We start from the raw sequence: 410,483 nt of genomic DNA, 5'->3' as shown, positions 1-410,483 counted from the left end.
GACCTCAAAGCTTCTCCAGCAGATTTATACTGGGAATAATTATATTATTATAAATAAGCTCGCTTCACAAACAAAGGATACAGAACAATAATAATCTCTGTCAATTAAGCATAATCTGCCCTGGTACCACGAGGAATGGAAATGTTGTTTTATTTCATAATATTGTAAATCATAGCCCAGTGGCAACAAAATAGTCAGCAGCTGGAGACTGTGGCAGATAATAGGCAGGAACTTTTAGAATTCTAGACATTTACAATCAAATATAATAGAGTTAGAATAGACTAGCGCTTTACCAATGAGCCCCAGACAGGTGGCAACCTTAGTTATTATATTTCAAATACAGACATGTTCTTCCACAGTCACTTTTAAACAATGCGACTCTTGCTGAGAATTCATCCACGGGAACATCTATCTCTATGATTTTCGGCTTGCACGCTCATTCTAATTGTGATAATACAAGCAAGAAACAGTTGTAAGTAATCAAATCAGTCGCTGGTCTTGCAAAGGAAACACTATAATTTATTTTCATGTTGATTGGTGGCAATCATTGCTGGAGCTGTTACAGAAATAAGATGCAGAAGAGCCGCGTATCACAGAATAAATGTCTCAGGAGGGATTTTTACTGTACCAGAAACCAAGATGATTGAAAAATGTATCAGTTCAAGCTACCCTGATAATCAGTTGAATTACGATGATGACATAATATGTTAAAGGATAAAAAAATGATAACAATATACACCTATCATTACTGGGAAAAACTATTTTCCTTCTGGAAAATGTCTTTTTCTACTTAAATTTTTAAACAACTGGAAATTTAGAATTGAATTTATGTTATCAAATCTTTTTCAAAACCCATTTTTGCTTTTATATGGTAATCTTCCTATGTATTATTGAAAGGTCAGAGGTTTTGTTTGTTCTACGCCTCTCCAGTCAGCAGTGCTTAAAAGTAAGCCACCCAGAAAGAGTAACATTGTACTTTTTATCTACCTTATAATACATTATAGCTTATACTATCCCCATCTGTAATTACAGGCACTAAGTTTGCCCAGGAGCAGTAACCAATAGCAACCAATCAACAGGTAGAATTTTCTAGTCACCTATTTAAAAGCAAACATCTTATTGGTTGCCATGGGTTACTGTTCCTGCGCAAACTTAGTGCCTTTTATTACATAACCCTATTAGAACCCTAAACATAAAGCAAGTTCATACTGATGTGAGACACAAGACCTCCAGGATACAGGACATTGCCACATATAATCACACAATCATAATCAACTAAGGTCAAACTCAGGTTTGTCAGCGCCATACTAAATTTGGTTTGGAAGTGGTGGATCATCACTAAAAGCCAGCGTAGCCATATAGGGGCCATTTACAAAGGGTCAGATTTTTTTGCGCTAAAAATCGCAGAAAAAATGTCTCAAATTTTGAGATTTGCTCTGCATCAAAACAGCTAAAAATACAAATCTGACAATTGGGCAGCTAAAACCTGCCGAGATTATGTAGAAGTCAATGGCTTCGTATGATTTTATCGGTATGTGTATGGCCAATTTACGCTTAAAATAATCCTAAACCTAATCCATCTTTTCTACATTAATTCAATAAATAGCATTTGGGTTAAACATATATTTTCCTGGTAACCTAATTATCTACCTCTCAAGGACCAAAACATGGAATACCTTTAATGACCCTGCTTGCCCTATTTAACTCAAGAAATAACAAATCATTGAGCATTCATAATTAAAATAGGCAATTATGCTTAGCACAAGTCCTATTCATTACACTTATGTTGAACAAATTGGATACTTCCCCTTTAAAGCTCTGGACAACTGAAAGTGATACTTCAGTGCCTCCCACTTTTATATAAAAGGGAATTAAAATAAAGGAACTCTACAGAATGTAGAAAGTGAGCTGAGCTGACATTATGATGAGAAATTGATGTAATATCCAGTATAACACACAGTAGAATCCTAGGAGCGCAACTGTGCAATGATTACACCCACTGGCTGCCTTACAGCAGCTAACTTGCCAATAATGTACCTAGAGAAGATGTTAAATGTGTATATTTGTATTCTTTTTGAGGGAGGAGTTTTGTGATGCCTTACATTTATCATTAACTTTGTACAACCATTATAACAGTTGTCTATTAACCTACCTAGAAATAAAGGAAAAAATGATTGCATCTAAGGGGCCTACTTCAACAAAATCATAATCTGCATAGTGTATGATGCTGTGATACCTTATATACATTCAAATTGTTTAATTTGTTTCAGTTCTAACTTGTGCATTGCAAACAGAATTGAAACAAAATGCTCAAGCACATAAAACTTGCACAGTGATCAGTAATATCAACCTAAAAATAAAATGGTAAGAGACATGCAGGTAAATGGTCCTGTGCTTTTACAGACTGGTGCTGACCCCAAAAGACTAACAGTTTACTGCAAGATCATTTTTCCTCTAAGCCCAGAGACCTATGACAGTTTTCAGACAGATTAACTGAAACCATTACCGCTAAAAGGACTGCAAAGACTAACCAGTGATGTAACCTTGACAACGGCTTTCTCAGAAATGGTTATGGCTCTTCTGTACATTTGCAGAACATCACATGCAGTCACATCGTTGTAGCCAAAGAGATAACGTTGACAATGAAGCTCAAAGACACCAAGGCCTTTGTTCCCTGCGTTATAAAAACATCATTTCATTTACACAGATTGCAGAAAGCATCCACATGTATTTTTCTGTTTGTGTTAAGAAAGTGCTTACGCCGGAAACATTTCTTCTTTTAACCCTATTTAACTGCATTTGTGGTATTCTTCACTGCTGCCACTGGAATGCATTTGGACAGATACTTGAATAAATGTCAGAACAAATAGGACTAGTTCTAAGGATCAACTCGTCCCAAACTTCTCACCATCCAGGGACGTAGAAGGAAAGAGTAGCAAGTGTATAGAACAGATGTCGTTTTAAGGATCAAATCATTAAAATGAGTTCTGAAACATTCTTTCACCCAGACTGAACCATTGCTGAAATTACCATTATAATAACAAGTGGCTGAAAGCATTGCGGTTATATAACAGAACTGGAATGCAATATTTTGCCTTAGAAATGTAACAGAACATCATTTGCACTGGCATGTACAGGGCGCAAAGGGTCCACCAGGGCCTTCACCAGATTTACACACACATTTTCATAACTACACTCTGGGTACAACATTTTACTCATGGTGATGTGATGTCATGTATGTAATATAGTGCTTTATTATCCAATTGTTTTTTTTAAGAATATACAAGAGCAGTGAATAGCCTAGAAACTATATCCTTATAAAATGGGCTTAGTGATATCATTGGTTATAATCAGTGCTCAGTGATGTCATTTGGTACATGACTCACTGAAACTTGTGTATTATAATAAATAATGTAACCCCTGTTAGAAAATATGAGGATATTAGAATTCATCTTGAGTTCCATAACCTGTTTTTATTTAGTCATGAAGCCTCTGTGACTTATAATATCTTTTTATTTTAAAATAGGGGATACACTATTCGCTATATATTTTTTATATTATAATTTATAATGTATATAGTATTATAAGATGTATATTTTTAAACTTATTTTGATTTTTATTTTCTTGTACTTATTTCTTATATACAATAGATACCAGAGCTTAAGGCATTCCTACACAGGAGTGTGCACTATTAACTATAAACCCAACAAAGCAGTAAAGAGATAAGGGTAAAGGTTTGGGGGGCAGTTTGGCTGAACCCTGTTTCAAAGTACAGGTATTTTTCCTAATTACTTTTTGCCTAATTAATTACAGAGGAAGAATTCACCTAACTGGTGTATTTACTATTGGTAAACTATAGTATCTAGTATTTAATAGATTGCCTCCTATCAATCAAATGCAGTAAAATGATTGTTTCTATGGGTTACTATTCCAGAGTAGTAACCATTTAGAAAAAAAATATTTTCTGCAGCCTAATTAATATCATCTTGTTGGCCAATTAACTCATGGCCTATGACTGATTTTATTTGGTTTGCTTTTTAGTAAGATAAGAAATGTGTCCATTTTAAGTTCTGAAACACAAAATACATACAAATTCAGTAATTACTTCCATTATTTATTCTAGTGAAACAGAAAAAAAGCTTTTCATCTTTGAAAAAGGTCTATCTTAAGAAGAACATAAAACTTTTACTTTTTCAGAAGTTAAAATCTTAATAATGGCCATGAATACCCATGTTTTATAAAATAAATGAGCAAAAGATTTAGTACATTCTATCTCACAATATGAGACACATTAGCTATAACAAGCTCCATCATTAAAATATTTCAAATGGAAATTCCCTTGCACACAATAAATAACATTTTGTCATAAACTGAGAGGTGCAACATAAACATCAGTGATTTGAGAATTATTTTCAAAAACACTTTTAAAATGCAGCCAGTAGCTTAGGTTCACAAATGTACAGTAAATGTTTAATGCTTGAAAAGATTATAAAAAGAATAAATTAGTCATCTGTTAGTTCTGTGACCATTTAAAGCTACAACTCCATAGGTTATGTTGCATGGAAGCCAGTAATATTTGTTATCTAAGTAATATCATACACAAAATGTGTAATGTTATTTTTTGGGCGAAATTCAGCATTTTGCAGTCTGTGATTTTCTTGAACCGGCTGCAAATGTTGCCACAGCAAAATGTTCATAGACCCCAAAGTATTTTGCATGGAAAAGTCTTTGCAAAGAAACACCCATAGGCTACAATGTATTTTGTGATGAAAAAGGTCCATTGACTTCAATGTGTTTCCCAAATTTTTGCCATTTTGTTCATTTTCCCACAGGTTTTTGGCAAATGTACAGATTTGTTCATTACTAGTCATATTAAAAAACAAGTTGAATATATCACAGGACAAAAAAATCACTGCAAAAAAAAAAAGCCCATTGACTTCAATGTGTTGCACTAAATTTTTCAGCAAAGGAACAGATCTGTTCATCACTAGTCATATAAAAAAACATATCACAGGACACAATTTCAGAGTGCTTGGAAGAATAAGGGGTCTGAATACATTTTAAGGCTCTTATGTATGCATTTTTATCAGGACTAATGCAAAAATCTGTTATATTGTGATTTATTAGGGGTTGTAGACCACCCCTATACTCTAGTGTGCCATGTGTTCCTTAGCAGGAACCACAAATGGTTAGGTTTGGAAGTCCACAGTGTGGATCCCTGGTTTCCAATACTAGCACCTGTAAATCAGCACCTTAGCAATGCTTTAATTGGAATGAGTAGACAGCTCGGCCTAGGGGCTCAAGAAAGAGAAATCCAGCCATGGCGCCTTCATAGTACAGGACACCAATGCATCTGGGGCCAGAAGATACTGGAGTTTACACTTTCATCAGTTTGGCAGACCGTCAGCAGTAAAAGCATCTGCACTGTCACAAAGAGCTTTCTATTTAATATTATTTCACTTGAAAAAAAAAAAAATCTCACCAAATGCTGAAGCTCTCATGAATGCCTCGTGTTTTTCATAAACTTTTCTGTCGACAGCTTTCTAAAGAGGATAATGAAATACAAATTTAGTGCCAGTGTGTGCAACTTAATAACACTTTCTTGTGTGCTGTTGTATAGAACCACAATTACATCAAATTCTGTACAAATAAACAGCTGTTGGTTTGTATTTAGAAGAAACATCTTGCGCATTATCCCTGCTGCATGAGGTTGTCTAATAAGGAGAGCATAGCTATTTCTTCATTAAAGCAGAATACAATTTGATCACATTTTTATTGTCTCTAAATATAAATCTAAAGAAGGTTTCTCTGGATAAACGGATACAGGCATCTGAAATTAAATGTTTTTCAATTGTTTGACAGTAACCACTAAATGATAAAACAGTGCCCTCTCTGCAATTACATATTTCTTTTTATAAGTTTGTTGGGTTCATCCGTGTAAAAATATTCCTGTCGCTGGGCTCATTACAGGCAATTTTAATAATGTTTAAAGAGACAACCTGGAAAATATGGATTTACCCCATAAAATATACTATACAAGGGGATTTTCACTGGATTTTGTGTTTAATCTGTATTTGAGTACACTTTAGTCAATATTTATAAATATAGTTTTCAGTGTTGCTTTTTACACAAGCTTTTGCCATGTAAAGCTTGCAAAGTTATAAAAAGCAGATATGTAATGGCACAGGAGGCAATTTTGTTGCCGAAGCATTGCTGGGTGATTTGCATTCCAGTTTTTTGCATTTTTTGCAATAAATTTGCACTAAAAAAACTTGAATTTGAGTTATGGTTCAAATACGAGCCCATATAACCAGTTGCACACAGTCACAGGAAATTACTGCTTGAAAATGCATAATATTTTCCAAAAGCTAATAGCCTGACCCACCATTGCACCATAATTGCCCTGTGTGCCAATGCCCTTATGACTTGAGAATGGCTGTCTGCTGCATTCTAAAGCAAGTATTACTGCAGCCAGCATATGATGGCGATCAGATATGCTCGTTGACCAATCAGCCCACAGGACAACTAAATGAAGATCATACATGGGGTCAAACATGTGCAAAAGGCACAAGCAATCAGAACTGAAGAAAAGGACTAGCTGACATTGTGGGGACTAGGTGCATTAAAAGATGCAATTTTCAAACATGCCTGATCCTTAAATCCACTTAATATCCTGTACATGGATATCGGATGAGACTGGTTGCCCACCACACACATAATTATACTATATCTGTGTATGGGATGCCCACATATGCCCTGGTCTCATTGGCTGCAAACTTTGTGGCTTTTATTAAATGATGCCATAAATTATTTTGTATGTTTTTTCTTTGAAGTACATTATAGTGTATTCCTCTCAAGAGGAAACTGGGCAAAATAGGTGTTATTGGAGAATTTCCAGCAGATCTTGTACAGTGTCCACTGAGGTTGAATAATATCTAGCTGATATCACATATGTCCAATCCATATTTACACCTTTTTGGACAGCTTTCTCTTTGTGGAAGTAATAGTCACTGCACCTGTCAAAGTTGCTGACTTTGCTTGAACTGATAAAAAGTAGTAAAATATTAACCAAGTGTTGCAAGGGATTGTATATGCCTTATTTAAAAAATGGATATGTTGTAGAGCTCTTTCCGCTAATTACAATTAGATGCTCGCAGATGGGTCTTTCAAAGTTTATTTTTATCCTAAAACAGTTTTTCCCCCTTTTCTTGTTACTGGCAGTAAGTGCAACTATAGTGAAGTGCAAGGAGAGCATTTTGATGTGCTTTTATATAAGTAGTGTTACACACAACTCGCTGCTAGGAAAAGCACAAGTTGCCACCATGCTTCTGACATAAATTAGCCCTATTATTTCTGGTGTACTAATCTTTTTAAACATAGCACCTACACATTAACAAAGTGCTTTGCAAAGATTATGGGGCACATTCATTAAGTACGAATCCGAATCACGAAAACCGCTAATTTCTGATGATTGCAAAAGTCACAAAGATTTTGTACTTACGCAGGGCCGCCATCAGAAATCACAGGGCCCCTCACAACAACATTTTCTGGGCCCCCCTTCTCCCATTCCCTCCCCCTCAATGGCCCGTCCAATCACTACAAAGGACACAGACATTGGTAGCCAGGGCCTCCCTAAAACATTGGTAGCCAGGGCCCCCCTAAAACATAGGTAGCCAGGGCCCCCCTAAAACATAGGTAGCCAGGGCCCCCAGCATCCTCCAGTTACCCCCTCTCCCGCGTCCTCCAGCTCCCTCCCCACAGCATCCTCCAGCTCCCCAGAGTCCTTCCCAGCATCCTCCATCTCCCCCCCAGCTCCCACCAGAATCCTCCAGCAGCCCCCCAGCAACTTCCTATGGCTCCCCCCTCTTGATATTATTATTATTATTATTATTATTAACATTTATTTATAAAGCTCTAACATATTCCACAGCCCTGTACAATAGGTGGGTTACATACATTGGACATACAGAGTAACATATAAAGCAATCAATAACCGATACAAGAGGTAAAGAAATCCCTGCCCAAAAGAGCTTACAATCTACAAGATATGTGCCCAGGCTCCCCCGCTGCATCTGCATAGCTCCCCCCCCCCAGCGTCCTCCTGCAGCTCCCCCCAGTATCCTCTAGCTCCACCCCCAGTGACTTCCTCCGGCTCCCTTCCCCCGCCGCCAGCATCTTCCTCCGGCTCCCCTTAGCTCCCAACCCCCCAGTGACTTCCTCTGGCATCCTCCCTCCCCCCCCCCAGCATCTTCTTCCGGCTAACCTCCCACCCCCCAGTGGCTTCCTCCAGCTCCCATCCCCCAGCTACTTCCTCCGGCTCCCCCACCAGTGACTTTCTCCGTCTGCGTCCTCTTGATATGTGCCGGCTCCCCGCTGCAACATTTTATAAGGTTGTGCCGCATGCGTACAGATGCACCCAATCAAACTTCCCGCTGGCCACCAATGACAGGGCCCAGAGTTCTTTAAAGGGGGCCCGAGCAAAAAAAACACTGTATCACGGCCGGGCCCCTTTTAAAGCAACCATTGTCCGGGCCCGGGACAACTGTCCCCCCTGATGGCGGCCCTGTACTTACAACCCGAAATTTTCGTATTGAAAAGATCGTTTGCGATTGGAGATCCGAAAGTTACGAAATTATCCTATTTAAACGATAGGCGGAAAAACCTTTCTGACTTTGATCCTTCTGTGCATGATTTTGGAAGCCTCCCATAGGACTCAATGGCACTCTGCAGCTCCAACCTGGCCCAAGGAAAGTCTCCCATAGGGCTCAATGGCACTCTGCAGCTCCAACCTGGCCCAAGGAAAGTCTCCCATAGGGCTCAATGGCACTCTGCAGCTCCAACCCGGCCCAAGGAAAGTCTCCCATAGGGCTCAATGGCACTCTGCAGCTCCAACCTGGCCCAAGGAAAGTCTCCCATAGGGCTCAATGGCACTCTGCAGCTCCAACCTGGCCCAAGGAAAGTCTCCCATAGGGCTCAATGGCACTCTGCAGCTCCAACCTGGCCCAAGGAAAGTCTCCCATAGGGCTCAATGGCACTCTGCAGCTCCAACCTGGCCCAAGGAAAGTCTCCCATAGGGCTCAATGGCACTCTGCAGCTCCAACCCGGCCCAAAGAAAGTCTCCCATAGGGCTCAATGGCACTCTGCAGCTCCAACCTGGCCCAAGGAAAGTCTCCCATAGGGCTCAATGGCACTCTGCAGCTCCAACCCGGCCCAAGGAAAGTCTCCCATAGGGCTCAATGGCACTCTGCAGCTCCAACCCGGCCCAAGGAAAGCCTCCCATAGGGCTCAATGGCACTCTGCAGCTCCAACCCGGCCCAAGGAAAGCCTCCCATAGGGCTCAATGGCACTCTGCAGCTCCAACCCGGTCCAAGGAAAGTCTCCCATAGGGCTCAATGGCACTCTGCAGCTCCAACCCGGCCCAAGGAAAGTCTCCCATAGGGCTCAATGGCACTCTGCAGCACCAACCCGGCCCAAGGAAAGTCTCCCATAGGGCTCAATGGCACTCTGCAGCTCCAACCCGGCCCAAGGAAAGCCTCCCATAGGGCTCAATGGCACTCTGCAGCTCCAACCTGGCCCAAGGAAAGCCTCCCATAGGGCTCAATGGCACTCTGCAGCTCCAACCTGGCCCAAGGAAAGCCTCCCATAGGACTCAATGGCACTCTGCAGCTCCAACCTGGCCCAAGGAAAGTCTCCCATAGGGCTCAATGGCACTCTGCAGCTCCAACCCGGCCCAAGGAAAGTCTCCCATAGGGCTCAATGGCACTCTGCAGCTCCAACCCGGCCCAAGGAAAGTCTCCCATAGGACTCAATGGCACTCTGCAGCTCCAACCTGGCCCAAGGAAAGTCTCCCATAGGACTCAATGGCACTCTGCAGCTCCAACCTGGCCCAAGGAAAGTCTCCCATAGGACTCAATGGCACTCTGCAGCTCCAACCCGGCCCAAGGAAAGTCTCCCATAGGACTGAATGGCACTCTGCAGCTCCAACCCGGCCCAAGGAAAGTCTCCCATAGGACTCAATGGCACTCTGCAGCTCCAACCTGGCCCAAGGAAAGTCTCCCATAGGACTCAATGGCACTCTGCAGCTCCAACCCGGCCCAAGGAAAGTCACGATACCGAAGCTTGAATGAATTCTGAAATGGTCATAGTCTTTGCGAAAAATACAACTTTTTTGTGGAAGTTAATGAAAACCACGATAAAGTCATACATTTTAATGATATTATCATGGTCAATGCAAGTTCGAACAATTGGAAAAAAAAAAAAGAATTTTTTCATTTGTGGTTTAATGAACCGGCCCCTTAATGTACATATTATATTAATATTATGATAACTAGTTTTTTAAGTATATGTATCACTAAAATGAGTTTATGTGGAAAGCCACAGGTTGGATATCCCTGACAAATAGTAAAATATACAACAAATTCCATGCAGCATTTAATTCCTTTGTGATTTTATCAGCGCTCATTTATCATGGGGCCCTGTGTGATGCTGGGGGCACAAAGCCAGTGTCCTGTTTTCCTATAGCCTCTTATCATCCTTTAAATAGCCCTCTCTGTCTCCCCCTTCATTCCCTACAAGAACTCCACATTCCCTCAGCAGAGCCATGAGTTTAATTAACTTAAATACTTCATACTGTCCTCTCCCCGCCCCCTCATAAAAACACAAAGGCAAGTACTGACACGGCAGTGACCCCCGGATCTAAGCGCACATTCCAACCTTGACTAGGCACAAAGTTCCTGCCTTATCTGCAGGGCAATATAATCCCATTGTTTCATATCTGGCGCCAAACTGCCAGGACCTTTCTGCTGCATGTGCTCCCCTCACAGTAAATGATACAGTCTGGGGCCCCAACTAACATACAGGGACTGTGCGGCAAAGACTGTGTGGCAAAGCTAAATACATGAAGGTACTTGGCTAAACTTCAACTAATACCCAGCGACGAGCATGCATATCTATACCGACCTTTCAGGTCCTGGGAGGAGTGATAGGCGTGACCGTATCGAACTAGCCACGCCCCTTAGAACTTTCGGCGCGAGTTAGTTTCGCGGGAAATCAGAGTGTCGGTGAGTTGGGACTGAGCCGGAGAGACGCACAGTAATCATGGACCCTTTTAAGATGCAGGTAAAGGGGATTTACGTAGAAGATTGCGCTGTATGTTGGCGCAATCTGTAGCGCCTAGGGGCAGTGAGTGTCCCAGAGCACTTTGCCTGTGATTAGGGCTAACTCCATAAATCAGTATGTCTCCCAGCTGTTATACAACCAGCTTTGGGCGACCAAAGTTACTAAAGGGGTCGGGGAAGCCCGCAACTGCTTTATTTCCATCTTGGCACCGACTGTAGCTTTAACCCTTAATGTCCCACTGATTACTGCCGACCCCACACCCGTGGTTAGCCGGGAGATGCTCTCACTAGGGAGGGGAGCGGGAACACGTAGAACTATGGAGTGAGTGTAGGAGTGAGTGTAGGAGTGAGTGTAGGGGCTGAGTATGAGCGGCGGGACCCCGGCTCCTGTATTGGGAACACACGGGGAGCCTTTTAAATGGCAGAGATCACGTGATGCGCAAAGCCCGCGAAATCCCTGCTGACAGGAACCCACTAGTCCGACTGCTTACTGAGGCTTCACTGTGTTACATAGGGTTGAAAAAAGACCAGAGTCCATCAAGTTCAACCCATCCAAGTAAACCCAGCACACACAACCCACACCTACCAATCTATACACTCACATACATAACTATATATACAACCACTAGTACTAACTGTAGATATTAGTATCACAATAGCCTTGGATATTCTGATTGTTCAAGAACTCATCCAGGCCCCTCTTATAGGCATTAACAGAATCTGCCATTACCACATCACTAGGAAGGGCATTCCACAACCTCACTGCCCTCACCGTGAAAAACCCCCACGCTGCTTCAAATGGAAGCTCCATTCCTCTAATCTAAAGGGGTGACCTCTGGTGCGTTGATTGTTTTTATGGGAAAAAAGAACATCCCCCATCTGTGTGCTTCAAGCCTCATAGGCAGGGTAGCAGTAATGAGTTTATCTCCCCAACAAGGTCTTTATGGATACTAAAATAACACTGTAGGTTCTGCTTAAAGGTGCCCATACACTATAAGATCCGCTCGCTTGGCGATGTCGCCAAGCGAACGGATCTTCACCCGATATCCCCACCTATGGGTGGGCGATATCGGGTAGGAAGGGACTTGAAAAAAAAATAATCCGATCGTTTGGCCCTGGGGCCAAACGAGCGGATTACATTTCAGTTTATGGGGCAGCCGGATTTTCTAACCTGGCCGATCGAGATCTGGCCAATTTCAGGCCAGATATCGGTCGGCCAGGCAGCTCTGTTCTGCCCATACACGGGCCGATTAGCTGCCGAATCGGTCCAAGGGATGGGCACCTTAACACATCCGTTCCCCAGAGAAGTGAGTTAAGCATGATAGTGAAACTCTGAGGTGACTTCCAATATCCTTAGATTTTTCATTATGGGGGGGCATTATATAACACGTTTTAGTGAGTCATTACATTACATCACTTCACTAAACTCAATTTATAAGGATATAATTGATAGAATATTCATGGCTTTTGTGCATTGTTTATAAAGCTGAATAACGTGTGTATATAGGATCTGTTATGGGGTTCTGGATAACAGAGCCTGTATATGGTCCTTTACCAGCATTCGCTGTATCAGGGCAAATGTCCCAGATGTAACTCAAAATATCCTCTGTTACCGAATTTAATGCACTCATGGGTCTAGGTTAAAATAATAATAATCTGCTTTGAGCTACAAACACCTACACATTTAGATTCTCAAGGGATCGTCGTCCAGATACAACAATGTTTTTAACAAAGCTACGTGGCAAAGCTTTTCATGCCAAATAATTTAACACACATATTTGAGAGAAATCAAGCTTTTTCTGCTTAAAATGGGTTGAGCTGGAATGCCAGCCTGCGGCCCCCAGCATGCCAGATAGCAGTCTGTCAGAGAATACTGGGATTTGTAGGCATTCACACCTCTTTTAGCTTAACATTTTCTACTGGCATGCCTGCTTGGCTCTATGCGCTTGATATAGGAGCATTTATTAAATAAAATGTTAGTTGGCAAGTACAGGTATGGGACCTGTTATCCAGAATGTTTGGGCCCTGGGGTATTCTGGATAAGGGATCTGTAATTTGGATCTTAAAAAAATCATTAAAATATTGAATAAACACAATAGGATTGTTTTGGCTCCAATAAGGATTAATTATATCTTAATTGAGATCAAGTACAAGGTACTATTTTATAATTACAGAGAAAAAGGAAATCATTTTTAAAAATAAGAATTATGTGCTTGTAATGGAGTCTATGGGAGATGGACTTTCTGGATAGCGGGTTGCCGGATAAGGGATCCCATACCTGTACTGTGCTAGTGGGAAGTTGCTGACTTAGTCATGTGTTTGCTAGTCATTTGTTTGAGGGGATACCTAATTAGTTCTTTGAGACTGAGCTGCAATGATAGTTTGATGTTGGAGGTTACTGTAGACATGCGTTAAGTGAAGCTATTGCGTGTGGTATTTGCACTTTCACTGCTGAACACCCACGTGCATGCAGCAAGCTATGTCATATTAAATTGTGTATGTACACACCATCTGACTGGATGTCCGCAGGCACTATTTTAGGTTGTGAATCTACTTGTATGTGAGTAAAAGCACTATTCTGCATTAAAAATAGCTTGAATGCTTTCGTGAAAAAGTTTACATTTTTTTTCTTTTAAATTTGGTTTAGACCAGAATGTCAACTAGACGTGTTTCTGTACGTTGCGTTCGGATGGATAATTCTGTCCATGATCTATACGCCTCTAAAGGAACAGTAGTACTGCAGGTAAGTAAAAGGAATAGGTGAAAGTGGAGATAGAGAGTAATGGTGGGCATGTTTATGATGTTACTATATTTGTAGTGAGTGTATAATTGTAGGGGAGACCTATATTTGGTGACATATTATAACATATTTAGAGCCATTCCTCAGTGCTGTACAATAATGGGCGTATACATTTAACATATTTACACACAAAGCAGCCAGTAACTTATACAAGAGGTAAAGTGCCTTGCTCATACAAGATTAATCTGATAGAAAACCATGAAAACTAGGGAAGCATGTTATGGGAAGATCTGTAGCTTTATTTTCATAGCACTGCAACAAAGAAAGATTACTCTAGCTATGCCCTAGAAAGATACTGATTGTCAAAACAGAATAACTTTTTTTTCTGCCAATCTCAGTGCTATGTTAGAAGAAATTTAATTGGGAACATAAAATAAATTAGTGTGCAGTTATGCCAATATTTTGTCTTCAAACCTGACAACCTGAATATTCACTTAATGCTCCTTTAATGAAAATAGGTGGGACTTACTGCAACAAAATGTAAGATTAACCAGTATTGTAACTTGATTATGACTGTTCAAAAAGTAGCAGCAAATCCCTTCATTACATCTAAAATTCTGCCCTTGCTAAAAAATATTTTCAGAAAGATGGCGGCAAAAATGGTTTTGGAAACCTCCGGAACGTTAAAATAATTCCCATGGAGACCTCTTCCTCCTCTGATGACAGTTGCGACAGTTTTGGCTCTGACAATTTTGCCAACACAGTAAGTGCAGAAGTTCTCTAAATGATTCTGTTGGAAGTGCATATAATGTATGGTGCTTGATATACGATTTATGAATGTACACGTGCTCTTTTGTCATTCCGCTTTCCCGTATGCTCTAGTTTCTCGGTAGTAACAGTTGAATGTAAATTATTTACTTAATCTGTCGTTGAAAATGTCACCTAACGTGAGATGCTTTATTGCTATAACTGCTCAAAATGACTTTTAAATCTCAACCATTTTTATGGTAACAAAGGCTCTTTGTAATGCTCTTATACTTTTTATGCTTTTGCATTCTGAGTACTTTGTTGTAAATTGCTTCTTTAAATGTTTTTTCTTTTTTTCTTTTAAGACAAACAGGTTGAAAAAAGGAATCAGTGGGGAACTGGCTAAAATATTTTCTGAGAATTCAGATACCGAATCATTCTGCGGGTTTCCAGAGAGTGTTGAGGAAGGCATGGTAAGTTGAATGTTTCTCAACTTTGCTGGATTCTGCTGATTAGCTAACCAAGATAAAGTACAAACCAAAAAAGGCTTAAATGAATGAACTTGACGACTTCTGAATATATGCAAAGGTTCAGTATGGATATTCCTGAACATAAATGGCAAATTGTTTTATGCCAAATTATGCAGTAATGGTTGCTAAAATTCATATAACTGTTTTTTGCAGAAAATTGAATCGGACTCTGAAGAAAGTGCAGCAGAAAAGAAAAAGCGTGGTCGTCCCAAAAGGAACTTGCCACTTCGTGTAGCTCTGAAGTTTCCCCCCAAACCAAGCGTCAAGGGAAATCCACCAAAGAAACAAATTAAGGACAAGAAAACTGTCAATGCAGAAGATTCTGACGATGAGAATGGCCCTAATTTCCTGGAGAAGCGAGCCTTAAACATTAAAGAGAACAAAGCAATGGTATGTCATCATCCATTTGTGCTACTGCAGGCTCGTAGAGATTTAATTGTAATACTGCATGCGTTATTGAATGTAGTATGTTGCTTGGCACCACTAAAAGATGATTTTATGTGAAATATTTTTAAATTGTTTTGGTATAAAGTACAACTTCTGCAATCCTTTGCCACAGTTAACTGGTGGGCTCAGTCTTAATTCCATTATGGCACTTTGTTGAAGAGTAGATGTAAAGAGAAATCTTCTGCAGTGAGTATAGGTATAGCTGATTTTTTGGGGATTTAGTTGGAAATCATTTTCCAACTTTTTCCAGATTTCAGGCCATAGGTTTAAATGAAGGCATAAATATGAAAGCACATGTAAAGCGTACATTTTACTACAATGTATATGTTGGGCAAATCACCCCCACCCAAATGGCATCATGTGTACTGCATATATCCCCTCTGTTTGCCAGCACCATCACATTTTCCAATAACAAATAGCAGCTTTTACCCGGTGGCCATATTCCCTCTGACAGTCTGTTACATTTAAATCTGCATATAACATACGTGCACAAAGACACCTAGTACATTTTATATGCAGACTCGCACATGTACTTTGGTAAAAAGTTCTGCTTAGATTGAGCACTGTAGTGGTTAAGCTAAGCTAAGGAGAGGAGGCTAGGAGAAAAAAAAAATAAGAGCAGATATCTAGAGCAGAGATTCCATGGGAACCGTCATTGGCTGCTAGACTGGTGGGTGTGTTTAGTAATCTGAGCTGGGGAGAACTGAGCATGCCCAGGAGCCAATAACCAAAGTTCCTGAGGGGAGGGGGTCAGTGCGTTTTAGAGGAGGAGAAGGAAATCTAAGTGATTAATAGGGATGCTGCAGCCTTACTATTAACCTTTGAACAACCAGAGTGATAGGTATTTAAAGATGTGCACTGATTACATTTTTGTGTGGGGTTTACATGTCATTTAAGGTCTAAGCATATTGTCACTATTTGTGCTCTGGCTTCTATCCTGTGTGGAAAATTAGTATGGTGCCTTTCTACTTAATAGCGAAGAGGGTTCCAACTTGAAACCATTTTCTCAGCTAAACAATTAACATGTCTCTTATTTTTTTTTTTTTTTTTTAATTTCAAATTTTGTAATTGTAGCTTGCAAAGCTAATGGCCGAACTGAACAACATCCCTGGACTTTTCCCAAGCAAAAATCAACTTTCTCCTTCTACACCAGTATGTAATTTACCATTAGTAATTCTTATCGCTGCTTTTCTTTTTGTCTGAATTAAATTAAAATCTTGTGTTTTTAAATGTGCTGACTTTTTCTCTTCAGATAGTGAAGCGTGCTTCCAGGATTCCAAAGACTGCAACCTGCCCTAGAAGGAATCCAGAAAGAAGCAGCCGACATCATACTAGGTCTCGATCGCTAATCGATGGCCCTCCCACCCAATCTTTGGAAGATGAGGAGGAAGATCCCTATTATTTAGTCCGGAAACGAAAGATGGATATGGACCTTGAGGTACAATTCTTTTTATTCCTGTATTTTGAGTGTCAAATTTGCTGTAATACATTTAAAGGTATTAATTTAGTGAAATCATGCTTAGCATTTAAGTGATGTAACAGGTTGAGTACCATTGTGTTTTAACTTGTGGGTTTTAGAGTAGAGCCTTTTGTGTTGATGGTAAATGTTGGACCCTTGCAGGATGAAGAATACATACCTAGGAGGAGGTTCTCAAGTGTGCATACACTGCCTCATGTCATACGACCGGTTGAAGAGATCACACAGGCAGAATTGAAAGCCATATGTGTCAATGTTCGGGAGAAAGTGTACAACAGGGCAACTGTAAGTAATGAGTAATTTGTGTACAGTATTTAAATAAGATGCAAATCTACATTTTTTTTTTTGATCATTGGACTGATATAAAGGTTAAAGGGCACCTATCACAATGAGTAAGTGCCACATCCACCTCTTCTACGTCGCACTTATGCTCATAATGAGCGCGCAGGGAGTCTTGTTGTGTGCATGCAAACTAAATAACATGGCTGCCTGCACTGGGTGCTCGCTCCACGTGTGAACGGTCCAAAAACAAAAAAACTATTGTTTAACAGCAAATATGGGTTAGACATTTTTGAATTTACATCTTTAGACTCTTTTTTTGCTGATTCTTATATAATAACAATATAAGATTGTTTTGGGTATTAGAACATTTCACCACTTCAAAATCTTTTCTCAGATAAAAGGAATAGGCTACTAACCATATTTTTTATACATATATACTTGCACATAAAAGTCCCCCAAATCTATATAGATATGTAATTTCAGGTGCAAGAAATGTTGTTAAAATAGATTGTCAGCAGTGATGTCTCTGACAATTTAAACACGCAAATTACTTTTGTTTTTTCAGGGATCGACATGTCATCAGTGCCGTCAAAAGACAACAGACACAAAAACAAACTGCCGCAATCCTGAGTGCATGGGCGTTAGAGGCCAGTTCTGTGGTCCATGCTTACGGAACCGCTATGGGGAGGAAGTGAAGACTGCATTACTAGATCCAGTATGTCCACCTATAATGCTTGCTCTGGCATTAAGGGTTATTACTGAACCCTTCACAAAATTAAAAATTGTATAAAATTGTTGCATATTAGATCTATTACTGTGCTGCTCAGATTTCTCAGGTTTCTTTTTTTTTTTTTTTTTAAACTTTAGGATTGGCATTGCCCTCCATGCCGAGGAATCTGTAACTGTAGTTTCTGCAGACAGCGAAATGGTCGATGTGCCACTGGTGTTCTGGTTTATTTGGCGAAGTACCATGGTTATGATAATGTTCATGCATACCTCAAAAGGTATTTATATTTTCCTGCATTACTGCATTAAAGTTAGAAAAATTTGTTTGCCAAAAAGAAGCAAATTAACTTTAGCCTTTTTTTTTTTCTAGCTTGAAACGGGATCTTGAAATGGAAGACTGACCACTGACCGTTGGCACAAGATTTTACCTGCATTGTGGATTTTATGTAGACTTGTTTTTGGCAGTGGGTGTTTTAACGAAATGAGACAGCTTGTCGTAAATTTAGCTCTTGAATAAGGGGAATACTGCTTTGCTTGACTTAACAAAAGCCGCCTAACAACAAGGCATATTATGAGAAAAAGGAATCTACAAATAATTGTATGACACAGCAAATCTGTGTGTTGTATGTTTTCTTATATTTGTTTGGACATTTTATAGTCCTTTAGCCACTAGCAGTGTTTTCCCTAGCAGGTAAATGTTGGCATATTATAGTGAAGGTTCCCTATATACAGCATTGCTGTAGATCTTCAGAAATGTATGACTTGAGTCATGTACGGCTCTCAAATTTTTTAAATTACCTTTTGTAGTTACCTTTTTAAGTCCTGACCAGGCTAGTGTGCACCTTCCTATGGAAGTAATATTGGCTTGGTATGTCAACAGAATGGCATATGATGCATGGTCAAAAAAAGGGGGTTAATTCTACTTATTTTGGTTCATTTTACTGCTTCTAGTTCAAAGTGCTTTAAAAAGGCTTTTTTAAACACCAGTTGACACACTTTCTGCCACCCTCATATAAAAATAAGTTTTAAACATTTTCTAATGTTACAATTTACGCTCTTGTTTCCATATCTCTAGATCTTGCTGAAAAATTAGAAATACCTATGCCTTCTCGCTTTTGATATGGGCTGTAGTGAAGTGCACCTTACATAATTTGGCATTGAGGAAAAAAAACCTTTTGTATAGTTTTATTCCTCTGCTTGTATAGTTTTATTCCTACTGCTATAACTGTAAATATTTGCTTTTTATGTAACTTGGCAAACCAGGGACTGGTGAACAGAGATTATAATAATTAGTGGCCTTTGATGGTTCAAGTTGTGCACTTACGTGCAACTTACGTTTTTACGGTTTTACGTTTAATTGTGTACCAATGTTACATTAGTACTAGTAAAACTAATCTTGTTCAATACTGCAGGGCATACTGTTGCTAAAGTTTAATTTCTGTACAAAATGCCGCTTGCATGTACATGGTTTTAGGCAAATTACTCTGGGGTGTTTTGCAAATTAGATTCGATTCTACTTTTTTTTTAAAAAAAAAGTCAATTGAACAATGGAAGAAAACAAACTTTCAGTTCCCTTTAGTGTATACTTGTTTTTTTCATATTATACACACAACTTTAATAGCTGATCATGTAAAGAGCTTATTTTAATAAAAATTTTATGTTCTCTAAAGGCTTTGATGGTCTTGACTTTATTTGGAAATGGCTTCATCATGGGTTTTATCTTCATAGTAGTAAAGTCTGTTGAGACAACATTCTGTCTTAGGAGAGACTGGTAACCACTTGCTGCATACATTCTGTGCACCATTTATTTATAATTTTAAAGCTGGTCATTGGATGCATTTTTGTAGATCTGTGAATTGCCAGTAAGTAACACTTTAACCTTATTGGATTGTTTTTTAAATGAGCCAAGATTATACCATGTAGAGTTAATATAGGATGATAAATCTAGTTTGGGCAAGATTTGCTGCAATAAATTACTGCATTTTTAAGTAAATACTCAAATGGATACCTTTTTGGCATGTAGGCCGGTTTGCAGCTCTTATGGTCCCCATACACGTGAAGATTTGCTCACTTGGCGAGGTTGCCAAGCGAGCGGATCTTCACCCGATATCCCCACCTGCGGGTGGGCGATATCGGGGAACGTGTAGGCTAATTCGATTGTTTGGCCCTGGGGCAAACAATCGAATTATAATGGTGGCAATGGGGCAGTCGGTTCGGGGACCACATCAATGAGCCGATGCGGTCCCCGATCTGACTGAATCTTTTAACCTGCCAGATATCGGTCAGGTATGGCCGCCGTTTCTGCCCCTACACGGGCCGATAAGCTGCTGAGTCGGTCCAAGGGACCAATATCGGCAGCTACAATCGGCCCATGTATGGGGGGGGACCTTTAGTTCAGTTTCTGGGAGACCTTGTTCTTCTGTAAAGCACATATTCTCTCTCCAACTTTCCATTTGGCTCAGTGGACCATCCAATTATGCCAGCAATTTTTTTTTTTTCTGTATAGCACCATTTGGATCAAATGGTAGGAAGCTAACAGCTGACATTAATGCTTAAATTTTACAAACAAATTAGGACAGTACAAAATATACAGTATGAAATTTAAACATTTTTGTTTTTACTTTTTTAAAGAATATACTTTAATGGGGTGCTTTATCTTTATCTCTTAGTATATTCTAGAATGAACAATTCCAAGCCACTTTTCAGTTGATCTTCATTATTTCTTATGGTTTAATTATTTGCCTTCTTCAAACTCTTTGTATCTTTCAAATGGAGGTCATTGACACTGGCAGCCAAAAACTATTGCTCTGTGAGGCTACAGTTTACTTTTTATAACTTTCTGTTCAGCCCCTCTTCTATACATATTAGTCTCTCATTTGAACCACTCCCTTGTTACTAAGGTAACTTGAACCCCAGCAACCAAATAGCTGTTGTAACTCCAAACTGGAGCGTTGCTGAACAATTCTTTAAATAAAAAGACCTAAAAATAAAAAATGAAGGCCAATTGCAGATTGTCTCGGAATATTACTCTTTACATCATACTAAAAGTTAATCAAAGGTGATCAATCCCATTTAACTCATTCTAAAAAAGAAAAAAAAAAGTTGAGTTTCCTTAGAGGAAAACAAAATTCAAACCAAACCTATTTAACCAAACTGATCGAACAGTAAAGCAAAAGAGATGCAACTGCATATCTATCATCTTAAGTTGAGTAAAAGGAGGCTTAGTACAATAATAAATCTCACAGCCATATTCAGACTGAGATTAAAAAAAGTGTTATTTGCCATTTTCCTGATTGCCAGTCCAGGCCTGCTTACAGGTATAATTCCAGATATTGAATTGATCCCCACAGCTGTAATGCAGGTCGGATCAGATAAAATCAGATGGTGTTTTGTTCTTACACCGACTGTTGGATGTAGATGCATTTCAACTAGTGAAAACATTCCCAGACACCAACAGCTTTTTGTCGGATGTAGATGCAGCGTTCCCTTCCAACAGGTGTGTCATGTTGGATGGCAAATGTAGATTTTTCTGACTGTTCCTTGCCACTTTTACAAGACTGCTGGCGTCTCATTTAGAGCACTCTTCTTTCCACTCCTAGAATTTGGTATTTGAGCAGTAACAATTTTACACACTTAAAAGCAAAGAAACACCCGCAAGGATCCATTTAGATGGCTTCTCCTTGGTCTTTAAGTGAAAAGCCCACACATATGTTGATCCCCTTAATTTTGTCTTGTATACTGGGCATTCATAGATGTTTCGTGTCTCTTGTCTGTCATTAGGAATAGCTCTTACAAAGATGACGGGCATAATTGGGGTGGGAGCTTTAAGCCGTGCTTCTGCGATATGGCCATTTTGTACATCCCATCTTGCACCTGAAACAAACATAAAAAGCATCCACAATTATATAGAGACAAGCTTTTTTTTTTTTTTTTTTATCATTTTTGATCATACAGATCATATTTTATAGCTCCCTTGTGTTATTTTGTTAGAAATGTTCAGCTGGAAAACACCTTGTACTTGATAATAAGATGGTGCCTGAATGACAGTAAACTTGAAGGCAAAGGCAGCTTTTCTGCTTATGTGATTCCTTATAATCGTAAAGCTGTATCTACTTGATTTGTAGACGAAAAAACAACAGGTCCATTGTTACTGGACGTAAGAAAATTGGGTATTTATTATTCTGCTGCTCCTGTCCCTGTGGAGGAACGTCGCAAGTAAACGGAAATACACTGTGACAAAGGGAGGATCGAAGGCACTGTAAAGTCTGTAGCAACATTGCTGTAAAAGAGAGAGCTTTTGTATGCTGTCTATAGTATGTGCCCTATGAAAAATAGACCAGTGTTTTATTTGCATACTGATATCCAAATTTTCTCAAGAAAGCTCATTTTTTGGCCCTTCTGGAGACATCATTTACTGGTATAAGTGGTATATTGTCAAATCTAAAGTTGCCTTGTGCAAAAAATCCCTTACCAATCAATGATATGTTGAAATTTAAATATACAATGGAAAAACAGATGAATACAAATCTCAAAAAGCTTATATGACGGAAGGGTAGTAAACTGGTAGTGGCCTTGGTGTCATTCTTAAAGGCTTTGTTCATTGGGCAGAGAATACAAACCAAGAAGGTTGTCTCATCAAAATAATAAGGATGGTTGTGTTGATTTGAAGAAAGCTTAAGAATTTTGCATGGATGAGCCTGTTGATGTATGAAAATAATTTTTTTAATTGTTGCATACCTTTGTACAGGTGATAATACGTTTTGTTAGAGGCAAACATCTATCTGGCAAGTCACCTATACTCTCAACATTTATGGGAGGAAGTATTACCAAAAAGATTCAAAATGGAAACAGTCTGATCAATTCAGAGAGGAATTTATATTATACAGAGCAGACTAAGGGGCTGATTTACTTACCCACGAACGGGTCGAATGGAGTCCGATTGCGTTTTTTTCGTAATGATCGGTACTTTGCGATTTTTTCGTATGTTTTGCGATTTTTTCGGATTCTGTACGAATTTTTCGGATCCAATACGATTTTTGCGTAAAAACGCGAGTTTTCCTATCCATTACGAAAGTTGCGTAAAAAGTTGCGCATTTTGCGTAGCGTTAAAACTTACGCGAAAAGTTGCGCATTTTTCGTAGCGTTAAGTTTTAACGCTACGAAAAATGCGCAACTTTTCGCGTAAGTTTTAACGCTACGCAAAATGCGCAACTTTTTACGCAACTTTCGTAATGGATACGAAAAACTCGCGTTTTTACGCAAAAATCGTATTGGATCCGAAAAATTCGTACAGAATCCGAAAAAATCGCAAAACATACGAAAAAGTCGCAAAATATTCGTTTTCAAGTCGGAACTTTTCCAATTCGGGTCGGATTCGTGGGTTAGTAAATCAGCCCCTAAGAATACAGATCTTGCACTCCAGGCATCAACATTTTTTATTTTTTTTCCTCTGGTGTCCAGGTTTGAGAGTTCCCTAAAGCCTAGCCAAAATCACACTTAATACACTCAGTAATGGAGGCCCTATCTGTGGCACATGAAGCAAGACTAGCAAAATTTCAGGAGGTATGGGCCAAAGACATTAAAGATAACTGGGATGCATGTAGCTAAAAAGGGATATCGGCAAAGAAACTTCAAATAGATCATTTTAACTCTTTCAGGAATATCACTAAACTTACCAAGAACTTTCATCTGTCAACTTTTGGCAAAATACATCTCCACAGAACCCCATATTTTTTTCCTGTTAACAAGATTGCTTGTAATTCTCTACTAGACCTTCATCAGCTGAACACATATTTAAAACTCCAAAGCTTCCAGATAGAATTGGTAACTATAAAATTAGTTATCCAGCATCCCTCAATATAAAGATTATTTTCTTGTGGCAGGCTACACGTCAACTCTGATCCATGCCATTAATTGGGGGATGTGTAGGTTTTTTTTCTACTGTCAAGTGGCTGACAGAGGAATAAGTTTATTTGTTCATGCTGCCATGGCAAAGGGCAGGAAACCCTTAGATCATAACTCATTTAACCCCAAACTACTGATAAGCAGGTTTCTGTTATCTGACGTGACTTGTAGTCTAAAACAACAGTAATGCCATAGGTTGCCTATCCCTGACTAGCCCTAAATAGTGATATCAGAAACTGTAACCCAGGATATTGTTAAATAAGAAACAAACTGGACTAAAGATTAATTTCTTGTGAGGTTTATGGTTTTACAAGTTTGGGATAGTTCCTTAATTCTGCAACACATACGAATAGTTTAAAAAAAACAGGCTGATAAAAGTACAAGGAAATACCCATAAAGCAAATATGTAATTGTTTAAGATGGCAAGTACAATAAATTATCTGCAGAGGAACTGACTTCCTACCTTCCAGGTAAAGACCATAGATGTAGGCTCCTTCCCGAGCAGGCTGAGAAAACTCCTCCTTGTATTTCTTCATAACATCAACCGTAAGGTGCATCTTATCTAGAGGCCATTCATTTTTTCGAGCTAAACTTTGCATGACAGCTGTAAGAATTATTTTTTTCTGATCAATAAAATATGTTGTTTTTCTTTTACACACATGCAACATCTCTACAAAGTGCAAAATTAAATTACAAGCCCTGTCCCACCAGCTGATACGACAGAAAAACAGCAAAACAAACAGGATGATATCCAAGATGAGGAGCTCCTGTCACTAAAGGTGGCCATATACATTAAGATCCACTCACTTGGCGAGGTCGCCAAGCTAGCGGACCTTCTGCCGATAGCCCCACCTATGGCTAGGCGATATCGGGCAAATGTGGGCTAATTCGAATTATAACAGCAGCAATGGGCGCAGTTGCTTCGGGGACCGCATCAACAAGCCGATGCGGTCCCCAATCTGACTAAATCTTTTAAAATGCCCGATCGATATCTGCCCAATTTCAGGCCCGATATCAGTCGGGCATGCCTATCATTCCTGCCCCTACACAGGCAGGACTGATATCGGCAGCTACAATCGGCCCGATCGGCACCTTAATTTGAAGGCCTTGATCATTACCATTACAAAGAAGCTAAACCTTTAGGCCGATACAGTTGTTTAAGGATCCTGTTTTAAGAAACCTGTCCAAGCCATGGCTAATGTTGATTTGAGACAAACCAGGGCATCACAGCACACTGTAATCAGATGTACTTAACCAAACTGCCCACTCCGGACTGGGTGGAGGGTACATAGGAGTTTGCTTACTATGCTGGTGCTTCACTTGTGTCAAGGACATGATGTAGCCCTACTGCAGTTAACAGAAAATTGTTTGGGGGTGATTATTACCAAAGAAGTAAAAAAGCAAATGGAAGGTATATATATGGCTTCTAAGACAATTCACAGAGGAATGTATGCAAAGTTCAGTTAAGAGTGGCTTTAATAGCCCTTTAAAATATTGTCAACAAATTGATTAAGGTGTGCTACACAATGGACAAACCGGCTAGTTGTAGCCCCAGGTGCAAGCTGAACCCTCAGCCAGGGTAAAACAATATCCAGGATAAAATGAAAAAACAGCAGCACTCCGGAAATGTTGTAGAAAAAAGTGACTTTACTCAAGTGCACACAGCAACGTTTCGGGCTTTAAAATATTGTGTTACATGAGTTTGGGTGAAAAATTGAACTGGGTTAACAGACACTCTCGGAAACTTAGTAGTCTTTCGAAAAGTCACATTTTAGCATTATGAATATGGACAATTTTACACCAGCACATTAGTGAATCAGTTCCCAGGCTTTAATTGCCATATCTGATATCCTGAAGTACAATACAATGCGTATTTATCTTTTGATAAATATATTCTAAAATAGCAAACAGCCATTCAAGTATGATAAGCATGGAGGGAAATAATTGTTTATGGCACTCAGCTTAAGCTATTCTGGTAATCATGTTGAAAAATACAATATTTATTCATTAGATCAAATTTAATGAGGCCTCCTGGCAGTAATTATAAAAATTACTGTAGCAGTAAATTACTAATGAGTTGAGATGTGCTCCCTACCTGTGAGGAAGGACTGGGGGTTGAAAAATCCTGATATCCACACTACACTTGGGAGAGAGAGATCTTGGGTCCATGTGTCAAGCTCCCGGCATCGAAGAAGAAGATCATTGTACCTGCAAAGTGAATACAATTCAGCTGGGATTGGCTTTATTAGTGTCCTTGGAATACCCGATCTCTAACATGGCAATAGGAATAAAACAAACTTCCTTTTTTAAATAAATTAGAAGCTTATTATTTACAGCTGCCACTACTAATACTGGAAATGCAACTGAAATTCATTCTATTGTAGGAAATGGGAATCATAAGAAATATAGGAAACAGAAGGATTATTATTGTGAATAACCCAGAAAGAAAACATCAGCAAAGCTTGCATTAATGTGCTATGCGTAAAGACCAAAAATTAATTTAGATTTGTGCTCAATGAAGGATAAAGCTGGCATGGGTTTTTGGTATTTCTTTATACAAGGTTTCAGAAAACACAGGAACTTTTACCTGTAATAGACAAAAGCCAACGCCACCCCTATGGTTTTGCTCCTAGTTGCCCCAAAGCAAGTGCTCATACACAAATTTCTGGTTTAGAAGCAAGTTTGGGATATATTTACATGTAAGGGGGCAGCCCACATGGGGATAACAAATAGCCAATCATAATTAGAGGATTTTTTTCCCACTTAAGTGGCACCCCAGTACTTTACATTATGAATGTAAGAAGCAGACCTCTGTTGTAGGAGATTATAATATTGCTGATAATAAGGTTAAATAGAAATGTTAATAAATAGTTGGGGGAACAAGTGAAAAGAAAAATAATTACATATTCACAGCTTCATATTCTCCAATAAATTGACCACAGTCAACCATAACCCCAAAGACCAATCAAAAAGCTGCCAAAGTAGTTCTGGAGTAACTGCTACTGACTTGTCGGCAACATCTGATCTGTTAATTCAGTCATCGGTTATCTTTATTTTTTTTGCTCATAAGCTTCAAAGCACAGTTAGAACAAGGGCCCATTGTTATTGCTTTCCCCAGCAGCAGTGATCAGCTAAAGTACAAAGTCTCTATTTGGGGTGATTTGATCACCTGCAGTTATAGCTGCTCTGTGTAGCTTTGAAACAGCCGAACACGGCTCCTGTACTACGATATGTAGACTTCTATCCATTCTATCCGCCATTCACACCAACACCATTTAGAATACATTCAAACATTATAGGTTGCTCTAAGTGCTCGTTTCAGGAGGACTGACCCTGTTCAGATTCTGTCGAAAACTCAGTCAAGGGTCCTCGCCTCTACAGGCTGTCCCTGGCTGTCCTCGTGGCTACAGAGCTGCCCCCCAGTTAATTGTTGCTATTCCAGCTCAGGAGGAAGGAAGGTGTGACTGTCACCAACCCCCTTCCCTCCTTCCATGTTTCCCAGACTTCCTGCACAAGCATTTCTGTTGCTGAAAAAAGTACTTTTTTCTATCCAGGTATCCATCATGACTGTATATCAATGTATTGTGTAAACTGTTATACAAGTATGGTAACTGTTATCCTGAATGCTTGAGCCCTGGGGTTTCCTGGATAAGGGGTCTTTCGGTAATTTAGATCACCCTACTTTAAGTCTACTCAATAATCATGTAAACATTAAATAAACCCAATAAGGTTGTTTTGACTCCAATAGGCATTAATAATATCTTAGTTGGAAATAAATACAAGGTACTGTCTTATTACAGAGGAAAGGGTAATCATTTAAAAAAAAAAAAATGAATTATTTGCTTAGAATACAGTCTAAAACTCCCTAATTTGGAGCTTTCTAGATAACTGGTTTTCTGGATAATGGATCCTATACCTGTACTTGAAATATATTTAAAAAAATGTTTGTAAAGGGATCTGCTATGTGCTGATTGGTAGGATACATTTTATCGCATCAATGTTTAAAAAAATATGTGTGCTTTCTTGACATGAAGGAACCAAATAGTTCTAAAGTGGGGCAGGCTGTACAAGTAGGCTTAGATTCATTGCAGTTTGCTTTCAAGAAAACAACTGACTAGACCCTGTGACAGCAAGCTTGCAGGGGAGATAGATAAAGGGAATATTAATGGCAACCAGAACATACAATTCGTTGCGCTGAAGGCAGGCTGCCATTTGTAAGAGCTGCCTAGGTTTGGAATTTTTCAGGAAACCTCTACATATTGAGCCACCTGTATATGTATATATAATAACTACATGCAGATGCTAAATTAAGAAATTATTTTTTATTACAAGAATATATTCAATCTGATGTAAACCTTCATGAGGTCCAATATAATTACACATAATCAGAACAATAGGTGTCCTTGGATCTCACACTTACTCTTATAAAATATCTTTAAGAAACGCCCTTCTTGCATTTTATATGTTTTGGTAATATCATTCCTGAGTTTTTTTTTGTTTCATTTGCCCCAGTTTTCTTAGATGAAATCCTGTTGCCAAGGCATTAAAATCTTGGATTAGGTGATTTTGTCAGAAGTAATGCTTTCTTGTTTTTTAGACAATTAATCAACTTTGTGTGGAAGATGCCCAAAACTTATTTAGGTTAGCCATACACATGAGCTTAATTGTCTGTGTATGGGGCCCACTAATTTACTTGTCTGACCCATACATGACTAAAAACTGGGCTTTTATCTATTGGGTAGGTTTTGAAAATCTGATTGGTCGAAGACCATATTAGTGCATTGATACATTCCTCGCCTGACAGGTCTTCATAGGACCTGCCTAGCGTTCCATTTGTTCACCTCCGAGCCAACAGTTGGATCAGACCATCATGTTGGTGGCCAAACCAGCATATTTCACTATGTATTGCCGTCTTAAGGCTTGGGTTAAAAACCCAGAGCAAAAGCTGGTTCATTTAAGTTAAATGGACACACTGACCTATATATGTTCAGATGTAACCTAGGTGGTCCTGCATCTGCTGCTGCACTGCAACAATGCATCATTCCCCAAAGGATAAAAACTTAAGGGCACTCTAAACCAAATGTGAACACACAGTTTGTGCCTGAAGAAAACTCTAAAAATCCCATATAAGCAAAAAGAGCTGTGGAGTTGTATGGCTTACTGCGCAGAACTACCCTTTGATAAATATGACCTTAACCGGTGTCAGAGGAAAGACCTTTATCAAACTTTATCTCCGTGTCCCAGAATCAATAACTTTCTGTATGAACTAGAAAACTCTGTTATAGCTGGATTCCCTTTGCATTTCCTGTAAAAGCTGTTAAAACCAATATCTAGTTAAAAAAAAAGCATAATGGCATGTTCCACCAAGAACAGTCTCACAGCATGGGACCTTTGACATATCTTTCGATTGTTCCTGATAAAAGTAGACATTTTACGCTCATATCACCCCCACTTTTTTTTGTGCCTTTCACATCTTTGACAGCTACCTGCACATGTTAGTTAACCTGCTATGTAAATGGATTTATGTTCTGAATTCATAACGAAGAGGGAACATGCTGAACGACTGTACAGTACATGAGAAACATGTAATTTATGAATGCATACAGCTTTTCCCGGCGAGTCAGAACAACAAATTGGCGCTTTTAAAATTTTTGGGGGCTGTACTTAACATTTGCATTTCGACAAGAATTTGTTTCAAATCAGTATAATTTGCCAGACAATTACAGTACGGATAATCTTTAGTGCATTTTTCAGATGGATCCATTTTAAGATATGGAATTCAATGAATCGCTTTGGAAATATTGCCTGAAACTGGCGTGCAGACAATGGGGGGAAAAGCAAGATAAATTCTAGATTATTTGGAAGTCATTATGCACAATAAAAATAGTGCTCATTTAAAATCAATTTCAATAAAACATCAAGGACTGAACTGTAAGCGTGTGAAAAGGGAAAGCGCGAGCGAACACATTGTAGGCGATGCCTTCTGCAAATAAAGCGGAAAGGAACAGCATTCATTCAGGACTAGCCATGGTATTTAGTTGTATTTTTTATAGAGAGGATTTATCCTGACATATATTACCCCTTCTTGCTATATCACATTAAGTGGTCAACCCCTCACTGTTCTACCTGCTAAAAAATTTATCTTAGGTCATCCATTCGCACGTAACTGGACCTCTTAGGCACCAGTAAGCAAACATGGTTTCCCTGATTAAAGAGGAAAGATCTTTTTGGGATCGCTCTGGAAATGAGAAAACTTAGGGAAACTTTGGAAAAAAGAGGTTTATGACATTTAGTTGGGTATTTCACAATTAAATCGTGCCCTGACCCTGGACTGTTAGGCAATGCCCCTTCTGGGATCATATCACAGTAACACACAGTTTTTATTTTTTGAATGCAGGTGACATAGATTCTATGTTGCATGACACTAGAAGGGTTAAGCAAAAGCAAAATAACTATACATTCAGTTTTTTCTTCATAATGTGCGCATGACTGAGCAACTAAAATAATAACCAGTGCAATTGTAGTCCCCACAAATCATATGGGGGACACTGATCGAACAATGGGTACTATAGTGATAAGGGAAATAATATTCTTGCAACTGAACCTCTCTAGTTTTACTATTGACGTTTTCCATTGTCAACTAGCGCCTATAGTGGTCATCAGTGGTGTAACTAGGTTGCACTGGACCCAAAATATTGGTAGGTTGAACTATTCTACAAAGATATATTAAAGTTGCTAATCAATTAAGAACTCACTTGGTCCTCTAAAACTGAAACTTTTGTTTCTGCTCATATTTGTGTTGGCATGGTAGAACATGGTTATGGTTCCACATTTAGTAAGGAACTACGGGCTGCAACATTCTAGCTGCCATTGTTAACAAAAGTATTGAGCGTTTCCCCAGCAATAGCAGCTTTTTTACTTACTATGCTGTAAAAAGTTGCATCATGCAGTCCCACAAATGTGTGTGCCATTGTGGCAAGTGTTACAAATGCAGCTGCGAGAGTGTGGTGTTGGGCCATTTCGTCCTCAGTTTTGGCCGTGTACTTAAAATTATTAAGTAATGTTCTTCATAGACTTTTACAGTCGTACAGGGCCACTATCAGATATTGTGGCAGCCATGACCAGCACAGGGGTTCCTTTATAATAACCACTGGTACCAAGAGATTGCTTTGCCAGCACAGCAGATGTCAAAATTGCCCGTAGCATAACTGGCTGCAAAGCGGGCACTTCTGACTTCTCAGTCATTGGGAGTAACAAGTCCAGATGCCCTCTCTGGGGCCTCAAACTTCATAAATTTAATTCTTATCAAATTTGGCTATAAAACAATACATAATTAACCACAATCAAGGCTGGAACTAGGGGTGGGTAGAAGAGGCATGTGCCCAGGGGGCAACGGGGGGGGGGGGTGGCAACTACCTCTTCTTTCTGCCTTCCCCTAGTCTGGGCCCTCGCAGTCCCAAAGTAATCTTATCCCCTGCAACACCATCACTTGCATTCAGGAGTGCACAACCACCCCACTTGTTACTGCGCATGCTTATTCACACGCTTGTACATGCATGGGGGGTGGCTGGGAGGCAAGGTAGCCAGCAAATGGCCACAATAGGGCACAAAAACATTTATACCATTTAATACATACTATTTAATGAATAGAATGGTCTCTATATTATCTGAATCAAATGTTGCAAAGGGCTGTACATACCTAGAAAATGGGCAAAAAAACTCAAATTCACATGAGCGCTAGCCAAAGCAGGAAACTATAAACTATAACGTCCTGTAATTTCCAATTGACAGGCCAGTATTTAGGGAAGGATGTGGCAGTAAATATTTCTCCAGTCCAGACAAGGTGACAGCATTTTCCTGTACTATGAAACAATTCATTGTGTTGCACTTTCTACCGAATAGAATATAGCAATGTAGAGTAGCTTCTATATAATTTCACGTAAATGGAATTGTTGGAATGCTAAAATTATACAGAGGATACTCTCTTGTACAGGGAAGAGTTAAATGATCATGCAAAGAACTAATGAATTTACCAAATGCCAGAGGTAACTTCCAATAGCTTCACCCTGTATAGTTGAATGCTATTTCTTATAAAGACCAGCTATTTAAACATGAGAGCAATGTTTGCAATGCCATGCATATCACTGGTTGGCTGAAGAGCAAAAAGTAGTTACATTCAAGCCATGTTCAATAATGATGGACCCAAACTGATGGCTTTTACATATAAACAGATCACATACTACTTCAAAGGTCTCTTCCCTGATTTGGAGGTTAGTTTACATATACTAACATATAAATAGGTCAGCCTTCTAACTTCTCATATCTACAACTCTTAAACCCCTATACATTCATGTAAGCAATAATAAGGCATAATAATAAGGGATAATGCCCCGTTCCAAAAATAACGAGTTTTACAGTGGCTTTACATGGTCATACAACTTACTGGTGTCTTCTAATATATTTTTATTTCCATGAAGGGGGTCATTACCTCTTATACAATTAACTTCATGTATGTGTCTGTCTGTTTATAGCAAGAGACACATTGGGCCCGATTCACTAAAGTCCGAAATAAGGAGTGCTATTTATAGCATGCGTTAAAAATCTTATCACTTCTTATTTTTCGCTCGATTCACTAAAAGGACACTTGTCATAATTAAGAAGCGATGTTCTTGGCGTTATTTATCTTGCGACGACATATTTTCAAGCAACGTGCTGCGTAATATGTTGTGCGCTGCGTAATATATTGCTTGAAAATATGTCGTCGCAAGATAAATAACGCCAAGAACATCGCTTCTTAATTATGACAAGTGTCCTTTTAGTGAATTGAGCGAAAAATAAGAAGTGATAAGATTTTTAACGCATGCTATAAATAGCACTCCTTATTTCGGACTTTAGTGAATCAGGCCCATTTAGTTTAAGGTAAATAATTACAATGCTTCTGTCCATCCATGCCTGTTGCTAACATACATACAATCAAATACTTGATACTTAACATTTTTGGAATCAGTTATCAGGAATCAGTAATTTCAAGAGTCAGTTCCCCTGTGTCAGTTTCACTGTATATTTTGCGTTTATGGGTGCCAGCACCCCAATCCACTCGGCATTGGTCAAGTAGTGAAAACTAGATAATCCATAATTTTTAAAACATGGCCAAACACAAAAGCTTTAAAAAATATTCAGCTAAATCTGAACTTTGTGGACAAAATCATGTTCAGTTGGCCTTAGCTTGACTTTAATGGCCTAGTCCTAGTAAATGTGGTTGACTCCATGATGTTTAAGTAAGGTTGGATTATGCTAACCTTCACAGTAAAAGGGCACCAATCATCAAAACAATGTTTCCCTCACCAGAGGTGCCGGCTAATAAAGCCCACACTCTGGTTGGTGGAAACAATAGTTTTTTTTAAAAAATGCCCCTGTGAGTGCTAAGCCACCTGCACTGGGAGGGAGCTCGTTGTGCATACTGCTAGGTTCAGTCACTGCTCTTCATCACCCCCCTCACCTAGCTCTTCCCACACAGTCTATTACATAGAAAAGTCCCCCTATTTGAGATCACACACAGGGGCACTTTTCATGTAATGGTCTGTGCTGGAAGGAAGAGGTGAGGGGGGCCAATGGAGGGCAATTAAGGAGGGCTTTTGTACCTAGGAGGGATTAGTTCTCCTTAAAGGTTTATCAAGGCCCTCCTAACACTGTCAGTAAAGTTTCACTTGTGACTTGTACATAGTGCCTAGGTAGAATTGCACCTGCAGTGATGACCTTGTCTGGGTTTATGTATGTTTATTGGCCTATTTTACTCTCAATAACCAAGAGATAAATGAAGCAATAAAATCGTCTTACAAGCAGATCCGTCCAATAAACTGATCGGCCCAATAAAATAAATGTTCTATTAAAATTCTTGACAGACATTACTTACCCCATGGGCCTGAATGATCAGTCTTCAAAGACAAATTATATACAATATTTTTAGATACAGAGGAAATTAAACAGCACCTGCCTTTCAACTGTGCAACAATATATTTGCTACCATGGCAGCTACACATGTGTTGGTGACCAAAACCTCAGTTAGCAGTAAGTTTAGCAAAATATATTAGTTCTGTAGATACAAATATTCTATTCCATTGCCATCCTAGATAACTCTTAGAAAAACTAGCAGTAATACGGCATTTGAGTTCCAAGCTAAATGCCACATTTCAACTGCCGCTGCCTTTCTTTAGATTTTGCAGTCATATCTTATTTTAATCAGATGCATCTCCATGTTTTCTGACCTGTACTGTGTCAGGGTGTGTGTTACATAGGCTGGGTTTTATGTTTAATTCTAATCAGTAGATGCATCCTAGGGGGGAGATTTACTAATCCACGAACGGTCCGAAGGCGTTTTTTTCGTAATGATTTTTGAATATCATCCATGAATGCAACATTTTTGTAATTTTAGCATTTCAGCATTTTCCCTTCTGTAAATTAGGCAGTCTGATATTCTAAAGGATTGCATGGTCCCATAATCATCAAGTGCAAACCCATTTGTTTGGTTTTTCTTTGAATATCATTTATATGATGATTTGTTTTTATTATTTCATTTTTCCAAAATAGAAGTCCAAAAAAAAGGAATGAAAAAAAAAACCATGGGGCAGATTTATCAAAATTCAAGAAAAAAAAGTAAATATACTCGAGAATATTTTCTGAAATCACAAATAGTCATGATTTATTAAAGAAACAAAATGCCAAAAAGTTCTATGAGCAAACTTGGCAAGTACATGGGTATTGTCTCAAGATTATAAATGTGAACTAAACCCTAAAATGAATATGGTTATAAAATCTTATATACTGTATATACTCGAGTATAAGCCTAGTTTTTCAGTACCCAAAATGTGCTGAAAAAGTCACCCTCGGCTTATACTCGAGTCAGGGGCCATAGGTCCCTCCAGACTAGCACCCTCTGTCTTTTGTGTGCAAATTAGGCCACCCACAACCAGACCCTCCAGTGCCCTGGCCCGCTCCCAAATTCATCTTCATCTACCGTTCTCACCTGTCCCATTCTGCACTAGACATTGCACTTTATATTCTATATAATCTATATATAGTTTTGAATGATTTTAACTCTTTGTGTTTTATCTGGGTTGCTGTTTGAACTAAGGGGGTAGTACTCTTAAGGTATCATTATTGATACCATATTGTTTTTGTTGACCCTCTTCTCCACTTACAGAACTAATTTACTGTTTTCCTTTGAAATAAATATTTAAAAACATATACCCTACTGATGCCTCATTTAATGTAATTGTAATGGTATTTATTTTGATTATTGAAACTTAGCAATAGCCACTGCATTTGACACCCTATAGGCTTATACTCGAGTCAATAAGTTTTTCCAGTTTTCTTAGGTAAAATTAGGTACCTCGGCTTATATTCGGATCGGCTTATACTCGAGTATATACGGTAATTAAATTATTGCACCAGCCTAAAGGTTCAGCATCTCTTTAGCAGTAATGATTTAGGCCTTTAATGTTGTCACAGGAGCACCCCATCTTGGATTTTGTTAGGAGTGTCAGTGACACTGGACATGCTCAGTGAGCTCTGGGCGGTAGTCAAAAATTATCAAGCAGAAATGAGGTTCACCCATCATATAAGCTCCTGCTACAGGGCAGATTTTAAATTCTAATTGTGCTGGTTTCAGAGTTACCATATACAACTACTATTTACTTAACAGTCTTATATTGTCACATGTATATTCTATATATACAGTTTATTGTGAGTCACAGGGCATTGTGCAGTGAATCAGCAGAAAAGAAGATGGGGGGCTACTGGGGCATCTTTGGGGGCACAGATCTTCCTGCTAAAGGGCTGTGGGTGCCTTGGGCTGGTACAGAAACCCAAAACATAATGTGCAGCATTTCTGCCCTACTTCTTTATTTAGGCTTTAGTTCTCCTTTAAGTTACTATTCAATTTATTGTTTCCCACGTTATTACCACATTTGAAAGATTTTCAGCATAAAAAATGCAACCAGAATTATTTCTCCAGGATAAAAATGCAGCTATGGAAAAAAAAATGTGTGAGTTTTGTTGCATTGCTTTACTTGCACATCTCTTTAATTAAAAAAAATGTAAAATATCTGCCCTTATATGGGAAGCTTTAATTTAGCAATAAACTTGCATACCTTCATTTATTAAGTTTTTTTTTTTGGCTCAGGTTTAGTGAGCAGCCGCGCTGAAATAAAACTGCAAATGATAACGGGCTTGAAAGTAAAACTGGCTTTTAGTTATATGAAGGTAGAATACCGGAGCTGTACTCCAAACCGGGGTCAGTGCTTTTTTCCTCCTAATTCCTTTAAAATGCAGACGAATGTTCAGCACTTACCATTGAGCAAGGCTGTATGTTGAAGGATAAGCCAGCTTCGTCCAAGTGTCGGGGACATTATCGAAAAAAAGGGCTGACTGCAGTTGTTCCATTTCCGAGGAGATTGCCAACTCACCCTAACAAAAGAGAAACATTAGCACGCTATTTGCTTTTCAGATAGTGCCTGTGATTAGATGACATGATAAATGCCAAAGAGCAAATTTTACTTCTGGCGGAAATATACAAGGTGCTTGGATGTTGACGTTTGAACAAAGCAGGCTCTTGGGCTTTCACAAGTCACACAACTAGTGCGCTAAAAGGAATATTAAATAGCAACTGGAACTCAAATATTTCTGCCTGTGCGAGTCATACTGTCTGAACAAAATCTACCAATAACTTTCCACTATCAATAGTAAGAATTATGTCAAACATGCTGTATAAAATGAGTCTTCCCATTTTAATTCACAAAAATGTGCCTTTTTTTCTTTGAGTAGGTTACAAGCAATATTCTTAGTAGGAAAATTATAAGTACATTTTTTCTCATAAACCATTACAGGATTATGCACAAACACAAGCAGTAGCCCTGAAACACATAGCATGCAGTTGGCAGTTTTTTGGTCCCTGTGTAGTTGGAATATTAACAGCAATCTCCTGATTGGCCTCTATGGCTGCTATGGTTTACAGGGAGAGCTCAAACGCACCCCTTCTGTTACTGCCATTTCTGCATATTTCCTCTAATCCCTTACTTTTATTTATGTATTTTTTATACATTTATTATTCCATTGTGAGAGGGCTAGGGCTCGTCACATCATCTGGGCAGACAAGAATATGCACAGCAGACATTGGAAAATGGCAACAAGTGTGATCTACAGTGTTAGAACTAGTGGGTGGAAAATAATACCTTAAGAGAGAGAATTATACCCTAAAATGCAGTGAAAATAAAAAGGAAAACTGAAGGGTTTCAAGGGAAAGAAAGAAAGAAATATTAACAGAAAATAATTATAAACACTACACTTTAGGTTAAGATGTTGAATATGATGTTGATGATGTTGTTGGGTTGGTGCAGGGTGCAAAGAACAGGTATGTATCTGTATGTTAGCTTTAATTGTTTCTACTGACTGTCCAAACTTGCCTCTTCTTCTCTTTTTTTAATATAAAGTGGTTAAGGGTTGATCTGTTTGATAGAACTCTGGACATGAAATGGATATAATATAAAATGTGTCATAGAGAATCATTCAAACAAATATATTTAAATGTATAAACAGATATCGAATTGTTATCCAGAATGCTCGGGACCAAGGGTTTTCCAGATAAGGAGGCTTTCCGTAATTTGGATCTCCATACCTTAAGTCTACTAAAATATCACGGAACATGAAATAAACCCAATAGGATTGTTTTGTTCCAATAATTATTATCTTATTATATCTTATTATATCTTATTTGGGATCAAGTACCAGGTATTGTCATATTACTGCAGAGAAAAAGGAATTCATTTCTAAAGAAAATATGAATGATTTCCATATAACACCCCATGAAATCAAATTCTTATGCAATAAAACCAATAAAGTAGAATTGTGCCTATCCATTAAAAAATGTAAAAAAGAGACTTATCTTTCCAAGGAGAAATCTCAGCTATTCCTGTATTTTTTATATTCTCCCTGTGTTTGTCATTTGCACACAGCTCAGCCACAGCTTGAACATCAAGTCTCTACACTTGTCTATCAATATGCCAAATGCTAGCACTGATCCCACAGGGACCACATCCAGGGTTGAAAGGCTAGCGCCGTCTCTATGGGACTCATTTAGAGATCACTGTACAATCACAGTGCTAAGAATTTCCTCTCTGCAAATCGAGGCCGAAATGGGATTCATAGACAGGGCTGCAGCTCTGCAGCTTCAGAACACAGAGACTGCCCAGCAATCTTTTATAGGTAATTTGGTTCCAGGGTTGTGCAAAAAAAAAAAAAAAAACAACCCAGTATGATTACACCACACACAGTTTCTCTTCTGCTAATGGGAGTTCGAATTAAATTGATGTCACGTGAAGTAGTTATAAACTGTATATTGATTAAGTCTCCATATTTAGCTAGGTTTTCACTTACAGGAAAAAAGTGCAATTCACAATACATATGTGAAGGGGCAGCTTTTTATATCAATACTTAGAGGAAATGACAATCTTTTTCAAAATAGCTGGAAAATGTCACTTTTTTATAGGCACCTAGATTACACAAAGTATGGTCATTTTCCTGTCCTTTGTGTGATTGCTGTGGTGGAGAAATTGGAGAGGTAAGAAGTAAGATACTCAACAAGATATTATCTAGCACAAGATAATGTAATTTCTGTTTTATTGAGGCCGATTCATCAAGGACTGGACTTTAGACTGGAAATTAATCCAGTAAACCAAGTGAAGATCCAAAACACCCAAGCTTTTTTTTCATTTTTTCCATTTTTATTTCTCAGGGGTTACTTTATTTATATTCAAGGGGCGGGGTATTTGTTTTTAGACAACACGATCGTGTTTTTTATCACAATGGCAATTTTTGAAAACTATGGATCACCTTGATTCTTCTAAAAAAAATGTAAAATATACAAAAACAAATGCCTGCCACCTACAAACTAGAGAGCTTTATTTTTTTTTTATATATTTTATGATTTAAAAAAAAACTGAAAAAACCCTTTTGAAGGTAAAAAATTGTGCTGAAGGAAGAAGCATCATTCAATTAAAAAAGAGCCCTGATTTCAACCCTTGATTATTTATGAATTAGGCCTGAAAAGTACCTTTTTGATTGGATCTGCGTAGAAATGAATTTGTATCACACTAAAATCATGCTAAATAATCTAATAAAACCTTTCCTAAAATACAATAATCTACTTGTATTTCTAAAATCAATTGCTGTGCTGTCCAACATATTAGTGCTGTCCAACATATAACATGTAGTGGGCCAATTATGTTTTATAAAGTATGTTGGGGGGAGATTAAATGAAAATGATGTAATATAGTATAGCCTATGGAGCCTCTGAGCAAGCTGGGGGCCATAAAAAGGAGCGCCATATCTGACTAGTAGGCCTCCAGTTGGACAGCCTTTCCCTAGAGTAAACCACTCAGAGACAGCTAAATAATGTAGAGTGGAAGTCAGTCCCAAAAACCTGCTAGAAGATCATCCATGAGGAGTGAGCCATATAGAACACCAGAATAATCTGAAATATATATATCTTTATAAACAGTTCTTAGTGATATAATTATTGATAATCAGTGCTTAATGATCTCAATAGTCACATGACTCACTGCATCTTTTTTATTAAATCAAATAATGTAACCCTTAAAATATCAGGATAATGGAAGTTACCTTAAAGAATAAGTAAACCTTTTTTTTCTATTAGTAAAATGACTCTAAACAGCCTCCAGAATTACCTACCTTTGTCCCAGCATTCTGTCTGACCTGGTTCCTCAGTTAGAAGTTAATTGTTTTTCCTTGTGCAGAGTGAAGCCCCGCCCACCACTTCCTGTTCAGTCCTCTCATGATGGAGAGCTTGGAGGCAGCAGGAGCCAGTCTGTGCATGAGTAGGGTTTTTTTTATGAGGGAGCTGAACAGAAAGTGGGGGCGGGGCTCCCTCTGCACATGGAAGCCAAGGAAACAATCAACTTATAACTGAGCCAGGTCAGACAGAATGCTGGGACAAAGGTAGGTAATTCTGGAGGTTGTTTAGAGTAATTTTACTGATAGAAAAATAAAAAAGGTTTACTTATTCTTTAAAGTTCTGTGACCTGTAAATAATTCCTTGATGATTTCTAATAAGCTTACATTTCGTAATATAATATAACATTATTCTCTATATATGCTCTCTTAGGACACAGAGGAGCATGATGTAAGCAGTCAATTTCTTATTTTTTTGTTTTGCTATGCTATTACCACCTACTAATTTATTATTTGTATTCCTAAACTCCTAATATTGTGTGTGTGACCTTCACGCTGTTATGACGGCTAGTAGGAATCATGCCTACTAGTATGAGTCCCCAACCTTGGTATAAGTAAAATTCAACCTGTGAACTAGTGGCTGACTGAGGTTCTAGATCCCTCTGACTTCCAGACCTCCCCAAATCAGCAGTCAGCTAGGCAAAACTTTCATTGTTTATGTATATACCCAGTGTCGGACTGGCCCACCAGGATACCAGAAAACTCCCAGTGTCAGTGGGCCCTCCTGCTTCTAACTATTTAGCCTATTTCATGGTCATTCCCTATTTCTGTATGGAAAAAAAGACACTTGCTAGATGCTAGAATAGAGTATAGTATGTAGAGAAAAGAGAATAATAAAGAGTTTGAGGGAAGAGAGTTGGAATTAAAGTTCTGAGAGTGGGCCCATGGTTCAGGGTTTTCTGGTAGGTCCCTGGCATCTCAGTCCGATGCTGTATATACCTTAAGACCAAGATCCAGCTCCTTTAGAGAACGTCTTATTTCATGTATCAGAGTGTTCATTCTCTCGCATTCTTGGAAACAGACAAGAATATATGGCGAGCGATCGGCTGTTTTTGATGTTATATCTGACATGTTATATCCCTCGGGGAGTTTCTCTAAAATATCATCCAAGACGGTTTTGACCTAAAAAAATGAAAGTAGTATTGGAAAACAAAACAAAAAAAAAAATCACAAAAACAGTTAAATTCTGATAAAACTGTGTAATCCAGCACTTCAGGAGTGTATTTGAGAAGTAAGGCATAAACATAATATAAATATTTAAACAGGCGTGAAAGGTTCACAAAGAGAACTGGAATAAAGATGGGTAAGACTGACTGACTGATTAAAAAGGTGACATACAATGAAAACAGCCTTGGTTCATTGGAGCACCATCCAACTCAAATGTTATAAATGTGTATTGGGGTAAGCACACAATACTTTTCCATTTCCTTTTCCCCAGCTTCTAATGTAGCAGGGTCCTAGGGCTTAGTTCTGCTATGTAAAGGTTAATATATGGGCCTGGCTGCAAAACCTGTAAAACCATACATTAAAAACCCATTTCCATTATGGCTTCTTGTAAAATCATTATACTAATAGGACTTTTATTGGAAGTGATAAGGATGCTTAGCTCTAGACAGCCTGAGGAACAATGGCAGCTTATGCTAGACTTAAATTGCAAGTTGAACTACTCATACCTTCGTAAGGGTTAAGAGGGGAGAAAAGCAAAAAAAAAAAACATGTACTGGCATGGGAACTGTTATACAGAATGCTTGGGACCTGGGGTTTTTCAAATAAGGGATCTTTCTGTAATTTGGATCTCCATACCCTTAATCTACTAGAATATAATTTATTTATTAAATAAACACACAGATTGTTTTGCCTCCAATAAGGATTAATTATATCTTAGTTGGGATCAAGTACAAGGTACTGTTTTATTATTACAGAGAAAAGGGAATCATTTAACCATTAAATAAACCCAATAGGGCTGTTCTGCCCCCAATAAGGGGTAATTATACCTTAGTTGGGATCAAGTACAAGGTACTGTTTATTATTACACAAAAAAGTTTTTGAATTATTTGATTAAAATGGAGTCTATGGGAGATGGCCTTTCCATAATTTGGTGCTTCTTGGATAACAGATTTTCAGATAAGGGATCCCAGACCTGTAGATGCATTCACTTCTTGATATTTCCTGTTAAATACATTTCTAAGGGGGAACCAAAAAAAATGCATGGTGGAATAAAAGGAAAGTTATTTTTATAGAACTATTTACACATTAAATTTCCTATTGTAACAATATTTATGTATATATTATATATGTATTATATATAAATTGTCTTTGTTTGATATATATATATATATATATATATATACACACACAGTATATATATACACTGTATCTATATATATATATATATATATATATATATATATATAGTCATTTGTCTTAATTTTTAATAACCCTTTAAAATAGGCACTGGATACTATTTATAGCAGGCGAATAATGATTGATTTCAAAATGCTTCAAAAATGACACGGCTAATTACTTTTATTAAGTACATTATAGGGAATGCTAAGGAGAAAAAAAATTGTTTTAATGAGACCTTTGCATTCATTAAAGTGTATATCTCCCACTAAAATATATGAAAAGGAAAAAAAACAAGGATTTGGCTTTTTTAAGCTTACAGTGGAAAGCACCATGCACTTATGTAGTTTTTAACTTGTACTCCCAAAGGATTAAATAGCTGAGTCCACTATTTATCAAAGGAACTCATTATATGTGAAAGCTTAATGAAGAGCGTGATTTTGATCTGAGGATAATCGGGAAATGCAAACCTCAGGCACAGGAGCGTTCATTAAATTGTTTATGATGAGCACTTGTTCATGTGGTATACATGCTGAGATGAGGTTAATCTATTATGGATTTTCCTTTCTGTTTTCTTTTTGTGTAAATGGTAAATATTCCAACGTGTTTTATTCCCATTGATTGAAAGACACAAAGGTTTCCTTCCCCTGTGCCCTAAGGATATTAAGGTAGCTCATGACACAATGCACCGGCCTGTAAATAAACAGGACTTGATTTTGATGACATTGTCGGTATGGGATTGGTTCACAGTAAAAATAAACAAACATGGGGGGCATGATTGCCATGTGATAGCAACTTCAAGCAAAAATATATGCATCCCAAATGACGTACTGACCCCCTAATTCCAACAGCGTACTGGCTCACTGTTCATGTATTTTTGAAAGTGAGTAAAAAGGAACATAGGACAAACAAGGAGTTCTTGTCTTATTACTGGCTCCATTCCCTTTAGAGGTGTGTTTTGTGGGATCATGGGTATAAATAGGTGAGTGGGTCAGTCACAGTTATCTCTTTTTTGCACCTGAAGAAGGGTCTTTACCCCAAAATGTTGTGCATTACCTTTTTTAAATAAAACACGGCTCTATGCCTTTCATCTTCCCTTCCCTCTGTTCCTTTTACTCACTATCGCAACCTCAAAGCCCCACCTTTATGGGTCATAAATAGTTGCAATAATGTGACAGCACTATTTAAATGAAGGGTAATGATAACAAATAATATGGATGTAGCCCATCTAGTGTGTGCATCTGGTGTGCTTGACTCATCATTTCTGGAAAGGGAAAAACAGGATGGGTTACATATAGTTACATTGGGTTAAAAAAAGACCATCAAGTTCAACCCTTCCAAGTAAACCCAGCACACACAAACCTATACTGACCTATCTATATACTCACATACAGACCCATACTGACCTATCTATCCACTCACATACAGACCCATACTGATCTATCTATACACTCACATACAGACCCACACTGACCTATCTATATACTCACATACAGACCCATACTGACCTATCTATATACTCACATACAGACCCATACTGACCTATCTATCCACTCACATACAGACCCATACTGACCTATCTATCCACTCACATACAGACCCATACTGACCCATCTATATACTCACATACAGACCCATACTGACCTATCTATCCACTCACATACAGACCCATACTGACCTATCTATACACTCACATACAGACCCATACTGACCTATCTATCCACTCACATACAGACCCATACTGACCTATCTATCCACTCACATACAGACCCATACTGACCCATCTATATACTCACATACAGACCCATACTGACCTATCTATACAATCACATACAGACCCATACTGACCTATCTATCCACTCACATACAGAACCATACTGACCTATCTATCCACTCACATACAGACCCATACTGACCCATCTATATACTCACATACAGACCCATACTGACCTATCTATACAATCACATACAGACCCATACTGACCTATCTATACAATCACATACAGACCCATACTGACCTATCTATCCACTCACATACAGACCCATCTATATACTCACATACAGACCCATACTGACCTATCTATACACTCACATACAGACCCATACTGACCTATCTATCCACTCACATACAGACCCATACTGACCCATCTATCCACTCACATACAGACCCATACTGACCTATCTATACACTCACATACAGACCCATACTGACCCATCTATATACTCACATACAGACCCATACTGACCTATCTATCCACTCACATACAGACCCATACTGACCTATCTATACACTCACATACATAAACTATATATACTAACATCAATACTAACTCTAGATTTTAGGGTGTTCTCCATCTGTCACGGGAAGATAAGCATACAGAAAAATTCCACAAACATTTGACTGACTCTTTTTCTCCAAATTCTAGCTGGGACATGATCTTCGGGAAAGTCAGGGGAAACCTAGACTTAATTCTAGATATCATGGTAAAGTCATGCGATGTCCCTGTGCCTTAGGAACAAAAATAGATATAAAACACCGACTCAGGTAATATAACTTCTTGCGCTTCAGAACACAGAACTGTCCAGTTTTGTTTTATGTGTAGAAATGTTTATTAGATGCCAAAAAGAACCATAGTGACCCTTTCCTTCATGTTTAGAGCTATATCAAACACTGAAAAGGTACAACCCTATATTACAAACCTTCTCCTCTTCTGTCTGTGCTGCTCCTTCCCCAATGATAGAATCTCGAGACTGAAGTTCTAGTAATGTACGGAAAAGGTTATCTGAAGTCACTGTTAAGAATTCAATTTCTGCATTTGGGTGAAGGCCATAATGGATAGGACTCTCTGGAGGCAACATCTCATCAATGTATGTATGGTAACCTTGATAATCTAGGTTAGAAGGTACGACAAACCCAGGAGCCAAGGCAAGCTTCCTATCAAACTAAAAATACAAAATATAAATTAATAAAAAAAGGACTTTGAGTCACACTAATAAGCATTTTACAGAACTAATAGGAAATGTTATTAATTTATGAAAATTTCCAAACGAACATTATACAGAAGAAAGTGAAGGCAACATGATATAAAAGGCTTGATTGGCATCAAATGTCTCTGGTGGCTCTTTCATTTTTCTTGTTATTGTTTTTCCTTTTCTCTCTTCTCTTTGTTCACTTTGGATTCTTAAGATTGAGCTAAAAATGAGTCTCATTGAATTTGATAGAAAACAGAAATAATCCTTCCAGGCGGGGTTGCATTAGATCTAAGTTTCATGTGCGCCGACCAGCAGGATCTCCATTCTTAATGCTCTTGTCCTAGCAATTCTTTTCAGGCTTTGTTACAAGAGATCAAGAGGATGTCCGATTCAAAGCGTGCTGGTGTTTGTGCTCCATGCAGGCAAGTTGGACTAACTTACAGCATGAATAAATATTTAGGGTCAAGCGTTTCAAGCCTTGAAATCAAGGGTGTCATCATATCTTAGAATGCATGGGGCCAGTTTTTATCTGTCTAATCAAACATTTCTATATAATAATGTCTTTGTTGGACTGGCAGGAGGTTATTTAGGGAACATTGTTAGTATTTATTGATTCCCTATGAAATAAATGATGGAAAACATGTATTTTTGTAGTGATCCAGCTGCTATAACCTATCTTCTCCTGACTGCTCGTTTATAGCAGAAGAACTCCCGTAACATCATTATTGTAATTGAAACCAGCTCTCCAACATTCTGTTTGAGATATAACTGGCCCATGTAATAAGTTGGGCAGCACTGGTCTAAGGCAATGTCAATGTTGCCTCACTACCACGCTCACTTCCTTAAAGGAACAGTAACACAAAAAATTAACATGTATCAATATAATTCATATATTATATATCATAGCCCTACATTGCTAAAAGTTGTGTGCTTGTTTCAGAAACACTACTATAGTTTATATAAACAAAGCTGCTTTGTAGCCATGGAGGAATGCATTCAAGCTTGAGAAAAGAAAAAAGGTACAGGTTACATTGCAGATAACAGAGGATGTGTAGATTCCCATTGTATTCTACAGAGCTTATCTGTTATCTGCTATGTAACCTGTGCCTTTTCTCCATTTCCAGCTTGAATGGCTGCCTCCATGGCTACACAGCAGGGTATTTATATAAACTATATTAGTCTTGCTGAACTAAACACACAACTTTTACCGTGGCAGGGCAGCAGTACATTATATATTAAATACTTTTTAAACATTTTAATTTTTTGGTGTTTTTTTTACTCTTCCTTTAATACCTGCCAGATAGTAAATTCACATCCTGCAAAGCTAACTAGCAATCAGTATAGATGCATTTTGAAAATGTCAACAGTTTCTTTGCAACCATGTATTCCAACCCAATGTAACGTGCACCAACCATTAGTAAATCAGAGCGCCTTACGCCCCCCCACCAGGCACATATGTATAGGGGTTATATAGGGGTTGTAAGAAAAGCAGTAGTTTAAATATCAACATGAAAATCACATCATAGAACTGTGTATCAGAACTGCTATAAAGTCTGCACCAACAGACTCAGAATTTAGTATTTTGGAAGTGATAGGGTGTATGTTGTAGAGAATAAAAAAAACTATACCTATACAGGTATGGGACCTGTTATCCAGAATGCTCGGGACCTGAGGCTTTCTGGATAAGGGATCTTTCCATAATTTGGATCTCCATACCTTAAGTTTACTAAAAATCTTTTAAACATTAATCAAAATCAAATAGGATTGACTCTGATAAAGATCTTAGTTAGGATCTAGTACAACGTACTGTTTAATTTTCACAAAGAAATGGATATACATTTTAAAATGTTGAATTATTTGATTTAAATTGAATCATTGGGAGATTGCCTTCCTTCAATTTGAAGCTTTCTGGATAACAGATCTCTTACCTGTATTTTAAAAATGGGCAAAAATGTGTTAACCCCCCAAAAAATAATTAAAGATAATGGTTCGGTGGCAGCTAGTACTCTGGCTTATTCTTTAATAAATATGCACAAAAGGTAATCAAGAGAATGAAGTAGGAAACTATTACCTAGGTCTCGATTTGTGCCGCCGGGCTTAGACTAATCTGGTGAATTTTCCATATTCCCCCAAAAGCATAAAACAACTAAATATCCCCATATGATTAGCAGCCAACTAAAAGCATAACGTGTTTTACTCACATTTCTGTTTTTATTTGTATTGAATATATTCATCTCAATGGGATGCGACCACCTATCCTAACTGTTTTTTTGCTCTACTTCTCTGTGTGTAACCAGCTTTGATGTATACAGGGCTAGAATGCACCTGCAGCCAGTCTGAGCTTTCAAATGTCCAAAGGTTAACAGAGCTAAATTCCATAGAAAGAGTGAGCAAAATTTACTTTATAAGAAAGACAGTCTATAACCACTTTAATTAGTGAACCATAAATCAGTAAATCAATTGCTTTAATAATATAATTATATAAATAAACTGTCTCCGCTGCATATGTTTTGCAAAAAAAAAAAAAAAACTAGGTGCTTGTCTGGATTTCCAGATGAAATAAAAATGACATTTAGATAAACTGGATTTATATTTGATTCTTTTCTGGTTGACATGCTATGTATGTTATAGAGGTTACATGTGGGTTACAAATGTGTTCCATGCTCTGAAGTCAAGTCCACAAGTAAAAAGGAATATCTGGGTAAGATATACACGTCTGTGAGAAATGGAGCGATCATATTCCAGAACCCAGTAGAGAGCGCTCTAGCTCTGAAAACACGCTTGAATTTGTTCCATTACCTGATTTGGTTGCATGAATTCTTCCAAATACGTACAGCACAGTCTCCGGTCCCAGTCGTCGGTTATATGACCGCCGTACATAATCTCCCCGAACAAGTAGCGCAGATCTTCCCAAGGCACCTGACGGCGAGACAGGGGAAGTGAGAATTAGATAAATAACACTGAAATAAACGATTATTCGGTAGACCAAGTAGTAATATTGTTTATATATACAAAGCACTTTACAGAATATTTATTTCGATTTATGTGTTTGTATATTGCAATTTATTTTTTATTGATATGTATTTTTATTTATATATGTATTTATTTTATTTATTTATATTTATTTGTATGGAAATCTTTGCTCATTAACAGTCCAATTTGATAATATTTGTTTGTTGTAAAAATACACTTCTACCTGAAGATAAATATGTTTTGCTACCAAGGAACTGCCCTTGAAGAAATGAGGCCTCTCCTAAATGTAACCTGTAATCAATAAAACAGTAAAAAAAATTGTATATTTCATTATGTGCATGTTTTTGGATGTTTGCGTAATTAACACATGCTCTTGGGTAATAGTTTACACCTCCTATTCAATTCTAAAACATTTATTTTAACCTATATTTGGCTCCTGAGATTGCAAGCTCTTGGGACAAGACCAACTCAGTAACTGCATACTAATAATGTGATGCATATTGGTTCATCCTCTAAACTGCAAGCTATTTGGGCAGCTGCTTCTCTGCTGGGAGATGAAGTGCAATGACAGCTGGAGGGCTTGATAACCCTAGGTAAGTACAGGTATAGGATCTGTTATCCAGAAACCCATTATCCAATGAATTACAGGAAGGCCATCTCCTATAGACTCCATTTAAAACTAATAATTCAAATTTTTAAAACATATTTCCCTTTTCTCTGTAATAGCAAACCAATTAAGATTTGGGTTATTTCAAGTACACACTTATAGAATGAAAAAGAGAAATCCAAATTATGGAAAAACACCTTTATCCAGAAAAGCCCAGATCCCCAGCATTCTGGATAACAGGTCCCATACCTGTATACAGTATTATTAATGATCTGGTAACCCCAGCAAGCCCCAGCATACAAACTGCCTTATGTACTATTACGCCTGAGATGTGTGTCTGTCAGTTCCCTTCTCTGCCTGTGATTATTACGTCTCAGACTGAACTAGGAAATTGCAGCATTTAGGTGGAAACAAAGGGAAAAATTAGCAATATTTACACACACACGTACAATTGCTAGAAATTCCTGGGAATCATTTCAACACATCAGCGGATCTTATGCAACATTGCACATGGTACTGACAGTCGGAATGGAATGCTTGTATTTTATTGCATGGATAGAAGGTTAGTTACCTGGGCATTTGCCTCCAGATAGTTGTATAGAATACTGACAGATATTGTAAGGTCTCCGATATTAAAGGGGTATTTCCTGTTCCACCCTTGGGGCCCAAACTTTCGGCGCTCGGCAACGCAAGCATGAAAATAGCACAGAGAGAATAAGATGCTCTTAAACTCCTGCTCTCTAGTGCATTGATCAAGGATGTTCTGTGGGAAAATAAAATCAACATTGTCAGTGTACAAAGGCAAAGCTGGACTCCAATTTCCCTTCAAACAGTAAAGCTGGCTGTGTTTCTAACCCCTCTATACCCTCCCCATCATCATTACATCTTTACGTTGGGATATTCTTCTGTTGTCATGTTACTCTGTTGTGTTTACAGATCAATAGGACAATCTATAAATACCTGTATCCAAAGTAAAAATCAATCACAACTTTCAAAGAGCTACTTTGCCTATAGCAGGCCGTACTGCTGGATCGTCTCAGAACATGGTTACGGTTATGCAGAGGTCTTTGTCAGAGTTGCACCGGCTCTCTGACAGTTTCTTATTTATATACTCATGCCTGCCAGGCCCTGCCCCCTTCAATGATTGGTATAGTGGTATATACTGTATAAATAATTATGTCTTACTGGGTCAGGCTGGGTCCAGGTTTAAAGAGGACTGGTTAAGATTGGCTGTGTGACTTTTTGTCAACCTGCACATTACTAAAAGTCTGCCTTCTCTCAACTTGGTTAAAGGAACAGTAACACCAAACAATGAAAATATTTTAAAGTATAAAAATAAAATGTACTGTTGCCCTGCACTGGTAAAAGCTGTACGTTTGCTTCAGAAACCCTACTAGAGTTTATATAAACAAAGCTGCTGTGTAGCCATGGGGGCAGCCATTCAAGCTGGAAAAAGGGAGAAAAGACACAGGTTACATAGTAGATAACAGATTAGCGCTATAGAATTCAATAGAAATCTACAGAGCTTATCTGTTATCTGCTATGTAACCCGTGCCTTTTCGACTTTTCTCAGTTTGAATGGCTGCCCCCATGGCTACATAGCAGCTTTGTTTATATAAACAATATAAGTGCTTCTAAAGCAAACACACAACTTTTACCTATGCAGGGCAATAGTACATAATATATTAATTACTATGATACATTTTCATTTTTTTTTGGTGTTACTGTTCCTTTAAAACCTTTGACTCCATATGAGTTACTGAATTCATTTTGGATTGGGGGAGAGCCACCTGCTTGTCACTATAATAGGGTTTTATGTTCAACATTTAGCTCTTTTGGGCAGGGCCCTCTTCACCTCTTGTATCGGTTATTGATTGCTTTATATGTTACTCTGTATGTCCAATGTATGAAACCCACTTATTGTACAGCGCTGCGGGATATGTTGGCGCTTTATAAATAAATGTTAATAATAATAATAACATAGAAATTCTACATAGAGATGTCTGAAACCTGTAACCATAGATTCTACAGCACTGGCATGCTGGTACTATATTAGCACTTCAGATTCTATGATCTAGGCATGCAAAGGGTATTTTTTGGCAACCAAGAGACTAAACATCCAGAGGTGTATACGTTGGTAATGTTTAACTATATATATCACCTATATAACTAAATCAGTTTTTCTGAGGTTCTAGAGTTCTAGGGGTTCTTCTCTGGACTAGATGGGCGTTTTGACTTTTTTAAAACTGGATCAATTCTGATTAGTCCAATCATGAATGAATTATTGATTAAGCATAAGTCAGTTAAATATCTGATACCAATAACTTGCCTATAAGTGCAGTGTGTGCCAGATATACTTTGTAAGACAAAGGGTTTTACTAACCTGATCAAAGTTATCCAGAGCAGAGTGGAGATTTGCCAGCATTCCAGTCGGGGGTTCGTTGGTAATTTTAATAGCATTTTCTAAGATCCCTTGTGGGATAATATGTTCCTTATGTGTAGGGGCAGGTTCTGCACTCATGAACACACGGTAATCTGGGTGGCTTTCCTCGCTGTACCTTTCTAGCAGTTTCTCCAGAGTGCTTAGCCACTTGGCTACAAGGTGAATATTCTGGAAAGGAGGAGGAATTTCACTACAAATGCACAAGGCAGATCCTATCCATTAATATGATATTACAGATTAATCTCAGGCAGTAATGCGCTGTCAGGCTACTAGATATTATTGACTACAAAACCCAGAATCACTTTCTCATAACATAACTCCCCCAGTTTTTAAACACAAACCCCTTAATTGTATATACAGTATTTGTCCATTTTATATATATCTCCCCAATACCTCCCTGATGCACTGCCTGTTTATTGAATGAATATGCATTAGCTGATTGAGGGCAAATCACTTTCGAAGCCCAATGAAATTCACAGGACCTCTACCTGCTATATAATATACCAACGTCCAACAACCCTGTTGTGCTGGGGAAACGGATGGAGCCGGGTTAATGTAAATATGTCATTGTGGTCCCTAAGGACAGATTATAGGTATGGGACCTGTTAAACGGAGTGCTTAAAACCTGGGGATTTCTGGATAGGGGGTCTTTCCGTAATTTGAATCTCCATGCCTTATGTCACCTATCGTTTAAACATTAGGATGGTTTTGCCTCCAATAAGGATTAATTATATCTTAGTTAGGATCAAGTATCAAGGCACTGTTGTATTGCTACAGAGAACAAAGAAATCATTTTAAAAAATGTAAATTATTTAATTAAAATGGAGTCTATGGGAGGTGGTCTCCTGTAATTTGGAGCTTTCTGGATAAGGGGTTTCCTGATAACAGATCCCATACCTGTGCCACTGTTGATGTGAAAGAGCACATGCACAACTTCAGTGCAATAATATAACTGGCCCCTATATTAATGAAAACATACAGCTAAATATTTCTGTATTTAAAACCAAAGGGGCCTTAGTGCACAGGGAGGGTGACGCTATCAACCAGTGGTTCACAAACATGAGCTGTAATAATGAAAAACATTTGAGGGTCCTAAAGTACCCAAAAATCCTTTAGCTGTGGTGATAGCAACTTACTCTTGACTCTGATGGGACGGCATTTTTCTAGGTGGCGATTAAAAGTGGCCCACAACCAAAATCCCTGAGTAACTTGAAGGTGTATCTAGTAAGCATTGGGTGTGTCATATTAAGAACCTGGCATCATGTGATTTAAAATATTAAAGATAAACGTGAGATTTTGAGATTTAAATTATGCCCAAGTCTTAAGCTACCCCGGGGAGGCCGAAACAAGGACTATGAGGAGTAGTTCTCCTTGATGAAATCTACAGCCCCTTCGTGAATCTGATTCCTTTCTAAACATGGAAACTGAGAGTAGCAAATAAAATGATTACAAGACCCCCAAAAATATATCTATAAATTGCACAGTTGGTGCAGAACCTTAGTAAATATAACCCAGAGAACTGAATGGTGCAGCATATAAACTGGGCAAGCTGACATCGCATCGGTTGAGATCAATCATCTTCTAAAAGAGGGGAAATGCTGAGCTGAGTCTAAACAAGGTGAAATCACTCTTGTCATTGTAAAACTGTTTGGATGCACAGCCAATTTCATTCCGCAAGCACATTCTGTACAAGGAGACAGCATTATTCTCTCTGGTTTCTTAGCCCGGCACTGAAGCACTCCTATAATGAATACCATCAGCTTACTTGAAGTATAACCCAGTGACCTTCTTTTGATGCCTTCTCCATCGCTATTTCTGCTATAACTTCCTGCCCTTGACCCAAAGAGATATTGTGAAGTTTTCCTGAGTCAATGGTAAATCCAAGTCTATCCCCTAAAGAGAACAGGCAACAATATCAATTTGAAAACATTCACAAATGAGAGCAGGGAAAGGGAATAGGGAACAATGAACTCGGAAAAGGATCTCATTCTATTGCAGTAAACAATAACAGAGTGTATATTATGGGAATGGAATAGCGGCTACTGAATGTGGTTCTAATTTAACCCTTAAGGGGAAAAACAGTCTGGCAAAACATTTGTAAACAAGAATATCTATTATTTAGTGGACTAAACAGGCAAGGAGTGGCACACAGGTGGGACATGGGTATAAATAAGACACCTTCCTAAGTAAGGGTATATATTTTAAAGACAGAAGTAGAGCTTATCAAAGTCTGAGTAAAATTTCACCACTTATTTCTTATATCAATAGGTGAAAGTAAAAGTTCAGCCTTGCACACACAACAGAGAGCAGCAGAATTTTGCAATGGTGGACTGTGGCGAGTTCTGTTCTATATCTAAAAGCATAGGGCTAATTTATGAATGTAGGTAATAAATTGTCCAAGTGGAGTTGCCAATATCAACGAATTTCCTGTAACTGTCTCTAATTCCTTTCTGGGAGGAAAAAACAGGAATCTAGGAATTCTAGATATAAACTTGGAATTCAAGCAAATATCTCTTAAGATTAAAGGCTATATCTGAATGGCTAATGTGTTCTACAGTGCTGCCGGGAGAGATCTGACTCACATTCCCCAAGGAGAGTGGGAGAGGTAAGAACGCTTTCAAATCAAATTACAGAATGCTTCAAATCAACAAACAGAAGAAATCTGGATCTTTAATATGATAGGTAGTAACACATGGCTAAATAAAGAGTGTGCAGTTCCTACCTAGTGACTCAACATCTTTCAGTGGATCCACTCCAGGGGAAAGGATGAAAAATATGGCTGTACCAGGACCGCTCTCCTGAAATGATTTGGAAAACTCTGTCTTGCGTGTCTCCACGTATTTGGTTCCAAGTTTCTCACCGACAAAATTTCTGCATGTATAAGGGTTGTATGTAACTTATTACCCCAAAATTTAGTACAATTATATTCTAGATGTAAAGGTAATGGGCCTACACAGATGCTAAATAGAGAATTTATGTAGTTTTGTAAAAATATACTTTGGGGAAGGCCTCTGTGTTTCTGTAGGTTGTTTAAGCAGAGTGTAGGGGTAGCTTAGCTTAGGTGGAGAAGCCTCCATTCAGAAACCACAAGTGAACATCACATTTCTTACTTGGAAAATCAGTTTTTGTAATTATCTGGGAATGACAGAATTTATGGGGCCAAATGTTCAGTTTTTTTGCCTGCATATCCCATCTGTTTATCTTCAAGCATACTGGGTGGTAGAGTGAAGCTGCAGGAGCTGAAGGGTAGATACACAATTGTGGCATGAAACCTTCTTTGTAAAGTGCCTGTATCAATAACAAAATGAGCCAAGTAGGCACAGGTTACACTTACTAGGTCAACTTCTCTCTGATACACCAGTTATTTGTGGGTCCATGTCTTGAGTAATACCTGGAACCCTTAGTCCCCCTGTTTATTAAACCATTGTGATAATGTATTTTTAAAATAAAATCCTCTTCGATACCTGACTGCGTAAGTCATTCGATCAGGTCGAAGTGCACGCATCATTATCATTTTCTGCAGGGAACTCTTTGTTTTCCATTCCTGCGGCAGCCTCTCTCTCTCTGGACATTCCGATTCAACCACTTTTTTCCAGCGTTTTGGAGATCCCTCAATATCCCTGTCAAGGCCTCGGAATTCATCCATAAAGCTCATAGTCTGTATGATATCAAATTCATTTACAGTTAGGTAATGATAGTTACTGATGACTTTCATGGTGACTTTGTACTTATTATTTCTTTAATACACATGAGCCTACCTTAATAGCGCTCCAAGCAGAATTGGATAGGAATTCCAATGGGCTGTTATAGTTGTGCTCAACATTAAAACGAAGCAGGAAATCAAGTTCCTGGGCAGATATTTCTTTATTCATTAATAAAAGCTAAAGAAATGGAAACAACAGTAGTAAGAATTAAAAATGGCTTTCAGTGGGGGGTTATTTAGCTTATTTTGTCATTGGTAAATGTATTTATTAGTATTATTAGTATGTACCTAAAGACAGAGGAGGGTAATTATATACAAAATTTGGTAATGTCAGTGGTATGTAGGCATTCATTTAAAGAGAGGGGAACTCTGGCCCCACAGAACACAGAAACCCCTAACATACCTATAACTGTTATCTGTTCCTTCAAACAGTATAAATAATACCATTTTTATTTGCTGAAATGCAGCTGTAAAACCATTTTTTTTTTCTTTCTCCATCATTTGAAATCTTGGTAGGGGAGGAGGGACTAAAACATTGATGTTACAAATTGTAAAAACTTCTCCGCAGCTCACAGACAGCATGCAGGAACTACATAATGCAAAATGCATTACACTGTGATGTTCCTTTCCTTATTGACATTATGTGTGCAGGGAATTGTGGGATTGGGAGGGTGCAGGCTGAAGGCAGGCTGAGGACAGTCGATTACTGTTACATTTTATTTGAGTCTCAAAGTAGTCAGCCAGATCAGCAGGTGAACAGGAACCTTAGGGAACTGATCCAAACCATATTATTACAATAAAAATCATAAAAAGGCTGCATATTTTTTAATCTATATTGCAAACTTGCATACAATTATTTTTACTTTTCAAAAAGCTTAATTTGTTTATTGTTTTAAAGTTAAATTAAGCTGGCTCTCAGGATATGTATCACATCCAAGGTATTATTGTTGGAAGCTTTGTGGATGAACATTATGAGCATTGGAAAAGTTATTTTGGAAAAACATCTAAACCTTTTGGCCATCCAGATTGAATCTTTATCCATTATAAGTAAATAGTATGTAAGCGATTCTAACAACCAAATCTTGGAATACTAATGACTCCTGTTCATTTTTCTTGAGTGTATAATGCAGAAGAGGACCTAGTAGCTGTGGCACCTAAGGCAAAAGTGGTATTCTATGCCCCCCTCATAGTGCCACCGCACCATTCCCATTATCTGGAAGAGTTAGTGGCAGACACAGATGTGCTGACACAAGAAGGGAACTGTTCTTATGAAGCGTTGCTCAGTTAGTGTTCTAGAAGCATATTTTGTGGAACTCTGCTCCACTTTTCCCAATATGGTTGAATATTAGGCAAGGGTATCTGCTGCCTAACCCTAGTTCCGGCCCTGCTTTAAAGTTAAAGAGGTTGTTCATCTTAAAATGTAGTTTTTAGTGTGATGTAAAGAGTGATAATCTGAGATTATTTGCAGTTGGTCTTCATTTTTTATTATTTGTGCTTTTTCAATTATTTAACATCATCTTCAACTCTCCACTTTGAAATTTCTATCTGGTTGCTAGTGTCTAAATAACCCTAGCAACCAGGCAGTGGTTTGAATAAAAGACTAGAATATATACAGAAGTGGGCCTGAATAGAAATATAAGTAATAAAAAGTAACAATAAAATAATATAACAAAAACAATAACATTTTTGACTGCTGGGGTCAGTGGCCCCCATTTGAAAGCTGGAAAGGGTCAGCAGAAGGCAAAAAAATAAAAAACTATACAAAGTAACAATTAAGACCATTTGAAAGGTTTCTAAGAACTAGCCATTCTATAACATACTAAAAGTTAAAGTAAAGATGAACTACCCCTTTAAGAGATCCTATTTTTGCAGGCGTAATCAATGCAAGCACAAGAGCATTTTAGTACAAAACGCTAAAAATGGAAGCAAAATCAATTGAACCCATTTCAGAATGGTAACTGCATCCATTAACTGTCCTTTGCAACCTGATATGCCAATGCACCCCTTTATCCTGCCCTGATGAATGAGGCACAATTGCATGCATTACTGGGGTATTACCATCAGCTAGACCTTGCAGTGATTCCTTAGGGAACCAATAACGGCAACTTACTAGGGCCAAGTGACTTGGATTCTAATGATAATTAAGTCATTATTGGTGCATTACATTAAAGTTACAAAGTTAAAATGCTGCATTGGGGGTTATATATGCTGATTTGAGTCCAAATGTGCACATTATACTGTGATTAAAAAGCAGTGTTGTTTGTTGCCTGCCTCTTTTATTCCATTAGATGCCTCTCAGTTCCTCTCCTGTTAGAGGCGACTAGCTGGAACTGATATAAAAGGTTTTGCTAACACAGACATCACTAGCCCCAACCCAGAAGAAAAAGAAGTAATCTATTAAAAAACAACTGATCTTAATTATGTTGAATTGACTAAACTGGGCTCTCCCACAACTATTTTCACTAGAAACGTAAAAGACAGAAAGCACTTAAAACGCAGTTCAGAGCATATTTTATGACTTTGTTATTTCCTGGATGCTTAATGAAGTGAGCCACAGTGAGTCAGCAAGTGCCATCTCTTTAAAGTGATACCGATCCTGCCTGCAGCTCTGTTTTCTCCTAAGCTGGCCCTACACATACTGATAATATATGTACGGCCTGACGATTCCAGCCTACTATGGAGATCAGTCGATTGGGGGTCAAGTAGCCAGCCAACCCACTTGATGGTTGTCCTTTAAATACCACCCTTGTTTCACATGTTTCACATCATTTTTGGATATGCAGTATTAACTCAAGCTTCATTTTCCTTCAAACCCACTTGCCCAGAAATTGGCATTTCCTGGGGTCCATAAATCCTAATGTTGTATGCAACATGTATGCACCAATAAAGCTAAGTATAAGGATTTCTTGCTGTGTTATGTAGTCATTTGTGCACATAGCTGTAAAAAAAACTGGGCTTTAAGCTTGCATTAGGGGTCATAGTGTGTATGTAGGCCCCTTGTAGAGTATCAGTCTGATCACAGATGGATACCTCACTGGGTCTGCAAATCTATAGCCATCTTTAGTTTTAGTCAGAATAAGAGTTGATGTGAGACAGGCCTTGAGTATATGTTGACAAAAATGAGGTGTTCAACTAATCTGAAGTAGGAACCATGTAAAGGTTTCAGTACAAGACCCATAGCTTCATTATTGGTGTCACAGATGTGACCTTAAAATGAAAGCCAATTTTTGGGGAATGGGTGCAAATCCTCCCTTTGTCTGGATCCTGAAGCAAGGGACTTGAACAAGCAGAATATCCAAGGCTATTGTGATACTAATATCTACAGTTAGTATTACTGGTTGTATATATAGTTTATGTATGTGAGTGTATAGATTGGTAAGTATAGGTTGTGTGCTGGGTTTACTCAGATGGGTTGAACTTGATGGACAATGGTCTTTTTTCAACCCTATGTAACTATGTAACTATGACCCACCCTTTGAATGGTCTCATTGGTGGCACCTAATTATGCATAAGTATACTGTAAGACCTGTCCCTTAACTTCAAACTGCAGAACAATAGACAAAACTGTAGATAAAAATCAGAAGCAGAACCTCAGTTGCCTTTTTGGGGGGCAGATCGACAGAAAAGAAGATGTCAATATGCTCTAGTAAGCTATGTTCTCCTCAAATGGCACTTACTATAGTGACATTATTAAGGATTATAATGTGTCCTTGTAAGCCAATCATTCAGACCTTAAGATAAAGGCCAATGTTTTAGGGTGGGCGCAAGTCTTCCCCTTGTCTGGATCCTGAAGAAAGGGACCCTCCCTTTGCCTTTTAGGAGGGCAGATTGGCAGAAAGAGGGTGTCAATATGCTCTAATAGGGTATGTGCTCTTCAAATGGACAAGCACTGGCATGTCTTCACATTTGCTCAATACAATGTAGTTTAAGAAATATAATTACCCAAAATATTATAATTTTGCAGAATAAGCTTACAAAAAAAAAGAAGCTCCAGTGTTACAAAAATGTATATATACTGTACCTGAAAAGCCAGCTGGGACGTGAACGTTACTTTATCTCGCTCAAACAGACCTCTGCTGATATATATGAAGGTTGAATACGTCACACAGTCAATGAGATTATTAACTCGTGTTTGGACATCATCAGATGATTCTGCTTGCCGCACAGACTTGTGAAACACAATGTTAAAGGCCTGCAAAGGAGAAGCATTATAGGATAAAAGTGCCAGCCAATGAAAATTCCAATGTCCCTCATCTGTGTGAAGATCTCCAACCCCTTTAAATAACCTCAATATAGTCTGGTATCTACCACTGGTCAATTGACTTTAGTTGCCCATGTTTCTATATTTTCTTGTAGCAGATCTACTCTCTGTTCCCTGTACTGTGCCTAAAGCACAGTTCTAATGCAATGGAATAGTTCTCTGTGCCATCAGCTTTAAGGCTGTAGCATTACCAAGCAGACCATGTAGCATCATAAAGCCCTTTCAACTATCTTTAATGTATGCGTGTGAATCTCTGCAAAAATATTGGTACAGGTATAGGATCCCTTATCCGGAAACCCGTTATCCAGAAAGCTCCGAATTACGGAAAGCCCATCTCCCATAGACTCCATTTAAATCAAGTAGTTCAGAATTTTAAAACTGATTTCCTTTTTCTCTGTAGTAATAAAACAGTACCTTGCAATTGATCCCAACTAAGATGTAAATAATCCTATTGGGTTTAATTAATGTTTTATTGATTTTTTATTAGACTTAAGGTATGGAGATCCAAATTACGGAAAGACCCCTTATCCGGAATACCCTTGGTCCCGAGCATTCTGGATAACGGGTCCTATACCTGTATAGTCTAAAGAATGAAAATTTATCTGGGGAAATATAAAATTATCAAAGGCACGGCAGAAATAGTCTTCTTAACTTCTACAAAATAGAGCCAACTACCAAGGTTCTGAACCACTAGAAACCCATTAAGCAGCTACTACAATACATATAATTAAATTAAACAATTTATGGAATTGTTAAAACATCTACTTATGGATCTATATAACAACACAAATTAATAAAAAAATAATGGCAGGGAAAATTGTTGTAGGCAAGCCTGGGAAACAACTAAACAGGGAATATATGATCCACTGGGGAGATATCTCCTGGTTATTTCCTCATGACCCAGAACCAGCATTCTGATCTGACCTTAAGTGAGAACTGGTACATGGGGCTGATCTTTTTCAGGTCGTTTATGATGAAGTAGAGTAAGGAAGCTCTTGCGGCTACAGGCCGATAATGCTCTCGGGCTTCATTGATCTTGACTTCGTTGACCTTGGCTTCCAGCACCTGAGAGTGCAAAACCAGACAAAAATCATTGAGTTTTCACAAATGTACTGAAAAAACAAGAAGCAAGAGCATAGCTACAGAGACGGCAGATCACGTGGCTGCTTTGAAAATGAAAGAACAAGGGTCCACGACCCAAATACCAGCAGTAATTATGTCAAAACAGACTACTTCTAATTCTTTATGTCAACTTGGCCCCATTTATGTAAATGTCACAAAGACCAAGACTTACGAGGGGATTGAGGTTGCTGGTTATTTACTAAGACGGAACTAATTTCCCTAGTTCCCTAGCATCCAATACATGTTTTATTTTCATTGTTCTACCTGAAGCTGCCTGAACAAAGTTTCTCACTTACTCTGCACCAGGTACAAACTCCAAAGTACTGGTTAATGAGCCTTTTGGGCAGCATAACCATTTTTTTCTGTGTGCCTTCGCTACCCATCACTGTGCAAGATCATTACTAACATTGCAGAAGCAGAATTTTATAGAACTGACATGTTTTTGTGATACTTTCCCTTTAAATGTCCCAGCTCACTGGAGTGCATGCCTACACCAAGCCATTAAAAATGCTCAAATGAATTGAAATATTGTACTGAAAACTGACTAGTGTTCATAAAGCAAAATAAAAATATGCATCGCAATGTCATGAATATTATAAATATTATTTCATGCTCATGGAGAAATGTGCATAAGCGACTCCCACAATTATATTGTTCAGCAGTCTCTGCAGAATTTCATTTACCCCCATAACATTACTTAAGCGATATGGACGTGCAATGCAATTAGCAACCCTCTAATGTTACTGAGGTTGTACATCTGAAATATGGGAAAAATCACATGGTACGTAGATCTCCACAGCCCTGCATGGCTGCCTCCACTGCCAAAAGTGTGATTATTTATATCAGGGGTATTAGAGATTGCGAAGCAAACACTGACAATTTATAGGCATGTGGTAACAGTGCATTAAGGTTAAAAAAGAATATAAAGCCCTTTCATGTTGAGGTTTTACTGGCTTGTTAGAATTATATGTGGAATCTGCTATAGCAAAATCTTATATATACAAACTCCTAGAGATTTCAGACAATGCCTTTACAGATCTAATTATGATGCCCTTGGGTATTTTATGGGTCAGAACTTTGTGTCAAAGTACAGATTCTATATTTCTCTATTGCAGACCCCGATGCTGCAGGAGGGCCCTGCAAGCAATTTCAATATATTGTAGTAGAAAAAGGTCAGCTTACCAATATTACAGGCCCTAAATTAAATTTAACATCTAGTTACGCTACTGGCCCCATGCATTCTCGATAATAGATCCTTTTCTGTAATGCTAAGGCAAAGTAAGATCAGTTCTTTCTTAAGTTCATTCTTTTCTTAAGCAAAGCTTATCTAATCCAATGGGCCCTAAGACCAGGGCTAGTGGTAGGAGGCTTCCAGCCAGAGAGGTGCCACAGGAAAAGTCCTAGCAGAAGGGCAGATGGGTGTTTGATTACACCAGGGAAGACTGGTTCCCGCTGGGTGGCATGCTGCTGGAGAAGGCTAGCCTAAGGAAGAGACCATCATGACAGCTATTTCTGTATGTATGCACAACTATGAATTCTGCCTGAATGTACTGGAGAATGTGAATAAACCCCTTGTTGTGTACAAGTTTCCGTGTGAATGTCGTGTTGCCTGTCTATATAGACGTGCAAGGGGCATATTTTGATGAAAGTAAAAATTTGCAATGCCACAATTGTACTTTTGGACACAAATGTCCCCTGATAAAGACTTATAATATCCTCACATATGGTACATTTTTTCTTATAATACAAAAAGATTAAATGGGTCATGTAATACAAGTGGCAAAAATAAGCACCATGTAAAACTGATAATGGCCAATGAGCACCATTTAAAAGATACTATTTATATTTGATCCAGGGTCCTTTTGCTTTATTTATACATATATGTTTTATACTAAACAAAGGCTGAGACAACTAAATGACAATAGCTTTCTGTTGTGGTTTGAAGAAGGACTTGCTCTATAGCAACATCTGCTGGATGGAAAAGTTACTACAAAAGCATGCTTTTGATATTCTCACAACTCTTCGGTTGTCCTCAAGTTGGCGGATTTCATGGTCATGAAATACCACTTATATTTACTATAAAAAGAACAAATACTCATCACAGAAAGTAAATAAAACAAGCTAATACAAAACTTATGCATATACACTAAATAGTACCTGGTAGTATTTTTGGCAAGACACCATATTTACCTTCATCTCTATTTCTGCTGCAGTGAGTTTGGTGGTTTCCAGTTTCTCCACTAGCAACGTGTCCCCCAGGAAATTGCTCTCCGCGGCCGATAGGCGTGTCAGTAATTCATCCTCCAGCATTTTCAACTCAATTTTAAAATAATTCTGCTGCTTTGTGAGCTCAGACTGAATAGAAAATGGCAAGTTTTAGACCTATAATTCTAACGCCATTAACAATGGGAATAGACTTTCTTACCTTTTAATCTTGCTTATTATTAAGCATTTCACAATTGTTTTTTGAACAAGTTAAGGGCACAGTGCATACAAAGACAAAGATAAAAAATCATTGATTTATTTATATATTATACTGCTTTCTATGCTGAGCATTAACTGAATCTTGAACATTGAGAGACTAAAGGGCTTGATATTTCTCCCAGAGGCTTTTTTTGATTCATGTACCTTGAACTGTTCCAAATCTGGCCTTTCCAGGTTGACAACGTCAGCTAGAAGCTGATCCTCCAAACCATCCCGTGTTACAGTAAAATTAATTAGAGTTGTCTGTGCCTGTATTTCGGGTTTGTAATGTGGATTTGCCAACTTTGTATGAAGTATAAGCCGGAATTTAGGATGAAATTTACACTCCTTATCCCCAATTCTGATGTATCTGAAAAGCAAATTATACAATCTGTAACATATGTCTTTAAAGGTTTTTTTTATTTATTAATGCACTTTTTCCCCAAGAAAATGTTTTTCATAGTGTTATGTAGTGCTCATACAATACCAGCAGAATATGATTCAGTGCTGTGCTCTAAGACTTCTTCCACTGCTTTAGTCCAATTAAGCCATTGTATAAGAGCCATAGAATGTGGAAAAATCATCATAGGCTGCAAGTACTGCAAAGGTTAAAGTGTTTTACTGGAACACTACATATTTCGAGCTGTGCTCTTTTTAAAGTGTTCATAAGTAAAGCAAGGGAATAGTAATACTAAGCAACATTTGATGGTTGAGAAGGTGCTAAATTCAGGTTTAGGACATTGCCTTTACATCATTATGAGGAGTAGTTATAAGAGGTCTTGTTTATTTCTCATGTTTCTATTTACTGTTAAAGTAATATTGGCTCAGCTTCCAGTTTTGTTGCTATTTAGTGGTCTTTGGTATTCGTGATTTTCTTTTTCTTCCCCCCATGGAATGCTTTGACATTTGCCTGCAATCGCTAGTGCAAGTGATTTTCAGGAAATTGAAGCTGAAATCACAGATTCCTATGTTTCCAGACAACAAACATCACCACACATGTGTTTGGTTGAATAAACAGCATTTTCTTTAGTGGGGACACGTTCCTAAGTTTCTCCCTAAACTAAAATGCAGGACACCATAAATGATTGCATGCATAGGTATTACATGGTAATTCTGACAATTCCGAGGGTATAATGACCTTTTAGACTTTAAAAATTCACAAAAATGACTGCCAGTGTTCCCCTAAGAACTGCACCAAGTAGTATTAAAACCCAAGGCAAATACTACTTTGTCCGGCACCCTGACTGCTACTTACTTAAAACCCCCACCCCTCCCCACTAATTTGCACACAAAACCTGCGCCACTGGCACCACTCAGCCCACATTACTTTCCTGCAGCCCCCACTCACTCCCACTGCTCCTGTTGGCTTGCATATTCTTGATGCTAGCCACCTACCAACTGCGCCCTAGGGTATTCTATTGACATGCTTTCCTCTTACCAACACTAGAGATACAGACAGTAAATCTAGATTCAAACCCATGGTATGCCGAGGGCCTGAAATCCTGGGGATAAATCTTTTTTTTCAGGAAATTTGGGTGGTAAAAATAAAAGATTATGGGAATCATAGAGGAAGAAAATTGTAAAATACTGTCAAAATAAAATACTCTGTTTAATTACTAAAAACATGATGTCATCTTATGGGGCCTAAAAGCATTGTGGTTACAATCCTTCTGTTCCCTGTGAACATTCCCATTTTTTTCTTCAATCACCTCTAGCTGTTGGAATATTGTTTTCAAGTCAACAGTCATTGAAATTCAGAATCGCAACCAAAATGTAATAAGCAGTAGTCATTTTCTGAGTCTCAGCTCCCCATGAAATCACTCCTTGTATCAAACACCTCCAAGGGAGTGAGAAATTAAAGATACCTTTCAGTGCTGTGTAGAGCTGTGCTTTTTGCAGGCAAACTGATCAATACTCAGCATGGGGACGGCCTTATCTACAACTATAAACTAGGGGTGTCTCGTAGGACATTTGTTCAAGGATGCCAAACATTTCGGAATCCTCGGCTGAAAAATAAAATGCGGATAACACTGCTGGCAATGATATATTAGAAAGTAATTGAAATAATAACTGTCTGGACTAGTTGTCGGCAGAGCTTGAAATAAATTACTGTAATTGATAAGCTCAATTTGACATAAGGGATATTAAACTGACCCTAATCACTGATGAATTACAGAATATTTGTTACAAAAAGAGGCATTCTGTGTCTTGTAAAGATAAAGTAAAGAGGACACTGCAATTAGAGACATATGGGTTTAATTAACATTGTTGCTAATATTAATGCATTTCAAGGAAATGTATTGAAATAAAACAAAGCTAATAGTTCATTTTTTTTTTGCTTTTATCTGTTGGTTCAGCTGTAAAATTTCTCTGTAATTAAATTAAGGAATGTTACTTATTTGTCACAGATTTATCAACTAACCTATAGTTAGATATACTTTTAGTTCTTCTGCCGGCAGTTTTTCTGCAGCCCAGTTAAGATGATAATCCAATTAGAATGTGCCGGCTCCAAACACCCTGTTCTTGATCCTTGCTAAAATCCTTAAACACCAAACACCTAAATAGCTCCATGTCCGCCCTTTACATGTTTGATTATAGTGGCTTATGAGTAAGAGGTCTGGCATACAGCTAGTAAGCCAGTGTCCCATCAGAGAGTCCTCTTGCCTCTGTAATATACTTTGGCTAACCTGCTTTAAGAGTGTGATGAGGCAATTTAATGGAGACTTTACATCACTTAAAGACTGATTTCAGTTTCAAGACTAGAAGTTGTAATTCAGCAAAGATTGTAGCTGCTCATGTTCCACATCCATGACCTATTCAGTTACCCATTAGGAGAAACATTCTTCCCTGAATGGTTTGCTGAATTTTCCATGGCTAAAGCAGCACCAAACCATTGGAATTGCTGGAAACAGAGAAAAGATAAAGTTGCTACAAGTCACTTACTTTCCTTTCTTAAGTGTGTGCCTCCCGAGCAAAGCATCAAGAACCGGGTCAATGGTTTCTTCTAAGTTCTCAATCAAAACCGGGTCCCCAGCAACAACTGCCTGCTCTATCTCATCAACGTACCTTCACAGGAAACACACATGAATTTGTCAATCGTTTGATGCAAGAAGCAACCTTCATTTAAAATGGAAACACATCCACAGATTCTCAACATTCCAATATATCTTCAAGCAAAGAATTCACACATTTTCTTTATGATCTTACCCTTTTTGTCCCAAATGAATGGCCTTTAATCTGGAACCATATCTACTTTTAAGCCACTTGATTCCTTGAAGCTGAGGGTCAATCATCAAAGGCCATCGCTCGCAGTTTGTAAGTATTGTGCCATTCTGAATTGACATTGTATCGCTGGGCAATCCCTCGTTATTCCATTTCGCAATAGTTGCATCGTCAGTTAACATGGATATAGGATCAAGCCCTTCTGTCATTGGGATAGGATACTACAACAGAAAACAATGTTATCATGAAAGAAACATGTGTATACTTAAATGTTTTTATATGGTAATCAGTATTTGAACATCAACCAAAAAGGAGTAGGCTAATGAAATAGTATATAATATAATATATTTAAGAACCCCTCTCAAAAATGGACATGTGGGAGAATGCAGCAATTTTTACACTATAGGGCTACCATCCCTAGAGGTCCTGGACTGATGGCTGAGGAGCCCAGGCCAGTTAAAGTGAAATTAGGGCACAAGGACACAAGGATATATGTGTCAGCATTATCTTTACATATGCCCCCTTTGTTGGAGCTCCCCATAATTCTGCTATGGTCCCTGTCCCTGTTTTAAATGAGGTGTTCAACGCAAAACAACTGCAAAAACATCTTTTTAAGCACATTCCTTATGTATTTTAAAGAGTATAAAGCATAATATACAGTATACATAATATGAACTCTTTAATGTTTAAATGATTATTGTATGAAGCCAAGAACAGAGAGTCAATTGTAGCCAGAACAGGAAGGATTCTCCTTGCATCATTTGGCCTGTTGAGCAGTGTTAGGTTTGTTCTTATTTAATTCTGTGTTTCATTGTACATGTTTTATGTGTCCTTCCCTCTGTTCAAAATGTAATATCCAAAGAAACAAATACCTTTTGAGATCTAAGGAATGGCATCCACAAATGTTCAACCAGTTCATATCGATACTTTTTGGAGAAGGAGCCGGCATATGAGATAAAGGATGCAGTGAGCAGGACGTCCCCACACAGGGTATGCTCTTGTTCATGGTAAATAGCCACAGACTGTGCCCATCTCACATTTTCTGACTGCCAACATAATAAACAACCAACAAAGCTATCAAAATCCAAAAATCTGAAATTCCAAGGCAGAAATCACCAAGTATAAGTAAAGTGATCATATCACAGTTTTGAATTCATTGAACACTAGGAAAATTCATTAGGGTTTATGTACTGATGGGTCCTTGAACTTGATTTAAACAGTTAAAGAGTGATTGTAGTTCTGTATCTTAGTTTATTTTGTTTAGCTCAAGAAATAACAAAAACCATAGTCCTTTCTAACTTCTTGCCTATTGTTTCAGTTATGTTCAGCACAAATTCTGTTGACTGAACTTATCTAAAACAAGGGGGGTATACTGTCCCTTTAAAGCTTGTCTTTTTTCTGTGCCTTTATATTTGGGACAAATACAGCTTTTCAGTTTTTACACAACAGAATACACTGCATTTAATAATGAGTATTTTTCCACTTTGAACGTTAATAGATGAAAGTGGATGTCAGCTTTATTACATTCTCAGGAACCATAAACCCAGCATGCTAAAAACATAATCATCGTGTTCATACGCTGTAATTGTTATATGTCTTTCCTTCCAAACTTCCAAACATTTTCTAACAAATGCTTCTTTTTTGACATTTTTTAACAAACAAAAGGTTTGAGCAAACATTAAGATATATAAAAACATCTGTTCAGTGACCATAAAGGGGCAGATGGCTGAATGGGGTACATTTTCCCAACTACTACATCACAAGATTATCAGGGTAGTTAGGGTGCTAGCTGCATGAACTAAAGGACTGCTCTTTCAATACATGTGGGACGTTTACATTAAATGTAACCTTTTTTTTGGCTAAAAAGCACTTAAACACCAGCTATTGGTAGAACATGGGGTACATGCGACTCTCTTTCTCTGGAATGGGCCTTCGCTGCGTAAAATATCGCGTGCTGCGTAATATGTTGTGCGCTGCGTAATATATTGCTTGAAAATATGTTGTCGCAAGATAAATAACGCCAAGAACATCGCTTCTTAATTATGACAAGTGTCCTTTTAGTGAATCGAGTGAAAAATAAGAAGTGATAAGATTTTTAACGCATGCTATAAATAGTACTCCTTATTTCGGACTTTAGTGAATCGGGCCCGATGTCACCGGTTTATCCCACCTCTTTTGGAGACTGGGCAGGGTAAAGCACCTGTCAGCTTGGCACCACTTGGAAGACAGTCTGGATAGTTACTCCAATCCTCGGGTTGATAACCCCTAGCTTGGATGGGTTCTACAGCCGACTATGGATCAGGGATTTACACTGACCTGTATCCTGCGTCTAAAACCATGGCCCTAGGCTGAGGCAACATTGCCTGTATGGAAGGGTACTTCCAGCTGAATTTCTGGTTGGAGTCTGAACTGCTCTTACTAACTAGTTCTAACTACCTCACTCTCCTAGAGAGTGCTATTTCAGTTTCTGCTATTCTTTCTAGTCCTCGTTCACGGGGACCTGTCCCCGACTTCACCAGAGTGGATATTAACCTTGGGGCAAATGGCTTGGCTTTACTGGGGCCTATTTCTGATGGCTCAGTGGAGTGCAGCTCAGTGGAGCTGTTCCTTTAGATTCAGAAGGCAGCCAAAGAGGAAGACACACCTCCTTGCTAGACACTATATGAGACTACAAGGGGTGGGGGCAACCACATAAACCAATAAGGTATAACTGTAAACTGATACAAAGGGCTATGCCCAGTAACAGTGAAATTAGGAATAGGTAGGGAATTAAAGCCATAGGGCAGCTTAACCCTATGGGTCCCTACATAAACAAAACAGAACTGGCTGCTCTGAAGTGGTTAATGGTTTGGGTTCATCCTGTAGGAGGTACCAATATGATCAGCACCCGTTTCCCACAAGGCTAAGACCCAGAGTTCCAGGGAGGATTCTTTCTCAGTATTCTTTCTCAGTATTTATAATCAGGTATGTACCGAACTAAATATGACTCCTAATTTGCATATGCAAATTAGGCAATGGAAGCGGTAAATAGAATCGCGCACAAAGAACTTATGTGTTCACACAGACCAAAAGTCACCTTTTTATATGGTTTCAGATTCGGTTCAGCCTAGGGTAACCAGATCACTTGAAAATTCAGGGACACATCTAATGAATACATGTTACAGGGCAGCACTTATTGCATTTACAACAAACTGCAATTAGTGTAACCCTGCTGTCTGGATTTTTTAGATGTTTCCCTGAATTTTCAAGTGATCTGGTCACCCTAGTTCATCCAGGCACTTGGATTCAGCTGAATAAAAAAGGCAATCTTGGCAAATCCCAAACCAATCCTGGAATAGGTGCATCCCTATTTATAATGCTACTCTTTAAAATTTTACATCCCCTTCAGCAATGGTAGATTTATTAGTACATTCTAGTGCCAACAGAAAACAAAATCTAATACTGAATTTCCTTGGCTTCAACACATTTTGATGTTTGAGGCTACAAAATGACTAATATTTCACCCTGTATATTGAGTCAGCTGCGGGCAATTGTGTATTTCTGAGATGACCATGTCCTACTTGCCTTATCTGACTACAACTCCCAGCATTCATCTTTCAGGATTCTAAGGTTTGAAGTTTAACACTTGGCAAGCTGTGGGCTTTATTTTGCTCCCATTTATAACACATTATGTGTGAACATCTTGGTAGCCCATTAAAGGTCTTCTGGGAATGAGATATGTAACCAAATCCCTGGGCAATAAATAAAATCCAGACAAATCTTAAACCATGGGTTTATCTACTTTTACCTCCCATTTATTTGGTTATGCAATTGAAGTTCAATCACAGCCTGTTACAATGCAATAACACATTGAACAGCAGCCAAGCGTAAAGGAATATTCTCCAAATTAATCTTCCAATGGACATTGTTGGAATCTGCATGATTTAGTGGCTGGATTAGAATAGATGTCTGGTAAAGAAGGAGACTGGCAAGTAATCCCTCACGGAGCAACAAAGAACCACAAAGGAGGCTGATTTAATATAAAGTGAACTGAGTTAACTAACACAGTAAACTGATAATTAACCCCGTGAGCACCAGGCAGCTTTATGATGAATGTCCTGGAGTCGTTTATGTGCCTGAGAAGTTTCGGAACTTGCCCAGTCCCATAAATTTCAGGCTTTTGCAGTAAGGAACCATTAACGTTGTTTTACTATTATGACCAGTCTTTGTGTTTTAATTAATCATATTTATAGCAGATACATAATACTTACTTACTATGCAAGGGTAGTCACTTCACGCTCTTTCCCTGAGCTCCATAAAGAAAAACGCAGGGAAATGTCAAGAATGTAAAGGTCAAAAATGCGTTTCTACCATGAAAATAAATGCATGATAATGACATAATTTTGTTCAGCTCATCAGGTTCTTTGCTAAGTGCCTGTGTTATTGCCAGATCAGTAGTGTATAACAAAGAATTGCTCTTTGCAGCTTGCTCTGTAGGACCTCACCTCTAGACCTTTCACTAATCTGTTAGCCAGCTCAATAGTCTTGTTAGTTCTATTCACTTCTTCTTGACAGCGGATTTTCTCAGCCGTGGCTCTTTCGAAATCAGTTGTTAAAGCAGCCAGGTTTGTGTCTAGTTCCTTTAAATGGAAAACAGCAAGGGATCAGTTTTGGTTGCCAGCAAGAGAAAAGTTATCACTGGCCAACATCCCTGAATGGATCCCAACACAATGCAAAGGATGGGGGTTCCACGCATGGATAAGTTACTATGCAGATACATAAGACACTGAAATCAATATGGACTGTTGACTCTAGTAGGCTTTTTTGGGTTAGGGGTAAATGTTAAAACCTTAACGCCCATTGTTTTTGACGGAGCTTTAGAATAAAGCATTAGAATTTCTAAAGAAGTCATAGTTTGGCCTAAAAGTTAATACAAAGGTTTCAAAGGAAGAATACCTTGCTTTAATAAAAAAAATTATACAGAAGAGCAGTAAATATTATTTGATAAAGCATGCTGGGTACTTTCATTTTTGCCACAGCCCTACCTGTAATGGATTTAAAGTATAATTGTAAAACGATGACCTAGAAGTCGCTGTTGGGACCCATCAGAAAGGTGGGCTGATACAATTACAGGCAGAAACAGGAGATCTTCTGCACTGACCTCATATTAGTAGCATGGGGAATCAACAGAAAAGTGTGCAGTTTGTCCATATGTTCTACACTCACATTCATCTGATTCGTTAGGAATTCTGTGGCTTCATGATACATTTTTCACAGGGACTAAGTTCTACCCAATTACAGAACTATAAGTGATAGGGCCAAGGTGCAGGCTGTGCAGCTGGACCCCCTCTGGATGCAGTTTTTGCAGCTGATTCACATGGCACAAGTGTCCGGTGGGCCCCAAGGGGATGTGGGCCAGGGTGCACCCACTGCACTTCTGGTAGTTCCTGCCCTGGTTTTACCTGTAACTTGCTTTTCAATGGTAATATGCCCAAATGGTTTGCCTTTTTATTGGCCAACACTGAGATCACCTGACTGTAGCTGGGAATGAGCTACAACTGGAGTTGGCTACTGCTCCTATTAAACTATAGCAAAATGCGAATTTGTGCTCAATGAGGCTGTGACCTCAAAATTTAATAAGACAAAGACAAAAAATTCTTTGCACTTGCCTATATCAATTAATTAAGGGATACATTAAGGGGCATATTTATTATAGTGTGTAAGGCAACATGCCCATAGCAACCAATCAGCAATTACAATTTAACAAGAACAAAAGCAAAGATCTGATTGGCTGCTATGGGCAACATCACCAGTGATGTTGGCTTACACACTAAAATAAATATACCCCTAAGACATTTGTGCAGCTACTAAAAATACCCTCCCCTTTAAACAAAACAGGGATTGTTTGTCCATATATTGCAATAGATTCAAGTTGCCCAATAATGTCAAAGTCACCCCTGGTCTGGGCAGTCCTACACCACTTGTTTAAAGGGGAGGGCAATTTCTCTTTGAACACTTTAATTTATCCTTGACTCAATGTATTTTTAATTTTCATACAGTAATGGAAAATGGCCATGGTATAGGCTTAGGAGGCCAAATGGTTAGGTGAGCAGCAGGGCCCACTGATACCAGAGAGCATGAAGAGTTTTCCTGGTATGCTGGTGGGTTAGTCTGTAGGGGTCACTTATTATTCCTTGGGGTGCAAATGCTAGAGCTCTAATGAGCAGAACAACACACCACTTAGTGCTCACCCACCAAGCACTTGTGTCCTTGGAAATACATCAGGAGGCAAAGCAGAGCTCTACCTTGGAACAGGCAGTAAGGACAGGGCCCCAGTGCAGGCTGTGCCACTTGACACTCCTTATCTTGCATGTCAGTGGGGGCGGGGGGGGGGCACCTCTGTGCCTCCAGCCTCCAGCCACCAGCCCCCCTTGGATAAAGTGCTGCCTAAACAATGCAGAATAAGGCCCTTTTGCACACCCTGCATCCTTTATTATAAATGACCCCTTGTATGTACTTGGTCAGGCACTTTTGGAACTCAGGGTATCAGGTGATAGTCATGCTATATATTACAGGTATGGGACCTGTTATCCAGAAAGCTTGGGACCTGGGGTCTTTCCATAATTTGGATCACCAAGCCTTAAATCTAATAAAAAAAAATCATTTACACAATTAATTAAATAAACCCAACAGGATTGTTTTGCTTCCAATAAGGATTACTATATTTTAGTTGGGATCAAGTACAACCCACTATTTTAATATTACAAAGCAGATAGTTTTTTTTTTTTTTTTAAATTGAGTTATTTGATGATAGGTGGACTCTATGGGAGATGTTCTTCCCGTAATTTGGAGATTTTTAGATAATGGGTTTCTGGATAACAGGTCCCATACCTGTACTGACAAAAGTGCCATTTTTAATTTCTGTTCTGTTACATGGAGGTTACTGATACCAGACTATTCAGGTTTTGTCTAATAGTAATAAATCATTCTCTTCCTCTCTACTTTGTGCATTAAAACCCTGCGCATTAAGCTCCCGTTTTTAAATATATATAGACTTTTTTTTTTTTTTTGCCACCATGATCAAACAGTGTCACATTGCTATGGCAATCGCTGCCCGGACCTGGAATACAGATCAGCTTTAATTGTGCGACGCGGTATTGCGGTGCATGTCAATCACAGCCCATGAATTGAGAAAAATTTGCTCTGTTCATTCTGTTCAATGATGTACCCAATTAAACCTGTTAGAATTCATGATCTTCAGTCAAGGTTAAATGAAAGTAGTTACTCCTGTCAGCTAGGTGATTAAATGCTGCCTACATCAGGCACATTTATGTGCAAAATTAAAATTTTGGTATAAAGCATGAATCTTTATGCATGCCCATTAATTATCTTGCCGTTGTTCTACTTATTAAATGCCCGCTGCATTTCTTCTTCATCAGTTTCCTTTCAAAACTTATTTCATAGTTCACGTTCAAATAAAATTCTGTGTTTAAATAAATTGCTTCACCAAGGAGACACGCAGAAATTAAAGAATTTGCCCACTAATGTGTTAATGAGTTTGATAGCAATTAAAATGCAAAATATTCTGCTGAATTTTTCTGTTGTTCCCTATCTGTAGCTTAGGAAAGTACAGGGTCTTTGGTTTGACCCTTTATACCTTTACTTTAAAACACACCAGACAGGGGAGCCTGGGTTTGTCTATGGACAGTCTGATGTAAAGAAAAAATGTACTATTGATACATACTTCCAGCTTTTTTTGAATCATTTCCAGTTTTTCGGCTGCAATAACAAGATCTGTGTTGGCTTGGGACAGCAACTGCCGTTTTATATCCACCTCACAGAATACCTAAAAAATCAAAAAGATTGGTTTTAAGTTTTGATCAGATTTTATTTATACTTCTTTCCAAACCATAATTATTGAAAGTAAAAAAGATGGGAACAGGAACTGCTTGCACCATTGTCAATCCTGACCCACAACTGGTTGCATTTATTACCATTGTATTTGTGTCTTTATGTTACATACCCACTGTCTGTAAGCTCCACAAGGCAGCAGCGTCGGCCTGGGATGCCAGGGGCCAACTAGAAAACCCTAGACCATGGGCACACTCTCCAAACTATTTTTCATTAACTTCTCACACAACCTCTTTACATACTATATTATATTCTTCTTTATATTTAGTCTCTTTGTTCCCAAATAAAGAAATAGGAAATTAGGCCAAATTGTTAGAAGCAGGAGGGCCCACCAGAAGTTTTCCTGGTATTCATTATTTCATATACATATTTTATATGTCACTGTTTTGTAACACTGTATGACGAATTAAAGGACAATAAAATGGAAATTTACTGGGGGAGCTGAAAAATTGTACTGGCTAACCTTGGACCCTGACAATCACACAGGCTTATGTTATAGTCTGCATATTTAGCATCCGCCATGGTATTTCTTCTGCCCAGGGAGGTGTGTGCATTTGCATTACAGAAGCTTACATGTGCCCACTAAGGGAAGCACAGGGGTCCTTGTATACAAGTAGCAGGGCTGAACCAACAAGGCAAGGCCACCAGCCTCACTCCCTACAACCATCCCCTTCACCACCATTTGGCAACTACTGTCTCGCCTCGCCACTCTGCAACTCTCTTCTCAACCATCCCCATGTGCAACTCCTACCTGGTCCCCACTCACTCCTCTCTTCTACTGGTCCCTGTTTACTCCATTCACCTACCTGCTCACTCCTCCTGTTCATTCCTCACTCACTCCTTTCTGATATCTGGTCCCTGCTCACTCATCTCTCCTATCCAATCTGGAAATCCTATCCCCCTGGTACAACAATTGCAGCAGCGGCTGATTCAGTGTATGGGCCTGAGCTAGAGGAGGCAGAAGAGGTATGTGCCTAGCAGTGGCTTAACATGGCCCCCTCAAAAAAAAGTCTTTGGAGAGGCCCAGTGCACACTGAATGCTACTCGGAAGTCCTTCAGTTTTTTAATTCAGCCTGCCTCAGCTATGGATGATTTATAATACAGTTTATTAGTAAATGAAAAATATTCTATACTTTGTAGGGCCAATGAATTATTTTTGTTCTGTCTACTAACACATGCTGTCAAGAAGATCATCAGTTTCAAATGCAGCAGTGGTAAAATGTAAATGTATAATTTGATAGAGCTCAGGAGTGCTAAATGATAGACAGTAAACCATAAACATTATGGGGATTATAATGGAGAACCAAGAACAAAAGATATTAAATTATCTTAAATATTGGGCTATCATAGTTATATTAAAAACATTGTAGATTTTGTAGATAGTAATTGTTTTTTTTTAAATAAGAGACCTGTAAAGATAAGAATCATTAGAAATATGTAATATATGTAATATGAATATGCACAGCGAGCACACAGCTTAAGTTCCATATAATGATAGCACTCTCAATCAATATAATGCAAACTCAATCAACATAATGCGTTACATCCCACTGATAATTAAAGCCTTTGGTATTGTGGTGTTCAGCATAATGATCCAGAAAGCCTTATGTCTAGATAGTAAAAACCTCTATAGCAATGTCAACCAGTCCGTACCGTTTTGTGTGTGTTTTCTTGCTATCTATACTATATTTGGGAAATGAAAGGCAAAGTAGCGATTGAGGATGATCAGTGTAGTATAGTGGTTTCCAAACTGTGGGGCTGAACCCCTAGTGATGGCTTGAAGCAGTTTCAGGGTTGGGTCAGCCTGGAGTCCAGTTAGGGTGAGCATTAGGGATAATGGCCTTTTGCTCTCATAGATATACCTAAAAGCCTATCTTGAAGGTCTGTTAGGATTAGATTTGGGGTGAATATATATTTGCTGTCCAAGATTTTCAATGGGTGAGTGGTTGATACACCAATATTTCCTGTAGCTGTACCCATTTCATGAGCTAAGCAGGACCCTAATCAAAGGCTGGATCTGCAAGGAGGGCTTGAACTAAAAAGGTTTGAAAACCATTGTTTTAGTGCATGGAGACCACTCCAAAATGCAAACTGAATAATGTCCTTTAGCTCAGATCACTCTGACTCAGGAGTCTCCACCAAGTGAATGTTATGTAATCACCCTCTGTATAGTGAGTAGGGATCACAGTTCACAGATCACTCTTTTCAAACTAGTGATGCTCTAAATCCATTATTTTTTAATTCTGGCTTAATGCCTAAACCTTCACAAAGGTTTCAGGCATACAAGAGCATTACCACAGGCGTGTTATAACAACAGGCTTTGCAGTTAGCTAAAAGTTAAATAGGTTCCCCCAAAACAGCTGATCAAGAGGTCCAGTTTGGGTCCAGACTGAGGCTACAGTCCAATTTTCCCAGTTTACAGGTGACATTTAGAAGCAGAATTAAGTATGAGATGAGAGCTCACCACAGTTAAATTCCTCCACTCCCTATTCATTCCTATGGCAGAATTTTACTGCAGTGAGCTCTAATTTCACACTTTGATAAATATGCCTCTTAATGGAACAGTAACACCAAAGATTTCAAGTGTATAAAAGAAATTCCAATATAATGTACTGCTGCCCTGCACTGGTACAACTGGTGTGTTTGCCTCTGAAACACTACTATGGTTTATATAAAGAATGCAGCTGTGTAGCCATGGGGGCAGCCATTCAAAGGCTATATTATTGTATTCTACAGAACTTATCTGTTATCTGCTATGTAACCTGTGCCTTTTCTCCTTTTTTCCAGCTTGAATGGCTGCCCCCATGGCTACACAGCAGCTTATTTATATAAACTATAGTAGTGTTTCTGTAGCAAACACACAACCTTTACCAGTGCAGGGCAACAGTACATTATATTTCTTTTACTTTAAAACTCTTTAATTTTTTGGTGTTACTGTTCCTTTAAAGAGGAAATTAAATGTAAAATTTAGTTTGTATATATTGGTATATTATTTATATATATATATATATATATATATATATATATATATATATATATATATATATATATATTCTTTGTGGGTTTTTTTTACTTTGTATGCTGTGGCTTTATAGTTTGGAATGTAACCTGCTATCTGGTTGCTAGGGTTCCACTTACTCTACTAACTAGGCAGTAAATTGAATGGAAGAGTAAGATATGAACATCTTAAAAACAGTACATTTTTACTATAGATACTAAACAAATCTTTTTAAGCCTCTTCTTTGAAAATCACACAAACAAAACAACACAGCATGTGTTAAAACACTGCAAAAAAAAGACATAAAATAAAATTGTTTCTAACAATCCGTGCAGCATGCCCAACAATCTGAACACAAATCTAGCCAAGTACTTACATACATCTTTTTGAAGTATCCAGGAGATATGAAAGCGGATTGATAAATAACAGAAGAAAAGCTAAATATTCATCATAGCAAATAGTGAAAAATTAAAGATTCCAACTCACATTAATTACGCGGCAGGAAGATGAATAGACCCTCTCAGGAATAATGAGGACGCACTCCTTAGTGTAAGTTTTATACCTGCTTGTGATGAATGTGCTAATTCTGATAAAATTCATCTTGCTAACGTTTGAATTAACGACATGTTAATAGATTGACATAGGCCCATGAACAAAGCCTTTAATCACACACTTTTTGTCACTCCCAAGTTTGTGTTCCCACATGCATCAAATAACAGAGGGAACTGATGGGAACCTGTTTAGTCAGTGGGAAGACATAACCCATGGTTCTGTTGGATTGAGCGGGCAACCGCATCAGGCAGAATCTAGCTAGTAACAAGGAATATAGGTTCAGGCTGACCAAAGGGAAACACATTCAATAAAAGGGTAGGATAGTCCTCTCAAAATATGATAGATAACTGAGACGTTAAGATATTGAAATACCCCAGTTCCCAGTCACGCCATTTGTTTTGCTTCAACTTACCTCATGGAATCGAATAATATTAATCACCCAAGCACAAAGCCCTGCAGCCGCTGAGGATTTCATGCGCACAAATTCTGGGTTAAACTCCGGATCACTCAAGTATTCATCTTTTAGGGCCTTGACTACTGCATCATGAATATGTTCTTTTTCAAAAGTGATGAGATTTTGAAGAAATTCATCCACCTGAATGGAACACATGGAAAGAAAAAAGGAAAACAGACATTGTCTTTATGGCTGATAAAGAACTAATACACAACTATAAAATATTAACTTTTAATGCCTGGACACAGCGTATTGACTCTTTATTTAGAGTGCTGGTACCTATGGATGGCTGCACTAAACAAACTGTATTTTTCTCAGGCCCAGACTGGCAATCTGTGATATCTGGTAAATGCCGGAGGAGCTGCTGTAAGATAAACAGTTACTATTTATTGGGCTGGTGGGGGGCTGTTTTTGTACTGCTTGGACATTATGAATGGCTTTCTATTTTTATTGCTGGAACAATTGTATATTACATAGATCCGTGGGCACCATATGTACCCCATATGAAAATATTGGATGTAAATTCCCAAGTGGTTTTACTAATATTTTCACATGGAATTTCAAGGTGCCTTCTAAATACCCTCATAGTAGGTACATTACTTCTTATACTACATGAGTTGTAATGAGTCATCTGACATCACTAAATGTGGTTTATAACTGATGACATCACTAAGTACTCCTTATAAAAATACATTTATGTGGCATTCATGGTTCTTGTGTAGTACAGAGTAGTGATGAGCGAATCTGTCCTGTTTCGCTTTGCCATTAAATTCACGAAACGGCAAGACAATTCGTGAAGCGGTGAAAAATTGGCAAAACGCATTTGTTGCACAATTTTTTTGTCACCCGCGTCTTTTTTGTCGCCCGCTGGTTTTTTTACACGACCGCACCCAATTTTTACACAACCGCACCTTTTTTACGTGAACACGCCCTTTTTTGATATGACCGCGCCCAATTTGACGCACGAAAAAAAATTCTGCGCAACACAGTTTTTCCGCAGCAAATTTTCCCAGAAGTTTCCTGAAACAATTCGCCAATGGCGAAATGCAGAAATTCGCTGTGAATCCATTCCTGCCGAAAAAATTCGCTCATCACTATTACAGAGTGATATGATACAGAATTATTTGCACTGCCACCTTATATGGATAAGAAAACTTATATCTAGGCAATTTCAGAGAATATATTAGAACCTTGTTGTGAAATATCAAGAAAATGGTGGGCTCTTTACTGCTGGAGACCTTTCATTTCTATACCGTGCTGCATGTCTGCTGCTTATGTACCAAGGTAATTGAGCCATTAAGCAGCAAGGCCTTTTTGTCTTGTGCTCTGTAACATCAGGGTTTCCAGGTGCGTTGCATTGATTTTTCTTTGTGCTCAGCCACTCATGAAGTGATGAGTGTCAATGTGAAAAGTGATAATGGAAAGGATCATACCCTACGCCTGTGTGAGTAGCTGTGCTCTCCGCTGTTTAGTAAGTGATACAAACCACCATGAGTTAGTGGGTTCAAGATTATATATTGATCGTTAAATGTAAAAAGTTCCATGAACTTCCTGATTTAGCTTGCCGCAATGCAGAGTGATTAGAGTTTCCATAACCATTTGAAAGGATTCATAGATAAAATGCACTAAGATTGTCTAGCCACTGTTAAACTCCAGTTATTGGCTTGAGGAAAGCAGAGCAAGCAGTGACAATGTTTTAGAAATAAAATACTAGATAAAGCTGAATTTATTATGTTTAGATACACTGATATACTAGAGGTGTCCTTTGAGTACTTATCTACATCACTGCACAACCGATTTGTCATCCACCATTTTTAATCTCTTAATCTCTTATAGAGAGACTTCTGAGAATGGTTCCTATTACACAGGGGATATGTATATTGAGTAAATGTAACATTTATGGTCAGCTGGGTGATAATTTCAATATAGTATTGTGCTAGGTAGTTTTCCCTTCAAGTTTCCACAACAGTTTTCCTTGGAATTTTGTTTTTTTAAGTTATCAGCTGTCCAGAACTGTACAGTCAGTTGCAATCAAGAAGAACATGAGCTGGGGCCTAGCAAAGAGTGATACCTGAAGCCCACTACAGGGAATTAAGGTCACATGCCTACATAAATGGTCTTGAAAGAACACTAAAGCTCCACTGAAATCTTGTATGTCTGTGTTGGAACTTTTTTTTATGGATACTATCCTCATGTACAGAACATGTATGCAGCAAAAGGTTGGCCTTAGGTTTTCTGCAGTGATTAGCATCCTCCCCTGAAGGCTCAAGACAGAAGGACTCACCAGGCTTCTAATGTTTGGACCCAACATCTATAACAGGGGTCGGGAACCTATGGCTCACAAGCCAGATGTGGCTATTTTGATGGCTTGAATAAAAAAATCTTGAATAAAAAAAATAACGAGGGGCATGGCCTGCGCTCAGCAGATAGAAGACGTGTTCTAAGCCTTAGAACACGTCTTCTATCCGCCGAGCGCAGGCCACACCCTCCTCCACATCACACCCGCATCTGGCATCCTTACCGGGTTGCACTTGAACCAGGGCCCAGGGAACTGAGAGGGACATTGGAGCAGAAACCTGTGACAGTTCACACTTGAATTGAAAATAAATAGTGACCAATATGTCTCTGTTGGGGCTACAAAGAGAAGCCAACTGTGCACTGTGCTAGGCAGCCCTCTAGTTATACCACTAACAAGCCATATTGAACAGCTAAAGATGACACCCACCCTACCTTGCCCCGCAGTATCCGCGGCGGAACGGGCCAGAAGCCGCATTGTCCTACACAGGCAGCCGCAAATCGAGGCCCCGGCTTCGGCCTAGCTCTCGTCGGCCATTGTATGGCTCTCACGGAATTACATTTTAAAATATGTGGTGTTTATGGCTCTCTCAGCCAAAAAGGTTTCCGACCCCTGATCTATAAGAACATTCCAGTGAATCCATTGCCTTACCTCTTGGGTTCAATTCAAAACATAAGCCTCTCCCAAGGGTCTTCTAGTCCTTAATTCATTGCAATGTCTTAATTTTAGCAAACATTTAAAATGCATGTCCTGTGATAGACAAGGCACAGATGGGCATGACATTCTGAAGAACAATAAAATGTGCTTGCCTGAAGCAGAGCTGCTGTATTGATTGACTTGACAAAATATCGGCAATAGAAAAGCGGCACACCTAGTTAAATAGACACTGCTTTTGAAACAGAAGAATTGTTAGATTGACGTTGTGCAATGGCAACTCTCAAACACATATATGCATATAAAATACTATGTATACATTTGACCAACTCCCAAAATGTATGTTCTATTTAGGAAATGGAGGTTTATTTTGCTTTCCCAGCTGGATTTCATACCTTACTCATTAACACCTTTGAAGCTTTCCAGCTTCTGTCTCGGGGGATTTTGCCATTTGGAGACAGCAGGACGAGGACAGCAGCAGTCACGTTGGTCACAGCGACTGGTGGATTGGGGAATGCTCTTAACTCTGTCAGATTCAGCTACAAATTTTTAAAAATATGAATGATTAAAATCCTCAATTCTCACAGACAAATAAAAGAGCAGTAATGACAAATGGTGTTACCCTGTTTAGAGTGTTTAAGGCTGCGTTGGCAGCTTGAAGTGCAGGCTCTGCTTTGGCAAGGTCATCTGCAGATTCCTGCTGTTGTTTGGTAATCTCTGCCTGGATAGCAGCAATCTAATCATACAGCACATTGACAAAAGAGATACAGCATTAGAATTTTGTTGTAATAGTCTCAGCTTTATGCCCACATACTATACTTTCCGCATGATTCATATTCTTTCTGACACCAATTATGGTGGATGGGGACATATACCTACATATTCTAGCTAGGACTCCATATGGTATTAGCAGAAGCATCACATGTAGATTCTAACGCACCCTTATTGCAAAAATAAAAGAATTTTACACAGAGTTTGAGAGTTCTTTTATATGTGGACCACAAAAGTGATGTCTAATATTCTCATATTATAAAGCAGAGTGGACTTAATGTAATATAATTCAAACCACTAAATAGTGTTTATATAGGGAAAAATTTACCCCCTACTGTAAAATATAAGGATATTATGTCACAGAGGAGTTATGTGACCATATAAAGGCACAAGACCTTTTATACAAATTACAAAACTCCAAAGTGCTTAGTGATGTCATCAGTTATAACAGGTCCTTAGTGATGCAATATGTGTCATGTGACACATATTGAACTGAAACATTTGTATTATAATTAATAATAAAACCCACCATGAAGTTCCACAACCTATATTAAAGCCTATGGGTCATGGAATGCCTCTGTGATAATATTATATTTTGCAATAAGGGGGGTAAAATATATTTTACAGGTTAGTGTATTATGCAGGGTGTGGCTATTCAGCTGAAGGCCAAATAGCCAAATATGGCCCTCCATGAGATTTTTATGGTGCCAAGACTGCTCAAGTGCTCCACTGAGTGCTTTTGGATAGCTTCATGATTTTATTATAATCTGACCCACCGCTACCAATGGAAAAATTGGACAAGACTGATATAGGGGAATAATATATATTCTAATGTAAAATATAACTTATCATATGACACTAGGGACATCACTATGAACTGTCCACAAGGATATATTTTACAGCTATCCATAGCCCTTGTGTATTTAATTGAAAAATATTCTTGTGAATAAAAACAAAATATGACAAGGAAGACAAAAAAACACCAAATAACATTCAATAATCATTACTGATGAATAGAATCATTATTGTGCTAGAATGTTATTTCTTTCTTTTAGATCATTCTGAGCATTCTACCCTTCAAGCCTAATTATACCACATTCTGCATTCCATAGTGTTTTGAAATGTTTAGCGCTGTCAGATGATTTTCTAAAAAGTACAACTGTGAGGTGTTTAACCCGTGCCTCCTATTCACGCTCTGTGACAAGCGAATTTCATTAATATGATTATTTTCCCCAAAAGGCTGATCGTACTTTACGCTCCTCTGCATCAGCCACGGTTTTCTCTTGATTCAGTTTCTCCGTTTGTTGCCCTACTTTGGAAATCAGCGCCTCCATGTCCCTGTTTTTCTGTTGAAGTTCTACCTCTTGAACGGCAAGTTTTGACTTCAAATCCTCCACCTGGTGGAATACAACAGGGACCTTGCTAATTAAGTTTCAAGACATTTTTATTTTCAATTATATCAAAATCGCATAGCTTAAAGTTGAAACTATGCCTTGGGCACCATTGTAAACATGTATAATTATTTTGTTCCTCTGGAGGATGTGTGATTATCTTTAGTATTTATCAAATGCTGGCTTGGAGACAGCAAAAAAAAAAAAAGAGAGATTTTTCTGGCTAACGAAGTTGATTTTGTTTAAGGTGATGATTTTCTTTTATGAGTACAGTAGATAACACAAAATGTATGCAGATAATTTTGCTTTTTAAACATTAAGCATTTGGCCAATGAGCATCTGCCAAGTGCCAGATATCAACACTGTTTCTTTGCAAGGCTGACTTGGTTTATATTTGTATAGTACAGGTATGGGATCCATTATCCGGAAACCCATTATCCAGAAAGTTCCACATTTCAGAGAGGCCATCGGCCATAGACTCCATTATAAGCAAATAACTCTAAATTTTATAAATGATTTTCTTTGTGATAATAAAACAGTACCTGTACTTGATCCCAGCTAAAGTATAATTAATCCTTATAGGAGGCAGAACAACCCTATTGGGTTTATTTAATGTTTAAATATTTTTTAGCAGACTTAAGGTATGGAGATCCAAATTAGAGAAAGATTCCTTATCTGGAAAACCCCAGGTCCCAAGCATTCTGGATAACAGGTCTCATACCTGTAATGATAATAGCTAAGAACCATAATTTATTATAAAACTGCTGATTAAAAGATACAGTACATAGTTACATAGAGTACGTAATTTGGGTTGAAAAAGACAAAGGTCCATTAAGTTCAACCCTCCTAAATGACCCACAGTGCATATATATAGCAACAGTAGAAAGCACTTACAGGGACTACTGTAGGTCTGCATAGGTTATTCACCGATCCTTATTCTGTACCTATACATATATATATATATGTTCCAAGTGATAGAGCCAGAAACATAGTGAACTTGAGGAGAAGGCTAATATATACATACCTCTACAGACCTACCTATATCCATATATGCTCACATTAATAATATGTGGGTTGACCCACAAGCTGTGGGACCTGCGGGTTAACCCTTAGGCCAGGCGGGTTAGGTATGCAGGTACGGGTTGGGTGCCGATCCAACATTGGTAACATTTTATGGGTTAGGATTCGGTGTGGGTTAAAGTTTTGCAGGAGGGACTGGTGTAGGTTGAGCTTTTCCTGATACTCACATCGCTAGCTCACATATATAGTATATGAGTATAAGTATACATACCAATACCAATATCGACTAACTAAATGTAGGTCTTGAGATGACAATAGCCTTGGATATAATTCTTGTACAATAAGTGAAGTCATGGCACTATTCAATAAAACAACAGAACAAAACATTTTTCACCTCTGATTGCTTTCATATATTTGTGTGGGGGCAATGGACGCAAGTAGAACTCATTCACAGCTACTTTAGGTATCATGTCTGGAATATTGTGAGTTGCAAAACACACAATCAATTATTAGCTAAATCAGTAAAAGACATTTATCAAATCAAGGCTTATCATATCTCAGGTTTTCTTGGTCTGGTAAATGTGCTTTAGATTTTTATTTTTCTGTGGGTACATGTTATATCCCAGTAATGCAGACAGGCTGTTAGAGTTCACCATATTTATCTCTCACACACACAGAATGGCTTCCCAGTCTCCTCCCACTATCTCCTGAGGCCGCAACACTCTGACATCCTTCAAAAGCATATAACTTTATAAAACATAACATAGATTGTGCAAATTACATAACACCACAGTCTCTCACCTGAAGTGCAGTTGTTTGAAGCTTTTGCAAACCATTTTCCAGTCTCTCCATTTTCTGGACTAGCTCATTCCTTTTCTTTCCAAGGAGGTTCCAGTATAATTTAATAAGTTCCAGAAAGCTTTTGGGGGTTGTGTAGTTGTAATGCTTTTCATTCTGCTGGTATTTTACACTCACTTCATTCACACTTGTATGTGCATAAGTGATGAACTGGCTAATAGACTCCTTCACTTGGGGCTGTGGAGCAAACAAAACCAAAGGAGATTCTGTTAGCCACAATTATCCAATCATTTGTTAAAAGGGTATTTCACCTTTAAGTTGACTTTTAGTTGGTCTTAATCTTTATTTCTTATAGTTTTTGAATAAGTTTCCTTCTTTTGACTCTTTTCAGAAGAAAATGGGGGTCACTAACCGCGGCAGCCAAAAAACTACTGCTCTGTGAGGCTACAATTTTATTGTAATTGTTACTTTTTATTGCTTTGCTTTCTATGCAACCAGGCAGTGGTTTAAATGAGACACAGGAATATGAGTAGGAGAGGGCTCCTACTTATATTCCTGTGTCTCATTTAAACCACTGCCTGGTTGCTAGGGTAAATTGGACCCTAGCAACCAGATAGCTGCTGAAATTCCAAACTGGAAAGCTACTGAACAAAAAGATAAATAAACCACACAAAATAAAAAACGAGGACCAATTGCAAATTAATTCTACATCATACTAAAAGTTAATTTTAAGGTGAACAAACAGTTTAAGTTCAGGTGGGTGAAGCTGAATTGTACAATGTTTATTTGGATAAATACAGTTTCACTTCCCAATGTTGTACATTTATTTACAAAAACAATGATTTACATTACCCAGCAAGCCTAGAGTCTTTTACCTTTGCACAGGGTCGGACTGGGCCACCGGGACACCGGGAAAAATCCCGGTGGGCCCCGGCCCTAGTGGGCCCCAGCGGCCCAGTCCGACCTTTGCCGGCGCTCCCCCTACTGACTGTTCCTCCCCTGACGTGTTCAATTTATACGCGCTCGGGGAGGACGTCAGGCGGGGGCCCTGCAGGGGGGTTAGGGGACGCGGCTGGCGGGGGGTTAGGGGACGCGGCTGGCTGGGGCACCTGCAGGGCCCCTGGAGTGGGAGCCCCGGTGGGCCCTGCACCCCCCAGTCCGACCCTGCCTTTGCATATATCATGGACTTATGCACACTTATATATCCCCAAGTGCATGTTTCTCCAATAGACATCAGCAAGGGTAGGGAAGATTATATATAAGCGCTGGAGCCTCCTGATTGTCCTCCCCTTGTTGATGTCTATTGGAGACCAAGCAAAAGCTATAGGCTTTGTAGGTGGTATAACCTTTTTTATTCTAAAAAGCTGGCCATACACTGAAAGATCCACTCATCTGGCGAGGTCCCAAACTAGTGGATCTTTCCCTGATGTTGGATTGATCTGATCGTTCAGACGGGATGCAGGCTGATGGGAAGAGGACTACACCAGCGTGGCAATATGCTCATTGCCCTGGTAGCATTTTTAAACCTGCCCAATTATCGGCCATATGTTGGTCGGGCAGGCCCCATACACTGGTCAATAAGCTGCCAACTCATCACCATGAAGAAAAAAAATATATATATTTTTTAATTTTAAATATTCTTTAAGCAATTGGTACCCTGTACATTATTAAGCTGAAATTGTTTCCTGCTATTTAATCTGTTGAGTTGCTCTTTTGCTTTAGTTCATTGTTCATTTTTTAAAAGAAATCTCTTATTGTGTTAACTGTATTCAGTCTTTTGCACTCAGTGTATATGGCTATAAATCACTGTAAGCTCATCAGAACACATCATTAACAACATATTGTTACCATTTGCCGGGTGTTTTGACACAAGCCTTGAGCTGCTGCTGAGCCGCTGATATTTAAAAAATGCCATATCAAGTGACTTCATTGTTCCCCATCCACATTACACAGAATTATGTCTACATACTTCATATTATAAACAAAGTTCTGTCCGACCATAATCAAACATTGTATTAAGATTTTCCAGTTCATTTTTCATATAGTATATTGTCTTGCAATATTGTGAGTCTTGCTAAAGCTGGGTGCCCCTTGTGAGCATGTAGGAGACTAATGGAATACTTTGTATATTAAAGGAACAGTAACACCAAAAAATGAAAGTGTATAAAAGTAACTAAAATATAATGTGCTGCTGCCCTGCACTGGTAAAAGTTGTGTGTTTACTTCAGAAAGTCTACTATAATTTATATAAATAAGGTGCTATGTAGCCATGGAGGCAGCCATTTAATGGGAGAAAAGGCACAGGCACATAGCAGATAACAGATAAAACACTATTGTATTCTACAGAACTTATCTGTTATCTGCTATGTAACCTGTGCCTTTTCTCCTTTTTTCCAGCTTGAATGGCTGCCCCCGTGGCTACACAGCAGCTTATTATATAAATTATAGTAGTGTTACTGTAGCAAACACACCAGTTTTACCAGTGCAGGGCAACAGTGCATTATATTTTTATTACTTTAAAGCTCTTTCATTTTTTGGAGTTACTGTTCCTTTAAGAGTGTTTGTCTCAGATGCCAGAAAGTGCTAAAGAATTCCACAAGGCTATAAGGCGAAGAGCAGGATTCACAGATACATATGGATGTATACATATGGATACAGATAGATGGTGAAGTCGGAGAAGGCCTTGTTCTTGGAAGCATTCGCCTACTCTCCACTGGGTGAGTGTTGATAAATGGGCCTCCCCGTGTTGGATCACAAATATGGATTGAACCCTAAAAACCCGATAACCATTAGATGTATCCTGCTGGGTTGGTAAACACTGCACCTGGTGCAGAAGAAATTCTATGATTTATTTTAGAGCATTTTGGCCTCTGGGGCCTTTTCTAATATAAAATGCCCCAGTCTGCCGACTGATATCAATAGGAATCACATGAAAACACAGTTTGCTTCTCTCTACTGTTTTCGGGCAAATCAGCATCAACTAGAAATATTTAATATGATTTGCATGTTAACACCATTTTCCTGGCACATCAACAAAGCCCCTTTCCTCTTGGCACACTATGCCAGGCAAAGCCAGGGGTTCTTCCCTATATGTACTGTATTCTGTGTCAGCAATTGACTGCTGCTTCCCCGCTTTGCATAGCAAATGTATTTGCACAGTTGTCAGGATGATAGACAGGAGGAGAATGATAGGTGCAGTGATCTCTGCTTGTCGTTACATACAATAGCCCAGCAGGAACCGTGATCTGCCGGAGAGACAAGCGGTGGTCCATTCTGGAACATATTACGTTTGTCTCCAGGACACACATGACTTCACGACGGTGTCTCACCTCATTCATAATAGATGCTAATCTTTTCAGGGCTGACTGATGACAGTACTTCCTGCCCTTCACGGAATTAGAGCTGGGTTTTATCAAAGGACTCAAGCAGCCTGCTAATTAGACTAATTCCCTTCATCATGAATTATTTATTTCCATTGGTAGCTGATCACTGTGACATTAATGGGTTCCGCTCAACTTGGTTCCACACTAGTATACCCTATAATATTAACCACAAGCTTGGGGTACTGTCTCTCCGGGTCATTTCTAGCTTGGGAAACATCTGAGGAATTTATTAGGATGGTTTAACTGCTTGAGTTCTGGAGAGACGCTAGTACACAAAATATAAAAGGGAATATAAACTCAATGAAGTTAGGCCAAAAATGATTTGCAATGTATTTTAAATCCATAGTTCCAGTGCAGTAAAGTGTGCAAAACTATTTAGAAATGTCTACTTAGTTTTATGGTATAAATGCACAAAAATCATTACAAAAATCTATTTTTGCTATATTTATATAACTCATGGAGTCACTTTCTTTGACTTGCTGAACTTAATTCTGTCAATCGCTCTGCTAAGCAGTTCTATTTAGGGCTCCAAATTCTGCAGTAATAGAGGCAGGATGTTTCATATAGGATTTGTAGTCTAAATGTTCTGTTATAAAGATAGCTGGGGACTTGTTTATCAAAGGGAACAAAGTTCACCATTTCATCAACATGTTTCAGTTTAATCCAATACAAGAGAAAGGTGTTGAGTTCCCCTTGTGTTAGACTGTTGGGAACACTATGTTTACCCTTTGAATATGCTCCCTAGAGTCTCAGCCATAAACTTGGTTGGTACTGCTGCTTGCGGGAGAACGAAAAGCGACTTAACCATTTGAATGCACTGCACCGTTCATGGACAAAAATGTGTATTTTTTATTGTCCAAGCCTTTAGGATTTGTTATCCTGAACCAGTTAAAAGATTTACTGATCATTAAACATTATAATAAAGCAGCATTAATGAGGATTTTGAAAGACTGGCTGAATCTTTCATCATGTTATACAACTCAGGGCATAGATGTGAGTTTTGCTGTACCCTGGAACAATTATATTACATACACATAGGCGCTATCTCCTATACTACAAAGCAACCATTTAATTATGTCTATATGGCAAATCTGGCATATTCTCCGATCCAAACATAATTTAAATTCACATCACACACTCCATCTAACATTTATACATAACAAAGTATTCCAAAATGGTCAAACCACTCAACCTTTTGTGGGATGGGCAAAGGTAGGCCTTTCAGCAATAAAGCATGTAGTTAATACCCGATTATGGAAACCCAATTATGGAACAAATCCCCGCAATTATAACACAAAATTTAGCTTTCATACAAATTAATAGCCATATGAGGCAAACTTGTATATATGTGACAGAAAGGGATTGAAATAATCCTTTGGACACTTTGCCGAACAAGGGAGGGGAAATTTTTACAAAACTATACATGTACCAATAGATTATACAACACATCATAGAGGTTTTGAAAAATGGCTACAACACTACTGAACTAGAAATGAAAGACATACTTGAATCATTCCACAATAATATCAAAATATTTCCCATGCTTTCATACCAAGATTTTTATTCTCCTATGAAAATCTATGAGCTGAAATTATGGAAAACTCATATCTGCCCAAAATGTAATAAGAATGAGGCAGATACATACCATGCACTACGGGGATGTCCAAAATTAAAAAAATTCTGGCTGAAGGTAAGGGATTTCTCTAAAGCACATCTCCTAAGTTTTGCTCCCCTCACCCCAGAGTGGGCTATTTTAGGTCTCACTATGAGACTTCCCTCCAGGCTAACCCAGGGGCAGCAAGCTATGTATTTTAGTATTGTCCAGAAACATCATAAGCATTATATAACATTAAGAAACAATAGGACGATTTCACTTACCTGCAATTTTGAGCACAATCCTAATTATTTTCCCCTAATGCACCATTTCCCCCAGAATTCAGGCATAATTATGAACACAAATGGGTATTACTCTTATTGCAATTGTGCTGCACCTACCATAGAGGCATCCGATTTATAAATGGATGCAACTGTGCATCTGCTTCTTTACAAACTGGAGGCAATTTTGCCAAATATTTTTAAAGTCTGTCTGGAATCATTTTCGTTGTTTGCCATGCAAGGGATGTATCTCTAATATCAATGCACTAATGCAATACTAAATCTTTGATCTTTTTCGGTAATATACAGAGTAATGCAGCAACATTTTGCAAAATAAAAATCACACTAGTTTCAGCCTAATAGAAAATAGGTTAAAAGTACAAATATTGTATATCAGACTTTTCTTTGCAGTTCCCGTAACACGTTACAGCAAAAAGTGACTTATCCTCACCATCTCAGCTCATGTTGAACATTATAACAAATATACTGAATATTTTAATATTTATAAGGCACATTCATATTTTTTTTGCCAGAACTGCTGCCTGTTCAGATCCGCACACAAATACACATTTGTTAACCTGTACTTCATGCAACCAGCCAAGCCAAACATAGATAAAAAGCAGATGCCAATAGAGTACCGTATATACTCGAGTATAAGCCGAGTTTTTCCATCTCTAATAATGTGCTCAAAAAGGCACCCTCGGCTTATACTAGAGTATATACGGTAGTTACGTTCTCCCGGCCGTTTATTACTGTGGAGGAAGCAAAGCCCGGTGCTGGACGCATTGCATCGCATTACATGTTTACCGTATATACGCTCGTTGCGCGCACCCCCCTGTGGACGACCTTACGTGTGGACGCGTCAGGCGCACGACATCATGTGCTGCGCGTAGCGGAGCAGCATCACTGAGGGCCGCTTGTGCTCGTTGAGCTTGTTCTCGTTGCGCTCATTCACGTTGCGCACAGCCCGACCCCCCCTGAGACCTTACCTCCCGGGTTTAAATCTCACGCGCACTATTGCAATCGCACTGGATTGGCAGGAAGGCTGAATGCGCGGGCCATTACCGGGTAAAGGAGCCCCCTCTTTCAGTTTTCAAGTTTAATTGCAGTACTCTCATTACATAGGGACACGTCTGTGCAAATAAGTCATTTGGCAATCATAGGCTTCCCTGTACATGGGACAGACTCCCAAGAATGGACTTGCTCCCTTGTATCTGACCACAGAATGCAGAGCTGTGGTGTAAGGTTGGCAAGCCAAGACCATATCAGATTTGTGTATGCATGGTCTAATCACTAATTGGGTACCTTCTTCAGTTGCACAGGGATATAGATATAAATTATAAATATTTTAGACAATTAAATAAGCAGTAAACTCAAATGTCGATATTGCCATGTCTTGAATACCCCTGTGCATACAAGAACCTGTCATACCTGCTTCTCACCAAATGTAATGCTCTGGACTTGTCTCTAATACCTGGTAGTTACAAAAGTAGAGTAATCGCTTTATCCCTCCTGTGTGCACAATGGTCACATATCATTTGCTTACATGCCTGTGTATAGCGCACAGTGACAGCGCCAAGACATCCTGTGTATAGGTCAAGATGAAGTCGCTGCAATAGTTGGGGAAATGGGAACAACTCTAGATATGATATGTAACGAAGGTGAAGTGGTTGCTTTCTTTCTAATCTGTTATCCTCTAGTCATGCAAAGCACACAGCAGGATGGCAAGTACTTGATAATTAGTATGGAAGCTTCCTTAGCCTTCCCAAACTTGCTTTTGTCTGCTGCTGTAGCATTTTTCTTTCCCTAAAGTTATCTTTTATTTATTTATCTGTTATTTGATTATTGAAACTTAGCAGTAGCGGCTGCATTTCCCAACCCTAGGCTTATACTCGAGGCAATAAGTTTTTCCAGTTTTCTTAGGTAAAATTAGGTACCTCGGCTTATATTCGGATCGGCTTATACTCGAGTATATACGGTATCTACAGAAATGTCCTCTGTTCTACTTACATCCAGGCCCTCCAGCCTCTGGATAAAGCTGCTGCTAACAGACTGCAGGGCAGCGTCGGGCCAAGCATGAAACCAGTCAATTGCTGTACAGTTCACAAGGGCAGGAAACTTCCTTGCTCTCGCCCTTAGAGTAAAACCCACCGGTGAAAAACACAGGACAATCTGTAACAGAAAAATGCACACACACACATCAGGGTTAGGAGGATATATTTCAGCCAATGCTAATGATATATTGTAACTGCCCAATGAGAAAAGGCATGGCACTGGAGTGTTAAATTAACCCAAATGGATCAGAGGGAATAACTGCTTTTTATTTAATTATAAAGAAAACAGAAAGTGTAAACTGTATAAACTATGTAATAAAACCTGCAATATTACATAAGGGGGTGCATATATTAATATTACCAATGCATGGGCAAGTGCACTTAAGGCCACAAAGTTGTACATTTTAATGCTTATTTAAGAAGCACTTTCATCTGGAGCATATCAGATTGTCTGGTGATTGCACCCACAGTAGGACGCACAGGAGGGCAGCAGAGGTGATGCCTACTTACCTCTCCTGCCAATAGCAGGCATTGGGGGTCTTAAACTGCAAAATGAAACCTGTGGGTGCTCACCTATGGGTCAGGGTGCAAAGTGTGAAAAACATGATGACTTACATCAGGATCAGACTGGCAATCTGTGGGTTCTGGCAAATGCCAGAGGGGCTGCTGTAAGATGCCATAGACAGTCACTATTTATTGGGCTGTTTGGGCCTCTGTGTTTTTTAAATGCAGGGGCCTATATTAAATCCCAGTCCATGCCTGGCTTATGCCTGCTTGTTGCACTTTTCACCATATCCTGTGAATGGTAAATTATCCCATATGTACTACGTCATAGTAAATGAATAAACTCTTTTCAGGAGGTGATTACACTGCACTATGCAAGGATAAAAATGTATATTTATCATTTCCCTAGCCTTCTGGATTTGTTCTAGATCAGGCAAGAGATCTACTGGTCTGGGATGCTGGATCCCTTGGAAGCCTTGGACTTTTGTCCAATCATTACCCACCTCTTACAAATGAATGGTGGAAAATGGTGGACTTTACCAGGAGAATAAAGTTTATTTGCTGTTTTAGCAGCAAAGAGAAGACCAACTTCATATTAATACCCTTGGCTTTCAAAAGAGTTGTTGGACACACAGTCTGTGGCCATACAGTCTATGAGTAGCGTGTAAGACACTTGAATTTTGCCTTTTGTTGCCATCACATATTTTCACAAAACTAAAGACACTTTAATGCTGTTTATCACCCTAGAATACCTGCATGTTGACAGTGAGTAAATGTCATTGTGACCTTTGAAGAAAACTGTGGGTAAATTATAGCCTAACAGATTTTATAGTTTTGGAGGTAGGAACTGAAACAGATGGGCACTTAGATATTTATTTTAGGGAACATTACAGCTCTTTAAGCCACAAAACACCCCCTCTTATCATTGAGTTTCAGCAGCCAAAGTAAAACAGCCTCCATAAATCTACAAACAGAGTCTTTCTAATGGACAGTCCCAGGCAGAAATTGTGACTGATGATTTTTTTTGTGACCTGCAGAAAAAACCTGTGATACTTTTCCCAGCACCATAAAATACTAATGAATCATCAGAATTTCAAAGGCAAGTGGCAGCCAGCCAGTAGGAACATGTGTTTCTCTTCTTATACGAGCAGCAGGGACCTTTTCTTTCTTTTTATCCTCACCTTCAGCTGTCGGCGGATGCGATCAATAAAAAATTGCCAGCAGTTCTCTCTGGAGTCCGGCAGGCCCAGGGCACGCAACTCCATTCGTGTAGAAGAGACAATGCTATCAACTTCTTCTTCACTAAAGAGATCTGGGATTTCACCTGCGGGTTACAATTCCAAACACACAGCATGGGGGGACGGCTTGAGTATGTAATAAGTATGTAATAAGGCTTGCATGGTCATAAACGAGGGGACTAGGTTGAAACTATTTTTTAAAGGTATTTTTAAGATGTATCTCTAAATATACTATACAGGTATTGGACCCATTATCCAGAATTTTCGGGACCAAGGGTATTCCGGATAAGGGGGTCTTTCCGTAATTTGGATCTCTATAACTTAAGTCTACTAAAAAATCAATAAAACATTAATAAAACCCAATATGATTGTTTTGCATCCAATAAGAATTATTTATATCTTAGTTGGGATCAATTACAAGGTACTGTTTTATTATTACAGAGAAAAAGGAAATCAGTTTTAAAATTCTAATTTGTTTGATTAAAATGGAGTCTATGGGAGACGGGCTTTCCGTAATTCGGAGCTTTCTGGATAACGGGTTTCCGGATAAGGGATCCCATACCTGTACTAACAATTCTGAACCCTTATGAAGATACCAAGGGTTAGATTTCCCTTCCCAGCGAGGCCGCTGAAGCAACAGCACAGGAGGCAGTGTTCAATGATAATAGCAATAAACTCAGTTCCACAGTACAGCCCTCCAAAACTAGCCAAATATTTTAATATCCATTTATTTGGCGAGGTGGTGAAACAAAGGCCAAATGATTGGATCATAAAGATGGTAAATGCAGGTAAACTGATGAGGACAAATGTTGCAATCCTTGCCTCAATGGGATTTTTAAATCTGCCCCATTAATAACTGGGCAATTTTTGGTCAGGTTTTGGTCAGACAGGCCAATTAGTGGGCCCCATACACAATGAACTGCTGACCAAATCATCAGCCCGTGTATGGTCACCTTTAGAGCAAAGGATTGCACCTACCTACAGCATGGTGAAAATGATTAAGGTAATTGTTAAGTGGTTTAATTAATATTTCTTTAAATAATGCTAAAGAAACAGCAACAATCAATAATGAGCACTTAATATTATAATCTATTTCTCCTTGAAGTGTGCAGTTGTCTGATTAAAATCTTTAGGGGTCACTTATGGGCGCTAATGCAGTCGCAGTCCCCCAAATCCCCCTGTAGTGAGTTGTGCCGTATAGAGAATATGTAAAGGCACTTCTGCAAATGTGAATAACATTATATATCAGAAGCTGGTCCCCCGACCTACCGCTACCCTCCAGTCTGCACCCATACGGCAATGAAGCTAACTGAACTAATATCTTCAATGGCAATTTATTTAATTTCACACCTTTTTGTTAGCATGTATGCTGGTGGGAGGCAAATACAGAATATCTTGCTCCTTCTTTGAGCAAACTACACGTAACTCATGTCAGATAACTCTGATATTATTGTGGCCTTGGCAATGAGCTTTTCGTGGCTGAGCTACTTATATACAACTGGCCCCAAAGCAGATTGTGCTTCCAACTGGCCAAACTGCAGAGACAATGGAGCCTATTTGTGGCCCTTCTTCCACTGTGAGTAGCAGGAAGCATTTCGTATTTATTATCAAGACTAAAGCTGGCCATACATGTGGCGATCTGACGATGTTTCGTGCGACCATTAGTCGCACGAAACATCGTCAGATCCGCCACACACCGTCAGGGCTGAAACAGCAGATAAGGAGGTAGAAACAATAGGATTTCTACCTCCTTCTGCTGATTCAGCCCTGACGGCAGATTTTGGTCAGGCGCCTTCTATGGCGCCCGATCAAAATTTTCTAACCTGGGCGATCGGCGAGTCGTCCGATATCAGCAGCTTCCTGCGATATCGGTCGACTCACCGACATGCCATACACACACCGAATATCGTACGAAACGAGGTTTCGTACGATAGTATCGGTGCATGTATGGCCAGCTTAACTTAAACTTGCAGACCATTAGTCCCCTGTGCTTCAGAGCTAGGACCATGGCCAATCAGATCAGTCTATATGACTGGATTCCTAACTACTGATTTGCTATGCATGGCTATTCCTGCCATGGTGCTAATATCTGCCCCCCCCCGTAACCATATAAAAATAACAAGACTAGTTAGTAACACAGCTCTCCCTGTTAAGAACTGACAGAACACTGCACCCTTAATTGTATATTTGTATATTTTAATTTTATGTGACAGATAACTGCTCGCAGTGAAACAAGCACAGATGAAAAACCTATTTAAAAAAAATAAGTTCATAATAAAGCAAATTATTGCTGATTGCGACTCATTATATTAAGCAGCGTGTTTCCTTTGTGTCACGAAGGTGACTTGACAGCTCCTATTACAGATCTCCAGAGATGACCTCTCACATCTGCTGATGAAGCCTATTCAAACCCCGATGCCCTGTGTTCATTTAAAATGTTATATTTCTGAACTGTTTTGATCATGAACGCATTTGCAGAAAGGTTGGGGTAATTTTTTTTTCTTCTCCTTCTTGTTTCCTTTATCTGGGAGCAGGGTTATTTAAAGCCGCAGATGCAAATGCAGTCTACTTGGCTATGTGAAACCTACGTCTGAACAGGAGTTTATTTTAATTCCATTTTCATAGTTATAATTAAACCCATAAATGCCAGTAAAGTTTCTGATGAATGACTACGTACGCCACTAAAAACATACCAGTTACTTTTAATGAAGAATTGTGTAGCTGCAGCATTTAAAGAAATACTATGTTTCAGACTTAGTGATGAGCGCATTTTTCCACCGGGCATGGATTCGCAGTGAATTTCCACATTTTGTCATTGTTGAATTGTTTCACAAAACTTCGGGGCAAAAAGGGCGCTGTTGCGGCAAAAATAGGCACGCAAGGCAAAAAAAAAGACGTGGGCAACAAAAAAGTTGTGTAGCAAATGCATTCTGTGGATCTTTCGCTGTTTCGCAATTTTTTCTGTCATTTTGCGAATTTTTGCCGAAGCGAAACGGGACAGGTTTGCTCATCACTATTCAGAATAGCACTATCTACATCAGGGGTCCTCAAACTTTTTAAACATGGGGCCAGTTCACAGTCCCTTGGGGGACTGGACTATAGTTAGTCCTCGAACTACGCCCCCCCCTGCCCGCTGCATCCTCACCTCTGGCTACTACCTGTCTGCCTCAGCGTTGTGCTCAGCACCAGGGCATCACGTTACCGCTGGACACGTCATTAGCATCAGCCAGTGGGATGCAAAGACGTAACATGCTGGGGCTGAGGACAACGCGGAGGCAGACAGGTAGTAGCCAGGGGTGAGGACCCAGCGGGGGCCGGGTGGATGACCTTGGGGGCCGTATGCGACCTGCGGGCATAGTTTGAGGACCCCTGATCTACTAAAATGAAACTGAATACTAAAAGTGAATTTAAAGGTGAACAACCCTATTAAAGCTTCAAAAACAGACACCAGCATTTCCTCGGGGCAAATGTAAAATTAGGAGCTAAAGCTGCAGCAGAGGTTTTCAGCTCTATAATGGAGGCGGAAGTGCAGCAGGGGTCTTCTTTAGTGATGAGCAAATTTTTTTGCCAGGCATGGATTCACAGCGAATTTCCGCATTTCGCCATTGGCGAATTGTTTCGCGAAACCTCCAAGAAAATTCACCATGGGACAGATTCACTCATCACTAGTCTTCTTTAAGTGTCTTCTCAAAGAGCTATAGGGCAGGAGGAGTTGGTCAGTCAAAGCTGCAGGAGGTGAAGGGGTTGCAACTCAAACTTTGTCTTGGGGCCTAATGGGATCCCCGTCGCCACAAGGATTAGATCTTTAACCACAAAAGAAAAATAACCTGCTGTGCAAATGAGTCTGTGATACCATGCCTGAAGCAGGGACCTAACTAGTCCTGAAAGCTTTCATTTTAAAATCTACTTAGTTAGCCAATAAAAGGTATCACCTAATCTATATTTTCTGGTTTTGTTCTATGGCTAACATGGTACAACACTCGGCTACTATGCAATGCCAAAGGCAGGATTTGAAGACTATGAATGGATTGAGGGGGTGGGATAAAGGAACTGGTGGTAATAAGGAACATTATTATAGGGGGAGGACTTTGCGATAGAAAACAAAATAAAGCTTCTGTATGCTTTACCTGAAGCCAGCATGTCATTGATTAGAACAAGGAACCGCTCATCGGGTATCTGGGCATCTGTGTGCAGGAAAACTGTCCCAATGTTCTTCACTCCCACTTTGAAATACAGTGTAGCAATATCACTCTATGAGAGGATAAAGATAAAGAAGATGCAAATTACATTTACATCTATAAAATAGTTCACCTGAAAGTAGTAAAAGAAAAGTGAATATGACTATACAAATGGAGAATTTGTTATCTGGAATCCTTTGAATCTTTTCACACGAAAGTGCAAAAAATGTGAGTTGCGGCCATTTTTTTGCAGTTTACACTAGGGGTGCACCAAAGCCATCTGTTTTGTATTTGGCCATATCCCTGAATCCTTGTTAACATTTGCAGCTAAAAATTGAACCAAATCCGAACCCTCTGTGCTGCTGGAAATTGCCACGTGAACGCAAGTGGAAATAGGTGTTGGGCACATGCTGCAAATTGTTTTGCTTTATATGGGGTACAGATTATTCAGTTCAACTCGGCTCTTTGATTCGGCTGAATTCAAATCCGGCTAAAAAAAAAAAGACTTCAGCTGAATCCAGAACTGAATCTGGGAATCGGTGCATCCCTACTTTACAATACTTTTTAAAGGTGAACAACATTAAACATTAAAGCTTCATAAACAGACGCCAGCATTTCCTCGGGGCAAATGTAAAATTAGGACCTAAAACTGCAGCAGAGGTTTTTAGCTCTATACTGGAGGCAGAAGTGCAGCAGGGGTCTTCCTTAAAGTGGACCCGTCACCCAGACATAAAAAGCTGTATAATAAAAGTTCTTTTCAAATTAAACATGAAACCCCAAATCATTTTTTTATTACCACATCCATACCCATTATAAAGGCATTTAAAAATCCCACCTGTCAGTCATATATTGCCTGCCCCGCCTCTATGCCTTAGGCATACTGCCATACTGGCACAGAAACAAGATATTGGCAGGATACACAGCTTGCTTTGATAACAGTGTCCACACAATGGCACCTGCCTGCTTGCTGCAATTGTGAATTCCAAGGCTGAAGAAAATAAGATTAAAATAATTTATATAGTGTAAGTAAAGTTTATTTTGCTTGCCAAACACAATAGAAAACAATTTGGAATTATTTCTTAAGGTGACAGGTCCTCTTTAAGTGTCTTCTCAAAGAGCTATTGGACAGGAGGTCAGTCAAAGCTGCAGGAGGTGAAGGGGTTGCATCCCTACTTTACAATACTTTTTAAAGGTAAACAACCCCAATTAAGGCTTCAAAAACAGACACCAACATTTCCTTGGGGCAATGTAAAATTAGTGACACTGACCCCAACCAGCAACCAGGGCCGCTACTGAAATGAAGCTTGCTACTTTGCCTGCGGCAGTATGTGCCAGGTTGCTTTGCCGCCCCTGGAAGCTTTAAGAGTATGTTAGATGAATTTGCTCTCTCTGCGCTATCAAAGTGGCCCCAGGAAAACTGCCTCAAGCAACACAACTGGTGGGTGGGACGGCAAGCGAACCCTGTAATTCCTTGTACTGATTGATCCATTATGTGCCATGAAGTCTACTAATCTCCTGACTGTAATACCAGTGAAGATTAAGACAACAACAAAGAAAACCAAAAATTATATTAAGCTCCCTAATACACAATCCAACCCCCCTCCCCAAATTCTCCCTTGCAGCCCTTGCGCCTTTACAGTCACTAAAACAAAGTTATTACAAAATGTGAAGTTAGAAACCATAGCAACGGTTACATTATGCCTTTCAGCTAGAGAAGACTGTCACTGTAATTAAGGACGAGTGAAGAAATTGGTTTGTTTTCTTTAATTGTGACACAGCCTGTTCCGCAGTGACCTGCAAAGTGTTCCGCAAAGAGCTATTTGCAAATGGGTAATTAAGCAAAGGGTGATTCTCACACATTATTTACCAAGGGAATTCACATCTCTGTTACTTTTTAATTGTGTTGATGTAACAAAAAGGGCATTGTTTGTATGGCGCGGAGGGACAATACAAAGGAAATGGCATTCAGTAGAGAAACATACAAATTAATGGTAAAGATATGCCAAAGGGCGTGTGTGATCTGTGCTAAATAACATATTCAACTTATACAAAGTTGCCATGGTATGTTACCTAATTAGGTGGTGATCCACTCATTCAGCCATTGGTTCAAAAGGGTGTATATGCCCATGTGTGGCATTCTTTAGATTTTTGTCTTTGGCTGTCTTTGGATTCCATAGGGTCGTTAATGTGCCATGTTTTTGCACTTTGCACCCAGCCTTTCACACTAATTGAATTGCCACAGGTCTTTGCCTTCTGTTTTTGCACAGAAAGACCTGTGTCCCATTAGGGATACAAAACTGTCTATGGTGGCAGCACTCCTGCCCCCTAACTTTTTTGTCACTCAGACATGCAAGTTAGGGAGTAGCAGGGGATAATCTGCCCTCAACACAAACACATGGATACCATACAAGAAGTGTGTGAAATTTTATTAGCACAAGTATGCCCAGCTTTAGGCATTCACCCCCTAAACTTACTTTAATGGGCCTTCAGACTAGGCATCCCTTCAATCCATTGCTTTGGCAATACATTCTTTTTCTTGTAATGTAAAATGCATTTACATAACGCAACATGAAAACATCCATCTTACCCTGAGATCATTGATGCCATAACCTTTCCGAAGGGTTATTTGAAAAACTTCGAGTGAACTGAGAAAAGCAGCCAGACGGCATAAGCTTTGCTTGCCACTGCCTCCAACTCCAATGAGAAGAGCATTGCCATAAGGGAACTCAAGAATCCGGCTGATACGGCAGCTGCAAACGTCATTAAAAGAAACATACTCAGAATATTTCTGTAGGAAACCTCTTGCAATCTGTCATTTACTTAATCTTATCCATGAAGGGAGCCAATGAGCCACAGGAAGGCACAGCTCTACTGACATAATCCTACTGTTTTCTACCTGTTCTGTTGATTGCCCAAGAAGGGGACATTCTGCATATAACTCAGCCGGCATTCCTCAACAGACTTACGCATCAGGTCTACAGAGGCCCTTATCAGAGTAGGAAAGTCTCCTTATGTATCAGATCTACAGAGGCCTTCCTCAGAGGCTTATATAGTGTAAAATAAGATTGAATAAGAATAGACAATGCTTGAGCAGCCAGGGTCCACAATAAAGTTGTTTGTTAGTGGGAAGTCAATGTTTGAGCTCCCAACTTAAACAGAATAAATACTTTACCAACTGCAGACGAGTTTCACTTAAATCTTGATATTTGTCAGTTTTTAGTCCTGATACAGTTATTTACTTTACCTGTTGCCCCATATAAAATATTACAGATGACTAATCAGTAGAGGATCAGGAGGTCTCATACTCTCATAATCTAATGCATGGAAACTCACATGTGCTGAATGGCTTCCTCGAAGAGAACAAGATTCATTGCAGCATGGATCTCATTGTAGTGCTCAAGAATATCTGTTAAAATTCTAGTTAGTTTCTCCCAATCTGACACAGGAAAATAACGGGGTTCCCCAATGCCGTGAGCAAAGTGGGAATACACCAGTGGCATCTGGAGCAATGCATCCTCATCAATGCCCTGCAAAAGAGAAACACTGTCTCTTATTATGTTCATATAATTTGCTGGACAGCCCGATGGGCCCTGCGCCCCTTAGTCCAACCCTAAGGGGCCCATTTACTTACTGACGAACCGGCCGAATGCGTCCGATTGCGTTTTTTTCGTAATGATCAGTATTTGGCGATTTTTTCGGAAAATTATTGCGACTTTTTCGTTGCCATCCGAATGTTGCGTAAAATCTGGCGATTTTTTCGTAGCATTAAAACTTGCGCGAAAAGTCGCGCCTTTTTCGTAGCCATTCCGAAAGTTGCGATTTTTTTCGTAGCGTTTGGATTCATTCAAGCTTCAGTATGGTGACTTTTCTTGGGCCAGGTTGGAGCTGCAGGGTGCCATTGAGTCCTATGGGAGGCTTCCAAAATCATGCTAAGTCTGAAAGTTTCGGCCGCCGCTTACAAGCGCTCAATACGAAAAAGTCGCGACAAGATACGAGCGAATCGTAATGGCTACGAAAAACTCGCGAAAATCGTATTGGTAACGAAAAAGTCGCGACAATTTCTGAAAAGTCATAAAGGTGCCGAAAAAAATCGCAAAAAAGACGCAAAATGTTCGTTTTCCAACCGGAATTTTTCCAATTCAGATTCGAATTCGTGTCTTAGTAAATCAGCCCCTATGTGTGTCCCCAGATTTCAAATTCTGCCACCCATACTGGAGATGCGATTCTTTTGGTAGATGGGATCAGCAGTGTTTCCTTTACAGAAACCATAGAAACAAGAGGTCATGGGATTTGCTATTTATTTAAGAGTCCATAGGTACATGGCATTGTGTGAGGTTACAGAGCTTTGGGTTATAATTGGTAAACCAAATGAATGAGAGTCATCTACAGTCTTGTGGTCATGTAGACCAAGGCAAGATTATTACTATTTCTCTGGCACCTAAAAGCGCTACATCTGCCTTTTGTCTGATTAAAATTTAATTCTGGCAAGTTCAAAGTGTACATCAATCACCGTATGTCAGATACCACCAAGATGGCTGCTAAACAGGCTTCTGCTTGGACAATCCTCTTGCCTATATGATTAACCTTAGACCACCATTGTCAACAGCTGGGGAATGCAATGTAAGAGTTAAAAGCTTTAAAGCTGTATGTTACCTCAAAATATCTTTTAGATGTATCAATAAGGACTTTCTTAAACTGTTCGATATCTTTTTCTTCCATGAGCTTGTCAGAGTACACTCTAGATGATTCATGAAGCCATAACTGCACTAGATCGCTAGAGAATCGAATGCATTCCGGAGAAGCAAGAAGGATTCCCTGGAGGAGAACAAACATGCAGTTAGAAACATGCGTTGTATGATTGTACTTTATGTTTAGTTGTTTTTTTTAACAGTTATTCTTTTTTTTCTTTCTTTCTTAATATAACAGGGATATGGATACAGAAAGCAAGAAGTGGAGAAGGGAATTTGCTCTTTAAAGGGGACCTGTCACCAACTCATTAAAAGCTTCATAATAAAAGTCTGTTACAAATAAAACATGAACTTCTTTTTTTAATAACATCATCCATACCTGTGATAAATGTATTTAAAAATCTGAGCTGTCAATCATATATTGCCTGCCCCGCCTCTATGCCTTCGGCATAGAGGCGGGGCAGGCATTGTATGATTGACAGCTCAGATTTTTCAATTACAATTACTTTAATATTCCATTAAATACTTCCTAGATATCACTTAGATGGCAAATGTGTAAGATTTTGGGGGGATAACAGTGTCCACAAAATGGCGGCTGCCAGATTGCTGTGATTGTAAATTCCAAGACTGAAGGGAAAAGAAATTCAATCATTTATACTGTATCAGTAAAGTTTATTTTGCTCTACTAACCCGATACAAAAGGATTTGCAATTATTTCTTCGGGTGACAAGTCCCCTTTAAGATGCAAGCCTCAGTTTCCCCAAGAGACCTGTTTATCTTATTAGTTACAATTGTATCTAAGTGCAGGTGTTGACTGTTAAGTCTGGGCTCTCTGCCAAAAGCCTCCTTATCTAATTTAATTTGAGAAACTTTGTATCTTTTTTCCATTCATTGCAGAAGACCAAAGGGAAATGAGGGACTTTTGAGGGATGAGGGATATACAAGGCCATTATTTAGTTATATACTGTATATATTTTAGTTTGGTAAGATACCTTAATAGTCACTTAATATGGTAACAACTATCTGTTGGTTAGGTATTCATTCTGGGGGTATAGTTTTCCTTTAATGCTCCATAAAGTCATAGGGGCATATAGGCATACACTTGTATAAAGGGTCCCAGTCTAAGGACATTCCCATAAGAAATTTACTAATCACATTCATTCATTAACGTTATCTATACACAGACAGAAGCTTACTTGAAATGAAAATAAATGTACCTGAAATACGTGTGTTAAATCTCTCAAGTTGAAAATATAATGAAACCTGATAGCAGTTGGGAGAAAATTCTGGGTCATTTTCTGATGAAGGCAAATTGCTGCTTGTACTAAGGTAGGTACAGCTTTGATAACGCTATAACTGAAGCTGCCATGCTGGAAATGTGTGCTAATGATCTTGCTGTAAATGGTATTTAATGCATCCGCGCCAGGGAAATGCACCGCAAACACAGAGAAATGCCTCTGAAAGGAAAAAAAAATCACATGAAAGGCAGCAAAACTCTAGAGGTGAGACTGTAGCATGTTATTGGATGAAGATACTAGTCATGAACAGTTCAGAAAACACAAATATAGGGTTGTATTTATTACAGCCAATACCAATATTATAACATGGTTCACTAACAGAGCACTCCCCCACCCCAGTGACTGTATTGGTGCATTCCTGGAGAATTTTGCAGGAAATTGTATCTTCATTCTTTATCTGTAAGGTGCCCATAAAAGGGCAGATATAGGGTGCTGGTGTAGGGATTATTTACTAAATTGGCAGCCCATTTGCCAATGTGTGGCACCAAAAAGAGTTCTTTCCTTTTAGGTATGTGATTTGGGCTCATACAGATATTTATCAGGCCCTTAGGGTGGGGCAGCTATCAGGGAACACAAAAGGCACAAACGTAGGCAGAGCAGTGATTACAAGGCTTCTAAGACAGAGAAGGCATGATATTCTGCAGTTACTTGGGACTCCAGTGGACAAAATGTGTATCTGATGGAAGTTCTACCCCAGACCAAATTACTGAATCTAGAGCCAAAGGTTCTGGTCAGCAGAAATATTTTAATGTTTCTCAGGTTCCTGAGGGCATTATTTTATTACGATGAATTAAAGATAAAGTAAGACTTGTTTGTAGAAAACAACCTAGAGGTTCAAAAGGGGGCACATTATGCTATTGGTTGGGAAGTGAGTATTGGGGTTTCCTTGTCCTGTAAGGATGGAAGTAGCAATATATGGCTAAGATCTGCTCATTTAGTGACCTTGCCTAAGCAGACCTTGCTTGCCTTAGAATCATTCAGGTGAATCCAGTGAGGTTATGATGGAACATAACATTGTAAATCTATGCACAGGAATGGTAATTACTTATATGGTTATGTACATGGCAAATTGATGGCCTGGAAGAACAATGTACATCTAGAGAGGGTCGGAACATGGCCAAAGTGTGATTTTTTATCATGATAAGACTTACCTCCATATGTACTAAAAGGCACTATGTATGGCAAGTAGCAGTAACCCATAGCAACCAATAAGATGTTTGCTTTTAAACAGGTGAGCAGTAAATTCTACCTGCTGATTGGTTGTTATGAGTTACTGCTCCTTTGCAAACTTTACACCTTTTATTACATAACCCCCTTAGAGCATAAAAAAATTACTTTGATCTCAGTGCTTACGCTCTCCCTATACAATAAACGGTATCTTATCCAAAACAGATGAAAAAACAGGAGAGCCAAATTACCTGAAGACGAGGATTGATGGAGAAGCTTCCAGCTGCAGGATTCATGCATGTTATATACTGGCAGTTATGTATCTCTTTTGCAATCAGTTTCTGTCTGTCATACCTGTGGTGGGGATACAAAGAGAATTCCTCCATTGGCCAAACAGTTCCAATACGCTTCTTTTCTTTTCCCATTGTGCAAGACATGGTTACACACTGTATTCTATATACGTTCTACCACATTTAAAGTATAAAACATTATCACATTAACTCATTAGCCTGATAATTATTTTTTGTGCATCCCTTGAATGCATTTACTGGAGAAAGGGGTGTATACGGCTACAACTGGGTTGCTCAGCCACAGGGCTGCTCCAACATTAGAGAGGACCCCTGGGGAATGCAAGTAATTAAAAAAAACAATGACACATGACCACTTGTGACAAAAGTTAATATACTTTCAGGATATGCATAAGGCTTTTCCAACCTTTGAATTGCACCTTACAACATTGTGTAACATGCCTGTGCTGTAAAAATAAAGCATAATATATAAAGCTTTATCCCAACTATTAAAGGCAAGGCTCTTCAACTGGTGATTATGGGATGCAACTTGATGTGGAAACCATCCTGCAAACTATTGGCACTATACTTTACCTTGTTTTCTTAGACTAGGGGTCCCCAACATTTTTTACACGTGAGCAACATTTAAATATAAAAAAAGTTGAGGAGCAACACACAATAAGGGCTATGATTGGTTATTTGCTAGCTCTGTTTAGCAATAAACATGGTCTTTATGCCTCCAAAACTTGCCTCCAAGTCATTATAAATAGTAAATTGTAATTTGTTTTAAAGAAAGGATCAAACAATGAGGCCCCCCCATAAGGCAGAAATGAGATTCTTCTTGAAGTAGAAAGATTTAGCTCACAGAATGTATTGGGGTTCTGCTTTATATTACATTAGTGTAAAAATATCCAAACACTCAAATGTTTGTGCGCACAATTACATTTTAAATAGGACCCCCCTCCAGGCTGCCCAAGGTCTCTTAAAGAGATACTGACACCAGAAATTACACTTTTTTTTACATCAATCACAACATTGTCTTTGTATGCTATTTATAATTCTGTCTCAAAAGTATTTGTCCGTTGCTTTTACATTACCTCCGTGATACCCCATGTTTCTCTATGAGGGGGCTGCCATATTTGTGCAGCAGGAGGCCTTTAGCATTAGAAACTGTAACTAACAGGCTGAGAAGGGACAGTCAGGTTTAGTAGTAATTTTGACAAACAATAACTGAAAAAAGCAGCCCTATCAGCAAAAAACATGACCTAGAGGTACATTTTAATGTACATTCATATCTTAAAGAGTAATTTTTTAGTGTCAGTTTCACTTTTATAGCTTTTTGGACGCCTCTCTTATTTGTAAGAACTCACCAATGGCTGTAATCGAGATGCTGCCGGATTAAGGTGTGTGGCTGCACAGTGCAATAAGCATCAACTTCTGGCATGTTAAGATCGTCTATGAAATAGATCAGTTTTTTGGTGCCTGAAGGAGCATAGTTTCTCCCAGCTTTTTTCTCCAATGATTTTTCCAGGACTCCTAGGTTTAAAGTGAGAAATTAAAAATCAGTGTTTTGTTTCCAAGAAATTGAGCTATGGCTCCTTTTTTCATTGAAAGTTATGTAACTAAAATATCCCATGGGGACCACTATGCAGAAGCACAAGAGAGGTCTTGATTAACTCAATGGGCAGTGGATGTCCTTGCTCTCCAGCCAACCTTGGCAGCAATTCTTTTTTTCCAACAACATTACTAGTTATATAATTATTGTAATTAAGGAAAGATCACTGGGTCAGCAGCCCCCAAATAGCCCCACCAATGATAATACAAATATGTGTATCCTATAAATAGGAGAATAACCTACAACATTACTTACAAAAATGGCCTCACTTACGCTGGAGCATAGCAGAGGAGGTGTAGTAGTTGAAGGGAACCTTGGCTACCATGTAATCTTCTGAAAGTTTAGTCACTTTGTCTGTCACAAGGACAGTTTTTCCAACTCCTGCATTTCCAACCAACATAATTGGCTTCCCCTTCTCTAGCAGCAAATCCAGGAAGTATCTCACCCGTACGGTTTCTGCAGTGTGGACCAGCACAGTCTAAATAGAAAAGTGTAAAGGCAACAGCTTTTGTTTCATTTTGTATGTTTCTGCTTCAATGGAGCACTGATTATTTTGACTCCAGTTCTTCATAGTAAGAAAAATGAAGTTGTGCAAAGTCCAGTACTTTACTCAGACTCACCTTTTATTCCTATATCTTGCAGAAGGATAATTCTTTTATGTAAAACTGATTCCTTCTCAACTATAGCTCAAGATGTTCTACAACAAATGGAGGAGTAATCCAGAGATATTTCCTATAATGGTGCACAGCTCCACTGGCAATATCATGGACAACATTTGGAGCTTGAGCATGCCCAGTAAGCACCAGTTCATTTTAAAATTCATTAGATATTTATTAGATGTATTCCTGAATTTTTAAGTCATCTGGTCACCCTAGCCTAGGGCAGCCCAGGATATAAGAGTATGTTCAGCTCCACCAACATCATAAATTAAAATCACAATGATCTGGAACTATATACGGCACCTAAATAGCTTCACTCTGATACGGCAGCTGTACACTAGCCTATTATACAAAGGTCCCTGAATTAATACATTATTTGTAGCCTATTTCATTGTCAGGGTTTAGATGTGTGTCAGAGTGTAGAAAAGGGCACACAAAGTATTTAAATGTTTTTTTTTTCATTATTTAGCTTTTTATAAAGCAGCTCTTGAGTTTGGAATTTCAGCAGCTATTTGGTTGCTAAGGTCCAAATTATGAGACACTGGAATATAAAAAGGTGAGGGCTTGAATAGAAAGGTAAATAATAATAAGTCACAATAACAATACAATTGAAGCCTCACAGAGCAATAGTTTTTTGGGCTACTGGGGTCAGTGACCCCCATTTGAAAGCTGGAAAAAGTTAGAAGAAAAGGTCAAATCATTAAAAAAAAATTCAAGACCAATTACAAAGTTGCTTAGAATGAGCCATTTTATAACATTCTAAAGGGGCATTTTCTATTGCTCGATTGTTTCAATATGGGTTTGTCATTGCCAATTTTGCTGCGGAAAAAAACTGCGACAAAACCACAATTCCAAATGCTAATAACAGCTAAAACATATGGAGATCATGTAGAAGTCAATGGTAGATGTCTCTTGTACAATAGGATCTTTCTTTGCTTCGTGGTTTTAGTGAGACAAATCAAAAAAGTTGCGATTTTCATGCAACAAATTGAAAACATTGTGGATTTTGCATTTTTTCTGCAACTTTTTTTCATTCATGCTTTTTTCTGAATTCGGATTTTTTTGGTAAATTACTGCCATATATGGAAATGAGTTTAGTTACAAAAAAATATATAGAATCAAGAATATCCTAATTTTAATAAACCACCCCCATAACTTAAAAGTGCACAGCTCATTTAGCCCTCATAGCGTCAGACCCAGTGAGCTGCATTTTTATTACAAGCCAATAATATGCTGTTTATTAGAGCTGCTCTTAGATGTAAATGCAAGTGATATTAATCTAAACATGAATACTGTCACAGCAAGGACACAGATAAAAAAAAGCCTGTATGAAATCTAATTATTCCTGTTTTTGACTTGCTGGGAAATATAGACTGACAAGGTTATCTATATAATGTATCCTTTGTCAATCATATAGGCATGGCAGGTTCTCATAAAACTTATGTCTAGACCATAACCCTGTGTTGGAACTTGACAGCGATGAACCGGATGATCTGAAAAGGTCACAATACAAAACTCCCCCCTACAATATAGCATTTAACTTCCCTCCCCAGCTATTGCTATAGCAATACTGCTGTGAGCACCACAAATTGTAGCTCAAATGTGTCTGCACTCCAAGAGCACTGGATCATTTACTTTAACAATGTGAGCATGTTCTCATTATCACGTTCAACTTGATTACAGCAGGGCCTAATATTTAAAAGCACTCTTGGAACGGGAGAAGGCATGAACGCATGATCAATTCCTAATAAACTCTGCAACGGGCTAATGTATGCCGAGTGATTTAAAAAATATCAGATAAAAAATGACCAGCAGCAGACGAACAAAATGTAGCCGTTAAAAGACATACCAAGGCGGAAGGGTGTATTCTTTCAAAGAGTTAATTGCAGGGAAATGATTTCATACATTTTCTATTTTGTTTAAAAAAAAATGAAGAAGAAATAGGAATATGACATTTAGAATACTCAGTCTATGATGGCCTGGGCAGAAGTGATTCTGATTGCTTCAGATATGTTCTTCTAAAGGACAGAGCTGTCATGGCAGTCACTTGTGAGCGATATTCCTGGAGCGTTGAGAAATGGTTTCACTGCTTGCCTGTTATGTGTGTGGTTTGCTATAAACTTACACAAAGTACTTTGCAATGGTCTTACTCAAAAAAAGGATTTATTTTCTATTACCATGTGTTTGCATGTAATTAAAAGGCCATACACCTAGGGGTGCCATCATGGACTCTCATGGCCATAGCAGGTACATGGGGGAGACGAATGTACCATCAATGAGTGGAGCCGTGTCATCAAAGGGTGGAGTAATGACATCAATGGGGAGGAGTTGTGCCTTTAAGTGTGAAATCAGGAGGGAATTGGGCAAGTGTAGGAGCTAGGCAAGGGAGAAAGGGGAGGTGGGCCAGGATTGACTAGTTATTACAAGTTTATCATACTTTGTTGGTAAATTTGTAATATTACGACCTTGGCTAGTATTCTACTGCCTGGTGAAATACCGGCTAAGTGACAACCCTACATTGTACTTTCTGTGGTGTACGATGGTGTACATGGACGCAAGGGAACCCTGCATTTTACACCTAAAATTGACTATGAAAAAGTCCAGTGATAAATGCCCATGATAAAGCAGGTTCAAACCATTCACAAAAGGGCACGAGTATAAATATGTATTATAGTATTACTTTTATCTAACAGCAGAGGCAGAGTTGTGCAGACCCTTGGTCTTTCCTTTAAAGTAGAACTTGATCTGAAAATCCTTAGCAGGTACAAAAAAAAATAGAAGAAAATGTTTTTATCTTGGTCAGTTCAAGCCAAACTGCTGAGTATTGTAGCATATAAAAATAGAGGGGCTAATTTACCAACGGTGTGAAAATTCACCCTAGTACATTAAACCATGTCAGCCCACACCTACCTGGATGGACAAAGCTAATCACTGAATGGTTGTTGTGGGTTACTGCCCAAGGCAAAATTTCACAGCATATCCAAAATATATATGGAACATTTTTTTTCCCAGGTCTAGTAATCCATAGCAACCAATTTTCCTTAAAACAGTTCACCAATACATGTACATATGAATGTGCAGTCACACGACACATGTTAAGTTTTTATCCTTAATAAAGCTTTTTTGAATTTTTATCCGCTGTCCTGGAGTCCGACGAGTGCATGCTGTTTAGTGCTGGCTATTGAAGTTGAATCTCCCCATGCTGCGGGTCTGGGGCATGGCACCCGGGCCACCAAAAGGAAGCGGTGAGTGAACATCCTGCATTTTGAACTTACATATGAGCATATATTCCCCAGAACGAAGAGAGAAAAAAGTGATAAGCGAAAGGTTCGGGGCATAAGCACCCGAACCTACTATTTAACTGGGTGAGCGCGAGCGCTAATTGAAATATAAATCAGTTTTTTTATCTGTAGTGGGAAGGACTGTGAGCCCCCGAACAAACAAATAGTACAGTTGACCAATACAAACAAGGAACTGTGGGTAAAAAAAACTGGCAATTGTATTGGAAAATGACTCCTACTCAGGGCCAGAACTAAGGGTAGGCAGAAGAGGCGTGTGCCTAGGGCACAAAGCTGGGGGGGGCGCTAGGCACGTATCTCTCGTCTGCCTTCCCCTAGTCCAGGCCTTCCAGTCCCACTGATAATCCCCCTTCAATCCACTTCTTGATGTTCACCCGCCTGTGTCATCATCAGCGTGTGTGTGCATGTGTGCTCACTTTGGGGACAAGGGTGGAGCGAAATAGCTGGCCAGTCTGGCCTGGCACTGCCCCTAGTGTTCCTTATATGCATCTTTACTCAAACAGTTGAAGGAGCTTTAAACATAACAGATGGTTCGGGGAAATCTCCTCCCCTGTGTGCAACAAAGCACCTGAAAATACCTGCCTCCTAGAATCCATTGGTACCGACACATGGACAGCACTTTACATGCAGAAATGCTGGGTAATGGCACAAAAATATGGAAAAAGGTATTTCAGTGCGATTACCTGGCATTGCTGCGCGTGAAGTGTTGCAGACTTTCATTACTATTTGTACTCAGTTCTTAATTGTTAAGCAATTATTTGCTAAACATAACTTCAGTCAGAAGGGGGCACATAATCCGTTGCTCTATATAAGCTTGTGAGCGTTTCTACTCCTCCTCCTACTTTGCTTTGGGATTTTAGAAGAACGCATGTTTGTCTGCTGGAGGTCACATCCTGAAGAAAAGGAAGAAAATTGTGATTCTGCACAACAATAGAAAATGAACCAAACATTATTCCAAGTTAATTATGCCTAACTTCTTTTCTGTCTGTATTATCTATTTAAAAACATCATTATTGCCGCAGCTTTGCAGCCATCTGCTATCTCTAGTCAGCTGTACATAGCCACTCAGAGGGTTTCTCATTGTGTGAAATCCCAGCTTTAGGTTTAAAATAAGACAAGGCTCAAAATGAGGAGCAGACCACTCTACTCAGCAGAATGGAACAAAACTGTTTCGCATGATGTCTCCTACTGACCTCTGCTAGTTTAGTTTTAGAAGAAAAATAATCGAAGAGGGATTTTACCAGCGCAACAAGTCTGACCAACAGAGGGGTCACAGGTTGGGTTCGGTTATCATTGGAACAGCGTTTATTCAAAATGCAGCCCTTTCTAATAGGACACAATGCAATCAGGTATAAAAGAAGATAAAAGTTCAAAAATAGAAACAAAAAGAAAATTTACCATCATACCATGGAGCGTTACTGACTTTTGTCATTGTTTTTTTTGTATTGTATTCAGTATGCTGCATTTATTTTCATTATTTTTCATAAAGTGATAAGAATTATCTTATTGTACATATTGTAAATAAAAGCCATTAGATGTGTAACTTTACTGTGGCTTTAATTACTAAAAACATAAGTTCGGAAAGTAACCTTGTAAGAGATAGTGAATCCCTGTTTATTAAAAGAGAGCAGTAAATCCTTTAAAGAAAATCACCGGCACAACAGGTTATGGTGCAAGCAGGATTAACCTTCCGTGTTTATTCCAAACTTGACGTTTCAGCGATACAGCCCCTCATCAGACTTGATGAACATGCAAGGTTAATCCTGCTTTCACTATGACCTGTGATTTTCTTTAAAGTTCTGTGACTTAGGGGTGCCGTCCCCCTACACTCTGCACCAGGTTGACACTGCAGTAAATCCTTCTCAGGCAATAACAAAATTGTATCTCAAGGTTTTAAGGTGGGCATACATTATAAGATTCATTCAGATCTTTCTCCGATATGTCCTCCTAAGGTAGGTTATAATGGGCTAATTTGATCGTTTGGCCCTAGGGCTAAAAAAATCAAATCTGCCTGATTGACATCTGGCCAATTTTCAGCCAGATATTGGTTGGGTAGGGCTTTTGGGGGGTCCCAATACACAGTCAGATGAGCTGCTGATTCAGTCTAAAGGACTCAAATTAGCACTTGTATGACCACCTTAACTCATAGACTCAGGGTTGGGGCCCCATTCTCGACTTCACACCAGGAAAAGGGTTTGAATCCCACTTATTACATCTGTGTTGTCAATCAACCTTTCTCCTAAAGCAATAGCAATGTCTTTGAGGGGTCCGGTGAAAACTCCAGGACAATACAAAATGTTAAGAAAAGACTGTATAATGATATTACTGTTACATCTAGTGCCTCTTCTTGTAAACTCTGTTTTGCCTACATAAATCCAACATCTTGACAAACAATCTTTTCATTTTCTCACTGAAACTCTTTTGTCAGTTTAAGTCTTGTGGTATAATCCTCTAATAATAGAATTTTTTTTGGCATTACCTTGTGATTTGGTGGGTGCTCTATCATCATCGGAGAGTGAGTGAAGTGTCACAGCCAGATGAATTTGTAAAGGAGTCACTTTACCAGTTCATCTGCTTATAAATTGTGTTTGGTACAGAGGCATAAATATGTTTGGCATCATTTTCAATGTTCTACAAGCCTGTGTTGAAGATAAGTAGCCGATCTTCTTTTAATTGATTAGATACTAAATTTAAAAAATTATGTCATGAAATATTGGGGGTGACATTGTCAGGAAATGCTGGAACCATTGTCATGTAGTGATGGAGCCACAATGCATCATGGAATGCTGGGGTAACTGTGCTATTTAATGTTCGAGACCACTGTGCCATCAACCGCTTGGGTGATTGTGTCATGAACTGCTGGGATTACTGTATAATGTATATTGCTGAGTCTACTGTTTCATGAAATGCTGGAATCATTGTGTCTTGAAACTGTGAGACCAGTGCATTATGAAATGCCTGCAAAATGGAACCACCGCAACATATATTGCTGGGGCCACTGTGGAACAAAATTAAATGTTCGGGATCCTGTGTCATATTTTATGTCTTGTATTGCTGGGGCCACTATGTCATGGACTATAGGGACAAGTATGCCATGAAATGCTGGGATAACCTTAGAAAATGTTAACATTTTCATTCTCTAAAGAAATGTGGCGATAAAAACTGGGCAGGTAGAATGATATCACCCAAAAAAGGTTTATGGTCCAGGAATTCTTCCAGTATAATGTTCTGTCTAGCTTCAGTCTTTTTATTTCTACTTGGAACAGATACTTGTCCTGTTACTTGTGGGCCCTTCCTGCCTAAACTGAGAGGCTACCCCAATCAAGGTGCTTAGTCTGATCCTTAGGCAGTTCATATACAAAGCAATGTATTATCAGGATAACCATTGTAAATAAAAGGGTTGGATACTACTTAGGTGGCAGGGCTTCCCATCTCAAGGAAGTCCAGCTTTTTAGTCCTTTTCCTGACAGTGTCTCTTGGTTAGTGGGCCATGGCAACTAAGTAGTGACTGATGACTCGTGTACTAATGTTCACCCAATTTACCCAGACCACTTCCTGTTTTGCCCAAACACAACCCAACTAAGCACTGCCCTTTTTGAATAACCTGAGATTCAGAATAGCCACATCTTTCCTAGCTCTCCATTATGATGGGCCCTGATTGGATTCCACTGGTGGCAGCTCTGATGACCATAACTTTGTTCATTATAGTCTTCCATTCCTGTTTGTAGTCACAGGCCTCTCCATGGCCACAAATGGGAGCAGTGGGGTTGCTACTTGTTTTTTCTTGCTGGGCTAATCCTTGCCATCTTTCATTATCTTTCCTCTAGTTAATAAGGAGCCCAATAACATATGCCAACATTCATGCATCAAAAAGCAAGCAATATTACCAAAACTTTTCTGAGCCACAATACTGAAATATTAGACTCTATAAATTCCCACATTAGTCAAAGCAAAGCTTGTCCCACATTAGTCCACCCCACTTAGAGTCAATAATGTCAACAGCCTGCAGCAGATTTTTCACTAATGGTCATATGTTATTGATTTATGCAGTAGAATTGAAACAGCAAAGGACATAAAACTGAGCAGAGAAAATGTTATTTTTAAAAAAAAGTGACCACAAGGCAGCTGAGTTTCCAAATTGGCAAGCTGCAGAACATACAGCTACATACATCATACTAAAAGTCAATTTCAAAGTGAACTGCCCCTTTAAGTGAAGCTGATTAGTAGATTCCTGGGGGTATTTCTACCACTAAGAAGTCTGATTGCACATTCTATTTAGAACCACATCATTCTTATTCAAGAATCACACAGATACTAATCTACGTAATCGCAACAATTGTGTGGTGCCCCTTACCATTAATCTTTCTTATTCAGGTTCTGTTAGACTTGGAGCTAATCAAATCTCTGCTTTCTGACCCATTAATAACCTGTAATGTGGATATTGCAATATTTTGAAAAGATTATAAAAAGTAAAGTAGGACAATTTTTGGCATTTGACTTTTTTTTTGTCTGGTTTATATAAATCAAGTATAAAAAGAAGGAAAAATCCTTCCCATCAGAACACAGAGGCAGTGCTGGTGTTGCCCACAGTGCCCACTACTGGAACCTTAAGTTTGTCCCTGACTTTTACTAATAGTTTACTCGTAAACGAACAGAAGACCTTCCTCGCACACCCTTAGCTCTCCAAAGCAATTTAGCGCTCTGTGCACACTGCTGGAGGGATCGGCACCCTCCCAAAATTCCAAGTAGCAACAAAAGCACTGGCACTCAGAGCTGCAAACGGGACTAGCCCTTTAAAAAATCTTTATTGCGGAGGTGCAATTGCCTCCGCAATAAAGATTTTTTAAAGGGCTAGTCCCGTTTGCAGCTCTTAATGCCAGTGCTTTTGTTGCTGCTTTTACTAATAGTTTCCCACCAGTGTCTCCTTGACGTTTTAGTAAAACAAACTTGTAAACAAAAACTAATTTATCGTCAAATTCTTCTTAACTCCACTTTTTTGAGTTCCCCAATAGTTTTTTTTCTCAACAGTTCGATCTATGAAGTGACATAATGGCCAAATTCTTTAAAAACCTTGCAGACTGCACCTGTTCCCAGTGACTTGCCCCTAAACCACACAGGTTCTATTTTTTTTGCTCCAGGGTTGATGTGCAAAGAGTTGTATCTGTCAGTGCTGCAATAGGGTGGGACCTGGGTGTCCACTCACACCCCTTCCCTCCATGTATCTTCCATGACTCACAAAGCATGGAGAGGCAAGGGATGCAAGGTGTTCTGGAACTGTGTAGCAGGCATTAGGAAGTTGCATTCCCTTTAACCAATGGTAGGCAAAAGTGCTAAGTCTATTGAGTTGATGGGTGCAATTTTGCACCCATTAATGAGCACAGCTCTTGTGCCTGGTACAGGTATAGGACCCGTTATCCAGAATGCTTGGGACCAAGGGTATTCCGGATAAGGAGTATTTCCGTAATTTGGATCTCCATAACTTAAGTCTACTAAAAAATCAATAAAACATTAATTAGACCCAACAGGATTGTTTTGCATCAAATAAGGATTATTTATATCTTAGTTGGGATCAATTACAAGATACTGTTGTATTACTACAGAGAAAAAGGAAATCAGTTTTAAAATTCTGAATTATTAGACTAAAATGGAGTCTACGGGAGATGGGCTTTCCGTAATTCTGAGCTTTCTGGATACCGGGTTTCTGGATAAGGGATCCTATACCTGTATTGGGAAGTGAAATAAAGCTGTCACTGCACAATAATCTCAATCTACAGCCATGTTGGGCATAGCTCACCAACCACCTTTGCATGAGATATTTTGTCTGGGGGAGCAAGCAGATATGGCTAGTATGTTATAGGGGCTGGCAGAGGACACCCCAGCAATTAAGCCCATTAATCTTGAGAGTGCATAAAATACCCCATTCCATAATGGGATGTAGTTACACTATTGATTAATAGTCCTTGTTTCTAAGAGGTTCCAACCATTATCTTTCCATTTTCCAAGCTAACCTAGCTTTATTTCTGCTCTGACGTATATAAAGAAAACATAAAAACTGATATCTGGATAAAATAAATGTAAATAAAATGCCAATAAATAATTAAATTGAGGACCCTTAGCAACAAGAGTTAAACAAAGCAATCAACTGTTCCTTGCAGCCGCATGTCCTATTAGCCCGATTCTACTCGGCACCCATTTAACTCCATATTCTTTCCCCTTCACTAAGCTTAGCATAAATGTAGCCCCCCAACCCACAGGGGTGTATATAATACCCTTGTAGAATGACAAGGAATGATGAGATGTAGGTGGGAGCTGTCTGTAAAAAAAAAAAAGCTAAATTGTAACAAGAAAAAAAATGACATTTTAGAATTTAAATGTTACACAGTTTTTATAAAGCTTCAGTCAATTTATTTTATTTATTCTAATGAAGAGCATTACAACTGCTTTACTGCACTGAAGCAAGCATCGATCACATCATTAATCACACCTTGTGAATAGTCACAAATCAAATTCTACCAGCAAGCACTGAATCAGGGGCAATGAAGCATAAAACTCCTTCACAATTTATGATCTCTCCAATTGCATCTTTTCAACCATTAAATTGCAAGATACCATAAATTTTTATCTTCTTCACTTCAGTCACATTATTGATTCTGCCTTGTGAAATATAGAAGAGCTGTAAATCTGAGCGATTGAATTAATTTTTAAGCCTTGATCTCAGAACAGGAACCCAACACACTGGTAGGGTTGTTAATTCACACTAAAGAACAAATGGTAGAAACATTAAAATTTAAATAGACGACGGGGACTTAAAAGAGCCATAGTTCTGTCAGTCCCAGTCCTCAGCAACCTTGAAGGTATGTTTCCATAATAGTTCTAAATCCAGAGGAAACGCAACAGTAATAAACACGAGGGGTAAGTAAGCCACAAGCGTGTCGCAATAGGACATCAAAAAATTCTTTATTCATGAAAAAATTAGGCATTTGTTATGGTGGAGAAATGACAAGAAGGAAAGTAACACTTTGGCAGAGGGACAACTATCTTGGGAGCAGACCCTGATACTTTGGGGGGCCTTGTAATGATTGGCTACAATAGGGGTGGATTGTTGGCACTAAAATAGTCAGCCCCACTCCCTCATATACTAGCGACATGACAATAATTACTGTAGCACTATCATTTATAACTCTTAGGTACAAATGTAATTTTGATTAACATAATCTCCATGGTTGGCGGTAAGGACAGGGTTGCCTTGGGCCCACCAGAAATGCATTCTGCATAAAGGGTCAGAATGCAGCAAAAGACAAAGACAGGTTAATTACCCCTCACAAATTCTATAGGCCGTAAGGGCCATGGCTTGCACTGGGGCTCCTTTTCTAACAGTGTGTATGTAAGGAGTTGAATGGTCTTTTGTTTAGTTGATAATAAAGTTGTTTGAAAAAAGGAATAACCCTGGCAGGAAGCGGAGGGTGGCTTTTGTGGCAGTGCGAGAGATAGGAAAAAGAAGCCTGAGAGAAATAAGGACTGAGAAAACACCAGGGCATATTTATTATGGTGTGTAAGCCACCATCACCAATGTTGCCCATAGCAACTAATCTGATCTTTGCTTTTGTTTTCTAACTTCTAGGTGGCCATTCAAATCTAATTGGTGATTGGTTGCTGTGGGCATCATCTCTGGTGATGTTGGCTTACATACCAAAATAAAAAGGCCCCCTAGTTGGGTAGCCAAAGTAGGAACCTTGTTGTGTATGACATGCTGTGAATAAAAAGACAATCCTGGTTTAGGGACAGTCTTTCAAGCTTTCTAAAGTCAACTTTACATGTACACGCAAACATAAGAACCCACAAATTCCATAGGTAAAGTATTTCTGTTTTGTGCCTACTGTGCCTATTCATGTTAATATGGCTCAAGGCGGATGGCCCCATCAGGCTACTGTGCCACAGAGATCTCTCTCCCCATTACCCATCCTCAGCTTGATAAATCACACAATGCTCATTTGTTTTGTCCCTGGACCAATTGGTCAGAGAGCTGGCATGTCAGTTAAGTTAAGTACAGGTATGGGACCTGTTATCCAGACCTGGGGTTTTTTGGATAAGGGGTCTCGTCCTACTAAAAAAGTAATTTAAACATGAATAAACCCAGCAGAATTGTTTTGCCACCAATAAGGATTAATTTAATATCTTAGCTGGGATCAAGTAGAAGGTACTGTTTTATTATTACAGAGAAAAAGGAAATATGTTTTTAAATTTTGGATTATTTGCTTAAAATGGAGTCTATGGGAGATGGCCTTCCCTTAATTCAGAGCCTCCTGGATAATGGGTTTCCGGATAACAGATCCCATACCTGTATAACATATAAGAATTGTATATATGAATATGAAACTATAAAATATGGACTATGGAACCTCCATACTCTCATTCAGACTAAGATCATGATATCTATATCATATAACAGCGCATTTTTCAATAAATACATGTTTTACCTTTTTTTAAAGCAATTCTGATAACAAAAACATAGATTTTACTGTACAACAAAGACATTCAACCTGAGGGCAATGAGCAAAGGACAGAAACCGCACACTTCCCATTGTCAATAAATGGAAGCGATCAGCTGCAATTACGGGCATTCTGATCACTGCAATTTTCCCTGCAAAAATAGTGCCGATCAATATACCTTTTGTGACATTGCCCTTAGAAAACAAGAAGTGAAAAGAGGTGGTTATTTATTAGATGAGATAAAATATAAAAATGGCTTCCCATTTCTATATAATTTTTACTCTAAAAATGTTACATTCCCCGGACCCAATTCTTTTAAAGAAAAATAGCTTTAATCCCACACACTCAAACCTGAGTAAAAGTCGTTTTTATCCATAGGAATCTAGTATGTTAGTCACAGAAGTGGGAACTGAGCATTAACCTTACCTGTAAAGGGCTATCCGGAACCATGTCAAACTCTGGAATTTTCTCTGCCCAAGGTGTGAATCTTTTGGTATCAGGATCAATATAATAATCAAAGACTGTACCATGTGAAGGAAACTTAATGGTTCTCATTTCTTTGTTCCACCATTTACTAAACTCCAGGCGGTAATCAATAAGCTGCAACAAACCAGTGTTGAAAGATAACGTATTTTAATGAAATCACAAACCCCTGAAATATCAGTCAGGGTTTCATTTGATTTGTTTTATTTGTTTATTTTTGATCCACAAAGCTAAATTTATTGCAATTTTACCTAAGAAACCTTTCCATGGTTTTCTAGGATTCCCCAGCAGAAACCAAGCATGCTTTTCCATAAGGTCACTTATACTACTCCCCCATATTAACTTTAATAGCCAAAAGATCTAGTTTTGCATATCACATATGAAGATTAGGACTAGGTGGATCAAATGGATTAAGTCATTTTTTCACAGGTGATTAATTGTCTGTACACATTTGTTAGTTGTAGTGGAGCCTTCATATGTTGGGGCTACAGCGGGGTAGGTTTATATTGGCCAATCATAATTCATATAACAGAAATACAGATGCACTAAAGCTGGGTGTCTAATGTGAGGAAACTGACGAGTCTTATGTCAGGCAGTAAATTATAGAATTATAAGCAGCATTGTAGACACAGTACAAAATTATCAGGAATTGAATGGAAGTCTTCAATGATGTAACCTTCAAGCCATTGCTTCCTCTAGTTTATGGCACATAGGAAGCTACTAAACTAAAGGATAGGGTGGATTATAGTTAGTAGTGGTATAGTCGTTATAGTTCCTTTGGGTCATGAGCAGGGCTACCATCAGAAATATCATTTAAATGGCCTATTTCCTCTATTGACAGGGCTTAGATATTGCCTTTTCAGCCCAGGGCCCCAGTGGCCACAAATGTGATGCTGTCTTGTCCCTCCAGACCCAAGATCCACCAGGCCCCCTACAGAATTCCTTTCTGTCCCCAGCTAATGGTGGCTCTGACCATTAACCATAATATTCCTTCCATATCATATCATCCATACAAAGATTACATTTCTTACCTGATCCTGAAAGAGAGCACCACCAAATGACCAGACACAGGCAAAGACAAAATAAATTTCATATAATTCTCGAGGGGAATCGGGAGGTGTGTTATCAGGAGTCAGCAGACAATCCAGCAGGGAACACAGTGTCTACAGGAGGAAGAAAAGGTTTTCTTTTCATAAATGAATCAGATACCCATTTCAATCACTTTTTCATTTGCAGCAATATAGGGTTTTCTAGAGTATTAATTCCAAATAGACTCATGTACACTTGTCTAGAATAAAAAAGGAGACTTTTTGGCAATGATTATGGATTGGATCCACACAAATTGTGGAAAATCTCCCTTAGTGGTGTAAAACCACAAATATGTAGATACTAAACCCGTTATGAAGCTGGCCGGTGGGTGCCTCTTGCTAACAATTGTTTTAAAAGTGTGAGCTCATTGGGTTTGCAGCATACGTACTTCTAGCCAACACTTTCATACCAAGGGCTTTAGTTTGTGTTTACCTGTTGGCATTTCACTACTCCCTGTCTCCCTAAAGCCCACCTACGAACTCCCTCCCCCCTCCCTTAGGAATGTTTGATCTCAGCTATAAGGGCTAGAGCTGGAGCAGGAAGGTATTTAAAATGGCAGCTGCTATCTTAAGAAAAGGGAGAAAGCTCTAAAGTTGTTTACTCAGGTATGGTAATGGTTTCTGCAGAATAAATATATTGTTCTAGGTGGCACTAATGTGGCTAAAATCCACTGTAAAGAGCCCAATAAGCCTGCTGCCTAGGCCCCCCCCCCCAATCGCAGGGTCCTGCTTCCTGTTCCCCCCACGATCAGGTTGGGAGCGCTGGTGCATGCAATTCCTGGTCAGGGGAGAAGGAGGAGGCCACGGGGCCCAGCAGGGCCAGGGCCAATCATGTTTTTTTCCCAGTTTCCCACAGCCCAGTCCGACCTTGCTGGTATCTGAGAATAACAATTTTGTTAAATTAAAAGGGATCAGCTGGCAAACCTGATAGAAAGCAGAGAACAATTTGGGAAATTCTTAAAAGATGACATATACTGTATATAGAAAAAAACAGCTATTAAAAGAGAGATTTTTGGTTTGGTTTGATATTTCAGTTCAGGTTCAGTTAAAAGAATATCAGGTAAAAAGAACAGAACTGTGAGGCAGAGAGAATTTGGGGGATAAAACAATCAATAAAACAATTCTAGCCACATGATCTGCTTACTAATGTTAAAACCTAGAACCTAAAAAAACTGTAAATGGTTAACGGGGGGAGGGGTCAGTGGTCCCACTGAATGGCTGGGCTGAGTGCCTAACCTGGCACCTTGTGCCCACAGGTAGGTGCAACTGCTATACTGGAGCAGGGTGCAACCATCGAGGAGTGCGAGAAGGCGCAAGTGGTATATGTATTACATTTAATGGGCACAGTTCTGCATTCCTTAGCCTGCAGTTTGTGATAATATTTGATATAAAAATCATGAAAATATAATGCATTGCCTTTACCTGCACCATGCTGTTTTCTGGGATTGGAGTTATGGTCTTTAAATTACAGCGCACTTGCTCCAAACAGTAAGGAACGTACTTGTCAAACAATATCGTCAAATTTGCCTTTTCAGACTGAGTTTTGTGAGTTTCGATCCAGCTGGTAACATATCTAATAAGGAAGAAATCGGGTCAGACACAAAGGCATGAAATAAGAAATACATTTAAATATCTGTAGATTAAGGGGCAGACTTAGAAATTAGAGTTTACCACAGAAAAACCACTTTCTATTTATTCCTATGGGAGTTTTAGAAGTGTATTTATGAATAAGAAAAGCTCACCATTTTATAAATACGTTTATAAAAATCCCACAGGAATGAATAGAAAGTGGGTAAGTTTGGGGCTCAGTTGGTAAAACCATTCAGCTTATGCAAAGGCACAGTATATGGTTAGCACTATAGGAGGAATGGTTAAAACATTAAGGGGCAGATTTACTAATCCACGAACGGTCCGAAGGCGTCCGAATGCATTTTTTTCGGAATGATCAGTATTTTTGCGACTTTTTTGTTGCTGTCACGACTTCTTCGTATATTCTGCTACTTTTTCGTCGACGTCACAACTTTTTCGTATATTTTCCGCGTCTTTTTCGTTGCCGTTGCAAAAAAATCGGATTGGTTTTTCCACCGTTTACAATCACTCAATACGAAAAAATCGTGACGGCGGCGAAATAGTCGCGCAAAATATGATAAAGTCGTGGCAGCGGCGAAAAAGTTGCGACAAATACAAAAAAGTCGCGACAGCGACTAAAAGACGGCGAAATTTTCGTTTCCAATCCGAATTTTTGCCATTCGGGATTCGAATTCGTGCTTTGGTAAATCTGCCCATAAGCCTTTCTTTTTAGTTACGCAGTGGACTTTCCTCAGTGTTAAAGGAGAAATGATTCTACTTTTGGCCCCTATGTCACTAGTTAAAGGGGGTGTTTACCTTTAAATTAACTTTAACTAAGATATTCTGAGACAATTTGCAATTGCCTTTCATTTATTTTTGTGGGGGGTTTTTTTGTTATTCAGTTTTTTGTTCAGTAGCCTTGTTTACCTTAGTAACCAGGCAGCTTGAATAAGCGACTTAAATATGAATAACAGAGGAACTGAATAGAAAGATAAGGAATAGAAAATAACAATAACAACAAAATGGTAACCTCATATAGCAATAGTATTTTTGGCTGCTGTGGTCAGTGATTTTGAAGAGAAAGGCAAATAATTCAAAAACTATAAAAAATAAATAATGAAGACCAGTTGCAAAGTTGCTAGAAATAGGACATTCTTCAACATATTAAAAGTGAATTTAATGGTGGAGGTTCTTTGTATCTGTATTCAGTTCCCTACACATGGGTATTAAAAGGACAATGTGACTTCATTTTTCTTGTATTTGTCTAATGGAAATGAGCAGTTCAATCTATATTTATAGTGCTTTTGCTTGATTTTGTTAGTACAGAGGCATTACTGGGTCCCCTGTACTTTTAGCCTTGCCTAAGCACTCATTAGGGGTAATTTATGATTCCCACAGGCAGAAGTGCCAGAGCACTAGGGATACAAGAGTGTGCCTACTGCCCACCCCTCATGAATAGAACACTGCCCAATGCAGAGCTCTGTAATTAAGGGGGTAAGAACAAGTCCCTTTGCTCTGAAACAGAGCACAGAAGATGGGGCATTGCACCAATGTTTGCACTTTGCACACTGCATAGGAGGTTATTAATGATCCTTTTATCTCTCTGGGACAATGTCCACAAACGCCTTCCTGCCTCCTGAGGCCTCCCATTAAAAGAAGCCAGTGAGAAAGGCAGCTTATTAGTCTGGAGGGCATAGTATAACATCACTGGGCACATAGTTAAGTGCTTACTTTGGAGAGCTAGGGGGCACAGAACAGTTTGTTTTATTGACTCCCTTAATGATAGTTTGGCTTTAAAAATGTGAGGCTGCTCTGTAGAGTTAGATTTCTGCCACTCTCACCTTAACTACTGCCAGCGAGATATAAATATCCTATACTTACGGGCTCCAGCCAAGGTCTTGTGTGTTGACATAAAGGATGCCAGCTCTAGATACTGTTGCTGGTGTGGCCGCCCGGAGATGACTGATTTCAAAGAGGAGCCTCATGGAGGGAGACAATGATATTCGCTCATTGCTGGCTAAGGTCAGAACCTGTGAAAGAGACAGAGCAGCGATCGCAGTGTTTTTACAGAATCAGTTCTGTTTAACAGAATCCACACAAGAAAAAAACACACAATGCAAAAACTGCAAAAGGCAATGAATATAAATGAATATAATGATGGTTCCCTGTAACAACTAGAGCTGTGGAGAAGAGATGAATAAGTGTAAAAGTAAAAATAAGGTTCAGTTTTTTGCGCTTAATGCCCGTATACGTTCTTCCTAAATCCAATAATGTTTTTTTGAATAATAAAGGAGCCTATGAATCATGCAGTTAGCAGGGTGAAGCAGTTATCCTTTGCAGCTCATGTGGTTTAACCAAGCAAATGTCAAGGTCAGCTTTAATGGACACTGTTATGCGAGCAAGCTAAGTAGAAGTGACTTGGATTAATTTTACAGGCATTATTTGGAATATCATACTATTTAGTGTGCTGATAAATGGCATTTCGCACCCATACTACAAAGGCAATATATCATATAGTCCTGCCGCACCAGCGCAGGTGCATTGGTTTGTATCCCTGTACCATGGCAGAAAATTATTTTTTAATAGTTTTATTTTTTTAATAGAGTATCTTCAGACTATAAGGGCAGACATACAAGAGCACTGAGGGACAAAAAAATATGCACCCCTTAGTGCTCATTCAAATTGAACTTCTGGTCTGGCTGCACCTGCACCTTCAGGGTCAGACTGGGCAGGTGGGACTCCAGGACAAGACCCAATGGGCCCCAGCCATCACTGGCCATGCTGACCCAGGCCTGCTCCCTACCAGGACCAGTGGGCACAAGTTTTCAGGGGGAGACAGAAGCAGAAGGTACAGGCAAGAAACGCATTGGGCAAGTGAGCAGTGCATTGGCCAGATGTGTGGGCAGGGAATTGGACACTGCCCCCTAACTTGATGCATTGAATTATAAAATGGGTAGGGAGTGGGAGGGGTAATACCTATGTACTTTCTGCCCAACCCTCATGAATACAGTGCTGCCAAATGCAGGCAGAACTGTATTAATTTGGGGTATGTATGTCTCCATTTTGAAGGGTTGGGACCTGCATCAATTAATTTATGTGCAGGACACAAAGTGCAAAAAATATGGAGGTTGATGTGGGCAAGGTATTGATTGTTTTAGCATCCTGCCTATCAATCAGGCCATAAACCTATTTGAATTGTGGGGCAACAAATGGCACCTTTTGAAATGAACATGGCCAGAGATAAAACAGAACAACTTAGTTTTCTTTTGTGTTTTTAAAAACAAAGAATGCTCATAGGATGGAACCAACAAATGAATTTAACATGTTGTTAGGCATCTTAAATAGCTTCATACATATAATTTCTACATTACGCAACATGCACAACTAATATGACGTTACCGTAACTTCACCACTTTCTGTTACTGCTGCCCAGTCATGTGTGCTCAACCTGTCGCTCAATCTGTCACTCAACCTGTCGCTCAACCTGCTCAGAGCCAGACAGCAACCAAGATAAAAGTTCCCAATTCTCATTGCACTTCTGACATAGGTATTGTTAAATGAAAAGTACAAACCTTATTGTCATCCATGACTGTGTTCAGAGACTCAATCCACATTGGATCAATATCTCCATCAAGAACAATCCACTTGGGACCATCATGGGGTATGATAAAGAGTTCCCTCATAATAAAGGAAAAGAGTCCTAAAAGAACACAGAATTCTTCTTAAGTGACAGACTGTACAGAGCAGACAATAAATATATTCACAAAGTAAATCGACAAACCATCTTTCCATTCCCGTGTCGACGGATGAAGAAACCCAAACAGTTCATCTGTTGTTACTGCCTTGGGGTTAATGTCGTTCCAAGTGGGCTTGAGTTTCATGTTAGAATAAGTTCTATGTAAGGTCCTCAGGATCTTTGAAAAAGTACAGAAGTCTTGAGTAGAGGAAGGTTCATTTCATATGGGGAAAGCTTATTCATTAAACCTTCCTTATTTACATAGTGTCAACAGATCACACAGCACAAATCCTGAGCCAGTGAAGCTTACACTCTACTATATACAGGGCAGTTTTATCAGAATCAAATAAACAGCTTGTTTTTGTATTGTATAAGGCAGTTTATTACACTACAGTACAAGGTCATATCCCGAAATGGGTAAAATTCGGATTAGATACGATAATTTCTGATGATCGGAAATGTCATGAATATGCTTACAAAAAAAACGTAATAGTCATGATAATATCGTATTGGCGATCCGAAAGTCGAGAAAGGTGGGAAAACCTTTCTGACTTTGATCCTTCTGTGCATGATTTTGGAAGCCTCCCATAGGACTCAATGGCACTCTGCAGCTCCAACCCGGCCCAAGGAAAGCCTCCCATAGGGCTCAATGGCACTCTGCAGCTCCAACCCGGCCCAAGGAAAGTCTCCCATAGGGCTCAATGGCACTCTGCAGCTCCAACCCGGCCCAAGGAAAGTCTCCCATAGGGCTCAATGGCACTCTGCAGCTCCAACCCGGCCCAAGGAAAGTCTCCCATAGGGCTCAATGGCACTCTGCAGCTCCAACCCGGCCCAAGGAAAGTCTCCCATAGGGCTCAATGGCACTCTGCAGCTCCAACCTGGCCCAAGGAAAGTCTCCCATAGGGCTCAATGGCACTCTGCAGCTCCAACCCGGCCCAAGGAAAGTCTCCCATAGGGCTCAATGGCACTCTGCAGCTCCAACCCGGCCCAAGGAAAGTCTCCCATAGGGCTCAATGGCACTCTGCAGCTCCAACCCGGCCCAAGGAAAGTCTCCCATAGAACTCAATGGCACTCTGCAGCTCCAACCTGGCCCAAGGAAAGTCACGATAATGAAGGTTTAATGAATCCGAAACTTTCGTACTCGGTGCAACAAATACGATTTTGTCGCACATATTGTTGCAAGGTACAAAAAATTAATGAAAAAGTTGCAAAAAATACGCACAATACGAAAACTTTTTTGTATTCGGAAACAATCATACTTTGATAAATGTGCCCCTACATGTAATAACTTGGACAGCACTAGTATAAGGAAAAGCACACAAATGTAAGTTAACCATATGGCACTGTGTCACCTCATCTGTTGGCTGGGGGATGTTTATAGGTACGAATTTTTGACTGCAAAAATGTTGGTGTTTTTTCAATGTAATGCTTGCCAATGGCCCTACTGCTTTTACTGACTAATGCAATAACTCTTCCCATTCAGAAAGCAGCTTTTTGCCCAGAATTTAATTGCAAAAAAGTTACTTTGCATTTCAGGGAATTTGTTGAATTCATCCTGTAGATGTTGCACATTGAGATGAGCAAACTTTTTTACCAGGCATGGATTAGCAGCGAAATTCTGCATTTCCGCAAATTTTTAGCCATTTTTACAAATTTTTTCAGCAATTTCCTACATTTTTTGGTGAAACGGGACAGATTCACTTATCACTAGTTGCACATTCAGTGCAACATAATAAAGCAAACAAGCAAAGAAAATAATAGCAAAGATCTGATTGGTTGCCCTTGACAACTACACTGGTGCAATTTAGCATCTATCTTAGTAACTAGCCCCAATAAATGTATTAAAAATATTATTCCCACTTGACAAGAGTCCAAACCTAAAACAGAACAACAAGGATATAAATAGCAGCCTAAGGCAGAGGTTATTGAAGATATGGGAACATTTACCGTGCTTTTCCCAGTTCCTGCGTTTCCTACTACAAAAACAGAATGGCGCACGGCAAGTAATTCCTCCAACTGGGTGATCTGAAAAGTACGGAAATAACATGGGAAAAAGCAGGACATAGGCAACTAAATTACACAGCAAAGGACTATGGAAAATTGTAATTCAATGTAAAAATTGTAATTGTAACTGCTGTAACACTGGTTTGACAGCCTTCAATTATACAAATGCATTTTTTTGTTATTTAAGTACAAATTATTTTTCTGGCTCATTACAGTTACAGTGGTGTGAAAAACTATTTGCCCCCTTCCTGATTTCTTATTCTTTTGCATGTTTGTCACACAAAATGTTTCTGATCATCAAAAACCGTTAACTATTAGTCAAAGATAACATAATTGAACACAAAATGCAGTTTTTAAATGAAGGTTTTTATTATTTAGGGAGAAAAAAAATCCAAACCTACATGGCCCTGTGTGAAAAAGTAATTGCCCCCTGAACCTAATAACTGGTTGGGCCACCCTTAGCAGCAATAACTGCAAGCGTTTGCGATAACTTGCAACGAGTCTTTTACAGCGCTCTGGAGGAATTTTGGCCCACTCATCTTTGCAGAATTGTTGTAATTCAGCTTTATTTGAGGGTTTTCTAGCATGAACCGCCTTTTTAAGGTCATGCCACAACATCTCAATAGGATTCAGGTCAGGACTTTGACTAGGCCACTCCAAAGTCTTCATTTTGTTTTTCTTCAGCCATTCAGAGGTGGATTTGCTGGTGTGTTTTGGGTCATTGTCCTGCTGCAGCACCCAAGATCGCTTCAGCTTGAGTTGACGAACAGATGGCCGGACATTCTCCTTCAGGATTTTTTGGTAGACAGTAGAATTCATGGTTCCATCTATCACAGCAAGCCTTCCAGGTCCTGAAGCAGCAAAACAACCCCAGACCATCACACTACCACCACCATATTTTACTGTTGGTATGATGTTCTTTTTCTGAAATGCTGTGTTACTTTTACGCCAGATGTAACGGGACACGCACCTTCCAAAAAGTTCAACTTTTGTCTCGTCGGTCCACAAGGTATTTTCTCAAAAGTCTTGGCAATCATTGAGATGTTTTTTAGCAAAATTGAGACGAGCCATAATGTTCTTTTTGCTTAAAAGTGGTTTGCGCCTTGGAAATCTGCCATGCAGGCCGTTTTTGCCCAGTCTCTTTCTTATGGTGGAGTCGTGAACACTGACCTTAATTGAGGCAAGTGAGGCCTGCAGTTCTTTAGATGTTGTCCTGGGGTCTTTTGTGGCCTCTCGGATGAGTTGTCTCTGCGCTCTTGGAGTAATTTTGGTCGGCCGGCCACTCCTGGGAAGGTTCACCACTGTTCCATGTTTTTGCCATTTGTGGATAATGGCTCTCACTGTGGTTCGCTGGAGTCCCAAAGCTTTAGAAATGGCTTTATAACCTTTACCAGACTGATAGATCTCAATTACTTTTGTTCTCATTTGTTCCTGAATTTCTTTGGATCTTGGCATGATGTCTAGCTTTTGAGGTGCTTTTGGTCTACTTCTCTGTGTCAGGTAGCTCCTATTTAAGTGATTTCTTGATTGAAACAGGTGTGGCAGTAATCAGGCCTGGGGGTGACTACAGAAATTGATATTGAAATTGAAAATTGAAATTGATAAACCACAGTTAAGTTATTTCTTAACAAGGGGGCAATCACTTTTTCACACAGGGCCATGTAGATTTGGAGTTTTTTTTCTCCCTTAATAACGTAAACCTTCATTTAAAAACTGCATTTTGTGTTCAATTATGTTATCTTTGACTAATAGTTAACGGTTTTTGATGATCAGAAACATTTTGTGTGACAAACATGCAAAAGAATAAGAAATCAGGAATGGGGCAAATAGTTTTTCACACCACTGTACCTTTTGTGAATTAGGCCAATAGAATGCAACTGTTAGTGTGCAACTTATCAAGAAAATCAGCTCCCAGCAGCATCTGGTTACATGTTGCACAGTTTGTCACCCTAATATTAAAATGGTAGGCCAATTCAATATTGTAACAGAACTGGTTTACAATCATCTCATGTCTATAAGTAGTGGAGTACTGCAAGAGTCAGTCCTTGGTCCTTTGCCTTTTAATTTGTTCATTAATAACCTAAAGGTTGGCATTTTAATTACTGTCTCTAAGCTGATGATACTAAATTGTGCAAAACTATAATTTCCATGCAGGATGCTGCCATTTTGTACTGGATTTATACTGGAGAACTGGGCAGCAAACTGGCAAATGAGGTTACAGGGATTCTGTCATGATTTTTATGGTGTACTTTTTATTTGAATCTTTGGATAAAAGGCATTTGCATGACACATTGATTACATGACATTACCTGAGCATGACTGACCAATCCCCTCCACCCCTTCTGGCTGGTACTAACTGTTACTAGGCCCCTTGGGTTTCCTACCTGGATCTATACCTGAGAACCTATAACACAATTTTTGCTGCTCTACAAGGTCTCAGGGAAGAGATTTGAGAGGGATTATAGGAATAATCAGTTTTATAATTTCCTGATGCCCACTTCAGCAATTTGATTGGTCAAGATATATAATAATCCATTATTTTGTCAATCAGTTTCCTGCCCAGCAAGGACATGGAAATTCAGTGATTTCCCAGCATTAGAGTGGGAGGCCAGTCTGAAAGAATAACTGTCACACTAATTGCATAAAACTAGATAGATCTGCTTTAAGCTTGATGCAAATGGATAACATTATAGAGGTTCAGAACTTTTCATTTCTGCACTGAAATTAGCATGTCATGGTATTAATGATGTTTTCTCATTTAAATAAAAATTCCTCCAACAATGTCTGCTCTGCAGTACAGAAGGTTATATCAATATTTAATATCTACCTACAATACAGATGCATAAAACCTTTGTTTATAGGCTCAGGTATTAACCAGATGCTGAATACTGCAGGCATCAAACAACAGTGATCATTATAGCCTGCAGCCTGCACATTTAGCATTTCCAATAAACTGAGCAGAAAGCCATTATTCCCACCTTCAGAATGAAGTTCTCCTCTGGCTGCAGGTGGAGCTCAGCGACGGACTGGCGAACCATCTGTTCCAACTTCACATCTCTCTTCCTTGGAACTTCCAGCATGGGAAACAAGTCATTGATGAGCCCCAGAAATATTGCCACATCATTGGTTACTATCTTAGGAAGATTAAAGTCCCTCAGGGCCCTCATCAAAACCTAAAAAGGAGGAACAATGCCATAATTATATATAATAATAACAAACCATAAAAGCATAAAATTAGCAAACATTATGAGAAAGTCGCACTGAGACAATTATAACCCATATGGCTTGTTAAACTCAATCTGTTTCCTTCTCACGCTGGATTACCTTATAAGCAGTTTGTGTTGTCAACAGAGCAGAATTTTCTTATGTGCTACAATATGGAGGAAAATAGCACCAAATAATGAAGCTTGTTTCATGTACATTGGATTTGTTTTATGGCTGTGGGGGAATGGGGGGGGGGGGGGCTGGCATGTACATTTACTGATGAAATGCACCCCAGGTATACAGTTAGCTCATATCAACTGCACAGATACCTACAGAATATCAGAATATATGATCATTTTACGTCAATTTAGAATCAGCTTTTTAGTGATGTTTAAAGGCAGCCCCCCCCCCAAAAAAAACTAAATGTTGCAGCATTCATTTATTGTTAGAAAAGGGCTCAATAACAAAAAAATAGCTTTGATCTTTGAGCTTTGATTTCCGAGAAACTTGGTGGTGTGGGGGTGTCCGTTGAATTATTCCTGGAAAACTGCCCCATTAGACTGACAGCATCCCCAGGCCCACGTTACACATATAATATATACATACAACTTACCAGATCCTCCGGCTTGCTCCTGTCTTCTCGCTTCAAGGACCCAGCTACCACTAACACAGACTTGATTGCCCTCAGACCCCAGTCATAATGATCCTGCAAAATTCACATGGGGAGTGTCCTTTATTTATTAGCCTTTGCCCCCAAGGGACTCAAATTAAGTTGTGGAATCAGGTATACAAGCCAAAAACTGGTTTAAAAACAATTACACAACACATTACAGATACTCTTTTTGTAATGGAGGAAGTCATTTTACATTATCATGGAGACCCACAAATTAAGTCATTAGACAAGTTGACAATCAATTATAGTGAATACCGTGGTGAACACTGGAAAAGTTGTTGCCTATAATACCAATGGGAAGATTTATTGGGCTGCTACCTATTTGGCTTTCATGCAATATAGTCTTCTTATTAGCTTATATACCACATTTGTGGGCCAGAATATATGGAAATTATGAAATCATTTAGATCTGTTTATGGAGCCCACAAGAAGGCAGTGGGCTATAATACCTGTAATACCTTGTAGGGCCACATCCAGCCTGAGATGTAGGATTCACTATCCTTGATCTACTACTGTGCTTAAAATCTATATCTCTTCTGAATATTACATTAGAGGGTGGACTTTATTCTTCTAGTTCTAAATATTTACCTGTTTAGAAAGCAGCTGACGGCACAAAGTGTACAGACTGATGAACTTCCTTGACAGCATCCTTGCATCCACAAATCCCTCTGCCACCAGCATTATTTCACATATAAGTTCAAAGTCTGGAATCACCATAGCACAGGGGCTGCAAGACACATATGAGCAATATGATATGATCAGCATAATGATACAATATACCAATCCTATTTTTTTTTTATATGCCTTTTTTGCAGCCCTATATGGGCAAGTGGCATCTTTTTTTCAAGATTTAATGGTTTCACGGATATATAATGTTTTGATGTCCCCTGGAATCAGGGAAAGAGCGCATTTTGACACAAGTAATGAAAGTGGCTTTATGTGCAACTTTGCGGGGAGAAACACATGTCCACAGAGTCTCTAGATGTAATGAGCCCTAAAGTTTTGCTAGATGGGTTGACTGAATATAACCGAACCGGATCCGGGATTCAATGCTTCCCTACTTCTTGTATGGTAAGCCTCAATATATTGCATTGAGAATAAACAGAAAACCCACCCATAATCATTCAACAATGTATGTATTTTCTATGATGCACTCCCAATACATCTACATTATTCAGGCTATTGTTTAGCTTTAGACCAGATGCTAAATGATATTATCGCCTGTTTAAAAAAAATATATATATATAAAAAAAAAACATTAAAAACATTAGAATATCATATTTACCGGAACAAAGCTTTGACATTTTCCGGGAGCTCTGCTCTACCTGCATACCCTGGATTGAGAGTAATAAAGATCCCAATTGTAGTTATCAGCTCAATTGTTTCACCCAGAAAATAAAACCTAGAAAAGGAAACACGGCATGAAAATGATTATTAAAGAGTCTTCCTGAGCGGCAGAACCAAAATTACTTCATCAACTGTTTATATCTTACCTCTTTTTCTTGTGACGAATAGCATCTTGTATTGTTTTCACTTGTACTGCTACTACTGAAAGTACTTCCACTGAAATGCGGTTAAATTCATCAAAGCACCCCCATACGCCTGTCTGGCAAATGCCTTTATAGATGTTTCCAATGGACTAACCAGAAAAAATATATATATACACCTTATTTGAATTTAAAGCTTAGTATAAAATGATATTACAAAGTGTACAATATACAGTGGGAATAGCACTAGGATTACCTATGTGTATGGGAATATAAATATATTAAGCAGTACAAGCAGAGTAACAGGAAGCTAAGTTGCCACTGTGTGGAAAATACATTCTATTTGGAGAAAGTATATTACTACAGGTATGGGATATGTTATCTGGAATGTCATTATGAAGAAAGTTCTGAATTACAGTAAGGCCATCTCCCATAGACTCCATTTTGACCAATAATTCTCATTTTTAAAAATGGTTACTTTTTTCTCTGTAATAATAAAACAGTACCTGTACTTGATCCCAACTAAGATATAATTACCCCTTATTGGGGCAGAACAGCCCTATTGGGTTTATTTAATGGTTAAATGATTCCCTTTTCTCTGTAATAATAAAACAGTACCAGTACTTGATCCCAACTAAGATATAATTACCCCTTATTGGGGGCAGAACAGCACTATTGGGTTTATTTAATGGTTAAATGATTCCCTTTTCTCTGTAATAATAAAACAGTACCTTGTACTTGATCCCAACTAAGATATAATTACCCCTTATTGGGGGCAGAACAGCCCTATTGGGTTTATTTAATGGTTAAATGATTCCCTTTTCTCTGTAATAATAAAACAGTACCTGTACTTGATCCCAACTAAGATATAATTACCCCTTATTGGGGGCAGAACAGCCCTATTGGGTTTATTTAATGGTTAAATGATTCCCTTTTCTCTGTAATAATAAAACAGTACCTGTACTTGATCCCAACTAAGATATAATTACCCCTTATTGGGGGCAGAACAGTCCTATTGGGTTTAATTAATGGTTAAATGATTCCCTTTTCTCTGTAATAATAAAACAGTACTTTGTACTTGATCCCAACTAAGATATAATTAATCCTTATTGGATGCAAAACAATCCTGTTGGGTTTATTTAATGTTTAAATGTTTTTAAGTAGACATAAGATATGGAAATTCAAATTATGGAAAGATCCCTTATCGGGAAAAACCCATGGTCCTAAGCTGTCTGGATAACAGGTCCCATACTGTAAACTCTTAGCACCCACCTCCAAAAAGCCTTCAAATGAATGGATCATTGACAATTAATCTTCCATGACCAATAAGCATCTGCCTGTTGGCCTCTGGTTGTGCAGCACTGAGCTACAGTATCTGTCCCATAGAGCAGTGTTTTTCAACCTTTTTTGGGCAAAGGCACACTTGTTTCATGAAAAAAATCACGAGGCACACCACCATTAGAAAATGTTAAAAAATTTAACTCTGTGCCCAGCAGCAGTTCCCCCCTAGTACATTGGTGCCAAGAGCAGTGCCCCCCTAGTACACTGGTGCCCAGCAGCAGTGCCCCCCTAGTACATTGGTGCCCAGCAGCAGTGCCCCCCTAGTACATTGGTGCCAAGAGCAGTGCCCCCCTAGTACATTGGTGCCCAGCAGCAGTGCCCCCCTAGTACATTGGTGCCAAGAGCAGTGCCCCCCTAGTACATTGGTGCCCTGCCTACGGCACACCAGGCAACATCTCGCGGCACACTAGTGTGCCGCGGAACAGTGGTTGAAAAACGCTGCCATAGAGAGCCGTATCTCTATGCACTACCTGACTTTCTGTTACTATTTACCGTCTGAGAATGTAAAGAATCTTGACCTCCAAAGTGGTGATAACCCCCAGTTAAATTAAAACTGTTGGCCTTCAGCCATTGTTGAACTGCAACCTCCAGTGAGCCGAGCCTCACAAGTGTCACAGGCTGTGCAACATTGTTATAAAATATTACTGGCACAGCCTTGCTCTACTGCCGCCATCTTGCATTAGTATATCTGCTGCATTCTCGGTCTTTCTACCAACAGCTGCTGCTCTGTTGTGCCCCACTATATTCTGCCCAGGATAGTCACCTCCTACTTGGATACCCCAAAAGGCAACACTGTTGGGAACACGCCAATGGGTGTCACTTAGCACAAACCTTGTAGTCCATTTGCTCTGAGCAGTTAAACACATACACCATGATACCCAAGGAGCGGCCTAGGTCTTTGGTTGTTTCAGTTTTTCCTGTTCCGGCAGGACCCGAGAGAGCGCCACTCATAGCCAAGTGCAGGGACTGAGTCAGGGTTATGTAGCATCTGCAGAAGCACAAATACTGTCGCTGAGATAAAGCATAAAGCATCAGCCCTTTATTCAAAGGAGGCAAATTACTAACATAAAGTGATTAATCACTCCTGTGCAGACGCAGAGCTTTTGCTTTCATCTCTTAACTGAAAACCAACCATTTGATAGGTTGCTATAGGTAGGGATGTAGCGAACCTCAAAAAAAAAGTTTGCGAACGCTTTTGCGAACTTATGCCAAAAAGTGTGAATATTCGCAAACTTTGCGAACCCCATAGACTTCAATGGGAAGGCGAACTTTAAAACCTAGAAAAGCTTCTAGGTGCCACGACCTGGACAGTGGCATGCAGGAGGGGGATCAAGGGCAAAAATTTCTCTGAAAAATACTTTGTTGACACAGCGTTGCATAAAACCGCAAAGGCAGCTGGCAGACCTAGCGGAAATACGCTGCGTTTTTTGCTATTTCGCGCTATTAGCACCATGGAAACAGGATTTGCTGAAAAACTTCATGTGTGGCTTGTGCGGCGTTTTTAGGCCAAGAAAAAACGCAGCGGAAAAACGCCACGCGAACCCAAATTGCGAACATACGTGAAAAGTTTGCGAACTTGCGAACACCCGATGTTCATGCGAATTAGCGTGAACAGTTCGCTACATCTCTAGCTATAGGCAACTGCAGTGGTGTCATTTCTAATTAGTAAATTAGCCCCCAAAGAAATAAAGCACCAACAGTAGGCCTAAAAAAATCTGCACCTTAATAATTTTACTCCTAATACTGATAATGTACTTTTTGAACATATTGAGCACCATTGGTATAGATCTGCTGTAACTATCTTTGATGGTCCTCTTGGTACTTTTTTCCAATAATTCCTTCATCTTGTCCCTAGCCAGTGGAATTCTGTCGAGCAGCACTTTGAATTATGGGTCACACTTTTATATTATATTAGTTCTTTGTCACTTTGTCAAAGATGTCACAAGAAACGTACCCAGGTGCCAAGCCCCATTAGTGCACCTAGTTCTTGCAGCCCCCACAGTTTCACACAGCTGTGTGTTTGTCAGACCCAAACTGGCAGTCTGTAAATTCGGGCAAATGCCAGAGGGGCTGCTGTAAGATGCCACAGACAGTCACTATTTATTGGGTTGGTGGGGGGCTGTTTGGGCCTCTGTGTACTTGAAATTCCTATTTGGGTTCCCAGTCAGGACCTGGTGTCCTTACTTGTTTTATAAACACAAACGTATCTTTTAAGGAGATGTACATTCCTTAAATGATAGGGGACAGGCTCTTCATCACAAGCCTTCAAGTCTGTATACAAGTATTTCTCCTAACCACTGCCTTGGGCTCAAGGAATCCTGTTTGACCAGTTATAGGCTATACCGTAAGAGAAGCCACCCCAGTTTTTTACTTTACGCTTCCTTTAAAGACAGTGCTTGCCTGTCTGTAAGCGGGGTAATGACGAGGCGAGGGGTGTTCCCCAGGTATTCGTATGAGTACTGAAACTGTGCATCGCAGATATTAACAAAACATTCCTTCTGCTCTTCTTCCCATCGGTGGCGCAGCTGGGAAAGCCATGTAAACGCCTGCCCATTTGAGACCTGGGGTGTATGAAAGAAATGCTGGATATTAGTATGGCTCACAATAGGTGGGTCTGCTATACAGTAGTCTCCCCTCCCTGGTCCCTCTCCTACCTTTAAATATAGCATGGGGATTTTATATGGGTCAGTCTAAATGGTTTCAGGTAATGTGCTTTATCACATTTCACTGACTTTGGGGGCTGTATTCCTAATGACAACTAATGAGATAAGAAAGCAAAGTATAACAACTAAACCTAAAGTAAAGGTGGCCATACACGCACCGATATTATCGTACGAAACCTCGTTTCGTACGATAATCGGTGCGTGTATGGCATGTCGGCGAGTCGACCGATATCGCAGGAAGCTGCTGATATCGGACGACTCGCCGATCGGACCAGTTTGAAAATTTTGATCGGGCGCCATAGAAGGCGCCTGACCAAAATTCTCCCTTCAGAGCTGAATCGGCAGAAGGAGGTAGAAATCCTATTGTTTCTACCTCCTTACCTGCCGATTCAGCCCTGAATGGTGTGTGGCGGATCTTACGATGTTTCGTGCGACCGATGGTCGTACGAAACATCGTCAGATCGCCACGTGTATGGCCACCTTAATTCATGATACAGTCAATACAGAAGGCTGGATTCTTGCAGTCAGCAAAATGTAATTATAGCCAGCACCCAGCACCAAGCACCCAGCACCCAGCACCAAGCACCCGGCTGATAAATCTGCTCCACAAATATAGCAGCAAAGGATTATTTTTGTGCCAGGGTTTGAATATGTTTTAATATAAGCACATTGTAAGGAATGGATAAAAAAGGTTTCAGTTACTGCCCCATTAAACTGCCGTGCTTGTCTCCCCCATTTCTCTGATGTAGTTTAAGCTTATTGATAGGATATATATATATATATATATATAGATACATACAGCATACAGTATACAGCTATAGCATTGTCCTGATGAATATGTTTGTACTCTATCCCCCATATGTAGTAAAAGGCATTAAGTATGCCCAATAGCAGCAACCCATAGCAACCAATAAGATATTTGCTTTTAAACAGATGACCAGTAAATTCTACCTGCTGATTGGTTGCAATGGGTACTGCTCCTGGGCAAATTTAGTGCCTTTTATTACATAACCCCCTATGTACTCTATCATGGTAGTAGTTTTAGCTAATTAAACACCCATGTATTTCTGAATGAAATCAAAGACAACCAAGCCTCTCTCAACAAATCCAGTTGAAATCTACTTACAGTATGTTTTATTATAGCTCATGTTTTAAATATAACAAACAGCACTTGCCTTTGGAATACTCCCCTGCCAGGAAGACTGGCCGTCATTCAACAAAACAAGTCTCATTTTGCTGCAGTGTAGTAACTCAAGGTAGCCGATCAGACTTTTGCTTTTATTGCCTAACTTGCTCTACATCAGGGGTCTCTAACCTTTTTTAATCATGAGCCATATTCAAACCTAGCATGTTGTGGGGAGCCATCCAAGTGTGAGACTTGTTCCCGGGGGGTTGCCAGTATCAGCTATTTAGTAGTCCCAGATGAGAAATTAATGATTTGCGACTAACATGGTGGTAACGTACAGCTTGCAAGAGTAAAGTTTCTGCAAGTTCCTTCTAAACGGACAATCTCATGAAAGAGAGAAATATCAGCAGATTTACTGTGCCGCTGAGCATGGTGCAGCAATTAAACCAGTACAACAGAACGCTGATGCTGTAAAGCCCATTGTAGCGTCGTCTTTTGCTGGCTCTGTTGTCAGTTCAGACTGGTTTAAAAATATGACGGCATTTGCAGGCTGCCAAGAAAAAATGGAGGCCTTTGCTCAGTGCCAGTTCTGCCCTCTTTCTCCGTGACACAATAACCATTGATAATCCTTGATATTTAAGAATTAAAGGACAAATATTATCTCTTCCCTACATGCAACATTTAGATTTCTTTTCCATGTAGCATCTTTTGTTGGTTTGGGATTATCAGCTGCATAACATTTCAGCTAAACCTTTGGTGTACGGAACAGTAACAGCTGATACAGCCTAGGAGTATTAAATATACATATCCCAGTATCAGAGCTTCAAACTGAAGAGCAGTAACTGAACTTTGTCAGTTTTTTTCCATTACTGAGCATCCCCGAAGCTCCTAAACATGGATTTGTAGCTTTTTTAGTAGTTATATATAAGCAGGGTTGCTGCTACTACAGGTGTAGTGGAGTCTGCCCATACTGAGCAAGAAAATCTGTCAGTCAGAGAGGGGGGGCAAGCTTAAAAAAAGTCAATTATTTGTAAATGCAGTTGAAAGCAGCACCTGTCTGGTTGTTTATATTTTCTGCACTGCTGGTTCTGACTCCTGAAACAACATATGTCTGCTACATTGTTTCAAGATTCAGAACAGAATGGAACAGACAAATACTGCTTTCAGTTGTAATTATATTTAAGAACAACTGTAATATCCAGGGTTATCGCAGTAGGGCACCCAGGGCACGGCCTTACTCCCTACAACTCACCCCACCCCTCCCCAACTGCTCTCTCCTACCAGACCTCTCTTTTACTTGGTCCCTGCTCACTCATCCCTCCTACCCTTTACTCAGTCACTCCTCTCTCCTACCCAGTCCCTGCTCACTCATCTCTCCTACCCTTTACTCAGTCACTCCTCTCTCCTACCCAGTCCCTGCTCACTCTTCTCTCCTACCTTTTACTCACTCACTCCTCTCTTCTACCCGGTCCCTGCTCACTCTTCTCTCCTACCTTTTACTCACTCCTCTCTCCTACCCGGTCCCTGGTCACTCATCTCTCCTACCCTTTATTCATTCACTCCTCTCTCCTATCTTGTCCTTGCTCACTCAACTCTCCTATCTGGTCAAGTCCTATCTCCCTGGTTCCAAACTTGCAGCACTTCCATGCATGGGCGGAACTAGAGGAGGCAGAAGAGGTTTTTACCTAGAGTCCTAGCATCCCCCCATGCTTGCGCCCCTCTGCCTATCCCTAGTTCTGGTTCTGTTAATACCATTGACATTTTTTATTTATATAGGCTGGTTTCTTAAAATTCTATATACTATGGGGTGGACTAAAAATGTTTTCAATAATAAAATGTAATATTAAAAGGATAGATTTTGCATTTAATGGAAAAATATAAGGTTTAACCACCATTTACTGCAGTAACTAGTGATGCTAATCTGTCCCATTTTGTTTTGCTCAAAAACTTGCTAAACTAGGGAAAAATTTGTGGAGTGTGTCTGCCATACACTTGTATCTTTTTTTGATGCAAGCGCAATGTATTTGATGCGACCGCAATTTTTTTATGCAACCTCTACTTTATTGCCAATTGTGAAATGCGGACTTTTGCAATGAATTCATGCCTGCCAAAACATTTTGCTAATCACTAGTTACAGATGCCCAGTACTAAAAAGCACATAAGAAGTGCATATTAAGCTATATAGACATTTCTTTAAAGGGGTAGTATCTCAAGAAGCCACCAGTTTGAAACTGTTCTACTGATTCTCATAAATACTCATATTGGTTGGCCTAAATTTTACAAATCTTTGATCACCAAGGCAATGGAAACCTCTTGTGCTCTGAATTGGTTATCAAATATCATAGCCAATATATATGTAGAATAAGCCTTTTATCTTTTTGCCATACTTTCAAGCGCTGTGAGCACTCTGCTTTATATGGCACAGTCAGTGATGGAAGCAACAACCCCCAGGCCTACACAGAACCATTTAAGGTTAAAGAAGCAGAAAGAATATAGAGAAATTGTTTGTCAAGAAGGACTTTGGCACAACAAAGGAGCAACTGCCACATTCAAATTCCCAAAGGCAATTATCAGCATAATCCTTAAACATTTAGACAATTGTCTGTATGGGAAAAGTGGGAAATTCTTTAACTCCTGAGTGTACCTGTCTACATGTGAATGTAAGCGCCCCACAGGAATTACCCCCATCACAACAGTCTGTCACTTTCCCGCACAGGCATGGCTGAGCTTTTCCAGCAAATGAAATGATTACTTATTTCATGCTTTTAAAAGATGCATTAGGGTAATTGCTCCGCATCAAATTACCTTCTGTGCAATCAGCTTGGCGACCACATCTCGAGCGTGCACATCAATTGTGCATATTGTCATGATCTTCTGGCGGTCGCCGGGGGTGTGCTCCCCAAGCAGCATGTTTATAAGGGCATTCAACTGGGCAATCTGCAAAGGGATTAGAGTCACAAGATATGTTGAACCGAAGGGAAAGAAGGTACAAATCCAGCTTTAAAATGGAAAAGAGGGGTTACACCAATAAATCGTTTTCCCCTTTTAAACAAATAAACTTCTGAACAGAATGTATTCTTAATGCCCTCATCACTTCTGGGAAAGGGAGGCAAGTATTCATTTTCAGTCCATTGCAAAAATACACATATATAAACATCAATTAATTTTTGTTGGAAAAGTTGTGTTACAATTTGTGTCAAAACACAATTTCAATACATTTTAGTAAATCCAGGCCGATAGACTGGTCTGTAGTTTAGGTTACTATATACTGGCCAGTCCTCCATGTTAACTGAGCCATCAGCCCCATGTTTGTTGTGCACTTTCATTGGTGTGTTCTTTGGACCAATAGCCTGAATGTTTAAAGTTGCAGGAAGGAAAGAGAACTTTTGGTTCTTCTTACCATTCTCTTCAATTGCTCTTTAATTACATACATTCATTTTGATCAACTTTCATCCGTTTGAATCAACTTTTCACAAAAAAAAAGTTAGGGTAAAGGGACCCTTTAAGTAAGTTTCTTTACAAAATTGGAGGTGCGTTAGGGTGGTCCATATCTCCCTTTTGGCTTCCCTAGTCTCCTATTAGACTTGTTACCAATGCAGGCAACAAAATAATGGGACTCATTTATAAACACTGGGCAAATTTGCACCTGGGCAGTAACCCATAGCAACCAATCTGTGATGAGATTTTTTCAGTCAGCTGCAGGTAGAGCAATGAAAAATATTGGCTCATATATACAGTATATATATTGTTGGCCAGAGTGGGCTAAACTGTGTAGGTCTTGTTAATTGGCAGTTGAGCAAAATGCCCAATCCCAGGGAGCACCAGGGCTTTTTGCCAGTGGATTATTGCACACACATGCCGATTATTTGATCAATTCTCCAAGTAGGCCAGCCTCATCAAAATCCAGTGTGTGGATAGAAAAAAGAATATTAATAGATAATATTGTATAGAAAGTAATGCAATATAATAGTTAGATAACTCAATTGTAAACATGGTTTGTGGAAAGAGAGTACAGAAAATGAAAGTAAAAGAAATGAGGCCAAATGCACTTATGATTGGAGTGTGGGGGGGGGCAACAAGATTAGAATTGAAGCAATGAGGGTATAATATGTATTAATGTATATAATATATATTACAAAATGATATACTCTTTACCATACCTGTTTGCGGTTATAATCCTTCAGAGCAGTTTCAAATCCTTCCTCAAGTCTCTCAAAAGCAATTTCCACATCGGCAACAAACCAGATCTGACTGCCAGCGAGAGCCACCTGCGCCGAATAATCAAACATCCACTGGTCCCGAGGCTTATCCTCATAGCCACTCACTGCCTCAATGATCTCCTGCCTGACAGTCGCTCTCATGGTTTCCTCCAAGCGCCGCAACCACCCTTCTGCCTAATAAATGACACAAAAAACTTCAATCCACTGCCTGCTCATGCCTCAGGTTAATATATACAATGTTCAAGCTGTTGTATAGACGCTTTTATATTAAGATTACAAAGTAACTGCACTATGGGGCACATTAAGCAAATCTCAAAGTCTGAAATTTGTGTCTAAAGGGGTTGTTTACCTTAAAGGAGAAGGAAAGGTAAAAACTAAGTAAGCTTTATCAGAAAGGTCTATGTAAATACAGCCATAAGCACTCACAGAAACACTGCACTGAGTCCTTTATCAAAAGAAACACAGGGTTTCTTGTCTCCTTTTGTGTATACATGTACTTTGGTATCAGACTTCCTCTCTTGGAAAGATTTTTCATTCCTAGGGCAAAGTCTGTGCATATCTCTCCCCTCCCCCTTCTCCTGTTCCCCCCTCCCATAATAATTCAATTCCCTTCCCATCAGAATGTGTGATATGAGCTTCCAAGGGCTAGAGCTTCAGCATGGAAACTACTGATACCAAGCTAAAATGGCAGCTGCTATCTTAAGCAAACGGAGGGGGCTTCTAGGGGTCTTTATCAGGTATGGTAAAGCTTTCTACAGAATAAATATAGCGCTCTAAGTGGCACTACTGTGGCTAATCTATTTGCAGTAAAATGCCAAAATGACTTTCCTTCTCCTCTAAAATTAACTTTTCGTATGATGCAGAGACAATTTTCTGAGACAATTTGATCTTCAGTTTTTATTATTTGATTTGTTTTTTTAATTATTTAGCTTTTTGTGAAATTCTCCAGCTTGTAATTTCAGCAGCTATTTGTTTGCTAGGGTCTACATTACCCTAGCAACCAGGCAGTGGTTTAAATATGAGACATGGAACATTAATAGGAAAGGGCCTGAAAAGAAAGATAAGTAATAAAAAGTAACAGTAACAATAGTTTTTGTTTTTTTTGGCTGCTGGGATCAATGAACCTAAAGCTGGAAAGAGTCAGAAGAAAGTTTAATTTTTAATTAATTAGGTTTTTAATTTAAAAACCATACAAAATAAAAAAAATATGAAAGGCAATGAAAAAGTTGCTAAGAATTTGCCATTCTGGTCTATAACATACTAAATTACTAAATACTAAATTTATGATAACATTACTTTTAATCAACTGGAAATGTCATCTCTCCAGCTCAGATCTACAGAGATACCCTTGAAATCAATGGAAATGGGGATATTCTCATATTGAGAATTGGATACTGGATTTTTTATTTCTTAAAAACTCTCAATGATCCCATGGTGGGATTGAAGAAAATTACCTTGAACATCTGAGTATAATTTCCACAAGTCAGTGGGAGTTGTTCTAGGCAACATTTATGCTGCTTTTCAAATTTTTCTGAGAGTTTGTAGACCCATTAAAATTGTTGTATTTGCATTGTCTTTGTGGAGAAACCTTTCACACCTTTCACACCCACAACTTTTTCGTACCTTGCGACAAAACTTGAGCAACAAAATTGTATTGTTGCGCCGAGTACGAAAGTTTTGGACTCATTCAAGCTTCGGTATCGTGACTTTCCTTGGGCCGGGTTGGAGCTGCAGAGTGCCATTGAGCCCTATGGGAGGCTTTCCTTGGGCCAGGTTGGAGCTGCAGAGTGCCATTGAGCCCTATGGGAGACTTTCCTTGGGCCAGGTTGGAGCTGCAGAGTGCCATTGAGCCCTATGGGAGACTTTCCTTGGGCCAGGTTGGAGCTGCAGAGTGCCATTGAGCCCTATGGGAGACTTTCCTTGGGCCAGGTTGGAGCTGCAGAGTGCCATTGAGCCCTATGGGAGACTTTCCTTGGGCCAGGTTGGAGCTGCAGAGTGCCATTGAGTCCTATGGGAGACTTTCCTTGGGCCAGGTTGGAGTTGCAGAGTGCCATTGAGCCCTATGGGAGACTTTCCTTGGGCCAGGTTGGAGCTGCAGAGTGCCATTGAGTCCTATGGGAGACTTTCCTTGGGCCAGGTTGGAGCTGCAGAGCACCATTGAGTCCTATGGGAGGCTTTCCTTGGGCCGGGTTGGAGCTGCAGAGCGCCATTGAGTCCTATGGGAGGCTTTCCTTGGGCCGGGCTGGAGCTGCAGAGCACCATTGAGCCCTATGGGAGACTTTCCTTGGGCCGGGTTGGAGCTGCAGAGCGCCATTGAGTCCTATGGGAGACTTTCCTTGGGCCGGGTTGGAGCTGCAGAGCGCCATTGAGTCCTATGGGAGGCTTTCCTTGGGCCAGGTTGGAGCTGCAGAGCGCCATTGAGCCCTATGGGAGGCTTTCCTTGGGCCGGGTTGGAGCTGCAGAGTGCCATTGAGCCCTATGGGAGACTTTCCTTGGGCCGGGTTGGAGCTGCAGAGTGCCATTGAGCCCTATGGGAGGCTTTCCTTGGGCCGGGTTGGAGCTGCAGAGTGCCATTGAGCCCTATGGGAGACTTTCCTTGGGCCAGGTTGGAGCTGCAGAGTGCCATTGAGCCCTATGGGAGACTTTCCTTGGGCCGGGTTGGAGCTGCAGAGTGCCATTGAGCCCTATGGGAGGCTTTCCTTGGGCCAGGTTGGAGCTGCAGAGTGCCATTGAGTCCTATGGGAGACTTTCCTTGGGCCGGGTTGGAGCTGCAGAGCGCCATTGAGTCCTATGGGAGGCTTTCCTTGGGCCGGGTTGGAGCTGCAGAGCGCCATTGAGTCCTATGGGAGACTTTCCTTGGGCCGGGTTGGAGCTGCAGAGTGCCATTGAGCCCTATGGGAGACTTTCCTTGGGCCGGGTTGGAGCTGCAGAGTGCCATTGAGCCCTATGGGAGGCTTTCCTTGGGCCGGGTTGGAGCTGCAGAGTGCCATTGAGCCCTATGGGAGGCTTTCCTTGGGCCAGGTTGGAGCTGCAGAGTGCCATTGAGCCCTCTGGGAGACTTTCCTTGAGCCGGTTGGAGCTGCAGAGTGCCATTGAGCCCTATGGGAGGCTTTCCTTGGGCCGGGTTGGAGCTGCAGAGTGCCATTGAGCCCTATGGGAGGCTTTCCTTGGGCCGGGTTGGAGCTGCAGAGTGCCATTGAGCCCTATGGGAGACTTTCCTTGGGCCGGGTTGGAGCTGCAGAGTGCCATTGAGCCCTATGGGAGACTTTCCTTGGGCCGGGTTGGAGCTGCAGAGTGCCAGTGAGCCCTATGGGAGACTTTCCTTGGGCCGGGTTGGAGCTGCAGAGTGCCATTGAGCCCTATGGGAGGCTTTCCTTGGGCCGGGTTGGAGCTGCAGAGTGCCATTGAGTCCTATGAGAGGCTTCCAAAATCATGCATAGATGGATCAAAGTAGGAAAGGTTTTCCTGCCGTTTATGATCGTACAGATACGAAAATTTAGTGTCTTTCGGATCGCCAATACAATATTAACGTGACTAATGCGATTTTTTTGTAAGCATTTTCGTGATATTTGCGATCATCAGAATTTATCGTATTTAATCTGAATTTTTTCCAATTTGGGATTCGAACTCATACTGATGAATAGACCCCTTAATGAAATGCTGTTCCTGCAAGGATTACATATGATCTATAGGGATCTGGAAGCAGACGCAGACTATCCAAAGCCATTATTTCTCATACGGATAACTGTACTCTATAAACTTTCTCTTGGAACTGTTACAAACTTTGTGTGTTCTTTTAGGTTTTCAATGAATAAAGCACAATAGGTTGCTTGTTTTGAGCTATATCAATTTCCATGTGAAAATGTACCAATTTTTCTAAGGATAAGAAGCTTTGACAAAGTGACAGTATGCTATTGCCTCTCCTAGACATGAGTGCAGAAAGTGGTTAGTGCGTTTCACCATATAATAATCACTGCAGTCTCTTTGGTATGGATTTAATCTCACCTGCCCTTCACAGACACACAGCTTTATGAAAGGTACAAACTCCCCTTCCCGACTGAACATTCCAACAGCAGTCTGTGCTTTCTCTTCTTCATCTTCAAATCTGAGATCAGCGATATTATCAAACAGCTTCAGGAAGTGTCTGGTCACCTGTTTAGGCAGAAGCGAGAATTAAAAAGCATTTGATGTTATGCTTCGGCGAGGCAGGATCTAAATCATGTAACCCTCTGCCACCTACCTGCTTAGGTTGAGTGCCTTTGGAAATAATTTCTAATAAATCCACAGAAGAAACGAAATAAAAACGAGGGAATCGTAGCCTCTTGGCTTCCAAATAATCTGCTAATGATTTCTCACATAACGTAAGCCTGTAAGACAAGCATGCTTGTAATGGATACACACATTGTCATCAGTGTCAGATAGACTGGAGGATTATGTAGATTTTTAAAGTATTAATTGTTGAATCTGTCCCACCAATTAACAAGTCATTTGTTAAAAGTGTGGTTCACCTTTTAGTTAACTTTACAGTAAAGGGGTTATGTAATAAAAGACACTAAATTTGCCCAGGAGCAGTAACCTATAGCAACCAATTAGCAGGTACAATTTACTGGTCACCTGTTTAAAATCAAACATCTTATTGGTTGGTATGGGTTACTCCCAGCGGGCAAACTTAGTCCCTTGTATTACATATGGGGGTAAGTATCCTTGTAAGGTAAGCTTGCGAGGGGACATGATTACTCTGTACAAGTACATTAGAGGGGATTATAGGCAGATGGGGGATGTTCTTTTTTCCCATAAAAACAATCAGCGCACCAGAGGCCCCCCCTTTAGATTAGAGGAACAGAGCTTCCATTTGAAGCAGCGTAGGTGGTTTTTCACGGTGAGGGCAGTGAGGTTGGGGAATGCCCTTCCTAGAGATGTGATAATGGCAGATTCTGTTAATGCCTTTAAGAGGGGCCTGGATGAGTTTTTGAACAAGCAGAATATCCAAGGCTATTGTGATACTAATATCTACAGTTAGTATTACTGGTTGTATATATAGTTTATGTATGTGAGTGTATAGATTGGTTAGTATAGGTTGTGTGCTGGGTTTACTCGGATGGGTTGAACTTGATGGACAATGGTCTTTTTTCAACCCTATGTAACTATGTAACTAAGTATGTTTTAGAATGTCCTATTCCTGGCAGCTTACAATTTTATTTTTATTAGTGATGAACAAATTATTTCGCCAGGCATGGATTTGCAGCGAATTTCCGCATTTCGCCATTGGCAAATAGTTCTGCGAAACTTCCATGAAAATGAGCCGCGGAAAAATTCGTTGCACAGAATTTTTTTGTTGCGCGTCAAATTGGGCACAGTTGCGTCAAAAAAGGGTGCAGATGTTTCAAAAAAACGCGGACAACAAAGAAATAGACGTGGGTGACAAAAAATAGGCGCGGGCGACAAAAAAAAAAAAATCGAGCGACATATTCACTCATTACTAATTATTATTGTTGTTACTTTTTTTTTACTTATCTTTCCATGTAGTCCCTCTCTTATTCAAATTGCAGTTGCTCATTCAAACCACTGCCTTGTTGCTGAGGTAAACAAGACCCTAGCAACCAGATAGCTTCTAAAATCTTAAACTGGAGAGCTGCTGAACAAAAAGCTAAATAACTGAAAAACCACAAAAAAATTAAAAATGAAAAACCATTTGTAAATTGTCTCAGAATATCAGTGTCTACTAAAGGGTAATTATAAGGTAAACAACCTTTTTTTTACTGGAAAACAATTAAATAGTTATTACAATTAAACAGTAAATATTGAAGCCAGCTCTGCAAACAGATTAATTGGCTTGTTTCAAATAACCAATTTATTTGTTTTAAGAAATAAATAGAAAACACAAACATATATCAAATGTAAAACCTTTGCTGAAGGGCTTCTAGCCTTTCAAGAAGTCCTGTCTGGTCTGTAACTTCAATGACTATGTTTGAACTGGTTACAATGCCTTCCATCATTTCCTACAAGGATCATGAAGAGGGAAAGAGAAACATGTTCATGAATTACTTTTTACTCATAGAATAGACACCCCTGAGACATACACAGGTACCTTGAAATCCATATCTATTCCTTCAAATCGTTTGGCATCTTCTGGAAGTTGGTTTCTGATATCTTCTGAGTTGGAGAAAATGCTCTGCAAGTGTGCCCAGGTTTTCTGAACTTGCAGCCAGACTGAGATAACCATATCCGCAACTATTAATTTCTTCTGCCATCTGGTCACCTCCACCGAGAAATACTCAACATATTTGCTCATCAAAATGTTCTGCAACTGAACCTGCCATGAAGAAGCAGAAGGTTGGTTATGAGAAGCAATAGGTCTGGATATATCTATTTCCACTTATAGGGAAAATGTATGTTATAGTAAAGGTAAAAAACAATCACCATTGTATGGATAGTAAGTAATGGTAAGTTACTGCAAGACTTGCATGTCTCCAGAACTGCTCACATGAACTAACTGAACACTCAGTAGTTGATTATTAACTATAATTTTATAATAGTTGCTTTAAAATATGCCTTATCCTTTTGTTTGGTGGTAGGGAAATGGTTGGTTATGAACTGTAACCAAAAAGGGGACCTGACACCTTAAGAAATAATTCCAAATTCTTTTTTATTGTGTTTGTCAAGCAAAACAAACTTCACTAACACTGTATGAATAATATAAGTCTTGTTTCCTTGTCTTGGAATTCACAGTCACAGCAAGCAGGCAGCTGCCATTTTATGGACACTGTTATAAAGGCAAGCTTTGTATCACCCCAAAATCTGTCTATGTGCCAGAATGGGGGACCTGATGCCCATGGCCATGCACTGGCTACACAATTCGATGGTGAGGAGGGAGGGGGAAAGTGAGTGCTGATTGAAAAGTGAAAGTAATTGTCTGCCTGCCTCTATGCTTATGGCAAAGGGGTGGGGCTGGCAATGTATGATTGACAGCTGGGATTTTTAAATGCCTTTTTTAATGGGTATGGATGTGTTAGTAAAACAAATGGGTTTCATGTTTAATTTGAAAAGGACTTATATTATACAGCGTTTTATGTCTGGGTGACAGGTCTCCTTTAATGTGTTAAACAATACTTAGAATACCATTGTTTATTTATATCTCACTAAGGGGCACATTTACTAATCCACGAATCCGAATCACGAATGGGAAAAAATCGTATTGGAAACGAAAATTTCGTAAGATCGCAAATATCACGAAAATGCTTACGAAAAAATCGTATTAGTCACGATAATATCGTATTGGCGATCCGAAAGTCACGAAATTTTCGTACCAAACAATTGTAAACAGCGGTAAATCCTTTCCGATTTTTCTGTGCAAACGTCCGAAAAAGTCGTGCGCCGTACGAAAAAGTCGTGCGGACGCCCAAAAAAATCAGCGAAAATACGCTCGGAGCGTTCGCATAAACGCTCGTGCGTTCGTGCTTTTGTAAATGTGCCCCTTAAAGTTAATTGAAAATTAAACTTGACTCTTGATTTTATGTTGGTGGCCAAAAAATTTTGCTTTACAGATTTTGTCTCCATTGCCCAAACAGGATAACATTGAATTAGAGAAGGTCCAAAGAAGGACAACTAAGCTGGTAATGGTATGGAAAGTCTCAGTAATGAAGTACAACTGACCAAGTTGGGGTTGTTTATACTGGAGACTTAAGTGGGGATATGATACTTATGTATAAATATATAAGGGGATCATATAATAATCTCTCTAATGATTTATTTACCAGTATGTCCATCCAGCAAACACAAGGATATCTATTCCAAATAGAACAAAGGTTCAATTTAAAAATTTGGGAAGAGTGATACAGTGAGAGCATTAAAGATGTGGAATTTTCTCCCTGAATCAGTTGTACTGGCTGATACATTAGATAACTTCAAGGAAGGGTTGGATGGCTTTTTAGAAAGTGAGGAAATACAGGGTTAAAGGGGATAGGTCCAAGTACAAATTGGTCCAGGGACTGGTCTGATTGGCATTGTGGAATCAAAAAGGAATTTTTCCCCTCTGGGGCAACTAAGAGAGGCTACAGAAGCGTTTTCACCTTCCTCTGGATAAATTAGCAGTTAAGCAGGTTTTATATACACATAAAGGGTTAAACTTGATGTTCATGTGTCTTTTTTCTAACTAACTTACTATATAAATTGCTCCAACTATGCCAATGACCAAAGGCTTCCCATACACAGGTGCTAGAGTGTCATCATAATTTCTAATGGGTAATTAATCCAAGAAAGAAACTTAAGAAACTGCTTAGCAATTGCAAATATTTAATGATAGAATAAAAACTCCCACAACTAATTCAGAATTGTATTCTACAAAAAAGCACCTTATTTCAAATCCAATATGGTGTTAATTCAGACATGGGAAGTACCGCAGGTGAAAAACTTTCCTAAATGACTTTGGAAAATTTCAGTCAACAAGATACCTCCCACTGATGCAAATGAAACCAGAATAAGGACTCACTACTGTTTTAATGCTGAGACTATTGAATGGCTGATCACAGAAGGCCCTTTCTTTGCCACTGCAAATTTATGAATAATGTAGCAGTCAAAGGAGAGAAATTGGGCACTGCAAAGAAACTCGCAAACAAGTGAAAAGGGCTAGATGCTTTAAAAAACACACTAATTTGCTCAAAGCAGCTATTTACAATGGAATTGATGGCCATATTCAACGGAAAGCCATCAGCAGAGCAACTTTACTATGCTTCTTGATTCTTTATTCAAACCAAACAGGAGCAGAAGCAGCTGGACATACTTATGAAATAGGGCACTGTGGGGCAGCACTTTCCTATAAATGTCCCTTCATGTGCGTTGTCGTGCCACACAGCTGCTTCCATCAAATTACAATATTTTTGTAGCTGGAACCCCACAGAGTCACCTCTCCTTCAGCTAAAACTTTACTTTTCCTGCATTTCACGGAATGAACACAGTCATTCAAAAAATCTTCGCGGTAAACCGGGCCCTTACCATCAGAATCAGTGCAGGTACCCTAGTACAACAGCGTCCTCCTTGGGGTCTCGTTAAGACTGGTGTTATTCTAATGTCATCATTAAATGTCCTTGTTGGATTTCATTGGTGAAGCTATTTCTATGAGATATTCCTAAAACAATCAATACTCTATATGGCATTACTGAGTTAAAGAAAATTGCTCTGAGACTTGCTTTGCCAAAAAGGGCAACACCTTGACTCAGTAGATAGTATATCTGTTCTTTAGCATGGGACTCCTGAGTCGGAACCTCACCATGGTTGCCTACCCAAGGAGTATGCATGTTCTCCCTTTGTCTGTGTGGTTTGGGTTTCTGCTACACTTACAAAAACATAGAGGTAGGTTAGCTGGCTCTGGATGAAACTGAAACTAAGGGGCCCATTTATCAAAGTACGATTGCTTCCGAATACAAACATAATCGTACTTTTTCAAAGTTTTCGTACTGCGCGTATTTTCGCCCATTTCTTTGCTAATTTGCGCTACTTTTTCGTACTGTGCGTCAAAATTTACACGACAAAATCGTATTTGTCGCAACAAAATTTTCGGATTCATTCAAGCTTCGGTATCGTGACTTTCCTTGGGCCAGGAGCTGCAGAGTGCCATTGAGCCCTATGGGAGGCTTTCCTTGGGCCAGGTTGGAGCTGCAGAGTGCCATTGAGCCCTATGGGAGACTTTCCTTGGGCCGGGTTGGAGCTGCAGAGTGCCATTGAGCCCTATGGGAGACTTTCCTTGGGCCGGGTTGGAGCTGCAGAGTGCCATTGAGCCCTATGGGAGACTTTCCTTGGGCCGGGTTGGAGCTGCAGAGTGCCATTGAGCCCTATGGGAGACTTTCCTTGGGCCGGGTTGGAGCTGCAGAGTGCCATCGAGCCCTATGGGAGACTTTCCTTGGGCCGGGTTGGAGCTGCAGAGTGCCATCGAGCCCTATGGGAGACTTTCCTTGGGCCGGGTTGGAGCTGCAGAGTGCCATCGAGCCCTATGGGAGACTTTCCTTGGGCCGGGTTGGAGCTGCAGAGTGCCATTGAGCCCTATGGGAGACTTTCCTTGGGCCGGGTTGGAGCTGCAGAGTGCCATTGAGCCCTATGGGAGACTTTCCTTGGGCCGGGTTGGAGCTGCAGAGTGCCATTGAGCCCTATGGGAGACTTTCCTTGGGCCGGGTTGGAGCTGCAGGGTGCCATTGAGCCCTATGGGAGACTTTCCTTGGGCCGGGTTGGAGCTGCAGGGTGCCATTGAGCCCTATGGGAGACTTTCCTTGGGCCGGGTTGGAGCTGCAGGGTGCCATTGAGCCCTATGGGAGACTTTCCTTGGGCCGGGTTGGAGCTGCAGAGTACCATTGAGTCCTATGGGAGACTTTCCTTGGGCCGGGTTGGAGCTGCAGAGTGCCATTAAATTCTATGGGAGGCTTCCAAAATCATGCACAGAAGGCTCAAAGTCAGAAAGGTTTTCCCGCAGTTTACGATCGTTCGGATACAAAAATTTTGTGACTTTCGGATCGCCAATACGATATTATCGTGACAATTTTTTCATATGCATTTACGTGATATTTGCGATCATCAGAAATTATTGTTTCTGAATTTTACCCATTTCGGGATTCGAACTCTACTTTGATGAATCAGCCCCATAGCATCAGAATTAATCAATATTTAAAAATCTGTAGGAGGGCAGCATTCCCTTGTAGTAGAACTGTCAGTTGTTTATTCCATTGAGGATCCAGACAAGTGAACCATAATTTTTTGTTTGATTAGTACTATGTGAATAAATCACAGACACAGCCTTATTTGAACTTTTTTCTCTGTCTCCTTAATGATAAGTGTTCCGGATATTCCATATCCATAATGTTCAATACAATATAAGAGCATGTGTTATTTGGTATAAAGACCTCCAATTTATCACCACATTTAGGCGTTTACTGTCTATTATGACCGGGCATTGCCATGGGAAGAGTTAATGTTTATATGTTCTGGTGAACAAAAAACTGATTCAGTAACTTGATGATCCCTATATCCGGAAAATATCCTGACAGAGGAGAAAGAGAAATCAGCAGAAATAAACAATTAACAAAACAATACAGAAGCAGTCGCTCGCATAGACAGAAATTACATAATAATTAGACAATGAAGATAATTTAAAGTAGAAACATTAGAATTCAATTTGAATGGGATCAGTGGTTGCTGTGCAGGATCTTCTGGGACAAAAAGAAGCCAACACAAAGGAACTTGGACACTTAGGACACAGGTCCTGAGTAAGTGATTGCTTTTACTGTAGTAATTTATTTGGACCAGCAGTTCTTAATGACCCTGTTAATCAAGTTTCTTTGTGTTGGCTCTTTTTGTTCCAGGAGATCCTGCACAGCAGCACATCATTTATTCAAATGCAGCGTGCTTTTAGTTTCAGCTTTGTGCTTATTTAGAAAGTGTATCTTTGTCCAATCTGACCATCTGAGTGGTAGTTCAAATTGGTCTGATTTAATTGGCATTTGGGTCAATGACAAGATCACACAGGTTCCTATGCAGACTCATTAGAAAAGAACTCTAGTCACAGTCCACGTGATGGGGTTATTTAGCCAGCCAGGTCAATATCTTGTCAAGTTCAAACAGATATTGATTGGAAAGGCCACCATGTTTGCCTGCACATTGACCAATAAGCTGGTATCTCTGCCAGGAGTGGCCAAGGCAGCAGGCAATATGAGCCTGTGTATGACCAACTTTAGCCTTCCCAGCAGGATGAAACAACACATGCCCAACCCTAACCTGCACATCGCTGATGATGCTGGAGGGGCATGCGTGGGTTTATAAAGAAGATATTGTGGTTTTCTGGGAGGGAAATGCTGGAGAAGTGGGGCACAATAACCTGTGGGCAGGGACTGCTGTAGGCAGGGTCGGGCCTGTTAGCTGCCTATGCAACACTACTGTCAGTTATACTAAAATGAAAAGGCCCACACATATGTCACAGGGGCACAATTACACCCTAAAATGTCTCGATCCATATTTTTAGGTGGTTGCATCCACTTCTCATGAGGGACTCTGGTCGATTGGTATGAGAAGCATTTTGCAAACATTTTCTGTTATTTGCTACCAAAAATTTTCTGCAGAAAAAGGACAAACCAGTCGCCTTCTTCATGGTTACCCTTTACAGTGGCAATAATGGTTAGGATAAAAGAGTTTTACTTCTGCACATCCCAAGAACAAGAACTGATAGTACTGGGTGCAAAAAGCCAGATAGCAAGATGTTGCCACATATATGAGTTTGTTTAGGAGCTAAGCTCAGAAGGCTGCTGTTTCACATGAATTATCAAGAGCAAAATACAACTTGGCTCCAATTATAGATTAATTATGTGTAATATATTATTTCCAATAAGAGGGAGGAGTGGAACCAAAGGCAACAATTAAAACTGAGAAACACATATGCCATTCGTAATTCGGAAATAAACAGAGAAATTAAATGTATTTTAAGAGGGAAACCATTGAGCTATTCAAAAGAGTTATTAACCCATGTGGGGATAAGTTCTCTAAACCACAGGTTTTTGCTTTAATAAAAACACAGCTATAATACTATTGAGCGATGTTAATAGTAAAGTTTGCAGAAAGTGTTTTCTTTCAGTGAGAAGCGAGCGCACCTTATTGAATCAGGCTCTCCGTAGAGACATTTAGGTTAATTCAAACCATTTAATCGGTTTGTTAAAGTAATTACAATACAATCAGCCGTGCTTGTGCCGCTGGCATGTGTGTGCGGCTCGGAACTGTAGCAAAGGAATCAGTAGATGGCATTAACAGACAAATAAAAACACATCGGCTCTTTGTTCTCAGCGGAGCGGCCTGTGTATTTGTTCCTTGTCACTGCACAGATCAACTTTCTGTCGCCTTTACCTGATTGTCTTCCAGCGTTTCAATTAGGTTCTCATCTGATTTTAATAACGGCGTTCCCGTGGGGTGTTTCTCATAGGAGAACTCCATTATGCTCCAAGTGTGGTTTATCTCTGACAGCACCTGAAACATGGGTCATATCTTTATTTAATCAAGTACGAGACATTGAATATGGAGACTTCTAAAATGCAGAATAAGCCCACTTTGCCTTCATGGATAGGCAATAAAATCTAGCAGGACACAGCAGTATAACTAATGTGTCCCAGGCCCCCCTGCAAAAAATTATTCAGAGGGGCCCGGCGCACAGTTCTCTAAACCTGATTTGAAGCCCACCATCTTCATGCCCACCTGCTCACATCTCCCACCTGCCTGTGTCCCCCCTCCCCGCCAGCAGGTAGGAAAGCGTCTGGGGAGGGTGGTCTGGGCCGCCCCACCCCCCATTTCCTTCTGCTTCCTCTATAGCTACGCCACTGGCAGGACAATGTATCTATAATAGGGATGCACCAAATCCACTATTTTGGGATTCAGCCAAACCCTGAATTCTTTTTGAAAGATTCTGCAATTAGCAAACCAAATCTGAATCCTAATTCACAGATGCAAACTAAGGTACAAAAGGCTTAAAAAGAACCACGTTCAGCACAAGGTGAAAATTTTTCAACTTCCACTTTATGTTGCGAAAAGTCACATCGATTTGAATTTGGCCAGGACAATGGATTTCGTACATCCCTAATCTATAATACAGTAAGGGATATAAGAATGAGTAATTAAGGCTTTCCCGATAAGGGGTCTTTCTGTAGAATCTATGGGAGATGATTTTCCCATAATTGTAAGCTTTCTAGGTAATGGGTTTCCGGATAACAGATCTAATACCTTTATATATATTTACTGTGTTTGCTGTGGGCATCTCGAAATGTATGCTTAGATCTAATTGTCCTGTGTGTTTCACATTGCATGGTTCAGAATAACCATTTCAACTTCAAGTATTTCCATTTTATCTTTTAAAAGATGTTTAATGGCTACTGTTTATTATACAGGTATGGGATCCATTATCCAGAAAGCCATAATCCAAAATAATCAGAAAGCACTGAATTAAGGGAGGGCCATCTCCCATAGGCTCTAATCTAATCAAATAATGAATTTCATTATTTAATGTTTATATAATTTTTTAGTAGACAAAGTACAGTGATTCCTTATCCAGAAAACCCCAGGTGAGCATTGTGAATAACAGGTCCCATACCTGTATACACATGGAAGGACCTGACGCACAGTGTAGTCACAGACAGTTGTAAATCCGACAAGAGACTCAGAAATGTTCTATAAGTGGAGAAATTATTGCACATTTTCCCTTTTTAGAAGCCTAAATACACAGAGCTAAAATCCCCAGAATCACCATTGGCCCAATGAGAATCATGTTAAAGATCAAGTGTTTGCACCTGTCTGGCCAATAGCAGCAACTGTTACCATTAAGGTGATTTGAATAGGGCCCATGGCTTGAAAATCCCCCCATGTTCCACTGCCCTCAGTGCTCGATTCTAGATGTCTAGATATCTAGACTTTACTGCACTATATCATGTACAGTCACAGTAAGCAGTAAAGTAAGGAATACCGACTGGCTAACCTTTTCTATGGCCATTTCTTTCACCGCTTTATCCACAATGTTCTTTACTTCATCTTCGACTTTGTGAAGCTGAAGAGCCAGTAGGTCTCCAAGGACAGTCTCTTCATTCATTACAAACCTTACCTGATACAAAGAAAGAAAAGTATAATATTAGCTTCTACTGAAACTGAGAAACTCTTTCTGTGGTGAATAATGGGCAGAAAAATGTGCAGACTGCAATTAAAAATGTTTTCAGGTGAAAGGTTGGCCTCCTTAGTCTTACGTTGCCCCAACATGAAGCACTCGGTGCCCCAACTGCAGAACAGGAAAGAACAAAGACAATTTCACATTCCCTCATCCTCAGTCCCAGGCAGGGTATTAGATTTATACTAAAAGTTATAGATTTGTCTGGATTTCTGTCACTGCTACATGAACCGCTTATTTATTACAGTACTCAGCAACAGAATGTTTCTATCAGTAGCCAGCCTTGTAGTCACCAACCAGGACTAGTGCTTTCTTACCAAACACATCCCTTGTATACTGTAATGTTAAGTCACAAAGTGATCCTAACATAATGTATGGCTTGGTAAACCCATGCTATAGCCAACCAAGTATAAAACCTACTACTAGGGCCACTCCTGCCAAGGGACACAGTGAGAACCTTACCTCAGGTGGCTGTGAGTGGCCAGTTACCAGGGGCGGCAAAAAGCCTCCTCTTGTAACTTTAAGATAAAACTTTAAGATCCAAATTTTTTTAAAATAGAAATTCAGCTCTTTCAGTGCAGAAAGCTCAATGGTGGCCACCCACTCCAATGCCAAAAAGGTAAGTGTGGAGCGGGGGGGGGGGTGCATCAGGGCTGCTGCCTTAGGTGCATCAGCCATAGAAACAGGGCCCGCCCCCTGTCCGTTGCCCCCATCCCCGCCCCCCGCATGCACAAACTCGCAAACGCGCATGCGCAGGTCTTTACAATCGCATAGGGAGCAGTGGGGGAGAGGTCCCCATTGCTCCGTACGTGAAAAAAACTTTAATACTTTGGTGCGGTTGGGCAGCATGCCCCCCTCCAATTTGTGCCGTCCTAGGCCCAGGCCTTTGTGGCCTTTCCACAAATCCGGGCCTGCATAGAAATGTCCCTTTTTCTCTGCCATCAAAGTTCTGGTGTAACTTGAATGCATAGTAGGGGGTCATTTATAAACGCTGCACAGCGCTAAATTATTCTCACAGAGAACAAATTAACCCAGTGTGTTTTTATTTATCAAGCTGAGAAAGATTCCTGTATTTAACGCTCAAGCATAACTGCAAATTTGTATTCACGCTGCGATTGTCCTTAGATGCTTGTTAAATATGGTATAATCCTCAGAAGAAATAGAAATAATCAACAAAGATGTTTTTTAAGAATGCACCTACCCCTGTTTTACTCATAAGCTGTAGCCAATGCCTTTTCCGGACTGCAGGATTCTGTAGCTCATTTACGGCTCTCAGTGATGTCAACAGGTTTTTGACTGTGGATTCTAAGCCTAAGTAGACATGCCAGGTCCGTACCTCTTTATCTAGTGTCTTCATCTCCTGCAAACACAGAAACTATTCAAAATCCTATGCATAACTCTGTGCCTAGAACTAGTCAAGGAATGGGGCAGGCCAGGCAGAATCCCTATCCTAGATACCTATCTATGGGGGATAGTGGTGTGACCACCTCTCTAGAGTTCTGTGGGAGAACCACCAAATTACAGTGCTGTCATGCTTATTCTGCTCTAGTCACCTCCTTTTACGTAATCATAAAACCTATAACATGCCTATGATGATTGGCCAACATGTTTAAGTACACATGCAACATGGCGGTTCCTGCTTATACACAGTATACAGATGCAAATGCACAGAAAAAAATTTACCAGGGCAATAGTAGAATTCCTTATTGTCTATATGAGTAGAACTGAATGGGACAGGCACTTTCTGACAGAGGGCATTCATCTCTGTAGAATTTGAGATGAATTCATTAGGTAGATATGCTTGTGTGGATAGAGCTTTGCTTGTTTCTTTAATTTTATCTTTGAGATCTGTACTTGAAAAGCTACAAACAATTATCAAGTAATTAACCACTCGTAGCAGAAGGGTTATATAAGTGGATTCCTTCACGTAATTGTTAAGTGCCACTTCTTTCAACCATTCATTGGAGTGACTGGAGAACAGGCAGGGGAGTGAATGGTATGATGAATCTATATCAAAAGCCAGAGCAGATAATGACCCTGCACTGATGCATTGCCTTTCTGTACCACTCGTGCCGTTATTCTCTGCTTTACCATCATTTTAGTCAACTGCCTCATCTACATACTGTCACAGCCAGGCCTGAACTGGCATTTAGAATAGGCCCTGGCATTTCAAGTACACAGAGGCCCAAGAGCCCCACCAGCCCAATAAATAGTAACTGTCTATGGGATCTTATGGTAGCCCTTTTGCATTTGCCAGAATCCATAGATTGCCAGTGAACGTCTGGTCACAGTATTGCTACAATGGCAGCTAGACAGTGCTAACCCCTCCACTCTTCTCTGCAGTCCACTGCCTCTATTGCCTCTACATAAGAGTTTTTATATCCTCCTTCTCTTGTATTTATCCCCTGCACTGAATACTTTATAGGGTTACAGCCCACAGAATGGGCAGAATGACTCGCTCATTGAAGAACCTAGATAGATGGTAAATTCAAACCTCCTTGTTAGAATAGCACTAACTTCATTCATTAAAGTTACTTCTGAGTATTTGCACCAAGTGCCAATGTGCCTACCCAGCCTGTTCTGATGAATCACACTTACTGTGTGTGCTTATTGATGTTAGGGAACCTTGCAGCTACCACCACCCAAGACATGAAGGCAATTCCAGTGTTTCCACAGCAGGCTGGGTTAATAGGAACAACAAACTAGAATACCAGCCAATCACCACTTGACAGGCAGCTATCAGCAGACCTAACAGGGAACTGCAGTATATATTTCCCTGTATCAAGGCAGAGCTTTGGTTGTTTCCCCTTTATCCTACTGTACTTCGGTGACACCCATCCACTCAACTATTACACAGATATGGAGTAAAGAGGATCTAAAGGAAGCAGGGCAGAGACTAGGGATATTTACAAGAGGCAAGTGCCTATGGTGCAAGAGGGGGTGGCATTAGGCACATATCTCTCCTGCCTGCCAACCCCTAGTTTGGTTTTCTGTAACTTCAAGGCAGCAGGCTGAGGGAGTGCCGGGTGTTCAGTGGTGATGATGGGGGGGCTGCATGTCACACCATATTAAACACCACCAATCGAGGGGGTTGGACTTGCCTTGGACACCCTATCCATTTGGCCTGATGGGGATCTTCAATAAAGGCATTATTATTATAAGGTAACAATACATTTTAGGCCAAAATTAAACCACTTGCCATAAATTATTCATCCTGTACTACATGATAAGGGAATTTTTAAAATGCGTGGATGCCCCTTTAACAGCTTTGGCCATTGGAGAACAATATATTGGAGAATAATATAGTGAGGCTCAACATATTTCACGCCCCTTGCAGAGGATCAGATGACAGCACATTGATTTGCACCTAGAAATCAATGCATTCCCAGGATAAATCTACAAAGTTATTCACACATTCCCACAGCTACTTTCCTTAATGGCAATGGGGCGAGATCCACAGCGATCATCAGCAATCCAGTTATACAGTGTTGACCAGGTTAATAGTTTACCTTGGCAAATCTTCTCAGTTCCATATCCATTTGCTCAACATTTATCTGTTTCCATGGAGTTTTCATCCAGTCCTTAATGCTTGTCTGCAAGGAAAGAGCAGACGGTAACCTTTTGTATCAATCAAGCAAATGCCATGTAATGCTTTAACAGAATATACACTCGAGAGGTACATTAGATTAAACTGTGCTTGTGCATCACTAGCAGCTAGAATCAATCCTGTTTTACCTTGCTGATACATTTTTATGTCTTTTGGTGCCCTGAAACTGGCACTTCTACGTTGGTTTATTTCTATATATATCCAAAATCACCCCAAAAATCAGATTCTAATAGGGTAAGAGGGTTTGGGTAGGACTCGCCATTGCCTAGGGCTTTGCAATGGATACAGAAGAGTATGTCTGGGGGTGCAGTAAGTGCTCATTAGTTTTTAATGTGCCCTACAACATAAAAAAGAGGGTGAGCCGCTGCTGTAGATAACAATGTAATTCCGCATAAAACGAATGACTTTGCAACTAATGAGATGATGAACTGTAAATAGCCATACTTATCAATGTCAGTGCTTAATTGGCCATTTCATATTAATGCGCACTAATTTAGCAGAGATTCTGGAAGTGACTGTTCCTGTGTTGTTTATTAATTCGGACCTGATTAGATACAGGCTTAAGCCGTAAATTCTCAGCGGTTTATGAAGATTACAATAGACTTTCTGTGATGTGAGCCCTGCAGGTCATTGACTTCGAATGACTTCCTTCTTAGGCTGTAGAAAAACGCCAACAGATGAGTGTGGGCAGAGTCTGAATAGATCTCTTTACTAGGATACTTCCAAAAAGGAGTTTTCCATTAGGGGGTTTTGTTAGAACAATTTACAATTCTATTTGAAAAATAGGAGATCTAGAGGATCTATCTATCATCTATATATCCTATATATCTATCTATCTACCTATCCATCTATCATCTATCGATCTACCTATTCATCTATCTATCTATCTATCTATCATCTATATATCCTATCTATCTATCGATCTATCTATCTATCTATCTATCATCTACCTATCCATCTATCATCTATCTATCTACCTATTCATCTATCATCTATATATCCTATTATCTATCTATCTATCTATCATCTATCTACAGTATATATCGATCTCATGATATTATTTTAGGGATGTGCAGGTTAAAAAAAGACTACAGGATCTATCTTCTATCTATCTATCCTATCATCTATCTCTCCTATCATCTATCTATCTATCTATCTATCTATCTATCTATCTATCCTATCATCTATCTCTCCTATCATCTATCTATCTATCTATCTATCTATCTATCTATCTATCCTATCATCTATCTCTCCTATCATCTATCTATCACTGCACTTGTGGTTGTAAATGACCCCTCATGTGTCTATCATTGTACTAAGCACCGCTTAAATATAGGGTATAAAACCTTTTTAAAATAGAAAAAGTAAATTAAAAGTAGAGCAGTTGAGCAAATACAGGTTGGGAATACACACGGCATACTGTGAGAAAGAAAGGGTTTTACAGAAATGACTCTTACCCGAACAAATATCACCATGTCCCAAACTGACTTGAGCAAAATGATAGCGACGCGGCACTGCTGGAGCTGTTTGTACTCCGGCATGTTCACTTCAAACAGGTCTGCTGTCTCCTGCAGTTTCTTCATTTCGCCCTCAAGTCTTGCTATGTTTCTGTGAGTCTGTATTGAGACATAAAAAGTCTGACTGAAACCTAATGTATATTAACCCCACGACACATGTGCTCTCAATGGGGGCTTTATAGTCATGGAATGGGGTGTACAAAATACCAGGCCAGTTATGTGCCAATACACTATAGTTCTTATAATAAGCCTCACAGAGATAAATCCTACTGGGGCAGCACTTTTGCAAAACAAATCCAGTTTGCTATCTTATGCCGACAATAAGGGTCACTTTACTTTACAGAAGGTTGTTGCATAACAGCCTCAGGCCTCAGAGCCCATTGAGTAGAACACTGTCTGCTTTAGACAATGCTCTATCCAAGAGGGGTGGATGGAGGAAGCACATAGGCATTGCCCCTCCTACCACCTAACTTGCATGTCATTCATATTAGGGAGTGGCAGGAGATGCAGCCTGCAATGAGGCCCTGTCCTTACCTCCTGCCCTATGGCCAGCCTGTACCACCTAATGCTGCAGTCACCTCCACACCATCCTTAGTTTAAAGAGTTCAGCATTCCCTAGGGTGAAAGTGCTTGTTAAAAGAGCACTAAAGGGAGCACTTTTGCACCCCTTGGTCTCAGGGAAAATGTGTTTTATAGTATGAACTGGTGAAGGAGAAGTTCAGTGGTTAATGTTAGTGGGTATGGTATGCTATCTTTTTTTTCATTGAATAATACCAGCCTTCAGGTTGGAGAGTGTGGGTAGTGATGTCACTTGGGGCTAGGGAATGACATCCTGGGGTGGGGAAGTGGGTGGGCTGGGTGGGAAAATGGGTGGTGTATAGGCTGGCCTGTCCTTATAATGGCTAATCTGGTAGAGGAGAGGGGAAAGGAAGGGAGGGATTTATAGGGTATTACAAATTTACCAGCAATTAACTCAAATTATCGTAAACCCATTTTTTACATTTATGTAGTTTAAATGTTTTTTCTTGTTTTTCCTTATTCTGCTTCAGCCAGGCTTTATTATCTATTTCAATCTCAGCCTTTGGTATCGCCAAGCAGCAGTGCAGCTGATGTTAATGAACCTTCCAGACAAACAGTAATTGATTCAGTCTTGTTTTTTTTTTATTCATGGGACACTGGCTCTGATCCCAAGTGTGTCGCTTGAGTCCCTACCATGAAACAAGACTGTACATTATTCTCCCAAAATGACCTTATTTTAGGCAGCTGTATTTGTTGTTTTTCAAATGGAAACTTTTTTTTATTCTAACGAGCGTATCAGAATAATTTGTTAGCCCAGAGGAAACAGCTCCATGGAATATCTGAAAACTACCCATTCCATAAACATATGAAAAAGAAAGAGTTAAAGGGGGGATTTTTCTTTAGTATGAACAATCGGGAGACATGATGCTTTACCAGATTTGTTAAATAGGTGGTACAGCTTGAAAGGGAAATTTAGAGAATGAGACACTGATCTGTCATCTGAAAACAATCAAAATTGTGGGGTTGGGAGTTCCACTAATCTGGGAAAGAATGTAACATTAATTCTTATGTAAAGTCTTACCCACTGTTTTGGTACCATAAAAAGTGATGCAACCATCAAACCCCGTTTTAGATATAAAGTGTAAATTACATCATCCATATCATCCAACCAAAATATTGGTTGGAAAGCGCACACCCAAAAACAAATATGTGGGGTGCTAATCCTAGGGAGGCCACCCATTAAATGACTCCAAACAAAAAAGTGGCAAAGGATCGCACAATAGATCATATTATGAATATACCCATTTCTACCAACGGTTCTTGATCAGGGGAAAATAATAAATTTTAGCCAGTTGGACAGCCTTGATCTAGGATACAATAGAAGCTGTATAGATCCAACAGGTTACATTAGATAATTATAGGCTTCAGTAGTAACACTGCCTTTGCATTTAAAAAAACAATAAACTAACTAAACACAGCCAACCTTGTGCCAAGAACAAAGTGGAGCCGAAATGCCTGTGACACCATTAAGTATATTGGCTCCCTCGCCTTCCATGAAGGTAAATGTGAAAGGGTAAAAGAATGAAAACAGGAGATGTGGGGAAAAAACCAACAGAGATGGAAAAGGGGAGGATTGACATGTTTTAGAGTGAGTTAAGATCCCAAACCCCCAGGAGTCAGTTATTCCATCCCAGCCAGAGATCTGTCAGCATTTCATTGCCTGTCAAAAGAATGTATTGTACCACAATGTGGTTCTTAATACCCAGATTAGAAAGGATTTTTCCTGTTCTGGTTTTGGATATTTCCTGGCCAGATTGCAAAGAATTTGCTGCAGGTTAATAATTTGGTTATTTTCTGTTATTTTCCCCCAAACTGCCTTCTCTAGAGAGTCTTGGAAAGGGGCTTAGTATGTGTAACCCCCATTGTATACAACCATTTTTCTCTTTTCTTTCTATTTTTTTTTTTTGTCTCAGCCCTGGTGTGAATAAGAATCAATATTCTATTCGTCTGACCAACATTTTAATATGTTTATTTTAAAACAAGATTCCAGTTATACAATTCTTTGGTAAAGTGGTATTTGCTTGTGCAGAAAGTGATAGGCCTATAAATGAAACTGACAACAGACTCATGTTACCCGAGCTGTGCAGAAAACAGATGAAAAGATTTCCTCCTGCCGTTCAAACAGACACAATGCCCAAACCCTTCCATTTACCTTATCCAGGTGTTTGTAAGGCCCGTCTGCATCAAAATTAAATATAATTTCATTTTTAAATCGACTTCGGAATTCATGCTGCTTCACCTAAAAGAAAAGGACAAAAAAAGGCAGAACGGCTGTGATGCAGAATTCATAAATATGATCCAGTTTTTCTAAAAGTCATTAATATTGTGGCATCCTGTAAATCTTGGGAATCTTTCCCCCTTTTTTGGCACAAAAACTAATTATATTAATATGGTGTGGAACTCAAAGGTGATGCAAACAGATCAGCAGAGTAAATGAAAAAAAAAATACTGTATTTGATCTGATGCACAAGGTTGGGGAAAGATAGACATAATTGAAGATAAAAGAGACACAGGCCTTGTACTACGGCTCTCGTGAAGTGGGCTTTAAATGATCAGATTCATCCCGAGTACATTACCAAGAAACATTGAATTGTTATCTTTAGACACCCTTTTTTTCTAAGAGTTTACAATTTCTCAGTTCATTGAAGCCTAGCCTTAGCTTGTTACCGGAACAAAAAGAGAAAAAATCATTTGCTTCAGAGCGCAGAACCGATCTCACCTCAAAAAGGACACATTTTCTCCTGATAACAGACACTTCATTGGACTGTAAAGGAGAGACCTCGTGCTTTACAATGAAGGCCGTCTTTTTTAGAGTTTTCCACCTCTCTGGTAATTCCTAAAATGGCATTAAGAAGGAGTTATTAAAGAAGGCAAGGAATAAGCAAACCAGAAATAGCCTGGCTCGGCCTTGTTTCCATTAGCAAACAAGGTACTCGAAAGGTCACTGAGAAAAGAACCGTAGTGGAAAATTCTTCAATGTTTTCTCTACAGGAAGGATAAAAATCCTCCTATGAGAGGAAGTTGCACAAGCATGGAGGTTATTACCCTTAGTGGCCATACTGACCCCAGAAATGTTACCATGTGATTATAGAAAAAGGTAAGTGCAACCTACAGTTGAATAAACATTCTGACCACCTGAAGGCATTTATGGTTCAACAGTAGATGGAGGGGTACACCATAAATATCCATGTGCTATGTACTGCTGTATTTATTAAACCTGAACATTAAAAATGAATTTGAAAATTGCTGTTTAATTTGTTCCTTCTGCTGTTAACAAAATACTGATAATTGGGCTTTGCTACTTTATTCCATAAAGAATTTTTTTAAAGAAATCTTAACAGATTTTAAGCTTAAACCTCTTTTGACCCTCCTGATTTAGTACAACCCACAGGTTCCCATGGAATGACGGTTGAGTTGAGTCTGTAGATGACTGTTGCCAGAACAAAATGTCCTGCAGTTACTATAAGGAATATTGTTGCACAGGGTAGCTTGCTATAGGGTTCAACAGCCAATAAGGAACATTTTAGCAGTGTAAAGGTCTTTCAATGTCAAAAATGGTGTGGGGGGTCTCGTAAATGGAAGAGGTGGCAATGCATCCTTTGCAGCAAGAGACGGCAACGCACTGTGTATCTTCGAGAAGACAAATGTCTGTGTTTTACTCACAGCAGGGCTTTCCACTAAAGAGGGCACTTTTTATCATTTCACACAGCAAATGCAAACAAATTAACATTCATCCTTCCTAAATCAGAACAAACATTATCAAAGTGTCCCAGGCACTATTAGTGAAAATAAAAACATTTAATAAATAAACCAAAAGTGTTTAAGGTATTATTATTAGAGTGCCACATAGGTATAAGCCGTTGCTCTATGAACCCACCCAGCAGTGCCTCCTCTATGAGTTAAAAAGGCAGATGGAGCGCCGAAGTGAACCCAGGATGCCAGACAAGAGAAAAGAAGAAAGTCTGCATGCAAAACATTCAGGTTAAAGTTTAAATAAGCTGCTAGTAGAGCATGTCAGGGGGCCAGTGACATCTTTAAAATCATTTCCTGTGCTCAATAATCAGAGTGAAACAAGAAGCATATGGAGAAAGCAGGCAAATGTGCATTGTAAGCATTGTGTTCATCATCTCCCCCTGCCTCTCCCCCTGTCACTGAGACTATGTGCCTGCCCCACAGTGAGAAAGAATCGCTCATTAGTATCACAAGTTGCTTTGCTAATTGTACCAAATTGCTTTCCGTAGGATGGGGCGCAACCTTACTACTAAGTTAAACCTTGTGTAAAGCCATTTCCCCGGAGCAGAAAGAGAGCGCTTTTGAGATTTTCCAATGTTTGATTTCTTAGAAATTTATAGACCTACGCTGAGCCGGTAGCTTCGCACTGACCTTTGAAAGTGATTACTCGCTTTTCAATTGCGATCTCTCATGCAGTCTAAATGCCTTCCGTGAAAAAATGTTTTAGTATGGTAATATCATTTCAAAGGAAGAATTTGCAGGAAAGTGATTTCCCTTTATCCCCTTCTATATGTGTTGTCTTCGTTCTTGGTTTGCTGCTGTAAAATGGATTCACTAAGCAAAATACACAGCAGACAATGCTTTCCATTTTCCTTTGGGCACTTTAAATTAGACTTTAAAGGGGAAGATGACTTCCACATGAAGAATTGTTTTGATTTTTTCTCACGATTCATATCTTTTTGCACCAAAATATGATTTTTTCGCCATTTATTATGCGACAAAACTGTGATAAATCCCGAAAGAAAAAATACGCCATCTAAAAGCTGTTGAGATCATGTAGAAGTCAGTGGCAGGTCAAGATCTTTCTTTGCTTTGCGGTTTAACAGTTTTCATTTTTTTTTACACTTGCGTTTGTGCAACAATACGAAAAAGTTTCAGTTTTCCCAGTTTTCCCCACGTCTTCTTTCATTTGTGCTTTTTTAATTTAGATCGTTTAATAAATGACTAGACATTCGTGGTTTTTGTGGAAATGAGTTTAGTTGTGGTTTCAAAAACCACAAGTACCACAAAAAAACTACAAAAATCCGAATGTCAATAAAGCTGCCCAGGTGTTTATGGAAAGCACATAAGCATTTATCCTAAATGTCAACCTAAGCTGCTGCCCTTATCCACTACTTTAGGTGCCTGATGGCAGCCAGCGTAATGTTCCCAATAGTCCCCATTTCTCAGGGACAGGAGCCATTTTATGCCTTGGTCCCTGGGGAAAACTGTCCTCGGGTAGAAGTCCTGGTATAGTGTTTTTTGCAGGAATTTTGGGAGATGTATCATTTCTGAAGTATATTTTTAGCATTTTCTGCCCAGGAACAATATGAGAATAAGAACTAGAAAAGAATTTGAGGTAAATACACCCTCTCTTGGGAAAAACAAAGCAATTTGAGTTTTTAAAATAAGAGAAATAAATTGCTGGTAATGACCATAAATGGCAAAAAATTGGGCATGAGGTGTACTCTGCTCCCACACCTCCTTGTGTCTCCCCTGATTTGACTTTAACAAAGGGATACAAATACAAGCCCAAAGGGTCCTCTTCTTCTTTTAAAATGTTATCTGGTCGGCAGAACTGACCATATGATGCTGTGGCAGTGTCGGACTGGCCCTCAGGATACCAGGAAAACTCCCATGGGCCCAGGTGTAAGTGAGCCCTCCTGCTCCTAACAATAGATAGAAGAATAGCTGGTGGCATCTATTCTTCTGGTGGGCCCCTGGGGTCCCAGTACGACTGCGATGTTGGGTCGATATGATTATATCAACAGTGTAAAAACTGCTAATATCTCAAAAGCTAGAAACAATATAAACATCATATTATGCATTTGGGGATCTGGTTCTACTGCACTGCCACACTTTACTGTATGTACATAGTTCTTCGGTAATGCCGATTTATCAGATCAACTCCTCCTTTCATGTATATTGACATAAAATACTTTCCCCTATATGTAATAAAAGACACTAAGTTTGCCTAGGAGCAGTAACCCATAGCAACCAATATGTTTGCTTTTAAACAGGTGACCACTAAATTCTACCTGCTGATTGGTTGTTATGGGTTACTGCTCCTGGGCAAACTTTGAGCCTTATATTATATAACCCCATATAAATTTCTATTTCCACGAGCCGTTATAGAACTAAAATAAACAGTCTCAGTTTATTCAATACACTAAGCAAAGGGAAAAGAAAACTGGAAACACAAAAAATAACGCTGTAAGGATATAACTGCTGATTAAAATTTTAGTGCCATTTTTGGAGATGCTTCATGTACAAGCTATTGCAGTTTAAATGGTATAGTCTGTACCACATCTCCCACCAAATAGGCTGGCCGTAGGCTAAGCTGATGAAAGGTAGTAGGAACGATAGTGTCATAACTGTTTTATTTTTAGCCAGAATTATACTATTTGGGATCTTATTATAACTAGTAATGCTGAATCTATTTCCAACACTTCTGTGCATACAGGAATAGGAATCATAACACGATCTCCACTGAGAATAAGTTGCAAAGACAGCAGCATAAAGATTCTACATTTTAATTGTACAAAGATAGGGCAGAATATGGGCATCTCTGCAGCATATTGATTGGCTCAGACTCTTCACAGAGTTGCACATAGAAGGAAAATTACATTTTGTGGAACTGATGAACAAATACATTTGCTTACTATATTCTTACTATAATGTATCTATTTAATATATTTGCACATCCTCTTATATTTTCCATGTTTTCAAAATGATACTAAACATTTATATCTGAATATTCCCTTTACAAAGTAAAACCAAACCTCTAATAACCCCCTGTCATGAAGGTGATAATAATCAGTCCTGGATTTATTTGAGGGCTTATTTCCATGTCATCATTTAGGAGGAGTGGCTTATTATCATTATAATGATACAGGGTTAGTCAGAGCTTCTACAAAAATTTAGCACTGAGATTCATCCAAAAAAAATATGCATTTTTATTCGTTTAGAAATTGTATCATGGAGCATTACCAGAAAAGCAAGACTGAAATGAAAAGGGACTTGTCAAGAAGAATTAATTGAATCCCAAATTATTTTAAATACAGAAATAGTAAACAAAGGAAGAGTATGGAGAGTATGCAACAGTTTCTGAACAGCTTCTTTTTGTTTGAAAAATATAATGACTACTCCTTGTGTAATAAACCCAATTTAGGAAGTGTATGTTTAGATGGCTGGTTGACTTAAAAAGAAGTTTAAACAGTAAAAGTTAGTCCTAGAACCTGATGGTATTCTCATCAGGGTACTCAAGGAGCTAGGCCCTGGGGTTGTCAGTCTAGAACCTGGTGGTATTCTCATTGGGGTACTAAAGGAGCTATGCTCTGGGGTTATCAGTCTAGAACCTAATGGTATTCCCATCAGGGTACTAAAGGAGTTATGATCTGGGGTTATCAGTCTAAAGCTTGATGGTATTTTCATCGGGGTACTAAAGGAGCTATGCTCTGGGGTTGTCAGTCTAGAACCTGGTGGTATTCTCATCGGGGTACTAAAGGAGCTATGCTCTGGGACTGTCAGTCTAGAACCTGATGGTATTCTCATTGGGATACTAAAGGAGCTATGCTCTGGGACTGTCTGTCTAGAACCTGATGGTATTCTCATCGGGGGACTAAAGGAGCTAGGCTCTGGGACTGTCAGTCTAGAACCTGATGGTATTCTCATTGGGATACTAAAGGAGCTATGCTCTGGGACTGTCTGTCTAGAACCTGATGGTATTCTCATTGGGATACTAAAGGAGCTATGCTCTGGGACTGTCTGTCTAGAACCTGATGGTATTCTCATCGGGGGACTAAAGGAGCTAGGCTCTGGGACTGTCAGTCTAGAACCTGATGGTATTCTCATTGGGATACTAAAGGAGCTATGCTCTGGGACTGTCTGTCCAGAACCTGATGGTATTCTCATCGGGGGACTAAAGGAGCTAGGCTCTGGGGTTGTCAAACCACTTTACTTAATCTTCCAGAAGTGTTTAATGTCTATCATTTTATCAAAAGATCAGTGAACTGCTAATTTGGTGCGATTTTTTTTAAAAAAAGTATTCGATTTTCATCCAGAAAGCTACACCGCTGTAGTAGAACAGCTTTACTAAGGGTTTACATTTTACATTAAAACCTTCTAATTATGTGCTAGCATGGTTTTATGCACAGGAGATATCGCTAGACAATTGCTTACCATGAGGAGTTGTGCAGAAAAATGGACTCTGTGGTGACTGTGGATGTGATCTACTTAGATTTTGCTAAAGCATTTGATACAGAAACACACAGAAATTTACTGATCAAATGAAGTTAATGTTGGCCTCGATCATACTGTTTGTACTTGGTAATAAAACTGACTGAAAGTTTTCTAGTTTTCCCTATAGAATACTTTAGGGTCCTTGCTCCGTGTGTTTTTAACTCATACATAAATTATTTTAAGTTAGCATTATAAACAATACATTTGTGCAGGTTCCACTCGCAGATTTATCTCAGTAGGCTGGGGGACTCAATGAGGCTCAGCGTTGCTGTATGTAACTGCATGTTTTTATTATTTTTCAGTTTCAAATTAAGTGACTGGTTGTTTCAGCTGCTCAGTGTGTAATTATTCCATATTATACCTAGTTAAGGCTAAAATTACCTATACATTATGACAACATAAAATTCCTGCCAAGAAAAGAACTACTGTAAATAGAATATAATTCCCCAACCTACCAAAGGATTGCACGTGCAAAATCTTTGTTTTTGAATAGAAACCAACAGAAGCAAGTAGCTCATTATCTCTGTCCTTTTATAGGGGAATGTCATTTTCCTTTTAATATTTCTATTTGCATTTTTAATGTATAATGCAACATGTATATATGGCTTAAGAGAGGCATGGGAGAATTTCTTCAATAAAAGTTGTTGTAATGTAGATAAGATTATTCTAATTGCAATTTTTATTGTTTAAAATTTAAATCACTTGGGGTGCCAAATGTTAGGCACCCCCCCAGGGATTATAAACACTTACCTGATACCCAGGGATGGTGCAGGCACCACAGAACAGATGGCTTCTTGCATAAAGTTTGACTTTTCACTCTACTGTGCACCAATTAGAAAGAAGGAAGTAGCAAAGAAAATTGCTCCATTGTGATTGCACAGAAGTGGGTCGGACCACACTCCAACTCAGTGAAGCAGTGCTATTTTAGCCACAAATACGTTCCTAGCGAGCTCTATGTCACCCACACAGGGAGGGAGTTCCCAGGGCTGATGGCCATATGTGTGACACCCCCAATATTAGTTGGGGTATAATAAGTGAGCTGGAACATTCCTCATTATTCCCATGCCAAGAGTCCTTGGTTGCCCAAACCAGGATCATGTGCATAATGAATATGCCATGAGAATCGCTCATTAAAAGCATATATACAACCAGCATGGCCACCAGAACTGGGAACTCATTTCCAGTATGGGTGGCATAGCATTCAACTTGCTAGGAGCATTTTCTGCCTACAATAGCATTGTTTCCCCCAACAATACTCTACTAGCTTCACCTTTGGTGGGGGAACAATTTCACTATCATAGGTCACTATCATAGGTTTCCTTTAGGTGCCTACCTAGAATAGAATAAATAGAATAAAAGACAGACTAAAAAGTGAATCAAAGAGGGTCCATAGAGATAGATAAATAATTTAAACAATTAGAATTAATATTGCGCTCATCTCGCCAAGTTCATTGAAATGTAAAATTTTGCCGTAAATACTGGGAAAACCTTAACATTCCCCAAACAAGAATAATTTGAAGTCCTCATAAATAATGTTTCCCTTTTTTTTATTTGGTGAAAATGAACAAAGCATATTTATAGGTGTGCCCCCCCCCCAAAGAATTGTGTGTAAATTATTGGTTAATGAAGGATTTTTGACGGACCTCTGTGCAACCGTCTGGCAGAAAATGTTTTTTTTTTTTAGGTCCATAGCCATTCAGTGTTATCAAGTGATAATGGCTGTTATATTATGGCAATTACTGAGGTTTTGGGTACAATCTGTACAGGTAAGAACCTTTTGCACAGAAAAAAAGGAGAGAAAATGATCATTTCTGCTCAGTGCATAATTACCTTCAAATTTGAGCCACTACAGCAAAGTTAGGAATTTTAATGGCATTGTTCAAAATAAAATAACTATAATTCTATTTTTATTGTGATATAGAAAAAGATTTTTGCCAGTATATACAATAGACCCCGTCTATCTAATAGAATTTTCCTAGCCCTACAAAAACTTCATTAATCGCCTGCAATTGTGAAGGTTTCTGGATTGTCCTAACGTCCTACTTTACATGTCTAGCAGCGCATAGCTCCGCAATTACATTGAGTTCCATCTAAAGAGGACTTTGTTCCCAAAGGTTACTGCAGGCCTAGCTGGGACACTGCACAAATATCAATCCCCTTCCTTTGTTATACCATAATAAACTTTGCTTTTCTTACCTCTAGCTGAGAGTAGATTTGACCAGGCAGGTGCTGCCCATAATCGCGCAGGAGTTCAGCTGTTGCTTTCAAATGTCTGAACTGCTCATCTGTAGATGGTCGATCCCGAATGGCCATCAAATGGCTCATTATTTCAACAAGTGCAGTATAGTCATCCCCCTGAACTTTTTTAGCCAGTCCTTTTTCAGTGAGTTGAATAAACTCAACCAGCTTGTTGGCACTAGAAATCAAATATGGATTTATTTAAAGGTAAAAAAGAATAATAATCAAAACACAAATTAACCCAGTCCTTACAGTTTAATGTTATTGGGCACCAATTAATAATTAAATAGTGAAAAACAATATGATATGAACTGCTTATATAGACTATCACAGCAAATGTGTGAAGTTTGCAAAGGTCTTGTTACCCATAGCAACTAATCAGGTGTGTGTTTTGAAACAGCTGACCAGTACATTTCTTCAGAGGAAATCAAAGGAGAATATGCTCCTCCTCACTTCCTGTCAGATCCATTTAATCAGATGCACTTGAGCCATGCCGCATACCCCACCACATTGTTCCCTATGTAAGAACTTGACTTAACTAGAAATGGTGTTTTCTATGCACAACTAGAGTGGAACAACTGGGCCAGTTTCTTCTCACCCTAGGCAATGTGTGATGCAAATTAATTGACTTAACAATAACTGTTTAGAAGTAAGGTCTTTATTTTCCCTTCAGCAAGGGTAGACATGGTCTGAATGTATGGTTTGTATTATATATATATATAGGGAATAAACACAAACAAGGTAGGTTATAAATTAGACAGCAAGAATAAATACTTTAGTACTAAGAATTTCGATACACAGTTGGAATGTCCCTGCCCCAAGGAGCTTACAATCTATTAAGAAGAGACGACAGACAGAAACAAAAAAGGGATGGGTAACAAGTGTAGTAATTGGTTCTTCCAGAGCTTTAAGAATAGAGTTAGAGTAAGAGCATTTCTGATAATGGTAGAGCATTCTAGAGTAGTGATATGTGGGTCCACAGTTTGTTATCCCGCACCTGACCTAACCCGCCCACTCCCATCAGACGTGGAACTCCTTTATATGTATAGTAATATTGTACTGTGGTTAAATATTGTTCATCTATGTATGCTGACAATAACATTTCTACTTAAAAATTGGCAATTTAAAGATTTCAAGTAGATGTTAACAGGTGTTGTACGTATTAAGAAGCAGAAAAAGGTATAAAGCCTAGTACAATCATCCCTAGTTTATGTTATGAAGACTAATACATTTCATTCAGTTGTAAAGGCTGACACTGTATGGATCATTTACATCAGTGATCTCCAACCAGTGGCTCGGGGGCAACATGTTGCTCACCAACCCCTTGGATGTTGCTCTCAGTGCCCCCAAACCAGGGAGTTATTTTTGAATTCCTGACTTGGGGGCAAGTTTTGGTTGAATAAAAACAAGAATTACTACCAAATAAGGCCCCTGTAAGCTGATAGTGTGCATAGAGGCTCCCTAATAGCCAATCTTAGCCCTTATTTGGCACCTCCATGAACTTTTATGATGCTTGTGTTGCTCTCCAAGTCTTTTTACCTTTGACTGTGGCTCACGAGTAAACAAGGTTGGGGACCTCATGTAGAGCAGGCTCTACATGATCATAGATCATCCAGAAACATAACATTCACCTGCTTGTCACATGGTTTAATAAATGTTCCTTAAACATCCAGCTCCACTTCTTGATTTCATTCATCAACGACAATTTAAATGGTTTTGTGTCCACTAGAAGCCAGCCATCAAATATCTTCTCACTTTCAAAGCCTCCTACTTCTTTGTATAATGATTCATAAACATTGATCTAGAAGAAAACAAATAAATGAATCTGTGCATCAGTTTTCTCTGGTCACAGTATAGTAATATGCCCAAGGTGTCTAACAGCAAAGCAGAAGCTCCTAAAGCTAATATCCCTGTGGGTGGCTTCTCAGCAAAGAGGACTTGACCACCTCAAATGGTAGATTTTTAGGGAAAGTTTATGTCCATTTAAAGGGAATGTACAGTAGTTAAAAAATGCAATTCATCCAAATGTTGAAGGAAAACTCTCCGGGGCCAAGGGAACCATTAAAATGCAAAATATTCTTCCAATGAGAAGCCTTCGGTGATATTTGTTCCTGCAAGTGGACCTGGGAATTTTAAACTTAGATAATTACAATGCAAAAGTGAGACTCATCAGTGAAAACGTTGATTCCCAGCACTATGTCAGGCATCACACATAAGGAGAATATTGTCTCATTTTGGTTTTGTGATATTACACAGCAATAAAAGATCAGTAGGGTGGGCCTACAGTGGTTAAGTTATTTTCTCAGAAAGGTTTAAAGCTTCAGGTTTAATTGCAGAAACAAAGGATATGAAACATTTACTCAGATCACGCGGGATTCTCATTGGAGGAATGATCTGCATGTTAATGATGTTACTGACGCTGGAATGCTGGTGAAATTTTTAAAGGAGAAAGAAAGGTAAAACTAAGTAAGCTTTATCAGAAAGGTCTAAGTAAATACAGCCATAAGCACTCACAGAAACACTGCATTGTGTTCTCTGTCAAAAAATTTATTGTGTCTGTAATTCATGTGCCAGAAACACGCAGCTTTCTGCTCTCTCCTCTCTCCTGCTTCCCCTCCCTCAAGAATGCTAAGAACTCACTCCCCCCCTTAGGAATGTGGATTTGAGCCAATCAGCAGGAAGTTGACTCATAGGGGCTGATTTACTAACCCACGAATCCGACCCGAATTGGAAAAGTTCCGACTTGAAAACGAACATTTTGTGACTTTTTCGTATGTTTTGCGATTTTTTCGGATTCTGTACGAATTTTTCGTTACCAATACGATTTTTGCGTAAAAACGCGAGTTTTTCGTATCCATTAAAAATGCGCAACTTTTCGCGTAAGTTTTAACGCTACGCAAAATGCGCAACTTTTTACGCAACTTTCGTAATGGATAGGAAAACTCGCGTTTTTACGCAAAAATTGTATTGGTAACGAAAAATTCGTAAAGAATCCGAAAAAATCGCAAAACATACGAAAAAATCGCAAAATACCGATCATTACGAAAAAAACGCAATCGGACTCCATTCGACCCGTTCGTGGGTAAGTAAATCAGCCCCATAGTCTTACTAACTGAGCATGTTCACTTGTTCTGGGTGTCTGTGCAGGAGTGAGGCATTATGGGAATTTTCTTTACAGAGCTCAGCATTTTTTTTTTCCTATGAGGCTTCTGATCATCTGAACAGGTGAAATATGGGGAGACTTAAGGGCACTATTGAGAGAACTGAAGGTATGCCTGCAGCTTGAGATTAACTCTTTACTAGCCTTAACTTCTCCTTTAATTAAGCAATATTGCCTTTAAAATACAACCCTGGTTCCAGCACGATGTAGCCCTTGATAATATGTTTGTAATATTTGTAGACCACCAACAATAGAACAAAAGATTCAGTTTTAGGAAACTATATATATATAGCTTTATAGTGAATATTTACCTTTCCCAAAACTGACTCCTTTGATTCCCCCTCAGCTTTCCAATCAGAATTCCAGATACAAGAGATTCATTTAATGAGAATCAGCCTTACAAGCTTTACAGCAGTCATCTCCTTGTTATCTAACATATTTTAATTACAGTGCAATTGTTTTTTTTTTTTTTGCTTCTAATCGTAAATTGTAATCGAACTTTGGGAGGGAGGTTATAGTGCTGTTTACTCTCAGCTAGAGACAATGTATTCAATGTATTCAGCAACGATCATATAAAATGAGGACTTTGATAAAAGTTTTATTGCAATTAAAGAATCCATCTCTATGGCTGCATTTCCCATCTGATTGTACAGGTATGGGATCTGTTATCCGGAAACCTATTATCCAGAAAGTTCCGAATTACGGTAAGGACATCTTCCACAGACTCCTTTTAATCAAATAATTCACATTTCGATTTCTCTGTAATAATAAAACAGTAATTTGTACTTGTTCCCAACTAAGATATAATTACCCCTTATTGGGGGCAGAACAGCCCTATTGGGTTTATTTAATGGTTAAATGATTCCCTTTTCTCTGTAATAATAAAACAGTAATTTGTACTTGTTCCCAACTAAGATATAACTAATGAAGACTTAAGGTATCTGGGAAACCCCAGGTCCCGGACAAGGGATCTTTCCATAATTTGAATCTTCATAGCTTAAGTCTGCCAAAAAATCATGTAAACATTAAATGAACCCAATAGGATCATTTGGTCTAAAGTAAGGATTAATTATATCTTAGTTGTGATCAAGTACAGGTACTGTTTTATTATTACAGAGAAAAGGGAATCATTTAACCATTAAATAAACCCAATAGGGCTGTTCTGCCCCCAATAAGGGGTAATTATATCTTAGTTGGGATCAAGTACAGGTACTGTTTTATTATTACAGAGAAAAGGGAATCATTTAACCATTAAATAAACCCAATAGGGCTGTTCTGCCCCCAATAAGGGGTAATTATATCTTAGTTGGGATCAAGTACAGGTACTGTTTTATTATTACAGAGAAAAGGGAATCATTTAACCATTAAATAAACCCAATAGGGCTGTTCTGCCCCCAATAAGGGGTAATTATATCTTAGTTGGGATCAAGTACAGGTACTGTTTTATTATTACAGAGAAAAAGGAAATCATTCCAGTCAATTATCGTCAGGGTGGAAAAAAATCTGTTGTCCTCTTTAAGAAGTATCCCTGTATCTTCTTTCCTTTCCTTACAATGTTCTTCTTCATTGAATCCCATTTAGGGCGAGGAACAGGGGTTATATACATTTTGGTATGTGATGGCTCTAAAGCCACAGCAGAAAGATGATGTTCAGCTACACGGCCTTTATTAGCAGGGCATCTATGCAAGAAGCCATAATATTTCGCAGTGGGTGATGGTGCAAATTGAGCCATTTCTTTCCCTTTCTTACCTGTTTCTCGAAGTGCTCTAACTGTGGCGTACATTTTTGCAGCTCATAATCTGCATACAATTCCATTTCTTCTGTGCTAAGAAATCGACCATACAGAAGAAACTGCTTCATGAACTCCGCTTTATCATCCGTCCACAAATAGCTGTACTTTTCAAAGTGTCTCTGATACACTTTCACATTAACAATGGTCGAATGCACCCTTCTCATAATTTCCCCGTGCATTTCCCTCAGCTTCTCTGTCTCATCAACATCTTGCTGGATGCGGGAAATAAAATGTAGTTGTAGTTAAGAGCTATGATTATTTGCCCAGTAAAGAATATGAACACACACAAATGGGTTTTCAGAAAAACTATCTCTTGTAATATACAGTGTCTGTGTGTTCAGCCATAAGTACTATGGAGTATGGTCGTCATGGTGAGCTCAATGATACTATTCTGGATATATTGGCATTCATCATAATGCAATGTTGTGATGTAATTTAACCCTAATCAACCCAAAACAGAAATCACTCCTACTTATATTTTGGCTCACTTTGGTCTTAGGCCTAAATAATGATCCAGACAGACTGTTTGAAGACATGTATTCTTCTTCACAAGGATCCAAGTCACCCAAACCTCTAGGATTTTCTTCTGACTTCAAAACATCATCTCTCCCAACCAAGGTAATCTCAAAAGGTAACAAGGAATCACGGAGGATCACACCTGGTCCTACTGCTACTCAAAGGGGCTGATTTACTAATCCACGAATCCGAATCCGGAATGTGGAAAAATCAAATTAAAAAAGAACATTTTGCGATTTTTTCGTAAATTGTCGTGACTTTTTCGTAGCCATTACGACTTGCTCGTAAATTGTCGTGACTTTTTCGTAGCCATTACGACTTGCTCGTAAATTGTCGTGACTTTTTCGTAGCCATTACGACTTGCTCATATATTGTCGCGGCTTTTTCGTATTGAGTGCTTGTAAACGGCGGACAAACCTTTGTGACTTTGCATGATTTTGGAAGCCTCCCATAGGACTCAATGGCACTCTGCAGCTCCAACCTGGCCCAAGGAAAGTCTCCCATAGGGCTCAATGGCACTCTGCAGCTCCAACCTGGCCCAAGGAAAGTCTCCCATAGGGCTCAATGGCACTCTGCAGCTCCAACCCGGCCCAAGGAAAGTCTCCCATAGGACTCAATGGCACTCTGCAGCTCCAACCCGGCCCAAGGAAAGTCTCCCATAGGGCTCAATGGCACTCTGCAGCTCCAACCCGGCCCAAGGAAAGTCTCCCATAGGGCTCAATGGCACTCTGCAGCTCCAACCCGGCCCAAGGAAAGTCTCCCATAGGGCTCAATGGCACTCTGCAGCTCCAACCTGGCCCAAGGAAAGTCTCCCATAGGGCTCAATGGCACTCTGCAGCTCCAACCCGGCCCAAGGAAAGCCTCCCATAGGGCTCAATGGCACTCTGCAGCTCCAACCTGGCCCAAGGAAAGTCTCCCATAGGGCTGAATGGCACTCTGCAGCTCCAACCCGGCCCAAGGAAAGTCTCCCATAGGGCTCAATGGCACTCTGCAGCTCCAACCCGGCCCAAGGAAAGCCTCCCATAGGGCTCAATGGCACTTTGTAGCTCCAACCTGGCCCAAGGAAAGTCTCCCATAGGGCTCAATGGCACTCTGCAGCTCCAACCTGGCCCAAGGAAAGTCTCCCATAGGGCTCAATGGCACTCTGCAGCTCCAACCCAGCCCAAGGAAAGTCTCCCATAGGGCTCAATGGCACTCTGCAGCTCCAACCTGGCCCAAGGAAAGTCACGATACTGAAGCTTGAATGAATCTGAAACTTTCGTACTCGGCACGATGGCTACGAAAGTCAATTTACGAAAAAAATCGCAAAATACCGATTATTATGAAAAAAACGCATTTGGACGCTTATCGGACGTTCGTGGATTAGTAAATGTGCCCCAAAGAGTACAAAGTATTCTCCACTAGGAGAAAAAGCTTAAAAATAAAAAATATTGAAGCGATGTTCAATGCCAGAACCCTCTTCCCGGGGGATCCTAACTGAAGCCCATTTGTACTATATGTGTGCATAACAGTTTATCTGTCCCAAAGGTTGGGAGATCAGGTGTGGTCTAAACACTATTTTCTGTGGGACCCAGTGTACTACGTCTGACTACTGTTGGACCACTACAGCATACAGCTGTTAAAGGTTCATGGAAGCTGTATTTTATTAAGAGTGGGAGGGCTACAGTTGCAGAAGATTTTAAGATATACATCAATTTTGGGTTTCTTAGTACTTTTGCACTTGCAACTGGGAGGTGGAGCCAGATGGAGAATTTACACTTTGCTCTGTCTTCCGCCCATTTAGCTGAGACCCCCCCAAAAAGCACTATTGATGGCTTTGTTATCCACTGTAGGAGGTGTCCTTCTTATTGGTCAAAAAGATTTAGGAGCCAATTTAAGATATACTTGAAAATATTCTTAAGAACCACAAATAATCAATATTTATTTAAGAAAAAATCTGCAAAAAGTCACCAGAAAAGACCCGGCAAGTAAAAGCTGAAGAGGTTCAATAGAAATCAATGAGAATTGTCCCTAACAACTTTATTTAATTTTCCAGTTTAATAAAACATTCGAGTTAATGGAACAGCATGATTCTCAGGTTTACCTCCTCCATGGAAATAAAGGGGGGGGGGAAGGGAATTAACCCCTCATAAACATGGAACAGATGGCTGACTAAGTTACTAGGCAGATGTGGTGACAAGGTAAAATAGGCAGCCAGGTCCGTTTGGATGTAGATTTTATGATCAGTGATCCAGGCTGGGATAATACGGCTGAGCAGATATGTTAAGACTGTAACATTGCTATTGGCTGGCTCGGTGGCCTGTTAAGTTTTATGGAATCAATGCATTTATAGTTATAGTTTCAGTTTTTCACAAGTATATCAATAGGGTTGATAAATGTCTGTGGAATTTCTCCACCTTGATAACTGGTCTGTGTTCCATTTATTCACTGTTAATGCTATATATATATTGGTTTAAGGGGTTTAGTATACCAGCCCCATGGACTTTCTCTGTATATGGGAGTGTGTTATATGTTTTGTGGGTTCTGTGGGTTTCTAGGAGTGCATAACCTGATGTTTAAATAAAGGTTGTTTTCTTTGTTGAAATATAACTGTCAGTAGGAAAGACACTTACCTGATATGTTTCTTTTCCGAGATGTGCTGCTACCCGGGGTATAAAAGATGCAATCTGATAGGTGTCTCTAAGCAAGCTCTCTATTATGTTAGAGAAATTATCACTGATTTTAGACTCCAAAGAAGGTCTAAAAGTCATTTCACCTCCACTGAGGACAAGCTCAACTTCAAACAAAGGGCTTTTTTTAAGAGATGCCTCTGTGTTATCAATCAAGTACTGAAGTGAATGCTTCACTGCCTTACATAATCCCTCTTGAATAATGTGGTCCAAGTATTCTGTATATACCTTCCATATGTCCGAAATGGGATCTGCTTGGAACAGTTGCTGGTTGTTCTGCAAAACAATTCAGTTACTTACTAAGTGAGTGAACACAACCATAGCAATAGTAAACAGTGTCAATAAGCCTGGCAATTTGACCAGCAGCACACACATATATATATATATATATAATATATATAATAATATATATATAATATATAAGTAATTGGTTGCCTTATGAGTTTTGCTTGTTTTCCAGTATGAAGTAAAAGCATCATAAATGGCTAGTAGCGATGAGCGATTTTTTTTGCCAGGCATGGATTCACAGCGAATTGCAGCATTTCGCCATTGTCGAATTGTTTTGCGAAACTTCCGTGAAAATTTGCGTCAAAAGGGGCAGTTGCGTCCAATCGGGCCCAGGTGACAAAAAAATAGACGCGGGCGACAAAAAATCACACAACAAATACGTTTCGCAAATTTTTCACCATTTCGAGGATTTTCTTGCTGTTTCGCGAAATTTTATGGCAAAGCTAAACGGGACAGATTCGCTCATCACTAATGGCTAGACCTTAAATGTCTAGACTCTGTGAAATTAAGAGCATGGCAAGTAAAATGTTCAGTCTGAATGTCCAAGAGGTCACACCAAGTGCCTTTGCATCACTGAAGCTAATACCAGTGTACTATAGACAGCCAGAAACACTGCTCCCGATTCACAGTGGCTAAAATCTTGTAAATCTGTGCTAGAATTTTGTCATATGCTTTAAAGAAAATGTAACAAAAAATGCTCCAGTCTCCAATGCATTTGGCACAAATAAAAAACAAAGGGAAAAAAGCCCATTGGCTTTAATGAATTTGGTGCAGGAGAAAACATGGTGGAAAAAATCCCAATTGACTTCAATGCATTTGGCAATATTTTAGAGAAATTTTACGAAATGCTAAAACGCATCACCAGTTGTGTTCAAAAATAATTTTTTATGAAAAGTGCCCACCTAAGTACTTTGGTGACTGGGCGGACCCACGTTAGCCCTATATAGTATGGTGGAGAATGCTTAAAATAGCAATAGTCAAGTTCATTTGGGTCACCCATGGTCGAACAACACTGTTATAGAAAGATTCTGTCCCCTTTTCTTATACAAAATAGCCTATCTCTATTCTGAATAACTGCATTTACAGATATTATAATCAGCTAATGCATTTGAAAATGCACATGAAAAGTTTGTGGTTGCGATCCAAAAGTTACAAAATGTTCGAATCCGAACGTTCAGAAATGGCACAAAACCTTTCTGGCTTTGAAACTTCAATGCATGATTTTGGAAGCCTCCCATAGGACTCAATAGGGTTGATTCACTAAAGTGAAGTCAGCGGTATCGCATGCTTTTTTGCGTTAAAATTGACGGGAAAAAAAACGTGTGCGTTAAATAGCGTGCAACCGAATGCGTTAATTTTAACGCATTGCGTTAATTAGCGCGCAGAAATAATACTAATGCATGATTCACAAACACTTAGATGCGCTAAATATCGCATTAGTCTGTGCAAAAATGAACACCTACTTGAGGCAGGCGATAATTATAGAAAAGTACAGTTAATGAGCTTTTGGCAACACAATATGGACTTTGCAGTGGGATTTATTCAAGTCTGTGTTGGCCCTAGAGTGATGCAGCCGCCAGTTTGCAGGGAAATGGTCATTTTTAGAACAGTAGTTTTCTGAAAGTAATAGCGTGTATGGCTAATATGGCGTGTGTTTTTTCGCACGCAGTGACAGTTTGTGCGTGCTGCATTAATTAGCGCGTGTTGCATCAAATACCGCACGAAAATAGTCTTCGCGACTTAACCAAACAGCATCGTGTGTAAATTAACGCAAGTATCCTTTTAGTGAATCGTGAGTTAAGACGCGAAAAATAAGATGCAATAAAATTTTTAACGCATGCTATAAATAGCGTTTGCTTTAACGCACCTTAGTGAATCAACCCTAATGGCACTCTGCAGCTCCAACCTGGCCAAAAGAAAGTCACGATACCAAAGCTTGAATGATTTCCAAAATGTTTGTTGTCGTTGCGACAAATACAATTTTCTCGCGGAAAATTATACATACCACAAAAAGTAGCGGAAATTAATGAAAATATTGTGGTCAATATGAAAAGTTCTATAAATTGGAAAAAATACAAATTTTTCTCATTCGTACTCAGTCGTGGTTTAATGAATGGGCCCCTAAGTGTAATGCTAAGTGGAGGCTGAGAGTGAAAGCACAAGCTTATTCCCAGCTGTATATTACACATACCTGTAGAAGCTCTTGTATTTTACTGCCAACGTCACTTGCTACAGCATATTGTTTGTCTGTTCTCTCTTTGTCTCGTAGGCGCAACAGTGGAATGGTTTTACCATATTTTCTCACTACAAACAAATTCACATGAAGTTTGTCCAAAAGACACTGCATCATTTCCACATTCTGTTTGGCTTTTAAGACTCTGCTACCAACGCCACACACCAGCTCTTTGGTCTCTTCAATATATGTGTCTAAATCCTCCGTCTGCCATGTCAGAAGAGAAAGTGCCGGTTTCATCTTATCCTCCATGGCTTGAAGTTCATCTTGCATAAGATCCCTCTCTACTTGCAAGATTGTGCGCTGCAGCCTATTAAACCATTCCGTTATGAGATTCAGGCTTCCAATATGCTAGTTATGAAATAAATGGAATAAAATGTAACAAAAAATATATTAATGCACATGGTGTAATCAAATATATAATTCTACTGACCTGGTGGCTATCTGTAGGACATGGGCATCAGTCTGCATTGGCTGGCCACCATATAAATACCAATAATTGTACAGAATGTTATCACCGGTACATGTACATGAGCAAAGGTTGAGCTTTTAGCTGGCCATACACACAAAGATTTTGATCTTTTCAACCATGCACATTAATATATCCAAGGTACAAAGATATTGGTTGTGATCATCAACCCAACATGCATGTACCAAATATTGTATCAAAATGAGTTTTTTTATGATTTTATCAGTACATGTAATGCCAGCAGTTCCTGTGCCAAATTGGACTAATCCAATCTTTGCATCAATGGGCTAATCTCATCCTCTCCCTGACTCCTTTCTAACCCACCTGATATATATCTAGCTGATTGTTGGCCAGATATCAGTCAGACAGGCTATCAGAGAGGACCTGGTAGAACAATAAATAAGCCAATAAACTGCATTTAGTCTGGAAACACCCTTAATAAGAAAAACCCCAGGTCCCATATAACAGGGCTCATTGCAGTCATTGTACCTTTTTAAATGTTGTCCTTCTAACATAGAGCTCCTTGGCCACTTCTGGGATGTCAGGCAATTTCATAAACTCAAGATAAGTCACGTCACGTAGAACAGCTGCTAACTAGAAAGATATTTTATTAATATTCCGTGATTGATATTAGTAACAATAAGGATAAGGAACATTTCAAGCGGCACATTTATTAAAATAAAGGGAGAACATTCTCAACAAAATCCTCCTCCAAAGCCTTCAGAGAAGAACCCAGCATCTTCTCTTGTGATAAAAGACTCCAGAGGTGACAGCATCAATGGCTGTCGGGGCAGATGGATTCAGCTGTACAGGAGAAGGGTCCAATGGGAAACCTCACCACAAGCTGGGTTCATGTAGGAGATAAAACTGGAGGATGTAGAAACCATGCATGTAAAAGCAGGGGCATAACAATAAGGAAAGAAGACCCAGAGACAAAATAGGACATTTTCTTGACATTTTGGTGGCTAATATTTTTTGCTGTGGAGCTCAGCATCTTACTCCACTGCTCCAGATTCAGACAGTAAGACAATTACCAGTGTGTGGAACAACTCCTGGGCAAGCAAACCTATATTTTCAGTTCTCTAGTGACAAAACACCAGGTTTATGCAATGGAACACTAAACTTCAGCTAGGTGCTTTTGTAAAAGTAGCCTGGTGCATTAAACATTACTAAAAATGTGCAGTGAGTCAATATACCTTAGGATTAAAATTTGTGTCATAGACGCCATTATTGTCACATCTGAGAATGGGCTGGTTGAGATATGTCTCACAGCAGTCACTGAGATCCTGAGCCCAGACACTGAATGTCTCCTTGTCGTGTTCATCTAAAAGTTTCATAAACTTGTCATATTTTTCAAAGATTCGATTTGCTTCTTCATTTTGCAGAGCTCTGGGAAAGACAAAGAGTGAACTCTGTTGATGAATAGGACCTTAAGAAAATCAGTGTTTCAGTTTATGCCATAAGAGGGTGGTTAAACAGAAAGCAGTGTTGGGTCAAGAACTATTAGGGGTTCTTCCCAGGCCTGGAATGGGATTTAAAATAGGCCCTGGCATTTCAAGTACACAGAGGCCCAAACAGCCCCCACCAGCCCAATAAATAGTGACTGTCTATGGCATCTTACAGCAGCCCCTCTGGCATTTGCCAGAACCCACAGATTGCCAGTCACGACCTGGTTCTTTCCTATGTGATATTTTTGCATTTTTTCAGTAAGGAGTGAGGCTTATGGATTTAGGCAGAATAGGATATCTGAATCCTTCAGATCACTGTGTTTTTGAGTAGCCCAAAAGTTGCCGCAAATCAACCCCACTGACTTCTATAGTACACACATAAAACTGCTCGTGCCAATGTTTGTTAGGTGATTTTGCTGATTAAATAAAAAGAATTTGGCAGAATGTATTTACGGTTCTATTTATTTTGGAGTCCAGTTCTCAGTTTTGAAGCCCCTGTTGCCTCTCTACCATCTAACCTCTCAAGACATATGCATTTCAGTGGCTGACATGCAGAATCATGCCCCATATGTAATAAAAGCCACTAAGTTTGCCCTGGAGCAGTAATCCATGGCAACCAATAAGATGTTTGTTTTTAAACAGGTGACCAGTAAATGCTACCTTTTGATTGGTTGGTATAGGTTACTGCTCCTGGGCAAACTTGGTGCCTTTTATTATGTAACCCCAATGGTGTGTTAGCCTCTAATGTACATACATATTTATATAGATGGCTTCAGTGACAGCAAGGCTGGAGAAAGTCCAGGAGGCTTGGCATCTAGACTGGTGTATCAATCTAAGGGTTGGTCCCACTGTTAACATAGTTAGACTTCTGGGGAAGAACTGTGAACTATTAAGGTATGTCCAGCCTACAGCGTGAGGGCTGCAGAAAGGACATTATTCATTTAAATACTAACCAACTTTATTTGTAGATAACAAATATGTACTGTAAAACTTAACTATGGCTGTAACCCCCACTTCCTTCCTCCCCCCCTCTTTTTCTGTATCCCTATCCCTGTTTATATACAAAATCAATAAAAATAATTAATGAAAAAAAAAAATCATATCCGACTTATACAACATATCATTATTTTCTTTTCTGTACATCCCCTTCCCCATGAAGTTTCTTTCACTATCCCGGAGAATAAAGTAAAGGCAAGACATGATAATAAATATGATTTTCAGATCCATTGGTCTTTACCTGAGACTGGTGTGTTTGAAGCAACTTCTGTGCTTTTCCATTCTCTCTCGCAGTTCCTGGGACAATTTTAGGGTTCCTGAAGTGACTGGCATATTTTTATGAAGAACACCCTGCCCATCATTCCACTGCAAACACAATCCAGAATAGAAATGGTTACAGTTTGCCAACAGAGAGCAGGAATTTGCTCATTTACTAACAAGACTGGGTGGAACCAGGCTACTTATAACTCGTGGGAAGTTCCATTAATTGTGGGCACATCATCAGGATATAAAGGTCGTATTTGTGCCTAATTTCCTTTTATAAATTCACCTTGGGGAATGGATTTAAGTCGATTTCCTGCTATAAAAATGCCTATGTTATCAGTCATACCACTAGTAATGGCTGAGATGCAGTAGCCTAAAATGGGATAATTTGTTTTCTATCCTGTTGTCAAATTTTAGCCAATAACACATTTGGGAAATACTAAAGCTTTTTGTTTTCCTATGGCAGGTTACATGCATGCTGCACTGGATTGCAGGAACTATTGCACTTGTGCATTAAGTACAGGCATGGGATCCTTTATCTGTAAAACTTTTATCCAGAAAGCTCCAAATTACAGGAAGCTATCTCCAATATACCCTATTTTAAGTAAATAATGTGTGGAAGTGTATTACTTTGTATTTGATCCAAACTCAAATATGATTAATCCTTATTGGGGGACTAAACAATCCTATTGGGTTTATTTAATGTTTAAATGATTTTTAGTAGACTTAAGGTATGGAGATCCAAATTACAGAAAGGCCCCTTATCCGTAGCAACCAGGGTCCCAAGCACTCTGGATATCAGGTCCCATATCTGTACCCTATTTCAAAAACACATGAACCAATTGTATGCCGAGGCCGAATAACAATAGGATATTAGTGGGAGAAATACAGAAAAGATTGTACTTACTTTTTCTTCTTGACTGTGAAATATTCTCCTACAAGAGTTAATTTCAAGCTCAAACATGGAAAGCAGTTTAGCATAATTTGGTCTGAACAGAGAATTGATCACTGGCCGGTCAAGAAGTGCACCAAATATTTGCAAAACCTGAAAAAAAAAATTCTCCTTTGTTGAAATGAGCATTTTTAAGGCTACAGGCACACAACACAAGGCAGCAAAACACAACATGGTATAACTATAAGTAACTCCATTTACTGCATGTGTGTGTAAGTTTGTAAGGTACGAGGAATGGCGATTTCCTTTAGGGAGGTGCCTGTTTTTTCATTCCTTGAGCCCTTCAACCTTTTGATGTGATCATCACGGTCAGGTTATTTCACTAGGCTGTGACAATCTAAGGCAGGGGTGGGCAAACTACGGCCCGCAGGCCACGTCCGGCCCATTGGTGTTTTTAATCCGGCCGTCGACTCCACAAGTCTTATCACACGAGACTTGGAGTATGGGGACTGACAAGCATAAACGGCGTAACGCTGGCCCGGCCCATCTGTAAGTCAATGTGGCCCCTGAGCCAAAAAGTTTGCCCACCCCTGATCTAAGGGCATATATATTATAGCACGTAAGCCAATATCAGTGATGATGTTGCCCATAGCATCCAATTAGCAATTAGAATTGAACGGTCACATACAAGTTAGAAAACAAAAGCAAAGATATGATTGGTTGCTATGGGCGACATCACAGTTGATGTTGGCTTACACACTATAGTAAATATGCCCCTATAGTTTAGTGTAAGGGGTTAACTTTCACTTGCAGCTCAGGAATTTCCCAGGCAGTAACCCATGCCCTGTGGGAGGGACATATTCACCATTGACACAAGGGTTTTACATCAGTTCCCAGTTCCCTAGTGTATTAAAGAGGAGGGAACATGCGTTCAGTCCCTTTCTGGACTTTATCAGTGCAGGAGGTGGATGTGCCAGGACTAGAGTTGGTGATAGGCCTTTGTACCAGATTCCAAGACTAAGCCCTAAGGTAACTCTAGAATTCCTTAGACACCCACATTAGTGTAGGGATCACAACTTAAAAGGGGCTCAGCCTATAATTGTCCCTGAGAGTTTTCCACTAGAGGAGATCCATTTCTCTGAGGTGAAATAAGGAAATTCACCTTCATTGTAGCTTCTCACACACTTTGCTGGGTGTGTGAGTACTTAGTACTGCCTAATATTAGGGCTCATTTACAGGCCTGGGGGGCACAAGTGCAATAAGGTTTGTGCCCCTCTGCACATTTGCCCCCTCTGCAATGATCTAGTACTCAGTCAGTATTAGCACACCCAGCTGGCACTGTCCATACCCTGCATTAGAGAAAGGGGAGTTCTTTCTTTTTTTTGCACTTTGCACACTGCATGGGGCAATGTAAATGAGCCAATTGTCTAGCTAAATCAATTTGTCTCAACCAAAAGCAAGAAAAAGCTTTGGCTGTTCAATAAACCTTTGGATCATGGTTAAGAACCACTGGCGCCCATTTCTTGTATTTTTTTTATACTGTCACAAGGCATAAAGTTACAGTTCAACCAAAACACCTTCCCTTCAGACACTTAATGAGGTTTCAGGTAAATAGTTTGACCCCATCTTCTAGGATGTGAAGTATTCCAGCTTTTAGACTCTAATAAACATTATCACACTGTCTTGTGCCTAAAAATAACATGTGATGTTAAGCAAGGAAAAGAGGTCTTAGAATAGAAAATATGTTGCCACTTCAGTACACACAGGGCAGTTTAATCAAATGGTTAAGGCTCTTTCCTTTTCAGCAGTTGTGTTCTGCTTTATGACTTCTGACCTCATTGGCCTGTGATGTTATCCTACGATGTTATATTCCCCTTTAGTTTATTATTTCCTTCTATGACTGTGCTTGTCATTATTAATTGGCCAATAGTACATGGTTTCAGGATATTTATACAGAGGTTAAGGGGATTCTGAGGCTATACTAAATGTATTTACTGTTGTTGGGGCTGGGGGTTAAGTGCATATTACACACAGCTGGCAGCTAATGCTTGTATACATAAGAATTATAATAAGTTGTTTGGAAATCTCTTTTTATTCTTAACTTTTACTCCACTGTCAAAATCCCACGCAGAATGCAAAAGTGCTAAGATCCGCTGTGGCACAGAGGTGAATCTCATTTCAACACAGTCTTCAACAAAACTTGTGAAATCTACAGACAGTCTTTTAAAAAATACATTTTTTTCTTGCCATCAGTTCCCGAAGGTTAGACGAGCTGTCAGGCTGAACGAGCTGAACAAAATCTGTGATCATTTGAGGTAGAAATAGTGTTGTTCTGTTGTGAAGTGAAACTCCCTGCCTACATGGGTATCAGAGAATGCTGGGCAGGCCCGGACTGGCAACCTGTGGGTTCTGGCAAATGCCAGAGGGGCTGCTGTAAGATGCCACAGTCACTATTTATTGGGCTGGTGGGGGGCTGTTTGGGCCTCCATGTACTTGAAATGCCAGGGCCTATGTTACATTCCAGGCCTGATGTTTGGTGTAAAGAAAAGTAAATAGACTATTGTGTGAATTTTTGCTAATTGACAGTTTTAGTAAAGGCAGTTTGATGTTGTATGTAGTTGTTTTATACTTGCGCTGATGACAGCAGAAACAAAAATGTCTGGTCTAAGGGGTCATAAATGCAGCAGTAAAGTCTTATAATACACAAAAACGACGAATATCCTCTAAATTATGTCCTTATAAATGGTGCTTAGTGATGTCATTAGTTATAGTGATGTAATATGTCACATGACTCACTGAAACTCATATATAAAGTACCCCCTGTATAGAAATATGAGGATATTAGAAGTCGCCCACAGTTCCAAGACCTGTATAAAAGCCCTCGTTGGCATTGTGATTTTATATGGCCATGGAACTCCTGAGTGACTTTTAATACCCTTATATTTTACAAAAGGGGGTACTTTATTCCTTATATAAGGTATGTATAGGGCTTAGAAAGAAGTGACTGTATTAAGTTTAGGTACTAGAATCATAACCAACACTATTCAATAAACCTTTTCCCCTGTCTCTCTTGCACTTAATATAAGAGGGAGCATTATTAGAGTCATGCCTCTCTCTGTACATCCGGCTCCCTGGTTATTGTTCATGTGATCATTATTGGCGACATCTGAAGTCAGATGATACAAGTAATATTTGAAAGATATTTTATGGTAGAACCTATGTATATATATTTTTTGATCCCCTTATTCTGAAGGCGTTCTGCCAGGGAAGATAGCTGGCATGGCTTGGTCGCTGCTTTTTGAACAAACAAGCTCAGCCGCATTCACGGAGAGATGAAACTGAACACTTCACCCAAATGTGAGGCGGCTTTCATCGGAGCTCAATACAAACGGCTTGACTCTTGTGTAGATAAGGTTTCAAGCACTCGGAGAGAGCCTCTTTATCCGGCAGCAATGAAGGCACATTATGGTTATTATTAAACTATTGTGCCAGCATAATGTGCGGATAAAACACAGTCAATGAGCAGCCAGCCTATTTCATAAGTCTCTTATGATTGCGTGTCCTTTGTTAGTGATGAGATGGAGCAGATTGCTGAAAGCTTTGAATGGGTTGTGGGTCCCACTTGTGTCTCTCACTGATCCGCTTCGTGTCAATCAGTTCATTGTCTTGTGATCAGGGGATAATCACTTCTTCCGATTTTATTTTGCCATGGTTAGGTAAATATAACAGTTCAAACCAAGTGCTAAAACCTTATAGGAAGGCCCTTAGTGGTGAAGCACAGGCTGACTGTACATTGCACAGCGCCAATTTTCTTGCCAAGAAGATGCCAAACCTTTTGCTGAACAGGCACTGAACTCAGACAAAGCTTGTTTCTTAGGGCCCGTAAAGGGGTTGTTCTCCCTAAAAATAACAATTAATATGATGTAAAGAGTAATATTCTAAATTAGCTTCTAGTTGGTCTTTTTTTTTTTATTTGTGGTTTTTGAATTATTTAGTTTTTGTTCATTAGCTATTCAGTTGGGAATTTCAGAGACTATTTGGTTGCCAGGGTCTAAGTTGAAAAGGAAATAGTCCTAAAAAGAAAGATACATAAAAACAAGTTACAAAAAAAAAATACAGAGCAATAGTCTTGGCTGCCGGGGTCAGTGACCCCATTTGATAGCCGGAAAGAAGCAGAAGAAGAAAACAAAAAATGTAAAATAAATAAAAAAAATATAAGACCAATTGTAATGTTGCTAAGAACTGATCATTCTATAAGATACTAAAATCATGCCCCTTTAAATGATCACTTATGAAGTTTTTCGCCCAAAATTTAGTCATCCAAAATGTCAGGGTTATAAACATATACAGACATATAAAACATTGATTTAACAGCCCCCTTTAGTACTTCCAGGGTTATCCACTATGGCAAATACTGTTTGTATTCACCACAAATCTCACTCTAATTGGCCTTCCAGCTGCTCCCACACCTTCTACTTATGTTGTCTCTAGTTCTGAGCAGATCTGTCCCCTTTTGCTCTCCCGAAAAATTCTCAAATCTTTGAAAAGATTCACGAAACGGCGAAAAATTCACAAAACAGTGAAACTTTTTTTGCGCAGCAGAAGCAGAACTTTGTGGCAAATTATTTCGCCCATCACTAGTTGGCTCTCCTACAGCTTCCCTTGAAGGTTCAACATTTTGTCAGAACCGCACTCCAAAGTTCCAAGAATATATAGGACAAGCCAAATCTCACTGTTAATGACCTTCAAGATGGTCTTTCACTTTCAGGTGTATCTAGGAAAGCAATTGGGCATTTTCCTTAATCCTCACCTTAAATGGCCTTCTGGCTGAGCCCAAGGTTTTTAATTAGAAGATACAGTTCTTCCTTTGAAACATTCATATTTTTAAATCTCAGGGATTTCTAATTAATTCCAGTGTTTTCCAGTATTTCACCTCATTTTCTTCAAAACAGTAATAAGTTAAATAAAAAGTCAGCTGCAAAGAGTCGTCACCTCTTGTGGAGCCAACATCTAGAAGCGCGTTTGAACCAACTGATTATTATTTACATCTGTATTTTCCCACTTATGTCCATGGATATCCCCGTTGTGGTAAACCATTCTCACCGTGTGGGAGTGACAAGACATTGTATTATTCTTGTCTCCTAATGTAATATCAACGGGACATTCTAAAGTGGATGACGTTGCCACAGAACTAACCTACATAACAACCACCTATTGGCCATTGTTTTTTGAAATGTTCATAATTCTGCCCAAGTGACTGGCAGTAGAATTGGTGGGTGCAGCCTGATAATTCCCTGGCGATTGCAGCAATCATTTTTCCATTTTGTTTCTCGTGCCCCCGTTCCAAGCAAGGGGTTAGTTACCTTTACATGAGCCTATCAGTGATAGCATGGGAAGCCCCATGAACTGGGTCTTCATCATAAACATGCCAAGCATTCTAGTCATACCACCTGGATAGCTGCCTTTCCATCTACAATTTAATGATGATTTTAAAATGTTTCTTGTCCTTTCAGTCCTGTTTTCTTGCAGAGCTGCTGGTAAAACTGTTTTCCACTCAGTGGGTAGTTGTCCCTAACGGCAATTTCTCCTGCTGTCATCCTTTTCATTTCCTTTATGTTCCTTTTTTTTTCCTTAGCGAGAAGCTTTGATTATGTTGACATTGTAGTTTACCATGCCCTCTGCATCCTTTCAGAGTTTTCAGAAAACTATTCAACTCTTTGCATTGTTTAGCCCATAAAACAAGCCTTTTATACCCTCAAGTGCCTTCTTTTACAATAGAAAGCCCTTCCCTGTAGAGTTCCATAACACTGTATTATCATATAGCATTTGGTAGCATTTACCCAACAACGCAAGAACTGCTATATTACCTTGAAAGCTGACTCAAGTCCATTTGACTCTTCAAATGCCAAATTCAAAATTCTGCCCAAGTGATGGTCAAAGTCATTTATTTGCTGGCTGTATCTCACGTAATCAACCAAAAAGTCCTGGTAAAGAAACAAAGGGATTAGACTTTGACTGTTGTAACAAACATGGAGGATTATCCTTCTATGCTCTACAATACTGCAGTGTAATCAAACTGTACAAAGGCAGATTAAGTGCTATTTAGATGTATATAGAAGAAAAAGAAGAAATGTATTTAAGTGTAAACATAACAGGCAGGAGTTTTATTGGAGAATATTATTGCATCAACTGGGCCGAAGGCCTTGGAACTACAGTTACCATAATTTTTTAACCATTGATAATATGCTGGGAAATACTGTAGGTCAGGGGTCCCCAACCGTTTTTACCCATGAGTTACTGTCAAGTATAAAAAGATTGTGGAGCAACAGTAGCATAAACATTGTAATTGGAGGTACCAAATAAGTGCTGTTATTGGCTATTGGAAGCCCCTATATGGGCTGGCAGCCTACAGGAGACACTGTTTGGCAGCACACATGGTCTTTGTGCTTCCAAAACTTGACTTCAAGTCAGGAATTTGAAAATAAGCCCCTGCTTTGAGGCCACTGGGAGCAACATCCAAGGGTTTGGTGAGCAACATGTTGATGGTGAGCCACTACTTAGGGACCAAGGCTGTAGGTTGTAATTGTCATTGGGTTCTGTAAAGCTATCTTTTGTTCCAGTTCGGGCAAAGACACTGAAGAAAGATGATTGGCAGTTATAAGTGTCGATCGACCAGAGTGTTTACAGAAGGTTTGCATCTCCTTTTAATGGGGCATTAACCTTACATGGAAGCATTGCTCCATTTAAATGTTACTGGACTATGACACCCAGTATGCCCCAGTCCAAGGACATCAGAAATAGACTCTTAAAGCCACGCTTCTCAATAATAATTATCCTTAGAACTGAAAGGCCTGGAACTCACTAAGATGTCTACAGCCAGCTCCCGATTCAGTGTTTAATACAAGATGCACTATGCACTGAGTGTGTGCAGTTGAACCAAGGACCAAACAGGTTGCGCTGCTCTATGTAGGTCATCTCAGAGAACAGAAACCACATGGAATTGAAGAGTCTGCTTCAAAATGGATTGGTGAGTGTTTTTAGGATGAAAGGGCTCATTCTTGCACTTCCACTTGGTTACAGTTGAAGTCAATAGAAGCTATGGAAAGCAGTCACTGGTGGATTGCTGCCCGTGCTCACCACATATGACACTGGCCTATGTACCCATTGGGAAAGGACAACAACCAATAAAAACCAATAAAAAGTCACTTTAATCATAGTAACCATTACCGTATTTGTGTAATCAAGAGGGTCGTATTTGCTTTCCTGCAGAATTCGCCAGCTTTCATTTGATTCTTCACACATGGCGTGAACTTCTTCACTAAGGATTTTCCCACGAAGACCACCTATTTCCACTCTCTCTAATTTCAGGAAGTCGATGGCTGCTGTGAAAAGCTCCTTGTGGGGAGAACATTTAAAATACAATTTATAAAGTTAGTGCAATTGAAAATTTATATGTATATCATTTACAGACTCCTCTTTTGGGAATTTGACTCCTGAAACAGCATGAAAGCATGCCCGGAGTTCCTTGTATTAAATAGGATTACAGCCACTGGTTGTTATACTTTTTCAGTCCCACTTGAAGGTCCAACCCTTGAGCCCCACTGGTCCATCCTTTGTTAGAGCCCTTTGTTCATGAAATGTGAACAGATATAGAAAAATATTGGTGTATCATTATTCAGTCATAGGTTTAAAGGACAATGAAAGGTTAATATAAATTAAAAGTAAGTCTAAAGGCATTCTTTTTAAGTACTTACTGCATATCTAAATTCCCAGATCCCTGCTTGCTTCTCTGAGATATGGTGCTGGCAGCCTACAGCAGTGTGAAGCCTACAGTGACATCACTGAAATCTCTCTCCCCTTCCTGTAGGTGCCAGCGGCAGCCTTCCTATTCTCTGAGCATGTGTGTAACTTGATCCTGTCTCCTGTTCTGAGCTACACATGCCCACCAGCCAATCAGAAGCGGATCTGGCAGAGGGGAGGGGGGGAGGGAATGAAACACATGTGCAGTATGAAGCAAGGAGGGAAAGGAAGGGAGAATACCTTTTTAGAGATGGCTGCCTGGTCTAGAAAATGTGAAGTAAGTGTGACTGAGTAAATATTTGATTAGGTGAGCCAAAAGTGTGGCGTTTTTACTAAACAATAGGAGGGCTATTGGGCAGTATGCTTTTTAAATTTTGACTTGCATTCTCCTTTAAGAATATCCAGGACAGCAAATATATATTCAAATACATATATACTCCAAATCTCAACCTAACTAAGCTTCAAACTGGGGTTTCAGGTGTACCTGAGAGAGCAAATGCCCATTCTCTGCAAATCCCACCCTAACAGACAGGCTGAGCTACCCCTTGGGAACAACTGACCGGAATTTTCCATAAAACTAACCCATAGCAACTCTAGTTCTCTAAAGTAGATGACCAAATACTTAATTATAGATGCAAGATCATTACCAATGAGAATTCTGCTTACAACACTGTGTTTACATCTGCTGGTGACTCACCAGTTCATTTACCACCAAAAAGGGTAGAAGAGTGAACTTTCTCAAGGACTTTGTTAGTAAAAGGCCTGTTCTTAGAGAAAAATTGTAGCAATTACAGATAAAACATCGAGTAAGCTGTTTTATGTTTTAATCACTGTTGTTTTCATGGATAAACATGGCTGCATCTGAATAGAAACTGCTGGGGGGTTAAGCATTAGGGATGAGAATTCCATAATTTCTAATGTATAACCATTAAATATTATTATACAGACCAAGGAAATGTGCACCCATAAAGGAACAGTAACACCAAAAAATGAAAGTGAGTAAATAAAGTAATTAAAATATAATGTACTGTTGCCCTGAACTGGTATATAGCTATAATTTATATAAATAAGCTGCTGTGTAGCCATGGGGGTAGCCATTCAAGCTGGAATATAGGATAAAAAGCAGTTTACAAAGCAGGTAACACAAGCTCTTTAGAATACAATTGTGTTTTACAGAGCTTCTCTGTTATCTGCTATGAAACCTGTTCGATTTAACCCTATTTCAATTAAAATAGCTACCCCCCATGGCTGTACTACAGTAGTGTTTCGAAAGCAAAAACAGAACAATAGTAGTACATAATATTGGAATTACTTAGATACATTTTTATTTTTTGGTGTTACTGCTCCTTTAAAAACACAGCTGAGTGCAAAACAAAGCTGTTTTTTATGCCATTTGCAACTACGCTTGGTGCCTATTCCCAAGAAGAATGTTATTTAGATTTGTTCTCAAAGTAAATTTCAAATAATATCTCATCTCTTAAGGGGTCCGATAATGGCCCGCAGATTTTGTCTCCAGCAAATCAATCCCATTGACCTCAATTTTCAGAAAATCAGGAGCCATTGGGACATGGCAGTAGTCTCCCGATGGTTCCCAACTTGCACAGCTATAAAATCAGCCGCACTTGCAACAATAATTACTAAAGTGTCCTGGTGCTCCATCATTTCTAGCTGATGTCGCTGGCTTAATAGACGTGCTAAGCATCATTAGCACAGTTAGAGATGCCTCTATTTTCATAAATGAATATTCAATGGGTGTGAAAGGCTGTATATGAATATGCAGCAGATGCGCAATGTCAACCTGGGTTTTAGAGACAGCGTTCTGATAAACCTGTCAATAACAAATAACAGCTCAAGCAAAGCTTTACAGGATCTTAGAATGTGTGTTATTCTAGAAAATGTCTATTAACTGAACTGTTATTCTGTGCTGTTTATTTTACACTATGCTGTGTATATGCCCAGTGGCCTTTACAGCTTAAGGGATGTGAACCTTCCATGACAAACAAGCCCCACCAATATTTTAGTGACTTTAACATAATAATAACAACATATTGTAACAGACAAAATAGAGCATTTGGGAAGCTTAACAAAAGTTTCAACACAAAAGTGTAAAAAGCACTGAGATAAGGTGGCCATCTTTTGGCAAATTAATATTTCCCCCAGTATGCCCATATAGGACTAAACTATCACATTACAGTGAAGGGGATATAAAAAGTCAGAGGGAGAACCGCATTAATGTGCCAATGCAGTCCCCGATCCGACTAATAAATTAAACCTGCCCGAACGACACCTGGCCAATTGGTCGGGTAGGACAGGCTTAAATGTGCCCATGTATGGCCACCTTTAGGCTCTGTGAAACTTGCCACAAGTCTCTGCAGCTTTCCCCATGACAGCACTAAATGTGTGGTGAATCCCACAAGAAGGCTGGGGTTGCCATCAGCTGAAGGGGTGAGAGAGTGGGTACAAGAAGGGGAGGAGCAATGATGTTGCGGGGGTGGGGACAGACTGAGCAGGTGCAAATTCAGTAAGTAGTTAGGGTTTGGGGGCACACAGAGGGAGAGATATTGGTGCAGTTTGCAGGTAGGCAGGTAGGCTGGGGGCTGAACAGTAAACTTGTAACACCAGCCCCGGCCTTGACTGCTATTTTACTGGTTGGCCGAGTGGCCGACGAAAGACCGGCTAGTTGGGAACCCTAAACAGGGCCCTGTCCTTACTGCCTGCCCTATGGCACTGAGGGATGCAATCTTCGGCCCCTTAGCACTCTAGAACTTGTGCCCCTGGGTAATGTAAATTACCCGTAAAGTCTTAAAGGTAACATAAACCTTTTCAAAACCTACCACCCCCATAAGAGCACACAAAGCAAGAGGCATGATTTTTTAAAGATTTTCTTGAGTGTCGAGGCATTAAGCACACCCCAGTGATTCAAGTCGCTGCTATGAGGCCACAGGCCGGCACTCGGCTTCTTCTCAGCTCCACATCACCGTACTGTTCCAGTGCCCAGACATCCCCGCTGATGTGCATGCACAAGTCAGAAATGGGAAAGTCATTTCTACACTACACATACAGATTTTAAAGTTGGGCACAGCCCTGATCTTTCTGGCCTGAAGCTCCCAGCAGGATTTAATTCCCCATGCTGACATGTCAAATCTCCTGAATTTTTGGGAAGCCACCTCGTTATGACCCTTTTGTCCCAGTCTCCAGCAGCCTATAAGATTATAATGTGCACTGCTACCTGGGGGCACACGGAGGGAGTGGTAAGGGGGGTAATGGGTTCTGGTCAAAGCATAACAGTACAATAACATACCCTAAAGAAACAAATTGAGAATGGTGTCTCAGCCAATGATATGTAAAGGTATTCTGTAAGTGGCAGAGCAAAGCCTCACCTCAATGTAGTTTAGTCGTTCCAGAATACTATCAAATCGGAAAAATACAAGGTTGGACGGAAAGTCCCAGGTTTTTACTCCATCTTTTTTTGCAGAACCCGAAACTTCCTCTTTGTATAAAGAAAAGACCGTCTTAAAAGATTTAAACATTTGGATTGTCTGCTGGACCTTTTCCAGTCCTTCTTCTAACTCCATTTTGAAGATCTCTTCAGGGATGAGGTAGTTTTGAGCCTGTCATAAAGCAACAAGAAAGCATGAAGAATATACTACTGTCTGGCAAGTCATTCTGTACAAAGTGGGGGCTACATATGCATTCCTTTCTATAAAACAGAATATCAGTAGTGACTGAATAGACAAGAATGTCATAAGGTGAAAATACTTTATATATAAACAGTTCTATAAAGAAGATATATGTGTTTAGAGTTTAAAACAAAAAAGATTTCACTTCTTCAGCATTAATGAAACCAGGAAGAAAAGCCAAATGGAAACAGAGAAGATAGGATTCCCGGTGGGCTGGTCCGACAGTGGAAAATCCTATAGTATCAATTGTTCCTCTGGGTCTGGAATACTCTTTTTAAGGTGCAATGTTGCTATAAGAACTGAACTACAATGTCCATGATGCTTTGACCCTTGTTAATATGCTGGAATGTTTGTAGTCCAACAACACTATGGTGGTGCTCTGGAAGCAGGGGTGTAACGTTAAAGGAAGCTGAGACTGCTGGGTGCCCATGAGTTATGCCATTGTATAGAGAATATACGCCTCCTTAAATATATTTTGTTTGATGGATAAGAATGATCAGCTTCTAATGAGATAACATTATTCAACAATCGGGGAACAGTAGAAACGTATAGGGGAACAATAGGAGATACAGAGATGGAACTGTGCAGCTGAAGGTACTTCTTACCCGGTCAATGACAAGGTTGCAGAATTCCTGCAAGAGGACAATGATGCGCTGAGGAAAGCAATAATACTTGGAATGTGTCCATATCAGGCTGATCGTATGGAAGAGTGGCAATATAAAGCTCTCAATGTCTGGCATGTTGGATTCCTCCAGGTGAGCAATGTAAAATTTCAGTGGCCTGAGATGTAATTCAATATCCAGGGCCTCTGAGAGGGCTATGGCAAATGGAAATATAATGAAATATGAATCATTCACAATATATTCTGACATAAATGACAGAGAAGTGCAACACAAAACCGCCACATTGCTGCATTTGCTACATCAGCAGTCAGCGACATAACGCAACCCCTTTAATTATAATAAACTATCTCTGCTTTAGAGATTCGCTCAGTGTGTTGCTTTTGCTCTTTCCCATCGTACCTTCATCCACTTTAGAGATCATTTCCATGAAACTTGGGTAATAGCTGCTTTTTCTTCTGTGAAGAATTTCTATAACTTTCTGCACCTCTGGACTTTTCAACTGAGGGAGAAACGAGAACAAACTTACATACTTTACTAGGGTTACCTCTTGGTAAGATCTCATAAAATACTGCACAAAGCACCCCTCTAGTTCCCCAATGAAAACAAACCTACTTACAGAGGCAAATGGATGCTCTGAAGAGCCCACTGCTCACCAATACTATGCCAGTTATCTTGCTGTTAACTTACATTACATAGGGAGATTATTGTGAGGCTGTTCTTAGAAAAATACTATTGTTCGCCCCATCTAGAGTTTGCTTTTTGGTAGTCCACACCTCTGCTAGGGAAAACACTTTTAGGCAGTAGGTACCCTTTAATTACAGCCAGGAAGCTCCCCGGAGGATGCTGCTGGACTAAAGCTCCCAACAGTCTTTATCTTTTTGTGATGTTTTGGGGTATGCTGAGATTTTAGATAGATAGATAGACAGATGGACAGATAGATGATAGATAGACAGACAGACAGATAGATAGATAAATAGATAGATAGACAGATAGATGATAGATAGATAGACAGACAGACAGATAAATACACAGATAGATAGATGATAAATAGATAGATGATTGATAGATAGATAGATAGATAGATGATAGATAGATAGATAGATAGATGATAGATAGATAGATAGATATATAGATAGATAGATTGATAGATGATAGATAGATAGATAGATAGATGATAGATAGATAGATAGATAGATAGATAGATAGATAGACAAAAAGATGATAGATAGATAGATAAATAGATAGATAGATAGATAGATAGATAGACAGATAGACAGAAAGATGATAGATAGATAAATAGATAGACAGACAGAAAGATGATAACTAGATGAAAAATAGATAGATAAATAGATAGATAGATAGATAGATGATAGATAGATAGACAGACAGACAGATAAATACACAGATAGATAGATGATAAATAGATGATAGATAGATAGATAGATAGATAGATGACAGATAAATAGATAGATAGATAGATAGATAGATAGATAGATAGATAGATAGATGATTGATAGATAGATAGATAGATAGATAGATAGATAGATAGATAGATAGATAGATAGATAGATAGATAGATGATTGATAGATAGATAGATATAGATGATAGATAGATAGATAGATAGATAGATAGATAGATAGACAGAAAGATGATAGATAGATCAATAGATAGATAGACAGACAGATATATAGATGAGAAATAGATAAATAGATAGATAGACAGAAAGATGATAAATAGATGAAAAATAGATAGATAGATAGATACATACCTTTATTTAACACATACTGTAAACAGTTATACAAGTACAACCTGTAGTGAAATATTCCCTAATCCTTTCAAGATACAATACAATACACGAATACATATTAATAGCAATAGTGCAATTATGCTTATATACAAGATAAAATGCATACTAAGAACATTAAAACATAGTGCCATTTTTTTACATTAAACTCAGCAGCCAGGCAACTAATATACATTCGTGCATTGTGCATACATCACAAATACATGTCGGTTTCCCACCATGACAATAATCATTAACAAACATCATTAGCAAAAAATTAACCATTGACCAAAAAAACAGTTACCACTATAAATGAATTGAATGACACGGTGCTTATAATATAAAAAATACTTAATTACAAAATGCTGTATTATTTACAAAAACACAGCAACCAAGGGTGACATCATCTAAGATATCTAAAAAAATATCAATATTTTACCAGTATCAGTTAAAAAAAACTATTTAAAATAGAAAAGAAAAACTGACTGCACCACCCACACCCAAATATCACATTCAAATAAACCCAAAATCAATAATTCCACTATGGGATTGAATTAATTAGAAGAGGACAGAAAGGGTAATGTGCAAACGAAGTATGTGTATAACCAAAAACTAGAAAGTAGAGACACACCTTTGCAGGTGGTCCCCAATTTAGACTTCAGTCAAATGCACCATTACCCAGCTCTATATCAGGCAAATACGTCATCCAAGAAAAGTAGGTGAAAAATACATTCCTAAAACTTAACCTTTATTAGTACCTAATAAAAACAAATTGTGTAAAGAAATAATTAAACCCAATTAAAACTCACGTAAGGTGATCCACGATCATAACATCTAGTTTCGGGTAGACTGTAGCTGTCTTGGCTGGTTCTGAATTTCTTTTTAGGCGCGGAGATGCAATGATCTAAAGTGGGGGAGGCTGGGCCACGGCGTTTTTAAAAAAACTATTTAAAAAGCTGTGGTAACATATGATGAATACGAAAGCTAATAGCCTGAGGGTAAAACTTCTCCCAAGCTCTCTGTTGTAGCCTTAAGGCTCCTAAAATGTTTTCCAGATTTCAATAGATCAAACAAGTTCTATCGTTTATATTTCTAGATGCTCTAACTCTACATCTCCTTATACAGATATCTTGTAATGATAGAGCCAATCTAGCAACGTTCTGCTGCACTGTAAAGGTCCCCATACACGGGCCGATAGTAGCTAATCGGCCCATGTATGAGCACTTCCGACGGGCCTGCCCGACCGATATCTGCCCTGAAATCGGCCAGATCTCGATCGGGCAGGTTAGGAAATCTAGTCGAATCGGGGACCGCATCGTCTCGTTGATGCAGTCCCAAGCGAGTGGATCCTATGGTGTATGGGGACCTTTAATCTTAACGACCATGGCAATTCCCAAATCATAGGACAATATTCTGTCGCAAAACACTCTCCATAGCACCAAAATAAAAACTTTTTACATTTCTGGTGAAACTCCAAATTTCCGTAATTTTCTCATATAATAGAGACGCTGCCTAACCTTCTTAGTCTGTGCTTGAATGTGGTCAGATCATGTCAAGTCCTCTGGAATTTTTACCCCTAAATACTTAAAACTACTCACCCTCTCTACTACAGCCCCATTGATAGTAAGAGTACAGTAGGACCACTTATGTTTCCCACTAAAGTCCAACACCAACTCCTTAGTTTTGATGACATTTAAATGAAGACAATTCCCATGACACCATCAGACTAGATTCTCCTCTGCCTTATAATAATAGATTTGGGTAAAATATAGTTGAGGATTTTTTTAATCCAGACATATAACTTTAGGCAATGATGCTGCACCCAGACATTGCTGAACTACTACAGGTATGGGACCTGTTATCCAGAATGCTTGGGACCTGGGTTTTTTTAAGATAAGGGGTCAGTAATCAGTAATTTAGACCTCCATAACTTCATAAATCCCATAATTCTGAGCTTTTTGGATAATGGGTTTCTGAATAACGAATGCCCAGTATAGTCAAAGCATGATGGGAACTGTAGTCCAGCAAACATACAGAGGGGTTTTTAAAGCTACACTTAACAATAAAGGTTTATTCAAGACCATGGAGGGAATCTATACCCTTCATAAACTGACCCTAGTTCTCTACAGAAGTTGACCAAAAATGTAATTACATATGAAAGTCAATATAACTATAAGAGTTCTTTGGAGCAAAAACTTAATTAAAGATTCAAGAGAATTCACCAGTGAGATTGCAGATTATGACTATGTCAGGCATCTTGCTGTTATTTTATATACAGAGATGTTTATGTCATTTGGCTTCATTATATGACACAGGAATCAGACATGGGATAAAGGACAGACTTGTTCAGTGCTGGGAAACTGTGCTTAATGCTCCCAACTCCAATTGCTGGAACAGAGAACATGGAGCCAGATTTACACAGATCAGCTGGGATTCTCATTGGAAGATTATTTTGCATTTTAATGCAGATCTGGAGAGCATGGGGAAAGTTTTACTGAGCCATATTGCTTAAGGGGTACAACCTGATTAGCTTCCAGCAAGACTTAACCTTGATAATAAGTTAAGTAATTTGTCCAACAAATTTTAAGGAAGGTATGGTTGAACTACAGTAAGCAACAGTGTTTAGATCTCCTTTCATGCAAAATAATTCTTCAATAATAATTCAACCTGCTTCATATAAAAGATGGCTCTGGTTTTCATTCATGCCATTTTTGGTGGAGCCATTACATCCATTATTTTATATGCCTGAATACATTGCTATACTGGCGAACCAAGTGAAAAGAAACCCTATGGAGCACTCTGGTCCCTTCAATTGGAGCAATGTTTGGGCACAGACGTACATAATGTGTGATTGCCTCAGGCATGTTACTGTCCCGTGATTCTACCTCACACGTATGTGTATAACAATTATTAGGTGAATGATACTCTCTAAGCTTGGAGCACCTTCTTTAGGGAGCACAACAGGAGAGTTTTATAGACTTTTACATACAGTTGAGAAGCAATGATTGAATAATTAGTGGGAAATTAGTAAGATTAGACATTGAACCCTGGATCCTTTGCAGATACAATATTTAAACAATTTTCCTATTATTTTCCAACTATACGTATACCTACCAAACTAAATAACCCTGTGTGTTGACTATGACATGCATGTAGCACCAGAACCCCATTTTGTGATTAATACCTGGCAAGAAACGCCATACAGGTTTTCTTTCTGCATCAGCCAAAATTCTAGTTCAGCAGAGGGTCCTGGATGTTCACCCTTTAAAATCTTTTGTGCCGAGTCTCGGTTAAGAACATCTGTTATCTGATGGGTCCATTGGATTACAATGGTTTCTATGGCATGAAGGGTAATTCTATCATTGGTGCTTAAGCTAGGGAGGAGAAGAGAAAAAGATCTGAGTCGCCTCATTTTATTTTGGTAATACAGGTAACAATATATTAAACACTGATGGATACTTACATATTTGTATCGTCGTCAAACTCAGGGATTGTGGGCATTGGTAAGTACGTCTTTCCAGAAACGAGGCCCTGGAGATTTATCACTTTACATTTGAGATTTTCGATATGACCTCTAATATCTTGCAAAATGACCCTTGGCCACTCAGTATAATTCTTTGGGTTGGATAGAATTGTGAGCAACACCTGAAGAAATGAAGAACCTTGTCAACTGACGAGCAACCTTGTAACCTTGTATGATGTAGGTATACAAACAGGTTTAAATGCCACTCTGGTGTTGAAATGTACCTTTTTACAAAATAACTCCAGGCTCTTGACCGGTTATTGCAAGGGGATTGCAAAACACAACATTATTCCAGGTCAAATATATGTCTTAGAAAATCTGTTTAATGCACTCACAGTATTCCCTTTGAATTTAACCTACAGCTTTCAGACTTCATTGGGAGTGAGAAGTCAGTAGGGAAGTCCAAGTGGACAGGGGTATATTTGCAAGCAAGTGTCCAGGGCTTCCTTACTGACTTCCAACTTCCAGTGAAACTGTAGTCTCTGACCCGCCTAGTTTTCTAGTAACAAACTGAGAAAGCTACAACTGAGTTGGTTACATGTCCTGGCAGCCCTAGCCTGAATGGACAAACTGGAGCTTACACTTACTATGTCTAAACCACAAAATAAAAACTTACTTCACTGATGAGAACAGGGACTTGCTCCAGAATCATATAAGAAACTTCTCCCATTTCAATACTCTGCTTGTAGTTAGTGGTGGAAATTCTTACTGGCTCTTTCTTTACCAAGCAGAACTGTTTGGCTTTGGAAGATATTGGCAGCTGTATGAAGGAAAGAGGGTAATGGCATAAGGAGTGCATCTCCCAACTGTGTACACACAAATACTGCAGATTTTGTAGAAAAATATTACTGTGATGACTGTGACTGTTAATGATTTCCATGATCTTCTCAGATGTAAAATTAGGCAGTTGTAATGTGGGATAAATTGTATTTGCCCTTTATTTGTTATATTGTTGCTTACATGAAAGGGACAAAGAAAGGGCTTGGGAATGCCAGTGTACATCTGGTCTTTATTGATAATTCTAGAAGCATGTGTAGTGGGTGAAGTGGGTTCCTATCATGGTTATGCACAGGGTCCTTCCAGATGGTTATCAAGCAAATTCAAGGAGAACTAAGAGGAGTATTGCACCTACAGGAGATTAAGAGCTTGCACTTTATGCCCAAAGAATAAGGAGGAGGCAGGCCACCAGCATTCACTATTGTAACAAGCAGCCAACCCAGGGAAATAAGGAGGATTGAAGTCTTGCAAAGGCAGGAAGAGAGACCTGAAGCTCCAACGCAAACCAGAATGAACGATCAACCACCTGTTAAACTGCTGAAAGAGGTGGCCTAAGCCACTGCAAAGTACCAGCTCAGGCCCCAGGACCCCTGTAAGTTCACAATCCCTGAACCCCTTGTAGCTATCCCATTGGAGAACAGGTAAATGGAGAGAAGAATTTTTGGTGAAAGCAGAGAGAATATTAAAAAATATTTGCTAAGAAAAGAAACTATATTTCCTGTAGTAATTCTGTTCCTATCTGTTAGAGGTCTGGGCCACAAACCCACTACCAGGAGTTTCTACTGCACTGACCTGTTCAGCTGATGCATGCAGACTACCACCAGGCCCAGAGAAGAAGACCAGCCTCCGACACTGTGCAGCCTCCAGAAAGTCCAGTACCAGCTTCTGATTCTCCTCATTGGATACAAAGCGGTTCCATTTGTCAGTTTTTAACCTAAGGGATCTGAATACTTGCTCTCTGATGTAGTCTACGCGCTCATCGCCAGCTACCAAGCTGACCTTTGGTGCCTCCGGTGGGAAAGCAGTGTTGGTCTCCATCTGGGCACTGACAGGGTTCCAACACTCTAATATATTCTCTCACCAACAGCTTCTTATGAGCTGCTCCGGACCATCTTTATGTGCTGATTCCCAGTACTGCACTAACTATAGGTGACTGGGCTACTGTTGTACATGAACTATTGCCATTAAATATTGATAACATAATAACAAACAGGTAGGGCAGCTGTGGGCTCATCGCTTCTAACTGCTTTTGTATATTTGACTCTTCCCTGTGATACCTGAGCAGTAACACTGCACTTCCCCCTTCAACAGCACTCACATAGCAGCAGCTTTCAGGGACATCTCATTCCTAGCCTATGTTAATGTCTGTATGTTGGGGGAGTGCAGAGATGATAACAATGACCCAGCAATCCAATTAAATCTGCCCAACCTTCTGGGTGATCCTATGAGCATAGTGTAGATGGAGGGACACAATTTGGGTGCTCCTATGAGTATAGTGCAGCTGGAGGGCCACAATTTGGGTGATCCTATGAGTATAGTGCAGCTGGAGGGCCACAATTTGGGTGATCCTGTGAGTATAGTGCAGCTGTAGGGCCACAATTTGGGTGCTCCTATGAGTATAGTGCAGCTGTAGGGCCACAATTTGGGTGATCCTATGAGTATAGTGCAGCTGTAGGGCCACAATTTGGTTGTTCCTATGAGTATAGTGCAGCTGTAGGGCCACAATTTGGGTGCTCCTATGAGTATAGTGCAGCTGTAGGGCCACAATTTGGGTGCTCCTATGAGTATAGTGCAGCTGTAGGGCCACAATTTGGTTGTTCCTATGAGCATAGTGCAGCTGTAGGGCCACAATTTGGGTGCTCCTATGAGTATAGTGCAGCTGTAGGGCCACAATTTGGGTGTTCCTATGAGTATAGTGCAGCTGTAGGGCCACAATTTGGGTGCTCCTATGAGTATAGTGCAGCTGGAGGGCCACAATTTGGGTGCTCCTATGAGTATAGTGCAGCTGTAGGGCCACAATTTGGGTGCTCCTATGAGTATAGTGTAGCTGTAGGGCCACAATTCAGGCAGCCCAAAGAATGTATGCATATTAGGTATAGCCTGACCCAGACAACAAAAGGACAGCAACTGAATCATTGACCCCTATAGATGCTTTCACTTATTTGATCATTTTGTAGCTGGAAGAAACGGCAAGGGAGGGCCATCAAGACTGTGAATGTCGGCCATACCATGTTTAATAACCATTGAAAGGAATGCAGTTACATATCCTGTTTTCCAGCTCTATTTAGAAAGCAATTCAAAGATTCAATGGAGTTGGAAATGTAATTCCAGATTAAAACTGTACTTGTTTATCCCTTTCTGTTCTCTAGTTCTGACCTTTGCAATGATGTAGCAGAAGTCAGTTCCCTTCCAGGTCTGTTCTGCTACACACAGGAGTCAGAACCAGAAGTGCATTTACAAATAGGGTTGCCGCTTTTTTGTAAAATAACACAGGCCTTCAGGTCAGGGAGTAGGCGGTGATGTCACATGGGGCGGGACAATGACATCACAGGGTGAGGAAATGGACAGACTGGCTGGGGAAATGGGCAAACTGGCCAGGAAAATGGGTGGGGCATATCAGGTCTAGCCTTATAAGGGGTAATCCAGTAGCGGGATTTATAGGGTATTACCAGTAATGTCATTGCTGGTAAATTTGTAATTCCGGCCCCGGCCCTAGCTGGTTATTTACTGCCTTGACCGGTCAAATACTGGCTGGGCACCAACCCTATTTACAAATAGCTTAAAAACCTGAAAAGATATATATTGGAAAGTTCTTTTTCATTATGTTCATTATGCAAAATACTGTTTTTGGGTGGAATTGCTCTTTTGTAGCCAAAATTGGAAGCTTTGTAAAGTTATGGTCACACCAGGCTGTTTCTCAGCCTTTGTATAATGCAGTCTGCTCATTGTGTCAGCCGGGGCGCAGACACATGGAGTCAATTTTGGTGCTAAAATGCTAGAGAATACACTGTGTGTCTGGACCCAGGCCGACACCATGCCTGCAGGTGCAGAAATAATATGCAGTGGTCAGGTTGTTTCTCAGCCTGTGTTTATCCTGGTCTGAATGTAGCCTTGAGCTTGCCATACATGTTCAGATTTTAGTCTTCTTCTAAGGAATGTTCGGATATTCTATGTTTAAATGCAACAATCTAAAACTAACATTCAGACTGAAATTGTAGGGTAAAGCCCAAAAAAATAACAAATCAGAGGATGTTCTGTACAAAAGTGACGTCCCGGAAATGCATTGTTCCCCACTCCTCTTGGCAAAGCTGTTAAAGCTCAGGTTTATGGGGATTGTGAAGGAATAGCCTTTCTCAAGACCATCCACAAACCCTTTATTGGATTGAGATCTGGACTCCATTCCAGAGTACAAATGTCTTTAATACATTCTTGTGTAGTTTTGGCTTTATACTTGGGATCATTGTCTTTCTGGAAGACATAACTTCTCCCAGTGTTTCTCAAGAATTTCACTGTATTTTGTGGCATTTATTCTACCCCCTACTCTTAAAAACCTTCCAGGACCTGCAGAGTTGCACCCAGTGAAACACCCATAAGTTTGAGTGGTCACTAGTATGATCAGAAAAGAACCTACAGCTGTGCTTTCATATACAGGCCGCCCACTTGGGTCTGTTTGCTGCCTCCAGTAGATGTCAGTAAATGGATGCAGCTAATAAAGCTAATTACATCTGGCTTCTTGATGGGCTACTAATAGTTTCCAAAGTGCCAGCTTTTCAAGGCTGACCTGGCTCATTATGTGCAAGCACACGCCTTGTTGCATTCAGAAGTGTGAAACATTTAGCCAGCAACCTTGTTGGCACAGAAATTAATTATTCCCGACCCCTTTAACTAACGCTAGAGGAACGTTCACCTCACAAGGTACTGTGGCACTGGCAACCTGATCTTTTTCTGTTGTGTATCAAGTTTTAATGAGCACAACACCGAGGAAACCCGATATTTTTCACTGCTGAGAGATTATTTTGAATATTTGATTTCTGTTTTCAGTGCCATTGCCTATTAATGATGTGGCATTGTCTGGGCACCTGCTGTTTTCCTTTGTTACACAAATAGTTACATCATTAGTGAGATTGAACAAGAAAACCCACATGTTCATTAAGTTCAACCTAATATGAATTCTAGCGGCATTGGTATGTGTAAGGGATTTCAGTGGGTGGCGAGCCCTACAGGTGAGGACTGGTTACTGTGACCAATCAGAAACAAGACAGGTATGAAACAGGAGAGCCTGAAGGTCAGGAACAGGATTGGGATATAGAGGGTGAAGAGTCAGTGATGGGCAGAAGTGCGACACAGCGGGTGGAGAGTCTGGAAAGGGACAGAGAGGGTGAAGAGCACTGACATGAGGGAGCAGAAGGGTCTGGACTGGGAAGAAAAGGGCAAAGAGTCAGGGACAGGCAGAAACAGGACAAAGTAGGTGAAGAGTCTGGAGTGGGACGGAGAGGGCAAATAGTCAGTGACAGACTGGAGAGGGACAGAGAGGTTGAAGAGTCAGGGACAGACAGGAGTGGGGCTGAGCGGGCAAAGAGTCTGGAGAAGGAACAAGACCTGAGCAGGGACAGAACCAGGAAAACAGCAGGATCAGGAGCAAAAGGAAGCAAGAACTAGGGACAAGCCACAATATTTAAGCTAACAGAGGCCAATATTCAGGAAAAGAACTGGTGAAACAGAAGGGTTTATGTAGGGCTGAGACAAGTCTGATTGGCTAACCTTATCTGGCCAATAAGGCTGCAGAGGTGAGATTATAAAGGCCAGGAGAAAGCTAATGAAAATGAATGAGGCACAAGAGCTTGCTGCCTGCTCACCTGGCCCAGTGCTTAGGGAGAGAAGTCAGAATCATGGAAGTTCCTGGCTTGAATTCCAGCAAAGTCTTACAGTGTGCAAGTCAGAACCAGTGAGAAAGCTTTGGGGGCATAAACTAAATAATGGAAATACCAAAGGTGTAATCGTGAGTGGATATTTCTCCCACTTGTGATATATGCCCGTGGGTGAGTGTGCCTCAGTTAGAAAACACAAACCCAGGGTACTTTGCTGGGGAGCACAGCTGCGCTGTTTATCTCTGTTCCAGGTATCCCTTCCAGTAGTTAGGGGAGGGCACATTCACAGTACACCCATCATAATGAATTGCTACACTGCACATCCAGTCTAAAAGGGATGTTTTCTGGATACTGGGGGCATATATGGAATTAAACTTCCCAGAGAGCAGTGTTCATTCGGTAATAGATGATCTCCTGTGATGTTACTTACAGCAGTTTCTCCTGGCATCACAACATTATCATCATGAAATTACTGGTATAACATTGACGTTATACATGTTTGGGAAGTACCAGCACTCTCATGTATAAGAACAACAAAATGTCTTTATTTCACATCACTTGTGTCCAGCGTTTCAGTCCACACAGGTATGGGAACTGTTATCCAGAATGCTTGTGACCTGGGGGGGGATGGTTACCCAGATAAGGGATCCGTAATTTGGATCTCCATACCTTAAGCCTAATTAAAAAAAACAAAAAAGCAAGTTAACCTTTAAACCCAATAGGATTATTTTGCATCATTCAATACGGATTATGTCTTAATTTGGATGAAGTACAAGGTACTGTTTTATTATTACAGAGAAAAAAGGAATGGTTTCTTAAAGATTAGAATTATTTGATTTGAATGGTGTCTATGGGAGATAGCTGTCCCATAATTCAGAAGTTTCTGGATAATTGATTTCCTATACCTATATAGAAAGATATAGATTTAAATGTAAAAATATATAAATACAGTGGTGTGAAAAACTATTTGCCCCCTTCCTGATTTCTTATTCTTTTGCATGTTTGTCACACTTAAATGTTTCTGCTCATCAAAAACCGTTAACTATTAGTCAAAGATAACATAATTGAACACAAAATGCAGTTTTTAAATGAAGGTTTACGTTATTAAGGGAGAAAAAAAAACTCCAAATCTACATGGCCCTGTGTGAAAAAGCGATTGCCCCCCTTGTTAAAAAAAAATAACCTAACTGGTTTATCACACCAGAGTTCAATTTCTGTAGTCACCCCAGGCCTGATTACTGCCACACCTGTTTCAATCAAGAAATCACTTAAATAGGAGCTACCTGACACAGAGAAGTAGACCAAAAGCACCTCAAAAGCTAGACATCATGCCAAGATCCAAAGAAATTCAGGAACAAATGAGAACAAAAGTAATTGAGATCTATCAGTCTGGTAAAGGTTATAAAGCCATTTCTAAAGCTTTGGGATTCCAGCGAACCACAGTGAGAGCCATTATCCACAAATGGCAAAAACATGGAACCGTGGTGAACCTTCCCACGAGTGGCCGGCCGACCAAAATTACCCCAAGAGCGCAGAGACAACTCATCCGAGAGACCACAAAAGACCCCAGGACAACATCTAAAGAACTGCAGGCCTCACTTGCCTCAATTAAGGTCAGTGTTCACGACTCCACCATAAGAAAGAGACTGGGCAAAAACGGCCTGCATGGCAGATTTCCAAGGCGCAAACCACTTTTAAGCAAAAAGAACATTAAGGCTCGTCTCAATTTTGCTAAAAAAACATCTCAATGATTGCCAAGACTTTTGGGAAAATACCTTGTGGACCGACGAGACAAAAGTTGAACTTTTTGGAAGGTGCGTGTCCCATTACATCTGGCGTAAAAGTAACACAGCATTTCAGAAAAAGAACATCATACCAACAGTAAAATATAGTGGTGGTAGTGTGATGGTCTGGGGTTGATTTGCTGCTTCAGGACCTGGAAGGCTTGCTGTGATAGATGGAACCATGAATTCTACTGTCTACCAAAAAATCATGAAGGAGAATGTCCGGCCATCTGACCTTAAAAAGGCGGTTCATGCTAGAAAACCCTCAAATAAAGCTGAATTACAACAATTCTGCAAAGATGAGTGGGCCTCCAGAGCGCTGTAAAAGACTCATTGCAAGTTATCGCAAACGCTTGATTGCAGTTATTGCTGCTAAGGGTGGCCCAACCAGTTATTAGGTTCAGGGGGCAATTACTTTTTCACACAGGGCCATGTAGGTTTGGATTTTTTTTCTCCCTAAATAATAAAAACCCTCATTTAAAAACTGCATTTTGTGTTTACTTGTGTTATCTTTGACTAATAGTTAAATGTGTTTGATGATCAGAAACATTTTGTGTAACAAACATGCAAAAGAATAAGAAATCAGGAAGGGGGCAAATAGTTTTTCACACCACTGTATTTGTATATTACAAAAGTAAAATATAGTAGAACATTTAATGTTCTATATAAGCATTTAATGTATTTGTATCCTTTAGTAAATATCCGTTATCTTCTAACAATGCATCAGAGACCACTGTGCACAAATTTGTCTTCAGCAAATCACGTTGAGTTCCAAATAGTCTCCGGAAACATGGCCTCTGGAGTAATGAATGATACATAGCAGCCTGAAGGACAAGTCTGGGTTATCTGGGAAGGCAATGTTGTAGATTACGCACAAACAAAATCAAGGTAACTAGTGTCTCCCATGCTGTTAAGACATTTAGTTGAAGAGAGGTTTAGCCTTCAAGAAGCAGAGACAAATATGGATTTAAAAAAAAAATCATGAAAAATATTTAAACTGTTTTCCAGCATTCCAGCACATGAGCATTACTGTGTAAAATGAATTACAGAGCGGTACCCTTGCCCCAGGGCTCCAAATGAAAGCTCAGTGACATTGTGCTGCTTGCTAGGTGCACACGAGCAAAATTCAGGCAACTCTGGGCGACTCTGGGAAACCAAAGCCATGCGTAAGCCTTTCCATAGGCAATTTCCTTTGTTGCTGGAAGAAAGGCATTTTGGAGAGAATAGTCGCCCATGGTAGAAAAGATCTATCGTGGGTGTCTAATCTCTCTGTGGGACATTACCATTAAGTGATTGTACTAACCCTGATAAGAACATTGGTTAAGATGCATGTTGCACAACAGGGCTGCCATGCTACAATCCCACAGTGCCTCCAATTCATGCGCACCTGGGCTACTCTGGTGAGTTTACCCCATACTATTTACTGGATCCCTTTTTCATACAGTAATTTGGATTTCCCACAGTTTAATAGGTTTACGGTGGAACTGCCTATCCCCTGTTGGACCCCTGCCCCTCCTTAAGGAGAAAGCGCATACAGAGCCACTTGGTCGCTGCTATCGTGGGCGAGTACCCGATCCAAAAAGGTTTATGAAGTCACAAAGTCAAATCCAATTGCAAACTGACTCAGAATATCACTTTCTACATTACACTAAAAGTTAATGCAAAGGTGAACAATACCTTTAACACGGAGAAGTGAAAATGAAAAACCATTATGATTTTTTTTCTAAGTAATGGGTTATGTAATATTAAACACCATCGTACAAAATTATCTATGGCCAATAAAGGACATGGGGCATTAACAACTTGTAGGGGCAGAGTGCAAACAGGATGCCAAGGTGCCATGTTTTTTTTGTACCTGCCCCATTGCTTAGTGCCTATAGGCAAATGTCAGAGTCTCTCAAGAATACAGCACTGCCTACACTTGGCATATGCAGTATACAAGAGGGCTGGGGTGGGAGTTCTTTGGACGCCCCATAGCTTGCATTGCATTCAGTGTTCAAGTTAGAGTTCAATGGGCACAAGGAGCCCTGTGATTGCCACCTGCCTATAGATTAGCAGGCATTAAGTACAGGAATCCTTTTCACATACAGCACAACTCTGTGTACCTTGTTCCCAGTAGCCAAAGGTGCAGAGCGCAGCTACACCCTGGATATGTGCACTGATAAAGCAGGCAGAGTATCCACCCCTACGCTTGAATCAGCGCTTGTGTCACTGCCTGAATACAAGCACACGGAGCAGATTTCAGCTCTAAAACACACAAGTATATATTTTGGAGCCAAAATCCGCTCCATGTTCCTGCAACTGGGCCGACACAGTAGAGCACCGATTCAACCGTAGGGGCGGATTCTCAGCATAAGCCTAAGAAGTAAAAATTTACTCCCCTTGGTGCTTCCTAGAGATGTAATAAGCCCCTTAGTTTTTGTGATTTCTCTTGGTGAGTAGAAGGGTATTTCATTTGAATGCAGTTACCCAAACGTTAGATGTGTTTATAGCACAGCCTGTTCATACTTTTTCGGTATAATTTTACAATCCTTTAATGTGTTAGGAATTCAGGTATGGGACCTGTTATCCAGAATGCTCGGGACCTAGGGTTTTCTGGATAAGGGATCTTTTGGTAATTTGGATCTCCATAACTTAAGTCTGCTAAAAATCATTTAAATATTGAATAATCCCACTAGGCTTGTTTTGCCTCAATAAGGATTCATTATATCTTAGTTGGGATCAAGTACAAGGTACTGTTTTATTATTAGAGAAAAAAAGAAAATCACTTTTAAAAATCAGAATTATTTGCTTATAATGGAGTCTATGGGAGATGGCCTTTACGTAATTCGGAACTTTCTGGATAACGTGTTTCCGGATAAGGGATCCCATACCTGTACTAATAAAAAACAAAATAGGCCATTTGAGCAAAATAAAAAGTTTACAGATTTATACAGCTTTAAGGTTGTGTTCTTTATTTTACATCTACCTAAGCAGAAAATCCAGCTATATGCATTTTACAGAAATGTACCATATTCAGACAGCAGTAAAAAAAAAAAAAAAAAAAAAAAATCTGAAATATCTGTTTCTATGCCTAAAGGCCTGGCAGTTTATATAAGAAAATATTTAACCAATCTAATAAAAATGTATTGAGTGTATGATATAAAAAGTAAACCAACAAAGTTTATAATGCTTTGTGAACAAGCCGTAACATTTAATATTACATACAACTGTACAATGGTGGTTGCAGATACAGATATATATGATAAGGTGCTTGCCTGCGATAGGGCTGCATAATATCAAAAGTCGCAGTTTCCTGTTGAAATGATGTTCTCCGTAAAAAGACCTACAAAGCCGATGAAACCAAAGAGGTAAATAAAAATCTGGCTTTTAAAATAAAAAAAAGAAAAGATAAACTGAGTTGGACATTAACAGACAATCTTTATCATTTGTTGTAGCATATAGGAAATTTGAACACCAGGGTAGGAAGAGCCCAATAAAAAGTGAAAAGAACAAACTTAACTTTGCAATTGTGATACCAAAAGTGGCCTCTCTTATGGCGACAAACAATGAACATTTTAGGTGAGCTCGATATAGTCACATGCTTAAAATACAGCCATCTAGGGTTTAAGAACCATACTGAAGCATAAACATAGAACACAAAACACTTTTCTTCAATCTATGCAATAAAATCATCTACAAGTGACAAAAACATTACAAATTTTTTTTTTTTTTAATGGATTTAAAAAAAGAAAAAGAAAAAAACAATGCCGGGTTCACTTTCATTTTATCTATGAAATGGACATTAATGCATAAAACAAGAAGTTTAACCATATAAGCAACGCATCTATGATACAGTATTCATCTCCCAAACGTAACTGTTGCTGAAGAGACAAGTGGTCAACAGGCTTTATATTGAGCCTGTAGATATTTACAGTAAACCCAGAATTTCTAGCGTCTTTTGTTGATTTGAGGCCCTCAAGTGATTCCTTCACAAAAGATATATATATGCAAGAATTACTTTATTTGTGAATATTTCATAGTGACAAGATGCAGCTGCACTTAATAGGATTAAAATGAATGTGTGGGGGGGGTCCCCTCCATAAATGCCGCTTGAGAATAAAATATATACATTATTTACCTGCCTTTTACGTTGCAAGGAAATGGTGCGTCTCTCTCTTAATCTGATAATGAATAGCAATACAGCAAAGTCCAAAGAAAGAAAATAGTGTTTTATTAAACTACCACACTGTTATAATACATTTGGAACATACACTTTAAGGTAGCTTTCTTTTAAATCTGAGGTGGTAGGAATAACAGAGACCCAAACAAAGCCTGCAACTAGGTGAAACTGTCGGAGGAGCTGCAGTATTTTTTTTCTCTTATTCTTTTATTTGTACTACTTCTTAGAAAAATGGTATAGCACTTACATTCCTGCAATGTAACTTCGTAATTTTTTTTTTTTTTTTACACTTTACTATTGTCGAAAATATAAACAATTAAAAAATAAAACGAAAATACAGCAACGTAATAAAAAAAATATACATATTTATCAAGTAAATGTATTCGATACATACAATTTTTAATGGGTAGAAGCAACGAAACAAAACAAAAAAAAAAAAATATAGAAGAAAGAAAAAGGTGTTTAAATGCTGATTCACAAAAATTAAATGAAAGGAAAATAAAATGAACACCCATGTATAACTCCCTACCGCCCAGGACTAGGATTTGTATGCCTTGTGGTTTGACTATGGAAAGATACAAATCATGTTTGCAAACGCTTCACTTGTTCATTTACAACGATGGGTTTGAAGCGGTCGGATACACACGAGATTGAGAAGGAAGATGTGCTAAACACAGTTCACTATCGTTTTTTTTGGTCCACCAGTAGTCGGATAAAGTGGGGTTGTTAACATTTAAACCACTCGAAACGCTTTTAAACCTACAAAGTCTTTCAACAATGGTTATATGTTGCCGTTGGGATGAACAACTTGAACAAGATTTGGTTTTGGCAAATTAAATCTTGCGCATGGCTTTTTTCTGTTTCAAAACATTCTTAGACAGCGGCCGTTGCCTACAGTTCTGTGTTAAAAACCTTGCCGTATAATTTTACAAGAGAAATGCTTAAAATTGTGTACAGATTTCACCTAATTTAAAAAAAAAAAAAAAAAAATGTTTGTTTTTTTTGTTTTGACTGTTAACTGATAAGTTGGTGAGCGAAGATAAAGCCAAGTCTACATAAGTATTTGCTGGGAAACGTGATTTGTCAGTTATGCATACTTAAAAAAATTCCAGTCATCGAGAAAATTACAAAATTTCATTTATCATAACATCTTTTTCACCCATCAACTTTTGTTATCTTACAATAGATAAATACCAACATATTCTTAATTTTTTCTGGTTTTTTATTTTTTTTTTGGAATTTTTTTTTGTTTTTTACACTAAACCACACTGGATTGATGCGTTTGGTTAGACTACCATTTCCATCTGTCAACATTATTTATACTTGTATGTATCATGGTAAAATTTCATCATCTGTACTAGATTCCAAAAGTACCTACAAAAGCCATGCAAATTTTACCATTGGATCATACTTATGGAATAGCATACAAAGTAAGGCATTTCAGTGTCATATATAACCAAGTTACTGTCAATCCAAAAAAGTTTGCACATCAATAAAAAGATATCTAAGAACTCAAGAACAAGGTTTTCTTTTTCTCACTAATGTATAAAAATAACCAACATTAATAGGTGTCGTGGGATAATTACTCAATCGTCTCATTTCCGGAAACTGCAACAAGTTGTAAAGGGATCTCGGAATTGGAAAGGAGATCTTGATTGCTGGTGCCGGTATGTACAGTTCCTATGCCGGATACGGAACCCTGCTGAATGTTTGCAAGGATTAAGGTTGTTCCTTCCGTAGTTATCAAAGTATCTTCGGGCTTTGCTTCTATCGATGCCAGAACGGCGCTGCTGGCATGGATGCCTTTCTTATTTTGATGTGTCTTAATGTGTTTGGCAAGGTGGTCACTTCTCATAAAACGTTTTGAACACTCAGGGCAGACAAACTTCTTTTCACCTGCAAGATGACAAAATATATGTAGAAGCTTGTATCAGTGACTTACAAAATGTATAATTATTATATTTTTGAGCATGTCATTGTGAAACCTTGTCAGCATTTTGTAGCTGCCCGACAATCTGTTTTTTTTATTTTTTACTAGTAAAAAACATTAAAAGGGGTTATGTTAAAGGCAATAAATGTGTCCAGGGGCAGCAATCCACAGCAACCAATCATTTACTAGTTACCTGTTTGAAAGCAAACATCTTATTTGTTAATATGGGTTGCTGCTCCTGGACAAAATTTAGTGCCTTTTATTAGAATGGGGGTAAGACCTCTATATCTGAAAGTGTATATTACGAGTGTGCCAACTGCCACCCATGCATTTGGACCTTTCTGCACAGACTGGTACTGTGACACTCGCATCCATTCACTCAATCTACACAGTTTCGCCTACCTAGGTCAAATAATAGAACCATGCTGCGGTTCTGGACAGCAAAAGAACACACAACTGGCACTGGCATTCAGCTTTAATGTTAAGGTGGCCATACACATTGGGATCTGCTTTTTTGGCGATATGCCCATCTGCCGATTTGTGCATCTGTGGTAGGCGATAATGGGCTAATTCGATGTCTGGCTGCATACACAGGCAGATAAGCTGCCAAATTGGTCTAAAGGACTCAAATCGGCAGCTTAAATCTGCCCAGGCTAAGGCCACCTTTAGTCAGTGTATGCTAGCTCCACAGTACCCATGCATGCAGTGAGATCCAATGGGCAGTAAAGACAAATGGTCAGGCTGCAAACAGCAGATCTGAACATGCCCTAGAATGATAGACACAAAAGGAAATATTCATTGTGATCTCTAGACTAAAACAGATACTCAAGACACCTGGCAGATGTGGTAATTGCTTCTAATAATGCCCTTAGAATCTTGGGAAACATTTCTTATCCACCTGCTAAGATAAACCTAAAAGGAATGTACTATCACATTGCCACTAATCCACCCCCAGAGAACGAATGATATATGTATATGTACACTGGTGCTGATACTGTAGATCCTGCAGCTCTGCGTTTTTCCTTAGGCTAATGCCACGTGGGGCTGGGGAATCAGCACAGCGTGGCATTAGCCTTACATCTACAAACTATATGTTAACCACCAATACTTTGCATAGCGGGGGAACAAAAAATATTAAAACATATATTCATCTATTGATAGTTAAAAGAAATTGTAGTGGAAAACTGCTTACCAGTATGCGTTCTTCTATGCCGTTGTAACTCATCGCTTCGAGTAAACCTCTTACCACAAAACATCCAAGTACAAACAAAAGGACGTTCCCCTGAATGCCAGCGAAGATGGGCTCTCAGATGTGACGTTTTGCCATAAACTTTCCCACATCCTGGGATATGACAAATGTGCTGTTTCTTTTTTCCAAGGTTGGTGCCCCTAAAGAATAGAAAAAATAGTAAAACATTTGCCTTAAAAAGGGGAAATACCCAGATTTTATGGTTGCCATGCTGCTTGCATTACCATATACTTTTGAAAAGTCATCCACACAACAGGCAGCCTACAGGGCTGAATTCTGATGACAAATGATATAATGCTTTCTAAGCAATAGTTTGTTCAGCTAAGTAACGCTCAGGACCATTGTTTTATAGAAAACATTAGGCATTATTAATGTGGGTTTGGCCCTCACTGATTCAGCTATACAAAGTAATACAAATACAGATTGAAAGTCCTTCTTGTAAACTTAAAATAAAGGCATGTAGGAGAAAAATCATGGGATGTATGACACGAATAATGACATGGATGTAGCTTCCACAAGGTTTACAAACAGGTACAACAATGGTTCCTAGGTTAGTGCCCTGCTTGCACCCAGCTGTAGGAGCAAAGCTGCCAATAGTACTGGATTTTGCACAAGATGGGGTAACACAGAAAATCACAGCAAACTGTACTTTGCCTGATTAGTAATTCTAGTACCCCTTTAACTATCAATGATCATTTGATAATAAATCCATCCTGCCCTTTCAGGCAATGATACAGACATGTCCTTGACATGCAGTTAATCGCTGCCTTGACTTTGGTAACGTTAAGTAGGATATATGCCTTAGAACAGTGCTGCCCAACTGCCTGTGTGTGCCATACACACAAGCTGCATAGGGCAGGCAGAGTATGGCACACACAGGCATGGTAAGGCAGGCAGAGTATGGCACACACAGGCAGGGAAGGCAGAGTATGGCACACACAGGCAGCATAGGGTAGGCAGAGTATGGCACACACAGGCATGGTAAGGCAGGCAGAGTATGGCACACACAGGCATGGTAGGGAAGGCAGAGTATGGCACACACAGTCAGCATAGGGTAGGCAGAGTATGACACACACAGGCATGGTAAGGCAGACAGAGTATGACACACACAGGCATGGTAAGGCAGGCAGAGTATGGCACACACAGGCATGGTAAGGCAGGCAGAGTATGGCACACACAGGCATGGTAGGGAAGGCAGAGTATGGCACACACAGTCAGCATAGGGTAGGCAGAGTATGACACACACAGGCATGGTAAGGCAGGCAAAGTATGGCACACACAGGCATGGTAAGGCAGGCAGAGTATGGCACACACAGGCAGGGTAGGGAAGGCAGAGTATGGCACACACAGGCAGCATAGGGTAGGCAGAGTATGGCACACATAGGCAGGGTAGGGAAGGCAGAGTATGGCACACACAGTCAGCATAGGGTAGGCAGAGTATGACACACACAGGCATGGTAAGGCAGACAGAGTATGACACACACAGGCATGGTAAGGCAGGCAGAGTATGGCACACACAGGCATGGTAAGGCAGGCAGAGTATGGCACACACAGGCAGGGTAGGGAAGGCAGAGTATGGCACACACAGGCAGCATAGGGTAGGCAGAGTATGGCACACATAGGCAGGGTAGGGAAGGCAGAGTATGGCACACACAGTCAGCATAGGGTAGGCAGAGTATGACACACACAGGCATGGTAAGGCAGGCAGAGTATGACACACACAGGCATGGTAAGGCAGGCAGAGTATGGCACACACAGGCAGGGTAGGGAAGGCAGAGTATGGCACACACAGGCAGGGTAGGGAAGGCAGAGTATGGCACACACAGGCAGCATAGGGTAGGCAGAGTATGGCACACATAGGCAGGGTAGGGAAGGCAGAGTATGGCACACACAGTCAGCATAGGGTAGGCAGAGTATGGCACACACAGGCAGCATAGGGTAGCCTAAACCAAAAGATTTGAGCGGTGAGCAGTTTGTGTGGGGAAACCTGTATTGCTTTTTCCAGACAGGCACCTGTATTTTTAAACTAATTTCTATGTTTAAATTAGCTCTCAAAGTGTGTGCAGTGGATATATAATTTTTTCGTCAGCATAGGGTAGGCAGAGTATGGCACACACAGGCAGGGTAGGGAAGGCAGAGTATAGCACACACAGGCAGCATAGGACAGGCAGCATATGGCACACATGCAACATAGGGTAGGCAGAGTATGGCACATATAGGCAGGGTAGGGCAGGCAGAGTCAGTATCACTTCAATGACAGTTTGTATATGTTGGTTTATGCAACGCAGACCACATTAGATGCCACCAAAACATTATAGATATTTTTGCATTTAAAAAATATGATTTCTAGAACATATGCAAAAAGCAACAGACTAAGCAGAGACTGTGTAAATGCATTTACGATATTTCTCTTTCCTGGTGTTACATAAGCTGCAACAACTGGGTTTACACTAAAATGAAGGTACATAATCCCTCAGTATGGTGCCAAAAACAAATGGAAAAAGATCACCTCTGACCTTGCAATGCATTCTCCCCAGAAAGACAAAACTATTCTTCCACCACCACATTGTTTGTGCTGGCAGTGAGATCCATGTACAGTCAGTGACTGTAGCTCCAGTGGGGGAATCCCTACTGCCGCCTCCTACTCCCCTGCTCTAATACTGGCTGCAGGGGCCTCACTAAAACACCCAGTGCTGGTATGTCTGACAGGGGAATGGTAGCACTGAACGACTTTATCGATCAGCACATGCACAAACAAGAACTCTCTACTTTCTTCTAATAATTACTCTCCAGTCCCAGCCGTAAAGCAAAACAGGACTGGTGCTTTCCAGAAAGCAAACAGACACATTAGTACCCGGGAACGGATTTCTCAAAGCATAAAGCCAATATAGCAGCTTTCAGAAAGTCAAATTATTTCACCCAAAACAACACTAAAGGCAACGCTTTATTTTTGAGAATATGGTTGCAAATTGTCGCTATGCATGCAAGTGCTGCAACAAATTTAGGATTTGGTTCGGATTAGGCCTTTTTCAGCAGGATTCGGTCAAACTGACTCCTTAAAATCATGTGACTTTTCAGCACAAACATGGAAGTAGAAAATGTTTTGCCTTCGTTAGCTTCAGCTTCATTATATTATATTAAGACCTGTAAGCACCATCATTCTTTTGCTGTGTGTCTCATTCACATGGTTTTATGATATATACACAGCATTTTGTCAGGCTGTGTGGCTTTCCATACTAATCACTGCAGTTATTAAATTCTTTAATAAATTAATAGCAGAAATAACTATAATATCCTCATGCAGATGCTTTCAGAGCATCAGGTTTAGATGATTTTATTGCTCTTCTCACTTTGTCCACCCACAAGCTGGGCCAATAATCAGATCATACAGGTGGGCCTATGGAGACTACTCCAAACAAGGATATGTCAATGCACCAAAAGCGGCTGTCACCCCTTGGGGTTTTTCAAACCTGCGCAATTCATATATTAATACTTCCAGATATCGGTTGTCCTTCCCATACATGGATCACCAAGTCGGTGAATTCATCTGTAGGGACCAGCTACTTTTACTGATCCGTGTATGCCTACCTCATGTAATTGTGAAATCAGGCAAATGTGAAAGCATCACTTAGCATTACCAAAGGTAAACTGCATGGGCAATACACAACACTTGCGTTATGCTCATACCTTCCAGCACCGTCTTTGCAGTTAGGACAAGTGCAAGCTACTCTTCTCAGTCTTTTCCCCTCCTGGTTTGGTTGGTCCAGCTCATCATCAACAACCTGGACTCTCAAATGTGTTAAATCATTGGTGTTCACAGTCGAGTCACCAGCAAGTTGCCATTCATCTGGATCAGGTTCTTCCTCTTTAATCCTTATACCTGAGGACAAACACAAAAAAACATGTGCTTAGGCCACTGGGTACAATTAACACCTAATAACTGATCTAAAGAAGAAGGAAAGACTAATAAAGAGTTAATCCCAAGCTGCAGGCATACCTTCAGTTCTCTCAATAGTGCCCCTAAGTCTCCCCATACTTTAGCCGTTCAGAAGATCAGAAGCCAAACAAAGAAAAAAAAACGCTGAGCTGGGTAGAGAAGATTTCCCATAATATATCGCTCTCCCAAGACTTAAGGTGGCCATACACGAGCAGATCCGCTCGCTTGGCGATGTCGCCAAGCGAGCGGATCTTCCCCCGATATCCCCACCTACGGGTGGGCGATATCGGGGAGCATTTAGGTAAAAAAAAATAAATAATCCGATTGTGATTATGTGGGCGGCAATGGGGCAGTCGGATCGGGGACCGCATCAACGAGCCGATGCGGTCCCCGATCCAACCAGATTTTCTAACCTGGCCAATCGAGATCTGTCCAATTTCAGGCCAGATATCGGTCGGCCAGGCCGCTCTGCTCTCCCCATACACGGGCCGATTAGCTGCCGAATCGGTCCAAGGGACCGATATCGGCAGCTATAGTCGGCCCGTGTATGGGGACCTTTAGAGACTCGTTACTGCAGGTGGCGCATGCGCAGAGGGCAGAAGCGTCTGGTTGCCATGGCGACCCAGCGTCGCAGAGTACTCCGACAGGCAGGAGGGGGAAGGGCGAGCTGGTGCTGTGAGCGCCGATTGTTTATGGCAGGAGCGGGGGTTTGTGGAGCTTGGGGGGGTTTGTGGAGCTGCAGAAACTTTGTAACAGGAGCAGGGAGCCGGCTTATGCTTTTTAGCCCATAGAGACACGCTGGATAAGATGGCGGCGCCGTTCACTGAAACAAGCATGTAAGTTCTAGTAAGTGTATCTCTGTAAATTTTTCATTAGGCAAGCCAGGAATATAGCGTTTTTACACAGCAATAGTAGTACTTTTTAATAGTGTGCTTAATAAATTTTGCCTTTCCTTCTCCTTTAAAAGTAAGATTTTATCAACTTCAGATTAAGTTATACATTTTGCAACAGAGGACCTAAAGTACCATCACACCAGTGATTTAGGTGCCACGAGTTTAGGTTTCTTTTAATCTATGCCATGCCATTCTCCCCTTTTGAATTACATGATGGATGGTGGGAGCCTTAAAGGAACAGTAACACCAAAACATGAAAATTTATCAAAGTAAATAAACTATAATGTACTACTGCCCTGCACTGGTAAATGTTGTGTGTTTGCTTCAGAAACTACTATAGTTTAGATCAGGGATCCCCCAACCTTTTTTACTCATGGGCCACATTCAAAAATAAAAATAGTGGGTGAGCAACACAAGCATGCAAAAGGTTTATGGGGGTGCAAAATATGGGCTGTGATTGGCTACTGGTAGCCCCTATGCGGACTAATAGCCTATTGAAGGCTCTGCTTGGCAGTAACATCTGCTTTTGATGCAACCAAAACTTGCCTCCAAGCTAGTACTTCAAAAATAAGCACCTTCTTTGAGGTCACTGGGAGCAACATCCAATGGGTTGCTGAGCAACATGTTACTCGTGAACTACTGGTTGGGGATCACTGGTTTAGATAAACAAAGCTCCTGTGTAGCCATGGGGGCAGCCATCCAAAAGGAGATAAGACACAGAATACATGGCAGATAAAAGAAACTCTGTAGAATACAATGGTGTTTTATCTGTTGTCTGCTTTGTAACCTGTGCATTTTCTCCTTTTGTCCACACTTTCATTTTTTGGTGTTAATGTTCCTTTAATGGGGCAAGACACCTATGTTAAACAAGCAAAAAAAAAAACAAAAAACAGGCATCTGTTAAAAATGTTTATGCTTACTAAAAATAGAGAGGCAGAAAAATATTAATACTAATTTTATCAATTTAGCCAAATTCCATCCATAAACACTTCCTTATCAATAAACCTGAGACACATGCAGCAGATAATGGGTCTTGTTACAGAATGTTCTTAGCACAGTAATATAAAAAAAAAAAAAAGGATTACAAAAATAGACAAATGTTTTTAACAATTCCTATTTGCTCTCCCTGCTCTCCTCTGGCTACCAAATCCATAGCAAAAGCCAAATCTACACTGAAGTGCCTAAAGTCAGACAATATAAAGACCTTGGGCATTACTTCTAGTTCTGCAGTGTTGCGTAGCAGAGCGCAGCATACAGCCGTATACACTATAAAGTACCCTCTACTTGTTTCCTACTGGCTATGACGCAAGCAGCAGCAAGATGCAAGGTCAGTATCACTCTTATTTCAAGGGGATCAGCAGCTAATGAAAGTAAGGTGGGGATATGATAAAGGTATGAGATCTGTTATCCAAAATGCTTGGGCCTGAGGTTTTCCAGATATTAGATCTTTTCATAATTTGGATCTCCATACCTTAAGTCTCCTAAAAAATCATTAAACATTAATAAAACCCAATAGGATTGTTTTGCCTTCAATAAGGATTAATTATATCTTAGTTGGGATCAAGTACTGTTTTATGATTACAGAGAAAAGGGAAATCATTTTAAAAAATTTCAATTATTTGATTGAAACGGAATCTATGGAAGATGGCCATTCTGTAATTCAGAGCTTTATGGATACTGGGTTTCTGGATAACGGATACCATACCTGTAGTAAGTAAAACAAATGCTAGAAACAACAAAATAAAAAGGTTTACATTACAAAGTACATTAGTTTGGCATTATACAGCCCAGCTTCCCTTGACTAAAGCTGGCCAAACACACACAGATATTATCGTACAATATTTAGTGCGTTTTTTCTTCGACCAATGGTCACAGGAAAGATAGTTATTGCTACATGTATGGCCACCTTAACACTACAAAGCTTGTGGGGGGCTCTACAAGGTCACCAGCCTAGGGATAAATACACTCACCAAAAGGATTATTAGGAACACCTGTTCAATTTCTCATTAATGCAATTATCTAAGCAACCAATCACATGGCAGTTGCTTCAATGCATTTAGGGGTGTGGTCCTGGTCAAGACAATCTCCTGAACTCCAAACTGGATGTCAGAATGGGAAAGAAAGGTGATTTAAGCAATTTTGAGCGTGGCATGGTTGTTGGTGCCAGACGGTCTGAGTATTTCACAATCTGCTCAGTTACTGGGATTTTCACGCACAACCATTTCTAGGGTTTACAAAGAATGGTGTGAAAAGGGAAAAACATCCAGTATGCGGCAGTCCTGTGGGGGAAAATGCCTTGTTGATGCTAGAGGTCAGAGGAGAATGGGCTGACTGATTCAAGCTGATAGAAGAGCAAGTTTGACTGAAATAACCACTCGTTACAACCGAGGTATGCAGAAAAGCATTTGTGAAGCCACAACACGCACAACCTTGAGGTGGATGGGCTACAACAGCAGAAGACCCCACCGGGTACCACTCATCTCCACTACAAATAGGAAAAAGAGGCTACAATTTGCACAAGCTCACCAAAATTGGACAGTTGAAGACTGGAAAAATGTTGCCTGGTCTGATGAGTCTCGATTTCTGTTGAGACATTCAAATGGTAGAGTCAGAATTTGGCGTAAACAGAATGAGAACATGGATCCATCATGCCTTGTTACCACTGTGCAGGCTGGTGGTGGTGGTGTAATGGTGTGGGGGATGTTTTCTTGGCACACTTTAGGCCCCTTAGTGCCAATTGGGCATCGTTTAAATGCCACGGCCTACCTGAGCATTGTTTCTGACCATGTCCATCCCTTTATGACCACCATGTACCCATCCTCTGATGGCTACTTCCAGCAGGATAATGCACCATGTCACAAAGCTCGAATCATTTCAAATTGGTTTCTTGAACATGACAATGAGTACACTGTACTAAAATGGCCCCCACAGTCACCAGATCTCAACCCAATAGAGCATCTTTGGGATGTGGTGGAACGGGAGCTTCGTGCCCTGGATGTGCATCCCACAAATCACCATCAACTGCAAGATGCTATCCTATCAATATGGGCCAACATTTCAACCTTGTTGAATCAATGCCATGTAGAATTAAGGCAGTTCTGAAGGCGAAAGGGGGTCAAACACCGTATTAGTATGGTGTTCCTAATAATTCTTTTGGTGTGTGTATATAAGGGCTCTGGCACACAGGGAGATTAGTCGCCCGCGACAAATCTCCCTGTTCGCGGGCGACTAATCTCCCCGAGTTGCCATCCCAGCGGCAAAAATGTAAGTCGCCGGTGGGATGGCACACGCTGCGCAGTCGATTTCGGCAAATCGCCGAAGTTGCCTCGAGAGGCACGCTGCGCGTGCCATCCCACCGTCGACTTACAATTTCGCCAGTGGGATGGCATGGGATGGCAACTCGGGGAGATTAGTCGCCAAAAGGCTTAGGGCTCTGGCACACGGGGAGATTAGTCGCCCGCGGCAAAACTCCCTGTTCGCGGGCGACTAATCTCCCCGAGTTGCCTACCCCTGCCATCCCACCGGTGAACATGTAAGTCGCCGGCGGGATGGCAGACGCGAGTCTTTTTCGGCGATTTGCGCGAAATCGCGCCGCGTCTGCCATCCCGCCGGCGACTTACATGTTCGCCGGTGGGGTGGCAGGGGTAGGCAACTCGGGGAGATTAGTTGCCCGCGAACAGGGAGTTTTGCCGCAGGCGACTAATCTCCCTGTGTGCCAGAGCCCTTAAGGTGGCCATACACGAGCAGATCCGCTCGCTTGGCGATGTCGCCAAGCAAGCGGATCTTCCCCCGATATCCCCACCTACGGGTGGGCGATATCGGGGAGCATTTAGGTAAAAAAAATAATAATCCGATCGTTTGGCCCTGGGGCCAAACGATCGGATTATGTGGGCGGCAATGGGGCAGTCGGATCGGGGACCGCATCAACGAGCCGATGCGGTCCCCGATCCGACCAGATTTTCTGACCTGGCCGATCGAGATCTGGCCAATTTCAGGCCAGATATCGGTCAGCCAGGCCGCTCTGCTCTCCCCATACACGGGCCGATTAGCTGCCGAATCGGTCCAAGGGACCGATATCGGCAGCTATAGTCGGCCCGTGTATGGCCACCTTTAGTCGTTTGAGGAAATATTGCTCCCCTGTCCCTAGATAAAAGACAAACCTGAATGTTATCTGATCTTCTGGGACACTCACCTTAATTCAGTTAGGATGTTAAATGCAGAGCAATCAGGTCCTTGTACAAGTATATCTCAGCTATGCTAAGGGGAAGCTGGTTTGTCCCTAAATCATCTCACAACAAATAGGAATTGATTATTATTGAGAAAACAAATTAGCCCTGCAAGCTGCTGACCCTGACACACTCCAAGGGACACATGTTTTACTGCTAAACTGCTATCCTTTACTCTCACTCTACCTCTTCAGCCTACTGTACAAGGTAAAATAATTCTTTTAAGGGCTGTGCCAGACGGGGAGATTAGTTGCAGGGCGACTAATCTCCCCCTGATATGCCATCCCACCGCTTAGAATGTAAATCGCCGGTGGGATGGCATTTGCAGCGCGGTGATTTGCCGAAATCACCTTAAGAGGAAACTTCGGCTATTTAGGCGCCGCATATGCCATCCCATCGGCGATTTACATTCTAGCCTAATCTCCCCGTCTGTCACAGCCATAAAGGAACAGTAACACCAAAAAATGTAATTGCATCAAAGTAATTCAACTATAATGTACTGCTGCCCTGCACTGGTAAAAGTTACGAGTTTGCTTCAGAAAGAATACTATAGTTTATATATAAACCTTACTGTGTAGCCATGGGGTCAGCTGGGGGAAAAAAAAGGGAGAAAAGGCTCTGGTTTCATAGCAGATAACAGATAAGCGCTGCAGAATACAATGGGGTTTTACCTGCTATGTAACCTGTGCCTTGTCTCCTTTTTTTCCAGCTTGAATGGCTGCCCCCATGGCTACACAGCAGCTTATTTATATAAACTATAGTGGCATTTCTAAAAGCAGACATTCCAGTTTTACCAGGGTTGGGCAACAGTACATTAGATTTTAATAACTTTAAAATACTTATTTTTGGTGTTGCTGTTCCTTTAAAGGTGCAGATGACACTATGCCTCAAACAGATTTTTGTGGGAACACAACCCAGCTAAAAACCTTAGCAGAAGACTCACAATTTTTTTAAAATTTAAAAATAACAGACTTTTCCAACTCAAGCCCAATTTATACATAAGACTGTTTTCTGCAAAATCTGCAGAGTAACATGTTTTCATAGTTTTTGCTCAAAGGAGTGAGAAAAAAAAACTGAGTGTTCCCAAATTTGCATGTGCCATGTTCCAGGGCTACCACTGTTTGCTCTGACTGACAGTACTATAGCAACAAACTTACTACTACTACTATTTTACAACATATGTAAGTTGTTAGAAAAAAAAAAACAGTTTGTTTAAAAATAAGAGATTATTACTTAAACCTTATTTGTGGGGGTTGCAAAATCTCTAAAAGACACAATGAATATGTAAAAAATAGGACCATGCCTTTGCTCAACTACCATTACAGCCAAAGCACACCACCACTGACTCTTCTTGGTCACAAAAATGTCATTAAAAAAGATATGATATACACTCACCTGTAGGGCTGTCAGAGTTGTCACCGTGGTGCAAATGGATTCCAGCTGCATCAACAGAGTTAACTGTAACAGTCTGTAGATTTGGCAACTGGCCGGCATTCAAACTAACAGGAGTACCCCCTCCTGCAACTTGGCCGAGTGTGAGAGTTTGCACAGGTGTCAAGGTTATTTGTTGCGCAGAAGAATTTGGAATCTGCAAATTTTGCAAGTTCTGCACGCCTTGAACTTGAAATGTCTGCCAGGCAATCTGGCCAGAAGGAGTCACTGTTTGAGCCTGAATTAAGAATGTTCCTGGGTTAAGCTGCAACTGGAGGTTTTGCAAAGCTTGGGAAGATAAACCTTGAGTGCCACCCTGGACAGCTTGGATTGCCTGCTGTGCAATGCTCTGCACAAGCTGGGCTTGACTGGTAGGCTGACTATCTTGAAGGTGAATCTGCTGTACCATCGTTTGTGAGGCGGAAACCTGAATATTCTGTGACTCATCCGTCATTGATGTCTGGATGTAATTTCCATGGAGATCCGATGTTTGCACATGCCCACTTGGACTGTCAGTCAAACTGTTTGCATTTTGCTGAAGCATTCCCGTCCCATCTATAGTAACAGGAAGTTGAGATGAAGACGACGTTGGCACAAACAAATCTGTATCTGAGTTGGTATCAACACCATCAGGAGAAATATGCTCATGTTCTGCAGTCCTTTCTGAATTTTCAGAGTTTTCCATGCCGTGCCCACTTATCAAATGTCCATCAGCAGTAAGGCCTGCAGTCATGGCTTCAGTGCTACCAGTCAGACCTAAAGAGTCGAGGTCAACACTATTTATGGGAACAAAGGTAATGTTACCAGGTAGTCCAATTGGGACATTAGCAACAACCTGTGTTTGGCCAGCATAAGATGTACCCCCAATGGTTACCCCCTGAATCTGCACTGACCCACCTGAATGCTGAATTTGACCAGCTTGTGTTAATATGTTTGGGCTCGAAGACAAAAGGCTACCTGAATGGTTTCCAGGAATTATCTGAATTTGACCACCATCCTGGTCCAGGCCCCCATTATCAGAGGATGTGGTGAAGCCAAGCTGGACTTGTTGTCCATCAGATGTCTGGAGCTGTGGTATTACTTGATATTGGACATTGGACAAAGTACCATTAGCGGTGTCTGATCCTGGTGCTACAGAAAATAAATGTTGGTTTTGCAGAGTCTGAATTGGCAGCACATACTGTCCACTCGATGTTACTGTAGCACCACCTGGAATCTGCACAATGTTTCCAGCTTCATCTTTTAAAGCAGCCTGTGCAGGAGTCAACACTTCCCATCTATTTGGGCCTCCTGAAATCTGCACCGCCAAGTCCTCAGTCTGAAAACAAAAAATAAAAGTATATGATGAAGCGACAAAGTATTAAATCCACAATATTTAAAATAAAAACTTATGAACAAAAAGTAAAATAGGTGCAATATGAAGTAGCTATATATTGTTCACCGGCAACTTGTTTTTTTTGCAGCAACCTATCTTTGGAGTTGCTTTTAAAAAAAACAAAAACAAAAAACCACACAGGCGACATGGCAGAATTTAACATTTAAAGATCCGTGAATTTGTGTGTGTCGGCTGTGTACTGTGCGTTAAGTAATTTCCATAGATTTCATGCTATGTCTATCCTATTAATAATTCACTGTGACAGAACATGAAGATAAAGTAAAATGCTGCAGGCACAGTCAAGGTTACAAGAGCACAAGAGAAAGGCTAAAGCCCCCTTGTACATGTACAATTTATATGGGAGTGCAGATGGAGCAACTGCTGACATAAATTTGTGCCCAAGGGCTCACAGACCACTCCAAAAATAACATTCATTGCCTTCACTGTAAGTTGGAAAGTGAACCATGACAGTGAAATAATAAAGTTGTGGTGCAGTGCAACAGTGGGAGAGGGAGTACACATTAACTTCATGGTCAGAACTGGCACTGGCAATTTCTGAGAGCACTCCGCCATCTGGCTTTTTTTTTGTCAATTCTTTATTTTTGAATTTTGCAGGTATGGGGAAGGGTACAGAAAGGAAGAGGGGAAGGGGGGGAGGGATAGGGAACATTTTCTTATACATTTTATCACATTTTAACAATTTAAGTCCGCCATCTGGCTTTAGTTGTTCCAACACCATCTTCACCTTTAAGAGTAACCATTGAGAACGATTTATGAGCTAAAGGTATGGCTGTCAATATCCCAAACAGAGCATCTTAGCTATATATGCCCCTGCCCTGTTTTGGAAATGTCAAACACAGATACATCTGTGCATGTCTAGCATTTACATGTTGGTACAGTCCCCACACAGCAGACTTGGGTCAGTTAACTCCAGTGGAACACAAATTAAAACATGTGCACCCCCTCCCAGCGCGTCGCATTTATTACGCGCCCCGCCCCCTCCCCTCTCCTCTGGCCCGTGGAAATTTTTTTTTGCCTCCTACCGGGCCGTGGTGCTAAAAAGGTTGGGGACCCCTGCTGTAAATCACTGAGCCCCACAGAAGAAAAGTGCTATATAAAAAAATTTAAAAAAATGGTAAAGTCATTTATTAGAATAGAATGAACAGCCTAATGCTTTTCGTACCTTACGGGGCACCTACACATAGGCACTTGTGTAAGTGCTCCATAAGGTACAAAAAGCGTTAGGCTGTTCATTCTGTCCTAATAAATGACTTTTTTACTTTTTTAATTTACTACTACTACTGCCTCAATTATTGATGGTTTTTTGCATTGAAGCTGTTCTATTAACAATATTTGATAACCCTTTGACTGGAGGTTTATTGCACCGTCTACTGTATATCACCACCAAAGATTTTACTTAATATTAAGTGCACCAACTCTGAAGCAAAGCATATACACAGTCTACACTTCAACTATTAATTTTTGCTAACAAGTGCCTATTGTCAACATACTTAACTTTCTGGATAAAGGATTCGATTGTAATACAATACTTTACCACAAACACATGTGCAACTCAAACCTTATGGCCTCATATCTAGAAGTGCATACTAATGCTGTTTCTAGTCAATTCCTTGTCTATGAACACCTAAGGCTAATGTCCCATGGAGTGAGTTAGTTGCGCCCAACATATCTTTGCTACACGGGTGACTAACCGCTCCGAAATGCCTTTCCACCAGCGACTCCTATTTTTGCCAGTGTAAAGGCCTGCGCATCTCTTGGGCTTTCCGAAGTCATGCAACGTTTCTTTTGAAACAATGTATTGGCCTTACCACCGGTGACTCCTATTATTGCCAGTGGAAAGGGATGTTGGAGTGGTGAGTCGCTCTTGGTAGCAGAGATTTATCGTGGGTGACTAACTCTCTCCATGGGACAAAATCCTAAGCCCTGTAGCTGTAGGCTAGTGCCACACAGGGCAGATACTTGGCCTGCAAATAAACAAAGGCCGAGGATCTATCTCTACACTTGAATATGCAAGTTGTGTCTGCAACTAGAAGAACTGTTTTGGCCCGGGTGCAGGCACACACACTGTATTTCAGCCGGAAATTACTAGAGTGTGCAGTTTCAGCCTGAAATATACTACATCCGCCTGCACCCGGACTGAAGCAATAATTCCAGGTTCAGGCACAACTTGCAGATTTTCGCTCCGTGTGGCACTAGCCTTACTAGTTTTTGTTTCACTCTGCCCGTGGCTATAACCTGAGGTATCAGCCATTAAAGGAGACATATCCTATAAAAATTATGAATGTACCAGTGAATTATACTCCTCTAGATATAGAAGGATTGTGTTTTAAAAAGTTGTGTTTCTGACTGATTTATTGAGAAATTCCACAAAAACCCCACTAGTCCCGCCCATCTGTTCAACTTCCTGCTGGCTGAATTCTCTGGATGAGCTGGTAAGCCGGCGGCCCTCCATACACTGCACTGTAGGATAGGAACCAATCAGCAGCTAGGCTGACCTGATAGGGAACTGAAGCTTGTCGGTGCTTGTGTGAGTGCAGGGCTGTGATTGGCTCTCCCCCCTCCTACTGTGCTTCTGGCAGGGACCGTTAGGACACGCCCACTCTTCATTTCGCACTGGACAGAGAAGTGATAGGATCTATAGGGAGCTCCAATAAAGGGGCCATTGTTACAGATAGGATTAATGTTTAGCCCAAAGGGAAACGAGCACCGGATATTATTCATAATTGCCTACAAAATTACCTTTTTTTCCCCATTTATCCAATGTCTCCTTTAAGAGTAGATGAATGTAGGCAGAGAATCCCTGTGTGAATTGGCAGTAAATTCCTACATTTGAAATGGGCAAACCCAGCAAGATGCAAAGTTAGGACTTTATCTACTTTCTGGTACTTCTGCAACCAAATCCAATCTTATTTGAATTATTCTCTCCTTAAAACTACTACTTTTTTTTAAACTTTGTCCAAGAATTGGCAGCTCCCTAAGTGTCATTGCAAGAGAGAAGGCCCCATCAAGCAGACCATACACGCACCAATATAATTGCACAAAACATAGTATTGTATGATATTAGGACCAGGATGTCACTTTTGTACAATTGTTGTCTGCCAACTATTTTATTTACAGAACATCCTCCGATTTGTTTTTTTTAAGGACTTTATCCTGCAATTTCAGTCTGAATCAGAAGACGGCCACCGTTAGTGAGCAGCTCTGATAGACAGGAGGCATCGCTGTATTTGTCAATTACAACTACAAATCCAAACACACGCTACCTGACACCAGTACCAAAGCGCCAAATTGGAGCAAGTCTGCACATTCATCCAATTATCAGTAAAAGAAGCCTTTTCTAACAGTATAGTTGAAAGCGGTTTCTTTTAAAGGATTCTCATAGAATCCCTAAATATTATGGAAATCCTTTATTTCCCCCTTTTTTTTCAAAGAGCAATCTACCTTCCTAAATCAAAGCCTTAAGGTCCCCATACACTATAAGATCCGCTCGCTTGGCGATGTCGATATCCCCCACCTACGGGTGGGCGATATCGGGAGAATCCAGGGTAATACGGGCAATGGCAACGTCGGTTCGGGGACCGCATCAACCAGCCGATGCGGTCCCCGATCCGACCAGATTTTCTAACCTGCCCGATCGAGATCTGGCCGATTTCAGGCCAGATCTCGGTCGGGAGTGCCCATACACGGGCCGATTAGCTGCCGAATCGGTCCAAGGGACCGATATCGGCAGCTACTATCGGCCCGTGTATGGGGACCTTTAGAGAGTTGGCCACTATAGCAATATGATCCTTAATTAAGAATCCTATTGGCAATGCATACAACTCCCCATGACTGCTTGGGTTTCCTACTGGTACCCCATTTTCCTCTCACACTACAAAGACAAAGGCAGGTTAATTGGCTCCTGATACAATTGACCATAGCGTGTGTGAATGTGATAGGGACTTAGATTGCAAGCTCCACTAGAGTGGGACTGTGGTGAATAATATACAACCTCTGTAAAGCAGTGTTGGCACTATTTAACAGATTAAGAAAAACAAATCTCTATTGCCTTTAGAGCTAATTCCAAGAACAGAAACAACTGCCTTTTTTAGCACCAGAACCACACTATCATCCCTTCTAATATTTGATTAATGTATAACAAGTGAAGTCAAAACTGCAAAAAAATCTCAAGGTGGAAAGCAAGACAAAGAACTCGATTGCTAGTGCAACTGTAACTCCACAACAATATTCATAGACTAAGAAAGAGAATCTAAAGTTATATCCACTGATAGGTCTTGAATATATAGATAATCAATCAACAATTGAAACAGAGAGACAACCAACCATTTATTGGCTCAATTTTTAACGAAAAAAAAAAAAAAAAGCAAACCTACTATAAAGGTGCATCCCAGTTTCCTCATGGTACCCACTCTGCCCACCTAAAGTGTTTCACACCATTGGGTGCTTCATCAGAAGCGGTAGATTGTAACTCCCCTGCATAATGGACTTGTTCTAATAAAACAGTCACAACAAAAGATGAAGGGACTGTATACTGGTAACCTACTTCTCAAACACAGAGTAGCATCTTCCTGTTTATCACAAGAAATAACAAAATACAATGATTTTCGGTTATTAAAACACTAAGCAAACAGTATGTATAGTACAAATCCTATTCTCTGAACTTAAGTTAAAAAAGGGGTAAACTGCCCCTTTAAGTACATTTCGATTACCATGGTTGTGACAGCTCAATTAAAGGAATACTGTCATGGGACAACATGTTTTATTCAAAACACATCAGTTAATAGAGCTTCTCCAGCAGAATCCTGCATTAAAAACGCAAACAGATTTTCTTTATATTTAATTTTGAAATATGCTTAGCCATATTCTTCATTTCCCAGGGTGCCACAGCCATGTGACCTGCACTCTGCTAAACTTCAGTCACACTTTACGACTGAGCTGCAAGTTGCAGTGATATATCCCCCCCCCCCCCCAACCAGCCAATGAGCAGAACAATGGGAAGGGAGCCAGACAGCAGCTCCCTAGGTATCAGAATAGCACTCAATAGAAAGAAGTCCGGCTTGGGACTCCTCCAGTTACATGGGGGTGCCATGTAACAGTGTAATTAGAAATAAGAAGTACACCATAAAAATCATACAAAATCATGAAAGAATCCCTTTATCCACCCTGACTATAGTAATTATTGTGTTACAGGCAGGGATGTACTATATCCCACTATTTTTTGACTTTAATGAACACTGAATTCTTTCTGAAACATTTGGCCAAATACCAAACCAAATCTGAACCCTGTAACACAAGGAGAACGTGCATGGTAATAAAATTTCAACTTCTGTGTTCATTTGACAAAGATTCAGTTTGACCAGGCAATTGGATTCGGCCAAATCCAAATCCTGCTGAAAGACCAAATCAAATCCTGGATTCGCTGCAACCCATTGCTATAGAACAAAATATTACTGCAAACTATTATACTGCACTCTTCAGTACTATACTGTATAACAGTTAGAGAAATTACCAGTTACAGATATAGCATGAGTAAAATAAATTGTGCATCTACTTTAAATGCTACTGCTTTTGAACAAGCCCTAGTCAGACACATGCTGTAACTATTTTGCACCCAGAAGACATGGTTTTGTAAGTTTTTTTTGATACAGGGATTTCCCATGACAATCAAAATATAATAAAAGTTTCAGCCAATGCTAAGTAAGAAACAATCTAAATGTAATCAGTTACAGATCATGTTATTACAGAAAGTGGCACCACCAGCATGAGCGTAACTATGAGCCAGCCTCATGAGCGTAACTATGTAACTATGAGTGCACCATGTTTTTTTATGCACTTTACACAATTAGCATCAAATTATTTTTTTTTAGTATTTTATTGAGTTTAATATTATTGCACTTAATATGGACATTTATAGTACCTGCACTTTCACTAAACTTTTTCTAAGACCAAACAGGTTTGAGTCTGTTAGGTTACAGTGTATATGGTTTATGTATGAGTGTATAGATAGGTCAGTATGGGTTTATGTATGTGAGTGTATAGATAGGTCAGTGTGGGTCTGTATGTGAGTGTATAAATAGGTCAGTATGGGTCTGTATGTGAGTGGATAGATAGGTCAGTGTGGGTCTGTATGTGAGTGGATAGATAGGTCAGTATGGGTCTGTATGTGAGTGGATAGGTAGGTCAGTATGGGTCTGTATGTGAGTGTATAGATAGGCCAGTATGGGTCTGTATGTGAGTGTATAGATAGGCCAGTATGGGTCTGTATGTGAGTGGATAGATAGGTCAGTATGGGTCTGTATGTGAGTGGATAGATAGGTCAGTATGGGTCTGTATGTGAGTGGATAGGTAGGTCAGTATGGGTCTGTATGCGAGTGGATAGATAGGTCAGTATGGGTCTGTATGTGAGTGGATAGATAGGTCAGTATGGGTCTGTATGTGAGTGGATAGGTAGGTCAGTATGGGTCTGTATGTGAGTGGATAGGTAAGTCGGTATGGGTCTGTATGTGAGTGGATAGATAGGTCAGTATGGGTCTGTATGTGAGTGGATAGATAGGTCAGTGTGGGTCTGTATGTGAGTGTATAGATAGGTCAGTATGGGTCTGTATGCGGGTGTATAGATAGGTCAGTATGGGTCTGTATGCGGGTGTATAGGTAGGTCAGTAGAGGTTTGAGTGTGCCGGGTTTACTTGGAAGGATTGAACTTGATGGACTCTGGTCTTTTTTCCTATTTAACTATGTAACAGTAGCACTCTCTTAGAAGAATAGTTTTCTGTCTGTATTTGCGGTGGCTCTATTAACTGGTTCATTTTGAATAAAAAACATGTTTTCCCATGACAGTATTACTGTAACACATATATGTCAAACTCAAGGCCCGGGGGCCAAATCCGGCCCACCTGGCTGTTTTATGTGGCCCTTGGTGAGTGTGTCCGACCATCCAGCCTGATCAATTTCCATTTTCCTAACATAGTAACTAAGACTAAGGGGTATATTTATCATGCTGTGTAAAAAGTGGAGTGAAGCATTACCAGTAATGTTGCCCAAGGCATCCGTAATCAGATTTCAACAGTAGCAAAGCATCTATTGGCTGCTATAAGCAACATCACCAGTAATGTCTTACTCCACTTTTTACACATTGTGATAAATATACCCCTTAGTATCTTACTAAGTATATTAATAAAAAATCTGGCCCGCGACTTAGCCTGTGTTTTAGATTTCGGCCCCCTTATGTGATTGAGTTTGACACCCCTGCTTTAACAGGTTTGTGTATACTATTTTCCAATAATTATTGCCATTGAGATGAAGGGAAGATCCAAGGCCTTTTCTGTCCACAAGTTGAGATGAAAGTCACATTGGCAAAAAAGCATCCTGAATTTCCCCATGTGCCGCTGCCCTTAGATTGTTTTCAAATTGTTGCATTATACACAACCATGGCTTCATCAGGAGAAAAACAGGCCTTTTATGAAACTGCAATGTGCAAGGTCTCTCAATCATGTTTCCATCTGAGAAAGACATATTAGGGACTTGCAATACTGTACAGCATGATACATTAGTTTTGATTTTAAGCAGATCGCATTCAGCGCATACTTCCTGTCCTGAGCGTTACTAAAGTCTGTCACAAAGCTAATGTCAAAATTTGATACATTAGTAGCTGGCAATCCTCTGATGCCAAAAATAAGAAAAAAAACTAATCTACATCTTAAGTTTGTGACCTAGCTTAGAAATGAAATGACAGGAAGAAATATCAAATATACTCATTTCTAAAACCTTAGTTAAGTAAAAAAAATAGAAAGCAGCTATAGAATGAATTATGTATAGCACACTTTTTGAAAACTATACACTCTATCCATTGCACTGCCCATTTTTGTGCTTCAGCTGCCACTTAAATACCAGAAGCCTTAAAAAGGGGATTAACCCACCTAAATAACTTACTAGCCCAGCCTGCAGAGTCTTTCTGCCCCGTGTCCAAACATATCTAATCAACTGACAAAATGCAAAGACTTGGTGGTTATAGGCAAGGGTCAGCAACAGGGCTGGCAGCTGCCATGATTGGCCACATGAATTTAGGTGTAGGATTTACAGCATGCTCAGTGAAGGCAAAAGGGCTTACATTCGGTCAGACAGGTTAAGGTGTTTGAGGATTAGGAGGTTGGGAGAGCTATTACATCAGTTGTACAGAACCACAATCCATTCAAACACTGTTAACAACCCAGACCCTACCTAGCAGCTATCCAGCAATACAGCTCTACCCTGCATCATCAGTAGACCCATTGTCCAACAAAACATTGCTAGTAAGCAGCAAGAAAGCGTTGTCTAATATAATATATATATATACACAAAGGATGGCACACTGCTACATACCATTCCTCGGGTGCATGGTAAGGGGTTCCAATACTGTAAAAATGACCAGCAACATCTCTTGTGAAAAAAGCATGTATTTTTAAAACAGCATAAACAGCCAATGTTACATTTCGGTCCACATCATGATTATACCACACACCCTTAAATATCCAAAATCATTAAATCAATAGGAAGTGACCTCAATGTGAAGTGCCAAAAATGGCTGTATATGCCCAATCTCTTGCCAGCAGTGTTGGGCGACTGTGCACATCCTTAAATACCCTATGTCTAGTCAAAAAAGAATATCATAAGAACAATTTTCTTGGAGATGCAATTCACAGCTTCAAATCCTTTAAAAAAGGAAACAATATAAAATATACATGTCCCTGTGTTTATAAGTAATCATTCCAGATGCATCAATAGATTGGGCAGCAATGCAAGTGACAGCATGCATCAACAATTACTGATCAGTCATGCAGCTACTCTGTTCCCTGATGTCAACATCTTAAACCCTTCAAATAATGACTGGTCTGAGGTGCTGAAGGCTATGGGCAATGTTAGCATTGTTTAAGAAGTTTTTTTTCTTGTTCAGTTAAGGGCTGTGACAGACGGGGAGACTAGTCGCCACGCGACAAATCTCCCCGAAATGCCATCCCACCGGCAAGAATGTAAATCACTGGTGGGATGGCATACGCAGCGGTTTGCAGTTTGCTGATTCGACAAACCGCGTATGCCATCCCACCGGCGGTGCTTTTATTTGCCAGCCACAGGTAAAACATTCATTCCACAGTTGCTATCAACTCTAAAACCGCCATAGGGCAAAAACTACACTAAAGTTCTTTCATAAACAAAAAAACGATTTCCAGTATTTTACCTGCACTTCAATTTTCTCAAATATCTACACCAGGGGTGACCAAGAGGTAGATTGTGGTCTACCAGTAGATCACTTTAAAGTTTCTGGTAGACCTCGAGGTGGAATGCAGTGGGATGACATCCCCCCAGCATACTGAAGCACTCAAGCCATCCAACTTTTTTGCTTTATCCCAGTATAGAAGATTGTCCCCACTGGGCCACTGTATGTATTTGTTCCCACTTTATACATGTTTGTGTGCAGACTACAAAGTGGGCCTTGAAGAAGGAAAGTAAAAACTACTACAATTCTTTCACATTAAATGTGAATTTGGCACTGCATTTATATATTGCTATGTGTATTTGTTAAACATCAATTGATACTTTTTCTTGCTTATTGCGCCAAATCTTGTAGATTGTAAGCTCTTTTGGGCAGGGCTCTCTTCACCTTTTGTATCGGTTATTGATTGCTTTATATGTTACTCTGTATGTCCAATGTATGAAACCCACTTATTGTACAGCGCTGTCGCTTTATAAATAAATGTTAATAATAAGAATAATAATAAAATGATAGCTGTCGCACTATTTTAACTGTGGTAGATCTCATAAAGGAGGCCAGGTGGCAAGAGTATGACAAAGTCTGGGCACCCCTGATCTACACCATAAATAAGTGCAAGTCTTCCAAGTATAGTTAATTTCTAACAAACTCACTGCTCTATACATAACCAACTTAACAATATAGTAATCAATATGCCCCAGCCACACAGATTGTAGGTAGATATTATAGCAAAGAAATGCCAAAAATGCACTAATAAAGGTTACATAAATTAATGTATTAGGTTGACAAGAAAGGAGAACACTAACACTGCCCAAATAAACCATTAACAACATTTTATACATGCAGGTGTTTATGTTTATTAAGAATAATCCACTAATCCTTGGAGGTGCAACAAACACTCACTAGTAAGAGAATAACTTCATATAGACAGAGTTTTTATGAAGCTCACAGCATCCCATAACAAAACACTAGGCCAGGGATCTTCAGTCTGCAACTCCCTGCACTGAAGGCAGCTGTTGGGAGTGCTCAGAGTTGTAGATCTATAACACCTGGGGAGGGGGGACATACTAAACAAGAGGGGGATACAGGGAGTTCTATTAGAACAGCAGACACAGCTAAGTTTGTGCAGTAGGGTCTGAGCAGCAGGCAGTCAGTAGGGTCTGAGCAGCAGGCAGTCAGTAGGGTCTGAGCAGCAGGCAGTCAGTAGGGTCTGAGCAGCAGGCAGTCAGTAGGGTCTGAGCAGCAGGCAGTCAGTAGGGTCTGAGCAGCAGGCAGTCAGTAGGGTCTGAGCAGCAGGCAGTCAGTAGGGTCTGAGCAGCAGGCAGTCAGTAGGGTCTGAGCAGCAGGCAGTCAGTAGGGTCTGAGCAGCAGGCAGTCAGTAGGGTCTGAGCAGCAGGCAGTCAGTAGGGTCTGAGCAGCAGGCAGTCAGTAGGGTCTGAGCAGCAGGCAGTCAGTAGGGTCTGAGCAGTTATTACTAGGAAAGGGGATTTCAACCTGCACCCTCATGCCCAACCCCTAGCAACAGTTATGTTCAGTTCTAGAAGTACAACTCCCAGGGATGTGTTGCACAGGAGAGGGCCGGGGGTCAGGGAAGCAGTTGCCACATGACAAGTTGAGAGGCAAAGTCCCAGCATCCCCACGTATCCCCTGGGAAGGCCGCTCTCAGGGCTCATACCTGCCGCCTTTATAAAGCCACAGAGGGATAAACGGGAAGGGGGTGACCCCTTCAGCGCCGGCCACAGGGGAGGAGGAGCAGTGGGAGGGTGAACGGCGGAGGAGGTGGGGGGTACAGCAGGACATATGTCCTCCCCTCCCTCCCCTTAGGGGGGTTGTCTCCGCTCCAGCCCAGGCTCATCACTTACCGCTCCGCCAGCAGCGCTTACCGACCTCCCCACCGCCGACGAGCCGCGGCAGCAGCAGGCAGCGCAGGGAGAGAGCTGACGGCGGAGCGACTACCCACAATGGGCGGGTTCAGCAACAAACAAGTGGGTGGCCGTTAGTCCGGAGCTGACACAGGAAGTAGGGGCTCCGAAGGTGCCTATTTTGCCTCTTTAGAGACCCCCTCTGGCACCCAGGTAGGGGCTCGGCCGGGGCTACTGCTGTACGTGGCTCCGTGCGTAGGGATGGGGGAGTCCGGCCTAGTGCGCAGCAGGCCTGAGGCCCCGCTCTTACCTGCCCGCCGCCACCGCCTTGGTCGCTGTCATCGCCGGCGCTGCTGCTGTCTCCGTGTTGCTGCAGATACTCGCTCTGCCCATCTACTTCCATTGCGGCCATTTCCTCTCGTTTGACGGGCTGTTCCGGAGCTGCGAGGGGGGACAAAGACATGAAATGACGGTCTATGGAAGGCTAAGACAGCGCCATAGCTCCCTCTTTCCCACTCCCTTAGCGTCCCTGTGCCCCAACCCCTATCGCCGAGGCGCTTTGCCGCTCACTCACTAGGGCCGCCGCTCGCTGGCCGCGGAGACGCGGGCGGGACTTGGTTACGTACCGGTCATTGTGTTTGTGGCAGGATTAGTAAAAACCCCCAGGTCGCACCAAACCCCCCACTGGCGGGCCGCGCTCGGTTTATTCAGGCGCAGGCCATAGTTACTATAATAATCCCGAGCAGCGCTGCGGACGGAGAGAACCAGGCGCGGGATTTTTTTTTCCCCCTATTTTGATTGACGGTGCGGGAAACACAAAGGGTGGGGCTTCCATCCAGTACGGGGGACGCGTGACGTCAGACGCACGACAGCCCGCCCTTCTCCTTCGCCGCGAATGGCTAGCGAAGTCTTGTGACAGGCCAGCGATTGGTCGGCTTGGACGCCGCTCACTTTATTTTATTTATTTTTTTCTAATTTTTTCCACCGTCCCTGAAGTGGACGCGGGCTTCCTGCGAAGTTTGCGTGACGTGCGCGCTCTCTGTTTACTCTCACAGACAATAAGCGGAGGCCTAGGGGCGAGCGTAACAGTCGGGCCTTCGATTCCGCGGCGCCGCTCAGTGTATTGTGACGCCTGATTCATTGGCAGTACCGAAAATTCCAAAATGAACTTGTCCCAATAAAAAATCGTATCACATAGGCGAACGTATCTTTGTGTCATTTGTTTGCGAGTACTAACGGCTGTTAGCAATGTCTGACAGCCCCCTGCAAGTGTAACTAGCGAACTATAACTCCCAGAATCCTTAGCAAGCCGGTCATTTCATTTTTAGTAGCAAAAGTATTTATTTTTACCGTATTAGTGACATTAAAATAACTTCGTACCTTGACATAATCACTTATTCCGTTAGTGCTGAAGCTCTGTCAGTGCTGGGGTTCCATGTTTAACCTTCCTCAGGATTTGCTTCTACCAGAGTTGTTAGCAGGCCCGGACTGGCAATCTGTGGGTTCTGGCAAATGCCAGAGGGGCTGCTGTAAGATGCCATAGACAGTCACTATTTATTGGGCTGGTGGGGGGGCTGTTTGGGCCTCTGTGTACTTGGAATGCCAGGACCCAGGCCCAGACTGGCAATCTGTGGGTTCTGGCTAATGCCAGAGGGGCTGCTATAAGACAGTCACTATTTATTGGGCTGGTGGGGGCTGTTTGGGCCTCTGGGTACTTGGAATGCCAGGACCCAGGCCCGGACTGGCAATTTGTGGGTTCTGGCAAATGCCAGAGGGGCTGCTGTAAGATGCCATAGACAGTCACTATTTATTGGGCTGGTGGGGGGGCTGTTTGGGCCTCTGTGTACTTGGAATGCCAGGACCCAGGCCCAGACTGGCAATCTGTGGGTTCTGGCTAATGCCAGAGGGGCTGCTATAAGACAGTCACTATTTATTGGGCTGGTGGGGGCTGTTTGGGCCTCTGGGTACTTGGAATGCCAGGACCCAGGCCCAGACTGGCAATCTGTGGGTTCTGGCTAATGCCAGAGGGGCTGCTATAAGACAGTCACTATTTATTGGGCTGGTGGGGGCTGTTTGGGCCTCTGGGTACTTGGAATGCCAGGACCCAGGCCCGGACTGGCAATCTGTGGGTTCTGGCAAATGCCAGAGGGGCTGCTGTAAGATGCCATAGACAGTTACTATTTATTGGGCTGGGGGGGGGCTGTTTGGGCCTTTGGGTACTTGGAATGCCAGGACCCAGGCCCAGACTGGCAATCTGTGGGTTCTGGCAAATGCCAGAGGGGCTGCTATAAGACAGTCACTATTTATTGGGCTGGTGGGGGATGTTTGGGCCTCTGGGTACTTGGAATGCCAGGACCCAGGCCCAGACTGGCAATCTGTGGGTTCTGGCAAATGCTAGAGGGGCTGCTATAAGATGCCATAGACAGTTACCATTTATTGGGCTGGTGGGGGGCTGTTTGGGCCTCTGTGTACTTGACATGCCAGGGCCTAGTTTGAGTCGCAGTCCAGATCGAATGATTATACCTTTAGTTCTCCTATAGAGCAAGCTTTCTGATAATACCTGAGTCCAACCCAAAGCTTCATGCAGTGAGATATAGGCTAAGAGGAGAATGAAATGAAACTTGATCGATGTAGAACTGTTTAGTTGATTTAGAAAGCTTCTTAATTCTAATTCTAATTGATAATGAGATGAAGCTTCAATTCATTTTCCCTAGAGTTGCTTATCAAGTTTTTTATGGTTTGTATAAAAGGCTTCAGGCCTTCCTATCAGTGACTGTTTTATTTCTACCCTGTATCAATTTTACCAACCAGCTGGCAAACCAAACTGCAGGATCCAGCCATTGATGTACAGGCCCTTTAGGCTACTGCCACACTGGGCTGTGTATAAGTGCACACCAAGAAACTGCCTGCACTCCCACCGGCGAAAATGTAAATCCCCGGTGGGATGGCATATGCGGCGCCGCGATTTCAATGCCATCCCACCAGCAATTTACATTTTTGCCGGTGGGATGGCATTTTGGGGAGATTAGTCGCCCGCGAACAGGGAGATTTGTCGCGGGCAACTAATCTCCCCATTTGCCAGAGCCCTTATGTGTCTGCACCCAAGTTGCCTTTCAGTATAGACCAATGATCCCCAACCAGTGGCTCGGGGGAAACATGTTGCTCACCAACCCCTTGGATGTTGCTCTCAGTGCCCCCAAAGCAGGTGCTTATTTTTGATTTCCTGACTTGGTGGCACTTTTTGGTTAAATAAAAACAAGATTTACTACCAAGCAAAGCCTCCTGTAGGCTGATAGTGTGCATAGAGGCTGCCAAATAGTCAATCACAACCCTAATTTGGCTCCTACATGAACTTTTATGATGCTTGTGTTGCTCCCCAAGTCTTTTAACATTTGACTGTGGGTCATGAGTAAGAAAGGTTGGGGACCACTGGTATAGTCACATTAAAAAGAGTGAATTTGAGCAGGGGGGTTGTGCTTATACACAGGTTGAGTAAACAACCCAGCGGAGCAGTAGCCTTATTTGTAACAATTCCTTGTGTATGGGCACATTTCCATCAACTGCAACTGCTGCCTCCATTAACTGTGCATATTTCATGTTTGTACACTGTGCCCTACATGCACACTGATCTTTATACAGCTCTTGTGTAATAATGCCTGCTGAATTGCATGACATGTTGGCAAGGTGCTACTGGGGCACTGGGATGCCCTGATGCCATCACTAGAAATTTCTTTCCATAGGCTGAAAGTGAGCAGCCATAACATGCTTAGCATTGCCAGAGGCAGCAGGGGGGCTCCATGCTGATTAAGATGTATTGCCCTCTCATGTAAACATTTTCAAGGAAAAGTAGATAATAGTTGGTATGTATTCTGTATGTTCATTGTATTCACCCATTTACTGTCCAGCACTGCGGAATGTTTTAGCACTTTATAGATACATGTTCATAATAAGCTGTTACTTGGAATGGTATGAACCAGTGACAGTTTATTAAACACTTTTTTGTTTCAAGCTGTATTGTGCTTCAGTACTTATTAAAGTCTCTCAAGGTAACATTAATAAAATGACAGTAATCACATAACTGTAGTTCTGGGAGTATCTATAAAAGTATATATGAATTCAACCTAAATGGGATCCAGGCAGGCCCAGACTGGGATTCAGAATAGGCCCTGGCATTTCAAGTACACAGAGGCCCAAACAGCCCCCCACCAACCCAATAAATAGTGACTGTCTATGGCATCTTACAGCAGCCAGATTTGGTGTTTTGCCAAATCAAATGCCAGAGGGGCTGCTGTAAGGTGCCATAGACAGTCACTATTTATTGGGCTGGTGGGGGGCTGTTTGGGCCTCTGTGTACTTGAAATGCCGGGGTCTATTTTAAATCCCAGACCAGGCCTCACTCCCAATAAGGATAGGAGTGCAAAGCTGCTGCTGTGAAACTCCTATGCCATTTGCTTCTATAGAATGGCGCCCTACACATATTTCTTCTCCTAATATGGGTGCAGCTGCCAGTTGTTCAGCCCAAGTGGGGTGGGGTTTCAAAGTTAAATCTGCTGCCAATGACACAGAGGCAAGTGAAAGGGAGCCACTGAACCAGAGAAATGAAGATCGCTTTGTGGCCAGACGCTGGGCATCGCTTTTGTCACAGCTTCCTGTATAAAATACTAGAGTTGCCGAGCTTTTGCAACAAAATATATGAGAGAAATCTGCAAAATAAATACTGCAGCTAGCATTAGCAGTGTAACCACACTGTTTCCCCAAGGTTTATTGTGCTGTTAGCAGTTACATTGTCTGTCTCCAAATCTAAAAACATACAGGCATGCTAACTGACTCCACTTGGACCTATCCCCCATATGTAATAAAAGGCACTAATTTTGCCCAGGAGCAGTAACCTATAGCAACCAATAAGATATTTGCTTTTAAACAGGTGACCTGTAAATGCTACCTGCTGATTGGTTGCTATGAGTTACTGCTCCTGGGCAAAATTAGTGCCTTTTTTTACATACGGGGTATAGGTCCAACTGGAGTCAGTTAGCATGCCTGTATGTTTTTAGATGTTGGCTCTGGGCGGCTGTTAAAAAGCTAAGCTTAGGGGTCGTCACAAATTATCAAGCAGAAACTGAGGCTGGCCTGTCATATAAGCTGATGCTACAGGGCTGATTATTACATTCTGATGCTAATTGCACTGGTTTCAGAGCTGCCATGTTATGTAAATATAGATACAGTACTAATTAGCCTTATATTGTGACAATTATATTCTATATATACAGTATATTGTGAGTGGGTCTGGGGTATCTTTGGGGGCACAGATCTTCCCTGCTAAAGGGCTGTGGGTGCCTTGGGCTGGTACAGAAACCCAAAACATAATGTACAACATTTCTAGCCTACTTCTTTAGTGAGGCTTTATCTCTTGAATTGAAAGTTATGGGGCGGTCAGTAATGGCTTATGGCTGGTCAATAATAAATCTTCATAGAAAGAGAAGGTGCTACATAGTTCCACCTAATGTAAGGAATGTGTGGATAGGAATGGCAATACAATATTTGAACAAGCAGTACATTTTTGCAAATAAGATATCTTCTTAAGAAGAGAAGCTGCTATATCTTTGTACCAATTTGTGGGGAAAAATAGAAAAACAACATTTGCATAAAGAGGTGAATTTGTGGCAATAAGGAGCTATGGGAGTACAAACAATGAAAATGATAGGGTTCTCTGGAATGTAGGTGCCAACCCCAGCACTATAAGCCAGCCGTAACCAATGAGCCACCATGCTGCCAACCCCAGCACTACAGGGGGCAGTGGTCACTGAGCCACCATGCTGCCAACCCCAGCACTACAGGGGGCAGTGGTCACTGAGCCACCATGCTGCCAACCCCAGCACTACAGGGGGCAGTGGTCACTGAGCCACCATGCTGCCAATCCCAGCACTATAAGCCAGCAGTAACCACTGAGCCACCATGCTGCCAACCCCAGCACTACAGGGGGCAGTGGTCACTGAGCCACCATGCTACCAACCCCAGCACTATAAGCCAGCAGTAACCACTGAGCCACCATGCTGCCAACCCCAGCACTACAGGGGGCAGTGGTCACTGAGCCACCATGCTGCCAACCCCAGCACTACAGGGGGCAGTAACCACTGAGCCACCATGCTGCCAACCCCAGCACTACAGGGGGCAGTGGTCACTGAGCCACCATGCTGCCAACCCCAGCACTACAGGGGGCAGTAACCACTGAGCCACCATGCTGCCAACCCCAGCACTACAGGGGGCAGTAACCACTGAGCCACCATGCTGCCAACCCCAGCACTACAGGGGGCAGTAACCACTGAGCCACCATGCTGCCAACCCCAGCACTACAGGGGGCAGTAACCACTGAGCCACCATGCTGCCAACCCCAGCACTACAGGGGGCAGTAACCACTGAGCCACCATGCTGCCAACCCCAGCACTACAAGGCAGCCGTAACCACTGAGCCACCATGCTGCCAACCCCAGCACTACAAGGCAGCCGTAACCACTAAGCCACCATGCTGCCAACCCCAGCACTACAGGGGGCAGTAGTCACTGAGCCACCATGCTGCCAGCCCCAGCACTACAAGGCAGCCGTAACCACTGAGCCACCATGCTGCCAACCCCAGCACTACAAGGCAGCCGTAACCACTGAGCCACCATGCTGCCAACCCCAGCACTACAAGGCAGCCGTAACCACTGAGCCACCATGCTGCCAACCCCAGTACTACAAGGCAGCCGTAACCACTGAGCCACCATGCTGCCAACCCCAGCACTACAGGGGGGCAGTAGTCACTGAGCCACCATGCTGCCAACCCCAGCACTACAAGGCAGCCGTAACCACTGAGCCACCATGCTGCCAACCCCAGCACTACAAGGCAGCAGTAGCCACCATGCTGCCAACCCCAGCACTACAGGGGGCAGTAGCCAATGAGCCACCATGCTGCCAGCTCCAGCACTACAAGGCAGCCGTAACCACTGAGCCACCATGCTGCCAACCCCAGCACTACAAGGCAGCCGTAACCACTAAGCCACCATGCTGCCAACCCCAGTACTACAGGGGGCAGTAGTCACTGAGCCACCATGCTGCCAACCCCAGCAATACAAGGTGGCAGTTACCACTGAGCCACCATGCTGCCAACCCCAGCACTACAAGGCAGCAGTTACCACTGAGCCACCATATAGCAACACTGGACTATAGTCATGTTGGACAGTTGCCTTTTCCAATAAATGTGTTCCCGTGCTATAGAGACTAAATGTTTACTCGCCTTTGCAGTCAGAGCATCACGTCAGCCAGCGAATTCATTGACTTCAGCGCCCTCCTTTTTAGTAAATCAGCAGCCATTCTCTTATTGTCATCGTTTGCTCCAATTTACAGGAGAAGGAAAGTCATTTTTCCATTTTACCACCAATAGATTTACCACATTAGTGCCACCTAGAACACTATATTTATTCTGCAGAAAGCTTTACCATACCTGAGTAAAGAGCTCTAGAAGCTTTCTCTGTTTGTTTAAGATAGCAGCTGCCATTTTAGCTTGGTCTTCCTGCTGCAGCTTTAGCTGTTTGTAGCTCTGATCATGCATTCCTAAGGGGAGGGGGAGTGAGTTTGTATGCATTCTTATGGAAGGGGGGAGCAGGATAAGGGAGAGAGGAGAGAACTGAGCAGACTCCTGCCCCAAACCTGAAGGAGCCCCAAAGGAGAGCACGTGTGATACCAAAGAACGCGCTTACTAAAAGGAAACAAGAAATCCTGTGTTTCTTTTGATAGAGGAGTGCAGCATAACTGTGAGTGCTCATGGCTGTATTTACATAGACCTTTCCGAACTTGCCATGTATCATTTACATTTCACTTATGTAACAAAGCCTATGGATTACTGCAGGTTTGTCTAACACTCTAGACATTATACTGTATCAAACTTTAAAGGGGAGGTATCTAATATGGAACTGTGTGCAAATATTTATTCACAATAATGTTTGGACCTAATTAAATGCATTTATATCATATAGGAAATGGTCAGTTTAGCACGTGTGTAATTGTTTTATGCATTAGTACACATAGCAGGTTGGATGAACAGCCTCTGGAGCTCTTTTCAGGCCAACAACCACCTGTATTAGCAGTGCTAACCCATTTCCATTGTAGTCATTAAAGTGATACTGACACTAAAAAACAACTTCTCAGAATATGAATGTACATAAAAAGTTGCCTATAGGTCATGTTGATTGATTTTCGCTGAGAGATTTGCTTTTGTAAATAATTGTTACAGGCTTGATAAAGGGCTGGAGTGAAGCCCGAAACGTTGCCTTTGGCACTTAGTCAAGATTCACAATTTTCAAAACAACCGGAGTGCTGCTGTTTTCTTCATTCTTGAATTTATCTGCCCGGGCAGTGGGTACAGCGTGCACCTGGGGCTGCAAGAAGCTATTTTCACTGTGTAAGCACATGTTAACCGATTCTAATTGTTACTTGAAGTTCCTAAACCTGTTTTGCCAACCTGACTGTCCCTTCTCAAACTGTCAGTTATAGCTTCCAATGCTAACGGCCTCCTGCTGCACAAATATGGCAGCCCCCTTATAGGGGAACATGAGGGATCAGACAGGTAATATAAAAGCACTGGCCAAATATTTTTATGGCAAAAATAAAGGTCATGCAAAGACAATGTTATGACAGATGTAAAAAATGGTTTCATTTCTGGTGTCAGTATCTCTTTAAGAGGTGGCACAGGCAGTCTTCAGCAGTTCTTTGCTCTTAGGCCTAAGGCAGAAGTTCTTCCAAACTTAACACAATATGCCTTCTATAGCTCTTTCCTCTGTCTGTGCCAGGCCCGGACTGGCAATCTGTGGATTCTGGGGCTGCTGTAAGATGCCATAGACAGTCCCTATTTAGTGGGCTGGTAAGGGGCCATCTCCTTATTCTAGATAGGAACCCTTTTAGTTAGTTCATCACCCCAGCATATCTCTATTAGCTGTCAATGGATCCTGGTAGTTATTATTCCAAAAACAGCTAAAGGCTTTGGAGAACAGACAACTGTAATGCTGCAAATTGCCAGTTAACTTTTAAAATGTTGAAGAATTTTCAGTTCTTAGCAACCTTTCATTTGGTCTTCATTTTTTATAGTTTCTGTATTTTTTGCCTTCTGACTCTTTCAAAGTTTCAAATGACTTTTCAAACTTTGCACTGACCCCAGCAGCTCATAAGTTATTGCTCTGAGAGGCTGTAATTTTATTGATATTGTCATTTTTTATTACTAATCTATTTTTATGCAGGCCCTCTCCTATTCATATTGCTGTCTCTCATTCAAACCACTGCCTGGCTGCTACTGTAATTTGGACCCTAGCAACAAGCAGGCTGCTGAAATCCCAAACTGGAGAGCAACTGAACATAAAATTAAATCATTTAAAACCCACAAATAATAATGTAACTTGCTAGGAAAGGCCCTGTCCAGCTAGGTTAAGATAGAGCACTGGTTACATTGGGCTCTAACACACAACAATGGGCTTTTGCTATGTGGTAGGAATGAAGGGGAGATGTAGTGGAACTACTACTTATTTAGGCTGTTGTGTTAAAATTAAATTAAAGGATGCCAGAAGTTTCCTGCAGTAACAGAACTAAATTTATTGTCCAAGACAATCCTCAGGGTTAAATAGTCACAGACAGATGAGGCAGTGCAGCAGTATTTCATGTAATACCAGGTGGAGACAGCTTAGGAAAGTTTAAGGTTCACCTTCTAGAGTTGCAGTGCCTAATGTAATCCAAATTGCATAGAGCAGACATGGATCAGTAAAGCGGTCCCTTCAGTTAGGCAAGCAGAGCCTAGGGGAGAGATACACCCTGCTATTAATCCTTGTTGGAGCACAGGCTGCTCTTTCTAGCTAGATCTGTCTCACTTTTTCTAGAAATAATGAACCTCTCACCGACTAAAGCCTCATTTGCGGGTTTCCTAGCCCCCCAACTTCACTAGATGGCTTGCCCCCCTAGGGCAGAACACTTACTGGGCCTTGTAGATCCCAGGCTCCCTGGAACACATCCATCTAGGTCAGCAACTGAAGGCCAAAGAGAAAGACCCACCCTTAACCAAACACTGTATTAAAGGGCAGCAGGAAGTGGTCATAAGCCAAATGGCCAATAATAGAAATATGGAAAGTAGATCAACTAGATACTTAGACATCAACCCAGCAACTAGGAAATACGAATATGCAGGGGTATAAAGCCATAGGGGCTATTAACCCTATGTGTCCCTACAATAAAGATGGAGACCATTACTTTTTGCATAATAATTCAAAGGTAAACAACCCCTTTTAGTCAGTTCTGGGAGTGATAAACGATGCAGAGAACATTGAATTCCTTATTAAGGTACATAGAGAACTCCAATGCTTTAATCCTTTTCATTTAAATTTCACTTGCATGATCCTCATCAGAAGTTTTACTTTATACAAAGCTAATAAGCAGATAGATGGTGTGACAGATGTCTTGTGTGCCTGCGTGACATGACATTGGGTGTTATGTAGGACAGGTATAGCTGTTATGCCTTTTTTCTCTCTCCCACTCGCCCACACAGTATTAGGTGACATCTCTTAAAAATGAACAGATGTCCCTGGAAGCTCCTATTAATTCAAATTTTCAAAGAAAAAAATTATGTGATCTGCTCTTGCTAAGGTGACATATTCATGTTAAATTTCCACAGAGCTTCAGACAAGTTGATTGTGCAGTATTATAAGTTACCTGCACTAACACAGAACCAGAATAGGCTTTGGAACCGGCTTTTATTTTCTTAAAGGAGCAGCTATTCTTGATATTAACTTTGAATGGAATGTTTACAGGGATAGGATATATTATCTAGAATGCTTGGGACCTGGGGTTTTCCATATAAGCCAGGGATCCCCAACTTTTTTTGCCTGTGAGCCACACTTAAATGTAAAAAGAGTTGGGGAGCAACACAAGCATGAAAAATGTTCCTGAGGGTGCCAAAAAAGGGCTTTGATTGGCTATTTGGTAGCCCCTATGTGAACTGGCAGCCTACAGGTGGCTCTGTTTGGCAGTACAACTGGTTTTTATGCAACCAAAACTTGCCTCCAATCCAGAAATTAAAAAATAAGCACCAGCTTTGAGGCCACTGGGAGCAACATCCAAGGGATTGGGGAGCAACATGGTTGGGGATCACTGATATAAGCCATCCTTTCTTAAATTGGATCTTTATCACATGAAACATGAAATAAACCCAATGGGATTGTCATGCACCCAATAAAACAAGCCACTGTTTCATTATCATTAGAGATAGAAAGGAAATAATTTTTAAAAATTATAATTATTAGTGCAAAAGGACTTTATGTGAATTGCCTTCCCGTAATTTGGAGCTTTCTGGATAAGGTAGGCAGCGGACCAGAAGATATGTCAAGTGCAGTGTGCCTGTGGCTTCCGCTCACGGGTAGGGTTGCCAACTATGCATGACTTAACTCTGGGTAGGGGGTGGGGATGTGATGTCACATGGGTGGATGGTGACATGACAGGGGCGGGGCTATGACGTGGCGATCAGAAACTTGGCAGGCAGTTTTGACCCAGACAGTTTTTCCAAAATCCGCACTGTCCAGGTCAAAATCAGACACGTGTCACCCTACTCACGTGTCGCTAGGGAACCCTCCCTGTATCTCCCAACTCTCCAACTCGCTGTAAAAGTGAAGCTGAACTTCCCCTTTGAATAAGAAAATATGCTCTATTTATATGTTATGTTCTATTTATATCCTATGTTCTATTTATATCAGGGGTGTCGAACTCAATCAGAGAAGGGGCCAAAATCTAAAATCCAGCCTAAATCACGGGCCGAATGGTTTACTGAACAGTCATAAACTGACAATGTTAACCAGAAATTTTTTAGCCCACGCTCTCCTGTGTATTTTTTAGCACACGCTCTTTAGCACTCGCCTCCTGAATCTCGCGTGACTTGTGGCTTGTGATCTCGCTGACCGTACTTGCTATCTATTACGCATGCGCATAGAATCTATGCGCATGCGTAATAGATAGCAAGTACGGCCGGCGAGATCGGATTTGGCCCGCGGGCCTTGTGTTTGACACCTGTGAAATATACAGTACATAGTGTCACAATTTGACCAAATTGGTTGGGAGTACAAGGTTATCTTTGAACCACTACAGAACAAAATACCAAACCACTCTAGGGACAACGTACTTAGCAAAAGACAAACACATTTCTTTCAGGCTTACTTCCAAATAGGCTGGTCTACCTGCGTGTTATGATGATTGATTCTACTATGGCCGGCCGTACTTGCTATCTAATACGCATGCGCATAGAATCTATGCGCATGCGTATTAGATAGCAAGTACGGCCGGCCATAGTAGAATCATTCTATGGCATAGAATGATTCTACTATGGCCGGCCGTACTTGCTATCTAATACGCATGCGCATAGATTCTATGCGCATGCGTAATAGATAGCAAGTACGGCCGGTGAGATCGGTGCGGGCCACATTGCAAGGCCTGGCGGGCTGGATTTGGCCCGCGGGCCTTGTGTTTGACACCTGTGATTTATATTAATGATCTATTCTTGTAATAGGCAACTTTATCAAACAGTGGTTGCTTAGATTGACAGCATGAACAATATGGGCTGCAATATTAATTGTCAGGTAGTGTAGCCTTATTCAAACTAAATTAAGCTCCTACCCAATCAAATTCCTTCAGCTGCTGGTTTGTCTGGTTCCCTTGCTGCAGGGGATGAGATTAACACTAATTCCCACGGAGAAGCTGCAGCCTTTGCCTGAGAATCAAAGAATTTAGTGCGGTTACCTGAACTTACATACCTGGCTGTACAAATAGAAACTCACCTACTGTTAACATATTCTTGGCAAAAGGTTTTTTCTTCCTCAACTTGCAATTTCAAATGTCACATGTAGGCTGCGGTCACTGCAACCAAAAGAACAGTTCCCTTTGAGGCAACGCTGTGAGGAAGTCACTCAGACAAAGGTTCAGATGTCTTTGCTGCCCACTGGCTTCCTCCAAAGGGTTTATTTAACCTATATTAAGACCCTGTTGAAGGCCAACAGACCATAGATTTATTATATTTACTGTATTTATTTGTATAAATTATCTTTCTTTAGAGACCTTCATTGATTTGTCTTACATTGTGACATTCAAATCAATGTCTGGTTGCTAGGCAAACTGAACAACTACAATTCCAAAAGTTATATAATTTTTTAAAAAAGGTCCTCCTGGCCCTAAATTTGCAGACACCCCCCCTCCTTCTTCACAATGTCAACGCTAATAGTCGACAAGGCTCAATAATGGCAATTTTGAATTACAGTGCAAGAAAAGTAACATTTGCCCCATAGTCTCATGGAAGCAGAGCTGCCAATCATCACTCAAATTTGCTACATTTGGGTACAAGGATTTTCAGATCTTAATGTGGTGAGTGGGCGAAAAAAACCAAAATCTCTGTGCAAAATGAAAGAGCAATGGATGATTGACTGAAATATCCAGGTGCCACCACTTTAAAATGTTCTTTATTGGCTTCCATCACTTAGGCATTTATTATTATTATTATTTAAAGGTGTAGGGTGAATATGTTCTTTTATATTATCTCATCACTTTACCCAGCCTTTTATTCCAGAAACCCTTATGAAATGTTCCGTATAACTTGTACATGTTTAGCTTACTCAAAGAAAATAATTCTGCCACTGCCTATTGTAAAACATCCTGGAGTTCCAAAATGTTATTCACGTAGTGGAAGCTTTGCAAGTCAAAGTATAAGGGGGGGGGGGGGAATCTCAGAACCTTTATTCTTTTGACAAAGGCTAGAGGTGAATAAAAAGGCATTTAAAATGGCCTGCGACTGGCATATATTTAGAAACACCCCTTTATAAAAAGAGGCGCAATCAATGCTTCTTCTTCGGCTGAAAGGAAGGCTCCCAGAAATTTTTTGCTTACAGCCACTCGGAATGGTTTTGATGATCATTATCACAGAGGATTTGTTGAATTTGTACTTCCAATTCCGAGTGGGAGACAGAAGGCTTTGTCTCCATTTGGCTTATACAATTTTTTTCTAATTTAATGTCGATAGAAATCAAAAAGGACATTGTGAATATGTCACCAAGAGATGATATCGCCGTACCATTTTAATCAAAGCAGATGTCACCACAAGCCTCATCCTTTGGCCTGACTTGACTCTTCCAGACAAGGGGTTGAGAGTTTGTTGAAGAAAACTGGTTTTGATTAACTGTTACATATGGCGAAGCACTCCCTCCTTCAAGTAAAGGTCAGAGTCTATATTTATATAAATTAGGTGCCTTTGGGATTGGGTGGCAGGAAGGCAGCCATTGTGATCTTTCTTGGAACTTCTAATGGTAGGCTGATGTTCTCAGATGTCAGGCTGGCAAGCATTTTGGAACCAATATTAATAAGATGGTTACCCTATTGGAGTAAAACTTAAAAATATTTCATCAAAATACTTGAACTTTCATTATTTGAAGTCTTGGGCAAAGGTCTATATTCTGTTACTCCTTTGGTATTTTCATTGCTGAAACAGAAGTCTTTTTCAGTGCCACTTATTTTTTTAAGTCACTGGAATGCCCTAGAATGCCATGAACCCCAGGCAATGCAGAACTTTTGCTAGTTAAGAATTCGGAATAAATACATGAAAGCAGTAGATGGCAATTCACAGAAACAGGCCTGGAAGTTACACATGTTCTTGCCTGGCCTATGGGGCCTAGCAGCCTACTCTTATGTAAGAGATATCTCATAATGTCTATGAAGGCTTTACTTCATCCATGTTTTGCTGTACAGAACTAGCAGTAGTAGGTCTAAAGCTGCTGGACCGCCATTCATCCGAGCAGCTTGAACTGAGAAAACCCCTCAAGTTGATGGTAAAACATTTTTAAGAAATCTCAGCAAGTCTAGTTCCTTTAGATTTTTAGTTTAGGACCCCCTTAAATGTCCAGCATTTGGTCAGGGCTGCGATAAACTCATGGAAAGGGTACAGATGTAGGAAAATATTGGTGTATCAGTAATTAAGGCAGACATTTTTAATAATAGTCTGACTTGCCTTCAAGCTTTGCTTTCAGGTGTACATAGGACAGTCATTTCCAATCTCACCCTCACTGGTCTTCTGGATGAGTTCCTACTGCTCCATGCTCCACCCTAGCATAGCTATCCGCACAGTTTGCCAACCCCTGCTCTAGATTCTCCACTACTAGATACTGGAGGCTATTCATTAAGGTCTAGGTGGTTTTGACTTTCACTTAAGGAATCATGGAAGGGGGCATGTTAATTACTCATTTATCTCAAGGAGGTCAACTGTGCATCCAGAATCACTGTTAATAGCAGTATCTAGTAGAATTAAGTCTAAAACAACTGGACTTTTCTGAGTTTTTCTTGAAAACATTTCACCACTCATCCGAGTGGCTTCTTCAGTTCAAATGACTGGTAGAGAATTCCCTGGAAACACTGGGGAATTCCCTACCAGTCATTTGAACAGAATAACCCACTCAGATGAGTGGTGAAATGTTTTTGAGAAAACCTCAGAAAAGTCCAGTTGTGTTAGACTTAATTCTACTAGATACTGTATTTCATGACCTGGATGAATGAGAATCTTCACAGACACACTGTTAATAGGACACACACAGTCTCAGATTTAAAGTCATACATTCACAGTTGCAGACATCAAAATATTGGAACATGAGTTCTGAGGAGCTGGACTTACAGTAACCAAATGGAGGAACTTGATTTATTGCATAGTGGAGGGGATTTTTGGCTTTGTTTAACCATAACCTCTCTGGTTCCTCCATTTGGTTACTTTCCAATTCCTTCCCCTTAGGATCCAGGCTCCAGTCTTTTGCACTGACAAGATCTTAAGCAAGGGTCCCAACCAGTGGTTTGTGAGCAACATGTTGCTTCCCAACCCTTTGCTCCCAGTGGCCTCAAAGAAGGTGCTTATTTTTGAATTTCTGACTTAGAGACAAGTTTTGGTTGCATAAAACCAGATGTACTGCCAAACAGAGCTCCTTGTAGGCTTCCAGTCCACACAGGGGCTACCAAATAGCCAATCACAGGCCTTATTTGGTACCCCAGGTGCATTTTCCATTGCTTGATTAAGAGTTAAAATAGACTTTTCTGAAATCCTTAGAGCGGTCATCAGCTAAGGGTTGTGGTGTTCTGTAGAGCTGACATGACACATAGGAAGTACATTGGCTCCACGTAGAGTTACCAGCCCACCATTAACAGATTCTGCTAAGTATTGCAGTCAAAAACCTTATTGCAAAGCCAACATTTGTCATATTTGGATCCCCCTGAGAAAGGTTGGTTAACAAAATGTTGGCTTTGTTAGTATGTAAACAACACCCAAGCTGAGTGCTTCTGATACACAAGTGCCGGTATTCTTTGACATAATATCCATATAGTTCAGTGTGTGGAATTATCTGCCAGCTTTGGTAATGTATAATATGGCAAATAGCCCTAGAGCAGGGGGAGAAGCAAAAGCTACTTTGCTATCTTGCCTAAGAAACATAGACAGGAAGGCCCCTGCTTCGCTGTAGAGCAAAAGAACTTACCGTCAAGGGACCACTGATCTTTGGAGAGCCTAAAATATATCCCGTTCAAATAAAGTAATAGTAATCATGTATAATATTGAAATTTAGGAAGGACATAACAACTAGATGCACTTTACTTATAGGAACTCTTGGCTAACAGAAAACAACACAGCTCTAGTTCAATGAGAGCACAACAAAATGCTGGAATTCCACAGTACAAGCCTCATGAGTATGGGGAGGCCAGAAGGAAAACAGAGGCACAACAAACTGTGCATATACTGTACAACTAAGGCCCTTTAATACTTCAAGAGTTTCAAGCAAATCATCCCTGACAAGGATCACAATGCACAAGCTGCATTTCATCCAAGGAACTTAATCCGTATAAAGCACAATGTATTCCCATGCCTCTGTCAATGAAAAAGCGACAGTATCCAGTTGCTGACACTTCTGAGTACTATTTATTCTCCTTAGGACCTTTATGTCTATTGTTCACTGAATCTCTGGTCAAGTGGGGTTGTGGAAAACAATACAGCCTACTTCCCACTGGAAAGGGACGATTGTTTATTTCCTTAAGTATTCTGACAAATTATTGGGGAAATCTGGCTTCCAAGCCAAAATTTGTTAAAGAGCTCCACACAATGTAGAAAACCCTAATATACCTATAACAGTAATCTGTTCCTTCAATAAGAATGAATGTTGGGATTTGGAGGATGCAGGCTGAAGGCAGGCTGATACCGAGACTATGCACCCACAGTGAAGGAATTACATGTACAGAGTGGTCCCTGATACGGTGTGGGCACACAATGGGCATGTCCCTGAGCTGCATTAGACTGTAGAAAGCCACAAGTTATCTGTACATCTAGGTTTAATATTGAGGCAAGTAAATGTCATCCCCAGGTCTTTCATCTATTAATCAGGTTTTTATTAAGCCCAAGGCTCTTGGGAAGAGATGCAGCTCTGGGATGCCCATCCTGGGACCCTCCAGCTATCTTTGCACTACAACCTGGATCAAGCCCTTTCAGAGGGATACTGGGAGAGGTAGTTTGCAATAGTTGTAGGGGTCAATTAACCCTGACAGTGTTATTAAAAATATCCACCAATCAATCCCCTGTACATAATATTGCACATTTTTTCATCAAGGTCTGGATCAAATGCCCTCTTTGTCCTTCCCTAAAACTAGCCCAAAGAAGAAGACAAAATGGCTCAGGCTTTAGGCCAGTTTAAGATGTAGTGTCAGTGTTTTTTTTCTGTTCTAACAGAATGGCAATGCAGCAATATATCTGTACCCTAAATATAAAGTATGGGGGCCCTAAGGTGCGCTCCAACCCATTTCCTTATAGAGTGATAGAGAGAATAGTAGGTGTAACTCCATCCAGAAGCTTCCTGTTCCCATTATTGGCAATGTATAGAATTCGCTATGGTCCAACACACCCCGTGTGTATGTAGGGCCCCTCCATCTGGGATGGGACCAGAAAGTACAAGGTGATATTAGGCATAGAGGTAAATACATGTATTGCCATGTACAACTGTGCACACACAGCAAGCAATGGATGGTCTAGTGCAGTGCTGCCCAACTAATGTGGCAATGACAGAATTTTTCTGGCCTACATGGAGTTGGAGAGATTTTTTTTTTTTGCATTGAAATACATATGAATATCACGTGTCTGTTAATTGCTATGGGATTTTTATGGGGTCATGTACAGTAATAAAAAGCATTAAATTTTCCCAGGGGCAGTAACCCATAGCAACCAATCAGCAGGAAGCATTTACTGGTCACATGTTTAAACCCAAACATTTTATTGGTTGCTATGGGTTACCGCACCTGGGCAAACTTTTCATACATATGGGGGTTAGAAACATATTTATCAAACAGTGGGTTCTAACGATCACCTACTGATGAATACGCTTCTAAAAATACCATAGGATTTTAGAACATGGTGAATATTTATTGAGCTCTAAACTCACATTTTGATAAATCTGCCCCTTAGAATTATGATCACAAAGCTGTAATTTTGTACATTGGATCAGGGATTACTGGAGGCCTGCAGGCTGCATGTGGGGGACAAAGTGGGTTTAAAGATCCCATTCTGCTCAATGGCTCCATATACCAGTATGGGATCCATTATCTGTAAACCCTTTATCAAGAAGGCTCTGACTTATCTAGGTCATCTCCCATAATGTCCATTTTAAATAAATAATGCAAAACTTTAAAACATTTGCTTTTTCTCTGTAATATTTAAACAGTTCCTTGTACTTGATCCCAACTAAGATATAAATAATCCTTACTAGAGGCAAAACAAGCCTATTGGGTTTACTTAACTTTTAAATTAATTTTTAGTAGACTAAAGGTCCCCATACACGGGCCGATTCTAGCTGCCAATATCAGTCCCTTAGACCGATTTGGCAGCTAATTGGGCCGTGTAGGGGCACTAAAGACGGGCCTGCGCGACCGATATCTGGCCTGAAATCGGCCAGATATCGATCGGGCAGGTTAAAAAATTTAGTCGGATTCTAAACCTAGATGTACAGATAACTTGTGGCTTTCTACAGTCTAATATCTTTATAAAGCCCAAGGCAGTTTTGGAGAAATAAGTAATGCAGCTCAGGGACATGCCCATTGTGTGCCCACACCGTATCAGGGACCACTCTGTACATGTAATTCCTTCACTGTGGGTGCATAGTCTCGGTATCAGCCTGCCTTCAGCCTGCATCCTCCAAATCCCAACATTCATTCTTATTGAAGGAACAGATTACTGTTATAGGTATATTAGGGTTTTCTACATTGTGTGGAGCTCTTTAACAAATTTTGGCTTGGAAGCCAGATTTCCCCAATAATTTGTCAGAATACTTAAGGAAATAAACAATCGTCCCTTTCCAATGGGAAGTAGGTTGTATTGTTTTCCACAACCCCACTTGACCAGAGATTCAGTGAACAATAGACATAAAGGTCCTAAGGGGACCACATCGGCTCGTTGATGCGGTCCCTGATCCGACTTCTCCTATACCTGTCGTTCTAATTTGACCGTTTGGCCCCAGGGCCTTTGGATCTGAAGATGTATGGCCACCTTTAAGGTATGGTCATGCAAATTACAGAAAAGACCCTTATCCTAAAAATCCCAAGGCCCGATCATTCTGGATAACAGGTCCCATACCTGTACAGGTATCGGACCCCTTATCCGGAAACCCGTTATCCAGAAAGCTCCGAATTACGGAATGCCCGTCTCCCATAGACTCCATTTTAATCAAATAATTCAGAATTTTAAAACTGATTTCCTTTTTCTATGTAGAAATAAAACAGAACCTTGTTATGGATTCCAACTAAAATATAATTAATCCTTATTGGATGCAAAACAGTCCTATTGGGTTTAATTAATGTTTTATTGATTTTTTTGTAGACTTAAGGTATTGAGATCCAAATTACGGAAAGACCCCTTATCCGGAATACCCTTGGTCCCGAGCATTCTGGATAATGGGTCCTATACCTGTAATAATATTATAATCATATTCCAGCCAGGGAAAATGTGATACAGGTAATAACCGTCAGTCTACAGGGAAGCCTGGTTTCCTTTAGTTTCTATTAATAGAATAAACATAATATTGCGACTTGTGCTTTCCATTCCAATCCCACAAAAGAACAGCGGCAAATAGCGAGCTGGATCCCGACTCACCCCTCGCAGACTTTCTGAACTGTTCTTCAAGCAGTTGAGCTGCAAATCATTCCCACTTTATGACACAATATGAGAAATACATTAGAAAAATAGAGAGAAATCAGGTCCACATGACAGGCTCCCAAAGTGCTTAGAGATGCAGGGGAGCAAGTCAGTACAGAAATATTAATTGATTACCGCTCCGCAAACAGCTAGCAGACCGAGAATCCAGACGTGAACTTCCCCTCATAACTAAGGGAGCTCTGAGACAGCACTTACTTGCCAGATTTTAAAGGGGAACTCCACCCAAACATAACTCTTTAAGAAGTAAACATAATTTCATCATTTCAAGCAATTTTGCAAAATATATCAATCAAAAAAATGCAAAATATGCAGCCTTTTTATGCTAACCTGACTGACTACTTTGAGATTAAAAAAGAAAATAAAAATGTAACAGTTATTGACAGTTCTCAGCCTGCATCCGCCAAATCCCACAATTCTCTGCACATGTGAAGTCAATAAGGAAAGGAACATCACAGTGCAATGCATTATGGGTTATGTAGTTCCTGCATGCTGTGTATAAACTGTAGGAAATTTGTTACAATTTGTAACATCAATATCTAGTATAAATAAATTTGAAGCAACTGGACTTGTTTAGTAATCATTGAAGACGTTTCACTACTCATCCGAGCAGCTTCTTCAGTTCAACTGACTGGTATGGGAAGTCCTCAGCATATATACTCTTCCACTAATCCAATCACAATGGCACTATGTAACTCTTCAGAAAGGTGACATCTGAAACTCACAGAGGTGTGAATGCTGTGGAGTTACTTTGAAAGGATTACCCAAGTATCATGCAACTCTTCAAACAGGTGTTACTTGTTAGAGTTGCATGAATGGATGTGTGAAGAGTTCTGAAACTGCCGGGGTACAGATGTTAGAACAGCATTGTATGTAGCAGACAGATGGTGTTGAAGTCCCCCGCCTCTGTTAAGGGATGGTTTCTCCACTTTGACATGAATGGCCTCTTTTACACCACTTTCAAACCAGCGGTCTTCTTTGTCCAAAATTTGGACATTGCTATTTTCAAAGGAGTGTCCCTTGTCTTTTAGGTGTAGAAAGACAGCAGAGTCCTGGCCTGTAGTGTTTGCCCTCCTATGCTGAGCCATTCGCTTAGAGAGCAGTTGCTTTGTCTCACCAATGTAAAGGTCTGTGCACTCCTCGCTACACTGGACTGCGTATACAACATTGCTTTGTTTTTCCTTTGGTGTTGGATCCTTTGGGTGTACAAGTTTTTGTCTCAGTGTGTTGCTAGGTTTGAAAAACACAGGGATGTGGTGTTTGTTGAAAATTCTCCTGAGTTTCTCCGATACTCCTGCTACATAGGGGATGACTATATTGCACCTTCTCTCTGCCTCAGGACGGTTATTCCTTTTGGTGTTCCTGTTGGGCTTAGTTGCTCTTGTTTTGACAAAGGCCCAGTCTGGGTAGCCACAAGCTTTCAGTGCTCCTCTGAGATGTTTACATTCCTTGGCCTTGGACTCTGTATCAGTTGTTACACTTTCCGCCCTGTGGTGTAGAGTTCTAATGACACCCAGTTTGTGTTCCAGCGGATGGTGGGAATCGAACAACAGATATTGATCCGTGTGAGTGGGTTTCCTGTATACTTCTGTTTTCAAGATACCCCCCTCTTGAATGGATATCAAACAGTCCAAAAAAGCAAGTTTGTTCTCATGGACATCCTCCCTTGTGAACTTGATGTTGTTGTCCACTGAGTTAATGTGTTCTGAAAAGGCCGCCACTTCATTGGATCTGATTTTAACCCACGTGTCATCTACATACCTGAACCAGTGACTTGGTGTAGTTCCATTGAATGTGAGTAGGGCCTTCCTTTCCACTTCTTCCATATACAAGTTTGCTACAATGGGAGAAACTGGTGAACCCATTGCACAGCCATGTTTTTGCCTGTAAAATTCGTCCTTGTATTTGAAGTATGTGGTGTTCAGGCACAAATCTAACAATAAACATACTTGGTTGGGACTGAGTTTCGTTCTGCTGCTGAGGGTGTCATTTTTCTGCAGTCGATTTCTTACAGTCTCAGTAGCCTCTGTGGTAGGTATACATGTGAACAGTGAAGTGACATCATATGATACCATAGTTTCTTCTGCCTCTAGTTTGACTCCTTGAATCTTGGTGACAAACTCTTTGGCATTTTGGATATGATGCACTGTTTTACCTACCAATGGGGCTAAGATGTTGGCCAAGTATTTTGCAATGCTGTAAGTCACTGAATTGATGCTGCTGACAATAGGCCTGAGTGGTGCTCCATCTTTATGTATCTTGGGGAGTCCATGTAAGCATGGTGTAGCTTCTCTGGGGTACAGGCGGTGGTATAAAGCTCGATCAATGGCTTCCTCCTTTTCAAGTTGTTGTAGGCAATCTATCACCTTTTTCTTGTAACTGCTGCTTGGGTCTCTCCTTAAAGGTTCATATGTATTGCTATCACTGAGTAGCGAGGTCATTTTGCAGTGATAGTCAGTTGTGTTTAGCACAACTGTGCATCGCCCTTTATCTGCTGGCAGGATGGTGATGTTCGGGTCCTTACTGAGAGATGTGAGAGCTCTCCTCTCTTGTGTAGTAAGGTTAGAGGGGGGTGCTCTGGCACTTGACAATGCAGCTGACACTTTTAGTCTGAGTTGTTCTGCTTCCTCCACCTTTATATGGTTGTTATTGATGGCAGATTCTGTGGCTGTGATGAGCTCAACCACTGGGATGTGTTGTGGTGTCACTGCATAGTTTAACCCCTTGGCTAGCACGTCCTTTTCTGGCTGAGTAAGTACCCTGTCTGATAGGTTCCATCCCTTAACAGAGGCGGGGGACTTCGACACCATCTGTCTGCTACATACAATGCTGTTCTAACATCTGTACCCCGGCAGTTTCAGAACTCTTCACACATCCATTCATGCAACAAGTAACACCTGTTTGAAGAGTTGCATGATACTTGGGTAATCCTTTCAAAGTAACTCCACAGCATTCACACCTCTGTGAGTTTCAGATGTCACCTTTCTGAAGAGTTACATAGTGCCATTGTGATTGGATTAGTGGAAGAGTATATATGCTAGGACTTCCCATACCAGTCAGTTGAACTGAAGAAGCTGCTCGGATGAGTAGTGAAATGTCTTCAATGATTACTAAACAAGTCCAGTTGCTTCAAATTTATTTATACTAGATATACCATGACCTGGATGAATGAAAATCTTCATAGACTTGTAACATCAATGTTTTAGTCCCTCCTCCCCTGCCAGGATTTCAAATAATGCAAAAACTGTTTTGCAGTTGGATTTCAGCATATAAAAATGGTATTTATTCATACTTTTTGAAGGAACAGATTACAGTAATTAGAGATTTCTGTGTTGTGTGGGGCTCTTTATCAAATTTTTGGTTTGGAAGTCAGAGTTCTCCTTTAGAGAAGAAAAGAATAGGGTCATCACTGGCTGAGGATTTTGTGAGCTGTACAGTAGTTAAGGTTCCCAGGCGGTGCTTCCCTCAGTTCATGTCTTTCTAGGACACTAATGTATGGGTCTCCTCTCAGGCCGGTTGAACTTGGTACCTGGGCTCCCATACAAGATCTTTACTTCTGCCTACAGGCGTAACTACAGAGAAAGCAGACCCTGCAATCGCAGGGGGGCCCAATCTAATTAGTGAGCAATTCCAATATATCATGGTAGAATAGGTCAATTTAGTAATGTTTTGGGGCCTTAAAGGAACAGTAACACATAAATATTTGATTACCTTATTCACCACAAAACATCTCTAATAATAGGCCTACCCCTTTCCCCCCATGTCTTTTTTTAAATGCTTCATTTAGAATTTTAGTCATAAACTGCTCCATAGCAGCGCGGCGAAAAGGCGACGGGTGCTTGAATTCCTGTGTGAACTGACCCGGAAGTTGCCTTCCCATCGCAGGACCTTCGGCACGTAAGCTTTTTATCAGCTCCTGCAGTTTAAATTTGTGTTTCTATTCCTTCGGACAGTTTGTGGGGGGGGGGGGGGGGTAAGGTTGTGATCATAAAGTTAAACTATTAAACTAATCAAATATTTATGTGTTACTGTCAGGCCTAGTAACATCTAGTTATGCCACTGTCTGACTAATGCGTTTCACCTCATGGGTATCATCCTCTGCTCCTTTTATCCTCAGCCCAGTGAATTATTTACCCGGTTGCCATGGTAACCCATCATTCAATTTACAATCATTTCTTACAACAACTATAACTCCACAACAGACTTTTTCTTAGCTTTAAGGCAGCTTATTTACACAGGGGTGCCCATTTCAGCATACAAAACAAATCATAAAAGTAAATCCTGCCCTCTGGGCGCTACCTTCACATATTAGATTAGTTCCTCACTAACCTGAGTCCCTTGTGGATTACCAGTGAGAAAACAGAAATGGTTGGGGTCACCCCTGTACTCACAACACTTCTTGGAGGATTTCTCAGCCTCCTGGCTTTCCTTTCAGTTCTTTAGATCCTCAGTTTCTTGGTAACTTTCTCAAGTCTGGGCTCCCTCTGCTCCTTGCAGTGGCAGGAAGCACCCCCAGCCCCTCTGGGAGTCCTAACACAGACAGGTAGCCTTCCTGCTCTGAGAGAGCTTTACACATCTTCCCATACCATTAAATACCTTTCCACAGGACAGTAAACTCCAATAGGTGAGCTGGACTACTGGAATGGATCGCCTGATCCACTTGTTCCTTCCAGAACTATACAGCTTCCAGGGCCAGACAGCAAAACCTTTTAAACAGAGAAAACATTCTCTGTTTATCAACTTCTCCCTTAAAGCCTACCTCTCACACTATGGATATATTATATATATATATATATATATATATATATATATATACATACACGCAAACATTGGGAAATCATGAAGTTTGCCTGTTTGACAGTATTAATATATAAATAAATGCCCTGTTTGCATACATGATTGCCCAATGAGCACTACTGTTGCTATTAATGTTACTGAACTTATTTATAGAATATTTTTAGTAAGAAAAGACAGTAAGGCAGAGACCTGTGATCCACATACATAGTGCCATATAATACTGCAATTCTTCTATGTACTTTCAATAGATCCCCAGTTTCACCACAGGCCCAGTGTGGCACAACCTCTTTAACAAACTCACTGTCGGATGTAATCATGGGACATTCATATAACTGAGGCAAATGCCTTCAATAGTGACAGATCTGCAGCCCCCACAACTGTCACAAAAAGCATTTTATTTATTTAAAATTTTCCACTGAGAAAAGTCTGTTGCTGTGCTCCCATGTACTGCGCATATGAAACATCTCCAGCAGCTGAGTTGGATGCAGATCATTATTGTAGTAAATAATGATCAGTTTGCACATATGGGCTCTTTAATCTATAGCTGGTTATGTGTGGTTTATTTTATCACCTATTTACATTGCTTAACACATAGACCCCTGCATAAAAATAACAATGAATACAAGATCCTACTAGAGACTCCTATTGAAACCATGATCATCCAATGAGAAGCTTCCACATTAATACTTATTAAACAATTTAATCATAAAGATTTGTCACACTTCAGCCAAAAGAAATGAAAACTACCAAGCAGAGGAGGAGCAAGCCATGCCGACTAGGCGCCCTATGCACCCTGCCCATTCCACGCGTGTGCGGTGGGGGGATAGCAATGAATGGGATTGTGAGGTGCTGCTGGTTATAAATATGTTGATAATTGATGTGCCAATATTTTTGTTCAGCTGGGAGCTCATGCAAACTGCATTATTTGTGTCCAGGTGTATAGGAAGGTGTAAATCAGGAGGAACTGCATGTGTCATAAGGCACAAATGAGAGAAGTATTGTGGTGCCTGGTCTCCTAGACACAAAGGTGCATAGAAAACCCAAGTAGAGACAGCACACACACACACACACAGAATTTCACGCTGCTGAAATGTTGATTGCTGTGGTCTCACTAACAGAATAAATAGGGTAAGCTCCCCAACCTGAAATTCTGACTGTGCCGTCTGTACTTCCACTGCCTGATTGGTCAGATACTGTAGAAAATCAGCCAATGTATGGCCACCTTGAGGCTGCAGGTGTATGAGGAGCTCTGGCCATGTTTGGGGTACATGTATGTGTGTAATGCCCATACCCCAGGTAGCACATACCCTGTTCCTACAAGCTGGGGCATGCACTCATTATGTATGTGCTTCAACATGGATGCTCGCACTGTCAGTTCCTTCCTGGAATGGGGCCGGAGTGAAGTGAAGGCTTTGTAGGTTCATTTTAAACATCACTTGAACGTTGAGTCATTTAAAGGACAACTATACCCCAAACAATGTAGGTCTCTAAACAAGCTCATTTGTAAAACCCTGCTTCATCTAAATAAACCATTTTCATAAAAATATACTTTTTTAGTATATGTGCTATTGGATACTCTTACATAAAAAAATTGCCATTTTAAGAATTAAGGGCCGCCTCCTGGGATCATAGGTTCACAGTGCACACAAACAAGCCAAGGCACACATACATGCTAGGCCCCATCAGCCAATTAATGGACAAAGTTCTGTCTTTTACTCCCACACTACTTACTGTTACAGTTAGAGCTGCATTATTTCCTGTCAGGTGATCTCTGAGGAAACACACAGCCCAATGGAAAAGATGTAAAAGAGCAATATTTATGGACATATATTTCAGTTTGGTGTGATTCTTTAATAAGGTCAGTAAATATGATATGAACTATCTGTTGGTTAAGTATCCATTCTAGTTTTCCTTTAAGATAAACCTCAGTTCCCCTTTATATAAAAAAAATAAAAAATAAAAAGAAGACTTTGGCAACCTAATTATCCAATGGCAATAAAAAAATGCTCACTTTTGGGATACAATTGCAGCCGCCCCACACTGCCAGTTATAGGATCTCACACACGTCTTAAAATGTCTGTAATCAGCATCTAGCAGGTGCAGTATCGCATTGAGCACACCAGCGCCGCTCAATACAGACATCCCCAAACACACACAGCCTGGTTTTGTCAAATGTTTTATTGAGTGTCGACATCTGGAGTACTGTAAAACATGCATTATCTGTAGATTCCGAACGGAGCGCCGCACATTGTCCTTTCTGTCAGATGTGTCAGCCTTGGCATACATGATGGAGATTAATGAACTATCATGAGACTTGGGTGGTTGCAGAGAGGCTTCTGTGCTTTGCAGAAGGGTCTTAATCATCTGAAAAGCACATTGACTGGGCTGCTATTGCTTTGCAGGAGGTGACATATTCCAGTTGGAATATAAACATTTGGTTTTCCTTGGGGGGGAGGGGGGGGATTTCACTGTCTTGTTATTTTTTGCATTCTGTCTAAATTAAAATAAAAAACAAAATGTAAATTTTACCAATGAAGTAGAGTTTTTTTTTTTATCTCCCACTTCTGCTTCAAAATTAAAAATTATTTCTTTTTGGATTGCTGAGGTGTATTAAACTTAAAGAAGATAATGTCTCCGTCTTCTACTGTGTAATTCCTGCCTTGTTGTCGGTATTTTCCTGCAGCCTGGAGAAAAAAAAAACCGAGACTCTTATTTATTGATAAAGCAGAGGTGTATATATCAAACATGCAGATTATATATAAACACTGATTGATATGGAACGTAAAAAGGTCCCTACTCAAAAGAACTTACAATCTAAAACACCTTAGGTAGTTAGTATGTATGTATGTATAACTTTATTTATAAAGCGCCACAAGGGTACGCAGAGCTGTACAATCTTACAGAATACAAAATTACACACAGGGAGGACAAGTGTTATAATAAATAAATATAATATATATAAATACACATGTGGTATGAGAATAAAAAGAAATGTGTCAAATAAACGCAAAGGTGTATTATTTTTCCTACTCAGGGTGGGACTGGGGTGTGTGAGGCTCAAGGGGTGCTACTACTAGGGCCCCCTCACCCAGCCAGCCCTTTCCCCTCTCTGCATGAGTACCTTATACTTCTCCGTGATCAGGGAGGGAGGGGAAGTAACAGCAGTGGGGAGCGGGTCTGGGGCACGAGGGCCGGGGCGATTTCGGGAAATCGCCGAAAAAGCCTCGCGAGTCTTTTTCGGCGATTTGCGCGAAATCGCGCCGCCGCGTCTGCCATCCCGCCGGCGACTTACATGTTCGCCGGTGGGATGGCAGGGGGAAGGCAACTCGGGGAGATTAGTCGCCCGCGAGCAGGGAGTTTTGCCGCGGGCGACTAATCTCCCCGTGTGCCAGAGCCCTAAATGTCTCTACCTGCAGACATACTGAAACCGTGCCAACAGAAGTGTGCCTATTCATCTACAAAATATTGCTTGGCCGGTATAAATAAAGAAAAGCAAATATCTAATCGGTTGCTATGAGTAGCTGTACTGTGTGCAAACTTCACCAGTATCAGTTAATGAGGGCCATAATTCCCATTAGTTCTTAACCGGATTCATGAGAAGAAATAGTCATTCACCATGAAGCACACATATGAAAGTAATTTTTGTTAATATTTGTTTGTCCCTATGGCATAATGGTGGGGTCAAGCTGAATTAATAGCTAGTTCAATAACTAACCAAGGCTTCATGCAGGCAGGTACTATATAGAGCGCCCCCCCATCAAACTTTATGGACCTTAGAACTATATAATGAGGCATTCTTTTCTTTTGTAAAAGAACAAGCACTGCAAGTCTCAGATCAAAAGCAAAAGATAGACATGAGGAAATATAATGTAGGTATGGGATCCGTTATCCACAAACCTGTTATCCAGAAAGTTCTGAATTACGAGAAGACCTTCTCCCACAGACTCCATTATAAGCAAATAATTCCAATTTTTAAAAACAATTTCCTTTTTCTCTAAAATAATAAAACAGTACCTTGTACTAGATGGTAACTAAACTATACTTAATCCTTACTGGAGGCAAAACAATACTATTGAGTTTAATAAATGTTTAAATTATTTTTTAGTAGACTTATGGTATGGAGATCCAAATCTTGGAAAGACCTCTTATCCTGAAAATCCTAGGTCCTGAGCATTCTGTCTAACAGATTCCCTACCTGTAAAAGAAGCAAAGTTTGCCCGGGTTGAGTAACCCATAGCAATTCAGCAGATGCTAACTTTTTAACAGTGGGCATGTAGAGGCTTCCTGCTGATTGGTTGCTATGGGTTACAAGACTTGTAGCAATATGTGTTTTTTAATTGCATTATTTATTACGTAGCGCTGGTGTCTAGCCATTAGCCTTTTTTTGATTTTGTCTCTCTGATTGGCTACAGGTTGGTTGTAACCCCATTCCTTCACAGCTGGTTACACATAGATGGGATAATGAATTATATTATGTGCTCACACCCCAGTTTAACATAGCAAAAGAAGAAAAGCTTTGCCGTACAGAGCTCTGCAGGTTCCAATGATGTGTATCCATACAGAATCCTAATGTTTTCATTTCTCTCCAATACCCAATGTGTATATAACTACACTGAAACTGAAAGGAGGGAGAAAGCAGCCTGTGGGCCGAAACCCTAAATATTAACTGCCACTGATATCAGAGGACGGGCTGCCTTGGAATGTTATCACTGAAAAGAATACAGCGCAGGCACACATGAATGTGATCTTCTCATTGTGTTCATTGTCATCCACCTCCCAGATCCACCTACTGCTTTTCCCCAGCGTGTTAGGGAGGGGAGCGTGCACGAACACAGCAATCCCTTTATTAGCACCAGGAGTCCTTGTGTAAAATGGTATGGGCCTCCACTGACTGATGCGAAGGACTAGGAAATTAAAGCAATTTACAGAACACATTTATAAAAGAAACAAAAACCAGTAAATGCTAAAAATATACTACTGAAAAATATCTTATTTCTTCCCTTCGCTAAGAAATAGTTTATAACACATCATTACCCAATCGGCAGCCTGGCTCCTAAAAGAGCTTTAACCAAGAATTATTTTTGTATAGTGCAATATTTACTTCTAAGCAACTTCTAATATATACAGGTATGGGGCCTATTATCCAGAATGCTGGGGACCTGGGTTTCACACATAAGGGATCTTACTGCAAAATCTACTAAAAATTCATATAAACGTTAAATAAAACCAATAGCATTCTATTGCCTCCAATAAAATTTAAGCATATCTTCATTGTGATCAAGTACCAGGTACAGATATGGGATCCGTTATACGGAAACCCGTTATCCAGAAAGTTCAGAATTAGGGAAACGCTATCTCCCATAGACTCTATTATAAGCAAATAATATTAATTTTTAAAAATGATTTCCTTTTTTCTGTAATAAAACAGTACCTGTACTTGATCCCAACTAAGATATAATTACCCCTTATTGGGGGCAGAACAGCCCTATTGGGTTTATTTAATGGTTAAATGATTCCCTTTTCTCTGTAATAATAAAACAGTACCTGTACTTGATCCCAACTAAGATATAATTACCCCTTATTGGGGGCAGAACAGTCCTATTGGGTTTATTTAATGGTTAAATGATTCCCTTTTCTCTGTAATAATAAAACAGTACCTGTACTTGATCCCAACTAAGATATAATTATTCCTTATTGGAGGGAAAACAGTCCTATTAGGTTTATTTAATATTTAAATGATTTTTTTAGCAGACTTAAGTTACGGAGATGCAAAATACGGAAAGATCCCATATCCGGAAAACCACCGGTCCCACGCATTCTGGATAACAGGTCCCATACCTGTACTGTTTTATTACTATAAAAACCTGAATTATTTGTTTAAAATGGAACATATGGGATATGGCCTTCCTGTAATTCCGAGCTTTCTGGATAACAGGTTTATGGAAAAGGGATCCGATACCTGTATTGGTTAAAATATTTCCAATGTTTTCCAAAGTTATAGGTAGCTGTAAATGTAATTGTTACTAAAACAGTATCTGTCTTATTATTTCCACTCTCAGTGCTCCTGGCTCTGATTCCTGAAACAAAGTTGCAAGTCAGCTGATTAACAGACCTAGAGGAGACCTGAGGGGAGAAGGGACTGTTCGCACTGGGCCCTCCGACGATTTTTTTTTTTTTTTTTGCTGCACTTCCAAGGTTTGCTACTGGAAAAGGAACTAAATGCCATTTTAAAGATTATCAATGAATTTACTTAGATATTGAAACATTTCCATGGAACAGGTTAGGTCAGTGTTCCACTCCCTCCACCCAAGTTATTTTGTAGATTGTAAGCTCTTCTGGGCAGGGCTCTCTTCACCTCTTGTATCGGTTATTGGTTGCTTTATATGTTACTCTGTATGTCCAATGTATGAAACCCACTTATTGTACAGCGCTGCGGAATATGTTGGCGCTTTATAAATAAATGTTAATAATAAAAATAATAATTTTAACAGACTCTTAAATTTATCAAAATGTGAGATTACATCTGACCCCAAAAAATTCACCCACTTTCTATTGATTCCTGTGGTATTTGAGTTCACCATTTAATAAACAAGCATCTAAAAATCCCATAGGAATAAACAGAAAGTGGGAGAATTTTTCGGTGGGGAGCTCTCACATTGGAATAAATCTGCCCCTTAATGACCATGAACTTGGCACTGGTACGGCAGCAATACAACCCTGAAACATATTATGCAGTGAGTGTAATGGCTAGTAAGCATGTAGCCATGCTTTCCCCTGAAACTTATCTCTTGCAGAATAACAAAGACATTATGAGAAATATTTTCAATGCAAGACAAAAACAAATGACAGGATTTCCTATATAATTCAATGGAATAAAAACAATTTCCTGCACTCGACAGAGGGGGAACTGAATCAGGAGCATCAGCCTCTTCGGGGTTTGCGATTAATTAAATGTGATCGTGTTCCTTTAAATACTCAGGAGACCATTTAATCCATTTCCTTTGCTATCCGTAACAACTGGTTGGGAAAAAAAAATCAATACCCATTTGTGAGTCTTGAGTATGCATTAAACAAGACGCGTCTAACCAGTTCATTTGCACTTGAAAGCAGCCATCTGTAGAATCCCGCTTTGCTTAAGCAGATATGATTGCTAATAATGAAATATCCCTGTAGACTACAAAGCCCACACAGAGCTATTCAGAGCCGAGTCCGCGGCGCTAGCATTAAATTTGTTCTGCTGCGCTGGTGTTCCAGGCGCAGGAAGAGCGAGCAGTCTGGCAACGCGGAGATGACCATGTTGGGAATGCCAAATGTACAGGTTTGCCCAGTGCCACCACAATACAATTGCATGGGATATTATTTGTATGAAATAAATCTATATACAGGTAAGGGTTCTGTAAATTACAGGACAGCCATCTCCCATAGTCTTAATTATAAGCAAATAATTCTAATTTTTAAAAATGATTCCTTTTTTCACTGTAATAATAAAACAGGCGCTCGTATTTAATGGGAACTAAGCTGCATGATTACATATTGAAGACAAAACAATATATTGGGTTTATTTAATGTTAAATAAGCTATAGAGATCCAAATTACGGAAAATCCTAGCTCCCAAGGGTTCTGGATAATAGATCCTATACCTGTACTTTCGTATAACACACACATTCCTGTCCTGGTTTTGGTGGAGTCCACAGAAGAGATATCTCAACCAAGAATATATATATTTCATTTAGCATCTCTCTATTACACATTAGTTATGAAATTTATGTTACGTTTTTGGGGACCATATAATAAATAGCTTGCACAGCCTTGCAACCTATTTGCCTGCCACGACCAACAGATTTCTAACTGAATTCACCATTATACTACACGCCCAACAGGATTAATGCACTGGATCTTGTGCTGCAATAAAATTCATCTAATGGACCGGGGAGGCAGAAATAAATAGAGACTGTTTAGAGCTGGTGGAATAGTTTAAGATATTGCTTACTTAGTAGCTGGTAGCACCTAATCAGCACCTGCCCTCTAGTGTTCAGAAATTAGATAACCAAAAAGGAAACTGATACTGAAGTTCTGATATGAGCTGTTCTGTTAACACTGGGTGCCACTAACACTGGGTGCCGCTAACACTGGGTGGAGGCCAGTTCATGTTCACACAATTGGGCCAAGTAAGATGCACCTAAAAATAATATCCTTTGAAATAGATGTTCCCTGCTATCAGATAGAGGTTTACTAGAAGTAACCTTGCAGTGCCATGAAGTGTATAAAATCCATTCAGACAGGGGCCTCATGCATTTATACAGTCACTAACTCCTCTGTGACTATATCCTTATATTTTACAGTGGGGTGCTTAGTCCCAACAGAACCTTAAATAGACAGGGAACCATAACTTTACATTTGCAACTCTGATGCCAGAAGGTGAAAAACATTTACAGTAGTGGATATTGCACCCCCTACAGTAATTTACAAGTCACTGTGTAGTTACGTGACAGGCCTTGTGGCTTTATATGGCAACATAACTCCTCTGTGATTTCTAAAATCTTTATAAATTACAGTATGGGGCAATTATAGCTAAGTCAAAATCTACTGAAAACTCTCTTTGTTACCAGAAATATGCCACCCCACCCCATCCTCTTTACCTCCTGTCTATTCCTCTCCCCTGTCTCCTTTCCCCTTCACTTCATCTTTACAGCCTGGGGTCAGCAGGCCATGGGCAGCATGATACACGTGACACAGAATTTCTACATTATTCTGATGTCAGAATGAATGTGACCAATTTATAAAGGGTATAATTTACAGTTGAGCCTATAGGAACATATTTATTACTGACCTGCCCGGATACCAAACTGAAATTCTAATCCTCCAGGCATAAGCTCCTATAAAATATACTGTGATCTGTTTATATGTAAAAAGCCAGCAACTTGGGCCAAACCTAAACAAGGCATTGGTAGCCAGTGCTTAAAGCCCTTGAACGTGCCACAGCTCAGCCAATGAGTGACCTCACACACACTGCTCACTGATAGGAGCACCACTGTGTGGCACAGACAATCCTGTGGGCTCTGCACTTCTACTCCTCCTCTTCCTCTTTGGTAAATACAAGATGATCTGTTTATCCTGCAAATACTCTAAATGCCTGGACTCGGATTCACTATGCAGATAAATGCACATGTAAATGTCATTACAGGGTAGCCATTCCCTTCCATTAGGGAATATATGCTGTGAAGAACTCACCTTGACAGATGACTCTGAGCCTTCTTCTTTAAAATCATCAAATTTCATTACTTCCGCCATAATGAAACCCTTCTCAAAATCTGTGTGGATCTTGCCTGCAGCCTGAGGAGCCTTCGTCCCTTTCTGTCAAGGGGGAGAGAGCAGACGAAAAGGCAACATTTAGGAAGATGGATTTCTCTGGGGATGGTTTTGTTTGGGTATTCGAACCTGGACTTGGATAAAATGATTGGTTGTGGGCTGGGCCTGGGGAATCTGCAATACTCAGCACTGGAAAATGAGAAAATGCCTTTTAAATGCTGAATATGTCACTTTCCTAAGAATAATACTCTTCCAATCAAATGCTCTTTACACAATCAATTAAATGCTGCAGATCAACCTGCAACCCCCTAGATGTTACTGAACTACAACACCCATCCTCCCTCTGACAGCTGAAAGATATTGGTAGTTGCAGTTCTATGTGAGTGACTATATGTATGTACATATACCTGTGTACCCCCATATTCACAACTATACACCTACAGGTACATTACTAATGGAGCCCAATAAGAATACAACACATTTCTATTTCTATGAAGATTCACAAAGAACATTGTACAAATACAGATTATATGTTTGTATATCATTCAGGTATTGTTTGTACTATCTGGGATACTTGAGACCAAGGGTTCTCTGGATAAGGGGTCTTTGTGTGTAACGGAACACCATTACCAGAACAGTTCATTTGCTATAAACATTAAACACCGACAGAGAAATAAAAGCCCATGGCGTGTGATATTATCTACAAAAACCCAAATTGCAGCTGAGCGGAGACTTTGAGCAATAGCAGTGCCCGTATTCTGCTTAATAAAGCATGGCAGAGTGCTCAGGAGCCTGACATGGTAAAGCTGAGTTTTTCCAATATAAGATGTATTGGAGTAATATGGCTACTCACTGATGCTTACCTGACCACATAACAGAGCACATTAGAAGCAGAATAGTCACAATCCGTCTTGGGAAGGACAAGCTATCAGAAGCTAATGCTGGAGGAGCTTTACACAGGACAATTACACTATGTAGCCCTTTCAGATTCCTTAACAGCAAAACCATTTGAATATTAAAAATAACCAGCTATAATTGCTTACATTAACCCCTTAAGGCTAGCACACCTTAAAATGACCCTTTTGTATAATGTAGACTGTAGTATTCCCAAACACCTTTTTTGGTTTTTTTTTTTCTTTTCGTCAGCTCTCAAACTTTGTTGGTTGCTAGGTGTTAATTATTTTAGCAACTAGGAAGTCAGGGAGTGAGAAGCAACATTTAAAAAAAAAAAAAAAAAAAACAACAACAATGAAATGGAAACTTTGCAGTTCTTTGGAGTTTTTGGGGTCTGTATCTGTTATAGGCAGATACCTAGGGATGCACCGAATCCAAGCTCTTTTTAAAGGATTTGGTTTCGGCAGAATCCACAGTCCCAGCTGAACCGAATCCGAATTAGCATAAATTTGCATGTGCTAATTAGCATTCAGAAAGGGTTAAATGGTCAGGAGAAAAATTTAGCCGCATTTTAACCCATTCCAATCCGTATTAGCATATGTTAATTAGGATTCGGAATCCTTCAGGGTGGGTTCGGCCGAACCCAAAAAAGGAGGTTCAGTGCATCCCTACAGATAACATTGTAGGCAAAACAAATCAAAATAATACAAACTGAAAATTAAGCATTACTGAGGATTTGCTCAGAACATGTTCATCAATAACATACAAAAAAGTAATTTTAACTTTCCCTTTAACACTGTAAAGGTGGCCATACATGTTAAGATTAACGACTAATTTTAGTGCAATCTGACAAATCCGTCAAATTATCGTAAGGTTATTGGGCACCGAACGAATATACATCTGGCGATTTTATGGGGTTTGATCGGACAAGTCTAAAAAATTTTACCATTAATAATGAAATTTATATACTGTCCAACTGTTTGCTGGACCAAGCTGGTAGTTTTTCTAGCTTCAACTAGACGATATCATTTTCGTTGATGGGCAAATCATACTTTTAAACAATTATTTCGGGATAAGTTTGGTCCAACGATAATGAAAAGATCTTTTAAAAATCTTAACATGTAGTTTAACACTTAACCTACAAGTTTGTTAAAATCTGAATCAAATAATTCACCTTTTTAAAAATGATTTCCTTGATCTGAACTAAGATATAATAAATCCTTACTGGAGGCAGAGCAATCCTATTGGGTTTAATTCATGCTTTAAATGATTTCTCAGTAGACTTAAGGTATGGAGGTTTCAGAAGGACCCCTCATCCAGAAAACCCTGGGTTCCGAGGATTCTGCATAACAGGTCCAAAATCTATAGGGGTCCTCTATCCAAAATTTTGCATAATGAAAGAAAACAAAATTGTAAGTGAAATTCCAGTATTTTTAAATGTAATTGATATTGAAAGCAGTGTCTGCCTGGCTGTTTACATGCTCCGCACTCCTGAAACAATGTGGCACAGCCAGCTGATTAACAGACCTGCGGGAGAACTGACTTCTCCATTCAAGAGGCAGAACCAGAAAGGCATAAAGTAACTGCTATCTCCACTACAGTCACATTTACACACAGCTTAAAAACCAATGAGAATGTATAATGAATGTCAATTGAGAGTTGCTCAGAATTACACTTCCTTTCATTATGCGGGAATAGTTTTTGGGTGGAGGGCCCATTTAAAATAACAAAGCTTGTGTGTGTGGGTGTATGATCAATGAACGGTGTAGGGACACCTTGGTTCCTCCTCAGCCCACTGTGTGACAAAGCAGAACATCACTGCTGTATCATTGTTACATCCTGCAGAAACGATGATGGATGAGTAAAGGGAATAATGTTAGCACACAGACACGGATGAATTTTGACATTGAAAATCATTCCTGTTTTTGAATCTTATTAGAACCCTTCAGTGCTATAATGTCTGCAAATATATAAAAGCCTCCCCCCACTGCACTAATAGGATTTTATTTATTTTATGTCATTTCCCTTGGACGAAAAAAAAAAAAAATGTCGGTCTTTGATGGAAATCAAAGGAATGCGAAAGTCCTTTGTATGTTCTTGCCATAATTACATATTTTTGTAATACATAATTTGTAGCCGTGCACGCACGCTTCAGTATATGTGGGAATAATAAAAAGCTATCAGAGAGAGTTATTTCCATTTAAAAGCAAAGCATTACACTTGCCTTTGTCCTCTGGGAACAAATTAGCCAGTCGCCACGGGCACAATCAGTGAATATCAATATTTTAATCCCATATCATTGCGCTTTTTATTAGTGCCTGGATGGAATGTATAGCATTGCACGAAGAAAGGCTACCTCTTAAATTATAAGCCACTTAAAGGGATAAATTAATATGCAGTGGCTTTACCTTATGGAAAGCTATGTATGCACTATATATAATACATACACAGCTTTCCAAAAGGTAAAGCCACACACACACAGATATATATATATATATATTATATATATATATATATAGGGAGTATGCAAACAAAAAAGAGGTAGGAAACAACTGCAGTAAAAACAAAGTTAGTGAATGCAGACTGAAGATCAATTTCCGTAGAGAAGGCGGCAGTCACACAGATTAGGCAAGTACAATGCTGGTATTTCTTATCTCCGGCTGCAGCAGGGGGGGGGGGGGATACCTAGATCCGATAGGATGAAGAAATGAGACTATGTAACAGGCTGAAGCAATTGTTACCTGCCTCAATCAATGTCCCTTCACTTTCACTGTTCAGCAGCTTCCCAATAATTAAAGTTGTCCCGGACAGGGGAAGGAAAAGGAGCTGATCTGTAATGACTTAGCAAACCTCCAGCATGACCAAACTACAAAGTGGCTTGATAGTGATCGGGATTCAGTAGTCAGGGGGGAACCCTGGGTGCCTCTGATGTACAGAAGAAGCCTTACCTTGATGGTCCAGGCACGTACTTCATCGGGGCCGGCTGTGAAGAAGTATTCGAGTTGGAGTGCCGCATATCCGGTTTTAACAATCTTGGATAAGACACTGGAACAGGCAAAGATGATGAATCAGTTTTACAGTGGGAGAGAGGGATGGAACTCAGAGAGAACTTTTTTCAAACTGCTTCTCTGACATATGTTTGGGGGGGGTGGGGTGTAATAACTTGCATCTCACTATTTAGGGGATTATTTTAACCCTGTGCTAGACAAAGGACTGAACAAACTGGACATAAGTGTAAAGCATTAAAGGGGCACTGCCAAAGAATAAAGTGGCTTGAACTTGTATAATATTTAATAATTTTTAGTATATTTAGGGGAACAAACAGAATTGCTTCCCCCAACCAGAGTGCAGGCTCTATTAGCCCCCACCTCCGGGGGGGAGAGAGGAGGCAATTTTGTCCCTTTATATGGTGACCCAAATTATAGAAAGACTCCTTATCTACATAACCCCAGCCTCTATGTTTAACCTTTATTCTCATTTTCAAATTTTCTTTTGGTGCTTATATTTCAATTTATTCCCTCAACATGTTTATTTATATAAGTATGACACCATACTTTGAACCACTACTTGGTTGCTAGGGAATGTGGCCCTTAGCAACCAGATAACAGTATCAATTACAGGTCAATGCTAATTTTAAGGTTAAATTCCCTCTTAACTTTTGCTTGGACCCAAACTAACATTACTGACTGGTGGCCAGGTGAAACAAGATCATGTGACTGAAAAAAAAGGGCGGTGCTCACCTGGAGGACCACATAAATACAGACCATAATATGAGGAAATACAACTCTTAGCATCCAAAAACATCCTCTGGCTGATTGGTGCAGAGTTGTAGTGCAACAAGCTGCCCCGGGGTGCTTGGCACTGGGAGGTGCAGTTTAATAGCTTTAAATAACAATTAAACAATGGAATAATATATAGTGTTAGCAGGGGTCCCTTCTAATAATGGGGGCTGAGGTCTTAGACCCTATCCCACCCTCCCATCTAAACAAAATCACAGTGACATCCGACTAAACAAAACACCGCATCCTTCCCCGTTTTACAAAACCATAGAATTTTGAGCTTTTCACACACACACACCCACCCCCTCCAAAAAAGGGGAAAAAAGAAAAAAAAAAAAGCACCTATGCTATAATTAAAAACACAGCACAGAGATGACAGATGACAGTTAAAAACTTAATTTAAAATAAATCTTTTCAACTCTGTCTCATGATAAAAGAAAGGAGAAGATTCCCCTCTTTATAATGGTAATTACTCTGTCATTTATTATTCTATCAGTGCAAGCAATTAAATTACAGCAAGGAAATAGTTGATAATAAAGTGTAGGGAAAATGAATGCTAATTAACCTTTGTGTCACTTTCTCTTGCAGATACTTGTGCTTTTCCTCATCACTCATGTCTTGCAGGTTGAGCTCCAAGACCCCACTAAAAGGAATGACCAAGGCACATGGGTCATACTTGTCCACCCACTCCTTAATTTTTATCAACCTGTAGACAAAAAAGAGGGCACAACATTATCTTGTAGTGCATGCATGACTGTGCCACATTCATTATTATCAAGTGGCGCATACATATTCATAAGGGCTGCATGGTTTTATGATGCCATCTCTTTGTGTATAGCTTTCCAAGGTCACGCCACTGGCAGGCAGTGATTACTTCAGGTGTAGGGTATTTAGATCCCCTCTCGTGTCGGAGCCCTGAATGGCGCCCGCTGTCGCTGGGAAATGAAAGGAGTGGGGGCATATGCACCTAATCTTGTTCACTGGGGAGGGAATGTTATTAACACTTTATGCAGGTTGTCGTCACGTGGTACAAAACTGCAAAAGTACTAACTAGCACAGGATCTATTATTCAGAAACCCAACATCCAGAAAGCTTTTAAAAAATAAAAGCTATCTCATATAGAGTCCATTTAAGCAAATCATTTTTATTTTTTTTAATTTTCTTTTTCTCTGAGTTTTAGGCAAGTAATTCAAATTTTTTTGATTGATTTTCTTTTCTCTGTAATAATAAAACAGTACTTTGTACTTGATCCCAACTAAGATATAATAACCCATTATTGGGGGCAGAACAGTCCTATTGGGTTTTTTTAATGGTTAAATGATTCCCTTTTCGCTGTAATAATAAAACAGTACCTGTACTTGATCCCAACTAAGATATAATTACCCCTTATTGGGGGCAGAACAATCCTATTGGGTTTTTATCATGGTTAAATGATTCCCTTTTCTCTGTAATAATAAAACAGTAACTGTACTTGATCCCAACTAAGATATAATTACCCCTTATTGGGGGTAGAACAGCCCTATTGGGTTTATTTAATGGTTAAATGATTCCCTTTTCTCTGTAATAATAAAACAGTACTTTGTACTTGATCCCAACTAAGATATAATTAATTCTTATTGGAGGCAAAACAATCCTATTTGGTTTAATTAGTGTCTAAATGATGTTTTAAGTGGAAAACCCCAGGTCCCAAGCATTCTGGATAATAGGTCCTATACATGTACCTTGTATTTGATACTAACTATGCAGCATACATATTTTTTTTAAAGATTTTAGAAATCGTAAGGTAAGTTAATGCAGAAAAATTCCTTTATCTGGAAAACCACTGGTCCCAAGCATTCTGGATAATAGATCCCATACCTCTCATAAATAACAGAGTTTTACCACAGGTACATTTAGAAGGCAATGAAGGAACTTAATTTATTTTGGCTACAAGCACAATTTCATAGGCACATTGCATTCTAGAAGTGCGTGGGTCTCCTTACATCTAAAGGTGGCCATACATGAGCTAATTTGGCCCTTCTGGAGCAAGTTGGCAGCTTATTGGCTCATGTATGGATCCCTCTGACAGGGCTGTCTAACTGATATCTGTCTGAAAATTGGATAGATACCGATTGGGTGGGTTAAAAAATCCAGTGAGGACAGGGACTGCCTTGACTTGTTGGTGTGGTCCTCGTCTGGGAGGTCTGCATCTACCATCATTGTTATCTGACCATTTGGACCACTGAGATAACAGGGTGGTGTGCAAATAAGTGAAGGCCCCAATTGGAAGACCAGAATTGCACCTTGCCATCCCATATGCACGAATAATGGAGTTTGGCTAAAGCATAATTTTCATTTACAGTGTATAAAAAAAAAAATTAAAGTGAAAATCAAAATGGAAACAATGTGCAATACAAATGCCTAGGGTATGGGAATTATGAATTAATAACGTAGCAACTAGAGGGGGCACAATCGCGTCTGAGATAAAGCTGTTCTTAGACAAGCTGTTCTTAGGCTAATAGAACTGTGTATGTAAAAACACTCTAAACACATCACTGTGTCTGAGGGCACCAAGTCGGATAGTGGGAGGCAGGGCCGTGACGCTGCGGTGAGGAGGTGGGACCATGACATCACAAGGGTGGGGCTATGGCTCGCCGATTGGCGAATGCCCGATCTCCGCATCAATGTTACCGAGTCCTGCCCAGTTTTGCTAATTTGGAAAACCGGGCAGGAGGTTTTGACCCGGGCAGCCCTGCCGAAAACCAGGCTGATTGGGACAAAACTGGGCAGGTGGCAACCCTAGTCATGTGATAGAAATTATATCACTGATGGTCCTATGAAAATGAAGCATCTTATAAAATATTTCATTTTGGGTCCCAATGAAGTATTTGTCATTAATGCCCTCCTTTGCTCAAAAGGTTTAGTAAAAAGGTCAGTTTCTACACAAGGGGCCCTTACAGGCACCAACACAGTATAGGAATCGTTTCCATGGTGGGGCATGTTTCTACAGCTCTGATACTGCTAAATCTGGAACCAACCTGTAGTCAATATCCAAATGTAAAAAGAGCAAACTGCAAGAAAAACAACAAAATGTTTAATTGGTGTGAATAATGCTTTTGTATCAGGGCCATCTACCTAGAGGGCCACTAGGCAGATGTGGCTTCCAAAGAATTTTTATGGCCCTCGTGACTGCCCAAAGGCCCTTTTTACACTTGTGGACATTTGAGCATTTAGCTCACTATATTGTGCCTCCGCCATTAATGAATTCCCTTTCAAGCCTGCCAAGTTCTTGCAAAACTCTTTAGTTAAAGATTTCTTTTCGCTAGCCTGAACACGCTGGCCAACAACAGGTACTTATTTTAGGTAACAAAGTCCAAACTGTTGTCAGCAAGTTTCAATGTACAAGGCAGGACAAATGGGAGAATAGAATATTTTGCTGCATTTGTTGCAGGGAGAGCAGCTCAAGAATGTCAGTGAATGGAAGGGATTATAGTATTATATTGTGTGATGTTTATTTTCATGGGCATTCTAATGTCCCAGGTTTTAAAGGGAGGGGATTTTACTGTAATTTTGGATAAGTGCTAACAAATAATAGCCTGAGGATGTGTAAATAGTCTAAATAAAAGGCATTTCAGGGGAAATAATAAATAACCCTGAAGTTCTTTTAGCACTCATGTCAAAGGCAAGGGGGGTGGCTGCAGTAAATACAAGATTAAAGGAAGACCCACTGAAGAAGACATCTGTAGGACTGGTTTTACAGGTAGGGGATCTATTATATCGACTGCTTGGGACCTGGCGTTTCTAAATAAGAAGATTTTTCCATAATAAGGAAACTATGCCTTACTTAAAAGCATTTAGCTTGAATTTATATTAATCAAGAAGTCAGATATTTTTTATGGTTCCCCTAATTGCAGTCCTTTATATTAAAAATAATTACATTTACCATTGCAACATTATATAATCCTATTTCAGACAAGGATTCAGGTTGTGGGGCAGACCTGATCCTGCAGGTAACCAGGTGAGGGGGGGGTTAAATCAGGGTGACCAAAACATACAGGTCTTTATGGGTTAAGTTGAAACGAGAGGGAAAACAATGTAGTGTAAAGCATTACTTGTCTGCATTTATGCATGAGAGACAGCTTCCATATTGGGTGCCACTCTATAAACTATCACTATTCTGGGCTATGTTACTGGCAAAGAGTTGGAATTGAATTGGCCAATAACCATAAAGGTAATTCAGGCAGTTGCCCAGGGACCATGTTTCCCCTGATAGAAATGCTATAGCTGCCTAACATGAATGCCTCAAGCAAGGCAAGGTGGTGAGAAGCCAAGTTCTGTTCACTTAACAATATTTTATTTTATGTGTTTGGTTAATCAGAAATCCAAATCAATAAAACCAATCGTCCTTTTCATAATTAAAGGAATACTGTTACAGGAAAACATTTTTTTTTTTTAAAAAAAACAAACAAACTGTTTTTTAGAAGATCAAACAGATTTTTTTAATTTTGACATGGGGCTGGCCATTTCCTTATTTCCCAGGTGCCCAAGGCCATGTGCTGTGCTCTCCAGTCTCTCTTTACTACTGCGCTGCAATTTGGAATGATATTGTCCCTTCCCTTTTCCCGCCCAGCATCCGATCAGCAGAACAATTGGCAGGTAACAAGATAACAGCTCCCTGACACCTCTGCTGGAGGATTCAGCTGCCTGAACTGACAGTGCCTCTATGGGCTAATAGCACTGCTGGTACCGTCCTGAATTGTAGTGAGTGGGTTCAGGCAAAACTGCCTCCCAGTAATTTAGGGTGACTTTAGACATTTCTCTATCAGCTAAAATACACCGTTCCATAACTGGCTATGTGCCATTAGTTTCAATTAGCTGGTACAGTCAAGGAGATATAGATATATACACACAGTATTTGCTTGTAAATAATGGTACATTGATTTCTATGAACAATAACGCCACATCCTAAATTCCTTATACAGTCGGATTTGTTGCGAAAAGGCGCCCAGAGGCTGCCCTCATCCTCCCCCTTAGGATCACGCATGTTGCGCACTGGGGACTGGACACCCTGAAGTTTTCTGTGTGTTCCTGGTCCCAGTGCTCCGTATGCAAGTGAATTTAGGTGCAGATGCGGGGCATTCCATCCCTAAATTTATTCCGCCCTAGGTCTGGCCTCGCACCAAATCCGGGGATGTATACAGTTGGGGAATACATTTAATGCAGTAAAAGACAGAAGGTAGCGTTACCCATTCAAAATACATTAAATACAGCGAGAAGCGGTGGGAACTTTAGCCCCAAATACATTGAATACAATAAGAGGCAATGACTTCCGACCCCCCAGTTGCCCTTACCATTAAAAAAAAAAAAAAAAGTCAGCATTCTAGAAATCAAATGAAGTCAGAAAGTGTCTGCACTGCTAAACATGCTCACGTGCCCCACCTAGTGGTAGACATGATAACAGCACCCAAAAAAAGAGAAACCCTGTACCATACAACTTGGGTCATACTGACAGAACATTGAGTAAGAGAAAGCAATAGGTTATCTGAAAGCAGTTCTATTGTGCAGTGCTGGCTCCTTCTGAAAGCTCAGACTCAGGCACAATGCACTGAGATGGCACCTACACACCAATATTACAGCTAAAAAAATACATTTGTTGATTCAAGGATACATTTTTAATGGTAGAGTGAATTATTTGCTATGTAAACAGTGTAATTTAGATACAAAAAGTACAACATAAAAATCCCTTTTAGATATTTAGTGGTGTGCCCTAGCTATATAATCGATCGCCTTATGTTGATTAAAGAGGTCATTTGAATTTTTTGAATTAAATGAAATTCTAAGACAATTTGGAATTTGTTTGTCATTATTCTATTCTTGTGGTCTCTGAATTACTTATATTTTTATTCTGCAGCTCTCTGGGTTATAATTAAATTATGCTAGAAACCGGGGATGAATTTTTAACATAGAAAAGAAATAGCAGAGGGCCTGAAAAGAAAAATAAGCATTAAAAATAGCAATAAAATTGAAACCTTGCACTCATAGTTACATAGGGTTGAAAAAAGACCAGAGTCCATCAAGTTCAACCCATCCATCTCAATGCGTTTTTTGTTTTTGTTTCTAAACTAAAAAATTTGCTTAACATAATTTGTTATATCATACTAGGGGAATTATTAATAAATGTTCATATTTTTTGTACAATTCAAGTTTTTTTTGCATTAAAAAACATGAAACTGAATAATGAGTAAAAACACACATTCTCAATAATTATTAAGCAAAAAACTCCAATGTAAAACTTTGGCATCTAAAAGCTTGCAAGGTCAGGAGCTGTCCTTGTTAGAATTTTAACTATTCAGTCAGTTTGAGCTTTTCAAGTTTTTCGGGTTTTTTGCAACCCGTTAAAAAAATGTGCTTTTTCTTATAATCGACTTTAGTTGAAGAAAAAAAAATAAACATGAAAATAACACAAATATGAATTTTGATAAATCTGCCTCGTTGGTGAACTTCCACTTTAAAAAGAAGATACTGGCCAATACTCATAAACACTAATAAACTCAGAACCTATAAAGATACAAGATCCCACTTCACTCTTCGGATCACTTCACTGTAGCTGGTGTAAGTGGCGAGCTATACGCTGTCATCTTGACAGTATTCATTGAGTCCTTGGCGAGATTATTTGCATTCCCTGGGTCCTCTATTGTGAAATTCAGATGAATAAAGATTTACAAATCATTTTTGTGCCTCCACAGAGAGACTGCGAGCCGGTGAATACTCTATTGTACCTAAAGTATAATTGGCAACATAAAAAACCCCCTGACAGTGTAGAGCAGCACAAGCCTAATAACAAAGGAGAATATCTCTAAGTGTTGACAGATGATCTTGAGAATGCAGAAGCAAACGTGCTACACGGAAGTAAATGAGCGCAGAGGTGTAGAGGTGCCTGAAGTGACTGACATCAGACCTGCTATTTCTTCACTGACAAAACAAGGCAGGGAAAGTGCGGTGTGCAGATGCTGTGAAGCTTCTGGCAGGTTAGTCCATGCCTCCTTGTATTCTGCATTTGAAAGAATCCCACTTCTGTTTTGCACAACAAATAATAGAGATGATTTGTTATAAAAATGACTTCAGTTGGCTCACACTTTGCTAGAGGTACTTAATAAAGAGGAACCAGCCCCCTCAACCCCCAAAAAAACAATGTGCACCCTAATTATACTATTATATTATGTAGGTTCTTCACTGCCCTCCCTCCGCTGTGCCTTGTCATTAGAAGGACATAACCTATGAAAGGGTTAACTATAAAATAAAACCCTCCCAGTTTCCAAAGTTCAACTACAAAGTCTTGGACTTTGGACACTATCTATAAATCACTTCTAATTGTCAAAAACCAAATAACCAGGCAAAGGCCCATTTATTTGGAGTTGGCTGCATAACCAGATCACTGGTATAGGGGAACGCTTGCAGCCTGATGAAAGCATACACCGCCAATGGGGTCATCAGTTCGAAGAAAGTACTCAACATGGCCGGCTGGAATTCCTTCATCACAGAAGTTATTAAAAGCAAAAATACAGCATATGGGTGCCAAGAAATCCTTTTGGAAAAAACATCCAAATGAGAAGAAAGAGCTGGACGATATTATTTGTTTAATAAAACAAGGGGTATTAAACGCCTTCCTTTTCACATTCCTGGTAAAGTTTTAGAATTCCCCACAATATGAAACCACTAAGTAAGAACAGAAAATTAAAGGGACACAGTTTAATGAATAGGGCTAGTGCAGAACATTCCTTTTGCCGGTTCCTTTATTCAAGACATAGCCATGTTTTTTTGTTGTTTATTGCACTCATAAGGCAAGGACTAAAACAAGAGGGTTTTACCAGAGGTTCTTCTGGGAAACGATCAGAGAAGTAAAAGGCAGTAAATCAGATTAACATTTCCACAGATAAACAACTGTATAATGAACTAATCGTTATCTCAAAGCCTATCACGAGAGAAGGTAATTGTTATACAACCCTCATTATACAAACTATCGTGATTATAGCTGGGAAATATTTATTTCCTGCTATGGCTGCCACCAGTCCAGTCTTGAACTCAACAACCTGGTTTTTCAACTGGAGGTTCGGCTTAAACAGCAACATTGTGAATACTGGTGAGATCCACATGATTGCGTTCGAGAAACACAATAACTACACTGCAGACGTCTCAACTTTGCCCCAAAATCTCATTGCGCCCTCCAACATGTTCACAACATTGCTGCATCACCCCCAACATGATCAGTCTGTCCCCTTTGCCTGGTTTTGATCAGCAGCAATGTGGCACCCTTACTTCCTACTGAATAACAGAAAGGCGGCCATATTGTTTGTGACCCCTTGTATGCTCCTCATTTGTTCAGGCCACCTTATTTAATATTTACCTTCTCTACAACACTAGTTTTTTTTTCTAGTATTTAATATAAACATTACTGTTGACCACAGTGACAAATTATTCTGTATGGTTTTACTATTATACTGCAAAATCTGGGCCTTTACAGACATATCTGGCACAATACAGGACAATGAAGGCTCTGTCCTATCAGAGGATTCAGCAGTTTCCAAATGAAACCTTTTCCCTTCTCTGAAGAAATGATGCCTGAAATTTTTATTCTTGTTCTAATGGAATTTCAATGGCCTTTAGTGCAAATCTACTGGAAATTTCTGCATATTAAGTGAAAAAATTAAATGATGTTAACCACATTTTAATGTGATTAAGGCTGACAGGGTCATTATTTCAGCTAATCACTCAGATTAAAGAGCTCAAACTAAACTTTGCACCAGACAAGATTCTATGATGTTGAAAAGGGGGAGAATAATAAAATGAACATACAATGAATTACAGTGTGCTAGATCAATCTGCATGCATGTTTGTGTGTGCACACATGTGTACATACATAGTCTCCTTTCTATGAATGGGTAAAGGTTATGCACAGGTGTGTGCAGTGGGGAATTAGTTAAATATTTCTTACATTGGACAAACCATCAGAAAAGCCTTTACCTTTTCATGAAGTATATAAATATAATTTCCCCCAAACAATTCTTAGTTAGCACGGGTAGGCAGTGTATATGATCAGCAGCAGTCATGTGAATACCTTCTTGATTTAATGATGTTTTTCTTATATTCTTTTAGATTATAAGCTCTTTGGGGTAGGGCCATTTGCAGCTCCTGTATCGGTTATTAGTTGCTTTGCATATAATTCAGTTTGTTCAATGTATAAACCAAGCTAGTGTACAGCACTGGGGAATTTTTGGGGCTTTATAAAATATATGCTAATAATAATAATATATATCTTTCAGCAGTGGGATGTTTGAAAATCTGCAGTTCTGTCTCAGGGTGGCTGTATTGGTGGCTGCCATGTAATTGAATATGTAGGTGGCATCTCCAATGGGGCACTGCTCTGCATATTCCTCTGTGTTCTACCTGATGACTTCTTCCCGCCATCCCAGGTTTCCAAGTCACCCACCAGCTTAATATGTGGTTGTATTATTGATTAATATATTTCATGTGCACAGTGTGTCACATAGGGTTCTATATATACATTGATTTTAAAAATAAGTTTTGGTGAATCGTGTGACATAAGTGACATCACTAAGAACCATTTAGAAGGATATAATATACAGAATATTCATGACTCTTGTATATAAAATATATAAAAAAAAAAATATTGAGAAACACAGCTGTGTTCAGTTATAACTAATCCTATTAAAAAAAAAATAGAAATCTGGCTTTTATTAGTTTACTGCTATATTTTCAAAGTTTATGCAAGTTTAGGAAAGAAAATCAAATTCTTAACAGTGTTTAGTTTAGATCTTATCAGGATTCCAGATACAGACAGATTTTGGTGAAACAGATATAGATATTAAGTTATTAAGTAGGCAAATTCGCAATGCAAACTAAAATAACCCATATATATATTATATATATATATATATATATATATATATATACACAGACACACGGAATACGCATACATATTACATATGTACATATTTAGCTGATAATGATAGAGATCAAACACAGATGAAAGTTTGTACACACAGGGACACACTTTAAGGCAGGATCACACAAGGTGGTTCCTACACCTACATTTTATATGCAGGCAGAGGAAAGAGGATCTGTTGTCATCCTCTCCTTTGTGTAGGCTTATTGATGGGCATGGTGTTGGCCTATGTGCAGTGGTGTAACAATTGAGGAAGCAAACCCCAGTTTCCTCCATTACTGCATTTAAATCTCTGCTCCACGTTGGTTCTCAGGTAGGAGAGCAGGCAGGAGTGGGGGATGTATATGCAATTGTGCGCAGGAGTTCATTATTATAGCCAGAAATAAGAACAAAACAGGCACAGCTCCTTTTTACTTCCCGCTAAAGAATTGGAAGGCAGCCATACTGTGTGTGGGAAATATGGTATTCCCTTAACCGTCAAAAGAGAGTAAGAACCTGGCCGTGGATCCTATCAATGACTATAACAGGAATCCGCCTGATGCTGTTAATATAGGAGGATGTGTAGATTTCCATTACAGTCAAAGACAGGCCTGGTTTGGACTTTTCTCTGCTGGTAGATAAACCCCACATGTGTGAGCCTAGTACAGTCATAAAAACTAAAAGGTAAACATAGACTTAGCTCTCTGTATTTCTTGGACAAATTAATAGGAAAGTAAGGTGTAAAGGAATAGTAACAACATAAAATGAAAGTGTATCAAAGTAATATATTATGTACTGTGCTGGAAAAAGCTGTGTGTTTGCTTTAGAAATCCTACTATAGTTTATATAAAAAAAAAAAAGCCGCTCTTGGGAGCAGAAATTAAAACATTTTTAAATCTGAATTTTGGCTCTGAGTGCGGAGAGTGCTATTGCGGCATCAACTTGGCTGCCTCAGGCGATAAGGAGCCCTGACGTGGCGTTGGGAATAGGACCCATTGGAGTGAGGACTGCATCAATGAGCCGTTGCAGTCCCCGATCCGATGGGAAAATCAAACCTGCCCAATCAACATCTGGCCAATTTTAGGCCGGATATCGGTTGAGTAGGCCTGTTGGGGTCCCCATACACAGGTATATAAGCTGCCCGCATATGGCCACATTCACACCTATTTACATAGGGGAAGATTAGTCCAAATAAATAATTCCTGTTTATTTTCTAATGTTTAGATAACTTGCAATTTGCCATAGTACTCATAATTACAGTCCTGCCACCCCCCACTTACCATCAGGTAAGGTCTCTTGACAAGCGTGAATTAAATTATATTTATTCAATTAAATTATCATGCTTGTTCTAACCCCAACTTTGGCCTGTCTCTTAAGCAGAGGTTATATTGATGTACGCAAAGAAAAAATAAATCAGCACGTAGCCCTTGATGTGTTAGTTAGGAATAACTATGGGACGTATACATGCTACAAGAGATCTGCTATTGCTACAGGAAAACAGCGAGCTTTCTGTGTGCCAGAAAATAAACAGGATTTCTTTATTGGACCCTAACCAGCTAAAAAGGAATAAGCTGTTCTCTTGTGAATAGGTTTACCCTGCGGAAAGTCCTAATATATCTTATTGTGATTCTTCTGCAAATAAAACTTGGTGCATGAGATCATGATGTGCTTTGCAACTGGAAAGTCACTGGCTCAGTGGGAAGCTTTTTATCTTCCCAGCAGTCGGATCTCAGAGAACATCAGTGCAGCGACTGTAGTTACCTGCCGATTACTTGTATTTTCTCACATCTGTGTCCAGCAATCTAAACCATGATGATAAAGGGTCATTAGGTTTGGAGTGAGGAAGGGGCCGGGCCAGGCAATTTGTTCTGATAAGCTTCTTGTTGCGAACTCCAGTTTAGAATGTGCAGTCTCTCATTCCGCGCACCTTTCGGAACATTCTTTACAAGGGGTTGGGGAGGTAGAAACCAGTCATGGCATTAGTTTTGACTGTGAGCCACTGTCTGCCATTATCATTTGTATATTGAAAAAACCTGGAGATTGAGAAATAATTTTGCAAGTGCAAAAAAAACACAAACGTGTCTTTTTTAGCCTCCAGAAACACATCCAGGTGCAATTACCAAGATAACGGCTGTTTGGAGCACGGGAAAGCAATTTTCCTCAGTGGGACTTACAGATCAATTTACCAGTTGGGCAAATGGTTGGTGCTCTGTAGTAATCCAGAGTTAACAGACGTTTGGAGTGTCCTGTATTTACTTATATAGTGGCTAAATGGGGCTGTTCCTGCTGACCAATGAAAGAGCATTCAATGATAAAATACAAAGAAATTAGGTCACTGAAATTTTCTGCCTGCTTCTAGCTGGATTGGAAGGCCCCCCACTGGGATGATTCCACAAGAGGTTTAGGAAATGCAAATCCATGGTGTTTCCTTAAACAATGGATTGAAGGGGAAATATACCCTGTGTACTACGGTTGTTCATGAATGCCTTATTTATAAGGTCCAATCAGCCAATGCATTCCTTGTTCCAACAGGATTTTGAAACCAGCTCGATCAACCTCTGGCCAATTTCAGGCCAGACGGGCAGGCCTGTCTAAGGGCCCCATATACGGGCCAATAAGATGCCGGGGGTACTTCCATTGTACTTCCCCATCCTCAGCACCTTCTGAAGTTTAAACTTTGGCCGGCTTGCTCACTTGTACTGGGGCAGTGACTGCAGAACCTGAGCATGCACAGTTGGGGCCAGGTCCACATTTGGGGTTGGCTTTGGGCACCCAAAGTTCCATAGTTAGTATCAGTGTGTGGTGTTTGTCTTATGAATTACAAAGTTATGCATACAGCAAATTTTATATTTTTTTCTCACTTATAACTTCTCTATTGAGTAATTAATCGTGTTAATTTCACACTGGCTCTTCCCATTAGTGCTGGGTATAATTAATGATAAGGCAGAGCCAATAACTAATCAATTGTACAGCAACAATGTATATTAAACAAGAGCATTTAAGTCACAGAATGATGGGTATAATAACTGGGGCCTAGACTTTGGGAACAAGACTTTTTAAGTGACTATATAGAAATTTGAAGATTTGTCACACTGGAAGCCACACTACTGACCACTAGGGTGGCCACTTGGCCAGTATTATATATGCCCAATTCCTGGCATTTTATGAATGGTGTTTTCTACAGGTAAAGTAAAAAGTACTCACTAGTGTCGATCTCCAAACTGCAAGAATGTTAATAAGTGAGACAAGTAACTGCATGCATCTAGAGGTTTTATGGATTTGTTGTATAATTGGTAAAATCAAATTGTTACTACTCTATTGTTGAGGAGGTAAAATGTTGAACAAATTGTCAAGGCCACAATAAATTCTCGAAAAATGTCAGCTACTGCAACACAAAGATAACCACAACCTCTTTTACAATACTTTTGCTAAATTGTTGGCAGGAAAGCAAAAATGACTGAAAATAATAGATTTGTACAAGATTTATCTGAATTATCCCGATAACTGCCACTCATTGGGGGTATTTAAAAAAATGTAGAAATAAAATGTAAAAAAGAATGTTGTAAAAAAAACTGTCTGTCTGCTTTCTGATATAAAATCACACGATAAGCAGATTTTGAAGTTGGAGCAAGCAGAAAAGAAAAAAAAAACAGCATTACACTATTTTCCTCATTACAAAAGATAAACACACTTTTCTCTAATGACGTCCCTTTCCTGTTAAGGCACACAAGCAGATAAAAGATATTGATGTGATTCGTGAAAGTGAGTAAAGTGGATTTTATTCCGAACCAGTTTATTCTGCATGTTAGAATCTCATTTCTATTGGAACTGTTACACGTGCCAGTCCACGCTGTAAAACCAAATAATAAAGACAGTATTTCGCTATACGTGTGGTGGTTTTACCTGCCAGGATAGCCCAACTGCAAGGAGAGGGACTTCAACGAGCAACAAGAAGCCAGCAATTACGACTGAAGCCTCAATACATTTCAAAATCTTTTCTATGAAATTCTCCCGTTACCTATTTTTTCACCCTTTTTTTTCCCCCTTCCCTAAACGCTGTCTTGGATGACAGCTTAATGTGTAGCACATGCAATATTTATTCCTCTTCAGTGTCAGACTGTCTCGCCATCCAAGGGAATACAAAGAATGTCACTTATTAGGATAAAAGCACAAGGCAAGGTAATCAAGGACATATGTAACATCAGCCATTCATGCCCTATTTTCCACATCCTCACCCATTCATAACACTGCGACAATTATTCTGATCACTCGCTTTCAGGCTGTTTGTGTTGCCCGTGACGGTGGTTTGCATTTATTTAAATCATTTCAAATTGGACACTTGCTGTGCAGTGTATGTTTGTCAAAACTTTCGATCTCCTGTCAAGGAACCGCTTGGTACATCTGCAATTTGGGTTTGTACAGAACATGTAATCAGATAACCCAAGGGGCCGGTGTCAGTGGATTTCAAAAAACAGTTCCTGAAGGAACACGACTGCTTTTATATATATTATCATTAAACACTGATGGGATTATTAAAAGCTTGCTTGGAATTAACACACACACACACACTGTAATGCCTGGTTTACATGGGTGACAAACACACAGCAAGTGATCAGAGAGTTTTAGAGATGCACTAAATCAATAATCAATTCAGAACTGGCTGAATACAAAACCCAAATTTGCTAATTCCAGTTTGAGCTCCAGCCACACAGCTAAACATGTTAACATGTTTAGGGAATAATGTACCCCTAAAGTAAAATATAATGATATTAGGTGTCACCCCAGCCTTCCATAACTATATAAAAAGCACATTGCTGGTTCTCATTGATTTACAGCAAGGGGTACATTATTTTATTATAATCTGATACAAACCACTAAGAATTGTTTATTTAGTAAATAACGTACCCCCTATGGTTAAATATAAGGATTTTATAAGTTATAAGACCATATAATATACAGGTCATGGAACTTTAAGGTACATGTGGCTCCTGTGTATTATATATACATGTGAAATTAATCCTTTAAGATTTCTGCGTTTCAACCTAATCCTGATTTTACCCCATCCCTGCTTGGTTTAATTAACATTATTTCCAAAACAATGTTAGGATGATTTCAGTATTGGTTTATAGTACAGCATAGATACGATGGCAAGTTTGATTGCTTACTGACACAAGCATTATTATTCTAGCCTTCATTCATATAGCGCTGAAAGTACCTGCCCCATTGGAGCTTACAATCTCCCTATCACTGTTAAACTCTAAGGTCAGGCTCAGGAGTCAATTCAGTTTTTGGAGTGTGAGAATAAACCCACACAGAGCAAATAAAAACATACACATTCCTTGCAGGTACTTCCCAGGGTGGAACCAAACTCAAGACCCCATGGCTGCATGTAGCAGTGCTCTCTATTATTAATTCCTGCACTTCAAATCTTTAAGAGGAAAGCGAAATTATGACCATAAATGTGCAGAAATTCAATTGTATTAAGGGGTTCATAGAGCATAGATCTCCATTCATTACAGTAACTGCTACACAGTTGTTCAATTCCATCTAATTTAGATGTTACATGATTCCATGTCACATAAGGGGTTAAACTAGGCACAATTTTTTCGTTTTCCAGTCTTCAAGCAAGCATTTGGCTTTTCGCAGGCATGCCACAGCACCACCTACAGGCTGCAGCCTATCAACTGCAGGAAAGACCTGGCTACATTTCAGCCAAACTCAACCTTCAAAGGCTTCAGAAAAACGGTTCAAAAATAATAAAGTTAAATCATATTACATTATCTGATACGGGAAAAGATATACGTGCAAATAAATTATAGGCATTAAAGTTCTTCCAACTAACCAAAATTTGCATAATAACAGCTGCATTTACAAGCTAAGAGAATATTCCTTTCTAGACCAGCCAAATTTATCTTGAAATTCTTTAATAAGAAACATGTGCAGAGAATATAGACTAGGTTACATCCCCCCCATATATTTAGAAATGCAGAACAGATACAGACACTTTTTAATTATAGCTGTTTGAAATGCTATGTAAAGCAGCATGTAGTAGTGTCCAGCATAGCATAGCATGGACTGTACTGACTCCTTTTCTGACTCCACACACCACAGTCACACAAGGCCCCACAGAAATCACTGCCGATCAGGTACTACTGACCACTTGCAGCTCTACTACCCCCACCAGAGACAAATTGGTATATGATATATAGGATTTGTCAGGAGTTACCCTCCCAAACAGCCTTGCATAGGCTCAATATAAAGCACCAATAAGTGGTAGCTGATAGCAGTTCCTCTTCTTGATTGCAAGTTTGGATCTGACACCACTAAAAAGGCCTAAAATGCACCCAAATACACCTCAAAATTAGGCAAGTTGAGCAAAACTGGATGTGCAATCGGGTGGGGTGGGTAGGTGCTGCCTAGGGCATGACAAATCACTCACATTTTGCTCTGCAGCAGATGTCTTTCCAGTGGGAAATTGTTCTCTTTTTGCCTTCCTAAATCTTTCGCCTATGATAGGTATATGTCAAACTGCAGACCTTAAGGAGTTGGGGCTCACCAGAAAGTGGATATAAATGGGAGACTGCGGGCTAGTGAAAGCCACTGCCACATCTGGATATTATTGGTCAATAGCTGTGATTCCCAACCAGTGGCTTGGGAACAACAAATTGCTTACCAACCCCTTGGATGTTGCTCATGGTACTCAAACCAGGTAGTTATTTTGAAGTTGGTGGCAAGTTTTGGTTAAAAAAACAAGATTACTACCAAATAAAGCCTCCTGTAAGCGGATAGTGTACATAGAGGCTCCCTAATAGCCAATCTTAGCCCTTATTTGGCACCTACATGAACTTTTATGATGCTTGTGTTGCTCCCCAAGTCTTTTTACATTTGACTGTGGCTCACGAGTAAGAAAGGTTGGGGACAGGGGCTTCAGTGTCTCCAAACATTTCAAGTGACCTAACTCCCAAGAACTGAATGATCAAGTCTGTGTGGGTGTTATTGTCAGAATTCACCCTAGCCAGTCAATGTACCCAAACAGTCTCTTTTTAAATGGCCAAATCAGTTCTGTCATAAACAAATGCTAGTAACCTTGATAAAAAGCACCACTCGATGCTTTATTTCTATGGATTCTCTCTGATGTACCAGTTTTCTGTCAGGGCAGAAGAGGGAAACAGAACACCCTAATTAAACACCAGCCTGACAGTTCCAGCCCTTTACACTTCATTAGTAGTGATGATTGACAAGTCCTATTAAGGCTCTGTTTAGAGGAACCTCTGTTTTGTGTAGCTGTATTTAAATTAAAAGTGATTATCAAAACTAGGGATAAATGAAGCACAAAGGAAGGATGATTTGTCAGTGGATTAAAACAAATGCATGGCTGAAAGCTGCAGTGGATGCAGGTACCACAGCAGAAAGAGAATGAGTGAGAATGAACATTTGGCAATAGACAGATTCATTACACTATGTTCATTACGCCATTTACACAAAGCATCCCTCCACAACAAGCTTTTAGACAGTTGGTTTATGGTAAAATGACGATGAGATGCCAAAAAGTCTGTGGAGGGCCAGATCAAGCATCTGGGTGCTGCTCTTAGGTACTGATCTTGCAACTTGTTGCTGAACTACATGGCAGCCATACAATAAAGCTGCTGTATAGAGAGTCGCTGTTAGCGATAGGTGGGGAAACGCCAGATTGGCTGCTTGTGGCTGGGATGATAACTATTTGTGAATATTAAATCCCATAAAAACCTGCATGTATCTTTCCACTGAAAGGTGATCTGGACACATCCGATCAGCAGTTGAGTGTTACAGGTAAAGGCAATGACAGGGGGGTTAATGGCCAATATTATAGCAAGATATTCCTGGGCATCCAACCTTACACATCTTCTCAGGCACAGTATAATGAGTAAGTGTTAAGGGAAGATACATGGGCAGAGTTAAGTTGCTGATCCAGGCCCTCAAAACCTATTCAGCACCTTATATGTCAGTGGTTAGATCTTGTTCGGACAGGTTTTATTTGTACATGGGGATGCGATCCTTGCTCCAACAGCTTGTATCCCCACCTTTGTAATATGATCGTTTATATGTATCTTTATAGTGTATGGGCAGCTTAAAGTCATTCTGTTGGCAGTATTTGTTCAAAGTAGTTTTTTCTTTTAACAGAGGTAAAAACTGAGCCAAAAAGTCAGAGGTGCATAGGTTTAGAAGCCATTCAAAACACTGCTAATTGGCGTTTACTAATGCTGTCACTTATGATTACGCTGACAGAAAGCTGTCGTGCCGTACGTTCCATTTCCTACAGCAACGTAATTAGGAATAGCAGGAATGGCACAAACACACGTGATAGCTATTTGTGGTGCGCTTATCCAACAAAGATGGTGTTAAAAGTCTGTAAATACTGCAATCTCTCTGCATAAGTATTACCTTTCATTGGAGAATACGTCCCTAATTTGATCTTATCCAGAATACTTTTGTAGCTGCTGCCTTCTGTATTTATTTTCAGCTTTTCTTCAGCAGCCTTAAACTGAGAGGTTAAGGGGAAGAGGAAAACGGCAATAGCCGTGGCTCAAAAAAATAAATAAAAGAGGCCTCCTCCCATCATGCACTGCTGTGCGCTCATAAAGAGATGACAAATACTTCCTCAATCATGTTTTACGAGCAGAGATGCGCAGGGGGTTCTCTGTGGCTGGCTGGAGGGAAAATAGCAACAGCAGGTGGCCCAAACTGTGCCGAAAATGGTTACGAACATCACTCAGCTGCACGGGCTTTGATCTTTCGAGTAGAATTGCACTAACATCCACAAGGCTTTTAAAATTAATATATATACTCAATAAATTAAAAACTATGCACATACAAAGGATACGCAGCATGAGGGTGACTCTGATTTGAACGAGGTTTAATTTCGGAGGCACAAGGTTAGGAAACGCTACTTAGCATTAGAGTCTCGCAAGCACTAAAAGAGCATGGAGACAGGTAATGGAATGTTGGCGTCTCCTTAGCAGCCTGTCTACTATTAAGGTCTGGAAATGGGAACAGTCTGGGAGAGGCATTTACTGTACAATTAGGCAGTAGAAAGGGCCCTGTAATCTTACCTACAGAGGTCTAGCAGTGCAAGGCCGGACAATGATCTCTTAAGGAGAGACCATGACTGACTAGGGATACAGCTTGGCAAGTAAAGGAAAATATCATTTTAGGTGCATAATAGGTGACACCAGTTATGTCTATAAAGTAAAATGCATGGCTGAGAAGGTGCCAAGAAATGCAGAGACTTATACAGTCAGAAATATACATCTTGGTAATAAATACACACATCACATCAAGACTGAGAAATACAAAGACTGATCGGCAAGATTCGTTGCCAAGATAACTGGGTCATGGCAAGTACGGATGGGTAAGATGGAAAAATTTCTTTTTAAAATATATGTCAACCCCAAAAATAATTTTTTGCCAGCAAGGCAGGTCTGTCAGTCTGCTGCCTTGTGTTACACTGTTTCAATCAGAGCTAACAGATCAGAGAATAAAAAAAGGACAGGCAAACACTACTTCTAATTGCAATGGTTTTTTACTTATTTGTATATATAATTGCTAATTTGTAATGAATGTATATTGCAAAGTTGTTTAGAATTATGTTTTCTTTTATTAGGCAAAAATGTATATTTTGGGTTGACTTGTCCTTTAAGTGAGAAAATCTTTATACCGGCTGTGCAAATGGCCCTGCGCCTGCAGCCAGGTGAGTGTCAGCTAGGGTACTTGGAGGGTAATGTTGCATTTCATGGGTGCTGGGGGAATTCCATAATGTTGCTCTGGTTTCAGATCAGCAGTGTTCTGCCCATCCCCTTTAATCTGGGTGCATCTTGGAATTTTATGTAAGTCCATATGGAGCACTTTCATACAATATCACCGCTGCTCCACATGGCCATGTTGAATACACCTGACTGTCCATACAAGCAGGAGAAGAAAATATTTTCCTTTAATCTCCCAATATTGTGGTCAAACACAAATATGGCCACAGCTTCTAGTTATGTTTATTGCATAAACAGACATACCTGATAAGATATGGAACTATACAGTCTGCTTAAACTCTTCATTACTGCAGGTAATTTTTTGCATTTTTTTTGTAATTTTGTCTGGTTGCATAAAAAACATGGTTAATGGAGCTGAAATTGTAGTTATTCAATATAAATGCAGAACACATACTAATATTAATCGGGTCAATTTAAACTGAGCCACTTCTCCCAGAACTTTCTCTGGTGATTTATTGGAGGCAACCATCTGACTTTAATTATTGCTCTGGCTTACAATCTATGAATGTTTATTTTTCAGTTTAAAGCCTTCCCGCTCTTTGATATCAAATGGAAATGTGATTTTTTTTTTAATGTAGAATTGGAACCATGTGCATCTAGCTTAAGTTAAGGATAGGGAGATGAAAATACTGCAAGAGGATTTGTATTTATGGAGAATCCAAGTATTTGGCAAGGACTAGCATATGGTGCCTCAGAGTTTGCATTGCTGCCTTGTAGAAATTGGGTCTAGAAATTTAATCTAGGTAAAGTGCCTGTTCTCTCTGTATCTGTTTGGGTTTCTTCCAGGTACTTACCAAACCCAAAAACATACAACAGGGTAAAGGTCTCCCAATTATTTGAGCAATATATGACAGGGACACTGGTGAGATCCACAGGAGCAGAGCCTAATATGACGAGGCATGTGTAAAGCTGGGTATACACTAAGAAATGCTCATTAGTGAGGGCATAAAACAAGTGGATCTTAACCTTATTTGGCCACCAACTGGTTGGGCCAAATTGGGATGATCCAATCCAATCATAATCAAGGCTTCCACCAACTTAGCTCTGGGCAATCTTTAACTGTACTTTGCATTTATTATCACACGTTGTATTTATTTGCATCTATTATTGTATTGACCCCCTGTTTGTTCTATCAATTTATTGTTCTGCTGTAGATTGCTGCATACATATCTGGTCAATTTTCTGCCCTATGCACAGTACAATAAGGTTTGAACTGAATGAGTCAGCAGCTTTATTTGGGAACATGTATGACCAACACAGATGAACTGGCTGCTGGAAAAGGCCACCAAAGACCTTATTTTCCCACTGCGCCCATTCAAGGCCCCCTGGGCCTTATTTTACAAAATGCTTATTTTGAATTTCATAGACCTTTTTCTTTCACCAAGCCCTACATCTTGCGACTAATAGTTCTGAAAATATTCCCCATTCCTTAAAGAACCATCATATATCTTAAAATGGTTGCTTGCCAGGCTACAAACCTAGAATTCTATTCCTTTGCTCTTTGGCAAGGACTATTCCAGAAACTCAAATTAAACAATCCCATAGTGAAACTCAGTTCTTGGAATATTTTTGGGTCAACGCCTTTAGCATTGTACACTGCTCCTATTACCCTCCCATCAGTATTTGGAAGCCATTTACCCAATTAGATTGTAAGCGCTAAGGGTCAGGCCTCATAGGATGCAATTGTATGTTTATCATGTATTTACCCCTGATCAAAAGTTGTTGGCATATATGCCCTTATCTGTATTATCAATGTGATGTTCTACACTGTATACCCAAGTATTAGGGCTATAAAAATACACACACATACGTGATGTGCCAGAAAAGTGTTTTACAGCTCTTAGAGGTTAAATAAATATATAAGCTGGCAAATGTTAGCTACATTTCTGGTTGCAATTTGGCAGTTTTTGTTGTTCCACATTTGTAGCCAAAGGCACAATAAAGGGGTTTGTTAATCCCTCTATTATGAGGCTACAGTATACTTTACACTTCTCCTTATTTGTATAATATGTATGCCTAGAAGGCAGGTAGCAGCTAAATGGCTTGTGTAAGTTAGTTAAACGACACATCAGCCTTCATCATTTGGCACAGTATTTCTGGACAAGTGGCAGCAGAAAAAGCTATACTAATGGTTTTAAAGCAGAGATTAACCATTTTAATTTCTTAGATAATCGCTCCTTCAAAATGAGAACAGAAATGTATTTGCTCAATACCAGACTAATGTATAACAAAAAATACAAGACTAAAACCCAAAATGTATTGGGCATTTGGAAATTGCTTACTTAATTTATACATATTATATTTTACACATTCCTTTGGTTACAAAGAAAACATTAATTAAGCTTATTTTATTTATTCATGTTCAAGCTGGTCTGAAGGCAGGGAATTTTCTACATCGGCCTTGGTACCATACAACATGTCGCACAGACTTTTCTGTCCTCAAGTTCGATTAAAAACAAGACTAAAGCATTTAGCCAAGTAGCAGTTACTGGCCAACGCAGTTTCAAGTTTGGGCAACCAAGTCTAATATGATTATTAAACATTTTTACATGTATTGATTGGAGGCCTATATCTAGTACAGTTAGTAGGATATCTGCAAATATTAATGTCAGCATCTGCTACAGCTTAATTAAAGAATTTGTAAAACATTTTGTATGTTATGTTTCAGGGCTCTGTACCAGCCCAAGGCAACCACAGCCCTTTAAGTAGGGAAGATCTGTGCCCCCAAAGATGTCCACAGTAGCTCCCCATCTTATTTTCTGCTGATTCACTGCACATGCTCTGTGCTGCTTTCATTAACTATACTTAGGGACCAACACGCAATATACTGTATAGATAGAATATAAATGTCACAATATAAGGCTGACTAGAAAACAATTTATATTAGTACATGGCAGCTCTGAAACCAGTGCAATTAGCATCAGAATTAAATAATCACCCTTGTGGCATCAGCTAAGCTTAGCTTCTCAACAGCTGCTTAAAGAGCACTGAGCATGTACAGTGTCACTGACACTTCGAACAAAAACCAAGATGGGGAGCTCCTGTGCACAATTTTAAAGGCCTAAACTAATACTGTTATAGAGATGCTAAACCATAAGGCTGGTGCAATAAGTTCAGTACATAAAATATGGCATTTCTAGCCATATTCATTTTTAGGGTTTAGTTCTTCTTTAATGCACCAGTGGTCTGCATGTGGCCCATAACTACTGTTCACAATAACCTTACAGTAATTAGAAGCTGACTAAGCATCCCTGTTGGTTGGTTTAACCTAAAGGTCATTTACGGTGAGATATATATATATATATATACGGTATACAGTCCAGAGTGGGAAGCACACCATGAAATAAAAATAAACCTAGGTGCCAGAGCTGGAGAATCTTCAGATAAGTAAAGGATGTCGGCACTTTTAGGATTTCCACAAAAAGTCACAAAAATAAAGCTTCTTTTTTAAATGCAAGTGGTGAGTTGGAAATAATAAAACTCACCACTTGCATTTAAAAAAGAAGCTTTATTTTTGTGACTTTTTGTGGAAATCCTAAGAGTGCCGACATCCTTTACTTATCTATATATATACGGTATATACTCGAGTATAAGCTGGGTTTTTCAGCACCAAAAATGTGCTGAAAAAGTCACCCTTGGCTTATACTCGAATATATGGATTTGAAGAAGTAACTTGATGGCATGCGTTGCGAGCTTAGCCTCTATCTCATAAAACAGAAAAAAGGAAAACTCACCATTTGTTTTTCTTGCGGATGTAATCTTTTTCTGATAGATTAACTAAATAGATCATCGGCTTGGATGTCAGGAATAAGTATTTATTTAATACGTCAATCTAAAAGTGAGAGTGAGAAAAAGAAGAGTAGTAATGCAAGGACGCTAAGCAAGGACCCATACATAAATATACAAAACAGAAAAGACAGAATTCACAAGTTTATAAATAAAAGGTACTAAAGCAGTATCCTCGCTATGAGAAGTTTTCAAGCAACAGGTAGCATGGTTTGGCTACTGAGCAGCCTCGTAAGGGCATCCTCAGTAGTCAAAGGGCTTTACAGCCCCAGTCAGATAAAGGATTTATGGGGATGCAATTCACCTTTAGTGTGGAAGTAAGCAAAAGATTTAGTGTTGCTGCCATTGATGAGACCCCAATGGCTACTGTCACATGGGGCCGATTCTCAGCCAGTGGATGAACGCAGGCTGAGAATCAGAACCGCCACTGGCATCGGCCTGTTCTTGCGACTGCGTCAGCCCTGGCGCACGCATACGGAGCAGATTTCAGCACCAAAATCTGCTCGATGTGTCTGCACCCCGGCAGATAGTGGTTCCAGGTGCAGTCAAGTACAAGGCTGATACCAGAGAAAGGGCTGATTTTCTGCCTGAATTTAGCTCCATATGGCATTAGCCTAAAGAGACTGCCCAGGTATTTGGGGGGAAAAAAGTACAATGCAGCCAAGACCCCCTGTTGGATATTTATAGTTCAAATAATTAAGTGCTGAGCACAAGATTTTATCAGGAGACCCTATGGCCATGCTCAGCCCTTAGCACCCTCTCTGGCAAAATTACCTCTCTACCCAACAAGCTAGGGGACAAAACTCCTACACTAATGATTAGATGTAACAATAAAATGACACAGTTTATACTCTACCTCCTTGTCGTTCCAGTCATGGTAAAAGCGCACATGATTCTTTTCATCTATTATCCAGTTTTTGACTTTGCACATTATGTCCTACAGAGAATTAACAGGGAGAGAAACAAAATCATTAAAGTATAGAAGATAGGAAGAACATCTTACTCAGCAGGAGGGCATGGAAGCATTTCACTAATGCACAGGGAATATTACATGGTGACACATCAACTCGGTCCTTTAAAAATTCAACCGATCTTTGGAGCTGATGAACATTTTGATACAAGAGAACATATTTTTTAATACATACAATGGCTAAAAAGCAAATCTCTAGGGGGGGAAAAAAATCACACCGTTGCTCTATGCTCTATCCAATAAAGATATACCTGACTTGGCCATTTTGTGGCTCCTCTACCTTGTTCAGCTCAATGGCTGAACTACCTTCTCTGACTGCCACCTGGAAACAGGTTGTAAATTCCGTGGTTAAACAATATGTCAGGCTATACCTAGTGGCCATTGGTTGATTACCCTATAAACTAAAATAAGCACAGCATATATTATACACACACAAAAAAAACTACACCCCCCCACTCACTAAAGGTCTCTATACCTTCAATATTTATTTTGCTGTTCCATACCACTAATGGAAATATTAAGAGTTTAATATATATTTATTTTGCCTTTTCTGTACCATCCCAACTTTATATTAAAAGTGTTAACAGGCAGCTGCACTTTTAGTCTCTCTTATAAGAACCCACTATCAGCCACAGCCTTTGTTATTGCCCTCCTACTGTGTTCTAGCCCCACTGAAAGTTGATAGGGCATAGTCTAGATAGAAGATGTTCAGTGGGTGTGTCATATCATCATAGAGGTGTGGCCAGCCATATATTAATTGCTATACAGGAGGACACCCTGTAAGGTTTGCAGAGAGAGGATTTAATAGTATTGCAGCATTGAGGATCTCACCTGTACAAAGGACAAATAAGCATGGTCAAGAGGTAAGAGCATAACAGCCCTTTAAATATATAGGTAACAGAAAATAAAGGGAATATAAAACTCTGATTTTGAATATGGTATATATTCCTTTAATTTTTGGGATAGATTGCTCTAAGATTAACCTATATATAAGTAGGGTGTACAGCCTCTTTATTGCTTTATAAATTTTCAGTAAAACGGATAAGTTTCTACACATTTATGTCTGTGAATATGACCATATTTGCGCTGCCAAGGAATCCTTATCTGAACCCTGTAATGAACCAAAGCCACAAGAAGCTACAACTATCTGGACAGGCAGCAGGCTGCTTGCTTGTACTTGTCAAGCAATGCCCTTCCCACCAGAGAGCAAGAATCCATAAACTGCCTGTATAATGTTCCTGGATATAATAAATCAAGTGGATTTTCAGGAAATGATTCTATTATGTCCAGTAATTTTTTTCCATGATATTATATGCAACAGGTGGTCTTGCTGGTTGTCATCTTTAATGGCCCCAAAAATAAACCAAGACTGAATATTCACAAAAAAGTTCATACAAAAAACACACATGTGCTTTTCTGGTCAAATAAAATGTATTTAAGAAAACAGATTCTCTACCACTGCCTTATATATATATCAGCACATTTTGTGCCCAAAATATTCCTATTCTATGTATTTGCATGTGTTTATATCTCCACTATTATGCAGTCTACTAGGGCCAGCGTTGCACTGGTGTCTATAGAGAATGGTCCCAGCAACAGAAGTAAATGCACACATGCAGAGCAAGGGAGATATTTCAGGTGCACTTTATACAATTGCTAAGCTCCTCATAAATAACTACGTTTAAAAGGACACTACTGACCAATAATGGAGTCTGCAAATAATAAATAATTCATAAGAGGGTAATCCTTCAGCCGAGCTGCTCTCCTTAGCCATCAGTAAAACAGTGTAATGATCTAGCCATCCCAGGCTTAATGTCTGAGAGATGTTTAACTTGAATGTTATTGCTCGGTAAAGCTAAATTAGCCATTTTGTGGTCATGGGGGAAACTGCTTCATTGGAGCCGATGGAAACATTTCCTGTTACCTTGGCAGAGTTTTCAGTATGGTATCAAAAGCATGTAAAATTTGAACACAAATACAGCTCTTGATTTGCAATTGTTTTTCTACATTAAAGAATACCATCACCTTTATGAATTCCAAGCTTTAAAAATTTAAAGGAGAAAATAACCCTTCTTCTTGAGCTGATTCAGTTAACAATAGCAGAACTGTCAAAAAGAGCATAAAAACATATATGTGTATATATATATGTATATTAGTCTTGTAGGAACCATTTTCTAACCTCCCCTTAGGCTAGGAGAGTCATTTAACAGGTCCCCTTGTTCCATGTTAAAATGTTGGATTCTGGGACTGTGTGTCCCTCTGCATTCCAGAAAATCAGTGCAAAGCGAGGGTCTTTAAATGTCAGAATCTATCACGTCAACATGGAATACGGGGAGGGTGGGGTACAATGACTCTGCCAGGTGGATGGCAAAAATAGTCTACCTCTGTTTGCAGGAACCATCATGGATTCAATGTAATCTAAAAAGCAATGTTTTGTCAATTCATATAGTTTTATATAAGTCATGTAAGTTTATGTACCATTTTTACATAAGCCCAACTGAATGAGCTCATGTAAATAATGTGGTTTCATGTAAAAAAATATGTTTTCCTTTTAATAAAGGCAAAATAAAAACAAAGATCAAAAGACATTCTGCTTATGAACAGTGCCCCCAAAACATTCTAGGATAATTTTTAAAATCCAGAAAATGTTATCGCAATCCGTATTACGAGAAGACCATTTTCTATAGACTCCATATTAAGCAAATACACAATTTAAAAAAATTATTTTCTTTTCCTCTGTAATAATAAAACAGTATCTTGTACTTGATCCTAACTAAGCTGCACAAATCCATATTGGTGGCAGGAAAGTTCTATTGGGTTTATTTAATGCTTGAATTATTTTTAGCACACAAAGTATGGTGAACCAAATTACAGAGAGATCTCTCATCCAGAAAACCGCAGGTTCCGAGCATTCTGGATAATAGGCCTTGTACCTGTATAATCAGGGAGAGCAAGGCATATAATATCCAGCCTACAAATGTTTCTATATGCAACAAGCAAATGGTTTGTTTGTTGTTATGGGCAGCACAGGGGAAGACAATGGGGTATAACTGGCAAAGGCACCTATGCAGAAGGAGGACTGCTGTGCCAACCTGCACCTTTCTTAATTTATTTTTTTGGAAGGGTGGAATATTTTTTGGGCCAAAATCTCATTCCCTACCCCCTTTTCCTCCCATCTCCGCAAAAAAAAGTGAGTCCTGCCAAAGCCTCCATTACACAATGGCAAGAGGTTTGCACCGCTGACCCCTAACCAGCTGCATTCAGCCTCAGAACATCTCTCTCTGCTGGAAATGTAAAGGCCTTTTAGTGATCAAGCTAGTGTGCATTCAGGAGGAGTCGCTGCAGGAAGAGCCCGATGCGCTTTGTTTCTCTGGCCTTTCTTCACAGAAAGATTAATCGTCTGTGAAATGGAAACGGCAAACAGCTAGTGACACAAAGTGATCCCTTCAAGCCTTCGCTGATCAGTTTTCCCGTTGTACATCTCCGAGCCGCATGTGGTTAGGTCCTCTGTACAAGCAGGTGTTAAAAAGGCGCCCGCGCGGAGGGGTCAAGCCAGCTTCTCCAAACTGAGAGTGCATTTTTAAGAGCTTAGGTGCTGACAAAGTATAGGAAACATTTAAGGGTGCTGCTCACAAACACAAAACAAGGGCTTCACGCCTCGGGCAAAAATAATTTAATTGGACTCATTCAAACATAAGACACTGCATGGCTTATTAAAGTTACAATAAAGACAAAGCCGTTCTAAACTGTAAATAACCATCATGCTTATAGGCGTTGCTTTTTTTTTTCTGTAGAAATGAAAACAGGAAAATAAAAAGGCCAAAAAAAAAAAAAAATTCCAATAGCATAGCTAATTTGTTCCACTCCGGGGAGAGCGACTCCCCGCTGTTTTTAACAAGTAAGGGGGATTGCTGAAACTTTTTAATGAAATCCGGCGTGCTCGGCCTAAACGCATAATCAGTTTTTACTCCCTTCTGTCGCAAATTTTGACTCACAAGGAAAAAAAATGTTTTAAAAGTGGCTAATGTAACAGGGTTTCCAACAAGGAGAAGATCAAAGTGCTATATTACAAATGCATTATGATTAAGAAAGCACTGTGCAGCCTTGCTATTAAATGTTCTTTAAACCCTAAAAGGCTTCCCATAGATCTCCCTTGGCACTGCATATACAACCTTTGACAAGTAATGTAGACCATTTTTATTCATTGCCTAAAATTGTAGGCAATTATGTGCGTCACACTGGCCACCTGCAAATTCTGAATGCCTGCTCTGGTTGTCAGTGCAAGGGGGGGAAAAAAATCCTAATGTCGGAGGGGATTAATCTATGGGGAGAGAGTCCTCCTTAATAGCTTCAGCAGGTGAAATGGCCCAGCTGGTAACTGCGATGAGTGGCCAGAAGTAAGCTTATGTACAGACATGCAACAAAATATCACATATGGGAAATGATTTATAAAATACGCTCATATGTACAGAACGGCCCAGCCTTGGGTTCCTACACAGCATTACATTTAAGAAATATGGAACTCTCCAAACCGCCAGCACTTACCAATAAAGAATTTACATTTGGATTAAGTTTAATACCTGCATTTGTTTTTAAAGGCAAACGCCTTATTTATCTGAAATACATGTGCGTGATCAGAATATGAAGCTGTGAAGGAATTTTCTGTGATATTTACACTCTTTAAAGGCTGAAGCTCTGGCAGGGATAAGAATGGGGATGATGGGCTGGACCCATCCCATTCATGGCAGTAGGGCACCTTACAGTCAAAGATTTATCCCTAAGTGGGGACAGGTGCATTTGAGGTGTACATTTTAGGTCTGCCAGATATTACTTTGAATAAACTGGCTTCTCAGCAGACAAAACACGTTCTACGTTTAATTTTAGGCTTCCTCTCACTGCAAATTCTGATTACCAGTATCCTCTGGATAACCGATTCAATTGATGGGTCATCATATCTTTGGGCATGCAATAGAATGGTCTATTCCTAGCAACCTTTCAATTAGTCTTTATTCATTTTTTAAAACTGTTTTTGAAAAATCAGTCCTCTTTTTCTGCCTCTTTCCAGCTTTCAAATATGGGTCATTAACCCTGGCAACCAAAAGAGTATTTCTTGGTAAGGCTGCAGTTTTATTGTTACTTTTTATTACTTATCTTTCTGTCTTTTCTGTCACTCAAACCACTGTCTGGTTGCTAGTGTAAACAAGACCCTAGCAACCTAGCTGCTAAACTAAAAAAATAAAAATAAAAAAAGGAAAGACAATGCAAATTGTCTAATTAATAGTCAACTACTAGACCAATGTTCCCTCTAAGCTGTGCATTTGTGAGAGCGCACACATTTTGACAGCAGCAACCACAACAGATTGTGGCATTCATAAAGAATTTAGTATGAAAACACCACATTTTGTATTTATTCTAACCTGAGCATACAGTTTAAAAAAATGTTCACATAAAATGCGTATACAACAGAGGAAAGCTGGTCAAAGCGTTTATTCACAGGCTGAGAATCAGCTGTAAATGAAACAAACCCAAGAATAAGGTGCAACCTGACCATTCCTAGTTATTAAGTAAAATGTAATCTATAAAAAAGCTTTCGCTCATTGTTCTAAAAATCTGTCACCAAAAAGGAAAATCACCATTGAGCTGGAATCAACCAGTGCCCTCAGGATTGCTGTTTACCTTTACAGTCCATGCTTTACCACTGAGTTATCGAAGGGATCGCCATTCCAGGTTTCTCAGAGAGGCTCTGCCTACAATTATTATCTTTCTATAAGATTGGCATCAAGCATCATTTTTATGGGCCAGGGTGGCATTACTTAGCCCCCAGGGGGGAAAAGGCAGATATAGTTTATACAAGAGCAGTGGGCAGCTCCATGCTGATTTAAGATCAGAGCTCTGTGCAGGCAGTCAGGTTCTGCTACAGGCTTTGCGCACGTGGCCATTATAGTGCTGAAACAGGAAAGAGCCTCCCATAAACTGTAGCCACAAAGTAGGCAGCATAGAATTGTCACGAATGTCACTGTACTCCGTCAGATAAAACCTGAAATGAAACCAGGAGCTCTGCCTCAAAGAATGGGAAACAGCAAAGACAATTTAGGGGTATTTGCTAATGTTCAATTTTTTATCACGATTTTGCACATTTGAGCAAAAATATGATTTTCTTGCTGAAAAAAAATATTTTTTATACCATTATGCAACAAAACCACAACACATCTGAAAGAAAAAATACGCCATTTTAAACTTGTTGAGATTGTGTAGAAGTCAATGGCAGGAGGTGCTTTTTGGTTTTAGAGGTTCTTGGGTATTCTAAACTCTAAAACCACAAAAATCCAAATGTTGATAAATGCCCCCACTTATACTTTTGGACAAAATTTTACCATGTGCATTTTGCATGTAGGAAGGCAATGTTCTCCTGGCACAAATGTTCCCTTTAAGCTGTGCACACAAACACATTTTTAGGCCACTGCACACAACAAATTGTGGTGCATACAAAGAATTTTGCACTAAAACATTTTGTATTTATTCTGACCTGAGCATGGGTTTAAAACAGGGGTGGGCAAACTACGGCCCGCGGGCCACATCCGGCCCCTTGGCCTTTTTAATCCGGCCCGCCGACGACATTGTGTCATTGGCGTGCCGGAATTAAAGAGACGAAGGGGGCGTAACGCTGGCCTGGCCCTGCCCGCCCTGGCCCCGTCCGGCCCGGGGGTGAGTAAATGTGGCCCGTGAGCCAAAAAGTTTGCCCACCCCTGGTTTAAAACATGCACAAAAAATAATTTATCTGTACACATAGCCAAGAAGGAATTAGAGGGAACATTGACACTACATCATAACGCAATCTGATTTAAAGGTAAAGAACCCCTTTAAAGGGGCAGTACAGCCTTGGTCAACATAAGCTCAATGAAAAGGCTTCCACTGAACATACTTTTTGCCTATTATTTTAATCACAAAAAAATCCATGTTTTTTTTTTTCTTTCTTGGGCTAAACAGAGCAAGGCAACAGACACAAGCTCTATTCACTGAACTCATATTGAACCAGTGGGTGTACTGCCCCTTTAAATCATGTCATGATACTAAAGTCTCCATGTAGTTCTGGTCAAAACACCAAACAATGAAGCCTGAGCTTTGAAGCTGGATGAAGTTCATTCAGTACTTTTAGTACAGGTGGAGCACTACTAATTTAAAGAAGTAAAACAGAAAACAACTAGAAAAGCCAGTATTTGTGGTACACTGAGAATTAAACGTTTTGTAAAACCTAAAGGTAAAGCTAAAGGTAAAAAGGTTAAAGGTAAACAAATCAAAAAAGATATCAGATTACATTCAACTTCATTTTTATTTTGGTCATGAATAGGCATTACATGCCTTTGTGTTTCTAAAATTTCTTCAATGAATTGGTTGCAACCTAAAAAACGGGCATGTTAATGCAGCCTCAGTGGGTAACAAAACAATTGTTTATACATATTTAGTAGGTTCCCAGGACATAAAGGGTGGGAAACTCACACATTTGTCCAAGTGCTCTCTCTAAACCGAAAAAAGGAACATTCTGTAATAAAACACTTTACAGCCTATTAAATATGTCACTTGCCATAAATGTTCACCTATCTGACACGGAATAATCTCAGGCATCAACAAGATAACCTTAAAAAGCGATCTGAACATTACGTTGAGAGAGGACTTGTAGAAGCTCTTTCATTAGCTCATCACCGTGACCCGAGGTTGGAGGCACAGAAAGCATCTCCTCTCTAATGATTTTAAGTACAATGGCCTTTGACCAGTGATCACGTTAAAACACAGAAAGAATAATGAACTTCTTATGCATTTTAGCTGGTTATAAATAAAAAAAAAAAAAAAAGACTATGTAGGAACAAACAAAGGCATAGACAAGAACAAAAGCTCCTGGTGGGTATTGGGGAAACTACAAAGAATGGGGTGGTAAAAAAATGGTAGAGGTGCCACAGAAAAGGGGCCTGAGCAGCAATAGGGAGGTGGACAAAAGGCCAGAGATAAACTATATTTAGAGCAGGCAGGGCTGGAACTAGGAGTAGGCAGAAGAGGCAGCTGCCTAGGGCACAACAGTGAGGGGCTGCTAGGCAGGTACCTCTGTTGCCAACTCCCTAGTCCCCCCAACATTTGATTTCGCGGCACTCCTTCCCTGAGCAGTGTCTATGCACCTTGCCCGCCGTGGTCCCCACTCTAAGGCATCCCCTAGTGTGCGTGCGTTCGTTATATAATGTCCAGTTCCTGCCAACTTTGCAATTGTCTTCATTTTTCATTTTTGATAATAACAGCTGCTGAAATACCAAACTAAAGAATTGCTGAACAAAATGCTAAATACCAATAGCAAGTTGTCTGAGGATATCGCTGTCTACATCAAATTAAAAGTTGTGAACTAGCCATTTCCGACTTGGAAATAGAGAGATATGGCTTATGTCATATAGAGCATTTATTTGCCCAGAACTTGTACAAGGCAACTAGTAAATGCCAGGGAAGACTATACTTAATGGATGCTCATGGGTGGACTTTTAACAAGGCCCTTGCACAACTCCTCACAGAACCTATAAATACAATATTGCTGAAAGCCACATTGCTACACTGAATGGTTGCTGGATTAACTGGCAACCAGAATTAGTGGCCCTGTTGAGATCTCATACAGTCATTGGCTCTTTTGCTGGCTGTCACTTTCTCCTTATAGGAACAAGAGTTATAGGAACTACTATCACCTGGGGTGATATCAGCCTAAGCACAGCCATAGAGAAACAAGAACTCCGAAAATACAAATACCCCAAAAATGCAGGAGTTATTACTTACATATTCTGGTTTTAACTTTTTGTCACCGCCTCTTACTGCCACTTTCTCAAGCTTATCAAGAGCAGCAATGATCATTTCTTCATCCTTCAGCCGCAGTTCTTCGTGTATGATCTCAATGTCACGTACAGGGTTGACGCTTCCTTCAACGTGGATGATATCATCATCATCAAAAGCACCTATGGCACAAAGTAACAAGAAAGCATGATAAAGAGAAAGAAACATGCATATCAAAAATAGAATTTTTAACTATTCCTTATTTCATTTACACAGGTTTAAATGGCCTGAAGTGATCAATAGCCTTGAATTGAAGAGGTACCTATGAGCGGTCAGCCACAGGCTATTATATAGGTATAGGATCTATTATACATAATGCCTGGGATCTGGCATTTTCTGGATAAGAGATCTTCCATAATTTGGATTTCCATACCTTTAACTCTGCAAAAAATAATTTAAAAAATAATTTACAAAGAAAGAGGAAATCTTTTTCAGAATTATTTGCTTAAAATGGACCTTATGGGAGATGGCCTTCCCATAAGTTAAGAGCTTTTTGGAAAAGGGGTATGTATGTATGTATGTATGTATGTAAGGTAAGAATATTTTAAAAATCAATATAATTTTCCTCCACCTATATGCATAATATACTATTATAATATGAATATTACCATATTTATATATGAGTATTGGCTGCAAAATTACTCTGAGCTCATGGCTCATGGGCCGAGCTGGTGGTTTTATTTACAAGTTGTGACCTTTAAGGATCACTTGTCAATTAGCGACTCTTTATTCTCTAGATCTTAAAGGAGAAGGAAAGGCTAAGTCACTTGGGGGTGCCAAAATGTTAAGCACCCCCAAGTGACTTAGATCGCTTACCTTGTACCCTGGGCTGGTGCCCCTGTTAGGAGAAAAAAGCACCAGCCCAGGGTACCTGTAGGAAGCGCTTCCTCCTTCCTCTCTCTTCTCCCGGCGAAATCCGTCGGCCGGCGCATGCGCAGTACAGTAAAAAGCCGACTGTTTTTTAAGTTCGGCTTTTCACTCTACTGCGCATGCGCGTGCGCCGCTACAGGAAGGAGGAAGCGATCGCTGCTACCCCGGGCTGGTGCTGTTCTCTCCGTACAGGGGCACCAGCCCGGGGTATGAGGTGAGCGATCTAAGTCACTTGGGGGTGCCTAACATTTTGGCACCCCCAAGTGACTTAGCCTTTCCTTCTCCTTTAATAAATAAGTTAATTGTTAATTTTTAGTTTGGGGAGGCCAATAAACACCCAATACAACACAGACTGCATTAAACTGTCCTAGACATGGCAAGGAGTGTGGTTATTGGTATGTAGGCAAGTTACAGATAGGGGCCCATTTATCAAAGTACATACTGTGCATATTTTTTGCAACTTTTTCGTACTTTGCAACAAAAAGCATGACAATTTGTGCGACAAAATAGTATTTGTCGCGCCAAGTACGAAAGTTTCGGATTCACTCAAGCTTCGGTGTTGTGACTTTCCTTGGGCCAGGTTGGAGCTGCAGAGTTCTTTTGAGTCCTATGGGAGGCTTCCAAAAACACACACAGAAGGATCAAAGTCAGAAAGGTTTTCCCGCCGTTTACGATCATTCTGATACAAAAGTTCCATGACTTTTTGATTGCCAACACAATATTATTGTGACTAATACGATTTTTTCGTAAACATTTTCGTGACATTTCCAATCATCGGAAATTATCGTATCTAATCCGAATTTTACCCATTTCGGGATTCAAACTCGTACTGATGAATCAGCCCCATAGAGGGTATAATGACCTGGAAGGGTGGGATTTAAACCTTTTGATACAAAAAAACCCCACTTTTTAAACATCATCCTATAAAATGTATTTAAGAAAAAAAAGCATTGCGCCTACGCCAGCAAAAAGAAAAAATGTATTTCATGTTCTATGGAAGAGGGCCCTCTTGTATTGATCAATATTAGTATGTAATCTCTATGTTATAAACCTTATTGTTTAGTACTGTGGACTATCTTGCCGCTATATAAATACACAATAATAATAATTCAATATTTGCAAGAGGATTAGGGGTGGTAAAGAGTATTGAGGAGCTAGTATTGGCATTTATCTAGTATTGGCATTTAGGGATCCGGTGGACTAAAATTCTTATTCTGAGTGACACAGAAGCAAATGGAGCAGGTCGTACAGCAGCACCAGCATTACCATCTTGCTTGCCCTCCCCCAGCTGAAATTCTTGGGGGGGGTCAGACCTGGATGTGAGTAAGGTGTATAAAGGCACTTAATGTCCATTGATATAAAAGATGATGATAATGAGAATGGAGCTGTCAGGGGGGAAAAGTGCATTTGTATTAAATTGCAGTTGGTAATCATGTTCTGCAGTGCTGAATTTACACTAAATGCTATGCTATACAGCAATTAGGCAGCGCTCAATGAATTTAAATTAAAGAGGCACCTATGAGCTGTCAGCCACTCTGCAGCAATTCATCTCTAAGCTGAAAACTGCATTTGTGCTGTAAATATTTAGCATAACATATCAAATACCCTTCCTTTGGGGAACAATTCTCCGTCAGGAGCAGTTATATCCAGGGGTTTCATCATTTCTTACATATAATATCCGATGCTTTATGGCTGGAAAAAATGTATGGGCAACGGAATATGTGCAAATGTTTCACTGCATTTACTGGTGCAAAATAAGTTATGAATGGTCCTAAACACACAATATTCAGAAAAGAAGGCCGTTCAGAAAACTAGTGTGTGACCAGAAATACTAAGGAAAAAATAGGGGAAAATAACATTGCAGTTATATCTGAATAATACACCAATTGTTTCCATATAGTGGGGGTCATTTATTCACTAAGGGCAGATTTATCAAAATGTGAGTTTAGAACTTAATGCATAAAAACTCACCCACATTCGATTCATTCCTATGGGATTTTTAAAAGCATATTTATCAATGGGTGAAAGTTAGAGACACCATTTGATAAATAAGAATGAAGAGAACGTGGGTGAGTTTTTATGCAATAAGCTCTAAACTAACATTTTGATAAATGCGATGGGATCTGCTATCCAGAAACTCCTTATTATGTAAAAATCCCTTATGTGGAAAACCCCAGGCCCCAAGCCTGTGCTACATGTTTAAACCATTTTATAATAAAACATTGAAGAAAAAAAATAATAATAATAAAATGTCATCCAGCTTGTAGCTCTTGCAGGTACACGTCTGGCCCATGGGCCTCCAGTTGGACAGCCCTGCTTTAGGATAAGTATTTCACTTCTCTCACATCTATCCATTTATATGGAGTCTGTTGCATTCAGTAAGATACAATTGCCATTGCTTCTTTTTCCTTTAACAGCAGATCGGGGTCGCTTCAAAATCGTGACCCACCCCATGACACGACTATTATAAGTAATTGACCTGACACACGCAGATTGGCTAACCTCCGTAGTGCCATACACAATTGTGTGGCGAGCCCTCTCTATAGTCATGTGACAGAAATAATTTTTAAGGGAAACATGCTGCACCTTCGGGACAAATTGATATGCCAATTTAGGCTTTAGTAAATGTCCACTGCCTGCCACCATCTAATGGCTCATTGGGCTGTCACTTCTCAGAATTGCTACCATCAGTGAAGGCATAGCTGGGGTAGGGGAAACAGCCTTAATTAGGATAGGCACATCATGTAAGCAGCCATCTATAAAGTCAATGAAGAGAATTTCAAAACACATTTACTAACAATGACAAATTGCCTGTGTCTGGTATAGCCATTTTACTGGGAAAAGCCTTGGTAATATTCTCACTTTGTCCCTTATCTATTTCTGAAACAAATTCTCACTCATTGTTCAACATTCTTTCCCCTTAGAATGTTTTAATAAAAATAATGCAAAAATATTATAGAGTATGGTTAATCGCCCGTTTTACTCTGTATGGGGAAATGGCTATAAACTGCCATTGCCAATTGCTATTAGCAATGAAATGAATTTAATAGTGGAACTTTCTATAAATATATTTACAATGTTTTTTTATCAGTTCAATCCCTGAGTGGAGCTAACAATTTAATTTCCCATATGAACACAATCAAGCCAACCAAATTACAGGTAAGGGATCACTTATCCGGAAACCCATTATCCAGAAAGTTCCGAATTACGGAAAGGCCATCTTCCATAGACTCCATTATAAGCAAATAATTCTAAGTTTTTCAAAAATTATTTCCTTTTTGATGATTCCTCTGTAATAATAAAACAGTACCTTGAACTTGATCCCAACTAAGATATAATTAATCCTTATTGGAGGCAAAACAATCCTTTTGGGTTTATTAAATATTTAAATGATTTTAAGCAGTCTTAAGTTGTGAAGATCCAAATTACAGAAAGATCCCTTATCCAGAAAACCCCAGGTCCCGAGCATTCTGGATAATGGGTCCCATACCTGTACCAGTATGTTTGTAGGACTGCAACTGGAATCCACACAAACACAAATTCTCCAGGCAAGCTGTGCTCTGGTCAGATTTAAATATACAACACCAGTGCCACCATGTTCTACTTACCTGCCCAGAGTATAGGGCATGTTCACTTACTTAGACGCAGTGTGCAAAGTGTAATTTCGAGTGCAACTGCCATGATTCCTCCCCCCCCCCCCCCAACAATGCAGTGTTTTTTTCCCAGAATTACAGCATCACTGTGATTTGAACATTGGTGCTGTCATTTACAGTGTTTGCCGTGCAAGTGACATGTGTCTCTCACACAGGCCTGTACCTATTGACACAAGGTGCAGAGGGAACCCTGGAACTACTGCCTCTTCAGGGGTGAAGGAAGCACCAGGGGTGATGGTAGCATCTATATGCGCAGCAGCACCCGATTTGGAACAGAATGCAGGAAGGACTGCGCAGCACCAAGCGCAACCACGTAGGAAAGGACAAAGGGCGAATTTTGGCACGCAACTGACAGCAGGGAAAAGCACATGTTGCCTACTGCCGAAAACTGCTGGGAAAAGCCCAAGTTGTCTCATGAGGAAACTTCGGGCGACTTCAGGAAAACCAAAGAAATACGTATGCCATCCTATCAGTGATTCATATTCTTGCTAGTGGAAATGCATTTCAGAGAGATTAGTTGTCTGCGGCAGCAAAGAATTATCATGGTTAACCCAGTAAGCCAGTGCCCTATTGGGTTTTTTTTTTTATTTTCAAGCAATTTATGACTCGCTCACAGCCAAAACAAATGCCAGCACCCAGTAAGCATGTCTCACTATACAAAGGGGTCTATTCTGATAACCTGTGAATAACCCAGGCTGTGGACTTGGTCCAGCCTTGGACTCCCTTCTCATTTTATGGCACCTCCCATTTCAAGTACCTATTGCTTCAAACTCCATTACTCGGACTTCACAGCCCTGTGAATAATGCCAAATTCTATTTTCAGAAATATCCGAATACATGTTTATGTGGTGGTTGCATCTTACACAGAGGTGCATATGGCATCTATACTGCCCCAAGCGCTATAGATGCCTCTCCAGAAATACATACATACAATCATAAAAAGATACCGTGCAAAACAGGACACTAATGCACACAATTTGTGCGTAAAAACAGTAATCAAATGTTCTATGATGTATTTATCCTGTTTATTGATTTTAGGTAATCTGCTTCTTGCTGCCTGAGTTTTTCCCACTGACTTGAAGGTTGTGTAAAATGATGGTGTAAATTACAGTGATCAGGCAGCATAAAAGGAAATACACCCCAATATAAACTGATATTAGTACTAGAATACATTTGAGGGCATAAAAAGTGTATTCAGACTAAAGCTGAATACTAGATGGAGCAACAAGAATGAAACAGGACTATGTAGTTAAGATATTTAAAGGGACATTAAAAAAGAAAGTGGTTTAGTTGGGCGTTAGACCAAACCTCTGTGCAAAATCTCAGTTCCTGGGGTAAAGGAATATATTGCCACAATGTAACCTTTAACCATGAGTCCCTATTGTCTAGCAGTCAAGTCCTTACTGGACTGTTTGTAGCAATAAAAATAAAAAGAAAGAATAGCAACAATAAAGAAAAAAAGATACCTCCTTGCCAAAAATGACTACCAGCGTACGCATGACTCCCAAGCAGTAGTAGTTTCCAAGGGAAACTAGGGTTGGACTGAAATCATCTGGCAGACCTCTCCCCCTTGCCTCAATCTACTTTATCGCTGTGGTTCTGACGGTGATTAGATAATGAACCACTCAGACACACAATTTACACAGCAGCTAATTTCAGCGGCCTGATTTGAGGGTATGGTTTTTAGGGGGCCATCAAAGAAGCGGAGGAAGGTGCATTTGTCATAGATGAGTGACAAGTATTCACACGATCAGAAGGAAATGTTGCTGGCCCTTATTAGGAGCACATGCTATTAACACACATTTAGGGTGCAGCCAAAGCCATAATTTGAAATTGGCAACTAGAAGCACAAGGGTAGAGCAGGCGAGATATTACTGAAGTGTGTGTGTGCTGACTTTATGCACTTTACATGACATAGTGGGGCAACATTAACACGATATTATGCAATTATCCAAACTAAAGGGGACATTACGGATTATATTGGTGCAAGCACAGTTTATATCCATGAACAGTCAAAGAAAAAGATTATAAGTCCAGTAATAACACCCTACAACTAGGAAAATAGGGAAGGAGACTGGTATAGATTTCATTTGTATATCTGCTGACAACAAATATAAATATATATATTACACAAGAGTCATGACTATTCTGTACATTATATCCTTAGAATACACAAGAGACATGAATATCCTGTAAATTGTATTCTTATAAACAGTGTTTAGGGATGTCATCAGTTATAACTGGTGCTTAGTGATGTAATTTCTATCACACGACTCACTGAATTTGTGTGCCCCCCCTCATTGAAATATATGAAGATATTAGAAGTTATCTCAGAGTTCTATGTCCTGGAAGGCCTTGTGCCTTTATATGATTATGGAACACCTCGATGACTTATAATGTGCTTATATTTTACAATAGGGGGTAGTTTACTTACTATATATAATCGATGCTTAGTGATGTCATCAGTTCTAATCTAATCAGTGCTTAGTAATGTAATTTGTGTCACACATGTTAGGGTTATCAAGAAAGAAAAAAAACGAACAGTAACTGCCAGCACCCCCCCCCCCCCCCCCATTCCCCACCCAATCTGTCAAGATTACATTTATGTTCCATTCTAATACCTGGACCAGTTCCAAGTGAGCTGAGCAAAACCACAAACTACTCTGTAAGTTAGCCGATTATCATAGAAGAGCTTTGGGAGAAGATATCAAGGACTGTGGGGCAAAAAAATGTGCATTGTATTCAAGATGTGTTAGAAATCTTGGTTAACAGAAAGGTTGAAATATATTGCCACAACACCTTGTCGCCTTGCTATTGTGTTTCATGCACATCCATAACAACATATTGTCATTCATCCCAAATTGTAACCCAACCGGTGTTCAGGCTGGTATCCAAATTACCTGCTGGGACCCCCTGGGGTATGAGCAGCCCCCACTGTCTGGGAACCACTGTCGAAAACAGTTAACTTTCTCCCACTCAAGAAGTGTCCAAGCTTGCAACATGTACCTCAAAGCCTTCCTATCAACTAAAGCAGAGTTTCAACTTTATTAGCAAAGAAAGCCCTGCTAAATCATACCAGTATGGATGTTCTATTAAAATTCCCATAAAAAAAAAGTAGCTGGGGAAAGGTAGTGCTTATTTTATAATGATATCTGCCACACATTCACTCTCATCTACCGCAAGGTTAATAACCCTGATTGTTACATATATAAATTCATGACAGAGCCCTCTAACCATACAAAGGTATAAGGCTGTTCTTGCATCACTTTAAACAAGTGACATCACTTATCAACAATTATAATATATACATCATTAGGCATTATTTATAAGCATATATTTTACAGACTTTTGTTTATTATAAACACCTTCCTTTTCCGGCCCTCTTCGAGAAAATATTTATTTAAAATGTTGTGTGACTCAGACGATTTCTAAGGATCTTTGTCTCATCTACACAACCCCAAGATTTGCCTCAGCAAGGCAAGAAACATGTTCTACCCATGTCAAGATCTGATGACTGTATGTTATGTATTCATCTGAACAGAACCACTACACTTAGTTGCAGGCTATCATCAACCAATTCATTCTCTTGCTTGAAATCAAGTCATCCAATTACTCCTCGACTAATCAAGGCTGTTTTGGCTTTTGCTTTTTTTCAAAGGTACTCAACAGCATAAACAGTTCACTTACAAGAAATGGAAAGGGGCTAATCAGCAGAATTATTGTTTTGCTGCTGTAATTTGTGGTATTTAAATGTAGGTGCTGATTGGACTTTAAGTTTTATAATATTGCATACAAAACTAGCTGATACAAACGTGAGGCGGTCTTTGACGGCCTCCAGCTAGGAAGGCCATTTAATTAAATACAGGAGCTGAAATGGTGGAGAAACTCGTCTAAATCCCACACAAGCATCCTGTAGGAAATACAATAAATCCCGAATAAGAAATGTAATCTCATTTACAGAGGAAATAATTCATATTAAGATTAAAATGAAAAAAACTGGTTAATATTAAACAAAAGGGCCCCTTTGCATTGCTAGCCCATTTCTCCTAAACAGGTTAACACCTTACGTCTACTAAAAAAAATGATTTCAACATTAAACAAACCCAATAGGACTGTTTTGGTTCCAATAAGGATTTATTATATCTTAATCTGGCCATACACGAACCAATGAAATCGATTTTCGGACCATGTGTGGGCTCTGAATTATCGTCCCAATAATTTTTGTACCATGGTGATCAGCCATTTAGTTGATCAGCCAGGTTAGAAATTTTGGTTGGAAAATGATAAAATCTGTGCATGTATTGTGTATCTGACAAAAGCCTTGGGACCTACAAGGAAGTCACTTCTGTACGATTTGGTGTCTGCCAATAATTTCATGTTCAGAACATCCTGATTTGTATTTTAAAGGGCTTTACCCTACAATTTCAGTTTGAATGTTAGTTTCAGATTGTTGCACTTAATTGTATGACCGATATTCGAACGTTCTTCAGAAGAAGACTAAAAACGTGTATGGCCACCATTAGTTGTGATCAAGGTACTGTTTTATTTTTACAGGGAAATCAGTTTAAAAGTTGAATTACTTGAGCTAAATAGAGCCTATTGGAGGTGGCCTTACCATAATTCGGAGCTTTCTGGATCACAGGTTTCTGGATAACAGATCCTATACTGTATCACTGCAAGCAGAGGTAACTAAAGTGTCCTATGTTCCATCAGCCTAAGGAAGTTTTTGCAAAGGGCAATGACTTATGAGGAGATTAGTCATACCACAATTATCTCCTCTAGCGGTGGCTTTCCCACCAGTGACAATGTAAATCACTGCTAGGAAAACATATGAAGTTACCTGGCGAGGAAATTCTGGGTGAATTTGGAAAGCCAAAGCAATGCATGTTTTCCCAGCAGCGATATACATTGTTGGCAATGGGAAAGCATTCGGCAAAGATTATTCGCCCCTGCTAGACGAGATTAATTGCACTATGGCTCATGGCCCACGTGGAGATTAATCATCTGCAGTAAATCTCTGCTACTGTGGGTGACTTATCTCCCAGATATGCCTTTCCATTACCAATAAAGTGAATCGCCAGTGGAAAGGCATATGCATTGCTTCATTTTCTAAAGTCACATCAAGTTGCCTGCAGGAGGAAACTTTGTACAACTTCGGAAAAACAAAGTGACATGTATGCCTTTTTACCGGTTATTCACTTTGATGCCGGTGGAGAGGCATTTTGGGGAGATTAGTTGCCTGCAGTAGTAAATATTTAACTGCAGGCGGCTAATCTCCCTTTCGGATTTCGGTTTATTTTCTGTACTAGAAATTCATAGTGAAGTTTCATAGAAGTTTATGAATTCAATCATGTTGTCTTACATCTGTAACCCTAAGGGCAGTGGGACACGGGGAGATTAGTTGCCTGCGATAAATCTTCACTATTGTGGTCAACTTATCTCCCTGTCATGCCATCCCACTAGCAAAAATGTAATCACTGGTGGGATGGCATACGCATCGCTTTGGTTTTCTGAAGTTGCACAAAGTTTCCTCCTTGGCACTGCTTAAGTCCCTACTGAGGCCTGAACCTAATAAGCACTTATATTTGCCTATTTGTAGCTGTAAGTTACCCTCCCATATAGATTGTAAGCTCTACGGGGCAGGGACCTCCATCCTCTTGTGTCTTTGACTGTTAACTTATTGCAACTGTAACTGTATCTTGTATTTATTGTTGTACTTTGTATTTATCTATTATCTTATTAACCCCCTGTTTGTATTAATGTATTCTACTGTACAGCGCTGCGTACATAAGTAGCGCTTTATAAATAAAAATATACATACATAAGCTTGAAAACCACTTTCCCTAGGACACTGAGGAAACTCAGTAGCTGCTACTTGCCAGTGGCTCGTGAGCATGTTGCTCCCCAACCCCTTGGATGTTGCTCTCAGTGCCCCCAAACCAGGTAGTTATTTCTGAATTCCTGACTTGGTGGCAAGTTTCGGTTGAATAAAAAAAACATTTACTACCAAATAAAGCCTCCTGTAAGCTGATAGTGTGCTACATAATAGCCAATCTCAGCCCTTATTTGGCACCTCTATGAACTTTTATGATGGTTGTGATGCTCTCCAAGTCTTTTTACATTTGACTGTGACTCACAAGTAAAAAGTTGGGGACCCCTGGTCTATAAAGAGATGCCTCTTCTATGGTATGACCATAGATAACACTGAAACCTGTTTCTAAGCCATTTACAACTAGCTTATATATATTTAATTTCATTCTAGGGTCTAGGGCCTTCCTAATCTCATACTAACACCTAGGAAATTAAGGGCTCTGGCACACGGGGAGATTAGTCGCCCGAGACAAAATCGACTAATCTCCCCGTGTGCCAGAGCCCTAAGACATCATCAACATGTTTGAAAACTGGCAAAACAATACCACATAAAATGTTTCTGTTGTCCTATGCACCTATAAGAACATCACAAAGCTAAAAATCACACAAAGCCATAAAGCTAAATGGCAGGCTCTTTTGTTCTTCTTTAAAGAACCAAATGTCTCTTCATGTGGACACATCTGCTTTGTCAACATAAATAAAAAGACACAAAAGTGAGGAGTTTAGTGCCGTTCTTGGACTGACGTGCATCAACAACACTTGGTGCCTTCTTTACAGCTATGGCAGACACCCCAGCCTTTTAAGTTTTGTCTCCTATAAGCCCTAACTAGTGGTAATCATTTGCCGGGGCTAATTGTGGAGATTTATCTGCTTTTCTCATGCATAGAACGTAGCGATTAAGGCTGAATGGAGATGGTGTGAAGTATAGGTTAAATTGGGTGAAATTAAAGCAAATTACACTTGGATTTGAAATTCTGAATACAGAAACTACAAATGATTTGCCATCTTTGATGATCAGTCTTAAGGCACGCTAAACAAAGGAAAAAGTTCTTCATTTTTAAAAGCCAATAAAAAGCTTCATGTTATAGACAGAAGATTGGAATATGTACATTCTAAATTCTCATGTTTGTAATTTCAGATAAAAACCAGTCTAAATTCTCCAGCAAAAATGCAAAACAAAATAGTAATAACATAGAATTACACAAATTAGCTTATTAGCCTAGCCAAGGTGTATGCAATTATAAAAATCTTTATTATCAATTTAAAATAATATATTTAAGAAAACTAAAAAATATGAAAATAGTGATCTTGTCACTAACCATTCTCTCATAACTGGTGTTCTTCTTCTTTGCAAATGTGCCTGGCAGTGAGGAAGAATACCTTCACCTGGCGTTGGTGCCGGAGCTTCTAGTGTTCCAGGGTACTGCCCTCAGTTTGCCACTGGTAACAGGCAGTGGGGACTAATTTGCAAATGGCACCTTTAAGGTTTTGCAATGCAAAAGCAGCAAAACATTGTAAAATTATTCAACTTTATCAATATGAGTTTAATTGAATAAAGTTTTCCAATTTTGTTTGAATTCAAGTTTTGTAAACTTGAATTTTTCCCAATTTCGAATTTTTTTTTTAGGCTGTTGACCTTGTAAAAATGAATGGAACAATCTGATTTAATCTTGCAACGTAATGCCATAATTTTTCCAATTCTTTTTTTTTTTTTTAAATATGTTAGCAACTGAGAAAAGGAATAAAAAATGAATATATCTGACTCAGGATACTAGGACCATGTACACACGTTATGTACTACAACCTACAGCGTAGAAGGAAACTAGGGTCAATAAGTACAAAAAAAGAGATTGCCAAAGAATTTGCCAGAATTTATGTCCTTTTTATACCAAGCTAATTGTGAGCAGAGACAGAATTCTTTCCCACTCGAGAGGTGAGCCGATGGCTTGGATCATAAAAATGAACCGATTGTTACAAACCATTCAGAAAAAATGCTAACCTGTTTATTGTCCACATGGTGCTCATAAAAAATTTACGTCAATGCATTTCTCTGTAAATATTTCAAAATTGTGTTTAGTAACAAGGTTATTTTGTACTCCAGAAATCAACCAGCTTTGCTATAAATTCAATATTGCTGTTCTTTTTTGCTTGTTTACTCTCTATTAGCCTTTCTTGCTGAGATCGTGGGAATTGACAATCTTCTCATTATGTCTATTTCAATGTACCAAATATATGTGTTGTTTCGATCCTGGGCATATCGCATAGGTTTATACTTCATTTGACTATAATATCTCCCCTCCTGTGAAATCACAGAGAAATATAACAGATAAAAACACGCATTGTTAAGCTGTCACACTAGTGCCGATTTCCATTGCAACCTCCAAAGAAAGGAGTAGAAAATGTGACAAATAGCCCTCTATGGGATTAGGCAAACAAGCAAATATAAAGTAAGGCATTCCCTCTTGAATATAACACCCACACATTCATCACTCCCTGGTAACTGCTGGCAGGGGCTACCTTCTGGGATACAGGCTCACCAGCCAGATCATAAAACCTAGAATCTGGTTACATGCTATTAGGGTCAGGGACCTGTCCAAGTACCTCAGCAGATATGGCTTGAGGCTTATCTACTACCAAACAACAGGCCAGTTGTATAGATAAATACAGCTAAACTTAACTTTTATTGCTAGGAAAATGTTGGTCAGTAATCCCTAACCAGTGGTTGCTTACCAAGCCCTTGGATGTTGCTTCCAGTGGCCTGGGACTGGCATGGAGGCACGTTTTGTTTGCATAAAACCCAGTGTAAAGCCAAACAGAGCCTTCTATAGACTGCCAATGAGCATAGGGGCTACAAAATTATAGCTTATTTTTGCACCCCCAGGGACTTTTTACATGCTTGTGTTGCTCCCCAACACTTTTTCCATTTGAATGTGGCTCACGGGTATAAAAGGTTGGGGATCCCTGACGTTGGTGACACTTGCTATAGTGGGCTGAAAATTCGTTTGGATAATATTCACCAAAGGGTTATGGGAAAACTGCTTACCTTTCCCCTGATCCTATTAAGGTTGGATGATTCCAAATCCTGGACTTCAAAGGGGTGGAGAGGTTTGTACTTCAAATGGCCAGGTAAATGGTTGGCCTGGCCTTACCACCCAAATATGTGATTTTCAAAAGGTTGGGAGGCATAACAATAAGGGGATAATGTAATAATAACACACAAAATTTCATTTACTTCTTATGTATGTATAATAATAATAATATTTATATAGAGATACTAGGGTATGCAGCACAAACATAACACATTGGTTGTCATGAGTTACTGCACCTGGGAAAACTTTGCAATTTTAACTCTATAAAGGAAGGGGTTTAATTGGGCAATATTCAATGCAGTCTACTGAATCTGTTGTGCAAAATGGTAAAACTAAAAGCAACAGTGTGTTACACTTGCTCCCAACTCCTTGGATTTTCCAAGCAATTGTGAGAGGACAAAAAGAAATATTAAAAAATAAAATCTCAATTTTTAGGTAAATTGTCCTTATCTGTAAACCTGAGCCACATGCAGCAATAAGAGAAAAAAAGCAACTTGTTTATAAAGAAATTTAGATCTCTGCCAAGAAGTGGTAGGAGGGGAAGTATTAGGATTAGTGTCTGCATTTTGACAATGTCAACAGTTCAATATGGTTTCCACAAATCTATTCACATAAATACAAGACCAATGATAGATGGAAGATTTTTTCTTAATGTACTTTAATGCTGCACGAAGCACTACTGAAGTGACTACAGGTCATTGCAACTACACAAACTTCAAGCCAGACATACATCCATAAATACTTTTGGGAATCTCTAAGCTTTCCATATGTGTAGCTGGTAACAGGCCAGTTTTGTAGACTGAAAAAGAGCCAATAGATATGCGCTCAGATATAATTGCCTAAAATATGGATTCAAAATAAGTTGTATTAAAATATGCAAATCTGATCCTTAGCTAACCCAAAGGGTGGGTGGGGGGAAAACTAATTGAAAAGAAATATATATATATATATATATATATATATATATATATATATATATATATATATATACACACACACATATACATATACATTTAGGGGCCCATTTACTTACTCACGAACGGGCCGAATGTGTCCGATTGCGTTTTTTTCGTAATGATCGGTATTTTCGCGTTTTTTCGCGCAAATCGTATTGGTAACGAAAAAGTCGCGATAATTTCCGAAAAGTCGTAAAGGCGCCGAAAAAATCGCAAAAAATACGAAAAAGTCGCAAAATGTTCGTTTTCCAATCGGAATTTTTCCAATTCGGATTCGAATTCGTGGGTTAGTAAATCAGCCCCATAGTGTATGCAATAGTAGAAATAAATATGTATATATTTCTACTATTGCATACACTATATATGTTGCTCTTATCTCTAGCATATGGTTAAACAATGAGTTTATATTTATTTAGTGCCTAATCAGTGGTCTAAACCAGGCCCATACTGGCAATCTGTCACTATTTACCAGACTTCTAGGGAGCTGTTTGGACCACTGTGTACTTGAAATGCCAGGGCCTATTTTGAATCTCAGTCTGGGACTGGTCTAAACCTATTCACCAAGCTAAGCAGGCTCACTTTCTGTTAGCCATTTACAACATATGTTGCTAGTTTGAGATGCATTCACTGGCACCATTCCAGGTGGCTTCTAGATGGCTAGAGTTTCAGAGTAAGAGATTGTATGGGAAGAAGCAATAAAGTGATATCAGTTATCCACCAGTCAATGACATGCCCCAAGGAATGTGAGCAGTGAATACAGTGTGGCCAATGGCAAAAAATCAGGCTGTTAGTCTCAAGTGTAGGTAAGAACAATATATAAGTTATACCTATAAAATGCAGTTAATTAAAATGTTAAAATGTAAAAACATCCCTTTAAGGGCCACAAATCACTAGTGAATTGTACTGTGAATTCAAATAAAAAGAAACTTAAGAAGACTGAGTATATATAGGGAATTAAAGGACACCAGATATCAGCAACGAGTTTCATGACAACATGAAAAGTACAAGGCATCAAGGCAGAGGGAGCAAATTATTCTTTTCTACTAAAAATGAATTTCAGGGGGAATTACCCCTTTAAACACCTTGCTTAAAAGTACACATAATACAAAGTTAATGAGATAAAGAATCCATCTAGAAAAGTGATGAAGTCCTTTTCTCTACAGTATTCACCCAGGGGACATGTCCGATCATAACAATGGCAGGTGCCGGAGCAGTTAGCAAAGCTGTCAGTGGGCACCATGCAATAAAGCCGAGTTCCTTCTCAATCTGCCAGCGAGGGATGATAAAGTACAGGCAGCTACTTGGACTCCCCTTTCAGTCCTTTGAATCAGCACAAATGTCACCCAAATTGGATAGTATGAAATCTCCAGCAAGACAATAAAAACCTTGCTTGACTGATCCAGCTCGGCTCCTGGGCTTGAGAAATCTTTAGATTGCCGGTTCCACATGATGGGTTTTAACTTCCATAAACACAAACATGTGGAGATGCTGTCATGGATTTCCCATGGTCACACCCCCCACCCTTACAAAGGGCTAAGAATACCAGCCATTCTCTATTTCTTCTGCCTCCCCCCACCATAACCACAACTCCTTACACTGCAGACATTTTCCTCTCTTTGCTTTCATTTATGTGTCAGTTCTATCACTGAGCAAAACTCTCTTGTCAAGAGACTCTCTTGCCTGGGCAGTTCATTTCCCTGCCATTTAAGATACTGTATAGGTATATAATAAAATAAAAAAATAGGGACGCATTTATATTTATATAATAAATATATATTTATATATATTTTTATCTATTTTTATCTATATTTATATATTTATATGCGTTCCTATTTACAAGCAGGAGACTGAACAAACGATGATGGAGAGAGAACATCTTATACACGTTGCTGTTGTCCGACATCATTCAGAACAAACCTTTTTAGATCATTAACTACCACAGGAGTGCTGATTACACAGGCACTGGCAATTTCCTAACCAATGGACACCTTAACAATGATGTGTTCAGCTTCTCAGACCCCAAAGCCTTTCAAAGGTGAGTCATTTCACAGTTTGGAACTGCATCTCCATAGCAACTTCCCTTTGAGGGTTTTAGAATCACCATCTAGTAATTCTATGATCATCAAGCTCAACCATTCCCAATGGTTCTTTTCACAGCAGATGGAAGAAAAAAAAAAAAAAGGAAGCCTTGAAATTTTACAGTCTATTTCAAGCAATTCATCTGGCAGCCTATTAGAATTCAAAATATTTCGACCTTCAATCACAAAGCATGTTATCTGAAGCTGTGGCGATCTCGAGTCAAGACAAGCAGACGTTTTAGTCTAATCATCCATGATGAGAAGAGACTGACAAAAAAACTCTTAATTCAGCTGCCATCAAAATGCTTATTTTAACGGCATGAAAAGTCTTTCAACAAGCAATGAAAACACACCATGTTCCATTTTATCACAACCTTTCGCTCTAAGCAAAATATGATTTCAGGATATCGCTAACACATATCTAGGTGCTTCTGGGCAGCATTTATATGGAATATCTACCTAAGGAGCTGATGAGATTTTAGCTGTTTGGCTGTGCTTACGGCTATGGCACAAAAGAAATTTACATGTAAAAATCCCCATCAAAACATGCTTACAGCAAAAGGGTTAAATGCCAGGTCAGGCTAAGACTAGCACTTGCAATAAAAAAAAAGGTAAATTGAATAAAACAGCAATTAATTTTAAAAAACGAAAGAAGTATTGGCTGTGATATTCTTAACTCGTATGGTTCCATAAATTAGTTCCACACAATTAAATTCCCCAAGGGTCCTAAGCTTTTGTTCCTCAAATTATTCTTTTCTTTGTTTCTTTTTTAATTCTTCCTACAACCACGGGAATAATCGCTCTGTTTCTTTTGGACTGAAAGACTCAACTTTCAAATCTATTAAAGCACCAGGTTTCTTTACTCTTTGGGTAAAATATGCCCCTATTTCTTGCCTTAATCATACATTAAAAATACTAAAATTGATATTTATGCACTCGATATTACAATATCAAAAACCGGAGCCTTGTTAAACAGACCTACTTCAGACCATTTTCCTAACACGCTACATCTCAGAATTATTAGTCTTTTTACCTAATTTATTTCACCTATTCTAAAGCACAAAGTATTATACATATTTCAAGGAGCACAAAGCTAACTATATATGAAGACACAGATCCACCAAAAGAGCAGATATTTGCCCAGCTTGGTCACCAAATGTCATGATCAGATCATAACAGAGGGCTCTGCAGAACCATCAGGAAATAAGCACATCAACAACCTAATGTAACCCTCATTCAATGGGATTTTAAACTTAGTTGGTTAGGCTCTTGGTTGGCCTCATCTGTGGCCACATTATTGACAGCATTGCATAACAATGACATTATTAACCTTCTTTCTCTGAATGTCCTATGTCTGCAAAGCTAGTCACAAACAAGCCCATTACTCTGCATGGTTTTACTTGTTTCAACTATAAAACTATAAGTTGGCCATACACGTAACAACTTTTCTTTACTTAACAACCAATTTGTGTGATCTGACAAAACCGTCAAATTATTGTAAGGTTAGTGGGCTCTGAACGTTCACACATCTAGTGATCTTTCATCCAACATTGGTCAGAAAATCGATTATGAACTTTGTGCACTGTCGTACTTTTAAACAATTGTTTCATGATAAGTTTGGTCCTACGATTACTAAATAATCATTTAAAAATCTATTAACCAGAAACTAAATGGTTAACTAGTGCACATATGAATGTTGTTGGGCATTTATATATCACTATCTTATCCTGTAATCAATTTGTTAAATTTGTTAATCTGATTTGCCACCTCCACATCGAGATGGCAGTTTATTGAGCAGTACAGGTAAATGGGGGGCCACCATGACCAATAGCGGCCAAAAATCAGTTATGTTAGAAAATCCTGTCAGGCAGCAAACACATTGGGGCACTAATGTATCCTTTACTCTCAACAAATTCACTGAGAAGGCCTGTAAACCAACCGAAAATGTATGGCTATCTTTGTCAATCAATTACTGAAATTCCAGTCAAACTTAACATTTTCAACAAACAATGGCTCTTGTTACCAGTCTGGGTCTCTTGCTGCCGTGCTCCTGCTAGAACTGCAAATGTGTTTGCACAAGCTAATTTGCCTGTTTCATATTTGTGATGAGTTATGATGAAGTTTTGGCAAGTTAGAGGTTGAAAGCCAAAGGGAAGCCATAATGCTAGAGTTGAAATAAAATTATGTGATTGAGATTGCATCCAAATGATACCGCTAGAATGAGTAGATCAGTGTAGTGTAAATGAGACCCATAACTGTTTTAATTCTTCAAAGTAATTTATCAGATTTCTTCATCCTGCAGTTGTTGGCCTACTGCTGCCGAACCTTAACTCCCAGCAAGCATTTAACTAATATGGCATAGTATGTAAAACCTATGGGTTAGAAGTGGGCTTACCTGTCAAATTTTATTCCATAAGAACTCTGATACGTGTGGGTGTGTGACTTCCATTTCCAATTAAACTGAGGGACAATAACATTCTTAAAACATTAAATAGATTAACACTGTTTGATGTTAAATTGCTAAGATTAGTGTCTGATTAAATTAACACTGTTCGGATAAAGGTATTGTTTTTTATTCAACTTTCTTCCTATAGTGAGATTGTAGCTGCCTGTACACCAGAGACAATTGTCTATAGTTAAGTATAGTAAGTTATTGCATTAAAACCCTACAGCTTGTGGAGAAATTGTATTTAGTAAAATGTTCTGTGGACTTGTATATTCTGCTTTTGTTATGTACTGTAATGACTGGAAGAGATAGTAGCCATGTAAATCAGGATACAGAAAGGTGAATTTTTCAAACACAGGCCGATAACACATACAATAGACATGGGGTAAACCCAAACCACTAATCCAATATTCCTCCTGCCCCATCTCCACTACAAGACTCTACCCACACTACCTGTGGCTCTCTCACCCAGGGACCCATGAAACCGGAAGTGACATCACTGTTGGGTGGAAGTAATGTCACTTTAGAGGTGGATCAACTAGGCCAGGGGGAAAAATAACTTGTCACTTGAGAGGTGGAGGGAATGCCTGCAACTGGGCACCCAGGCAGGGTACCCACAGACCACCCCCAAGTCAGGGGAATAACGACTTAACAAAAGCTGACCACTTTGTGACTATTCCGTGGGCACCTGATCCAGTCCAGAACTCACAGTCACATGTCGATCTTGTACCGCCTTCAGGTCTTGTGAGGCAGCAAAAAGCTTAGTTTATTAGTTAAAACCACACATTTAGATGGCTGTGCCCCTTTAACTTTATATTGATGACAGTATCCCTATAGCATTCTGCTTTCTTGGCATACGTTAAAGGTCAGCATAGCGTGTGGAAAAACCCTGGGAAGGATCATTCAGTGGCAGCCACCCCTTAGTGGAAAACAAGAGTTTATGACCTGAGCGGATCAAGTTTTTTTTTTTTTTTTTTAATATGAAACATACGGGAGATCTAAGGCAAGAAGAGTATGTAAATGTGACCACAATGCGACCAGAAGTTACAAACGTTTAAAAATATACTATAAAGCAATAAAACGGATACTACCGTTAGAGGCTGCACATATGTTGTACTCGCCTGCATTTTCTTCTGCAGATCTTCTTTGTGGTTTTAATAAATGAAAAAAAAGAAAAATTTTTACAATTAATTGTACTATTCTGTGCCAATTTTTATTTTTTTCCAAGGAAGAAACTTTTAAATTGTCCTTTAGAGGATGCTTTTGCCCTGTGCCAATCAGGACCATCAACCATTTCCTCTGCAATAACATTCAACTGAAGCATTCCCCAGAATGGCAGACCCCTCATTTTAATAAGATGGAAAACTCAATAATCTCTAAAGTCGTTAAATCGGATTACATTAAAACACACCTGTGTGTTAGGGCCCTTTTAGGCTCTCACATTACAATGGAACAAGAAAGAAATTTAATTAAAGTGATGGATTTGGGGCCATTAGGTCCCTCACCTTTCCAGAGACTCTCTGCACCACCCACTATGAAAAGCAAAGGGACTTAAGGGCCCAAAATCCATCACTTCATAGCAGAGAAATGTTGCATTAAACTGCGAGCCTAGGGTGGGTTTGGGAAATGTTACTTGGCTTCCTTTCGATCTGTGGAATCAGGTATGTCTGTGTAAAAAAATACATTTATATTTATTTTTGAAAGTTCAGTTAGTGGTTATGCATCTTTTCTACATAAACCCTACTGAATGCACTCATGTCAAAAATGTTTTTTTTTTTTTAATTTTTCTCTATATGTCCACATCCAAATTGAAATGGTCGGTCCTCTCCTTGCTGGCATGCCAAAAATATGTAAGGTATGAAGATTCAGGGAGACAATTTAGGAGACATGCATTTTCAGTGTTAGAAGTATCCTCCATGCTGATAGGCTATTTGCTACAGTACACAGTTTTGAGTCCAATAGTCCAAGGGATATTAGCCCCTCCAATAGACAGCTATTTGTTCAGCACTGCACCATGTAGCCTCCAAGAGAACTCAGAAGAGGCCAATGTAAGAACCCTTAGACATGTATATTACTCCTCACCTTACTTGTTTCTCCATGACTTTCAGTTACACTGCTATTCCTAATCACCATAAAAATAAGACACTATAAAAAAAAACTATGGAGTATTCCTCTATCACAGTAGGACTGTCATCACCTCATGGAGGAGGACATGTAGCAGTGGAGTGGAATCAGCCTGAAGGCTTATTTAGGTGATATTGGGAGTATCTTCTAAATACACCAGAAACTCCATTTTGAAGGCCACTTATGTATGATGTCTTGGAACAATGAGTGCATGGCTGATACACCAATATTTTCCTTTATCTGTATTGTTGTTATGATCTAAGGAGGGCCCTGACCAAAAGTTGGATTTGCAACAGGGACTTGTAATTGAAAAAGTCCAAATATCAACAAACAATGGCTAAATGGCTGATACACCAGTGCTTTCCTTTATCTGTAACCTTGTAATGAACTTAAGCAATGAGGACTTTAACTTTTAACTTAAAAAGTTAAAAAACTATTCCCAATTATAAAGGGCAAAAGAAAGCATTCATTCTAAATTAATTTTCCTTTTCAAATACTGTATGTAAAAGTATATAGCGCTGGTGTTCAAAGTTTTCAAGATGCATTCACTGTAAATCTCATACTATTCTTCTGCCTGCCAAGGGGGTCCAGTCTAAAGCTGGCCATACACCAGGGGTTCCCAACCTTTTCAGCAGCACGGCCCGTTAGGAGGCAAATTTTTTTCCCCACGGACCGAGGGGGACGGGGCGCAGCGCGTAATACATGCGACGCGCTGGGGAGGAGGGGTGCGCTGCGGCCCACTGCCCTGCTGTCCACGGCCCGGAACTGGTCCGCGGCCCGGTGGTTGGGGAGCCCTGCCATACACAATAAGATATTAATCTTAATTTTTTCGTAGGACCAAGCTTATCCTAAAAACCAATAATTTAAAAGTATTATTTGTCAATCAATGAAAAGGACCATTTTAACAGATACTGCTTGGTCCAGCAAGTAACTGAAAAATGGGCAAACTTCATTGCTAACAACGAAAATGTTCAAAATAACTTTATAACAATTATAATTTTAAAATAATTTGACGGTTGTTGGATCACACTGAAATTGGTATGGCCTGAAACGTGAATGGCCACCTTTACAGTTGTGATGCCTTTACATATACAGTGCCTTAAAGAACGTGTTTCAGAAGGATAAATAAAGCTGGCCATACAAGCACTGATTTTTCGTACGATATTTGGTGCGTATATGGTGGACCAAAAATGCGAAAGCATAGGATATCTGACGTCTTGTCAATTGGCCGGGACAAAAGATATTGAACGGGTGCCATTGAAGGCACCCAAGCAAAGGTTTAGGGGTAGAATTGCTATTGTTTCTACCTCCATATCTGACGATTCAGCCCTGAACATCAGTGGAGGGTACAAATGATCTTTCCTGCGACCAATGGTCTCAGGAAAGATTGTAATGGTTACATGTATGGCCAGCTTAAGGGTACATGACTGTGAACTCTGGGTATGTTTTATGCTCTAAGGAACAAACTTATGAACAGCCACTGAACAAAACAAGGGTTAAATCTGAATACGCAGCCGACATTTATGTTTATCAGAAAGGGGAGCAGGGCGCTGGATCCACGGTCAGTGCAGCTGGAGACAACATTAAACAACAGAAAACCCTTATAAATCAGAGCATGCAGCTTTTCAGGAAACTTAAGCAACTTTCATTATTTCAAAGATTCCTGGATTTTCATTTCAGCAAGCATCAGCTTTCCATCCAAATCTCAGCTAATCTTTGGCTCCCCTAATAGGAGACCTAAATTGCACTTTTAATGATGAAAGGCCATAAATGTTCAAAAAAGCCTATCCACATAAAGCTCACCACAGTTTTTGTTTTCAGAAATACACATCTGCGGATAATTTAATGTAAAAGTATAACACTATGATTGCCTAATGCAAAGTTAATTAACATTCTTCCAGGATTTTCTTTTCCAATAATCAAGAGAAATACTCTGTAATTATAAAATATTTACACACAAGCTGACACATGTACATATGTACATATATATATCCCATACACACATTCGTATATATTACATACACATACACTACTGAATGTATTATAAGCACACACATATAAGGACCAGGAAGCAATTCCTTTTTATGAATATCAAATCCTGCACTGACTGACTGACTCTTTTGTTTTCTAAAGGTGACCCCACCCTGAAACCAATTTTTTTTGCATAATGAAATAAAATCCTAAGCAACTAACAAATTAAAGGGCAAGGAAACCATGATTCAGTGGAGGTGCCAACATTTTAGTTTGCACACCCCTGTGAACCCAAATAGTTGTGAGGGGGGAATCTGACTAGATATCTATCAGGGAGGGACCATACATGGAAGATAAGGTGCCAATTTGGAGTCCAAATTTAAGCTAAAATCCACACGTGTATGGCCAGATTTAGCTTTAATATGGGTAATCTCAAATTTTGGAGCCTTATGCTCTATATGTATGTGCTGGTGCCATTACTTTTGTGCCTAAGAAGAACTATACAACTAAGAAGGAACATTCTACGGGGGGGGGCTGTATGATATCCACATAATCCAAGGCAAAAAGTAAATTAATATCAGTTACTTCCATATCTGACTTATCTGTACACTCTTGCAAATCCGGAGCTGGAGAAAATGAGAGCCAATTAAAAAGAAATGAACAACTGTAATGATCTGTTAATTGTGCTGGGAAAATCCTTTACAAAAAAAAAGATCAAGAAAAGGTGATTTGATGGTGTCAGATATATTCTGGCAAAATCTTATAATAGATGCATTGCACTATTCTATATAATTCTAAATACTGAGTGTTTAAAGTAACAAAAATACCATAATTAAGCAATGTTTATCTTCCTTTTACTTCCCCTTAGATTGCCAACAAAGCAGTTTGCCATGGACACACCTTATCTACAGATCTCTCGGATCTGCCATATTGCTTTTCTCATCACTAATGAGTCTGAAAATGTTCCATGGCTGAAAACAGCCCCCCTGGTGGTCATAATCATTTCATCGTGGGAGCAACTTTGCAAGATTTGGTTGGACCAAGTAATAGACATTAACAACAGAAAGCCAGATGTCAAAAACATATCTAGAAAAAATCCAGACATATGGTTTAACTGGAACAACTATTGTCTGATCCTACGGAGATGTCTTGAGACACCTGTGTTGGACTCCTCAAACATATCTTCTTTTTTATGATCTATTTCAGTGCTTCCCCAACTATGGGGCTCAGCCTGGAGGATCATGCATTTTCACTCTTCCAAATACTCCTGAAAGCCCAGATTATGTAAAGTATTGGTCTGTAATATGGCACTTTACAAGAGTAGTGCCTGAAGGCAGCAGCCTGTGTGCCAAAGACCTAAGACTTGATGACTTTTATAAATGAATAATTATATGGACTCAGAACCTGTAATATGAAAGTATACAGAACAAATAAATATTTTCTAATAATGTAAAATGACAATGTTTTTCCAAAGTTTGGCTTTCATGCAGCCCAATCGTACCCCAGAGGGGATAGATGGGGAATGCCAGCACAAAGCACTCAAGCAGATGTTACAATATAAAATTAAACAGTAGCAGCTTCAGCCTTGTGGCTTGGGCCAGCGCCAGTCCCAAAGTTCTACATCAGGATGTTTAAGGGCTCTGCCATACGAGGCATTTTCACCAACCATTCAAGGAAATCCATGGGGGGTTTCAATCTCCATTGCAAGCAGCAATAAAATATTTTGCATGTCCTAGCCCTAAAATTATTTTTAATAATATTTTGCTATCCAATAATGGTTACATTAATATCACCCAAAATTCAGCATGTTTCTATTTTGCCATGTTACTGATCTCACGATCTCTTGCCAAAAGACGTGTTAACGTAGTAACACAAAAAATGAATCACACTTTATTCTGAGCATTTATTAGCATACCCCTAAGTAGATGCCGCATATAAGTGAATATGGAGGAATTCCATTTTATTATGTAAAAGGTCCTTTAAGCTATCATTATAGAGGGGTTATCAATTCAGCTTGCCATTAACACTTCCTGCCATTTAAATGCAGACGATTACAAAATTACAAGGTACTGTTTTATTATTAAAACAGGAAACCATTATTAAAAAATCTAAATTATATGCTTACAATGGAGTCTATAGGAGATGGCCTCCCTGTATTTCTAAATTTTGTGAACGGATCTCATATCTGTACAGGGTTTTTGGGCAGATTGGGAATGGGGTAAAGTATTCAAAGTATGGACAATGGCAAAGTAGCTGATTAAAATGTCCATGGCTTGTTGTGGGTTGCCTTCAACTAATAAAAAGCAACTGTAGGTTGCCCTAGGCCTGTAATTATCCTGGTGAAATTTTCATCTGTAGCCCAATCAGATCAAAGGAGAGTCAGCTGAACATGTCTGCTGAGGTGCCATACATGTCAAAATAGGCAGCATGATCAAAATAGACTGAACTGGCGGACAAGGGCTCTGCATGTATGGCCACAATAATTGACAGTGGTCCTTTGTTCTCTTGTACCCCAGCCTGGCATATTATTACAGGTTCATTAGTGAACACTGGGCAAATCTGGACACTAAACAATAATGAATATGGTTTTTTTTTCAGCCATTTTGTTCAGCTACTCTCCAGTTTGGTATATTATCAACTATCTGGTTGCTAGGGTCTTCCCTAGCAATCAGTTAGTGGTTTGTATAAGAGACAGGAATAAGTATAGCAGAGGGTATAAATAGGCAGGTAAACAATAAAAAAAAACCAATAACAATAAAATAGTAGTTTCCCAGGCCTGGAAGTCTAGTCTAAAAGTCAGTTAGGGTGAAATTCGGGATGCATCTGTATTTGATGTCCAAGATATTCACCACATACACCACTAGATTTAAGCTGCCAATTTGAGTTCTTAAGACCAATTTGGAAGCTTATCTGCCCATGTAGGGAGACCCCCAATGGCCCTAATGGCTGATATCTGGCCAAAAATCAGGCAGGTGTCGATCAGGCAGGTTTGAGTTTTAGTTGGATCAGGGACTGAATTGGCTTATTGATGTGGTCCTCGCTCCGACTTTTCATACACCCTTCATTATAATGTGCATATCTCAAATATTACATATCTGTGATCCAGCCATAAGGTGGCCATACACAGTAAGCGAGGTTGCTTTGCCCCAATATGACACAAGGGCCAAACGATACCATTATCATGTTTCATGCACCCAAGGTGGGTATATCAGGGAAAAGCAACCTCGCCTTACTGTGTATGGCCACCTTATGGCTGAATCACAAATATATATTATTTGAGATATGGTATATATGAGATTTAGATGAGGAAAAGCAATCAAAACACTGTGACTGGAATGAATTAGAATATCATCTTAATAGGCTACACTTGAAAATCAAATATTAATCAATAATTAGCAGATAACATTATAGATGTACTTCGTCAGCTGAAAATATCCGTTTAATAGGGATACTGATTAAAGTAAAGGATTAACATAAGGCCAGTTATTCCGAGGTGTCGCTGCTGTATAGAGTCAAAGTTGTTTTCTCTAACAGTGGGGGACGTATTAGTGAAGCTACGGGGGGATCATGTAATGTACAAACAATATATACCCCTCCTTCTTATAAATGATTCCCCTTGGGCATCTACACATTTTCCAAAGCAAACTGAGCAATGAAAAGTATTACATTGTAACTGCTAATTAGCCTAATTTCAGGGGAGAATAATTGTCACTGAAAGCAGAAAATGTTTGATGCCAGGAGACTTTTTGTAAAACAAAAGGAAAGAAAATAAAGTTAGGAAGTAGGGAAAGTTTTCTGGGGTGCAAGGAATAAACTGCCCCCATCCTCGGGCAGGGCAGAAGCACTACAGAGACAGACACAGGAAGCCCAGACAAGCACTCATTCGCAGCTCTTTAAGAGCAGAGCCAGAAACAGCCTATGCTGCACATATATATTTAATTCCTGTTTTTAAATACAGGATCCCTGTAGAGTTTTGTGAATAATCTACTTTACCTTTGGTGAATTTGCCTTGCTAGGGAATCAAGACTACCTGCTAAATGTACTCGGAGAGTACTTCAACTCTAAGCTATTGTTAACATTTTAAAAGCCCAACAGCGATTCTTTAAAAGCTTCTTGGGGGGACAAAAATGGGGTTACATTTGCATAAAAAAAGGCAATTTCATGCCATTAATGCAGTAAATAGCTGTGAACAAAATGTTTCAGTTTAAAATTAGTCTAAAATATGAACTACAGTAGCAGGTTAGCTCAGCCAGCTCCAGATTTACACCATTAGGTACCTAGGAGTTTTGCGTAAGCACCATAGGAAGGAACTTTAGGGATCGCAAATATCGGATTCTTTGTGCAAAACACAAAGTGGAATAATGAATAAAAAGGACTGATGGGATGATTCATCTTACATATAGATATGCACCAGTATAGTAAACCCTAGAAACCAATAAGAAATTTGTATTTTTGGTCTAATATCGTCAGCCTAATAAAGCAAATTATTGCTAAGACTAAAAGCACTAAAGTTGCACCTATGAAAATAAATCAGATCCCCTTAAGGTATCTGTACACACAATATGCATTGTAGTTTGGCCTTATTGCCAGTAAGGCCCTATGTGTGAGCCCACATTCAGAAGAAATAGTTAAACGGGAATTTCACGTTTGAGCTACATCTAACCCTCGGCGTAGGCTAATGGAATATGGTGAATTTTGTCACTTATCCGCTAGAAATCACACGGAGAGGCAAAAAAAAAAAAAAAATACAGGTGTTGAATCTATTATCCAGAATGCTGGGACCTAGGCTTTTCCAGATAAAGGATTTTTCTGTAATTTGGATTTTCATACCTATAGTCTACTAAAAAAATAATGTAAACATTAAATAAACCCAATAGGATTGTTTTGCCTCCAATAAGGACTCATTATACCTTAGCTGGGATCAAGTACAAGGTTACAAGGTACTGTTTTATTATTACAGAGAAAAAGGAAATCATTTTAAAAAATTAGAATGAATTGCTTATAATGGAGTCTATGGGAGATGAATGACCTTTCCGTAATTCAGAACTTTCTGGATAACAGGTTTCCGGATAAGGGATCCCATGCCTGTACTGTTTTATTATTACAGAAAAAAAGGAAATCAGTCTTAAAAATTGGAATTATTTGATTAAAATGGAGTATATGGAAGAAAGGCTTTCCGTAACTATGAGCTTTCTATATAAACAGGATTCTGAATAACTGATCCCATACCTGTACAGGTACACTCTTATTATTAGAGTAAAAGGAAATAATTTTTAAAAATGTAAAGTATTTGCTTATAATGGAGTTTATGGGAGATGGTCTTCGCCTAATTCTGAGTTTTCTGGATAACCAATCCCATACCTGTACCATACATCATCCACATGAAATACAACAAAGAATAAAAAAAGGGGGGATTGCATAATGAGAATGAGTTGCATTCGAAGTAATAAAATAGAAATAAAACAGTATAAACCTCGCACCTGCAGTTAGGGCTCTGCTCAAACCATACACACAATTACATTCCTTCTGTCGATGGCTAAACGCAAGAAAAATGTTAAACAGCAGCTACCAGACTCTTACAATCAGTAAACAAATTTTCTCAGATAGGAGTGGGGGGGGGAGAGAAAACAGCCATCACCATTTAGTGGTTGCAATCTAGTTTATTCTAGCGTGTAATACTTTAATTGTATAAAACAAAGCTAGTGTCACAGACACAAAAGAATTTCTTGCAAAGCAAATCTTAGAAGTAATTTTTGTGCTGCCACCGATGCCTGATGAGTGATGAGCATTCTTCCCCAATTTATAGACGCGCACATCAGAAGCAACAGGTGGCTCGGAAATGCGGAAAAAAAACAAACAAAAGAAATGTTATTCCTTCATTTTCTTGCGAAATTATAATAGGAGAGAGGGTAAGGGAGTAAAGGGAAATCCAGCCTTTTTTTTTTAGGAAGAAAAACAAACATTATCTAATAAAGAAAATCATGGTGTCAAAAATATATATGGAAAGGCAGTCACGTGGCGCCGCTAAAATAGTGAATTTATGACGAGTCAATTTGAGAAACCACATGACAACTAGAACAGGAAACCAATGGTTATAGACAACAAGAGTTCCTCTGCACTCACCCATTATATACATACAGGAGATTAAAACAATTTGTGCATTAATCTACCAAGAAATGCCCTATAGGGATTGTTTGCCCATATATTGCAATATATATTGCAATGCTTAAAGAGGAGGTTATTTCTTGGTAGATTAATGCACAGAATGTCTTAAAGTCCTATGTATATTGATAATGGGTGAGTGCCGAGGAGCTTTTGTTGCTGTCTATATGCATTTTGTGGTCACAGCCTCATTGGAGCCTCGCTTAATGGTTTAAAATTTAGTGAGCACCCTTTTTTGTACAGTATGGCCACCCATGTACTGGGCCAAATTGGACTGATTTAATCACTTGGCCCCAGGCCAGCGATCGGATCTTAATGCAGGCCAATGCAGGCCAGTAGGGAGAGGACTGCATAAACACACTGATGCAGTCCTAACCCTGATGGGCTACATATCTATTGAGGTGGGCCCATACACAGGCATATAAACGGCTGACTTGGTCTAAAGGGCCCTAATTAGCTACTTCATTCATGGATGCGCACTATAGTAAAATGTTCTGATTCTTTTGTGCATGCACCACAGGTATGGGACATGTTATTCAGAATGCTTGGGACCTGAGGTTTTCCAGATAAGGGATCTTTCCATAATTTGGATCTCCATAACTTAAATCTGCTGAAAATCATTTAAATATTGAATAAACCCAAAAGGCTTGTTTTGCCTCCCATAAGGATTAATTATATCTTAGCTGGGATCAAGTACAAGGTACTGTTTTATTATTACAGAGAAAAAGGAAATTCTTTTTAAAAATCTGAATTATTTGCTTATAATGGAGTCTATGGGGCTTTCCGTAATTTGGAACTTTTCTAGATAATGGGTTTCCGGATAAGGGGTCCCAGAACAAATGTTTCCCTTTAATATATATATGCTGTATGAATACTCAAAACTGGGGATTGTTAACTCACTGGCTGGCATGCACGTTCCCTGAATTTTAGACATTGCATCTGAATCCGAAGTGGCAAGTCACCACACCATTTGACAGGGTTGAAAAGCTCCATTTGCCAAGCCATTATTGGCACAACTGTCAGCCCTACTCGGCAGCCAGGCTTTAAGATGCGCTTTAATTTTGTGAAACTGCACAAATGTGTTACAGACAACAATCCTCTATGCTTTGTCCAGTGCCTATTGAGATCTCTATGTGATTTCAAAGCAATTGACTCTGGTTCCTCACAAAGTAATAAGCCGAGAAAAGATAAAAAGGGGAAAGGAAAAAAAAAAAAAAAAGAAAAACATTAAATTACAGGTTAAAAAAAACATTCCCAGCGACACAATGTGGGAATAATTCATGATGCTTTGAATAACATTTCTGACAAATGCATCGAAGATTGAAAAGATGTCCGATTTCTCTGTATCCGCCAGAAGGAACATTTCCAAGTATAATATTGACCACCGAGACCGAGCTGAAATTATCCCTCTGTAAATACATTTTTCATCACCTGCCCTAAAAGGCAAATGGGCCGAGTCATTTCAATTTGGGATGCTACAAAAGCAATTTACATGGGAAAAAGGAAAAGTTGTCAAATCATGTTCAGCCAATTTTATTCCTGCAGACACTGCTCTGGACTTCCCCTCCCCAGCATCTCATAATACAACATTTTCTATAAAGAAAGGAATCTGTGATGACTTATCTGTATGTACAAACAGCCACTGAAACCGAGACTGAGTATCACACTCATTATATATTATCCCTCTTTCGGCGAGGGGGTTGCTAGAAAGTTTATAAATGCTGCCAAGGTGATGGCCGTGGTTCCCAAAAGAAGAATTCCAAAAGGCAAATGGTTCACGCTGCTAAATGAATGGCCCTTTAAATAGGGTAATTACTTCCCTTCAATAGGGTAAAGTGTACAAAGCTCTTGACAAAAGCACACATGGGCAGTGTGGGAGGCACTTGCCGATCATCCTGCAGTGACGAATGGGATGGCACACAAGAGACAGCAGATTAAAAGCCCAATGTCGGGGCTGAAGTGGAACGCGCCTGCCAAGTTCATTTGAGACAAAGGAGAAATAACAAGGCATTTGCGTTAAGAAGCTATCACTGGTTAATAATAAAAGTATTTTCAAGAAAAGCAATTGGTATGATTTTAAAAATAGCCTTGCCTTCATGTCACCTCACACTACTACAATAGCCTATTCGGCAACTTAATATGACTTTCCTTTAAAAGAGGGAAAAAAAGGCATTTGTATGTAAACATTTATATATGCTTTTGAGAAAAGAGAGGTCCTATAAGGAAGCCAATTTATTTCATGGCCTTTACTTCAAGAAAATGGAACTGCTAATGGTCTTTTTTTAAAGCTACTATAAAAATCTAGTAGTAGTCTATGCAAAGGGCTGCTGTAGAGCTTGCAGCCCCTCCAATTTCCCTTCAATTACCTTCCAGGCCCATCTTAGGGTGAAGACACACAGAGCTACTAGTAGCAGCTACTTGTCACAGCTACTAAACGCCAGAAAATCCCCTGCCATAGACAATACTAAGAATTGCCTCTGCTAAAACACCCATAGACACAGTTATCAGTAAATGATAAGTAATCAGTAAATGATCAGTAAATGATCAGCATTGTCAATTTTAGTAGTCAAAACAAGTAGCTGCTACTAGCAGCTCCATGTGTCTTCAGTCACTGGGGTCCTGAGCTGGATTCTGACCAGGGAATTATCTGGTCATATCTCCAAGCATTTCCTCTGGGTACTCCAGTTTTATCTCACACTATACTATACACACCATATGGGATCATGATGAAGCTGACCATAACATGTGCAAGTGTGATGGGAAGCTTAGACTGTAAGCTCCACTAGGGCAGGAGTCAATGTGAATAATCTCTGTAAATGTGTCAGTGGTATATAATAAAGGCACCACATTACATAGGCACTTTCCACAGAGTGCAAAAGTGGAGGCGGACCAGAATTTAAGCAAGGAAGATGGAAAACGTAACCTAAGTTGCCTAGGGCTACTGCATATACTAAGTGGTAAATACTTTATACTTTAGTAAAGTGGTTTTCAGATGAATTTCAGTTCCAACTCACTTTGTGGTAACTTCAGCTAATCACATGGTTAAAGGTCTATTAAAAAAAAAAGTATTATAAAAAGAATTAGCATTAGTTTTTAGAATAATGCGGTCAATAAATAGGTGCCACTAACTTTGCCAGGGAACGCAGATACTATCTGTCCATTTTCTGTTGGAAATGGGGTAGCAGACCAAGCAGTCAAAGAATTCAATGTTAATGGCCCAACAAATGTTATATAGCTACTCATTAATTAAAATGGCCTATGTTTTATACAGAGACGACTTAATGGCACTCAAAAAATTCATGCTTTTACAACAGTGATCCCCAATCAGTGGCTCGTGAGCAACATGTTGCTTATCACCCTCTTTGATGTTGATCACAGTGGCCTCAAAGTAGATACCCATTTTTTAATTTCTGGCTTGGAGGCAAGTTTTGGAAGCACAGAGACACAGTTTTACTGCAAGCAGAGCCTCCTGCAGCCCTTATTTGGTATCCCAAAGAAACTCTTTTCATGCCTGCGTGGATCCTCAACACTTTTGTGGCTCACGAGTAAAAAAGGCTGGGGATCCCTGTTCTAGAGAATTTAGAGAATAATATAATAAAAGGTGCAATGTTTATTAGTCTAGTTTGTCTCCTTGCTATGGGTTACTAAGCTTCGGCAACATCACCCCAAATTCTTGCTCTAGAGCTCTAAACAGTTATACAGGTATAGGACCTGTTATCCAGAATGCTCGGGACCAAGGGTATTCCGGTTAAGGGGTCTTTCCGTAATTTGGATCTCCATACCTTAAGTCTACTAAAAAATCAATAAAACACTAATTAAACCCAATAGGATTGGTTTCCATCCAATAAGGATTAATTATATCTTAGTTGGGATCAACTACATGGTACTGTTTTATTACTACAGAGAAAAAGGAAATCAGTTTTAAAATTCTGAATTATTTGATTAAAATGGAGTCTATGGGAGACGGGCTTTCCGTAATTCGGAGCTTTCTGGATAACGGGTTTCCGGATAAGGGATCCCATACCTGTATATCTAAATAGGAGCTGGCCTGTGATTTTCTTTAGGGGCATTTTGCTTGAATAATTATTAAGCAAGTTAGACAACCCCCTATATAATGAGATGTTGAAGGCAATACACAAAAACAGTAAAGATAACAGATTATTTCTGAACATGTGACCGAACACTAAACCATTAGACATGCATGTCCTTTTAGCTTTTTAGAGAATACAAGTGCATGTTTGTTAAACAGATAATGCTGCAGAAGTAGGAATATGGCAATATCAAACCTTGCTCTTTAGTGCGCTACAAAGCAAGTTACTGTGAGCTCCGGAACATTTCCTCTCCATTCAAATGGCTATTGACTAGAATACTTGTACCTGCAATGCCAATGCATGCTGGGGATACACATATTAGGTGACGGCATTTAGAAGCCAGGAAAACAAGTAGAAGCTGCGGAATCCAATATGCTCCAGAGAGGCTAAATCTATTCCATATTTCACATCAGCCTCTATTTCGGGAGGAAACTGGCAATGGTCAAGTGGTCTGTGACACACAGTATATGACGACTTTCCCTCTCCAGACATTATTATGTGCTAGATTGTCCTTGTAGAGCAGTTGAGTCTGCAACACTTTGGTTTGTGGCCTACAAGGTCAAATTGGAAAGTCCCTGCTGGGAAAACTTAACAAGTTTCATCTCTAAACAGCATGGCACTGGCTGCTGTTATTTCCCCAAACGGGGGCTGCCCTTCACAAGAGACCTTGCTTCGGCTGCTTAAAGCCCAGTTGCAATGATATGTTATCATGTCTTCTGTATATTTTCTCCAGCAACTACAATGGGAAGCTTCATGTCGGCAACCAAATAATGTCACACTGGAATTTTACAGATACCTGCAACATCCTTCATGAAATCTAAAATAAGTACCATGTTAATGACTATTGTAGTTAAACCACTTGTTATGTCCTATTATTCTATTAAGCCAGTGGACATCTACATTTCTCAGAGCATCACACTGCACAGATGTAATCCCTGGAGCCTGCAAAACAATTCAGGCCAAACACAATTGCAGCTGCTCATATTTTCAGTCTTGTCCATTCAAAATCAGTTTGATCCAGAAAGGGTTGCATTATTTAAAACTAGCTTTGCAAAAAGGCCCACCCTAATAAAACAATAACTATAATATTAGCTGATTTCATGCAACTTGAAAAGCCACCACTATGGCTCTCAAGACAATTTTCGACTAAACTTACTTTGAAAAGATTTATCAAGATAAGTCAATCCACAAGGACCAAATATTGCAATTCATAATTTCATGAAAGGTGTCTATGGGTTTCCATCTCCAATGGTCTTAATCTGACCCAATGATCCGTGCTGTTATTCTTTAAAACATAGCCTAAACCCAATAAAGTATAAGGCTTGACATGTAGCTTAATTTTCTGATCTAGGCTGGCCTCATTTCCCAAGAGCCTTGAGCATTGTGTCCTGGGCATTTCTTTTTGGGCATACTCAAAATTTGTGCCCAAGGAATTATAGGAAATTTCAAGCAACGTGGCTCAGTGTGCAATCCTTTACTAAGCAGAACTGGGTTAAAGAAGATTCTAAACAACTTTCCATTATACATTAATTACACATTTTCAGCAGTTTAAAATTAATTGTAAATGTTTTTGATATTAAAAGGAGCCTTTTAGAAGGGAAATATAATCTCATTTATTTGAAAGTTAACCTGATGCCTGGGAATATGAAAATGTAAAATTTTATTACACATTTTCAAAGAGCAATAGTGGAAGGATCTGAATCTGATCAATGCAATACATGGTTGAGCTCATAGGCCAATCAGCTCATTGAAAACAAGAAATCAACATTTGGGACATAACTGCTTATCAGTCATCTACTAAAGAATTAGCAGTTGTCAGAAGGCATAATATGCTGTTTCATAAAAAAGCAACTTATTACAATACTTTACTTTTCCTCTGACAGTCTTTTATTAACAAAACGGAATTTTAGCAGCAGATACCACAATAAACCTATAACAGAGGCTCTCAGACTGGCTCTTAAACATGTTGTTTGTATTATATCTTTAGTTCTTGTGCCGAGGAATTTTTTAGCCAATTAAAGCAGAGAAAAAAACATTTTTATACTTCAGTTCTTGGAATAACATTTAAAAATATTTTTTAAAGTTGAAACGTAAAGGTCTACATTTAGGTCAGGTATAACAAATCAAAATAAAGAGTTTAATACCAAAATCTGCCTTAAAGCAATCTTCAAGGGGTTCTGCTCTAAAACATAGCAGCAAGTTATCGGAGTTGACTCGCTAATGCTTTCATTAAAGAAGAGAGACCCAGCGGATGTTGCTTAGACCACCAGAACAAGATCGCCAGTGATGTTGACCATAGCAACCAACCAACAATTAGAATTTAACGGTCACCTACAAGTTGGAAAACAAAAGCAAAGATCTGATTGGTTGCTATGGCCAACATCAATGGGCTTAAATATGCCCCTTAGTGTTTTGCAACTGCCATAGGAGTCCATCTTCCCACTATTATTTATTATTTATAAGTTTTGGTTCCACCAAAATGGTAATTTTCTATCAGGACATATAATCCTCGATCTACCTGGATCCTGGATTATCTGTCTAAACAGCCCCTGACTTATTATGCATGACAGATGGCTGGGCAGTAAGGTTGAAAACTGCCAAACTGCATGATCATATAAAAAAAAAACGTATAGCTATTTTAAAAATATACAGTGACTTCTAATATCCTAACATATAACAGCAGGCGGTACATTATTCACTATATTTATTTATATATTCTTACTTGAAAATCCTTACTAAACAGTTACACTGACACAAGACTAAAGCATAACACACCAGAAGTGTAATTGATCATTCCCAAGCAGTACACCACTTATAAGGCCTTTTTGCAACTATTTTCATTCTTTTTTTCTATTTTTCACTATATTTCTAAAATTCACCAACAGCTATTAGCCACCACTGGAGCCATGAAACACTGCCCAATTAAATAATGTTTTATAAATAAGACCAGGGTTTATGTACGGTATGTCAGTCGACTGTAAAATAATAGCACACATAATGAAGAATAAGGAAAAATCAGACATAGTGTTTACCTTTCAATCTGACAATATGGCAGTTAAGTCTACCACTCATTACCCCAAAGAAAACAAGCAGGTGCCCATTGCAAATATAACCGTATGAGATCTTGTTCTGAAATGCTCTCTGTAGAGATTAACACCATGTTTTGCAAACAGGATAACACAGTAATCTTTAATACACTTGGCTCATTGTATAAATGCAATCTCATCTCAATATGCTGATAGAAAAAACAAATTCAAATAGCAGAGCCGTAGTGCAATTCTTAATATAAAGGCTTTCATAAAGTAAGATACTGTATTACTGTGAAGAAACCGCCACTGCATGTCAGCTCCTAGGGAGAAAATAGGATATAAAGCAAGCAACAATCATTTCATAACTGCTACCGCGGTAAATCTCTTCTCCACAAACTAAATAAAGATAACATTGAAATTATTTCAAAGGCATAAAAGGGAAATGTAATACCTGACGGCCTGTATTATAGTGTAAAACAGTGCAGTATTGCTGTACAATCCTGTAACTGGAATGCAAAGCTGATAACTATATGTGGGGGAAAAAAATAAGATTATAAAATTATATATGCCTTAAGTTTACCAACAATGGCTAAGACACTCCAGAAGTAATCATAGTGAGCATTTCTGTAGGAAATTGTAAAATGCTCTGTCCAATGTATTTATTTATTTTTAAACCTATATTGTTTGTTACTGTTTTACACAGTGTACAAGTGAGAAACAGTAATTATGCTTCTTGGTTCCTCAAAGCAGATGGGAAAAGTAGAGAAGATATTTAATCCGTTTCACCCACCTAGCTAAAACCATTACATAACAATACAGATATAGGACCTGTTATCCAGAATGCTTGGGACCTGGGTTTCTCCAGATAAGAGGTCTTTCCATAATATGGATCTCCATACTTTAAGTTTACTAAAAACTAATTTTAAAATTAAAAAAAAAAAACCAATAGGATTGTCCTGTCTCCAGTAATGGTCAATTATATCTTAGTAGTTAGGATCAAACATAGTATTGTTTTATTATAACAAAGAAAACGGAAATATTTTTTTTAAACATTGATTAAAATGGAGATGATCTTCCCATAATTCAGAGCTTTTTGGATAAAGGTTTCTGGATAATGGATCTAATACCTGTATTAACCTCATAATATTAACAAGAGAGTGGCAAAACTTACGGGATGGGAAGGGCTCAAAACTCCTTATATTCGCTATGCTGATTCCAGGGAGACAGCGAGCAAGTGGAGCCACTAATTCTTCATAGCCCAAATTGGCTCCAACAGACACGATACAGGTACACTGGGGAGAGTGACAACAGTTCCGGAATGGTAGAGGACAATGATCCTCAACTAGTGGTTTGGGTGCAACATGTTGCTGGCCAACTCTTTGGATGTTGCTTCCAGAGGCCTCAAAAAGTGGTGATTATCTTTAAATTCCTGGCTTGGAGGCAAGTTTTGTTTGGATAAAAACCCAGTATAGTGCCATACAGAGCCTCCTGTAGGCTGGCAGTCCATATCGGGGCTACCACATAGTCAATCATAGCTTATTTTTGGCACCCACAGAACATTTTTCATACTTGTGTTGGTACCCAACACTTTTTCCATTTGAATATGGCTCAAGAGAAAAAAAAGTTTGGGGACCCCTGGTAACAGATGTACATATACTCCAAGATCTCTCTATATAGTAATAATCTGGTAACTTGCATTAATAATGGATGGCTGCATTTTATAACATTATAACATTCTATTATAACATAGAATAAATAATTTAATACCACTTATCTTCTTATTTGGGCACCAAAATGGGAGGAAGCTGCGGACCCTTTTACATCCATATAGCCAATAGGTCAATGTAAATACAGCCATAAGCACTCACAGAAATGCTGCACTGCTGATAGATACACTGATACATCTATTTACATCTTCATACACATGCCAAGAAAATGTATCATCACATTGAATTCTGTCTGTAGACAACAGAATAGTACTCATGTTTGATCAGTTTGTAAAACAGCCTGACCAATGACCATTCAAATGCCCATTGAGGGATGGTCCTAAAATAATTCCGTATGCTCATTAATAAATACAGCAGGCCAAGCCTACAAAATAATATAGGGATGTAAACTTAATTAAACTTCCAAATTGAGAAAATGCTGGAAAAAAATCCTTCCAAAGGAACACATCGGTCAGTTAGCTACCTATGAACAGAGACAAGGAAAGTTGTGATCCTGATGTTTGAAATGAGCACATCACCTTAAATTTCACAACTGATTTTTTAACTGCCTAGTTCAGTGTAAAATGACAGATTTATGGCTGTCTGCATTCATCTCGCATAATCTGATCTACAAAAGGTGAACATTAAGCCACTCTCTCAGTCTTTCAGTCTTGCCATCACTACCAAGCTATTTTGCTATTAATAGTGCGTATCTTATAACAAGGCCTGATATTCACAAGGGAAGCCTGTTCAGAGTAGCAAATCCTGGCAACACAAAGAACTATAGCCCACCTTGTATAGGCTGGTAACAGAGATACAGGAAAACGACACAATTATCAGATGTGTCTGTATTTAGTAAATGCATTTTTCACAATTTAGTAAATCTATTTCACAATCAATAACTTCAAATATGCAAAGCCTGATAATATCTAGCTTCTCCCATGCCCCATTTATAGTAGATAATTATTAAATTCCACATCACTTATATATGACTCATATATGGCTGCAAATTTAAACTCGGAAAAGTTTGCACAAATTCCTGAACAAAATTTAAAAAACAGTATTATCATCTCGGTGTGACATCATAAGTAGTCAGTTATAATATTCTAGTGCATTTCTGGTTAAGTGATCCTCATTTAGCCTTTGAGCAGGTGTCAGAACCTTGAAAGAAAAGGAATGTAGAAATGCAGAAAGCAAGAAAAGGTTACAAAAGCATTTCTGTAGGCTGGAAGAGCTCATCAATCTGGCCATACACTGAAAGATCTACTTGAGGCCGTCAAACAAATGGATCCTTCCCGATATGCCGACCTTGAGGTGAACAATATCGGGTTGATCCCGATCCAAAAAATTGGATAATAAATGCCACTACGAAGGCTATTGGATCAAGGACACGCTTTTATCAGCTTGTGTATGGGCTACCTTAAAGGAGAAGGAAAGTTAAAAACTAAGTAAGCTTTATCAGAAAGGTCAATGTAAATACAGCCATAAGCACTCACAGAAATGCTGCACTGCTGATAGAGAGTCCTCTATCAAAAAAAGCACAGTATTTATTGTCTCCTTTTTTGTAAACATGTTCTTGGGTATCTGACTTTCTCTCTCAGAAAAATCCTTCATTCCCAGGGCTAGAGTCTGCACAGCTCTCTCCTCGCTCTGAGCTACCAGCCCCTAGAGCTGCAGCACAGAAGCTAGTGAGACCGAGCTAAAATGGCAGCTGCCATCTTAAACAAACAGATGGAGCTTCTAGGGCTGTTTACTCAGGTATGGTAAAGCTTTCTACAGAATAAATATAGCGTTCTAGGTGGCACTAATGTGGCAAATATATTGCCAGTAACATGCAAAAATGCATTTCCTTCTCCTTTAAGTGTGCCCAATCTGCACCTGTATTTACTTGAATTGAAGTATCTCTTCATGTGACCACTATAACAAAAACAATTAACAAAAATGGTGTATATGGAAGGACACTACATGGATGCTCCACAATGCTTCTGGGACTATGTTCTCAGGACCAATAAGAGAAAAGTTGAACTGCAGAAATGTTGTATACTTTGGTCAAACAAAAAATTGCACTGACCCCAACTATGAAGTATGGTGGACTGCAGTATGGTTGGGGGCTGCTTTGCTGATTCTGGGCTTGGACAACTTGATATCATAGAGGAATCAATGAACGAATGTAAAATTTTAAAGCATAGTAGTGCATCACCTGATTAATAAAAGTCACAAAGTGGCAATAAGCCCAAAACACAGGATTACATCAACAGAATGGCTTAAACTGAAGAAATCAGTATTCAGATTTCAACTCAATTGAGATGATGTAACCTGTTCTGAGCTTTCCATGCAATCCCAGAAATACCAATGAACTGAAATTCCCCCGAACCATGGTGCAAATCTGCACCAATTCCACTTTTGAGAATCACTTGACGCTGAAAACTGTAAAGCAGCCACATGTACAAAGAACAGAGAGATTACAAGTAGCATGCTCCTGTCGGGAACGTATTTGCTTGCTTAGAAGGATATGGTGTGACGACGCAAGCATGCTGACATCATTACAGAATATTTGACAGCATTAAAGGTCTACAACTGATAAAAAAAAAAAAAGTTACATACGCATCAGGTGAAAAATTCCATCACACGCGCTAATGTTTGACAAGAATGCATTGCCTAAGCCTTGTCCTGTACTTGCTCCTTTCACGAGGCCTGCTATATCCACCACATTCAGAAAGGCTGGAACTTTGCTTTAAAAAGAAGAACAGAAACCAGTTAATTGCATTTAATCTATTCAAATGAATATAAATTGTTCCAATTTTGAAAATCCACTTTTGAAATCAGAAGAACACATATGATTTATTATGCCACGAGATACCTATTTATCTGTGTTTTTACATTTATTCTTGTGGTAGCTGGAAAACAATAGTCACCAGTAAGTAACAACTTATTGAAAGTCTCCAAAGACACAGAATCCCCAGTAGTAGAATGCATACTTAGTTTGCCCTAGTGATTACTGATTAGCCCCCCAACATAGACATAGGAATGCCCCCTTTTACTATGTTTACTGTTCTTAAAATTGAAGGGGAACTCCAGCTTTTGAACCAAAATTTGTTAAAGGAGAAGGAAAAGCTTAGTCACTTGGGGGTGCCAAAATGTTAGGCACCCCCAAGTGACTTGAATCGCTTACCCCGTACCCCGGGCTGGTGCCCCTGTACGGAGAGAACAGCACCAGCCCGGGGTACCTGCAGCGCTTCCTTCTTCGCCGCGCACGCATGCGCAGTAGAGTGCAAAGCCGAACTTTAACAGAGAAGTCGGCTTTTTCACTCTACTGCGCATGCGCCTGACTCACAGTCAAGGCTTAACGAAGCGCATCACCCCACGTTGGTGCGGTTTTCTCCTAATAGGGGCACCAGCCCAGGGTACGAGGTAAGCGATTCAAGTCACTTGGGGGTGCTTAACATTTTAGCACCCCCAAGTGACTTAGCCTTTCCCTCCCCTTTAAAGAGCCCCATACAACACACAAACCCTTAATATACCTATTACTCTAATCAGTACCATCAAATATGAATAAATACAATTTTTATTTATTGAAATCCAGCTGCAAAACAGTTCTTCTCTTTCTGCATCATTTGAAATTATTACACAGGAGGAGGGACAACAAATTCTACACAGCTGACAGCATGCAGGAACTACATAACCCACAATGCATTGCACTATGACGTTCCTTTCCTTACTGACATCATATGTGCAGGGAATTGTGGGATTTGGAGGATGCAGGCTGAAGGCAGACAAAGGACGGTCGACTACTGTTACATTTTATTTGAGTCTCAAAGTAATCAGCCAGATCAGCAGGGGAACAGGGGGCCGGGCTTAGGGAACTGTTCCAATCCATATTATTACATTAAAAATCAGGCTGCATATTTTTTAACTGATACATATGTTTTCTTAATTTAATTCATAAATATTCTAGCAGTAAAAACAAGGATTTTCATTGCATGTTTTTCTTTTCTATTCTGCTTCTTTCTACCAAAAGGTTTAAACAGTGATCTGGTTGCCAAGGCCAGTTACCAAGTTTCCTACTGGGTCGACTTATGCTTTAATAGACTGAAAATAGAGGGACATGGTTGCTTTAAATGTTACACCCCATGTTTGTCACTGCCTAGAGGTATGATAAATATAATAATTATAAAATAATATTTATATGGATGTGCATGCACACACTTATTTGTACCTCCACTGGACCTACAAGATATACAAGAACCACACCGCTACAGCTCAAATCCTAAACAATGTGGATAGCAACCTAAAATTAGTTCATCTGCTAAGGCCGGACACTAGAATAGTCTCATTTTATTATTCAATATAGAAAAGACATAAAGCTACAACCAGGAACAGGGACTGGCTAAGTAATATTATCTAATATACTATGTATTTTATAATTTATGCATCTGGATTAATGATACAAAGTCACTGCAGCAAAACAGTAGGCTTGTCCTAGACAAGAGTAAACTTGCAAAGGTCTTATTAACAGTCTCCCCATTTTCAAGTGTTTCGATCAGAATTCATAAGTGTTGTGTGTTTGCTTCTTCATTAAAGTTCTCTTACATGCCCAGATTTGATTAAGCAATATGGCCAATATTGACTGTATTGCCAGACCTTTTGGGTCATATGCAAACTATAACTGGAGGTGGGGGTCAGCTTTAACAGACTGAACAAATTAAACTTTTTTATGTGGCCATCCTGTGGATCAGCTGGATACCAGGCCAGCCAGTATAAGTCCGTTTGGCCACCACTTGGCTAACTGGTCCGATTCCTTGAAGACTCTGTTTACCATATTACCTATGTTGATTTTTACATATTTCTAAGGTGCACCCACCTACCCAAGTATTTGTGGATCAAAGTTTATTAGCTAAACTGCAGGAGCCATGCAGGTTCAAAACAAGTGATGTTTTTTGTGCAAACTGGCAAATAAAAACGCTAAGTAACCAAACAATTTCATACCTTGCGGGTTTGTGGTACTGACACAGGAATTCAAATCTCTCATCTGGAACAGGTACTCTGCTCTCGTTTGGATTAATGGTACAGAATGGAAAGTTTTCTGCTGCTGCCTGGCTCTTTGTCAACACATTAAAGAAAGTCGATTTCCTGACAAAGGGAGAGAAAACCATGTGGGAATTATTTTTACTAGCTTGCTCCGCAATCCTATATAACGTTTTCATATTAAAAAGGATTAACTTCAAACAACAATTGCAACACTCCGCTCTCCCCCAAAAAATACAAAGGAAAACAAAAGAAAACAGTTATTTCTTGCAAATTTCCTGCACATCTGAAGAAAAGTAAATGAATAAATAAAGGCAGCAGTTACCTATTTCAACATAAATTGGATTAACTGCACACTGCACATTGTTTCCAGGTGTAAATAAATACTTTTTCAATATCGAATGTGTCCCTGTAACTGCAGGGTCAATTTTCCCTTATGGTACACAGTCCATCAATAAGGATGATGACACAGTGTCACCCCCACATGAAACCACTGCTCCCACATTAAAACATTTATAAATATTTCATTTCAATTTTCAGGTCTTTTTTTTCCCCCATCTGTTTTTTACTTTTTGGCCAAATTTGCAGCCTCTGCCTACACCTGAGTTCTAGTCTAGAGGCTGACTAACTTATGACCATTAGGGATTCAATTTGGATATTATGACCCTCCCCAGTCACCCAGTAGCTAAATCAGTTTAGTGTGGCAAACAATTTCCCTTACCTTTACCTATATTTTTCTTACTATTTTGATTGTCTGGCATAACAGTGTGTTTGAGTCTTTACAACTCCTAATCTCCATTTTTGGTTCAAAAGCCTATCGCTGAGATCCAACATTTAGTTGGATTAGCTCATATTTTGATGTATATGAAAATGAAAGCCATTTTCAGAGAGAGAGAAAAAAGGCTGCACACGCCTTGCACCTGGTTCTCCTGGTTTCTTCCCCTGATACAGCCAGACATGACTGGTGAGGGGTTGAGTCTGAGTTACTTTCTCCTCTCTTTGTGTCCTTTATATTACCCATTTGCAATTACTACAGGTATGGGATCCCTTATCCAGAAACCCGTTATCTAGAAAGACTCCATTATAAGCGAATAATTATAATTTTTTTTAAATGATTTCCTTTTTCTCTGTAATTATAAAGCAGTATCTTGTACGTGATCCCAACTAAGATATAATTCATCCTTATTGGGGGCAAAACAATCTTATTGAGTTTATTCAATCAATATTAAAATTATTTTTAACAAACTTAAGTTATGGAGATCCAAATTATGGAAAGATCCCATATCCGGAAAACCCCAGGTCCCGAGCATTCTGGATAACAGGTCCTATACCTGTACAAGAAAGTTTAGGTCAGCAAGAACTCATCATGACACTTATCTAGACGCAATGTGCAAATTGCACTGAGCGCAAATAGCATGTTTTTTCCCCCACAATGCACCATTTTCCCCCCCCCAAAAGTCCAGTGTCATTGTGGACAGACAATTCTCTAAACCCAATTGCACTACAGTTGCGTACGATTCGCCAAAATGGAAACAACCATACGTGGGCTTCATAGCATTTCAATTGTTCAGCGTGCAGATTCCAGAAAAATCTATAGGATTAAAAAAAAATTTCAAAATGCACTGGACTGACAGAAAAAAAAATTGCGGCACCACAGTCATCCTACTTACCTCTGCCAGGAGTACCTAGTCCTAGAGTATTATCTGGCAACACTGAACAGCAGCATAGAATAGAAAGTGTCCATACACTTTACAATAACAATCTTTCCTGTGACAACTGGTTGCAGGAAAGATAGTTTGTCCACTCCACTAACGTTAAGAGCGGACTCGTCAGATATGCAGGTAGAAACAATACAATTCTACCTGATGATTCAGCATTAACCTACTGCCAATGTTTTCCACCCTGGGTGATCAATGAGAAGACCAATATCCAAGGCTTTTTTTTTTTTGTATTGACAGTTTTTTTGCATATACAAGTTTAACAGTCAAGCTTTGCATTATATCTAGATGTAATACCCAAGGCTTTTGATGATATTGGTTGCCTCGTTTTGTACAATAATATTGCCACATGTATGGGCACCTTAAAAAACACTGACCACAAAAAATTCCCCCCCCCCAAAAAAACACAAAAATGAATAAAAATAATGCAATGTAATAAAAAGAATAAATGGACAACCTGGTTTTTGTCTGCCGTTAAATCCTGTTTCAGTGTAACTGGACGTGAAGGGTGAATGCACAACAATACACAAAAACACTAGTGGTAATAGAGCAGAGCCGCTCAGTACCTAAGCAGCACACACACACTCTGCAATTCATATGATCAGGGCATTTTATTCCATGCAAATATTTATACTTTTACAGCTTTTATGTACACACCACACATACCCAACCTAGTGACTGACGTGCTCTCAGTTCTGCAATCAGCATGTGTGCAAGAGCAGATAAATTACTATACCAACCCAGCAGAGTGCCAGCTCTGTAATCCCCACTAATGAAGGACCCAGTCAAAAATCCAAGGTATAGGGAGCATGTCCAAAGTGACTTTAAAGCAATAGTTTCAAAACAATTTAACCACAAAACAAAAACTGTAGTACCCAGTTCTCATTTGTATTTTGTCTGATGAAGGGGCCTTAGAGCTCCGAAAGCTTGCAATGTATTTTTATTGTTAGCCAATATAGGTATCATTTCTACAATAATCTTGTATTTGTGTTTTGTTGTTTTTTTATTATTATTTAAAACAATTTAACCACACTCTCACAGCCTAATCTGCTGTGCAAAAGTCCACAAGCAACAGAACAGAGGCAAGCACACTGAGTTTTCTAAATACTCCTAAGGAAGGGGGGCAGGATCCCCCCAAAACATTTTGCATGCCACATACTATTTGCACTGTATTGCTTCCATTAAAAAGATTTTAAGGGAAAAGATGCCAATTGCCCAATGAAATGTTGGTGCACTTGCCCCTTTTGTTTGACGCTACAGTACACCACCCGCCATTCCCTTACCAATATCACACGCCATGCCCTGTTGTAGTTGCACCGCCAACCCCCCCACAAGTAGGTACAGCACTGATCAACACTTAACTGAGCATTGGAATAGGAGCAACCCATCTTCCAATGGTCAATGTGGAGCCAGGGTACTAATTGTAGGCAGTTTTCTATGCAGGGAAGCATAAATTGCCCCCTGCTGTCTTCATAAACCACAAAATTTAGGCAGTGAAATATATTTTGCCTCTAAATCAGACACAGGGATTGCAGAGACTGGCAGCTTCCATTGTGGCCCAGGCTTGGCCATGTTACCAGAAATCAGGATTATTAATCATTTAACATGCTACTACTATTCATACTACAAAGGATGAGCCCATAATTCTGCATATTATCCACCGCTTACAAGAAACTAACAGAAACATGTCACAAGATTACGATATGGGGTCACTGTGGTTACCTACCCTATATTTGGCAGTCCAACAATTCCAATCTTCAAAGAGGTCCCAAACCTTCCAATGATAGGGTGCTGTTTTGGTCCATCGTCTGCCTTTTTGGGTGGCATCTGAAAGAATAAAGATAATGTTAATACAAGTTTTGGCATAGGATTGTATGTTACCTTCTGCATCAAACCTTACTTTCTTTGGAGCCATAGTTAAATTACACAGCGGACATAAACAATATTCTATTAAGAACAGATTTCAGCTTCATTTCCCGGTCTGTTATACGTTTGCCATGTCTACTGATTAAGCCTTGAAACACACACACACATATACGCTGCTAAAATTAGCAGCCAGTAAGAGTGGATAAGGCTGAAGCAAATATGCTGAATGCTCCCTTTCAAGAACTGACACCTGATGCCGTCAATAAGGGGTGACAGCAAAGAGCTGGCAAGCGGACCAAGAAAACTGGCAGCTGAGTCTACTGTACCAGGGAGCAATGAATGAAGTCAGGAGTGAATGAGTTTGATGAAAGATTTGTTATACTTTATAGCTATATACTGTATACTGTAAAGCATGTTATACTGGGGCTCTGGCAAACAATTCTGATCAATAATATAGCACTTAGCATTACTGATTGCAGCACTGGGGCTCAGGGATTGATTCCAACCAGGGCAGGGTGATTGTACCTGCATGGATTTCCAGTTGCGTCCCATCTCCAAAGATATACAATATATAACTGCCTCATGTTTGTGTAAATCGAGACCTTAGATGGAAAGCTCCACTGGGGCACTGGGAGTGACTGTAACCAGCGGCTGGCATATAAATGACATACATATGAACTATACAATTATTATACAATTCTGCAATTTTACCAATACCCCTACACCTGGGGGTTTGGTTACCCCATAATGTAACGAAAAACCCATATTAAACAAACACTCAATAGGATATGAGAGGTGCCAGTCACCCTCTCTTTATTCATATCAATGTATTGAGGAGGAAGTTGCTTGGGTTACACTAGCTCCTGTGACATGGAGATATATATATTTATACATATATAATGTGTTTGTATTCTGCACAGCTCAGTGCAAACCATGGCTCCTTCCTGACAGGCCCGCACATGGACGAAGGGCTGCCAAACTGCAATGCTGCTGAACTACAATTCCCACAATGCGACTGGCTTGAGGAGCCTGGGAGTTCTAGTTGCACATATTCATGGTGGGGTTAAAGACAGAGCCATGGCTGCCCCTGTAGGACTCACCCTAGTTGCTCAACACGTGTCCCTCCAGACGGAGTAGGAAGGCTTCCCGGACTGCAGGCGTGGGGCCTCAGGATCTCACACTCAGCAGCCACAGCAGCCGGCGTCCCAGAGGCGGAAGGGGCGGGTCGGTAGGGCGGAACCCACGTACAACTCAGCGTCTGATTGGCTGGTACGGGCGGGTGAAAGGCCATACACGGAAGTAAAACTTGCCAGAAGTCTGGCAGCTGCTGGGTGGATTGTACATGGAATGCTGTGTGTGCCGCTGACTCCCCTGTGTTATTTTGTACAGTCTGGCATTTGTTTGGATTTCTAACATTCACAGATTCTGTGAAAGGGATTGTGAGAGGTGTTTTGGCTGATGATCACTTGGGGGGGAAGTTAGTTGAAGTTTTATGGGGGATATTTTTTTTAACATTACAGCGCTGTATCATGGAAAATGAACTTGATTCTTAAGCGGTGCTCAAGTGGGAAATTAGGAACTGCATAGAGTGTAAAGTCGTGCAATAGCAGCTGCAGCCTGCACTACCCTAAGCAGAAGCCATTAAGTTTTCATGTTGTTGCACTAAAGCTCCAGTAGGGGGCAGAAGCCCTTGATAGGTTTTACTGGTGTAACTAGAGGGTTATGGCCCCAGTGCAAAATGTGTACTCATACCCATCCACTGTAGGGCTGCAGGCACTACCAACAGACCCCCACCGGGGTACTAGCCCTGTTTCTATTGCCCCCCCCCCCCCCCAATCTCTTATTACACCACCACTGCTTGCAGTTGTGCAACTTCAGCATCCCGTGCAGTTACGGTTTAAGCGTCACTGACCATTGCCGGCAGCAGGCGGAGATTTCACATTAGCCAAGGAATTGGTGCCTGTTGCTGTTTTTGCCATGAGGCAATGTATGACCCCCTGTTAACTTGAAGAGCTTAATTTCTTGTTTGTTTTTGTAATGTTGGCCCTTTTAATAAAGGGAGAGGCCAATAGTGCTGTATGGAAAAGGAAAAAAATAACTGCACAGACTCACCCCCAATGTTGCGCTTGTCTGTAACGGGAAGAAACCAGGAGGGCCGGGGGCAGTATTGCTGTTTGCACTACAGATGTGCCCCCACTCTTTACAAACCCAATTGGCCATTCAGGATCAGGTTTTCTTGTTCACAGAAGAACCATCATACTACGGAGAGCAGTCTTGTTAAAAGATGTCATTATTTTGTTGTTGAACTGTATGGAAAGATTGTACATCCTCACCATTCTGTACAGGAAACAGGAAGTAATGTATTTTTCATAACTGGCGCAGTCATGAGAGGATAAATGTTTTTTCTTTACCACCATACAAACATTAATTGCAATGGCATTGTGGCTGATTGGCAACAAACGTTTGGTTCGTTCTATATACATTTATTACCTTTTGCAGGTATGGTCATGACATGTTCTCAAATGACAAGCAATCAAATCTTTAAACCCATCCGACTGATTTTTAGAATGATAATGTTGGACCAATCGGTAAATCTACTATCGTTCATACATTGCCAACTACTTGCTAATTTTAAGATATTATCGGATCATCCTGAAAATGGTAATTTGAGAGAACAAAATCTAAACATGAATGGCCTACGGCTACGCGTTATCGCGTGCTTGAATACTGACGCTAATTTCAACTGGGCAGCCTGTGTCACTGGGGAGGGGGGTGCTGCCAACGTCCATTGCTAGACATAGGCTAGCTCTCTAGGTTCGTTTATAGAAGTGTTAGATTTCACAAGAAGATTTCAGCAGGTAACCCAGCAATGGTACTGACTTTTGCATGTGCAGGGTTTTTTTTGTTATTTCAAACAAAAAGTAGTTGTTGAAAGGGGCTACAGCTGTAGAATTGTGTCAAACATTTAACGCTGAAACCAGTGTCACTAATCGCTAGCCCTTACCATCAAATTGGAGAAAAAATGGCATTTTCTTCTGCTGCAAACATGAAAGAATCAAGTTTAAGATAGATTTTTTTTTTTCTTCGCATTTTTGTGTTTCTTCCCCGTTGAATGTAGAAGTTTGAACACCCCTTGCCAATATTAAATTTCTTTTTTAAGTGAAAAGTAGTACAAAAAAAAAATGCTGTAGGAATTAGTATGTTAAAAACAAGCAAAAGTTAATGTACAGTTACATTTGTTTTCAAAGACATCAAAGCTAGGGAGGCACCAAATCCACTATTTTAGGATCCGGCCGAACCCTGAATTGTTTCTTAAAGATTTCTCCGAATACTGAACCGAATCCTAATTTGCATATATAAATCAGGGTAAGGAAGGGTTAAAGAGAAACACATACAAAGCGGGCGGTGAAAATTTTTCAACATCCATGTTGACAAAAAGTCACATGATTTTAAAGATTTGGTTCAACCAAAGGCATGGATTTGGCCAAATCCAAAACCTGCTAATAAAAGGCTAATCCTGAATTCAGTGCATCACCAGTCAAAACATAGAACAGCGAAAATAGTAACTGGTATAAACAAAATGTGGACACATTTGTCCAGTGATAAAAACTTTCTTTGCAGAGTCCTTGACTTTAATTACCCTATTACACCTTAATTGTATCCTGTTGGCAGAGCAAACTAAATCCTCTGACACCCAAAAGTTTGGGCTGTCGCTCAACCATACTTTTCTCATTGAGGATCCGAAAATGAAGCCAACTGTTGCCTACAAAGCATGGGAGCTTTAAAAGGAATGCAAAAGTCTTCCAGTTAGCAGTTTCGATTGTACGAAATGTCATTAAGAAATGATGAAGAACTGTGTAAGTCAAGGCAAAATCTGGTAGAACATGAAGACTTTCAGTAAGGACTGGTCATATTCTGACCAGGAAGGCAAAGAAAAAACCCTTATATGGCTGCTAATGACCTGCAGAAAGGTTTGGATGACACTGGACTGGTGTTGCACTATTCCACACTAGTATTGCTTGCACAAACATGATCTGCATGAAAAATCAACAGGAGGAATACTTTCCTACAACCTCATTACAAACGTCATTATCATATGTATGCAAAAGAGCATTTAGCCAAGGCAGATCCCTTTTGGAAAAAGTACTGTGGGATTGGTGAAGTGAAAATGTAACTCTTTGGCCACAGTCACCAAAGGTTTGTTTGAACACCTTGCCAACTTTTAAACAGGTTGGATCGATTACGTTTTGAATTATGCAGCCAGTGGCACAAGAAATATCAGTAATTTCTTTATACCAATGTGAAACAGCAAAAAAACTGTAGCTGAAAAGACAATCCAGTTCCTGCAACAAGGCAATGATCCTAAACAGCAGCTTAACATTAGAGGAAGTAAACGCTGCAGCCATGGGGGACAGGGGTATCTGGATGTGGGGTCTGATGGACAGAAATCCCCCAGCGACTTTCTAACTGGTAAATTTGGACACCTGCTGCAGGAAGGGGGCTGGGGTTGTTGTGTGTGTCAAGCCCCTCCAAATATTTTTTCACAATGGGGGGCCTAGTGAGGGGCTAATTACACCTCTGATCTTAAACATACTTGTAAAGCCACCACAAGCTACTTAAAGAAAAGCAAGTTCAAAGTTTTGACCCTCACAGACTTAAACATCGTGGAAAACGTGGACAGATCCTACATGCAAGATGGTCCTAGAAGATCTTGAAAAAGCCAAGGGGTGTGGGCTGAAGAATGGAAGTGGGGTAATGTCAGGCTGTAGTATTAAGGTTTACTTTGATTGGAAGCAGTGACCTTAGTACAAACTATGAGACATCACTCACTAGTTGTGCTGGCATTGCTTTCAAATGCAGTTTGCCACCTGGGGTACCCAGTTGCATTTGGCCTTATAGTGTATACCACATCTGTCCAATTGCTCAGTTATACATATTATAACCTGTTACTATTGAAAACAACAGAGTACGCTCTGTTATGGAAAGCAGTATTACAGCTCTAATTGGTAAATGCAGTTATGCATAAAATTATGTGGTGCTATTTCTGGTGAAGTCTGTGGAGAATACCCCAGTATGGCAAGGACTAGGGCATCTCTCTCTACATATATTAATATAAAGAGTTTTTTTCTGAAATAGGTTTCATTGGATGAGGCTTGTTTTAAATTACTTCTTTATATTTTGTTTAAGTCGTGGATATATCCCTCATCTTTCCCAGTCTGATTACTACAGCCTGCTGTTACCATTTTACCGATTCCCACAATCTATATTACGTATGTAGTGCAAAAAAAGAAAAAAAAATCTGCAGTTGGAATAATAATGATCTTTCAGAGTTCATTTGCAGCCTCTCTACTCCTCCAATTCCTTTGTTGGCTTCCTATTAAATTCTGTGACTCCTACATAATTCACCTCCCTTCTTTTGGCTTCTTACATCTTCGTCCCTCATTATATGAGTTTATGTTCAATGCTTCCTGCATTTTTTTTTCTGCTGTGTCCTGCCTAAAAGCTCTCTCTCATCCTGTTCAACACGTCTGGAACTTTCTTCACAATCCTTCAAACTGCTCTACTTCACCATATCCAAGAACCATCGACAATCCATCCTCTGTGCACCGAAACACCTCACCTATCAAGACACTCGATGATAAGAAAGTGTCGGTGGGGTTCAAACATAAAATGTGATATAAAGGAAACAAATACTTTTTGACCTTTGTATTTAACAATGAAACTTGCATTAAACTTTCTTGACAATCACATTGGATACAGTAAAGCTGCCCATCTATGAGCTGTTAAAGCTGCCAAGCTGCTATTTTAGCCTGCACAGAACTAGTTGGCAGCTTATTGGCACCTGTGTGGGGCCTTCCCATTGACCTGCTTAACCAATATCAGACTGTAATTTGTATCTATATCAAGAAAATCCCATTGGTGTGTTTATGCAGTCCTCTCTAAATGGGTCTGCACAGGCCCTCTATAATGCGATCAATTGACTGGGGCTAAACGTGGGCCCCCATGGTCTCCGTAGACCCTCTGGATTATATGATCATTGGCTTGGGGTGAAACAGATCTTGCCTGAATTGGCCCAGCTTTTAGGAAACCACATTGAACAAAGATCTTTAATGTATGGCCAGCTTAACTTGGTGGTTTTCAGACTTCTTGACTTTAGGATGGACCCCTCTCATGGCCAAACATAGATTCTGTCCTCTTGGACCATGACATGGTACAAAGCTATCATCAATATGTCCATATCTATATTACTAATATCATAGGGGTTAACTAAATCGGCCTAGTGATTATTTTACTTTCATTTCAAAAAGCAGAATTTGGTCTTTTAAGTCTTCGGGACACATTTAAGTCTTCGAGACACATTTATCAAAATCGTATTGTTGCGCCGAGTACGAAAGTTTCGGATTCATTCAAGCTTCAGTATCGTGACTTTCCTTGGGCCAGGTTGGAGCTGCAGAGTGCCATTGAGCCCTATAGGAGACTTTCCTTGGGCCGGGTTGGAGCTGCAGAGTGCCATTGAGCCCTATGGGAGACTTTCCTTGGGCCAGGTTGGAGCTGCAGAGTGCCATTGAGCCCTATGGGAGACTTTCCTTGGGCCGGGTTGGAGCTGCAGAGTGCCATTGAGCCCTATGGGAGACTTTCCTTGGGCCGGGTTGGAGCTGCAGAGTGCCATTGAGCCCTATGGGAGGGTTTCCTTGGGCCGGGTTGGAGCTGCAGAGTGCCATTGAGCCCTATGGGAGACTTTCCTTGGGCCGGGTTGGAGCTGCAGAGTGCCATTGAGCCCTATGGGAGACTTTCCTTGGGCCAGGTTGGAGCTGCAGAGTGCCATTGAGCCCTATGGGAGACTTTCCTTGGGCCGGGTTGGAGATGCAGAGTGCCATTGAGTCCTATGGGAGGCTTCCAAAATCATGCACAGAAGCATCATTGAAAGTTGTACAAGATGTGAAAATAAAACAACAATCATGCAAAATAAATAATGAAGACAAATTGCAAAGTTGCAAGGAATGGGACATTCTATGACATACTAAAAGTTAACATAAAGGTGACCCACCCCTTTAGGTCCTGTTTAAAATTATATACTTTTAACCATGGCTGTTCTGTGTATAATACTATTGAAAGCATTAGAAAGAATGGAGAAAGTATGAAATGTACAATAAGGATATGATGTATGGCATTTAATATATGCATTGAGTGGATAAGTGGATACACATTTTCTCTTTCTTTGCTTCCAACAAGACTTAAGTTATGGAGATCCAAATTAAAGAAAGATCCCTTATCCGGAAAACCCCAGGTCCTGAGCATTCTGGATAACAGGTCCCATACCTGTATATTTAAAAAAAAAAAATAATGCAAAAATTTGTATTTGCGTTATTAGCAGGAGTAGTGTTTAAAATGACATTTAAAGCCTATCTGTATGTTTCTGGTGTGACTGTCCTCCCCCTTATACTCTAACTGTGTTTCATGTCATTTATGGAATCCCTGTTTTGTCTCTGCCTTTCACTGTCATTTTCAATCATTATGGACCTCTTGAATTCCTTGAATAAAAATACCTTCCTCTCTGACAGTCTCTTTCTTTGCTTCTCTTTCTGTGTGATTTTCCATCATTACAGTTCTTGAATTTCGTGAATAATGATATGTGCTATGAACAAATAGATGGAGTCGTAATAGTTTCATCAGTGTTTTCTGAAACCCGTAGCTCTCCTGGCATGCACAGTTTTAGCACAGCAAAGCAGTCACACTCTTTTGCTTGTCCCATTCTCACGTTTCTAATTTGTGGGCAGTATAGATGTGGTAGGTGATAATCAGATTCCCTCTTCTTGCATATCTGGGGATGACAGTCTAAGAAAAAAAGGCCACAGCTGTGAATTATCTTGCCTACAAGACGGGAAATCCTCTTCACTCACCCATATCAAAATATTAAGACATTAGTATATTTTGGGCACAAAGCAACTGAAAGAGCCCTCACTTTTAAACATAAATTCAAGACGGCCAACTATGTCAAGGTCATTCCTGGTCTTTCCATACCACATTCACTTTCATCAGATTCATTAAGAATTCTACAGCTTCATTGTACATTGTGTATAGGGACTAGGTTTTATCTGCAACTTGCCTTTCAAGGGGACTACTCCCAAACTGACAATATATTGGCGACCACCTGAAGTTGTGGATAATGGGAGCTGGCCATTTATTCTTTGGCATAATTGGTCAGCTTGAATATTATCTTTCACATTAGTTTTTGCCACATTGGAGCTTACATTCTAAGGTCCCTGTCAGATTCCCACGTAATGGTCAATTTATGAGAACCAATTAACTTGCCTCTGTATGTTTTTGGAGTATGGGGGGAAACTGAAGTACCTAGAAGAAACACACACAGACACAGGGGAGAACATGCAAACTCCTTGCACATAGTGGCCAGGCTAAAATTGAACTCAGGCCCCCAATGCTGTAAGGTAGAACTGCTACCAACTGAACCTATGTGCTGCCTATATTAAAATACTGTATATGCAGAAACAATCCCTGTTTTATTAAAAGGGAGGGACTTTTTTTTAGTAGTTATTTGCACAAAATGCCCAGTGTCCTTAATATATTGTCAATATATTGACAATGAGTGAATGGCCTTTGTATGAATTTTGTGTTTACACCCTCACTGCAGCCCCCTCCTAATAATTTAAAATTGCTCAGTGATGAGCATAAGTTTCCCATGTATTATAAATTATCCTGCCTATTTGGAGGATCTGGCACCAGATTGTCATGACACTGGTATTTCGGGGAAGATAACTCTAAACATTTCATGGGGTTAGAACATGGTAGGAGCTTTAGTCCAGTAATATGAAGGGTAGCACTGCTGCTTAAAAAGGGCTAGCTGCCCACCTATTCCAAGAGCATCAAAACATCTTGAACACTTTATGTGTGGCCTCCCCAACAAGATAGAATTAGCCAGCAATCTCTATATGTTAGTTAACAGCAGGTATACTAATATAATGCTGGTAGGTAGGCATTCCTTAATTATATTTGGGCCATCTGCTATGAAGAGGTTGGGAGAGTAGTAGGAGAGTTTTATTAAGGAATTACATTCGCCGTTTCCCTATAAAGTGCTATTTTTAATCTCATGTAAGAGAATCTTCCAGTGAAATCATCCCTACTACTGATACTGCAGTCACTGTTACCTGATATATTGGGATTATTTGTGCAAAACTTGCTTGCCAGTAATACACTAGTTATGAAAGCTCAGAAGGGCAGATATAGTGCTATTAGATGTTCAAAGCTAGGAAAATTGGATTCCTATTGGAGGGTCATCGTGTATTGCCCACTGGACCCAAAAGAGTTGGTTGTATAGTGCTTTAAGAAGCCATTTCTATCCCCCCCCCACTCATGATTTACCTCTTGAATATGTGCTGAGAGTTGTGGTCCATCAATACTTGGATGGAGAAAAACTCAGATGGAAGGTTTATATCCCCTTTACACTTTTGGTTTGCTGTGGGTATTGATACTCAAAGGCAGTTGTTGCTGTTGTCCTTTATTTTTAATTTATCTAATCTATTGTTATTCTGCAGCTTTAAAGCTTGGGACTTATAGTGATACCTGGTTGCTAGGCCCTTGACTAGCCTAGCAACCAGTCAGTAACCTAAATTGAGACATTAAAAATAGCTTTTTTTTCCGAGACAAATTCGTATTTTGGCACAAAAAATTGTGAAATGTGAAAAAGTAATCGAATGTCTAAATGCCCACTTAGGTGCTAAAATTAACAACAATGATAACACCCTATCCCAGCTTACTTCAGAAAGGCATAATACAATGACTAATAATGAAAAGAAAACAGAAAAAAGGAAAATAGGGCCAAATGCAAATCTTCTCAGAATATTATTCTCTATATCAACGTGAACTTTCCTTTATAAGGTTCTTTTTTTAAATGTTCTTTATGCGTCCTGAAATATTTTTATTGGCAGTAAACAGCTTATAAACTGCAGTACAGAGGATATATTTACCTTCAGCATCAGTGTGTGTAATTGCATTGGGTCCCTAAAAGTTTAAGACTCCTTGGGGCATTTTAAATCAGGCATCACACCATGGTCAGATCTTGAGTTATATCTATGGCTCAGCGCCACATAGAGCAATAAGCTATCACAAGTATTTGCGATAAGATCCCCCTTTTACAAGAGTAGGAAAAAGATGGCAAAATACCCTATTAAACATTTGCAATCGATATTGTGTACTGAGGTGTCTCCCAGAGATACCCCACGGAGGAGATGAAGAAAGGGTCCAGGATTGGGAGGGCTTATTATCTGTACAGGAACAAACAGATTGAAGAATAAAAGAATATGAAGGTGGAAAGGGATAGTGCGAGCAAGAGGACCTAATAAATAGGATAAAGGAGGGGAGTGCTTATATCAGTGATCCCCAACCAGTGGTTCGTGAGCAACATGTTGCTCCCCAACCCCTTGGATGTTGCTCCCAGTGGCCTCAAAGCAGGTGCTTACTTTTTATTTTCTGGCTTGGGGGCAAGTTTTGGTTGCATAAAAACCAGCTGTACTGCCAAACAGAGCCTCCTATAGGCTGCCAGTCCATATAGGGCCTACCAAATAGCCAATTATAGCGTATATTTGCCCCCCTAGAACTTTTTCCATGCTTGTGTTGCTCCCCAACACTTTTGCCATTTGAATGTGGCTCACGGGTATAAAAGTTTGGGGGTCCCTGGCTTATATACTACATAGGATTATCTAGTAGGCTAAAGGTAAGTAAAGTAAAATAGATGAGCACTGTATGGGTAAGCTGTGACCTCTCAGGCAATGGTTATATCTCTCTTTTTCTCTCTTGGAGGATTCTGTATTTAAGGGTTATATATCTATCTCATCCCTACACATGTATAAATGAGCCTGAAGCTACAAAAGTCTTGTTTATGAATGCAGCAACACGTACAATCACGATAAACTGGGTGCAATAAGGTGCATGTAGTGACACTATTCATTGCAGGTAGATCCATCAAATCTTCCATCACACTCCCTGCACTTCACGCCTGTGCATCTGTCCTGTCTCTTCTGATAAACATGTGCAAGTGCGCCTGTTGATGCTGGGGAACCAACTTGGATGTGGCACCATTTCCCGCTTCACACAGCTGTCAGTAAATGTCAACATGACACTAATACTGTTTTTAGTGCAATTTCCACTCTGAGGCTGCTAGCCACAAATGCCCTTATCCACAATGAAATGCACAACTGTATTTGTTTTGACACTTCAGGCGAATTTCTGCAAGCGCTATGCTGTACACGTCTGCAATGATACTGGAATTCTGGGGGGGGGCGATGCATTAGGGCTCTGGTACACGGGGAGATTAGTCACGTGCAACAAATCTCCCTTGTTGCGGGCGACTAATCTCCCCGATATGCCGTTCCACTGGCGAAAATGTAAATCGCCGTTGGGATGGCAAACGTGGCAGATTTGCGGAAATAGCTGAAGTTGCCTCGAGAGGCAACTTTGGCGATCATGCCGCTGCGTATGCCATCCCACCGGCGATTTACATTTTTGCTGGTGGAATGTCATATCGGGGAGATTAGTCGCCCGCAACAAGGGAGATTTGTCACAGGTGACTAATCTCACCGTGTACCAGAGGGTGAAGACACACAGAGCAGCTACTTTTTCATGGTTGCTAAACTCCAGAAAATACCCTGCCATAGACAATACTGAGAATTGCCTCTTCTAAAACACACAGAGAGACAGTTATCAATAAATGATCAGTATAGTCTGTTTTAGTAGCCTCAACAAGTAGCTGCTACTAGTAGCTCCGTGTGTCTTCACCCTTATGAGTAAAAAATATGCAAATGTTTTGAAACTATCTATTTGTTCTTAAAAGATCCAAAAGCATGAACAAATAAAATGGCAAAAGGAACGCGAAAACCATGAATTTTTCATTTTCATAAGAATTTTTGTACACTTACAAAAAAACCCCCTCCAAAACCACATATAAAATAAAGATTGTTACAATTCTCCTAGTACAACTCCCATTGACTTCTATGTGACCTTGACTGCTTTTAGATGGCGGAGGTTTGTCTTTTCTTCATGTTTTTTTCCACTTAATAAGTTAAGAACTTTTGTGTATTTAGTATAGTCCATGATTTATAGCGCTAAAAAACATGATTCATGAAAACGAAAATAATACAAACATTAGTAAATGGGCCCCACAGTGTTCGCAACAAAGCTGAAAACCAGGTCTGCATTGCTGCAAAGGCTACAGGGTCTAATCCACTCATAGGGGCAACTTGATATATATGAAATGTAGTGTGAAAACAAAAGGAATCAAATTTCCCTAATTCTCACATAACAAGCATAATTATGTTTGGTTGAAAAACCCCAATATACTGTTCTTCGACTTCAGCTTATTCTTCCGCTTCTTCTTATTCTTAGCGCCCCCCATTTTCTAAACGTTACTCCTCCTACAGTTTTAGGGGTACAACACCCAAACTCTCCACACTTCTTCGCCCTATAACGGAGCAGGTTGCTTGTGCTTTTCTAAGCTACAGCTTTGAAGCGACACTTGAATAACATAACCATGGGGTCACCCCGAATGAAACAGCGACATTTGTTGGATGACTCAAAGTGGGAGGGACCAACAACAGCCAATCAAATTTCACCCATTGACTTTAATGGGGAAATTGAAACTGCTGCCAATCTTACAGCTTTGAGGCTACACTCCCCAAACTTGAATCACACAGTCATGGGGTCAGCCTGAATGAAAATATAATGATTGTTGGATGCACAAAAGTAGGCGGAGCTGTGCTCACCCTTTATTATATATTATTATTTTACATAGTAATGAGTTTAATCAGTGTTTTGTGGATTTGGTGCGGCAGACTGGAGCAAATATGGGCTCGTGCAAATTAGTGATTTCCATGATTGACAGCTTTAGATAAGAACATGAAGAAGCACAGCAGTGCGCAGTATTTAGTATCTTTTAAACTAACAATTTACTTTACCTAGTAGGTTACATCTGAAATATAAAATATGTAAAAAACCTTCTATTCTCTCTCCAGAGCCGAAAAAACACACAGCATATACAACAGATTACTTTCCATAGAAGATAAAGATCCCACCTTGGTAACACTGATCATCTTTTTTATTATCCTGTATGGCATTACTGCAGCACTGATCTCACCACAACAAAATAAAGTCTTTTGTAGTTGTTTAAAAGCTTCTCATAGTTCTTTATGTTTTTCGTTCAGGTCTATATCCAGTACATGAAGTTTGCTAGGACGGCTGAGGGCCTCAAGTCTGGGAGAATGATTTTCAAGAAAGCCAGGGAAGATCCCAGGACCCGACATCACGTTTACATCACTGCAGCCTTAATGGAGTATTACTGTAGCAAGGTGAGAGTAAATATACATTATTTAACATTCGCTTGGATCAGGGACTCTGGGCTGGGTCTAGGCTCCCCTCCTAATAAAATTGTACCAGTCACTGGCAAAAAGTGCTGCATTTTATCAATATGTAAGTACCTCACATCTTGTACAGGCAATTGGCTGTGTTTTGTTTACGGCAACAGGAATGTGTGCAAAGCCTTTGACATCTCCTAATACAAGATTTTATAACTGATTGTATCATGAAAACAGAATCTCTACAATCAAAGACCTTTTTTCCAAAGTTTTACTTTACTTTACTTTAATCCAGGATACATCGGAGGCCTTCAAGATTTTTATGATCCTTTTCCCAGTGCAGCATAAAAGCTTTACACAGTGGAGTCCTAAGCAGGCCTGTACCCTCAACTGTATCATGGGAAACATCATATATTTATATGGTAGAATTCCTATAAAACTCTATTCAGTTCATACACTGCCCCTGTGCAAGTTTTGCTTCTCTTGCAACAGTATTGCCATTCCCCTGCTCAGATTAAATGGCTCAGGCTTCATCCCCGTGCTAGTGGTGCAAGTGTACAAGGACAGCACAGGGGAAGAGGAAAGTGAAGAGGGATGGGAAGAACAGCAAAAGCGAAGCTGCATAATGCTGCTGTTATATGCTGAATGTGGACTTTATACAATGTCTGACAAACTGGAAACCTCACTTTGTCTCTGTTTGGGAATACTGAATTTCCTTGTTTTTTCCCCCCTTTATTTCTGCAGTGAGATTCGGGAACGCTTTCTGGCCTTTGAAAGTAACAGGAGATTTAGCTAGTATACTGAAAGTAGAAAAAAGTAGATACACAGCATTCAAGGAGGAGTATGAAGGGAAGGAGACGGCACTTCTTGTGGATAGATACAACTTTATGGCCTTGTACCCCTGCTCCACAAGTGAACTGAAAGCTTTGGGACACAAGGTATGTTGTATGCATGTTTGTACCTGCAAATATCTATCCCGCCTTTACTCTGTTATGGGAATTATGTTAGATTCATATATTAACATGGTGCTTATTCTTATATTTGGTCTCTAGTATATGTGCCAGCAGCTGCTGTCCTTTACCACTCCCATGCCTTTATACCTAGCAGAGACACATTTATTTCTTTCACTCCCTTCACGTTTGCTTCTCTTTTTCAAGATTTTCAGGCAACAGCAAACTGCTGCTTGATTAAATAATAAAGGAACAGATATGGCTGATTGCTATTGGTGGTTTACAGTATTGTCAATTAGCACAAGAAAATGTGTCTATGCCTCACTCCTAACTTATTGACGGTAATGTCTCATTCTTATTTCTAGGATGTATCGAGAGCCAAACTGGCAGCACTAATCCCAGACCCTGTGGTGGCTCCATCCATAGCCCCTTCGCTGAAGGATGATGTTGACCGAAAACCAGAGTATCCCAAACCTGAAACGTCCCAGATGATCCCTTTCCAGCCACGACATTTAGCTCGTAAGCCTTTTTAAAGCAAACTGATTGCTTCAACTAGGAAAATCTTTTGAGCACTTATATTTGCTGATTCTATCTAGTTGCATCTTTGTCTACTAATCCATTCCTGGGGGTGCCATGCCTCCATGCGCACCATGTTATCTGCTGCACATTGGCCCGCTGCCATTGGTCACTTTAGTAATTGCACTCCCTTTCCTTGTTATAGGGCTGGACCCTACTAGCAAGAATAATGGGGCCGCAGTGAAAATAAATTGACCTGCAGAAGGAAGCATGGTCACACCTCCTGATCCACCCCAATCGCCCATTATACAACAATATGCCCAGTTGATGTCCAAGAAACCAGTCAAGCCTCATTTTATAAAAGGGGTTTTTACTGTAATATTTAGGTAAATATTTGCATTTTTAGGCCAATCATTCTGAGCACTTGTGGGTGGAATTATGGATAAAAAGTGCTGAGTTTCAGTCTTTCATCTCATAACCCCAAAATTACACACCCGCCACCTTACCAGTGAGATTGTGCTATACCATAGCATCGTACAACTATTTAGTAGCGCATTGTTACAAAGGAGAGACCATATAACGTCCATAGTGATTCTAAAGGGTGCTGAGCTTGGTTTGCCTGCAGACCTGATTGGTTTACCAGCCAATGCTGAAAACAGGCCCAATTGCCTTTCCTACCAATGACACTTTAGCATTTGAAAACACAGGAGAACCTTTCAGTAGCACCAAGGCGCATGTGCTGGGGCAAAGTTATAGTCAATGGTGGGTGCCTAACAAATTGCCCCCCACCCACTAACATCTGGGCTTTAGATGTTATTGGCTACAGGATCAATAACAAGGAAAGCCCTTCAGTGCCATTTGTTGAGCCGCTTTTTCTTCTGCCAAGGTCTTGTGTGCACAGAAGTAACAAGTGCGACGCAGCTGTTCCCTGGCCCAGAGAGCTGCTCCCTTCACTCCTGTATAGATAAAAAAAAATCAGAACTGAAATTAAATTCCTATTTTTTCCTATTCTAAATTGTCTTAAAATCCCATTGTCACTATTATACTAAAATGCAATATTAAGGTGATGTAGCCCTCAAAATATGTTCATTATCCCTAGCGCCACTATAATAATCCCAACAGCTTCTCAGTTTAGTGTTTATGAGGCTGCAGTCATACTAGATACAATGGATCCCCTCTTGGCCGGCCGCTTCTGCTGAGCCTGAAGGTGTTGCTGAATCTCAGCCCTGATGATCGTCTTAGGCGGCAGTCCAGTGATGAAGGGGGGCTGCAGGAGTATCTCAGCGCTCCATCGCTCCGCAGGGTCCTTCTTCAGACACAACTCCAAGAAGGACACGAATTGTTGTGACCTGGAAAAAAAAAGGAAAAAGAGCTTGTAGCTGGTGAAAATAGACCCCATTTCATTCAGTTCAGCTCTGAATTGTGGGAACATCTAGCTGGGAAGGACTCACCAGGTGTTGGCTTGAAGCTTCGGTGGTTGGCTCTGGATTATGATGTCCTCCACCGGGTATTGATTGTAGAATGCTGAAAGACAAAAACACATATATCAGACCCATCCATGTCCATATACTGTACTATTTATTTCATCTGAGTGGGTATGTTTTTGCTGAAAATAGTGAATAAATTCCAGTTCTTCCCATTCTGCTACAGAATATCTGCTACTCAAAGTATAGAATAAATATCCACAAGTACAAGATCTCCCAATAAACCCACAATATTGGGTGAATTTAGGCTAATCGGGTGAATTTAGGCTAATTTGATTGTTTAGCCCAGGGGCCAAACGGTCAAATTAGAACACCGGAATAGGCGCAGTCAGTTCGGGGACTGCATCAACGAGGCAATGCGGTCCCCGATCCGACTGCATTTTTTAACCTGCCCGATTGATATCTGCCCAATTTCAGGCCAGATGTTGGACGGTCAGGCCCGTCGTTTGTGCCCCTACAGGGACCGACAAGCTGCCGAATCAGTCTGGGACTGATATCGGCAGCTACAATTGGCCCTTGTATGGCCACCTTCAGTCACCTGTCAGAGAACAGGACCAAAGACGATTTATACCAAAAGTGATTATTTTTCTGATTTTCTTTATTTATAGCTCAGTATTGTTTAAACTGCACCCATCTACATAATTTTTAAAAAATATCCTTAATTTCTTGTGCCATGGCATTTATTTGAAGGCCATGTGTTTAAAATCTTCTTTGAAATAAGTCTGAATCTTTGATCTTCCTCCGAGCGTTCTTGAAATCTCACATGTACGGATACTGGATGAGTTTTGTAAGCTCATTGGATGCCATGATGTATGAATGGGATGGAACCATTGGTTTGAACTGAGTCTGATGGATGGTTGGGGAAGGTAAGAGGCGGGGATTGATGCCAACTGTAACTTGGTGATCAACGCCACTAGGGTGAGACAGACTGTAGGTTGGGTGCTGTAGAATAGGCCTTGAGGTACATGGAGAGGCAAGAAGATGGGCTACGGGTGCAGCACTGCTCAGTGATGCGGATAGTGTGTACAAGAGAATGGCAGGCTGTCCCCCAATGTGGGTGCTTCCTGCCAGGTGGGTGGGGCATGTGGGCATGGAAGGGTGACAGCGACTGTGGGTGGCACATAAGCCTTTATCCTTGTGTTGTTTCCATTCCATTCCTGATGACCAAATACAAAATGCTGCACCTGTGAAACAACAGGGGAAACACCCATATTTATTAGATAGAAAAAGGTTCTACTCACATACAGAGGTGAATGCTACAAGGAAAGAAACTACATAATATTTGCACTGCACATGGTCACTTTGCCCCAAGCAGATTACCCCAGGGCAATAGTGAATGAGACCAAATACCATGTATGGTTCTGTGGGCAAAATTAAGACTTTCTCCATTTTGCATCTTGCCCACGGGACTTCAGCTTGGCCAACACTGATCTAGAAAATTTATGCCACCATTTCTGCTTAGTGATATTATGGGGTTGTTATAGGTATATTACTGGGACAATGAGTTTATTAGATGGCTTCCTGGATTTATATGTATTCCTGTGCAGATATGGCAACCCTTCGCTTCTACTCAGCAACACACTCATAAGAACACAAGGCCTAATTTACTCATTTACTGATGGAAGTTTCTGTTCATGTTCCAGGTTTCCCCACTGTTAGGGCAATAAAAGTCTAGAACCTGGCTAACAAAAGAGATGGTGGTATGCAATTTGTGATGCATTGGGGAGGCTCAGAGTGGCTTAGATGCCTTTAAAGCATCTGAAAAGTTAAAAATTAACACATTCTTTAACTTTGCAACTCATATGTATCCAGTTTGCCAGCAACAGTGATTTCTCCAAACGGTTGCATATTAATTGGATAGATTGCAGTTTTCTGCAGAAATAAGAGAGTGTAAAAAATGTTTAGATAATAAATGATTAAAGTTATTTTGTTTAAAAAATATGTATTGTGAGCAGCCCACTTTGCCTCTTGCTGTTAAGCCTGGGGCACCAAGGACCCCCTTGTGTCAAACAGGATGGTGGGTCGCAAGGCCTAAGTATGAGCAGGATACACGGTTATACTTTCCCATATAAAATATCAGGGAGGGTAAGATTAACACTTTTATTATGTTGGGTTGAAAAACACACAGACTGTTCCTCTACTTCAGCTGATTCATCCGCTTGTTATTCTTAGCGCCCCCCATTTTCTAAATGCTATTCCTACAGTTTTAGGGGTACAACACCCAAATTTTCCACACTTCTTTGCCCTATAGCGGAGCAGGTTGCTTGTGCTTTTCTAAGGGATCCCGCTTAGAGCAGCGCATTATAGTGCATAGTGTAAGAGGGATTGTCTGAGTCACTTGAATGAATCCTTAAATGTTTAATTCTCAATACATAAAAGATAAATCTGTGAAGCTTTACACAAAGCACCAATCTCTGAGTTTATTAGTGTTAGTTTTCAGAAATGTGACTGTTATCCTACACACCTCTGGCTTTAATGAAATCCAAGGAGGGAATTTCCTTCCAAAAAAACCTTTATGCAGAACTGTGCCCCATCTGACCTCTAAATAGAAAGGCCTATTCAATTACATAAAACTGTTAATTTGATTATATTTCCATATAAAGCATATTTAACATTTTTGCACGTCGTTTATTCTCTTTATATATAAAGGGGAGAAGAGATTGCTCGCGTTCTTATATTGAAGACAGACTTCTCCGGAGACGACTGACCTTGCGCCGGCTCCTATAGCGATAAACATTCGCTGCAGTAATGGCTGGTTTTATTTAGTGTGTTAAAGATTTTCATTGAAATATTATTTACACTCTAAACATCAGGGCTCGCTAGGTACTTGGAACAATCCGAAACATATGTACCGGGGCGTGTGTGTGTGTGTTTCTACGCCGCTATGTTTTGTTCTGTGTTAAAACTTATGTTTGATGGAAACCAAGTACAGGTTTTTAAAGGAGCAATAACACACAAAAAAATTCATTTGAACTGACATGCCAGTTATTTCTACCTTGCACGCCTAAAAAGCCTTCTTTCCTGGTTTAACTACAGTGCATTCGCTATCAGCGAATGGGTTCAGGGGAGCCTTTAGTCATTTATATTCATCATCTGATCCCAAATGCCCTAAAAAAATAAACTACAGGCATTTTTTAAAATTGAATTATAATGTTTTCTAGACATTATGCAGAATTATGGAGGCCATGTTAATAGTGTGTGTAAACATGCATAAAATATTTTTATTTCCTTGTGTGCCCTTTAAGATACAGCCAAGCACAAGGTTGGCTCTGAGGTAGAGCAGAGCCCCCAACACCAGAGTGGTCCCAGAAGTTAAAAACATTGGCAAAAGGTAAGACATATATTGTGTACCAAATACTAGATGTTATGAATATAGCTTGCTTTTGTATTTACTCTCTGGGCACGCAGGAGCTTACATTAAATTCACTTTATTTCACTCTTTATTTCAGAATGGTCCTAGACTCATACCAACTGTTTGGCATCAGCGATAAGGCTTTCCAGCTGTTGTTATACTACATTTCCCACCACCCACCTACCTACAAGTGGAGGGTGTAGCTCTCTTCCAGCTGATTAAAATAGAGATAACTCATTGATGATGAGAGGTATAATAAAATCTTGCCATACCCATAAAGAGGAGTGCCGGTATGGGGAGATAAACTCTCATTGGTAACTTAAGGTACCTACTGTGAGAGACTGTCTGGGGAGAGGCTCTCTCATTGGTAACTCAAGGGTTATACACAAAGTGCTTGTCTGTAGGGAGGGACTCTCTCATTAGTACCTTAAGGAACCTACTGTGGGCTTCATTTATAAACACTGGACAAATTTGCACCTGGGCAGTAACACATAGCAACCAATCAGTCATTAGGTTTTCACAGCCAGCTATGGGTTGAACATTGAATGAAATTATCTGGTTACATGGTTGGCTCTGAGGTGCAAATTTGCCTAGCGCTTATAAATGTCCTCCCAGAGAATGGTGCCTTAATGAACCTACTGTAAGTGCCAGTCTCATGATAGATGCTTTGAGTGGTCTCTTAAGGGACCTACTATTAGGGGCCCGTTCATTAAAGCATGATGACCACAATTAGAAAAAAAAATTTCTAAAGTTTAGAACTTTTCATACTGTTAATGATAATATCATTAAAAAAGTACCAATTTTTCGTGATACGTTCCTTATTCCACGAAAAAGTCGTACTTTTCATACTTACAAAAATTCCGGAATTCATTCAAGCTTCGGTATCTTTTGGCCAGGTTGGAGCTGCAGAGTGCCATTGAGCCCTATGGGAGACTTTCCTTGGGCCGGGTTGGAGCTGCAGAGTGCCATTGAGCCCTATGGGAGACTTTCCTTGGGCCGGGTTGGAGCTGCAGAGTGCCATTGAGCCCTATGGGAGACTTTCCTTGGGCCAGGTTGGAGCTGCAGAGTGCCATTGAGTCCTATGGGAGACTTTCCTTGGGCCGGGTTGGAGCTGCAGAGTGCCATTGAGCCCTATGGGAGACTTTCCTTGGGCCGGGTTGGAGCTGCAGAGTGCCATTGAGCCCTATGGGAGACTTTCCTTGGGCCGGGTTGGAGCTGCAGAGTGCCATTGAGCCCTATGGGAGGCTTTCCTTGGGCCGGGTTGGAGCTGCAGAGTGCCATTGAGTCCTATGGAAAGCTTCCAAAATCATGCATTAAAGTTTTAAAATCAGAAAGGTTTTTGCATTGTTTACGATCGTTCAGTTACGTAAATTTCGTAACTTTCAGATCGCAACCACGATATTTTCGTATGACCACAATGCAAATTTTCACGCAATTTACACACATCAGAAATTATCATGGCTACTACAAATTTTTCCCAATTGTGCTTTGAACAATCCGAAATTCGTGCTTTAATGAACATGCCGGCCTGGGAAGGACAGTGAGTGGTATCTTAATGAACCTACTGTAAGTACCTGTTTGTAGCAGGACACTTTTAGTAGTAAGTTAATGGAACTACTATAAGAAAAATTAATTAAACTCAATTTTGCACTATTAAAAATTCACTAGCATGGTACATATTAATGATGGACAAATGACTTAGATCGCTAGTAAATGATGCTCAAAATATAATTTCTACATTTTTACCAAGCAAATTCTCTGAGGGGCCCCATCAGATGTTAATCTTGGCCCTAAACCCATTCCTGAGTGTTTCCTTGCGTTTATATGTGGCTATTCCTTTGTTTTTGACCTTCAAATCCCTGTGAACAAATAAGGGCAGGAAAGAGGTTAATATCCTTGGAAAATGAGGCATAGATCTCCTCTGTTTCCCAATTGCTATTTGCTTATTGAAGGAGCAGCGTCAGAAACTTGCTTCAATCAAGGCCAGCGGATACTAAGAAGATTTCTCTTTAAAGTAGTTAACTACCTTCTAGCTTATAACTGGCTCCTTGTTATCCTTGTGATTGCATTCCGTATGCTCTCTGTAATTTCAATTTTCCTTCATAAGTTTTTACCTGTGATCAGCGGTGAGCGAAGATACACAGCACTCATTTCAGCTACCAAAAAAAGACATGTCATTAAGTAGCTTAAAATATTCTATTGTGGATTTGGAGTCTTTTTTTTTTTCTCCCCTTAAGGTATAGGTTTGAGTTTATTACATCTCTCTCTCCTGATAGACGAGTTTAGAACACATATTAATGAGCATTTGAACAGTTGACATTCATAGAATAACCTTTAAATAAGTGCATTCGCTGGTAAAGGCAGCACATTATTGCTTAGAAATCGCTCCGGTTTGGGAGTTTTACATCTGACATCTGTCTGTGTTACTGGAGAAAATGTAAATATAAAAAATACCCATTTTTCTGCACACTAAGGGCATCATATAACATGGAACTGTATGTACACGCGTGTGTATGTCTGTGTGTCAATATGAGTATGTTCATTCCTATATATGTATGCCTTTGAATGACTTTCATTTTTTTTTTGCATATATGTGCAGTATGTATATATATATATCTGTCATTTTGCTTATATATATATATATATATATATAAAAATAAAACAGCCAGCACCAAGGGTCTTTGTATTTCAAAAAATCTCTTGTGTATTATAATTGCATGTACAACCGACGTTTCGGTCCCTTTTGGGACCTTTTTCAAAAGGGACCGAAACGTCGGTTGTACATGCAATTATAATACACAAGAGATTTTTTGAAATACAAAGACCCTTGGTGCTGGCTGTTTTATTTTGATATTTATATGATATCCCGTGCACAGGGGCAGCTGCAGAGCAGCAGATTTTGGAGTGTGGTGCTGTGTGGACTGTTTTATATATATATATATATATATATATATATATATATATAAGCAAACAATAGACAGCACCCACTTATATTGCAAAAAGTTACATCACTATTCCCCCCAAAAAGGCTCTTTCTCAAGCCATTTGGTTCCAACATTACAAAAAACATTAATGGGTTAAAGGAAAAAGAAAGCCAAAGTCACTTGGGGGTGCCAAAATGTTAGGCACCCCCAAGTGACTTTGACCACCTACCTTTTACCCCGGGCTGGTGCCCCTGTGAGGAGGGAACAGCACCAGCCCGGGGTAGCTGCCGGCGCTTCCTTCCTTCTGTTTCGCTGCGCGCGCATGCGCAGTAGAGTGAAAAGCCGAACTTAAACATTAAAGTCGGCTTTTCACTCTACTGCGCATGCGCCCACCGCTGGCATTCCGGAAAAGGAAGCCAGAACACGGAAACGATCCGCTCCAGGTGCCCCGGGCTGGTGCTGTTTTCTCCCAACAGGGGCACCAGCCCGGGGTACGAGGTAAGCGGTTAAAGTCACTTGGGGGTGCCTAACATTTTGGCACCCCCAAGTGACTTTACCTTTCGTTTCCCTTTAATGGATTATCCCTTATTTCCAATGCCGAATTAAGGGTTCCTTCCAGGTATACTGAATAAAGTAAATACATATAAACATAAACATAAAAGCATCATCCAGTGCATAAAATCTTAAATCTTACTTAAATCTTACTACATTACAGAAACAGATACAGATTATAATCAACCTTGTATCCGGCATTAGAAATAAGGGATATATACAGTATGTGTGTGTGTATTTATATGTATAGCATAGAGGCTTAATTATTAATTTTTGAATTGGGGAGGCCCATTTATCAACATTCTTATTTTCGTGTTTTGGTGGTTTTTGAAACCACATCTTCTCTAAAACTACGAATGCCAGGTGATTTATTAAAACAGCTTTTTAAAAAAAAGCACAAATGAAAAAAAACACGAAAACTCATATTTTTTAAGTTTTGACGCACAAATCTAAATGTCAAAATCCCCCCAAGACTTCTAATACCACATAGCAAAGAAAGATCTTCCAGTTTGTAAAAAGGACACCTGCCACTGACTACAAGACCTCAACAGCTTTTAGATGGCATCATTTTACTTTCAGATTTGTTGCAGTTTGACGCATAATAAATGGCAAAAAATAGATTTTTCCGATTAAAAAATCGTATTTTTGTCCAAAAAAAAAAAATGTACATAAATGGGCCTCTTAGAGTCTTTTATCAAATTAAATATTCTCAAAACATTCAACCATGATTCAAATTTGAGAGTTTGAATTGAGGGTAATATTTGGATTAAAATATTGCTAAATCACCCAATTAGACACAAGAAGAGTACAGGTATCTGGGACCCCACAACCCCACTAGCTCCCCTTTCCAAGGCAGTGAGACTTCCCCAGACATGGGAATTCTGTTTGTTACATAGCGGATAGAAATAGTAGCTCAAGCATGTACAAAGAATACAAACACTGTGAGGAAATGCGGCAGTGAAATCCCCTCTCTGATTGCCTCTGGCCTGTATGTGTTTATCAGATTTTCCCAGGCATTTATTTCTGAGCCTTTTACATTTTACCATTACTATTTTTAAATGCTTTTATGATCATTTTGTTCCATGTTCAAGTCAGACTTTTTCTTAAATGCATTCAAAGCTGTAATTTTTGTTCTGGAACAAAATGACACTTGTGGGACATGCTCTCTTGTATGTTTCATGGCGTTTGTAAAAATTGTTGGCGACAAAATGTTATATAAAATGAAAGCCGTGGTAATTACAGTGGTGTGAAAAACTATTTGCCCCCTTCCTGATTTCTTATTCTTTTGCATGTTTGTCACACTTAAATGTTTCTGCTCATCAAAAACCGTTAACTATTAGTCAAAGATAACATAATTGAACACAAAATGCAGTTTTTAAATGAAGGTTTATGTTATTAAGGGAGAAAAAAAACTCCAAATCTACATGGCCCTGTGTGAAAAAGTGATTGCCCCCCTTGTTAAAAAATAACTTAACTGTGGTTTATCAATTTCAATTTTCAATTTCAATATCAATTTGTGTAGTCACCCCCAGGCCTGATTACTGCCACACCTGTTTCAATCAAGAAATCACTTAAATAGGAGCTACCTGACACAGAGAAGTAGACCAAAAGCACCTCAAAAGCTAGACATCATGCCAAGATCCAAAGAAATTCAGGAACAAATGAGAACAAAAGTAATTAAGATCTATCAGTCTGGTAAAGGTTATAAAGCCATTTCTAAAGCTTTGGGACTCCAGCGAACCACAGTGAGAGCCATTATCCACAAATGGCAAAAACATGGAACAGTGGTGAACCTTCCCAGGAGTGGCTGGCCGACCAAAATTACCCCAAGAGCGCAGAGACAGCTCATCCGAGAGGCCACAAAAGACCCCAGGACAACATCTAAAGAACTGCAGGCCTCACTTGCCTCAATTAAGGTCAGTGTTCACGACTCCACCATAAGAAAGAGACTGGGCAAAAACGGCCTGCATGGCAGATTTCCAAGGCGCAAACCACTTTTAAGCAAAAAGAACATTATGGCTTGTCTCAATTTTGCTAAAAAACATCTCAATGATTGCCAAGACTTTTGGGAAAATATCTTGTGGACCGACGAGACAAAAGTTGAACTTTTTGGAAGGTGCGTGTCCCATTACATCTGGCGTAAAAGTAACACAGCATTTCAGAAAAAGAACATCATACCAACAGTAAAATATGGTGGTGGTAGTGTGATGGTCTGGGGTTGTTTTGCTGCTTCAGGACCTGGAAGGCTTGCTGTGATAGATGGAACTATGAATTCTACTGTCTACCAAAAAATCCTGAAGGAGAATGTCCGGCCATCTGTTCGTCAACTCAAGCTGAAGCGATCTTGGGTGCTGCAGCAGGACAATGACCCAAAACACACCAGCAAATCCACCTCTGAATGGCTGAAGAAAAACAAAATGAAGACTTTGGAGTGGCCTAGTCAAAGTCCTGACCTGAATCCTATTGAGATGTTGTGGCATGACCTTAAAAAGGCGTTTCATGCTAGAAAACCCTCAAATAAAGCTGAATTACAACAATTCTGCAAAGATGAGTGGGCCAAAATTCCTCCAGAGCGCTGTAAAAGTCTCGTTGCAAGTTATCGCAAACGCTTGATTGCAGTTATTGCTGCTAAGGGTGGCCCAACCAGTTATTAGGTTCAGGGGGCAATTACTTTTTCACACAGGGCCATGTAGGTTTGGATTTTTTTTCTCCCTAAATAATAAAAACCCTCATTTAAAAACTGCATTTTGTGTTTACTTGTGTTATCTTTGACTAATAGTTAAATGTGTTTGATGAGCAGAAACATTTAAGTGTGACAAACATGCAAAAGAATAAGAAATCAGGAAGGGGGCAAATAGTTTTTCACACCACTGTATATGGACAAGCTGGAACACACTGGGGCAGATTTATCAAGATGTGAGTTTAGAGCTTAATACCAATGGTGAGAGTTCACCATTTCATAAATACACTTCCAAAAATCCCATAGGAATAAATAAAACATGAGTAAGTACCGTGCTTCTGGCAGGGACCATTAGGACACCCCACCCCTCGTTTGAAACAAAGACAGGGGCATAGCAGATGGAGAGCTACAATAAAGTGGCCATTTTTAAAAATAATGATAATTTTTAGACCAGAGTGAAACCAGCACCATATATAATATTCATTATTGCCTACAAAATTTGGGGAAATTTACACTTATCCAATATGTCTCCCAAGTCAACCCCAACCCACCCTAAACCGTGACCACATTTTGGTAATATTACTCTTTTTGGGATCTCAGAGACATTACTGTCCCACCTAAATAGGGACTGCTGTAATACAGGTATGGGACCTGTTATCCAGAATGCTCGGGACCTGGGGTTTTCCGGATAAGGAGTCTTTCCGTAATTTGGATCTCCTACCGTAAGTCTACTAAAAAAATTATTTAAACAATAATTAAACCCAATAGGATTGTTTTGCCTCCAATAAGGATTAATTATATCTTAGCTGGGATCAAGTACAAGGTACTGTTTTATTATTACAGAGAAAAAGGAAATCATTTTTAAAAATATAAATTATTTAATTAAAATGGAGTCTATGGGAGATGACCTTTCCATAATTTGGAACTTTCTGGATAATGGGTTTCCGGATAAGGGGTCCGATACCTGTACTTTAGTTAAATTAGGACAATAGGAGGTCTTAATTGGGTATTTCATCCCTTTATAAATAAAACTCCCTGTGTCTCTGTTGGTATCTTCCAATTCCACTGGTATGCATACAGGTAGATCTATTGGCTGCTGAAAAAAATGCCCTGTGTGTGTGCGACTCACACATTGCTGATTCTGGAGTATAATTAAACGAGGAATTCGCGATATAGAATGGCCAGTCCTTAGCAACTTTTCAATTGTTCTTCAGTTTTTATTTCTTATCGTTTCTGGATTATTTGCTTTCCTCTTCTGACTCTTTCCAGCTTTCAAAAGGGGGTTACAGTTACTATTTATTTCTTGGCTTTCTATTCAGATCCACTCCTATTCATATTACAATTTCTCATTTAAACCACTGCCTGGTTGCTAGAGTAATTTGGATGTTAGCAACCATATAGCTGCTAAAATTCCAAATTGGAGAGTTGATGAATATAAAGCTAAATAATTAAAAAGCTACAAATAATAAAAAAACACTGACCAATTGCAATTTTTTCAGAATATCACTCTCCCCAACATACTAAAGTTAATTTGTAGGTGAACAACCACTTTAATAATACAGGAAATAAATTAGCATTACACATTAGCATTAAAATGGATCCTCAATGACTTTCAGAATGATCATTCAGTATTATAGGATCTCAAATTTTCAACAATTCAGTTTATCAAATTTCTGCACTGCAAAAGCTGCCCCTGTCAAGTGGAAGTGAGGTGGCTGTAACGTGGAAGCTTTTACAAGCAACAAAAGTTAAGCAATGGCAGGATAGCCCACCAAACTTACAAGAAGGGTTGCTGAGTGTTAAAGCACAAAGCCACACACCAGCCTAACATCACAATGTTCAATGCCAAGTGTTGGTTGGAATGGTTCAGTGGTGATTGCCCTTAGACTGTGAATTAGAAAAAAATGTGTAATCTGGAGCAACCAACTGGCAGTTTGATGGATGTGGGTGTGGTCAATGCTAAAAGAAACAGTATGTGCGTAATGTCAATTGTAAACTACGGCTTCCTAACCAACACAGAAACCCCTAATATACCTATCCCTGTAATCTGTTCCTTCAAAAAAGTATAAATAAATACTATTTGTATATGCTGAGTTCTTCTTTTTCTGCATCATTTAAAATCCTGGTGGGGAGGAGGGACTAAAACACTGATGTTACAAATTGTAACAACTTCTCCACAGCTTACAGACAGCATGCAGGAACTACATAACCCATAATGCATTGCACTGTGATATTACTTTCCTTCTTGACATCACATGTGCAGGGAATTGTGGAATTTGGAGGATGCAGGCTGAAGGCAGGCTGAGGACTACTGTAACTACTGTTACATTTTATTTGAGTCTCAAAGTAGTCAGCCAGATCAGCAGGGGAACAGGGGGCCAGGCTCAGGGAACTGTTCCAAACCATATTATTACATTAAAAATCATGAAAAGGCTGCAGATTTTTCAATTGATGTATTTTGCAAAGTTTCTTGAAATGATGTTTGGGTGGAGTTTCCCTTTAATGGAGCAAGAATGAGACTCTAACGAAGGATGAAGGAGAAATAATGGTTTGGGACTATTTTTCACAGGGCCAGAATTAGGGGTAGGTAATAGCTGCAGTGGGTTGGGGGCATAATCAGAGGGGGAGGAGGAAGAGAACCCACGAGGGTTTGGTAAGATGGGAATGGAAGAACTTGACCTCAACCCAACTGTGCAATGAGTTGTGACACCGACTTCATTAATGCTCTTGTGGCCAAATGGAAGCAAATGGCACCAGCAATGTTGCAGCATCTAGTGGGAAACCTTCCCAGAAGAGCACAGACTGTTACAGCAGCAAAGGAAGGAATATTAATATCATGAGTTTTGGAATGAAATGTTGGACAGGCGGCTGTGTACGTATTTTTGGCCATTACACATGTGGAACCTCTTCAACCTCTGCTTCTATTCACTTGGCACATTTTATTAGATGGTTTAAATATTTAAAAGGGATATTTATTCTTGCAAAAATATGACTAGCCAGCAACACCCCAGAGAAGATATTTTGTATTTATATTTAACCCCTTATAACACGAAGCACAGCATAGATAAAAGTGAAACACAGAAACTTCGAATCTGCAGTGCTGCCATGCTGGTAGTTTTGTGTTCACACCCCACATTCTGTGATCCCTTGTGCATAAAGGGTGTCTGTTTGTTCAGCCCCTGCAAATTAAATATTTATTGGCAGCAACAGTTTCTTTTTATCTGAGAAGGTGTTTCATCCTATGCATGTGTAAACAGCCATGAATGGCATTTTACCCTTTATCACTGATGTTGTGGCACATTTTACAACATAAGGGCTAACTTGCACAGGCCCAGATTTGTGGCAAGGCCACAAAGGCCCGGGCCTAGGGCGGCACAAACATAGGGGCAGCATGCCGCCCTGCTGCAGGCAAATTTTCAAATTTTCCTTCCATAGGGAGCAATGGGGACCTCTCCCCACTACTCTTTATGGGAGTTTTAACATTGGCGCTGGTGCTTGCACATGCGTGTTCGCACGCACAGGGGGGTTGTTCGCGCATGCGCGTTTGTGTGGGGGATTTTGGGATAGGGGTGCCGAATGGGGACGGCCTCCGGTGCCCCCAGTAGAAATCCGGCGCTGAACTTGCTGAGTGCATTTGCCCATAACTATTGGCAACTACACTTTGCGATTTAGCAATGATCTTTGTAAATCAGCCCCAATATCTGTTATGCACTATGCAATATGGGCTCTAAAACCTAAAGCTCAAAAAACTAATTACATATAGTGGGCCAAATATATCCCATATAGCATACTGAAGGGCCGGATTAAAGGAGAAGTAAAGGCAAAGTCACTTGGGGGGTGCCAATGTTAGGCACCCCCAAGTGACTTAAATCTCCTACCTTTTACCTCGGGCTGGTGCCCCTGTTCGGAGAGAACAGCACCAGCCCGGGGTACCTGCAGCGCTTCCTTCTTCCTGATCCGAACGCTGGCATTTGCCAGAAAAGGAAGGAGGAAGCGCTCACTTCAGGTACCCCGGGCTGGTGCTGTTTTGGCATTTTGGCGCCCCCAAGTGACTTTGCTTTCGTTCTGCTTTAAGTTAAAATCATACCCCCCAACTGTCCCGCTTTTCGCGGGACAGTCCCGGTTTTTACAGCGCATCCCGCTGTCCCGGATTGTTCAATGAATGTCCCGCATTATGGAAATGCAGAACATTCATTAAACTATCCAGGCCAGCGGGATGTGCTGGCTACAGCTCCGGCTCCGTCTCTTCTTGGGCTCCTGCTCCTTATTCGGCTCTTCGTACAGCGGCTACAGGTCCTTTTATGTGACGTCACACGTACGCAACCTTATAAAAGGTCCTGTCGCCGCCGTACGAGGAGCCGAATAAGGAGCAGGAGCCCAAGAAGTCTATGGAGGCCGCTATGTATGGGGGCATTTTCTATTGGAGGTACTCACTATGGGGGCAATTGGGGGGGGCTCTGTGTATGGGGGGGTACTGTGTATGGGGGGACACTGTCTATGGGGGGACACTGTGTATGGGGGGCACTGTGTAAGGAGGGCTACTGTGTATGGGGGGCTCTGTGTATGGGGGGGCTCTGTGTAAGGAGGGCTACTGTGTATGGGGGGGCACTGTGTAAGGAGGGCTACTGTGTATGGGGGGGCACTGTGTAAGGAGGGCTACTGTGTATGGGGGGGCACTGTGTTAGGAGGGCTACTGTGTATGGGGGGGCACTGTGTAAGGAGGGCTACTGTGTATGGGGGGGCACTGTGTAAGGAGGGCTACTGTGTATGGGGGGGGCACTGTGTAAGGAGGGCTACTGTGTATGGGGGGGGCACTGTGTAAGGAGGGCTACTGTGTATGGGGGGGGGCACTGTGTAAGGAGGGCTACTGTGTATGGGGGGGCACTGTGTAAGGAGGGCTACTGTGTATGGGGGGGCACTGTGTATGGGGGGTACTGTGTATGGGGGGACACTGTGTAAGGAGGGCTACTGTGTATGGGGGGGCACTGTGTAAGGAGGGCTACTGTGTATGGGGGGGCACTGTGTAAGGAGGGCTACTGTGTATGGGGGGGCACTGTGTAAGGAGGGCTACTGTGTATGGGGGGGGCACTGTGTAAGGAGGGCTACTGTGTATGGGGGGGGCACTGTGTAAGGAGGGCTACTGTGTATGGGGGGGGGCACTGTGTAAGGAGGGCTACTGTGTATGGGGGGGCACTGTGTAAGGAGGGCTACTGTGTATGGGGGGGGCACTGTGTAAGGAGGGCTACTGTGTATGGGGGGGGCACTGTGTAAGGAGGGCTACTGTGTATGGGGGGGGCACTGTGTAAGGAGGGCTACTGTGTATGGGGGGGGCACTGTGTATGGGGGGTACTGTGTATGGGGGGACACTGTGTAAGGAGGGCTACTGTGTATGGGGGGGCACTGTATGGGGGGGCACTGTGTAAGGAGGGCTACTGTGTATGGGGGGCACTGTGTAAGGAGGGCTACTGTGTATGGGGGGCACTGTGTAAGGAGGGCTACTGTGTATGGGGGCACTTTCTATGGGGGCATTGTGTATGGAGGGTACTTTCTATGGGGGCACTGTGTATGGGGGCTACTGTCTGTGGGGCAATTGAGGGCATGGTCTATGGGGTCAATTGGGGGCACTGTCTATGGGGGGGTACTGTTTATGGGGGCAAATGGGGCACTGTGTATGGGGGGGCACTGTCTATCGGGGTGCTGTCTATTGGGCCATCGTGGGCACTATTTTAACTATTTTAAAAATGGGGTGTGCCAATTGGGGTGTGGCCACAAAGTGGGCGTGGCCAAAAAATTTGCGCGCAGCAAGTCTTTTTGTCCCTCTTTTCATTTTTCAAATGTTGGGAGGTATGTTAAAATGATGGTGTCACATAGTGAAGACTAGGGAGTTTATGAGCAGACTGGGGGCCATAAAAATCCTTAGGATGGCCACATCTGGCTCTTGGGCCTCCAGTTGGACAGCCCTGATTTATATAATCTACAGCAGAGGTTCTAAAGCAAAAGCAATATTTACCTGTGCCAGTTAACAATACATTATATTTAAAAGAATACAAAACCCTTTGATATTTTGTTTTTTCTGGGCTTATAGTGCCAAATTGTGGGTCATATTTATTGTTTGTGTTCTGCTAAATATACCGGTGATGTGTGCAATGGGTCTTCATATTCTGGACTTTTTTTTTTGCAGCCACTAACAAACATCTCCTTAATTATTATATTTGGGGACATTCGTGGCACTATGAGATCTATAGACATTGATATATTTATCAATGAGTGAAGAAGAAGAGATCGTCACAGTCCGCTAGAGTGAAATTCCACCACCTTCCATTCATTTCTATGAGAAAATATTTATTATTTAGTGAAAGTGAAAGTTCACCTTTTGATAAATGTGCTTAGAAAAATACCATAGAAATGAATAGAGTGGAGGAATTTAACTTTAGCGCACTGTGGTGAGCATCACTCTTTGATGTGAGAAGAGTGAGAGGGTTTATGTTCCTTCTGTTTGCTGGTAATGAGACCTGGATATTTCTCCATAGACTGAATATTCCTCCATAGACTGATTCAGGGAGGCTTAAGCTTCCCTTCCCAAACAAGACCAATGCTATATATTCATATATAATTATGAGTCCCCCTAGTGTTCTTCTGGTATCTTCCCCAAACAGAAATATTTCCCTTCTCCCTGTGTTCCCTCCATAATCAGAACACACAATTCTGATGGGGGGGCATAAGAGATGTACAATGTGTAATAAATGTAACTTACCCATATTGAACATGATATAATTCACCTTTAATATCCAGCATAGCGATCAGACAGTGTTTCCAGAAACAATCAGCACCTTTAACTGGGAACAACACGCTGGTCTGTCCTCAAATTGCTGTGTGAGTGGCAATCACATGTAACGGCAAACAGTGGTGTGAATCAATTCAAATCAATTTTAATATAGCAAATCACATTGATTCATCCCTAATTCAAGTTTTACTGAAATCATTTACTCTTCTCTCATTATCCCCTGAGTCTGTGCTTCTCCGGAGCTGATTTAACAGCAATAGAATTCCACGGTGCTGCGTGGCCCTTTATTCTGAGCTGCCACAATGACATTTATATGTGGCTTGTCCTGGGCAGGAAGAATTATTCATGCGGTGACTCCTTCCATTTTTATTTTCCAAAAAACATAATAATTGTGTGGGGGAAATGCAATGTTTTGCAGATTTATTAGAATTCGTGTTTGTGTAATTTTTGTGTTTTTACCATGACAAAACTCACTTTTCCAAAAAAAGCACAAATGTCTACTAGAATAAACACAGATACGAAAAAATGCAAAATCTCAAATTTTTCGTGTTTGTAAGAATTTTTGTGCTCTTACAAACAAAAAAACCCACAAAAACTCCAAAATCATGAAATAAATTAAGATTGTTACAATTTGGAGAGACAACTTGCATTCACTTCTACTTGACCTTAACAACTTTCAGATGGTGTATTTTTACTTTCGAGTTTGTCGCAGTTTTGACACAAAAGAAATATGAATGTTAGTAAATGCCCCCCCATAGCGTTACCATATAGGGTTTACATTCAAGCTATGGTAGTATATTAATACTACAGATACAAACTTCAAACCAATTTCTAACTTTGAAATCAGACTATTAATAAAAGATTAAAATGTAATTAAGACAAAAGAATCAAAATAAAACATTTTTGTTTTAATGCGAAAAGCAAATTCCCCAGGTTTGTGAAAAAAAGTAGTGCGGTACCATGCCGCCATCTTACTTACCTTCTTAGGTGTCCCTAGCGCAGGCCAACAGTGTCATAAAAAGCACAATGTTTGCCCAGGAGCAGTAACTCATAGCAACCAATAAGATGTTTGTTGTTAAACAGTTGAATGCCACATGTAGATTGGTTGCTATGGGTTACTGCACAGCCCCATTAGACTTGTGTGTGTGTGGAAAAGGTAAGCCCAAAACAGCCCCTCCCCCCCGAAAGGCCTAGATTGTGGCAATTGCCAGTCTGGGTCCAGAGCATTAGTGTAATTTTTACCTAAAAGGTGACAAAAATTAGCAATTAAATTCACTAGGGGGTGCATAGCATATTGTCACCCCCAGAAAATCAGGGATTCCTTGATTTTAAAATTATTTCTAAAAAAGGAATTGCTGTTAAAAAATAGTATATTTTTTGTCCCATGCTATGCTTTGCACTACTGGCTCTGACTATATGTTCCCATCATAGGGATTTAGCAGTTTCCCTTTTTTTCATAGTTCCTTGCACACTACTGCTATACTTATTCTTCATAGTACTGTTAATCACTATATATACAAGGTGCTGTGCAGTTTTGTACCACAGGCCCAACTAGGGTTCCCACCTCACCCCTTTCATACCAGCCTCATTTTGAGACCATATCCTATCCTACATGGCTACTTAGCTATTAATTTAGATGCATGCTGCATGGCTGCATATAAATCAGTAGTCTGCAGCATGCAGGATGTGGACTCAATATGTGCCTAGTATTAAAGGGATGAGGTGGCAACCCCAAGCTCAATGCCCCCCCATCACACCCATAGGCCCCACAACTATACACACCTGTGTTGCCAGTAAGGACCTGTGCCAAATCCATCTCATGATCAGTGATCTCCATTCCCAGGAGGCACTTATATCTAGTCAGTGGTACCCCATCTGTCTCTGGGCCCCCAATTGCAGGGTCTTAAGCCACTGGCATAGTGGGAATTGATGTCTGCAAAACGAAAGGGGACTCCTTTAAAGCTGGTCACACACAGACTAATACAAACTGCCAACTTAGCCCGCCCAGACTGAGTCAGCACATTGTCAGCAATAGCTCAAGTATGGGGTGATTAGGACTGCCTGAACCAATAACTGCCCCAAAATCAACCAGCTATCTATCAGGCAGGTATGAAAGTTCAGTCATGCAAGGACTGCTTTGGTTGATGTGGCCTTGTGTGATAGGACCCCATATTCCTGCAGTAAAATCTTTTTGTAGGGCCCCAGGCCTTTTCTTACCTTGTGGGAAGGTGGCCATATTGGGCAAAGAACTGCTTGTTTGCTGATCCAGTAGCACTCCACATGTGGGGTCACCTTGAGCTTAATTTAATGGCACTGTTATTACAGCCTATGACTTGCTAAATTACTGGGGGTATGAGCTGGAGAGTCTGTAACAAAGAGCTTGCAGTCTAATGATAGAAGGTGCACTAAGCTCTAGTTAAAATGATGTTGTGTGTGCAAGCTAAGCTCTTCAGCAGGCCTACGTTTAGACTCACTTGAAGCCACAATTGGGAAACAGATTGATGGGCAAATAGGCGATATGAATCTCAAGATCTGCTGCTCAATGTGTTTGTAGAATGGGACAATGTGTTGGCCATATATTATCTATCATGCAATAAAAGTCAGGCCCACAGTGGGATATCTGCATAAGAAAGAGAGATCCTTTAGCACCAGTCTGGGAGCCCAGCCCCTCCATCTGCATGTTAGCTTTCTAAATAGCTAAATGTCCACATTAATCAACTGCTCCTCTTGTTTACGGGAGTGATGAATGTAGGAGCGAGTTCAGGCGGGCCGCTAGAACATTACAATGGATGTTAGTGGGACTTTTCCCAGTCCAGTGCCATATAAATCATCTGTATTGTTTAAGGTACATTGATCAGTCTAATGGCTTGTAATAGGCTTCTAATTGCCTCTAGGAGAGGGCTGTAAACTGCCAATTGAACGTGAAACGCTTCATGGCCTGAGTTGAAATTCCCCTTAATCATAAGATCCCATGATCCTGTGACAGTTAGAGATCAGGGAGGGGTCTGGTCTCTAAAGTCTTAGACTTTAAAGATAAGACCTTTTGGACCTCGTCTAATATCAGGATACGTAATAAACTGTATGTGTGCTGGTTCCCTCAGACTTCATACATGAAACTTTGTGAACGTTGTCTAATATCCTGAAGTCGGGATGTCTATAAGTCTGGGTGTGGGTGGTTCCCTCAGACTTTATACATGAAAGTTTTTGGACTTTATCTAATATCCAGAAGTCAAGATAACTATAAATCTTGGTGTGGGTTGGTTTGTACAGACGTTATACATAGGTCCTGCTGGACCTTGTCTAATATTGGGAAATCTAATTAACTGGATGTGTGTTGGTTTCCTCAGACCTTATACATAAAACTTTTTGGAACTTGTTTAGAGATAACTAAAGATCTGGTTGTGAGTTGGTGTCCTTCGACTTTATACATCAGACATACTGGACCTTATGAAATATCATAATGTCATGGTATCTAAAGGGGGTTCATTTCCCTCAAACAACATATAAAAATGTGTTTATTTAGGGATCTCCAAAACATTAGGTTCCATCTGTGTTTTAATATTCTGGGCTCCTCTAATGTCACATATCTACTGTCACAAGGGGGTGATTTGCTTTGATGCATGAAATCCACTTTGTCAAATGGGCTGTTTTACTACTGATTACTACTGTGCCCACCATAACTACTGACCCAATTCATTCATCTTATTTCAGGGTAGTGCACAATTTGATTTGGTTTTCAGCAGTGGAATGACAAGTTATTGGGCCCCACAGCAACTTTATTGGGCCCCTATGCTTGTGCAGTTTATGTAACTTATGCAAAAATGTACGTAACTTCCATATCGAGTAATGACAGCACAGAGCAAGGGCAGGTAGGTGCGAAGGGGTTAAACTCAGCGCCAATTCCACTGACCCCTATAAACTGAATGACTTATCAGCATATTAATCAATTTATATGAACTGCTTATTATAGAGTAACATCAGCTGTTTATATTGCATAAGCAAGGGGCGTGGCCAAAATAACATGTTCGGGGCCCTGAAGTTTCTGATGGCGGACATAGGGATAAAAGAATTATCCCTATTTGAATGGCACCAATTATCTGGTCCTGTGTGTGGTCACCGTGTGTCTATGAAAAGTGAGGGGAAATAATCAGCTGTCACTAGAGAGCCCATAATGTTACAATAAGGGTAAGCCTGAATTAGTAATATCATTAGCAAGAACTAACTTCTAACATCAGAGAGACAGTTCCTTAGGGCCGTGACACACAAGTTGAAACTTCAACGACTTCGGCAAATTGCGGCGCCGCGTATGCCATCCCACCGGCAATTTACATTCTAGCCGGTGGGATTGCATTGCGGGGAAATTAGTCGCTCGCGGCAACGGAGACTTGTTGTGGCACGACTTGTGCCAGCACCACTATCGGGATTGGACTGGGTGGGTGGGACACTGGAAAAATACCTGATGAGCCCCTGCCGACTGAACTGCTTGCACCGGTGTTCCCTCCCCAATAGAAGAGTAGGGTTCTGTACCCTGCCTGGTGGGACTGACCCCTGTCACTCTTACTCCCCTGGGCCCCAGCCCCATTGTCCCAATAAAACTATCCCACTAATGTCTCTTGTTGCAGCCTGATTCACCAGCTCCACTGTCACATTTGGGGCTAATTTATAAACACAGGGCAAATTTGCACCTGGGCAATTACACATAGCAACCAATTAGTGATTAGTTTTTTTTTTACCAGCTGCAGGTTGAACACTGAAAGCAATGATCTGATTGGTTGCCATGGGTTACTGCCCGGGACAAATTTGCTGATTGTTTATAAATTACTCCTAATGCAACTATTCCAGTGATTCTCCTACAGTTGTCTGATAACCAGCAATGGTCTGGGCTCCAGTACCACTGTCATAATGTCACTATCCCACTGATTCTCCCACAATAATCTGATACCCATTCTCCCCTGGGCTCCCCCCTATTGTCACAGTGTAACTATCCCAGTGACTCTCTTGCTGTAGCCTAATTCCCCTGGGCTCTAGCTGCTCTGTCACAATGCCACTATCCCAGTGGTCCTCCTGCAGTGGCCCCATACCCATGCTCCCCTGGGAAACAGCACCACTGTCATAACATGAATATACCAGTGTGTCTCCTGCAATTATCTGATACCCCTCCTCACCTGAGCTCCAGCCCCTCTGTAACAGTGTAACTATCCTTGTGATTTACCTATAATACTCTGATACCCCTACTCCCCTGGGCTCCAGTCCCTCTGTAACAGTGTAACTATCCTTGTGATTTACCTATAATACTCTGATACCCCTACTCCCCTGGGCTCCAGTCCCTCTGTAACAGTGTAACTATCCTTGTGATTTACCTATAATACTCTGATACCCCTACTCCCCTGGGCTCCAGCCCCTCTGTAACAGTGTAACCATCCTTGTTTCACTAGGCTCCACCACTGTCACAATGTAACTATCCCAGTGAGGCTCCTACAATAATACCCTTACCCCCCTGGGCTCCACTAAAACAGTATAAGTATCCCACTGCTTCTGCAATATTCTGATACCTATACCCCTTCAAATAAACTTTATATTTTTTTATTTCCCTCCCAGAAAACACGCTGAAAGCCTTCTCAATAATTGCAGTCATTAAAATCATCAAACACTGTGAATTCGCTATGTGTATATCTCCATTTAAAATTACAGTTTGTCTGTGTATAAGATTAACATTAGGCTGCATGTGGCTCATCCATTCGGGCTAAATATGCAACTCCACAAGCTGTATCTGTGTGTGTGTGTGTAAATATGTATGTGATGTGTCTGTGGGATACATATATATATATATATACACACAAATCTTTATATATATTTAGGAGGATTTTTTTTTTAATTTCTAGCCTAAATGCCTAGTGGCATTTCGTTTAAGAAATGTTTCTAGAAACACAATAAGAAGTATTACTTGTCTATAACATATTTAATAGTTAATCAGTAATTTCACCTAAACAATCCCAGTTAAGGACAGAGATCTGAATAAACAGTCCCATCCGATTGTATTTGCAGATTCCCACCCCCCTCCTTTTCCTACAGAGAAGGTACAGGGGCTGGCTTCCTTCCCTGAAGGTGTTATTTTATCAGCATCACTTGATTTGATAATAACCAGTCGATTATATAAAATGTAAATGAAAGTGTAATTATAAAATATGGTGTCTTAAGGTGCCCTGCTGCTGATGAATGGCAGGATACTTATTATTGTTGCTTGATGTGACTCTGCCTTACCGACCCAAACACCAGGCTCTTTCTGTCTGTTGCCTGAAACAAGATATTTCATATGTTTCTCTCTTTTTAAAGAAGAACTTTGTTTATTATACACATTTGCCACCTTTATTGCGCTGCGCAATATACTTATTCCTGCGAATGATCTGCTGCCCAATGACAGGAGAACGGATACAATATTAACTTCTCCCCAACAATGGGAACTGATTAGCCAGCCCTAACAAATGCTAATTATTTTTACTTTTTTTTTTTTTTTTTTTTTTTTAAATAGGCATTAATATTATTTAACCATCTGTGTGCCTGAGAGCATATACCCTGTGTCCAAGGAATGTAATGCATACAGCCATATCTAATGTCACACCATGTGGAATAAAGCAACATTTTATTTAATAGAAAATATATATATATATATATCTATTAGAAGAAAAGGAAAGGTTTATCAATTGTTTCTATCAATATAATTTAACCAGTTGTTTGCTTGGAAGCATATATCCACTGGCAAAGGAACGTAATAAACAGCCATAACCTGGACTCGCACCATCTGAAAAAAGGGGACATTTTAGAAAGAAATAAATCTAAAAAAGAAATAAATATAAAAGGAAAGGAAGAACGTGTCCCTCAATTGTTTCCAATTTGTTGCTTTAAAAGGAAAAAAAAAGAAATCATTTCAACTCAGTAACTCACTAGAGGTTTTTTTCACCCCACATTCTCGTTTTAGTCAAATTTGTTTATGCAGAATCGACATTTAATAGGGCTAATTGCATTGCAGTTAAATTGCCCTGATTGCAGCAAAGGGAAGCAATTTGTGTGCTCTCTGTCTGGCTTTGCAAGAAATTGTTCTATATTCACCTCTTTAGAAAGAAGTGGAGGTTTAAGGCACAGACTCTGCACAAATTGCACTTGGCTTGACTGGTTGCATTCAGCCACTATAATAGAAGTATTATTTGACCGCTTTGAATAATGTAAAAACGTCGGATGAAAGCTCTCTCCCCCCCAATTGCTTTTAACTTTTAAAAGGACGATGATTCTCTCCAAACCAGGCTTTTGTTATGCTGTCATTATCCCCCAAATGTTTTAACAGCCATCTCCCCACTTTAGCATACTACCCCAAGCTTTGTTTTAGCAACTGCACAGGCAGCCAGGGGAGAATTCAGCTCAAACATCGACTTTGCTTTGGAATATTCTTCTCCAATATTTCGTATTAAGCTCCTTCTAAATTGCGAATTGTGGATTAAACACGAGAAATAAAAATGTGCTGTTATGCAGCGCAATTAAATCAATTAAGCCAGAGCTACAAAAAATGCATACAGTAATGGGAAGAATGGGAAAATATTTTAAATGACATTCAGATTAATGGTATGCTATATGTCTTTATTTGAAAATATATTAAATATGTGTGTGTATTTATCCATGAGCATATATAAATCTGTAATATTTGCGATTTTGTCCAAGGGAAAGTCACCCTGTGTGAACAGAGCCAGGCAGCCTTAGGACACCTGAATGAGCCCCTGTTAGAAAAGGGAATAGCAGATTATGTTACCAGATTCACCTGTTGTGGACTGGTGATCCCCTCACGTTTAGATCACTGATATTTCGATTTATTTTCCTTCTTGATACAGGAGCCTTTTTAATGTCCACACTGTGCCAATTCCCCAGCCTCACACATGACAAGGGGAACCCGGCTCCATTGTGGCAATGATTTCTGCCTCCCCTGGGGATCTTTCAGGAGCGATTAGATATGAAGGTGGAACCTGTCAAAGGAAAGAAAAATTAAACACCCTGGAGCAGAGGATAGATTAGGAGAGGGGTGTAGAGAATGAACTTCTAAGAGATGGTGCCTTTAAACGAAATAGGCAAAGAAGAATGAAATATCCTGTAGGGAATGTCACTCCTGGCAGATCCCAGCCTGACTCTGCCCAGGTGGCACTGGCTTTGGGGGGTGTTTGGGGTTAAAGTGGGATCTTGTAAAAACAAACGAGACCCCAGCAGCCAGACGTGCGATACCAGCTCTTTCCTCTTATGCGAATTCTCCGTTTAACTTGAACCTGCTGGAAAAAAAGTAGATTGTGACATCATATTTTTCCGATGCAAAATGCATTATTGATCGGCAATGGGATGGATACAAATGTTTATAACAAGCTCTGAAGAAAGAATTAAATTGACCAGCTCCTGATTTGTAATTAACCACCCAAGCCCACCCACCCCCCTTTCCTTCTCCATCAGATCTGTCAGAACAGAAGCCCGGCTCAATGTGAATAACAGTCAGGACATATCCCAATCAATCCCCATAGGAAGAAAAAGCATCTAAATAGGTTAATGCCCTTTTCACAGCCACAGGGGCCCACAAGGCATCTCCCTGCTGAGCATTGCAGGCCCCTTTGGGAGGGAAGGGGTGAAAGTCGGATTTCTAGAGCCCAAAGCAATAGAAATTCCAGACCCTCTCCCTGCCCTCAGTGCACAGATGTCTTAAATCTCTCCCATTCTGATTGGTTGCGACGCGCCTCCAGTCGGCGTTCCGTGCTTGCTGATTGGTGGAGAGCGCCAGGCAGCGGTACTTCAAAGCAGCGGCTGGCAGGGCTTAGCGTTGAGTGGAGCAGCGCGTTGGAGGCAGTAGGTGGAACCTCAGTCGGTACAAGTTGTGTGCGGAGAAGGGAGCACCCTGCCTGGCAGCACCTCTTCCCCACCCAGGCACCCTGATCTCTGCCCAGGGCCAAGGGACGGGCTATGGCTACCTCTATACTTGGGGTAAGTTTGCTCTCTCTCCCAGCACAGGGGCAGGGCACTAAGCCGCAGGGCACTAAGCCGCAGGGTATCCGGGCACAATCGTTTCCTAGCAGGGCCGACTGCTTGGTATTCGGAGCTGTGACATTTCCTTGCATTATACAGACACACACATATATATATTGTATAAAGTAATTGGGCGACAGAAGCGCACAACAGAGCTTGTGGGTTGTGGTTTTAATAATCATCTAATCCTAAATGTGTGGTGTTTGTTGCTTTTCAGTTTATGTTATGTACGTTATGTACAGGGAGACTTACTCTTATACAGATCTGACTGGCAGCTTTGCTTGTGGGTTCGGGACTGGCACTCACAATTGCTTATCACTTGCTGGCATTAGCCAAATCCCCAAACCATTAGCTGCATTCCCCTGGCATTTACCTGGCTGATTACATATCTGCCCTGCCATACTGCTTGCTCCTATTAGTTTTGCCCCTATGTAGCTTGGCACCCACTCTGCTAATTTGGCACCGCCAAAACTACAGCATTATCTAACACTGCCACTCATTCCCATAGTACCTTGTGCCCTGCTTACCATTCCCTTGCCTGGTAATGACAGTGCCTGGCAGTGCCCCAGACAATATTTATTTGCCTGACAGTGCCAATGCCTTATATAACCCTATATTGCCTAGAACTGCTACTAAACTCTGCACTGGTATAACACAGATACTACTTGCCACTTACCTACTATCACCTCTGGCATTGGGTGCTACTTACCCTTATATTTCCCGACACTGTCTCTAAAACAGATACCGACTGGCACTACCACTACCACCACTATTCCCTGGTTCTAGCCTGGCACTAAGAGCAATGCAGTTATTGCCGCCTGGCGCTGCAAGTAATGGAGTTATTACTTGGCCCTGCTATAAATACTTGCATTTCTTGGTATTTCCATTAACACAGGCATTGCCTGGCACCGTCATCAATATGGATATTACCTATCATTGAGAATAGCAAGGATATTGCCTGGCACTGCCACAAATTCGGGCACTCCTGCCCATCTGTTTAGTATTTAGATATTTAAAAGCCTGACTTGAATTAGGCAAAGCCCGGAGCTGTCTCCTTCCTTCCCTTGTTCGAAAGTAGAAACAATTTGGTCTCAGTTTCTTTGCAGCCACTTTGGCTAAATCGATTTTAGTTTGTGTCGCTAAAATTTCCGATCGTAGGCGGATAAATCTCATTGCTGACTGGTTCCTTGTATAATGACAAAAATCAGAACAAACTGACCGCACTGAGAAACCCGAATCCATTGAATACTGTCAAGTTGTAAAGTTGGTTCTCTCGAAATATTTCGTTTGGATGGAATTTACTGTAGTGCGTCACTTTCTGCGATTAATTCGGGTTATCCTGAATAAATCGCTAATTTTGGTTTGCTTATTCGGAATGTGGAAATTCATAAGCGATCGCAAATAATCCGTGAAAGGTGATTCAGATCTGCAATTGGCAGTCTTTGTGTTACCCCTGAACTCAAAGAAAAAAGAATCGCAGCCGTTAAATGGTTTTATTGGGACTTTAAATTCATAAACCTGTCAGAGTGCGAGTTCCCAAAGGTGAAAAGCCAAACTTAGTGACTCTAATACTGAGAAGATCCCTGTAACAGAGACCCCCATTTGCAAGAAAAGTTATCTCAGTTGGCAGGATACCCCATGCCCACAGACCCTGCCACTTTTCTCTCCTTCCTTCCTGGCATAGAATCAGGTCGGGATACAATAGTTTCATGAGTGCGGGGTGAGGATTCAGGGTGGCAGGTTCCCGACAGCCCACTTGTTCATCTCACTAATGGGGTTTGTTCCAAGGGCTGGGACTGACATTGGTTCCAATCAGCAGGATATTGGCACTAATTCTACAATGAGCGGGGTCCTGGGAAGGTTTGCGCCAGGTATCAGAATACCATTGCGCAAGAGTCGGAGGCTTGGGGTTATGGGGCAGTAAAGTGGCTGAACTTGGAGGGAGGCATTAGTGGCAGTGGCCATAAAGCAGTGGTCCCACACTGTGGAGTTGCCCCTCTGGGGGTTGTGGTACTTAAACAGTGGCTGGGGTAAGGGCCAATTTAGTGAGATTTGGGGAGAATGCCTAGTTACCCTCTAACTGGGGGAAGCCAACTTTTTATATTGAAATATTCTTGGAACTAGGAGTGGGGATAAGACAGCAGAAATGTCATTTATCTGTTACTTTATGAGCTAAAATGGGCTTAAATTAAGCAAAACTGCGTCCGCAATGTGGTTGGAATAGAGGGAGTAACAGGGTGAGGGGGGCTAGAGGCTCTGGTACCAAGTTATCTTGCGGTTCTGATCTGCTATTGTGGTTCTGATCTGCTATTGTGGTTCTGATCTGCTATTGTGGTTCTGATCTGCTATTGTGGTTCTGTGTAGGCTGAGATAGGGGTACACCTGCTAATGATGATTTTCTTTGTGCTCCTCAGGAAGAACCGAGATTTGGTACCACTCCCCTAGCCATGTTGGCTGCCACCTGCAATAAGATCGGGAACACCAGCCCCCTGAGTAGCCTGCCGGAGTCCAGCGCCTTTGCCAAAGGAGGTTTTCATCCCTGGAAACGCTCCTCATCCAGCTGCAGCCTGGGCTCTAGCCTGGGGGGATTCGCAGTAGCCACCAGCCGGGCCTCCGGTGCCCTAACAGGGGGAACAGCCACAGCCAACAGTGCGTTCTGCCTGGCCTCCACCTCCCCAACCTCCTCCGCCTTCAGCAGTGACTATAGCGGACTCTTTTCCAGCGCCTCTGGGGTGTCCCCGCAGGAATCAGCCGGCCAGTCAGCTTTCATCTCCAAGGTTCACGCCTCCGCGGAGGGTCTGTATCCGCGGGTGGGAATGGCTCACCCATATGAGTCCTGGTATAAGTCTGGCTTCCACTCGGACGTGTCTGGCGGGGCTTCGGCCTGGTGGGATGTACACGCTGCCGGCCCCAGCACATGGCTGGAGGTGCAGAACACGCAGGGGGCCCTCCACTCTGGGGCTGCCGCACATGGGCAGCTGGGAGCCTACAGCCCGGACTTTAGTTCCCTGACCCACTCAGCTTTCAGCTCCACTGGCGCCTCCCATCTGCTCCCAGGGGGTCAGCACCTACTCACCCAAGACGCCTTCAAGCCGGTGCTGCCCTCCTATCCGGACTCTGGGGGCCCCATGCTCTCTGGGGCGGCAGGGACTGGGGCAGGGGGCACTGGGCGCTCAGCCAGACGGTACTCAGGCAGGGCCACCTGCGACTGCCCCAACTGCCAAGAGGCAGAGAGATTGGGGCCCGCCGGGGCCAGCCTGAGGAGGAAGGGGCTGCACAGCTGCCATATTCCCGGCTGCGGGAAGGTTTACGGCAAAACGTCTCACCTGAAGGCGCATCTGCGCTGGCACACCGGGGAGAGGCCCTTCGTTTGCAACTGGCTCTTCTGCGGCAAGCGATTCACTCGCTCCGACGAACTTCAGCGGCACCTGCGCACCCACACTGGAGAGAAGCGCTTTGCCTGCCCTGTATGTAACAAACGCTTTATGCGCAGCGACCACCTTAGCAAGCACATCAAGACGCACAACGGGGGAGGTGGAGGGGGCAAAAAGGGAAGCGACAGCGACACAGACGCCAGCAACTTGGAGACCCCTAGATCTGAATCCCCTGAACTCATCATGGAAGGGGTTAGGCCCGGAAAGGACTCTGGGAATGACTCCTAGGAGGGGGGCGGCCACCTCTGGGGGCACATAGACTTCTTCCTGGGGGTGCAGCCAGTTTGTGGCGACAAAAACGCATACGGACGCCTTAGAGATGCGACTGAATTTTTTGGGGGGGATTCATAGCTACTTGTTGCTCGAGTGCACTGGACTCTATGTACTGGCAAAGGCAAAATGAAACTAGAAAATATCGCAGGACTTCTAGATTCAGAGCAATAGACGCAATTATCGGGGCTCAGAGACTGGGAACCCCCTTATTCTTTCTATTACAGCGATTAAAAAGACCAGAAACCCCTTCCGATTCCTTTGTGGATTACGACACTAAATCCTCCACTGAGATCTATTAACAGTTTTTTTTTTATGATCAATAAATTCAATTCATCTTTAAACGCAGATTAAGGTGAGAAGATGAAACAAAAAAACCGAGGGAAATATTTGGGACGATTTATCAGCATTTCCTATATTCTGTATAAAAATAGGTTTCAGAAAGGTCGTGTTGATTTTTATTCATTTTCCCCATTGTAAACGTTTATTCCAATAGTTTTATTTTTCGTGGATTCCTGAAATTCAGGATATTTCTTTTTCTTTCTTTTCTGATGCACTTTGTGAAAGTCAATATATATATATATGTAAGAGATATTTAAAATGTTGATTTAACATTTCACTCAGACGCGTAAATTAAAAAAAAAAAAAAAAAAGAAAATCAAATTTAAATGCGTTTATCTGTATTATAAAAAAAAAAAATCCTGGTCATATTTTGATTTTCGTATTAAAGACTTCTGATCATGACAGTTCTTGGTATTTTTTTTTATTGGGTTCCATTTTGTAAATATTATTTATAATGATCTATTTGTATAAGAATCTGTCAACCGAGACATTTATAAAATAACGTTTCATTTTGTGTTGAAATAGAAACAATTCTCACTGACTAATGTAACATTACAGAAGCGCATTAATTGATATCAAAACGAAATCAAGGGTAAGAATATTAGTAATTGAAATAAGAAATCTCGGTTTACAGATGATCCCAGTGGAAAAGCCCACGATAAATACCCCGCAGCAGACATTCCGAGCTCAAATAGAAAATCTTGTTCCCTGTTATTAATTTTGACTTTGAACACAGAGCAACCCCATGTGTGTTGTATTCCCTCATTAGAGATTCGTGTCTTATCAAATATCTAATTAATCTGCTAGCCATCATTTGTCCTGACCAACTTTATCTCAGCTAGTCCAGGGGGAAAAAAGGGAAAAAAATCTTCCCTGGGACAAAACATCCCTTGAAGATCGCTTTTAATTGTCCAAATTAACTGCACGAAATTTACATGTCAAACGGTAAAGGGCAAGTGGAGATAAAATGGAAACGATTTGAAAGCTTCTAAAATAAGCACTTAATTTGATAACTGAGCCTTTTAATGCTAGGAAAGCAGCCTCTTGCCTTTATTATTCTACAATTTTTTTTTTTTAATTTTCTTTCCAAAAGGCAAGGCCTGGGGACGCTATTGAAAGGGTTCAAGGATATTCTGGACTTCTTTGTGATTACCCAGCGCAGCGTCTTATGCAGAGAGAGAGAAAAGGGAGAGAGGAATAATTAAAGTGTGTGGATCAGGCCTGGGAACACACTCGGAAGAGGAATCTCATTTAGACAGCTTCTTTCAAAATAAGGCACTGTTAAATTGACCAGAAGGCAATTATTGAAATGAAAATGATTTTAACTGGTGTTTGTCTTGTTTCCAGCCACTAAAGGGGAAAAAAATGCTAAATTAAAGTCATTTGGGTTTCTTAAAAAAAAAGGGAGACATTGTGTGCTGGAGCCGAGTACAGGGAGCAGTTGTTGGAGAGAACAGAGACAAGGGGGCGACAGTTGCTCATTTCTGGACAAGTCGCAATTACGCCTGATGTTCTGGGGAAACGAATTTATTTACGGGTGAAATTGTAGCCCCCAGATTTTATTGTGATTAAATCTTTCTCTTTCAATTGTGGCACTAACAATTCGAGTTTATTTTTCCTTCCAACTGTCATGCTGATAATTAGCAATGTCTACGTTTAATTGGCTTATTATTCATCACTCATCCTGCAGTAAATCTGTGTCATTCATCTATTTGACGGTGGGGTTTTTTTGTACATGTTTTCGTCTCTTGTGGTTTAGTTCCCCTTTTAACCCCTTCAGTGCAGGACAAGGCAAGGGAGACAGACTTTAGAGGAGTTGCGGAAGCGCCGGGGGGAGTAGGGGACTATGGGAATGGCAGCTTGGGGGCATCAGCAGTGCCCCTGGGTATAGGGATGTTTATTAAGAGAATCTTCCTGCTGGTGGGCTTGGGGGTGACCTTTGCTCCCCAGTTCCTTGTACAGAGAGGGAATGAATGAGATCAGGT

General features: G+C 40.1%; 6 protein-coding genes and 1 long non-coding RNA gene across 10 annotated transcripts; 2 read left to right on the top strand and 5 right to left on the bottom strand.

Annotated features, from left to right (window-relative positions):
* Positions 1-2,531: 2,531 nt before the first annotated feature.
* LOC105948472 lies at positions 2,532-11,049 on the bottom strand. Its single transcript, XR_004220539.1, has 3 exons — positions 10,960-11,049; positions 5,483-5,543; positions 2,532-2,674 (listed from the first exon to the last, which is right to left on the bottom strand). It is a non-coding gene; the product is annotated as an uncharacterized LOC105948472 (long non-coding RNA).
* A 19-nt stretch (positions 11,050-11,068) lies between these two features.
* cdca7 (cell division cycle associated 7) lies at positions 11,069-19,735 on the top strand. Its single transcript, NM_001011378.1, is given in 11 exon segments — positions 11,069-11,118; positions 13,765-13,860; positions 14,501-14,620; positions 14,970-15,077; positions 15,288-15,524; positions 16,656-16,733; positions 16,834-17,019; positions 17,203-17,343; positions 17,906-18,055; positions 18,208-18,344; positions 18,437-19,735. Coding segments are annotated over 11 exon segments (1,305 nt in total). The 5' UTR covers positions 11,069-11,097; the 3' UTR covers positions 18,468-19,735.
* A 926-nt stretch (positions 19,736-20,661) lies between these two features.
* LOC100497531 (dynein heavy chain 11, axonemal) lies at positions 20,662-207,920 on the bottom strand. The gene is made up of 81 exons (XM_031893873.1): positions 207,534-207,920; positions 206,635-206,778; positions 205,959-206,140; positions 205,680-205,869; positions 201,111-201,210; positions 200,694-200,905; positions 199,789-200,019; positions 195,836-196,003; positions 194,476-194,592; positions 188,624-188,761; positions 187,694-187,818; positions 186,205-186,397; positions 184,498-184,890; positions 181,962-182,294; positions 178,791-179,045; positions 175,513-175,682; positions 173,840-174,059; positions 166,131-166,247; positions 165,564-165,650; positions 162,773-162,931; positions 161,218-161,301; positions 158,910-159,068; positions 157,526-157,648; positions 155,911-156,030; positions 149,126-149,350; positions 148,942-149,036; positions 147,278-147,404; positions 147,043-147,189; positions 142,978-143,211; positions 141,623-141,754; positions 137,429-137,589; positions 135,860-136,016; positions 133,694-133,839; positions 133,486-133,602; positions 132,789-132,927; positions 132,141-132,233; positions 131,302-131,496; positions 128,267-128,344; positions 126,365-126,497; positions 126,156-126,283; positions 124,465-124,613; positions 122,437-122,587; positions 120,958-121,089; positions 119,870-120,043; positions 107,269-107,473; positions 106,751-106,916; positions 105,345-105,447; positions 103,846-104,085; positions 102,594-102,755; positions 101,274-101,467; positions 100,528-100,690; positions 97,890-98,013; positions 93,706-93,848; positions 91,977-92,138; positions 84,712-84,945; positions 82,750-82,896; positions 81,351-81,464; positions 81,124-81,267; positions 77,737-77,919; positions 73,608-73,709; positions 70,369-70,503; positions 66,757-66,930; positions 65,870-66,105; positions 65,606-65,728; positions 62,828-63,032; positions 62,390-62,554; positions 60,002-60,142; positions 58,838-59,008; positions 54,872-54,994; positions 54,578-54,771; positions 53,836-53,984; positions 52,879-53,006; positions 51,054-51,281; positions 49,242-49,433; positions 47,890-48,009; positions 44,818-45,060; positions 40,714-40,896; positions 36,320-36,435; positions 26,066-26,178; positions 24,434-24,574; positions 20,662-21,939 (listed from the first exon to the last, which is right to left on the bottom strand). Exons 1-81 carry the CDS (start codon positions 207,831-207,833, stop codon positions 21,692-21,694), a joined length of 13,347 nt encoding a protein of 4,448 aa, XP_031749733.1. The 5' UTR covers positions 207,834-207,920; the 3' UTR covers positions 20,662-21,691.
* Positions 207,921-216,625: 8,705 nt separating this feature from the next.
* On the bottom strand, positions 216,626-244,957 carry sp3 (Sp3 transcription factor). 3 transcript variants are annotated; one of them, XM_002934605.5, is made up of 7 exons: positions 244,404-244,957; positions 244,088-244,218; positions 231,240-232,593; positions 228,145-228,201; positions 224,476-224,668; positions 220,732-220,928; positions 216,626-219,505 (listed from the first exon to the last, which is right to left on the bottom strand). In XM_002934605.5, the coding sequence occupies exons 1-7, from the start codon at positions 244,408-244,410 to the stop codon at positions 219,192-219,194; spliced, it is 2,253 nt and encodes a 750-aa protein (XP_002934651.1). In that variant the 5' UTR covers positions 244,411-244,957; the 3' UTR covers positions 216,626-219,191. The 3 variants fall into 3 exon arrangements, with proteins under 3 accessions (XP_002934651.1, XP_004917775.1, XP_004917776.1); XM_004917718.4 differs by having other exon boundaries at positions 244,352-244,465; XM_004917719.4 differs by lacking the exon at positions 228,145-228,201 and having other exon boundaries at positions 244,404-244,599.
* Positions 244,958-270,993: 26,036 nt separating this feature from the next.
* Positions 270,994-363,979, bottom strand: ola1 (Obg-like ATPase 1). The gene is made up of 11 exons (NM_001008043.1): positions 363,905-363,979; positions 362,665-362,765; positions 359,182-359,325; positions 356,800-356,927; positions 316,096-316,271; positions 307,177-307,257; positions 306,269-306,366; positions 283,378-283,518; positions 281,982-282,078; positions 278,062-278,184; positions 270,994-271,514 (listed from the first exon to the last, which is right to left on the bottom strand). The coding sequence occupies exons 2-11, from the start codon at positions 362,763-362,765 to the stop codon at positions 271,413-271,415; spliced, it is 1,191 nt and encodes a 396-aa protein (NP_001008044.1). The 5' UTR covers positions 363,905-363,979; the 3' UTR covers positions 270,994-271,412.
* Positions 363,980-378,195: 14,216 nt separating this feature from the next.
* LOC101732302 (serine/threonine-protein kinase 3-like) lies at positions 378,196-396,447 on the bottom strand. Of its 2 annotated transcripts, XM_012971470.3 has the most exons (5): positions 396,387-396,447; positions 395,378-395,492; positions 379,083-379,155; positions 378,790-378,980; positions 378,196-378,587 (listed from the first exon to the last, which is right to left on the bottom strand). In XM_012971470.3, the coding sequence occupies exons 2-5, from the start codon at positions 395,388-395,390 to the stop codon at positions 378,460-378,462; spliced, it is 405 nt and encodes a 134-aa protein (XP_012826924.1). In that variant the 5' UTR covers positions 395,391-395,492; positions 396,387-396,447; the 3' UTR covers positions 378,196-378,459. The 2 variants fall into 2 exon arrangements, with proteins under 2 accessions (XP_012826924.1, XP_017953139.1); XM_018097650.2 differs by lacking the exons at positions 395,378-395,492; positions 396,387-396,447 and having other exon boundaries at positions 379,083-379,477.
* Positions 396,448-404,275: 7,828 nt separating this feature from the next.
* sp9 (Sp9 transcription factor) lies at positions 404,276-408,809 on the top strand. The gene is given in 2 exon segments (NM_001078801.1): positions 404,276-404,410; positions 406,867-408,809. Coding segments are annotated over 2 exon segments (1,269 nt in total). The 5' UTR covers positions 404,276-404,389; the 3' UTR covers positions 408,115-408,809.
* The last annotated feature ends 1,674 nt before the right edge of the window (positions 408,810-410,483 follow it).

Source organism: Xenopus tropicalis, chromosome 9 (genome assembly GCF_000004195.4).
Source record: "Xenopus tropicalis strain Nigerian chromosome 9, UCB_Xtro_10.0, whole genome shotgun sequence".
NCBI classification, from domain to species: domain Eukaryota; kingdom Metazoa; phylum Chordata; class Amphibia; order Anura; family Pipidae; genus Xenopus; species Xenopus tropicalis.
This window is presented reverse-complemented; position numbering and strand designations above follow the sequence as displayed.

Coding starts and splice junctions, on each gene's coding strand:
- LOC100497531 (XM_031893873.1), bottom strand. CDS start 207,833: ATGGAGACCAACACTGCTTTCCCACCGGAGGCACCAAAGGTCAGCTTG. Junction 174,060..175,512: donor TTAAACCATGTGACAAGCAG/GTGAATGTTATG, acceptor TTTGATTTCTAG/TGCCAACAAGCTGGTTGAGT. Junction 126,284..126,364: donor GACACGGGAATGGAAAGATG/GTTTGTCGATTT, acceptor GTGTTCTTTTAG/GACTCTTTTCCTTTATTATG.
- sp3 (XM_002934605.5), bottom strand. Junction 224,669..228,144: donor TCTTCAACTGTCCAATTTTG/GTGAGCTTGTGC, acceptor GTTTGTCCTCAG/GTATAAGGATTAAAGAGGAA. Junction 219,506..220,731: donor GCATAGAAGAACGCATACTG/GTAAGCAGTTTT, acceptor GTCATCTTGCAG/GTGAAAAGAAGTTTGTCTGC.
- ola1 (NM_001008043.1), bottom strand. CDS start 362,765: ATGCCACCCAAAAAGGCAGACGATGGACCAAAACAGCACCCTATCATT. Junction 316,272..356,799: donor TGGAATTTTTCACCTGATGC/GTATGTAACTTT, acceptor TTTGTGCCATAG/GTGCTTTTGATGATGATGAT. Junction 307,258..316,095: donor AAAAGTTAAAACCAGAATAT/GTAAGTAATAAC, acceptor AATTCTCTGTAG/GACATAATGTGCAAAGTCAA.
- LOC101732302 (XM_018097650.2), bottom strand. CDS start 379,174: ATGTGTTTTTGTCTTTCAGCATTCTACAATCAATACCCGGTGGAGGAC. Junction 378,981..379,082: donor AAGCTTCAAGCCAACACCTG/GTGAGTCCTTCC, acceptor TTTTTTTTCCAG/GTCACAACAATTCGTGTCCT. Junction 378,588..378,789: donor GAGGGGATCCATTGTATCTA/GTATGACTGCAG, acceptor TTATCTATACAG/GAGTGAAGGGAGCAGCTCTC.